Raw genomic sequence first — 486933 nt, forward strand, 5'->3', positions numbered from 1 at the left:
CTACAGAGTCCCTTTCCAGAAACTTTGGGAAAGATATAGTTTTCAGGGTTTTTTTTAAGTTTTAAAAAAGTTTTGTTCCATTCCCTAGATATTATATCCACACTTTTCATAGTAAGAATTCAAAAACAGAGATAGAGATACAATTCTCCTTGGCAAACACCCAATCCAAATTCAACTCCTATCCTAGTAACTAATTCAATACCCTTTTTTCTCTCTCTCCCTCTCTCTCCCCTTACCACCCCCCTACCTAATTTTGAAACATCAATAGTTTTATTCTCTACATATTATTCTGAATTTTTTCTTTTTCATGAAATTATACATCTACGAGATCTTTTCTAATCACTACAAGTAGAACTTTGTCATTTTTAACTTCATGGTATAGAATCCTAAACTGTGACTGTTCCACTGTTTAGCCATTCCCTTATGGATACTTAATGCTTTTCCAGTGTTTCAATATTACAATGGTATAATGAGATCTTTGAAATAAAAATAATAAAATATAACATTTAATGAGGAATTATTTTTGTGCCAGGAACTGTCTTAAGTGCTCCAGGCACTGGTCTCATTTAAATCTCACAAGATTCCAGGAGGAAGATACCATTATTCTTCTCAATGCAAAGGAGAGGAAACCAGCTTGGAGAAACCAAGCAGTTTTCCCAAGGTCGTAAGACCAAAAAGTTCATTTTTTTTAAATGACTTGTAGTCTATTCCTTTCTACATCCTATTGAGCAAATTTTAGTAATGTATAAGTTTCTAAAACATAATTTTGTCTATATTTTCAGTTTCAGGATTTTCAAGTTGTATATATGGATTTGCCATTGTAGCTCAGTGGGTTAAGAACCCAATTAGTATCCATGAGATTGCAAGTCTGATCCCTGGCCCGCTCCGTGGATTAAGGATCCCTCGTTGCTGCGGCTGTGGCATAGGCTGGCAGCTGCAGCTCCGTTTCTACCCCTAGCCTGGGAACTTCCGTTATGCCATAGATGTGACCCTAAAAAATAAAAAAATAAAAATTTTAAGTTGTATATAGTATTCTCGTGATTTTTAAGTTGCCTCTTTAGTTGATTTGCTCTTTTTCACTTCTAGAGGTTTCATTTAATGGCTCTTCTCTCTTCTGTCTTATCTTACATGCCAGCATTACATCTGTTATATTAATATTTCCCAAGAACCAAAATTTAGTTTGTTCTTGTTCCTCTATTGCCTCTCGGTTTTCAGCTCTTCTAATTTTCACATTCACTAATTCCTTCTTCCTATTTTCTTTGTGTTGGTTTTGCTGTTTGTACTTTTTCTAGATTTTTGAAGCTTACGTATCCTCTTGACTTCAGGCCTAACATCCGCTGTTGATGGAACTTGACGTCATTCCTCTAACGTGAACAATGCATGACTTTTCTTTAGAAATGGAGCCAATGACCTTCTCACGGCTCACGGGTTCTGCTGATTCCCTTAGATTCAACCATGCCTTCCATGGTCTGGTTATGGTCTGTGACCTTAGCTGCTGTTACAAGATCCTCTCACCTCTTATCCTGACAGCCTATGGATACACACTGGCTCTCAAATGCCAGCTACGGTCTGGGCTCCACCAGTATGTATAAGAACTTTTCATATCTTCATGGTCCAAGGTGGCTGAGAGGACTCATGTTTGTGTGCATGTAGAGGTAGAGGTGGAATTAGAGACACTCTTTCCTAGACCAGCACTGCCATGATGTGGCTGCCCCATGTAGTGATGGGCTTTTCTGCAAAGTTATCTCCTCCCACCAGAGAATCCCCTCAACAAGTAGGGAATTAACTGTGCCCTCCAAACCCAAAACTATTTGGAAGATTCTATCATCCTCTCACTTGGTTATTGGGGGACAAAGGCCAGAGCCCCACACCAACATCTAAACTCTCATTAGAAACACTATTATTTCATATTATTTTTTTCTTTTTATACCCACATTTGTGTGTAAGGAAGTTCCTAAGCTAGGGGTCCAATCAGAGCTACAGCTGGGGTCTATGCCACAGCCACAGCAACACCAGATCTGAGCCACATCTGGAACACATTCTGCAGCTTGCCGCAACGCTGGATTCTTAACCCAGTGAGAAAAGCCAGGGATTGAACCCTCATCCTTACAGAGAATATGTTGGGTTCTTAACCTGTGGGCCACAATGGGAACTCCTTATATTATCCTTGATATGATATTCAATACAGTTAGAAAGAGAAATAAGTAACAGAACTAAATATTTGAAGGGAATATGCACACTTATGAATATTTATGTAACTGAAAATCCTTATTAGAGAACACTAAGTAATTAGTAAGGTAGGCTGTTGCAAAATTGGCATAAAAAATAAGTCATCAAAAAAAAAAAAGAAATACAGCTCCTCACAGGGAAATCTACTCAATACTGTGTAATCACCCATATGAGAAAAAATAATGGATTATATATATATATATGTGTGTGTGTGTGTGTGTGTGTGTGTGTGTATATAATTGATTCACTTTGCAGTACACCTGAAACTAATACAACATTGTAAGTCAACTATACTCCAATAAAAATAAAAATTAATAATTGATCACTCTTCTTTATACAAAAAAATTACCTGTCCAAAAACACAATAGTGACCTCCTCTCTCCAACATAAGAAAAAAGTAAAATATCTAGGACTAAATGCAGAAAGTTGTATGTGGATACCAAATTAAGAAATCTACAGAATTCAAAATAGAACAAATTTGAATATGTGAAAAGATATTCCTTATTTATAATTTGTAAGACAGCTTTATAAATAGCCAACTTTTATAAATCAATGCAATAATTAAATGTAACACCAGTTAAACAGGTGTTTTTTTAGAACATAACAAGATAGATCTGACGCATATATGAAAAGGATAAATGTTTCAGGAAAGACTGGAAGAGAAGATTATTGAGGAGGGTTTGCCACGCAGGATTTTTTTTTAAGTTACTATGGTTTTTTTTTTTCACGCAAGATTTTTTAAATGTGTTATTATGAAGGGAAACCTTAGATATATATACGTAAACCTTATATAAATAACATGGCATCAATGTGATAGAGTCCAGTAGTAGACTCAAGTACATGTGAATACTTAGTATTATAAAGGTAGTTTTCACATCAGTGAGGATGGGCTCAATGACTTCCTGGAGAAGGGGAGATGAGAAAGAGGGGTGCCCATAAGCCCAATCAAATCAAATCAGATGGATCAAAAATAAAGAGATAGGAACTACAACCATACAAGAACTATAAAGAAGAATGGGATAACACAATTTTGGATATAAAAGCCCTTTCCAAGCATTAGATATATATATATATCTCCAAAATAAAAATCAAGCTATTTGTCCACTTTGAAATTTACAGTCTCCAGTGAGGAAAAAATATAGCACATCAAAGTCAAAAGGTAAATAAAAAACTGAGGGAAATGTAACTTATGAGATAGACAAAGTGACATTATCCATAGTAAGAAAAAAGACAATCAACTCAAGGCAAAGAATATGCACAAATAACATACCAAAAGCTAATCAATATAAAGAGACCTCACTGGCACATACAGAAATTCAATTTTAAAACACTAAAATCTGGAGTTCCCGTCGTGGCGCAGTGGTTAACGAATCCGACTAGGAACCACGAGGTTGCGGGTTCAGTCCCTGCCCTTGCTCAGTGGGTTAACGATCTGGCGTTGCCCTGAGCTGTGGTGTAGGTTGCAGATGCGGCTCGGATCCCACGCTGCTGTGGCTCTGGCGTAGGCTGGTGGCTACAGCTCCGATTCGACCCCTAGCCTGGGAACCTCCATATGCCGCGGGAGCGGCCCAAGAAATAGCAACAACAACAACAAAAAAGACAAAAAAAATAAAAATAAAATAAAATAGTAAAATCTCATATTTTCGATATCAGGTTGATAAATATTTTGAAAGCAAAATAGCACTGGGAACATTTTAAAGAAACAGCCACTCTCATTTAATTTTGGAGGGAGTTTATCTTAAAAGAATTCTTTGGAGGCAATACAGTAGTTTCTACCCAGTTATAAAATGGCCATATCCTTTGAGTAGTACACCCATCTCTAAGAACATGTCCACAGAAATACAGCATAAATTCAAAGAAAAGCATATGAACCAGGAAATAAAACTGAAACATTGTTCAAAACAAAACAAAGCAAGAAAACTGAAAACAACCCACATGTTCATCAAGAAGAGATAATTTAAATAAATTAAGGTAAATACATCCACTTAACTAAACACTGTATAGAGAACCCAGAAATAAACCAAGGCACCTACAGTCAATTAATCTTTGACAAAGGAGGCAAGAACATAAAATGGGAAAAAGACAGTCTTTTCAGCAAGTATTGCTGGGAAAGCTGGACAGCTGCATGCAAAGCAAGGAAACTAGAACACACCCTCACACCATACACGAAAATAAACTCAAGATGGCCGAAAGACCTAAAGATAAGACAAGACACCATCAAACTCCTGGAAGAGAACACAGGCAAAACATTCTCTGACATCAACCTTACAAATGTTCTCTCAGGTCAGTCTCCCAAAGCAACACAAATAAAAGCAAAAACAAACCAATCGGACCTAATCAAATGGACAAGCTTTTACACAGCAAAGGAAACTAAAAAGAACACAAAAGATAACTTATAGAATGGGAGAAAACAGTTTCAAAGGATGCAACTGACAAGGGCTTAATCTCTAAAATATACAAGCAACTTATACAACTCAACAGTAAAAAAGCCAACAACCCAATGGAAAAATGGGCAAAGGACCTGAATAGACATTTCTCCAAGGAAAATATACAGATGGCTGACAAGCACATGAAAACATGCTCAACATCCCTCATTATTAGAGAAATGCAAACCAAAACCACCATGAGATACCACCTCACACCAGTCAGAATGGCCATCATTAAGAAGTCCACAAATAGCAAATGCTGGCAGGGGTGTGGAGAAGAGGGAACCCTCCTGCACTGCTGGTGGGAATGTAAGCTGGTACAACCACTATGGAGACGCCTTAGAAAACTATACATAGAAAGACCATATGACCCAGCAATCCCACTCTTGGGCATATATCTGGACAAAACTTTCCTTAAAAGACACATGCACCCGCATGTTCATTGCAGCTCTATTCACAACAGCCAAGACCTGGAAACAACCCAAATGTCCATCCACAGATGACTGGATTAGGAAGATGTGGTAATATATATACAAGGGAATACTACTCAGCCTATAAACAAAATAATGCCATTTGCAGCAACATGGATGGAACTAGAGACTCTCATACTGAGTGAAGTAAGTCAGAAAGAGAAAGACAGATACCACATGATATCACCTATATCTGGAATCTAATATACGGCACAAAGGAACCTTTCCACAGAAAAGAAAATCATGGACTTGCAGAAGAGACTTGTGGTTGCCAAGAGGGAGGGGAGGGAGTGGGATGGATTGGGAGCTAGGGGTTGACAGATGCAGACAATTGCCTTTGGAATGGATTAGCAATGAGATCCTGCTGTGTAGCACTGGGAACTATGTCTAGTCACTTATGATGGAGAATGATAACATGAGAAAAAAGGAAGTATACATGTATGTGTAACTGGGTCACCATGCTGTACAGCAGAAAATTGACCCAACACTATAAACCAGCTATAATGGAAGAAAATAAAAATCATTATATATATAAAAAAACACTGTACAGCTTCTAGAAGAATCATGTCATTAGATGAAATGATGCAATCAGAATATATTTTAAGTGACAACAATTGAAAAAAGATAGCTATCATTTAACCCCGTTTATTTATATATAAAGAGTCTATACATAGAAATTATCTGGAAGAGTACTTCTCAACATTACTGCCATCATGGAGGGGGTGCAGAACAATGAAGGACCCACACACTTCCACTTTATTATCTACTGCTTTGATGTTTGGATATTTTCTGGTGAGAATGTATTGTTTTCATAATCAATAAAAACTTTTTGAAGAAAAAATAAAAGCTGGCATTGTTAGGAAGACTTCTTTTTAAAGGTGGTTTTTTAAAAAAAAACCTAAGTTCATTTCAAGGAACCTTCCAAAATACATTCAAATCAATAAATATTTATTCTATATTTAGCAGATACAAGGCACTGAACTTGGCATTGCAGAGACTAGAGGGCACCTGTCCTCAAGACACTTATAATACACTTGGTAAGAAAAAAATAAACATCAAATAATTTCAGCATAATATTCCAGAGGGAAAAAAATCTACCTGGGAGTCATAAATACATTCTAGTCCTTCTGTCATTATTTGTGTTACCTTAGGCTATATAGATGGGCTACCATTTTACTTATATAAATTAAGCAATTCATAACACAACTCTACGGTCCATTCCATATCATATGGCTCTAATTCAAATCAGGAATTCTCATCCAAAATATAGATATTATTGGAGTTCCCACTGTGACTCAGTGGTAGCAAACATGACTAGTATTCATGGGGACTTGGGTTCGAGGGCTCTGCTCAGTGGATTAAGGATCAAGTGATGCTGTGAGGTGCAGTGGAGGTTGTACATGTGGCCTGGATCCCAAGTTGCTGTGGCTGTGGTATAGGCTGGTGGCTACAGCTCCGATTTAACCCCTAGTCTGGGAACTTCCATATGCCACAGGTGGGGCCCTAAAAAGGCGATAGATAGATAGATAGATAGATAGACAGACAGACAGACAGATATATTATAAAAAGAAGTAATATGTCATTAACTGACAAATGGTTGATACAATTAAAGGAAAAAGATAATTTTAGAATGTGGTCACTAAATGGGTGAGTCAATCAACATCTGAAAATACAATTAAGAACTGAATAGGTGAGCAGGGGGAGAAATGATGATTCTGGAGAGTAAAAAATTATAAGAGCAACTACATAAAAAACTGGAAGATATTCTTCATGGAATAGATATGTTTGGCAGAACCAAAAGCACTGAAGTGTCTGAGCAATCTGGATTTATTTCTTAGTGATTTAGGAATTACTGTACATTCCTTGAGTGCAATAAACACCAAGGTAAGAGTGGTATTTATTCGAAACTGAATTACAATCATTGAGTATTCACTACATGTCAGTCTTCGTGCTACATCACACCCAAAATACAGTGGTAAACGCCAGAGACACGATGGACCTACCTCTAATGACATCTGGGGAAACCGCCCTGGAAGTGCTATGGGGCTGCATTTGCAGCGCCAAACTTAGGTGCTATTAGACTATTCAGAATACTACTCATTGTCAATAGTACATCTCATTTCTGAAAACACACATTAATCTTTAAAGTCAGTGTCTGAGAGAAAACTGAATTGTCTGCTTTGAAAAGACTCTTCTCAGAGCTTCCTTTATATCTTGATTTCTCAGGCTGTAAATAAAAGGGTTCAGCATAGGGTTCACCACAGTGTACATCACAGCCGTGACTGTCTCCTTCACAGTAGACCTGTCAGCTGAAGGGCACAAGTAGAGGCCAATGATTGTCCCATAAGAGAGAGAGACCACGGAGAGGTGAGAACCACAGGCAGAGAAGGCCTTGTGGGTACCCCCGGCAGAAGGGACCTTAGGGATGGAGGACACAACTCTTGCATAGGATGAAAAGATCAACAGGAATGGAACAATAAGGACAAGCCCTCCCAAGACAAAAATCACCATTTCATTGATCTGAATGTCAGAGCAGGCCAACTTCAGCAGAGCTGACATGTCACAGAAAAAGTAGGGGATGACATTATCAGCACCGAAAGACAGCAGAGCCATCAGCAGGGTGTGCAACAAAGAGATGGATGTGGTCAATGCCCAGACCAGCACCAGGAGGGAGAGACAGAGCTTGGGGCTCATGATGGTGGTGTAAGCGCAGGGGGAAGCAGATGGCCACATAGCGGTCATAGGCCATGGCCACAAGGAGGAAGCTCTCCAGGTCTGCAAAAAATAAGAAGAAGTACATTTGGGTCAGGTAGCCAGCATAGGGGATGGATGGGTCTTGGCTCTGCATGGTCTGCAACAACTTGGGAATGGTCACCGAGGAGAGGCAGAGGTCAGAGAAAGACAAACTGCTGAGAAACAAATACATGGGCGTGTGGAGGTGGGCGTCCAGTCGAATGAGGACAATGATGAGGACGTTCCCCAGGACGGTGGTAAGCTACATGACCAGGAACAGAGCGTAGAACAGGTCTCCCTGATCTGCTTCAATGGGCAAGCCCGGGAGTAGGAATTCTGAGGTGATAGTTGGGTTTCCCATTTTCATCTTGCTTTTGTTTTACCTTTTTAAAATTAAGAATAATTTGCATGACAGTATGAGCTATATATACACACACATACTTATATACACATTGCAGAACTTTCAAAAAGGCATTTTAAATTAAATACCCACAAGTCATAGCCATTAAGTTTAATTCTTTACTTGAAATCTCCTAAGGAATAAATACCTATTTAGGAAAAGCACAAAAGCATATGAAGTTATGGGTCAAATTCAATCAAATTCCAGAATTCTTTAATAATGTTCTATGAGAGAACCAGGGGTAGGGTCAGATCAGCATGGTCTGAATGTGGACAGGAAATAGACAAAATCTGTATGCCATTCCCTTAGGGAAACAAACAGTATAATATCAACCAGAAAACCAGTCACGTGACATCCTTACCACTGAGGAATGATGCCAATGGCGATTAAGATGATGGTGCTGGTGGGGGGTGAAGACGACGATTATACTGATAATGATGACTGACTGAGGACAGTAAGACCACAAAAACATCTGTCAGCACTTGCTCTTGCCAAACACTGTATAAAAGTATAATGTGCACTGACTCATGTACTCTTCACAGCAACTCTGTGGAGCTAGGTACTATTACCTTTATTTTTTAGGTAGAAATTAAGTAACTCGCCCAAGGTCACACACTTATTAACAGATCTGGAACTTAACTCCAAAAGTCTAATTTCAGAGTTTAACTTCTAACCAGGAGAGCTTCCGGGACTGGTTACACCTTGCAGGTCAGTATGTCTTATTGGCAGAAGTCTTACGGATGAGAGCACAGAAAGAAGGGGTTCTGAGAGTAAATTATTCCGAAAGGCAGAGTGAGAAATTGCTTTTATTCACGCATCTGAGGTATCTACAGTCTACTCCAGAATATCTGTAAGTACAACCACCTCCTCTTGGCTAGGGAATAGAGCAGGAGGGCAATCAAAAACTGCCTTCAATGGAAGGTGCACAAAAGCATTAGAAACCATGAAACACTTGGGGCGAATCAACCAGTTCAAGGAGTGGGAGATTAAATGATCCTTGAACTGTCTCAATTTGTAAATTATCTCAAAAATTAAGTACAGAATAACTTTTGAGATTAAAGATTAATCTTTGAAGGTTCTGTTTCCTTGCTTTTCAACCTTCACTTCCCTCCATTCAGGTAGCTCTCTGTTCATTGCCTCAGGATAGAGATGTGTCAGGAGAGCAGAAAGAGTCCACACACTTTCCCAGCTTTTATTTCCAAGAGCCTGAGCCCCAGAATGATGATAAAACTTGCTGGAAAAGAAAAAATGACTTGGCCAGAATTAGGAGGTGAAGTGAAACTTCGTCCTAGCAAATTAAAGTGATTTCCTTGAGGTGGGATGCATGGGAAGGGTAGGAGAATGGTCAGTGGGTCCAGAGAAGAGGGCAGACCTGGCAACGCCAGATTGGAGCCCAAATCGTGAGGACTTCTTCTCAGCTTATAAATTGAATCTATCCCGAGTGGAGAGAGTAATCTTAAGGTAGTTCAATGGAGAGTGAGGAAAACCAGCTTCATGGAAAGGGGCTCCCAGGATGATCTCTTTCTGTTTACATCACTCCCAGGCAAAATATTCAGGATCCCAGAGGAGTCAGCTTTCATCATTTACTGGCCTGTAATCATGGCAAATTGCTCAACTTTTCCAACCTTACACTCCACCGTCAGTGAATCTTACATACCTTAAAGAACTGTGGGTTTAGAATGATGGGTGTTTGCAAAGTATAAAGCACTCCACAAACACACAATTGACTAGAAGCCATCAACAGCTCTGGTGATTCTCAATTCCACTGACTGTGGAAACCACTGAGGAGGAGGATGTCTACATCACCCTGCAGGAGCTGCAGGAGAGAATTATGGAATCCTAATATCTGTTTAAGGGGATTTTAGACTAACTGCCTTTTCTGCACTCCCGCTTACCCAGCTTGTCCGAGGGTGGCACCGGAGTCTGATTCTTGCCTGTCACTTCCACATGATGCATTTTCAGTCAGAGTCTCTGCCATTGTTTTCTGACTCCTCTCTTCTACACTGCCTTGACCCCTGGGATCCCTGAGCTCCAAAGAAACTAATTAGTAAAAAAAAAAAAAAAAATCCCATGCTTTCCTGTGCTTACGGAGCCACAGTTCTGAGCCACATTTCTGAATAAGTCATGTCTAGAGACAGAATTCTGGTTTTACCCCAAGTCTGAGCTTCGCAAGGAAGCTTTCCTTAACCATCACAGCCCTCGATAACATCTGCCTTCTCTTCTGCAGTATCTGACCTTCTACAACATTATCAGAATCAAATACTGTAACACTTCACCAACAATTTTATGTTGCTTGGTGAGTGCCTCCAAATACACCAACCTTCTCTTTTCACCTGGACTTTAAACTCCACGATAGCAAGTAATGTGTAGATGGATCCACCTAAGAAATACTTAATCCATTAAATCATTGTTTACTGGGTAAGTGCCACGTATGAGAAATGTTTACTGGGTAAGTGCCACGTATAAGCATTGATCCAGTGCCGTGGGAAAAACAGTGGCCAAGAAGTCATGGTCCCTGCCCTCCTGGATCTTACAGTCTAAATCACAGGCATCATAACAAAACAAGCTACTCTCGAATGTTACAAATGTTATCACAGGGGGGGTATAGGATGTAATAAGGGTACATATCATGGATACCTACCCTTATCCAGTGGACCAAAGACGACAATTTTTAATGAAGTTTAAGTGACATCTAAGGAGTTTTATAGGAAAAAAGGAATGAAAGCATCCAAAGAGAGGAAATGGTAAAAGGAAAAACCCAGAAGGGAGAGAGCCTGGAGATTTTTACAAAATAAAAGAAATTCCTTGTGGCTGAGATACAGCGTAGGGTTTGGAAGAGGGCAGAGGATGGGGGTCACTGGGAAAGAAAAATTGTGAGTGATATAGTTTGGTGATTCCTAAGAAAGGTAGATATAACATTACTCTATGACCTAGCAATTCCACTCCTACGTACAGACCTAAAACAACTGGAGGTACTCAAACAAATACTCATAGGCGCATATTCACAGCAACACTATTAACCACAATAAACCCAAACTGGAAACAACCATCAACTGAGAGCTGGATAAATAAAATGTGGTATATCCATCAAGTGAATATCATTCAACAATAAAAATAAGTGAAGTACTGAAGCATACTACAATATAGATGAACCTTGAAAACATTATGCCAGTGCAAAGAAGCCAGTCACAAAAGCCGCATATTGTGTCATTCTATTTACATGGATATCAAAATAGACAAACCCAGAGAGCTATAAATCAGACTGGCGATTACTAGGGGAAAATGCACTCTACAATGGCCGATGAGCACAGGCTTCCTTTAAGCATAATGAAAATGTTCTAAAATTGTGGTGATGGTTGCACAACACTGAACATACAAAAACTATCTAATTTTATATTTTAAATTGGTGGATGGTATGATATATGAATTCTATGTTAATAAGTCTCTAATAAAGAATAAGCTTTTATCGTTGGAGAAATTTCTATACAAACTGTATATTAAATATACATGTACTAATGTTCAATTTCTTAGATGTGATAATGGTATTGCAGTTATGTATGAGAATGTCCTTGTTTCTTAGAGCTCCTGAATGCTGAATGTTAGTGGCTAAGTGTCTTGATGTTTGAAAATTATCTCAAGTGTTATATCAAAAAAGAAGGAGAAGGAGAAATGAAAGGAGAAGAGAGAGACTAATCAAGAAGGGGAAGGACAGGGGGTGCCGAGCTCTCACAGATCAGCTGCATAGGACTGCCAGATCCAGGCAGGACCCCCTGCAGCCCAGAAAAGCTGCAACAAGCCTGGCCGAATCGGGAAAAGATCTCAGACGGTCTTGCTGAGTCAGGCTGTCCTGGGGAGGAGCCTCTTGGGTTTCCAGTGGCCCAGCTGGTTGCTCCAGCCCTCGGGGGGAGAAACACTCTTGTGGAACAGCTCCAAAGGACTGCCAGCTCTCTGCAGGACCCCCTGCAGCCCAGAAAAGCTACAACAAGCTTGGCCAGACTGTGAAAAGATCCGCCTACATTCTCAGGCCATCCTTCTGAGTTGGGCTGCCCTAGGGAAGAACCACCTGGGTTCTCAGTGACCCAGTTAGCTGTTCCAGCCCCCAGGGGGTTCTGCACTCCTGAGGAACAGCTGCCCAACACCGCCAACCCCCTGCAAGAACCCCACAGCCTAAAAACACCAGAGCAAGATCTGCATGACCAAGTGAAATCTGTTACCATCATCGTGTGGACCTCCCACTCCTGTCTGCCCTCAGGAAGCCCTCCTTTGCTACAAAGAGACCCTGTTAGCCCCATCAACACTCCAGAAAAGCCACACTGCCTCAAAAAAGACTGACCAACAACGCCAGCCCTCAGGAAATATTCCACGGCAGTGACAAGGCAAACACTGCCCGATAATGGAGAGTACAACTCCCTCAGGAGAAAGAAAACAACAAGCAAGATGAAGCAGCTGAGAAACCACCCCCAGTCAAACCAACAAGAGAACTCACCTAAAACAGTCAACAATGAAACAGATCTCTGCACTCTGACACATAAGGACTTCAAAAGAGAAAGAGTGAAAATACTGAAGGAATTAAGAGAAGACATGAACAGTAATGCAGATACCCTCAGAAAGGAACTAGAAAATATAAGGAGGAGCCAAGAAAAACTAGAACATTCATTTGCAGAGATGCAAACTGAACTAAGGGCAGTAAAAACCAGAATGAATAATGCAGAAGAACGAATCAGTGATATGGGAGATAGAATAATGGAAATCACTCAATCCGGTCAACAGACAGAAAACCGAATCAAAAAACTGGAAAGCAATATAAGAGACCTATGGGATAATACAAAGAGGGCCAATCTACGCATAATAGGAATTCCAGAAGGAGTAGAAAGAGATAAGGGAATGGAAAATATATTTGAAGAAATTATCGCTGGAAACTTCCCAAATCTAAAGGATGCTGGGTTCAAGATACAAGAAGCACAGAGGGCCCCAAACAAACTGAACCCAAATAGACCCACAGCAAGACACATCATAATAAAAATGGCAAAAGTTAGTGATAAAGAGAGGATCCTAAAGGCAGCAAGAGAAAAACACAATGTTACCTACAAGGGAACCCCCATAAGAATATCAGCTGATTTCTCTACAGAAACACTACAGGCCAGGAGGGAATGGCAAGAGATATTTAAAGTGCTAAAAGGAAAAAATATGCAACCTAGAATACTCTATCCAACAAGAATATCATTTAAAATAGAAGGGGAAATAAAAATTTTTTCCAACAAACAAAAACTTAAAGAATACAGCAGCAACACAAAACCCAGGCTAAAGGAAATATTGAAAGGGCTTCTCTAAACCAAAAAGAAAGGAAGGAAAGGGAAGAAAAAAGAAAAGAAAAAAAAAAGAACAAGAGGAAGAACTAGGACTGAGGAAACTGCAATCAGAGAGCAGTCACTCAAATAAGCCAGCATACAGATTTAATCATGAACAGGCCTCAAACAAAATAAAATTAAAAAGAAAAAAATAAAAAAGAGTCATCAAAACCATAAAATGTGGGCAAGGGATGTTAGGAAGTAAATAACCCTTTTTGATTGTTTGTATGTTTCTCTTAATTTCAATATAGTAATGAAGTGTTTGAACTTACAGAACCATCAGGCTAAAACACACAATTATGGGAAGGGGTTAGCATACTTAAAAAACAGGGCAACCACAAACCAAAACCAAATATTGCATTTGCAAAAAATGAAAAAAAAAAAACACTCAAGCAGATAATAACAGGAGACCATCCAACCAAAAAAAAAGAAAAAAAGAAAGGAAGAATGGAGAACCATAGAATCAACTGGAACACGAGGTTCAAATGGCAATAAATAATCATCTATCAATTATCACCTTAAATGTCAATGGACTGAATGCCCCAATCAAAAGACACAGAGTGGCTGAGTGGACAAAAAGCCAAACACCTTCAATATGCTGCCTACAAGAAACTCACCTTAGGACAAAAGATACATATAGATTGAAAGTGAAAGGGTGGGGAAAAATATTTCACGCCAATAGACACGACGGAAAAGCAGGAGTCGCAACGCTCATATCAGACAAAATAGACTTTAAAACAAAAGACATAAAGAAAGACAAAGAAGGACACTACTTAATGATTAAGGGATCCATCCAAGGAGAGGATGTTACCATCGTCGACATATATGCCCCAAATACAGGAGCACCCAGATACATACATCAAATATTAACAGACATAAAGGGAGATATTGATGAGAATACAATCACAGTAGGAGACCTTAATACCCCCCTCACATCAATGGACAGATCCTCTCGACAGAAAACCAATAAAGCAACAGAGATCCTAAAGGAAACAATAGAAAAGTTAGACTTCATTGATATCTTCAGGACACTACATCCAAAAAGATCAGAATGCACATTCTTCTCAAATGCTCATGGAACATTCTCAAGAATCGACCACATCTTGGGACACAAAGCTAACCTCAATAAATTTAGGAGCAGAGAAATTACCTCAAGTATCGTCTCTGACCACAATGCCATGAAATTAGAAATCAACCATGGGAAAAGGAAAGAGAAAAAACCTACTGCATGGAGACTAAACAACATGCTACTAAAAAACCAATGGGTCAATGAGGAAATCAAGAAGGAAATTAAAAACTACCTTGAAACAAATGATAATGAAGACACAACCGCTCAAAATCTATGGGATGCTGCGAAAGCAGTGCTCAGAGGGAAATTTATAGCAATTCAGGCCTTTCTCAAAAAAGACGAAAGATCCCAAATTGACACCTTAACCCTCCACCTAAACGAACTAGAAAAAGAAGAACAAAAAAGTCCTAAAGTCAGCAGAAGGAAGGAACTTATAAAGATCAAAGAAGAAATCAATAAAATAGAGACTCAAAAAACAACTGAGAAAATTAATGAAAACCAAGAGCTGGTTCTTTGAAAAGGTAAACAAAATTGACAAACCCCTGGCCAGACTCACTAAAAAGAGGAGAGAAAGAACCCAAATAACCAAAATTATCAATGAAAAAGGAGAAATCACAACGGATACAGCAGAAATACAAAAAAAACCCTAAGAGAATACTATGAACAACTATACGGCAACAAGTTTGACAATCTGGAAGAAATGGACAACTTTCTAGAATCTTACAGCCTGCCAAAACTGAATCAAGTAGAAACAGACCAACTGAACAGACCCATCACTAGAAATGAAATTGAAGAGGTCATAAAATCACTCCCTACAAAGAAAAGTCCAGGACCAGATGGCTTCACAGGAAAATTCTACCACACATATAAAGAGGAATTGGTGCCCATCCTCCTTAAACTCTTTCAAAAGGTTGAAGAAGAAGGAATACTCCCAAAGACATTCTATGATGCCACCATCACCCTCATTCCAAAACCAGACAAAGATTACCACCAAAAAAGAAAACTATCGCCCAATATCATTGATGAATATAGATGCAAAAATTCTCAACAAAATCTTAGCCAACCGAATCCAACAACATACCAAAAAAATTATACACCATGACCAGGTTGGGTTCATCCCAGGTTCACAAGGATGGTTCAACATACGCAAATCAATCAGCATCATACACCACATTAACAAAAAAAAAGTCAAAAATCATATGATCATCTCAATAGACGCAGAAAAAGCATTTGACAAAGTCCAACATCCGTTCATGATCAAGACCCTCGCCAAAGTGGGTACAGAGGGAACATTCCTGAATATAATCAAAGCCATTTATGACAAACCCACAGCAAATATAATACTCAATGGGGAAAAACTGAAAGCCTTCTCACTCCAATCTGGAACAAGACAGGGATGCCCACTCTCACCACTGCTCTTCAACATAGTTTTGGAAGTCCTAGCCACAGCAATTAGACAAACAAAAGAAATCAAAGGCATCCATATAGGAAGAGAAGAGATCAAACTGTCACTGTATGCAGGCGACATGATACTATACATAGAAAACCCTAAGGACTCAACCCCAAAACTACTTGAACTGATTCATAAATTCAGCAAAGTAGCAGGCTATAAGATCAACATTCAGAAGTCAGTTGCATTTCTCTATACCAGCAATGAAATATTAGATTGGGAATACAAAAATACAATACCTTTTAAAATTGCACCTCACAAAATCAAATACCTCGGAATACACCTGACCAAGGAGGCAAAGGACCTATATGCCGAGAACTATAAAACTTTCATCAAAGAAATCAAAGAACATGTAAAGAAATGGAAAGATATTCCATGTTCCTGGATTGGGAAAATCAATATTGTAAAAATGGCCATACTACCCAGAGCAATCTACAGGTTCAATGCAATCCCTATCAAATGACCCAGGACATTTTTCCCAGAGCTAGAACAAACAATCCAAACATTTACATGGAACCACAAAAGACCCAGAATCGCCAAAGCAATCCTGAGAAACAAAAACCAAGCAGGAGGCATCACTCTCCCAGACTTCAAGAAATACTACAAAGCCGCAGTCATCAAAACAGTGTGCTTCTGGTACCAAAACAGACAGACAGACCAATGGAACAGAATAGAGAACCCGGAAATAAACCCTGACACCTATGGTCAATTAATCTTTGACAAGGGAGGCAAGAACAGAAAATGGGAAAAAGAAAGTCTATTCAGCAAGCATTGCTGGGAAACCTGGACAGCTGCATGCAAAGCAAGGAAACTAGAACACACCCTCACACCATGCACAAAAATACACTCCAAATGGCTGAAAGACTTAAACAGACGACAGGACACCATCAAACTCCTAGAAGAAAACATAGGCAAAACACTCTCTGACATCAACCTCATGAATATTTTCTCAGGCCAGTCTCCCAAAGCAATCGAAATTAGAGCAAAAATAAACCCATGGGACCTCATCAAACTGAAAAGCTTTTGCACAGCAAAGGAAACCCAAAAGAAAACAAAAAGACAACTTACAGAATGGGAGAAAACAGTTTCAAATGATGCAACCGACAAGGGCTTAATCTCTAGAATATATAAACAACTTATACAACCCAACAGCAAAAAAACCAATCAATCAATGGAAAAATGGGCAAAAGACCTGAATAGACATTTCTCCAAAGAAGATATACAGATGGCCAACAAACACATGAAAAAATGCTCAACATCGCTGACTATAAGAGAAATGCAAATCAAAACTACCATGAGATATCACCTCACACCATTCAGAATGGCCATCATTAATAAATCCACAAATAACAAGTGCTGGAGGGGCTGTGGAGAAAAGGGAACCCTCCTGCACTGTTGGTGGGAATGTAAACTGGTACAGCCACTATGTAGAACAGTTTGGAGATACCTTAGAAATCTATACATAGAACTTCCATATGGCCCCGCAATCCCACTCTTGGGCATCTATCCGGACAAAACTCTACTTAAAAGAGACACGTGCACCCGCATGTTCATTGCAGCACTATTCACAATAGCCAGGACATGGAAACAACCCAAATGTCCATCAACAGAGGATTGGATTCGGAAGAGGTGGTATATATACACAATGGAATACTACTCAGCCATAAAAAAGAATGGCATAATGCCATTTGCAGCAACATGGATGGAGCTAGAGAATCTCATCCTGAGTGAAATGAGCCAGAAAGACAAAGACAAATACCATATGATATCACTTATAACTGGAATCTAATATCCAGCACAAATGAACATCTCCTCAGAAAAGAAAATCATGGACTTGGAGAAGAGACTTGTGACTGCCTGATGGGAGGGGGAGGGAGTGGGAGGGATCGGGAGCTTGGGCTTATCAGACACAACTTAGAATAGATTTACAAGGAGGTCCTGCTGAATAGCATTGAGAACTTTGTCTAGATACTCATGTTGCAACAGAAGAAAGGCTGGGGGAAAAATGTAATTGTAATGTATACATGTAGGGATAACCTGACCCCCTTGCTGTACAGTGGGAAAAAAAAAAAAAAAAGATTATCAGGTCTTCCACTGCATGAACATGGGCTATCTACCCATTTCCTTAGATCTCTGCTATTTCCTCAGTCAACGTGACTTTTCACATACGTCTTGCAAATGTTATGTTTGATTTATGCCCAAGTATTTAATAGCTGGGTGCTCTTGTAATTGGTACTTTAAAATTTTTAACTTTCCACAAGTTCGTAACTAGTTTTTTAACTTTCCACCTGCTTATAATATATTAATACTTATATGCAAAAAATGTAACTTTTAAACATATTGACCTTATATCCTGTGATCCTGTTAAACGCACTTATTAGTTCTAAAAACTGGATTTACATTCCTTGGGATTTTCCACACAGATGCTCATGTTGTCTGTGAATGGAGATGGTTTCCTTTCTTACTTCCCAAACTGTACGTTTTCATTTCTTTTATTTTTTTTTTTTGCCCTTTTTCATTTCCTAGGACTTCCAGTAAAATTCTGAATAAGAGCAGGAAGAGCAAACATTTTCACTTTGTTCCTGATCTTAGGTGAAAGGATTCAACTTTTACCTTAACTCACATATGACATAGATACAGTTTGCTGGAATGTGCTCTTCCACCAGACTGAGGAAGTTTTTGTCTATTCCCAGTCTGATGAGAGTCTTAATCACAAATTTCTTAAGTTAATGTTGAATTTTCTTTGCCAAAGGTTTTTCTTCCACCTACTGTGATGATCTTCTTTTCCAAGTCAATCTCCCTTTTTAATACCAAAGGGCCACTTGCAGCAATGTGACAATACCCACATCCACATAACTACATTTTGGCATGTGACTTTATTTCAGTAGTCTCCTCGGGGTTTCACACGACGTGGGTTTGTTGGTTTGTTTGTTTTTAATCACTGTGGATTTTTTTTCTTTAGGTGTTGATATGAGCATTTAGATTTATTGGATTTTGAATGTTGAAACAGCTTCTCTTGCTGATTTTTTCATTTTGCTTTTGAGGGCTGCACCTGCAGCACCTGGAGGTTTCCCAGCTAGGGATCAAGTCTGGGCTACAGCTGCCAGCCTACAGCACAGCCACAGCAACAGACGTCTGAGCTGCAACTGCGACCTACACCACAGCTCATGGCAATGGCAGATCCTTAACCCACTGAGCAAGGCCAGGGACCAAACCCGCACCCTCATGGATGCTAGTCGGGTTTGTCAACCACTGAGCCACGACGGGAACTCCCAAAACTTTTCTTTTTTAAAATACATGCGGTTCAGAGCAAGGAAGGTTATCAGGGATAAAGAGAGGCACTACATAACACTAAAAGGTCATAACAACCTTAACAACATATATGCACCCAACAAAAGAGCATCAAAATGTGTGAGGCAAAAAATGGCAAGGAGAAGTAGATGAATCCATTGTTATACTTGGAGACTTCAATAGCCCACCCTCAGAAATGGACAGATCCAGCAAGCAGAAAATCAGTAAGGACACAGCTGAATTCAACAACATCATCAGCACTGAGTATCATAGACATCTATGGATTATTTCAACCAACAACAATAGAATATACATTTTTCTCAGGTTCGTACACAATATACACCAAGGTACACCACATTCAAGGCCACAAAATACACTTTAAAATTTTTAAACATCATATGATGTCTGCTCTCAAACCACAATGGAATTAAACTAGATAGAAATCAATAACAGAAACACAACTAGAAAATCCCAAAATATAAGGCAACTAAACGTACACCTCTAAATTACACATGGGTCCAAGAAGATACATCGAGGTAAGATTGAAAATATTTCGAACTCAATGAAAATGAAAACACAATCTATCAAAAGCACTGCTTAGCCAGAAACTTACAGCACTGAATGCACAAGTTAGAAAAGAAAAGAGATCCAAAATCAATCATCTAAGTTTCCACCTTAGGAAACTAGAAAAAGAAGGGCAAATTAACCCCAAAGTAAGCACACAAAAACAAATAATACAACCTAGAAGGGAAGTCAAGGAAGTTGAAAATAAAAAATCACTAGAGAAAAACAGTGAAACAAGTCTCGTTCTTGGAAGAGAGCAATAACACTGATCAGCCTCTAGCCGAGCTAACTAAGAAATAAGAGAGGGGACACAATTTACAAACACAAAAAATGAAAAAGAGGACATCACCACAGATCGCCTGGACATGAAAAGGATAATAAAAGACTACTACGAACAACTCCACAGACCACAAATTTGATAACCTAGGTGAAATGGACTAATTTCTGGAAACACGCAATCTGCCAAAACTCACACAAGAAGAAACAGACAATCCCAATATGTTCTATATATTTTTTTAATTGAATCGATAATTGATAACATACCAAAACAGAAGGTACCAAGCCCAGATGGGTTTCCTGGGAAATTCTACTCAACACTTAAGACAGAAATTATACTCACTCTCACCTTTAAGGACACACATATGCTCAAGGGTAGGGACAGAAAAAATACTTCATTCAAGTGGAAACCACAAGAGAGCAGGGGAAGCTATAGTTATATTAGACAAAATAGACTTTAACTAGAATTAGTAACAATTAACAAAGAAAGTCATTATGTAAGGACAAGGGAGTCAATTTATCAAGAAGATATACCTTTTCCTTAGAGAAGACCATAAGGAAACAGGTGGACCAGTGTTGGAAAGCTACACAATGTCACAGGTGGAGCTAAGATTGAAAAATGAGTTTGCCCCTGATTCCTGAAGTGGGCGGAATGAGAAGAAGAATTCATAACATCGGATATTCTGAGATCTGAAATAAGCCAGTACTGGCCCACTCTGAGACCTTAGCACGTCATCAACTTCCACGCTGTTTAGTCTTTAAGACAGTGCTAAGAGTCCTTTGTGGAATCATCACAAGAGTAGAATAAGATCACAGATACAAAATGTGTTGATAAATTCCAAATCATTAACCAGGAGAGAGATACCCTTAAAGACTGAGTCTGGGACGTTTCCTTTGTGGCTCAGAGGAAATGAATCCAACTAGTATCCATGAGGATGTAGGTTCGATCCCTGGCCTCGCTCAGTGAGTTGGGGATCTGGCATTGCTGTGAGCTGGGCTATAGGTCGAAGGCTCGGCTCAGATCCCATGGTGCTCTGGCTGTGGAGTCGGCATAAAGCTGCAGCTCTGATTCGACCCCTCGCCTGGAAACCTCCACTTGCTGTGGGTACGGCCCTAAAGAGACCAAAAAAAAAATTACTATTTTTTAATTAAAAGCTCAGTTTAGGAGAGAGAGCCTGAAGAGTAAGAATTGTTGAGTTTTAAACAGTATAGACCTAGGAGGACAGAAGATTATTTAAAGGAGGTTTGGGATTTCTTTAAAAATGTTAAATTAAGTTGCTTAACAATTTGAAAAGAAAGATCAATTCAAAGTTTCTAAATGATGCTTCTTGGGATCACCTAGCTAAAACAAAGAGACCCTGCTAGCAAGTCCCTGAGATCCCCTTTTCAAGTTCAACTCCATACTTCCACTCTATCTCACTTGCTTACTGGGAAATTTCTTACTATGTGATTTTAGTAAAAAGATCATTAGGAAAAAAAAGACGTCTGAGTTAATATCCCAATATTAATATCAACAGTCTATTGCATTAAATTATATGAACATCCCAAGCTTTAGCAACACAGAGAGAAGGGAGTTTTCTTTTTCCAAAAGACTCTTCCCAGGGCTCCCTTCATGTCTCTGTTCCTCAGGCTGTAGATGAAGGGGTTCAGCATGGGGGTCACCACAGTGTACATCATAGCCATGACCGTCTCCTTCACAGTAGAATTTTTAGCTGATGGGCACAAATAGAGAGCAATTACTGTCCCATACAACAGTGACACCACAGAGAGGTGGGAGCCACAGGTAGAGAAAGCCTTGCGGATACCCCTAGTAGAAGGGACCCTGAGGATGGAGGAGGCAATCCGTGCATAGGACATGACGATGAGTAGGAACGGAATGACAAGAATGAGTCCCCCCGTGATAAATATCACCAACTCATTAACACGCGTGTCAGAGCAGGACAGCTTCAGCAGAGCAGACATATCACAGAAAAAGTGGGGGATCACGTTGTCCCCACAAAAACACAGTCTGGCCGTGAGCAGGGTGTGCAGCATGGCGTGCAACGTGGTCAGCAGCCAGCACAGCACCACCAAGGAGAGACAGAGCTTGGGGCTCATGATGGTGGTGTAGTGCAGGGGGAAGCAGATGGCCACGTAGCGGTCATAGGCCATGGCCACAAGGAGGAAGCTCTCCAGGTCTCCAAAGAAGAGGAAGAAATACATTTGGGTCAGGCAGCCGGCATAGGGGATGGATGGGTCTTGGCTCTGCATGGTCTGCAACAACTTGGGGATAGTCACAGAAGAGAAGCAGAGGTCAGAGAATGACAAACTGCTGAGAAAGAAATACATCGGTGTGTGGAGGTAAGAGTCCAATTGAATCAAGAAAGTTATGAGGAGGTTCCCCAGGACGGTGGTAAGATACATGGCCAGGAACAGAGCATAGAACAGGTTTTGATGCTCTGGTGCAATCGGCAGGCCCAGGAGGAGGAACTCTGAGATGACAGTTTTATTTCTTCCCATCATGTTTTGCGTCCAGCTTCTTTAGGAGAAAATAATCGTATCCATTAAAAATCTGAATAAAAATGAACATATTTCTGTGATGCATAAATCTATTAGCGGTTCTTCAATAACTGATTTTATCCTCATTATCTGTAACAACACTCTCTGTAACCAGAAATACACTACACCTCTAAATCCAAGCCGCTTTGCAGATATTTCCTTTATTTCTCATCAATTAGCACGCAACAACATTAACTCTTGCCTGCCTTCAAAAACACTCTAATCTCGTATCTTCTACGTGCTCACGCTGGTTCTCCTTGCCATTCATTTTCAATAAATCTGAATGGTGTCTTCTCCAATAGTATCTTATATTCTGGTGTTTTCTTAGGCTTTTTCCTAAACACTGTTCTCTCATAATTCTACATACACATCCCTGAAATCAGAACCTGCCTATTCCTATGACATCAATTACCATCTAAATCTCATGGGTAAACCTCTATGACTTTCACAGCTCTATCACCAATTCCTGAGAGATTATCTTCCCATGGAGTATCACAAGCATCTTCAGCTCAACTGATCCCATATGAATTCCTGCGCTCGCCCTGCCCACTCCTTCAATTCTCTCATGCCTCCGAAAAGAAATGCAGGCTCAAGTCATAAACCTAAGAGTTTTCTTTCATTCCCTCCTTTCTGTCACTATCAGCACCCAGTCCATCAAGTCCTACAGATTCTCCCACTTTATTCTCTTTCTAATTCATCCACTACTGTCTCAACTCTCACTACCCCAGACCAGGGTAACATCATAACTTGTCTGTAGTATTGGAACAGCCTCTTAATTTATCTCCCTGCTTCCATGCTCACCTTCCATCAATTTCTTCAAAGTGTGGCATTCTAAGATGAAAATCTGATCACGACGCTCTTAAAAATCTTCATGGATTCTCATTGCTCTTAAGATAAGGGCAAATGGTCTTTCAAGGGCAAAAAGGCACTTCATGATCTGACCCTTGCCTGCCTCCACATCTTCATCTTGCCCCGTAATGACACACACTCCACTCTCCACCAATGCTGGACTTAAAAGTCACAATTTCTTGCCTCCGTCCTTTTGCACTTGCTGATCCTCCTGCATAGCACCTTCCTCCTTCTGCTCCCTTTTCATCTGGCTTGCCCTTATTTATCCAGCAGGTATATTACAAGCCACTTACTCAGCTAAATCCTGTTTCCCCCAGACCAGAGGAGAACACATTGCTATGTTTCCACAGCATCCTGTGTTTGTCCTCATAGCACCCAGTGCACAGGGGTATTATTTGTTTAGAGTTGTTCTCACTATAGCAATTGTAAATGTGTCTACTGTCATGACTGCAGCAGCGCCAAACCTGGAACAGTGCCCGGATGTAGGCAATGTTTCAGTTTGTGAAATATTTATTGGCTGTGTTTAAGGATGAGACATGCATTCCTCCAACTTTAAAGACAGAAAACTCATGTTATATTAAAGTATCTACTACTAAACCCTCAGAGAGTAAAAACTCACTAGTTTTTGACACTTTCTCACAAAATTCCTGGATGTAACCTTAGAATTACGGAAAATATTTGACTACCTTAACCATTCTACTCTTTATCCAGAGCAGACAATCCAGTATCCACATCCATTGTCACTTATTCCTTGTGTTGATATCCACAGGACTGAGTGCTGGCAATGTGCAAAAAAAGTAAAACTGATGGAGATGTTCAGTAATGTGGGGTTAGGAGGAAGGAATAAAGGTAATGCCTACCCCTGAGACCTCGTGCCAACTCTCCAGACACCCACACCTCAGGGTGTGCCTCAGAGCTAGGAAAATTAAGGAGGAATACGAGATATGCGAAATTCCTTTCCTCAAAGAGACATAACTGAGCCCAAACTGCGAGGATTTTCACCTTGCTGATGCCGTTTAATTGAGCTACATTAATTTTTCTTTACACATGGACTTAATGTTCTGGTGTTGCAGTAGGGAAAACATCACGTGAAGCTTCATGCACTTAATTGCTTAGAATTTTGCTTTCCTGAGACATAAGCAGATCATTCTCTGGTGTCACAAGTCTCACTAGGAATCACAAACCAGAGAGTCAGCACTTGCAGGTGCTACCAGAGATCAGGAATATGAGCTTCAGCTGCTCCATGAACAACATCCTCATCCTCTTCACCTGGTAAATCAGGAGTTAGTCTGGATTGCACATAAGAATCACAAAAGGCAATGCTTCTAAAAATTTAATTTATACATGAACTACCTAGGGGCCCTGTTAAGTGCTGGTTTTGATTGAATAGGTCTGTTGTGGTGCCTAAAATTCTGTATTTTATAAGCACAAATTTTGCATTTAGTGATTCCAAATCTGTTGGTCTGTGGACCACACTGTACTTAAAAATATATATTCCTACACTCTTCTCCAATAATGCAACTGGAATCTCTGGGGAGCGGGTTCTATTACATAGTCAAGGGTCAAGAACCTCTGCATTAGGGAATTCCCATTGTATCTCAGCTGAAAGAACCATGAGGATGCGAGTTCGATCCCTGGCCTTGCTCAGTGGGTTAAGGATCTGCTGTTGCCATGAACTGTGGTGTAGGTCACAGATGCGGCTCAGATCCCGACTTGCTGTGGCTGTGGTATAGGCCAGCAGCTGCAGCTTCGATTCGATCCCTAGCCTGGGAACCTCCAGATGCCGTGAGTGCGGCCCTAAAAAGACAAAAGAAAAAAGAAAAAAAAAAAGAACCTCTGCACTAAATGCCTGCCTCACAGAGAGGAGGTGCTATGTTGAAATGATACAATCTGTGAGATACATTACTGAGTTATATTTATAGATGCTATCATTAATAAAAAGGCTAATGCACCAGGTGAACATCAGTCAAAATATTTCTAGATTGTGGAGAAATTTGAGAGGCTGAGAGATGAAGAGGAGGATTATCATACCTGAAAAACTCTCCTGCAGAACATCACACAAGCTAGGAAATCAAGACCCTCAGGTGGGAAGGGCCCTAACGGACCAGCTCATTCATCCTCTGCAAACTCACCCAGTGTGTCTAAGGATGACTCCAGGACCCTGACCCAAGTTCCTGCTCCCCTTTATTCACTAAGGGATGAGATGTGACAGCCTCTGTAGTCATCGCCTGTGTCTGCAACATCCCTTCTCACATCTCCCATTCTATATCCTTGGGCCTAAGGGGCCCTGGATCCCTGAGGAGTCTAGATCCTGGAGGAACTCAAAGACAGAGTAACCTCCCAGGACCTCTATGGGACAAATGCTCTCAGAGTCCTGGAGCAGTGACTGGTTAGTTACTAATCACACCTGACTACACTTCAGGGAAGGTGGGGATGGAGAGAAGCTCATGTATAAACGCTTAATCACTGCCTGTTTAGGGAATGGACAGTAGTCCCGTGGGGCAGGAACCTACATTTTCAGCAGTGAAAAACAATGAACGGAAAAGCCATTAAAACAAGCAGGGACCAGACTGAAAATACTCCAAAATAGCTCAGAGCTGAAGGTATTCAGACTTTATCCTGTGGGCAACAAGAAGTCATCAGAGTACCACCATGAAAGACATATTTTGCAAAGATCCCTAGGGTAGCAGAATCTCTCACTACAACCCAATTTCCCACAAACCTATCCCAGGAGAAAGATAAATCTGCAGTCAATAAACATTACATGTCTATGATTCAACCACATGCACATATTTGGAAATGACAAGAATAAGAGAAAAAATAAACTCCCAGATGAGGTTCAAATTCTTCCTCAGGTCAAGACAGAAAAGGAAATTGAGCTGTGCACCCCACTGAGGTACATCTAGCTCCTGACTCCTTTGGGAAAACCTTATTAGCACCCACCACCACCACCACCGTCATGTCTACTGCTACTCCTGGTTTCCAGCTCTTCCTTACCCGCAGTTCAGCACAATGCCATAAGCTAACATTTTTAACTCCTTCTGCCATACCTATCCCATATTCCCTTTGTCATCACTTCAGCCAACAGGGTTCTTCCTCTTCAAGCTTCATTCCTTGGGAATCTGAATCCTCAGTGCTACTGGTTTTTATTCGGTTGTTAAAGTTTTCCATTAACTTTTACTGAATGGCACCCCAAAGAATCCCCAGAATACAAGGCCTGGTCTTTTCCTTTCCTCACCATATGGAGAAACCCAATTTGCTATTGTTAATTTGGATTGAATTACCCCAGACGCTATGGTAATTCTTTCGTTTACGTGTTGGTTCAGTGACATAAAGAACCCAAAATGGGAGGTTCCTGCCGTGGCTCAGCAGTTAATGAACTGGACTAGTATCCATAAGGACATGGACTCCATCTCTGGCCTCACTCAGTGGCTTAAGGATCCCACATTGCTGTGGCTGTGGTGTAGGCTGGCAGCTGCAGCAGTCTCAGCTCCCATTAGAATAGAATTATTAAAGCAATACCGGTAGAAGCATTCTTCCCTTGAAAACTGAATCAGACACTTCTTGCACAGCACTTCAGATTCCCCCAGACATCATCTTTTACTCCAGCCACAGCTGCAGGAACCAGGTCCACACAGATTCCAACCAGCTTCACATAGATACAATATAAGCATACTACCTCAGGCCTGCTCCACCTGCTTCTTGTGCCCTGCCCTAGTGTTTCTCTTACTCCATGGAGTAGAATGGCATGGGAAACCAGTTTAATACTCACACACAACCCGAAAGTACAAGGGAGTTGATGACCCACAGGCAGCCCTTAAATACCAGGTGCTAACAGACAGATGCTTCCCCTGTTTTCACTAAGGTGGATGGTCCTCTGATGCATTTCATCAAGCCTTATGCACGTCTGGTGGTGTCCAACTCAATAAGCCACCCCAGAATTGGCTCTCCCTTCTTCCCTATTTATACCTGTCTATCTGTCTCTTCTCCCCATGAGATAACATCCCCAAGCAAATACTTGCAAACAAGACTCTGGCTCAGTCTCTGCCCTTTGGGCAACCCAGAGTATGGCAGAAAATAAGATTTCTAAACCAGCAGAGACCAAGACTGTACGGGCAGGAAGCAAAAATTCTATGAGTACATGATTTAATATCATAATGAGAGAAGTCAGTCCTGCTACCACCCTTTGATTCCCAAACTCATGGATCAGGGCCATGGGAAAAACAGCACCATATAAAGGTTTCTGGTCAAAGTATACACCATATTCTATAAGAGAACAGACCATCTTTCTAGATATGATCTCCCAACTTAATCTCTGGTACAAAGCAGTAACTATAAAGCTAGAAAAGAACTTGCCATGATCCCCTGCATTCTCCTTTCATGTACCTTCCAAGGGACTCCTCCACCTTGACTGTTTTTAAAGCTGAAGACTATCACTCCCCTCCCCCCCAGCACTTGCTCGCTTCACGGAATGATGAGCAATAGAGATCTAAAGGAAGGGGACGAGGAGAGGATGTAGAGAGGAAAGGCCAGAGTGCAGATAATGTTTCAGAAAGACAGGTCTCAGGAAATTAAGAGAGAATTAAATGCAAATGCATATATTATTAGGGAAATAAACCCTTGTGCCTTGCAACCCACACAAACATAACTTCCAAATGGATGAAAAAGTTAAATACATTTTTAAAAGACCACAAAAGAATAAGAAAAATACATTAAAAACCTTAGTACAAAATTCAACTCTATTTTTTCCTGAAGCCTCCAAGTGGTTCTAACACCATTTATTGAATAGTCTCTCCTCCCCACTGACTCCAGATCCTTTCTTTATCATTAAGTTTCCTATGTACTTGAGTGTATTTTTATATTTCAAATTCCGTTCTATTGTTTTTTACATATATAATGATTTTTTTTTTCCATTATAGCTGGTTTACAGTGTTCTGTCAGTTTTCTACTATACAGCATGGTGACCCAGTATTGTTTTCTCTACTCATAAACCAGTACCATATTTTGCATGAATAAATGTGCCTTCATAATACGTATTAGTTTTCAAACATCTGCCATTTCTTCGACACTCTTTCCTTCAAATGGTGGCACCTAACTTCCCTCCTCCTAAGTAAGATCCATACTTAATGACTCACTTAACAACAAACAGAATATAGTAAAAGCGATGCTATGGGACTTTCAAGGCTAGATCATATAAAGGATAGCCCCACCTAGCTAACTCACTATTGGATTACCTGCTTTAGGGGACGCTAGCTACCAGGTCATGAGAACACTCAAGCAGTCCTTTGGAAAGACACTGAAGCCTCCTTCCAACAGCAAGCACCCACTTGGCAATCATGGGCAATCATTAGGTGAGTCCTCCTAAGAGACCCCAAGCTAGAGCCACGCAGCCAAACCACTGCTGAAATCCTGCTGAAACTGTGAGAGAAAATAAATGCTATTTTTTAAAACCACTAATTTGTTGGGTAATTGGTTGTGCAACAATAGATAACTAACATAATATGTTTAAGTCTTTATAATATTTGATAAAACTATTCTTTATTGTTTTTTAAGAGTTCTCCTGACTATTCTCATTTATTTTTTAAATAAACTTAAGTATCCATTTGACTAGTGTGTTATGTATGGTTCTGTACACATACAGAAAGAAAAACTACAGAAGTTATAAATAAATTTTAGCAAAATCAATATCTTTGTCTTCTTATCCTAGAAAATGATTTATTTTTCCACTTGTCCACGTCTTCTTTCGTGCCCTTCACTTGCATGTATTTTAAAGTTTTGTTCATGCACTTTCCACATTTATCATTTAGTATTGGTCTTAGATTTTTTTGTTCAAATGGTATCTTTATCCATTCTGCACTCTAATGGTTTAGGTCATATAAATAACATCTACCTATTATGTCTGCATACTGAGTTTTCCATTCTAGTGCCTTACCAAATTATCTCATTTTGCAGTAGTTTCTCAGTTGACTCTCTTAGGTTTTCCATATATAAAATTATATCATCTGCCAATAGCAATAATTATTATACCCTAAATACTTCTTTTTTGTCTAATGTATTCTATGGGTTCTAGAATACAAATCCCATAAATTCAGATTTTTTGTTTCTCTGTTAGCTGCTTTGTTTACAAGCCCTTGAAATAGTGCTTGGCACAGAGTATATGCCCTCTAACTATTTGAATTAAATGAACGGCATAAACTAGCAACTGCAGTATGATGCTTAGTAACAGTACTGACAGTAAGCACCCTGGTCGTGCTCCTGACTTTAGTGAGAATGTCTCCATATTTCCCCATTAAGCTTGATGTTGCCTCTTTTTAGGCTGACTCAAGTGTACTATCATCCCATGTCAAATAAGTAGCTACCTATTTTTATTATACTGAATATTTTTATTTGAAATGCTTTTTAATTTTAGCAAATGTACCATTTTTATAAAATAGTAAAATTATTTTTCAAAAATTCTTTCCACACTTAAAATGATTTAAATATTTTAATTTAACAAGTGAAATACAGAAAAACAGTAGCCATAGAACCATGTAGACAGTAGTTTAAACAATAACAGATAAATGCTGCTTTCAATTTATACTATTTAAACTGCCTTCGTCACTACTTAAATTTCATTCATTACATTAGTATAATATCTCATTTCAGTATCTACAATTTTAACAAATGCTTGGAAAGTTTTTTGTTCAGAAACAGATGCTGGTCTGACAGAAACACATTTGAAAATATTCATTTTCTGGTCATAGTTTCCAACACACCTATGAACTCGGCCTCTAATCAGTCTTGGAAGTTCACGATCCTGTTTTTAAACAATAAAGTTATTTATTACTTCATTCAAATTTCAATTTTTAAAGCTAAAAATATGATCAACTAAATATGAATCATCCAAAATGCTGTAATTCCCTTACCGCATTTAGGGCCCCACTGCTGACATGGCTATGCTAGCTAGCTAGGCATAAACGGGCACCCTTTCACAGAAGACAGACTTTCCCCAGGTAGGGCTTCTTACAGGTTAGTGATCTGCTGCTTCTTAAAAGACCGAATAATTCCCAGTATAATAATAGCACATAAATATTTACTTCTATTAGACTACCAGAGTTCTACCTTCAGTAGATAGCAGATTAGATAGTTCAGACTAACCTTCCCACTAAAAACAATTAGAATAGCTGAATAGAATATTTATTTTAAAATATCTTCATAGACACCAAGAGATAGCAAAAGCAGTGAGGAACTACAGAGATACCATCTGAGAGAGGACAGGAGTTCAGAATGGCAGCTACTTGGGGATGCTTTCCCCCTTAGGTATTTGCCAATTATACTCAAGGCAGTTTGAGAGTCTAAGAAACTGAGGAGAGCTTCTGACAGGCTCCATAGGGCTAGGAAGAAAAAAGTGGAGCCCGTGGTCTCCCTAGTAACCACACCACCCCCATCCCAGGCTTAGGGTTGGGAGATTCAAAAAGGCTATCCTTAGAAAACTATACACAGAACTACCATTTGACCCCACAATCCCACTCTTGGGCAGATATCCAGACAAAATTTTCCTTGAAAAAGACACAAGCACCTGCATGTTCACTGCAGCTCTAGTCACAGTAGCCAAGACATGGAAACAACCCAAATGTCCATAAACAGATGACTGGATTAGGAAGGTGTGACACACACACACACACACACACGGGAATACTACTCAGCCGTAAAAAAGAACAAAATAATGCCATTTGAGCAACATGGATGGAACTAGAGACTCTCATACCGAGTGAAGTCAGTCAGAAAGAGAAACACAGATACCATATGATATCACTTATATCTGGAATCTAATATACGGCACAAACGAACCTTTCCACAGAAAAGAAAATCATGGACTTGGAGACTAGATATGTGGTTGCCAAGGGGGAGGGGGAAAAAGTGGGATGGATGGGGTGCTTGGGGTTAACAGATCCAGACTATTGCCTTTGGAATGGATTAGCAATGAGATCCTGCTGTATAGCACTGGGAACTATGTCTGGTCACTTATGATGGAGAATGTGAGAAAAAAGAATGTATACATGTATGTGTAACTGGGTCACCATGCTGTACAGTAGGAAATTGACAGAACACTGTAAACCAGCTATAATGGAAAAGAATAAAAATCATAGTATTTAAAAAAAAAAAAAAAAGGCTATGCCGAAATAGGACTTGCAGAAAAAGACCAGCCAGCTCCAAATATTCTCAGTCATGAATGAAATGAAAGTATTCTGGAATTGCTTTCACTAAACAGCCATAAAAAGCACTAACTATAAGGGAAATACAGATAACTGCTAAAGGACTATATCAAAGTGAAGATTTTCTGTTCCTCAAAAGCCACTATTAAGACTGAAAAAGCAAACCATGGAGTATGAGAAGATTTTTGCAATACGTGTAACAGAAAAATTGTATGCAGAATAGTTTTTCAAAAACTTCTATAAATCAATAAGGAAAAGACAAATAATTCAATAGTAAAAGAATTGCAAGAGGCCTGAACAGACTTTTCAAAAGAATATTTATAAATGGCCAGTAAACATCAAAAGTGCCGAAACACATCAGCCACTAGAGTGGCTAAAATAAAAAAGACTAACAAGTACTAAATGTTAATAAGAAACTACAACTCTCCTGCACTGATTGTGAGTACATAAATTGTTACAACCCTTCAGAAAATTATTCGGCAATAACTACCATATTAGAACATACACATGCACTACAATCCAGCAATTTTACTTCTAGGCATATACGCAACATAAAGGCATACATGTGCACAGCAAGAGACATATATAAGAATGTTCACAGAACATTATTCATAACAACAAAAAACCAGAAAATAAACAAGATGCCCAAGAGTAGAATAAAAAACCAAACTGTAATACATTCATACAACAGAATGTTGTACACAGAAATATAAATAAATGAACTATAGCTACACGCAACAACATAGATGTTGTTACAAACACTGTGTTGAGCGAAAGAAAGACACCATATGATAAAAGAAGATATATACTCACGATACCATAAGTTCAAAACCAGGCAGAATTAATTATGATATTAATAAAGTCACAACAGTGGTTAATTTCAGGCAGAAAACAGGAGGTAGTGAATGGGAAGAGGCACAAGAATGCACTGAGTGATAGCAATGTTCTATTTCTTAACCTTGGTGATGCTCCCTGTGTGATACCTTCATAGGATTGTATAGATATGATTTGTGCACTTTTCTGTGTATGTTATACTTCAATTAAAAAGTTTTTTAAATTTATCAGAGTAGAAAGAAATAATAAGCATATATATAGAAACTAATGACAATTACTATTTATTGATCATTTGCTATGTGTCAGATGCTATGCATTCATGTTTTATCATCCAATCTCCAAAAGAAACTTTCACAGTAGGAATTAGTCTCCCCATTCCACAGATTAAAAGAACTGGTGCTCAGGAAGTTTAAGCAGCTCATTCGAGGTCATAAAGCTAGTAAATGGCAGAGTATAAACTAGAATCCAAGTGTGACTTCAGAATTAAGCCCAATTTCAGAATTAATCCCAAACTATTACAAAGTATATGTCTTATAAGTTTCCAGCCTTCTTTGCCACCTCTAGCATCTTCCCGACACCCCAGCCCACTCTCAGCCTTCCCCCAAGTTCAGAACCTCTACCTTCACTGCCATCACTTACTAACTCTACAACTGTGGTGTTTACAAACTACTTCCAGCTTCTTGAACAATCTAGGCTGTATCTATTCTGAGCTTACATCTTTGCATATGCTGCTCCCTCACCTTAGAATGAATTCTTCCCACCTCTCCTTACCCCAACACTTTGGCTTAATTTATTAGATCTTAAATATCTAAAATAAGATAGGTTACCACATACTTCAAAAATCTTCCCCTGATCTGACCCACCTCCGTATCTACTTCTAGAGCACCCTGCACAAACCTCTATCATACCATTTAATGCACCACAGTGTAACATCTACACTATTTGTTTTTCTACCTGAAAGTATACACTCTTTGAGAGAAAGAGCCATTTACCACTTAGATTCCACTTTGTATCCCCCGGCATCTAGCATAGCACCTGGAACACAGTAGGCCATCATAGTAGGCCATTAGTTGAACAAATAAACAATTTCAATATCAGAACTAAAACCAAACAAAATGTTGAAAGTTCTACTAGGTTGTTAACAGAACAACCTAGTAGGCCATCATAGTAGGCCATTAGTTGAACAAATAAACAATTTCAATATCAGAACTAAAACCAAACAAAATGTTGAAAGTTCTACTAGGTTGTTAACAGAACTTCTAACACAATGGAATTACAGCCTAAATTTGTATGTTTTTGTCAGCACAGGCCTTGCAAAGACTATTTTTTAAAAATACTCACTATTTCGTAGAATACACAAGGCAGAGTACTTTTCCCATCTCTCATAAGAAAATTCTTTGAGCAATGTGGGCCAGGTGTAACAGCTGAATCGAGAACAGCTAAGCAGTATTGAAACAGAAGGAGAAAAAAAAATCAGTGCTGGTAAAATGCAAATAAAATTTAACAAAGGGAATTTGATATTTAAATAACTATTTCAAAACCAACCTCTAATAGTTGTATTTCTACAATAATAAGAAAACATCTTTAGAGGGAAAGGTATTTCCGAAAGCATTTTATTCTAAAGAAAACAAAATTTCTGGTCCTTTCCAACTTAGGAACAGGTTATATGACCTGTTTACACAATCGATAATAGTTGGCCATCTGAAGCCTTTTTTTTTTTTTTTTGGTCTTTTTGCCATTTCTTGGGCCACTCTCATGGCATATGGAATTCCCAGGCTAGGGGTCAAATCGGAACTGTAGCCATTGGCCTACGCCAGAGCCACAGCAACGCGGGATCCAAGCCGAGTCTGCAACCCACACCACAGCTCACGGCAATGCCGGAGCGTTAACCCACTGAGCAAGGCCAGGGATCAAACCCGCAACATCATGGTTCTTAGTCGAATTCATTAACCACTGCGCCACGATAGGAATGCCAAGCCTTTTTCTTAGAATGTGTCTGATGGAGTCGTTAAATCCTCAGACCAGTCTACTACATTATTATATACAAAATACACGTGTAACAAATAAACATCATGACTTAATGAAACAAAACACTGAATTAGAATCAAAGTCATGAAATTAAGTCTCAGTTCTTCAACTTACTAAACTGAACAAACTGTTTAACTTCTTTCAAATATATATTTCCTGTATAAAATTCAAATAATTCATGTTTATCTTAAGAAATTAGATAAGAGAGCTCTATTCACTCCTTTAATAGCCACCTTTAAGTACTAACAGTAGGCATTTGCTATTTTGAGGTCAGCCTCCATTTCCCCTAGTCTCTCCTATGCCATTCTCAGCCATATGGTTTGGGTGGGATTTGCCCCCACCCTCAAAGCCAGGAGTGACCTGAAACTGATGTAAGTCAATCAGCATATCCCCTTCCCCAGCTACAGAGCTCAGTGTTGCAGTGATGCGCTTTGCTACCCTGTCAGAAATGATGACATGCAAGGGGCCATTTGCTAGTTTCTGGGGAGGAGAAACTAGAAGAAACTATTCAAAGAATATGACAGTGTTGTATAAGGAAGAATGTATGGTATAGAGAATTGTGATAATCATCTTAATACCACATGGGAAGAATCAGAAGCTGCTGGAGAGACTACAATTGGAGCATCAGGATGAAGCCAAAAACGTAATGCTGGATGAAAATGCAGACAATAGGAGTTCCCGTCATGGTGCAGTGGAAACAAATCCAACTGGGAACCGTGAGGTTGCAGGTTTGATCCCTAGCCTCACTCAGTGGGTTAAGGATCCAGCATTGCTGTGAGCTGTGGTGTAGGTCGCAGACGCGGCTCGGATCCCGCGTTGCTATGGCTGTGGCGTAGGCCAGCAGCTACAGCTCCAATTGGACCCCTAGCCTGGGAACCTCCATATGCCATAGGTGTGGCCCTAAAAAGACAAAGCTAAAAAAAAAAGAAAAGAAAATGCAGACTCTATATTTTAAAACACATAAAACAATAAATAAATACATAGAAAGAAATTTATGAAATCAGATGTATAGAGTAAAATTATTAAAAGCATGGAAAGGAAAGATACCATGACTATCTTCAGAGAAGAAAAATGGATAGGCATTTTCAAAGATATTTATAACACAGGTATGTGGATATTTATTATATTCTCTATTTTTTCTGTATGTTTAGAATATTTCATATTTTTTTTGTCTTTGTCTTTTCTAGGGCCGCTCCTGTGGCATATGGAGGTTCCCAGGCAAGGGATCCAATCGGAGCTATAGCTACCAGCCTACAACAGAGCCACAGCAATGCGGGATCTGAGCCACATCTGCAACCTACACCACAACTCACGGCAATGTCGGATCCTTAACCCACCGAGCAAGGCCGGGGATCAAACCTACAATCTCATGGTTCCTAGTTGGATTCACTGACCACTGAGCGACGACGGGAACTCCAAATATTTCATAATTTAAATTAAACATTTTTAACTATGGAGAAGAAATATGTTTTGAATTTCTACCTCTTGTCTGTCTCTTCATTCTAAGTAAAATTAAACTCCAGAAACATTCGACAAAACTCTCCACCCTTTTAAATATTAATTCAGAAAACAGATTAATTGTAGGGTGTCTACTTACATCACTGAAGGACTCTTCACAAATGTTCTTTGAGAATATCTAATTTCTAATTTAACCTATAGACAAAATTACTACTAGACTTAATACAATAAAGAACACTCTACTGAGAATAAGGAGACTTGGATCCTAGATCCAGTTCTGTTGCTAACCAGTTCTTTAATTTTTAGTCAAGTCTATTTTAATTATTTGCCCCGTTTCTCACCTACCTCAAAGGTTGGGTTGGATTACTTGTAAGACTCTTTCCAGTTTTAACATTATGAATCAGAATACTACTACCATGAATAATCTAATACATCTTAAGTCACACAAATCAATGACAGACACAGGAACTAAAGAAAATTGTAATAAACCACAAACTCTTTTTGTAAAATTTTATTTTTCTTTAAGATCCTCTAGGTATTCCTATTAACATTCAAAACTATGGCCCAAATAGTTTTCCTGAAGAATTTTTGTAGTATACCTACCTAATATTTCAAAAAGAAGTACAGTTTTCTGTGCATGTTCACGCCAATACTTCATGCTTTCAATAACTGCAGATATAATTCTTAAAGAATTATCCTTTTCCTTAGGCTTTAACTGGTATGATGGGGCTTCCTTTTGAAAAAAATAAAAACATGCATTAGGAAAAAAACCTGTAATTTTTTTCATCATACACATTGACTTTCTATAAAGATTTTAGGTTATTATAATAGGCAAATGTATAAAATATGTTACAAGACTATTAAAACATGTAAAAAGAACTGAAGGAGTTCCCATCGTGGCACAGAGGTTAACGAATCTGACTAGGAACCGTGAGGTTGCAGGTTCGATCCCTGCCCTTGCTCAGTGGGTTAACGATCCGGCGTTGCCGTGAGCTGTGGTGTAGGTCGCAGACACGGCTCGGATCCTGCGTTGCTGTGGCTCTGGCATAGGCCGGCAGCTACAGCTCCGATTAGACCCCTAGCCCGGGAACCTCCATGTGCCACAGAAGCGGCCCAAGAAATGGCAAAAAGACAAAAAAAAAAACTGAAAATTTTAGTACAGTTACTCCCCCAAATAAAAAGCATCATCAGTACTTTACGAAGGAGAATAAACTAGGATGCACTTGGAGACAATTAAGAAATAATTACTTTTCTATTTATCTCTATTTTATACGGACATTCATTTACTCATTCGTTTGTCGATTCTTTGAATATTTTGTAAGCCTTGTATGCCAATCCTTTGTGACAAACACAAGTGAATAAAACACAATTTCTTTCCCTAATGTGCTCACACTCTGGAGGAAAGGAAAGCTGGACACATTCATTCATTCACTCCAAAAATATTTATTAGCACATACTATGTGCCAAACATAGCTAATGAGGAAACAGTACTGAATAAAACAGAAAAGCTATCTACTTTCATAGATTTTACATTCTAATGGGAGATTCAGAAAATAAATAAATATACAATAGAATGTCAGGAATTAATAAATCCTATGCATTTAAAAAAAAAGGTGAAAGGATAAAAAGAGACAGGGTTTGGAGTTCCCGTCGTGGCGCAGTGGTTAACGAATCCGACTAGGAACCACAAGGTTGCGGGTTCGGTCCCTGGCCTTGCTCAGTGGGTTAACGATCCGGCGTTGCCATGAGCTGTGGTGTAGGTTGCAGACGCGGCTCGGATCCTGTGTTGCTGTGGCTCTGGCGTAGGCCGGTGGCTACAGCTCTGATTCAACCCCTAGCCTGGGAACCTCCATATGCTGCGGGAGCGGCCCAAGAAATAGCAACAACAAAAAAAAAGAGAGACAGGGTTTATTACTTTAAATAGGTTATTAAGTGAGGCCAGAGGGAACAGTGAGTGTGAAAACCTTGAGAAGAGAATGTGTTTGGCATTTTCGGAGATCAACTAAGGGGGCGGAATGGACAAGACGGCGGAGTAGGAAGGCTCTGAGCTTGCCTACTCCAATGGATACTCTTAAACTACAATATTTACAGAGAAACTATTGGTGAGAAAAACTGGAAGACTAGCAGAAAAGAAATCATACAAGATATAAAGAAAGAACCAGGGGCAGAGCAAGATGGCGGAGGAGTAAGAGGTTGGGCTCCCCCCTCCCATGAACACATCCAAAAAACACATCTACATGTAAAATGACTTTCACAGAACATCAACTGAATGCTGGCAAAAGAACTGAAACCTCCAAAAAGGGCAAAAAACTCTTGACATAACTGGGTAGAACGACAGAAAAAGAGAGAGAAATGCAATCAGGATGGGACTAGCATTCCCAAGAGGCAGCTGTGGTGGAGAAAAGGAACCCACCTCCTGGGAAGCCACCCAACTGACGGAAAGATCAGCTGAGCCGGAGGGACCTCAAAGTGGCTGAGAAAAGCACAGCAGCGGGACTGAGACCAGCAAAGCAGAGCGAGAGCCGCACAGATCATCTGAACCACCGGCCTGGACACCACAGCCTGAGCTGCTCGGGCGGGGGCTGGGCGCAGAGACTCAGGCTCCGGAGGTCAGTCCCGGGGAGAGGACTGGGGCCGGCAGAGGGAACCTGGGAGAATGTCTGGACCCCCGGAAGAGGCAAGGCACCATTGTTGGGAAGAGGGAGAGGAGGAGGGGCGGATGCCAGAGGAAACGCCCTGTGCCAGAGTGTGCACATGCCCGCGGGCTCTCAGAGGGCAGGGCAGCTCTGGCGCAGGCTATGGGTGGCAAGAAGCCTCTTGATCGTTTATGGGAGGCTGGATGTTTCTTCTGCAGGCTACTGCTGGCCAGGCACCTCTTGAGTGGGCCAAGTCCATCAGGAGGCTAAGTGCCACGTGGTGCCTCTTGCACAATCTACAGGTGGCAGGGACATACCACAGCAGTCCTCTCGGAGGCCAGAGGAAAGCGTGGCTTGCCACCACTGGGGGCCTGTGAGTGGGCTCCACCTGCGACCCCAGTCACCTCAGAGGTTGGCAAAAAAGAAAAACAGAGGGCACTACAACCAAGCACCATATGCTGTTGCTCTCACTCCCCGGGAACACACCCGCCCTGCTGCTGCCACTGCCAAACGCTCCAGGCAGTACCCACACGCCTGATCTCTGTCACTTCCCAGGATCCTGCAACTAGGAGCAGCCTGTACGGCACCTCCTATGTGGGCTAAGTGAGACCGGTTGCTTCATGCACCTTCTACAGGTGGGGGGGGGGGGGCAAACCACCACAGTTATCACTGACTCCAGAGACGGTCCTGGCCCGCTCCCACTAGGGGTCGCTGAGTAGGCATCACCTGCGGTTCTAATCACTTCAGAGGAGGGCACTGCAATCAAACACAAGCTGCTGTTGCTCCCACTCCCCTGGGAACTCACGCAAAATAAAATACTCTTGCTACTGCCAAATGCTCTGGTCACCTTGTAGATTTGCCTAGAGCTCATCACCACTTCCCAGGGCCCTACAACTAGGAGTGGCCTCTGCCACCTTCCTGCAGGTCCTTGCTGCTGGTGAGAGCCCAACGACCAGGCACTGACTGCTGGCCCTACCCACTGCCTCCTTCTCCCTGAAAACACACTGAACATCCTGGGGATAACAGCCTGCTCACACCAAAGAAAGAGACAGCAAATGTTCACACTCCCACACCAAAAATAAATAGTAACCCCCCCCCAAAAAAAAAAATACAAAGGGGTATTCTTGCATAGAAGTAGCCTTACAAGACCACAGTTTGGCTTCTCCAAACTCACATAAAAAGAAAAACACAAGCAAGATGAAGAAGCTCAGAAACCATTCCCAGTTAAAGCAACAGGAGACTTCACCTAAAGCAGTCAACCATGAAACAGACCTCTGCAGTCTGACAGACCTTCAGTTCAAAAGGGTGATAGTGAAAAGGCTGAAAGAATTGAGAGGATATGAACAGTAATGCAGGAACTAGAAAATATGAGGAGGAGCCCAGAAAAACTAGAAAATTCATTTGCAGAGATACAAACTGAGCTAAAGGCAATAAGGACCAGAATGAATAATGCAGAGGAACGAATTAGTGACATGGAAAACAGAATAATGGAAATCACCCAACCAGGACAGCAGACAGAAAACCAAATGAATAAACATGAAAGCAATATGAGACCTATGGGATCATATAAAGCAGGCCAAACTACGCATAACAGGAATTCCAGAAGGAGAAGCAAAAGAAAAGGGGATGGAAAATATATTTGAAGAAACTTTGGCTGAAAACGTTCCAAATCTAAAGGATACTGATATCAAGATACAGGAAGCAGAGCAGGCCCCAAACAAGTTGAACCCAAACAGGCCCACACCAAGACATAGTATAATAAACATGACAAAAGGTAAAGAAAAAGAGAGGATTCTAAAGGTAGCAAGAGAAAAGCAAAGTGTTAATTATAAGGGAACCCCCATAATGCTATCAGCTGATTTCTCTACAGAAACACTGCAGGCCAGAAGGGAGTGGCAAGACATATTTAAAGTGCTGAAAGGAAAAAAATCTGCCACCTAGAATGCTCTTTCAAACAAGAATATCATTTAAAATAGAAGGGGAAATAAAGAATTTTTCCAACAAACAAAAGCTAAGAGTACAGCAATACTAAACCCATTCTAAAAGATACATTGAAAGGGCTTCTCTAAATAAAAAAAGAGAGAGAGAGAGAGAAAAGAAGTAAGAAGAATTAGGATGGAGGAAACCAAAATTGAAAGCAGTCACTTAAATAAGCCAGCATACAGATATAAACATGACCATGTTAAAAAATAAAAGAGAGATGTCAAAATCATACAATATGGGGAAGGAAAGTAAGAAAATATAATTTTTTTTTTGTTTTAATGATGTGTTTGAGCCTATATGACTATCAGGCAAAAGCAAGCAGATATAGGAAGGGATTAACATACTTAAAAAGCAAGGCAACCACAAATCAAAACCAAACATTTCATTCACAAAAACTAAAAAGAAAAGTACTCGAGCATAAAATGGAAAACATTCAACCAAAAAAGGAAAAGAAGAGAAGAGAAACATAGAATCAACCGGAAAACAAGGTGTAAAATGGCAATAAATACCTATCTATTAATAATCACCTTAAATGTCAATGGACTGAATGCTCCAATCAAAAGACACAGAGTGGCTGATTGGATAAAAAAGCAAAAACCTTCAATCTGCTGCCTACAAGAAACTCACCATAGGGCAAAGGACACATATAGATTGAAAGTGAAAGGATGGGAAAAGATATTTCAATACCCATGGACAAGACAGGAAAGCAGGAGCTGCAATACTCATATCAGACCAAATACACTTTAAAACAAAGGCCATAAAGAAAGACAAAGAAGGAGTTCCTGTGGTGGTGCAGTGGAAACAAATCCGACTCGAAACCATGAGGCTGCGGATTCGATCCCTGGCCTCACTCAGTGGGTTAAGGATCTGGCATTGCCGTGAGCTGTGGTATAGGTTGCAGACGCGGCTCTGATCCCATGTTGCTGTGGCTGTGGTATAGTAGGCCGGCAGCTACAGCTCTGATTTGACCCCTAGCCTGGGAACGAACCTCCATATGCCGCTGGTGCAGTCCTAGAAAAAAAAAAAAAGAAAAGAAAAAGAAAGACAAAGGAGGACACTATTAAAAGATGGTTAAAGGATCCATTCCAGAAAAAGATATCACAATTGTCAATATACATGCCCGTAACATAAGAGCACCCAGATACCTCCAACAACTACTAACAGACATAAAAGGAGAAACTGATGGGAGTACAATCATAGCAGAAGACTTTAACACCCCACTCACATCAATGGACAGATCCTCTAGACAGAAAAGCAAATCAATAAGGCAACAGAGATCCTAAAGGACACAATAGAAAAGTTAGACTTAATTGACATTTTCAGGACACTATATCCAAAAAAATCAGAATACACATTCTTCTCAAATGCACATGGAATAGTCTCAAGAAATGATCACATACCGGGGCACAAAGCTAACCTCAACACATTTAAGAGTATAGAAATTATTTCAAGTATCTTCTCTGACCACAATGGCATGAAACTAGAAATCAACCACAGGAAACGAAATGAGAAAAAACTGACTACATAGAGACTAAACAACATACTACTAAAAAGTCAATGGGTCAATGAGGAAATCAAGAAGGAAATTAAAAAGTACACCGAGACAAATGATAATGAAGGCACGACCTCTCAAAATCTATGGGATGCCACAAAAGTAGTGCTCAGAGGGAAATTCATAGCCATACAGGCCTTCTTCAAAAAAGAAGAAAAATCTCAAGTTGACAACTTAACCCACCACCTAAATGAATGAGAAAAAGAAGAACAAACAAAACCTAAAGTCAGCAGAAGGAAGGAAATCAAAAAGATCAGAGAGGAAATCATTAAAATAGATTCAAAAAATAATAGACAAAATCAGTGAAACCAAGAGCTGTTTCTCTGAAAAGGTAAACAAAATTGACAAACCTCTGGCTAGACTCACCAAAAAGAGGAGAGAAAGAACCCAAATAAACAAAATAAAAAATGAAAAAGGAGCAGTCACAATGGATACTACAGAAATACAAAAAACCATGTGAGAATACCATGAACAACTGTGTACTAACAAATTTGACAATCTAGAAGAAATGGACAACTTTCTAGAGTCTTACAGCCTGCCAAAACTGAATCAAGAAGAAATAGACCAACTGAACAGACCAGTCACTAGAAACGAAATTGAATATGTCATAAAAACACTCCATACGAGTAAAACTCCAGGACCAGATGGCTTCACAGGAAAATTCTACCACACTTACAAAGAGGATCTGGTGCCCATCCTCCTTAACCTTTTTCATAAGGGTGAAGAAGAAGGAACACTCCCAAAGACATTCTACGAAGCCACCATCACCCTAATTCCAAAACCAGACAAAGATACCACCAAAAGAGAAAACTATCGGCCAATACCTTTGATGAATATAGACGCAAAACTTCTCAACAAAATCCTAGCCAACCAAATCCAACAGCATCTCAAAAAGATCAGACACCACCACCAGGTGGGGTTCATCCCAGGTTCACAAGGATGGTTCAACATACACAAATCAATCAACGTCATACATCACATTAACAAAAGAAAAGTCACAAACCACACGATCATCTCAACAGATGCAGAGAAAGCATCTGACAAAGTCCAACATCCATTCATGACCAAAACTCTCACCAAAGTGGATACAGAGGGAACAACCCTAAACATAATCGGAGCCATTTATGACAAACCCACAGCAAATAGGACACTCAATGGAGAAAAGCTGAAAGCCTTCCCACTAAAATCTGGAACAAGACAGGGATGCCCACTCTCACCACTCTTAATCAACATAGTATTGGAAGTCCTGGCCACAGCAATCAGACAAACAAAAGAAATAAAGGCTCCCAAATAGGAAGGGAAGAGGTAAAACTGTCCCTGTATGCAGATGACATGATACTACATATCAAAAGCCCTAAGTACACAACCCAAAAACTACTTGAACTGATTAACAAATTCAGCCAAGTAGGAGGCTATAAGATTAACATTCAAAAATCAGTCGCATTTCAATATACTAACAATGAAATATTAGAAAAGGAGTACAAAAATACAACACCTTTAAAAAAATACAACACCTTTTAAAATTGCACCCCAAAAAATCAAATACCTGGAAATACACCTGACCAAGGAGGTAAAAGTCTTGTATGCCAAGAACTATAAAACATTAGTCAAGGAAATTAAAGAAGACGTAAAGAAATGGAAAGCTACTCCATGCTCCTGGGTTGGAAAAATTCATATGGTAAAAATGGCCACACCACTCAAAACAATTTACAGATTCAATGCAACCCCTATCAAATTACCCACGACATTTTTCCCAGAGCTAGAACAAACAATCGATAATTTATATGGAACCGCAAAAGACCCAGGATTGCCAAAGCAATTCTGAGCAACAAAAACCAAGCAGGACGCATAACTCTCCCAGACTTCAGGCAATGTTACAAAGCCACAGTCATCAACACAGTGTGCTTCTGGTACCAAAACAGACAGACAGACCAATGGAACCCAAAATAGAGAACCCAGAAATAAACCCAGACACCTATGGTCAACTAATCTTTGACAAAGGAGGCAAGAACATAAAATGGGAAAAAGAAACTCTATTCAGCAAGAATTGCTGCGAAACCTGGACAGCTGCACGCAAATCAATGACACTGGAACACACCCTCACACCAGGCACAAAAATAAACTCAAAATGGCTGAAAGACTTAAATATAAGACAAGCCACCATCAAACTCCTGGAACAGAACATACGCAAAACATTCCCTGACATCAACCTTACAAACGTTGTCTCAGGTCAGTCTCCCAAAGCAACACAAATAAAAGCAAAAATAAACCAATTGGACCTAATCAAACGGACAAGCTTTTACACAGCAAAGGAAACCAAAAAGAACACAAAGAGACAACTTACAGGATGGGAGAAAATCATGTCAAACGATGCAACTGACAAGGGCTTAATCTCTAGAATGTACAAACACCTTACACAACTCAACAGCAAAAAAGTCAACAACCCAATGGAAAAATGGACAAAGGACCCGAAAAGACTTCTCCAAGGAAGATACACAGACGGCCAACAAGCACATGGAAACATGCTCAACATCCCTTATTATTAGAGAAATGCAAATCAAAAATACCATGAGATACCACCTCATGTCAGTCAGAATGGCCATCATTAAGAAGTCCACAAATAACAAATACTGGAGGGGGTGTGGAGAAAAGGGAACCCTCCTGCACTGTTGGTGGGAATGTAAGCTGGTACAGCCACTATGGAGAACAGTATGCAGATACCTTAGAAATCTATACATAGAACTGCTATACGACCCAGCAACCCCACTCTTGGGCGTATATCGGGACAAAACTTTGGTTAAAAAAGACACATGCACCCACATGTTCATTGCAGCACTATTCACAATAGCCAAGACATGGAAACAACCCAAATGTCCACTGAGAGACGACTGGATTAGGAAGACGCCATATATACACACAAGGGAATACTACTCAGCCATAAAAAAGAACAAAATAATGCCATTTTCAGCAACATGGATGGAACTAGAGACTCTCGTACTGAGTAAAATCAGTCAGAAAGAGAAAGACAGATACCATATGATATCACTTATATCTGGAATCTAATATATTGCAAAAATGAACGTTTCCACAGAAAATAAAATCATGGACTTGAAGAAGAGACTTGTGGTTGCCAAGGGGGATAGGGAGGGAGTGGGAGCTTGGGGTTAATAGATGCAGACTATTGCCTTTGGAATGGACTGGCAATGAGATCCTGCTGTATAGCACTGGGAATTATGTCTAGTCACTTATGATGGAGCATGATAATGTGAGAAAAAAAATGTATACACGTATGTGTGACTGGGTAACTACGCTATACAGTAGAAAAAAAACAATGTATTGGGGAAATTTTTTTAAAAAGTTAAAAAAAAAGAACCACAACAAGCCGGGTAGGAGGGCAAGACAGGGTATAGTTAAGACCCATACCCTCGGGGTTGGGCAACCCACAAACACGAGGATAGTTACAACTGCGGAGGTTCTTTCCAAGGAGTGAATGTCCTGAATCTCTCGTGGGCTCCTCAGTGTGGGGTCCTGCACCAAGAAGATGAACCTCCAAGATATTTGGCTTTGATGGCCAGTGATGCTTACTTTCAGAAGAGACAGAGGGCTATGGGAAGTAGAGACTCCAAAATACAAGATTCACACAAAATCTTACACGCTCTAGGACTCAGGGAGAAGCATTAATTTAAAAGGAGCCTGGGTCAGACCCACCCAGTAATCTTGGAGAGCCTCCTGGAAAGGCAGGAGGCAAATGAGCTTTCCCTATAGACACAAGACACTGAGAGTAGCCATTCTAGGGTGTTTCATTCTACCACATGGACATTACTCCTGGCAAGTGCAGTGCCAAGGCTTGTGCTGGTATACTGGTATAAGAGGCTGGGTCCTGAGCCTCTGGTGGACAGGGCCAGGTTCTAGGGCAGCTGTGGGCTCAGGAGGTCTTAAGGCATCAGGTGGAATAGGAATATCCTGAGCTCACCTCAGGTTCCATCAGATTTGATGGAGAAATCAAAAGTTTTACAGACAAGCAAAAGCTAAAAGAGTTCAGCATGACCAAACTAGCTTTCCGAGAACTATTAAAGGGACGTCTCTAGCTAAAACTGGAAATGAAAATTTTTTATAATGAAAATTATAAAAGAAAACAACAAACATGGTTGGGGGGGTAAAAATTCAGGGCTGTTTGAACTTAAGAGATCAGCAACTTAAAATAACTGTATATATATATATATTGATTGCTATCTACAGTGTGGGGAATATCGTAAATAACTTTGTAATAACTTTGCATCATAACATAACTAGACTTAATATGTAGTCATTTTGAAATGTATAGAAATACCAAACCATTATGTTGGGTAATAGGAATTAACATAGTATTGTGGGTCATTATTACTTCAAAGACAAACTCACAGGAAAAAGAGATCATTTGTGGTTACCAGAGGCAAAGATAGAGGAAGGGGAAATTGGATAAAAGTGGTCAAAAAGTACAAATTTCCAGTTATAAGATAAGTAAGTACTAGAGATAAGCACAATATAATATATATAATTAACACCACTATATGTTACATATAAAATTTAAGAGAATCCTGAGAGTTCTCATCACAAGAAAAAAAAATTTTTCCATTTCTTTAATTTCGTATATATATGGGATGATGCATGTTCACTAAAGGTATTGTGATAATCATTTCATGATGTATATAAGTTAAATCATTATGCTGTACACCTTAAATTTATACAGTGCTGTATATATCTGCCAATTATATCTCAATAAAACTGAAAAGAGAGAGAAAGCCTGGTGACATAAGATTATACAAAAATAAAAGGTGAATTAACTAAAATTTTAAAAGATCAACTAAGAATACAGTATACTAAGATATTAATTTTCAGGGAGGGAGTACTTTCCTTCATGAGGGAAGCAGCATATCCAAGAACACTTGAGGGAACTTTTTTTTCTAACTACAATTACCTCCCCTCCTCTTCCCATTCCTAACCAAGATATGAATGCCTCCTGTTGAGGATCACTGCCATAAGGAGCCACTGTTACTAAGTTGACTATATCATATCATTCTTGTACAAGGAAACAAGATTGAGAATCACTGTGAAACACACTATATTAGTCAGATTTCCAGAAAAAAAAAATTACCCCAAAGAGCTTATTAAAAAAAACTGCCTACAGGTGTACAGGCAAAATAAACATAGTGTACTTAAGCACTCAAAGACTAACAACAAGAAACTGCTACCACTTCTAGGCTGAAAGGACAAGCAGAAGAGATAAAATTACCAAGCCTGTGAAAGCTGGACTCATGGAGGGGCTACATGATGCACGGACACTACCACCTACAAAACCACATTTAAGCAGGGAGGGAATAGGAAAACCTCTCTTCCTACCCTTTGATGTACGATGTTCTGCCAGTAACTTCCACTCCCACTGGCTGATTCCTAACAGAAGCAAGGTAAAGGATCCCAGGATGATACACTATGTAGGACCATTCAGCCCTCCAGAACACAAATAAGAGCAGAGGAGAAAGAATATATTAGGTCAGGAGGTGAGGAAGGGAAGACAGCAAACAGCCAGCACACACGATATACACAATATAGAACAACTAGAGTGAGTAGCAGAAAGAGGAAATAAGACTGAGGCACAGGTATGGGGAAAAATAAACCAGAGTCATATTAGACTGCATATCATGCATAAAGAATCACAAAGAGTCTGAAATGGTTGGAGAATTGAACAAGTAGTAAAATATGGAATACAAAGATGGAAAAGTAAGTAAGACCAAATTATAGAGCAGAGGTCAGCAAACTACGGCCTGCAGCCCAAACCTAATCTGCTGTCATTTTGGGATAAACTTTCATTGGAACTCAGCCACACTCATTCACTTATGAATTACCTATGGGTGCTTTTAAATTACAACAGCAGAAGGTATAGTTGAGTAGTTGCAAAAGAGACAGTATTACCCTTATAGAAAGAGTTTGTTCACCCTTATTTTAAAAAACTGACGTATGAAGAACTTGAAAAAATGTCTGCAAGCGATGAACAAACTATCATTATCTCAGTAATCAGTAAAGAGTGAAATTCACAACCCCATAGGAAACTCTAAAACAACTACAAAAAGAAGCAGCCATTCACAAATTCTAAGAAAATATTCTAAAAACTAACATTCACCTACTCCAATGAGACTGGGTATTTGTGCTAATAAAGTAATGTATGCCATGGGAGTGATTTCAAATGCAACTTTTTAAATTCTTACCATATTTTTAATGTAAATACAAAAATGCAAATAATTAATACTTAAAAGTTTACCTTGAGGGCATTTTCTTCCGGAAAACCATCCAACGTTTTTTTCTTAAATTGATTTTGTTGCAAACTGGGCTTAAATGCCTGTAATGCACTGTTTTTGTCTAGACTTCTCATTGTGGTGCCAGATATTTCTGATGAATGTCTTTGTCTGAGTAATTCACTTTCTCTTTGGTGAGATAAGTTAGTAGATTCAGATACTCTCAATTGTTTCTGTCGTTGAGCTCCCAAATTCTTTGGATAAGAATTTATTCCACTATCTGACATTACATTTGTTCTTTTAAAATGAGGCTTAAAATCACTTTTATCCCAAGTTTTTAAACTGGTATTTTTGTTGCCATCTGTGTAGCTGCAATAGTTTAAAAAAAAAAGTTAGTTTTGTTTCTATATACTTTTTCTTAATTAAAAGAAAATCATTAATAACAATTTGCATTTACATGGTAATTTGTGACTTATAAACTACTTTGTAATTACTGACCAGTTAGAAATTCCAAATATATCACAACAACCCTACAATTATATCTATCTTTTCAGGTGATGAAATTGAATCTTAAAGAGGAAGAAGTAACTTAACCAAAGTCATACAGCAATGACAATCCAAAACCCAGTGAATCCTCATCTCCGAACTCAAAGTCTAGTACCAGAGTATATCTTCAAACTATATAAGCCTTCATATGACTTATCTCAGAGTAGAAAGAATTTGAGGACTTTTATCTCCTTTTTTATACATTTATTTTTTAATTTTATACGAAGTAAAATTTTCAAAAGTTAAACTATGGCTTGTCGGTGATTTTAAATAACAAGGCAGGGTAGACAGACGTTTGACTAGAAATTTTGTACTTTTACTGTGTAGTTTAAAAGCCCTATTTATAAATCTGTTCCGGCATTTTACTAGCTACACTAACCTGAGATATATTTACTAGCTAATCAGAACATGATAATGAGGCCAAAATCAAAACTATAATTTCTCAGCAGGCTAGTTAAAAGTTCCACACAGAAAAACTAGTCCAAGCCACAATTACTTACTTCTGAACAATTTTCCTTAAAATATCACAAGTACTATAAGAGGGCAAACAATGCAAACCCTATCTTGTTAGGGAAAATAATCCAAGAAAAGATCTAGGTTCTAGTGACCAGAAATAAATCCAGATAACATGGGACCTGCATCTCGTATAATTTGGGGAGCCTTCGTAAGTAAATTATGTACAAAATTTGGTGTGAAAATAAGAAATCACAAATAATTACAAAATTTTTAAGGTTGATAAATACCACAAACATCACAATATCCAGGAAAAATTATTATTATCAAGGATTAACTCCATGATACACCTCTACCTAAGACCTTTTTCCTACCTTGACCACTTCTTGGTATGATAACTTTATACTCAATACAGAGAACAGAAACATATTTCTATTCTTCATGGCTATAAAAATTACTTTTATTTTTATAGTTTAGAAATAAAACTAAACTATAAAAGTTTAGTTTCTTTTAGCTTTACAACTCCTTATTGGTAACAACACATCTTCAACTTTCTCGAATGTTTTTGCTCAGGAGGTGCTCCTAGCCTAGGGACAAGCTCTGTGAGAACTGCAGTTCTTTCATCTTGCTGGGTGTGCCCACGCACGTGCTTCTTCAGCAGTCAATCCAGCACAGTCAGATCCTCAACATCCTAACTAGACCATGAAGTCTAAATTGTAGTGGCTCCTAAACAAGGCAGAGAGCAGCATCTCCCTCAGATCCTTCCCCTTAGGGACAAAGATAGGGTACAAATGCTCTATTAAGATTCCCAAGAACAGGCTATTACTGGAGCCAAATGGATGTGAAGGTAAAGCTATCCACCCAGCAACCATGCCTATAGTCTCACACCAGGATATAGGGATGACCCCGGCATGGTACAGGCCTACACTCTATTCCAGCTGTTGCTTTCTTCTCTGGCCCATAGAACAGAACATGCCTTTGAAGGGGACAAAGAAATTAAAGCTTTGATGCTTAAGCATCATTAACTTTATTGTAAATTCTCCTCTGCTAATAAAAACTCTTAGATTTTGCATATCTGCCTGGACTATACTCACAGTTTAGATCAGTGGAAAGGTAAATAACTCAAGTTAGAGTAAAATATGAAGTCAGGAGTTCCCGTCGTGGCGCAATGGTTAACGAATCCCACTAGGAACCATGAGGTTGCGGGTTCGGTCCCTGCCCTTGCTCAGTGGGTTAACGATTCGGTGTTGCCGTGAGCTGTGGTGTAGGTTGCAGACCCGGCTCGGATCCCGCGTTGCTGTGGCTCTGGCGTAGGCCAGTGGCTACAGCTCCGATTCGACCCCTAGCCTGGGAACCTCCATACGCCGTGGGAGCGGCCCAAAGAAATAGCAAAAAGACTAAAAAAAAAAAAAAAAATGAAGTCAGTCAAAAATTGGTATACAGATATTTTAGAATACTTTAAAAAATTTATATTGTATTCTTTTAAAATACTTTTTGTTATAACATTCTGAAAATAACGAAAGTAACATAGCTAAAAATAGTCAAAATTCTGCAAATTGTTTGATATACTCTATTATGGGAAGAATGAGAATATAAATGCCTTGGAAATTGGAAAAAATGTTCTTTCCTGGAGAAGCCAAAATCATCTAGAGAAAGAAAGGTACTAGAATGGAAAAGCACACTGACACAAAAGAAAAGACAATATGGTAATTATGAGATAAAGAAACTAGGAGTTCCCATCGTGGCTCAGTGGTTAACAAACCCGACTAGTATCCATGAGGATATGGGTTTGATTCCTGGTTCTGCTCAGTGGATTAAGGATCTGATGCTGCCATGAGATGTGGCTTGGATCCCACGTTGCTGTGGCTGTGGTGTAGGCCAGCAGCTGCAGCTCAGATTTGACCCCTAGCCTGGGAACCTCCACATGCCACAGGTTGAGCCCTTAAAAAGACAAAAAAAAAAAAAAGAAACTAAAATTACCTTCCCCTTCATCAAATGCCTGTGAGGACATGAAAATCTCTGGATTCAGAGTATTTAAGCTAAGGCTGTCCAGCAATTACCAAGGAGCTTAAAGATCTTAATAGGTTAGAAGTACAACATTCAACTACGGTCCAGAAGAATCGTAACAAGGATGGGAGTGTCAAGAAAGTGCTCCAGAGACAGAGTATGAAAGAGAAAAATCCAATCTTTGGCCAAGCTGAGCAAGGTAAAGGAGATGTAAAATTTAGTTATTATGGGGAGTCTGCCATTTCTTTCTATGAGTTACTGACTTAAATTATACATTACATTAACTTTTACAGCAGGTCTATATAACAAGAATCATTCAACGACATGATGAATGGTAAGAAAACAATTCCAAGTGAATAGGACAATAGGTATTCTAATTACTCCATATATAAGAACATCAAATAAACTGTATGTTTATAAAATCCTTAATCAAGGACTTTCATGGTAGCGACAGACAAGACAACACAAAGTTTACATAAATACATCAAAAGAATTTTATATTTTATCCACCATACACATTTAGGGCTGGCAGGTCTCTGGATATCATCTAGCTCAACTTTTTTAAATAAAGATTTTAAGAAAGATATACCTTGACTTTTGTGTTAAAAAATTATTTTTTTATTTTTTTTTTATTTCCCCAATACATTAGTTTTTTTCCTACTGTACAGTATGGTGACCCAGTTACACATACATGTATACATTCTTTTTTATCACATTATCATGCTCCATCATAAGTTAATAGACATAGTTCCCAGTGCTACACAGCAGATCTCATTGGTAATCCATTCCAAAGGAATGCATCTATTAACCCCAAGCTTGAGGTTAAAAATTAATTAATGGCTATCTCTGGATCAATGTGACTATGAATAACTTTCTACCTTTCACTTTTTTTCCTAGAAGGATTATTTTACTTTTATAATAAGAGCAGTAGACTATTATAGAAAAAAAGAGAACACCTTATATTCCCTTAAAAACAATTTATGTCTCTACATGAACCTATTTGCCAGATTGTGTCCAATTTCCAATTTCTAAAGTTTTCACCTCTCCTCAACTGAGATTTCTTAACCACCAAGTGCAATCCTAATTTCTCTAAGACCAACTAAGTCTAGTTGTAGGAGCATAAAAGCTTGAAAATGTAACCTCAGTTCATCCCTCCTTCTCATCCAGTATACTAATTCTGGTAAATTAAACCTATCTTAACAACTTATCTAACAGCATAATACCTAAAAGAATGGGAGTCTGCATTGCTCTTGCAAATTTCATGTTTCAGGATAGTCTAGATAAGAGTTACAGGATAAAATACAGGATACCCAGTTAAATTTGAATTTCAAATAAATAAAAAAATTTTAGTGTATGTCCCAAACACTACATGTGGCACTATGTGTTGATTACCTGAAATTCAATTTTAACTGGGCATCCTGTATTTTTATTTGCTAAATCTGTCAATGTTAGCCTAGATTCTAAACCTAAGCATAGAACAAGTTAAAAGATATTCAACAGATTACCAATTGCCTACTTGGGTTTTCAAGTGTTTTCTGGTCCTCTATTTTCTGGTGTTATATTCCATCTGACAGGTCATCCATTATTTCAAACTGGAATATCCGATACTGACTACCTATCCAGATTATAATCTGGTACCTAATTCTCTAATACCCATCAGCATGAATTTTCTCCTAGCACTTGCAGCTGGAACTATGCCTCCAAGGAATATCTCAAACCACTGAATAGGCCTAGTGTCGAGCAGTGGTACTGAAGAAAGAACTAACTGGTCCTGAGGAAGCTAGCATGACTAGTAATATTAATATTAAATTTTTTTAAATAAGAATATTATTTTGCTATATTAACCACTTTATTAAATAAAGTTTCCCCTTTTAAAAAAAATATGGTATCTTTATCTAATGAAAGTGAGAGTAAGGTTAACTTCATAGGGTAGTTGTAAGGATTATTAAAATAACATATTGAGGCACTAAATAATGACTGATACATGATCTGGGTTTGGTGTTGTTTTTCCAAAACTTTGTTTCCCAAATTATTTCTTTCGGTATTTGCCACTTGCCTAAGAATACTAAAGCTCAACCTAAAAAATAATCCAGGTCCTTTTTCTATCTGTTTTTTTCATATTACTTAGACATTAAACTTAGATACTTCCGACAATGACCCAGAAGTACCCTCACCATCTTCCTTGATGGTCTTCTTCATTTCTTGAGCTCTACCACTACAGATGTTTATGCATTTCATTCTCCACCTTTCCTTTCTTACACTACCCTATTTTCATTAGAGCTGACTACCTTACCGGGGTAAGACTGAGAATTCTATTTGGTTTTCAATCTTTAAATACATCCAACATTTAGATACAGTTATTCTTAACTCTTTACCTACTGTCAATTAGATCATTAATGATATACAGCAAAATTAAAAATTCATCATGATAAATACTAGCAGAAATTTCTTTATAATATGAAGTATTCTCTGGAAATATAATTACTGCCAAATTACCTACTTTTAAAGTTGTATATGGCATATTCCCTTCTTTTACAAAACATAATTAATATAACTATACATAGTTATTAAGTATAAAAATTTCCTAAATGTAATTCAGTTTAAGAAAAGGGAGAGAGATAGAGGAAGAGGGAAGGGAGTAAAGGAGGAGTTGGGAAAGAGAAGAAGAAACAGAATAATAAAAATCTTAAGCAGACTCACCTCCAACCACTCTTGCTTCTTTCAGCATTTGATTGAATAGATATAGACCCAGAATCTTGATTTCTCAGGGGATGAGAAACTGAAAGCGGTATTTGCCTTTCAAGAAAAAAAATGTCATATTAACTATTTGTTCCCCAATTGAGAAATACAAAAATACAAAATATACATAGAAGAATAACATCAGTCAGTAACAGACAAACACATTCATTGGTATATATTTTTCCACATACCCTGTGTTCACTGGTTTCCTTAAAGGAGGCAACTCTGGATTCATAGCTTCCCAGGCCCAATCTCAAAAGATATAAGTAACATACATAAGAATAAAATATATAACTTTTTTTTGAAATAATTCTTTGATATTTATTTAATTTGCAGGAGAAGCAGTTGAAAACTTGAAGAAGAAAAGAACTTAAATATATGGACATGTTCTCCAACAGTACTTTGTTGTGGAATTTGTCACAGCCTACTTTATTCATTTTTTTAGATGTCTTTCCTCCCATTGTACTCTAAGCAAGGTAATAGCTTAGTTCATATTTCTTCCACACTCAATCCTAGTATAGCACCTTGTTCTTTGTAATGTAAACTCATTATAATAAAATCATTGTTTCTTAATCCCAATGCACAGCAAGAAATACATCAAAACCCAGAACATATACATGCATGATGTGCATGTGTACACATGTGTGTCTGAGAGAGAGAAAATGTAACAATTTTACCAACAATTCTTATTCTTACTATGTGTGATACACTGATATTTTATATTCTATTCTACTTTAGTCTCTTCTGTTTCTCTTCTTTAAAAATTGGCTATTTACCAATGTATTAATGGATCAAGAAAAAATTTGGAAAACACTGGTCTAGTCCTATCTCTTACCCAATATAAGAATATTATTTTATCTCTGATAGATAGCAATCCTGGTCAGAGTTTAAAGAGTTCAGTACTTCAGGAGAATGCACACTTCCCTATGTTGAACTCTAGCTGTTATTTTTCAAGATGATCCATCACTCATGCTACTGAGAATTTTTTAATAATAGTAGATGACCAGATAAATGCCCACTCATGCACACCTATGTGAATTTTTTATTTTTATCCATAAAAATGATAATTATATTAAATTCATACTTCTAATTCCTCAAACGTGTAAGAAAAAAAATAAAGATTTTAAAGTAGCTTAAAATCTATGGTGCACACTGAATGAAATTAACAAGTGTTGTCATCTATAAAAGGATTTTAAAATTCTAGCTGCATAAAATCCTACTAAAGGTTTTTTCACATGTACCCAAAAAAGTAAATGTATATAACCAATATGTACCAAGTACATTTCAGAATATCTGCCTGTCCACTGTTCATGCCTTCTTCCAGAAAGGAGTAAAAAGTAAGCAAACATTAAGACCTCCCAGCACAACCCACCACAGCTAATTGTTTCAGAGATTAGAGGCCTAACCATAAAGCTAAATCAGGATTTCAGTGACCTCACTTTAAAATATGAACTGAAGCAGAGGCTCTCTTTCTCTAGAATTTGAATCAGGAGAAACAGTGGGCAGCCAACGATGGGCTCTGAGAACTAGAACTAAAAACTATGTTAACACCCAAAAAGGGCAATTCAGCTCATGTGCCAGTTGAAGCTATAAGGAAGCCAACTGGATGAAAGAGTGAAAACCAACAAATGAAGAAAGGCAAAGATGATGTAAGAAGAGAAAAAAGACTAGGGCCAAGCACTAGAAATTCCTGGGCTTCTACCCTTCCTAAAGTCTATTTTCTTCAATTTTTCCAATGTTCCCATTCACACTTATCCTTATTCCTGAAGCAACTTGAGTTTCTTCATTCTTTATCACCAAATATTTAAGTTATAATACCTATGTTTTGAAAAAGAAAAATATCTTTACAATATAGGCTACTACTTTATTAGAACAAAGGCTCCACATTTAAGATACTCCATTTAAATGCTAAGACATCCCTGTAGACAAGGAAACCCAAACTACTGTACTGGAATGTTCAAAAAGAGCCAAGTAATGCTTATAATTGGATAGTGGGAAGAAGAAAAAAATAAACTTTCTATTTCCATTATACTAAAACAGAAATGGTAATTTTCTATAATCCCATTTTGTACTTACTGAAAATTTTCACCTTATTTTCTTACCTGTTGGTAGAGGAGGGAAATCATAACTGTCAGAAGCAGTACTGATACCTGGATCATTTTTAAGTGGACTGGATGTTAATGGCTGTCTATTTCTCTTTTTCTGATTGAACAATGGTACAGGCAAACAGCCTAAATTGAATGTACCAATAAATTAGTACCTAATAGGCAAATCTAATTATAGAATAATTACTCATATAATACACAACTTGGATTTGTCTACTTCTATATGTTAATTTCACATTTATTAGATATATTTCTATAGATTTGGATATATTTTTACAATCTTTTTAAGATACCAAATAGCTTTGTCTAAAAACTCCTTTCATATTCTGTTAACAGTGCCTTAATTCTCTTGTTTGGAATTAATTCCCATCTCCTCCCTCATCCCCCAAACATTTCCAAATCCACTGTTTGTTTTCCTTACTTCCCTCCTGTACTTGCTTATCATCATATCAACTGGAGGGGACCCTTCAAGTACAATAAAGATAGGGAAAAACAAAATTTGACCCATGCTTTCCAAAACCCTAACCACTCTCTGAACGACGGCAGCACACCCTTTAATGCCATGGTTCTCAAACTTTAGTAAGACTTATCTGTAATTATGCTTAACATGCCAGTTCCTAGATGCCACTCACATAGGTTTTAATAAATTTTTTTTGGAAGCCAAAACTCTGCAATTTCAGCACAAACTCCAGGTGTCTGTAGTGCATATTTCTGTGGATCATTTTAAGAATGCCCAAGAGTAACAGGAATAAATCTAAATGAGAATAAATACTACTCCACACCCTCCAGATGAGAGACCTGAGATCTCAAGTCAAGTCAGAAGTCAGAATTTACAAACACTAAAATTAAAAGGTATCTCAGGGGGAAAAGAAGTCAAAAAGCTTGCACACTGCCAAAGTTAAAGAACCTAGATAGGGCTCAAGCTTCCTAACTCAGTTTAGATATCTTGCCACTGTACTAAACACTAGTTGATCCATCAACACTACAGGAGAATATACTCTGTGATAACTGCCTAATGAACAGCTGGGAAAATGATGTGGGTTCTAGAGGTCAGACTGTCTAGGTTTGAATTACAGCTTCAAACAAGGCTTGAATTATAATTTTAAAGTACAAACTACAGCTATCTCTTTAAACTCATTGTGTCAATATGACATAATAGTAATATATGATTTAATGTCTTCCATTTCATACATTACTTACTTAGCATCTTTGTGCCTTTGTTTCTCATCTAGAAAACAGGTGTGATAATAATGACAACTATCTCAGAGTTAAATTAATATATATAATCAAGTGCCCAGAATACAGTACATCCACCATAAACAACAGCTGTTATCTTCACTGTGCACCATCATCATTCCCTTGGTTCTCATCATTCTTGCTTCTGTCCTTATACTAATAAATTGGGAATGCATAAATGGCAGGGGAAGCTGTAAGGGATAAAAGAAATACTTCTGGAACTATTTTAAATAAGTCATAAATAAAAATGTTAAGTATTATTAATTTCTTTACTTTCAGCATAAAAGCACAAAACAACTCAAGCAACTGGGTTTGCAGAAAGCATAAATCCAGGAAAGTCTGATTTTATTTCCACCTAGGCCATTTTGTCTTGAGTAAAAAGTTCTTTCCTTCAGCCTAAAAAGTAAAGAGGGTAGACTATATGTTCAATCTTTTTAAAAGTTCCTTCCAAAATGTTGCATCTATATACTATACAAGGTTTACATGTTACATACAAACTATAAAAAAAAAATCTTTAAATAAAAGTTGATCAATACCTGCTGTACTTCGAGCTGAATTTTCATTTAGGTTTCTCTTCATTTCCTTCAATATCAAAGTCTATAACTTTTTCTTTAGCACTCCAACTTTACAACATGAGGTTGACTAAACCTTCAAAAACAAGAAATTTATAACTCATACTGTATCAACAGTAAAATCAAATTCTCAACCTGGTAATTACTGAAATTAGGGTTTAAAACTTTGATTTTGAACCTGATAATGTAAACACTCTATGGCGTCTTTCGCTTTTTGAGTAAGATTCTTCAACATAACCTATTTTTCCAAATCTGTTTGAAGTAAGTTAAGACTAGAGTGACTATAGCCTTGCTTCCTAAACACATGTGGATTTTCACAGAGTCTATGTAATTTATTACAGAACCAAGGACCCACAGTAAGAATAACTCTACAAAGAGGGAAATGGACTACAACACTGGCAAACATACATAACTGAACTAGTCATGTAAGAATATGTTCTTGGAGTTCCCGTCGTGGTGCAGTGGTTAACAAATACAACCAAGGTTGCAGGTTCAATCCCTGGCCTTGCTCAGTGGGTTAAGGATCCAACGTTGCCGTGAGCTGTGATGTAGGTTGCAGACCCGGCTCGGATCCCGCGTTGCTGTGGCTCTGGCGTAGGCCGGTGGCTGCAGCTCCGATTAGACCCCTAGCCTGGGAACCTGCATATGCCGCGGGAGTGGCCCTAGAAAAAGCCAAAAAAAAAAGAGACTATGTTCTGTGTCTGTTTAAAACTCTATGCTGTACAAGAGAAACTAAAAATACACTGTAAATCAACACTTTTTTAAAAAGAAAGAAAATTATATGTAAAAAAAGAAAAAAACTCTATTCAGCAGTTCTTTTGTTGGAGCAGAGGGTTAAATATCAGATACTGTCACTGCAGCAGCTTGGGTTGCTGCTGTGGCATGGATTCCATCCCTGGCCTAGGAATTTTCACATGCTCCCGTCACGGCAAAAAACAAAACAAAACAAAACATCCCCTCTATGCAGATCATCTGCTTTGGCCATTAATTTGATATCCCTGGATGATACAATACCAAGTCAAAGGCCTCATTTAATATCCAGAATAACAGTAACGATAAGTTTCCACTATTTCTATAACTTTAATAACTGAAACAAGATTTTTTTCGCTATTTTTTTCTTTTATCACAGTTTTTGCCGTATTTTTTCCATGTTTAGCCTCTTATATTTTAATCCCAATTTAATTCAACAAAGACCTATTCTGTGAAAAGGTAAAATGCAAACAAGATCATTTCTGCTCCCAAGTTCACTGCCCCATAAAACAAACAGACATGAACACCACTTGACTAATAATGTAAATCGTACTGAGGTAAATATTAATTTCCAAATATCGCCTCTAGAAATAAAACTTGAGAAACGAGGTCAGGGACTGCCTCCCCTTTGTTTCCACAGCTTGGCCTTGAAGCTGGATATACCTAATCCTTTAGAAGATATTCTTGGTCCCATTCTAGGAACTAAAAGAGAGGTTACGGGGAGTTCCCATTGTGGTTCAGTGGTTAAGGAACCATGAGGCTGCGGGTTCGATCCCTGCCCTTGCTCAGTGGGTTAAGGATCCGGCGTTGCCAGGGAGCTGTGGTGTAGGTCGCAGACAAGGCTGGGATCTGGCGTGGCTGTGGCTGTGCTGTAGACTGGCGACTAACCTGGGAACCTCCATATGCCGCGGGTGCGGCCCTAAAAAAGACAAAAAATAAATAAAACAAAGGTTACGCCACCTTTTCTTAGCCCAGAAACACCAACAACACATCCTGAACTTAGAGAGGGTTGACACGTTTCTGAGTCTCTGACCCTGGACCACTGACCCTGGGTACAGGGACTCTGAACCACGCTCCCACCGCCTCCTCCCTGCTCCCCACTCGGGCTTCCAACTGGACCCTAACTGCATTAATCTGAGTAGTGGCGTCGATGTACCGAAAGTTTGCTTAACGCGTGCGTGCGTGCGCCAAACACCGACAGACCGTTGCCTCAAAACGAGGCCATGAGGCCTATGTGCGCCCCTCCTGGGAAAAACGAAAAACTCCGGTCAGGGTCCTGTTCTCTTCCAACTATCTCTCCTGTTCCGGGGATCCGGGCAGTTTGGTACCTAGGGCCTACACAGGCTCCTTCCCTTCTTGGCCCTCCTGCTAAGACGACGCGCAACTTTAACCCTCAAGCGCCTCACCTCAGTCGACCGTTACCGAAGCAGCTCAGTCAGCAACCGCCGCTCCCTTCCCGCCTCTGAAAAAGCGCAGGCGTGGCGCCGTACGCATGCGCACCCGCCCACGTTGCTGACGCGCAGGCGCAGACGCCACGGCTTCCAGGCCGGGCGGGGTGGAGAATGGCGTCCTTCGTTCTGTGGATAAAGAGGGAGAGATTCTTGCCCCCTCCCTCTGGAAAGGAAACCTGAGCTCTTTCCCCACCCCCACCCCCGCCCCACAACCTCCCCTGCGTTCTCACACTGTGAGGTACGCTACGAAGGAATGTTCTAGCTCTTTGGAGTTTTGCCTGGAGACGGACAAGCCTGTTCTAGTTGCCTGTGGGGCCCCGCTGGCTTCTGCCCTGGCTTCGTCCTAAATTAGGGCCCACGGCTGGTCTCCCAACCCCGTTCTCTCACGTGGAGAGCATTTCTTAGGTTCTGCACCTCAGTTTGTGAGATGCGATGGCAACCCAGAGCCTGCCTAGAAGAGAATGGCTCAAAGGCCATGGGCCTCATAAGGATCTCGCTTGGTCTGGTTGAGTTTCTGAGTCAGGTCAATCAGATGGGGCATTGGAGTCGCTAGGAGGCTGGGAGAGCTGAGCCATGGGTTTAGATGACGGCGGCGCAAGGCCCAGGCAGGAAGGCAAGGCAGTGCTGCACTAGCAGGGGGGAGGGAAAGAGTCTGCGCCTCAGAGACTGGGGCCTCCGGAGAGGAAAGGGAAGGTGCAGTGACCCAGACTCTGACCCTCGGCTCCTTGCTCTGCCTCTGCTCTTGAGCAAGTTAACCCCTCTAAACCTACATTTCCTTCCTCAGTATGATGTCAATAATAATAGTTAATTGCCCAAAAGATATTAAATTGAATGGTTCTGGCACACCGTAAGTGCTCAAAAAATGTTAGCCCTTGTTTACTATCAGTAGTTGCCTTTTATTAAGAAGATACTGGAGGACAGGAATAATAATTCTACCTCTGTCTGGGTTCAAAGACCATATTTTGTTGTTACTCTATCTTCTGACCATTTCAAGACTAGAAAGGGTGAAGGGAAGAGGTGCAGAGGGACCCAAAGATGAAGGGAAGTTTGTTAGTGAAGACCTAAGACCATGGTACATATTAGTATCTTCTTTGAAGTTTAGATCAAATAAAAGAGAATGTTAAGAGCTAGGATTAGAGGTAGATTGAGACTAGCTAATAGACCATGTTGACTGCCAAACTAAGGAATAGGTTTGAAGGAAAGGGGTCTCCATTTGATTTGGAAAAGATAAGACTTCACACGGGGAGTTCCCCTCGTGGCTCAGTGGTTAAGGAATTTGACTAGGAGCCATGAGATTGCGGGTTCAATCCCTGGCCTTGCTCAGTGGGTTAAGGATCTGGCGTTGCTGGGAGCTGTGGTGTAGGTCACAGATGTGGCTCAGATCCCGTGTTGCTGTGGCCCTGGCGTAGGCCAGTGGCTACAGCTCTGATTTGACCCCTAGCCTGGGAACCTCCATATGCCAGGAGTGGCCCAAGAAAAGGCAAAAAGACAAAAAAAAAAGGCTTCACACGGTAAATTGTCTAAAAAGACTTCACCTTCATTGTTCGAGAGAGGAGACTTTAAAAAAAAAAAATGAGTGAAAGTTTCAGGAAAGCAGATTCTGACCTGATACATAACATACATGCACACACACACAACACCCATCTACCTAAAATAAATTTCTCATTGGAAGAAAAAAACTTTAAGCTCACTGTGGGCAACATCCTGTACTACATCTGTAAGGACTACAGACATAAGCAACATGGAATCTTTGCTAGCAGTTTATAAGCTTAATTTATTTGATTCCTATGTTGTTCCAGTTACCATTTATTTATCTCCACTTAGAAAGTTAATCAGAATAGATGACAGCTATAGGGCCACAGAGGAATAAAAAAATTAAACAAGTAAGAGTAGTTTGATTACTTGACTACTGGCCAGCCACAATATGTGTAAGACACTTTATGTGTAATTTTGGAGAGAAGACCCTCTCTGTCCCCCTATTGCACTATTTTTGGAAACAAACCCTACATTAAATTTTTCTCCTACAAAATTTCTAGCGTTAATCTATTGTACAGCTACGACTATGAAAAATTTATTCTCCCTTTGTTTTAAACTACATTATTTTACTAGTAAATTGGGCACCACCATCCCCACAAAACATTTGTAGTGCTGGAAGTAACTTGGCTTATTTTCTGTAAGTACCTCGAAACATTAAATATGCAACCTAATAGTGAGATAGTGACAACTGGAAAAGATCCCACTTTGTATAATATCAGTTCTATGCACTCTTAGAAAAGAACTAGACTAATAAAAGTGTGCAGTTTCTGTAGGGTTCAAAAATTTAGTGTGCTTTGGGAAACAGGGAGTTAAAAATCTTTTGGAAGTTAACTTGGAATAAGAGTATGAAAAGCCTCTGTTGCTCTAGTTCTAAGGAAATGCTTTCCTTTTTTTCTAATAAAGCTTTCCGCAGAAGACAAACTCTGTACACAATAAACAAGGTAAGTATAAAACAGAATTACTATAATTCATTAACTCAAAAAAGTTACTCATTTTGACGTGTAAAGGAAACTTTGTGGATAGTAGATGTGCTTCAAAGTGCTGATCAGTTAAAATTCCATAAAACAAGCCTTGAACTACAAGTCATTTGTGCCAGCTACAACTACAGAGCTGAAGCAGCATTTCCAAAGAGACTAGGGCAAAGGACAGAGCTAACCACACATTGGCAGAAAAGAAACAAAACATAATCGAGGGTTAATAATTCACCATAGCTACTGTTCTTAAAACCAAAGTACCTGAACAATGCGACTGTCATCTGTTTACATTTATGCTTGTTTCTGGCATCTCTATACTGAAGTGTGCAGTGTACACGAATGTGGGTAGAAAATCAAAGGCTGCGGGGGCTTTTTCTGAAGTTAGAAAAGTAATTGTAATGCGCACAGTTTGATTTTATTACTATGCTTTCTCTATGCATTATAGTCTCTTAAAGGAAGAATACAGGTATTGGTTTATATTTAATATTTTGAAGCATTCACATTTATATTTCCTTCGTGTGTCTTGTTCGTAAGCTCATTTGTTTCCTGAGCACACTGTACTGACTGTTTACGTGAATTTGGAAAGAGAAAAATTAGGACTTTGGGGAAGCCAAAAATAACAGGGAGCACCCTATTGTTCCGTGAAAAACGCTGGACTTGGATTCAGAAAACCTGGGTCCCAGGCCAAGTTTTTCTCTTGAAAACTCGGGAACCTTAACCAAGTTATTTAACCTCTTTTTCCTTTACCCCTGCAATGAGATTGTCAATACCTAACCCATCCTATCTCATAAAGTGGACGTGTGAGCAAACTGAGATAACATATGTGGGCAAACATTATAAAATAAACTACTCTGCAGTTGTAATGATTTACTCTGGTTGTACCCTTTTCAAACAGTCTCCCATTACTAGTACATAGTGTTTTTCATACTTGAATGTATTTGACTTTCTGGATGGTTGAGCATGAAATCAAATCAGATTTGGCTCAGAGTCATTTCTCCAAAGGGACGTAATCATCTTAGTACATACAGTATTCTAGATGATTTCCCCTAAAACGACCCCCTCTTGAGCAACACATTCCAGTGGAAAGAGAGTCCCTGCTCCCAGTAAATTGGGCTGTGTCCACACAAACTCATATAATCTAGTTAGTATATATAGCATGCCCCAGGATATTTTCAGGCATTTCAAAAACTTGAAAATTACCAACAGTTGTTTTTCCTTTCATTTTCAGGCGAAGAGTGAGGAAGATCCCTAAGGAAGTCAACACAGAATCACCAATAACTTCATGAGAAAGAAAGCATGTTTCAAAGTAGCTTTTTACAGTGATCATGATTTGGTTCTTGTGTCTCTGACCATGAGAAAGCATTCTGGGGAGCTCCCATCGTGTCTCAGAGGATAATGAACCCAACTAGTATCCATGAGGATAGGGGTTCGATCCCTGGCCTCACTCAGTGAGTTAAAGATTCCACGTTGCTATGGCTGTGGCATAGGCTGGCAGCTGCAGCTCTGATTCAGCCCCTAGCCTGGGAACTTCCATATGCTGCGGGTGCAGCCCTAAAAAGAATTAAAAAAAAAAAAAAAAAAAGCTTTTGGAAAGAAAGGAGGCTGGTTCCAGAGGAGCCCTCTGAGTTCTGCCTTTGGCTGTATGTAGAGATGAAATTCACGTGGCCTCTGATGATTTAAGCGGGGCTGGGGGGAGCCGCTGAACTCAATTCAGAGGAAGTGGTTTAAAGTGGAAACAGAACTATTGAATAATAACACGCACATCGTGGGCCACTTCTTTTTTATATTTTTGAGGATAAGAAAAATATAATCTATTTTTATTACTAAAACAGTCGTGAATGCACCATTAGGTGACATTCTAGCTGAAGAGAAAACAGAAGTTTTGCATTAGTGTGAGATGCTAATTTTTATTGCATTTAGGTCTAACGACCATTTGAGGGAGTTAGAAGTTAAAGTAAACAGCTGTATCTCTAGTTGATCTCTGCATATTTTAATCCAAATATGGTAAAGGGCAGGGCTAAAGAAGGGAGTGTCCTTATAATAAACAAGGCTCAGAACTAACAGAAAATTAAAATATACTCCACTCAAGAGAACTCTGTACTTTGCACTTTGGTTAAAGTCTCATTTAGATTTAAATTTCTGAAATTTGCTTAAGAAATTAAGTTTTCTTTGATCTCCTCCCTTCTGAATTGCAGAAATCAGATAAAACTACCTGATAAAATGACTTCTTGTCAAGTTGCTGAAGATCCCATAAAAAAGGTTGCTATATTTGGAGGAACTCATGGGAATGAGCTCACAGGAGTATTTCTAGTTAAGCACTGGCTGGAGAACAACACTGAGATTCAGAGAACAGGGCTGGAGGTAAAACCATTTATAACCAACCCAAGAGCAGTGGAGAAGTGCACCAGATATATTGACTGTGACCTGAATCGAGTTTTTGACCCTGAAAATCTTGGGTAAGACTGTACTTATTTGTGTTGTATGTGTGTGCATGCACGGGTGTGTGTGTGTGTGTGTGTGTGTCTGTCTGTCTGAAAAGTAGTATGTGTGAGAGCATGTGTATGTGTATATGCATATGATATTCATATCCATACATACAGTTGCTCTTGTGAATAAGATCACTTTCACTTTTAATCATACTCCATTATGAATTACTCAGTTATCTAAACTGAGCATTCATGTGCTCTTTTAGAAACTTTTTAAAACATCAGATGGTTTTTAACTAATTTTTCTTTTTAAATGTATTCTATGCAGACTGAAACAACAGATTACAGAAGCTTTTATTTTTTAAATCGTATCTGTAAAGAAGCAGATTTAATAGTCTTTTGCATCCATTAATATTTGGCCATTATGCTTAGGTACATATTTGTTAGCTTTCTAGGTGGCACAATGCTCCTTTTTTTGCAACTATGTTTATGATGATGCCTAAAGTTCTAGTTAAGAAATGTGTAATGTTTCGACTAATATTTGTTGAATGAAAGAGTGAATAAATACCCTCAGAAAACATTAGTCCACTCTGTGATCTGAGGAGTAGATGTCCTACCTTCAGTGGGGATCACTGAGACCTGAATTTATAGTTGATGACACATTGCATACAATGTACATAACACTCTAGGTTTGTCCTTATTAATTATTTTTGCCTTTGTATACATTATTATAGCCACTACCAAAAACATATACCACTTTTTTCTTTCATTTACATAAAAATATTATTAAACACCCACTCTTCACAGGGCGCTGTGCCAGGTATCATGGATATACAAAGCTATGTACAAAATGGTTTTTAATCTCAATGAGCTAACAGACTGCAAGCTGAGATATCAGTCATGTACAGAAACAACTACCATAGTACTGCTTTATGTACTCATTTTCTGTTAAATCCTAATTTGAGTTTAGAGAGTTGCTTCAATTTAATCTCATCACAGATCAAAAGATGGTTATCACATTCATACAAATTTGTCTCACTTTATGGAATAGACGTTTTCTGAGGCACTTATACATTAGTCATACCTTGTATATCAAACCATGTCTGAGGTTATATCGACACAAAGTTTATCTATTCACCTAAAACATCTATTAACTAGCTCTTATATTACAAGTAAGGATTTGTTCAAGAATAACTTTTAGTTTGCATTGTTAACTTCCCAAGTAGCTCTGAGATGGACTATAGTGAGTTTTCTTTTTATGAGCATTCAGTAGCATGTATTTCAATGATAGTAGTCTTTTAAATTAAATTCACTTTTTTCTTTTTTTAAAGTTTTATTATAAATTCACTTTCTGGAGTTCCCTGGTGGCCTAGTTTTTGAGGATTCAGCATTGTCACTGCTGTGGCTTTGGTTCAATCCCTGACCTAGGAACATTTATCAGAGGCTAGACAGTTCTCTCTCAGGGTGGTTATGGAAACTTATGAACTAGATAAGTCAGTTACATTTTCCCATCCCCCATCTCCCAAATTTTGCTGCTTTTCCTATATCCCCCATATCAGTGATACCACCTTTATGCACCAAATCACCTACAGAAATCATCTTAGAACCCTCCTCATTCCTCATCCCCTATGTCTAGAGGGATACTAAGTCTTCCAATTATTCAAGTATTGAATACTTTTTTTTTTTTGGTCTTTTTGCCATTTCTTGGGCCGCTCCCGAAGCATATGGGAGGGTCCCAGGCTAGGGGTCTAATAGGAGCTGTAGCTGCCAGCCTACGTCAGAGCCACAGCAACAGCAGGATCCGAGCAGCGTCTGCGACCTACACCACAGCTCACAGCAAGGTCGGATCCTTAACCCACTGAGCAAGGCCAGGGATCGAACCTGCGACCTCATGGTTCCTAGTCGGATTGGTTAACCACTGCGCCACGACAGGAACTCCCTCAAGTATTGAATAATTGAAAGTATTTTGCATATCTAATCTTCCTCTCCATTTTCACTGCCTTAGTTTATTTCTTCTGTGGATGGTTAGAGTAATCTCCTAAAGAATCTTTGCGCATCCGGCCTTACTGCTATCTATTGTCTGTGTGGTAGTAGCCTTAAGAATCATCCTAATGTGTAAATCTGGTCATGTGTTTCCCATGCTAAAAATTCTTCAAAAATCTCCTATCCAGATAGATTTAAGTAACTTAGCATAGCTGCCATTATTCCCTTTAGGATCTTGTCCCTGCCTATTCCGTCAGCCTCATCCCTTGGGACTCTGGGGCCCTGATTCCAGGCATGGGAACTCAAAGTATCTATTATCTTTCAAAACTTCAAGCCTTGACTCTGAGCAACTGGGTGGCTGGTGGTGCCATTTACTCACATGGGGAAGAATTTTAGATGCACATCAGTTGGTGAGGGGAAACTCATGAAGCTGTGTGAATTAACTTTTAAAGTGCATAAGTACCCATTAAGAACTATGTTTGGTTGTGTGTGATAGAAATTTGAAAACAGCAGCTTAAACAAATCAAATAAGGATTTCTTTTCACAAATAGTAAGCCCAGAGGTAAGCACTCTAGGGTTAGTGCAGTGGCTCAATGATATCATAAATGCCACAGACTTCTCTTTTCCCAGTGCACCAGCCCTAATCTTTGGTCCTCATCACTTTTCTTCATAATTGAAAAAAATGGCTGTTCCACTTTCTTGATGGCAGTCCAGGCAAGAATTACCCATGTGCAAACTGTAGGTTCTTTGAAAGACAGGCATCATATGATATCACTTATATGTGGAATCTAAAAAAATTTTATAAATGAACTTATTTTTACAAAACAGAAACAGACTCACAGACTTCAAAAACAAACTTGTGGTTACCAAAGGGGACAGGGTGCAGGGAGGGATGGATTGGGAGCTTGAGACTGGCATATGCACACTATTATATATGGAATGGAAGGTCAATAGGGACCTGCTATACAGCACAGGGAACTCTACCCAATATTAACCTATATGGGGAAAGAATCTGAAAGCAAATGGCTATGCGTATGTATATAACTGAATCACTTTGTTGTACAGCAGAAATTATCATAACATTGTAAATCAACTGCACTTCAGTAAAACTTTTAAAATGGAAAAAATAAATAAATAAAATAGTCTGTGCATACAAACAGAAAATAATTTATGGGTACCAAAGGGAAAGGAAGGGAAGAAATAAATTAGGAGTTTGGTATTAAACAGATAAACAGCAGATTAAAATATATAGCACAGGGAACTATATTCAATATTTTGTAATAACCCATATGGAGAAAGAATCTGAAAAAATACATATATGTACGTATCACTGAATCACTTATCTGTATACCTGAATACTAACACAACACTGTAAATCAACTGTACTTATATTTTTTAAAAAACACAAATTGTGCAGATTTTTAAAAAAGCCTATGCATTAAAAAAAGATACTAGCAAAAATAGAAAATATAAATAAGTGAAATTATAGAGAAATGTGGTTGAATGCTTTAATAAGGAAAAATAAATTTAAATTACCAGATACATTAAGAAAAAAATATATCCTAACCATTTGGGGAGGGAGAAGGGCAAGGTAGAGAATTCATTTGAGAATACAATACAAATGATCAACCCTCATTCCCAGAAAAACTCATATATGTAATTACCTGCAAATATTTGTATTTTCTCAGGGTTTACAGACTCTTCTCTTGTAAAGCTTGACCCTGGACCTCTAGAGGTTCATGGGCATCACTTAAGAATCCATAATTAGATGTGAACACCTAAGTTTGACTATTTTTGTGCACTAGAACTAGCTAGAGTGCAAAAAAAAAAAAATAGGTGCACTTGATGGTGTAGCTCTGTAATAGCCCAGTGCACTTAACTACTAAGAGACTGTTGATAAAATTAATGGAAGAATTTTGTTCAGGATTGAAGTCAAATGGTAAGTTCTGTTGAAATGTCCTTCTTGTGACCAGCCACACAAGTGAACCATCATTAGCAAGCATGTCAGTGCAACCTTATGTGGAATCAAATGGAGGAAAAATGTAGTTTTTCATCTATAAAGTTTTCAAGTAAACTTCCATTTCCCTCACAGATTTTTCACATTGAATGTTTGGAAACTGGTTTCGTATATACTGTGTTCCTATTGTACATTTATGTCACCTTAGCCATAGATGTTAATCTTTTTTTTTTTTTTTCTGCTCATAACAGCAAAAGAATGTCAGAGGATTTGCCATATGAAGTAAGAAGGGCTCAAGAAATAAGTCGTTTGTTTGGTCCAAAAGATAGTGAAGATTCCTATGACATCATTTTTGACCTTCACAACACTACTTCTAACGTGGGGTGCACTCTTATTCTTGAAGATTCCAGGAATGACTTTTTAATTCAGATGTTTCACTATATTAAGGTAATGTCAATTTTACTCATTTACAAGTTAGCCTAGGACCTGTACTTTTAAGTCAGGTATAGATGTGAAACAACCAGAAGAGTATCAGGAGGGCAGGTCCAAGAGAAAAGGGGGGTTGGGAGGAGCACCAGAAGAGAAGTAGAAGTGGCAGGCAGGAAAAAAGGAGAAGAAATGAGTGAAATAAAAATTAAAAAGTAAAAATCATTATAAAAAATGAAATGAGTAAAATAATAAGTATAATGAATAAAATAGTATAACATATATAGATTCTTACATCTGTACAATTATAAATATTTTATCAAGGTAGCCACCAAAATCATAGGCCATTTGGTAAATTAATACCCAAATTTTAACTGGTGTGGTTAAAGTGGTTCAATGACAGTTTTAGGAAACTCAAAAAATAGTCATTTAATGTTGATTAAAGACCAATGATAAAGAGAGGGGCTCATGTCCTTGTCTCCATTTGATTCGTATACTCCAACATACATCCCATCTTTCGTATTTCGTAGCGCTAATCATTTTAAGGCTGAGATGAAACAATCAGAAATCCAGTGCCTTGACTAGAGAAAAACTGCTGGAAAATAAAAACCAAGCAAAACACAAAATAAACTATTTGTACATTTCTATGTAATGGATAGCCTTCCTTCCAGAGAGCTGATAGGAGCTAGCACGTTTTAATGGAAAGAGTGTGACCCATATAGCTAGGAGTATCTAGGTTCAAATCCTGGCTTTCTCATTTACTAACCTTGAACAAGATACTTAACTTCCCAAACCTTGCTTTCCTCGTTTTATAAAGTTGACATAATAACAACACTTAGCCTGTATGGCCATTATAAGTCTTAAATGAGATAAAATATTTATCTGAGTATTTAGCTGAATGCCTAATAGATAGTAAAGATTAGCTGTTATTCCTGTTTCCTTAAATTTTTGATGTTGACTAGATAGTAGTTCTGGTAGGAGATCAAAATGAAGCTATTCTTTGTTGCTCATTGAAGGGAGAGCTGAATACTTTGTTTGCCAGAGGCAAAAGCCTCAGGACTGCCACTGTTATCAAAACTGAGGCCTCTCCTGAATTATCATTCAGATAAGTGGAAGTAGGGGAGTTACCTAACATCTGTAGGGACCTGGCCCACAGGGATAGAAACAATTCTTTAAGAGACCAGCACTAAGCTAAACAGTAACCAGTGATGAAAACAGAAATAATCAAATCCATTCAGAAGAAGAATGTATTCATATTCTTTGTTCACAGTTCTGGAGAATTGTATGCCTAATCCAATTTTATATGTAATTTGTGTTTTCAAAGCTCTAATAATAACTTTGGATTTTAGAGTATATTTCATAAAGCTGTCTTCACAAATCTTAGTTGATTGAAGTGAAACATATTGAAGGCATTATTGACTCTAGCAGCAAAGAGTACAAAGCATATGGTCTTTACATAATAAGAAAGATGTTTTAAATTCTTTCCAGACGTCTCTGGCTCCATTACCCTGCTATGTTTATCTTATTGAGCATCCTTCCCTCAAATATGCAACCACACGTTCTATAGCCAAGTATCCTGTTGGTAAGTCATATCTCCCCCTGTCACAACTAAATAAAATGTGTCCTAGATGAAACTGAGAAAATTAAAGACTATTTATAGTGACTTTGCTTGTTTTTATGGCTTAACAATTGTCAAGTAATAAGCAAACTATCTGCAGGCCATCTCTATACCAGATTTTCTCAATTTCATTGAGCAGCTTTCTGTATCTCAGGAAGAAACACCAAGCTGAAGGAATTTGAATCTTATAATGGGCAGTAAGCAACCTGCCTTTTGCTCCTAGGAGGACATCATCCCTATCTTCCAAGACTATTCACTATGCACACATTCTTTAAAAAAATAACCTGGAGCCAAGGCAGTCAATATCTTGCTGGCGAAATGTGCAGAAATACGAAAGACCCATGGAAAATTCTCTCCCAACATCCCTCTTAACACTTGTTTTGCAGTAGTCTCTGGTAGCCTGTGTCTGTTACCCATTCGCCTGTTTTCCCTGTCAGTTACTGGACTGTGAGTTCATGTTTTCCTTCTGGTAACTTCTAAGATTCAGGCCTGTACACTCATGCACCTTCTCAGTCTCTTTTTTCTATACTCCATTCTCTTCCCCAAGTGACCTATTAGCATAATTGTTTGCAGGCCACACTATAATCTTTAAAATTGCAGTCACAACTTAAAATCTTTTTTTTGTTTGTTTTGTTTGTTTGTTTGTTTGTTTGTTTTTTGTTAGCTCTCAGGCATTTTAGGTCTTTTTTTTTTTTGTCTTTTTAGAGCCCCACCTGCAGTACATGGAGGTTCCCAGGCTAGGGGTCCAATCAGAGCTGTAGCCGCTGGCCTACACCACAGTCACAGCAACGCGGGATCCAAGCCACATCTGAGACCTACACCACAGCTCAGGGCAAAGCCGGATCCTTAACCCACTGAGTGAGGCCAGGGATCGAACCCACTCCTCGTGGATGCTAGTCGGGTTCACTAACCACTGAGCCACGATGGAAACTCCGGATCTCAGGCATTTTAAATAAGAGCAATTTAATTTAAAAATGGGTTGTCAAAGAGAAGCAAATTTAAAGTTATCTTAGTTATTCAGCTATTGATAATTTTTGGCACATAATCAAAGGATCAGTTGAGGCAACTAAATAGCCAAGTATAGGTAATTATTTGAAACAAATTCAATGCTTAACAATAATGGATAGAGATCCTGTTTCTCTGTGACACCAAATAAAACATAAAATTTCCAAGCCTTGAGAGAGCAATCCTGGTCTGTTACATTTATGGAGCAATGTCGCTCTTAGAACAAATATCTACTGATATGTTTGGCTCTTAAAAAATAGAGCAAATCTTTCAAACATTTTAATATGGAAAAGTATTAAGAACATCATAAATAATTAGAAATATATGTTCTCTTTCCAATTCTACAATTTTATTCGTAATATTTTTATATCATCCAGTCACTGAGGGGAAAAAACACTTAAGATCAAAGAGACTGTTTCTCCAACTCAGCATTTTAAATACATCTGTGACTTTAAGTGCCACAAGATGTCATCTGTAGTTTCAAGCATCATATGCCAATGTGACAATATCTAACGGAGTAAAGGAGACTCTCAGGATCTCCCCTGCAGACCCTTCTTATGGCCAGTTGTTCAGAACTGGGTCAATTATCTATCCTTAAATTAATTACTAGGGTTAATAGGATTACTATGATTGACTAAAACTATTCTACATTTACTCCGGAGTTGGATACCCAACCAGAATCAGGACTCTGTCGGCAAGGAGTAAGATGGGGTGAATTGGGGGTAGACAACCAACAATGTATTCTACAGGATGCATACAGACATGTCCATGAAGACATTTTCACACATTTGGAATCATTTATGTACTGGTGCATCCCTTAGCTACACTTATACCATATACTTAAATATATGCCCAAACACATATCCAGGAAAGCTAAGCACAAAAATGAAAAATGAAGATAAAAGAGAATATAGTAAGATTTTGAACATTAAGAAATAACAGAAGTGGGGGTTCCCATCGTGGCTCAGTGGAAACGAATCCCACTAGGAACCAGGAGGTTGTGGGTTCGGTTCTGGCCTCGCTCACGGGGTTAAGGAGCTGGAGTTGCCATGAGCTGTGGTGTAGATCACAGACGTGGCTCAGATCCTGAGTTGCAGTGGCTGTGGCGGAGGCCAGCAGCTGCAGTTCCAATTCCACCCCTAGCCTGGGAACCTCCATGTGCTGTGGGTGTGGCCCTAAAAAGCAAAAAAGAAATAACAGAAGTGGGTGAAAATAAGATAGGTGGAAAGAATGCATATGAGCTGGTAAAAGAGAATGAGAATGGATGATGTTTTGCTTTATGTAAATGGAAAGGTGATGATTGGAGTGATATCTGTGCGGGAGACTTGAATAGGAGGGAAGGGGCTAGATAAGTGGAGAAAGAGTATTTTGAAGATTTATGCATAGATGCTTGACTGCCACGGAAGTGGACCCTGATAGTACAGGCATAATTTTATTAGGATGGGAAGAAATGAATACAATTTTTTTTCTGAAGAAAATTTAAACCATTGCATTATCATGTCAGGATGGGTTGTTATCTTAAGGGCAAGAATGTTGCTCTAGGGTCACACACACTGTAAATCTGACTTAAATCCATGGCTCTTTTAGTCTAGATTTCTATTACTAAATGGATGTATTTTCCCCCAGAAGCGGAATGTTAAGTGTATGATAGTTTGTCTTTGTGGCCACTTTTTATTTTGGCAGCATAAATTTTTCTATTACGCTATCATAATTTTAAGTGTTTTTACAGTATTGATGGAAATTTAAAGAAAAAAGACCCCAAGTCTTACTACTATAACACAATTCTTTGATTTTTTTTCCCCACGTTCTCTCCCAGTCTTTATTTACTATGCATATAGCTTGTACATGTAAAAGTCCTGCTGTATTTTTTGCCTAACATCATGTCGGAAATATTTTCCATGATGCTATAAAGTCTACTTTTTAAATCATTTTTATGATGAGATTCTAGATCTTGGTATATTAAAATGGTCAATCTTATATTTTAGTGCTTATGTAAATGTGACTATCTCCCCTGCTGTACCTAGGTATAGAAGTTGGTCCCCAGCCTCAAGGAGTTCTGAGAGCTGATATTCTGGATCAAATGAGAAAAATGATTAAACATGCTCTTGATTTTATACATAATTTCAATGAAGGTAAGTAGTAGGCAGAAATTGATTAATTGTTAGCTTGTGTGTATGTGTGTGAGAGGAGTACACATAATGACTTAACCCCTAAACATTGTAGCAATTGGATCCTAAGTCAAATTCGACCTGTTTGTGATGTTAGGTGCTCTTTAAAAATTTTATTCACTTCAGCCATTCATCAATGACCAGTGTAGACACATTCAAGAAAAGCAGCAACAAATAAAACTCCCCAAATGAAATCTTCGTTTTCCTATTAATCTTATTTTTAAAAGGCAAAGAAATACCAAGAACAACAAGTATCCAATAAATAGGTGAAAAGATGTGCAATATCACTAGTAATCAGAGAAGTGCAAATTAAAATGTGAAACCATTTTCTCCCGCTAGATTGGGAAACTTTTAAAATCTGATATTAAACGTTGGAAAGGGTGTAGGAAAAGGGGATCTTCCCTAATGATATAAATTGGTGAAGATACTTTAGAGGATAATTTTACAGTAGCCACTTTCTAAAATGCACAAATCCTATGATCCAACAATTTCACATCTCAGAGAAACACAAGCACATGCACACTTACATGACACATACCAGAGCAGTTATCACACCGTTGTGTGTAAAGCAAAACAATGGAAATGACTTGACTATCCATCAGCTGGTTAGTTAAATAAACTAGCATAGAAAGATCTTTAACCTACACTGTTAGTTGAAAGGAAGCAAGTTGCAGACCAGAACATACAGTATATCAAGTTGCTTCAAAATAATAATGATAATAATTATAAACACTTGCTAGGATACATATAAATATATATGTTAGTACACAGGAAGAAGTTACAGAAGAAAACACATCCAACTAATAACAGTGATTACTGGAGAGAGGAGGGGAAAACCAGGTTAATTTTGTTTGAATTGTGTTCAAGAAGACTGATGTATTCATGTAGTATTTGTATAATTACAGAATAGTTAAGACAACGCTGGTAGTGAGATGGGTATGTGGAGCTCTGCGTACTGTCTGCTCACTTATTTGGTAAACCTAAAACTGAAGTCAAAAAATAATGAAGTCTGTGAAGTTCCTATTGTGGCTCAGTGGTGAATGAACCTGACTAGTATCCATTGTGCTGCAAAAGCTAACTGATTGATAGTCACCTAACCTGCCGGATGTTCTCCTGAAGTTATGCAATCATAGAATGTCAGAGCTGGAAGGGCCTTCCCAGATAAACTAATGTGAAGCTTTCATTTGACAGGTAAAGAAAGTGAGCTTCGAGAAGCTAAGCATCTAGCTCAAGTTTACACATATAGGAGATTAGAGCCCAGGTATCCTGATTCCCAGTTCTAGCCTCTTTCTTTCCCGCACTGGCTTTTTTTTTTTTTTTGTCTTTTGTCCTTTTAGGGCCACGCACATGGCATGTGGATGTTCCCAGGCTAGGGGTCTAATCAGAGCCATTGCTGCCAGCCTACGCCAGAGCCACAGCAATGTAGGATCTGAGCCTCATCTGCAACCCACACCACAGCCCACGGCAATGCCAGATCCTTAACCCACTGAGCGAGGCCAGGGATCAAACCTGCACCGTCATGGTTCCTAGTCAGATTCGTTTCCACTGTGCCACACAGGAACTCCCCCAACACTGGCTTTTTAAGTTCTATTTTCTACCTCTGTCCTACCTCATGTACTTGTGGACAGTGTGCTAGGAGGAATAATTCGAAAACATCTTTTGGTTTAGTGCTATTTGTGAACATACTTAAGTAAAATTTTATGGAACCATATAGGAGCCTGAATAACCAAAGCAATCTGGAGAAAGAGAACAAAGCTGGAGGCATCACACTCCCTGACTTCAAACTGTATTACAAAGCTATAGTAATTAAAACAGTACTGTACTGGCATAAACACAGCCACACAGATCAATGGAGTAGAATAGAGCTCAGAAATAAACCCAGGAATATATAGTAAATTGATTTACTAAAAAGGAGCCAAGAATATACAATGGGGAAAGGACAATCCCACAGTAAAAGGTGTTGGGAAAACTGAACAGCCACACGCAAAAGAACAAAACTCAACCATTATCTTATACCATACTCAAAAATGAACTTAAAATGGCTTAAGGACTTGAACATAAGAACTGAAACTGTAAAACTGATGGAAGAAAACATAGGTAGTGAGCTTCTTGAAATAGATTTTGGCAATCCTTTGACTCTGACACCAAAAGCACAAACAACAAAGACACAAATAAGCAAGTGGAACTATATCAAACTAAAAAGCTTCTACAGAGCAAAGAAAACCATCAACAAAATGAAAATATATTTTTCTGAATGAGAGAAAATATTTGGAAATCATATATCTGATAAGGGGCTAATATCCAAAATATATGAAGAACTCATGCAACTCAATAGCAAAAAAAAAATCTGATTTAAAAATGAACAGAAGATCTGGATAGATGTTTTTCCAAAGACATGCAGATGGCTAAAAGGTGCATGAAAAAAATGCTCTCCATCATTAATCATTAGGGAAATAAAAATCAAAACCATAACAAAGTATCACTTTATACCTGTTAGAATGGGTATTGTCAAAAAGATGATAAGTAAGTTTTGCCAAGGATATAGAGAAAAGGGAGCCCTTGCTCACTGTTGGTGGGACTCTAATGCTGGTGCAGCCACTCTGGAAAACAGCATAGCGATGCCTCAAAAAATTAAAAATAGGACTACCATATGATCTAGCAGTTCTAGTCTGGGTATTTATGCAAAGAAAATGAAAACACTAATTCAAAAAGATATAGGCACCCCTGTGTTTGTTACAGAATAATTTGCAGCAGCCAACATGTGGAAACAACCTCTAAGTGTCCGTAGATGGAGGAATGGATAAAGAAATTGTGGTACTCATATAAATATTATTTAGCCATAAAAAAGAATGTAGTCTTTCTATTTGCAACAATGTGGATGGATCTTGAGGGCATTATGCTAAATGAATAAGTCAGGCAGAGAAAGACAATTACCGTATGATCTCTCTTATATGTGAAATCTAAAAATAAATAAATTAAAAATGTAAAACCAAACTTGTAGATACAGGGAACAAAGTAAGGGCTGCCTAAAGCAGAAAACAGCTAGGAGATGGATGGAAAGAATGAATTGTTTGGGGTTTTTTAGTTTAAGTAAATTGAAATAAAAAAAAAAAAAAACTACTCTATCCTATTAGCCCATAAATTTCATTTTTCAAGAACAGTGTAACCATGAAAAACTCTGTAAGACATGGACAAATTCATTAATTAGAACAAGAAACAAATAAAGAAAATAAGAAATCAAGTGATAGAATTTTTTGGTATATTAGATTGGTTCAGGATTATGAAACCTAAACTTCTTATTGTTAATAAAAAGGGTACAAACCCTTTTAGAATATACTGTTCAGTTACGACATAGGCCAAGAAAGCTAAAGGCTTCTGGGACCTGCAACCATCAGTCAAAGAGCCAATACTCAGGATTTTATTAATGCTGACAATAATGAAACAAGACAACACTGGAGCAGATGCTGTTATGGCCAATGACATGTATTTCTAGGGTGACTTTCTCAGCTTTAGGTTGGGACATTCAAGCACCGGGAAGAAGATCCAGTACAGTGTGTCAGTGCTGGTGGCGGCAGAGCAGCTCTCTGCCTGAAGCTCCTCAAGCCTGTGACATTCTTCTTAATAGCCCCAAGATGGAAACATGCAAGATGTCCATAAACCATAAAAAGAATAAATAAATTATGGTATTTTCTTGGAGTGGAATACCATACTGCAAATAAAATGAATGGACAATGGCTACATACCATAGTATGGATGAATTTTCCAAAGAAGAGCTTAAGGAGACAGATTCAAGGCACATATACTGACTGATTATATTTGCAAAACATCAAGAGGTAGGCAAACCTGAATGATATTGTGTGGGATTCATACATAGGTAGCGAAACTATAAAGCAAGAGAGTCATTACCAAAATGAGTGGTTTCTGCTAAGATGGGAAGGCAATGGGAACATGACAGGACAGAGACATTCAGGGGATGCTGCTATGCAGACAGTGTGCTATTTCCTCTCCTGGGAGGTGGTAACATGGATAATCACTTTACAGTTCATTAAACTATAACTATATTTTTTTGTACTTTCTGAGTGTTATATTTCACAATAAAATGATTTAAAAGCAAAAAACAAAAAAACAATAACCCAACAACAACATAGTGTGTTCTTCCTGAACTGCCTGTCTTCAGTTTTTTGGTTGTTCTTCCTTCTTTAAAACATCAACTTCCCTTTTCTCAGAAGATTTTTTTAGTTGCTATTTATACTTTTTTTTTTTTTGTCTGTCCTTTTAGGGCCACACCTGCGACATATGGAGGTTCCCAGATCAGGGGTCCAATTGGAGCTGTAGCCGCTGGCCTATGCCACCGCCACAGCAATGCCAGATCCGAGCCGCGTCTGAGACCTACACCACAGCTCCTGGCAATGCCGAATCCTCAACCCACTGAGCGAGGCCAGGAATTGAACCCACAACCTCATCTTTCCTAGTCGGATTTGTTTCCGCTGAGCCACGACGGGAACTCCCTATTTATACATGTTGTTTTTACCATAGGAAAAGAATTTCCTCCCTGTGCTATTGAGGTCTATAAAATAATGGAGAAAGTTGATTATCCCCGGAATGAAAGTGGAGAAATTGCTGCTATTATCCACCCTAAACTTCAGGTAACATTGACTGTTTCTTTTAAATATTCAAAATAATGATGCCTTACCTTTGAGTAGAACTTTCCTGTCCAGAGAGCATTTGACAATTCATTAGCTCATGTGATGTTCTCTAAAACATTGCAGTATACTTAGGGTATTCAATCACTCAGTAAATATTTATGGCGTATGTCCTGTGCTGGCTCTGGGATGGCATCAATGAACATAGTTTATATTCTTGTGGAATTTACCGTCTAGATATACTGAAGTCTAAGCTGTGGTCTTGAAAAGGATGATAACCAGATCCTGTAACAGAATAATGAGGTGAGGGTGGGAGGTCAGAGAAAGTGAAATCTCTGGTTCAAGGGCGATAGGTAGGAATTATTCTATTTTAATACAAGAAAACAGAGGCTCAGAAATTAGATCCTTCCCGGAGCCCCATCGCTATTGATGGCAGGTCCTGAATGAATGTTCTTTGCAGTTGACCACATTGCTACTTCCTCCCTGTGATCACTGATATAAGTTAGAGCAAAACAGTTAGAACCTCTTCCTTTGGAATGTTTTCTGCCACTACGTCCTTACTCCTCAGAACCCTAGTAGCTCCTCCTTGTGTAGTTTGATCAGTAATGGCATAGTGAAGGAGAAGAGGAGGCTCTTGGGAGAAGGTTTAAACCTGGAAAAGGCAAAGGTAAAAGAAGGGAGGGCCAAAGATACCAAAAAGCTAAAACCTACACACCCTCAGAGCTCAGAAATGGAAGATAGCCTGTGGATTGTCTAGCCTGGTGCCTTCAACCCTGGATGCACATTGCCCGGAGAGCCTTTTAAAAAAATGATAGTGCTGGGACCCCACTCTGGGATAATCTGATCTTATTGGCCTGGATAATTAGGGTGGAAAACCACTGATCCAGTTCAAACTCCTATTTAAATGACCCTGATGGTAGTCCTTCCAACTTCCAACTGAATAAAGTAGCCTGCCCCAAAATACAGACTAGCAGAGCAAAGGCAGCTTTGTGCCTTAGTGCCACCCAGGTGGAATTTGAAGGAGCCTGAGGCAATGTCTTAAAGGACACAAAGATAAAAACTGGGGAGGAGAGAAGAGGAAAGCACTACAGGTAACAACAACTGCAAGTAGAAGAAACAGAGGCCAGGATAATGATGTCACAACCAGCTACAACACAGGCCTTTTTTAAGTTTTACATTCCTCAAGGACATCCATGGGAAATACAAACCTCATCCTGGGAAGGCAGAGAGGTGAGAGGAACGAGATGAGTAGCAAACATGACTAGTGGTAGGTCTTGAAACCTAGGGAGGGGGGGGTTAAAAAAATAAAAAACTGAATTATAAATAAGGATGAGGGAACGGAAGGAGTGTGACAATTGTTTCTTGATTACATGGTTATACAACTCTATGCTATGCATTTGTCAAAACTCATAAAACTATTATACAAAAATGATTTTACCGTATGATTTCAAAAATATTGACACGTGAGCCCCACTCTTGAGATTCTGATTTGATGAATCTTCACTCATCTATATTTTTCGAACATCCCAGGTAAGTGTAATGTGCAGCCAGGGTTCAGAAAATTGCTATAATGCAGTAGGTCTCATACTTAAATATTGTACATGTGACTCTCTGGGGATTTAACATGAAGATTTTAACTTAGGGGAATAAAATTCTGCTTTTTTTTTTTTTAACAAACTCTCAGGTAATGCTGCTGCTGCTGCTGCTGCTGCTGCTGCTAGCAACTGTTAAAAATGCAGCATCTCAGACCCCCACCCCAGATCTAGAGAATCAGAATCTGCATTTTAACAAGATCCGTTTATGATTTGCAAATACATCAAAGTGTGATAAGAACCACTCTAGGGTTCCTATGGTGTGCCAGTACTGGTGTGTGAGGGGTCACAGGTTCAAGTCCCTGGTGGGGACCTTTCAAATGATTCAGTTGTTATTGGAATGTGGAGACACGTATGGGAAACATCCACTTCATCTTGGACTTTTGCCAGCCTACCCCCACCTTCTCCCACCAATCCGCACCAGAATAGAACCTCCTAACATGCAGGCACAATGTCACTCATTTTTTATCCCCAAAAGTATAATGTCTCATACACTGAAGGCTCTTAAATAGATATTTCCTAAATTTTGCTGAGCAACATTTAACTTCAGCTAGCAAGAGTTAGAATATTCACTTAGGAGACGTGAATTTCGTTTTGCCTTTTGCTATTATAAATCTCTTTGGCAACATTCAAGGCAAACTTATTAAAGCAAACGCTCATCGCATGTGTCAGTTATAGAAATAAAAAGAGGAACTCTCAAAACCTCTGCCAAAATTAACTGCTCAGTCTCAGTGCAGTCAGATCACCCATATGCCTCTCAAGTGTCTCATTTAAAAGAAGACAGTGCTATCATTTTAGTTGTCTGGAGCCTGACATGAAATTTTTTTAATTTATGTTTATTGAAGTATAGTTAATTTACAATGTTGTGTTAGAGTCTGGCCTACAGCAAAGTGATTCAGTTACACATATATATACTCTTTCATATTCTTTTCCGTTATAAAAATTTTAAAGTAGGAGAAAAACCAAATGTAATTTATGTTTTTAATTGTTTCATGAAAGGATCAAGACTGGAAACCATTGCACCCTGGGGATCCTGTGTTTTTAACTCTTGATGGAAAGACTATTCCACTGGGTGGAGACTGTACTGTGTACCCGGTGTTTGTAAACGAGGCGGCATATTATGAAAAGAAAGAAGCTTTCGCAAAGACAACTAAACTAACACTCAATGCAAAAGGTATTCACTCCTCTTTGCATTAGAAATCATTTCTAACTCACTTGTTATAAAGTACCTTGACAAATTCCACTCGTTTGTAAAGTACGATTTTGAAGAGCAAGATGGTGCCTTATTCAACTTCATTTCCAAAGCACATAGCCCAGTGCCTTGCCCACAGTGGACATTCAGGTAAATTTCTTGAATGACTCAATACATTAATGAATATCTTTTAAAGATGTTGTACTTTATATATGCAGCTTATTCAATGAAGTGCATTTCTTATTTCTGTATAACTTTTTATGCAATATACTTAGTTTAACATTCTTTGTAAACAGCCTTTAAATTCAAATTTTAACATTGAAATAGAGACTACACACAGAAAGTTATTAACTTGAGCAGGAATTCAATGTTGTATGTTTTCCAGTAATGTCAAAATCCTACTAGAAACTAATGGTGCAGGCTCATTATTTTAAATTTTTTCACATTTGAATTAATGATAAAGTGTTAAAGATCCAGTCTATAAACTTTAGCAGTAGTTGTGATATCCATAGATTTTTAAATGTCTTTTGAAGATGAAATGTGAACAAGAAATGAGGGCTGACTGGAAAGATGACATTATAAAGAAATCAAGATACTTTGAATGGTCCTTTGTCCATAGTCACCCACACAAAGCATTGCTGCTCTGGCATGCCCACTTGTTCTGCCCTGAACGCAGGGAGCAAAGAACCTCCTGCGCGCGCGCGCGCACACGCGCGCACACACACACACACACACACACACACACACACACACACACACACACACCTCCCTTCTTACTTTGAAAGGACACACTTGGAGTTCCCGTCGTGGCGCAGTGGTTAACGAATCCGGCTAGGAACCATGAGGTTGCGGGTTCGGTCCCAGCCCTTCCTCAGTGGGTTAACGATCCGGCGTTGCCGTGAGCTGTGGTGTAGGTTGCAGACGCGGCTTGGATCCCGCGTTGCTGTGGCTCTGGCATAGGCCGGTGGCTACAGCTCCGATTCAACCCCTAGCCTGGGAACCTCCATATGCCGTGGGAGCGGCCCAAGAAATAGCAACAACAACAAAAAAGACAAAAAAAAAAAAAAAAGAAAGGACACACTTGACCTTTTTCCCAGCCAACATGTGAGGAAGCCTTTGGGCTCCACCAGCATGGGTGGTAAAGATGGAAATAGCAGAGGCAGTGCACACTAATAGAAACGTGACTCAAATCCATGTCTCTGATTTGAAAATGTATTATTATTTTTTTATTGTTATCTCCCCAATACAGTTTTTTTTCTACTGTACAGCATGGTGACCTAGTTACACATACATGTATACATTCTTTTTTCTCATGTTATCATGCTCCATCATAAGGGACCAGACATAGTTCCCAGTGCTACACAGCACAATCTCATTGCCAATCCATTCCAAAAGCAATAGTTTGCATCTATTAATGCCAAGCTCCCCATCCATCCTACTCCCTCCCCCTCCCCCTTGGCAACCACAAGTCTATTCTCCAAGTCCATGATTTTCTTTTCTGTGGAAAGGTTCATTTGTGCCATATGTTAGATTCCAGATATAAGTGATATCATATGGTATCTGTCTTTCTGACTTACTTCACTCAGTATGAGAGTCTCTAGTACCATCCATGTTGCTGCAAATGGCATTATTTTGTTCTTTTTATGGTTGAGTAGTAGTCCCTGTGTATATATTACCACATCTTCCTAATCCAATCACCTGTCAATGGACATTTTGGGTTGTTTCCATGTCTTGGCTAGTGTGAATAGAGCTGCAGTGAACACGTGGGTGCATGTGTCTCTATCAAGGAAAGTTTTGTCCGGATATCTGCCCAAGAGTGGAGTTGCTGGGTCATGTGGTAGTTCTATGCATAGTTTTCTAAGGTACCTCCATGCTGTTCTCCACAGTGGTTGTAGCAGCTTACATTCCCACCAACAGTGCAGGAGGGTTCCCTTTTCTCCACAGCCCCTCCAGCATTTGCTATTTGTGGACTTCTTAATGATGGTCATTCTGACTGACGTGAGGTGGTATCCATGGTAGTTTTGATTTACATTTCTCTAATAATCAGGGGTGTTGAGCATGTTTGCATGTGCTTGTTGGCCATCTGTATGTCTTCCTTGGAGAAATGTCTATTCAGGTCTTTTGCCCATTTTTCCATTGGGTTGTTGGCTTTTTTGCTGTTGAGTTGTGTAAGTTGCTTGTATATTTTAGAGATTAAGCCCTTGTCAGTTGCATCATTTGAAACTATTTTCTCCCATCCTGTAAGTTGTCTTTTTTGTTTTCTTTTTGGTTTCTTTTGCTGTGCAAAAGCTTCTCCGTTTGATTAGGCCCCATTGATTTATTTTTGCTTTTATTTTTGTTGCTTTGGGAGACTGACCTGAGAAAACATTTGTAAGGTTGATGTCAGAGAATGTTTTGCCTAAGTTCTCTTCAAGGAGTTTGATGGTGTCTTGTCTTATATTTAAGTCTTTCAGCCATCTTGAGTTTATTTTTGTGCCTGCGTGAGGGTGTGTTCCAGTGTCATTGATTTGCATGCAGCTGTCTAGGTTTTGCAGCAATACTTGCTGAATAGACTTTCTTTTCGCATTTAATGTTCTTGCCTCCTTTGTCAAAGATTAGTTGACCGTAGACATCTGGGTTTATTTCTGAGTTCTCTATTCTGGGTTCTATTGGTCTGTCTGTCTGTTTTGGTACCAGAAGCACACTGTGTTGATGACTGTGGCTTTGTAATATTGCCTGAAGTCTGGGAGAGTTATGCGTCCTGCTTGGTTTTTGTTGCTCAGAATTGCTTTGGCAATCCTGGGTCTTCTGTGGTTCCATATTAATTTTTGGATTGTTTGTTCTAGCTCTGGGAAAAATGTCGTGGGTACTTGATAGGGATTGCATTGAATCTGTAGATTGCTTTGGGTAGTATGGCCATGAAAATGCCTTAAGAAATTCCTGGAGTTCCTGTCATGGCTCAGTGGAAGCAAATCTGACTAGTATCCATTGAGGATGTAGGTTCCATCCCTGGCCTTCCTCAGTGAGCTAAGGATCCAGCGTTGCAGTGAGTTGTGGTGTAGGCTGCAGACGTCGTGGCTCGGATGCTGTGCTGTGTTGCTGTGGCTCTGGCGTAGCCCAGTGGCTGCAGCTCTGATTCAAACCCTAGCCTGGGAGCCTCCATATGCTGCGGGAGCAGCCTAAGAAATGGCAAAAAAGACAAAAAAAAAAAAAAGAATATTTCATCCCAAGATTCAGGCCCCAAGGAACTCATGTTTATGGTTTCAGATATATTTACCAAAATCATACTAGCATTATCTGCAACATATATATATGTCTACATATATACAGTTTCATTCTTACAGAGCAAATTCCATTAAGCCAATCTGTTTCCTATTCATTGTTCTATAGCACACAATTAAACTGTTTCTACACTTTACCAAAATGATTTTCGTTGGAATAAACTCCCTTCCTTCTGAATTAGGTAGTTAAGTTTGATGTATCCATTTTGTATATTACAAATTTTACCAAGCTTCCTTCTCCCACTGTGAATGTTCCTTTGTGTTCTGTGTCCAGGCTCAACTTTTGGGGGGTCAATTTTTTCCAGACATATATTTTAACAAAAACACTCTGTTCTTCCATCAATTTTAGTTAGTTACAAAATTCATAATGTGCAATTTAGGTCATTGTGGTTTTAGTTTTTGTATTGATTACTTCTATCAAGTGTAATTCTGACTCAGTTTCTTAAATTTTTTAACTGAAGTATAGTTTCTAATGTGTTAATTTCTGCTGTACAGCCAAGTGATTCAGTTATACACATATATATGTATAAATGATTCTTTTTTATGATCTTTCCATTATGGTTTATCACAAGATATTGAATATAGTTCTCTGTGCTATACAGTAGGACCTTGTGGTTTATCCGTTTTATATATAATAGTTGGCATCTGCTAACCCCAACCTCCCAGTCCATCCCTCACCCACCCTCTTCCCCCTTGGCAACCACAAGTCTGTCCTCTATGTCCCTGAGTCTGTTTCTGTTTCATTATGACTCAGTATTTATACTCTTTAGAGTTTCTAAAGAGTTGCTAGAGTTTCTTGAGTTAGATGTGATTTTTAAAAGTCTATAACATATTGCTGTGTGGCTTTAGCCACTTTCGGTTTTATTTTGATTATTTCCAATAGATTTAGTTTTCTCATTTTTTAAATGGGGATAATCACAATAATAGTGCCGTTCTCATGGAATTACTGTGAAGATTAAGTGGACTAATGCAAGTAAGTACTTAGCACAGTGCCTAGCACACACAGAATAATAAATTATTCAAGTTCAAATTCCTAACACAGAAGGCCCTTTATGATCTGTCCCTCCCTCCCCACAACCTCTCTAGACTTATTGGCCTTTAGGGCCTCTCTGTTCCAGTTGGCTACATATTGTTTTATTCCTATATGTCTTCACACAGACTGGCCCTTCCACCTGGAATTTTCTCCCTTCCCTTCCCTTTATCCATCCTCAGATGTACCAAGTTCCCTACTGTCTTGGCCCATGTTGTTCCTTCGTATTGAAACCCTATTTCACCACCCCCCAGCACCTTTACCTGGATGACACTTATTCTTAAATGTGACTCAGGCTGAGCTACAATACTCTGTTATACAAGTTTGTTGACACTCCTGGACTAGCACGTACCAGTACACTTCAGAGAATCTGGATCCTTGGCCCAGGGAAAAGCACTGTGCCCTTTACCTGTTATTCCATCTCTCTCCAAGTCTCAATTTCCCCATCTATTAAATGGAGATATAATAGTCATCAAACCATCTACAAAACTGTGTGTTAATTTAATCAGTATGAATAAAAGAGCTTTATAAATAGGGAATCATACAATCTTAAAAGCTAAAAAAATGCAAAATGCCTTTTGGTGGGTAATTTTTTACAATATCAAAAGCCATAAAACTCTTTGTCCTCGATGACCGAGGCATCCCACCCCCAGAATATATCCTGTGACAGGGTTTCCACCATTTCTCTATCAGTCTGCCCAGAATGTCTCCATGGATGGCACCTTCCTAGATTATAGGCTGAAGCCTGTTTAAGTTGGGATGTGGATTTTATACAAGTCCCATTTCCTTGCCACTCGGGAAGACATATCCCATTGAGGGATGTTATTCTGGGAATTATTTGGATTACGTAAATAACTGACAAAATGTAGCATATCACTGACTAACAAATTGTTTGCAAGCTCTGCAGCCCCTCAGTACATAGCAGCATTTTGGCATTCAAGTTGAGAATTGCCATTCTTTCAAAATAACTCAAAAGAGTGAAAAATCCATATACATATATGTTGGGCAATAATGATGGTAATAGCAGCTCTTTCCTATCCATCCCTTCCTGACTCCTCATAAAGGTCCTGGAGATAGACAGGAGGGATTTATACTTCCTGGTCTCCAAGTGGAGCCACAGTTCTATATCCCTTGACTATAAGTTGGAGAGTTCCCTTGTGAATCAGTGGGTTAAGGATCCAGCACAGTCACTGCTGCAGCTCTGGTTGCAGCTGTGGGACAGGTTCCATCCCTGGCCCAGGAACATTTGCATGCCACAGGTGTGGCCAAGAAAGAGAAAGTAAGTTGAGAGCCAGCAAGCATGATGGATGGACCCCTTGTTCATGGTCATATGGCCTGAACCTATAACATTTTCAGACTCTGATTCCTTGAGCACGTCACTTCAGATCTCTAGGTCTCCTTTTACTCACATTGCTTCCAGAGTGGTTGAGTGGTTCACAAGTGGTGCTGGACATAACACACTTTGAAATGTAAACACTGCACAAAGGCAGCATGTCCTAGCGTGCTGACTCTGTCCCTGAGCTGGAACTGGTAATAATGCTTTCGATCTCAAAAGCGGCCTTCCCTTTATCCATTCGTGTTAAGCAACACCCGAGAGTGTCTAGTCGGTCTTCAAAGTGGCACACCTAAGACAAGGATAAAACACGATCATAACAAGGCAAAATAAATATTTATTAGAAATCATAAAAGCATGTCTGCAATGGCACTACAATGTTCTTACTACATTTATGACTTCTTTCTCAAACACAGACCCTCACACACACAACACTAAGAACAAGTATGTAAATTAGAATTTGCAAGGATCAGGTACATTCACTGAGAACAAGGGGACAATTCTATGTTCGGGACCAAGATCACAGTAAAAACACGTATATCAACGCAGAGATCAAGTACGGTTTACAGGCCCAGATGACGGCCCAACTACCTGGGCCCTGCCCAGAGCAAAAGGACGTGGTTTGCAAGGCCTTGAGGAAGGAAAGGAAGGTCAGGAACACTGGGCTCTTGGGCAGGAGCCTTCTAAGAGCTTAGTGACTTCACAGTACAGCCTTGAACTCCTTCTCCCACAGCCCAGGGAGGAAGGCAAGCACCATTTGTATTCCAAACAGATATATCACATAATGTCTAGATTCATGTGGTCTTCCTGAGGCAGAGTTTAGCTACAGGAAAATTTCCAGCCAAAACTGTAATCTGAGCATGGGAAATTTCATCCCTGGAAAACACTTTCCCCTTAAAATACTGAAATGTGAATTATTTAAGATGTCCTGATACACCCATGGATTCAATATGGCATGGTGTGTGTATGGGGGGGGGTTTCCTGCACACCTGTGTGCACACACTCAAATTTTATTTATTTTATTTTATTTATTTATTGTCTTTTTGGCATTTTCTTGGGCCGCTCCCACGGCATATGGAGGTTCCCAGGCTAGGGGTCGAATCAGAGCTGTAGCCGCCGGCCACAGCAACACAGGATCCAAGCTGTGTCTGCGACCCACAGCACAGCTCACAGCAACGCCAGATCCTTAACCCACTGAGCGAGGCCAGGGATCGAACCTGCAACCTCATGGTTCCTAGTCGGATTCATTAACCACTGAGCCATGACAGGAACTCCCACACTTGAATTTTAAACCTGTCATAGGGACAATATAGATTGCTAACATGAGTCATCTGAGCAAGAATCCCTAGCCTCCTAACCTCTGCTAGCCACAAAGGGAGACTCAAATTTGCCAATAACTGTGCTTAAAAAAAAAAAGTCCAGCAGAATCTGTGGTCCAGAGCCAGGATACTCCAGCTTTGACAGCTCTGATACAACCTCCTGCGTGACTTCAAACAAGACTTGGAGCTTTTGTCTCCAGGTATAAAATAAGAGAACTTTGTCCCTTAAAACCAGTGCTCTTTGACTCACTGCTTTCCTTGACAAACCTACCTAGGCTGAGACCATCTAGGCTGAGAGCCTCTGGGGAATGCCACTGTTAGGAAGACACTCCAGTACAGAAAATGGTCCTGCCAACAAATGCCATCCAGATCCATAGACAGCAGGTCTCCATATGTGTAAGAAGACAAAGATCCAGTTATTGATTCCTGTCTGTCTAACCTCCCAGCTTTTGTTCAAGTGGGAAAGGGAGAGCCACACAGCTTTATCCATTCACATCCGAAACAAAATAATTCTGAATTCCCAGCTCCACAGTGCTATGGACCAAACAGCTGCCTTCAAACCAAGATAGACGTTCCAGATAAATGCAGGTAGGTAGCTCCAGATATGAGATGCTCATCTCCAGAGTGAAAGGACCTTCAAGTTCAACTGATTGTGACCTTTGACACAATCCCTAATACGTGCTCGACCAGCTTCTGCTTCAGCTTCCCCAATATCTCAAGCAGCCGCTGGCCTATACTGAACCAAAATCTTTCTCCCTGAAATTCCCAACTTTTGGCACTAGTTCTGCCCACGTGTAACACACCTGCTCCTCCTGCCTCCGTGACAATCCCCTCAAATCCTCCCTTCTCCAGAGAACGTGCCTAGCCCTCTCCTCCCCTGCTCACACATGAGCTTGGTCTGACCACTACAACACAGAGCACTTGGCTCCCTGGGTCAGCTGGGAGCACAGGGGCTGCTGCAGATTGCACCTTTCTAAGGCTGCATCCTCCACCTCCCTGGCCCAGCCCATCGGGGGCACAAAGGCCAAGTTTCTACCCCTCCAGGTGAGCTGGTGAACAATGCAGCCCAGAACAGAGAAATGGGCCAAGAGTGAACTGCTCGACCCATACTCCTTAGTCTGCCTCAAGGCAGACTAACTAGCCAATAACCAAGCCGTCTGAAAAAAAATGATTTCTGTGCCATTTAAAAATTACAACGCATGGTGGTTAATATCATTAGAATTCCATCTCAAAAATTCCCACATGAATCTTTTATCAGATACCCAAGGCAGGGTAGATTTTCTATCTGTTAAAGCTCTAGTAACCTGGACTATTTCTTCCGTCTTCACTTCACCTCTGCCCCTAAAGTGACTGTAATTTCAAGAGAAGAATGAGGATCTTAAAATCAGCCCCGATCTCAGCAAATGCCCCTTCCTCACACGCCTTCTCCTCTGCTTCAAAATTCACAGTTAACAAAAATACTTAATATCAGAGCATTTCTGCTCTGATTTTGCTCGGTATTTTGTTAAATTCTTCCAATGAGAAACACTGATATATGAGTAACCTCTGAGATTCAAGACCATATAAATAGAGCAGCTGCTATTTCTGTTTCAGATGAAGCCACGATCCCAGCTCAGAGGCATGCATGGTTGCTGGGCTGGGACAAGAAAAACAGCCAAGATCTTTCAACCAGATGGCAGGCAGGCCCTGCCTGGTGTGCCTTGTGTGGACTTTTCTCTGCATAACGAAAAGTTTTTGGTCCTCGCTCTGGCCACCCCGAGGCCAAGTATATAATACTTACATCCAGCTCCAAATCCTAGAATCTGTTTCTCAGCTTTTAAAATTACATAAATCATACTTCATTGGAAGTAATTTTCCATCAACACTGAAAAGACCTTTCGCTATTGAAAAGAAAAGCCCTGCGTTAATTATGCTACTTAAAACGTCTCTCAGTTAGAGACAGTTTGAACCTTGACATACCAAGGCTATTCATTCCAAGAATGCTTTCCGGCTCCCCAAGGTTCCAGAAGCTCTCATTCCCCCCTGACTCCAGGATATCCGGCTTAACTCAGTCCCCTGCACATTCTGGGATGGGATCAAGAGTCCCTGAAATTCAGGAGATCCAGTCACAGTAGAGGAGACGGTAGAATGTGTGGGCTGAGGCTGGGGGCTGTCAAGATGTTGGCAAAAGAAAGACCCCCCCCCCTCCCTCCTCCCTGGGCTCCTCAGGCCCCTGCCCTGCCACTCTCTCTCCTAGCCACGTGGACCTGCAGTTGGTGAACATAGGAACTTCACTCAGGATTCAGGGACTCCTGGAACCCCCCAGGCTCAGGACTGCTGGCTGTGGGTTTATACAAACTCTTGGCCGAATAACAAAACCCAAGGTGTTCCCCACTCAGAGAGACTGACACCTGCCCCTCCACTCGACCACCGACTAGGCATGAGGGTGCTTTCCTCATCTCTGCGGGGGCAGCCAGGCTCCATCACTCTGTGAAGCCCTCTGCACCAAGTCCAGGACCCAGCCTGCAACCTCGGATGGCCCATGCGCCCACAGCTCCAGGTCCTGCTTCTACACGGAAGTTTCTGGAAATTCTTCCATTTCATCAAATGCATTGAGGGTGGTTTTGCTGTTGCTCCTGGAGGAATCCTGGATTTTGTTGAAATCTGCTTAAAACAAAACAAAATACTATTTTACAAATATAGCACTCTGCAAGATGTGCCTCCAGGTCTCCAGCCACCACCTGCTATTGAGAAGTTGTTCCAACTCAAGTTATAAAATGATAGTGCTGGAAGGGATTGATTCCATTCTCGCATTTGGGGGCAAATCAGGGCCCTCAGACTTGGTTTGCCCGAGGTCACGTGGCCAGACAGGAGTGGGCATCACGCTTCCCAACAGCATCGGTACCTGTCCGTCTCCCGGGCCCCGGATCTTCGTTGAGGAAGGAGACGTGCGTTTTCCATTCAGTCCACTTCACCTCGTTGATCCTGTGAGGGTGAGAATCATTCTCACTACTTACCAACTACACCTCATTAAATGCAAACAAAGAGCACAGTGTTTGGGGTGTCCTCCACAGCTCCCCTTCGGTCTGTTCCAAGGATCAGGAGTACTCCTGCTCCTCTTGGTCACACCAGTGTTAGGGTTTGACACCTGCCTGAGTCCCCATTTTCCTAGGCCTCCAGGATCAGCCTCCTCCCGGGGTGTGGGACCCAGAAGATCAGAGAGGTATAAAGGGGCATCTCTAGCCAGCGGTGGCTGTGCCCAACTCAGGAGAGGCAGTCCCAGGGGAGGGAGGGAGGGAGGGAGGGAAGGCAGGAGGGAGAAGAGGAGGCCTGGGCTGAGATGTGAGGGCCTGAGGATTAAATTTGTCCAAGTTCAGTTCCAGCTGAGGCTGCACGAAAGGAAGATGGCTAGTAGGGTTCAGACCCCCAAAGGGTGAACAGTGTAACCCATCTCTTTCCATTTCTTCAGTGTCCCCGCTTAGTCCTTTACCTTATTCAGCCACCCTTGTATTGGTTTATCTCATGTTAACCTCAGAATCTTCTCCCAACCTATGTCATATGCCAGCAATGTCTTTCCTGTCCTTAAGAATACGTGAAAACATTTCATGGCTGTTCCCACTGTGCTTTGGCTACCAGACCAGCCCATGTGTGTGTAGCAGTCCACCCTACGTCTAGCCCAGCCAGCATAAGAAATGGATAAAAAGGCCATGGGCGGCATCTGCAGACAGAAACAATAGCCTGAAACAGCCTGAGAGAGCTGCTTTCAGGTGTTGGATTGTAACTGGAGACCATGATTTGCTGAAGTTCACATTCAGAGACCATCTCCAGAGTGAAGGTGTTGAAATTAAAGATATTTGTTAGGGTAACAATCATAGTCAAAATGATGGGGGGTGGGAGTTTCATTCAGAGAAATAAGTTAAGGTGTAATTATCCTCCAAGGTGGGCTGCAGGGTCAGGCAGTCAGACAGAGGGCAGGAAAAGGTGGACCCATCAAAAAAGACGGTCAGGGCACATGCAGGTACTTTTCAAAAACCAAGAAACTTGACATCTGTCGAAAGCAGCTGTCTCGCTTTCCATTTGCTCGTGACAAAATGTGCCTCTGGTCCCATGTCACATGAACCCACGCAGGGTAGACACAAGGACAAACAGGGCCAGGCTGGCGAATCTCTTCTAAGCCAGGCACTGGGCAGAAAGCGGCCATGGAGACAGCTTCAAAAGGGCAGAATCTCTCCCTGCTCCTTTCTGAGGCTCCGGAAGCCTGTCCCAGGGCCAAAGACCCCGAAAAAGCAAATTCCATCTTCCGAGGAGGCAGAGCAGACCATGGTCCTGGTCTGGCAAGTAAATGGCAGCACCGTTTTGCTACCATTCACCAACTCATCTCTCTTCGCCCACCCAAAGAGCACCACCAAAGGGCCCTTCACCCTTCGTTACCGCAAACACAGTCGGAAATCTTCCTCGGCCACTTTGCACAGCTCTCCCATCCGGAACCTGCTCCTCAGCCATTCTGGTAACATTTTCTCAAACTCCAAGATCGTCCTGGCTCTCTGGGGACATAAACAAGCCTGAGTGCATCGCTGAGTCGTCAGCCCAGGAGCATAGCTCCACGTGAGTGTGGATGCACCCACATCCGTGCACACACACACCACCAAACAGCCCACTCCACCCACACGGAATGCTTAACGCATAGATCCAGCTTTCAAAAATGAAAACCCAGTAAGTTTGGGAAAGGTGTTCAAATTGTTTTAAAAATCACATTAGGAGTTCCTGTCGTGGCTCAGCAGAAACAAATCTAACTAGTATCCACAAGGACGCAGGTTGAATCCCTGGCCTCGCTCAGTGGGTTAAGGATCTGGCATTGCTGTGAGTTGTAGTAAAAGTTGCAGACATGGCTTGGATCCTGTGTTGCTGTGGCTGTGGTGTAGGCTGGCAGCTACAGCTCCAATTCAACCCCTAGCCTGGGAACCTCCATGTGCCATGGGTACAGCCCTAAAAAGACCAAAAAAAAAAAAAATCACATTAAAAATAAATGTTTCTGGAAGTCCAGGAGCTTTCTAACTGAAAATATTAGGACCCTGGATCCCAGGAGGGGGAGGGAGATTCAGACAGCGTGCAGTCCTATCCCAGTCTCAGGCTTGGCATCCCTTATGCAATTTTCCTGGGAATAATTTTTCCAGTTTTTCCTGAATATTATCAACAATGCAACTGAGAGGGCCCTAATAATTAGGAACTTCCTTGTATCACATCAAAGCTTTGCTGCATCTTTGCCCCATAGTCATCCTGCCTGCCTTCTGAGGCCACAGAAGGAAGTCGCTCTGCAGATATCTGAAGGAACTCCCACCTTCTTCAATCCAGTTCCAACACCATTTCTTGTGAGGCATGATTGCCAGTTCTCTCCCAAATCTGGTCACTACCTTTGGACTATCCTGTGGGTTGATGTCCTCCGTGTACAAGGCCCACAGCATGTGAGGAGTAGTGAAGAAGAGCAGAGCTGTCACCTCCACTGCTTCATACTCTATGCTCCTCTTAATACAACCCGAGGTCACACTTCAGCATCCGCATATCACACCACTGACTCTGAGCAGAAGGCACCCATGAGCCTGGGTTCTTCTCATGCATGTTATTGTCAAGCACACTCCCTAGACCCTTTGTTCCTGGAACCCAGCTTCCTCAAACCTGGCCAACCACAGAGAGCTCACACAGATTCCCAGGCCCCAACCCAGAGCCACTGGTGCCATGTGCTGCACCACCGAGCCCCTGGGAAGGCCCCGGCGGAGGGGTTTCTGCCAAGCTCACCTGGAGGCGCCAGATGCGCTCACTCTCCTTGGAGACGTCCTCCACGGTCTCTCCCATTAGGGCAATGAGCATGTTGAGGAGAAGGACGAAGGTGAGGATGACGTAGGTGATGAGCAGGAACAGGAAGAGAATGGGGTACTTGGAGTTCTGCTGGATGTTTAGGTCACCCAGGCCTATGGTGAGCTTGAAGAGTTCCAGCACCGCGTCACTGAAGCTGCCGTAGGAGGTACAGTCCTTATTGTCCTTAGAACACTTCTCGATCAGAGAGGCCAGGGCTGGGAGGACATAACACAGTGTTCTCTGCAGGCTCTCTGGTTAATTATCTGACAAGCTCATGCATACTTGCACGTACACACATGCCCCCCACACACATACTGCCGGCCTGCTGCCTCCTCTCTAGCCATTTCAATTCCATCTCACTCAGATCCTCCAGAAGCCTCATCAGGCTGGTGTCTGCGTTGACCTCCTGCAGAAAGCCCTTCCTGCCTAGCAAAGCCCCAACTCTTCTCTCCCTTCTCTGCCCCTTGATCAGCCCTTGATCACTCCTGGGCTTGCAGAATTGCAAAGTATAATCTATGTGTATCCCTGGCTCCCCAACCAAGTTTTGAACGCCCAGCTTCCTGTAGTTGTCTCCCCTGAGACAGGGAAGTCCTGAGTCTCTTCCTGAGGCTCTGTGGCAAGATCTCTGGTCAAGGTCTGGGGCTCTTTCTTCTCTTCTTTCCAGTGCACTACAGCTCACGGCTCAAGGGACAGATGAATGAGTGATCAAAATAATGAGCAAATGGATGGATGAATAAACAAGTTAGTGAAGGAGCAAATAAATCAGCAAACTGTGACCCAGAAGAGGTACCAGACAGATGGGAACAGCTGCCTGACTTCAAATGCCAATGATGACTAGGGGAAAAAAAAAAAACTGGCATGGGAAAACAAAAACATATCTCTTCAGGCAGAGGTTAGAAATAAAATCAGGTTGTGCCATTCCCTCTGTTGTAAATGAGGAGGTTTTTAAGAGGGGTTCTCCATCCCTGGTAGCCAGCAGACCAGAAGCTCCTAACAGATAGATCTGCAGCAAACTGTGACAGTACCCTGACGTCAAGGACCCCTGGAGACTACCTTGCCACATTACTTTATCAATCAAACTTCTGCCAACTTTAGCTTCCCCATCTGTAAAATGGGGCTGAAAACACCTGTCAAACCTATCCAAGGCTGTGAGGGCCACATAAGATGATGGATGTAAAGGTGGGAGGCATAGCACACGGCGTGGATGGATAAAAGGGACCAGTTCAAATCGTGGAGTCTCTAAGCCTCGGTTCCCTTATGATCAGGGATGATGATGATTCCCTCTGGGTCAAGATGTTAAGAGAAGTAAAAAGATGATGGTTGGGAAACGCTAAGCACAGTATGTGTTCCCTGGTGGCCGACAGAATTGCTGCCGAGGCTCCTGTGTGCTTTTTGACGTCGGTATAAGGTTAGTATCATTTGTAAGCCCATTACCTACTCCAAATCCAAGCAAGAACACGATATATACAAACAGGAATTTCAGAACATCATGCAAAATGACCTACAAAGAAAGAAACACGATTCGAGGGTCAGGTTTGAGCACATTTTCACTGGACACTGATCTGACCGCTTCCCACCCTCTTCCAGGTTCACACCCTGACCAGGTCCTCACTGGGGCCACTCTCCCGTGCCCCAGGCCCGATCCTCCTGTTGCTCCCTCCACGGCTCAGTCCTGGGCCCACCTCCCCAGGAAAGACTTGTCTTCTGTTCCTGCTCCCCGCCCTCCTCCGTCCTAGAACACAGTCTGTCTCTGTCCCTGCTGATGCAGGCTGTACACTAGCACCCTTCCTAGAGAATCTTACATCTGGAATCCTCACACTTCCTGGGGGGCTGTGGTGTGCTGGAGCCAGCTGGTACCAGCTCACAAGAGCTGATTGTCACACTCATGAATTTTCTGAGCTGGTTGTCAAACACAGCCATGACTAAGAATTACATTATGTAAACTTATCATTAAATAAGTGACACTAGAAACAAAGAGAATAAATATTCAAAACTCGCCACTTCCTAATGACTTGGCTACATTTTACAATTATCTAGACTTTTAAGTTTATTTATAACTATCATAGCCATGCAGTAGAAAAAGCAATAATAATGTGTGAATGTGCACCCCTTCCCAATTCGGTATTCAGGGATGTCAGGCTGGGAGCTGGAAATCATGGTGTGAATATTTACACCATGGAAATTGGTTAAGTGCTGCAAATCAGAGATTGCTGACTGTCTAGAGCTAGACTTAGGACCGTGATGGATAAAAATGTCAAGGCAGATTCAATTTCATGTCTTATCTTTAGCTGTTCCATTGTGAAGAGCATGAAAACATTAACGAAATATTTTTTCTAGTATTTGAAACCTCTTATCCAGGTCAGCAAACGTTGCTCAACATCACTGACAACAAAGGCAGTTCCAACATAAGTCTTCACTGTTTTCCTTTCATCTCACTCCTTAAAGCCAAGGAAAGCATCAAGCAACATTTATGTTGGCAGAAACCTCACTTGTCAATTGCAACCATGGGTTGGCCACAGAGATGAGAGTTCACCCAAAATTATTCTGTAAGACTCAACCAGCCATGTGGAAGTCACAGCAAAAAGCATTGCATATTTTATTATTATTTGTAACTTGCATGGTAAGTTATATAACATTTTTATATGGTAAGCATATCTAAAAACGTATCTGTGTGCATATATATATATACATATATACGTATCCCCCCAACCCAGAGAGCCTGACCAAAGGCCTAGGGAGATCATGGCATTTGGGAGAAAGGGCCGTGGCCTGTCCCTTGGGCAAGCCTCATTTCCTCCCCATCTGAGGGTCCTCCCCGCCCACCTCTGATGTTCAGCAGCCCCGACGCACCTTCTGGATCATGACGCTGTACATGCCCATGGACTGGAACCCCCGCGTGTAGTAGAGCATGTTCGCCCAGCCCAGGGCCATAGCCAGCACGAGGCAGGCGAGGTACTCTTTGTAGGCAAACAAGTACAAGAAGACAGACAGTATCACAAGCACAGCTTGGACAAAACTGTTCAGGAGACACAGGAGACAAGGGCCTTACTTCCTTCTCCTCAGCATCAGGGCAGAGAGAACCAAATCCCCCAACATCCCTTAAGCGTGAAGCAGACCAGCCCCAGATCTGCTTGACCACATCTAAAATCCAGCCTTGCCGACTGCACTGCCAGATGCCAGTCGGGGCCAGCGGTAGGCGGACTGAAGTTGACAAGGACTTTTTAAAGACACAGATCCCTGGGGCCAAAGATGCTGGTTCAGAAGGCCCAGAGTGCCTCCCAGGAAGCTGTATGTTCTTTAAATCACCCACGTGACTTCTGAATGTCACCGACTGGGGTAGACTGAAGGGTGCAGTGAAGGACTGCAGTTTTAACCAAAATGACCAACGCCGACAATGTCTTATATGCAAAAGCCAATCACAACAAAAGTCTCCCATAACCTACTTTTTTAAATCTTTTTTTTAAAAATTACAATATATGCTGTACAATCGACATGCTAAAAGGAGACTGGCTGCACAACTACATCAATGTACTTCACAGTACCGAATTGGAGTTCCCTTGTGGCTCAGGAGGTTAAGAATCTGACCAGTATCCATGAAGATGCAGGTTCAATCCCTGAACTCGCTCAGTCGGTTAAGGATCCAGCATTGCCGCAAGCCATGGCATAGGTCACAGATGCAGCTTGGCGTTGACATTGCTGTGGCTGTGGCATAGCCAGCAGTTGCAGCTCCAATTCAATGCCTTGCCTGGGAACTTCCATATGCCACAGATGAGGCCCTAAAAAGAAAAGAAAGAAAGAAAACAATACTGAAATGTACAGAAAAAATGGTTAAGACGGTTTGACTTCTCTATTATGTGTATTATACTACAGTTTAAAATTTTAAAGGGCAGTTTAATTTATACCAAACATACACAATCAAAATCTACTCCTAAACAGTATGTAACACCATCAGTTAGGCAGACATCCAGATAGAAACTCTTGCTTATGACATCAGGCAGTCTCTGCAATCATAAAATATCTAACTAGTTAAAGTTAGGACACAGGAGTTTCTCTCATGGCGCAGTGGTTAACGAATCTGACTAGGAACCATGAGGTTGCGGGTTCGATCCCCGGCCTCGCTCAGTGGGTTAAGGATCCGGCGTTGCCATGAGCTGTGGTGTAGGTCGCAGATGTGGCTCAGATCCCACATTGCTGTGGCTCTGGTATAGGCCGGCGGCTACAGCTCTGATTACACCCCTAGCCTGGGAACTTCCATATGCCATGGGTACAGCCCTGGAAAAGACAAAAAAAAAAAAAAGTGAGGACACAGGCAACCCTGATTGTCTTGTGCAGTCAAAAGCAAATGTTGGGGTGATCGGTGCATTTGGGACTGAAATGAGGAAGCATGTTTATATTTTCCTCTATACTAACAAAACAAGTAAAAAGCAGGGGAGCAGGACAAGGCATCGGTGCCTGTTGTCTGTACCAAAGCCAGTGGCTATACAAACGGATTTTTCTCTGGAATCATCAGACTTTCTCAAAGGTGACAGGCTCACACGTGACTTGCATCAGGAGCAGTGCTGCACCTGGCCTGTCCATTCACTGCTCTTTCTGGGCCCCTCACCTGCCCACAGGGATGGAGAACTTGGTTTGTGCTGCTAGAAGGCAGGTACATACTTAACAAAACACACATTAATAGGTAGTAGGAAATATTAGGCCAAAATTCAAGTTCCTACAGACCCAGCCTCCCAAATGCGCATAAGAGGGATTTTGATGGGGTCTACAGAGCCACGGAGACCAATATGATTCATCCCAGTCACAGATTGTGTTCCATTCACATGGCCTCCTTTTCTTTAGAGACAGGAGTCACGTAATCCTCTGACATCAGCTGCACATGACCTCATTCAGAGAAGCTGCTGACCTTGGCTTTCCGGCTGGGGCCTAAGGTAGTTTATCCAGCACCGGCCTGGGGTGCAGATGACGGGGGAACAGGGCTGGCTTTGACATGACCCAAGCTCCCCGTGACTGTGTGACTCACTTCCTTGTTCTGAGTCTCCGTTTTCATGCTTACAGATGAGAATCAGTGTTTTCTCAAGTACCTTCCAGCCCTGATCTGCCACAGTCAAGACAGCAGCTGGGAGGAACTGGCTGGGACCGTCCCTTCATAAAAAACTAAACAGGACAGCTAAGCCTCTCCACACCTTCTCCGTGCCACCTGCAGGACAGAGTCAGTCCCTGCAACCAGATGGTGGGCACTCACCTGGCATTTTCTGGTCCTCTCCATGGGCATCTATGTGCCTGTCTTAGCAGAAGGGAGAAAGGAGATCCTGGCAATGTGACTTGGCAGAATGATTGGGACAGGGCGACACAGTAGGATGGCCATTGCAGAGGGACACAGCAGCCATCAGATAGGACTTTAGCCCTACCTGGGAGGTGGTGACCAAGGGGACAGACCTACTTACAAGACAAAGTGAAACCAGGCATCAGAGAGGATGGACTGCAGATCTGAAGGTCTCAGCAGGAAGATCGCGATGCCCTGAGGCCAGAAAGGAAAGAAAAGCTGCCCCCTCTTCATGCCCCTCACTGGAGGCTCTGGGGGTGGAGGCGTTTCTCTAGAACTGCGACTCAGGGAGTAGGGAGTGTGTGAGGGTTCAGCCAGAACCCAGGTGAGGGACCTGGAAGGGGACTTGTGCCTGGGGGACAGAGGCAACCCCAGGATCAGAGTCAATGCTCCCCCTAATCTTCTTACATCTTTTAACCTCACTTCATCCTCACCCCAGAACCTGCAAAGCAGCACAATCATACGACTACCTGCCAGCACCCAAATATGGTCTTGCTCTCCAGCCTCTGAGCCTTTGTTCATGCTGTTCCCCACACCTATCCTATAATACCTTCTCCCCAGTCCAACCTCATGCCAACCCTGCCCTACCAGAGTAAGTGCCATCTCTCTGCCTTCAAGCCTTCCCTGCTGCCCCCGTCATCTCCCTTCTCAGATCTGAGCCCAACATCAGGCCCTTTTCACAGTATATCTTCATGTCTAGATGTTTGTATCCATCTGAAATCCCCTACCAGACTATGAGCTCAAAGAGGGCAAACCCCCTCAACCCAATCACCCTCCCCAGGACCCCACATATAGAAGGCATTCAGAATACACTTGTCGATTCATTGGTTGGATGGGTGAATGGATCAACTGATTGACAAACAGATGGAAAGATGGGTGGATAAAGGACAGAAGGACTGCGGGTAAGGATGTGAGGGTGTTTGAATGGATGAATGAGCAGCCAGGCTGATGAGAGAGGGCAGGTGATTGGATGGGTGGATGGAGGGGAGGGGAAGACGGGTCACTGAGGGGCTGGGAAGAGAGATAAAAAGCAGATAGAGGGACAAACGGGTGGAGGGATGGAGGGATGAAGTAGGTAGGATAAGCCTGCTTATTTACTTATTTCCATTTTGTAACTAAATGTAAATCTAAAGGTTAGAAAGCATGTGTCTCCCGAGAGGTCCCCCCGCGGCAGTAGCAGAGCTTGCTGTCAGCACACCTGTCCCTCAGGCCCCATCTGGGGGGGCTTGGTGACACACTCACCTCTTTCACAGAAATACACATGGCCCAGATGAGCACAAACATCCGTCCTAGAAGCTGCAGCCACCCCATTTTGTGCGTGAGGGCCAAGGGGTGCGGCAGGGCCTGAGGAGGAAGGGAGAGGAATGGCTGGGGGGGGTGAGGAGGGAGGAAGCAGGGGTCTCACCAGCTCTTGGGGGGGAACAATGTATGTACACACACTGACCCCTCGAGCTGGGCCAGAGGCCGGCACAAAGCCTGACCTCCATATAGAATCAGAGAAGGAATGGCAGCCCCCAGCCCCTGCCTTCCCCTCCCACAGTGGGAACCCAGAATTCTACAGCAAAAACCATGATTCAACCTGTGCTAACCACTCCTCACACTTCATGTCATCTGTCAACTCCAGACACTCAGAGCCCCACAATACAGTTAAAGCTGAGATTCTCTTTTTTTTTTTTTTTTTTTTTTCTTTTTAGGGTCACGCCTGTGGCTTATGGAAGTTCCCAGGCTAAGGGTTGAAGCAGAGCTGCAGCTGCTGGCCACAGTCACAGCCACAGCCACGGCGCAGCTTGCAGCAACGCAGGATCCTTAACACACTGAGCAAGGCCACGCATCCTCACGGACACTAAGTCAGGTTCTTAACCCACTGAACCACAGCAGGAACTTCTAAAGCTGAGACTCTGTGCCTTGGATCATGAATGGGAACCGAAGCCAGAGTGGGGGGAATGCTTCTCCAAGGGACCTCCCCGCCTCCCACGTCCTGTGGCCCTCATGGCAAAAACACCCAGTCAGCTCCAGATGGAGACAGGGAGCCTGGGCAGGGCCGGGGGCCCCTGATCCTGCCTCCCTCCCCCAGCAGGGGTCAGCCGGGGGCTGAGCACCTGGAGCTCAGCTCAACCAAGCCCTGGAGATGCAACCATTCAGGGTCCAAGCCATCGTGAAGCATGACAATCGAGGGACCCCATGCAAATCTCCTGGCCTCTCTGGGCCTCTGTATCCCCATCAGTACATGGCGGGGGAGGGGGGGCTCCAAGCTCCTGCAGCTATGACCACCCTGCCCCCCACCTCAAGGGGCCCATGTACCTCTACCTCCCGGGGCCGGTAGTAAGAGACGAGGGTCAGGGTGATGTTGTAGAAGAAATAGAAGCAGAAGGACAGGAAGAACATGTACTTGGCAAACTTCTTCCACTTCATATGCAGCAGCGTGTGCAGGGGCTCCAGGGTCAGCATTTCATGCCGGTTCTGGGGGTACAACAGCACCAGTCACCACGGAGATGAAAGGGAGGGAGCGACCATTTTCAAAGGGCTCTTGGGAGTTGCCATCATGGCGCAGTGGTTAACGAATCTGACTAGGAACCAGGAGGTTGCAGGTTCGATCCCTGGCCTTGCTCAGTGGGTTAAGGATCCAGCATTGCCGTGAGCTTTGGTGTAGGTCGCAGACGTGGCTCAGATCCCGCGTTGCTGTGGCTCTGGCGTAGGCCGCTGGTGGCTACAGCTCTGATTCGACCCCTAGCCTGGGAATCTCCATATGCCATGAGAGCAGCCCTAGAAAAGGCAAAAAGCCAAAAAAAAAGGGGGGGGGGCCCTCCTTTCAAAGGGAGCTGAGTCAGCACTGCCCCTGGCGGAAGGGGCCAATGAACTGGTTTGGCCAGAAATGTTGGGAGGGTCACTTCCAGCTCCTGAGGCTCGATTCCACTGCACCCAGACAGCAGCCGAATGCCACAGGAGCAGGGATCTGATGCCCAGGGGGGAGCGAAGGCTGGAAGAGGGGCCAGGGCCACAACCAGGGTTCTAGTCCCTCCTGAGCCCCTGTTCACTCTGTGACCCTAGGAAAACCCCTGACCCTCTCTGGGCTTTGGTCTCCGCATCTATAAAGCTGATCTCAATCCCTGCCATTCCAGCCAGGCTCCTGTGAGGGTCAAGGGAGACCCCGGGCAAGGCAGGCTCTAGGAAGCACGAGTCTTGGTAAAATGTGAAGCATGAAGATCCAGCTTGTTGTCTCACTTTCCACCAAGAGCCACAAACCTCCCACTGCGGATCCCCTCTCTTCCTCAGCTTCCCGGATCTCCCCTCCTTGCCTCCTCCAGAAAGCCCTCCCTGATTGCTCCTGCTGTGCACTCTTCCCTGACCCTCGTTTGGGTTCAGGTTTGGGGAAGAGGGGATTCTCAGCCCAACCATCTAGAACCAATAGGAGGAGTCGGGGAGAAACAAGATGGAGACCAACACCCTCCCCCCATGGCCCCCCCCCCAGGATTCTGGGGCCAGGAGATTCCCACCACAATGGCTGCTGAGATCAGGTGGCCCCAGCTCTGGCTCCCATGCCCTCCCCACTGAGGCAAAGGAATGAGGGCTGAAGACACGTCCAGCTAGTAGCACGGGGTCTTCCCAGGCCCTCCTGAGCCCCTGGTCTGAGGCCCAGCCTGCCACCCCCGACCTTCCCCGGCCCACCCGGCAGACGCACGTCGATGTTGGTGTTATAGACAATGATTTCCAGCACCGAGTTTTCCGTCGTGGTGTCCACGTTGGTGAGGTCGTAGAGCGAGGAGGACACGGGCCCGTACGCCCAGTCGGTGAACTTCCTGGACAGGCTCCGGAGCCGCTTGTCCTTGATCTCACGACTGAGGATGTACTTGAGGATCTGGAGACAGGAAGACGAACAACCATCAACCACTCGACGGGGCTTAGGGCCAACGCGGCTGGGCCCGCCCAAGGCAGACAGGTCCCCGGAAGGGGCTCCCACTGGGATGGATGGAGTCCAGTCTGAGTGCCTGTCCCCATGACCGCTGGGCCCAGCTTTATCTGTGCTGACTTGCCTGCCACACTGGGGCTTGTGAATACCAGAGACAAGAGGCTTGAAGGCCCTCGGCACACGCCAGAGAGCTGCACAGTCAGCTGGCGAATCCTTGCACCAGCTGGGGAGTCTGTTCAGGGAAGAATGCAGGCACTGACAATTTGGAGAAATAATCTCTGTTTGGCCTGGACTTGAAAAGAAGCTAGATGTTTTTCCAGCTTCCCCATGCTCCCCTCCATCCAGACCCTGCCAGTGGAGGTTCACTGCTCATGGCCAGAAGGGGTGATGCAAGACACCAACCTTTTCAGGGAGGCCCATGGGGCCCACTCTCTAACAGGTCGGTGAGCCTTGCTCTCTGCTGCATGTCAAGGTCATTAGGGAACGTTTGAAAATCTTACACCATCGACTAATTCAATCCAAATCTCTGGGGGTGGCACCCAGGCATTGGTATCTTGTAAAGTTTCCCCCGGGCAGTTCCAAAGTGCAAGCAGGATGGAGAATTCACCACTTCCCCAAAGCTGAGCCCCGGGTGACCACAAGATGGGGGCAGAGCTTCCTGGGGCGCCAACCCAAGGTCCAGGAAGAGGGTCCTGTTGGGGAGAACAGTGTCAGAGCACTGACACTGGAGCTTCCATCTTCCACTGGAGTTTCCTTGCACGGGAGCCTTGTCTCGACAGCACAGGCAGGGAGCTCCTAGAGACAGGGCACGGCTCCCCTTCCTGGGCCCCAGCCTAGAAGAGCCTCAGGACAGGGTCTGTGTCACAAGCATGTGTCACTCCACTCCCAGCACAGTGGCCACCTTGGGCAGCATCCAGAAAGGTTTCCAAAGAAGACTGAACGGAGGAAAGAAGGGGCCAGGAAGGGTGCAGGTGCCTCCCCGACACTGGCCAGGGGTGGCAGGTATGGGGGGAGGCACATTCTCCTCTAGGGAACCAGGGGCCATGCTCCATGCAGGAAGCCATCTCCCCAGACACAGCACATGCCACAGCCATCCTTAGAGAAAGCTCCACTTGCAACCACAGTCTGCCTTTCCTCAAAGCCCCCAGGAAGCTGTGTCCTTGGGGTGGGCAGGAGATGGGTGAGGCAGGCACACAATTCCTCCTCTGTCAAAGCTGTTCTCCGTGTCCTCCTTCTCCCACGGGAGAATGAAAAGGTCCCTTGTGGGCCCCAGCCCTGAGCACTGGGACAGGAACCAAGGCCCTCGGGGCACCGCCTCCTCCTCCAGTGGTCCTGAGGCTGGCATGACTGGGATTGCTCAACGGCTCCCCACCCACCCAGCGCCCTCCTGCAGCCTCCCCGGAGCTACGGTCCCCTCCCAGGGCTGGAGGCCTGGAGGCTGAGGAGCAGCTTTGCCATGACTCTGACCCCCCACCTGAGGCCTGACCTTGAATTTGAACCAAGCCATGGCTCCAGCTCCTTTTACAGAGATGTGAGCCCATCCCGGCCGAGTTTCCACAGTTTCCACCGAGGCTCCCTTGTTAACTTGAGTTCCTTGGCCACATCACAAAGGACCACAAACAGCCACACACTCTACGGGGGACTTGGCTCAATGTTTCAACCTGATAGACAGGCTGGGGTCTCTCCAACATCAGGGAGCAGCAGCCCATGGGCTCTGGATCCAGAGCAGACATCCTGGGACCCCTGTCCTCCTAAGAGGCAGCAAGTCCTGAGGGTTAGACGTTCAGCCTCAGTTCAGGCGCTTTGCCATCCATGCACGGATCCTCAGCCACCAACCATCTGTCACCGCAGCCTTAAGGCTCCCCTCCGCTGGCCCAGGGGAGGGGGTTCCGGCACAGGAGATAAGAAGCCACGTTAGGGCCTGAAGTCCGGCCTGTGCGTGGCTCTGTGCGGTTGGCCACCCAGAAGGGCCCCCAGGGGAGCCTGCCTCTCACCCTCCCTCCCTGCCCCCAAAGCCTGGCCCACCTCGGCCTTGCCCATCTTGGCGGCCAGCTGCAGGGGCGTGAGGCCGTCCTTGTTGCGCGTGGTCTCGAGCCCCCAGGTGCCGCTTCTTAGCAGGATCATGTCGTACATGCGTTTGACGAAGTCGTTCTGCGTCTTGAAGTCCTCGGCCACGGTCACCAGCGCGTGCAGGATGTTGTTGCCCCGGGAGTCCTGCGAGGTGATGTCCGTCTGCTCGTGCTCCATCAGCAGCTGCACAATCTCAGGCTGGTTGGTGCAGGCGGCCAGGGCCAGGGGCGTCTCGCCTTGGGAAGGGGAACGCAAGGGCTCGGGTCTCCCATGGACCAGAGCAGGGACCCCCACGTCCTAGCACTGGGGCTTCTCCCTGACCACCTCAGCAGGGGGTGGGAGACTGAAGCCAGATCGTGGCAAGGATGTCCTGGCTGGTCTCCCTGCTGCCACCCTGGCCCTCCAACCCTATCCTCAGCGCAGCAGCCAGATGGGTCCTGTTGACAAGGAAGGCCCACCTCACCCAGAATAAAAGCTCACATTCCAAGGACAGCCCACAAGGCCCTACGTCTTCCGACATCATTGCCTCCTCTCCTCCTCACGGGCTCCCCTCCAGCCACAAGGGCCTTTTCCCTTTTCCTCCTACCCCCACGGGCATTTTCCTACCTCAGGGCCTTTGCCCATAGCCAGGGAACGGCCATATGCCATAGGTGGTGGCAATTAAAAAAAAAAAAAAAAAACCTAGAACCATGCCTGGTGTACAGATAAATGTTTGCTGAGAAAAAGAGATGGCAGGTGATTCAGACGTAGCCACACAGCAAAGTGGGGACAGAACCAAGACGACATCAGGTCTTCTGCTGCTTCCCCCTCAGTCTCCCTCCTGTGCCCTCTCTTCATCCCATGTGATAAGGATCTGATGCCAGGCAATGGACTAAACAAGACCCCATCCTCAAGGCCACCCAGACCCATCTAGTCATGCTGATTAAAAAGCCACACAGGGAGTTCCCTGGGCAGCTCAGCAGGTTAAGAACCCCATCTGGTATTCACAAGGATGAGGGTTGGATCCCTGACCTCACTCAGGGGGTTAAGGATCCAGCGTTGCCACAGTGGTGGCAGAGGTCACAGATGTGGGTCAGATCTGGCGTGGCTGTGGCTGTGGCATAGGCCTGCAGCTGCAGCTCTGATTAAACCCCTAGCCTGGAAACTTCCATATGCTGCACGTGGGGCCCTAAGAAAACAAAAAAAAACAGGAAAGCCACACAGAGCAGAAAATAGGTCCTCAGCCATCCGTCAGGGCCTGGGCTAGAAGGAGATGACAGCGAAGTTGAACCAGGAAAGTTTTTGATGTCAGGGAGCTGTTTGTCCCCTGTCCTGATCACAGCGCTGGTTATAGGGCGGCATGCATTTGCGGAACAGAAAACTGTACATCCACTCTTTCTAAGTTGCACATTTAAAAAAAAAAAAATTTTTTTTTCATCAGGGACAGCCTAACTCATTTGCTTTTAGACTCTGTAATGCGTCAAGCAATTTTCATCCTTTTGCATCCTGAGAGGCACTGGACACAGGACAGAAGCCACAGCTGGCTGCCAGGATGCCCAAGTCAGCTCCTTAACTACACTGAGGCAGGTCACTCCCTGTCTCAGAACCTGTCTCCTCCGGGGTAAACTAGGGTTTAAAATAGGTTTCTCTCCTTGCTCTCCCCTCCCAGATCTCTGAGGGCTGCTCAGGTGGTGCCTATGGGCCCTCTAAGACCCCAAGATGACACTCCCGGAATGCAGGCTCCTCCATCCCCCCGACCTCACCGCCGTCCCTGGCCCCTTCCTCTCTGGTCCCGCCTGGCTACCCTGTTCAGAATGGATCTGCCCCTACCGCCCCCCTGACCCTGGCCCTGGTTCTGTCCTCCAGGGCCTCGGACACAACAGAGCCGGCAGAGACTGGCAGTAGGGTCTCCAGCTCCCTGCCTGTCCGCGCCCCGCAGGGCACAAGCCCCGCCCCGCCCTCCTCCCCGCGCCCGGACCCCAACCCCCACCCTGGGTGGAGGCAGCACCCACCGAAGTAGAAGCCTTCGTGCTGGTACTTGGGGTTGAAGAAGACCCCCTTGGCGTGGGCGTTGACGTCGGCGCCGGCGTGGATGAGCAGGGCGGTGATGTCTCCCTGCCGCCGCTCGATGGCGATGTTCAGTGCCGTCTGCCCTGCGAACCGAGCGAACCGAGCAAAGGTGAGCAGCGGTGCCCTGCCGCTGGGACCCAGGGGGTGACACACCCTCTCTGGCCTCCGAATCCTGCATGGATCCTTTACGAAACCATGGACCCATACCAACCGCCTGTCTGGTCTGTGTCGCCCTTCTACCAAAAATCCTAACTTCATTCTTTGTTTCATTCCTCCTGCCTGCGAGCAAGGAATGTTTATGGGTCATCTGCTCTGTGCTGTGGTGCCAGGTGCTGAGGACACAGCGGGACAGGGGAGGCAGAGGTTTTTGTTGTTGTTTGGGGGTTTTTTGAGGGCGGTGTGGGGGAGTTATTTTGGTTTTAGCTACTCCCAAGGCTTATGGAAGTTCCTGGGCCAGGGATCAAACCTGTGCCACAGCAGTGACAACACTGGATCCTTAACCTGCCGAGCCACCAGGGAACTCCCAGATGCAGTTTTGATTCTTGTCCTCAGGAAGTTCTCAGCGCTTATTCTGAGAACTAAGCGCTGTGATGCAAGGAGGTGCAGGGGCCGTAGTACCCAGAGGGGCTCTTAACACAGCCAGAGGGGTTGGGGGGCTTTCAGGAAGTGGCCTCTAGGGAGTTCCCGCTGTGGCTCAGTGGTTAACGAATCTGACTAGGAACCATGAGGTTTTGGGTTCGATCCCTGGCCTTGCTCAGTGGGTTAAGGATCCTGCGTTGCCCTGAGCTTTGGTGTAGGTTGCAGACGCAGCTCGGACCCTGCATTGCTGTGGCTCTGGCATAGGCCAGTGGCTACAGCTCCGGTTAGACCCCTAGCCTGGGAACCTCCATATTCGACGGGAGCGGCCCTAGAAAAGACAAAAAAAAAAAGTGGCCTCTAAACTGAGGGCACATAAATTTAGTGAGGCTGGATGAGGTGGACTCAAGGCCTCATAAGCCAGGTGAAGAGGTTAGAACCTTATCCTAAAGGCTGCAAGACACAGAAGGCACTGAAGCAGAAAAGTGACACAACCAGGGTTTCAGTTTTGTATGCTTGTGTTTTCCAAGCACCCTGGTTGCGAAATTGGCAAATGCTTTAGAAAAAGCCCAGACTTGTAAGGAACAATCCAGCTAATAGAGCCAAAGATCCTTAGGAGAAAGAGTCCTGACGATGGTCTGTGGGGACTGGGGGAGGAGGAGCGTCTCAGGTCCGCCTTCTGGCCTGGGTGCTGGGTGGATGGTACCCTGGTAACTGAGAAACAGCACAGGGGAGAAGGAGCATGGAGGGGGAGGAGGGGCACAGACCCTGTGGGTAGAGCCTACAGAACCTCCAGATAAAGGGGACTGGAAGGCTGGGGGGAGGGGGGAGGGAGTTTTAGAACATTCCAACAGAAAGAGCATTTTACAAAGAGCTGCTGCCGTGCCTTACATAAAAATAAAGTCTTTTTTTTTTTTTTTTCTTGTTATGGCCACACCTACAGCATATGGAAGTTCCCAGGCTAGGGGTCGAATTGGAGCCGCAGCTGAGGCCTGCACCACAGCCATGGCAAAACCGGGTCCAAGATGCATCTGCAACCTACACTGCACTACGAGGCAATGCCAGACCCTTAACCTACCGAACGAGTCCAGGGATCAAGCCCGCATCCTCAGGGTGAGAACATCAAGTCCTAACCCACTGAGCCACAAGGGGAGCTGCCATAAAAATAGCCCTGATGGGTGTTTCCGCTGTGGCACAGTGGGGTAAGAATCCAACTGCAGCCGCTCAGGTCGCTACAGAGGCCCACATTCGATCCCTGGCCAGTCTCAGCTGTGGCTCTGATTCAGCCCCTGGTCCCAGAACTTCCATGTGCTATAGGCGTGGCCATTTAAAAAATAAAATAAAAATGAATTCCTAAAAATGCTTAGGACTAATAGACCTAAGCATTTTTAAAAATTGGAAAATTGTTCATAACTAACCTTTTGGAAGGGAAAATCTTAAGCAAAATCCAAAATGCAAAAATGTAAAAAAAACAAAACTGATTTTTTTTATATTTGCTGACATAAAAATTTCTGTATTTCAAAATACATCTTAGAGAGTTCCCGATGTGGTGAAGCGGAATGACTCCGACTAGTATCCATGAGGATGCGGGTTCCATCCCTGGCCTTGCTCAGTGGGTCGGGGATCCTGCATTGCCATGAGCTGTAATATAGGTCGAAGCCTCGGCTTGGATCTGGCGTTGCTGTGGCTGTGGTGTAGGCTGGTGGCTACAGCTCCAATTCGACCCCTAGCCTGGGAACTTCCATATGCCACAGGTACAGCCATTAAAAAAAAGGAAGAAGAAGAAAATATATATAACCAATATACAAAGTGAAGAGTTCTCTTGTGGCTCAGCAGAGTAAGGACCCTGCATTGTCACTGCAGCAGCTTGGGTCACTGCCATGGTGCAGCTTTGATCCCTAGCTTGGGAATTTCCACATGCCATGGGCACAGCCAAAAAAAAAAATACTAGAAATTAAACATATGTGTCATATATATATAAAATCATTATTGGGTTTTGCCAATTTGGTAGGTTAGAAGTGTTAACTCATTAGGTTCAAAGTTTCATCTTCCTGATAACCAGTGATTCCAAATATATTTCTCATCCTCTCTTTCTGTCTCTCTATATTTATATACGTGTGTGTGTGTGTGTGTGTGTGTGTGTGTGTGTGTGTGGAGGGGGGGGGCTGGTTTCTGGGAAGACAGGAATACATGGTTCCTCCCACTCTGCAGAGAGAGTGGGTGCCTGCAGCCCTGTCCCCCCACAAGCTCGCCAGTGGGAGGCTGATTCCTGAAAGAAGGAATGGCTAAGGCAAGGGGAGGCCGAGAAAGGAGGGAGGCAAGGATTCGCAGCCAGGGCAGCAAGACCTTAATAGAGACAGTAACCTTCATTTATCACTCGTTCAAAAAATTTCACTTAAAGGAGTTTCCGCTGTGGCTCAGCGAGTTGGGAGCCTGACGTCGTGTCCATGCGGATGCCCCGTCTCCGAAGAGAGAAACCACAAAACTGAGACCCGGGTGGGGCCGGTGATGATGACAAGGATCCTGACAGTTGCCAGGCTTGGCCCCGCCCCGCTCTCTGACCTCATCTCCAGCCTTCTTCCCACGGCTCGGCCTGCCAAGCTCAGTTCCCTCTTTGGGCTTTTGCTCTTGCCTGGTTCTGGATCCTGCTCATCGAGCAGGCTTCGGGTCCAATGTCACCTCTCTGACCATCCACACTAAAGTCGCCTATCCCCAGTCACTTTTGGTGACATTACCTGGTAAAAGGTTTTTACCTTTTTTTTTTTACCCTTTTTTACACCTATTTTTAAATTTTTTATTTTCATAGCATTTTTGTTTTGTTTTTGTTTTTTTGTTTTTTGTTTTTTTTTTTTTTTGTCTTTTTGTCTTTTCTAGGGCCGCTCTCATGGCATATGGAGGTTCCCAGGCTAGAGGTTGAATCGGAGCTGTAGCCACCAGCCTACGCCACAGCCACAGCAACGCAGGATCCGAGCCGCATCTGTAATCTGCACCACAGCTCACGGCAATGCCAGATCCTTAACCCACTGAGCAAGGGCAGGGACCGAACCCGCAACCTCATGGTTCCTAGTCAGATTCGTTAACCACTGAGCCACGACGGGAACTCCCTTCATAGCATTTTTGATCAGTTTTTTAAAGCGCGTGATCTAGAGCAGTAGCCTTCATGTCTTGTTCACTCCTGTGTCCCAGGGCCAAAAACACTGCCTGGCACGTGGTCAGTGCTCAAGGATGTTTGCAGAATGAAGGAAGGTGCCGGGCACCGAGCTAAGTGCTTTGGGCTTTGGTGACAGCAATGCCTGTGCCTGGTGTGGTCCCCACCCCCCTGAGAAATTCCCGCACAGCCCCTCCCGCAGGCAGGTACCTCGGTAGGCCTCCTCCGTGTACTCGGCATTGATGAACCTGTCCAGGATGTCATTCTCCTCGGCGAAGGCGAGCAGGATCCGCACAACCTCCTTGGTGTTGGGGTTGATGTTTAATAAGGCCTTCATCAGGCAGGTCTTCCCCGTGTCTGAGGCCGTCAGCTTGTGCATGAGGAAGTCTGCAGGCAGGGTCGTGGGATGGAGCCAGGGTACCGGGAGGGCCCCATCTGCCCTCAGCCCGCCCAGTGCAGAAGAGGGGAAGCCAGGGGGTGGGGGCTGCAGTCTCAGACCTCAAGACCCCGCCCCAAGGCCTCCGCTGGCCTCTCTGGCCCACATTCTCCCTTCTCCACCTCCCTGTCCAGCTCCTTCTCCTCCGGCTCCCTTGCTGGTTCCTCCTTCCGCTAAGTTGCCCAGAGCCTCATTAGAGACCCACTGCCTGGCTTCCCACCGTCTACCTCAGGGCTGACACCCAGAAATCTCCGGCCCACCAGCTCCCCTCCCCATTGCCTACAAATAGAGCTCCCCACCTCCCCCTTCACTTGGTCCCCAAGACAGCTCGGGGGATGGGTACCTGGCCATCAAGCCTCCCAAGTCCAAAGGGCACCACCCTGGACTCACTTCTCCCGTCCTGGAGTCCTGCCAACGCCACAGGCTGAAGAGCTGCTCCCCCTCCCCCTGCTGCTGGGGTCCCAACTCTGCCTGAACAGCAGCCTTCTCCAGTTCTATTCCATCCTCCACCAAGTAGCCAGACCATGAATGCCACCCATCTAAGCCCTTCCGTGGCTCCCCATTGCCCTCAAAATCAAGTTCAAAGCCACCAGCCCAGCATTTAAGGCTGGAGGGCAGAGAGGGTAGAGGATGGTAGGTGGGCAGCCGGAGCCAAGCAGTACCCCTAACCCTGCACTCTCTGCCAGAGCAGGCAGGCACTGACCAGACACGTCCAGGCCACGGCGCCGCTTGCAAAGCTCCTGCAGCTCCATTAGCAGCTCCACCAGCTCCTCCACACAGCCCTCAGACACAGCTGCAAAGATGCGCTTCTTCAGCCGCTTCTTTTTGCGCCTCTGCTCTTCCTTGGCCAGGTGGGCACTGCGGCCAAAACATGTTTCCAGCTCACCACACATGCATCGCCACGCCCACCCTCTCCCGTCCCCCCAGCAGAGCCACTGGGCCCGCAGGGCGTTATGCCAGCCCCCACCATCTGCACCTGCCTGTCACAATGTCTGAAATGCCCTCCACCAGGACTGGGGCCTCTCAGGATGCACATAGCCCTGCACTGCTCCCCTTCCAGTCCAAATGCAATCGCCTTCTATCAAACTGTATTTTAGATCTGCGTAGCACGATCAGGAAAGATACATACCTAACTGTTCAGCGTGATTACTTCCAAAATAGGGATTACGGGAAGGAAAATCACTTTCATACTGTGGTGTTTGAATTTTTTTCATCTCTCTCTCCCCACCCCCACACTCCAGATTGGCAGCCAGGGGAACATGCTGCTGTATACACCCTTTTGTTTGTATGTGTTCTTGCAAAATGCATGTTGCTATTTGATGGCTACACGCGTGTATTTCTTTTCCTTTTACGGCTATACCTGTGGTACATGGAAGTTCCCAGGATAGGGGTTAAATTGGAGCTGCAGCTGCAGCCACAGCAACGCCAGATCCGAGCCACACCTGTGACCTCTGCTGCATCTGCAACCTATGTAACACTTTGTGGCAAGGCTGGATCCTTAACCCACTGAGTGAGGCCAAGGATTGAACCCACGTCTTTATGGAGACAACATCAGGTCTTTAACCCACTGAGCCACAATGGGAGCTCCTATATTTTTAATTTATGTATACGGGGTTGGGCTAAGTTCTCAGACTGCTACATACTGTTGTTTGGATGTTTTATAATGAATAGGTATTACTTTTTATAAAACGTAATACTCCCTTCCCCACAAAAATGACCTACACATCACAGCCATGGGCCCAGACAATGGTCCCAGAGCCACAGAATGGTGGCCTCTTTCTCTTTCCTGCTGAGTCCTGGTACCCACCCCTCTGGCAGCTGCCTGGTGTGCACGGTGGGAGGAGGGCAAGGGCCAGGCTCACCTGGGGCTGTTGGGATTGGACGGGGTCTCTGTCACATCATCCTGAGGAGACTGCGGGGAGTCCATGTCATCGCAGTTGCCAGAAGTGCTGCAGGGAGTGGGGAGGGAAGGGAGAGGGACAAATTTTTAAATAGACAATGGCAACATGCCACAACCAGGCCTGGCCGTGTGGCCAGGGCGAGGCACTGCCCATCTGGCCACGTGCCTGCCAGCTGGAACCAAGAACTGAGCCAGAGCAGGGGGCTGGGGGTGGGTACTTACCACTGCCGGATGTTGGAATCCATGGGCTTGGAGAAGATGGGGGGAGAGGTCTTGGCGACAGTGGGGTTGGGCTCAAACCCTTCTATCTCCAGGAAGAAGTGTGCGCTGCGGGGGGGACACCCAAGCAAGGCCATTAGAGCAGAGGCAGGGCCTGTCCACCTGTGTACCCTGCAACCCCCCTGCCAAGGGTGCCCACACACGCTTGGTGCTCACTCTCAGCCAGCTCTGTGCTGGACTCTAGGCCTATGGGGCCTCACCCAACCTAGAGAGGTGCTGTCAGTAGCACCCTCAATTCACAGGTGGGCGGGTGAGGACTCTGAGATCCAGCAACTTGCCTGAGGTTGCACAGCAGGTGGTCAGCAGAGCTTGGATTCAAAGCTGGTTCTGGAGGACTCTTGTCACTAAAAATACAGGGTAGATGGACCCAGGGGTCTCTACTGGGGTAGCCTAACATCCAAGGGACATTGTCCTGTCTGCAGCTACCTCCAGGTACAGAGGACTCACCAGAAATGGGGAAGGTGGCAGTGGGAGCTAGATTGCCCCACCACCAGCGTACCTCCCCACCCCCCGGCCAACTGCCCCTCAGGCCTCAGGTCTGAAGCAAGAGCCCTGCGGGGGAGGAGCCCAGACTCAAATGGACAAGGGCCTCTGCGGGCTCTTGAGGGAGCGGGAAAGGGCCAGGTTACAGCAGCTGCTCAGCAGCAGGCCCCATGCCCACATGCAGCACCCTTCCAGCATCACTCGTCTTGTTTGTCAGCACAGAAAAGAGGCTGAGAAGGGCTGATCTAGAACAGGGAGGGGCTAAGGGTCAGGAGACAGGCAGGAGCTCCTTGTCAAAAGAAAACCTTCTTGGACAATGGAGGTGGGGACCCGCGGAGGGGCTGCTTTCCCCTGCTGCTGGGAGAAGAGAGACGTGGGCCCGTGGGGCCAGAGCCGGCCCCAGGAGAAGCAAGACACACGCTCAAGATGTGACTCCCCAGCCAGACACAGTCCCAACCCCAGGTCCAGACACACCCACAAAGGCAGCTGCACGTGCTCTCAGAACCCACAGTCACACACTCAGAGACAGGCCTTCTCATGAGAACCTGGACGGAAGGGATCAGGCTGGGGGTGACCTCCATTGCAGCAGCACCCCCACCCCATGGCTGCTGCAGCATCACGTCTGGCTCTGTGACTTGGCTCTGTGACCTTGCCAGGGTGGGGGCCTCCTGACCAGCACGCTTCCCTCCCAAACGCCTTTGCACCTGCCTCCTCGCCAGGCCCAGAGGGATCCATACACCCCTTCCTTTCTTCCCAAGACCACAGACGAGCTCCCAAAGTACAGTGCCGGCCTCGTCAAGTTCAGTAGGGAGGGCGTCAGGGAAGGGTTGGTGACCCCATTCTTTAGATGAGGGCAGTGAGGCCCAGTATGAAGGCCCATGGCGCATCCATGGTCACCCTCCCAGGGTAGAAGCCAAATTGGTCAGGGAACCTGACTCCTGAGGTCCAGGCTCACAGCCCACACCACGATCCACACTGCTCTGCCCGCCCCTGTGGCTCTGCTTCCAGCAAACCAGCTCCAGGTATTGTGCAACACAGCCATTCCCTGGGGTGAGCCAGGCAGGACAGAGACCTGGGCCTGCTTAGGGAAGCCCTCTCCTCTCCTCCAGGCACAGAGAAGCCTGGAAGGCTCAGAGCTAGTCCAGAAATGGGGCATAAATGGGGTGAGGGCAGGGCTGGCTGATACCTTGACACCCCCACCTTCCTGTCTCTTGACCATTAAGAGGAACCTGACTCAACCTAAAAAATCGAATCAAGAGTTCCCGTTGTGGCTCAGCAGTTAACGAACCCAACTGGCATCCATGAGGACACGGGTTCAATCCCTGGCCTCGCTCAATGGGTTAAGGATCCCCCGTTGCTGTGGCTGTGGCGTAGGCTGGTGCCTACAGCTCCGACTGGACCCCTAGCCTGGGAACCTCCACATGCCGTGAGTGTGGCCCTAAAAAGATAATTAATTAATTAATTAATTAAAGTCATTCTTCCAAAAGAGAAGACAAAGGAAGAATCAAACCCCCAGCTGGGAGCCTGAGGCCTGGGTTCTAGTCTCTAGTCTGGCTCTGCCTCTGCCTCTCTCCTGTGTGACCCGAGGCTTCTCTGGGCCAAGGGTCCTCACCTGGATGGAGAATGGCTGGGCCAGATGGTCCATAAGACCTGGACCCTGCAGCCGGCACAGTTTCAAGACCATCTGCTTGTGGACTGTCCAGCTGAAGTGGGCATCAGAGGTCATCCAATGTGATCACCTCTCCTTGCACCCCTGCAGTACCCAGAACAGCCGTGCCAAAGCGTCCCCACACCATGATGGCAGCTCTGACCCAGCAACTGCCAACACATTTGCTGAAAGCTCAGCCCCAAAACACCCTAGTTGAGATTTGCTGACCATCTCCAGCAGAGCCCCACCCTCACACCTGCATCTGTTTCCCTGGGACAACTGGTCCAGCCCCTGCCCTGTCCTCCATCCCACCCCACCTATTTGGGCTCCTCGGTAGTAGCTCAGTTATTCAACGAATATTTATTGAGCATCTAAAATGCGCCAAGCACTGTTCTAGGAGCTGGGGATACAGTGGGGAACAAGTAGACAAAAATTCCTCCCCTCACAAAGCTCTTGTGCCAGTGGGTTGGTAAGACTTGGCTCCAAGGATCAGTCAAAGGTACAGCACAGTGAGGCCATTGCTTTTCTTGCAACAACACACTGTCCTTTGACTATAAGTTCATCAATGGCAGAAACTACTCTTATATCATCCTAATTCTCTGGAACACAACATGGGTGGTGACACCCAGAAGACCTAACAATGGATGAGCCAAAGGATGGATAGTTGAAAGATAAATGAGTGGAAAAAAGAATGGCTGGTTGGACAGATTAGGGAATAGATGAAGAGCTAGTTAAAGTGAGAGAGGAATAGAAGCATGCATGGATGCATGGAATGGGATGGATGGACGGACAGATAGATGACTAAGGAATGCATACTTGGGTGGGTAGATAGGTGGGTACATGGAGACCAATAAGCAGACAGACTGACACAACCCTAAACTGTAACTCTTGGGAGGTTGCGTCCCTCAAGTGACTCCCTCTTGGCTCTCAGTAACCCAAAGCCCTCTCCTCTCCTTCCCGGTCTTGTGCAAGAAGCCGAAGAGGGACCTTGCCTATCCTCCACCTCCTCCCCTTCTCGCCAGAGCCCACAGGGGCCTCAAGTTCCTCAGGTTTGGTTCAAGAAACCAGAGCATGAGAGCATCTATCCACTCCAGGACTGGAGAGAGAGGGCCCAAAGGAGGGTAAGAAGCATTTCCTCATCTCACAGCGGAGCATCCTCACGCGTGCTGAGGGACCATGCTGAGCACTGAGCTGCTTACTCATCAGTTCACCCCCTCCTTGTCTCATTGTCCTGCCTCCTCCATCACTGATTCACCCACTGGCCCAAAAACTACTCGTGTTCTCTGTGTAGGAAACTGGGGGGCAGGGAGGGGACAGATGACCTCTCCAGGGACCCTGTGCTCAGAGATCTGAACCAAGACATCATTCCAACAACCACAACTCCCTCTTCAAAAGAGGAGCTGGGCTATAGGAGCCCAAGGGAAGAGAGGGTTCTTCCGGTCAAGGACAGGGATAGGGGATGTCTCTGTGCTCTGTCAGGGTGGGATTCGTTCTGGGTTTTGAAATGGACCTGGGCTTTGGGGAAAGCCCTGGAAGCAGAGAGAGAAGCATGAGAAGAGCATCCCTGGCGGGAAGATGCAGGCTGTGACTGAGGAAGGGGGTCTTCAGAAGCTGGGAAGGAGGTTGGTCAGAGGCAGGCTAGAAAGGACCTGCGGTGGGTAAGGACCTAACTCCTGAGGCAGGAAGCTGCTAGGCCATGAAGGCATGTCCCACACCTGCCCTACTTGCAATTGCACGTGCCACATTTCACCTACCAGCCTGAGCAGGCAGCAAGGTCTTGGCCAGGTGGTATCTTGACTCTTGATCTGCAGCAGGTGCTCTTTGTTTATTTCGACCCAGCCCGGAAGGCGCCACCATCTTGGTGTTGTGAATGCAGGTGGGCAAACAGCTCTGTACCATCTCTCCTGCATTTCTATCCTTTTGATGGAAAAAACTATCCCCAGGCAGCCCCCGGGCTGGGGAAGAGCTTATCTCTCCTGCTTTGTCCCAAGAAAAGTCCCAGTGCTCTGAGCTTCAAGGGTAGCACCTCTGCAGACTTCATGGCCTGTGTCTATATCCTGGGGCATCCCCTTGCCCAGGGCCCAGCAAGGATGTCACCATAGCAGCTGCTCACAGGGAGGGGCATGATGCTTCAAGGAAAAGCTCCAGGTCCAAAACTCTCTCCCCAGTCTAGATTACTTGGTGCCTTCAATTCCACCATTAGTACATGTTCCCTTACTGGTCAGAACTGCTTTCTTTCTTTCTTTCATTCACTCATTCATTCATTCATTCATTCATTTATCCTATTTCTGGGGCCACTCCCACAGCATATGGAGTTTCCCAGGCTAGGGGTCTAATCGGAGCTGTAGCCGCCAGCCTACACCAGAGCCACAGCAACGCGGGATCCAAGCCGCATCTGCGACCTACACCACAGCTCACAGCAATGCTGGGTCCTTAACCCACTGAGCAAAGCCAGGGATCGAACCTGCAACCTCATGGTTCCTAGTCAGATTCGTTAACTGAGCCACAATGGGAACTCCTGCTTGCTTTATTTAGATATATTTTTTCTTTTCTTTTTTATTCCTAGACCTCAGTCTTCTGCTCAGTTCTAAGGGAGATGCCCCAACCTTTGGGGTCTGGAGAGAAGTAGGCACGTGAGGGCCCTCAAAGAGCCTTGGGAAGGAGAAGGAACCACGGCTTCACGAGACCCAGGACACACCCACACCAGACTCTTGGAACAAAGGCCATGAACGGGGCTGGGCTCAGAAGGGCAGCCTGACAGCAGGAAGAACATGAGATTTTCCTGAACCTGGGATTCTCTCCTCAGTCCTTCTCTGAGGTCCAACCTCCCCTGGGAAAGTCGGAGGGGAGGGACGGGGGAAGGAGGCAGGACGGTGGTGCTGGGTGGCTCAGCTCAGCTATCTCTGCTTCTACCCAGACAAGCCGCCCCAGACCCAGGCTCCCCCACGGGCCCCCTAACACCTGTGTGATCTCCACGTCCAGCCGGATTTCTCCGCTACCCTCCAGGGTGAAGCTTCCACCCGAATGTTCCTCCAGCGCCACTCAGCCAGCATCTCACACCTGACCTTGGCTCATTCCTCCTGACCTTGCCCCGTCTCCTCCGAAGTGCCCGTGTCAGAGACGGCGCTGCCATCCCTCTAGGTGTCCCCAAAAGAAGAAAGGGACATCTCTCGGTCCTCCTTCTCCCTCCCTTCCCATGGTTACTCCTGCAGACTCCACAATCCTAATTGTCACCCACTTCTCCATCCCTCACCACCTGTCATCTGGGCAACAGTCCCAACAGACGCCCCTCCAGTCCATCATCCACATGGATCGCCCAGACTATCCTTTCCAAGAGGCAAGTCTCATCATGCCCTCTCTCTCCCTCAAAACCCCTGTGGCTCCCCACTGCCCTCAAGTTTAACTGACCACCAAGACCCAGCCCCGATGGGACCCATCTTCCCAAAGACTCACCCACCTACCAGCGCTTTAGCCGTCTAGGACCCTTCACTGGGTCTCGCCCTTTGTCTCCACCTGCCGTCACCACTGTAACGCCACCTCCTCCGCGAAGTGCCCACAGGATCAAAACAGCCTGCCCCTCCTCGGGCCCTGCCCTCCCAGTTCACTTTCTCCAGGGCACTCCCCACCCTCTCCCTTGTGTCCCTCTCAGCACCCAGACGGTGAGCGGGCACAGGCTCTTTTTCTCCATGTCCCAGTCTCCCCAGCCTGGTGCACAGAAGGCTTCAGCAGTTATTACCCAAACCAACAAAAGGAAAAACAGAAGGCTCCCCCAGAGGGGGCCTGGGACAGGGACAGAGGAGGCAGGGCGAATGGGCCAGCCTAGACGAGGTGGCCCACCTGTGTCCAAGGGAGGCATGACTGGCACAGAGGAGGGGCGTTCAGGCTTGAGAGGTGCTGAATCGGCCAAGGGGGTGGGGGACAGCAAGGGGGGCAGCTTGGGGGCCAGGTGTGACCCTAGAGAAGTACTTTCTCTCCTCCTGCCTCCTCTGTGTTCCCAACTGGGAAGCTGTCATAACCATCCCGGCCCTGCCCAGTTCCCAGGGGCCCTAGGGAGTGACAATGACAATAACGACAATGAAGACAAAGTTCAAGTTAACAAAACGCTCTTAGGGCCACACGGGCGCTTCGCCAAGCACATCGTTGCCACAATTGCAAATAACCATCCTCCTATGAGCTGGCGCCCTTGTTGGTGGGGTTGGAGAGCTTCACGGACCTGGCCAGACACACAGTGGATAATGACCCTCAGTGGACATGAAAAATGTACCCAGGAGGGGGTCCGGCTACCCACAGTTTCCACCCACCTTTGGGCTCCTTATCTCAGAATGGTTACAGCAATCCCCTGCCTCCTCCGGAAGCCTTTCTGAATGTTTCTGCCTCCGTGCCCCCAGCCCCTCCAGGGAGGCCACCCTGGTGATGCCAGTCATATTGGCATCCCCAGCTCAACCCCAGACTGTGCAGGGCTGTTCCTATTCCCCCTACCCCGCCCGCCACAGCTATACCTGGCTGAGCACCAGCCCACCCCCGATGAGACTGAGAGTCTCAGGTCCACCCCTGGCACGGGCTCCCTGAAGGTAGGCACCAGGCTCTTCCTATGACCCTCACAGCACAGCACCCAGGGCTGAGCCAGAACCTGCCAGCACTACCTCTTCTTGGTGGGGGTGATCTCGGCCGGCCTCTTCTCCTGCAGGATGGCAGGGTTCCCACTGGGGATGACGGCTCTTTTGCCCACAAGGGGCACCATCTCCTTGGGATGGGCATTCATGGCTGGAACACAATCAAAGCACAGATGCTCAGGATGAGGGGACAGAGGGGAGATTCGGGGGGCTTCAGCCCCCTCATGAGGCACTGTGTGGCCCCTGCTCACACCCGCTAGACAGGGAGCTCACTCTACCCTGTCAGGTCACCTACGCGTCTCAGGTCAGGGAGACTGCCCCTGCAGCTTCCCCTGGGCCCTGCCTCAGCAGCCCTGCTCCTGTGGGTCCTAGAAGAGCCCCGCGGAGCTGGCGTGGAGGGAGGTACTGGGAAGAGGAACTGGTGTCTCCCAGGAGACTGAGGGGAACATAGAGCTTCCTGTGTGGGGAGAAGGGCTGTCCAGGCAGAGGGGACAGCCTGAGCAAAGACCAGCAGTCAGGAAAGTGCCACTGGTGTGACTGGAGAGTCTGGGGTGGCTGGACCCACGGGCAGTGAGACACTGAGGAGTGAGTGGGGCCTGGAAAGGCAGCCAGAGCCGTGGCCAATCCGGGGGCAGCAGGGACACAAGAGGGATCTGGGTTCTATAGGAGACAGTACATGGGACATGGAGGTGACCAGAGGCTAGAAGGAGCTGCCACGGGGGCCGGCAGGATGGGGGGTGGAGGGCTGGCCGTGGAGGATGAGGTGGACAGCAGGTGACGGCAGCCAGTAGGGACTGTTCTCTGATTGAGCCGCCCTCAGAGTCACCGGGACCGGGGAGTGGGATGATTTCTGAAAGAAGAGCCAGGCTGGCCAGGGTGGCACTGGGACCACTGATGATCCTGACGCAGAAAGGAGAGCTCCCTGGAGGAAGTGTCTGAATGGGGTTGTCTTCAGACTGCAGTGAGGCTTGGATATGAGAGAGCCTCACCCCTCAGCCCCCAGCCCACTAAACATGAGCAGCCTTTGAGAGGAGAGTCATCGGGGAGGCCGCTGGCCCTGGGGTGTAGGCACCTGGGGGCAGGGGGCTCTGAGCCGGGGCCTCGGGCATCCTGTGGGAAGGGAATCATCAGCACGTGGTCCCTGGCCACACCCACGGTCACAGCCTGACAAGGACAGGAGGCCTCCACCCCCTCCCTCAGCCCAAAGTGACCTGTGGACAGATGGGGCTAAAGGCTGGGCTGGGCCAGCACTGGAGGGGAGGGATGGAGGATCGGTCCCTTACTTCTCCCTGGGCCTCTGTTTTACCTTCTGAGAAATGGGCTGAACGGTCCTGAAGGACCCTATGTCTCTCACCTGTGACCACCGGCTGCTCCACGCTCTCTGCCCTGACTTGTGAGTGAGGGGCCGTCTTGAGCAGCCAGGGCAGGGGAGGGTCGGGAGAACTCTGGCTGGGAACTGCAGCAGCTATAATTAGCTCCCTGAGTCACCCCATGAACCTGCATGCTCACCTGCTGGACTCTCTCGCAGGTCAGGTCCTCCGTCTCTCTGGGATTGGTGTCCCCACCTGGGAAGTGCCTCTCAAGCCCTGCTACTGACTGCAATGGCCTTTCCTTGGAGACAGACCAGGCCTGGGGGTCACAGGGCCCACCCCCCGTCCAGGGCTTACTGTGAGGGGGTGAGTGTGGGGGGGGGGTCAATCCATTTGAGATGCCTGGGCCCCGTCCCTCTCAAGCTCGGGGGCCACTTCATCCCAGCCTGAGCTCCCATCACCCTGGGGCCTGCTGGGGGAGCCAGGAGCCTCCCCTCGGCTCCAGACAGCTGAGTGTCCCCCCTCCCCAAGATCCCGAAACCTCAGGGAACATTTCCCAGGTCCTTCAGAACCTATGCTCTCTCATACACTCTCCCGGTGGCCACGAGCCCATGTCAGCTTTGTTTCCCCTGCTGGAGGTCCAAGCTCTCTCCCAACCTTCCCCTGAGGCCGATCAGCAAAGGGCAGGCTTGGTCCTAAAGAAACCCCTGAGCGCCTTACTCTGGGCTCCCTGGGGCCTCGGAGGGCACAGGCTCCCCATGTGGCAAAGACTCACCTGAGGATGCCGGGGTGGCTGCGGCTGCCCTTGTTCTCAGATCACGGCATGTCCGGGGCCCATAGGCCCCTGGCGGGACTACAGCTGAGGTGGCAAGAGACTCTCATCCTCTCATCGTAGGCAGAGGGATGGCTGGAATGAGGCATCAGAGGCAGAACTGGCTGGGCCACCTGCCCTCGGAGCCAGGTTGGCCACGCCCACCAGCCCCAGCTGCAGCGCCTGCGCACAGCCCACGTGTCCTGCCTGATTCACCCCCCACACCCACGGCGCAGCCTCACCCTAACCCAGGAGGAGGCAAGGGAGGCAGCAGGTGCCAAAGCTTAAGTTCTGGTCCCAGCTCTTCCCTCCCCTCAATTTGAGGTTTCCCATTATGGGCTTCATAACACCTGCTTCCCAAGGACCCTGTGAGACATCAGAGATCCTGCTCATGGGAGGGCCGAATGAAAGGTTGAATGCTCTGCCCCAACCCCTGAGAGGCAAGGCCACAGCCAGAGCTGGCCCCGTTGACCCCACGGTGGCCAGCCCCCAAGCTCAATACCCAGCCTTCAAAATCTGAGATCAAGTCCCTTCAGAGACAGAGGACGTCCCCGTTCAATGCTTCCCACCAGAAATTTTGCACCATAAACCTCACCCCTCAGCTGTCTTACCTCTAGGCCAGTGACCTTGGGCAAGTCATTTCTCGCAAGCCCCAGTTTCTTCACTGTGAAGTGTGCATTTTAAACCCTGCTTGCAGAGTTACCAGAGGACTTACATGAAAGAACACACAGGAAGGCTAAAACAAGGCCCAGAGCACAGAAAGGACTCAGTAAACCGTGACAGGTGTTTTTGTGTGTGTAACTTTTATTTTTTTTCTTTTTAGGGTTGTGCCCATGGCATATGGAGGTTCCCAGGCTAGGGATCAAATCAGAGCTGTAGCTGCCAGCCTACACCACAGCCACGCCAGATCTAAGCTGCATCTGCCATCTACACCACAGCTCACGGCAGCACTGGATTCTTCAATCCACTGAGCGAGGCCAGGGATTGAACCTGTGTCTTCATGAATACTAGTCGGGCTCTTAACCCGCTGAGCCACAATGGGAAATCTAAGAGTGACAACTATTTAACACCTGTTCCTGGTTTTGACTTGCAATTCATTCTCTCAGCAACCACCAGGCTACATGCCTCCAAGGCCCACGAGTCAGGGCAGACTCCCTCCTGGCCAGGCCACAGCTGTGAAGCCGGTGGAGCAAGGCTGGGGTGGACCTGCTCACTCAGGAATTACACACCTATTCCAGCAGCAGGCCAGGCAGGACTGGGATGGAGCAGGAAGTCTCTGCGGACCGTGACAGCGTCAGCAACTAATGGGGCAGGGACATCCTTGGCGGCCTTGCGGGCAAGCCCCTGGCTTTCTGGTTACCATGACCTGCCAGGCCTGGGCAGAGGCAGAAGGCAGATCCGGCCTCTGACCAAGGAACAGCAGGACCTGTGGCCTGTAAGGGGCAGAAGACCTACTCCTTGGCCAACAGGCTTCAGGTGTGGCGAACGCAGGGGCTGCTTTTGAAGTTAATAGGCGCCAACGTTTCCAAGCACAGAATCCCAACCTCATCACTGCCTGAAACTCCTACATTAAAGCTCGGTGTTGGATCAAGCATAATCCGCCCTCTGTTGCTCCATTAATGGCCCCTTCTGACTCAGCCCCTCACCCCTCCCAGCTGCATCTGGCTGACTTCCTCCAACCCTCAGGGTGAGCCTGTTGCCCAATTTCAGCATCTGCATTTTGCCTTGTGTTAGCATGTTTTCCTAAAGGCCAGCCTGGTTAAAAAGGCCCCCATCTCCCACCCAAAGCCAGGCAGCGTGCCCAGCGAGGAGAAAGGGGAGCGTCCCCACCGCCACCCCCGCGCTGTGTGTGCACAGGGGCGGATCGGCATTCAATCCCCTTTAATCCAACACATCCTGAGAGCACATGGTGGGAGACAAAGCAGGGAAGCCCGGAGCCAGAGGGAGGTTCAGAGCTGGGGAAGCTGGTCTCCACCCGCAAGGAGCTGTGGGACACACGGCAGCCAGGTTCCGGCAAGGACGCTGATGCCACTGGCCAGGTTACAAGGACAAAAAGGGCTGAGGCCACTGAGAAAGAGGAAGTGCCTCTAATGAGGAGGTGGAGGAGGGGTTCAGGGAAGAGGGAGCGTTTGGGTTGGACTTGGAAAGAGGGAAGACGGTCCACACGGGGAGAACCACAGAGCAGGGACTCGGAAGCGAGAGACCAGGCAGGTTCAAGGAGTGGTGACAAGCTCGGGCAATGTCTAAACTCCAGGGGGCATCAGAGATGCTCGGCCAAGTCCATTTGCAGCCCACTGGGTGGTCCCAGGCCATTGAGTCGCTCTGACCCCTTAGTCACAAAGGGCTAGCCTTCTGGTGCATGGGACCCTGCGGGAGACATTCTCACCCGCAGAGTCAGGCAGGGAACTGACCAGCTGGGCTGAGCCAGCACCACAGACCCAATGGTGGCCCCTCTGCCGTGGAAACACTGGCTGATGCTCGCCCTGGTGGGATTCCAGCCCTGCGTGGGGGGCCCACACAGCACAGCGGCAGGGGTGTGAACCAAGGGTCCCACCCCCTCCTACCAAGGCTGGAGGCCTACAGAACCCCACTTGGCCTTTGCTGCCATGTGCGTGACCTTTAACCCACGTGAGGCTCATTCATGGGATCCCCCAAAGCCTGGGAGCCTGAAAAGATGGACAAACTCTCTCCACAATCCAGCCCCTCATTCCTTGCTGTGGCCAGGGCCATGCTGTGCCCACCCTCCCCCGGTGACCTCAGGCCTTTCTCTGGCCGTGGCTGGAGCCAGCAGAGCCTGAAGTGGCTACAGTCCCAGGAGAGACCCTGCAGACTGACTGTCTGGAGGCAGCAAACCAGCAAGGGGAGATGGGGCCAGGGAAGCGAGGTGGGGTACGGGCGGCGAGAGGGGAAGGGAAGCCTCTGGACATTCTCGCCCCAAACCCACTCCCCAGAGGCCTGAATTTCAGGCCAGCACGCCCTGCACATGCCCCCATCTGGTCAGACTGAGGTCAGAACAGAGCCTCAGTCAGCCGCGTCCGTCTAGGTCATGTCCGTCTGCCGTGGACTGTAAAACACCCCCTGGAGGACACACCAGGCAGGCGTCGAGCAGACCCGCCTCCTCCCCGCACCTTTCAAGCTCTAGGGACATCAGGCAGAGGCTGTGGGCCCACAAGTTCCCCCCACCTCCAGGAGGGAGGAGGGAGAGATGGGGTCTCTGTGGGGTGGGTGCAGCCAGGGAAGGACGGACTCTTTGACCTGCTCTAGGAAACACCCCACTTGATGCAGTGCCAGGGAAGAGGGGGGCCGGGGGGGGCCAGGAGCCAGGTAGAGCTCCATCAGCAGCCTTGGGCCTGAGCAGACCCACTCAGTGGTCAGTGGGGGGGGGTCTGTCTGCATCCTAGTGGCCACAGCTGTCCCTGGGCCAGCAGAGCTGAGCAACCTGCCCATCAGAGATGCTGGGTGGTGACTCGTGCTGCCTCCAGGTGTTGGGGCGCCGGTCATGAGGACAAAGAGAGGAAAAGAGACAGCAACAGATGCAAAAAGACCAGGCCAGTTGCACGTGTGTCCTCCTTTAAACAACCCAGGTTCCCACAAAAGGTTGTGATCACTCATTTTACAAAAGAACACCCACATGTTCCCTTCTGGCACGAAGTTCAGAAGTTAATCCACTTTGCAGAAACTTGCAGATTTCTGTTGTCTACATATTTTCTGAGGAAGGCCTACAGGTAAAGCAAAGAGTTGCAGGCCCAAACCTTCTGACCCAGGGGTAGGCTGGCACGTCCCAGCCCATTCTCTGCCACGCAGCCTCGCACCCCAGTCAAGTTTAGACTCTGAAGTCAGGAGTTCCTATCGTGGCTCAGCAGAAACGAATCTGACTAGTATCCACGAGAATGTAGATTCGATCCCTGGCTTCACTCAGTGGGTTAAGGATCTGGTATTGCCGTGACCTATAGGGTAGGTCACAGATGCAGCTGGGATCTGGCGTTGCTGTGGCTGTGGTGTAGGCCAGCAGCTACAGCTCCAATTTGACCCCTAGCCTGGGAACCTCCATATGCCTCCAGTGTGGCCCTAAAAAGCAAAAAAAACAAAAACAAAACAAAACAAAACAAAACCTGACTCTGAAGTCAGCCTTGCTTGCAGTCAGACCCAGGCATTGCTATTTACTGACATGTAAACTTACTAACTGTCCCAGCCTCAGTTTTTTCATCTATGAAATGGAGTTAATAATAGCTTTTCACAGGCTGTCAGAAGGCGTAAAGGATAATGCACACGGTACACTTTGCATAAACCTTCCAGGTGCTGTAGCCACAGGTACTCCTCCGCTTTGCTCATTTGCTCTGGTCTGGCTACAGCTCACGTCATGCCTGGCCCAGCCACCTGGTCAACCAGCCCAAGGGCTCCTCTGTTGGGCCTTGTGTGTGGAGGCAGACGTGCTGCCGGAGAACTCGGAGGAGTGTTCCCAGTGTCCCGGGGTTCCCTCCAGGTGGACCTCCCACAGAAGCCCGGCCCAAGTCCGGCCTCAGCTAACCTCCTCCTTCACCTCATGACCCCACACCCAGTGATTTCATGACTGGGCAGCTCACTCCACACTCCACAGGCATAACAAAACCTGCCAGGGTCTGAGACAGAGCTCTCTTCTGGATCCTTCTTTCTTAAGTTCCAGTCCAGAAAGCAGGGGTCCCCAAATTTTGACATAAAGGGCCAGAAAAGAAATATTTTAGGCTTGGCAGGCTCTTGCGTCCTTGCAACGGCTCATCTTTGCATTGCAGCATGAACATAGCCAGAGACAGTACAGAAATGAATGGCTTCATTGACTGCAGTCTAATAAAAGTGTGTTTTTACCAAAATAGGTGACAGGTCAGTTTTGGGCCATTGGCCCACAGTTTGCTAACTATGATAAGCAGATGCATGGAGGGGTGCCCTCACCCACCAGCAACAACTAAGGGGTGACCAGAGGCTCCTAGCCAGACAGGGTAGTGCACACAAGTACACACACATAAACACACACGTGCACGCACAGACCATATGGAGCCAATGAGCTATGCCACGTAATTACACTGACACGTGATTCACACTTGCTATGACGTCTATGTTTATTTATGTATTTATTTGATGGATGGCAGGATGAGTGGAGGTAGAAGCAGTTTCCACCACGGGCAAGCAGGACCATGGCCACTATAGATGGGAGATCATTTAAAAATTCTTGTCACGTGGCTTTGGGACATGGTTCGGTACTTTTATTTGCACAGCAATAGAGCTAATATTTTCGGAATCGTGGTGGATCACACAGAAGGAGGGAGTCACTCCGGAAACACCGAATTCTGGAAGAGCCGGGAATGGGGCCAGCCTCACCCTCTTTCTCTGAGGCGTAACTGTCATCACCCCAGGCCCCTCTGGACAGAGGAGATATTAAGCACAATATAGAGAAGGGCTTCGGCATTTTATCTCGAAGGAAGGGTTTTGTTCTAAGAGGTATCTTCCTGGGATTCGCTACATTTCAGGCCCAGGAATATAAAATCGAAGGAATCAGGGCATTGCATTGAGGACATGGAGATTTCTTATTCGCAATGTGTGATTAAGCCAGTCAAAACTGGAAAAGCAGATCCTTTTGTGTCAGGAGATTCATTTGGGGACAGTGAGGGTTGCGTGACTATCTCTTCTCATGCATCGGGCAATGCTTCCCACAGCTTGTCCCGAGGGGTCTAGGAAAGGGCCTGGGAGGCAGGCACTGGCGGGGCCAGGCTGCCGAGGCACCGCCAGTGGCCCCTACGTGGCCCCCGCCACCAGCAACAACGGGGTATTTGAAAGCCCACAGGGTTGCGAGCATCCTGTGTGGTCCCTGGCTTCTCCCCTACAGCCTAAGGATCCTTGACGATCTCAGCATCTTCTGGCTTGAGCGACTTTGCGATGTGTTTCAGATGAACTTCCTCGGGCTGGGCAAGGTGCCTTTCTCGAGCACTTGCATCTCTTAAGAGGGGAACCAGGGCAAAGTTTTTCCAGTTTCTCCCTGCAACTGAAGGATGAAACACTATTACTGCCTTGGAGGCAGCAAAACGATACCAAACAGTGATTTGCTGGCATGACCACCCTGCAGAGAAAAGGAGGCCCAGGCCCACCAGTACTTCCTGAGCACAGAGATGGGTGCCATTTCCTCTTCCCTCAGCTGCTCAAGGAGCCGCATCCACTCTAGCAGATCCTAAATGCCCCTGGTCCACCCACCACCCTGACCTGCTTGTGGCCTCAGGAGAGCCCACAGCTTGCCACTCTCTGCCCGCGATCAACACTGGGGCTGCCCCAGGAGTGGCTCCACACCAGGTCAGCTGCAGGGTAATGAACACCAGGCCCAGGATCAGGACTTGGGGTCCAGGCCCACCCAGGGCATAGAGGACCGGGAGTAATGGCAAGGGAACCATGGGGACACTGGGCCTCCGAATGGGCTCTCACATGTGGCCTGAAATCCCAGAAAGTCCCTGAAGAGGACCCCATTGTCACCCCTGTGGTGATCTTCAGCCCTCCCCCACCCTGGCGATCTCAGAGAAGTGACAGCCAAGAGGGACAGCTGTTCATGCTCTCCTTCCACTTGCCAGAGCCCTGGTCAGCCAAGCCCTCTGGCTGGCCATCTTGGGTGTGATCTCCCTGGAAAACCAGCCTAAATTCACACCTTCCACCCTCAGGCCACCATTCAGGACCCTCTGCTGGTGTCCCACACTGGTCACGTCTCAAAGGCATCAGGAATATGGGAGGCTGGGCCCACTGTGACCACTCCAGCTGAATTCGCCAGGTCCTGGGCTTCCCCCAGGCCTGCAGGCTGACACTGGCCTGGCAACCAACCATAGGCGGACACCAAGTGCCAGGAGGATGTTTCAGGGTACCTGGGCATAAATGCAGGAGGGCTCCATGGAGAGAGAGGCCAGGGGCTCACTGAGACACCCTCTTCTAGCTGGATGGATGGTGGGGCCACCCAGCCTCAGAGAACACTTGGCACAGCTCCAGTTCCAGAGCCCTTAACAAAGGCCTGGGGCGCCCAGTGCTCCTCTCCCACAGTCCTGATGCCAAGACCCCTTCACGTGCTCTCCCTAACTCAGCTTCTGACCACTTTTCTCTCCTGCCCTTTCTCAGCTGCATTCCCTCACCCCTTCCTAATCATACGTGCTATGTGGGTGGGGAGAGCTCTTTGTTATCTGAATTATCTGACTATTCATTACTGGAGTTTCCACTGTTACAAAGTTGCATAGGAAAGCAAATCCTTAGGAAATACTCACTAATTAATCATATGTGTGGAATCAGGGAACCTCTAACCATCACCGAGCCCCACCCCAAGCGACATGAATGTGTGTCTATCCCTGCCACTGCGTCAATGTCTTTATTAATAGCACAGTGAATGCATAAGGTTGTAAAAAGCCAGCAACGTCATGCAAACACCACACCAGTCAACTGAAAACTGAAACAGCAAATCTTGTCAAAGTTGTGTGGTTTCATGCAAGCAATAAGAGGGATGGTGGAAAATTGCTCAAATCACAGGCAAAGCCATCTTTGAAGGGATCTGTGGCCAAGGTGGATCCACGAACAATTGAAGAAGAGAGAATCAATAAATGCTATGACATGACCCAGGGAGTGCATCCAATGAAACACGTGGGGAAATTATAAGATTGCAGGAAGCCCTTGGGAAAACTGATGAAGGCCTTGAGTGGTTTTCCAAAAGTAAGTCTCTAAATAAAATAAATTTCCACTTCCAGCTCTGAGGAGTATCCATTACGGAGCTAGCCATCCTGCTGTCAACAATCATAAAACTAGACAAAAGACATGCAGAAAATGTCTTCAGGCATAAGACAATAGACTGAGAAGCTGCAATTCCTGAGACAAGCGAAATTCACAAGGTGAGCCCCATGATCACCCTGATGTTTTGCTTAGGGACGAATTCTCAGACTGCCCTGCAGTGAGCTGGAATCCAAGTAGAGTATGGCAGTGCCTCTGAGCTAAGGAAGAAGGGACAGGCAAAGCAGCTAAAATCTATGGGATAGGGTGCAGGAGAAGAGGAAGAAGGGGCTTGTGGAAGTGGATTTCAAGAAGTCTTTGGGGTGGGGGGTTCCCCCATGTCCTTGGCTGAGAGTTGGGCTATATTTGCACAGGCTTACCAGACAGTGGCTGCTATGGGATTAAAAGTGGGACAGAGACACCAGAAGCTGAGCAGTACTGAGGGGTATTGGAGATCCAGCCCAGCCAGTGAAGAGACCTCCTCAACACTCTTTTTCTAGTCTAAGAACCAAGTTAAAAACATCAGAAATCCCTACTTACTCTATAAGCACTAGAGCAAGACCTACTCAAGATCCACCTTAACAAGGCCTAAAACCAAACCCTGACAAGCTCCTCAGTGGAAAGAGTTTGGAGGTTGAGTTTGATGGGATTGGCTAATACCTTGGCATTTCCACAGATCTACTAAAATAAACTTTAAAACTAAGTCTACATACGTTCAAGGTGATTCATCAGTAGCTAAACTGCCAACTAGAACTAAAACTCAAACAAAAGTCTCTACAACATATTATTATCGCAATGCCCAGTATACAATTAAAAGTTACTAGACATACAAAAAATGGGGAAATGTGACTCACAGTCAGGGGGAAAACTAGTCAATAGAAACTGACCCCAAGATGGCCCAAATGTTGGATTTAGCAGATTTAGTAGGTGGAGAAGTTAAAGTAGCTATTATAAATATGTTCAAAGAACCAAAGAAAAACAATCTTATTGAGGGAACAGCTAAGGAATCTCAGGAGAGAAGTAGAAAGTGTTTTTTTAAAAAAGAACCAAATAGAAATTCCATAACCAAATGTGCTATTTAGAATGTAATATCCACTGGATGGGCTTAACAGCAGCTTGGAGATAACTGAGGAAAGGGTCAGTAAAGACAGGTCAGTAGAAATTATTAAATTTGAGAAACAGACAAAATTGAGGAAAATGAACAAAGCCTCGGAAACCCACAGAAAAATATCAAATGGTCTCACATGCATGTAAAAGGAGAAGATGGGAAAATAAAGTGTATATACAGCTCTCCAAATTTGATGAAACATATTAAGATCCAAGCATTTGGCAAAGCCTAAGCCAAGATACAGTCGAAGAAAACCACCCCTAAGCACATCTTAGTCAAACTGCTGAAAACCAAAGATGAAGAGAATATTTTGAAAGCAGCCAAAAGGGGGGGGAAAGACACACTATAGACAGGAGAACAGCAGCATAAACTATGGAACAGAAACAATGGAGGCCAGAAGAAAGCAAAGAATCAGAGTCTAAGTGTTGAAATTAAAAATAACAATAACAACAAAAATCTTTTAACCCAGAATTTTATATCCAATGAAAATATCCTTTAAACAGGAAGATGAAATTAACATTTCATCTTCAAACAAAAGCTGATATAAAACTGATCTCTAGTGATATAAACTGGGATATATCTGGGATGGGGAGGGTGGAATTGACTACAAAGGGGCATGAGGCTCAGTGTTGCATGATGGAGATGATGTGTATCTCGCGTGGGGTAGTGGTTGCCTGAGTGTGTACATTCGTCAACATTTATCAGAGTATCCATTTAGGGAGTTTCCATCGTGGCTCAGCAGTAATGAATCTGACTAGTATCCATGAGGACTCAGGTTCAATCCCTGCCCTTGCTCAGTGGGTTAAGGATCCAGCGTTGCTGTGGCTGTGCTGTAGGCCAGCAGCTACAGCTCCAATTTGACCCCTAGCCTGAGAACTTCCATATGCTGCAGGAAGGAAAAAAAGGAAAAAAAAAAAGCTTTTGTCCATTGTTGTAAATCAACTATAAAAGAAAAAATAAAAATATTTTTAAAAATTAAAATAAAAAATAGGAGTTCCCGTCGTGGCGCAGTGGTTAACGAATCCGACTAGGAACCATGAGGTTGCAGGTTCGGTCCCTGCCCTTGCTCAGTGGGTTAACGATCCAGCATTGCCGTGAGCTGTGGTGCAGGTCGCAGACGCGGCTCGGATCCCGCGTTGCTGTGGCTCTGGCGTAGGCTGGTGGCTACAGCTCCGATTCGACCCCTAGCCTGGGAACCTCCATATGCCGCGGGAGCGGCCCAAGAAATAGCAACAACAACAACAAAATAAATAAATAAAAATAAAAAATAAAAGCTTTTTGTTCATCAAAGGGCAACTCACAGAATAGGAGAAAATATTGACAAATGTATGTGATAAAGAATTGATATTCAGAAGATGCAGAGAATTCCTATAACGCACAAAAAAAAAAAAATTAAATGGGCCAAAGACTTGAGTAGGCATTTATCCAAAGAACATCTATAAATGGCAAATAAGCACATGAAAAGATGTTGAAAATCATAAGTCCTTAGGAAAATATGTATCCATGAGCTATACTACTCCACATCTATTAGGATGGCTATAATCAAAAACAAAAACAGAAAATAGCAAGAATAGGTGAGAATGTAGAACCTTCATGCATTGCCGATGGGAATGTAAAATGACTCAAGTGCTTTGGAAAACAGTCTGGTAGTTGCTCAAAAAGATAAACATAGATGTACCCTATGATCCAGCAATTCCACTTCTGCCGAAAAGATCAGAAAGCAGGGGATCAAAAAAGAATTTCATACACCAGGGTTCGCAGTATTATTCACAGTAGCCAAAAAGGTGGAAACAATCCTTATTTCAGTACACAGCTGAATAGACAAACAAAATACGGCATATACACACAATGGGATGTTACTGAGCCAGACACAAAAGGAGAAATATCGCGTGATTCCTTTTACACTAAGTACCACGAACAGGGAAATTCAAAGAGATAGAAAATACAAAGAGGTTACGAGGAGCTGGGAGGAGGAAGAAATAGGGGTAATTGTTTGGGGGGTACAGAGCTTCTGTTTGGAAGAGTGAAAATGTTTTGGAAATAAATAAGGGTGATGGATATAATTAATGCTACCAAATAGTGCACATTAAAAAATGGTGAAGGAGTTCCCCAGTGGTTCAGCAGGTTCAGGATCCGGTGTTGTCATGGCTGTGGCTGGGGTTGCTGCTGTGGCTTGGGTTTGATCCCTGGCCTGGGAACTTTCGCATGCCATGGGTACCACCAAAAAAAAATTTTCGTTTTTAAACAGTTAAGATAGCAAATTTCGTGTTGGATATATTTTTAACTTAATAATTTGAAAAAACTAAAAACAATTGGTACAGGGTCGTCATTCAAAATGTGTTCAATGTAAGTAAGACTAGATTTGCCTCATTTTTAAGTAAGTCTCTTTAGCTGGATCTTTAATTTCATGTCAACAGTTAAACATTTGCCTCTAATGGTTAAAGGACTTTTCTGGTAGTGATTTTCTGCAGGGCTTCTCGGTTCAAGGTGTACCCTCGGCCCCTCCCACCCTTCCCTCCTCTGCGCCCCTGGGTGTGTCCAGCAAGGTGAGTGTCCATTAGCCTCACGTAGCTGAGTGCAGACACTGGGTGTGAGGACCCGGACAGAGGAGACAGGGCCACCCATGGGGAGGCTGGATATGGGCTGACTGCTTCCTCTGGGGGCACTGATGACCAGGGGTGCTTGCGGGGCCAGCGGGCACAGGCATGTGCAGCCGTGGATTGAGCAGGTGTGCGTGGGAGCACAGTCGCACCCATGACTGAGTGTGTGGGTGGCTGACGCCTGGGGCTGCTCCAGGAGTGGGGCACCCCAAGGCTTCAGCTGTCTACCCTCCCCTCACACCTCACCTCTGCTGGACCGCAGGGAGAAGCTCAGGGTACGCTTGATGCCCTCACAGTTGCCCGGGTCTTCATTGATGATGCCCACGTTGGTGTTCCAGGTGGTCCAGTTCACCTCGTCCACCCTGCAGGGGGAGGAGACGGGGAGCAGGGAGCTGGTGGTCCATGGCCAGATTCTGGGGTCTCAGGCTTAGCCCCATGGACCAAGCCCATAGACCACGATGAGGAGACAGAGCTGCTAAGTGGAGACCCAGAGGGGCCTGCCTTTTGGACATCACCCCTGAAGATGTGCTCTCTGGCCACACCATGGGGCCCAGGGATTTCAAATACTGGATCTTTGGCTCTGACCCTGACCACTAGGTATCCCCTTCTGAAACACCTCATCTCCTAGGATTTCATGCCTGCGTTCCAGCTGCTGGGATCCACGCTGAATCCCCTGTGCCCACAGCCAACCCCTAGGGCAGCCCCTCTACCTACACTCACAACTGGCCCCAAGAGACCCTGAGACAGGTTTCTATACCCCCAGGCCCATACTAGGTTCTGGAATGGCCCCTATGCCCACAGATGGCTCTGGGTGAGCTCCAGAGCGCCCCAAGCTTTGATTCCTGCCTGAGAATTACCTGAAACACCACCTGTAGTCATCCTTGCCATCAGGTGTGTACCCCACCTGTAGCAGCTTGCCTGAGCGAAAGACCTTCCTCATACACTTAAGGAAGCTCTTCTCCGTGTCCAGGATGGTGATGGCTCTCTGCGGGAAGACACGACAGGCAGAAGGACAGAGGGCTCATCCAGGGGCCGCCCCGGCTGCTAGTGACGCCTGCCGAGGTCAGCCTCTTCAGGTCTCTCCCTGTCCCTGCTCCTCCAAGCCGGACTTCCAGTGACCTCTACACAAGGCTGGTTCCCACAGCCCAACAGGTACAGATTCCATGGACAGAGACCAGCCGTCCATCCCAGATTTACCCAGGCACAGCTGGTGCCTGCCAGGTCTGGGCAGGGCAGCTGTGCGTGAAGTAGAGGGTGCCAGCCCCAGACCCTTCCCTGAGAACCTCATGAGGGGGCAACATAGTGTCATGCTTAAGAGCAGGGCCTCAGGAGTGAATCTGCCTGGGCCAAGGGCTGGCTGGGTTGCCTTGGACACAGATGTTTGACTTCCCTATGCCTCACGCCTTCATCCAAAACCGGGGATAGGGAAAGTACTCTCTTGGCAGCGTTGTTGTAGTACCTGGCAAAGAGCCAGTGCTGCTTAATACGAAAGATGCTGTGTAGCATGGAAAACTCTGTCTAGATACTTACATTGCAACAAAACAATGGGAGGAAAAAGAATGCATACATGTATGTGTAACCTGGTCCCCATGCTGTACAGTGGGAAAATAAATAAATAAAAATTTTTTAAATTAAAAATTAAAAAATTAAAATTAAAAAAAAAGAAAGATGCTGTTATTATCAGCATCTGGAAAAGACAGGTGTGGACCAAGTGGCTCAAAATATGCAGCTGTCAATCCCCACCCCTGATTAGCTGCTTCCCACAGTGCCCAACCCAGACCAAGTTCCCCAAGGAGCTGAGCCTTCCAAATCGTCCCACCAGGGACCACGCAGCCCACGAGAGACACAGCATGTGTGAATGGCAGCTGGTGACCCTGGGCAAGGAACCCCTGCAGGAGGCGCCAGAGGCAGCCCACTGAGGAAGAGGCTGCTGCCTGAGCCCCCAGGCGAGCTGGACTTTCTGCCCTGCCCCCAAAGGTGCAGAGGCCTAGGTGCATTGAGAAACAGCCAAAGCAGCCAGCCCGCTGGTGCTGCACACACCCTGCCAAGGGACACACCTGCAGTTTCCAGATGTTCTTGCTCTCCTGCGAAATCTTGTTGACAGTCTCGCCCATGAGGGCGATGAGCATGTTCAGCAGGAGGATGTAAGTGAGAATCACATAGGCCAGTAACAGGATGATGAAGACAGCCTTGAAGTCATAGTTCTCCGTGAACTCCAGGTCACCCATGCCGATGGTGAACTTGAACAGCTCCAGGCACGTGGAGTACAGGCTGTTGTAGGAGCTGTCTGGCGACCGGCAGACAAGCCCTCGACACTTGTGTAACACCTCCGTCGACACAGAGTCATTCTTTCCATCCTCGATCAGTGTCACCACAGCTATAGAGCACGGAGACAAACAGCTGGATGGAAGCCCAGACTCCAGGTCCCACAACATACAAACCCACTACCCCCAGCACGGTCCCACAGCAGGAACTCTGGCTTGGCACATTTGTGTGAATTAAAAATAAATCAAACAAAACAACCCTTCTTTAAAATGATCAGAAATGTGTCATAATATACTGTTTTATTTAAAAAAAAAAACTTTATCATCATCTGCTAGGAAAATGCTAAAATAAATACGCAAATCTATATGCATGAAATGAATACAGCCACATTTGTTCAGTGCACAACCTGCCTAACCTCATATGTCAGCCCCGGGTCCAAAATCTAATTTCTCACCTTGTCTGCCTCTGCCCCTTAGAAGGTGGCCCAGAACTAGCCCATTCTAAAACCACGAGGGCTAAGAAGCTCAGAGCAGAATGGCTTCTTGCTGCATTCTGCACTTTTCTTTGGGAAATGTAGTCCTGAGTCTGAGAGCTTCTGTAGCAGTTGTGCCCCGTAGTTACTGCAGATCTATTATCCGCTAACCCCCCTGGCCTAATCCCTTCCCATGGTCCCTGGTAGGCAGGGCTTCAGACCACATGCCAGAGCCCACACCAATCCCTATCAGATCCCTTCTAGTCAAAGGCACCATTGGAGTTCCCGTCATGGCTCAGCGGAAACAAATCCAACTAGGAATGGTGAGGTTGCGGGTTTGATCCTTGGCCTCACTCAGTGGGTTAAGGATCCAGCGTTGCCATGAACTGTGGTGTAGGTCGCAGACATGGCTCAGATCCAGTGTTGCTGTGTGCTATGGCGTAGGCCAGCAGCTGTAGTTCCAATTTGACCCCTAGCCTGGGAACCTCCATATGCCATGAGTGCAGCCCTAAAAAGCAAAAAAAAAAAAAAAAAAGCTGCCATCACTCTCAGACAGGCTGTAGGATGGGGATAGAGGAGGGTATATCACATGGACCATGTAACTGCAGAACTCAGATGAGGATCAAAGTGGGACACAGGACACAATTGCTCAAAGAAAAGGGCACAGCCAGCTTGAAAGGGCCCCTGATGACCATTTCTCAGAGAATTTGAGCATGAAAATAAATGATGGTCATAAGGAGTTATCACCCATCTAACAAAGTGAGAATCCATGAAAAAAACAAAAACAGAAATGACTCTACGAGGTCCTACCAATATAAATAAGTAAATAAATGTGGCAGAATGGAAAGCGTTTCCATTACATTACTGTAAGGAAAAACTCTTCCTTACAGTAGAATGCCAGCTAATAAATGTAGGAGGAATGATAAGTTAGAAAATCATCATTTGCAACCATCACAGGATCAGGTGATTCAGGTGAGACTCATGAGTGGATGCTAAAGCCACTGGGTGCAAGTTTGATGAGAAACAGGATATTTACATAGACTTAAAGCATCGCGTCACAAATTACTTACCAGTTACAAAGGGAAAGATCATAACTTGATAGTGGAAAAACCTGACAGACCCACCAAAACCAAGAAACAAAAGCTAACAGCGCCAGAAATGGGACAGACGGACACTGTGGGACTCCTCGTACACACGAAAGAAGACACATATCGCTTCTTGACCAAAATGCATTCCTGAATCTAATTGTGAGGAAACGTAGGACAGACTCAAACTGAGAGTCATTGTAAAAACTGGCCTTTACGCAGTGAAAATGCTAAGATCACAAAAGAGAAGGAAGGAGTGAGGGATTTCTCTGGATTGAAGCAGACTAAAGAGGCTTGATAATCAAATATAATGCGTGATCAGGGATTTTGATTTCTATAAAAGTCATTATCAGGACAACGGGTGAAATTTGAATAAGGCTAGGATCAGCTAATTGTCCTGTATTGCTGTTAATTTCCTAGTTTTGATCATTATACTGAGTTTTGGTAAGAGAATGCTCTTATTTAGGAAATACACAATGAACTATTTAGTGGTAAAGGACTCAGCATGTCTGCAACTCACTGTTTTTTTCCAGTGTGGTGTAATGTGGTGTGTGTGTGCGTGCGCACGCATGTAGCGAGGAGGGAAAATGATTTTTTTTTATTTTATTTTTTGATTTCAGTGTGGTAAAATTGGGAGAATCTGCGTAAAGAGCATAGAGAAGTCCTTTGTACTATTCTCATGACTTTTCTGAAAATATAAAACAATGCCAAAATAAAAAAATTTTGAGCCAAAATGCAGCTATACTACAGGCAATAGCACTTCATAACTCTAAAATTATTTAAAATCGTCTATGGATCAATTTCCAGATTCTCCTGCTATTTCCGTGTTCTTTGTCCACCTGCTCTGTCACCTGCAGACACACACCCCAGCGGGCCTCTCCCCATCCAGCCCCGCAGAATCCTCAGGAACCTGAGGTCAGCAGGAGCCCCACCCCCCCACAAGACTTGATCAAGCCTGTTACCTGTGGAAAAGCCGAACAAGAAAACAAGGTAGACAAACATGAAGCGACACAGGTCTCTCAGGATCATCTGCAGGAGAGAGTGGGCTTGTCAGAACCAAGTCCAGGCCTGGGAGAGGCTGAGGAAAGGGCCAGGGCAGCATCAGTCTGGGGGTAGGGGGTTAATCTTGAGCTCAAGGGCAATCAGAGGACATACAGGAGGGGTTTTGGTTTAGTGGTTTTCATCTCAGGTGTCATGAGGGAGATACCACAGCTCCCACCCCACCCCCCGCCACTGGCCTTTGTTCTGGTGGGAGAGGGGAGCCCGCTATACCGGAGGTGGGTCCAGTTTCAGGGGAGCCCGCAAACCTGGGTCTAGGCCAGGTTGCCTGACTGTGGGGGAATTCTCTGGAAAGATGAGTCTTAAAGTGCAGTCTTAAGCATCTCTCCAGACAACACAGAGAGGATGGATGGAGTTTGTGGGACCAGGTCCCCCATACCCAGGAGCTAAAGAGGCTCTGCAGAGAAGCCCACAGGAACCAGCACCAACCTTCTCGATCATGACAGCATAGATGCCCATCTGCTGGAAGCCGCGGGTGTAATAGAGCATGTTGGCCCAGCCCATGGCCAGGGAGAACACCATGGAGGCCACGTACTCCTTGCGGTGGCAGAAGTACAGCACCACAGTTCCCAGCATGAACAGCGACTGCACGAAGCTGAGGGGGGAGGGACAGGAAGCATGGTGCATCAGCATCCAGGAGGCTTGACACACACCACACCACCCCCCCAGACAAGCCCAAGCTCCCTTGGCTTCTTGTCAGAGGCACAGACTCGGGTCATGGGGGAGCTGGGGTTGGCTGTCCTGCCTCCTTTAGCCCAGGAGTCTCAGCGAGAGCAAAATTGCCCCCAAGGGGCAAAAATCACTTCTAGAGGCAGAGGGTAGGAAGTGATGAGGGTGTGCAAAATATTCTTCTCTTTACACACAAAGTACTGGTGTGTAAATAAGCATGTATACAGTATGTTTGTAGTAGTAGATTTCATGGAAAGTCCCAGGTGGTGTTGTTCATCATTGTCTCCTCCCAGAAGTGCCCCCTCAACCAGCTGCATTAACACTGTGGACCATGCTGATGATGCATCATCCCATTTGTACATGAGAACCCAGCAAAAATCACCACTGTGCTGATGTGAGCATACTGAAAACTAGTGTCACTAAACGGGCTCATTAATTGGAGTTCTGCTGCAAAGAAATACTATTCCCTGGCATCTGCAGACCCCTGGCCAAAATGAGAACTGATGTCAGCCAAAAGAGGCAAAGGTTGCCTTGGGTAGCAAATGGAGTCTGCACATGGGGATTTTAGAAGATGGAAACAGTGGAGAAATGGAAAATGACTTAGCAGACCCAAGAAAGCCAAATCCAAATTCATAGTGGAAAAACCTAAGAACCAACTTGCTTAATCGAGGACTCTCAAAAGGCTTACGTATCTCTGGAGGAGAGGTGAAGAAACCTAACTTAATGGGGAGTGGAGGTTTTGCCTCTGAAAAAGGTTTTAAAAAGAGGGTCCTTAGATCCCATTACATCAAACATCCATGAATGCACTGGTACTTTAGCAAAAACTACATTATGTGATTGGGTGCAAGACAGATTACATAAAGCCCTCTTTTTTGCTCAGTTCTCAGAAAGTGGGCAGCCAGACTCCTTCCCTCAAGGAGTAGAAGAGTGAAAAGATGCAATAAACTAACTTTGGACATTCTCCAACAATTCTCTTTATCTAGACCAGAGTATAATGCAGCTTAAAGTTGATAAACCCCATTCACACATTCAGAATGGCTTTGGGGACTTGGCACTTTTAATACTGGAAGCCAAGAAACAACGGAGAAATATCTTCAGAATTTTTAAAGAATTTTATACCCAACCAAACTACCAATCAAATGTGAAGGTATAGTAGAAACATCTTTCAGATATGTCAGATTTAAAAGCAATTGTACTCTCCCTTCCCTACTATGCACGTCCTTTCTTTGCATGAGGATATCCTCCCCCCAAAACAAGGAAGTAAATCAGGAACACAGAAGATCTAGAGTTCAGAAAATAGCAGATCCAAACCAGAAGAGAAGTGAAGGGATCTCCAAGGTGTTAGAGAAGGACAGCATCCTGGATGTACACATGGGAGCAATGGACTCCTCTGGCACAACGAAAACTCTCATCACCTGCCCTCTTTTCCATCATATGAAAATACTGCAGGATGTGTTCCAATAAAACAAGGAGTGGGGGAGGGAGTTCCTGTTGTGGCTCAACTGTAACAAACCTAACTAGCATCCACAAGGATGCAGGCTTAATCTCTGGCCTCGCTCAGTGGGTTAAGGATCCAGCATTGCCGTGAGCTGTGGTGTAGGTTGCAGATGTGGCTAAGATCTGGTGTTGCTATGGCTGTGGCATAGGCTGGCAGCTGCAGCTCTGATTTGACTGGGAACTTCCATATGCCATGGATGCAGCCCTAAAAAACAAAAAGAGAGAGAGGAACTCTAACCAGGAGCAAAGCAATGAGAATTCCAAGGCTGGCAGCAACAAGAAGTCCCATGATGGCAGCTAAGTATAAGACCTAGAAGACAACCAGCCCAGTTAGAAGGAAAGCATAGAGCGCCAGGAGGAGAGCCCTCAAGAAAAAAAAAATCAAGGGATCAATCCTATAATTTGTGTGATTGATTTTTGAGGAAAATTGTACTAAGAAGCTTCGAGACGTGTGGGAAGAATGAGCAATGGTTACAAAGAAAACTGAACAAGTAAAAACAAGGTAATTATTAACTTCAGGAGAAACAGAAAGAAAAGAAATATTATAGAATATGATGAAGCTCAACTGTGAATATCTGCTGAGACATAAAAATGCCAGTGCTGAATACCGGATAAAATGAAAATTACTACAAACCATTCTGGAAAGCTAAGGAGAAGGAGCAGACAGGAAGGCAGTATAAGGACACCAAATAAATGTCGGAAGAAAGAGCTACAAGTTGGAAAGTGATTGTTCCTGTGAAGGAGGGTTGCAGGGAGTGGGAAGGATTGGGATGAAGTACCCCTACATTTTCTACAAGCTTTTTTAGTCCACTTAAAACTTTTACCTATGTGCATGAGTAGCTTTGAGTAAACAACATTTAAAAAAAAATTTTAACATGCCCACAATGGATCTTCCTGAGAGTAGAATGGAGTTTATTGACATAGCACTGTAGAGGAGAACATTGCCTCTCTAAATAAAGCAAGTCAGCATTGCACCAACCCTCTAGACCCTGCCTTTGAATTTGCCTTTGGGGCTACAGTGTAAGAAACTCAAGATTCTAGTAAAAGGATGAGGTCCATGAGTCCTAGGGACAAGCTAGCTGCATATAGGGTGAGAAATCAACTCCTTGCACCTGCCAGGAATAAAAAGCAAGGCCCCTGTAATGGGGAAAACCTGGGGATCAGAGCAGAAGCCGTAAGTAGAAATCCCAGGAGAAGACCCCTTCGGGGTCTGAAAGCCCTCTCTGCATCCTGGGCCCTCCAAGGGACGCCCACAGAGGTCTGGTTTATTTTATGAAGGAAACGGGTTTCCCATACTATCCACATTTTCTTATAACTGCGTTTTTGATTTATCTGTCTCCTCCTAAATCAGGATTTATCTGTCTCCCTGTTTTCAATCAGGGGTGATTTTTGTCTCCCCCACGTCGTGGCAGGGAGCAGGCCCTTGGAAATATCTGGGGACATTTCTGACTGTCAAGACTGGAGGACAGGGAGAAGGCTACTGGCATCTAGCGAGTAGAGGCCAGGGATGCTGCTAAACATTCTACAAGGCACAGGACAGCCCCACCACAACCTATCCAGTCCAAAACGTCCATGGTTCCAAGCTTGAGAAACCCCACCCTAGAGATTGCAGATTCCTTGAAGGCAGGATCCATGTCTACTTCATCTTAATATCCTCACGTCAACTTGGTAAGTACTGGAGGTATGGACAAAAGGATGGGGGGAAATGGATAAGGGTACATCTAACTCAGACTATAACCCACATAAGCCCATGGAACACAACTGTCATTTCCTAGTACCTGGAACACACCTGCCACAGGGTGGACCCTCGGTATGCACTCACCCGACAAACGTTTATTGGTGCCTTCCATCATTCATGCAACATGCTTGTGAGGCCCTACTATGTTCCAGTATATGGGTTTACGAGATGATGAGCAAGAACAAGCTGATTGTTGTAACCCCGGGTCTTGTGGCCCAAAGATGCTGTCTGCTACGGAGACATGAGTCAGTATCACTTACAAAAGCATCTCACTGTAGCTGTCCACAAACAAGGTCTTCAGTGAAGGCCGTCTCTGCAGGAAGTACTGAATCTGCAGGTTAAATAGGCAGAAGAAGATCCCAGGAAAGGTTAAATGGTGAGCACCTCCAGAAACAAACAAACAAACAAACAAACAAAAGGAGTTTCCGTCAAGGCTCAGCAGAAATGAATCTGACTAGCATCCATGAGGACACAGGTTGGATCCCTGGCCTCGCTCAGTGGGTTAAGGATCTGGCATAGCCCTGATCTGTGGTAGAGGTCACAGACACACCTCGGGTCCCGCATTGCCCTGAGCTGTCGTGTAGGTCACAGACGCAGCTCGGATCTGGTGTTGCTGTGGCTGTGGTGTAGGCCAGCAGCTGTAGCTCCGATTCGACCCCTAGCCAGGAAACCTCCATGTGCCAGGGGTGCGGCTCTAAAAATGTGGGGGGGAAGAAATGGCGAGTGCCTGGAATGCTTCCTCAATGGTGCCGCGATGGACCATGGGAATGCATCAGAGCAAGGATAGTGAAGGCAGTGGAATAGCATATTATGTGACTCGGTCAGGAAGATTTTTTTAAATAGAGTGAAATTCCAACTATACCTAGAAGTAAAGACCAAAATGTTATCCATTGCTGTGCTTAAATGATGGGACTGGGCAGTATTTTCTTCTTCTTTCTCATTTGTGCTTTTTTTCCCTAATTTTCTTAAGTGTGCATTAGAGTAAAAATTCTTTCACTAGCCTCCCCTGAACCAACTCATCAGGGTACTGTGCTCTCTGCTCCCCGAAAACCTTCTGAACGGTACCCAAGGTGAATGCTCCTCGCCAGGACACCCACACACTCCACGCCCTCCCACTGTGTAATCCTGTTTGCCAAGAATGCTTTTTGCCTGCTGCCCTTGCTCACTGTCACTCTGGACTTTTTTTTTTTTTTTTTTGTCTTTTCTTGGGCCGCACCTGTGGCATATGGAGTTTCCCAGTCTAGAGGTCTAACTGAGCTGTAGCCGCCAGCTTTTGCCAGAGCCACAGCAACGCGGGATCCGAGCCGTGTCTGCCACCTACACCACAGCTCACGACAACACCGGATCCTTAACCCACTGAACGAGGCTAGGGATCGAACCCGCAACCACGTAGTTCCTAGTCGGATTTGTTAACCACTGAGCCACGACGGGAACTCCAGTCACTCTGTACATTAATATAAACTATGAGTGTGAAACTAGAGACAGTTGTTTCTGTGAAGACAGAATCCAATGAGGTGGAAAGACTCCCTAAACGTGAGTTCCTACAAGGGTGAAGGGGGATGTGACTTAGATCCAAAAGATTAAGGGGGAAAAAAATCACAATAATCTCAAATTCTGCATTTAGTTTCCTTTGTATATACAACAGTGGTCCCCCCTATACGAGAATGGCCACGGAATATGCATGTTCAAGTTTTTAGTAAAAGAAGATGGTTCCACTATCTACAAAACAGAAGCAGACGCACAGAGGTAGAGAACAGACATGCACTTGACAAGGGGGAGCGGGAGGGAGTGGATGGGCTGGGAGTTTGGGGCTCATAGATGCTCACTATTACATTTAGGATGGGTAAGCAATGAGGTCCTATTGGATAGACAGGGAACCATACCCGACCTCACTGAGATAGATGATGCTGCAAGATTAACATTTAAAAAAATGTCTAAGTATGCAGGAACGGGTCACCTTACTCCACAGCAGAAATTGGCACAACACTGTAAATCAACTATAATTTTTTTTTTCTTTTTAGGGCCGCACCTGCAGCCTATGGAAGTTCCCAGGCTAGGGGTTGAATCTGAGCTGCAGCTGCCCACCTATGCCACAGACACAGCAACGCCAGATCCGAGCCACCTCTGCGACCTACATACTCTCAGGGATGCTAGTCAGATTCCTAACTGGCTGAGCCACAACAGGAACTCCTATACTTTAATTGTTTTAATTTTAAATTGAAAAAAAATGGTTCCAGTATACCTATCCATTTCTTTCATTATTCTGAGTTTTAACAGACAATTTCAATTAATTGAATAAATACAGTCATGATCCTGTCCCCTAAGAGTTTTCCTCTCTACCTCTCTAATTAAATATTATATTCAGTGGAAAACCCTGACTGCCTGTCTTCCAGCACGACTGCCCTGGGTCTGAGGGGACCCACGGGGCAAGGCTGCACCCCTCAGCCGTGAATGCCTGAGGGCTCTCAGCTTCGCCTGTGCCTCTCTAAGCTCCATTGCATGGCTGATGCATTAAAAAGTGGGTGAGTAAACCAGCTACAGTGGAAAAAAATTAAAATCATTATATTAAAAAAAAAAGTGGGTGAGCACCAAGGGAGTCTCTCAGCTTTTTGTTTAGGTGACAATGGAAACCCACAGTGTGGGAAGCAACACTTACCCCTCGGAAAAATAAGTAGATTCCCCCTACAACAGAAAGTATCTCTCCAATGACTCGGAAATAGTCCCCCACGGTGTGCTTCAGCTTAAAGGGAGGCTGCAAAGGGCAGAGAGATGAGTGATTCCATTTGTTCATTCAATAAACCTTTACCAGGTGCAAAGCCCTGTGATGAAGATCCAGCCCCTTTCAGAGAAGCTCAGCCTCCATCAGGAAGAGAGACACAAATAAAAACAATGCTTTATTGTGGAGACACCTGCAAGGAGGCCCTTCTGTGGGACCCGATTTCCAAGGCGGGCAGCCTCCGGGTGCTAAGAGGGGCATCCTTTCTGTGCTGTGCTGTCTCCTGGATGAGGTCCCAGCGTGGAGCTCTGCTTGGCTGGGAGGAGGTGGTGGCGTTGGGGGAGGCACCCTTCCAGACCCTATGCCATGTGCTTTTGGCTAATCCCACAGCCCATGGTCAACCCCGGGCTGCCCAGGACTCTCAAGGTTTCCCAAGGGTGGGGAGGGAGAGCCAACCCCGCCCTGCCACTGACATATGGGTGTCTTCTTTGTGCTTCAGCCGCAGTTTTCCAGAGTGAGTTTCCTTTCAGCCTACCATCCATGTCTCATAAGCACCAATTCACTAGCTTCTCTTATTAGCACGTTTCTCTTTTCTCTTAAAATAAAGTCATTAGGTGGCTTTAATAGGTGTTTAGAAATCAGGTCTTGCCTAACTAGGAAGTTGAGTTTTTCAATCACATTGACAAGCGAAGCACCCTGGAGATAAAGGCAGCAAGTTGAGTGCTTGGAGGCTGAATGGAAAGGACTCAATTTGGAAACTCAAGAGGGAGCGTGGCTCCCGGTAGCAGAAGAATCTGGTCCTAAGGCAATGTGATGCATGGCCCACGGCCTGGCTTAGAAGCGCTGAAAGTACATGTCCAGGGAACGAATCATGTGTGAGCAAGTGAACAAAAGTGGGCAGGCGAGTGGGATGGCAATGGACTTGGGGTGCATGCCAGCCCGGGACCCTGCAGACACCCAGCCTAGGGAAGAGCTGCTTCCAGAGCCCTAAGTCCTGCATCCTTTCTAACCTAGTACTCCCTCCTCTGCAGTCGGGGGCCTCAGCAACCACAGGCTCAGCCTCACAGAGGCTGGAGGAGGGACTGAGAACAGGAGGAGGGTGCGTGACCACCAGCACAGGGACGCAAGATCTCCAGGCGACCCTTCCCTCTCTCCAGGGCCCAGTCTGGGCCTGGGGTTTGGGGGTGTTATAGGAACGCCCACCCCCTCCCCACGTCCCCCCTGAGGCCCAAGCTCCTGCGCACCAGGCCTTCCGTGGGCCTGTAGTAGGCGGCCGTGGTGAAGATGATCATATACAAGCAGTAGACCAAGAAGTTGAAGTAGAAGATGCGCTTGACGAATCTGTCCCACTTGTCCTGCAGGAGGCGGTTCAGCGGCTCCACCAAGAGCATGTCATGGCGATTCTAAGGGGAGCAAAGAGAGGTGAGCCCCACTCCCCGCCAGGACCCGCCTCTCAGGCCTGTGTCAGCCCGGGGAGCTCCACACACTCCCTCTCCGCAGGACCGCACCCTCAGCCGGAGCAGTGGAGGGTCACAGATATGAACCAGTGGGCTCCCTGCACGGCCCACCCTCGGGGCCTCAGTGCCCCTGCTGTGCAGTGAACAAGGGCGGAATTTGGACACGTGACCCCAAGAACCCCTGACACTCAAGAGTTCACAATTGTTGCCCCAAATTCTATGCCCATCCCTTCACTCTTCTGTTTAATGGCCACCCCCGCGGCAAGTGGAAGTTCCTGGGATTGAATCCGAGCCACAGCTGCAGCAGCGCTGGATCCTTTCAACCCACTGTGCTGGGCCAGGGATGCAACCCGTGCGTCTGCTGTGATCCGAGCCCCTGCAGTCAGATTCTTAACCCACTGCTCCAAGGCAGGAACTCCAGATGCCCGTTATTTCTGACAATCCTCTCCGGAGACACTCCATCCTTGCTCTTCCCACAGTAACGGGAAGAGGCTGGCACAGGCAGAGCCTGGCACGAGGCTGCTCACGGAGGGGCTGAGGGCAGGGAGGAAGGGGCCTCTGAATTCCCTAAATTCTCTCATTTCCAGCCCTGAGCCAGACAGGCTGTCCAGGTGGGAGTGGCATGAGACAAAGGGCACGAGGAAGGCTTCCCTGCTGAGGGTGGGCCCAGTGCCTGGGACACCATCCCTGCAAGTAATGCTTTGGGGAGTTCCCGTCATGGCTCAGTGGGAACGAATCCCACCAGTATCCATGAGGACACGGGTGCCATCCCTGGCCTCGCTCAGTGGGTTAAGGATCCAGGCACTGCCATGAGCTGTGGTGTAGGTCACAGATGCAGCTCTGATCCTGTGCTGCTGTGGCTGTAGTGTAGGCCAGCAGCTACAGCTCCGATGCCACCTCTAGCCTGGGGACTTCCATATGTCATGGGTACGGCCCTAAAAAGATTTTTAAAAAAGACTGGTAATACCGAGGTTGGCAAGGACATGGGTAGGGGTGTACCCACTTGGGGTGGGCAAGTGTGTTGATGCGATCTTTTTGGAGGACATACTTTCTGACGTAGCAATTCCAGTTCCAGGTACCCTTCATAGTAATAGTCTCAAACCCATGCCAAGTGGCCTGCCGCATTGTAGCAAAAAAAAAATGGAAATAACTTAAATGTCCGTCTATGGACGTTGACTCTTCGCCCTTACGATGAAATACTTGCAGTCATTTTTTTTAATAAAGCAGATCCATAGATGCTGCTAAAAAAAACTCCCTACCAGATGTGCCAATAAGCAGAAAAAAGGAGTGTTCTGTTGTAGAGTACGATCCAATTCATACCAACGAAATGAAGCTATCTGTTTTTATACGGTATAACATGAGGATTTTTTTTGTCAATATACCTTTGAAATATTTAAGTTTTATGGAAATATTATCATATATTGATTATCTGATGCAGGAAGGCATTTGGCAGGATTGAGTGGGAAGGTGAGGCTGTAGGGTTTTGGCCCCGGGGAACAGGTTTTTATTGATGGAAAGACAGGCAGCGCCGGACCAGGGACTGAGCGTGGGGGCTGGGGTGCAGTGAGATGGGAAGCCCTCCCTGGCTGGGGCCCAGCCCCAGGGCACTCACAGGGGTCTCGCTGCTGCTGTAGGCGATCACCTCCAGCACCGAGTTCTTCTCGCAGGTGTCGATGCAGGACAAGTCGTAGAGCGAGGAGTGCACGGGCCCGTAGGCCCACTCGGTGAACTTCCTGGATAGGTGCCTGCACTCAGGCTCCTGGATCTCCCTCTGGAGAATATAAGCCAAGACCTGCTCCAGGGATACAAGAGCCTGTTAAAGGTCAGCCCGAGGCCTCACCCACACTGCATTCCCACCAGCTCGCCAGCTCTGCTCCAAGAATAACTCGGTTTCCCAGCCCAGTTAGAGATCCCACCCAAGGCCCAGAAGAGCCACTGCCCCCCTCTACCTGCCTCCTGACCACCGTCAAAATCAACATGCCCAGGAGTTCCCATCATGGCTCAACAGGAACGAATCTGATGAGGAACCATGAGGTTGAAGGTTCGATCCCTGGCCTCGCTCAGTGGGTTAAGGATCCAGCATTGCCATGAGCTGTGGCATAGCTCAGATCTGGTGTTGCTGTGTCTGTGGTGTAGGCCAGCAGCAACAGCTCTGACTAGACCCCCTAATCTGGGAATCTCCGTATGCCCTGGGTATGGCCCTCAAAAGACAAAAAGACAAAAAAAAAAAATCAACCTACCCAGTGCCTCCGACCCAAGCTGTAGCCACATTGGACCCATCACCTGATCACACCTGGCCCCCCAGTTCTCCCATCTCAAAGTGAAGGACTGCAGTGGTCCATTCTAGAAAGCCTCCAGCCCGAAGGAAATAAACAAAGAAAATCCAAGAAATAAAACCAAGGTTGAAGAGTCAGGCTTGTCATCCTGAGAGACTCAGTAAGACAAGTTTCTAGATTCCCCTGATGCTAAGAAGTCCCCTCCTCTCCAATTGTCAAATGCCCTGCCCCACCTTCAGCCTGCTATGGCCTGGTAGCATCCATGGACTTGGACGTGCCCTAGCCTATTCAGACCTTGTATCACCCAAAGTCCTGTCTTCCATGAAAAAACACCAAACGCTTCTGTTTCCATTTCCATGTCTCAGATAAACCCAGCCCTCTCCCCAGGCCCAACACCCACCCCCACCCCACATCTAATTAGTGATGCTGAGAGTTGGAAATCAAAAAGGGCCACATAGGCACAGCTGGGTTCTGCTCAGTGTTTCCATTCCTCTGGCTTACTCTGATGCCCCAGCCCTACCCCTACAGCCAGGAGTGGCATCACCAGGGCTCTGCACAGCAGCGATGCCAGAAGCTTCATAAGGCATGCAGTCCCCTCCCACACCACCCCCAGCTCAGGCACGACCCCGCCTCCCTACCCCAATCTTCCCACTCTTGGCGGCCAGAGCCAGCGGCGTGAGCCCCTTCTTGTTGGTGAGCTCCTCCAGCTTCAGAGTGGGGTGAAGTCTGGCCCCCAGAATCAGAATCTCGTTGTACATGCTTGTCACAAACTTGGTGTTGTCGGCCGTGTTGTCAGCCACCTCTACCAGCGCGTGAAGCACAGTGTTGCCCACGGAGTCCCTGGCACTGATGTCAGCTGGGTGCCAGGAGTTCTGCAGCAGGAACTTCACAATGCCCAGCTGGTTGGTGCACGCAGCCAGGGAGAGGGGCAGCTCGCCTATGGCCAACACAGGCACACAGTGGGCCTCCCCAGGAAGAGACTGGCTTGGCCCCTGCACCACTTGGCCTCCGACTCCCTCTGTCTCCACCCCAAACCTCCCCTTGGCAGTCATCGAAAAGCCAAGTGTCTACCAAGTGGTCTCCCTACCAAAATAGAAGCCAGGCCGCCCTTTGGTCTTCTTAAAGAAGTCCCCATTGGCCGCAGCCTGGACGTCGGCCCCGTTTTCCACCAGGAGTGTCACCAGTGCCATGTTCCGCCTCTCAATGGCAATGTGCAGTGCCGTCTGGCCTGGGGAGGACACATGCTATTGGCTTTGTGCTCAGAGTCCTGCAGGGGTGCCTGGACACGTGCTGGGGGAGAGCCTGGGCAGAAGGTACAGGATGACCCCCAACCAGAGGAGACCAAGGGGACCCAGGGAATCCCTGGGGCAGGAGTAGAGACCCAGGGAACCCCAGACTGGGAGCTGGCACAATCAAAATTGCCCAAGGGCAAGGAGCATCCAGCCAGCAGGTGGGGGAGGCAGGGACCCCCAGGACCAGAAGATCCTGACTCATTGGCTGAGACAGAGAGTGAGGAGCTCAGAGAGTGAGGAGCTTAGAGTCTTGCCCAGGCGTGACGGTGCCCTCCAGACTCCAGGCACGCTTGTGGGCAGAGCTGTGCCGGCCCCGGCCTCCTCACCCTTGTAGTAGCTGTCCGTGTAGCTGGCGTTGACCAGCTCCTTCAGGCTGTCTGTCTGCCGAGCGATCTCCAGGAGCAGGGGGATGGTTTCATTCTGCCCGTTGTGCAGGTTGAGCATGGCTTTCAGCAGACAGGTCTTCCCTGTCTCGGGGTCTGCAGGACAACGTGAGGGTCAGAGTAGGCACCACGGCAGGGGGGGCCCGCCCCACCACCCGACGGCCTCTGGGCCACCTTTGAACTCGCTGTCCACCAGATGCTTCTTGCTCTTCTGCAGAAAGAGCAGAAGGCTCTCCAGCGCCTCACAGTTATTCTGAGCAACTGCTTCAAATATCTTCTTCCGATCATAGAGCTTGAAGTTCTCGGAATCAACAGAGTCCTGGGACGGCTGCCTGTGGACCAGAAAACATCTTCAACTCACGTGCCGTGCTCCCCTTGGCCCTGAGGCCTTCAGAGCTTGTCATGACTAAATCCCGAGGCAAGCCAAAAAGGGAAAAGACATGATATAACTCCCCCCCCCCCTTCCCCCGGTCCAGTGGCAGCCCAGGAAACTGCTGTAACAGGGATACTGGGGCACAGGGGCCCCCATTCTATTCCCACCCCGTCTGTAGGCATCATCTGGAAAGGCTTTGCAGGTACTGCTTCCTCTAACACCCAGGCCACTCACTTCTCTGCCTGCTTCGGGGCTGAGGTAGCCTGGGGATTGGGGGCAAGGGTGTGGCTGGCCCCTTCTAAGTGAAAAAGCAACCTCACATGGCCCCAGAAATCACCCAGCCAATGCAGTCCCTGTCCTGCCTTGGAGGAGGCGAGAGGGCTGGTGGGCTCTCACTGGAGCTGCTTTGTACTCTGTCTAAAAGCACCCTGCCCTTGAGTTCTTCAACTTGAAGTCTGCATAATTGGAGCTGCTGAGCCCTCTAGACCTGGACGTGGAGATCAGCCAGCAGCCAGGATCAGCCTGTATGCCAACAGGTATGAACATATGTCTCAAAGGTCCTATGAATGCAGATGCTGGGGCAGGCAGCCTATGGAGGGCACCCGCCCCCACCCAGCTCCCCAGCTCTGTGACCTTCTGCTCATAAACTCAGGTATCCCATGATATCTCCAGAGCTGGGACCTCAGCCAGCTGGGCCAGTTGGGCTCCTGATGGAGAAGGAGGCTGGGTTCCACATGCTCTTTACCTGGCATAGGTGGGGCCATCCCCGGGCTTCTGGATGATGACAACAGGGCTGACCGTGATGGCTGGGCAGGATGCCAGCTGGCCTTCCTCGTAAGAGCAGTCCACAAGGGACGCGTCCTCTGAGTCACCCTTTCCAAAGCGCTGGCTGTGGCTCTCGACAGCGGGGAAGGCGTGGGGCTTGGCTGGAGCTGGTCTTAAGGTAGGGTCCCCATCCTGGGGGTGTGGGCTGGAATCCTGTTGAGACTCCCCTGAGTCTAAGCTCTCCCATTTCTTCATCATTGCCGGATCGTCTGTGGCCCAAGAGGCAGCCTGTGGACAGCCATGAAAATGGGATTTGTTCCCAGCTCGAGAGCTACAGGACCGAAGCCCCCACCCGCCCTTGTGGCCAAGGCCCCTGTGAAGTAGGACACCCCAGAAGTCCAATAGCTACTGCCCCCAGGATCCCAGAAAAGAAGCTTTCAGGGGTGCAGTACCTCCCACCCCAGAGGCCCCAGGAGGGACCAGGCCTCAGAGCACCATGGCCGTCAACCTCCAGGAATGGATCAGCCCCCAGCTTGGAGTCCTCAGGCTCTGAGGGACTCGGACGGGTCACTTTTCTTCTCTAGCCTCGGTTGCCTCATCTGCAGAATGGGAATGATACCTCCTGCTCTGCCTCCCTCTGCGCTCAGAATGAGGGAAACAAGAGGAAGGCCTATTGCTGGCTGTACGTTCAGGGAGGCACTGGGTGATGCGCTGGCCCGGCCTCAAAGAGCCAAGCAGTCCGCATCTCGGGAAGGTGGCTGGCAGAGACAGACCCTCACTGCCTGCTGCTCGGGCCCTCCTGTGCCCTGTGTCCCCACTGTCAGCCATGTGCTCGCCTGCCTTTGCCCTTTGACCTGGCTGGCACAACTATTGGGTTTGTATGGGGGTTTTTGCACTTTTTGTCATCGTCGTGAAATTAGTATATTTCAAGCATCCTGGCCCTGAACTTTTAGATAGTAAGTGATTCGGGGCAGGTGGGCCTTCTAGGCCTGAACATCTGGAGTTACACTGGCAGCTGGTGCCAGCACCTGTGGCCGTAAACTTGCATTGATACTGTTTTCCACCCCTTTCCTAGCTTCTTTTCCTACTCTTCTCCTCCGTCTGGTTGAGCATCTCCGCTCCCAGGTAACTGGGACTACACCACATCTCAGGGACCTTGGCCTCCATGGGGTCTCAACATGGGGTGCTCTTTCCTCCCCCTCTCGTCCAAATACTACACCCTCCCCTCAGATGCTACCTCCCTGCCGATGCCACTTCCATGCCCCCTAATCCCTGCTCTGATCATGCTCCCCTCTCCTCCAGAGTGGCCCAGCTCATTTCGTCCATCTTTGTGGCCCTCTTGGCACCATCCACCATGCAATCTAGTGATTGCTATTGTCACTGTTTTATCTGCCCCCAGCCCTGTGAATTCCTCCTGGACAAGAAGCTTGCCTGATCCATCTTTTTATGAAAAAGGAAAAAAAAAAAAAAGCAGTGCCAGGAAATGAACAAGATCAGATCCAGATCCTTCTAGCTCCAATTTCCATAGGAAGCTAGAGAGATTCACGTTCAGGCAGTGTCTGGATTCCAGAAAAGAGCCCCTGAAGGAATGGGAGGCTTCTCAAGGCTGCGTTTTCACGTGAAATTTCAGGCAGTGAAAACGCAGAGCACATGGCGGGGCCGTGGCAATAAATCAGCTACAATCTGATGCCCAGATCCATGGGGGGAAAGAAGCAGCCTCATCATCTTGCATCCTGTGAACGGGACAGACACTGATTCCCAGCCCGTTTTCCCTCCTGCCTGTTGTTCTGCTTTCGGGAGGGTCTGAGTCTTTCTCCGATTCTTCCATCAGGTGGAAACCCTGTCCCAAGAAGTGGCCCTGGCCACAGAAAGCCCCACGTCCAACCATCACCCATGTCTGCATCCCATTACTCAACACCCATCCACGGACACTACTGGGTGCCGGGCCCTGTGCTGGGGGCGCAGAGAGGACGGAGACCCCATCTGAGACAGAAACCAGGTGCTGGCAGAGGCAGGGGAACCACGGGAGAGTCCGGCGCACTGATGAAGGCTTCGCAGAGGAGGTGACAGATGACCTGGGCCTGGAAGGGGCAAGGCTGGGCTGGGGCTGGGGGAGAGGATGGGGGTCCCCAGCGTAGCTGATGGAGAGGAAGCCAGTGGGCCTGGAAGACAGACAGTGGGGCCAGAATCACATGGCTGTCATCCTGGAATGCCAAGGGACAGGCTGTGGACATTACTGCTTGAATGACAGAAAGCCATAAGATGCTTCAGAAGCAGGGACCCAGATGCTAGTCTGTGCTCCCAGAAGATAACTTCCCCATCAAGGCCTGTTCATATTACAGGGAGCCTATCAGCATTTAAAAGGCACAGGAGGGAGGGCCCGTGGTGGCTCAGTGGTTAACGAACCCAACTAGGAACCATGAGGTTGCGAGTTCGATCCCTGGCCTTGCTCAGTGGGTTAAGGATCCGGCATTGCTGTGAGCTATGGTGTAAATCCCAGACGTGGCTCGGATCCCGCATTGCTGTGGCTGTGGTATAGGCTGGTGGCTACAGCTCCCATTCGACCTCTAGCCTGGGAACCTCCACGTGTCGTGGGTGTGGCCCTCAAAAGACAAAAAAATAAATAAATAAAAGGCACAGGAGACCAAAGAGCATGAGCGTAATTGAAGTATTTGAGCACATGCTGTGCAAAGGAAAGCTCTCATGCCCTCACTCGCTTTATTCTCACATCTCTAAGAGGTGGAACCTGGAGTGGAGCCCGAGCAGCCTGGCCCCAGAGCCTCCCCGGCACTCCACCACTCCTCTGCGAGGCTCGGGGCTCTTTCCCAGCCCTAAAACTCAGCCCCAGATCTTACACCAAGACCTGGGGGCCCCTTAGACCAGGTACTCCCAGTCTTGGGGCCAGGCAGGTGGGAACAACGCGCTTCCACTCAAAAGCCCCAACCCTGTAGGAGCCTCTGCTCAAAACAAGCGTTCCAGGAAGCTCCAGACCCCCAAACAAAGACAAATTAGGCCCATGCCATATGCCAGGCCTGGCTTTCCCAGGAATATCTCCCCTTGGATAAGGCTGGTTACAACACCAAGAATAAACCTGCTCCCCAACTAGCAGCTCCTAACAGCCTGACAAGAAAGCGCCTATTAGCAGGCACCTCCGAGAACATTTCAGTGAGGTTCTTTTTGAGCAGTTGTGCTTCTTTCTCTTGAAACTGTGTACCAGCCCCTGAGTCCTTGTGTTTTGAAGTAAAAGACTTTTCCTTTAGCCTCCCAGGCCTCCCCTAAGTCTCAAAAGGCTGACTCAAGGAGTTCCCGTCGTGGCTCAGTGGTTCACGAATCCGACTAGGAACCATGAGGTTGTGGGTTCGGTCCCTGCCCTTGCTCAGTGAGTCAATGATCTGGCGTTGCCGTGAGCTGTGGTGTAGGTTGCAGACGCGGCTCGGATCCCGCGCTGCTGTGGCTCTGGTGTAGGTCGGTGGCTACAGCTCCGATTCAACCCCTAGCCTGGGAACCTCCATATGCCAAGGGAGCGGCCCAAAAAATGGCAAAAAGACCAAAAAAAAAAAAAAAAAAAAGGCTGACTCAAGAGTTAATGATGAAGAAATCCTCTTACAGCTAAAAACGAGTTAAAACAGTCTCCGTGATGTTATGTCCTACCTCGGCCCACGAACTTATCACTCCTGCTTACTTTCTAGTTGGAGTTCTACTGCACCTGGTGTTTTGTCATTGGAACATCCGCTATCACCCCTTCCCTTCATAAGCAATCTCCATTCCAGAGAGAAGGTCAAGGAGTCATAACCCTGAAGACCACCAGAAACCTTGGCCAAACCACCTGACACTGACCTTGAGGCTCTGAAATGAACTATGGAGGGAGAAGAACGAGGACGCCGTAATCAACAACCCTGTCTTTCAAGATAAACCCATAAGACCCCTTGCTACCCCCTCCCCAGGGAGGACACAGTTTTGAGGTGTTAGCCTGCTGGAGCCTCCTTTACCTGGCGAAGCAATGAAACTGTTCTTTCTGCTTCGCCTCAAAATCTATCTCCAAGACTTCATTGGTGCTGGTGTACAGAGGCCAGTTTTGGCTACACTCTGACTGGTCCAAATCTAACCAAACGCAGTAAGCATGAAGCAGCCCACTCAGTGCTATCAGTTAGTCAGTCAACAAACCTCAACTCTGCCCTGCAGCTCTTGCACCTGCTTCCTTATATCCCCTACTGGAAACCAAGCTTCTCCCATGACAGAGGGCAAGACAGGGACAGAGAGGCCATTTGCCCTAGTCTGAGAGGATGAACATGGGCAGGAGAGTCCACGCTGCCAGGCCTGGGGTATACCCAGCTTTGTGAGCCCCACAGCAATACACCTGTCACAGTCAAACATTCTACAAAGATGGGGGGATTTACAACCGTGATTTGGGGTGTCTGATAGAGGGGGTGGTTCTGTTTTACACAAGATTTGCAAACACACCAATCTGGACTGAAGGATGGTCTTGAGAAAATGACCCTGCCCAGCAAAGACCTGGTTTGGCCTCTGGGTCTTTCTCATTGCCAAGGCCAGAAAGAGCACTGCCCAGCACCTGAGAGAAGCCTCCCTTCTCCTCTCCCCAGTCCAGGTGAGACATCCTGGGGTGCAGCTCTCACACTCCCCTCTCTGCCCAAAGCATCTGTCTGCATCCAGCCTCCCTGCAGGCGTTTGGATGCTGGTCTAGCCCCCAGCCATGATCAAGGTTGTCCACTCATCCTACCTGAGCATCTCCTAAAGAGGGATGGAGAGCTGGGCACTTCCCAACCCGTGGATGAAGAGCCAGAGGAACCCTACTGAAAACAGAGAGTGGAGCCTGGACAAGGACCTGGGGCTCCTCCCTTCCAGCCCCGCACGCCTTCACTCAGCAGAGGACAACGCACGGAATCCTCCAGCCACAAACCACCTGCCTCTGCAGCAGCTACAGCCCCTTCGCCCCAGGATGACTGTGGTGCAGATAATACACATCGATAACAGCAACCGCCACTATCACTTACCAAGCACTTCCGATTAGCCAGGCTAATGTACCACAGCTATAGCACCACTTAAGCCTCACCACGGCCTTTGAGGCAGCCACTGTCACTCCCCCCAGTTTTCAGAGGAGGTAACTGAGCCGCCAGGAGACCAGCTGAACAGCCTGTAGTCACATAGCTGGAAAGAGGCAGGATCCAGCTTTTGACAGCTCACTCTGCCATTTCCAAAAGTGAACATCTGCCTTGGCCATCCAGCCACAGAAGGAACTCACCAGCTAGACGCAGGCACACCCCAGACCCAGCAGGTGCGATGAGCTCCAAGGCTGTTCTACTTGAAGGGAGCGTTGATCCGGTATGAAGAGAAGAGGTGCCTCCCCTGCCTCTGTGAGGGTCCTCGGCCCCTCCCCGGCTCCACGCTGGCAGGGACGGGCTGGAGGCTCGCTCTGGCACTCAAGGAAAATGGTTCCAGCAACGGTAGCAGCTGCTGTTGCCGAGGCTCTGATTCCCAGAGGATCCCAAAGCCTTTCCCATCATTTTTGCCCTTTTTCAGAAACCACTTAGCCGCTGCCCCTCCTCCAACCATGCCAGGGCCGCAGTGCACTTAGCCACATGCCGCCGAGAACCAGCCAGAGCTGGTGACCGCAGCTCTCGCAAGTAAGCGTGGCGCTGCTCAGGCCTCCCAAACCCACCCCTCTTGCAGGACAGGGTGGTCTGGGGAAACAGGTCATCAAATGCACTTTCACAACCAGAGCCCTAGCCTTGCTCCCCTCCGTTTTCAAAATGCAGAAGGAATGTGAAGAGTTGTGTTACCAGCACGTAGTCCTGGCCTGGCTTTTAGGGACCTCCTGGCTTTGAGTGCTGGCTTTGCCACCAACTCTTTGTGGCCTAGAACCAGTCCCTGCCTCTCCTGGGCCTCTCATTCCCTGTGTGCCCAAATCTGGGCTAAGGACGGTGGTGGGGGCACTTGTGGGTCTGCCAGGTGCCAGCCTGTCTCACCTGGGGTTCCCCATGGAACCAGAGAACACGGAAAATGGCGAGGACTTTCTTTTCTCGATTTTCCTATGGTGATCCTAAAGCGAGAGGGGAAAAGTTAATTCATCACATCCACCAGGGCTTAATTCCCTCCCAGAATCTGGCTAAGAGAAGTCTCAGGGTCTTTCGGGGAGTACCTACAGGCTGTAGCCCAAAGTGCCCTCAGAAACGGCCCTAGAAGCTTCCCATGGGAACCCTGTAGGACTCCAAGAAGCCGTGGGACAGACATAGCCTGAAATGAGCAGCCACGTGCCAGAAAGGCCCACCACAGCTCTGCCTGGAGAAGCTTGGGGGAGCTGGCCCCTGAGTCAGGCATTAAAGTGCAGACACTGCATGCACCCTGAATGACTTTCTAGAGTTTACACAGAGATGTCACCACCCCACTCTCCGGCCACACAGCAACCCGGTGCGGTAGGAGGGCAGCGACTGTTGTACCCACTTTCCAGATGGGAAATCTGTGACACTCAGCAATTAGATGATTGTCTGGGTCACACTGATGGTCTGGCGTGGAAGCTGGGCCCATCCCACCATGGCACACCCTGTCCCCTGCGTGGACACCTTTTTATCCATGAGCCATTTGATAGGTGCCATTTTAGCTTCAATTAAAATGAACCTTGGGGAGTTTTCGGCTAGCCTAGCAGGTTGAGGACTCGGTGTTGTCACTGCTCTGGCTTGGGTCACTGCTGTGGCATGGGTTTGATCCCTGGCCCATGAACTTCTGCATACTAAGGGGTCAGTCAAAAAAAAAAAAAAAGAGAGAGAGCTTGAAATTCATTCTTTTTTTTTTTTAATTGTAGCAAAATACGTATAACATAAAACTGACCATTTTAGGAATTCCTGCAATGGGCACAATGGGACTGACTGTGTCTTAGCAGTGCTGGGACACAGGTTCGAGCTCTGGCCCAGGCACAGGGGATGAAGGATCCAGGGTTGTCGCAGCTGCAGCTTAGGTCGCAACCGTGGCTTGAATCTAAACCCTGGCTGGGGAACTCCATGTGCCGCAGGGAAGCCAAAAAACAAAGCGGGGGGGGGGGGGGGGTTACTATTTTAACCACTTTTAGGTGTATAGTTCAGAAGCATTAAATACACCTCAGTACAGAGACTGCGACATGCTGTGCCAGATACTGCCTGGGCCAGGCCCGGGTCTCAGCCGTGGGCAGCCCCCAGGCATGCGTGGAGGACATCTGAGAAAGGCTGAGAGAACTGGCCAGCCCAGAAGCAAGGTCTGGGAAAGGGAAGAGTCACTTCTCCGCCAGGACTGTCACCTTAGCCTCCTAGGTGATTTCGGCCTCTGGTGAGGTCAACACCCATCACTAAACGTGTCCCCTTTTGTAACTGAGCTGTTGGGGGCTGGCATCCCAGAAGCTACGTGGTATTGCGCATGCTCTGAGCGCTGCAGGGGACACGCCTGGCCCTTGTCCTCCTTCCCTGACAGCGCCTCTCAGTCTCCTTGGCTGCCTCTCCTCGCCAAGCCCTTCCCCTACACGCAGAGGCTCCTCGGGACCCTTACTCCCACCTTCCCCGCTCTGAGACCCCCCCACCCCTGAGAAGCATCTGACCTTCCCAAGCCAGTGACTCCACTCCCCGGGTATCCAGCCAGCCCTCTTGCTGGCGCTCCATCCCCGCCTCCCGAAACCTCCAGTTAAAGACAACAAACCCTTTCCCTTAGCACCTCCCAGGATGGACTTCTTTCCCCTCCACGCTCCACCGCCCCCCAACATTCCCGCCTGTAAAGGCACCATCCTTCTTCTGGTCCCCAAGGCGGGTGTGCTTTGTCCTCTTCGCCCTCGCCTTCTCTGTCCTCGCTCTCTGGGCTACATTTCTGTGGTTCATATTCATCCTCCACTGCAGCCGGCAGCCCTTCCTTCTCGCGGGAAGCCCCAGAAGGGCCTCCCCCACCTACCACCTCCCAATCCATGGTCCCGATCATGCCTCCTTATCAATCCAGGCCCCACCGCTGCACTCGGCGCCCTGAGACCCCAGCCCCAGTCCCCTCTCCCACTGGCCCACCCTCTCCTGTCCCCTAGACACATCTGCTCCCCTGCCGCTCTCACGGTGCCGGCCTCCAGGCCTTCCCCTGCCTTCCATCTGCCCAACATCCATGCCACTTAACTCATCACGACGGCCCAGGGGGCTGGTGAGACCTATGGATGCTGAGATTCTATCATTCAGATGCCACCTCCTCCAAACTCTGCCTTCCTGGGACGCGTGGTACCTTTGACCCCAGTGACCACCGCAATGGCAGGCAGAGAGACAGGTTCTGGGATAAGCACTTTAGAGGCTCTAGCTCATCAGACCCTCTCAGAGTTTCACAGGTGAGTACGATTTTGTCCCCACTTTACAGTTGAGCCATGCGAGGCACAGGCTAGATACCCTGCCAAGTACTGACAGCTGTGCTGCTCTCACTTGGCGCCTCCTAAAAAACTTGAGCTTGAACTTCTCTGCTGTTTGCATCGGGCTTTGCAGGTTTTAATAGCTCCAGGACGAGATAGACTCTGGCCCCCTCCATTTCCCTTCGCCAAGCGTCGTTCTGTGCTGCTCCCAAAGGTGCATGCTGGCCTGGCTTTATCGAAACAGCACCTGCGCTGAGTGGTTCCACTAAGGCTCATAAAATGGTGTTGGGACAAGACCTCAGGGCTGGGCGTCACCACCATCAGTGTGGTTTCCGGGCCATAATTTGAAACACGGTGTTCTTGGATCTATGTAATGATGTACCCATTAGAACTCCTTGTAAGTAGATTCATTTTTTAATGATGACTCCTGGGGGAGGTGCCTCTCCACGCTCAGGTCAGATGGGGGCGAGAGGCAGCACAGGAAGGTGCCGGAGGTCCCAGAGCAGGTGGCGGGCCACGTCTGGTGTGACCCAGGCCGAAACTGCTCACATCACTAACGACCACGGTGCTTTCTCTCGGTGTGTATGTGTTACCGCCACGGGGCACGCGGACATCAACTGAGCCCTTGACGCTGGCAATAGGAACCGACTCTATTTTCTTCAACCACTTGGGACCCCAGCCTATCATCTTTGAAGCCAGACTTTCTAGCACAACGAGGGACCAGCAAACTCCGATGTGCTGAAAAAAGCCTAATTACCAAAGTTGGGAACTGTCAGCCTGGCGCCTCCAGAGGAACCAGATGGGAAGGAAGCAAGAGGTGCTGGTCCCAGCCCCGGGGAGGGTGCTGAAGGCCCCACTGCAGATGCCTGTGACTCACCCAAGGACAGGAACAACACCGCTAGTCTTGTCCTGAGTTTTTTTTATGCTGTTGTGGTTAGTTTTGTTTTTTTTTTAAAGAAGAGTTGAGTTACAATGTGGTGCCAATTTCTGCTGTACAGCAAAGTGACCCCCATATATATATATATATATTCTTTTTTTCCTATTATCTCCCATCATGGTCTCTCCCAGGAGATTGGGTATAGTTTCCTGTGCTATACAGTAGGACCTCTTTGCTCATCCATTCTAAATGTAATAGTCAGCATCTACCCACCCCACACTCCCCGTCCATCCCACTCCCTCCTCCTCCCCTTGGCAACCACAAGTATGTTTTCCATGTCTGTGAGTCTGTTTCTGTTCTGTAGATAGGTTCATTGGTGCCTTTTTTTTTTTTTTTTTGGCTTTTTAGGGCCACGCCCACAGCATATGGAGGTTCCCAAGCTGGGGGCGTCAAATCGGAGCTACTGCTGCCAGCCTACACCACAGCCACAGCAATGAGGAATCCAAGCTGCGTCTATGACCGACACCACAGCTCACGGCAATGCTGGATCCTTAACCCACTGAGTGAGGCCAGGGATCATACCTGCGTCCTCATGGATACTAGTCAGAGTTGTTTCCACTGAGCCACAACGGGAACGCCTGTGCCGTATTTTAGATTCCACGTAGAAGTGATATTGTATGGTATTCGTCTTTCTCTCTCTGACTTACTTTACCTGGTATGAGACTCTCTCGTTGTATCCATGTTGCTACAGATGGCATTACTTCATTCTTTTTCACGGCTGAGTAGTTTCCCACCGTGCATAGGTACCCCACCTTCTTAATCCATTCATCTGTAGATGGACATTTAGGCTGTTTCCATGTCTTAGCTATTGTGAATAGAGCTTTGAACGTTAGGGTGCATGTATCTTTTTCAGTGAAAATTTTGTCCGGATATATGTCCAGGAATGGGATTGCTGGATCATATGGTTGTTCTACATTTTCGTTTTCTGAGGAACCTCCATACTGTTTTCCATAGTGGTTGTACCATCGTGAGTTTTCTAAATCTTGCACTGAGATTTCTTAATCTTGTCCTGACTTATGTGTCTTGCCTCACAATTTTTTTTTTTTTTGGCTGTGCCCGCAGCATACATAAATTCCCAAGGCAGAGACTAAACCAGAGACTAAACCTGAGTCACAGCAGTGACAATGTTAAATCCTTAACCACGAGGCCATCAGGGATCTCCAGTCTCTCAAATTTTAAATAGCTTCAGGGGTCCCAGATCCAGATGACTAACAGTGAACTTGGAAGAAGACTCCTCTCCTTGCTGGTTGGGTCTGTGGGTTAGTGCTTTCTGGGGCTTTGCTGAGGATTAACAAGGATATGGGTATGAATGGGCTCTGGGAGCTGGTAATGCTCCAGGCAGGCCTGGGAGTTGTGCGTCTCCTCATTATTCAGCCTGCATCTGCTGGCTGCTGAGCTATATCCGGCCATTAGCTCGAGGCGGTGACTAATTGTTTTCTGATGAAAAAAAACAAGGTTTGCTTAATGTTGAGTCACGCAATGAGCATCTCTATACCAAGAATGTCTCACTTTCAAAGACATAACCTCTTCATTTAATCGTGCCTGAGAAAAAGGCATGACTGACTCTTTCCAAAGGCCCGCTGTGCATTTTGCAAACACTGGGTGGTGAGTAGGGTGAATAAAATGGCCCGTGCCCACCAGGAAGCCCAGATGGATGAAGAAGGAGACGTGATAGGCTCCTTTTGATGTTTAGAGGGTGGGGCTCCCTGTCACAGGTACAAGCCAACAGGCTATGCCAACAGCAATTTTTTTTTTTTTTTTTTTTTTTGCTTTTTAGGTCCGCACCTGTGGCATTATGGAGGTTCCCAGGCTAGGGGTCCAATCAGAGCTACAGCTGCCAGCCTATGCCACAGACACAGCAACATGGGATCCGAGCCATGTCTGCAAACTACACCACAGTTCACAGCAACACCAGATCCTTAACCCACTGAGCGAGGCCAGGGATCAAAACTGCAACCTCATGGTTCCTAGACAGATTCGTTTCTGCTGTGTGCACCACACCGGGAACTCCAGGCCAGTCACTTTAACGTTGCCTAGCCTGACCTCGCTGCCTGTGTGACCCTGTGGGACTCCTGGAAACCAAAGCCTTTCTGCGTTCCCCATTTCTCATTTTTAGGAAATGGGCCTCATTCCGCCTCCGCGGCCTTCCCTGCGTTCCAAGGGGCAGGTTCAGACAGCTGCTGATCGGGGAAGGGAGCGAGGCAAAAACAAGGGAGACCCATCAAGCAACAGCAGTACAGCCTTGGGACAGGATTCTGGTTCCCTCTCAAGGAATGCACATAATGACGTGGGCATCTTGGACACCCAAGAGGAAACTTGTATTCCTTATGCTTCTTTTAGAAATGAACACTTTAAAACTGAACAGCTTGGAGCCCTTCCTGTGCTTCTCCCTCATTTGATCGCACCCTAAACACAAGCACCTGTGAGCTAATGATCTGGCCCCCTGAGCTCAATGGCCTGTGGGTTAAAGATTATTAGTACACGAAGTCTTTCAGGAACTTTCTGAGTTTGTTCTAACCTCTAATCACAAGTACTGTGATGCTAGGCAATAACTCAGAAGACCGTGACTAGGATTATGCGATCTCCTGACTCCAGCTTCAATGACAGACAGACGCCGAGTTTCAGCGACAGCTAGAATGCTCAGGAAAAGTGGGCTCTGCGTTTTGAATCCTAGCATCGGGATCTTAGGTAAATTACTTGTTTGTGTCTCGGTTTCTTCATCTGTGAAATGGAGGGAATAGCACCCACTTCTAGGATTATTATGAAGGTCAAGTGAGTTCAAACAAGTAGTGTCTCGATTAGCTTCTAGTCCCTGGTAGCTACACAAAAAACACTGTTTCAATGGACTGAAACTCTCCAAGGTTTAGTCTGATGTCATTTGCGCAAAGAATGAATTGCTCCTCCTTCTGGGCGTGTGGGCAAATCTGATATAGAATTTATTTCCTTCCCTAGTGATGGAAATTCCACAAACACATCCCCATGCCTGATAGAACACCCAGGTCCCAGGAGATGCGCCATAAATGTGAATTGTCTGGGTCGGTGCTGAGGGCAGTTGAGACTTCTCAGGCTTCTCTACCGTGGCTGCAAATGTCAGGATGAACTAAGTTATGCTGTGATAACGAACAGCCCCCCCAAATCTCAGCAGCCTCAAACATGAAAGGTTTATTTCTCAGTCACACTGGCTGCATCCCTTCCCTTGGAAGGCGTCCCAGGGACATGCACAGATATACTCCTGGAAGAGGGTCCTGGTCAGACTATTGGGAAAAACATGCCTGAATGGTGAGGCCAAGCAGCATCTGTCCCCCTTGCTGGTCACACTCCACCTTTCCTTCGCTGTTCATGCCTCCAAGCCAGCTGGGTTGGGAGGATCTGGCGCAGATGGAGGAGAAGTACGTGGCACGAAGGCCAGCACAGACGGCTGCATCTTCAACCCAGCCAGCCTGCATCACTGTCCTTGGGGCACCCTGGCTAACCAGCCATGGCCAGAGAAAAACGAGATTGGAAAAGGGGCCTCAGGTGTACAGTCTAGAGAGGAAGACTTTTCCAATGGCACCTGTGACCGAAGTCCAGGCTCCACGTTCTTCAAAACAATCACTCCAAAAGCTGGACAAAGGGGATCAAGTCTTCTGTTCTTACTTGGAGCCCACAGCCACCAGACAATTTTGGTGTCTAAAATCCACATTTATTTTCACCGTCTACAGGTGAATCACAGATGACCCTGCTGACAAGGATGCTGGGCTACTGTGCCTTTTCCTTTCTTCCCTCTTTCTCCCTCTTTCTCCCTCTCTCCCCCGACCCCTTTCCTTTTTCCACATTTACTTTCGCAACCAGCTCCCAGGTGAGTCTCTTTCAGAAGGCACTGATTTGAGATCTGCTTGGTGACTCCTGGTTGCATTATTAGCGTGGGCCCTGAAGCTTGGTTCATGGTCAAAATGATGCCCTGAGAACAAGCATTGCTTAAAAACTCCCCACAGAGCGGTCCAGGAAAAGGATGACCCCAAGATCACATCCGCAATACGAATCAGATAAAATTGGCAACAGTTTTTCCACCAATGAGGGTGCTAAGACTCCTGCTGGTTAAGGTTTCTCTGGAGCATGACCAGAGCGGCCCCCACAGCTGCGTCTACATCCTGCCCATAGGCCACTGGCAAAGGGAAAGCCCTCTGCACCTCCTGCTTCAGCACCTCGTTCCTGGACAGCGCGCTCCCACTGCCGATCACTCGTTCCACGCCCCACGCTTGAAGCTGCTGGAACGGAAGCATTGAGTGCAGGTTCTGAACGATGCCTCTGCACAGCGCCCGGGTCACGTGCCCCAGGGAGAGGTCAGAGGAGGAGATTCTGGTCACTGAGGCCAGCTGGTCCGGCAGGTGCCTCTCGCCCAATACGGTGGGTGTGATGGTTAGGCAGGTGTCTCTCTGCTGTGCAGCTGCCTGGATCATGCGTGAGTACACAGTGGATTCTTCAACCTCCAGGCCTGCCAGGAACAGAGAAGACCCGTGTGAGTTCAGGCACCTTCTGCCTCTACCCACTGCGGCTGGCTGCTGCCCAAGTCAGGACGCACATAGTCTGGCTCGCTGTGCTCTGCCCCAGACGCCAGCCAGCTCTCTCACTGCAGACCCCAGCCCAGCCCTCAGGAGAGATCTCGCTCTCGTAATTTTTGCTATGAGTCCTAACCATCCCACAGCTGCACGACCCTTGGTCCCAAGGAGGCCACATGCATATGCTGATCAGTAAGTATCATCGTGGCTGCTATTAGACTTCCTAGCTATGTGACCGGGATCCCAGGACCACCCACAGCGCTGCTCACAACCTAGCCTGCCTCTGGGCAAACGCTGACAACTAGAGTCTAGACCAGAGCTCTCAGGTGAAGGGGCATATGAATCCCTCAGGGACTTTTTTTTTTTTTTGCTGTTTCTGTGCTGCTCCCACGGCATATGGAGGTTCCCAGGGTAGGGGTCTAATCTGGAGATGTAGCCTCCAGCCAGAGCCACAGCAATGCCAGATCTGCTCTGAGTCTGAGACCTACACCACAGCTCAGGGCAATGCCGGATCCTTAACTCACTGAGCAAGGCCAGGGATGGAACCTGCAACCTCATGGATCCAAAGTCAGATTCGTTAACCACTGAGCCACAATGGGAACTCCACTCAGGGATCTTATTAAAATGCAGCTTCTGCCTCAGTGTGCCTGGGGTGGGCCCCAAGATTCTGCATTGGTCATCATGTCCCAGAGAAAGCCAGTACTGCTGGCCTGAAGCCCATGCTTTTGGAATAGAAGGTTCTAGACCGGTGCTCATCAACACTTGAAGCCATCAGAATCACCTGAGGGGCTTTTATAAGATGCCATGTGCAGGCCCCACTCCTCCCTCAGGAGCCAAATAATCAGCATTTCTAAGAGTGAAACTGGGACGTCAACACTCTTTTTTAAAACTCCGCAAATATTTCCAGTGTGCAGCCAGTGCTGAGAACCACCAACCAAGAGTCACCACAGAGTCACCAGCAGCATATTTAACTTATGCAAACTCAGCTATACAGCCTCAGGAATGAGAAATCAAAATCAAATGAAATAACATAAAAATTTAATAAAAGTTAATATTATATAAACTGCTAACCTTCAAAGCCCTCTGTTTCATCAAAATAAGAACCAGAAAATGAATAAGACTTTTCTTTTTGAAAGGATCTTAGGGAAAAAAAAAAAAAAAAGAAAGGATCTTAGAGACAAATTAAATATTACCACCTCTTTCAAGAAAAGAATAGTCACTTCTGTATAAAGAGAAACACCAGCAGTTCCCGTGGTGGCTCAGTGGGTCAAGAACTGCACTTAGTGTCTGTGAGGACGTGGCTTCGATCCCTGGCCTTGCTCAGTGGGTTAAGGATCCAGCATTGCCGTGAGCTGTAGTGTAGGTCACAGACATGGCTCGGATGTGGCGTTGCTGTGGCTGTGGTGTAGGCCGGCAACTACACCTCCCATTTGACCCCTAGCCTGGGAACATACACATGCAGTGGGTGTGGCCCTAAAAAGACCAAAAAAAAAAAAAAAGTATAATATTGTAAAATACTGGAAGTCTTTTCACTCGTTCATATCTAATCATTTATTGTCAACTGTCAAAAGGCAAACCTCAAATGCAAGGAACCCAGGGCCTTCCTGACAAAGAAAATAATGCAGCGGGGCTGGGGAGACCTGGGAGATGACTAGGAGTCTCCAAAGTCAAAATCAGGGGAGAAGGTGCCTCTAAAAAAAGGCAGCTCAAAAGATGAGAGGGAAGAAGTCAACGGGCTCAGATCCCTAAGGAAGGAAGGAAAGTGCCAGAACTGGGCTGGATCTGAGACATGGATCTAGAAGCTTAGAGCACATTCAGCATCAGAAAGTACCACACGGAAAGGACAGGTGGCCCGCTGTGTGGGCCACTCTTACCCAGATCCGCCATCCACTGGACCAGCATGTGGACGAATGTGGCCAGCACGTTGCCCCCATTAAGGGACGCGGCCACCGCCAGGTAGGTCCTGTTGAAGTAGGGGAAGTAGGTGACTGGAGCCGTGGGGTCTGGAGTCTGCACCGGCTGGAATCCTGGAGGCATGGAGGCTACCAGCTGAACTGAGGTGCTGATGTTGAGAACTGGGGCCCAAGGGAAGCAGAGGTTAGGAAGGTTGGACTCAGAGGTCAGAAGTCACAATAGGGCTGGGGGACAGTGTGCTGGCTTTAAAAGTATATCCACAAATTCCTTGCCTCTCCTCCTTTCGGGAGGCAGAGCCTAATTCCCCTCTGCCTGAGTGTGGACTGGACTCAGGCACTTGCTTCTGATGAAGAGAATAAAGCAGAAGTGACAGGGTGTGACTTTGGAGACTAGGTCATAAAAAGACACTAGAGCTGCTGTGTTTTTTTTTGGGGGGGGGGGCATGCTGCCTGCAGCATGCAGAAGTTCCCAGGCCAAGGATTGAGTCCAAGCCACAGCAGTGACACCAAACCCTTAACCACTAGGCCAGCAGGGAACGCCTATAGCTTCTGTCTTGATAACTTGCTCTGGAGGAGGGAGGTACTGTGTCATAAGCTGCCCTATGGAGAGGCCAAGTGTATGGCTATTAGCACAACTGACCCCATCTTGGTCCCATATAGTCCCTCCTGTTCTTCCTACCCAGGACTGTGCTATGTGATAACTCTCTTCTCTGTTGTCAGGGGCCTGATAGTTAGTAGACATTGTTTAGTAATAATTAGGTGGCCCTGTTAGGTCTCAAACAATGATGAAGATTTTCACTGACATGTTCCTGGCGCCTATGAGACTAGTTAGCTATTCAGTCATCTTGACTTAGGATTATACGTCCTATTTCCAGGCACTTGCCCCCACACCTTAGTTTAACTACAAAATTGTCCCAACGGCTCCCCCAGTGGTGCAGAGGGCTGTGGATGCTTTCAGATTGTTGTCTGCCTGATCCCATGCTGGATATAAGTTACCCTATAATAAACCGATCCACTGGCTCAGTGCGTTAAGGACCTGATGTAATTGGTAAGGATGCAGGTTCAAGATCCCCGAACTTGCTCAGTGGGTTAAGGCTCCAGTGAGGCCCTAAGCTGTGGCAAAAGTTGCAGATGTGGCTTGGATCTGGTGTTGCCATGGCCAGGGTGCAGGCCTCAGCGACAGCTCCGATTAGACCCCAAGTCCAGGAAATTCTATGTGCCACAGGTTTAGCTGTAAAAAATTAAAAAAAAAAAACACAAAAAACGGATCCATTGATTATTTGGAGCTGCCTGCACAGTTCTTCAGTGTCAGGATGCTGTCTCAGTTCAGTGGATACTGTCCACTCCCTCCATTCCCTAATACCCACGTGGCAAGGAACGGAGGCCTCCTGCCAAGAATCACAGGAGTGAGCTGAGAAATGGGTCCTCCAGGGGAAAAAAAAAAAAAAAAAAGATATTGGGAGTTCCTGTCGTGGCTCAGTGGAAATGAATCTGACTTGTATCCATGAGGACACAGGTTCGATCCCTGGGCTCGCTCAGTGGGTTAAGGATCCCATGTTGCCGTGGCTGTGGCATAGGTGAGCGGCTACAGCTCCAATTCAACACTTAGCCTGGGAACCTCCATATGCCGTGGGTGTGGCCCTAAAAAGACCAAAAAAAAAAAAAAAAAAAGGAAGGGGGTCCTCCAGGCCTGGTCAAGCCTTTGGTTGAACAGCGTGGTTGCAATATCATGAGGGACCGTGAGCCAGACCATCTAGCTGCACCCAGATTCCCGACTCTCAGAAACTGTGTAAGAGCACGTTTGCTGTTCGAGGCCACTGAGTATGAGGGTGATTCATTACACCTAACAGGCAACTAACTATTTACAGAGCGAAAGACCTCAGCCCAAGCATTTCATTCTCTGGGGAGGTTTCATTCATTTGCAGTGGATACCATCTCCTTCTCATTTCCAAGGTGGGCTTCTCAGCCTCCCCCAGCCAGGAGCGGGGAGCTCCCAGTCCCAGAACAGAGTGGATGACTTTCTCCTGCAGGTGGAGGCCAAAGCCTCCCCGGCGAGACTCCCCCCGGAGTCGCTCCTCCGTGTCTCAGTCGGTTAAGGCCACACTAACAGAGGTCAGTTAGCAGAAATCAGCCAACTAGAGAGAGTCACTTCCCTCGCCCGGCCCTAGAGAGGAAAGGCACGGACCGTGGTCAGGACAGCACTTGCTCTGCTGGATGGTAAGCTCCCTGGGCGGATGCTTCACCAGTAGGGATGAGGGTGTTTTTCACGTTTGCAGAATAACAGTCAAGAGCACAGTGAGACTGCTGGCTCTGTGGGCCCCTCGGACCCTTGCACAGAGTTGGAGCTTAGATGCCCCCAGCAGAAGTTAAGGAGAAAACCAAAGAAAGACTTACCTGCGTCTGTCCTTTGGGCCATACAGGAATAGACAGAGGCTTGCAAATCACCCAAGGCCACGCCCACCTTCGTCCCCTTTGGGATTTCAAACCACGTTCGGGAAGTTCTGCCTGCTATGCTGCCAGGCTCTGCGACATCCGGGAGCAGGTGGACAGGAAAGCCTGCAGCCTTCAGTCTGCAAACCAAAAGTGGACAACTTATCTACCCGGTGCTTGGTTTTCTGTTTTTGCTCCTTCCAGGAAACTCAGCAAAGGACAGCACTGTAGGATACACACTCAAGAAGAAAGGGAATGGAGGAGTTTCCGTCATGGCGCAGTGGTTAACGAATCCGACTAGGAACCATGAGGTTGCGGGTTCTATCCCTGCCCTTGCTCAGTGGGTTAAGGATCTGGCGTTGCCACGAGCTGTGATGTGGGTCGAAGACGTGGCTCAGATCCCGCGTTGCTGTGGCTCTGGCATAGGCTGGCAGCTCAGCTCCGATTAGACCCCTAGCCTGGGAACCTCCATATGCTGCGGGAACGGCCCAAGAAATGGCAAAAAGACAAAAAAAAAAAAAAGAAGAAAGGGAATGGAGTTCCTGTTGTGGCTCAGCAGGTTAAGAGCCCCACTAGGATCCATGAGGATGCGGGTTCAATCCCTGGCCTCACTCAGTGGGTTAAGGATCTGGTGTTGCTGTGAGCTGCGGAGTAGGTCGCAGATGTGGCTCAGATCTGGTTGCTGTGGCTGTGGCACAGGCCAGCAGCTATGGCTCTGATTCAATCCCTAGCCTAGGAATTTCCATATGCCATGGGTGCAGCCCTAAAAAGACAAAACAAAAAAAGGAAAAAAGGAAAGAGAGAGAGGAAAGAATTCAGCGTTTTCACAGAGGGCCTCTTTGGCTATGTCTGTGGCATATGAAAGTTCCTGCGCTAGGGATCAAACAAGTGCCATGGTAATGACCCAAGCCATAGTGACAATGTCTGATCCTTAACCCACTGTACCACAAGGGAACTCCTCTTCGGGGTTTTTTTTAAACCGTAGGGAAAAGGCTTGGATTTTTAAAGTGTGAACACTCTCAAGAGCTTGGGATGGGTCTTCCGGGGAAGAATACAACCAGTTTCAGCAGAGAAGATCAGAAAGGATGGGATAAGCAGCAGATATCATCAACATCAGGCCTCCTGTTTTGAAAGGGAGCACAAACACTCTGCAAAGGGAGGCAGCTGGAGTTTTAGAGCAAAATCACAGCTGGTTAGCACAGGCCAAACCAAAGTCAAACCCATATACCTCCTAAAGACCAAATGCATTCATCGCTCGGGTTAGTGAACATGGGGCTGTCAATTTCAAAAACATGCTAGAAAGTCCTTTACCTGAACTACCAGCTGCTTTTGTTTTATTACAGAGCTCAGAATGTGAGCCCTGAAGGAAGTGAACTTATAGGACATGGGACTTCTGGACCTGAAAAGGCAAATGATTGTTTAAAAAAGAACTTAAAAGGTATCCCTCAAGCCTACTACTTCCATTTCTTAACCCTATCTTAAAATACATTAAAGAATGAAAGTTGTTCTTTGGAATCTATGGGCTGGGCCCGGGGCGCACAAAGAACTGGGGAGCCCGCCCCAGATCTGGGCCACAGTAGAGGGCAGGACAGCATGGCGTGATGTGTGGCTCCCCCTCCAAGGATTTCACTTGCAACAGGCCCACCCATCCCCAGGGACTGACCAGGCTGGGGCTTTCAGCAACTGATTCCTGGCCTCATGGAACCCTCCACAGTTCTTAGATGGGAAAGCCCCACTCAAGCTCCCAATCTAGAGATTCTGCCCTTCAGCCTCAAGCCAGCCTGCAGGATTTATACTCACATCTCCAAGTTCCAGCGTTGGCTCCCGGTGTTGAAATATCCCCAGCTAGCGGCATTCTGGTCGGACATCAGAGGTCTTGTCAAGCCACACAGCATGGCGACCACGTAGTCATGGATGGTACCAGCTGCATCATAGGACTTCAGGAATTCTGGGCTGTTTTTTATACCCAAAACAATTCAACATGGTCTAATATTGACTTGAAAGCACGTGCTGTCCCTAACTGTGGGCCTCAGACTAGACACAGCGTCGCTGGATGGCTGCCCCTCCCCACAGGGAGGACTTCCCAGCCCCTCCAAGCCAAGCTGGCCTTAGGGGAGGGGACTCATAAGACTCACCATGCCTGGGAAAGCAGGACATCAGCCATTCTTAGCAGCCCTGACCCCACCATGAACCCACCACATGACCTCTGTCAAGGGTCCGTCTGGCCCCTTCCTTCCCCCCTGGGTTAGAACCAATAACCACTAAGAGCCCTCTGTGAAAGGAAGCAGGGGTAGACCAAGTCTAGCTCTTGCGACTACACCCTGTACTGAGCCACACTCACGGAGGGACAGTCCAGCGTATGGAATGAGGCGGACCAGCTAGAGCTACAGCCCACTAGCCACTCTCCTGCTCTTGGAAACCCATCACCTGAATCCAAGAAGAGTTTTCCATACCTATTTTTCAAAAGCCAGAAGATGGTTGCGCACCCAAAGCCCGTGGCCACACTGAGATGGGACTCTGGCTGGGGCAGAGAAGCCAGAAACTTGCTGCTACACCGGCCATCCTGCCATGTGACCAGGTGGCTCACGGCTCTGGGCTCGAACACAGGGGCGGCCCCTCCCTCTGTCCATTCACAGCCTGGAACAGAGGAGAGGACCCGAAATGGAGAAGAGAGCAACTGGCCGGCACAGGCATGTCCTCAAGACCACCCTGCCGGTGAGGTTACAGGACAGACTTTATCACTCACGACGATGCTTCATTTATGCTCAGCATTTCTGGCCAGTAGGAGCAAGCAGGCAATCAGAGCCGTACGCGCATATGCACCTGAAGCAAATGAAGTTCCACCCAGGAACCAGGAGTAGTGAGGGGACAGGATGGCCCCTTCTCAGCATAGTCTACCCTCACAGCTACTTTTCTGCCCCCAGCCAGGATTCTTAGCCCAGCCCTAAAGCTGGATATCTTGGATATCAGCAGCATTTTTTTTTTCCAACCCTTTTGTCTGCTTCCCAAACTCCTTTGACCCTTTTTCTTTTTCTTTCTTTCTTTTTTCTTTTTTTTAAAATACTTTTTGATCTATCCTTTTTATTTTGTTTGTATTATAAAATGAACACAGAGTTTTCTTTACCACATACCAGGTATTGTTCAAAGCACTTTAAAAATATTAATTTAGGAAGTTCTGTTCGGGGCTCAGCAGGTGACAAACTCAACTAGTATCCATGAGGACTTGGGTTCGGTCCCTGGCCTTGCTCAGTGGGTTAAAGATCTGGCTTTGCCATGTGCTGTGCTGTAGGTCACACGTGCAGCTCAGATCCTGCGTGGCTGTGGCTGTGGTATAGGCTGGCAGCTATAGCTCCGATTTGACCCCTAGCCTGGGAATTTCCATATGCTGCGGGTGTAGCCCTAAAAAGCAAAAAACAAACAAAAATATTAATTTATTTAATCGACATATTAGCCTTACAACATAGGTGTGATGATTAACCTCATTTTACACCTAAGAAAAATGAAGCACAGGGAAGTTTTAAAAATCTTGCCAAAGGTCACATAGCTACTAAGTGATAGAGCCGAGATTCAAGTCCAGACAGGCTGTTCCAAAATCTGGCTTGATAGATATTCTCTATCTCTCTTTCCTCTTCTTCTTTTGGCAATAATAATAATAATAATATTTTTATTACACAATTGATAAGTGAATGCATTGTCAGTATAAAATGCTCAAATATTACAGACAAAGCAAAAAGACTGCTTGGCCATCCCCCCCTGAAGTCCCAGCTCCCTTCCTGTCACTGTCAGCCCTTGTTGGGTTTTTATATCCACACAACATTCCTTGTTTGGTTTGGTTGATTTAGGGGGGATTTTGTTCTACGTTTGGTTTTGTCTGTTTTTTAAAAACACAGAGTTCTCCTGTGGTTCAGGGGGTTAAGGATCTGGTGTTGTCACTGCCATGGCTCAGATTTAATCCCTGGCCTGGGAATTCCTGCATGCTGCAAGCACAGCCAAAAAAAAAAAAAAGTATCATTATTTTTTATACTGCATCTCTTTTTCTAGGGGTTCTTTTTATCATCTGACAACATATCCTGGAGTCAGTACACATGAATGCACCTTGGACTTCCCATGTGGCTCACACATGAACACACCTTATTCTTTTTAACTACTGCATATCTACAGCATGGGTACCAATATTTATTTAACCACTACTCCATGGTTAAAAGTCATGTTTTCACCACGATAAACAAGGATGCAACGAGCAACCATGATCATGCTTCTTTAGCACATACATATTAAAGTGCTTTTCCTGAACAGATTCTAAGTGGCAAAGCCACTGAGTCATAGCAGCTCTATTATTTTTCATACCCAGCCAAACTACCCTCCAAATGGCCAAGCTCATTTACGTGACCAGCAGCGGCATTGAAAGAACCAATTTTCCACCCTCTTTGCCAACCCCTGACCTGCTCAAACTTGGATTTCTCGCAATCCAGTGGGTGGAGAATGATTTCTCCTTGCTGTTTTCTCTGCTTTTCCCTAGTTACTTGTGACACTGAGCGACTTTTCATATGCATATTCGCTATTTCTATTTCCTCTTTGAGGAACGGCCTGTGGTGTCCTTTGCCTGTTTGGCCACTGGACCATCTGTCCTTTCTTTGTTGTTCGTTCTTTATATGGACCCGTGTGCATCCTTTGTCTACTGTACACTATCGAAAGTTTTCTCCCCGTCTGTGGGTTGCCTCTTAGCTTGGTTTTATCATCCCCACTTCTCTCCTGCTATTACTGAGCCTGAAAATGGAATGTGGAAACAGGCGTAACCACAGCCTCTCAGAAGGCACCAGTCATTCCCTCTCCTCTCCTCCAACTGGCTCTCCTGTGCCCTCGTGGAAGCACTTAGCTCTGCTCGGGTGCCTGGTGCCCATCTGCACTGAGTGCCCTGAGTGAGCGCTAGAAGATGAGGGCTGCATCCCCCCGTTCCTATGTCTCCCGTGAGGCCCAGCCCAGAGCCTCGAGTCTTGTAGGTCCTGAAACCAAACTGAATTACAGCTGCTATTTAAAGCGGGACGACCTGATCTCAAATATGATTTCACTCACTCGGCTAGGCAGGTACCATCATCGTCAAACAGTGGCTCTCCTGCTTCCCAGAAACAGAAACCAAAACAAGAAGGCATGCGGGCAGGTTGAATGAAATATTAAGCAGCTCTCTCCAGCGATGCGGGTGATGGTTTGTGCGGTTGTTACAGAGTCCAGAAGGCGGGCAGAGAGAGAGGCATGTGACTAGACCACAGTCATTAGATCTCTGCTGTCCTCTTCGGAAAGGGTTTTAGTATTAAAAGGACATTCATTCTCGTTAATGCAAAATTAAGGACTTTAAAAAGCTTTTACAACCTGGACTCCCCCTGAGAGGTCAGCTCTAACACCCTAATCAGCCTTTTGCTCCTGCTACCGATGGAGCCAAGCAGCTCCCGTGGCCCCAGCTGGCCCGACAACAGGCAGACAAAGAGAGAGGAGGCGGGAGGGAGCTTGCGCTGGTTTCTTCAAGACCCCAGGCCCATCCTGGGGACGGATCAAGGGTGCATCACCAGGAGGATTAAGAACCTGACTAGGAACCATGAGGAGGTGGGTTCGATCCCTGGCCTCACTCAGTGGGTTAAGGATCTGGCGTTGCTGTGAGCTGTGGGGTAGGTCGCAGACATGGCTTGGATCCCATGTTGCTGTGGCTGTGGCTGTGGCTGGCAGCTGTAGCTCTGATTAGTCCCCTAGCCTGGGAACCTCCATATGCCACGGGTACGGCCCTAAAGCAAAAAAAAAAAAAAAAAAAAAAAAAAGAAGTCACGCCCTGGAATTTAAAAAATCATGGATATCTGTGATTATGCTAAACAGCAAAAACTATGCCCAAATTCAAAAGCGTCTCCTCTGTGACTTGGCATCTGCTACAGCCACACGAATCTCTTGGTTATTGGCACAAATGCTCAGAGGCGCTGGCACCAAGAAAGAGAAAGCTGTGGAAAATCCACTCCACTGAATCCAACAGAGAATCAGCGAGAACTCCGTCCTTTCTGGCTCCCTGTTCATGACAGATGTGTGAGGGGACCATTCACTTGTTGCTTACATCTTTGAACAGGACAGGATGTCCACAGAACACAAGAGGCCACAGGATAAGCTGAGCCTCCACAGAAAGCCCTCCGCAGCCCTCTTCCGGGTCCAGGGTCATTGTTAAGAGCGCGTGATCGCCCTCCCACCCCCACCCCGAGCCCATCAGCATACCTTGGCCTGTTTTCCAAAACACGACTCCATGCATCTGTCCTGACACTCCAATGCCACAGACCTTCCTCAGGTGCTGCTGGGGAAGGGCAGCAAGGCACGTGTGCAGGGCCTGGACGATTCTCCTCACATCCTGCTCTTGCCCCTGGAAACAGAACAGGACACCTCGGGGGGCAGAGGCACACACGCAGGTTGGGGGAGGGGGATGGAGGGGGACCAGAGGCCTCAAGGGATTTCCGGGGTGCTGGCTGCCCAGCCAACTTCACTGAAGTCCCTTCTAGGACCTACGGACTGGCCTCAAGGATGAGAGGTGGGCCTGATGGGTCTCCACCACCTCCAGCGGGACCAACCCATCCCCCTTCACAGAGGAGGCGCTGCTGTGGGTTCGGATCGCCTAAAGGCCCAAGCTCCCCAAAGTACTGCCCTGCCCTCCAGGCACTTAGAGTCCAGTAGGATGGACAGGGAAACACAAGACCGGGCTGCAGGGAGAAATCAGGCAAGGGTCTTTGGCAAGGCACTTGGAGCCCTGGGGTGGGGGTGCGGGGGAGAAAGGAACCCAGCAGGAAAGGAGTCAGCAAGAAAGGCCTCTTGGACTAAAGCACTTGAGGTTGGGCCCTAGGATTCGCTTCAGTGCATCCATCTGGCAAACGGTTCCTGAATGCCCTGAGGGCCAGGCCCCAGATTTGGAACCAAAACCCCAAGAGGAAGCCCAGGGGATAGCTGGGCACAGCACCATCGGGATGGGCAGTGCAAGGGGTGGTTGGAGATGAGGCTGGAGGAGAGGAGAGGCTGGGGCCTAATCACGAGGGGCTTTGCCTGGAAAATGTAGTGGGGGGCCCCCAGGGCTTTCTGAAGGGGAGAGTATCATCAGAGCTGTGTTTTCAGAAGATTAACGGGGCAGTAAGATAAACTCTACAGAGAGAGACCAGACTGAGAGCGTGGAGAGATTTTCCGAGGGTGGAAAAGACAAGAAGCATTGGAGTTCCCGTTGTGCACAGTGGAAACGAGTCCAGCTAGTATCCAGGAGGGTGTGGGTTGGATCCCTGGCCTTGCTCAGTGGGTCGGGAATCAGGCGTTGCTGTGAGCTGTGGTGTAGGTCACAGATGAGGCTCAGATCCCGCATTGCTGTGGCTGTGGTGTAGGCTGGCAACTATAGCTCTGACTCGATCCCTAGCCTGGGAACTTCCATATGCTGTGGGGTGCAGCCCTAAAAAGACCAAAAAAAAAAAAAATCAGTAAGTTAAGGGAGCCACCACAAAATCTGCACAAGGGAAATTAACCCAAGTGACATCATTTTGGCTTTTCATTGGGGAGGGTGTTGTTGGGCGGGCGGGGGGGGGGGGTGCAGTGGCTGCAGTCACGCGGCACATGAAGTTCCCAGGCCAGGGAACCTAACCATGCCACAGCAGTGACAATGCCAGATTCTCAACCCACTGAGCTGCCAGGGAACTCCAACATCATTGTTTTCTTAGTGAATAAGTAAGTTTCAAAGTGGGAAGTTTGAGAATGCAATTTATGCCTGTCTAAAAGAATCATACCTATGTCGTTAATATTTGCGGTTAAGAAATCTTGGGGTATTTAGTATTTTAGATAAATGTACATGTTCTAGAGAATTTGGCCTAGATTACTTTTGTCATTCCAACTTAAACTGTGAAATTGTATAACTGATCTAGATTTGTGATTAAATGTTCAAATCTCACTACATTTATAAAAGGATTTGAAAGATATGAGTATTTAAGTTTAATTATACATTTATTAAATCCATAAAAATTATTTCAGTAATCTGAAAAGATTTAGGTCTAATAACTGTAGTACCTAAAAAAAAGAAAACATATTAAATGTATATATACTGTTTAAAACATCTAAGGCATTTAATTAACAAAAATGGGATTAAGTATTATTAAAAGGCCCTCAAAAATGATGGTTAAAATATTAGGCTTGGAGTTCCCACTGTGGTGCAATGCGATCAGCAGTGTCTCTGCAGCACCAGGGCACAGGTTCAATCCCCCGCCCAGGGCAGTGGATTGGAGGATCTGGTGTTGCTGCAACTGCAGCTTGGGTCTGATCCCTGTCCTGGGCACTCCATAATCAGGGGAGCAGGGCAGGCGGGTGGCCAAAATGAACAAAATAACCTTTATAAGCTAAATTTAAAAGCTTAAATAAGAACTAATAAATTGAATTTTTTTTTTTTTTTTTTGGCCAAGCCTGCAGCATGAAGAAGCTCCCAGACCAGGGATCAAACCTATGCCACAGCAGTAAACACTGGCTCCTCAACCCACCTAGCTACCAGGGAACTCCTAATACATTGAATACTTTTTTTTTTTTGTCTTTTTAGGGCCACACCCGCGGTATATGGAGGTTCTCAGGCTAGGGATCAAATCAGATCTATAGCCGCCGGCCTATGCCACAGCCAAAGCAACGCCAAATCTGAGCCACATCTGCAAACTACACCACAGCTCACAGCAACGCTGGATTCTTAACCCACTGAGGGAGGCCAGGGATTGAAGCTGCATCCTCCTGGATGCTAGTCAGATTCGTTTCCACTGAGCCACGACAGGAACGCCTCAAAACTTATTTTTATTTCAACCAAACTAAAGTGTTCCTGGTGCACAAAAATCACCCAAGGCACAAAATAAATTTATATCCACCAACTCTAAGCAGCCACAGAAACTCAAGAGGAGAAGAAAAATGTGGCTCAGCTCTTAACAAATGTCTGTTTTTGGGAAACAAAACAGCTCATGGTCTTGTAGGAGCATCTGAAGACTGAAACCCCAAGCCTCCCGCTTCCTCCAGGGGCAGTGCGGGCTTCCTCTTCTCGGAGGAAAAACCTTCATTCGCCCACCCCCTCCTCAGCCTGCTGAGCAAGGGCAGTTTTGGGCTCCTAACGGGGCATGACCCAAAGTGCAGAACGAAGGAAGGGGAGGAGGGCTGGGGTGGTGGAAGGAATGCAGAGGGAGCATAGAGCATTTTCTTGAGGAAGCAGCCCACATCCTAACAACTCTGTGCAGGGACGTCGACAGCAGAACTGACTGGGCAGGGAGTTTCTCTGATGGCTTAGCGGGTTGAGGCTCCTTCGTGCTCACTGCTGTGGCTCTGGTTGCTGCTGTGTGGCATAGGTTCGATCCCTGGCCCAGGAATTCCCACATACTGCCCATGTGGCAAAAAAGAAAAAAAGAGAGAGAACATGAAATAAACGTTGCAGCGCTCATTTAAAAAAAAAAAAAAAAAGAACTGATTGGGCAATTGGGCCAAAAAAGGAGGTGCATGGCTGTGCATGATCTCCCTGGACAGAAGAAAAAAGACAGCGGGCAAAGAAAAAAGGAAGCTGGGAAGAGACATTTGTTTAACCCTGCCTAGTCCAACACGGCAGGCATTAGGCACACACAGCTACTCTGAGTCGGAATGTGTTGTAAATTTAAAATACAGACCACAGATTTAGTATGGAAAAAAAAAGCACAATATCCCATTAAGGATTTTACATTGATTATTACATATTGAAATGATACTATGTTTGACACATTGGGTTCAATAAAATAGGCAATAAAATTAATTTCATGGTTCCTTTTTACTATTTTTTAATACGGCTACTAGAAAATTGAAAATTACAGGTGTGGTCACATTTCTATTGGGCAGGGCTGGTTTAAAGAGTTCCCGCATGGCTGACAGATGGTGCATGAACCCAAGACAGAGGAGCTGCTGTTTCACATGGGCACAGGGTGGGTGGGCTGTGTGGGTGGGGACAGTGGAGGCGAGAAACAGGTCAGATGGGAATGAAGACAAGGAGGCAGTCAGTGAAGGGCAATGAGTTCGAGTTTTAGCGATGAGTGTGATGGAGGAATAAATTATTGGGCGGACAATGGGTACCCTCACGATGTAACAGGAAAGGCGCTGCCCCCATTCCTTAGTTCAGAATATTGAGGAGTCTACATCTAGATCAAATCCTAAACTTCTGATTTGAAAAAAGAACTCAGAAAACATTCAACCCTCCTCCCCGACAACCTTTCTTACAGATGGGGAAATTGAGGCCACGAAAGGAAAAATTAACAACTCAGAAAGCGTCACGGAGCTTCCCTCAAAAGTCCTAATATTTTAAGGAGTGCCTGCTGTGGTGCTGTGGGTTAAGGATCGGATGGCAGTGGCACAGGTTGCTGCCAGGGGCTCCGGTTCGATCCCCAGCCCAGCGCAGTACTGCCCCAGCTGGATCCTGATATTTTACAATTGCAAACAGATAATAGGCTGATCTTTCCCATAGGGCCGAACACAATCCCCAAAGTGTCGTGGAGTGCACCATACTTCTAAAGAGTGAGAAGGATGGACATGAGGAAAGAACAGAGCCACCGGGTATTTCTATAGTTCAGTAGTTTTACCCCAGGGGTGATTTTTGTTCCCCAGGGAGCCTTTGGAAATATGGAGACAGTTTTGGGGCGTCACAATTAGGGGGGAAGAGTCTACTGGCATGCAGTTGGTTAGAGGCCAGGGATTCTGCTCAACATCCTACAATGCACAGGACAGCCCCCCCTTCCCCCCCCACAACAAAGAATCATTCAACCCAAAATATCAACAGTGCCAAAGTTGAGAAATCCTGCAACAAATGAAATTACAGCAATGCATTTGTCCCAGATCACAACACACACGAGGATGCAAGGGGAGTTATTACCCTAAACCCCTCCCTAGGCAGGTGCGGAGCCCTGGGTGTGCCTGTAAGCAAAGAACAGCCTGTTAAAAGCTGGGGGAGTGGGGAAAGTGTTCATAAAGTGGCCCTACTTCAAGAGAAAAGGGCACTGCCTAAACTCACCACCTAGAATCCCAGCTCTGCCACTCACATCCACAGGGTCAGAGCTGATTTTGCCTCCATTTCATAGTCCATAAAATGAGATAATCATTCTAAAATACCCTGATGCCCCCAACCAAACTAATTTTGAAAGGTTCTATGAAAATGCAAAGTGTTCCTGAAATCTTTATCCTCTGAAATGCTTCTGAGCAGGATGGACTCTGAACCCTGTAGAACGGAGTCCAGGTATGTGGCAAGAGCTTATGAACAACAAAGCTCTTAGGAGTGAAGCTTGGCTCAGAAAATTGAGATTTGTGGCTGGAAGGAACCATAGAGGTCACTTATATCAACTCTGAGAACAAGCTGAGATCCAGAAGAAAAAAAAAAAATCGTGAGGTTACACACAAAGTTCCTTGATGTTAATTTCTAGTGTCAATGATCTGAACATAGAGCTACGTTTCTCTGGGAATTAATGGAATCCAGCTTTGGGGATTGACATCCTTTCGGAACCCATATGCCTCAGCTGAACCCACAGAGGTGAGATTTTGCTTCTATCTTGTAGCTTTAATCTGAACTTTTTCTAATTGTTTTTTCTTTTCTTTTCTTGTTTTTTTTAGGGCTGAACACTTGGCACATGGAAGTTACCAGACTAGGGTTGGAGTTCAAGCAGCAGCTCCCGGCCTACACCACAGCCACAGCAACGCAGGATCCGAGGCACGTCTGTGACCTACACCACAGCTCACGGCTACACCGGATCCTTAACCCACTGAGCCAGGCCAGGGATTGAACCCACATTCTATGGATACTAGTAGGACTCGTTACCGCTGAGACACAATGGGAACTCTGACTTTTTCTAATATTTTATTAATCAAGATCTCTCTCAATGTCTTTCTATCTGTCCTGATGTCTTTCCTCCAAAGGTGTATCAGCCTTTGGGGCTGGGGCACTTTTGCTGTCCAAGTGTTTGAGTCCCTCCACTCACAGTCCACTTCTGGGACTGGGGCAGGTTACATCTGGTTGACAAAGGGGCAGGCTACATCTGATTCTGCATCTGATTTCTCAAGGAAAAAGCAGACCCTGCCCTAGTGAATCTGAGGACACTGGCAAATGTGCGGGGCAGAGAGCAACAAAAATAAGGAGACCTGAGATCTCTCCATGTATAAGAGAGCAACTACCTGCAGGTCAAGGTACACAAGGTAAGAGTGCAGAGAGCAAGGGGATATACATAGAGAGCCAAGGGCAAGGCTCCTCGAGAAGGCCGGAGAGTCGGGAAGATCGGTGCCAGGAGGTGGGAAATTTCCTGAGAGGAAACCTAATGGAGCGAGGGAGTTGCAGCAGGCAGGCAGAGATCAGGCAGGCTGGAGCTGTCAGGGAGACTTGTTTGAGGAGGAAGAGGGAGTCCGGAGGCTCCTGGAGGCGGCGCGACTCCAGGACGCTGCCTCACCTGGGACCCGGCCGCCGCGCTCTGGGCCGCCGTCTCGGCCTGCGCAGCTCGTGCACAGCTCGCCAGTACCACGAACCCGGAAGGGTCACCCGGTGAGGCCTCCACCAAGGCCGCCTTCACAGACGTGGTGCCCAAGTCGATGCCGAGAGTGACAGATCGCGCAGCCATGGCAGCGCTTGCGTCTGGGGCCGAGGCGCCCTCTCCCGCACACCTCGCCCAGGACCAGGGAGCCAAGGCGGAGCCTCGCCTGCCACTCTTTCCAGCCACGTTGGACACGGGCGAATTCATCTCCCCATTGGTTGAGGAAGGTTGAGTCGCGCGCCCCGCGTGACCGTCCCCTGCTATAGGCGGAGCCGTGGTGGAGGGCGGGACCTAGGGGCCCCGCCCCGCAGAGGAAGATTTGCGAATTGGAGTGAAGCTTTGTCCTCGCTCAACAAAGTTCTTCGGGATACCGAGAGGCGCTGGGGGATGAGAGAGCCTCTGTGGCCCTGACTAAACCCTCCCACGTACCCGAGTCCCCATCCCTGCCGAGTTGCCTGCGCTCCTCCGCTTCGCTCCAACCCCTAATTGTCGCTCTGAGACGCGGAAAAACTACAGCTCCCAGGGTGCATCGCGCCGAGATCTGGCCTCCGTGAATCAGGTGGCTCGGGTCAGGTGACTTCTGGCCCGCCCCACAGTTAAGTCAAGCCGGCGGAGAGAGGCGGGTACCGTCGAGAGCCGCTCTTGCGTCCAGTGCACCCGGTCCTCTGAAGCTAGAGGACCTCAGGTGAGAGCCTGCGCGGCCCCGAAAGCCTCTCCCCCTCATTTCCCAGGCGCACCCCCTGAGGTCCAGAGACTCGCACAGCAAGCCAGTTGGACAGCCTGCCGCGCTTCCAGCCTCTCTTAGCTGCGCCGGGGTTCTGTCTCTTGCCGCCAGCCCCGGCCTCGCGGACAGCCCCCAGATTGAAGGGCTCGGGTGGTAGCGAGTGGAGGCAGGGGACACTAGGCTGCCGAGGTGCTTTGGGAGGCTCTACAGTGCAGGTTAGCGCCCCTTTCCCCGCCTTTTGCTTAGTTGCCTCCTGAATCTGGGTCTGGGAGTTTGCAGATTGCTCTGCAGATGTGAGACGCTGAAAAGACCACTTCGAACTCCTTTTAGGGTGCTCAAGTGCCAGCCTGGCTCCAGGAGAGTGGGCAGGATGAGATCCGGCCCCGCCCTCCGGGGCTTTCAGGATAGAGAAAGGGAGGACGACTGGGCCCAGCCTGTTTCAACAACATTGAAGAAAACAACACCCAGGCTTTGTGAGAGCTTGCTAGGCGCCCTGGGCAACAGCTGTATTTACTTTATTGTTTCTCAACTTTTTTTCCTTACCAACACCCACCCCCTTGAAGTTTTAATACTGCTGATTAAAAGGCCACAAACCGTGCTTAATGTTTCATCTCATGTAAGCCCTATGACTTAGTTCCCACTGCCCGTGTTTTCAGTTTAGGAAATTGAAGCTTGAGGAGGTTAAGTAGCACCCAGAGCCACACAGCTAATAAACAGGGAGCTCAGGTTCAAACCTGTGAAGTCTGTCTCCAAGGGGCACATTCTTTGCCACTGTTTGTATTAACTTCTCCAAGAGAAGATCCAGGGAGGTCCAGATTGTAGAACAGGTGACAGAATTAACCAGATACCTGACTAAGTGCAGCTGCCACAGGTTGCCCCCTGGGAGGGGATTGGCAATGGGAGGCTTCTTAAAAGAGGTGGCATCTGAGTGAGGCTAGAAGAGCAATATGCCAGACTCAGCCCATCGTGGTGAAATTCTCCATTTCTACCTTGTAGCGTTCACAGAGGCTAGTGTGCCAGCGGCATACAGAAGTTCCTCAGCCGGGGATCAAACCCACGCCACAGCTGTAACCAGAGACCGAAGTAGTGACAACACCGGATCCTTAACCTGCTGAGCCACGAGGGAACTCCAGTTTTTGTGTAGAATTATTAACCTAATCTTTTTCTAACATTTTAATCAAACCATATATCTCTCAATATCTTTCTACCTGTCATGATGGTTTTCCTCCAAGGTGTGTCAGCCTTCGGGGCCGGGGAACTTTTGCCGTCCACGTGTTTGAGTTCCTCAGCCCACATTCCACTCCTGTGGAATGAGAGAGGAACTGGTTGGGCTTGATTCTGCATCTGAATTCTCAGGGAAAACCCAGATTCTGCCCTGGGGAAGGAACTGAATCCTAAACTTGAGGACATACATCTGCAAGTGTGAAAAGCCGAGAGTAGCAAGAATGAGAGGGAGGTCATTCCCTGTACACAGGAGAGCAACTTCCCAAAAGTCAGGGTACAGAAAGCAGAGGGGCAGAGAGGATGAGGATCCCTTGCCAAGGGCAAGGCCTCCAGAGGAGGCCAAGGAGGGGGTAATGGGGGCCGGCAGGTGGGAAAGTTCCTAAGACCCAATGATCAGGGGGAGCTGTAGCAGGCAGAGAGGCCCCTGGGTTGAGACGAGGAGAGTGGAGGTCAGGCAGGACGCAGCAATGAGGGAGACTCTAATTGGCTGCACTGTGGCATATGGACATTTCCCCATCCAGGGACTGGATCCAGGCCACAGCTGCACCAGATCCTTTAACTCACTGCCGGGGCTGGGGATCGAACCCCCACCTCTGCAGCAACCGAAGCTTCTGCAGTTGGATTCTTTTTTTTTTGTCTTTTTGTCTTTTTTGTTGCTATTTCTTGGGCCGCTCCCTCGGCATATGGAGGTTCCCAGGCTAGGGGTTGAATCGGAGCTGTAGCCACTGGCCTACGCCAGAGCCACAGCAACTCGGGATCCGAGCCGCATCTGCGACCTACACCACAGCTCACGGCAACGCCGGATCGTTAACCCACTGAGCAAGGGCAGGGACCGAACCCACAACCTCATGGTTCCTAGTCGGATTCGTTAACCACTGCGCCACGACGGGAACTCCTGCAGTTGAATTCTTAACCCACAGTAGGAACTCAGAGGGAGGTTTTTTTTTTTTTTTTTTTTGAGGGAGGGGAGTATCAGGATACCTTTTGAGGTCTTTGGGGGAAACTGAAACCAGAGCGGGAGCAGAGAAATTTCCACACAGACCTCTCCTACCCTCTCACAATTTGCAGGCATCCCCAGAGGCTATAAAGAGGTTGCAGTCTGAGCACTGAACCTGAGGCAGCAGAAAGAAACTAAGTGGCAGATATTTCGCTCACCTGCCCCATCTTGACCTGTGGTTCACCTGTACCTTTAAGCACCCGGTAACCCATCTCCCTCCCTTAACCACTAAGCCACTCCATGGCTGATCTGGGGCTTGTCCCTCACTGGGTCCTGTCGTGAGAGATCCCTGCCAGTCTGGGAGAGGTGACACTTGGAAAATGAAAAAGTTTGACTCAAGGGTCAGTTGATATAGCATTAACCCACTGATGCTGGTCCCAGGATAGGGAATGCAGTTCATTTCCTCAAGGTTAGTGGGTTCACAGAGTCAAATATCTGTCCACAGGTTTAATATCTTCTGAAAAAAAAAAACCCAGCCAATAAGGCTGCATGCTTTCGTTCTGTTCACTAGGTTGCACAAAGCAGTTGAAGAGGGAGAAATTCAGAATTTGCTCACTTCCTCAAAGTGGAACCTTAACCAACCCACTTAGCCTCTCTGAGCCCATTTCCCCACATTTCTGAGAAAGGTAAGCCCTCCCCGGGGTCCCCTTCTCCAAGCTGGTGATGCAGAGGCCATGAGGTCACAGGGTAAAGTGAAAGTCCTTTATGAACTGTCTGTGCCATGGTTCCCGATGACATAGTGTCCACTTGTTGCTGAGCTGATCTGACTTTAACCTGAACTTCTCTTGCTGTTCGTTTTTCGTCCTAGTTCTTTGAAATCGAGGAACATGATAAGGACGTGGCTGGTTATTTTTATCCTGTCCCCCCTGAAGCTTATAGAGAAATGTGGTAAGTTTACAAACGTGTTATCAGCTGTGTCAAGAGGGAAATGGAGTAAGTAGCCCAATGTTTTTGCAACCAAAGGTTTAGGCCCATCCAGACTGCATGTGTCCACCTGCCCCTGCCCAGGTGGCCAGGTAGTGGAGCAGACCAAGGTCTGGAGTCCAGGAGTTTTGCCAGGAGCCAGATGGTTCCACAAATAATTGGCCTTCTGCCCAGGAAGGTGGTGGGGGGGGGGGGTGTCTCCTATTGCCTTTTCTGTACCACCAGTATCAAACAATGGAGCTCCGAAAATCTGGGATAATAGCTGTAAAGAAGCGCTTGTGGCCCTGCCCTGTGAATTGCAAAGAGGGAGTTATGGGTCCTGGGAGATGCTGCAGAAGCAGGCAAGGTGGCTACCTTGTTGCACCTGGTTTGCCAGGCACGGAGCCCTGAGGAGCCTGCCCAACATCCCCTGGTAAGATGAAAAGCCCTTCCCCTAGAGAGGGACTGAGGAACAGGGCGCAGAAGGGGTAGGGGCCTCGTGGAATCCAAGCTGGTTGTTGAAAAACATGTTAGCGTTTGGGCATCCTTGGAAGGCTTGACTTCAGAGCAGGCCCTTGAAGTTCTGTGTCATTCCATCAATTCTCCACTGCCCAAACATTGCTGAAATTCCTTCCACGAAAAGCTGTGTAGAGCCTCCAAAGGACACCAGACCCAGGATCTTGATCATCGGCTTGGCTGTCGTCAGAAATCAAATACGGGAGTTCCCATTGTGGCTCAGCGAGTTAACCCAAGGTTGTCTCTCTGAGGATGTAGGTTCAGTCCCTCGCCTCACTCAGGGTTAAGGGTATGGCCTTGCCCCAAGTTTAGGTGAGGTCATGGATGCGCCTCGGATCTAGTGTTGCCATGGCTGAGGCTTAGGTCTCTGCCATAGCTCCCATTTGATTGGCCCCCGTGCCTGGGAACTTCCATATGCTACAGGTGTGACTGTGGAAAGAAAAAAAACAACAAAATACACCTTTAAACCCATGGCTAAAGTTTCCAGATGAACCTGGCTCAAACAGGGCACACCCTTGCAGAAGCGTCCCCAGAGCCATGCACGGTGGGTGTCCCACTCCATTTATTTGGCCTCTGGAATCTCTGAGAAAATGTTTATCTGATCAACTCCTCCTGGTTTGTTAGTCATGTTACTTGGGAGTCACACGTTGTGGATAAGCAGTTTCCGAGAAAGAAGAGGTTTCTTCCAAGAAAGGAAGAACACCATGGAGCCCAGTGTTCCTCAGTAAAGATGCCAGAGCCCCACCCAGGGCTGCTGAATCCTATCCCCCGGGTCTAATGCCCAAGATTGTGCACATGCCCCTTGGCCCGCTTTATTTTATTTATTTATTTATTTATTTATTTTGCTTTTTAGGGCTGCACCTGTGACATATAGACATTCCCAGGCTAGAGGTCAAATCGGAGCTCCAGCTGCTGGCCTACGCCACAGCCACAGCAACTCCAGATCGCAGCCATGTCTGTGACCGACACCACAGCTCATGGCAATGCCAGCTCCTTAACCCACTGAGCAGAGCCAGGGATTGAACCCAAGTCCTCCTGGATAGCAGTCCTTACACTGAGCCACAGCAGGAACTCCTTGGCTGGCTTTAAATCAAACTCCATTAGTAATGTTAATGCATAGCCTTGGGGGTTGGGGGGGAGTGGCTCTAGCTATCACCACCTCAATTATACAGAGGGCATACTTAGATCCAGAGAGGGTAAAAATCTTACCCAAAGTCACACGGCTAGAAAGTAACAAAGATGCGTCCCAAATAGGACTCCAGCTTCTTTTCATCACTGGTACAGCGATATAGAATGTCATAAAAGAGTAGGAGGAGCCACCATAAAATCAAGTAATTGGAATCGGGTTTCCGACCTCATATCTGTAGTGCCTGACTTGTCTGTGCTTTGGGGAGTGGTCATGGAGGACCCTAAATTAGATCATTCCCCTTCAGAGTTTTTGGTCCCTCATTTCTTTGGGTGACATCTTGAGGTGCTGCCACCTAGTGGCAAGGACATGAGCTCTGGACCAGGTCAGCCTGGCTCAGAAATGGGAATCACACTGCCTGCCTCTCACTGCTGTAGTAATTAGAGAGTGGGAGTTGACAGTGTGGCAGAGTGGTGGGTGCGCGGCGGGGGGGGGGGGCCACAGTGGAGGAGGTGCCAATAAGGACGACTTGTTAAAAAGCAGCCTCTCCTGAGGGGAACCTTAGAGTGGTCTCATCAAGATTCATTTGGTTATTCTGATGTGTTTAGAGAGTCCTGCCCCAGGAGCAAACTTTATTTATTTATTTATTTATTTATTTTTTAAATCGTAATGCAGGTTTTGTTTTGTTTTGGGTTTTTTTTTTTTTTTTTGTCTTTTTGCTATTTCTTTGGGCCGCTCCCGAGGCATATGGAAGTTCCCAGGCTAGGGGTCAAATCGGAGCTGTAGCCACCGGCCTACGCCAGAGCCACAGCAACGCGGGATCCGAGCCGCGTCTGCAACCTACACCACAGCTCACGGCAACGCCAGATCGTTAACCCACTAAGCAAGGGCAGGGACCGAACCCGAAACCTTATGGTTCCTAGTCGGATTCGTTAACCACTGCGCCACGACGGGAACTCCATGGAGCAAACTTTAAAATGTACTTTTCTGGGAGCTCAGCTTCCTGAGTCCCTCCCATCTTGGGCTAAAAAATGCCCTGCAGAGTTTACATGATGAGAGAATAGTCCTCAGCAGTTATTTTGCACTCAGGCCCCCTGGAAATTGCGTCACAAACATCCTGCCTTGTCTTCACAGCACCCCTACGAAGGAGGTAGTTCTCTGCTCCCCATTTCACAGGTGAATTGACGGAGGCTCAGAGAGGTTAAGTACCTTACCCTTAGTCACACAGCTAGGAAGAGACAGAGCCGGGGTGCACAGCCCAGTCTCTCAGCTGCTGTGCGCTGCCATCTTCAGTGGCCAAAGTGAAGGAGAAGTGAACCTTCCCTAATTTGGTCCTTTGACGGTCACAGCCTCCTCTTAAAAGGCAAGGACTGGAAGAGCCAAGGCCACGGGGATGTCCCACTCACCCTGACCGCAATCCCAGGCAAGCCCCAGGGATCCCGAATGTAGGTGGCTGCGTAGCATCACTTTCAGTATCCTGGTCCTGAGCAAAGTCTTGCTTATATGATGTCCTCAGCTCTAGGTAGAAAGTAGCAGCAGGAGTTCCTGTCGTGGCGCAGTGGTTAACGAATCCGACTAGGAACCATGAGGTTGTGGGTTCGGTCCCTGCCCTTGCTCAGTGGGTTAACGATCCGTTGTTGCCGTGAGCTGTGGTGTAGGTTGCAGACGCGGCTCGGATCCCGCATTGCTGTGGCTCTCGCGTAGGCCAGTGGCTATAGCTCCAATTAGACCCCTAGCCTGGGAACCTCTATATGCCGCGGGAGCAGCCCAAAGAAATAGCAAAAAGCCAAAAAAAAAAAAAAAAAGTAGCAGCAGGGGCCTTTAAGTCCTTCTGCCCATGCTAAGCAACCCAGAACAGAGCCTCAGTCTGATATCAGTGGGGTGCGTGTGAACAAGGAGGGGCAGGGCTGCCTCCAGGCCCCGAGGCTGCACCTAAGGGGGCTGCATCTTGCCCTGCTCTGAGCAGCTTGGCCTCCACAAGGGCCAGGGTGGGAACTGAGGACAACAGACTTTGGAAATCAGCTTAGAGACTTGCAGACACAGGACAGAGCCTGCGTCTCCCTTGCTGCTTTGGGTAGGGTCCGAGAGGTCCTGGGTGGCAGAGCCAGGCACCAGAGTACAAGTTCCAGGCTGGCGGGTTCCCTTGGAGGAGAGGAGGTTACTCGCCCCACAAGGTGTCCAGGTAGAGGGAGAGAAACGGCCAGGGAGGATGCTTGAGACAGGAACTCAGACAGTGGAGGTCGAATGAGGCAAGTTTTAACTTGAGCATCTACAAATTCCAACTTGAGCACCTAAAAATTCAGCTCATCTTCTGCCTCTGAGAGGTCTGGGGAGGGAGACCTGGGCCCTGCCTGTAGCCACTCTGCCCACAAGGACCATCTTCATCAAACTGAGCTCCTGCGTTCGCCTGTGGGGCCCCTTCCCAGTCCAGCCTAGACTCCTGATCGCCCTGAAGGCCCTCAGGCGAGGGAGGTGAAGCAGACATGTGCCTGGGGCATCAGGCACCCCTGGAGAGGGGGCAGGCTGGGGCCGGGCTGCCCGGAGAACACAGGGAGAGGTCAGAGAGGAGCTAACTCACTCCTGTTCTGAGGCCAACTTACCCTGGAGTCTCTGGCCTCCCAAACCCTCTTCCTCCCTCACCCCAGAGGCCTATCTGTCCACCTCCTCCCGAGTTAACACCTCAACGTCAGGAGGAAATCCCTGGTAGTGAAACAGTGTATGCTGTTCCCTGGTCTCCCCCAAGTGCCCAGTAGAGTCAGCCTCCAGGAGGGGATCAGTGAATGAACCGGGTAAGCTGCGTTTGTGCCGGAGCCCGAAGGAGTAGAAACAGGTTAGCTGGGCCCAGGTGTCTCTCTGAGACTCCAGGAAGGGGCTGGACCTGTTCGGCAGGGCCGTTTCAGCTCCACGAACAGAGGAAACCTTTGGGCTTTCCGTCTGCAGAGGTGGTCTAAGCCCTCGTGTTCCAGTCCCAGCTCATGTCTTGAATTCCTTTGTGACCAATTTTTACGCTCCATGGTTTCTCTTGCTGAGTGACTCCTGCAGACCCTCGGAGCCCCTCAGTATGGGAGGAGGAAGCTACAGCATCTCCTGCTCAAGCCTCTGCCTTCCTCCGTCTCTGGCAGCAGCAGGGGAAAGCGCAGCATAATTCGGCCACTTCCAGTCCCAGCACATACTCAGCCTCAGAACCTCCTGCTGTGCGCCTAGGGGATGGAGGCTGTTAGGCATCTCCTAGGCCCGACTTCTCTGACCTAATGACTCATGTCCTTGATTTGGGTCGTTGCAGAGTCAGCAGTCGACTTCACCGTTCCTCCCTCTGTGAAGCTGGAAAACGGAAGTTCCACCAGCGTCAGCATCTCCCTTCCGTAAGTTCCTGAGCCCAGCTCTGTCCTCAGCCCAGCTGGTTCACCCCACGGCTGGGTCGGGGCTGCCCCCTAGCCCCTGTTCACGTTGCAAGTGTGGCATCCTTGACTCTTCACTGTAAGACAAGCCAGGGAGGGAAGGGTGCCGGGCCTGCTCTGCAGATGGAGCTCCCAGAGCCTCTCTCCCCCATCCGCTGAGTCCTTGTTTCCAGTGGGAGGAGGAGGAAGGGGGCTTCTCCCCAGATACCTGAGCCTTTGCCCCAGCTGAGAAGAGTCCTTGAGGGATCAGCAATTGAGGCCAGACTGCAGAGTGGCCCTTTCCGCAGCTCTCAGTATTCAAAGAGAGCCCTGAAGGTTGGCAGCAGGAGCTGAGTCCCTCAGCAGCGCTTCTGAGGTCACATCCACCTGCACGGGTTGGCCCCCATGTGCAGCACGTCTGCTCAGCCTTGTCTGAGGGTCCCATCGCTGCCCTCTGCTGGCTCTTGCACAAGGATGCCGACCTTGTCCAGGCTGTGCCTTTCTGTATCCTTCCCTGCTTTGCCCCTACTCTTGCCTCCCAGCCTTGAGGATTCCCCCCGAGATGAAGATCCAGAACCCTGGGGTTTTTTTTCTCTTTACTCTTCTTCCTTTTCCTCACCTCTCCTGGGAGGTCTGATCTCAAACCAAAGCTCCCTACAGACCTGCGTTCCTTCCCCAGCTCCTGCCACCTCTGCACGTCGACACCTTAAATCCAGCACATCACTCCCTCACCCAACTCTCCCCTCTGCAGAGTCCTCGAGCGGCTTTCCACCACCTTCCAAATTAACCCCAGGCCTCTTAGCCCAGACGTGAGCCCCCCACGGGCTGCTCCCACTCAGACGCATCTACTGCTTTCTGGGGCCTTGTTCCCTGCTACCCAACCCCTCTCGGAAGCCTCGCCCACCAGAGCAGATGACACAGTCCTCTCGGCCTCTGGACCCCTCGTGTGCCGCTCACTGCTAGTCTCCCACCTCCTCGTGTTCTCACCCAGCCCCAGAAAACTCCTAAAAAGCGGGGCGGAGAGGGGTTCTCGGCCTCCCAGGGCCAGGCACAAAGCATTACCTCACCCTAATCGCTTGAGAAAGGACAGACCCCGCTGTGACATCAGGAGGGCTGGTCAGGATCCCAATTCTCAGCAGTAACCAACTCTTATCCTCCACAGGCCTCCTTCGTTATTTGCTTGCTTGCTTTTTATGGTAGTTGCTTTACAATGTTGGGCCAATTTCTGCTGTACAGCAAAGTGACCCATTTATACATATACATATATGTACGTTGTTTTTCTGGCAGTATCCTCCGTCCAGTTCCGTCACGAGTGATTGGATAGTTCCCTGTGCTGTGCAGGAGGGCCTCATTGCTTCTCCACTCCAAGTGCAGGAGTTTGCACCTGCTAACTCCAGACTCTGAGTCCATCCCACGCCCTCCCCCTCCCCCAGAAAACATAAGTCTGTCCCCCGTGTCCATGATCTGTTTCTGTTGTGTAGATAGATCATGTGTGCCATAGTTTAGACTCCACATGTAAGTGATATTGATAGCATACGGTGTCTTTCTGATCCGCAGGCGCCCTTTAAACGCAACCCTGGTGATCACTTTTGAAATCACATTTCGTTCGAAAAACGTTACTATCCTTCAGCTCCCTGATGAAGTAAGTAATGAATCTTCATGGATGGGTAGAGAACTACGGGGTGACAAGACACATTTTAACTAAGTGTCTGTGGAACCAGGCCACCTTGTTTTTATACCGAGGGATGCTTCTGTCACGTTAGTCTGGAAATCTCTGATTTGGGGTTTATTAGTCTTCTTGAAGATCAGTATTTTGTGCCAGATAGATGGAATTAGGAAGGTGATGGTAAGAAATCTAAGGCAGAAATGGTTCAGAGGATATAGAAGAAATTCTTTTTTTTTTTTTTTTTTTTGCTTTTTAGGGCCCCACCCACAGCATATGGAGATTCCCAGGCTAGGAGTCAAATCAGACCTACAGCTGCGGGCCTGCGCCAGAGCCACAGCAACGCAGGATCCGAACCATGCCTGCAGCTTGCACCACAGCTCACAGCAACGCCGGATCCTTAACCCAAGGATTAAGGGATCGAACCTACAGCCTCATGGTTCCTAGTCAGGTTCATTTCCGCTGCACCACAACAGAAACTCCTAGAAGAAATTCTTAAGATGGTTTTCTAAGACCTGGCTACTCCAAGAGCATTCATGGACCTGCTTTAAAACCTTTTATTTTCTTTTATTTTTTTAAGTATAGTTGATTTACAATGTTGTGTTAGTTGCAAGTGTACAGCATAATGATACAGGGTGTGTGTGTGTATATATATATATATACATAATATTTTTATATATTATGTATATATATAAAAAATATTTTTCAGATTCTCTTCCTTTTCAAGTTATTAGAAAATATTGAGTCTAGTTCCCTGTGCTATACAGTAGGTCCTTGTTGGTTATTTTATATATAGAAGTGTGTGTATGTTAATCCCAAACTCCTAATTTATCCATCCCCCCACAGCTTTTTAGAGGAGTTCCCTGGTGGCACAGAAGGTTAAGGATCCAGCATTGTCACTACTGTGGCTTGGGTGGCTGCTATGGCACCACCTCGATCCCTGGCTCAGGAACTTGCACATATCTTGGGCTCAGCAAAAAAAAAAAAAAAAGAAAAAATCTGCATGTAAGCAAGATAATTTGGGTCCACATAAAAGTTTGCAAAGCAGTTTTCTGTGATTCCACTGGTTGTGTGTTATTTCCAAAAACCAGTGTTAGAGGCTGTCTGGTATAATCGTGATAACTATTCTTATCCTTTATGCATTTATCTATTAATACATACCCTGCTTCCATCTTACCAAGGATCTGAGCGACTTACTGATCAACTTGATAAAATAAAACAAAAATCAGTAAGGGAAGGAAAAAACCAGACAAGATAAACACAGGGATGAAATTGATAGCCATAAGCTGGGTGCGAGGCCCCGTATGGCTGTAAAACTGGGCGCAAATCAGCTCTGAGCCCCTGGGCAAGCAAACCGTATTGACACCTGATCAGGTAGAGGGTCTACCTAGGGAGTTCCCGTGGTGGCGCAGCGGAAACAAACCTGACTAGTATCCCAGGATGCGCGTTCAATGCCTGGCCTCACTCAGTGGCTTAAGGATCCAGCGTTGCCGTGAGCTGTGGTGTAGGATGCAGAGGAGGCTTGGATTCCCCCATTGCTGTGGCTGTGGTGTGGGCTGGCAGCTGTAGCTCGGATTCGATCCCTAGCCTTGGAACTTCCATACACCATGGATGTGGCCCTAAAAAAGCCAAAAAAAAAATAATAATAAAGGGTGTCTACCTAAAAGGACCTGTGTGAGAGGGGAGTCTCATCTGACCCCCAGTGAACCCCACACCTCGTTAAATAAGGCCCTTTCCCACAACCTCCCCCTGCCCCGGGATGTGAGGCCTGCTGCAAGGTAAGAAAAGCCATTGGTTCTAACACCGGGTTACGGCACTCAGCCCTCCGAGATCAAATCTAGACTGAAGAATGGATGCCGATCACTTAGTTTAATGCCCAAACAGCTAAGTGAAAGTATTATCTTTTAAAATCCTGTGATTGGAGTTCCCGTCATGGAGCAGTGGTTAACGAATCCGACTAGGAACCATGAGGTTGCGGGTTCGGTCCCTGCCCTTGCTCAGTGGGTTAACGATCCGGCGTTGCCGTGAGCTGTGGTGTAGGTTGCAGACGTGGCTCGGATCCCGCGTTGCTGTGGCTCTGGTGTAGGCCGGAGGCTATAGCTCCGATTCGACCCCTGGCCTGGGAACCTCCATATGCCTCGGGAGCAGCCCTAGAAATGGCAAAAAGACAAAAAAATTAAAATAAATAAATAAATAATAAAATCCTGTGATTCTTTGTGTGTAAAGTCAGACATAGACAAAAGCAAATCTGTGGTGTTAGAAGAGCAATTTCCCTTAAGATCACCTGTGACCCCAAAGGGAACAGCACACAGCTCCTGGGGTCTGGAAATGTTCCATTTCTTAATCTGGGTGCACCTTTCTGCACATACGGTTCAATTAAAAAAAAAACTAGTGTGATGGTGGCAGATCCATTTATAGAATGAACTGTATGGGCACCAGCCCGCTTTTCACACTCATGCCTCCCTCGGCCTCCCCCCATCTCGAACCACTCCTGTGCCTTTGGAAACCACTGGTTAGAATTTGGGGGTCATGGAGTTCTCTTGCGGCTTAGTAAGTTAAGGATCCAGCACTGTCACTGCAGTGGCTCAGGTCACTTCCACATGCTGCAGGTGTGGCCAAAAAAAAAAAAAAAAGAGGCGTTCCCATCGTGGCGTGGTGGTTAACGAATCTGACTAGGAATCATGAGGTTGCAGGTTCGATCCCTGCCCTTGTTCAGTGGGTTGACGATCTGGCATTGCCGTGAGCTGTGGTGTAGGCCGGCAGCTACAGCTCCAATTAGACCCCTAGCCTGGGAACCTCCATATGCCACGGGAGCAGCCCAAGAAATGGCAAAAAGACAAAAAAAAAAAGATGGGAGAAAAAAAGAAGTGGGGGTTCAGGCAGTCTAGGAGACCAACCTGTGAGCCCCAGGCAAGGTGCTTCACCCAACACATCTCAGTTTTCTCACCTGAGGACAGTTAATAATGAAGTTCTCCTCATCGGGGCTTCGAGAATTTAAAAGCAGTAACAAGTATAAAATGTCTAGGATTGAGCCAGGCACATAAAAAGAAAGTACTCAGTAAGGAAATAGCAGTAAATTTTGCTGTAGACCTAAAAGTACTCTAAAGAATTAAGTTTATTGATTTCTTTAAAAAAGCTAACCACAGTTAGGATTTCATTCTGCCTTGTATCAGTCAATGCCATTTGACCAATTTTCCTCCTACCCAATTTCAGAAAGGCCTTGGTGGCCCCTTGGAAACAGGCAAACAACATTGCCAGGAAAATCTGCTAAAAATAAGAACAAATGAGGATGGGAGAATAAAAGAGCCAAGGTGGTTAGTATGTGTCGGGAGCATGTAACTCACAAGACCCCGGCCACAAATTGGATCCCAGGCTTTACAGCAGCCACTTACACCATTTCAATTGTCTTGCCAAAGCCCCCTGATTGCTGGGGATAAGAGCAAAAAGACCGTGTTCAAAGGAGCATGAAGGGGCCACTGTAATCCTGTGAGACACATCCGCACACTATGGGGGGCCGGTAGGGCCCAGAGCATCGTCCAGGCACCAAAGAGATGGGGGCGGGGCGGACAGTGTGGTTCGGGGAAGGTGTCATCCTGCTCCCTGCCACACTCCGGGGATGTGAGAGCAGCAGGAGGCGTGACTGGAAGGTCAGATGCTGCGGGCAGGCCTCCAAGTGCCATTTCTTGGAGCAGAGCTTTCAGTGACTCTTGGGCAGAAATGCCAGTGAGAACGTTCACCCCGCTGGGGGGCTGGCGTGCGCACCTTTTCTGTTCTGTCGCTTCGCCACCAGGCTGGGAGAGGGGCAGACCTCCTTCTGTGGATCTGGAGGAGCCGCCCATCGTGACAGAAGCAGAGGCTCTAGCGGTCGTCGTAGGGTAGCAATGATGGGAAGCTTCTCCCAGCTTGCTTGGTGCTGTAAGCTTTTTGGACGTGTGTCATTCAGAGCAGCCCTGTAAGCTGGATGCCTGTGTGATCCCCACGTACAGATGAGCAACCTGAGATCAGAGCTCAAATAATTGGCACAGGAATGCAGAGCTAGTGAGAGGGAGAGCCCCCCCCCCACCTTCTGCTCAGGAAGTCTAACAGGTGCAGGGGCCCCGCTTGGCTGATTGCTCCAATCACAAATGGGCCGATTGCCGATTGCTCTGTCTGTTAGGAAGCTCCTGGAGGGCAGGGGCTGTGTATGGTCTGACCCTCCATTCCTTAGTGCGTGTGGAGCTGGACACTCACTCAGGTCCCAGTAACCACACGATGCTGGATCTAATTCAGTTTTCCTAACAGGTTGTAGTGCCTCCCGGAGTGACAAATTCCTCTTTTCAAGTGACCTCTCAAGATGTGGGACAAGTCACTGTTTATCTGCATGGAAATCATTCCAACCAGACCAGGTAGACTGGCCGCCATCCACGTGCGCCCTGCATCATGAGAAGGGAGCCAGTGGGGTTTCCTTCAGAAGCCCAGCCTCGGCTTACCTCGGTCCCAATTTTCTTTGCAGCCCAAGGATACTTTTCTCGGTGATCCACAGCCACATCTTAAGCATCATAAACCAGGTGATTGGCTGGATCTACTTTGTGGCCTGGTCCGTCTCCTTCTACCCTCAGGTCATCACCAACTGGAGGCGGAAAAGGTAACCCGTGGAGCTCTCCGCGCAGGTTCCCTGGGGGCTGGTAGGATGGGGGCCTTCCGGCAAGGCTGTAGGCAGGGTGGGCTCCGACTTGTCCCTCTGCTCTTCTCTCTTCCTGCCCTTTCTAGAAAGGGGTCCACTGTGAAAGTTCTAAGAGCCTGTGGAGGACTTGCAGTGGAGGGCATTTGGTCCCTCGCCCAAGTCAGCCCTCCCTTGGAGGGCTTCTCAGTGAAATGGAGAAGGGGCTGGTTGCGGGGCAGGGGCGTCCACTGGAATCTGCCGTGCTCCTGGTGCACCCAGCCCTGGAGGAATTAGTGTCAGGTTGTGCTCCCATGCAGGAGACCCAGGTTGATTTTAAGGACAGAGGGCCCAGGCGTGCACCTTCTTGCAGCAAGGACACCAGCTCCCCACTAGGGGCGGCCGGGGGAGGGGGGGGGCGGAGGGAGGCACAGTGCTCTTTTTCTCTGCAGGAGGCCTCCAGGCTTCAGTGTGGGGCTGGGACTTGAGGCAGGAGAAGTCTCTGGGGGGAGGCAGGGGTTCTTAGGAGGGTGGGAGTGGGTGGCCTCCGAGCTGGCCTGGGGGAGGGACCCGAAGACCCTGCCCTCCTTGGGGGAGCCAGGCCCTCCTTCTCATGTGCTGGGAGCTCTGTCCCCTGCAGCCCCCAGTCTCACCCCTGCCCTGCTTCGTCTTTCTGTTCCCCCCACACACACCTCGGGGCCCCAGTGTCGTTGGTCTGAGCTTCGACTTCGTGGCCCTGAACCTGATGGGCTTCGTGGCCTACAGCGTGTTCAACATCGGCCTCCTCTGGGTGCCCTACATCAAGGTACGGCGCTCCCGCCCCCCACGGCCCGGCCCAGGCTGTCCGGAGGCCTGGCCACCCGCACCCTCTAACTTCTCCCCACCCCCAAACAGGAGCAGTTTCTCCTCAAATACCCCAATGGCGTGAACCCCGTGGTCAGTAACGACGTCTTCTTCAGCCTGCACGCGGTCGCCCTCACCCTGGTTGTCCTGGTGCAGTGCTGCTTGTATGAGGTGAGCAGTGACCCTGGCCCCTGCCTCTCCTCGGGCCGCCCGGGCCAGCGCCCCCACCCCCGACCCCATCCCTGCCTTCGTAGAGAAGACACAGAAACCCCCAGAAGGGAAGTGTGTGCGTTGACTCACACCTGCGTCCTGGGGTGTGGAGAATAGGCTGGGCCCCGGGAACACCCCATGAGCCCAGGCCCTCAGGCTGCCCAGGTCTGCGGTGACAGACAGGGAAGTGATGACAACCCAGCAGGCCGAGAGCTGCGCAGAACCACCCCAGCCCAGCCAGGGAGGAAGGGGGAGGAGGGCATCAAGGAAATGGTCCTGAGCTGTGGTCCCTGGGATGAGTGCGGTGTGGTCCATGGGATGAGTGAGTTTCCCACGGGGATGGGGAAGAGGGCCAGGGCGGGGCACCCCAGCTGGGGGACAGAACTGTGAAGGCCAGGGAGCAGCAAGAGGAAGTGGTGGATGTGGCCGGGGTGCCAATGGGGGAAGCAGGAGAGGTCCTGAGGGGTCTGGAGGGCTGGGTTGAGGAGCCAGGCCTTGCGTTGCTGGAGGGCTGTCCTCTGTCTCAGTGAGGAAGGGCCGCGTTGGTTACTTGCGGTTTCAGGGCGTCACTGATGCCGCTTTTCTTTCACTTCCTTGTGGATGCACCACTTCCCTTGGGGAGCTCCCTTCCCACAAGCATGGCGGCCACTTTCTAGGTTTCTTACCCTTTGCTAAGAAGGTTAGATGAGGGAGGCCTGCTTTGGGGAAAAGTAGGGAAGGGGCAGACTCCAGAGACAATCAGGCTCCCTCGGGTCCTGGAAGGAGCCTGGGTCAGGATGAGGTGCCAAGCCTCCAGCAAGATCAGGGCTATGTCCCCAGCACCCGTTGCTCCTGGGGGGCTCTGAGAGGGACCCAGTTCTGCAGCATGGGAATAAGCAGCAAATGGGCTCTGCCAGTCCACGAAGGACGGAACCGGAGACCCCGATAGTGACAAGATGTGGTTGGTGCCGGACTCTCTGTGCTCCATCCCCACCCCACCCACCTCCCCCCCTTCGCCCTGTCTCGTCTTCAGCGAGGCAACCAGCGCGTGTCCTGGCCCGCCATCAGCTTCCTGGTGCTCTCCTGGCTCTTCACCCTCGCCGCCTTGATCGTGGCCGCAGTCGGGTCCATCACATGGCTGCAGTTTCTCTTCTGCTTCTCTTACATCAAGCTGGCGGTGACGCTGATCAAGTATTTCCCGCAGGTACCTCCAGGGGCCACCTGCCTTTTCCCGCAGCCGTTAGCATGAGAGGGATGAGATGCCAACCCTGGACCCAGCTCCTGTGGGGCAGCTTCTGTTGGGGGCGAGGAAATGTGGGCAGAAAGTTACAAGGAGAAAGCCAGTGAAACCCAGTGGGTGCGGGGCCTGGCCCGAATCTAACCATGACCCCTGCCTGCCCTTCCTTGGGGCCAGGAATCCCTCTGGGAACTTGGTCGAGGCTTTTCTGAGTTCATGCTCAGCTCTGAGAGTCCAGGTCAAGCAGGTTGCTCCCATCTCCCCCATCCCCACCTTTCTAATGGCTTCAGTTCTGCCCCTCACCCCACCACGGCTCCTGCCAGTTACCACCAGCTGACATCCCTGCCAAGCCACAGCGGGATCCGGAGGAAGAGAAGGCAGGAAGGGGCACCCACCACCAGCCAGGGTTCTCCTTGTGGGTCCTCAGCACCCTCCCTCGAGTCCTTAGTCTCGTTCGGAGCCGGAGACTGACAGTCGAATGCAGCGTCCCCCACAGGCAGAGTGGCCCGGACAGGGTCCGGTATGCAGGAACTGCAGCTGCAGGCTCTGCGCAGGAATCTAGAGCCTTGTTGAACTCACCCCATTCCCAGTGCGGAAGCCCCTTTTCAGCTTGCCGGGCGCAGGAACCTTGTACTCCATGGGCTCATGAAGGATGGTACTTTGGGCAGACCCAGGGCCAGCCCCCTGGAGGACATGGAAACAGAGCCATACCCGTAAGGAGGCGCAGGACTCTGTCCTGTGGACAAGAGAGGAGGCAGCGCTGCAGGCTCGGAGAAACTGGGGGCAGTGAGGAGACCTTGCTGGCAGAGCGGTATGGAAGCCAGGAACGTGGGGCCAGGTCCCAGGGCGCTTGGGAAAGAGGCTTCAGAGCAGGGGAAGGTCTTGGGCAAAGTGGGACCTGAGTGTCAGAAGGCTTGGGCCTGGGAAGCCTGGGAGGCAGGAGCCCCAGTTAGAGGTGTTTGGAATCATCCAGGACTGGAGAGGTGGCTGCAGGTACAGAAGAGGGTGGGAGAGGACAGAGAAGGGGACCCGACAGGTGTCTCCCTAGGAGAAGGCCACTGTGAAGACCAAGCCACCCCTCCAGGTGGTGGGAGGGGAGGTCACACCAGTCAGAGAAGCCCGGAGGGTCCTGGCATTGGAGAAGGGATGTGGGGCATTGGCAGCAGGAAGAGGGGTGATGTCCAAGTGGATGGACCTGGGGAGCCCGAGGCAGAGGCTCCAGAGCCCAATCAGGGCTAAGGAGGGCGTTAAGATGGGGAGCCTGATGCCGGGAGAACGCACATAACTCTCCCAGGGTAAGGTAGCTGTGATGGTGGAATTATGATTCCAAACCAGGCAGTCAGACTCCCCGGCACCGTGTTTGTAAGCGCAGCACGAAGTCCCGGCTGAGTTTGGGAAGAATCTCCATTTGAAAGCGAGAAATTGAGAGTAACTGGAAAGCCAGGATGGGGAGGGAGAAGCCTGAGAGGCAGCATCTCCCCCTCCCTCTGCCGGAGTTGGGAGGTGCAGGGCTGGGGGGAGGGGGGCTCTGGTTGCCGAGCACCCAGATGAGACCCCCCAGGACCCGCCCACACCGCGCCCTCAGCCAAGGCTTGTCAGAGCCCAAAGGTCTTTGTGTTTCTCAGCGTCGAGGTCCAGGCACATGAGGAGGAGGAATGAGAGCCACTCTTGTTTGGAGCGGCGGTCACAAGGGGCTGGAGGCCACCACCCAGCCCCCTCACCGCCTCCTGTCTGTCTGTCTGTGTGTCTGGCCCAGGCCTACATGAACTTTCACTACAAAAGCACCGAAGGCTGGAGCATTGGCAACGTGCTACTGGACTTCACCGGGGGCAGCTTCAGCCTCCTCCAGATGTTCCTCCAGTCCTACAACAACGGTGAGTCGGTGGGTGGGCTGGAGGCACAGGCTGGGCGGGGCTTCCTGGAGGCCACGCCCTCCCCGGGGGGGGGAATTCCCTAGCCAATCCTGGGGGCTCTGGTAGCTGGAGGATGTGTGGTTTCCTGGAACGGGGTGGGGGGGGGGAGACACTTCAAACCCCCCCCCCGACCCCCCCCCCCCCCCCCCTCCAGCCCCACGTACTCCAGCTACATCAGAAGCTGCCAGCCTAAAACTGAAACCAATCCCATCCCCTCTGGCTATTACAGACCAGTGGACCCTGATCTTTGGAGACCCAACCAAGTTTGGACTTGGCATCTTCTCCATCATCTTCGACATTGTCTTCTTCATCCAGCACTTCTGCTTGTACAGGAAAAAACCAGGGTATGAGCAGCTGAACTAGCTCCCAGGAACCCAGAGGAAGCAGCCCCCGCCCAGGGCCCTGGTGGGAAAGGCTCCACCAGGAAGGCTGGAAGAGCTGTCTCAAGTGCAGGGCTGGCTCCATGTGGAGAAACATCCTCTTCCTCAGGGCCAAGTGCCTTAACCTCGAACCAGCCTGCCTGGGGCCAGAACTTTGCTGGGCCAGGGAGGAACCTCCCGGTGGGACTGGCACCTGAGTGTGGAGATGAATGGCCAGACCATGGGTCATCCCTCCCAGCCTCCCCAGAGATCTCAGCCCCTCCTGGGCCTTACCGGCCAGGCATCCGGCCCTCCTGCATCTTGATGCTGCATCTCTATTTTCTTTAAGGCTTCAGGCAGCCATCCCAGGCAGGATTGAGCACTGAGCTTGGACCGGAAGGCCTTGCCCCAAGCAACCAGTGTTTCTGGGAGCAACTTGAAGGACTGACCTTGCAGCTGGGAGAGCCAAGGGCACTGTGCTGCCGCTGCTGTGTTCAGAGACCAAGCAGCCAGGTGCTGTGGCCAATAGACCCAGTGGTGCTGGTGCTGGTGGCAGAGGGGCTAGGACTTTGGGGTTAGGCTTTGGGAGCCCCCCCCCCCCCCGAAGGCTGCATTCTCTGAGCACTCACTGTCCTGACACTCGTTCCATGTAACTCCACTTCCACGACATGTGATCACAGGCGTGCCAGGCCAGGCTCGGGTAAAGAAAGTGTTTTCAAGCCTTGAGGTGCCCAACAGATCTGTTCGGAACCAGATTCCCATCCAACATTCTGGATCCTTATCACACCTACAACCCCTGTTGGACTTTCCAGAGGGATGGAATGGAAGTGATGGCTTACTTTCTTCTGCCTTCTGCTACCTCCACTTTCTCCTAGTCGGGCCCCACGTGAGCCCCCCCGACCTGCTCCTTACCCTGAGTGTGGGGTGCAGGACACACACACACACAACCAGTCTGTGCCTTAGAGGCCTGCAGACCTGCCAGGTGGTGAGTAGCTCCCTTGAGGGGAAGGGCAGACCCCCCTCCCTCACCTGAGACTCCCCAATTTATGGCTGTTTAGGAGCCTCAGATAAGGACTTGCGACCACCCCACACAATCTTCGTGGGCCCAGCCTGATCCTAAAGCCTCTCCTTTCCCACCCCAAGTAGTTGTCCTTCCTGTGGCAGTGGGGGAGGGGAGGGGCCCAGGATGTGCCTTGTACATGCGTCGAGCTTGTCAGTCTGCTCTCAGATTTGTTTACCATGAGATCAGCATGAGGGACATCTGTCCTTAATTAATTAAACCTGATTTATTTCCTCTGCACACTGAGCATGTGCCAGATGCAGGAGGCAGGTATGTTGACTTCAGAACCAAGTCCGTGGCACTTAGGGAGACGGCCTCGGTCACTCCCTGTCAGGAAATGCATGAGGTCGCCAAGTTCACGGATCCAGAGACGGTGGCATGCCGACCCAGCACTTCATCAGGGGAGCCCTGTTGGGTGGCACAAGACACCTACCTGCGCAGGGCCAGGTAGGTCCCATAGGTACCCCATCTGTAGTACCCGGGGCGCAGCAGTCAGGCTGTGGTTGTGAGCACAGGTTGGCTGAGGTCTTGAAGGGCATGCGGCTGGCAGGGAAAGGTGTCTTCCAGTTTCTGCCTTGATCCGGGTGTAATAAGTACCAAAGAATTGAGGATCCCGTTTGCCTGAAGCAGAGACTGCAGCCTGACCAAGCCCACACACCTGTTTCATTGGAGCTGCCCAGTGTGTGACCAGGTACCACACTTTATAGATGGGAGATGTGCACAAATCTGACGTGGCGGTGCTAGGTGGGTCCCTGAGTAGTCACAACCGCCAGGCGGTAAAGCAGCCAATGCTGGGCCAGGCAGAGGCCCCCGTGCTCCCCAGCGTACCCCCATCTTGTCAGATCCAGTCTCTGGGAACATTTAGGACCGTACCCTTCGCTGTGGTAAACTGAGGGCTCTTCAGAGTCTTAGGAGGTGGGTGTTTTCCCATCACCTTGGTGACCGTGATTCCCCCCAAGCCCGGCCATGGAGGCTGAAGCTAGGCTACACAAGGGAAGTTGGGGAGCCCAGTCCCGGGGAAGGGACTCCCAGACTTTCCCACGGGGGTGGCCCTGGCCAAGCATAGCATCCGCAGGCTGGGGAGTAGGTGGGCTTTGTTCAGAGCGGTGGAGGCCAGGTCAGCCAGCCTTACAGACAAAGCTGTCGCAGTTCACCCCTGAATGAGCCTACCCCAAGTCTCAGCAAAGACCCCTGGTGAATCCAGTACTGTTTATTGGGCACAATATGGGGGGCAGCTTCTTGCTGCCCCATTTCCACAGTAACCGAAGTAAGGCTGGTTCCCTTATTAAATGTAGTTCCCAGATATGAATTAGTAAGCTAAATTCAAAAGTTGAACTGGCATCTCCCAGGAGTAAGATAAAAACGCTTTGTATCAAAGTTGTGACTAAAAAAATACAAAAGTTAAACCCACGGGCATAGAGGAAAATGGCAATCCTGAGAACTGTCCTGAAATGTCAGCCTCGAACCTCATCTAAATCCTGTAAGCAGGTGAACCCCGGGGAGGCCAGCGCCCCTTGGTTGGGGTGCGATGGGTGAGCAGTGAGCCTGCCTGGCTTCTGTCCGGGCAAACCTTGGTAGTGTCTCTGGCAGTGTGAGTCGGTCCTCACTGGGGAACGTGGCAGGGGGTGTGGGGCACAGGCAACTGTAGGGCTGAGACACTGGGCAGGGGCAGGACCATGCCCCTGAGTTTCCCAGCGGTGTGGTGCCCTCAAGTAGTGGGGGTGGGGGGGGCTCCTCGCCTGGGCACGGTTGTGTCCAAGCAGCAGGGTCTGGGGGCTGAGTCTGTGGTCATCGTAGACTGATTCAAACTGGGCTCCACGCCCTCGTTGCTAATCCTGTGTCCAAAGGAAAGAGCTTGGGCCCGTGAGGGGAGAGAAGGAAGGCTGGGTCAGGCCCCTGGGACCAGCTCTTGCTGCTCCGAGTCAGGGCCCAGCCATCAGAAGCCAGGACAAGGGGCAGACAGAGCGTGGAGGTGGTGTCACTGCACAGAGGCGGGCAGGCGTGCGGCGGGGACCTTGGCAGCTGCTAAGACAGCATGGACTGCTGCACCGCCTTCTGCAGCGACTGCCGCGTCACCAGCAGCCGCACCACCTCCTCCGAGCGCTTGGTGAGCCGCTTCCGGGCCTGGTCGTGCGTGACCATGGTCATGTCCCAGCCGTTCACCTGGCCCAGGGAGAGAATGCAGCCCCCTCAGCTCGCTGCCCTCTGGGATCTGCAAGCAGGACGGGCTGTGGGGGGGGACTGAGTCACCCAAGCTGACGCCCCAGATCTGGGGACACCAAGCGCCACCACACACAGGAAAGAGGGCTATGCCAGCAGAGGCTCCGGAGCGGCTTTGGTGAGTCTCCCAGGTGCCCGGGGAGGCAGGCAGGGGCAGCCCCACACCCCCAAACGCACCCCACGTGCTTTAAACCCTCTGGCCCAAGCCTTGTTTTCCTCCTTTGGGATGACTGTTACCTGCATGATCTTGTCCCCGATCTGCAGCCCAGCAATTTCCGCTGGGCCTCCTTCAGATACCCGCGTGACATAAATGCCCTGAAAAATAGGCCCCCCAAGTCAAGCACTGGGGTCACAGGACCGGCCTCTTATCCATAGAGCAAAGCCCAGCATGGCATACTCTTAGCTGTCCATGTGTCCACAGGCAGCACCCCCCAGCACAGGCTGTGCCAAGACAGCCAAGGGGGCAGCGGGGCAGCCCCACAGATGCTCCAGCCTCTGTCTGAGCAGGCTTCCTAGTACTGGGAGGGCTGGCAGGCCCTCTCCCCACCCCACCCCTCCTGACTCCCACCAGATCATGTCTTGGACCTTTTTAAAGAGGACTGCTTGCGAGAGATGAGGTCAGCTCCTTCCACAGAGGCCCAGGAAGCAGAGACCCACCATCTCAGGCCTCTGTGCCCCACGGAGAGGTCCCCAGACCCCCTCACCTTGTCTGTCTTATCTTCTGAGAAAGGATTCTGAGAGGGATCCTGGTCAATTCCACCTCCAATGCTGAAGCCCAGGATTAAGTTCTCACCTTGACGCAGCTTATGAATTTCAACTCTTTGCTAGCAAAGATAAAAAACGAGTTGGGGGCGAGTGGGTGTAGAGAATGTGGCCTGTGTCCCCAGCAGCAGCCTCAGGCAGCTGGGTCGGCTCGGAGCCATGCCACAGAGGTGGGGCCCAGGATCTCCTGCAGGAAGCCAGCTATTCACCAGCCTGGGAGGCTGGGGGGTTGAGGCTCAGAACTCAGCCACACCAACCCACCCACACAACCCTTCTCCCTAACCTCTCCCAGCTTCCTACGTCACAGGCACCAGCCTTCTTAACACAGGCTAAGCCCCTTCTGGCTCTTGAGCCAGGATGCTGTGGCTGTTCCGGATAGGGTCTTTGTCCCAGGGGAGGGAACACAGGGGCAAAAGGGGTCAAGCTCTGAACAAAACATGTAGGCACCTTGCTGAGGCCAGCTCAGATTGCTAAGCCAGCCCTGTTGAGGGCGAGACAGGAGATGCTTTAGAACAGCGGGGATCAGACTTGCACAGAAGGGAGGAAGAGCTGTCCTGGCCAAGAGAACAGGAGCAGAGGCTCGAAGGCACTGTGGTTACATTTCCGTGAGACGGGAGTGTACGGCACAGGACCAGAACTGGGAGGCGAGGTAAGGCTGAGGCGAGATGCATTAGACTGGTGAGTGCAGGGCCAGGCGACCAGCCTAACGGACAGGACATCTCCCTAAGCCCCGGGGCCCTGCTATTGTGTAGTGTAGGAGGTGGATGCAGGGCCCAGGGCACCCTCACCACACGGTGAGATTGTGGACCCCAACGGTGCCAGGCTCCTTTCAAAGCCCTCAGCAGGCACCTTCCAGACCAGATGACCACCCCACACCCCCCAAAGTTGAGAGTTTTAACAGGAAGAAGGAAAAAACAAAGCAAAAGGCAACTGCATGTGACCTGATCTGGATCTGAGGGGCTTCATGAAGGAGGGGCCGTTTGTACCAGGCCTTGGGCTGACCAGGAGTTTGGCCACCTGACCTTGATTTTGGACCCACTGGAGCTCCCAGGAGTTGGGGAGTAGGGCTGACGGTAGAGCATGGTCAGGTCTGATGCTGGAACGACCACCCAGGCAGTAAGGCAACAGATGTCTCACAGAGGTGGGACATCTGCAGATGGCCCATCATGCAGAGGAGGCAAGGGGAGCACCCAGCCAGCCATCTAGCCCCGCGCGGCTGAACACAACCATCTCCCAGATGTGGATCCCAGAGAAGGAGCATGTTGAGCTGGAGAGCCAAGAGCTGTCCAGGTAGGTGTCCAGAAGGTGGACGAACCTATGGACCCAGAGTTCAGCGAAGAGGCCAAATGGTTTTAACACTGTCACAGCGTTAAGTATGTGAGAGAGGGCCTGGGGTAGGGAGGAGCCTCTTCCACCCCATCCCGGATCCAGGACACAGGAGGGAGAAGCAGGGCCCCACCCACCATGTTCAAACATGTTCCTAGAGAAGAACCAGGGGGTCATGGTCCTAAAACTCAGAGGAAGGCCCAGGGGCCAGCAGAGACATGTGAGAAAGGGGAGCAGGAAGCATGACACCTGAGGCCTGCAGGACCTAGGTCCTCGTGTGTAAGAGTGTGAGCTCCTCCAGGCCTGCTCCACCTCTGGGGACACCACTGACCCATCTTCAAGGTCTGGACCGGGAGACAAGGCCCCATCACTGACCTCCTGGGTGAGGTCAGGGGGGCTCCTGCCTCTGTGGTTCCCCACCTGCACTCCCTTTTTTCTAGCTAAAGAGCAAACCTGACCCCTTCCCTCTGGGGCAGCTAAAAGGCTGGAAAAGCCAAGCCGGTGCAGCCAGGGTGAAGCTGAGGACAGCTGTCAGCAGTCCAGGCCTGAGCTGGTGTGCTAAGCTCACCCTCACATGTCAGCTTTATCAGTGGCTCCCTGGTCACACCACCTAGCTGCTGGAGTCCCCAACACGCCCATCTGGATACTGCAGCCAGTGGCAGGGCCCTTAGGGCTAAGACTTCCATCTGACCCATTCCTTGCCCAGCAGGCATTTCTGCTCAGAGATCTGGGTCCTTCTTGAAGCCTTCTTTACATGGCTGGGCATGGCCAGACATCTCTCTGGGATTCAATTTCCCCACCTCAGCCATGGAATGGGTCTCCAGGCCCCATCCAGCTGTGACATTGGCGTCTGAGTCTAATGTCCCAACTTCTCTGCCTATTCTCATAGCGCTTGGCACCCAAGATGAACCAAGAGGACAACCAGGGGCCTGAGCCGACCCCAAAGGGTCTCCTCAGGCCCCAAGTGCCAGGAGGGTGACCTGGGCTTTGCCCCAAGAGTTGTTTGGGGATCCAGGGAAAGTTCGGAGCGGGATCAAGTCAGTTGTATGAGCCTTCACTCTGGACCGACTGGCGGTGGGTCCGAGGAGGCAAGGCTAGATGGGAGGGGTTGTAGGACTGTTACTCAGGCTCTGGCCACCTCCACCCGCAAGTCTTGGGCGGCGGCGCCGGCTGGAGCGGAGGAAGCACTTCCTCATTCCAGAGGCTGCGACTCATGGACTTTGGATCCGGCGCCCGCCCCCCGCGGCTACCCAGCTGGGGACACAGGCCTGGGAAGGGGACGCTTCCTAGACTCCCACAGCCGGGGCCTTTTCCCTCAGTCCTCCCTGTCCCGGCGGGCTAAGAAGAGTCCAAAGCGGCGGCGGCGGCGAGCAGGATCTGGCCTTGATCCCGGGTCTTCAGGAAGCTCGTGGGTCCCAGCCACCTCTTGCCTGGCTGGGGAAGTCCACGGCTCCTGTCCCGCAGAGCGGGAACCGGAGCTCTGGCTGCGGGTTTGCAGGAGTCCCGGGTTCGACGCTTTGTCAACCTGTTTGGTGTATCAATTTACCTATCTGCAAAGTGGGGGCAAGCCAAAACGAGGAAGAGCCCGAGCGAGCGCACTCACCACCACGGCGGTGACCGGCTGGCCCGGAATGTAGGACATCTCGACCCCAATCTGGAAGCCAAGCACCGCTCCCCGAAGCCTGCAGCGAGAATCCCGGTGGCCGCGCCCTCCCTGGTTAACAAAGGCTGCACGGCCCAGCCCGCCCTCTTATGAATAGTTAACAAGTCTCCAGCGAATCACCTGCCGGAGCGCTGTCCGGCTCTCGGAAGTTCCCGTGCGTGCGTAGAAAAGCGGGGAAGTGGGTGGAGCGTGCTTGAGGCGTCCTCAGTGCATGCGCCAGAGGCGGGGCGGGTGCGCAGCCTGGGCCCTCCCAGCATCCTCCTGCACAAGATGGCGTCGCGGGAGTCCTTGCTCTAGGCTGTCTGAGGGAACGTCGAGTGACTACCTCCGCCGCCGCGTTCCAGGTAAGTGGCCGAGTCTAGGCGGGAAATGCAGATATGCGGCCAGCCGTCCCGAACCCTCAGCTTTCTCAGCGTTTTGCGAAGGTCCGAGACGCTGGGGGCGGGGGGGGTTGCGAGGTCTTGGCAGCCCTAGGGAGAGGGGCGGCGTGAACCCAACTCCCCAGGCTCTGGGCGCTACTTGTAACGTGGTTCTCTCCGCAGCCCCGCGTTGCTTCGGGAGAAAGCAGAGGCCGAGTCCGGGTGGGTGCGATGGCCGCTGTGGTGGTCAAGCGGGAAGGGCCGCCGTTCATCAGTGAGGCCGCTGTGCGGGGCAACGCCGCCGTCCTGGATTATTGCCGGACTTCGGTGTCGGCGCTGTCGGGGGCCACGGCCGGCATCCTCGGCCTCACCGGCCTGTACGGTTTCATCTTCTACCTGCTCGCCTCCATCCTGCTCTCTTTGCTCTTAATTCTCAAGGCGGGAAGGAGGTGGAACAAATATTTTAAGTCGCGAAGACCTCTCTTTACAGGAGGTCTCATTGGAGGCCTCTTCACTTACGTCCTGTTCTGGACATTCCTCTACGGCATGGTGCACGTCTACTGAAAGGAGGGCAGGGATGACTTCTTTTTGAAAAGCAGATTGGGAGGACGGTCGCCAGAAATGTTATAACAGCGTGTAGACTTACCTAGTTTTTAAATTGTTGGATTCGCTGCTTGTTCTGTAACGTTATGAATAATTTATATCTGAAGACGAAGAGCCTGTACTGTTTTTCAGATTAAATGAAGCGTGAGACCCTTTGTGGAGTTTTTTTCCTACCTTAAAGCGCCGCACTACGCGTCCCCGTCCCCCCCCCCCCCCGCGCCGCTGTGGGTGCAGAATCGCCGGGTTTTGACTCTGGGAGAGCTCTCTGACTGCGCCTTAGCTTTCTTTCATTTCCTTGCATTGACACATGGGCTATTCGCAGAGGGGTCACTAAGGCCTAAATAAGAGAACTTATCATTAACATCCCGAGAACTAATAACAGTCAATACTTATTAAGTGTGCTCTATATACCAGGCATTGTACTGCGCACCTTTCACACTCATTTCTTTTTCTTTTCTTTTTTTTTGCTTTTATTAGGGCCGCACCTGTGGCATATGGAAGTTGCCAGGCTAGGGGTCGAATCAGAGCTGCAGCTGCCGACCTACCTCACAGCCACAGCAACTTGGGATCTGATCCGAATCTCTGACCTGCACCACAGCTCATGGCAGTGCCTGGATCCTTAACCCACTGAGCGAGGCCAGGGATCGAACACGCATCCTGGTAGATACTAGTTGGGTTTGTTACCGCTGAGCCACAATGGGAACTCCTACACTCAATCTCATTCTAGCAGTATTCTTATGCAGTAGATTGATTCTTAGCCCCCACTGATGAATCTGAGGCTCAGAGAAGTTAAATACCTCTACCATAGGAGGCATAGCTAGGAAAAGGCAGAGCCAGGATTTCACTGTAGGTCTCTTAATTGCCCTACTGAATTGTTTGAGTATACCTTTTTAGAGGCCAGTCTTCCCTCCCACTAACCACACCTTTCAGTTGTGAGTGGTGTCGTTTCAGTTCCATTTCACCAAGTCAAAGCTAGCTGTTGTTTCCATTTAAAAAATAAGTAAGTTCAGGGAGTTCTCATGGTAGCTCAGCAGTAACAAACCCAGCTAGTGTCCATGAGAACTCAGGTTCCGATCCCTGGCCTCACTCGGTTAAAGAATCTGGCATTGCCATGAGCTGTGATGTAGGTCTCAGATGCGGCTGGGATCTGGCATCACTGTAGCTATGGCGTAGGCTGGCAGCTGCAGCTCTGATTTGACCCCTAGCCTGGGAGCTTCCATATGCTGCAGGTGTGGCCCTAAAAAGAAAAAAGAAAAAAAAAAGGAAAAAAAGAGGTAAATTCAAGGAGTTCTTTTGTGGTGCAGCCAGTTAAGAATCTGACGTTATCACTACTCAGGTGGCTGCTATTGTGCGGTTTCGATCCCTGGCCCTGGAACTTCAAAGTGCCATGAGTGTGGCCAAAAAGAAAAAAAGAGAAATAAATTCAAGCTCTTTCTTCTAGACTGTGTCTAGTGAAGATTAAACAGACAATGGTTAAGCTAAACTTTGGGCTTGTCTAGAGTGTAAATGCCTCTGTCTCTATGTTAATCCATGATCCCTTCTTGTCAGGAGGATTATTTTAGAATAAAGTGCATACATTTAATTGAGAAATAAAATATTGTAGTAGAGTTAAGTAATGAGCATTTGCTTGTGGAATGTATAGTCTTAACTGGGAAGACTAGTAATACTTGTTTTCACAAATATGCAAATTATGGTAAGTGCTATGAAGAGCGTACACAGAAGCCCCAGACCTAGCTGGGGGGGTAGCATCTTTAAAGAAACAACATTACGATTGAGATCACTTTATTAACAGTCAAGTGTGGAGGGAGTTACTTGCAAGAAAATACATATGTGAGGGCCATTGGGAAGGATAGCTTTTGGCCTGTGTCTTTAGAGTTAAGAGGCCCTGGGATAGACCTAGTGGGGGGTTTTGTTAAGAAACTTGAGTCCACTCACCCTGTGCAATAAAGAGACTACAAACACCATTCACGAAAGTGCAGGGTTTTTTTGTTTTGTTTTTGCAGGCAGTGAACAAGGGGATCAGGCACCTAGTGCTCAAAAGGCCCAAATGGCCGATTGCTTTCAGGGAAAGGTTTTTTTAAGACAGGGTGAGGGTTGCAGGTTCATGACCAGCTGTAGACATTCTTGTGATTGGTTGCTGGTGAGGTAACCAGGAGTCAGCATCATCAGCCTTCAGATTGGAACCGGCCTAGGATCTGCATACTTGTGGGCAAGCATACAGTTAATTTCTTCCACCTGGTTTCATACCTGTAAAATAGCTTTATAGACATGGCTCAGAATGTTATCCATAGCCCCTGAGGAGGAGCCAGAGGTCCTTAACTTTTGTTTTTTTGGGTTTTTTGGGGGGGTTTGGGGGTTTTTTTTTGTCTTTTGTCTTTTCAGGGCCACACCCGCGGCATATGGACGTTCCCAGGCTAGGGGTCCAATCAGAACTACAGCTGTCGGCCTACACCACAGCCACAGCAATGCAGGATCCAAGCCGTGTCTGCAACCTACACCACAGCTCACAGCGAGGCCAGGGATCGAACCTGAAACTTCGTGGTTCCTAGTTGGATTCACTAACCACCGTGCCACCACGGGAACTCCTTTTTTTTTTTTTCCTTAACTTTGTTTAATGGCTCAGCTGTCATTATTATTATTATTTTGTTTTGCTTGATTGTTTTCCATTCTGTATTTTCTCACTTTTCTCATTAAATTTATTTTTGAGAACTCAGGGAAGGGCTAGGAGGCACAGGTTTTCTACAGACAGAGGCAGGTGGAGGACATTGACATTGCCTCCTGAGAAGGCCTCATAGGGTCTTGCTCACTTATGGTTTGGCTTTGATACTAATAGCAAACCTTTGAAAGTTTTGTTTGTTGAATTGTTTTATAGGTGATTTATAATGTACTGTTAATTCTCTTGCACAGCAAACTGACCCGGTTATGCATATATATATATACATTCTTTTTCTCACGTTATTGTCTATCATGTTCAGTCACAAGTGATCATAGTTCCCTGTGCCATCCAGCAGAATCTTAATGGCTTATCCATTCCAAATGCAATAGTTTACATCTACTGACCCCAAACTCCCTGTCCCTTCCACACCCTACCCTTTCCTCTTGGCAACCACAAGTCTGTTCTCTATGTCCATAAGTTTCTTTTCTGTAGATAATGTTCATTTGTGCCCTCTATTGGATTCCAGATATAAGCCATGTCATGGGGTATTTGTCTTCTTCTGATTTACTTCATTTAGTATGAGAGTCTCTAGATCCATCCATGTTGCTGCAAATGGCATTTTTTGTTGTTGTTGTTCTCCTTTAGGGCTGAGTGATAGTCCATTGTATATATGTACTACTTCTTCTTAATCCATTCATCTGTGGATGGACATTTAGGTTGTTTCCATGTCTTAGCTATTGTGAATAGTGCTGCACTGAACATAGGGGTGCATGTATCTTTTTCCTTTTTTTAATTTAGTTTCTTTTTTTTTCAATTACTCAATGAATTTTATTACATTTATGGTTGTACAACGATCACAACCAAATTATATAGTCTTTCTATCCCAAACCCCCAGCGCATCCCCCCACCTCCAACCTGTCTCCTTTGTAAACCATAAGTTTTTCAAAGTCTGTGACTCAGTATCTGTTCTGCAGAGAAGTTCATTGTGTCCTTTTTTTTAAGATTCCACATGTAAGTGATATCATTTGATGTTGATGTCTCACTGTCTGACTGACTTAGCATGATAATTTCTAGGTCCATCCATGTTGCTGCAAATGCTGTTATTTCCTTCCTTTTAATGGCTGAGTAATACTCCATTGTGTGGGAGTTCCCTTCATGGCTCAGTGGTTAACGAACCCCACTAGGATCCATGAGGATTCGGGTTTGATCCCTGGCCTTGCTCAGTGGGTTAAGGATCCAGCATTGCTGTGAGCTGTGGTGTGGGTCACAGACCCAGCTCAGATCCCTCATTGCTGTGGCTGTGGTGTAGGCTGGCAGCTGTAGCTCTGATTTGACCCCTAGCTTGGAAACTTCCATATGCTATGGGCGCAGCCCTAAAAAAAGCTATATATATATATTTATCTTCCATTGTTTATGTGTACCACATCTTATCCACTCCTCTGTCCATGGACATTTAGGTTGTTTCCATATCTTGGCTATTGTATAGAGTGCTGCAGTGAACATTGGAGCACATGTATCTTTTCAAGTCATGGTTTTCTCTGGATAGATGCCCAGGAGTAGGATTGCTGGATCAAATGGTAATTCTATTTTTAGTTTCCTGAGGAATCTCCACACTGTTTTTCCACAATGGTTGCACCGGTTTACATTCCCACCAACGGTGTAATAGAGTTCCCTTTTCTCCACACCCTCTCCAGCATTTATTGTTGGTAGACTTTTTGATGATGGCCATTCTGGCCAGCGTAAGGTGGTACCTCATAGTGGTTTTGATTTGCATTTATCTAATAATTAGTGATGTGGAACATCTTTTCATGTGTTTTTTTGGCCGTCTGTATGTCTTCTTCGGGGAATTGTCTGTTTAGATCTTCTACCTTTTTTTGTGTGTGTGTCTTTTTAGGGGCACACCCACAGCATATGGAGGTCCTCAGGCTAGGGGTCTAATCAGAGCTGTTGCCACCACTGAGCAAGTCCAGGGATCGAACCTGCAACCTCATGGTTCTTATTCGGATGTGTTTCCACTGCGCCACAACGGGAACTCCCTTCTGCCCATTTTTTGATGGGGTTGTTTGTGTTTTTGGTATTGAACTGCAGAAGATATTGATAAATTTTGGAAATTAATCCCTTGGTAGTCGCTTCATTTGCAAATATTTTCTCCCGTTGCGTGGGTTGTCTTTCTGTAGGGTTTCCTTTGCTGTGCAGAAACTTTTAAGTCCCATTTGTTTATTTTTGTTTTTATTGTCATTACTCTAGGAGGCAGATCTGAGAAGATATTGCTGTGGTTTATGTCGGAGAGTGGCCTGTGTTTTCCTCTTAAGAATTTAATTAATAGTGTCTGGTCTTATATTTAGGTCTTTAATCCATTTTGAGTTTATTTTTGTGTATGGTGTTAGGAAGTGTTCTGATTTCATTCTTTTACATGTGGCTCTCCAGTTTTCCCAGCACCACTTATTGAACAGGCTGTCTTTCTCCATTGTATATTCTTGCCTCCTTTGTCATAGATTAGTTGACTGTAGGTGCATGGGTTTAATTCTGGGCTTTCTATCCTGTTCCACTGATCTATATTTCTGTCTTTGTGCCAGCACCACACAGTTTTGATGACTGTAGCTTTGTGGTATAGTCTGAAGTCAGAGAGCCTGATTCCTCCAGCTCCATTTTTCTTTCTCAGGATGTCTGGCTATTCTGGGTCTTTTGTGCTTCCAAACAAACTTTAAAATATTTTGTTCTAGTCTATAAAAAATGTCCTTGGTAATTTGAAAGGGTTATGTTGAATCTGTAGATTGCTTAAGGTAGTATAATCATTTTGATAATATTGATTCTTCCAATCCAAGTGCATGGTATGTCTTTCCATCTGTTTATGTCATCTCAATTTGTTTAATCAGTGTCTTACAGTTTTCAGAGTATGGGTCTTTTGTTTCTTTAGGTAGGTTTATTCTTAAGTATTTTACTCTTTTTGATGTGATGGTAAATGGGATCGTTTCCCTAATTTCTCTTTCTCATCCTTCATTCTTAGTATATTTCTTTGTTGTGGTCGATTTCTGTGTATTAATTTTGTATCCTGTGACTTTGCCAAATTCATTGATGAGCTCTTAACAGTTTTCTGGTAGTGTCTTTAGGATTTTCTAGGTATAATATCATGTCATCTGCAAATAGTGATAGTTTTACTTCTTCCTTTCCAATTTGGATTCCTTTACTTCTTTTTCTTCTCTGGTTGCCGTGGCTAGGACTTCCAAAACTATGTTGAATTGTAGTCTCAAGAGCAGACATCCTCGTCTTTTTCCTGATCTCAGTGGGAATTATTTCAGCTTTTCACCACTGACAATGATGTTAGCTCTGAGTTTGGCATATATGGCCTTTATTATGTTGAGGTAGGTTCCCTCTCTGCTCACTTTCGAAGGGTTTTTATCAGAAATGGGTGTTGGATTTTGTCAAAGGCTTTTTCTGCATCTATTGAGAAGATTATATGGTTTTTATTCTTCAGTTTGTTAATATGGTATATCACACTGATTGATTTGCAGATATTGAAGAATCCTTGCATCCCTGGGATAAATCCCACTTGATCATGATGTACAGTCCTTTTAATGTATTGTTGGATTCAGTTTGCTAGTACTTTGTTGAGGATTTTTGCATCTATGTTCATCAGTGAAATTGGCCCATAGTTTTCTTTTTTTGTGGTATCTTTGCCTGGTTTTGATATCCGGGTGATGGTGGCCTCATAGAATGAGTTTGGGAGTGTTCCTTTGTAAATTTTTGGAATAGTTTCAGAAGGATAGGTGTTAGCTCTTCTCTAAATGTTTGATAGAATTCGCCTGTGAAGCCATCTAGTCCTGGACTTTGGTTTGTTTAAAGTTTTTTAATCACAGTTTCAATTTCAGTACTTGTGATTGGTCCATTCATCTTTTCTATTTTGTCTTGATTTAGTCTTGGAAGATTGTACTTTTCTAAGAATTTGTCCATTTCTTCTAGGTTTTCCATTTTGTTGCATATAGTAGTCTCTTATGATCCTTTGTATTTCTGTGATGTCTTTTGTAACTTCTCCTTTTTCATTTCTAATTTTATTGATTTGAGTCCTCTCTTTTTCTTGCTAAGTCTGGCTAAGAGTTTATCAATTTTATTGATCTTTTCAAAGAACCAGCTTTTCGTTTCATTGATCATTTCTGTGGTTTTCTTCATTTCTCTTTCGCTGGTTTCTGCTCTGATCTTTATGATTTCTTCCCTTCTACTAACTTTAGGCCTTGCCTGTTCTCTCTGTAGCTGCTTTAGATGTAAAGTTAGGTTGTTTATTTGAGCTTTTTCTTGTTTCCTCAGGTAGGCTTGTATTGCTATAAACTTCCCTCTTAGAACTGCTTTTGCTGTATCCCAGAGGTTTTGGAGTGTTGTGTCTTTGTTGTCATTTGCTTCTAGGTATTTTTTAATTTCCTCTTTGATTTCTTCAGTGACCCATTGGTTGTCTGGTAGCATGTTGTTTAGTCTCCACGTGTTTGTGGGGGTTTTTTACAGTTCTTTTTCTTGTTGTTGGTTTCCAGTCATACAGCATTGTGGTCAGAAAAGATGCTTGATATGATTTCAGTTTTCTTATCAATTCTAGAGAATGTTCCCTGTGCACTTGAAAAGAATGTGTATTCTGCTGCTTTTGGATGGAATGTCCTATAAATATCTGTTAAGTCCATCTGGTCTTATGCTTCACCTAGGGCCTGTGTTTCCTTCTTGATTTTCTGTCTGGATGATCTGTCCATTGCTGTAAGTAGGGTGTTAAAGTCCCCCGCTATTGCCGTGTTATTGTCAGTTTCTCCTTTTAAGGTTGTTAGCAGTTGCCTTATATATTGAAGTGAGCCTATGTTGGGAGCATATGTATTTACAACTGTTATATCTTCTTGGATTGATCCTTTGGTCATTATGTAATGTCCTTCCTTGTCCCTTATAATATTCTTTATTTTAAGGTCTAATTTGTCTGATAATGAGTATCACTACGCCAGCTTTCTTTTGATTCCCGTTTGCATGGAATATTTTCTTCCATCCTCTCTCTTTCAGTTTGTAAGTGTCCCTAGAAGTGAAGTGGGTCTCTTGAAGACAGCATATATATGGGTCCTGTTTTTGTATCCATTCAGCCAGTCTGTCTTTTGGTTGGGGCATTTAGTCCCTTTACATTTAAGGTAATTACTGATATGTACGCTCTTATTGCCATTTTACTAACTATTTTGAATTTATTTTTGTTGCTCTTTTTTTTTTCCCTTCTATTGTTCTCTCCTCTTGTGGTTTGATGACTGTCTTTAGTGTTGTATTTGAGTTGATTTTTCTTATTCCTGTGTGTATCAGTTGTAGATTTTTGGTTTGCAGTTACCCTGAAGTTTTGATATAGGCATGTGTATACATATATATATATATGAGATTGTTTTAAGTTGTTGGTCTCTTAATTGCAAGTGCATCTCCAGTGTCCTGCATTTGTACCCTCCTCACGATTTCTGATTTTGTAGCATATTTGTGAGTGGATGATTTCTTACCTTTACTGTATATATATGCCTTTACTGGTGAGCCTTGTCATTTTGTTTCTAGTTGTGGCCTTTTCTTTTCTGCCTTGAGAGGTTCCTTTAGCATTTGTCGTAATGCTGGTTTAGTGTTGCTGAATTCTGTTGGTTTTGCTTACACTGTAAAGCTTTTGATTTTTTCTTCAAATCTGAATGAGAACCTTGCTGGGTAAAGTAATCTTGATTGGGGTTTTTTTCCTTTCATCACTTTAGGTATATCATGTTACTCCCTCTGGCCTGCAGGGTTTCTGCTGAAAAATCTGCCAATAACCTTATTGGGGTTCCCTTGTATGTTGTTTGTTTCTTTTCCCTAGCTGCTTTCAGTATTTTCTCTTCATCTTTAATTTTGGTTGGTTTGATTAATATGTGTCTCAGGGTGATCCTCCTTGGGTTTATTTTATGTGTTTCTCATTGTGCTTCCTGGATTTGAGTGAGTGGTTCCTTTCCCATGTTAGGAAAGCTTTCGGCTATTGTCTCTTCGAATATTTTTTCTGTCCCTTTCTCTCTTATTCTGGCATCCCTGTATTATGGATGTTGGTGCATTTAATGTTGTCTCAGAGTTCTGTTAGACTGTCTTCATTTCTTTGCAATCTTTTTTCTCTTCTGTTCCGCATCAGTGATTTCCACTAGTCTGTCCACCTTGCTTATTTGTTCTGCCTCCTGCATTCTGCTGTTTGTTGCTTTTGATGAATTTTTTATTTCAGTTATTGTATTTTGCATTTCTGCTTGCTTAAGTTTTAAAGCTTGTATTTCTTTGCTCATTGTTTGCTATAAATTATCAATCTTTGCCTCCAGTTTATTTCTTATGTCTTGCATGATCTTCAGCACCATCAGTCTAAAGTCTTTTTCCTGGAGGCTGATAATCTCCAGATCACTTAGCTGTTTTTCTGGGAATTTTTCTTGCTCCCTTATCTGAGTTATAGTTCCCTGCCTTTTCATTTTTATAGGTTTTTGGTGTGGTCTCCTTTTTGGAGACAATAGAGTTGTAGCCTCTCTTACATCTGATGTCTGCCCCCCTTGTGGCTAAAGTTAGTATGGGGGCTTGCTGTGGCCTACCCGATGGGAGGGACTGGTGCCTGCCCAGCCCACTGGTAGGTGGGGTTGATTCCTATCTCTCCAGTGGGTGGGGCTTTGTCTCTGGGTGAGATTAGAGGAGGCTGTGTGCCTGGGGAGGTCTCTGACAGCCTGTTTACTGATGGGTGGGGCCAAATTTTCCCAAAATGCCCACTGCTAGAGGAACACATGTTGATGAATATTCCTGAGAGCTTTGCCTCCAACGTCCTTCCCCCACAGCAGGCCACAGTTACCCCCTCTTTTCCCAGGAGATCCTCTAAGAACTGCAGTCAGGTCTAACCTGTATTCCTATGGAGTCTCTGCTTTGCCCTGGGACCCAGTGCACATGAAAGCCTGTGTGCACCTTTCAAGAATGGGGTCTCCAGAGTTCCCGTCGTAGCACAGTGGTTAACGAATCCGACTAGGAACCATGAGGTTGCGGGTTCGATCCCTGGCCTCGTTCAGTGGGTTAAGGATCCGGCGTTGCCATGAGCTGTGGTGTAGGTTGCAGACGCGGCTCAGATTTCACGTTGCTATGGCTGTGGTGTAGGCCAGAGGCTACAGCTCTGATTCGACCCCTAGCCTGGGAACCTCCATATGCCGTGGGAGTGGCCCTAGAAAAGGCAAAAAGACAAAAAAAAAAAAAGAATGGGGTCTCCATTTCCCCCAGTCCTGTGGAGCCTCTGCACACAAGCCCCACTGGCCTTTAATGCCACATGCTCTAGGGACTCTTTTTCCCAATCCAGATCCCCAGCCATGGGGACCAGACATGGGGCTCAGAACTCTCACTCCTGTAGGTGAGTCTCTGTGATAGTAGTTACTTTCCAGTCTGTGGGCTTCCCACCCGGGAGTTACTGGATTGCTTATATCATGTAATCACTCCTCCTACCTCTTGATGTGGCTTCCACTTTGTCTTCTGGAGTAGGATATCTTTTTTAAAGTTTCCAGTCCATTTGATTGAAGGTTGTTCAGAATTTGGTTATAATTTTGTTGTCTTTATAAGAGGTGAGCTCCAGTCCTTCTATTCTACCATCTTAATCCCAAGTCTCTGCATTATCTTTTTCAGTGAAAGTTTTGCCCAGATATATGCCCAGGAGTGTGATTGCTGGATCATATGGTTGTCCAATATTTAGTTTTCTAAGGTACCTCCATACTGTTTTCCATAGTGGTTGTACCAATTTACATTCCCACCAACAGTGCAGGAGGGTTCCCTTTTCTCCACACCCTGTCCAGCATTTGTTATTTGTGGACTTGTTAATGATGGCCATTCTGACTGGTGTGAGGTGGTACCTCATAGTAGTTTTAATTTGCGTTTCTCTAATAATCAGTGATGTTGAGCGTGTTTTCATGTGCCTGTTGGCCATCTGTATATCTTCCTTGGAGATGTGTCTGTTCAGGTCTTTTGCCCATTTTTCCATTGGGTGGTTTGGTTTTTTGCTGTTGTATGTATATTTTAGAGATTAAGCCCTTATCAGTGGCATCATTTGAAACTGTTTTCTCCCATTCTGTAAGTTGTCTTTTTGTTTTGTTTTTTTTTTAATGGTTTCCTTTGCTGTGCAAAAGCTTGTCCGTTTGATTAGGTCCCCATTGGTTTATTTTTGCTTTTATTTCTGTTACCTTGGGAGACTGACCTGAGAAAACATTTGTAAGGTTGATGTCAGAGAATGTTTTACCTATGTTCTCTTCCAGGAGTTTGATGGTGTCTTTTATGTTTAAGTCTTTAAGTCATTTTGAGTTTATTTTTGTGCATGGTGTGAGGGTGTGTTCCAGTTTCATTGATTTGCATGCAGCTGTCCAGTTTTCCTAGCAACACTTTCTGAAAAGACTGCCTTTTTCCCGTTTTATGTTCTTGCCTCCTTTGTCAAAGGACACCTTAGGTGTCTGGGTTTATTTCCGGGTTCTCTATTCTGTTCCATTGGTCCATATGTCTGTTTTTGTACCAGAAGCACACTGTTTTGATGACTGTGGCTTTGTAATATTGCCTGAAGTCTGGGAGAGTTATGCCTCCTGCTTGGTTTTTGTTTCTCAGGATTGCTTAGGAAATTTCTGGGTGTTTTATGATTCCATATAAGTTTTTGGACTGTTTGTTACTAGTTCTGTGGAAAATGTCATGGGTAATTTGATGGGGATTGTATTGAACCTGTAGATTGCTTTAGGTAGTATGGCCATTTTTACAATATTAATTTTTCCTACCCAGGAGCATGAAATATCTTCCCATTTCTTTGAATCCTCTTTAATTTCCTTGATTAGTGTTTTATAGTTCTCAGCATGTAAGTCTTTCACCTCCTTGGTCAGGTTTATTCCCAGATATTTAATTTTTGGGGGTGCAATTTTAAAAAGTATTGTATTTTTGTATTCCTTTTCTAATATTTCATTGTTAGTATACAGAAATGTGACTGAAATCTGAATGTTAATCTTATATCCTGCTACTTTGTTGAACTTGTTGATCAGTTCAGGTAGTTTTTGTGTTGAGTCCTTAGGGTTTTCTTTATATAGTATCATGTCATTTGCATACAGAGACAATTTTACCTCTTCTCTTCCAATTTGGATGCCTTTTATTTCTTTTGTTTGTCTGCCTTGGCTAAGACTGCCAATACTGTGTTGAATAAGAGTGGTGAGAGTGGGCATCCTTGTCTTATTCCAGCTTTTAATGGGAAGGCTTCCAGCTTTTCTCCATTATTATATTTGCTGTGGGTTTGTTATAAATGGCTTTTATTACTGGTTCCCTCTGTGCCCACTTTGGTAAGAGTTTTGATCATGAATGGATGCTGGACTTTGTCAAATGCTTTTTCTACATCTATTAAGATGGTTATGATGTTTTTGATTTTTCTTATGTTAATGTGGTGTTTGACGTTGATTGATTTGCATATGTTGAACCATCCTTGTGAACCTGGGATGAATCCCACTTGGTGTATGATCTCTTTGATAAGTTGTTGGATTCGGTCGGCTAAAATTTTGTTGAGAATTTTTGTGTCTATATTCTTCAAAGATATTGGCCTATAATTTTCTTTTTTGGTATTAGGGTGATGGTGGCATCATAGAATGTCTTTGGGAGCTTCCTTCTGCTTCAGCCTTTTGGAAAAATTTAAGGAGATTGAGTATAAGTTCCTCTTTGTATGTTTGGTAGAATTCGCCTGTGAGGCCATCTGGTCCTGGGCTTTTGTTTGTAGGGAGTGTGTTTATTACATATTATGTTTCATTTTTAGTGATCGGTCTGTTCAGTTGATCTGTTTCTTCTTGGTTCAGTTTTGGCAGGCTGTAAGACTCTACAAAGTTGTCCTTTTCTTCTAAGTCATCACATTTGTTGGCATATAATTGTTCATAGTATTCTCATGGTCTTTTGTGTTTCTGCAGTATCTGTTGTGATTTCTCCTTTTTCATTGCTTATTTTGTTTATTTGGGTTTTTTTCTCTCCCCTTAGTGAGTCTGACCAGAGGTTTGTCAATTTCGTTTACCTTTTCAAAGAACCAGCTCTTAGTTTTACTGATTTTTTTCTATTGTTTTTTTGAATCTCCATTTTATTGATTTCCTCTCTGATCTTTATGATTTCATTGCTCCTGCTGACTAGGTTTTGTTTGTTCTTTTTCTAATTCATTTAGGTGGTGGGTTAAGTTGTCAATTTGAGATTTTTCTTTTTTGAGGAAACCCTGTATCGCTATGAATTTCCCTCTAAGCACTGCTTTTGCAGCATCCCATAGATCTTGAATGGTGTGTCTTCATTATCATTTGTCTTGAGGTATTTTTTTATTTCCTTTTTTATTTCCTCATTGACTCATTGGTTTTTTAGTAGCATGTTGTTTAAGTCTCCATGTAGTCAGTTTTTTCTCATTTCTCTCCCTCTGGTTGATTTCTAGTTTCATGCCATTGTAGTCAGAGAAGATACTTGAAGTAATTTCTATACTCTTAAATTTGTTGACGTTAGTTTTGTGCCCCGCTATGTGGTCAGTCCTTGAGAATGTTTCACATGCACTTGAAAAGAAAGTATACGTTCTGATATTTCTGGATGTGATGTCCTGAAAATATCAATTAAGGCTAAACTTTCCTATTGTGTCATTTAGGATTTCTGTTGCCTTGTTGATTTTCTGTTGAGAGGATCTGTCCATTGATGTGAGTGGAGTGTTAAAGTCTTCTACTATGATTGTGTTCCCATTCGTTTCTCCTTTTATGTCTGTTATATTTGTTGTATGTATCTGGATGCTCCTATGTTAGGGGCATGTATATTGACAATTGTAATATCCTCCTCTTGAATGGATCCTTTAACCATTAAATAGTGTCCTTCTTTGTCTTTCTTTATGGCCTTTGTTTTAAAGTCTATTTTGTCTGATATGAGTACTGCAGCTCCTGCTTTCCTGTCTTGTCCATTGGCATGAAATATCTTTTCCCATCCCCTCTTGAGGTATTTTTTAATTTCCCTTTTGATTTCCCGTTGACCCGTTGGTTTTTTAGTAGCACGTTGCTTAGTCTCCATGTAGTCAGTTTTTTCTCATTTCTTTTCCTGTGGTTGATTTCTAGTTTCATGCCATTGTGGTCAGAGAAGATACTGGAAATAATTTCTATACTTTTAAATTTGTTGAGGTTAATTTTGTGCCCCAGTATGTGATCAGTCCTTGAGAATGTTACATGTGCACTTGAAAAGAATGTATATGTTCTGGTTTTTCTGGATGTAATGTCCTGAAAATATCAATGAAGGCTAAACTTTTCTATTACATCATTTAGTATTTCTGTTGCCTTATTTTCTTTCTAGAGTGTCTGTCCATTTATGTGAGTGGGGTGTTAAAAGTCTGCTACTATTATATTCCCACCACTTTCTCCTTTTGTGTCTGTTAGTGTTTGTCGTATGTATCTGGGTGCTCCTATATTAAGGGCATATATATTGATGAGTGTAATATCCTCTTCATGAATTGATCCTTCTATCATTAAGTAGTGTCCTCTTGGTTTTTGTCTATGGCCTTCGTTTTAAAGTGTGTTTTGTCTGATAAGAGTATTGCAACTCCTGCTTTCCTGTCTTTTCTATTTGCATGAAATATCTTTTTCTATTCCCTCACTTTGAATTTATATGTGTCCTTTGCCCTTAGGTGAGTCTCTTGTAGGCACCATATTGTAGGCTCTTGGGTTTTTTGTTTTGTTTTGGTTTGGTTTTTGGGTTTTTTTGTTTTGTCTTTTTGCTATTTCTTGGGCCGCTCCCGTGGCATATGGAGGTTCCCAGGCTAGGGGTTGAATCGGAGCGGTAGCCACCAGCCTATGCCAGAGCCACAGCAACGCAGGATCTGAGCCACATTTGCAACCTACACCACAGCTCACGGCAATGCCGGATCCTTAACCCACTGAGCCAGGGCAGGGACCGAACCTGCAACCTCATGGTTCCTAGTCAGATTCGTTAACCACTGCACCACGACGGGAACTCCCGGCTCTTGTTTTTTTTATCCAGTCTGCCACTCTAAGTCTTTTGATTGGAGCATTCATTCCATTGAAATTTAAAGTAATTATTGATAAATAATGTATTTGTTGCCATTTTCAACCTTGCTTTCCAGTTGATTCTGTTGTTTCTCCTTTGTTCCTTTCTTTTTTTATTGGGTGATTTCCTTTTATTTTATGCTAGTGTGTCCTCCTCTTTTCGGTTTTTGTGAATGTACTGTTTGGTTTTGATTTGTGGTTGCCCTCTTTTTCAAGTATGTTATCCCCTTCCTATATCTGCTTGCTTTAGCCTGATAGTTACATAGGCTCGAACACATTCTAAATAAAAAAGTCTAGATTTTCTTACTTTTCCTTCCCCATACTTTATGATTTTGATGTCCTTTTTGAACATGTTCTCTTTTATCCTTTTGCTTTTCCTTGTGTTTATCGTCGCTTTTACAATAGATTTGTGTTTTGTTTTGTTTTTTCTTTTAGATCTGTATGCTGGTTTGTTGATTACTTTCCAGTTGTGATTTTCTCCATCCTCTTCTTTTTTATTTAGAGGAGCCCTTTCAGTAGTTCTTTTACAGTGGGTTTAGTATTGTCGTACTCTCAGTTTTTGTTTGTTGGGGAAATTATTTCTCCTTCTATTTTAAATAGTCTTACTGGGTAGAGTATTCTAGGCTGCACATTTTTCCCTTTTAGATCTTCGAATATATCTTGCCACTCTCTGCTGACCTGTACTATTCTGTAATCAGCTGATCGCCTTATGGTGGGGGGGTAGTTTCCCTTATAATGAACTCTTTGCTTTTCTCTTGCTGCCTTTAGACTCTTCTCTTTAACCTTTGCTGCTTTTATTATAATATATCTTGGTGTGGGCCTGTTTGGTTTCAACTTGTTTGGGGCCCTCTGTGTTTCTTGTATCTTGATATCTGTTCCTTTAGATTCGGAAAGTTTTCAGGCATAATTTCTTCAAATATACTTTCAATCCTCTCTTCTTTTTCTTCTCCTTCTGGAATTCCTATTATGCATAGATTGGCCTGCTTTATATGATCCCATAGATCTCTTATATTGCTTTCATGTTTTTTTCACTTGGTTTTCTGTCTGCTGTCCTGATTGGGTGATTTCTGTTATTCTGTCTTCCACGTCACTAATTCGTTCCTCTGCATTATTCATTCTCTCCAGTGCCTTTAACTCAGCTTGCATCTCTGCAAATGAATTTTCTCATTTTCCTTGGCTCCTCGTATTTTCTAGTTCCTTTCTAAAGTAATCTGCATAACTGTTCAGATCTGCTCTTAATTCCTTAAGTATTTTCACCATTTTCTTTTTGCACTCGGTGTCTGTTAGACTGCAGAGGTCTGTTTCACTGTTTGTGCTTTCAGGGGAATTCTCCTGTTCTTTTAACCGGGAATGATTCCTGAGCTTCTTTATTTTGCTTCTGTTTTTCTTATTCATGAGTTTAAGAATAACAACTACTGTAGTCTTGGAGGGGCAAGAGCTCCCCTGGGTATTTTGTGAGGCTTACTATTTATTTTTGGTGGGAGGACTGCTTTGGTATCTCTTTTCTCAGTGTGCGCAGGCTCTTATCTCCTTGATAGGGTGCTGCCTGTGCTTCCAGGGAAATGGAGGCAGTAAGCAGGATTCATAGCCAGTACCTGGTTGTTGGGCCCCCGACAGTGGCACGGACCCTTGGAAAGGTTGCAGGGCCTTGGGAAGTGGCACTGACCCTGACACCCATAGCATTTGGCAGTGGCAGCAGCAGGGCGTGTGCATTCCCAGGGGAGTGAGAGCAACAACGGGTGGTGCTCAGTTGCAGTGCCCTCCTCTGAGGTGACTGGGGCCACAGTGGTTCCTGTTCATGGACCCCTAGTGGTGGCAGGCCACACCCACCTCTGGAGTCTAACATAACTGGGATGTTTGCCCCACCGCCTGTAGATCACACAAGGGTGTGCAGGAGGCTCTGTCACCCGTGGCCCACAGAAGAGAGGCCTGTTGCCCATAGCCCATGCGACAGAGCCTTTGAAAGTTTAGTCAAGAGTGATATGATCAGGGGTCCCATTGTGGCTTAGTGGGTTAGGGATCTAGCATTACCACAAGGTGTGGCATGAGTCACAGTTGGGGCTCTGATCTGGTGGTGGTGTGGCTGTGGTGTAGGTCATAGCTGCAGCTCGGGTTTGACTCCTGGCCAAGGAACTTCCATATGCATCAGGTGTGGGCTTAAAAAGGAGGGGAGAAAAAGAGTGAGATGATCAGATTGGGACTTTTAGAAAAATAATCAGTTTTAGGGGTTCCCATCATGGCTCACCGGAAACGAATCTGACTAGCACTCATGAGGATGCAGGTTAAGGATCTGGCGTTGCCATGAGCTGTGGTGTAGGTCACAGATGCAGCTTGAGTCTGACACTGGCTGTGGCATAGGCCAGCAGCTACAGCTCCAATTCGGCCCCTAGCCTGGGAACCTCCACATGCCATGAGTGCAGCCCTAAAAAGAAAAGAATCAGGAGTTCCTATTGTGGCACATCAGAAACAAATCTGACTAGTATCCATGAGGATGCAGGTTTGATCCCTGGCCTTGCTCAGTGGGTTAAGGATCCATTGTTGCCGTGAGCTGTGGTGTAGGTCACAGACACACTCCAATCCCATGTTGCTATGGCTGTCTTGTAGCCCAGCAGCTGTAGCTCCAATTTGACCCCTAGCCTGGGAACTACCATATACCGGGGGTGCAGCCCTAGAAAGCAAAAAAAAAAAAAAAAAAAGAACAGATTAAGTTTTACATCAGAAGGGGATCTGAAGGAGTTCCCGTTGTGGCTCAGTGGTTAACGAATCCAACTAGGAAACATGAGGTTGCGGGTTCGATCCCTGGCCTTGCTCAGTGGGTTAAGGATCCGGCATTGCCGTGAGCTGTGGTGTAGATCGCAGACGTGGCTTGGATCTGGCATTGCTGTGGCTCTGGCGTAGGCCTGTGGCAACAGCTCCGATGGGACCCCTAGCCTGGGAACCTCCTTATGCCGCAGGTGCAGCCCTAGAAAAGGCAGAAAGAAAAAAAAAAAAAAGAAGGGGATCTGAGAGCTTGAATCCAGGTCCCCTTTTACAGGTAGTTGGTGGTCTGTGACCAGTAGCAGAGGCCCAGGCCTCCTCAATCCCATTTTGGGTTCTGGACCGTGTGCTTTCACATGAAGCCAAGAAGCGGCTTAGGTGATAGCTTTGCCTCCCTCTCCCGATGCCACCCTCTCAACCTTCTCCAGACCACCGCTGAAGAGGCTCACATTTACGGTTTGTACAACCCACTCCCTCTCCCAACCCCCCCGGTCCTTTCAGGGCTGCCTCTGAGTGGGAAGGGAGGGTTCTGTCCTGATGAAGAGTAAGAAGGAAGCAGAGTGGGTCCTGCTGGGGGCTGTGGGGCAATATGAGCTGATTTACCTGACAGTTGCTTCCGTGTTGGGCAGTAAGATTGTCTGAAATATTCACTGTTATAAAAAACACGTCAATGCATGTCTTCACGTTTCTATCATTTTGAGGGAATTTAATAAGCTTCTAGAGCAGAATATAAAAACTTGACTCCAGATGCTTTTCAGAGGTTCATTAAATTATACTCGTTAAATAAAAAGTACTAGTTTGGAGTTCCCATTGTAGTGCAGTGGGTTAAGGATCCAGCCGCAGCTGTGGCTCAAATTCTCTCCTGCACCAGAACTTCCGTTTTAAAAAGTGCCTTCCTAGGCTTTTTTCAGTGCCTTCCTAGGCTTTTAATGTTTTCTCATTTAGAGAGTCTCCTTACTTTATTTGAATTTCTTTGCAAGACAATAAGGAAGTTGTGTCTTGTGTCAACCTCTTTTGGTCTTGCCTTTACATTCTTCTCGAAAACACAGGTCTCTATGAAACCTAAAGGAGAAAAAAATCAGGACGTGTTTTAAATTAGCACCTTTATTGTTTTATAACCAAATAAAAATGTCAGCAAATACATATATTGGGCAGGACCCAGCAAATGCTTGCCATACCCCTTGAATTCTGTATACTGGCCTCAGGGGAAACAGCTGGAAGCAATGTGTCCTGTAGAAAGTTCTTGGGTCCACTGGAGAATTTGCTGTGTGTCACTTGGGGGGGGGGTGGGGGCCAGAGGGCTGGAACCAAGTGGAGCCCTTTTTCCAGACATGCAAGATGCCATCCCAAGTGGAGCGGTTTAAGGACTTCCCCAGGATACTTAGAGACACCTGGAGGAAGTCACAGTCCCCCTTTATGACTGGTCCCCAGGGGACAGCTAGCCACTGAGAAAGGAACCTGATGGGGTTGCGGGGAGGAGGGGGGGTGGCAAAAAGCCATCATGACTGATTAGTCCTGGTGACCCCTGCATCAGGACTAGAGGGCATTTTGCTCTTTCACGGTTGGTCCCCATGATGTCACAGTAATGGCACCCAGTTTAAAACTGCCCTGTTGACCAGCATGGTGGTATTCGCAAGACATGGAGTAAATGGGTCCTTAGGAAAATACTAGGTAGATGGCCTCAGGCCAGAGCCTGAACCTAAACGTAGACAGTTCTTGTGATTCCGAAATGTCAGCGAGGAAAGGAGCTCTTGAGAGGCTGGCCCATCCTCTTCCCAGGGAGCAGCCAGCGCCCCGAGGGAAAGTGGCTTTCCCAAGTTTGGACCCCCCTCAGATTCCTGCTTCACTTCTTCCCATGTCAAAGCCAGTTTCTGTAAGATGAATGAACCTCCGCTCACTCAGCAAGATGATGCCAAAGAGGGGGGAAGGCACGGTGCAAAAGCAAGGGAACCAGCCGTGTGCGCCACCATCCAGAAGCGGTGATGGGGGTCACGGGCCTTTCTGGTAGAGGGGAGGCCGCCTGGAAAGCTTTTCTGGACTTGGAGGAACAACTAGCTAAGTCCGCGGTGGCAGTGTTTAATGGGGCGACCCTTAAAATTGATGGCCAACTTGATGAAAAGAAAGCCTCACAAAAGCTGCGCCAGTCACTGTCTTCCTCCCGTTCCTCAGTTGCTCCTTCTCGCATCAGGTTCCCTGACCTGGATGCTTCCCCTGTCACCTAATTAGACTGCTACTAACCCTTCCGATTTCAACTTGTGTGTCGCCTGTGGCAACCCCTGGCTGCTCCTCTCTGAGGACTCTCAGAGCAGCCCATCCCATGTGTGATCCCTGTGTCACCCCTCGACTCAGGCCGGGACCGTTTCTCTGCTGCTCGCCTCTGCGTCACCAGCATGTAGTCCAATGCGTGACACGGTGGGCAGCCAGTAGATATTTACTGACTGGACGTGTAACGGTAGGGAGACAGTTCCCTGCCAGTATCCAACAGCGCGATGCACATGGCTGCTACCAAGCGATTCCAAAATCAGGTTAAAAGAAACCAAACCCACTCCTAAGTGGCTGTGACCCCTGCCCTTTTTATTCCTCCCAAACATACACATAACACACTGTTATCAAATCCAGGTGTTTGCCTTAGAGGAATGAAACACCATAGTAAATCAACCAGATTTTTAATTTCTCTCAGAGAGCAGGTGGAGCCTGCTGACAGGTCACCTGGCTGTTGAGGGAAGGAGCTGCTTGCTCTAGAAGGGGTCCTGTTCTGGGGACCACACACCTCTGCCCCAGAGGTGGGGCCTCGCCAGAGACTGTTCAGGCCCCTGGGACCCTCTCCTCCGGAGGCCCCGGTGGAAGGATGCTTACTGTCCCCTCTGTGTGGAGAACCAGAGTCCTCCCAGAGGGGATGCTCTCTCAGTCGGGGCCGGGGCTCAGACAGCACCCAGGCTTGCTGGGTGAGGGGCAGCACTGCAGGCTTTGGCTGCCTGATAGTTTTCACAACAGTGATTGAGTTCTAGGCTCCTGCCCTTGCATCTATGCAGGGGATCCTTAGCTAGTTCCGAGGGAGAAGCGAGCAAGCTGGCTTTGCATCAGTTTTTCTTTTGTCTTTTTAGGGCCACACCCGCAGCATATGGACGTTCCCAGGGTCTAATCGGGGCTGCACCTGCTGGCCTGCACCACAGCCACAGCCACATCAGATCCTTCACCCACTAAGTGAGGCCAGGGATCGAACCTGTGTCCTCATGGATACTAGTCAGATTCGTTTCCGCTGAGCCAGGATGGGGTCTCCATCTCCAGCATCCGTTTCTGACCGAGGAAGCTCATTTCCTGAGAGAAGGCAGTGATTGAATAACCAAGAGGATTCTCAGTGGGACAGGTGAGCTTCTCGAACTGCTAACACGGGTTGCCTCAGGGGACAGGTGGGAGGGAAGCTCTTCACTATTCTTTTGTGCCTTTTAAATTTTGAGTCATTGTAGGACCTAGTCAGAATATTTTAATTTGAACGAATTGAGTATAATGCTGCTTTTCCAGGGCAGGGAAAGGGGGATCCTGCCCTTAAGGCAGCTCGGCTGTTAAGTCTGATCTAGAAATTGGTGCCACCCCACCAAAGCCGGTTTTTCCCTCCCTCACCACTGGGCCTGGGATATCTCCTCAAGCCCTGCTTCTCAAACTTGCCCGTGCACCTGAACCTTCTGGAAATCTTGTTGATTTGCAGGTTCTGATTTAGGGGGAGGAGAAAAGGGCCTGAGGCTGCATTTCTAACAAGCTTCCAGATGATGCTGTTGCTGCTGGTTCACGAACCACACTTTGAGTAGCCACTGAGGGAGGAGGCTGAGGGCTGTCTGACAGCTGTTTCCACCTGCCAGGTGAGTGCCTCCTGTCGTCTCATTAGCCCTTCAGTGAGGGAGGAAGCCGGACAGGACATGCGCAGCCCGCAGGAGAGCAAGAGTCAGACCACACAGACAGATGCATCTCCGATGTTGGGGAGACGCGCTCCCCGAGTGCCTGAGGCTCTCCTTCCTCTCCCCTTCGTGCCAGCCACTTCATCACAGGTCCAGTCCTTTCCTGGGGGCAAGGCCACATGTCCCTTGGATGTTGGCTGAGGTCTTTCACTGAGGAGCCATCATTTGCTCCAGGGACGTGGGAGTCTGAGCTAGAGGCTGGAGGAAGGGCAGAGAGCGGGGCCCAGCTCTCACGGCTGTCAGCTCTGGAGGAAAGGACACGTGTGCTCCCCTCCCTGGGGCCAATTCAGTGTGTCTCATTCAAGCATCTCTTGGACAGAGCCCACCCCACTGCAGGCATCAAAGTGTTTACTGCATGAATGAGTGAATAACTGCCCTCCTAGGTCCTTAGAAAAAATGAAACACTCTTGGCCCCTGGCCTGCCCCCGACCCTGGCCACCGGGAGGCTCCCTTTTCCTCCACACACAACAAAAAACTTGTGGCAAGATCCCAAAGTGCCAGAGAGATGGCTGTGCCTGGAAGCCCGGTCCCTTGCAGACGACGACCCTTTCCGAGTCAGAGCTGCAGGCCGTTGTGTATCTTCATCACATCTGCTCAGCAACACCTCTGGCTACGCCTCCACGGCCTGCAGGTTCTGCAGCGGCTCCACAGTGACCTTTCCATTCTCCTGGTGGCCAGACCTGTGTGGGCAGGTGGGGGCACACAGAGGACAGCTGGGAGCCCTGCGGACAGGGATGGCGCCCCGAAAGGCAGACTCCTCCTGCAGAAGCCTCTGGCTGGCCGCGCTGCAGGCAGTGAGTATTCGCAGAGGGCGGCCCCTGTGGGGTCCCAGATCTGCAGCCCAGGCACAGGAAGACGCTCAGGCCAAGGCTTCTGGAGCTGGCCCAGCAATGAGCAGCAGCCACCACAGGAGGGCCCCACGCGTCCCCACCCCCACGGCAAAGGGCAAGGCCGCACCAAGACCCACAAGGCTGCTACTCCTCCCTCTCACAGGCGAAGCTCAGGCAAGCACCCAGGAAGTGAGCGTCAGCTCAGGGAGCACGTGTGGGTGCTGTAGACACAGGCCTCCACCAGCAGATCCCCCAGCCTCTTCATCTTTCCTTCCTCCTCTCCATCCTGGCTGACTTCTCTCTCTTTCTCTGCCCAGGTCCAGCTACCTGCTGGAGGCTGCCAGCCGCCAAATCAGTGGAAAGCTCGGGGCAGCGGAAGGCCAGCCGAAGGCCAGCCCAGGTCAGTGAACGAACCCTTGGACTTAGTTGACAAGTGGCACATAGCGAGACAGCAGAGCCGGCCTGGAGGCTGCCTCCCATGCCAGGTGTGGTCAGATCTCCAGAAAGCACCAGAATGCCCAGGCCTTCTGGGCAGCGCTCCAGGGAAAGGCAGCCTGCAGGCCACCTGTCAGCACAGCCACCACCCTCCTGAGGCGAGGGCAGCTCCAGAACTTCCACATCAAAGCGGAGCTTAGGGAAGGCATCTGACCAGGAGTGGAGGAAAGGGGAGGTGCCTGGTAAGGCAGAATGGCCTGATGGAGAACAATTCTAAGGACACATCTCCCAGGTTCAAATCCCAGCTCTGCCATTTATTAGCTGTGTGAATTGACCAAGTTACTTAACCCTCTGCGCTTGGGTTTCATTACTAGACTAGGGACTGTTAGCATCCACCTCATTAGGCTGTTGAAATGAGTTCACGTACAGAGAGCTCAGAGCAGCGTGCGGCAGAGAGCGAGCCTGAGCACGTGGTAACGCTGTTGTCTTAATGCCGGGACAGCACAGCAAGCAGACAGGTTGTGGTCACTCAGAGGTACTGAGGGGCTGAAGCACCGCCAGCACGCATCCCCCCAAAGTCCAGTGTGGATGGGTTTTGCTGGGTCCGGGCATCCTGCTTTGTGGCCACGTTACCCAAGGCAAGAAGCACAGTAGCCAGCTGGGCAATCTCTGCAGGCCTTGTTCCGGGCCCTCTGCTGGGCAGCCCTCACCTGGCGGGCTGGAGGAGCTGCCTGCACACACAGCCATTCTCCTTCTGGCCGCTGCCTCCATCCTGCACCTCGGGTTGCTCTGCCAGCCCTGCTGTGTCCGGGGCCACCCTCTGCCGCGAGGACTCCGCCATCTGGGCGAGGCCCTCGAGGTCCCTGGGCAGGACATGAGCCATCAACCCTGGCCTGCTGATCCCCGGCATCACCCCTCCTGTGGACTGGTAAGCCGCTCGCCCTGCAGGGGGATCCCCTTTTCCTTCAGCAGCTCAGCAGAGGTGATGGGTGCAGTCAGGACTCAGCCTGAGAATCAGTGCTGGGGTCCAATCCAGGCAGGTAGTGCAGGGTGGGGTGGAGCTGGGGGAGCACCCAGTGCCTGTCCAGAGCCCACCAGCTGCAGTTCCCTGTTCCCATCCCAGCGCCTACAGAAAGCCTTCCCCAGAGGCTGGGCCAGAGCCCCTTGCCCCTTCCTGCCCACCCAGCCATCAGGATTTCCCACTCCCTGTGGTCTGCTCCTCAGATACACACACACAAACCCCACCAAGCCCACAGCCCTGAATGGAAACAGGCCCCCATGGAGGGGGGGGGCGATCTGACTTTTTTTCCTTCCCTTACCACTCCAGCTTCCCTCATCCCCAGCCCCCCTAGGACCACTGGGTCCAAGAGTCCTAAAGTTAGAGGTTGGAAGACATTATCTGTGTAAACCAACACTCTTGTTTCACAGAGAAACTGAGGCCCAAGCAGGCCTGGGACTGGTCCAAGGCACCTAAGGAGACAGTGGCAGAGCCAGCCCTGGAAACCGCCTTTCCTGCCCATGGCCGGTGATGGCCTCTGCCAGTGAAGCAGAATCCGGTTCTGGAGAGCAGGTAACAGAACATTCCACCGTCCCCTGCCCTTCCAAGGGAGCTCTTTGTCATCCTGCCTCTCTCCCCGCAAAGTCCCACAGAAAACCAGTATAGGGGTCGGGGGGCTCCCCTAGGGCCACTGGGAAGAAGCATAACTGACCTCACTTCCTCGTATTTCTTGTCTCGGTAAAAGTTGCTCTTTTTGATGAAGTAGATGAGCACCAGGTCACAGAAGAAAGACCCCTGCACAAGAGTTAGGGTCCGACTCAGAATCCTAGACTTGGAGAGAGCACCCAGCCACATCCCATTTGACCTCCTGCAACAAGCCCTGAGAGACGGAGATGTTGGCTGAGAAAGCGGCACCTTTGTGGAGGTCACAAAGCTGGTCCATGGTAGAGCCAGAGTGAGCCCAGTCCGTCTGATCCCTCAGGCCAAGCACCCCTGCACGGCCCTGACCCCATCGCACGCAGCCCGTTTGCTGAGCATGCACCAGTGCCAGGCGCTGCCCTGGGGCGCAGGGGGCAGGGGTAGGACAATGAGCCTCTCTGGGGACGCCCCTCTGGTCCGGGAGACAAGCACGTAAGTTATGACAGAGGAACATGCCCTGTGATGGGGAGAGGAATGGGGCGGGGGAGGGGACAGAGAAAACGGGACTTTCTGAGCCTGGGGAGGGACATTTGGCTGAGTGTAGACTAAACAGGATTTTATATAAGACCAAAGGAAGGCCTGGGAATAGAGGCAGGAAACAGAATTGTGGCATTTGGGGACAGAGAGGTGGGTTGGAGGGTGAGTGAACACGGCCAGCACAGCAGTGTTCAGGGAACGAGGAAGAGGCCTGGCCTGAGGCGGTGGCCCCATAGACACTTGACCTCTTCAGAGCAGAGTGGGTGGTGCAGATACCGCTCTCCTCCACCAGAGGGCACTCCACCCACAGCAGAGAGCGGGGCCGGCTCGGAGGGGTTGATGGACAGCCCCACAGGTGAACCCGGTCCTCTGACCCTGGGCATTGCACACCTTTTTGTTCCCCGGATGCCAAAAATGTTATCAATTCTTCGTTCCACAGAGAACACACCTCCCATCCGCACCCGCCCCCAGCCTCTACCACCCTGGTAGCCCAGTTACCTTCCAGGTGTGTCCCCCAGGTGCCCTGTGTCTGGTTTACCCACATCACGAGAAAGTGATGGCTGAAGGTGACCCCTCTCTAGGGAAGTTACAAATACAAACATGCAAGGCTCCCCCGACATTGTCTGCAGTTGAGTCCTTTGGGGCCACTTTTCTCTACCAGCCACCTCTCAGGAGTGTGGCCTCTTTGGTCCTGTTACAGGACAGTTTTCTTGGTCTTAATAAAAAGTCTGTCCTGGGTCCTCCTAGAAGACGCTCGTTGGGCTGCTGTGACCAGGGACAAGGCTGCCAGAAACCTCGGCAGGGGGCTTGCTGAGGATGCTCCTGTCTTTTAAAGAACTTCCAGAAAAACAAAAGGGCATGAGGGAGTCCTGCCTTCCAGCCTCTCCTCCCCCTCCTGTGGCCCCTGGGCCCAGCTGACGAGACAGACCTAAAGAAGGACCACAGTCTGACTTCCCGGCCTCTCATCTTTTCAGCCCTGTGATTCACAACTTGTGGGGGTTGGGGGTGGGGGGACAGCTTGGCCATCACTGTGGGGGACAGTGCTGCTGGCCGCTCGGGGGCCAGAGGCTAGGAATGCTGTTAAATACCCTACAGTACACAAAGTGGCCCCACACAAATTATCTGGCCCCAGATGTTAGCAGGGCCACAGCTGAGCAAGCCTGTCTCTGGCTGGATCCTGCTGCTTTTTAGCAGTTGTGGAGGCAAAGCTGCCCAAGATCCCAGAGAACCCCCAGCCCCAGCCACAGGCAGAAGCCTCTGGCTTTGCCAAGAGAAACCCAGGCAGTCACTGCCAGGTGGGGGGCCCTGGTGGGGTGTGAAGCCCCAGACAGCCCTCTTCACCCCTATCTGCACTGCTCTCCCCGGCTCTGGTGCGCCCCTGGGGGGCGCGGGGGGGGGGGGGGGGACTCACCACGCCCATGAGTGCCACTCCGGAGCCCACGTTGATGATGGTGGGGATGATGCTGAACTTCCCCGCCTGGGGCCGAGACAAGGTCGAGTGAGGCGGGCCCCACCCCCCAGGCCCCGCCCGGCCTCGGGAGGGCCGCCCCCACACACCTTGCCGTTCACCATCACATCAAAGCGGATGCCGTAGGCTTTAAACAGCGTTCGGAACTCCACCCCAGCCGCGTCTCGGTAATACTTGGCAAACCTGGGGGAGACACGGCTCAGGGAGACACGGCCTGCCTGGGCCTCCTCTGTTGGGCCACCCAGGCTTGGCTGCCTTGGAGATTTATAGCCCTTCGCCCCCACCCTGGGACCTGGGCTCTCAGCTGCCCCAGGAAAGGTTGGAGACCCTCTTGATAACATGCCATTAAAGATGCCTTCCCATCTTTGACCGTTCTTGCCAGACACAGCCCAAGAGGCAAGGGTTTTCCCACTTTTGCTGGGCCAGCCCAGAGCCGCCAAGGCACTGATGGACACCCCCCCAGCTTCAGGGCAAGTCCAGGGCCATGGCAGATGCTTCTCTCTCTCTTCCAGAGGCCGCTGGTGGCCTCCCTCGCCTGCACCTCCCACTGTGACACCTACTCCCAGGAGGGGGGGGGGGTCATAGCAATTGCACCCAGGAAAGGGCCTGAAACGTGGGTGGGGTCATCAAGCGGCAGGCTCAGCCCCAGTTACCTGAAGTTGTACCCAGAGGAGAGGGAGTTTTCTGAAAATCTGTTGTCCAGACGGTTAAAATAATAGCGAGGGTTGCATTCAGAGGGAGGTCTATCAAGATCACAGTCCCACTCAATCTGGATTCCTATCACACCGCCCTTGATGCAAGAGAGACAAGAATCAGTGCACAGAACTTCTTGCCAACGGACCAAGTAAGAGACCAGCTCTTCACAGCAAGGAGCTCAGGCCAGGGCTTGGCCTGCCCTGGAGCTTCCTTCAGGAGGAAGGAGGAAGGTCCAGGGTTCTAGCCCTGCCTCTGGAGTGGCTGAGAGAAGTGCATCGCATACAGCCCGTGTCCTCCGCTCTGTGCTTCAGGGAGAAGGGACCGGGGGGAGGGAGCCCCTCCTACAGGACAGGCACAGTGCACCTGCGCCAGGATGCCGGCGGGGCTCCTGGCTGGGTTTCAGCCGCTGATGCCCGAGGTCTGAGCAGAGACAGCAGGAGGGAGTGTGCCCCTCAGAGTGCAGCACAGTTGGCTGTGCAGCACAGCTCGTCCTGAGACGGGCAGAGCCCCCGGGTCCACACCCCCTCCTCCCCGCAGAGCCCACACCCCCCAGTCCCCAGGAGGGCTGAGCGCACACCGCCCACCTGCACGGCCATCTCCCGGAAGTTGCTCCCTGTCCAGCTGACCACGGACCCCAGTCGGAAGATGGGGCAGTAGGGGTTCTTGGGGCCAAATTTACAAGATTTGAGGAAAGTTCTGTCTCTGGTGTCCAGCACATTGGTCCTGGGTGGAGACGTAAACAGCCAGTGAGGTAAAGGCGAGACTCTTCTTGCGCCAGAAGCAGCCTCACCCTGGAGTCATTGGGCTCTCACCCTGCCCAGACTGAGTCTCTGACTTGAGCCCCTGTACAAGTCCTAACCACTCCCCCACCGCCAGGGCAGGGGAAAGGGTCGCCCCTGCATCACCCGGTGGCTCATCAGACACGCTGTCACATGCACACAGGCCCACGTACTTGGAGAAGTTGAATTTGGGGAAACGAATGAAGTTCTTTATGTAAACAGTGAAGTCTTCAGCCTCGCCCAGGAGTGGCTTCCTGAAAACCAAGCCAGGACAGCCCGTTAGGAGGCTCACCCATGCCCTCTCCATGCCTCCCCAAGGCCTGGGCTGAGGCTCCAGCCTGCCTGCTCCCTGGGTCCCCTGGAGCCTTTGCCAAAGGTGTCCTGGCTTCTCCCCCAGAATGAGGACCCCAAATGGACATGTCTCCACCATCAGGCTGGGTAACTCCTCAGGGTCCCAAGATTACAGCCACTCACACTGGCCTGGACTTTGTCTCCACTGGACACCAGGCAAAGATCTCACAGGTGCCCTTCTGCGCGCTCCCCGCCCGCAGGCAGCGGCCAGTTCTCACTCCTGCAGGGAAGGGACAAGGAAAATGCAGGAACCTCCCACCTCCAACGCCCCCTCTGCGCCCCAGGCCTCTCTCCTGCAGGGAAGGGACAGGGACAGTGCAGGAACCTGGAACCTCCAACTCCTCCCCCTGTTCCCCAGGCCTCACCATTTCCAGCCACAACAGGCTTCCCAGGGGGGCAGTCGCTGTCCTCATGGCACAGGGCATCGGGAATGCGCTCGCTCTGCCAGGAGAGAAAGGGCACTAGGAGGAGGGGCCCCTTCGCAGAGCCAGGTCCCATACCTGGAGTTAGGACAGGAGCTCCTCCCCTGCCCAGGCGCCCACGCCCCTTACGAGCACCAGCGCACACCCCCGCCAGGGCCCGAGGTGGGGAGAGAAACCCCTGCTTCAAGAGAGGGGTGGACCCCAAGCACTGCTGGCCGCCCTCCCGCCTCCCGCCAGCGCTCCACGCCAAGCCGCACCTCAGCACAGGTGTCCTGCCGCTGGTTGGGGGTCACGACCAGGTTGGTGACTACAAAGAAGACGTTCTCTCCCTAAAGAACCAGAGGGGAGTTGAGGAACCCCCTCCCCAGGGCTGTCGAGCAGCTGGGGGTGGAGGGGGGGGTCTCTGCATCGGTGATACAAACATTGGGAGCCACAAAGTCAGGGGCTTCCGCCCACTGACCTCAGAGTCCCTGAGCAGGTGTCCTTAGATGGGTCACTCACCGTCCCCAAACCATTCTGACCTCAGCCTCCAGGGCTCAAGCTCAGATCCAAGACAAGCAGGGGCAGCAGCAAGACAGCAGGGCCCTGGCCCAGGGATCAGGGCAGGAAACCACTCCCAGGCGCAGTGGCCACTATGAGGGTAGGGCTCTCAGTGCCAGGCCACCCGGCTCACACTGACCTGCAAGTTCTCTGGGTCCCATTTGGTCTCAACTGGCTCAGGGTTTGTTGGGAACAGAGCAGCCCCGTAAGGCACGGTCAGAAGGGCGGGGGGGTTGGGGGGAGTGGGATCCAGGCATGGTCTCACTCTGCACATCTTGTAGCCATCCCAGGCCAAAGGAGACTGAACCAACGTCCTTGGGTCCCCAGGCAGCTTCCCCTGTGGCCCACCCTGAGCCAGACCCTGCCATCCTGGCCCCCGTGCGGGGTGCGCCTCAGACCTGGGGTGGGACGACATAGTCCACAACATCCCACAGCCGCTCCCCAAGCTCCGAGGTGTTGGTGAAGGTCACGCCCTTGACTTTGGTGATGATGCTGCTCTGCAGGGATGTGTCGGTATCTTGGTAGCACTTCTTCACCAGGAACACCCAGCTGCGGGGAGGGGAGGGCAAGCAGGTGGCTGTCAGCCTCGTTGCTGCCCTCAGGAAGGACCCCAGGGTGAGGAGAGGGCAGGCTTGGGGCTCCATTCTTCCCGCCAGCTCCTGGGCAGGAGTCCTAACTCCCGCTGTGGCCTGAAAGCCGGTCCTGCAAGCAGCAGAGGTGACCAACAATCCCAGAAGCGAGAGGCTGCTGCTCTCAGGAGCCACAGTCCTGCAGCTGGACGAGCCTGGGCTGAAGCCCGCTCACCGCACACCCGCCACGTGACCCCTCTGGGGGTCAACCTAGGACCAACGTCACCTCCTCCGGGGGGGGGAGGATGGTGATAGGACATGTGCACCACCTGAAACTAATCGTGAGGAAAGCCCAGACAGACCCAAACTGAGGGGCATGCTACAAAATTAAAATCTAGACACCCAAAACCCAAGCGGCAACAACAACAAAGGTAAGTTGGACTGAAGAGAATTTCTGAGCAGCGGGGGACACAACAACGTGAAAAGACGACTCACCCTGGGGAAAAGTGGCTCCCATGACAGAAGGGTCTAGTACCCAGAATACACAACGCATCCTATAATTCCACAATAAAAAAGGCAACCCAACTTAAATATAGGCTGAGGATTTGAAAAGGCATTTCTCTGAGAAAGATATACAAGTGGCCAATAAGCATGTGAAAAGATACTCAACATTAGCCATCAGGGCAGTGCAATGAGATTACTTCCCACCCAGGAAGGGCTGTGATACCAAAAAATAGAAAGTGTTGGTTAGGATGCAGAAAAATTGGTACTTCTGGTGAGAATGTAAAACAGTGCAGGTGCTGTGTGTGAACAGCTAGATGGCTGTTCAAAAGATTTTACCATGTGATTCAGCAGTTCCACTCAGTACACCCCCAACGGAACTGAAAATGTTTGTCCACACAAAACCTGCACATGCATGTTCTTGACAGTATTCATACCAGCCCCAAGCAGGGACGGCACAAATGTCCAACAGACGAGCACCCGAGCACAGTGGGGCAGGTCCGTATGATGGGAGATACTCAGCCCTTAAAGACGTGATCTGCTGACACGGGCCACAACGTGGAGAAATCTTGCCAACTTGGAAAATTATGCTAAGTGAAAGAAGCTAAACAAAAAAGACCACATGTTGTAACAGTTTAGTTTATATGAAATCTGTACATGGTTGTACAACACTGTAAATGTACTAAAACCCACTGAATTGTATAATTTTAAATACTTAAAAGGGTGAATTACATACTAGGTGAATTTGACTTCCGTCTAAAAATGGCTTTTACAGCATGGTATTGGCACAAAAGTAGGCATATGGAGCAGAATAGAGAGCCCAGAAATAAATCCACATACCTACGGTCCATCTTCAACAAAGGAGAGAAGAACAGACCATGAAAAGAAGTCCTTCAACAACTGGTGGTGGGAAAGTTGGACAACCGCACGTAAATCCATGAAGTTAGAACACACCGCCACACCACACAGAGAGAAACCCAAAATAGCTTAAGAACTCAAAATAGAATCCATGACACTGTGAAACTCCCAGAGGAAAACAGGCAAAATATTCTCTGATATAAATTGTACCAGTGTTTTCTTAGGTCAGCATCCCAAGACAATAGGAACAAAAAAAGCAAAAATAAGCAAATGGGACCTAACGAAACTTACAAGCTTCTGTACAGCAAAGGAAACCATAAACTAAACAGACAACCTACAGACTGGGAGAAAATATTTGCAAATGATGTGACCAACAATGCCTTGGTTTCCAACATATACAAACAGCACATATAACTCAACAACACAAAAAATGGTCCGAAGACCTAATAGACATTTCTCCTAAGAACACATACGGATGGCCAACACTGTTAACTATCAGGGAAATGCAAATCAACACTATAATGAGGCACCACCTCACCTGGATCAGAATGGCCATCATTTTAAAATCTACTGGAGTTCCCATCCTGGCTCAGCGGTTAATGAATCTGACTAGGAACCATGAGGTTGTGGGTTCGATCCCTGCCTTTGCTCAGTGGGTTAAGGATCCGGCATTGCTGTGAGCTGTGGTGTAAGTTACAGACACGGCTCGGATCTTGCGTTGCTGTGGCTCTGGCGTAGGCCGGTGGCTACAGCTCTGATTCAACCCCTAGCCTGGAAACCTCCACGTGCTGCGGGAACGGCCCCAGAAATGGCAAAAAGTCAAAAAAATAAAAAATAAAATCTACAGATAACAGGAGTTCCCGTTGTGGCTCAGTGCAAACAAACCCAACTAGTATCCATGAGAACTTGGGTTCAGTCCCTGGCCCCACTCAGTGGGTTAAGGCTCCAGTGTTGCCAAGAGCTGTGGTGTAAGTCTCAGACACAGCTGGGATCTGGCATGGCTGTGGCTGTGGTGTAGGGAGGTGGCTGCAGCTCCTGTTCAGCCCCTAGCCTGGGAACTTCCACACGCCTCGGGTGCGGCCCTTAAAAAAAAAAAAAAAAAAAAAAGATGGAAAAAGAAAAAAGGGAGTTCCCGACATGGCTCAATGGTTAACGAATCCAACTAGGAACTATGAGATTGCGGGTTCCATCCCTGGCCTTGCACAGTGGGTTAAGGATCCGGCATTGCTGTGAGCTGTGGTGTAGGTTGCAGACGCGGCTTGGATCTAGCATGGCTGTGGTGTAGACCAGTGGCCAAGGCTCTGATTAGACCCCTAGCCTGGGAAACTCCATATGCCACGGAAGCAGCCCTAGAAAAAGCAAAAAGGGAGTTCCCGTCGTGGCGCAGTGGTTAACGAATCCGACTAGGAACCATGAGGTTGCGGGTTCGATCCCTGCCCTTGCTCAGTGGGTTAACGATCTGGCGTTGCCGTGAACTGTGGTGTAGGTCGCAGACGCGGCTCGGATCTTGCGTTGCTGTGGCTCTGGCTAGGCCAGTGGCTCCAGCTCCGATTCGACCCCTAGCCTGGGAACCTCCATATGCCACTGGAGCGGCCCAAAGAAATGGCAAAAAGACAAAAAAAAAAAAAAGAGAGGGAAAGACATACCATGTATCACTAATACGTGGAGTCTAAAACATGACGTAAAGAGTGCCTGCTGTGGTACAGCAAGTTAAGGATCCCAAACTGCTGCAGCTGTGGCTCAGATTTGATCCCTGGCTGGGTGGGGAACTACCATATGCTGCGAGGGCAGCCGAAAGAAAAAATTTTTTTCTGTGAGTATAAGTTATGTCAAAATACATTTTTAAATTTTTTTTTGCTTTTTAGGCCTGCACCCAAAGCACATGAAAAGTTCCCAGGCCAGGGGTCTAATCAGAGCTACAGCTGCCAGCCTACACCACAGCCATAGCCACACAGGATCTAAGCCTTGTCTACAACCTACACCACAGCTCACAGCAACGCCGGTTCCTTGACCCACTGAGCGGGGCCAGGGATTGAACTTGCATCCTCAGAGATACTAGTCCAGTTGTTTCTGCTGCGCCACAATGGGAACTCCTCAAAATATATATACATATATTTTTCGTCTTTTCTAGGGCCACACCTGGGGCATATGGGGGTTCCCAGGCTAGAGGTCTAATTGGAACTGTAGCCGCCAGCCTACGCCACAGCCACAGCAACGCCAGATCCAAGCCGAGTCTGCAACCTACACCACAGTTCACGCTGGATCCTTAACCCACTGAGCGAGGCCAGGGATCGAACCCGCAACCTTGTGGTTTCTATCCTAGTCGGATTCATTAACCACTGAGCCATGAGGCGAACGTCCATCCTCAAAATATTTTTAATGAGGTGGCATACGTAAATTGCTTAGCACAGCAAGTGCCAGGCAGGGAGGAGGAGCTCAATGAATACCACACATCAATTTATTACCAATGTCACTGTTAATGTCAGAGATTGTCCAGTCAACCCCCTTTGGTAAAGTCAGGAAAACTAAGGCCAGGAGAGGGCAGGGAGGTCATGCAGCAGTGGTGCGGGGGGCTCTGCGCCTCCCAGGGTGTATCCACCTCGTCTCTGGGAGCAGAGCTGGCATGTCCTGGGCCCTAGGCTGTCCCATCTCCAAGGGCCCCTCAGAGGCTTGTGACCCTTGAGTCAGTAGCAGTTTTAGTAGGGACACACTGGGCCCAGCCTGAACGAAACATTGAGCAAATACTCAAGGAACAACACTCATTCATTCATCCATTGCACACCTATTCCCTTCGCAGTCAAGGGAGGCGGGCAGGCCCTGCCCTCAGGGCCTCCTCAGACTGGTGAGGAGTTAGCACAGACATGAAGCAAATGATCCCTGCGTAAGCACACACTTCCACCGCGGGAATGCCGGGGAGGAGCGTGAGAACCGGGCAGGAAGGGGCGTGGGTGCTGACCAAGCGGAGGAGGAAAGGGGCGCCTGGCTGAGGAGCAGCATCAGCAAAAGGCCCTCAGGTGGGAGGTAGCCAGGTGCCTTGGGGATGACTGGCCGGGGATGCCCGCCCCTTGGTCTCCAGGTGGGAGCCCGGCGGTCAGGGCCGCCCTCCCAGGAGGAGCATCTGCTGTTCCCGCTGTCAGGAAGCAGGAGGGACCGAACAGCATTTACTCAAGGCGTAAAAGACATCTGTACCCCAGTCGTCTGGTGTGTCATGTCCTCTCCCCCGTCCCTTCCCCACATGCGGATGAGGTGGGGCTGGGGACTCATAACTGTGCATGACTGACCCCAAGGAACGGCCCCTCAGCTGATGGTGCCAGCTCCTGTGGGCCAGAGGGGGGTCAGACAGGAGACCTGGGAGCCAGGGTTCTAGAAGGGACTCCCAACTGAACAGAGGCCAGGGCTGGTGAGGCCTGCCGACGAGAAGGGACATCAGGGACACACCAGGTTCAGGAGTTGCCCCAGCCCGGACCTTGGCACTGAGCTCAGTGATTATAAATAAACTACCACCACCACCACCCCCACCACCCCCCCACCCCCGCCCCCCGTGCCTGAGTCAGGGCCGCCAGGGCCCAGGGAGGCTCGAGGCTCGGGCAACAGCTGCAGCCCAACCCCCTGCATCCTTGCCCCCTTCCTGAAGCCCTAACCGTCTGGATCCCAGCCCTGGAGGAAGGAGCTGCTTAGGGAAAGCCTCATAACTGGAGGACCCAGGAACCCGTGCCGCATCTCACCACCTCCAGAGCCAGTGGGGGAGTAAAGGGCTCCCTCCTTGCCCCCAACCCTTACACCTAAGGGAACAGGAAGGCCCCCCCGCCCGCAGCAGGGTCCCAGCCCCCAGCCACAGGGCGCCCCAGGCGCACACGAGCCAATGCCCACCCCCCAGTCCCCCGGAGGCCACAGCGGCTGCCCCCCGCCCCGCGGGCCCTCCCGCCTCCCCGAGAGCCCGGAGAACTCACACCACCAGGTAGGTCAGGATGGAGACCTGCAGCAGCCGGTAGAGCAGGCCCACCTTCTTGTTCTTGGCGATGACGTACTTCTCGGTCTTGTAGTCCAAGAGCGACTGGTAGAGCCCCTTGCAGCCCGCCTGCCCCATGGCACCCGCTCACCTGGCTCGCCGACCGCGCCGCCGCCGCACCTGTGCCGCATGGGAGCCGCGCCCGGCCCCGCCGTGGGCACCGCAGCGCCCGGCGGCGCGGCGCAACCGGCAGGGGCCGGCGGTTGGCGAGGCTGCGGCAGCGCCGCCGGGGGCCTCGGGCCGCGACCTTGCCACCTCCTCCCCTGACAGCGGCAATGACACCGCCGGACCGCCTCCCGGCCACTGGCCGGCGAGGGCCCTGCGGAGATCGCTGCGCGGGAGGGGTGAGGGGAGAGGAGGGATCTCTTTGGAAGCAATGAAATCCCGAGCTTCCTCCTATTGAATCGACGGAGAAACTGAGGCCAGGGGAGGAGCGTTTATAGCACGCGGCCTACGCACAGGAAGTGGGGGTAAAGAGCATGTGAGCAAACACAGGTTTCTTGCGTTTTCTTGCTCGCTGGGGGAAACCTGGCCCTCCCCTCACAGATTGGGGCGTCCATCCCCTTCCGCTGTGTGCTTTTACCGCGGCAGCTGCAGCTGCAGCGAGTTTAAAACCCACACTCCTGGGAGTCAGTTGCCAAGCAGAGCTCAGCTCAGGAGCCAGAACAAGGAGAACTGTGCACACGGCCAGGGCGCATGGTGTGGGGGTGGGGAGACAGGCGGCCGAGGCCTGGGATCTTAAAATATGTCTGGAGAGAGGGCGGGTGCCAACTGGTGGAAATGTTCCCAAAGCAAGGGATGGACCTAATCTAAACGAAGCCATCTGCAGCCTTTACAAGTGGAATTAGAGGCGGTGGGAGCGGAGATGAGGAGGTGAGCAGGTTTGGAACGTAGGACAGCCATAAAGAGGCAGGGTCCTGGGTGTGCTCCCTGTGCTGTGTCCATGCGTGTGCATGGGGACGAGGGGGTGCTGTGCACGCTCGTTTTCTGCTTTTTACCCCTTGCCAACCTGCAGCATGACCAGAAGCAGGCCCACTCCTCCCTAGCCTGGCCCTCAGGCGCAGCTGAGAAATTCCCTCCCTGAGGTTCGCAGAGGGGGGAGTTGGAAGGGACCCTAAAGTTCACCAGGTACAATCTTCTCTTAAAGTAAAAGACCCGTGGCGGGGAGGGGGGGTGGTGGTTAGGGTCTCCAGTTTTATTGATTAAGGTTATCATTTGGAAGAAAAATGCAAATATCTGGGCCCTGCCCCATATTTTCCTTCCCTTAAGACTAGGGTGTGGCTTGAGAATCTATGCTCCTGTCATTACGGAAGCACAGATGAAAAGCATCTTTTCATCAGTTTCAACACAAATGCCACTTCCTCTTGAAAGGAAGAGAGCAGCCTCCACCCCAACCACTATCCCATTACCCCGTATTATTCCCCTCGAGCACCTGTCCCTCGTGGATAGGATCTCACTTACTTATTGCCTATGTCCCCCATTAAGACCCTAAGCTCCAGGAGTTCCCGTCTTGGCGCAGCGGAAACAAATCTGATTAGGAACCAAGAGGTTGCAGGTTCGATCCCTGGCCTCGCTCAGTGGGTTGAGGATCTGGTGTGGCTGTGGCGTAGGCCGGCAGCAACAGCTCCAATTAGACCCCAAGCCTGGGAACCTCCATATGCCGCAGGTGCGGCGCTAAAAAGACAAAAACAAAAAAACAAAAAAACCATAAGCCCCAGGAGGGCAGGCACCTTGCCTTCGGCCATCTCTGCACCCCATGTCAGGGCTACACCTGCCATATTTCAGTACATATTTGAGTGAGTGAGACCAGGCCTGATGTTTTTAAACAGGGATGGGATTTCAGCTTCCGCCCTGTTCCAGTCATGACGGGGGATTTTGGAAGCTGACATCATCCTGGAGGAAAGGCGTAGCAGTTGTCACCAGAGCTCCCTTCCTCACTCTCCTGCCAGCCTCCTACTCAGCCGGGCCCTCGCACGGCTCTCCAACACTCAGAGGCGACGCAGCCAGAGCACAGTGACACTCCACCCATGAAAAGGCCTGTCCAAGCCCGTGAGAGAACGCCAGGGTCTCACAATCCAGCCTGGAGACGAGCTCAAGGCTGGAACGCATCGTCCTCACAGGGCCCCCACCCCTGCACAAGCTGCACGCGTGATGGTGTTATGTTGGGACACCCCCACCCCCCGCCGCCGCCAAAGAGACCTGCAGGCTTTGCGGCCAGGCTAGGGTGTGCTGCTGAGAGATCCCCCAGAGACCAGGGATCCCCGAGAGACCTCACACCTCTACTGAGCCCCTGCTGTGCGCTGCTGGAGAGGCTGAAATGCCTGTCATAACTTGTCATAAGCGCCCTCTGGCTTCGGGGAAGAGGCTCTTCTCTTATTTGCCTCCCGTGTGGGCAGCCCCTCCTCAACCCCTCAGGGCCCAGCCAAGACCTGGTGCAGTTTCGTTTCTTTTTTTTTTTTTTTTAGGGCGGCACCTGCTGCACATGAAAGTTCCCAGGCTAGGGGTTGAATGGAAGCTGCAGCTGCTGGCCTAGGCCACAGCCACACCAGGGCCAAGCTGCGGCTGCGACCTACAGCACAGCCCACAGCAACACTGGATCCTTAGCCCACTGAGCAAGGGCAGGGATCCAACCCGCATCCTCATGGACTGTTCTGGTTCTCAACTCCCTGAGCCACAGCGGGAACTCCTGGTTGCAGTTTCTGACAGAACTCTACAGATGCTTTAGAGACCACATGAGGGACATGAGAGGGGAAAGGGCTGCGCTCGGGGCTGGGGCCAGACCCCTCCTTGTGGGCTCCCTCCCGCATAGCTTCTTGGGCTAGATCCAGACCCATTAATAGGTCCTGACATCGCTTTACTGAGTTCCAACGAGCACATCCAAAAAAGAAAACAGCAGCGTGTTTAGGGAAGTAAGGGGAGACGGTTTGTGAAACTTTGAAGCATGGGTGTTTGCATATGACATCATGAGGTGTAAAATATTTCTTCCTGTGGTCGAAACATGAAAAATACTTCTCATGCGCTGCAAACCCAAGTATTTGCCATCTACCCCCGCGTGGCTGGGGTCAGCCCACCGCCCCCGCCAAGTTCAGGTCTAACTCCCTTTATACCCAAAGCAGCAACAGGGGTCTTTGCTTTTAGCACCTGTTATCATTAGAAGTCCAAACCAGGGATGTTTCCAAAACCAAGATGAAGTCTCCACTTGAATGAAAATTTTGCCTTCCGTCTTCGAGGGCTGGTTTCTCCAGTCTCTCCGTAACCCCATCTCGACAGGCCCCCTGTTCAAATGATCTTGGCCGTCATTGCAGAATGACTGCTTCTCAGCACTTACGACCTGCTAAGTGCTGTTCTCAACGCCTTCTCTGTACGGACACGGACACGCTATGACGGACTGACTGCTTATCCTCATGTTTCCCTACGAGTTTGGCCGTGTCCAAGGTAATACCACGAGTAAGCATGGGGGCCAGAATTTGAACCCAGGCAATCTGGCTCCCCAGCCCAAGAAATCACCTCCACTGTCACCGTGACAACAACCACCTACAGTTTCCACAGCAACCCACTCAATTCAGTCCGCCAGCGGGCCAGAGAGCTAACTCCCAAGCCTATTTCACACTTGATGAAACGAGGTCTGAGGACGCCTGAGAAGCCAGGGCTGGTACTAGGTCTCCTGGCCATCCAGCGGCCTCTGTCCTCTGATGCCAAAAGCCTCTTCTGGGCATTTAGCATGTCGCCAGCCATCTGCAGAGCCGCTGGGGAAGGGAGTCACTGCTGGGGAACACCTTCGACCCAGCACCACACGGCACTCCTTGGCGTGAAGCCGATGCGCAGGACACCACGTGCAAGTGAGGGGTCGGCCAATGGGGGCATTCCTGGCATGGCTCAGAGGTTAATGAGCCCAGCTAGTATCCATGGGGATGTGGGTTCCATCCCTGACCTCGATCAGTGGGTTGAGGATCTGGCGGTGCTGTGAGCTGTGGTGTAGGTGGCAGATGCGGCTCAGATCCTGCATTGCTGTGGCTGTGGTGTAGGCCGGCAGCTGTAGCCCCAATTCGACCCCTAGCCTGGGAACCTCCATATGCCTCAGATGTGGCCCTAAAAAGACAAAAGACAAAAAAAAAAAGGGCACCTTCCGCAGGGCCTGGCACTGCCCCCAGGGCCAAGAGCACTGCCCTGCCATGCGAAGAACTGATGGGTGCCTTTCAGCTTCACTCCCTGGGTCAGGGGTTGGGGTGAAAGGCTAGTCCTCAAATTCGTCAAAGCCTCCTTCCCCCTCCTCTCCCAAGGGGTCCACATGCTGCTTGATGAGAAGAGTGCTGTCCACCTAGAGCAGGGGTGGGCAGTGAAGGCAGAGGCCAGGCTCAGCTCGTGCACCAGACTGTCCTGCACGATGGAAGGAAGCTTCAGTAAAGTGCTGGAGAATTAGAAAATGAACTCAATCCTGTTGTGGTTCAGCAGATTAAGAACCCAACCAGGATCCATGAGGACGCAGGTTCGATCCCTGGCCTTGCTCAGTGGGTTAAGGATCCAGTGTTGCCATGAGCTTGTGGTGTAGGCTGCAGATCTGAGGTTGCTGTGGCTGTGGTGTAGGCTGGCAGCTGTAGCTCTGATTAGACCCTTGGCCTGGGATCTTCCATCTGCTGTGGGTGCAGCCCTAAAAAGAAATTTAAAAAAATTTTTTTAAATGAACTCAAAAAGTAGTCTCCAAAAAATAAAGGAAAGCAAACTAGAAATAATGAAAACACAGGGAGTTCCCACTGTGGCTCAGTGGACATGAACCCAACTAGTATCTATAAGGATGTGGGTTCAATCCCTGGTCTTGCTCAGTGGGTTAAGGATTCGGCATTGCCGTGAGCTGTGGTGTAGGTTGAAGACACGGTTCAGATCCCGTGTTGTTGTGGCTGTGGCGTAGGCTGTAGCTTTGATTCAACTCCTAGCCTGGGAACTTCCATATGCTGCGGGTGCGGCCATAAAAAGCAAAAGAAAACATAAGCCCCATAAAGTAATGTGATCCTTGGAGTAGAGGTTCAGAGGTTACACCAACTGAATGAGGTTCTACTTCCCACTCCTGACAGAGGAGGGCTCAGGCAAGGCCTGATTCAGGAGCTCGGAATGTTTCCTTAGACACACGAAAGTCCTTGAAGCCAGAGAGAGCTCTCCTTCAGAGCCCTCGGTATCCTGGGTGGCCCAGGATGGACCAGAGCGGGGAAGGCAGGGCGTGGACAGGGTTTCGCAAAGCCATTTACTCTTTAATTTTTCTTTTGCTCTGGGGAGTCCTGCTAGGATAAACACCTTCCATTAATAGGCATTAGTGGGCCATTTAAGAAACAGCAGATGCATTAGTAATGTGGCCTCAGTAAAGTCAAGAGGAAGAGGAAGCCCGTCTCGGCGGGAAGCACTTCTGCGTCCATCAGGTGCTCTGTGACCCATCTTAGTGGATGGGTGGTTACCCACTGCTCAGTTCTCAGAATGTGACCTGGGAGAAACTCCCCTGAAGTCACTTCAAAAAGGTAAATTGATCCACCGGACACTGAAAAGGATAAAGACTGAAACTCAAGTCCACCAAACCCACAGGCAGTGCCTGCTCCAACTCGCCCGGTACATCCCAAAGCTCGCCCTGCGCTCGCTCCCGCTCCCGACGGGGGCTTCTCCAGCCACTTCATGAACCTGCTCTCATCCATCCCCTTCCCGAGGTTCACAGGATTGTAGTGACAAACCAAGAGTGAGCAGGACGTCCTCGCGTGAAACCCCCCAAGCGGCTGTGGCTTCAGCAGTCCCTGTACTCAGCCTTGCACAGATTCTCACCTTTTTAGGGCCTCACCTTTCTGTGGCCGTGGTCCCCGCCTGCCTTTCTGGCCTCGTAAGCCCGTTACACACACCAGCCCCGGGGCAGGTGACAGTGTCATCACATCCTGCACTCTCCCACCCCAGCGCCTCTGCGCTTCGTGGTTCTGGGCTCAGCTTCACAGGGTCTGTCTCCTTCACGAAGGCCTCCTGGATCCTTCTCTCAATTCCAGAAGGACAGGATCCGACCCTGCTTCAGGGAGGTGCAGCTGGGTGCGTATCTTACCTGCAGGGCTATGAGGGCAGAAGAGGCCTATATGAGGCAGGCGGTCACCCAGGAGAGAAGGGGAGACAGGGGAGGGAGGGGAAGGGAGGGAGGGGGGAAGGTTGATTTCTGATCGCCCTGCCGCTACCTTTTTTTTTTTTTTTTTGTCTTTTTAGGGCCTCACCAGCTGCACATGGAGGTTCCCAGGCCAGGGGTCTAATCAGAGGTACAGCTGCCAGCCCATGCCAGAGCCACAGCCACACCAGATCTGAGCCGCGTCTGCAACCTACACCACAGCTCACGGCAACACCAGATCCTTAACCCACTGAGCAAGGCCAGGGATTGAACCTGCAACCTCATGCTTCCTAGTCGGATTCATTTCTGCTGTGCCATGACGGGAACTCCTGCCTCTACCCATTAAGCCTGCATATCTGAAATGTCAGGAGTGACTAAGCCTTTATTTTTGAGTGTGTATTTCTAGAAGATTTCAACAGAGATGATCCTACCAGAGCATCATGTTAAATTTGTTTCCTGAAGCAACTTGTTAGTCATTGAGACTCCAAGTGTGCTGAGGGCTACTCACTGACCAAGTACAATCAGATGAACAAACCCTGATCTCATACCAAGTACCTCCCAGGGCGTGGCTCTGGCAGCAGCTATCACCCTGGAGTGTGTGCCCCAAAAGCCGATTCCCGGGCCCAAGCCTGGCTAGAGCATCAGGACCCCGAGCAGGTGGGGCCCGGGAACCTGAGTTGCTGAGCTCCACCTGTGCCTCTTCCTCAGCAAAGCCTGTAAGCCTCCACTCCCTCCCAGGCTGCTGTTCACTCACAACTCTGCCACGTCTGTAATGAAGCTTTCGTGGAAAAATATCAGACCTAGAGATTCTTCCTTCAACTAGCTCTGGAGATTTGGGCAAGTTGTTTCCTCCTCCAGGTTGGCTGGAGGGATGGTTAGATCAGCTGCAAAAGTACAGGGCCTGGGGTAAAATGGATGCTTTCATTAAATGGCGCAGCACATCCATGAGGCCACAGGTTCGATCCCTGGCCTTGCTCAGTGGACTGTGTGTAGGTCACAGACGCAGCTCGGATCTGGCGTGGCTGTGGCTGTGGCAGAGGCCAGCGGCTACCGCTCCGATTCGACCCCTAGCCTGGGAACCTCCATGTGTTTCGTGGCCCTAAAAAGCAAAAAAAAAAAAAAAAACAAAGCCTCAGCATATACAGACTAGATCTGTGAAGTTGGATGGAAAAGATTCCATATTTTTTACTGCGCTCTAACTGAAATGTACCATTTCCTTCCGTTATGAATGTAGGCAACAAACCAAAGGAGAATTAGCAGTACCTGCACCTTAAAACCAACAGAAATTATAGATGTTTCCGGAGTTCCCGTCGTGGCTCACAGTTGACGAACCCAACTAGGATCCACGAGGATGTGGCTTCCATCCCTGGCGTTACTCAGTGGGTTAAGGATCCAGTGTTGCTGTGAGCTGTGGTGTAGGCCAGCGGCTACAGCTCCGATTCGACCCCTAGCCTGGGAACCTCCATATGCCACAGGTGCGGCCCTAAAAAGCAAAGCAAAAATTAAAAATAAATAAAAACAAGTTGATGGATGAATAGATGGAAAAATATGTGATAAAACAAGCATAGTAAAAAAAAATTTTTTTTTGGTCTTTTTGCCTTTTCACCTTTTCTAGGGCCACACCCGTGGCACATGGAGGTTCCCAGGCTAGGGGTCTAATCAGAGCTGTAGCCACCAGCCTATGCCAGAGCCACAGCAACGCCAGATCCAAGCCGCGTCTGCAATCTACACCACAGCTCACGGCAACACCGGATCCTTAACCCACTGAGCGAGGCCAGGGATCGAACCCGCAACCTCATGGTTCCTAGGCGGATCCGTTAACAACTAAGCCGCAATGGGAACTCCAAGCATAGTAAAGTATTAATGGAATAAACCAAATATTCAGTGTAGAATGCAATTTTTCTGTATGTTTGAACATTTTCATAAAAGAATATTTGGAGATAATCTGAGAAGGTTTCTAGGCATCACCAAACCACCAAAGGGCTTTATGGCACACTAAAGAGTTAGAAACCCCTGACCTAGAGGTACTAGCTGGTCCTTAACTAGCTAATCTACTGGTGAGTTCTTTATCTAGGAGGCTAGGGACTCCAAGCCCCAGTGCAGAATCCAGGAGTTAAGGCTGGTAGCCTTTCCCTAGACTAGGAAATATAAAAGGTTTGCAGAACCAAAGTGGGCCAGTGGTTCCTAGTCCAACCCAGGAATCTAAGGCCAAGAGCCCAAGGACATCTGCCTGAGCTCTCGGCAGGGCTAGACGAGGCCCCCTTCCCCCGCCCTGGACAGAGAGGAGGCAACCCCAGAAAGCAGGCCTTCATGCCCTCCCCTCTCTGCCCTTAGGGCTGCAGCTGGTTTTACCGGGTCCTGGGAGCTACCCAGAATCCTCTCCTCGGGAGGAGGGAAGGGGAGCAGAGCCTCCAGCCGGCTCTCCTGGAGGCTGGCACTGTGGTCCTGTCTTCTTGTGAAACTTAGGAAGAGTTCCTCTTTTAGACCAGTGACAACTATTGCTTTCTAGTGCCCACCAGCGAGTCTGCAAGACTCAGTCCCCCACTCTGGAGAGCACACCGCTCTCTGATTCTATTGAATCTGCAAGACTCAGTCCCCCACTCTGGAGAGCACACCGCTCTCTGATTCTACCGAACTCAAGTCACCCTTACGTGCCCAGTGGCACGTTCAGGCGGCTGCTAACCACGTACTGTTCAGTCTGGAAAGCTACTTGGCATATTGCACAGCAATGACCAAAAGGTCTTTACTCCGCTTTTGGAAAAAGCTGAAAGGGCTTCTTTACAAACTGCAATGAGCTATACAAATTTGTGAATTCCCCAAAGAACATTAACTCAAGCTATCAGGTCTCCCTACCCTACACCCTCACATGCAACAGCAGCATTTTGTCTCTGACACTGGGTTCTAGAAAATGGTCACAAAGGGGAGTTCCCGTTGTGGCTCAGCAGGTTAAGAACCCGACTAGTATCCATGAGGACACAGGTTCTATCCCTGGCCCCGCTCAGCAGGTTAAGGATCTGGCATTGCCATGAGCTGTGGTGTAGGTCGCAGACGAGGCTCAGATCCCATGCGGCTCTGGTGGAGCGGCAGCTACAGCTCCAATTGGACCCCTAGCCTGGGAACTTCTGTTTGCTGCGGGCATGGCCCAAAAAAGAAAACGGTCATAAATGATCACGAATGGCAGAATTTCTGCTCTCGTTTATGTAAAACACACACACAACCCCCCTCCCCAAACCTATGTACTTGTATATATGTGAATATTTACAAAAGCACAGAACACGCCCTGGAAGGACACACGCTCCAGCACTTTGCCTCAGCCAAAAAGGGTGGGGTACAGGATGGGGCGAGGCTGTGACTACGGCAAATTTTCACTTTCCACTCTTGATCTTACTGTGAGGCTGTATCTATATATTTCTCTTTTTCTTTTTTTTTAGGGCAGCACCCACAGCATACGGAAGTTCCCAGGCTAGGGGTCAAATTGGAGCTACAGCTGCCAGCCTACAACACAGCCACAGCACCACCAGATCCTTAACCCACTGAGCAAGGCCAGGGATTGAACCTTCGTCCTCACAGATGCGAGTCAGATTCGTTTCCGCTGGGCCAGGACGGGAACTCCTAGCTACATATTTCTTACGTACCCTTTGGAATGTCCTTCCACTAACCAAAATGACGTCCAGTCAACTGGACTTGGGAACTGCCTATGTAGGCGCATCCAGCAACCTCCTGAGCTCCGATATTTGAACTGCAATTCCTGAGATGATGAAAACTCCTTTGGTTCCCTTTACTAAATCTGTTCTTAGTTAAAAGTAATGGCACTATCCCAAGGTTATAATTAGGGCTAGAAGACCCCAAAATACCTAAAACTGAGGGGTATCTTAACCACATACCCCTCCTTGTAAGGGTAGGAGAGAAGAAGTGCATGGACTAGTCCACGAGTGCAGCTAATTTTAGATTGCGAGGTGTGGCTGAACGGAATGGCTCTTTCTCAAATCTAATTAAGCCTAAAGAGTTGACCAATTTAGACCTGCGCATTTGCCCATTTCACCCCTCCCACCATCAAATTCAAAGCTCAGAGGTTATCGCGAGAGACGAAGGTTACTGGAATCAGTACTCACCGGTCTCTAACAGGGAAAATGAAAACAGAAACTACAAGGGGAACTGTTCCCCTTGCTAGTGTCCAACTGGCCCCATCGAGGTCCTTTTCTGGCCAGGATAGTGGCTCTGGGACACGACCCACTGTCCTTCGATCTATGCAAGCTTTAGCACTTCCTGTTCCCAGGCAGGAGACGGTGAACAGGAAACGGGAAAGGCATCTTCCAGAAGGCAGGCAAAGCTGTGGCCCGAGCCACAGCACACGAATGTCTATAATCTAACTACGTCTCTCTTTAAGCCTCTGCCTCCTCACAGACTGCTTCCTTCTCAAGTCTTCTGACTACAGTGACATAGGCCTAAGTCCAATCAGCTCAGCTCAGTCAACAGCTCGTAGATGGTCAATACAGGCTTGACGGGAAGCAGGGTCTTATTTGCGATTAAAAAAGGGATAAAAGCAGGGATTGCACATCACCTGTAATAATGATGATTTAAACACAACAGGGAAATATCTAAGCAAACTTACCTATTTCTTTTCCTTCAAAGGCAAATCTCACTGTAACAACCCAAGAAACACATAGGCATGCTCCTGAGTTATTGCAGACTCAGTTCTAGATCACTGCAACAAAGCAAATACCACAAAAAAGCCAGTCACACACATTTCTGGTTTCCCAGTGCACATAAAGGTTATGCTTACACTACACCGTAGTCCACTACGGATGCAATAGCACCATGTCTAAAACAACAATGTACATACCTTAATTTAAAAATAGGCAGTTCCAGAGTTCCCGTCGTGGCGCAGTGGTTGAAGAATCCTACTAGGAACCATGAAGTTAAGGGGTCGATCCCTGGCCTCACTCAGTGGGTCAAAGACCCAGCCTTGCCGTGAGCTGTGGTGTGGGTTGCAGACTCGGCTCAGATCCCGAGTTGCTGTGGCTGTGATGTAGGCCGGTGGCTACAGCTCCAATTAGACCCCTAGCCTGGGAATCTCCATATGCCGTGGGAGTGGCCCTAGAAAAGGTAAAAAGACAAAAATAAAATAAAGTCGGGCACAGAGGTAACTTCTCAGAGCCCTACAAGCTCTAGTCAAAGAAAGAATGGTTGAAAAAAAACTATAAATATCAGAAAGACTCCAAATTACCATTTTGTGAGGGTAGGATTTTCTTCTTAGAAAATTCAAGAGGGTCAACAGGAAAGCTGTAAAAAAAACAGAGTCCAGGAGTTCCCGTCGTGGCGCAGTGGTTAACGAATCCGACTAGGAACCCCGAGGTTGCGGGTTCGGTCCCTGCCCTTGCTCGGTGGGTTAACGATCCGGCACTGCCGTGAGCTGTGGTGTAGGTTGCAGACGTGGCTCAGATCCCGCCTTGCTGTGGCTGTGGTGTAGGCCGGTGGCTACAGCTCCGATTCGACCCCTAGCCTGGGAACCTCCATATGCCATGGGAGGGGCCCAAGAAATGGCAAAAAGACAAAAAAAAAAAAACAGAGTCCAACAACACTGCAATAAAACTTTAAAAAATGAAAACAAACCGAAAAACACATAGAGTCCATTAAGATGGCAGATAAGATAAACATTCAAAACAACCAACTGTTCTAAATACAAATTCTCTGTAATAAGTCAGGGGGAAAAAGGTATTTTTCACAGTAGCAATAAAAAAACATAAATACCAGAGTTCCTATCGTGGCTCAGCGGAAGCGAATCTGACTAGTAATCATGAGGACACAGGTTGAATCCCTGGCCTCAACCGGTCGGTTAAGGATCTGGCATTGCCATGAGCTATGGTATAGGTTGCAGACGCTGCTTGGATCTGGCATTGCTGTGGCTGTGATGTAGGCTGCTCTGATTCGACCCCTGGCCTGGGGACTTCCATATGCAGTGGGTACAGCCCTGAAAAGACAAAAAATATATAAAATATATATATATACACATGTATATAAATACAAAATACAATGCATCTAGAATTAAAGTCTATAAATTAAGACCTCTCTGAAGAAGAAAACTACAAAATCTTGCTGCAGGGTTTTTTAAAAAACCTCAGCAAGTGGAGAAATGTCATTTTTTTTTTCTTTCTCAGCCACACCGTGGCATATGGAAATTCTTGAGCCAGGGATCAAGTTTAAACTGCAGCTGCAACCTACACCTCAGCTGCACAATGCCAAACCCTTACCCTCCTCTGCCACAGCAGGAACTCCAAGCAATGCCTTATTTCTGAGTAAGACAATACTATAAAGATAACAATTCTCTCCAACTTAACCTAGATATTTAAATTAAAAGCTCAAAGGAAGTTTTTTTCAATCTTAAACATACTAAGAGGAGTTCTCATTATGGTACAGTGGAAACAAATCAGACCAGTATCCATTACGACTCAGGTTTGATCCCTGGCCTTGCTCAATGGGTTAAGGATCCGGCATTGCTGTGAGCTGTTGTGTAGGCCGGCAGCTGTAGCTCCAACTTGATCCCTAGCCTGGGAACTTCCATATGCTGCAGGTACCGCACCTAAAAAGCAAACAAAACAAAATAAAACAAACAACAAAAAAAACAGAAACTAAGAATTATCTGAAAAAGACTAATTTTTTAAAAATAAAAATGAGGAGTTCCCATCATGGCGCAGTGGTTAACGAATCCGAGTAGGAACCATGAGGTTGCAGGTTCTATCCCTGGCCTTGCTCGGTGGGTTAAGGATCCAGTGTTGCAGTGAGCTGTGGTGTAAGTTGCAGAAGCAGCTAGGATCCCACATTGCTGTGGCTCTGGTATAGGCCGGTGGCTACAGCTCCGATTGGACCCCTAGCCTGGGAACTTCCATATGCCGCAAGAGCAGCCCAAGAAATGGCAAAAAGACAAATAATAATAATAATAATAATAATAATTAATAAATAAATAAAAATGAGGAGTTCCCGTCGTGGCGCAGTGGAAACGAATCCAACTAGGAACCATGAGGTTGCGGGTTCGATCCCTGACCTCACTCAGTGGGTTAAGGATCCAGCACTGCCGTGAGCTGTGGTGTAGGTCACAGACACGGCTCGGATCTGGCGTTGCTGTGGCTGTGGCGTAGGCTGGAGGCTGTAGCTCCGATTGAACCCCTAGCCTGGGAACCTCCATATGCCATGGGTGTGGCCTTAAAAGACAAAAGACAAAGGAAAAAAAACAAACACAGAGGAGAAGGCTAGGTGTTCCCCGGTGGTCTAGTGGTTAGGATTCAGTGCTTTCACTGCTGTGGCCTGGGCTCAATGCCTTGTTGAGGAACTGAGATCCCACATCAAGCTGCTGCACAGCAAGGCCAAAAAAAACAAAAACAAATTTTAAAATAAAGTATATTAAAAAACCAAAAACCAATAAACAAGAAGGCTGAGGTCACCCAGAAGTCAGGAGTGGCAGGAAGCCCCCACCAGAGCTGGAGCCCACACTGCCACACTGCCACTAAGGGGCCTGTCCTCACCTGATGCCACCACACGGCCAGAGCAGAAGGAAGCCTTCTCCCATCTTTCCACCTTCTAGTCTCATGCAAAAGAGAGACTAAAACCTACACTGCAGGGGAGTCTGGGAGATGGTTAGCACCTTCCTGCGCCTGATACTGGGAGAGCAAGGACGAGCAGAGGAGGTGGTTACGTATTTCTGCAGGTGGGGCTGCAAAAATCAGTTATGCTTCTGAAGAAAAAAAAACAAACAAACCACAGGTTAAATCCCCTAATTCACACCTTATACCCACATAGGTTTCAGAAAACACTGAAGTTCGGAAGAAATAATAACGAAAGCCCCTGAAGACAGAGGGGTCACAGGACTGCCTTCTACATCACACCCTTCTGCGCCACTTACCTGTTGGCAGTGACTTTCATACCGCTTGGTAGAGTTGGGAGGGGAGCGATGAGGCCAAGTGTTACCAGCGTGGGGCATTTAAATAAAATAAGGTGCTCAGAGCAACACTAGCCTGTAACTAGGCCCTCATCTCTGTGCTCCCAACTCCCAGGCCAGGTTCCAGCTCCTGCTTCTCCCGGGACGCATTCACCAAGGTCCCCTGAGCAATTCACTCAGCAGGAAGCCGGGTGAGGGCCGGATAAGAGACAGGATGTTAGGTCGACACGTGCAGACCTGTTCACACCCAACAGAAACGATGCTGCTGCAGAACGAAGTCCTGGCCTCCTCCTCTCCCTTCTTCTTCCTGTTTTGGTGACCTGTGTTTTTCTACTTTTTACATCTGTTCTGGCGGTGATTTTGGGGGGGCCTCGTTTGAAGTAACAGGCCATATCTTGGGCTCTGAAACTGCTAGGCTAGGAACTGCTTTTGTCCACTGTCCCCCAAGCTGTACTTCGTGGAACACCATTCTGGAAGGCGTTAACAGAAACAGCAGGAAAATAAACACTCTTAGACAAATAAGGTTGGGAAATGCTGTACAGCCTCCTCCTGAGGGGAGAAAAAAGAAATCACAAGGTATGTTACATTTACACACTAAAGGCACCGCTGTAAAGAAAACACTGTGACTTTATTTATTTAATACCAAATGCTCTCCAAGTTTCTTTTCTGAACTGATACACAGACACTTGGGGGACAACGCATGGTTAAAAAACAACATTCCACTAACAATCTGTTAGATCCTGCCCTCCATCATCCTAAAGGAAAAGCAGTCAGTACTTTTCCAAGAACTGTGTAGTAATCACCAAGTCTCTAGAAGCTCCAGGACTGTGGGTGACACTCTCCATGAATGAGAAGGCTGGTCCTAATTTTCTTCTTCCAGCAAACTGTCTGATTTCAGCTGGGACTGCCGCATGCTGTCCAAGTTCAGCTGTTGGTATTTTCTTTTAAAAAAGCCACACTGAAACGAAGGGAGAGAAGCCCAATTACAGGCCTAAACCATGCATCTGGTTCGGAAAACAACTTATCTGGTTGCTGCCAAAACGGCCTCTGTGCTCCTCCGCGTCTCTGCTTCCCGTGAATCTCCCGATACTCCCACCACTGAGAGACCCGTCTTAAATCCTGCCTGTCCACAAGCCTCTCCCACGCGCAGGCCCCAGTCAGAAGGGATTTTCCACTTCCTCTGAACCCCGGGGGCACGTCAACCCATTTGAACGTAATTCTGCAAAGTCCTCCAGTTTCCCTGGTCGTAGGATCTGCTCATGCAAAGGTGCTCCATCGACCAGGCTGAGGCTAGAAAGAGATCCAGTACAGCCTCCCGCCTCGAGAAGCCCACAGTCTGGTGGGAAGGGAAGCAGTTACAACACAGTGTGGCGACGGCCACTGGGAAGGGTTTCCAGAGGGGAGTTCAAAGGACTCGGGAATCTCTGGGCTGAGTGTGAAGGGAAGAGTGAGAGCAAGTCAAAGAGAAGGAAGGGGCGAGGGAGGTGGGTGTGGAGAGCCTCGCTGCAAGCACAGCACACAAGCCGACTTCGTCACTGTGCTGAGCAAAAGCAACACTTAAGGCGTGGAGAGAGCGGAGGCCAGAGAATGGACGGTCTCGAACAGCAGCGAAAGAGTTTGACCCTTAAGATGGGAAGGCAGGGGAGTGCCCGTTGTGGCACAGCGGAAAGGACTCTGACTAGGAACCATGAGGTTGCGGGTCCCACCCCTGGCCTATGCTCTGTGGGTTAAGGATCCGGCATTGCCGTGAGCTGAGGTGTAGGTCACAGACGCAGCTCGGATGCTGTGTTGCTGTGGCTGTGGCGTAGGCTGGCATCTTCAGCTCCGATGAGACCCCTAGCCTGGGAACCTCCATATGCCACGCGTGTGGCCCCAAAAAGCGAAAAAATAAAACAAATAAATAAATAAAGCGAGAAGGCCAGGGTTCCCGCTGTGGTGCAATGGGTTAAGAATCCTACTGCAGAGGCTTGGGTCACTGTAGCGCGGGTTCAATCCTCTGCCCTGCATTGTGGGTTAAAGGATCAAGTGCCGCCTCAACGGGTGCGTAGCTGAAGGAAGAGGGAACAGTGCCCGCAGGGCCAGGGCCGCCGCTCTAAGACAGGGGCTGGCTGTGCCAAGGAGGACTGTGCCCGACACCAGAGCCATGAGGAAGGTGAGTGGAACCGACCTTGACTAGGATGGCGATAACCACGATCAAAACCAGAAGGCCCCCAACACTGCTTTGAATGATGAGAGACAAAGAATACACCTCCTCGTCTTTCAGGAAGGTGACAGTGATCTGGAACAAAACAAAGAGACCATCCCATGAGTAAAGGCAAAATGATTAAAAAAAAAAAAAAAACCACGAAACAACTCCACATTATTTTAAGGAGCAAAATAAGAGAAGCTGGCAGCATTCGGTGTATTGATCGGGACAGAGGACAGTAATGCAAAAAGTTAAAGATTTCCTGATGCAGCATCTAAAATTAGCTGATGAGGGAGTTCCCGTCGTGGCGCAGTGGTTCACGAATCCGACTAGGAACCATGAGGTTGCAGGTTCGGTCCCTGCCCTTGCTCAGTGGGTTAACGATCCGGTGTTGCCGTGAGCTGTGGTGTAGGTTGCAGACGAGGCTCGGATCCCGCGTTGCTGTGGCTCTGGCGTAGGCCGGTGGCTCCAGCTCCGATTCAACCCCTAGCCTGGGAACCTCCATATGCCGCGGGAGCGGCCCAAAGAAATAGCAACAACAACAACAAAAAAGACAAAAGACAAAAAAAATAAATAAATAAAATAAAATAAAATTAGCTGATGAGATTCCTGGTTTCCGGTTCCACATGTAAGACATCTGGACGTCACCATGCCCTGCTAACAAGTAAGCCGCCGAAGGGACTGAGAAAAAACAACAATTCTTTCTGGATCCCTAAGAGAGGGGCAGACACACGCAAGGCAAACTGCTGCCCCCTTGAGGGAAGAGAGCGGAGGCCTTTACCGGCCCTGGGGGAGCAGAACCGGAACTGCCATGGAGGGGCCACCGGGGCGCAGCGCTGACAACCCTGCAGCTGACGAACCCCAGGGAACGCCGTTGCTCCACGAGCCCAAGCAGGTTCCCACAGTAAACACTGCAGCAAATACCCTCGGTGCTTCCCGCAAGGGGGGCGAACAGTTCGGAAAGAAGCCAGAGAACTCTGTTTATGACAAGGCCTGCCCTCGGGGGAAACAAGTTAACCACAGCCTCACCTGCTGGGTATGACCACAGCCTAACCATCCCAGGGGAGGGAAGGACCCAACTCAAGCCCACTTTAGCCATCCTGTCCCCAGGAAGGGGGTTGAAAAACACCTGAAAAACACCTGTGGTGACGTCCACAGCCCAGAGGCACAGGCTCCTTAAAAGACTGAGACCTAATCACGGACCACAGAACACCTCCCTCCTCGACATCTCACCACATTAACGAAGGTCTATCTATAGCTGTACCTTTCAGGAGATCCTGTCGAGGCACAGCGGAAACGAATCTGACCAGGAACCATGAGGCCGCGGGTTCGATCCCTGGCCTTGCTCAGTGGGTTAAAGATCTGGCATTGCCATGAGCTGTGGTGCAGGTCGAGATGCGGCTTGGATCCCATGTGGCTGTGGCTGTGGCTGTGGCGTAGGCCGGCGGATGTAGCTCTGATTAGACCCCAACCTGGGAACCTCCATATGCAGCAAGTGTGGCCCTAAAAAGCAAAAATAAAATAAAAAATAAAGCTGTACCTTTTACTTGGTACACCATGTCCAGCTATCCAGAAGAAGTTACCAGGCATACCAAAAAGGAAAAAAACAAAACACAACAAAACAACCATGATTTGAAGAAACAGAGCAAGCATCACAACCAGACAGGGCAAGCGTGTTGGAATGAGCAGTCCAGGAATGTAAGGTAACTACGGTGCATATGCTAGGGCTCTAATGAATAAAGCAGGCAGCACGCAAGAAAAGAGTCACGAATCCCAAGAAAGAACTAAAAAGAAACGCTAGATGAAAAAAACGCTGTAAAAGAAATGAAAAATGCCTTTGATGTGCTCATTAGTAGACTGAACATGGCTAAGGAAAGAATCTCTGAGCTACATATAGCAATAGAATCCTTGAAAAGCAAAAAGAACCAAAACTGGGTGCTGGAGGGGACCAAAAAAACCAAAGCACAGTAAAATTATCTAATGACAAAAATTCTTTTTTTTTTTTTTGGTCTATCCTAGGGCCGCACCTACAGCACATGGAGGTTTCCAGCTAGGGGTCTAACTGGAGCTGTAGCTGCCAGCCTACGCCAGAGCCACAGCAACAGCAACCACAGCAACTCGGGATCCGAGCCACCTCTGCAACCTACACCACAGCTCATGGCAATGCTGGATCCTTAACCCACTGAGCAAGGCCAGGGATTGAACCCGAAACCTCATGGTTCCTAGTTAGATTCGTTAACCACTGAGCCGTGACGGGAATTCTGACCAAAACAATTTTTTTTGTCTTTTTGCCATTTCTTGGGCCCCTCCCGTGGCATATGGAGGTTCCCAGACTAGGGGTTGAATCGGAGCTGGAGCCACCGGCCTACGCCAGAGCATAGCAACGCGGGATCCGAGCCGTGTCTGCAACCTACACCACAGCTCATGGCATTGCTGGATCGTTAACCCACTGAGCAAGGGCAGGGATCGAACCCGCAACCTCATGGTTCCTAGGCAGATTCGTTAACCACTGCACCACGACGGGAACTCCTGACCAAAATTTTTTATACAAACTATTTTTGGTCTCTTTGTCTAGAAGAGCTAAGTCTGTTAAGGAGTCTCTGACGTTTTAACAGAGGATCCCAAGGAATTAAGGTCTCTAGGTTTTAAGGAATACTGAAAGAAACACAATCAAGACTTTATATCTAGCTACACCACAAGCTCACCACTTCAAAGCGGTGACCTATGTTAAATGATCTCTAAGACTCCTCCAACCTTGTCTGACAACTCATTTTGATCTTGCCTAACGATTGATGGAACATTTTTCCAACATGAAATAACAGGACAAGGAAACGGTCTGCTCTTCACCAAACGAACATCAGAGACACGGTACGAAGCGCAAACGGCATCCATGTGTGCTACTGAAAAGCTCCTCCATCGGAAGCCACCCTGCACTGCTGTCCAAAAGCGCTCTTCATTCCGGAAGCCCAAGCATCCTCTCGCTGACAGGGGTCAGCTGGAAAGCCCAGGGGCTGTGCTTCCCAAGTGGGACCCAGACACGGCCCTCCCAAGTTGAGGCCAGCACACAGACCAAGCCAGAACATGTTCCCAGGGCCTAAGTGGGGCCAGAGGGCCATCGAGACATCTGAGCCTGCCCCAAACTCTGAATCCCTTCCCGTAGCTGTCTAAGCACCACGGTCAAGGATGCTTTGGAGAGAATTACTGTACCAGGTGTAAGGCTGGACAAATTTACCTTTGAGGCCTCTTCCAATCAAGTTATAAACGCTTCCAAGGGTTGACCCCACCCCAGGCACTACTGAAGTCACAGGCAGCTGAACTTAAGTTCTGAGCCTTGGGAATAGGGAGGGAGGGAGCAGAGCAATGGAGAGGGAGGAAGAACAGGAAGAAAGCTGGGGTTTCCTTTATGGAAGAGTGAAGTGGGGGTGGCGGGGGGTTGGGGGGGGAAGGACTTGAGGGCCTGGGGTTTATGAAAGTAATAAAAGGAAGACCCATGAGGACAGTGTTGTAACAGGCCAGATTTGAGTAGAAGAAATACTCCTATTTCTCCAAGCCTCTTCCCTTTCTCCTCTTCCAAACCCACAGGTTCCGAAAGTGCCCCAAAGCTGTCCCGGCAGATGTGCAGGGAGAAGCAGGACACAGGATACCACTGCTTGCAGCAAACACTGATGGTGGCCTAGCAGCCATTCTCTTCTTTCAGATTTTGTTCAGGAATCATGACTGGTCTAAGCGGATCACAGCAAAGCCATCCTGTTTTTCCAGGGATGGACAGGAGACCCAGTTCTCACTCATAAGGTGGAAGGAGACTGTCTGCTGGAACTTTTAGGAAACTGTTCCTCCTTGAAAAGGGAAAGCACATGAAGAAAAACTCCTTTTGCCTCTGACCTCTTGGCTTGCAGTTTTGCTGCAAACCACACGGGAAGTCCATTGGCTTGCCATTTTGTATTCTGCCATGTGCAAATACAGCACTGGAGTTCCTGTCGTGGCGCAGCGGAAACGAATCCAACTAGGAACCATGAGGTTGAGGGTTCAATCCCTGGCCTTGCTCAGTGGGTTAAGGATCTGGCCATTAGCTGTGGTGTAGGTCACAGACGCAGCTCGGATCTGGTGTTGCTATGGCTCTGGCGTAGACCAGCTGTAGCTCCGGCTGGACCCCTAGCCTGGGGACTTCCGTATGCCGTGGGTGCAGACCTAGAAAGACAAAAAAAAAAAAGAAAGAAAGAAAATACAGCACTGGGAGAGGTGGCAATTTTGCCAGCCATGAGAGAAGGCGTCACCAACACACAGCGGGTACAGCACAAGATTCCAAGGGGTCAGGCCATTGACCCCGGTCTGCCTCCCTCACTAGATAAACAGCAGATGCCTCTGTGGCACATCAGCAGGAGTTTCCCCTTACTTACAGCTGAAATGCACTTAAAACTTTGCTTCAGGAAATGAATTTTTTAAAAGGAAAATAATCATGCTATAGAAATAAAACCATCAGTAAGTAAAAGGGGGAAATTTATACGCAAACTAATTAAGAATGAGCATATAAGAAACTATTAACATGGAGCTCCTGTCGTGGCTCAGCAGGTTAAGAATCTTGAATCTTGACTAGTATCCACGAAGATGCGGTCCGATCCCTGGCCTTGCTCCGTGCTTAAGGATCCGGCACGGCTGTGACCTGTGGTGTAGGGTGAAGACACAGCTCGGATCTAGCGTGGCTGTGGCTGTGGCTGTGGTGCAGGCCAGCAGCTGCAGCTCCAATTCGACCCCTAGCCTGGGAACTTCCAATGCTATCCCTGGCATGGCTAAACAACTGTGCCTTTCTCCTCGTCCAGGGAGGAAATCAGAGGACCTAATGTTTAGCAATCCAGCCTCACCCTCTTAACATTCCCTCAGATACTGAATCATGCCTAATTGAGGAGCTCGCCTCTCCGATGACAGCAGCACATCGAGGTGAGTGTGAACAAGAATGACAACGCAGGGCGGCACACGCGGTATTCAGCCCGGGGATCATGAAGGTCAGAATGACCTGAGGTCATACTTCTGCAAAATGAATCCAAGGGTTCTAGCACTCAGTCTAAGACTTACAAAAGAATTATGCATTCCAGGAGCTCCCGTCGTGGCACAGTGGAAGTGAATCTGACTAGGAACCATGAAGGCGTGGGTTCGATCCCTGGCCTTGCTCAGTGGGTTAAGGACCCAGCGTTGCCGTGGGCTGTGGTGTAGGTCAAAGATGCAGCTCAGATCTAGCATTGCTATAGCTGTAGTGTAGGCTGGCGACTGTAGCTCCAATTAGACTCCTAGCCTGGGAATCTCCATATGCTGCAGGTGCAGCCCTAAAAAAAAAAAAAAAAAAGATTTACGCCTTCCTGAGTACTGTAACTGTGCTACATCATAACTAAAAACTGATGCCACACATGAAGAGTTAATATATGTATTAAAAAACTCTCACTTAGGAAATGAAAAAAATACATATTTTCAAATCAAAGTATATATAGCTGTTGATTCCAGCCTAGTTATTTCAACTGAGACTTCCTTAGCTTAGGCCTTTTATTCAGGTGCCTCATTTCAGAGACAGAAGAACTGAGGCAGCAGCTGAGTAACTCAAGGTCACAGAGGCAGTTGGTGACAAAGTCAAGATCAGAAGTGATGACTGGAGTCCCTGTCATGGCTCAGCCAGTTAAGAATGTGACTATTATTCATGAGGATGTGGGTTCGATATCTGACCTCGCTCAGTGTAACATCCGGCACTGCCTTGAGCTGCAGTGTAGGCTGCAGACGCTGCTCAGATCCTGAGTTGCCGTGGCTGTGGTATAGACCGGCAGCTGCAGGTCCAATTCGACCCCTAGCCTGGGAACTTCCATATGCCAAAGGTGCAGCCCTAAAAAGAAAAAAAGAAGTGATAAGACTGAAACAGGAAGACAGCAAGAGCCAAGTGCCTGTACAGGGCCTCCAAAGCCAGGCTGTTTTCCCAGGACGCCACCCAGAAAATAAGACAACGGCCAGGGATTACCTTAGTTCTGTGGTTCTCTGCATTCAGCCCCTCATATAGAGACTTGTTGAAAGATATTTCTCCAAGGATCGCCAACTCAATCACATCTCTTCGAAACTATAAGATGGGTTTAGAAAGAAAAACGAAACATATTTTAGACACAGGAAAACTATTTTTGGATGGCACTCACCATCCTTCCTTTCAACGTGTTCCTTCTCCAGTATTCCTTCAGCTAATTAACTGCCTCAGGAACCACAAAGCTACCCAAGCAAGAAACCTCCGGTTACACCTCAGCGTCTTCTCCCTTACCCTTTACTGCGTACCCCACCATGTGCCCCAAGTCAGTTCCTGACGATTCTCTTCTTTCAGGTTTTCTTGCACCTGTTCCTTTTTCTCCATCCTCATTGCTACTTTTTTGGTTCAGATCTCATCATTCTCACCCGGATCACTGCATGATGTTAAACTAGACTTTAGTCCCCACTTTTTTTTTTTTTTTTGCCATTTCTTGGGCTGCTCCCGCAGCATATGGAGGTTCCCAGGCTAGGGGTCGAATCGGAGCTGTAGCCACCGGCCTACGCCAGAGCCACAGCAACGCGGGATCCGGGCCGCGTCTGCGACCTACACCACAGCCCACGGTAATGCCAGATCCTTAACTCACTGAGCAAGGCCAGGAATCGAACCCATAACCTCATGGTTCCTAGTCAGATTCATTAAACACTGTGCCACAACGGGAACTCCAGTCCCCACTTTTTTTTTTTGTCTTTCTTTTTGGCCACCCCATGGCAAATGGAGTTCCAAGGCCAGGGATCAGATCCAACCCACAGCTGTGACCTATACCACAGCTGAGGCAGGTCCAGATCCTTTAACCCACTGAGTGAGGCCAGGGATCAAACCCATGTCCTGGTGCTGCAGAGACACCACCAATCCCATTGTGCCAAAGTGGGAACTCCTAGTTCCTACTTTGTTTTGTTTCATTTTCTTTTTTGTTTTGTTAGGGTTGCACCTGTGGCATATGGAAGTTCCCAGGCTAGGGGTCTGAGCTAGGGGTCTGGGCTAGGCTAGGAAGTTCCCAGGCTACATCACAGCCACAATGCCAGATCAGAGCTGTGTCTGCGACCTACACCACAGCTCACTGCAACGCCGGAGCCATAACCCATGGAGCAAGGCCAGGGATCGAACCTGTGTTCTCATGGATACTAGTTAGGTTCATTACTACTGACCCACAAAGGGAACTCCTCCTAATTCCTACTTTTGAATGAGTGATCTGAGTAGGCCTCTCTAAAAAAATAACCTGAGATAAATATAAGAAGAAACCACACACATTAAGATTTGGGAGAAGAGCAGTGCTGTGCAATAGGAACAGCAAGTAAAAAGGTCCTGTGGTCAGAACAATACTGGCAAGCTGGAGTATAAACAGCAGGGAAGAGGTGAGTACTAGAAGGTGAAGTTGAAGAAGCAAGCAGAGACCAGATCATAGGATGCCTAGCAGGCCACTGAAAAAGCACAAATTTTAGTTTCAGTGTATTCAAACTTTTTTTATTTATTTATTTTTTTAAAGTAGATGACAGGGAGTTCCATTTTGGCTCAGTGGTAATGAACCCGACTAGTATCCATGAGGACGAGGGTTCAATCCCTGGCCTCGCTCAGTGGGTTAAGGATCTGGCATTGCCATGAGCTGTGGTGTAGGATGAAGACACAGCTCGGATCCTGCATTGCTGTGGCTGTGGCGTAGGCCTGCAGTTATAGCTCTGATTTGACCCCTAGCCTGGGAACTTCCATATGCCCTGGGTGCAGCCCTAAAAAAGCAAAAAATCCCAAAACACAAAACTCAAAAAACAAAACACCAGAAATGACTGGAACAACATTTCCTTTTAAGAGATAGCTTTTATGTGAAGACCGTATGTAGAGGGCGTCACAAAAGCAGAGGCAAGAAGTGCAGAGAGAAGGTTACGCCAATAAACCCAAGCGAGAGGCAGTGGCCTGAGCTACAACAGCAGCAGTGGAGATGGGGAGAAGCGAAGGGATGTAGAATATATTTGGGAGAAGTGGAGGGGGTAGAAAGACAGAGTTTGCTGCTGGAACAGATCTGGGGATGAAGAAAGGGAAGAGTTGCATGTAATTCCTAGAAAACCTAGTAAGTAACCTGGGTAAGTTACCCTGTAAGTTACACCGAGTAAGTGGGTAAGGAACAGGTTAGGACAGCAGCAGGTGGTTCAAGAGACCTGTTTGGGACGTGTTCTATTTGGAAAGGCTATCCTTCCTAAGGAAGAATCCCATGAAACAGCAGGACAGTCAAATCTGAAGTACCTGCTCTGATTGACTTAAGGAGAGCTCTGCGGACACGGTTACATTTTCTTTATCCGAAGTGATGTCACAGCTCACCGAATGCCATTCTTCCACACGCTGGAAGAAGATGGATGTTAGCACAACCCCTCCACGGCTGGAAAAGCCAGGAATTTTAGCACTCGGCACACACAACACCTCAAGGGCCCAGAATAGAGAACGTGAGCAGTTTCTGCGCTCTCTTGTCTCTAGCAAAGCCGCAACCCTGGCGAACTTGACCTGGTGAAGAGGCTAAGGAGCGCCCCCCGCCTGTGCTTTCAGGGGAAACCTCGGAAAAGTACTATCAGGGCGTCTCACGTCACTGGCTTCACACCCTCCTCCCTCCCTGGGCCCCTGGGGACAGCTGCACTCACCTCAACCGGATTGCTGCCACAAGCGGGTTCCTGCTTCTGCGTGCACACAGTGTCGGCCTGAAACGAGAGCAGTGCCCGCAGCCCAATGAAAAAGACAAATCGCCATAGTTGGCCGCTCTCTCCCACTTCCGGCGAGACCGTCGTGTTGCGCAGGCGCACGGTCGGGCGCTAGGACCCGGCGGGCGGGCAGGCCGGCCGGCGGGCGCGTCTGCGTCTCGAGGAAGTCTCGCGGTGTTTGCATTTGAACTGCCTGGCGGGTGCCGGCCATGGCGGCGTCACTCCCGCGACCCGGGAGTCAGCTCTTCCGAACGTATGGGGCTGCCCGCGGCGGGGGGCCGCGGCGGCGGCCGGGCCAGGCAGCCGTGCAGTGGTTCCCGCCGCAAGACCGGAAGCGTTTCTTCAGCAGCAGCAGCAGCGACGCCAGCGGCGGCGGCCCCTCGCAGTCCCTCTCCTCCGACGATCCTGACGACCCCGACTTCCCCAGCAGCCCGGTGGGTCAGCGGCGGAAGCGCGCTGGCGGCCGACTGTCCAGGAACCGCCCGAGTCTGAACGCGACCCCGAGACGCCTGAGGCTGCGAGCGCGGTACCCTCAGAAGTGCAGCACCCCCTGCGGCCCGCTCGGACCGCCGCCCTTCCCCAACCGAAACCCGGGCCGCCTGAGCCCGGACCTCAGCGTGTGCAGGCAGCCCAGGGACGGCGGCGAGCTGGGCACCAGTGCGTCCCTGTTTAGCTCTCCGGCCTCTCCCGGCCCCGGGTTCCCTGCGCCAGGAGACAGCATCGGTACCGACCCTCCCGCCTCTCTCCATGCAGCCTCTGAAGCTCCGAGCGGCTTCCACCTCCCAGGAACCTCCCTGGACCGGGCACCTCTCCCCTGCTCCCAGGAGGCAGCGACAGCAGGAAGCAGGCTCACCAGGTTGGCCCACCAAGCCCATGCCAGCCTCAGGTCAGCTCTCTTTAGCCTTTTGGACCCAGGAGATCTTGAGCATTCTGAGCTTGGGGCAGATGGGAAGAATATGAGGGAATCCTGCTGTGAAAGGGAACTGGTGGGGGACAGGCTGGAGAGCCCAGGTTTATCAAGCATGGGTAAGAAGAGGGCCACAGGCCAGGACTCTTGTCAAGAGCTCGGGTCTCAAGGAACTATCCAGATAGAATACCAGGGGGCCCGCAGGTGCAAGGGCGGTATTATACCTGCGAAAATCAACCGGCCTGAAAGAAGTGGGCCAAGCCGGAAAAGGAAGCATCAGGAGACAGCAGAAACATCCCTCCTTCATCACCACCAGTTTAAAAAAGGCCAAAAGATGGAAGAAGATTCATTTGTCACCCAGGAGCTGACTCATTCACAGAACACCTGCTCTTGGACCAAATCCAGAGCTTCCTTCAGTTTCCACAGGAAGAAGATTGTCGTGACTGCTGTGTCGAACGTGTGTGGCAGCTACACCGTTGCCAGTTCCCTCTCTCAATCCCTCATGTCAGAACAGTCAAACCCTCCTTTCACGAACAGAACAAACAGTGCTCTGTCCCCTTGGCACTCCTCCTCCATGTATTTGCTCACCCCCTTAAAGTCACTACATGTCACAGACAAAAAGGCCTCTGATGCAGAAAAGGTTTATGGGGAATGCAGTCAGGAGGGCCCTGTCCCCTTCAGCTACTGCCTTTCCGAAGAAAAACTGGAATGCTGTGAGAAGATTGGGGAAGGGGTGTTCGGTGAAGTGTTTCAAACAATTGCTGACCACACACCAGTGGCCCTGAAAATCATTGCTATTGAGGGACCCGACTTAGTCAATGGCGTTCATCAGAAAACTTTCGAGGAAATCCTGCCGGAGATCATCATCTCCAAAGAGCTAAGCCTCTTGTCTGCTGAGGGATGTCATCGCACCGACGGCTTTATCGGGCTGAACTCCGTGCGCTGCGTTCAAGGATCTTACCCTCCCTTGCTCCTCCAAGCCTGGGATCGCTACAACTCAACGAAAGGGTCTGCAAACGACCGGCCTGACTTTTTTGAGGAAGACCAGCTCTTCATCGTGCTGGAATTTGAGTTTGGCGGGATCGATCTCGAGCAAATGAGTTCGAAGCTGAACTCCATTGCCACCGCCAAGAGCATCCTGCACCAGATCACCGCCTCCCTCGCCGTGGCAGAGGCCTCGCTGCACTTCGAGCACCGCGACTTGCACTGGGGAAATGTGCTCTTGAAGAAAACCAGCCTCAAAGAGCTCCACTACACCCTCCACGGGAAGACGTACCCCATCGCCTCCCGCGGGCTGCAGGTCAACATCATCGACTACACCCTGTCTCGCCTGGAGCGGGACGGGATCGTGGTTTTCTGCGACATCTCCATGGACGAGGACCTGTTCACGGGAGAAGGTGACTACCAGTTCGAAATCTACAGGCTGATGAGGAAGGAGAACAACAACTGCTGGGGCGACTATCACCCTTACAACAACGTGCTCTGGCTGCACTACCTCACGGATAAGATTCTGAAACAGATGACCTTCAAGACCAAGTGTAACACCCCCACCTTGAAGCGAACAAGGAAGAAGATCCAGCATTTCCATGAGACCATGCTGGCCTTCCGCTCTGCCACCGACCTGCTCTGCCAGCACAGTCTCTTTAAGTGAGCAGGGGCAGGGGGCGCCCACCAACCCCAGCAGAGGGCTCGGGTCTGGAAGCCCCTGCTGCCGTTTTTAACCTCTAGCCCCAGAACAGGGTGGGATTTCCATGCGTAACAGGTGTCCAAGCAGCTTTTCAAACAAGAATTTTGCTTCCCAGTGGAAACTGAAATGTTTGTTAACATGTTTAAAGTTAAAAATTATTCTTAAAAAATAAACTATACCGGAGCATAAATGTTTACAGCTGAAAGGCCCTCTTGCTAACTGTCAGCAGACTCCATTCTGTAAATTCCTTCCCACCTTTTCCTTTTTGAGCCTTGACACTTTATAGAGACTGAGCAGGGGGAGAAAAATCAGGAAAGCCCAAAGCCTCAGCTGTCGCAGTGATCAGATCTGGTGGCTGTAGGTGTCAGAAGGCTGGCTTTGGGAACCTCACTGCAGATGAGGAGTCACCTGCCAGCAAAGCGCCTGTAGCAAAGCAGAGACGGAGGCAGACAGTCTGGAAGGCAAGAGGAAAGGAAGATGGTAGACACTTTATAGGGAGAAGTGTGAGAAATGCCACCTGTTTATCAAGCTCACTTGCCAACCTCAAAGAAAAGCAGAAGTCATTGATTTTCAAAGGGAAAATAAATGACTCCATGGCTACTAAAAGGTTTGAATTTTTGCTTATTTCTTCATCAAGGGAAGAAAAACAAATGTCGCGTTAAGGGCCGAGTGGTTAATATTCCTTGTGAACCTGACTTTGGTAATTTACTCCTAATGTCTTCCCAGGTTAACTAACCTTTTCTTCTTTCTTTTTTGCCTTGTAGGGCTGCACCCTCGGCATATGGGAATCCCCAGGTTAGGGGTCAAAATCATTGGAGCTGCAGTTGCCAACCCTTGTCACAGCCACCACAGTGCCAGATCCAATGCCGGATCCTTAACCTCCTGAGTGAGGCCAGGGATCAAACCCACAATGTCATGGATACTAGCTGGGTTCATTACCACTAAGCTACAGCAGGAACTCCTCTGCTCGTTTTCTAGAGCTCTAGTTTTTATACCTTTGAGAATCCACAGTCACTCTGCGGAGCTGTGATCCTAATACAGAACAACCTCTAAGTACCTGAGTCTTGGTCAGATTCTTCACTCTTATGAGCTGGAAACCTTGCAGTTTAACCGGAACACAAATTTGCAGCTGGAACTTAGCTCCAAAAGGGTTCTCCCCATATATCTGCAAAACAAAATCAGAGTGGGAGTCACGCCTGGCGTTGCTTTGCCGCCTGGGGCTTTGCAATGACCAGCGCAGCACTTACGTCGAAGAGGAACTCTCTGTGGTAGGAAAGCGCCTGGCTGGTGTTCAGGTACATCACTGATGGTCTGCATTTGAGAGGACGAGGATTAGCCTCAAAGCCTCTTTCTCAGTTTAAATACACCTCAGTGCTACCACGTAGACACACTAGGACAGAGTGCCCCGATCCTTAAGAGGGATCAGAGCAAGTGGTGGTAGGGCAGCTGGGATCGGGTTAGAATATCTCAATTCTGTATATTTGGGCTGGTTCTGTCTCTAATTATCATTCCCGGGAGTGGCCTTACTTTTTCCCTTCCTTTCTTCCCAACCCCACAGCCCCCCTCTTCCCTCCTTGGCATCACATTAGTGCCCCCCTTGGATTACAATCCTGGGCTTCCTAGGACCCAGCTATTAGTGCCCTAGAGATCGGTGGGAGCCGGGGTTCTCAGCAGCCTCCTCTCAGGGAAGGACAAGGCCAATCCACCCTGACCACCAGTTCTGCCCATGAGGGAGAACACCTGACACTTCCCCTCAGGTGTGGGCCCCTTGGAAGTACCTACTTGGGAAGAACCGCAATGAAGGCATGCTTGAACCAAAGGCTGTGGGTCTTACTGACCGAAGACCGATTTTCATTGTAACTAGAAAGAAGAAGGTCAGTTATTGCACATCTGCTTTGTGCAGCTGGTTGCTCTTACCTTGGCTTCCCAGGATCACTGGGGGTCAGATAAGAAAGGACTCTTGGGGAAGTTCCCGTTGTAGCTCAGCGGTAATGAACCCGATTAGTATCCATGAGGATGCAGGTTCGATCCATGGCCTCGATCAGTGGGTTAAGAATCCAGCGTTGCCCTGAGCTTTGGTGTAGGTCACAGATGGAGCTTGGATCTCTAGTTTCCGTGGCTGTGGCACAGGCCAGCAACTGCAGCTCCAACATGACCCCTAGCCTGGGAACTTCCATATGCCGCAGGTAGGGCCCTAAAAACAACAACAAAAAAAGACTCTTGGAGATAAGCAACTGGAGTGCAAAAGACGCACTAGAAGATCATACTTGGAGAAACAGTGATTTTAAGAGGGTTTCTCAACCCTGACATTTTGGGCCAGATAAGTCTGTGTGGGAGGCTGTCTGGTATATTGTAGGATATTTAGCAAAATCCCAGGCATCTACCTACTAGATGCCAATAGCATCCCCCAAGTTATCCCAATTAAAAATGTCTTCAGGCATTGCCCCTCTGGGCAGAATCACCCCCATTTGGGAACTCCCAACATCATACCCCACCATACCCCAAACCTAGAGCTTTTGCAGATGACAGGGCTTCTCTGAAGTTAAATCCATCAGAGTTAGAGCCCCTGTTCAGGGCTCATTCTATCAGACTATAGTATGGTTTTACTTTGTGTGTCAATGAAAGAACATTTTAAGTATCTTTGATAACAAGAAGCAAAAGCCAGGTCGCTGCAAGGACACAGGTGCCTCCTCTGGCCTCACTGAGGTTGCCCTTCTTCCTGGGTAGTGAGGGAGCCATGGCTTTTTTTTTTTTTTTTTTTTGTCTTCTTGCATTTTCTATGGCCGCTCCCTCAGCATATGGAGGTTCCCAGGCTAGGGGTTGAATCGGAGCTGTTGCTGCCGGCCTACGCCAGAGCCACAGTAACGCAGGATCCGAGCCACATCTGTGACCCACATCACAGCTCACGGCAACACTGGATCCTCAACCCACTGAGCAAGGCCAGGGATCGAACCTGAAACCTCATGGTTCCTAGTCGGATTTGTTAACCACTGAGCCACGACGGGAGCTCCGGGAGCCATGGCTCTTATGTATGCACGTGGGAGGTAGTCTGGGTCTCCCTGTGACCCAGGCATTACTCACTTGGTGATGCTGACACTGATATTGGCTGTCCTATTTGGAAAGGCACTCTCTTCCAGCTGCCAGACTAATGAAAACATTGCCTATTAAAAAAAAAAAAAAAGTCACTCGATTCCCCTTTCTGCCACTCACAACCCAAACTGCTTCCTACTAACTAAACAGGCAGACTTCCTACTCCTCACGTGTTTGTAGCACAACATGCTTCGAGGTCCGTTATTCCACGTGAGCCTCACACTGTCAGGATGGAGTGAGCAGGGCAGGCAGCATTATTGCCCCTTTACCGCTGAGGAAACCACTTCAGAGACACCCCACAGCACAGAGCTCCTCAGTGGCCGATCGGGGCCTCACCTCAGTGCGGGGCTGAGGCTCCTTCCACACCACCCCCAGCTTAACCCCCTCCCCACCGCTCCCCGTTACAGCCCTGCTGTGGGTGGACGGTACATAAAGGGAAGCATGGAGACTGCAGCCGAGAGTCTAATGAGACAGGGAAGAAGAAGACCCCACCCCCAGGCTGGTGAGAAGAGTCAACCAATCAAAACAGACTCACAGATGACCTTTTGAGTATGGGGTGACCAATCGCGCAGTTCATGACCAGGACAGTAGCCTCTGGCTTAGGGTCATCACACTGAATGTTCGGAGAAGGAGGCTGTTAACACAAGACATTGTTTTCAGTCTTTTTTTGTTTTGTTGTCTTTTTAGGGCCACACATATGGCATATGGAGGTTCTGGGGTAGGGGTCGAATTGGAGCTACAGCTGCTAGCCTACACCACAGCTCATGGCAATGCTGGATCCCTAACCCACGGAGTGAGGCCAGGGATGGAACCAGAAACCTCATGGTAACTAGTAGGATTCATTTCCTCTGTGCCAAAATGGGAGCTCCAAAAAAGACACCTGTTTTAAATTTTTTATTTTATGGCCACACCCACAGCACATGGAAGTTCCCAGGCCAGGGATTGAATCGGAGCTGCAGCTGTGGCAATGCCGGGACAGGTTTTGAACCTGTGCCTCCTTAGCAACCCGAGCCACAGCAGTCAGATTCCTAACCCACTGTGCCACAACAGGAACTCCCAAAAAACACTGTTTTTTTGTTTGTTTGTCTTGGTCTTATTGTCTTTTTAGGGCCACATCCACGCATATGGAGGTTCCCAGGCTGGGGTCCAATGGGAGCTACAGCTGCCATCTGGCACCACAACCACAACAACGCCAGATCCGAGCCACGTCTGCGACCTACGCCACAGCTCACGGCAATGCCAGATCCTTAACTCACTGAGCAAGGCCAGGGATCAAATCCACAACCTCATGGTTTCTAGTCGGATTCATTAACCACTGAGCCACGATGGGAACTCCTGAAGACATTGTTTTTAAAAAGCAAATAATGGAGATGTTTCCTCACAGTAATTCAACAAGCCAGACACCCTGCCAGGAGCTGGGGACACAAATAAATCAGACTTTGTCCTCGTCTGCCTCAAAGCCAGGCAGAAGGGCTCTCATACTGGATGGGCTGAGGAATTTACTTGCAAGGCCTCAGGAGGGGTTGGTTCTGTGGGAGCGGTACAGAGAAAAGCAGCAGAGAAAGATGAAGTCCCGCCCGGACGGATCTTCACGTCTTCCTGGGGAAGGAGACCTTGGGACCAGCACTTGGATCAATGCGACTTTCACGTGCCGCGATGGGCTGCGAGGCCAGCATGAGCTCAAGCACTGGCTTTTTCAGCCATGGTGCCTCCGCTGGACCACTGAATGCAGGAAACAATTTGAGTGACTACTGTTTTCTAAATTCTCCAAGGATGGTGCATCTAGTTCCATTCTAGGTGCTTAGGAGACCCTGATATTCTTTTCACGTAATGGGTGCTGTCTGAGCCCAAAGAGCCTCAGACCACCAGGGACAAGCCCGTAGTGTGACAAAGCCGGGTTTGTGGACTCACTGCAATGAGGAAACCCGCACGATGGTGGATCTCACCAAACAGTGAAAAAGATAGTTATTCAAGGAGTTTGGGAAAAGATGGGGTCCAGAGGAAACGGAAACAAAGCAGTGTCTTGATAGGCTCAGTACGAAGCAGGGCTGTGTGTTAAAGGGCCACTCAGCACCAGGTCTGGACTGCAGGCACCCAGTTCCTTGGAGACTAAGTTAAAGTGAATGTGAAAAGTTGTGTCCGGGAGTTTCCACTGTGGCACAAAGGGATCAATGGTGTCTTGGGAACACTGGGACATGGGTTCAATCCCTGGCCTGGCACAGTGGGTTAGGGATCCGGCATTGCCGCAGCTGCAGCTTAAGCTGAAACTGTGGCCCAGATCTGATCCTGGGCCTGGGAACTCCATATGGCACGGGGTGGCCAAAAAAAAAAACAGAAAGAAAGAAAAGAAAAAAGAAAAAAAAAAAGTAGTGTCCAGAAAAACTTTATCTGAAGTTCTGGGCCTCCGATGGAAATTGAGACTGCTTCTCTTGGTCACAGTGGCTTAGATTCTCCAGGCAAGAGTAAGATGATTTCATAATTATAGATATGACTGCAAACAGCAAAGTTTCTGCCTGGCTGTGATTTCAGAGAACACAATTTCTTAATGTTACAATACTTTATAGCTGCAGGGGGTCATTGGGAGAAACACTACTTCCTAGTATCTTGCAACTGGCTTTGAGTCTGCTCCCAGGCTGATAAAAGGCCAGGCCAACTTTTGCTTTCCAGTACAAGCTAATTTAGTAGAGATTATTTCCCTCTCAGAACCCTTGTTAAGGAGTTCCCTTCATGGCTCAGTGGTTAACAAACCCAACTAGGATCTATGAGGATGCAAGTTTGATCCATGGGCCTCGCTCAGTGGGTTAAGGATCCTGCAGTACTGTGAGCTGTGGTATAGGTTGCAGACTCAGCTTGGATCCCAGGTTGCTGTGGCTGTGGTGTAGACTGGCAGCTACAGCTCCTATTGGACCCCTAGCCTAGGAACCTCCATACACCATGGCTGTGGCCCTAAAATGGCATTAAAAAAAAAAAAGAGGATTTCCTGTCGTGGCTCAGTGGTTAATGAATCTGACTAGGAACCATGAAGTTGTGGGTTCGACCCCTGGCCTCACTCAGTGGGTTAAGGATCCAGCATTGCCGTTGCCGTGAGCTTTGGTGTAGGTTGCAGATGCAGCTCGGATCCCGAGTTGCTGTGGCTGTGGCGTAGACTGGCAGCTACAGATCCGATTAGACCCCTAGCCTGGGAGCCTCCATATGCCATGGGAGTGGCCCAAGAAATGGCAAAAAGACAAAAAAAAAAAAAAAAAGAACCCTGGTTAAGAAAGACTGCAGGCAGAAGGAATGATGGGGCAGCAAAATAATACCACTGAAGCAGGTTTTTAAAGCTCACACCCGAGGCATATAGAGGTTCCCAGGCTAGGGGTCCAATCAGACACAGCCACAGCAACAGCAACCCCAGATCCAAGCTGCATCTGCGACCTACACCACAGCTCATGGCAATGCCGGATCCCAACCCACTGAGCAAGGCCAGGGATCGAACCTGCAACCTCATGGTTTCTAGTCAGATTCGTTAACCACTGCGCCACGACGGGAACACCCCATTGAAGGTTTTTTGAGGCAGAGAATGACATGATTGGATTCACGGCATAGAGTTGGGTTGGAGGGGATTTGTCTAGTAAATAACCAGGTATTGCATGAGCCAGGATGAGGCTGGAGGCAGAGGTAGGAGGTTGCCATAACAAAGCATGTGTGCAGGAGAGAAAAGCCATGAGGCAGCATGATTGCAAAACTGCTGTCACAGTTACCTTTTGTATCCTCTTAAACTGTAGGTTTCTGGGGTAATTCAAAGCCATGCTTGTCATGTAGGAATCCTCCCCAGAGTTAGTCAGGCTGATGTTCATGGTCAGCTCCTTCGTGAGACCCACCACCAGCACCCGCCTGCACAGGGTAGGCAAACAGATAACTGCTACTTACCAGTCTATTGAATCTCGAAAACCTTAGTGCAATACAGCAGCGCCTTCTTAACCAACTCCTTAGATAAACTGCCTAAAGGATGCATTTAGCCTAGATTTTCCTCTCCACAACAGAAGCAAACCCCTGGACTGCCGTACCCACCACAGTGCTGTGTGACATGACCATTTATTTAGCACAAAATGCTTTACACACTCAGTGAATCCTTGTAAAACCCTATGAAATAGTATGTTTACTCTCCATTCTATAAAGAAGGAACAGAAGCCCAGGGAGGCTAACTAACTTGCCCGAGGTCTAACAGCCTTAAAAGGGACCTGGGAGGACTCCTCTTTCTACCAGCAACTCAACTGTGACGCTTGGCACACTTCGTCCATGTCATACATATTGATGGAGGACCCTGTGCCAGACAGGCTGCTCAACAAGGAGAGACAGCACACGGGAGACAGACGCTGCCCTTGCCTCTGGTCAAGGTTGCCTCTTGATCTCAACCTTCCCACCCACAAAAGCATCCCAGCCCATCCAATATAGAGGCTGTGGTTGGAGTTCCCGTAGTGGTGCAGTGGTTAACGAATCTGACTAGAAACCATGAGGTTGCGGGTTCGATCCCTGGCCTTGCTCAGTGGGTTAAGGATCCGGCGTGGCCATAAGCTGTGGTGTAGGTCGAAGACGCGGCTCGGATCCCAAGTTGCTGTGGCTCTGGCATAGGCCGGTGGCTACAGCTCCGATTCAACCCCTAGTCTGGGAACCTCCATATGCTGTGGGAGAGACCCTAGAAAAGGCAAAAAAAAAAAGACCAAAAATAAATAAATAAATAAATAAAGGTTGTGGTTTAGAAGTTCCCTGGTGGTGCAGCAGGTTAAGGGTCCAGCATTGTCACTGCTGTGGCTCAAGTCACTGCTCTCTCGCAGATCCAATCCCTGGCCCGGGAACTTCTGCCAGCCTTGGGCGAGGCCAGAAATAAATAAATAAATAAATAAAACATCTGTTCAGCCTGGAGAAGAGAAGACTTGGGGACATGTGCGGGCACTTCCTTCAATCGCTGGAGAACAGAACCACTCCTAGCAATTGACACCTACTGGGAAACATTTTAACAATACAGAGAAAACTTTCTAAAAAGTCCAAAAGGTTCAAAAATAGAATGGGCAAGAGTTCCTGTCGTGGCTCAGTGGTTAATGAATATGACTAGAAACCATGAGATTGTGGGTGCAATCCCTGGCCTTGCTCAGTGGGTTAAGGATCCGGCATTGCCATGAGCTGTGGTGTAGGTTGCAGACGAGGCTTAGATCTGGCATTGCTGTGTCTGTGGTGTTGACTGGCGGCTACAGCTCCAATTAGACCCATAGCCTGGGAACCTCCATATGCTGCAGGAGCATCCCTAGAAAAGGCAAAAAGACCAAAAAAAAAAAAAAAAATGGGCAGCTCTGGGGAGTAATGTGACATGTGTTTTGTTGTGTTTTTTTTTTTTTTTTTTCATACTTGCAGCCTGCAGAAGTTCCTGGGCCAGGGATTGAACTCTCGGCAGAGCAGTGACCCAAGCCACTGCAGTGACAATGCTGGGTCCTTAACCCACTAAGCCACCAGGGAACTCCATGTGTTGTTCTTTTTATCACAGCGGAGAAGAGGACAGACTGATTGGAGGGCGAGAAGGGGCAGAGACAGAGCCTCGTGGGGACCGATCTGGGGACGACAGGTGCCTGAGGTGGACACTAGAAGTGGGAATGGGGCAAGGGGAGAAACCAGAGGTGATGAGTCTGTACTTGCAAGCAGAACAAAAGGAGAGCGTTTTTGTGTCCTGAGTTTTATGTCCTGAGTTTCGAGCTTGGATGACCCAGTGGCGCTAATCGTGAGGGAGAGAACACCGGAAGGCCAGGGAGCAGAAGTTGACCAGACAGGGTCAGTCCGGGGCACGATGAGAGGTGCGCCCAGAGGATAAGAAGGCAGAGATGTTGAAACATCAGTTGGGTATCCTGTTCTAGAGCCCAGGAGAGGGATCCGAGAGTCATGGGAATATTTACCAGGGATTCTTAACCTGAGGGCCAGAGACAGCTTCAGAGGGCCCCGAATGCAAACACTCAGGGATGCACATGTGATCTCCTAGGGAGAAGGGTCTGTAGTTTCCCTTAGATTCTCTAGGAGATGCATGTCCACAAAGAGGTCAAAACCATTGAGACATTTGGATGCTGAGGATGAGGTGCAATGCTTTTGAAAAAAGAGACTGCTTGCTGTGTACACTAGGGGGTGATATAGAGCCACTGTCTCACAGTCTATTTCACAAGGACTTGGCTGGGGTTGGGGGGGGAGGGGGGCATGTTCTCGGCTATACATTACTCCCTGATAGAAACAAGTGTCTGCTCCTTAGGCTGGATTCCAAAACACTCAAAAGTCAGTAACTGGATCCTTAGTGAATGAGGGGGCATCGCTAATACATCCGCATCTGAAACACAAGTCCTGCAAATGTCTGTGAGGGCTTACCAGGACCCAGAGAACAGTATTCCTCCCCAGAGACGCCAACTCTGGCCAACGGACCATCCGGGCCATGTCACACACCCAGCACAAGGAGCCAGGGAGGGCATTTTAAGACCACCACACACTCAAAACCGAACGCATGATCTCTTCCTCCCCGCCCTGCCTTCCAAAACCATGCTTCCAAAAAGCTCCCCCAGTTCTGTTCTTGGGCATCACCATCATTCTAGAATTCAGTGTGGTCCGAGAGAAGGTTGGCAGGAACAGAAATGATCCGTATCTGTGCCATTTGGTATCACTAGGCACGTGAGGGCACTGAGCACACGAAACGTGCCTCGTCCAATGAAGAAACTAATTTTTTTTTAAATGTTAATTCGTTTGAATTACAATAGCTAAGCGTGACCAATGGATATTGTATCAGCTCCACTGTGGACACTCTGGCTGAAACCTCGAAAGACTTCTTGGATCCCTCTCTTTCTCTCACTTCCCACATCCAACCTGCCATCCAATCCTGGGGACTCTAATTTCAAACCATAACCACCTTCTTTGCTCCCGTCCTGGCCCAAGTCACATCACTTCTCACCTGGGTCATTATCTGCCTGCTTCCACCTTTGCCCCTACAGTCTGTTCTCAATGCAGCAGCAAGAAGGATCCCGTTCGAGTGCATGGCCATGGCCTTCCTTCGCCTTCCCAGCTCCCCGGGAAAGCCCATGCGGAGAGGGAGAAGACGCAACCGCCTCTCCTCCCCGCCTCATTCTACTGCAACCACACCGGTGTCCCGGCTCGTCCGCCCTGCTCCAGGCTCCCAGCTTGGGGCCTGTGAAGATGCTCCTCCTTCCGACACACACCCAGTTCATTCTGGGTCCTCCTCTCCACGAGATGTCCCCTTCTCCATGAGCCCTTTCCTGACCACTCTGTTTAAAACTGCAACCCCACCTCCAGCCAGCACTCCCTCCCACTTTCCCTGCTGTATTTTTCTTCATAGTACATCTCACCAACCTAAGACTGACTTACATACGATCTTCTCCCCCTAAAAGCACCAGAGGGCCAGGTTTTTTTGTCTGTGTTGTTCACGGATGTATCTCTAGCTCCTGGAATGCTGGGCACAGAGGAGATGCTCCCTAAAAATGTCATGAATTAAGTGATTTGCTCAAGAGGTGAGCCAGGGAAGAGGTTACCGCTGAGGTGGCCCTAGGAGCCAGAGACACAGGGTTATGAAAATCGCGCTGCCCAGGAGGTCAAGAGACTGGGTGCACGGCCATCCAGTGACCACGTGACCTCGCGCAGGCCCTCGGTTGTGTCTTCTCCCTCATCTCTAAGGTGGGAATACAAGCCTCTGTCTTGCCGCCCCCACGGGGCAGCTGACTAAGCAATGAGACAATACATGCAAAGCCCTTTGCGGGCCATGAGGAGGAGGAGGAAGTGAGCAATCGGTCCTGGTGAGGGGTTCGCCCAGGTAAGCCTGCAGGAGGAAGTTAACTGCAGAACGTGTGACGACTGGATTCCACTCACTGAGAGAGGGTGGTGTCCAACTGCAGCTCGGCGATGCAAAACAGCTTATTCTTGCAGGCCTTCTCGTAGGGCAGCTGCAACCAGACAGAGAGCGGCAGGATCAGCCCAGGGACCCGCCATCCCCATAGCCTTGCCTCGTGACCTTCTCCTTAGGACATGCCTGTGCCTCCTTTGGGTAGAGGCGCCCAGGCGGAGGTTGGGTCCACTTGGCCGAGAGAGCCGTGACTGTGACAGTCCTTGATCTGTCAGGGATGAGGTGTGCTTGGCATCAGGCCTCTGGCCAAGGTCAAAAATGGAGTGACCTTTGTGAAATGATACCAATGCCTGTCACTTTCATATGAAGCTGACTAAGCAGCATCACGACAACGTCACTACTTTGAACATTTCAGGGAGGAAAACCCATGCGAAGAAAAGCTTCCTTAGTCCTTTTAAACAGAGGCAGGAACAGCAGGGGCACAAACGGGGGACACCGAACCAAATATTGTCAAGGTCCCCCCATCCCATCATGTCCTCTGCCCCCATGGCTCATCTTCTCTGTAGGTTAAATATTCCCCTTGCAATCTTGCTGACACCAAAACAACCTCATTCAGAAAGTCACACTGGATCCAAAAGGCCCAGGTGAGGTTGAAAAGCTCTGGCTCAGGTTGAAAAATCGAATTTTCTAAAGGATCTGCTCTATTTTTTTTATTATGAAAGAAACACAGCCAGCTCTCAACCTGGGGAATCTCTGCATTTATCTTCCCAGCAGCCAGAGACCACCTATGACCATATGCCAGGACTGTTTCTGTGACCTGCAGCTAGAGTAGGAGCCCAGGGAGCCCAGGGCTAGAAAGGAAACCTGCTTCCTGGGGAAAGGAGATGCAATTTGCAGAAGTCAGAGCTTGGAGCTCTGTCCAACTGGGCCAACCAACAATTTAGGGCAGGGCTTTTCATTTATTTTTTTCTTTTTAGGGTCATACCCTCTCCGCATATGCAAGTTCCCAGAGAAGGGGTCAAATTGGAACTGCAGCTGCCGGCCTACATCACAGCCACAGCAATGCAGGATCCGAGCTGCAGCTTGCGGCAATGCCAGATCCTTAACCCACTGAGCAAGACCAGGGATGAAATCCACGTCCTCATGGATATTAGTCAGGGTCTTAACCCACTGAGCCACAGAGGGAACTCCTTGTTCTTCCGCTCTTTCCTGAATCATCTAACTTACCATTAATACCAAAGTTTAAAAAATTATTGAGAAAATAAATGTACCCTGGGAGTTCCTGTCATGGCTCAGTGGTTAACGAATCTGATTAGGAACCATGAGGTTATGGGTTCGATCCCTGGCCTCACTCAGTGGGTTAAGGATCCAGTGTTGCCGTGAGCTGTGGCGTAGGTTGCAGACGCAGCTCGGATCCCGCATTGCTGTGGCTCTGGCGTAGGCCGGCGGCTACAGTTCCAATCAGATCCCTAGCCTGGAACCTTCATATGCCGCGGGAGCAGCCCTAGAAATGGCAAAAAAGAAAAAAGAAAAAGAAAAGAAATGTGCTCTTATACATTTAAAATACCGGCACTTGCCTAAAACATTAAGGTAAGAATCTTCGTTCCTGGGGAACCCGATTCTCCCTCTTCCTGGGCAGGTGAGCAGTGGAAACGGTCACTCTGATTACGCTGTCCTCATTTCTATTTGCTACTTGTGATTGAGACATCGGCTATTAACCAAAACTGGAGCTAAAGGCTTATATAACTGAATTAACATAGAGCACTTCTGTGCAAATATCGGACAGTTGTGAGTGTCCTATGATTACCTAGAATATACTTCTGCTGCCTGCAGCTTTTCTGTGCCAGCATGAACTACTTTGGGCTTCTTTTCATTTGGGGAGGTTCAGTTCATTCCAACTAACTGTAACGACTACTTTTCAGTGCTCGTGTCATCACTTCTTTGATCCTGCTGGTTTCTCCATACCCCGTAGGACTCTCTAAATGAATATGACAGACCACCCCGGTGGGGGGGGGGGCGGGGAGAGGAGGGCCTGAGTGGGAACAGAATCTCCTTAGATATCACAGAATCCGCAAGTTTGACTGTTTATTTCCCCAACTGATTTCTTATTGTTATGAGATATTTCTTGTGACACTACCCCCCTGCCAGGGTGCAGGTCTGGTGGGTCCTTTAGCCTGAAGGCCTGGGCAGGACCCGGGCAGGCAGGGGAGCCAAAGGCCGTGCTCTCTGCAGCACAGGGCAGGTGGGCTCCAGTCCAGTCCCCAGGAAGACCCCCCACCACACTGTTATCAGAGACCCTCGCCAAGTCGGGCCACGTACTCATGTGCTTCATCGAGAATGCAGCAGGCACTTTTTGTGATGATAGAAGAACTAGCCTTGGGGATGGTCTGGAGACCTGCGTTACCCACCCGTGAGGTCCTGGGCAAATTAACTCCATCTCAGCAACGCTATAGCTCCAACTATACAGCATGGGCCCAAATGCTGTCTGGAGACCCTTCCCACTTAACATCCTTTGCAGATAGGGAAGGCTTTTTGGGGGGATGGCTCCCAGAAGAGTCTGGGCTTCGCGGAGTCACCTGGAAGTAGGCGGAGGGCTCAGAGTGGACGTCCAGGACAGGCTGGGGATGGTCCGTCCGGCCCTCGGGGGTCTGGAGTTGGTAGCTGACCTTGACAATGATGCTAGAGAAGCAGTCCTCCTGACAGAGCTGCAGAGTCGCCAGGGAATTCAGGGGCGGAGTTGATGTGGGGAGAAAACGACGGGGAGAACACTTTTAACTTCGACGTCGTCGCAATAAGAAACAAGGAAGCTGGGGAGCCAAGAGTCCCAAGCCTCTTCCAAATACGCCAGGCTGAAGGGACACTTCCTTCAACCAAGCCACCAACAGCACTGGGAAAAATCTCCCTTGATCTGCCATGGCCTCAGGCTTCCTAACGCCTTACTGTTCCCATCCCTCCCGCAGAGGGATTTCGGCCATCAGAAGTTAAAAACAAGCTCAGACTTTATTCAGAGGACGACTGGGAGCCATGAAAGGCAAGCATCAGTCACATCTGTATTTACAAAGATCTTTTTTGGGAGTTCCCATTGTGGCGCAGGGGAAACGAATCCGACTAGGAACCATGAGGTTGCTGGCCTTGCTCAGTGGGTTAAGGATCCAGCGTTGCTGTGAGCTGTGGTGTAGGTCGAAGACACGGCTCGGATCTGGTGTTGCTGTGGCTCTGGCGTAGGCCGGCTGTAGCTCCGATTGGACCCCTGGCCTGGGAACCTCCATGTGCTGCAGCAGCGGCCCAAGAAATGGCAAAAAAAAAAAAAAAAAAAAAAAAAGACAAAAAACTGAAGACAAGGAGATGGCCCAGGATGCTGCCTGCTGTTTTCTGCCATTCTTTTGTTTATTGAGCCTTTCTGCCAGGCAGCAGCTTTGAACACCCGAGAGTAGGTGAGCATGATTCCCGGGTAGAAAAGACAGTGATGCTTGTATTTAAGGAAGCCACAGACTTGCTGGAAAGTCACTCTTAATCCAGTTAACAATCAGAACAGATGTGTAGTCAGAAGCATAATTTGTGATTTCTTGGGGAGGTCCCTGGTGGCCTCAGGGCTAAGGATCCACCATGCAGAAGTTCCCAGGCCAGGGATCAAACCTGTACCAGGACCTGAGCCACAGCAGTGACAAGCTAGATCCTTAACCCACTGAGCCACCAGGGAGTTCAATCTTGTTCAGTTTTTCTGGGTCCGACTTTCATAAGGGCCCTCTGGTTTTGACTCGTGTTATACACCCAGGTGAGGTGTAATGGGTCTACCTCACTGGGAGGCACCCTTGTTATTCCCAATTTATTACCAGGAAAAACGTCAGCAAAGAAAGCATTTCCCTTTTCACCCAGCTTCTAGGAAGCTCGGAGATTTACTTGGTGTTCAGTGTCAGAAGGTCTCTTTAATTTGGATTTCTGCACCATAACTCCCATCCGCCAGACTACCATGTGGTTCTGGATCTATTACGATTATTTCAGTTGCCTGCTTCGTGGCGGGGGGTGGGGGGTATGTGTGCTTCATTGCATGCCCCTCAGTTCTCTTCCCAACAACACAGACCCCTCTGGAGCCTCTCGGAAACCCCTCCACTTACCTGCTTCTCTGTGGGAAGGAGCAGGAAGGGCTCGCAGAGTTGGGGCCCAGCACCCCACTTCCTCAGGGAGCTCTGACACTGCCTCTCGTCTGAACACTGCATCCTTTTCCTCTGCTTCATCGCATCCACGTCCAACGTGAAGTTCAGAGAGGTCTCTCTGAGGCCTGGGAGTGAAGAGAGATCTTGCGGATGGTGCTGGGATAGGCAAGCCCCAGACAGGGGGCCTTCCTGCGAGCCCCTCTGGAGGGGTGTCGCCTTCCCTGAGTTTCTTCTTCATTTCAAAAGTCCTTTTCTCATGTCTTCTGGCACCTGGCTAGGGTCCCTCAGTGCCCCCACCCCAGACCTGGAGCCACGCATCCTCAAAGGAGAGTCAGTCTTCCCAGGGGAAAGGGGGGGCTTAGGGAGGAGGCTGGGCTTGAGGTGGGGGTAACGAGGAGGAGAAAAAAGTCAAGGAATGGAGAGAGAAACCATAGAGTAAAACCTGAGAGCAGAGCTGGAAGCACCTTGTAAATAACTGGGGCCAATTCCCTCACTGTGAAGAGAAACCAGCGCCCAGAGAGTGAAAGACACCTGTCCAATGTCACACAGCCACTTACTAGCGGCTGTTCCGACTCTGTGGCCTGAACCTTGCAGCCTAGAACTGACAGGTCTGTCCTTTCCTACGCTCAGATTCGATCAGGGACTCCTGCGGTAAAGCCCTCCCAGCCCACCCCCACGGCGAGAGCACTTTCTGACCTGCAGGAAGCAGAGAGATTGATTGGGATGAGTCCTGAGAGACGAAACCTGGGGCCCTGGTGCTGAAGGACTGTTCTGGAGGGGACCTCTTGGGTCGGCAGTAAGTACCTGGGCTGTGGAAGCCATGCCCACCCTCTGCCTTCTGGAAAATGTCCCAAACACTGCCAGGTAAGGGGATGGGAAGAGAGGCCAGACCTCCAGCAGGTGATCCAATCTCACCTGGGACCCGGGCCAGGGAGGAGGGGAGGGGAGAAGATGTGACCCGGAGAGCAAGAGGAAGGGCACCTCTCAGGAGCCCCCCGCCCCGGACACATACAAGCGCGTGGAGATAGCAGATGGAGACGGAGAAATGAGTGCCTTTTCCTGACGCTTCTTTCAGAAACCCAACCCTTCAACCCGAGCAAGGGATCTAATGCCCCTTTTCCCAACAGGGTCAGACAGACCCCTTCAGAGTGACTTTAACAGAGGGTCACCCTTTTCTGGGGGGGTTTCCATTAAGCACAACCTGAGGTCAAAGGAGTAAAAATCTAATAGAGGAATTTAAAAAAAAACAAAAAAGGAGTTCCCATTGTGGTGCAGCAGAAACAAATTCAACAAGAAACCATGAGGTTGCGGGTTCAATCCCTGGCCTCGCTCAGTGGGTTAAGGATCCAGCGTTGCCATGAGTTGTGGTGTCGGTCACAGATGCAGCTTGGATCTGGCGTTGCTGTGGCTGTGGCGTAGGCTGGTGGCAACAGCTCCGATTCGACCCCTAGCCTGGGAACCTCCATCTGCCATGGGTGCGGCCCTATAAAGACAAAAAGACAAAAAAATAATAATAATAATAGAGGAATTTCATTTCATAATACCCACCCCCATCCAGCCCTCTTTCCCTGCCCCCCACTAAAGCCAACAGTGAACGCCCACCACACTGGACGGGCCAGCCAGGTTGCTTGTTACCTGACTCAGCAACTGTGGTCCCAGACCTGCGTTCAAAACACAAATGCACTTTCACGCCGCCATGGAAGCCAATGGGCAGTGCCTCAGGGATGAAGGTCATGGACACCTTCAGACGAACCACAGGTCTTGCACTAAACGAGACAGCAAAGACGACCGTGAGAAGGGACCACGGGACGTCCGGATCAATGCTTGGCTCGTTCATTCATTGGATGAATATTTATCAACCATCTTTCATATGCCAAGTGCTGGTTGTTCTGAGCCTTCAGGATACGACAGGGCAAGAGACAAGGCCTGCCCTCGTGGAAGACAGACAACAAGCAAATAAACAAAAAGCAACAGGAAACTACTATGTACAGGTCACACTATGTACAGGCTATGATAAAAATAAAGTAAGATTAGGTAACAGAGACTGGGGGCTCCTTAGGTGGGTGGCTTCACAAATGAAGAGACTTAAATTGAGATCTGTTAACGAGAAGATCTAGGGCAACTGCATTCCAGGCAGAAGGCACGGCTTGTACGAAGGGCCTGTGGTAGGAATGAGCTCAGTTTGTCTGAAGAGCAAGAAGGTCAGCATACCCAGGGCACAGTTCGTGGGACCGAGGGGAGTCACAGAGGTGGGGAGGCAGGGGTCTGCAGGGCCAGGCCCTGGTAGGGAATTTGGATTTTACTCTAAGTGGGAGCCGTTGAGGGGTTTAAGCAGAAGAGGGAAGGGATCTCTCCGGCTGCTGGGTGGACAAGGGAGCCCAGGGAGGGGAAGCGGGGAAGGACACCACGGCAGCGGTCCAGGCGAGAGGTGACGATCGCTCTCAGGAGGTGTTCTGGAGGCAGAGCCAATAAAGTTTTGTTGTGGGGTGGCAGGGGAAGGACAAAGAGGAATCCAGGAGGACCTGGGTTTTCATCCCGAACAAATGGCACGCTTGGCTGAGATAGAAAACCCAGGGAGGGGCGAGGCGGGGAGGGAATGGGGGGTGGGAGTAAGAGGCCATTTTTCGACATGTTAACTTTGCGATGCCTCTGAGCGACAGCCAAGAGGGGTGTTGAGTAAACAGCCGAGTCACAGGGCAGAGAGGTGCTCTGTGGGCTTATTTATAGCCATGGAGCTTAGCGTTGGAGCACAGAAGCTCTGAAATCAATAGCAGTAATAATAGCAGCCATCACTCGCACTGCGCTAAATACTTTGCATAGATTTTCTCCGTCCTCTTAACTCTGTGAGGTAAGTGCATTGTTATTCCCATTTAGAGATGAGAGAATTGGGACTTTGAAATCAATAGCCTGCCCAAGGGCACCCCAGTACGGGCAAGCTGAAGTCCAAACCCAGATGGGCAGACCCTGGAGCAGGTGCTCTTAACCACTGCACTTCCCCCCTCCCGTCCATGCCTGGGGTCCTCAGGAGGTCATTTAGGGCAGGGCAACCGGTGAAGCTGCCCAGACGCCCAGGCAGACCCCTACCGGAGCACAGCCGCCCGGCCCAGAGCACCCACGGTGATGTCAGCAAGGCCGTCCCCACTGAAATCTAAGCCACCGTCCACGGACATGCCGAAGTAGTGGAGTCCTGGGGCCACCGCCGAGGCTCTGATCCTCTGTGGAGGGAGAAACACAAGGTGTCAGGGAGGGAAAGGGCTTCCCTTTGGTTTTATTCAATCGGCAGACTGGCCTTGGTCCCCGCTCCAGGGAGTCCTCCACCGAGGATCCGGAAAGAGAAGGCCAACAGTCTCACGGGGGAGGTGGTATCTGAATGGAGGCTTGAAGGGAGGGGAGGCTTGACTGGGAGACGGAGGAGAGCAGAGTCATCTGAGAAAACAGCCGAGGGCCAGGGCAGCTGGAACAGGGGGCACAGGGTGCAAGGAGGCTGGCTATGGGGCTGGGGTGTGGGGGCATGGCTGTCTAATTAGAATTACATTTCAGAGAGGCCACTGAAATTGCAGGATGGAAATGGCGAGGAGGCGGGAGCCAGGGGGTGGTGGGGGAGGTCGGGATGGAGAGGAGGAGCTGGACTGGGGAGGCGGGGAGCGGACAGGCTGAGCTGGGTATCTGGGGTTATCCCGGGTTTCTGCTGTGAGGGGTGGAGGGATGGGGCCCAGAGAAGCAGCAGGTCTGGGGGCAGAGGATGCTTTTGGCTGGGCATTCTGAGAGTGAGATGCTGGAGGCTGTGCAGGTGAGGTGTTCGGGAGCTGCTGGACACACAGGACCCAAGCTTGGAAAGAAACAGCAGCTGGAGGTAGGAAAAAGTGCCCATCAAAGACGTAGTGTGGGGAGTTCCCGTCATGGCTCAGTGTTTTAACAAATCTGACTGGAACCATGAGGTTTCGGGTTCGATCCCAGGCCTCGCTCAGTGGGTTAAGGATCCGGCGTTGCCGTGAGCTAAGGTGTAGGTTGCAGATGTGGCTCAGATCTCGAGTTGCTGTGGCTGTGGCGTAGGCCAGAGGCTACAGCTCCAATTGGACCCCTAGCCCGGGAACCTCCATATGCCATAGGTGCAGCCCTAGAAAAGACAAAAAAAAAAAAGACATAGTGTGGAGGTTGGCAATGCAGGGGAATGAGATTCAGGCATGGAGGGGTTGGGTGGGGACGGAAGCCAGAGGAGGGACAGAAAGAGAGGAAAGCAAATCTGAAGCAGGTCCGTGGTCAGCAATGCCAATGAAGGAGGGAAAGCCAGGTCGGGAAAGTAGGAGGATGCTGCCACGACCTCTAGCCCCGTTGCAAGGGTCTGGGATGAGACCCTCCGGGTGACTTCTGCCCTTCACTGGACACTCTCAACCCCCCGGGACCCGCCTGGCATGTAGGACTGGAGCTGACTTGGGTATCAGGCCATCCTATCTGGGGAAGGTCGGGGTCCCAGAGGAGAGGCAGGAGAGAGCCCTGCAGGTCACCTGTGGCTGGTGAGTAGAGAGGTCAACCAGCTGGTTGGTGGAGTGTCCATTGTAGATGTACACGCTGCCAAAGCCTGCGCCATCGTCGGCCCCAAAGTCCTCCAGGGGGGCCCCGATGGCCACATCTGTGAGCTTATCCTGACTGATATCCCCCACCGTTGCCATGGCAAAGCCAAATCGGGCATAAGGTAACCTGGAGTGCCCACTGAGCGTGCGTGCCAAGGTGAAGGAACCATCCTGTAAAGCAGAGAGGCAGCTCAGCCCTCCAGACAGGGATGCAGGCTGCCCACCCAGCAGCCCACCACCCCACCACCCCAGGAGACATGCCCCTGGGCTCGTTGATCCCGATGCTCCAGTAGGAGGTCTTGAGGCTCAGAAAAGGCAAGAGACCTTCCCGAGGCTACACAGCGAGCGAGGGGTGAAGAAGGCAGGGTTCTCCTGCCTTGCAGTCCAGGACGCAGAGCTGCACCCCTCTGCTCCCCCAGTTAGGGGACTGGCCTGGCCATCAGGAGGCCTGGCTCCACCACACCCTTGCTCTGTAAACTGGAGCACGTCTCACCATCACTGAGCCTCAGCTTCCTCATCTATACAAGGGGAGTGACAGCTACCTCTCACCCTTACTGTGAGAAACAAGTGGGGTGACAGACAAAGTGTGCTTTGCCAACTGGGCAGCTGTATGGGATGATGGGGTGGGGAACGTGAGAGGAGAGCGGGCGCCCCACCTGGCCCCCATCTACCCTGAGCTCCCCATCACCACCCTCTGGTTCAAGGCAGGGTCAGGGCACTCCCCTCCGTCACCTGGACCCCAGGCTGAGCCCCACAGCCTCAGCCAACGTGCAAAGACGTAGATTCTCCCACCTGGTGGTTCACACGGTACACAGAGACTCTGCCCTCCTCTCCTTGAATGTGGTGAAACGGAGCTGCCACCAGCAAGAGGTCCGTGATCCCATCCATGTCCACGTCCACAGGGCACAGCTCGGAGCCGAAATAGGACCCCATCTACAGCCCCGGGGGGAACGCAGGTCACAGGGAGTTCTGGGGAGTCCCCCACCCCCCGCCACGGGACCCCGCAGCATGGCTAGACCTCTGCTCTTGCTCTTCCTGGACCACCACATTTGCGGTGTCCAGATCAACGCGTGGGCCAGAATAACACAGGGGATTGGGTGACGAGCCTGACCCCCCCTCAGTGGGGCAGAGCAGCTGGCGATCAGACACGCAGAGCAGGAGCAGAGGCTGAGCCCTGCCTGAGATCAGCCCAGGCTGCGTCCCCAACGCACTGTGTGCCCTCGAGCCTGTGCCTTTCCCTCTGGGGCCTCCAGATCCTCCATCTATAAGAACAGGGGGTACCTCCAGCAGGTACCTGCTCGCCCTCCAGCACCAGAGCGAAGTCCGTCTCTCTGCCCTCCTTCTGGAGCTCAAACACAGCCCCCCGCTGCTTGTGCCGCGGAGCCCCCGCCACAAAAGAGAGGCCACAGGTCTTGTGCAGCACGGCCACCGAGTAACCTGAGGGGGGGTTGTAATCAGGCGCTCCCACTGGGCCTCTCCTTGGGCCCCCTGCTCTCCAGCCAGGCCCTCAAGGTGGCCTGGGCAGGGAGGCAAGATTGGAAAGACCATCTCATCCTTGTCAACTTCACCCGCAATGGCTCCCGCTTGTCCATGTGGCTGGTCACACACACATGCCCCACAGATGTGACAGACACGCATTCGAGCTTCACTCAAAATGCACTCCGCACACATTCGCCACCCACGTGCGTCACCCACGTGGTACGTCAAGTCCAAGGAGGGGGTGAAGGGTCACCCACCACTATTATTAACGGAGAGGCCCCACCTCCCTAGGTAGCTGCCCTGGGCATCAGTGCCAAGCAGGCCCTGTCACCATCCAGGAGGCCCTAATTCTCAGTCTTGGGGTCCTTACCCGGGGCCCAGCCCTCAGTCCACAGACCAAGGCCCTACCCAACTAGCCTTGGTATCCCTGTCCAGGCCTCACCCCTCCACCAAGAGTTCCCAAGCACCGCCCTCACCCAGGTAGCCCCCAGGCCCTGCCCTCACCCAGGTAGCTGTACTGCGCGCCCCTGGCGTCCTCCACCGTCTGGTTCAGGAAGCGGCCCCGGCGGCTGTGTGTGTCATAGAGCAGCACGCCCCCTGACCAGTCAAAGGCCCCGACGGCGCCGAGTAGCACCTGCCCCTGCAGGGGACGAGGGTTGGTGACCGACCGTCTGAGCGAGAGGGACCCAGGGCCAGCCACGGTGGCCGCAGATCGACCAGCCAGTACAGTGAACCCTGTGGGCATGGGGCGATGGGGCTGCTCCGTAGCCCGAGAGGCAAACCCTGGGTTCCTGCCTTGTCCCGTGCTCCTGTCAGGGCGGCTGACCCTCCTGTACCAGAGAACCCCAGGGCAGAAATGCAACCCAGGGCCCAGGCGTTGAGCGTTCAAGTGCGACGAGGATGGAACGAGAGGGACCACCTCCGTCCGCCCCCACAGGCAGTGCGGCCTGGGCCTGGGGCACAGGGCACCTGTGCCGAGTGAGGAGCTCGCTGTGCTTCCGCCACATGCAAGGACAGTGTCCTCACTGCCCATGTGTCCCCCCCCCTGTGGGAACAGGGCCTCTGGAGGGGACAAGCACCGGACTTGGTGGGCAAGACGACCCAGGCCAGAGCCCAGGCGCTACAGATCTGCCTTAAGGGGCGGCATTTAATTCTCCAGCACAGGACGAAACAACCTCCTGTTAGAAACTGGGCCATTCTGTTGTCACCCTCAAAGGACCAGGTTGGGACGAGCACCCAGACTGTCTCCCTTGGGAGTTCCCATCGTGGCTCCGTGGTAATGAACCTGACTGGTATCCATGAGGCTGTGGGTTCAATCCCTGGCCTCACTCAGTGGGTTCAAGGATCTGGCATTGCCGTGAGCGGTGGTGCAGGTGGCAGACGCGGCTTGGATCCCGAGGTGCTGTGGCTGTGGTGTTGATCCCGCAGCAGCAGCTCCCATTCGACCCCTAGCCTGGGAACTTCCATACGACACAAATGCAGCCCTGAAAAGGAAAAAAAAAAAAGAAAAAAAAGGGTTTCCCTTTGTCCTAAAATGGCTCCTTCAAGGCCAGATACTATATAAATCTCTTGAGAAAAACAGAGGCAGAATGCTCTGTGACAAAAATTACAGCAGAGGCCTCACGACAGGAGGGTAGAGTCCCGCCCTGAGAGCCAGCACCCCCCACCCCCCGGCCCTCCCCTTGGCAAGGATGCCTGGTGCGGAGTCGGCCACATACCTCGTCCAGGATCTGGGCGCTGAACCCCACCTGTGCCAGCTGGTAGTGGGGGGCATCTCCGACCATGCCTGGAAGCCAAGAAGCCCAGTTGAGGGTGCTGTGGGCCATGGTGAAGCGAGAAACCAGGCTGAGGAAGGGTCCAGCTTGGCCTCCCCATTGAGGGCAGGATGGCTGGTAAGATGGGCTGAGCCCCAGGCTAGAGATTGGGGTCCTGCTTGAGCAGCTCCCGGCAGAGGGGGCTGGGCCGTCCCCTCCCTCCTCCGGGGGGGCAGGCACCACGCCCCGGTCACCCTTTGTTCTCTGCCACCAGAAGGAGCATCTCATCAGAGCATCACGGAATTTGGGCAACGTGAGGAGGGCTGAGGGGACTGCTGACTGTTTAGAGGACTAGCAGAGGCTCAGAGAGGGGACGGGAGGTGTCCAGCGGGGCCGCGGGGAGGGAGGACCGGGGCGGGGCTGGGGCTCAGGCCCCGGGCCTCCTGCTGAACGCCGAGGGGGCTGCCCCAGGGACGCTCACCTTCCACACGAATAATCCTCTGCTGCAGTTTGCTCAGCAGCCCGTCCAGCGCCATGTAGTTGGTCACTTTGAAGGCGTGGTCCTCATCAGGGTCCGAGGCGATCAGCTTCAGTTCGTTGTACGTATTATTTTTCTCAAACGCATCTCCCACCTGCAGAGAGGCCCTGGGTCAGTGGGCCAGCACCACGAGGGCTGGCTGGGCCCCAAGCCCAGAGGGCTCTCCAGGCCCTGGGAGAGGGCTGCGGCCCCCACCACCACCCCCGGCTGTCGGGGCCTCCATCCCCCACTCCTTCCCCTGCTCCCTGTTCTCCCCCACACACTCTACATGTGTTTTCCTGAACACACCAGCCTCCTTCTCACCTCTGCCCATGCTATTCCCGCTGCCTGCAGAGCCCTTCCTGCCTCTCCCCCCACCGTTGCCTCCCCACCAAGCCCTACGTCAGACACTCCATTTTTTTTTTTTGTCTTTTTGCTATTTCTTGGGCCGCTCCCGCAGCATGTGGAGGTTACCAGGCTAGGGGTCCAATTGGAGCTGTAGCTGCCGGCCTTCGCCAGAGCCACAGCAACGCGGGATCCGAGCCATGTCTGCGACCTATACCACAGCTCACGGCAACGCCGGATCCTTAACCCACTGAGCAAGGCCAGGGACCGAACCCACAACCTCATGGTTCCTAGTTGGATTCGTTAACTACTGCGCCACAACGGGAACTCCTGATACTCCATTTTTTAGGGCCGTGCCTGTGGCATATGGAGGTTCTCAGGCTAGGGGTCAAATCGGAGCTGCAGGTGCCGGCCTGCACCACAGCCACAGCAATGCAGCGCCTGCAAACTACACCACAGCTCATGGCAACGTTGGGTCCTTAACCCACTGATCAAGGCCAGAGTTTGAACCCATGACCTCATGGATACTAATCAAGTTCATTTCCGCGGAGCCCCGATGGGAACTCCTAGGTCAGCTCCTCCTGTTTTTCCTCCAAGGCTCAGCTCGGCACCATCTCCTCCAGGACCGTTCCTGCCAGCCCTCCCGGCGGCTCCCAGGGTGTCCACTGCTCTCCCCGTCCCGCTGGATGAGTGAGCTGTGACCACCATCGGGACATGGTCTGAGGAAGACTCCCTCTGAAGGGGGTGGGGTGGGGGGCACATGGGACACAGGGGCTGAGAGACGGTGCATGCTGGTAGACGGAGCAGAGGTCCGGTGAGCTGGAACCCAGGCTCCTCCCCACCCCGGGCTGTACCAAGTCAGGAGGTGGCCCCCAGCTCTCACCCCGATGGCAAAGCGCTCGACCCCTTGCATCTTCGGGGAATTGATGACAGTCGTGAGGTTGAGGGGGTCCTCAAAGATGTCCCCATCGGTGAGCACCACCATGACCTTGGAAGCCTTTGCTTTGGAGCCGTGGCTTGGCGTGAAGATGTTGTCTCTGAGTCAGGGAGAGTGAACGGAGAGAGCTTTGCCAAAGGGAGGACGGAGCCCTGGGGGGGTTTTAGTCACTGACCTGCTCTAGCACTGGAGAAGATTAAGGGGCCCTCAGGGAGAATAAAGGCCCAAAGAGGGGTGGGGATGGCCCTACAATTCACAGCAGGGAGGGGAGAGGCGAGGCTGCCATGCAGGGGTGCTGGCCCCTCACCTGCCCCCAAGGGAAAGGTGCCGGCCAGACCTGAGTCCACTCCTTACGGGCACGTGTGGGACTCATCATGATATTAACAACAGTGGCCAAGATTTACATAGCGCTTCTGTGTCAGGCACTGAGCAGGCAAAGTACCTATTTTAACCCGTTTATCCACTTGTAAGGCAAGTACTATCATTATTCTCATTTTAAAAGCGAGGACGTGGAAGCACAGAGAGGTTAGACAACTCGTCCAAGGTCTTACAAATACAATGCGGAGCTGGGATTTGAACCGAGGGGGCCCTGACCACGGAGCCCCTCCTGTAAGCCCTGTGCCCCACCGCTGCTCACGGGCGTCGCCTTTGGAAGAATTTTTGGAGGTGTCCGCCATCAGCCCAGGCGGGCTTGGAAGACCTCACCGTCCCCTTTCGGCCAAGGAAGGGACAGAACCCTGACCCTTCTTCACAGCTCTGCTGGGCCACCTCCTCCATGCAGGAGGCTTCCGAGCCTCCGGGCAGGCTCGTGAGCCCGCACCCAGCAGGTGTGCAGGTGACCCCCGCTGCCCTCCTACTCACAGCACGTGCTGCATGGCGGAGGCTGTCTTGGTGACACTCCCCACTTGAGTGATGTTCTGGACTCTGTCGAGGGACGCCGCCACGTCCTGGCTGTCCTGAAGGTCAAGCTCCGTCTGGATGACGCTCCCGTATTGCACCAGGGCAAAGCTGCACTGGAGGAGAGGCGCCAAGGGAGGAGGAGGGTGGCAGAGTCCCCACGCCCAAGGTCATCCCTGCCCCTCAGGTGGCTCTTCCTGGAAGCAGTGGAAGAATCCATCCAGTCCTCCTGTCTCTGGGCAGGAGGAGATGCTCAGGCAGCGGGATTTCTCTAAGCCAGTAGGGGTGGAGGGAGGTACGATGGTAGCGGCTCCCAGTGACTCATAGGCTTCTCCCTGAACCCCTGTCCCTGTACAGCCCCCCAACATACTGGCTCCGGGATAGGCCATGTGACCTGCCTCGACCAGCGGGACGTCAGCAAGTGTGATGCAATCAGAGGCTTGAAAAGTGCTTGCCATGAAGGAGTTGCTGGGCTGGGCAGCTGGAGGCACATGGCCCAGGAAGGTGAGGGCATCTTAGGCCATCCAGGCAAAGAGCCAGATGTCCGCAGAGGCAGGAATAAAGTCCAGGCAAGACCAACAGAAGAACCACCCGGTGGAGCCCAGCCCCAGGAGCCAACCCACAGGACCGAGACTGGATTTGTGGCGGCTGTTTGGAGGTGGCTGGTTCGCAGTTCTGGATAAGCACGGCCTGGGAGTCCCGCTTTCAGGGAAACGCACCTCGAAGCACTTCTCATAGATGTTCCGCATCATGTTGGAGATGAAATCTTTGGCTCTCTGGAAGTCTGGGGGATCGATGCTTCCTGAGCCATCCAGGATGATGGCAATCTCGGTGCCTGCGCCGAGACAGGGAGCCGGTCAGGAGCGGGCGGGGCCTGTGGGGCAGGGTGGGGGCACACGTCCTGCCCTGGAGGGCGATCACCCCCTTCAAGCTCTGAGGGCTCAGTTCAAGGAGCACGTCGGTGATGCTCCCAAGAGGGAAGCCTTTGTCTCAGAATAAAGAGCGAGCCAGCACCTGCTCAGGGCCTGATGTGCTTGGGTCACTCTCAGCACACCTGCTCCGCCCGCTCTCTCAACCTCAGTTTCCCCATCTGCAAGATGGGGGGGGTGGGAGAAGGACAGAGCTGGGACTGGCCAGGCCTGTAGAATCCAGCCACGGCACCCCATCTCCCAGACCCCTGGAGGCCACCAGCCTAAGAGTCAGCTCTGACAACCCCTGGGAGCTACTTGGTTCTGCCGCTTCTCACCTGCTGCCGCCTCCTCCTCCTCCTCCTCCTCCTCCACCTGCAAATCCCGGCGCCGCCTGGCTGTGTTCTCTGTGCTGCCCTTTTTGTGCCTGGAGCAGTCGCCAGCAGCCACGTGGCCATCGGGCTCCAGGAGACTTTCTTTTAAAAGAACACACGAAGAGCTCAGAGTCAGGCAGCCTCCTCGTTGGCTTCCAGGCAAGCCCCCGCTCAGCTTGGCCCTGCTTCCCTTCACACGGGGCCTAGGCCTGCCCGGCCCTCCCCGGACCTCTGCGTCCCTCGGCATCTGCCACGGGCTGGTGCCTCTCCTTGCAGACCCAAGGAGATCTCTTCAGAGCTGTCCAAGGCGAGCGAGGGTCCAGGCCTTACCAAGGTCAGAGAAGTAGACCTGGGCCCTGGGACGGAGGTCGGGGGCCAGCAGGCTGCAGTTGCCTGTGAGCTCTGAGCTGAGGCTGTGGGGCTGCCGCACGGGCACTTGAAGGCAGACCTGGGGAGGGAGAGAAAGGGAGGGCAAAGCCTGGGTTCCCCCCGGCCCAGGCCCCTTGGTCGCAGACACAGCTGCACCCCCACGCCAGCACCAAGTGCCTCCACCAGGCAGGAGATGCAGGAGGAGCTGGCTTAGCCCTCCCCAGGGGTAGGGCCAGCGGGCTGGGTCACACGGTGCACCCGGGTCAGAGCCACCATCAGCCCTGGGGTTGGCACCAGGGAGACAGCTGGGCTCAGGCGTGAGGATCACCTGCCACAGGACTGGTACCCACAGTGGTCAACCAGCCTCCCTGAGGCCCTCCGCCCTCCCACACTCACCAAAACACCGTGGTGGTTCCGGACAAGCGTCACTCCCCGGTACCTCCCTCTGGGGATGTGGGCGTGCTCTGAAACAGTTAAGCCCAGGTGAGGAGGGAGGGATGCTGGGAGGCAACCCAGGAGCCAGGGGCAGAGGGCAGAGGGTCATCTTGGCCAGGGCACCGTGAGGAAGAGCTGGCACTCAGAGCAGCTTCTCGATGCTGGATTAAGGACAGGTCTGGGAGGTTCCCATTGTGGCTCAGTGGTAATGAACCCAACTAGCATCCATGAGGATGTGGGTTCAACCCCTGGCCTCACTCACTGAGTTAAGGATCTGGTGTTGCCGTGAGCTGTGGTGTAGGTCACAGACACGGCTAGGATCTGGAGAGGCTGTGGCTGTGGTGTAGGCTGGCAGCTGCAGCTCTGATTTGAGCCCTAGCCTGGGAACCTCCATATGCTGCGGGTGTGGCCCTAAAAAGCCAAAAAAAAAAAAAAAAAAAAAAGGACAGGACTGGACACACCCAGGACAAAGAGCCTGCCTCTCCCCCTAGGTTCTCTCACTCAACACATACATATGCCTGCTCTGTGCCCAGCCTGTGACAGACGGTGACAGGGATGCAGAAACACTGAGACCCAGTGCTTGTCCTCCCGGGGTCCTGGTCTGGGGGGCAGGGAGGTGGAGCTGCACTAGCTGGGGGTGTGTACAGCGCCGGGGCTGCCCGCATAGACGAAAGAACCCTGCACTCTCAAAGTCCCGTCTCCCGGGAATCTGACTGTCCCACAACCCCGGGGGCAGAAGGGTAGCTCCATCCCCTCCCTCCCCACCGTGGGCCACAGGAGACTCTCATGTTGGAGTCATCTTGCCAGACTGTGTCCCCTTCTGTGGCAGAGATTGAGCTGTTCCACACAGCACCTCCCGTGGGGACTGGGATGCCGCCTTACACGGCAGAGGGGTGGTCAGAGGGGTGGTCGGCAGAGGTGGGTCTCCGGTTAGAGTGAGACTGGGCGGGGTGGGCAGAGCGTGGTCAATGAGCGAATGAGGTCCATTCATTTCTTCATCCAAATGGCATTTATCCAGCATGCTTCATACATGGCAGGCCCTACGCTAGATGCTAGGATGGCCACCGCTGGACCCGAGGAGAAAGGCTGGCTTCCCTGCAGGTGTGGTGAGCCAGGGTCGGCTGGGTTTTGGAAGGAGGTGGAGTTGGGTTTGCATCTCTGGTGCTGCCCAGGTGCGTGACCTTGGTCGTACTGGAAACCCAAGGACCTCTCTGAACTGGAGCTTCCTCTTCTGTAAAGCGCGTGGTTTTGAGGATTAAAAGTACACGAAGCACTTTGCAGTGTCAGGCGAGCACTTCATACATTTCAGTATCACTTTTGTTAGGATTGGGTCTGGAAAGGTGGGTTGGGGCCTAGGACTGGGTAGGGGTGGGACTGGGCATCAGGATGGAAGGCCTGGAGTTCTCACTACAGCTCAGCCATAGCGAACCTGACTAGTATTCATGAGGATGTGGGTTCGATCCCTGGTCTCACTCAGTGGCTCAAGGATCCAGCATGGCCATGAGATATGGTGCTGGTCCAAAATGTGGCTTGGATCTGGTGTGGCTGTGGCCGTGGCGTAGGCAGGCAGCGGCAGCTCCCATTAGACCCCTAGCCTGAGAAATACCATATGCCACGGGCGAGGCCCTAAAAAAGCAAAAGAAAGAAAGAAAGTCTGGATGTACGGGTAGAGTCTAGGGTTAGGCAGGGCTGGGATGAGTGGGATTCCTAGAAAGGACGCGTTCCCTGAGTGGGGCTGACTTACCAACTGGCTGGCAATGGAGCTCGTCCGAGAGGAGGAAACACTGGTGCAGGGGGCTTGCTGTCCTGCTGGTTCTGGGGCTGGTGACCAGGAGCCTGAGCGGGAGGGGAGGCAGCAAGGTTGAGCTGGTCAGTGACTCCCTTCTCCTCCCTGCCTGCCCAGGCACAGACCCACAGGCTCCTTGTCTGGAAAACTATGGAGAAGGCCAGACCTGGAAAGGCAGGCAGGCTCCCCGCCCAGGATCTGCATCACGTGGGAGGTGAGGTCTCAACCTCTACCTCTGCACAGCTCCAGGCATCCCCTCTGCCTGCTGGCCCGCCCTGACAGAGGTGGGGGTGATACTGCTGATAAGTAAAGACTCTCTGGTCTTTGGTGATGGGGGGGGAACCAGGATGCCACCAGCAGCACGGCTGCTTCTGTTGGGGACAGTGCTGGCTCCTTAGTGGCTGCCGCAGGTGCTGCCCCACCCAGCCTTAGTGACAGTGCTTCCTGAGCAGAAGGCAGACTCTGCCCCCCACCCTGAGCCCAGGAAGACAGCAGAGAGCCAGGGTCAGTCTCAAACTCTCACCCTTTGTGCTGCCCAGCGGGGATCGGGCTGCCCCATCCTAGGGGTTGTGAGTGGGGATATTGGAGAAGGGCCCCTCAAGACAGGGCTAGGGAGAGTTCCCGCTGTGTCACAATGGGATCAGCGGCATCCTGGGAGTTCTGGGAGGCAGGTTCCATCCCTGACCCAGCACAGTTGGTTCAGGGTTCGACAGTGCTGCAGCTGCGGCGTGGGTCACAGCTGCCGCTCGGATCTGATCCCTGGCCCAGGATCTCCATGTGCCACAGGGCAGCCAAAAAAGAAAAAACAATAAAGATTGGGCTTGGTAACAATAAGCCAAGTCCCAAAGCCTTACGCCGAGGGCAGGGGGAAGCCACAGAGCACTCCGTAAAGAGGAAGCTGACACTGTGACAGGTCAGGCAGCTATCTATGGTGGGTTAGGGGTACCGTTTCCACTTCCTCACCTCCCACGCAAACGTTTTTAAAATTATGAAATATGTCATTCACGGACCTCCATGGTTGATGATACCAATAAAATCCACCCCTGGGTGTGCCCTGCCCAGCCCCCCACCCACTCCACGCTGACCTCCACCCTCTGACACGGGTCCTGTCGAGGTCAGCAGTGGCCCCCACACTGCCGGATCCAAGAGACACCCTTCTGTCCCCTCTTCCTCAGCTTCTCAGCAGCCCAGACATGTGTGACCCTCTCGGCCTTGAGACACTGTCTTCCGGATTTCCCCGGACCTCTCTCACTTCCTCCTCTCAGACTCCTTGGCTGGCTCCTTCCCCCGTCTGACTTCTAAACGGCACCTGCACCCTGGGGGCAGGTCCTTGTCTTCCTGCCAGCACACACGCCCTAGTGATCCCGTTGCATCCCCTGGCTTCCATACGATACACGCCGACATCCCCGCCTTTGTGCCTGTGACGCTAGCACCCCTCTGCCAGGCAGAGCAGCACCGCTGTGGAAAGCAGAATAATGACCCCCCCCACCCCGAGAGGTCTGCATCCTAATTCACAGAACTCACAATTAAGTTTCTTTTTTCTTTTTTGTCTTTTTGCCATTTCTTGGGCCGCTCCTGCGGCATATGGAGGTTCCCAGGCTAGGGGTCAAATCGGAGCTGTAGCTGCCAGCCTGCCTACGCCAGAGCCACAGCAACACAGGATCCGAACTGCGTCTGTGACCTACACCACAGCTCACGGCAACGCCGGAACCTTGACCCACTGAGCAAGGGCAGGGGTCGAACCCGCAACCTCATGGTTCCTAGTTGGATTTGTTAACCACTGCGCCACAATGGGAACTCCCACAATTAAGTTTCTTTCCATGCAAAGGGCACATGTGGATTTGATTCAGCTAAGGTTCTTGGGATGGGCGTTTATCCTGGATTATCTGTGTGGGTCCAATATGATCACAAGGGTCCTTATAAGAGGGAGGCACTGCTGGCTTTGAGGATTGATGAAGTGGCCACAAGCCAAGGAGCAGGCGGCCCCTAGAAGCAAAGAGGTGAGGAAACAGAGTCTCCCCTTGAGCCTCCAGAAGGAACACAGCCCTGCCAATGCCTTGATTTCAACCCAGTAAGACCTCTTTCGGACTCTGACCTCCCAAATTGTAATATAATAAATTTGAGATCTATTCTTGGCTGCCTTATAGTTTGCAGAAGTTCCCAGGCCAGGGATCGAACCCAATGACCTGAGCCAAGCAATGACAATGCCAAGTCCTTAACCCACTGAGCCACAAGGGAACTCCTCCTCCAAAGTATATCTAAAGAGCAACTCTCCTCTCTTTTCCCCTGCCACCGTCATCTTGCCTGGTCTACAGTAATAGCCTCCTAACTGTCCTTTTTTGTTTGTTTTTTAAAATTCACTCCTTTTTTTTTTTTTCTTTTTACGGCTACATTTGTGGCATATGGAAGTTCCCAGGCTAAGGGTCAAATTGGAGCTGCAGCTGCCATCCTATGCTACAGCCACAGCAACGCAGGACTCGAGCCTCGTCTGTAACCTACACCACAGCTCAGGCAATGCCGGGTCCTTAACGCACTGAGCACGAGGCCAGGGATCAAACCCACGTCCTCATGGATCCTAGTCAGGTTCATTATTGCTGAACCCCTAAAATTTACTCTTGTAATTTACACCATGCCACTCCTCTGCTTCCACAGCCATCTGTACACTTAGGAAAGGGGTCCACCCTGCTTGCTGCAGCCCCGTGCAATGACTGCCTGCCTCTGAGACGCTGCTGCAGCTCCCTGGCTCTCCAAGCCCTAGCTCCACACCGGCTGGCTTCTACTCCAAGGCTGCCCCCAGCTCTCTCTTGCCTGGGGCCCTTTGCCTTGCTGGGCCCCCCCAACTCTTCCCGAGTCTGGCTCATTCTCATTCCTTGGCTTTGCTTAACTGTGAGCTCCTCACAAATGCGTTCTCCCATCAGCCTCGCCTCACAACCCAGTTCCTCTGCTTTGCGTCACCCCATTGATTTCCTTCTCGGAAGCTGCCCTCGTTTGAGCGCGTCCCGTTTACCCGATTACTGTTTATCATCTGCCCCCGCAAAGACGGTAAGCTCCCCAAGGATCTTGCCTATCTGTTCGCCACTTTATTCCCAGGGCCTGGAACTGGGGTTGGCACCGAGTAGGGGTTTGGTGACATTTGTTGAATTAAATGACAGCCCAGGTATCAGGCAAGGGGGCTCCTCTGGGGTGGGGCTGAGGGGCGGAGGGCCAAGTGCAGCTGAGCTCTGTGGGCTTGCAGCTGAGCCCCCAAATTAGGTCACTTGCTCAGCAGGCTTTCCTCTGCCCCAGACCCCTCCCCAGCCCAGGCCGCAGCCCTGGCCCAGACCTTTGTCTCTGCTCCTCCGCAAAGGTGGACTCAGTGCTGGGCTCCAGCCCACATCAGGTTTTGGTGAGCAGGTGGAATGGCCTCAGCTGTCCTTCCTCCTTTAGGCCGTGGCCCAAGCTCTTTCTTCTGCTTGCAAGTACTTTTCACCTCCTCTTCCTACAGAACAATCTTCCCAAACACCAGCTACTAGGGAAGCCTTCCCCAAGCCCTCCAGGAAGCCCTCACTACTGGACACCTACCCTTATCCTGGCTTTTGTTCCCACATAGACTGTGAGCTTCCAAGAGACTGCCATGTACAGCTGCACAGGCTGTGCACTGCAGAACCCAAAGTTGCCATTCACATCTCGATCACGCAATCCGGTTAGCCTGGGGCCCGGCCTGAGCTGCCTCTGTGGCCCATCCCTTTAACCACCCCCACTCTGGTGGGTAGTCTCTTCTCCAAGCTTATCGACTGGCTGACTGACAAACAACTGCTGAACCCACCATCTGCTGTGACCCCTGGGCTGGAGGCAGTCCATCTCCTGCCTTCACCCGGCTCTAACTCATCTCTGTCTTCAGAGTCTATTTTCACAGCGCCCAGGCCTTCTTTATATTCCACTCCACCCTCCTGCAGCAGCCAAGCCCACAACGCTGCCAGCCTGGCTGGATCTTACAGAGAAACAGGAGTTCCTGTTGCAGCTCAGTGACAATGAATCTGACTAGTATCCATGAGGACATAGGTTCAATCCCCGGCCTCGCTCGGTGGGTTAAGGATCTGACATTGCCGTGAGCTGTGGAGTAGGTAGCAGACATGGCTCGGATCTGGCGTGGCTGTGGCTGTGGTGCAGGCCGGAAGCTGTAGCTCCGATTCCACCCCAAGCCTGGGAACCTCCATATGCCACAGATGTGGCCCTAAAAAGGCAAAGAAAAAAAAAGAGAGAAACCATGTGAGGGAGTGAAGGGACACATCTCGCCCAGCGAGCCAGCCTTTCCTCTGTGGCCCAGGCGGCCAGGAGTGCATTTCCTGTTCCGTGCAGCAGCCTGTGGTCTCGGGTTCCAATGTTTGTGGCAGGAACCCAGAAGTGCCTCCCACACATCCTCCTCACGTGTGTGTGTTCAAACCCGTGAGCCTCCCTCTGCTTCAGCAGATGTTCAAGGAGGTTTTCATGAGCCCGGCTGAGCTTCGCCCCCCCACCCCTGGGTGGGCTCAGAGCCCCGCTCTGCTCTGGGGGCTTTACAGTCCCCGCCTCTGCTGTGGCCTTTTGGCTTGGCCTCTGATGGAGGGCGCTTAAAATCTGCTGAGCTTTGTTGCAGGCGTCAGGAGGGCCCTGCTGGGAGGGCGGGAGAAAGTCACAAATAACTGGGGCTAAAACTTGGCCTTGACCTTGACGGGGGAGGTGGGTTGCGTTCAGAATGCTCCGGCACTGCGCCGTTTGGAAAACTGAATGCGGACCCCGAGCAGGAGCCATGACCCAGCTACTCCACTGTGGGACACACGGCTGATAAAAAGTGCATCTGCCCAGCAAAAGAAAGTGCAGAGCCGTGCTGTGTGTCACAGCCCAAGGCAACGGCCAGAACACTCCTCATCAGCACTGTTCACACAAAGGAAAACTCTAGCAACCACAACGCGTGCCCCTTGATTCCTACAACTGCATGTCGAGGGAGAGGAGCCTGACATAACCGAGCATCTACGGCACCCTAAGTTCAAGAGGAGGCAAAGGCAGCCCATGGAGCCGGAGGGTGCGAACGGCGCTTCCCGCTCGCCTGGGCCTGGAAGGCAGCACAGGGATGCAGGGGGCTGCTGTAAGGCTGGTTCTGTTCTGCCTCTTGATCTGGATGCCGCGCGCGTGTGGGTGGCTCACTTTGGAAACAGGCACTGAGGGGCCCTCTGAGGCCGTGCGCGGGTTTCTGTGTGGCAACGTGTCAATAAACCTTTACCAAACACAACACAGCAAATGCTTACCTTCAATTCATCTTCCCGCAGCCAAAACCTTCCTAACCCTCTTGGTACTGCCCTCCCTGCTTCAAGCGACCTGGTTCCCCAAACCCCCTGTACAGGGTGACAACCCCCCCTCGCCCCCATCCAGTGTCTCATCCCCTCAGCTTCAGCCCCGGCACCTTCCCAGCTCGCTGGCCTTGCTCAGGCCGGCTTCCAGACTTCTGACCAAGCTGTTCTCCCTGACTCCCCATCTCACACCGTCTCTCATGAATTCCTGCTCAGCTCCTAAGTTTCAGGGTCGCTATATATCCTCTGGCTCAAGGACACAAGCCTCTATGTCCCCAAAAGGCCCTGGATGTCCCCACAGAGCAGCCATCACTCAGGTCACCACGTGATCTGTTTTCCACAAGAGCCAGGAGCTCTGGGAGAGCGGGGACTGTGTCTGCTTTACCACCTTATCCTCCCAACCTCCCCCGGCACCAAGTAGATGCTCCGTAAATACACGTGAATGAAGGAAGGAAGGAAAGCGTGAGTGAAAGGGCCCTGCCCTGACCACCTAAATCTAATAGTCACCAGTCTCTTCAAAGTACAGAGGAAACCAAGTGTGGGGTCCAAGCCTGCTTGGCTGGTGTGGTCTTCGACCTGGGTCCAGGGCAAGAAGGCTGCCTCAGCAGCTGCCACTGCCTCTCCATTGTCCATCACACAGAGCTCCGCTCAGCCAGGAGCCCTGAGCGCCTCACCTGGTGCCGCCCCCAAAGCCATCCGGAACCCTGGGCTCCTGGCTCAGGTGTGCTGGGTCTGAAAGAAACCCTTGACCATTGACCAGAAGCAGAAGAGAGAGGGCAGGAGGTTGGGGGTAGGGGGTCCAGCCTGGAGCAGCTGGGTTGTTAAGCATAGAAAGAGTCCTGTGACCATCACAAACCAGACGGGGGGGGGGGGGGGCTGCTCTAGATTAAGGGAGACTCAAGATACAGCAATGATATGTGACGCATGAAACTTAACTGGATCCTGACTTCAGATTTTTTTTTTTTTGTCTTTTTAGGGGTACACCTGCGGCATATGGAGGTTCCCAAGCAAGGGGTCGAATCAAAGCTGTAGCTGCCAGCCTACACCACAGCCACAGCAACGCCCGATCTGAGCCCCATCTGTGACCTACACCACAGCTCATGGCAACGCTGGATCCTTAACCCACTGAGCGAGGCCAGGGATCGGACCTACATCCTCATGGATGCTAGTCAGACTCATTTCCACTGAGCCATGATAGGAACTCCTATAAATAATTCTAAACTAGCCTTTTTCATTTTACAGTTAGTTTGGAGAGTGATCCAGTTCAGAACGACTGCACTTATTTCATTCATTTTTACCTGCTGTGGCATCAGAAGATTCCCACCTTACTTCTTCCACTTGTCAATGATGCTTATTTCCAGTCTTTCACCATTCCAGACAGTGTCACAATCAGTATCTTTACATGTGCCTGAGGAGTTCCCTGGGGTTGGGGTCTGGGAGTGGAATCGCTGAGCCAAAGGCCACCTGCATCCTCAACTCTCCCCCAAACGCCAACAGGACTCTCCCGGGTACCAACTCACATTCCCACAAACTCCTGTTTCCCCACATCCTTACCAGCGAATGCTGTCAGGCTTAAAATGTTCTGCTTATCTCCTGGGTGGGTACAGATGATATTTTAAAAATATAAAGTAATGTGCATTGATCTTAAATCTGGCCAGATTGGTGTCAAACCTTACTTGTGCCAAACCCTTAATGATGGGCATTAACTCCGTCTTTGCCACAACCCTGTGAGGTAGGGAAATATCACCCCCACAGCAGAGATGAGAAACTGAGGCTCAGGGCTGAGTGTCTTTCTATAAATACAGAGTGACACTGTCACCGAACCGCAGCGACCAGACCCACAGCCTGCCTTGCAACCATCCCTCCTGCCTGCCTCACATTTTCCATTAAAAAAAAAAATTGTCACGGCCCCAAATTTCTATACTGAGCATGTGTTGCCTTTGTAAAGGGCAGATGAGCCTTAATAAACCTTATTTTAGAAGAGTTTTTCGTCTCTCCCACCCCAAGAGGCCAGGGTGAGGCGCCGGACAGGGCTGGGAGGTCTGGGCCTGAGCTCGCAGTGTCTCTCCCACCTTCTCACTCCCCTGCACGCCCCTCTGGAAGTGAAAGGAGGTTCTCCCCAGGCTGTGGGGTGGGGAGCTGAGGCCTTGTCTGGGGGCCTTTTCAGCCTCCCCAGGACCCCTCAGTCCTCAAACCCTGCTGTCTGCCCCCTGCTCACCAGGTCTGGTTGGTGCCAGAGTGTTGATGTAGAAGGGAGCTGAGCACGTAGGGAGCCCCCTCGGGAGTCACCCAGGTCCGGGCCACATCCACGCTGAAGGCGGCCAGGGGAGCCAGGCCTGGGGAGAAAAGAAGACTATTTAACCAAAGACACCACTTTACCTCATCAAATCCTGCAGCACCGTTATCTCCATCTTACAGACGAGGAAAGCGAGACGCCCAAGGATCTTTTTTTCCAGCAATGGGCCTGGAGTGCAGGCATGTCTGACCCAGAGCCCTTGTTCCTCCTACTAAACCAAGCTGTGTCGGCACCAAGGCCCCCTCCTCCAGGAAGCCTTCCTTGGCTCTCTCCCAGAGCACGTCCCGCCTTCTCACGTCCCCCACGGTGCACGTTCTATACCTGCCACAAGGCACGTGTTCATCCCTGTCTCAGGCACCAAAGTCAAAGCAGACGCTGGGGCCCAGAGAGAGGGTCTGCGCACATTCGATGAGCCCACCTCCAAGTGACCCAAGAGAAAACATACGTCCTCAAAAAAAAAGTCTATGGTAACTTTATTTCTAACAGTCCCACACTGGAAACAACCCAAATATCCATCAACTGAGGAACGGATAAACTGAGTGGGATGTATTCAGACGGTGGACCACTACTCGGGAGTGAAAATGAACAAACAATCGGCAGACACAGCAAGATGGGTGAATCACAGAAATCATTATGCTGAGTGAAAGAAGCCGTATGTGATTGCATGTATATGAGGTTCCAGAATTGGCAAAACTAATCTACAGGAAAAAAAAAATTTGCCTGGGGCAGTGGGGGTTGGGGATTAACTGGGAAGGGGCAGGAAGGAACTTTCTGGGATGATGGAAATATCCTGCATCTCCATAGGCATTTGGGCTACAAAGGTGTACATTTATCAAACATACACCAAATGGTCCATTTAAAATTTGTGCATTTCACTGTATGCAGATTTTACCTAAAAAAAAACCCGAAAACAAAAAACCCACGAATCAAAAGCAAATATTGAACTCTAGTTGATATGAGTGTTGAACTGCTTTAGGGATGAAAAGTACAACTTATGTCTGCAATTTACTTGGAAATGCAAAAATACAAGACAGCTTGATGGATGGATAAGTGGAAATATGTGGACGGATACATATAGATAGATGGATATATATAAATATATATTTATTCATACATCGGTTGTCAACCTTTTGTTACATTTGCATTATCACATATTATATACGTTGTAAAATCTACGTGTAGTACATGGTTGTTCACTGCACAAGTTTTTCAACTTTTCCATATGTCTGAAATTGTTCATTAAAAATTTTGCAGGAGGAGTTCCTGTTGTGGCTCAGCGGGAATGAATCCAGCTAGGAACCACAAGGACACAGATTCAGTCCCTGGGAACTTAATCAGTGAGTGAGGATCCTGTGTTGCCGTGAGCTGTGGTGCAGGGTGCACACGCAGCTCAGATCTGGCGTTGCTGTGGCTCTGGTGTAGGCTGGTGACTACAGCTCCGATCTGACCCCTAGCCTGGGAACCTCTATATGCCGCGGGTGCGGCCCTAGAAAAAGACAAAAAAAAAAAGGTTGCAGGATACTTAAGGAAAAACATAACATCTAGAAAATAGATCAATTGCTGGAGTTCCCGTTATGTCTCAGCAGGTTAAGAATCCAACTAGTATCCATGAGGAGGTAGGTTCTATCCATGGCCTTCTTGCTCAGTGGGTTAAGAATCCAATGTTGTCACAAGCTGCGGTGTAAAGCCGAAGACGCAGCTTGGCTCTGGTGTGGCTGTGGCTGTGGCGTAGGCTGGAAGCTGAGTTCCAACTCTGCCCCTCACCTGGGACCTTCCATATGCTCAGGCATGGTCTTAAAAAGAGAAAAAAAAAGAAGACAGAAAGTAAGTAGATAAATTGCTGTAGCTTCCACCTTTGGTCTTGCTTTATATGCTAAACTAATTCATTAGTTCAAACTGGAACTTAGGAGGTCCATGAGCGCGGGTGATGTATTACTGATGACAGCAGAGTGACTGTGGTGTATCGATACCCGCCTACTAGACACTTGACAGAGATCGGAAAACTAACGCCGCATGATCTTAAATGTTTCCACTTTAAGCTGAGGTTTGTAATTGTGTTTCACATAAAGGGTGATTTTTTTTTTTTTTTTAATGAGAAGATTCTTTTTTATGTCTTTTTAGGGCCGCACCCACAGCACATGGAGGGTCCCAGGGTAGGGGTCCTGAGCGAGGCCAGGGAGCGAACCTGCGTCCTCATGGATGCTAGCAGATTCGTTTCCACTGAGCCACGACAGGAACACTGAGGAGCTTCATTTTTATGGCAGTGATTTAACATCTGAAAATATTCAATTGAAAAATAAAGCAAGGTGGAGTTCCCATTGTGGCTCAGCGGGAACGAACCCAACTAATAATGCCCATGAAGATGTGCATTTAATCCCTGGCCTCATTCAGTGGGTTAAGGATCTGGTGTGGCCATGAGATGAGTGTGGTGTAGGTCTCAGACTCAGCTTGGATCCCAGGTGGCTGCGGCTGTGGTGGAGGCCAGCAGCTATAGCTCCAATTTGACCCCTAGCCTGGGAACCTCCATGTGTCACAGGTGTAGCCCTAAAAAAAAAAAGAAAGAAAGAAAAGAAAAATAAAGCAAGATGAAGCCACACACACACAGACACACAAATTTTCAGGAAAATTGATATGGATAGATTGCCCCCCAAAGAGGCTGCTTCAGAACGGAAGGCCTGGCTCCTCACAGCATTGCTGGGACTGTGCAGACCTCCCATCCTTGTTTTAAAAGAGAATTTCATTATTTTGTCCCAAAACTATTTGTGTCTGTGTGTGTGTCTTTTTTTTTTTTTTTGGTCTTTTTAGGGCCACACCCACAGCATATGGAGGTTCCCAGGTTGGGGTCTAATCAGAACTGCAGCTGCCGGCCTACATCACAGCCACAGCAACGCCGGATCCTTAACCCACTGAGCGAGGCCAGGGATTGAACCTGCAATCTCATGGTTCCTAGTCAGATTCGTTTCCACTGCGCCACGACGGGAACTCCCCAAAACTATGTTTTTATTTATTTATTTTTATTTAGTTGTTGTTGTTGTTGCTCTTTCTTGGGCCGCTCCCGCGGCATATGGAGGTTCCCAGGCTAGGGGTCGAATCGGAGCTGTAGCCACTGGCCTACGCCAGAGCCACAGCAACGCAGGATCCGAGCCACGTCTGCAACCTACACCACAGCTCACGGCAACGCTGGATCGTTAACCCACTGAGCAAGGGCAGGGACCGAACCCGCCACCTCATGGTTCCTAGTCGGATTCATTAACCACTGTGCCATGACCAGAACTCCTGGAACTTTATTTTTAAAGGCAGTTTGAATGCAAGAGAGCTGTGAGTCCCCTAAAGGTTAAAAAACAGTAAAGAAACAAGGCCGAAAGGCAAGTGCACCTTTTCAGTAATGACTCCCTCACACCTGCTCTTAACTCCTCATTTCTTCCTTTGACAAGGACAGTAAACCTTTTACTACAGTAAGTTATATCCGTAAACTACATTTTTATATTCAAATGACTGGGTTTTTAAAAATATAAACTTGTTTTGCTGGTAAATTTATAAATTTTTCCACCCATGAAAATTGTTTGGGTATGGGGGTAGATGGAATGCGTCACAATTTTTCCACTAAAACACTGATGGGAATATTTTTTTTTTCCCAACGAATGGCTTTTCACTTAGCAGGAGAGATTTGAGGAACAAGGTAAAATCACTGAGCAAAGGACAGGTCTATGCTGTCTTTTACATAAAGAAGAGAAGGAACTGTACACACACAAGTACGGAAGAGAGAACCATTTTCAACCTGTATGTCTCCAACAACATCACCGTAAACTATATAAAGCAAAAACTGACTGAATCAAAAGACTTAACAAATCTATAAAAACAGACCAAAAAAAAAAAAAAAAAAAACCAAAAAACCAAAAAACCCCAGTAAGGATATAGAAGATTTAAACAACAAAATTAATGAGCTTGATCTAATTGACCAGCACAACACCCTACCCACCAATGTTAAAATAAACATTTTTTTTTTTCAAATGCACACGAAACACCAAAATTGACTGTAAGTGTGCTGGATCATAAAGCAAGCCTCGACAAATTTCAGTGGACTTAAATAATTCAGAATATGTTCCCTGACTATAGCGGAATTCATCAAGAAACCAATAACCGAAAGACGTGAGAAAAATCTGAACTTCTTGGAAATTAAGCAATGCAGTTCTAAATAACTTAGGGCCAAAGAGGAAATCAGAATAGAAACCTTAAAACGTTTTGAACTGAATGACAGTTAAGAGAGGACAAAGCAAAACTTGTGGGACACCGTAAAAGCAGTGCTTAGAGGAAATGAGGAAATGTACAGACTTAAATGCATATGTTTAAATAAAGAAAAAAAGAAAGGCTGAAAACCAATTTTGTAGTCTTCCCTCTCAAGAAACTAAATGAACAGCAAATCAAGCCCAGAAAAAGTATAGGAAGGAATATAAAGATATGACCACATAGCAATGAAACTATATCAAAGTTTGGTTTTTAGACAAAGTAATAAAACTGGGAGTTCCCATCGTGGCGAAGTGATTAACGAATCCGACTAGGAACCATGAGGTTGCAGGTTCGGTCCCTGCCCTTGCTCAGTGGGTTAAGGGTCCGGCGTTGCCGTGAGCTGTGGTGTAGGTGGCAGACGCGGCTCGGATCCCGCGTTGCTGTGGCTCTGGTGTAGGCCGGTGGCTACAGCTCCGATTCGACCCCTAGCCTGGGAACCTCCATATGCCGCGGGAGCGGCCCAAGAAATAGCAACAACAACAACAACAACAAAATAAAAATTAAAAAAAATTTTTTTAAAATTAAAAAAAATAAAAAAATAAAAATAAAAAATAAAACTGATAAACCCCTAGCAATACCGATTAAGGAAAAAAAAGGGGACATAGAAATTATCAACATGAATGAAAAAGAAGACAGCAGAACACGGCCTAAGACATTTAAAAAATAAGAAGATAGTTTGCGCACTTTTATGCCATTAAGCTTGACCATGTAGGTTAAAAGGGCAAATTATTCAAAAAATAAATTTATCAACACTGCCAAATTAAAGAAATGGAATCCATTAACTCCAAGCCCAGATGGCTTCTCTGATGAACTCTCCCAAACATTTAAGAAGAAATACTAATCTCTCCCAGAGAAGAGAAAATACAAGGACACACACGGTCCAACCATTCTGGGGACAGATGACATTCATATTAACACCTCCCAAGAGCAATGCGTGAAAGGAAAACTGGCGTGCTCTCTCTTGCACCAAAACACAAAGATCCTAAGAAATATACTAGCAAGTCAAGTCCAGGAGTTTATAAAAGCATAATACATTACACTCAAGTGGATTTTCCTTCAGAAATGGAAGAGTGGTATGACATTTGAAAATAATCAATTCATTCATCACGTTAACAGAAAAAAAGTAGAAAAAATCATATGGTCATTATGACAGATGTGGAAAAAGGTATTTGGTAAAATCCAATACTGCTTTATAACTTCAAAGTTTGCAGCAAACTAGGAATAGAAGGGAATTTCTTTAATCAAGAATATCCACAAAGGCGTTCCCATTGTGGCCCAGCAGAAATGAATCCAACTAGTAACCACGAGGTTTCGGGAATCAATCCCTGGCCTCACTTACTGGGTTAAGGATGTGGCATTGCCATGAGCTATGGTGTAGGTCATAGACGGGGCGTGGATCCCAAGTTGCTGCGGCTGAGGTGTGGGCCGGCAGCTACAGCTCTGATTTGACCCCTCGCCTGGGAATTTCCATATGCCACGGGTTTGGCTCTAAAGAGCAAGAAAAAAAAAAAAGAAAGAAAGACTATCCACAAAAATCGTTTAGCAAACATCATTCTTATTGGTGAGTTATTTAAAGTTTCCTCCTTAAAATCAGGAATGAATAAGGATGCCCACTCTCGCCACTGCTAGTCAACATTTTGCTGGAGATTTTAGGGCAGTAGGAAAAGAAAAAGACACAGAGCACCAAGGTTAAAAAGGAAAAAATAAAACCGTCATTACGAGCAGATGACATGATTAAGTAGTTTGAAAAATCCAACACTTCACAAACATTGAGACTAAGTGACTTTGTTTATTTATTTTGGCCACACCCATGGCAGGGGTCCCAGGCCAGGGATCAAACCTGCAGCACAGCAGTAACCAGAGCCACAGCAGTGACAACACCGTATCTGTAACTTGCTGAGTCACCAGGGGACTAACTCCATGACGACAGATGATTTTTGAAATAAATGGTGATGGGTCACTTGGATATCAACATTGAAAAAAAAAAAATCTTTTTTTTCTTTTTAAATGATTTTAATTTTTTCCATTATAGCTGGAAAAAAATTAATCTTGACTCCTCTTTCACATCATACACAAAAAATCAATTCCTCATGGACTGAAGATTTAATGTGGATTTAGAGGTACTGTATATCTAAATACGAAAAATGGAACAGGAGTTCCTGTCATGGCTCAGTGGCTGATGAACCCGACTAGCATCTGTGAGGATGTGGGTTCGATCCCTGGCCTCACTCAGTGGGTTAAGGATCCGGTGTTGCCATGAGCTGTGGTGTAGACAAGGCTCAGATCTGGCGCTGCTGTGGCTGTGGCATAAGCCAGCAACTACAGCTCTAATTCAACCCCTAGCCTGGGAACCTCCACATGCCCATGGGTGCTTAAAAGACAAAAGACCAAAAAAAAAAAAAAAGAGGGAACAAAGCTTTTAAGAGAAAACAAAGGAACTTGGGATAGACAAGCATTTTTTTAAACACAGAAAAACACTGGTCATAAAGGAAAGAATTGATGCGCTGAACTTCCTTGCTCTTAAGAACTTCTGTTTATCCAAAGACACCATTGAGAGTGTGAAGAAGTGAGTCACAGAGGGGAAAAGATATTTGCAACACACATATCTGATGAAAGATTCATATCAGAACATGTAAAGAATTCCTACAGATCAGTAAGAAAACAGCATGCACAGTAACAGAAAAAGGACATTTCACAAAAAGAGATCACACAAACGGCTAGGAATCCCATGAGATGGCATCATCCGACATCCCAGAAAGGCAAATTAAAATCACTGTGGGACACCGCGACACAACCACCAAATGGCTGAAATGAAAAAAACACCGAGCATTAGAGTATTAGCAATGACGTGGAGCAGCTGGAACCTTCGCACACTGCTGGTGGGAGTGTAAGCTGGCACGACCCCATTAGAAAACCATTTGGCTGTTATCAACGAAAGCAGAGCATATGCATAATTTATGACCCAGCAATTCTACCCTCGGTCATAATCCCAACAGAAATGTGCTCATATGTTCCCAAAAAGATATGTACAAGAATGTCCGTAGCCTCACTATGTACAATAACCTCAAACTGGAACAAGCCAAATATCCAGCAACAATAGAAAAAACAAGACACCTGTGTCTATTCACCAATGGAATATGCTGGGACCAGGAACGTAAGCCACAAAGTGGCTGGATCTCACCAACACAAGGTCCGAGAAAAGATGCCAGGAACGAATCAGAACAGAGTGCACATCTCCACCTGCAGCAGGTTCAAACCGGCAAACTCATCTATGGTACTAGAGGTCAGGAGTGTGGTTCCCTTTGGGGGTAAGGTAGTGACGAAGGGGGCCATGGGAGGTACTTCTGGGATGTTGGTAAGCATCTCTGCTTCTCAAAATGGGTATCAGTGGATTTGATTTAACTTGAAAATTCACTGATCCGAATTTGCCCATTTTTCTACGTGTTGTCTTCAGAAAAAGTTTACATTAAAAAAGATAGTTGGGGAGTTCCCACTGTGGTTCAGCAGTAAAGAGCTTGACTAGTATCCATGAGGATGTGAGTTCAAGCCCTGGCCTCGCTCAGTGGGTTAAGGATTCAGCGTTGTTATACACTGTGGTGTAGGTCACAGATGAGGCCCAGATCCTACGTGGCTGTGGCTATGGTGTAGGCTGGCAGCTGCAGCTCTGATTCAACCCCTAGCCTGGGAACTTCTATATGCTGTGGGTGTGGCCCTAAACAGACGAGAAAAAAAAAAAAAAAAAAGACAGTTGGGTGGGGGGAGGGATAAATTAGGAGTTTGGGATTAACAGGTACACACTGCTATATATAAAACAAAAAACAAGGATTTACTGTAAAGCACAGGGAACTATATTCAATATCTTATAATGACCTCTAACAGAAAAGAATCTGAAATAGAATACACACACGCTTATATATATAAATAACTGAATCACTTTGTTATACACTTAAAAGAGACACAGTACTGCAACTCAACTGCAGTTCAGTGAAAAAGTTAATAATAATTGCAAGTGTTTGAGGCACATTGAATACACAAAAACCAGGGGTTCATAATGATACTTAAAGGACAGAGAGAACAGGAGAAAAAGAGTGTATATCTATGTATGAGTGGGTCACTTTGCTGTACAGCAGAAATTGGCACACGATTGTAAATCAACTATACTTTAATTTAAAAAATCCAAAAAAAAAAAAAGAAGACAAAAACAAGAGTAACCAAAACACTGCACTGTTCCCCATTAGAAGTAGTGAAGGCATCGTCCCCTTATTCTGAAGATTGGCTATTAAAGTATGAGGTAATTTCCTTGTCTTTCCTATATGAGCTGCATTTCGGGGTCACCAAGTAGTCCTAGTTAACAAGAAAGTTCTTTACAGAAGAATCATTACTAATCAATGTGGAAGGAATAACAGAATCATAAAAAGACAATTTTGCAAGCCATAAAGAAATACAATAATTAAGTCAGGCTCCAATCATCAGTGGATGAAACTACTAGATGAAAGTTTGAAAGAGCACTTTAGGATTAGGCGGACCCCCCCCAAGCCCACTAGTTCAACTTAGTTTCCCTAAGGGGGGATCCCCCGGCATATATGCCCCCTAGTGGGGCCCCATAGGAAGAGTACTGAGGCCCAAGACTCTGCATTTCTAACAGGCTCCTGAGCAATGCCCAGGCTGCTAGCATTAAGGCCACACTGAGAAGCAAGGCTTTTTTTTTTTTTTTTTTTTTTAATCTAGGGCCGCACCCATGGCATATGGAGGTTCCCAGGCTAGGGGCCTAATGGGAGCTGCAGCTGCCAGCCTGCACCACAGCCACAGCAATGCCAGATCCGAGTCGCATCTGCGACCTACACCACAGCCCACGGCAACACTGGAAACCACGGAGCGAGGCCGGGGATCTAACCGGCCACCTCATGGTTCCTAGTCAGATTCATTAACCACTGAGCCACGATGGGAACGCCGTTAGAAGCAAGTCTTTAAAATTCGTTGGCTAAGGAAACAAAAAGGAGTGAGAGAAATGCAGGAACTATGGAAAAAACCCCCCGATTCTTTAGCATATACTTGCCAAAAATTAAATCTGAATTCAATGAAGGCATGAGCCCGAATGCCCCCGTTGCAGGATGTGTACAGGGTGGAAGGACCCACCTCACTGAGAGGAAGCGGGCACCCGAATCCTGAATGAAGATGTTCTGCAAGCCAAGCCAACGAGCTCCACAGTAAAGCAGAGACTTGAAAGAGACAAAGTCCCCCAAATGGGCAAGGGCGCCGCTCGAGACTGAGAGGCACAGCGACCACACGTGTGGCTCTTGTTCGGCTCTTTGGCTCTCGAACCGAATACAACAACTGTTCAAAATAGGCACGCTGAGACCGAAAGCTCTGAATACGAACTGGGTATTCGATGATACCAAACAACTACTGTTACTTTTGCCAGGCGATGAGAACATTGCAACAGTGTAAGAAAACGTCCTTGGGCTTCAGAAATGCGTAGGGAAGTATTTAAGGGTGAAATGACTGATGTGGGGGATTTGCCTTCAAACAAGGCTTCTGAAACACGAGTGCACAAATGAATCACCCAAGTGATTAAATCTTCTTAAAATGCAGATTCTGATTCCGTGGGTCAGGAAGCTGGGCTGAGATTCTAGTCTAATGAGCCACTCTGTGATGCCAGGCTGCTGGTCCCCAGATCAAACTGTGAGCAGCCAGGCTGTACAACCCTTTGGTAAGGAAAACAAAAGGGGACAGTAAAACACATGCAGCAATGGCAGCAAGATCTTGATAGCTGGGTCATCTAGGAGGCAGGGGTATTGGCTTTATGCTCAATATCCTTATTTTTACAGATGCTTCAAGTTTTGTTAAAAAAAAAACCCCACCCTTCTAAAGGCTGCTGGAGCAGGCACCCTGTGAGAGAGAAGCTTCTGCTCTCTGTGCCCGGTCCCTCTCCGTAAGCCTGGCACAAAATAAACATCAGTTCTTTGTGCTTTCCCTTTATCCTCTGCCTTGCCTGGAATGATTTGTGGTGACTCATAAAAATCTACAATGTGATAAGATAAAGCTTGTTTTAAGATGATGGGACAGGTGAAAAAAAACTAAAAAGTGAGAGCCACCCACTTCTTACAGGGGGTGACTGGAAGGCCTTCTTCCCCCTTTTTACTGTCTTCTATGACTTACAGACATGAACTGAAACCCCTGCAGTAAGTTCAGTCGCCTGTCCTGAGCTTCTGTGGCACCTCACTGCCCTGCCCAGTGTCCCCTATGCCAGCTCTGTCCTCCAGCTCCAGACCCCACTTCGTGAACACATCCGCACACCTCCCACCCCAGGGCCCTTGCACAAGCAGTTCCCTCTGCCCAGCATGCCTCCCCGCTTTCCCACCCTCCACCCCACCGCATCCTTTGGAGCCCTGTTCAGGCTCTCCCTGCTCCAGGAGACAAGAGCCACTGGTCCCTGAGCCCCCTTTGGCATCCTGTGGTGTCTCTGCCTGGTTCTGACTAAATCATGTCTGGGTCAGACTGATCGGTGATAAAGTCTGTCTCCCCAAAACTATAATCTGATCTGAGTCACCCATGACACCCCCTGACCACAAAGCCCCACTCAGCGCAGGGCCAGGCCCAGATGAGGTGTCCTGGAGACATCAGAAGGGGTCAGAGATGCCTCACCCCCGCCCTCCACCTCCTCACCCCCATGTTCACTTTGTTCCCTGAGTGGTGGGAAAGGGGAGGAGCTAAGATGAGACCCTCCTGAACCACCTGCTCTCATCCAGGGGCTATACTGGGCTGCTGAGGCTCAGAGAGGTTGGGCCATTTGTTCATGGCCCATCAGCAAATGACAATCTGCAACTGGGGCTCAGATCTGTCTAATTCTAAAGGCTTTAGTCAAAGCTGGAGGCGCCGAGGGGTTGCTGTAATCAGAGAGCAGGTTCCCTGTTGTGCCAACAGCTCACTGAGCTGGGGCAGAGCTCTGGGTTAGAGAGCTGGTAATTAGGTCAGTGAGAACCCCAGGGGAGGCGTGAGGACGGGTGTGTGTACACAGGGGTGTCACCAGGTCTGCTGAGCTTTCCCAGGCACGGCTTGCTTTGCTCAAGCAGACTCCCCCCGGCCCCTCCATCAGGTCACCCCACCCTTTCCACTTCCCACTTTGAGCGAAGAGCATGAGCCCCAGAGGGAGGCTGTCCCGAGTTCAAACCCTCACTTTGCCACAGAGCCCCTAAGGACCTTGGGCCTGCCACCTTGCCTCCGTCTTCCCACCTGTGATGTGGGGCCGTGCAGACAAAGTGGGGCAATGCGGGGCGCGGCGTCCGATGCGTGGGGGGCTCAGCACACGGTGCTAATGTCAGTGGTCTAACCACAAGGGAGGCCCTGTCACGTTCTCTGTCTCAAGCCCCCTTCTCGGGCTGTCGGAGGTGATAGACCCTCTGAACCAGTGTCTGTCACCACACCGCCCACAGGGCTGCCCCCCCAAGCTGTCCTCGGCCACACGGGCCCATGAGTCAGAGCCTCCTCCACCCTGTCAGCCACCACTGCTCCCTCCAGCTCCCTCCCCCCCGACCGCACCAGGCATTTTAAATGTACATTTTCCCAGCAGCGTTCTGGGTTTAGCAAGCGGAACCCAGGGGACAGGGTTTGCCTGAATGTAGTCAAGGAACCCAGCTGCAGAACTGGGCCTAGACTCTGCCACCCTGACACCCAGGCCAGGGCAGCCAGCGAGGCCTGCGGGGAAGGCTCAGGCCTCAGGCCGTCTGTCCCGTGGGGTAGCTCACCATCCGCCCACCTGCCTCGGCCTTTCACGTCCAACCTCACCGTCTCCAGCCCAAACCTCAACCCTGAGCCTCCCCGCCCCCCCCCCCCGGCCCCCCTCACAGGCTGCCTGATGACCGCGGCTCGCAGGTCTAGAGCAGACTGCGTTAGGCTGTGTGAAGCGCGCGTGTGGATTTGCCTCCTAAGTTTCTCATGAGCGTCCCCTCCTCCCCATGCCCTCCCGCCAAGCCCCCTGGCCTAGACCAAGGGCAGCAGGCACCTCACTGGCCCCTCCCTCCCCTTCTCCCAGGACTCTGCCTTCCACACAACAGGCAGGTCTCATTGTCACCGACTGGCTCTAGGCCGGCTGGGCTTCCCACTGCCCTAGGGGTGAGGCCTGAGCTCTCTCAGCCTGGCATTCTGCCCCTCCAACTCCCCACCCCGACTCTGCACCTCCCCGGCCTGACCTCTGCACAGCCCCCATCTCCTCCCCACAAGCCAGCCTCCGAGAGAAGGCGAGAGGCGGCTGGTTCCCACAAGGCCTCCTCTTCACACCTGCCTGGCCCACAGCACTGCACATCCGTCCTGCCTCTGCCAGGAATGCCCTTTCCCCAGGCCCTGGGTGTCACCTGAAGGCATCATCAGCGGGCCCCCAGGCTGGGGATAGAGGGTCATTGTGTGTGCGGGCTGCTCCCCCCAGAGCCCAGCGTGTCCTGGTTGTGGGGGGCAGGCGACATCAGAGCAGACAGCCTTCTGTTCCCTTCACCTTGCACCAACAGACTCCTCACACCCACGTCTGTCCAGGCTGCTTCTCTTGCTCGGAAAGCCTCCTTCTCACCCCCAGACGCCAGTCTGCACTTGCCAAGGACCCCCACAGCCTCTGGGCCACCCTGGACACTAGTTGCCCCTCCACAAGGACCAACGTTTGCTATCACACATTTGCACACCTAGGTCCGGGATTGTGCCCTGGGCTGAACTAGGTGTGACCTTTCTGCTCCCCCGCAGGGTCTTGGCTGCCGCCTGCAGTTGGTACAGCAGCAGAGCCGGCCCTGGCCTTCTGGCTCCTTCACCACTGTGAGGTTTTTCCAGCCCACAGCATTGGTTCCCTGCTTCACACATGTGAAGCAGACTCCGTCTCTGAGACCCGGGGAGGAGAAGTGAGCGGCTGTGGTCACGGAATGAGTCGGGGTGAAGGCAGACTGCGGACAGCAGGCTGCACGGCAGCAGAACGAGATGGGCAGCTCCAGGGTTTCAGTGTGTGTGTGTATCTGCATCTGACTCATTTAGACAACTGACATCGTCTCTTCGGCTCCCACAGGTGAGACGTGGACTTCACCACAGCAGGCACTTGGGTCAGGCCAGGTACAGTCTAGATTCTCTGCCCAGGCCCAGGATGCGGGCACAGGATACAGGGCCCTGGGCCTGGGGTCACAGTCTGAGGAGTTCCTCCACCCTCCTCAGAATCTCCTTGTCACTTTCTCAGACTGTCCCCAGCCCCTAAGACTCAGCGCCAGTCTCACCTCCTCCAGGAAGCTCTTCAGGATTGGTCCCTCCCTAAGTCTCGGGCTCTCACAGCTTGGAGCAGAACGGTCACAGCACCATTTCTCCCATTCAGACAGGAGCTACTGGGGCCCTGCGCTCACCCTCGGCCCATGGGACAGCCAAGCCGCGGGCTAAGTCACCTCACGGCAAGTCTGCTCCATCTTGCTCTCTGCTGTCCATCTGCCTGGGAAGTGCCTTGCCTCAGAAGGGATTTGATAAATGTCATCTGGATTGACCTTGCTGACAAAGGTCGGTGCTGCGGTGGTCCTCCCTGAGGCCACAGGAAGACAGATGAGGAGCCCAAAGAGACACCAGGGTTAGTGACCCAGGCCGTGGTTATTTTAGAGCTGGGAGGGGGCAGAGGCCTGGGCTTGAGCCCCATTTCTAAAGATACATGCTTGTAACCCTGGCCTCAGTCCCCGCCTTCGTACTGGGAGGGGGTGGACCAGGGTCTGGTCTAGGCATCTCCTCTAGACATTCTCGGTGATGGGGGATCAAAGCCATAAGCCAGAAAAAGCCTAAGACTTCCTCCACACACCACATGCAACTGAAAATAAAGGGAAGTCTAAACTCAAATAAGGAAAAGGAAGTTCAACCAAGTTTTGATGACTACTTTGATGCTTTTGAAATATCAAATATTAAAAGGTGTCCAAAATGTGTGCTTTGCTGGTGCTCTGGCCTGCCGCTGGGTATCTGGCACCATGGTGGGTGCTACATCTGAGCCCCCTTCCCCACGGCCTCGGCTCTCAGCCATCCCCTTGCTGGCCCCCAACCGATCCTTAGAGAGAACTCGGGCTCCCAGGACCCCTGAAACGACACCTGCCTGGTGTCCAGTCGCAATCTTCCTTCAAGCTGCTGACCAGCGCAGGAGGCCCCTGAGGCTGACCAAGCTCGACCTCATCCCTGGAGCTGGGTGGGCAGGCGCAGGCTCCCGGCTTGGCTTGGCCCCAAGGGGCTTCCATGGGAGTGTGACAGCCCCCTCCCCCACGCCGGCTCACACACCAGAAGAGGTCAGGAACAGGAAGCAGGTGTCTCCCATGTGATCCCCCTGTACCAGCAGCACGCCCGCTGTCTCTTGTCAGCGCTCACCTGCTCACAGGGTCCTCACCCTCCTCGGCTAAACCCCTGGTCTGTCTAGAAAAGAAGGTCTGTAAGGTGCTGCGGGGTGGGTGGGCACCGCCAACCTCCCGCACTCTGGGCACAAGCTTGGCACAAACTTGAGGGGCTGCCTGGAGTGGGTGCCGGGGGAGAGGGCACACACAAGGAGGGGAGGAGGCAGGAGGAACAGGAGGCAAAGCTCTGGAGTCCAAAGCCACATGCTGTCAGCAGCCAACAGAGCCCAGAGGCCCTTCCCAGCCTGGGGGTCTGACCCACAGAGTCCCAGTGTCTCCTGGGGGACGTCCCCACACTTTCTCTGACCTTGGGCTCCGAGCCCCACCAGACACACACGACAGACAGGCTGTGCAGAGGGCACAGCAGCCCTGCGGGGCAGGGGGCGAGGCTGACTTACTGGTCATGCAGAGCAGAGTGTGGAAGAGCCACATCTTGGCCGGAGCAGAGGCGGTGGCGTGGGCCTCAGCCTGCTCAGCTTCCCTCCTCAGCTCCTGGGCTCGGGTGGCCAGGAGGCGGGGACAGAGGCGCACACACAGGCAAGGACCACAGGCGCTTTCAAGTAGACACAGACGTCCCACTCTACACAGTTGGCTGCGTGGCTGACTCAGCAGCTGTGGGCTGGGTCCTGGCAGCCTAAAGACACCTGCCAGCCCTGCCCCATCACCCACACTCTGCTCACGGAACCGAGAGCCCAGGCTTGGCCTGGGAACAGGGCTGGACGTGCTCAGCTGGTGTTTGAGGTGCAGGAACAACATTAATCCAGCCATTGTCTACCATCCACATAGGTGAGTCCCAGCCCCCTGCCCCAGAACCCACCACCACACCCCTCAGCCCAGGGTCCCTCTCACAGGAAGCATCGCCATAGCTGGAAACGGCTCCTGCACCTGGCCTGCCCCCTTGAGGCCCTGAGACTGTGGGGGGCCAGGTAAGAGAGGAAAGACCCGAGACTGAACCATACTCTCAATGCAGCTTTGGCTCCAATTTTTTTTTTTTCTTTTTAGGGCTGCGCCTGCGGCACATGGAGGTTCCAGGCTAGAGGTTGAATCGGAGCTGTAGCCGCCAGCCTACACCACAGCCAGAGCAACGCGGGATCCGAGCCTCGTCTGCAACCTACACCACGGCTCACGGCAACACCGGATCCTTAACCCACTGAGTGAGGCCGGGGATCGAACCAGAGTATAGTTGTCAGATTCACTTCTGCTGAGCCACAGCAGGAACTCCATGTGTTCTCTTTAAAATCTGGCCACAGGGGGAAACGTGGTGGGGAGAGAAGAACGAGGAGGATGGGAATAACAAACACACAACTGCATAAAATAGATAATTAACAAGAACCTACTGCACGGCACAGGGAAATCTAGTCAACAGCTTGTAATAACCTATATCAGAAAAAAAAGTGGGTATACCTATAACTAATTCACTTTGCTACACACCTGAAACTAACACAACATTCTAAGTCAACTCTAGTCCAATACAATTAAAAAACAAACCAAAACCAAAACCAGCACTGACCAGCATTAGGACCACGATGCTGGAGCTAATGCAGCAGAGCTCTGGGCTGCTGGAACAGCTGACATCTGACATTCCAGACACCTTTCAGCACGGCTCTGACCCAACCCACAGCCCAGAGGACATACTGCCAACAGCCTGCAGTCAGATTTAAATGTCAGCTTCACGATCTGTCAAGTTTTCCTTGTGTGACCACGTCCGTCGCAGAAGGAAGTCTCTCCTGCACCCCTGCTTCCCAGACGGTTTGTTGGAAGAGCAGCACAGGGCTGCCCCCAGAACTCGTTAACGAGGGCCTAGGTCGGCACGGTCCAGCACGGAGCCACTGGCCACCCCTGGCTGCTGAGCCCTTGAAATGTCACGAGTCCCCGAGGAACTGAATTTTCAATTTTCTCTCATTAACGTACCATCAAAAAGGCAGAGGACTCTCTGTCTCTCTCATATGAGTGTCTCCATCCCCAGGGAAAGCACTTCACAAGTGTTAAGACAGGGAGTTCCTGTTGTGGCTCATTGGGTTACGAACCTGACTAATAACTATGAGGATGTGGGTTCAATCCCTGGCCTTGCTCAGTGGCTTAAGGATCTGGCACTGCCATGAGCTGTGGTGCATAGATTGCAGACGAGGCTCAGATCCTGTGTGGCTGTGGCTGTGGGGTAGGCTGGCACTTGCAGCTCTGATACGACCCTTAGCCTGGGAACGTCCATATGCCACAGGTGTGGCCCTAAAAAGCAAAAAAAAAAAAAGTTAAAACAAGTGTGAAAACACAGCAGACATGGTGTTGACTTACTGACTAGATGAAAATTTTGTTTTGTGTCTCCCTCACAGTGAAAGCTTGCTTGACCAACGGCCTGTAAAGATGGGTGTTACGTACAACGTTCTTGCATCGTTTCCTGAGGTCGGACCAAACCCCTGCAGCCAGCATGGAGAGCTCCTTGATGTCACACAGTTGTCTGAATAGAGATTACGAGGCAGTGTTTTTCACACTGCGTACCAGCCAACAGAGAAGTGACACAGCTGAAACTCCGAAGGTCTGGGGAGTCACCCACCAGATCACAACGAAGAGACCATCCCAAGGCGACTTACCCTCATCACAGGCCCAGGTCCTGGCTGTCTCCCCACACTCTGGGGCACTGGCCCCCAGTGGGAGGGGGCAGCCCCAGGCCGCAGAGCAGAGCAGCAGCAGCAGGGTCAGTCGAGGACCGGGCCCGTGGGCCGCCGCAGGTTTCTGAGAGAAGCAGGACGTGGGTTTGGAGTGTGAACTTCTGGACCTCTCAGGAGGCCAGGTGAGGCCGGCGAGGGGACACTGCAACAGGAGCAGGGCATTTCCTGCATCTTCAGAGACTTCCAGAATGCTGACTCCTCCTGCATCCACCTAAGATCTATTTTCCAAGCTTGTGGGTGCCAGCATGGCAGACCCCTAGTCATGCACACACAGGGGCCTCTTCTGATGGTAACTGCTGTCCCCACAAACCCAGATATGAAGGCCTCAAGGCAGAGCCAGGCTGCGCTGTGCATCGATCCCAGCTCACAGCGCTGAGCACAAGGCTGGGCATTCAGCAACTACACATGTATCCAAAAGGAATGTGAAAATGGCTCTGACTTAGTTTACGTTGAACGTTCTGTCAAGGACCAACTTGGGAGGTATTCTACAACATAACTGGACTGAACTCTTTAGAAACGTCACTCTCATAAAAAGCAAAGGAATTGGTCCAGATATAGGAGATGAGAGAGAGGATATTAAATGTAGTGTGTGATCCTGGATTGGATCCGAGACCAGCAAAAAAACTCCTTTGAAAACATTATTGTGGAGTTCCCATCATGGCGCAGTGGTTAACGAACCCGACTAGGAACCATGAGGTTGCGGGTTCAGTCCCTGGCCTTGCTCAGTGGGTTAAGGATCTGGCGTTGCTGTGAGCTGTGGTGTAGGTTGCAGACGCGGCTCGGATCCCGTGTTGCTGTGGCTCTGGCAGAGGCTGGCAGCTACAGCTCCGATTCAACCTCTAGCCTGGGAACCTCCATATGCCGCAGGAGTGGCCCTAGAAAAGGCACCAAAAAAAAAAAAATTATTGGGCAGCTGGCAAAGCTGAAACACGAAACCACAGATCAGATGCGGCTGTGCTGATGGGGTAAAAAGTACACATGTCCTGAACCGACGACAACACTCCGGTTATAGGAGAGAATGTCCTTGTTCTTAGCAAATGCACACGAAGATATTCAGGGGAGAAGGGACGTAACTCTCAAAGAGTTCACGGCAGAGAGAAGGGGGAGGCTTTAAAGTCGGGGGGTGGAGAGGTCACGTCCAGCACGAGATAAAAGGGCAAACTGCTTCGTCTTGAGCGTCAAAAGCACGATGTCAACACTCAGCACCCTCTCTCGTGGCCCTCGGATGCTGGAGATGTTTCTAGTTACCCATTTGCCGTCTGAGTCCTAGCAAGCTGGGAAGAAGGCATTGGGAAGAGGCACTGAGACGAGAGACAGGGCTGCAGGGGAGGACAGGATGGCAAAGGGGCGCCGGGGAAGACCGCAGAGCAGCAGAGATCCCCCACCAACCGAGTCAGGAGGGAGCGCAGATCGGGGCCTTGCACGCGAGCCCGCCTCCGATCCTCACAGCCACCCTACCTGGCCATCCTGCTTCCACAGGTCAGGATGCTGGCACAGAGAGGGGTTAAGTCACTTGCCCGCGGCCATGTGACTGCTAAGTGGCTGAGCTGGGACTCAAACAGCTGTTTCCTCCCACGAAGGGGCCTTGAACAACTACACACCCTTCAGATCCATGGGTCTAAATCCCTCCCGGTTCCTGAGATTTAAAAAGCAGGGATCTTATTCCACGAACACATCCCGGGATCCTTGCATCACTGGGTGCCGTGGATTGAGCAGTGCCACCACCTCCCAAAAGGTCCCCAGGAGTGAAGACACTTGCTTAGTCTTTTCCAGTCTATAGATGAGACAGAACAAGTCTCCCAGGCTCCAGGCCTGATCCCAGCTGCCACCCTATCTGACCGCCCCCCAAGACTCGGTCCCTGAGCAAGAAGTGCTGTCTCCTGCTCACAGACCCTCTGAGGAACCCTTGCCAGTAACAAGGGGGAACACATCACGACAGCCCAGAAAGGGGCAGGAAGGCCACGGCACCTCTCCTGTCAGTGATGTGGCCTCGTGTCCTCACTCATCTATTCTGCGCCAGAGCAGGGGTGGCCACCCGTCTGAGGTAACACCGAGTCCCCACTACTAAAGACCGTCCTCCAAAGAGGGCCTCTGGAGTGGCTCCAACAAAACCAGGCGAGACCCCCGGGACTGGTGCTGACTTTGGTGGATTCACACCCAGCACAGCAAAAGCTCACAACTATCTGAAGTAAGGTTTGGGGGCAGCATTTCCCCAACTGCTCCCAGAAACATCAAAGTTCCGTGAAATGTTCATAGAATTTCATTTTTAAAAAATACTGCAGTACTTTTTCTTCTTCTAAGATTTATTTTATGAACATGTAAGAAAAGGCCTACATTACTGTTGGTCAGATTACGTAACAGTCTGCCTCGAAGCCAGTATGCTGTTCTCACAATTATCAAAGAAATTCTGCCCTTTTGGTTCAAAGAAAAAAATCATTTAAATTCTAATTTACTCCTTGTTATGTAAGATTGAAAACCAAATACTTACACATCAAACTTACTGTGCAGCAATTAATCTGTGAGGCCATCATCTGCTGTTACCTTTCATCCAACTTGCCTGTCAGCATTTCACCGTAACTTTTTCGTCTTTTGTCTTTTTAGGGCCGCACCCGCAGCATATGGAGGTTCCCAGGCTGGGGGTCGAATCGAAGCTAGTTTCTGGCCGATGCCAGAGCCACAGCAACACCAGATCCGAGCTGTGTCTGGGACCCACACCATGGCTCACAGCAACGCCGGATCCTTAACCCACTGCGCGAGGCCAGGGATCAAACCCACAACCATATGGTTCCTAGTCAGATTCGTTTCCGCTGCGCTGAGATGGGAACTCCTCACCATAATTTTTAAAGTGCCCCGCGTGCGGGTGAAAAGGCTACTTTAGGCAAAAGAGCTGCTGCCGGAACGAGTCCTATTTCTTTGGACTGTTGTCACTTTGCGGACCCCTTGGATCAGATGCTAAGACCTGGCCCAGTGGTCCCTTTTGGGGCCTCTCATCCACCTGCCAGCTTCCTTTCCTGCTCTCCTGGGGGCAGATGAATGCTTTCTAAAATATCCTGGTCTATGTGACTGCTACATGCCTCTCCAGCAAAATCCTTGTAGAGCTGAGTTAAAAGCTTCAGCTCAGATACAGCCAAATCATCAAAATTTGAATTTTACAGAGGTCCAATTAGTGAGATTCTTTCTTATGTAAATACAGTTTATGCAGTGGTGAATAACCTGCCTCTCAAGCAGACTAGCCTGCAAACAAGGTGCCAGTCCTGGGTTGGGTTACCACGACTGACTTACGCATTTACTAAACACTTTCTAGGCAACACTAACTCTGGCCTGGCCTGGTGGGAAGAACAGAAACAACAACATGGAGATGCCTGCTTGTTAGGGCTGCGAGCAGAGAAATCCAAACGTGAACATGAAGGGTTGTGTGTGCAAGGCAGGACCACGAGGACGGGCCCGGAGGAGGACCCTGGGGCCTCGGAGGTCGGAGCTGTTCCTGCAGCTGCGGGATTCACAGCTGGGGACCTGCCTGGTGCCAGTGCGGTACCTGGACTCGGGACCCCCCCCAGACAAGCCAGATGTGGCCCTGCTCTCACGGAGCTCACAGTCTAGCACGACGACGAGGCAGGAACAGGGACTTCCAATCCAGCGTACAGGCTTGGCGAGAACAGATCTGGCATTCCACACACATTTCACTTGAGCAAACAGATGGTATTTGTCTGAAAAAGTTTGGGAAAAAGAGAACAACCTTAAGCCGAGTGGGCCCTTCCATCCATCTGTCCCTCCACTCCCTGCACGGACAGGCAGGAGGGCCTGACGCGGGCTGGTGCCCGGGCTGCTCCCGTGGCCTGTCTCAGCTCCCAGGAGCCTCTTCACAAGCCAGCTGCTCACCTGAATGTGAGTCTAATGCCTACAAATCAGTGTCTCTTACACACCACGGCCCTAATTGCAGGGCAGCCACTTCTGCTGTTCAACCAAAGACGACACCACGATCTACTCCCACGTGGCCAGGAACCGGCGACCCTGGACCTCGTGACAATGGGCTTCCACACGGCACCTTCCTCGGGGTTCCCGAGAGGAAGCGTGGTTCTACTCCGTTTTTATCCTAGGCGTGACTTTACACGCTAACCCTAGAACGTAAGGAGACTCCTTTGTGGGACACCCAGCAGGGCCCATGGCTCGGCTCGGCTCTGGAAGGCACCGGTAGCTTCCTGAAGAGGTCGTAAGGCCTTGAGGATGAGGAAAAGAGAAGGCAAAGCCGAGGTGGGATGAGGAGAGGGCCTGTGTGTGCATCTCCATGAGGGGAGGAATAGCAAGGAGCAGAGTCTGGGAGGCTGGAGGGCCTGAAAGGGGCCTAAGGAGCTGGTGAGGAGAGAGCAGGGAGGATGCGAGAACCAGCTGATTCCGACCAACCTTGCGACCTGGCAAAGGAATTCAGAATTCACTCCAACAGCAACGGCGCAGCTTCGGAAAGGTTTTAGGCAGAGGAGAAACAGGAAAAACCTTCTTACAGGATGTTCTTCCTAAACCAAATGAAAGGATGTCTGGTATCATTAGCCATCAGGGAAACACAAATTGAAACCCTAACCAGAGACCAATTTTACGTCAGAAAATAACAAGTGTTGATGAAGATGTGGAAGAACATAGCTGAGGAGAAAGGAAAATAACCCTTTGGAAAAACAGTCTGGCAGTTCTTCAAAAGGTTAAAGAGAGTTACCATATGACCCAGCAATTCCACTCCTCCACACACAAACCCCAGAGTAATGAAAACAAATATCCACCTAAAAACTTGTGTGTGAATTTTAGCAGCATTATTCATAATAGCCAAAAAGCAGAAACAACCCAACTGTCTCTCAACTGATGAACGGATAAACGAGATACGGTATATCTGTACAATGGGCAATAAAACCAACATGAGGTACTGAGACATGTTACAACACGGAAGAACCCTGAAGTATGTTCAGTGAAAGAAGCCGGTCACAAGGAGCCAACAAAGCATATGATTCCCCTTTTACGAAATGTTCCCCTTTTACGAACAGGCGAATCCACAGAGACAAAACTGATTGCCAAGGAGAAAAAGGGAATAGGGCACTGCTCATGGCACAGGGTTGGTTCATTTTGGTGATGAAAACAATCTAAAGTTAATGATGGGGACGGCCGCACAGCTCTGTGAATATACTAAAAGCCACCGAAGCGTACACGTGAGATGGGTGAACTGCTACGGGTGAAATTCTATCTTCATACAGCTGTGAACACCAAAAGTTCACGCTGGCTGCAGTGTGCAGAACGGAGAGGGAGAGACAGGGCAGAGCAGCCAGTGAAGATGCAAGACAGGGGGTGGGATTCAAGGGAGCAGACCAGAGGGGGCCAGGGGAGGAGTTTCCATCTGGCCATGGGCTCCGCCAGCTCTCCCAAGAGGGAGAGTGGAAAACGGAAATGAGGTATATCTGCAAGTATTACGAAGCGGCAAAAACGTACCTATAATCTCCTGTGTAAAGACCGAAAGGAAGACAGAAAAGTGCGGAGCCCTGTCACCTTCACGCGAGGAGCGCCCGGCCAGGGGACTGCCCCGACTGTCCGTCCTTGCTCCAAACCCCAAAGAAAGGCCCTGGACATCCAGAGCAGCGGAAGATGCTGCGAGACCTGAGAGCCTGAGTGTGGGCTGGAGAGTGAGAGGCCGAGGCCAAGAATTTGGGGAAATAATCTTACCATCTTTAAAGGTCATTTTCACGGTGCTACGTGTTTCTGAGAACTGCAAGGCTGCCGAGGTGAGCATTTTTCTCCGTTAGGTGACTTTTAAGTGCACACCACGACCCTTCCTGAAAGACTTCCTTGGCCTCTGGCAGGGGACTGGTGAAGGCTGAAAGGCCCTGGGACAAACGGTGGGAAAAGGTCATGTCTGGGAAACTCGAGAGAGTCTAAGAAGGGAGGTTTTCTGAACACCGCAGAGCATGTCAGCGGGGACCCTGACCACAGGGACATCTTTCTTCCTCTAGGAGACCCAGAGGCTGCAACGGGATGGGGGTCAGCCCCTGCCCATCCCCTCACTCACACCCTCAGCTGTCTCCCTGACCCTCCCTCCACCTGCCACAGACATGGGTGCTGGCCAGCCCGCTGGGCAGCCACAGCTCCGGGAAGAGCACACCACCACGGATGCACCCACAGAGCCAGCAGCTCTGGTACCAGCCCATCCGTTTTCTAGAAGGGGAGCTGAGATGCAGGCCCACGGAGCAGAGCCAGGGGCTGGTGTCCAGGTCTCTGATTCAGGCGCTTGCGCTTCTCACGTGACCAACCCCCTAACTCCTGCCGCCTCCTTAAGAACCTGGCTCTCAGCTGCCTGCCTCACGGGCAAAGAGCTCAGAAACCTTAGGTCTCAAGAAGCAGAGAAACCAGAACCAGTGCTTTCCGAGAATCCTGTTAGAAAGCTAAAACATACAGTTACACTCTCTAACCTCCCTACAGGGAGGGGAAAAAAGGGGGTTAACCAACCAAATGTTGACAACCGAGTTTCTGCGGCAGCTCCCAAGTCTCACAGCCCCTCCTTCTATTCACAACAGCCTTCCTTCTGCCTTCGGTCACACCCCGGGGCAACCAACTCGCAGTGTGACCAATGGCTCAGACACAAGCAAAGATCTCTCGAACCCTGAGCTGCAGGAACACTCCAGACAGGCGAGGAGTCACAAAAGGGACAAAGGATTATTCTCAGTAACTCTTAAGCGCTACTGAATCAAAGTAAAGCACTCTTATTTAGCTGGCAGAGAAACACAAACACCACGTACTTCAAAATAAAAATCAGACAGGGAGACAAAAGAAACGACTGCCTTTTCAAGGCAAAGCAATCCAAGCAGTTTAGAAATAGGGGAACTACCATTTCTATAGCCATTACCTTACTTGTCAGTTCTGAAGATGTCTTCAGCCGCTAGAACTTGGAGACAGAAAGAATAAACAGCACTGCATCACTTCTGAAGTGATAACAAACAACAAATTCCCACCTTAGCTTTTTCCCCCTACAGTGGCCAAAAAACAAGCTGAGCCCTATGTACAGACTATACAGCTGGATCATTTAAAAATAATGAGACTCCTCTCCTTGCCTTCTTCCAAAGTATAGAATATATATTTAACAGCACATAAGAAGACACCACTGGAGCTTCCCTTGTAGCCAACAGGAAGTATTTTCACATATAAAATTAAAAATTTTAACTTTTAAATCATTAATATTTTTAAACATAATACAGACTTAAAAATTGTTCAACATTAACCCATGACCCCACCCCTAGCACAAAAATCCATCCCCAATCCAGAAGTCACAGATTTTGTTCCTAAAAATCCCAGAGCACTGAACTTGATCTTCGCTTCACGCGGAGCGCTACCGAGGCCCTAACAGAAATAAATCCCCAGGGAGGAATGAGGCGCGATTGACACTGCAGCTGTCTACCTGGCGGCACTGGTGCACCTCTGAGGTCAGGTCCATGAGGCTCGGCCCCCACACTAGGGTCCTGGAAGGGTGAGCTGGCAGCTTCCCTCATCTTCCCCCTCGAAGGCTGTCCAATAAGCACCTGGGAATTGACTTTTCTTGGGAAAAGGGTGCTGGGAACAGCTGTCAGGGCCAAGGCAATAGTGAGAAGTTCAGTTCTCTGCTCTTTGGATGAACTGTGTAAAACATTTCTTTTAAAAGACACAATGTTAAAAATATTAAGAAAAATGTCTACAAAATCTGGAGGGCTGCCTTTTCCTCAAAGGGTAAAGCTTGTGGGGCGGCGGGAAAAGAACCGAGGGCCCAGAACTATAACATCTGCAGCAAAAGATGAGAGAGATGCCCTTCAAAACACGTCACATTCTCAGGATGTCCTGCTGATGGAGCAAGAGCGGGTGTGACTGTGTAAGACGAAGGGGCACCAATGCCCGCAGGCAGGGGTCCCCCCTGCGCGCCCCACCCAGCGCAAGGACGGCAGGCTCTGGGGCAGCTGCCTTGGCTCCAACGGCATCATGACTCTGCCTCTGAACCAGAGCTGCTTTCCCGACTAACTTCAATCTGGAGAGATGGCAAGTTATCTAACCGGCTCTTCTTTTGGCGAGACTGTTCTTTCTCCTTAATCAGAGCCCCCCACGCCCTCTGCAGCTCTGAGTCATCCTCCTCAGTGCCGGGCGTCCTGTGATCCACTTTCTTCGTGTTCTTTTCTTTGGTCTTGGTTGCAGATCCTAAGCGAGTCCATAAACTACCTGTTTGGGTGAGAAGGCATTTCAGCTCTGGTGGTCGATGCTGAGAAACAGGGGTACTGTCAACACCTGACATGCAAGAAACACGGGGGGATCTGTGGCACTTGCAGCCACGACGCAGACCTGGGCAGATGGCCTCATTTCTCTGGTGCGGTGTAGACCGAGGGGACTGGACCCAGCAGGAGACTCTCACGGCTTGCGGACATGTGCTTCCCACGCCAGCCACCCAGAATCGCCTGGGAGGCTGCTTATGCTATACCTGCCCTCTCCCCGGGAGACTCCCCATGCTGTGCACAACTGCATTCTGCCAGGACTGGGCCATTCCAGATCATTCCCAGCTAAGACTTTCGGCAAACTATGTTCTCTGTAAACTTTCAGATTCTGACCACTCTTCATTACTTTTTTTTTTAAATTTTATTTTGTCCTGTTTTTTATCACTTTATTTATTTGGGCCACACCTGCAGCATGCTGAAGTTCCCAGGCCAGGGATCAAATCCGTACTACAGTAGTGACTAGAGCCACAGTGGTGACAAAGCTGGATCCTTTACCCACAGAGCCAATAGGGAACTCCATTATTTTAAAAATATTAATATTTAACAATAGAGAAATACATGTTTCGAATTCCATAGGATAGTCACACTCTAAGACAATTTAAGTTTTACTTGTAAAGACAACAACAATGTGGAAAAATGACTATGATAAGATGATACAGGAGTTCCAGTTGTGCCACAGCAGAAATGAATCTGACTAGTATCCCCGAGGATGCGGTTTGATCCCTGGCCTCGCTCAGTGGGTCAGGGATCCGGCGTTGCCATGAGCTGTGGTGTCGGCTGACAGCTATAGGTCTGATTCCACCCCCTAGCCTGGGAACATCTACATGCCATGGGTGTGGCCTTAAAAAACAAAAATAAATAAATAAATAAATAGCTTAAAAAAATGCTGCAGGAACAGAGCAGGACATGTATACAGGCAAAGACTGGAACAGCACCTATGAAACCCTGCGCTCAACAGAAAGGATCAGGGGTGGGTTTTCTTTTTCTCCGTTTTCTACATTTCCCATTGTTATCATTACGATGATGGCGTGGATGACAATGATTGTAACAGAAGAGGAAAAATAATTTATTCTTGTCTCACGCTCTTTCCTGCCTTCTGACAGCGAGTGTTTCCACGCTCGCCCTCAGTGTCTCTGCCCTGACCCAGCTCCCACGCCCATCACTTTTAAGTGTTTACCAACCTGATTTCTTCTCCCGAGTATCCGAGTAGAGGCCTTTAACGTCCTGCCTGGGAACGCCAAGCCTACTATGGACATCAGAAAAGGGCTCTCTCCGAACGACCGGATTACTACTAAAAGGCTTTTCTGGAGAATATGGTCTTTTTCCTAATCGCTGGCGTATATCTACAAAAAGAAAACACAAAGTACTACGGTGGCCACAGGCGTATGCGTTGCTGTCTGTACTCACCCCGAGGTCTCTACAGGACCTGGTGCAAATCTCCCCGAGTAAAGGCATGGGGCCCAACACAACCAAGCTTCTAAGAGCCTTCTCTCTTCACGGTCAGCCTGGACCTCCCCAGCAAAACTCGAATGAGAACCCCCGGGGGCTCAAATAGGGAAAAAAATCTAGGCCAACTGCTCCAGAAAGAAATTTCTGAGACAGAATAGACTGCTTTCTGTGTTTGTTTTTTAAAAGTAGAATCAAGCATGGAATTCCTGTCGTGGCTTAGCGGTTAACCAACCAAACTGGTATCCATGAAGACATGGGTTCGATCCCTGGCCTTGCTTAGTGGGTTAAGGATCTGGCGTTAGGTCAAAGAAGAGACTCAGATCCCACGTTGCGGGCAGCTGTAGCTCCCATTCGACCCCTATCCTGGGAATCTCCACATGCCATGGGTACGGCCCTAAAAAGACAAAAAAACAAATAAATAAGTAAAGTAGAATTAAGCAGAGCAAATAGTTTATAAACATTTTAACTAACAACAAATACTGCGAGCTCCCTCAGGGTGGAAGCTGCAGTCTTTAAACATATAAGAAGTTCTCAATAAAACTATTACATTTTACAATAAATGTAATGAGCCTGACAAAAAGCAAAGGATCAAAGAAGTATGTCCCAAACGAGATTTGTTTGTCTTGTAACCACTGCCTCCCACCCCCCGCCTCAGGTCCAGGAAATCTGCCTGTCCCCCTGAGCTGCCTCTCACAGGAACAGCAACAACAAAAAGGCAGACAGGAGTGGCTGCGCTGGCCTTTCACTCATCCTGCTCTCTGAGAACAGCGTCCCCGTTTTCCAGCTGCTCAGGCCTGAGCCCCTTGGCTTCTCTCACTTTCCTCCCACACCTCCCAGGGCCGAGTCGTCTTCCTTGACACGGTGTGCCGTTCCCATCAATCCTGTCCCCACTGTCCCTGACCTAGGTCAGGCCCTTGCTTCTTACTTAACTCTCTATTGCACCCTACCCTGCCACCAAGTTCTTTCTGCAAAAGAGAGAACATCATGTTACCTCCCACCTCAAAAAAATTAGGTTGGCCAACTGAGAGCCTACGTCCTCTGCAAGGCCTTGCTCTACAGCCACGACCTCTGAGAAGCCTCCCGCAGGAGATCTTCCCCCAGGTGGCCGACCGCCCCTCTCTGCTCCCACAGGCCACTGCTTACAGTGTCCCCCCCTCTGCTCTGGGTGGAATTATCCGAATGGGGGCCCTACTGCTTTCCATCTGCGTTCTGATGATGAGTTCGCACCCCCTGCAGAACTCTGACGCTTCTGGCACCTGGCCCTGGCACACAGCGGGCAGGGCCGAGGATTCACTATAAGCCTGTTTGCACATGTAAACTAACCAGTTCAAATGTTTAACCATTTACACCGCAACCCAACTTAATTTCTACTGTCCTTATGTATAAAGTACACCAATGACATACAGGGTAGAATAACTGTTTGGGACAAAAATATTGAAAGCCAGTACTGCAAAGGTCTGATTAAATTTCACGTCCTAAAATCCCAATGTGTAACCTAAAATTTAGAAGTGATTAACAGCACAACTAAACTGGTCCACAAATTATAACATTTTATCCAAGAATCTATCCCTGCCCCAGATTCCTTTCTGGAACTCAGAATGAAGCCCAGAAACACAACGGAACAATACCTGTTTTAGTATTGCTGCTTGGTGGCCGTGGACGTGTGTGCTGACGTTTTTCATCTAACAAATGTCGGACATCCGCAAATTTCTCAGGCGGTAATTTGTTACCAATTCGGTTTTTTATATTGCTTGTGGATAGAGTGTCTGCCCTCATGGAGTTCCTTTAAAAAAAAAAAAAGGGGCGGGGGAGGGGCCCTCGTAAACCAACTCGGCTGTGGAATGACACGAGCACGACAACCCACACACGGTGGAAGAAACCTCATCCCATACGGCCGGCCGACATTCACTTACAAACACCGCACACCAACGACTATTCGCTTACACAAGTCACGATGAGCCTGCTGTAAAGAGGCCTGCTGGGGTGAGCAGATCCCTGAGTTTTCCGGAGTGGTTTCCACACGCGGTATCTGTGAGCGTCCACAGAGCAGGTAACCGCGAGGCCCCTTCTCCTGGGACTAACGCCACGGACAGGCCGGCAAAGGGCCAGAGGCCTCTGCTCGCCCGTTCTGTGATCTGGTTGTGGTCAAGACACAACAGAGTCTACAATCCCTTTCTCTAAAAGGCAGACGTCTCTGTCAAAGACCCCTCCCACTGTGTTAGGGGACGAGCCTTACTCTGGCAGCCATCGGGAAGTTCTCTAAAAACTGAAAGTGAGCATGTGAACAAAGCCATACAAACAAACCAGCTTCACAGTGTTTTCTTCCCTTTTCCCAAACACACCGCTACGAGCACTCAGAACACGCCCGCCTCCAGCCCTCTGAGCCGGGCCTACGCCGTCGGCCCTCAGGCATCTGCTCAGTTCCATGGTCACCCAAGAAAAGCATAGGAAAATAGGCGTATTTTTGGGCCCACGAATAGCAAAACTCACAGTGACAATACCTAAGAGGTTGGTAAATATGTAGGTGAGGGGTGGTAATGCGAGTGAGTAAAATCTTTCTGGAAGGAAGTTCAGCAATACCACACTTTTTTGTGGGGGGGGGGGGGGGCGGAGCACACCACAGCATGTGGAAGTTCCTGGGTTAGGGATCAAATTGCAGCTGCAGCTGCCACGGCAACACCACAGCCACAGCAACGCTAGATCCGAGCCACATCTGAGACCTACACTGCGGCTCAGGGCACTGCAGAGTGAGGCCAGGGAGCAAACCCGCATCCTCATGGATCCTAACACGCTGCACCACAACAGGAACTCCAGCAATACCACACGTGAAACATGTACACTGCTTTGTGCAATAACTGGAATTTATCTAGTCAGTACAATAGTAAGAAAACAGCCATCTAAATGTCCATCAATAAGGGACTGGTTAAGTAAATCATGACGCTTTCAAACAATGGACTACATACAGCTGAAAAAATAGCAGATGACTACAGTATATTAAGTGGAAAAAGCTTATTTCAAAACAATTTAAAGAACATAACTTCATTTTTGCAGAAATACATCTATAATTTCTCTATGTGTTATGAATACCCATAAAACTAGCAGTAACGTCATCCACCCAAATGCTAACAGTTGTTCTCTTGGAAGAAGATGAGATGATAGGTGATTTCACTTTCTTTACCGTCTACAGTTTTTACAAAAAGAATCACTTCTTGTACATTAAGAGGAAAAGTTCAATGCTTTTACTCAAATTCTACAAAGGACTTAGAACAGATAAAAACGATTATAAATTAAGAGGCATTAAGAAGGTGATCATTGATATTTAAAACAAATGAAAATATGTTTACCTGATATTTTTCAACTGCGATTCCACCTCATCGGCATACATGGTCATTTTCATGCTTTTCTTTGGTGAAGGAGTGGAAATCATTTTCAGTTCTAGATCATAGTCCATTTCATCAGAGTCTGAGCTGCTGGCACTGGACCGCCTAGATGTGCTCCGTTCGCGGGTCTGCTTCAGCGCTGGGAGCTCCTCGTGGTACTCCACCACCACCCTGTCGTCGGCATCCATGTCCTGGTCCTCCCCCGCCTCCTCCTCCTCCTCCTCCTCCTCAATGGGTTCCTCGGGAACATTCACTAGTCCTAAAGAATTTAACCAAAATACCTTAGGCAAGGGCTAAAACTAACAAGTCTGATTTTCTCTTCTACATCAGTGACCTTTTCAAAAGATGGGATTCCCATCCTAAGAGTTTACTGGAGTATCATCAGTAAGAATGCTACTCTGGTTACCATTCTGACCCCTACAACACAAGAACATCTAGGAAAAGCATGACCTAGAGCCTCATGAAATATTAGAAAGTTATCTAAAATACAGTTCATCACCATTATTTGCAGATTCTATATCTGAGAATTTACCAGATTTATTCAGAACCCCAGAATCAATACCCATGGTGCTTTTGTAGTCATTTGTGGGCATGCATGGAGAGGCAAAATATCCGAGGTACCAGCCATGCATGTTCCCTACTGTGGGCAAACAAGGCCCTGTCCTGCCTTTTGTTTCATCTCTCACACTGTAAACAAGTGTCCTTTTTGCAGTCTAGAGAGTGCTTATTAATGCTTTTGTGGCTTTTATTGGTGATTTCCCTGTTTAAAATAGCCTGCAGGGAGTTTCCGTCATGGCTCAGCGGAAATGAATCTGACTAGTATCCATGAGGACGCAGGTTCAATCCCTGGCCTCGCTCAGTGGCTTGAGGATCTGGCATTGCCATGAGCTGTGGTGTAGGTCACAGACGTGGCTTGGATCCTGCATGGCTGTGGCTGTGGTGCAGGTCGGTGGCTACAGCTCCGATCCCACCCCTAGCCTGGGGAACCTCCATATGCCATGGGTGCAGCCCTAAAAAAACAAAAACAAACAAAAAAAAAGCCTCCGAGCATAGTTCCAAAGCTGTCTAGTATTCCTAAGCACAGAAAAACTATGATGTGCCTTATGGAGAAAATACATGTTTTCGATAAGCTCTGTTCAAGCGTAAGTTGTAGTGCTGTTGGCCACGGGTCCAACATTAGTGAATCGGGAATATGTATAAAATAAGGTGTTTTAAACAGAAACACACATCAAACAAGGTTATATACGGATCATTTGATGCAAATGGTGTGTCCAGTCTCTGAACAGTTCAGCATTTGCTACTCCGACGATGACGGTGACTCTACAGAAGATCACCACCACGAAAAAGGAGCGTCAGCTGCACCTTTAATGGTCAGGGGAAAATGCTTAGAAGTGGAAGAAGTAGAGCATGAAATATGTGTCCATGACAGTTATTACAACACTTACTGTGAAAAGGAGACAAATAGGGAAAATGTAAAAAGAAATCAGTTTTCTTGAAGTGCTGGAATTGGAGGCAATTTACTTTTTAAGTTCTTTGCTATGAATATAAAGATTGCACAAGGAAACTATCTTAAAAGTAAATGAAATTGGAAAAGCCTAATTGTGTAACAAAAAAATATACACATTAAGATGCATATTTTGGAATTCCCATTGTGGCTCAGCAGGTTAAGAACCTGACACAGTCTACATGAGGATGCAGATTCAACCCCTGGCCTCACTCAGTGGGTTAAGGATCCAGAGTTGCTGCAAGGTTCGGTGTAGGTTGCAGATGCAGCTCAGATCCGGTGTTGCCGTGTCTGTGGCGCAGGCCAGCAGCTGCAGCTCCAATTTGATCCCTAGCCCAGGAACGTCCATATGTCACAGGTGAGGCGGTAGAAAGAAAAAGGAAAAAAAAAAAAAGACAAATATACAAGTTTGGATATTCTAATTAAAATGTGTAGATTTCACCTCTCCCTGTCTCAACGACAATGATAAATGCATATGTGTGTTATTCCATCTTTTACACTGACTTGGCTAGTTCTACAAAGCATGTAGAAGATTTCAGAGATTAGGTTCAAAATAAAAACAAACTTTATAAAACATAATGAAAATGGTTCTTTTACAATAAGCACCAAAAGAAAGGAAGGAAGGGAGGGAGGGGAAAGGGAGACAGAGAGGAAGAGCAAAAAAAAGGAAAAGGAAAAAACAAAACAAAACCCAAGTCACGATATCCCACTTGACGGAGGCATTCACACGCACAAGCCGACAAGCACAGAACACTAGACGGAGCAGCCTATTTTCATCATCAGACAAAGGAATGATAAAACCATCTAATCTGACAAAATAATTAACAAAATCTTTTCCATGCAGCTTTGATATTAATAGAAAAATTAGATTCCTAAGAGAAGTTTTAATTTTTCCCACATTTGGCCTTTACTGTTAGAACAGCTTTTATAAAATCATTCGACTTCATTGTACGGGCAATTTAAAATTAACTGTGACTTGACTTACTTTCCTATATGTTGGCAGAGGGTGAGGGCAAGGAAGAGAGGATGATAAAGTTTGGAACCTTAACAGACTGTATTAAGAATAAAAATATGATTTCGGGAGCCAAATATGTGTCTACCCAAGAGCTGAGCAGGCAACTACCGGAATGTCGGTGTTTATAGGATGTCAGGCCAACGTCGTCCCCAATCAGGGCTCTCTTCTTGATCACATCCCGCTGAATGCGACGGGAATGGTATCTTCGCTTCCTGCAACATTGCCAAAATGAGCACATCATCAAAAACCAGCAGGAAGGACCTTGGAATCCATGAATTAATTTCAACTACGCACTGACGCAATGTCAGGTGCTGAAACAGAGACATTTTACATGAAACTGAAATTCAGCCTTCTCACATCATCTACCACGGTTAAAACTCGTGAACTCTGTCTTCAGGTCTTCCTTCGAGTCCACACACAGTGTTGGCACGCCACCGCAAAACACCAGCTGGAGGATTAAGAAAAGCTTGAGCACCAACTAAACTATTGTATTTTCAAGTTTGCACTCACCAAGAATTACTAAGAATTCCTTTCATGCCTCCGTAATTTGGATTCCCATATTTCATGTAATACTGACTTCTTCTTGCTGCTCCAAGTTCCTTTTTGTCATCTAAAAAAAAAATTATAATAGTTATCAAGGATTTCTTGTGGATGTGAAGACAATGCTGAATGGATTATAAAAAAAGAAAAAATGTTTTTCATAGCTGGGATCAGATCAGCACAATCTGCCAACAAAAGGGAAAGACACACTTTAAACATTCACTCTCTGATTGTCTACTAACACAGTGCAGTGGGGAGGGGGTGGAGCAAAATCCAGAGATGAATGAGGTTAAGCTGCTGTTAAGGAGGTGACTGACCTCACAGAGGAAATACTGTTAAAAACAACCACCACACAAGGTACTGGGTCCCATGTGCAAAAAGAGAGCATCAGTTATTACCAGCATTTAGGAATCAAAAGGGCTTTTAGAAGAGGTGGTATTTTCACTGCCCTCCGAAAGATGATATTCATTTCTGAATGACAGTACTCCAGTAACACAGAATCAGGGTGAAAGAAACAGATTATATGTAAGTCCATACAGTTTGCAAACCATGTTTTCCAGTTTATCGTGTTGTTCCTCAAGATGGCTTAAGGAAAACAGCATCGCACCATCTATCTAGAATGCACTCAAATGGCTCCTCAAAGAAGTCAATACAGAAAAGGTCCCATTTATCAAGTTAAAATGCCAATGAATAGGAAGAAAAGGTGGTCGGTGACCACACGTATTTTCATCATATAAAGGTCTCTGACTGCAAAGGACAAACACTGAGGAGAATATACCCAGGGCCAAAGGTAAACTTAAGGACACAAACCAGAAGGTGCACTCTACAAAAAACATGCCCATCAGCTTATTGGAAAAATGGCTGATTCCAGATCTGGGGCAGGGAAAGTCCAAGGTGAGTCTGGAAAAGCAAGATGTTTTATTGTGCCACCAAGCAAGGAAGTGCTCAAAGAATCACATAGGCATGTCAAAAGAACACAGATTAAAGGGGCTCTACTGGCCAAATCCAATATAATTTGTGAATCAAAACGACACAACAGATCATAACTCGCAGAATAAAATAAAAATCCACGAGGAGTTACCATGTGGTGCAGTGGGTTAAGGATCTGGCATTGTTACTGCAGTGGTTTGGGTTGCTGCTGTGGAGGGGGATTGATCCCTGGCCAGGAACTTTCATGTGCCACGGATGCAGCCAGAAAAAAATTTTTAAATAAAAAATAAAAACCCATGAATCTAAACTGATATAAATAGCTAAATACATAAATAAATGGGTAAAAAGGGAAAGCTCTTCCTCACCACACTGCCAACGAATAAATGAGAGTTCAGAAGTCATCAATGGATGCTAAAGCTATTACATGGAAGTTTGATGAGCAAGAGGCTATTTACATAGTCGCAAAGCAACTCCCCATAAAATCTTTGAATTCTAAGTTGAAAAAGAGTAACTTTACAGTGGAGAACCCTGGCAATCGTTAACACCCCCAGGAATGGGACAAATAAATAGATGTGCCTCCTAATACGAAGCACGGAAAATGACACAAACTCACTTCTGTGGTATGCCTGCCTAAGATGCACAACACGATAATTATCAGGAGGAGACATCAGACAAACTGAAACTAAAGGGCAGCCTGTAAAATAATGAGCCTATCCTCTTCGAAAAATGTCTCAGTCAAGGAAAACAAAACAGAGTACCAAACAAAAGCCTTATGAATTGTTAAGAGGCTTTTAATTCCTTAGAGCGGTTCCACATTCTGGGAGGCTAAGGAGACATGGCGGACTTCATACCCCGTCAGTCCTGGAGTAGATCCTAGTACAGTGGGGAGCAGTGTAAAGAACAGTGCAGGAGTTCCTGTTGTGGCTCAGCAGTTTAAGGACCGGATGTTATCTCTGTGAGGGTATGGGTTTGATCCCTGGTCTTGCTCAGTGGGTTAAGGATCTGGTGTTGCCATAAGCTGCACCATAGGTTGCAGATGTGGCTTGGATCCAGTGCTCCCGCAGCTGTGGTCTAAGTCCCAGATGCTTTCAGATTCGACCCCTGGCCCAGGAACTTCCATATGCCACAGGTGTGGCTGTAAAAATAAAATAGGAATAATCCAAATGTATTCACCATCATCACCATCGTCAAGAACTGCTATCACTTACGCAGCACTCACTACATGCCAGGCAGTTTTCATTTTCAGAGGTGGGGAATTACAGGAAGTGGTAAAATATGAATGTGGACTACAGATCACATAACAGTAGTGTATTAATGTTAAATTTCCTGATTTTGGAGTTTCCTCTGTGGCTCAGCGGTAGCAAATCTGACTAGTATCCATGAGGATGTAGGTTTGATCCCTGGCCTCGCTCAATGGGTTAAGGATCAGGCATTGCCTCAAGTTATGGTGTAGGTTGCAGATACATCTCAGATGTGGCACTGCTGTGCCACAGGCCAGCAGCTATAGCTCTGACTGGATCCCTAGCCTGGGAACCTCCATATGCAGCAGGTATGGCCCTAAAAAGCACCAAAAATTTTTTTCTCATTTTGACAACTGTGTGCGAGACAAAGTCTTTGTTCTTCAGAAATATATATTGAAATATTCAGGGGTGAAGGGCTGTCATCTCCAATTAACTCTCAATTGATTCAAAACACACATACACACTATAAATGCACACCAAATCATTGTGCATAAAAAGCCTTATGAATTGTTAAGAGGCTTTTAATTCCTTAGAGAATTAGAGTTGAATGGCACTAGTAGCAATGTCCAAGAAGATATTGCTATGATACATAAAATATAATTTAAAAATTTTTTCATAGTTCAGATGATAAATTGGCTGAAAAGCAGAGGGGGCATACTGGCTTTAACAGAAAATAATCTACCTTAGCCAGAAATAACTAAAGTACACAAATGACTAATATTCACTTTCAATGTCTGAAATGCCAACTCACGCAGCAAGCCATCAATTTTACGAGCACGGAAAGATTACAGTCTGAAGGATCTTTGAGACCACCTGATTTAACTTTCGATTCAAAAGAGAGAGAAGGTGTCACTTGATAAAAATCATTTGGTTAAAAATAAAAATCACTACCAGTTATCACATTTACCTTTCGTCGCAAATCTCATGAATAACCGATTTCCTTTAGCAAGTTTGTTAGCTGGGCGAAGATCATTCCTTAGCAGAGACTCTTCTTCTACCTGAGACAATGTGTCCAACTTAAGGAAAAAGAGCATTTTCAATACAAAAATTAAATTCAAATTTACTCAGTAGCAAAGGTACCAGTGGTTAAGAAAGCAGTCTGTCTTTAAAAGCACCCATCAGCAAGAGAGCGCCAGTTCGGCTGCAGGATGTCTAAGTCAGAGGGCTTCCTCGACCACCTGCCTAAGCGAGTCGTCTCCATCATCCTCTAGCCGCTTACCCTTCTTTACTTTTCTTCACAGCACTCATCCTTCCTGACATTACATTACATATCTGCGTATCTGTGTACTGTCTGTCTTCCCCACTAGAATGTAGGCTCCGACAGGGCAGGGACTTTGTTTGCTTGACGCTATATCCCCAGCACCTAGAATTTGGTATATAGCAGGCACTCAATAAATAATTTTTAAATGAATACACTTTAACATTTCCAACAACAGTACATACTCCATTAAGAAATATCCCATTACTCGCGCCTCCTTAATGCTACTGATTGAGTAACACTTCAGGAGTTCCTGTGGTGGCTCGGCAGTAATGAACCCGACTAGGGTCCACGAGGGTGCAGGTCGATGCCTGGCCTCACTCAGTGGGTTAAGGATCCAACAGACACGGCTCAGATCGTGTGTGGCTGTGGCTGTAGGCTGGCAGCTGTAGCTCCGATTCGACCCCTGGCCTGGGAACTTCCATACGCCACGAGGGCGGCCCTAAAAAGAAAAAAACAAAAACAAAAACCCCACTTCAAGATATTTCTCAAGACAATCATTTCCTTTAATAGAGAAGTGGAGTACTCGTCTAAGACATCAAGATCAATCGTTCACTACAGCCACACGAACTGAAAGGCCAAGAGCCTGGTGCCCCCTCAGGAGGTCTGAGGTGAAAGCCAGAGGAAGAACACGTCGCAGCACGTCATTAAGGCTCACCAGCGAGACAGGAAGCAGCTGTCTACAGCGAAAGCTCTGGACACCTTCACCCTCTTACTGACCTCTGCGTCACTGGAGTTCTCATCCTCAACTTCTCCTTCTTCAGCCTCGTCATCGTCTGAACTGTCTTCCTGCTTGTCTACACGGAACGCCAGGCAGCGGAAACAGACACAACATTCACAACATTGTCAGTCGAATACGATAAATAAAAACCTTAACAAAATTAAAATATTTCAAAAATAAAATGGAACGCGAGGGACAAGATGAACCTTAACATAACTCCATCTCGTGTATGTTAAAAGTCTACTATTTTCTGGAGTTCCCGTCGTGGCACAGTGGTTAACAAATCCAACTAGGAACCATGAGGTTGAGGGTTCGGTCCCTGCCCTTGCTCAGTGGGGTAACGATCCGGCGTTGCCGTGAGCTGTGGTGTAGGTTGCAGATGCGGCTCGGATCCCACGTTGCTGTGGCTCTGGCGTAGGCCGGTGGCTACAGCTCCAATTCGACCCCTAGCCTGGGAACCTCCATATGTCGAGGGAGCGGCCCAAGAAATAGCAAAAAGACCAAAAAAAAAAAAAGTCTACTATTTTCTCCTCCTCTTTATGAATGATCCAAAGCATCATAGCTGACTTCAGAAAAAACTGGCCATGAGAATGCTAGGTGACACTTTGCACAGAAATTCAACGTGTAAAGAATAGGACTTTCAGGAGTTCCCGTCGTGGCGCAGTGGTTAATGAATCCAACTAGGAACCATGAGGTTGCGGGTTCGGTCCCTGCCCTTGTTCAGTGGGTTAACGATCCGGCGTTGCCATGAGCTGTGGTGTAGGTTGCAGACGCGGCTCGGATCCCACCTTGCTGTGGCTCTGACATAGGCCGGTGGCTACAGCTCCAATTCGACCCCTAGCCTGGGAACCTCCATATGCTGCGGGAGCGGCCCAAGGAATAGCAAAAAGACAAAACAAAAAACAAACAAACAAAAAAAGAATAGGACTTTCAGCCCCAAAGTCCCTCCTTTGTGGCCAGTCACCTTTTTTACTTTTCTCAGATGACTTGTCCTCACTGGCATCCCTGCTTCTTATCTTATCCAGGGCTGGCAGAGAACTCATATTGATAAGGGCTCTTGCGGCCGTCATTTCATCCAACCAAACGACATTACCTAAAATAAGATGTAAAATAACATGTTACATCCCATCCAAACAAGGAGTTTCTTAAGAACAGAGACTACATCATGTTCACTGCTATGGTCTCCAGTAGCTACAAAGTGGCATCAGTAAATATAAAATCAACTCATAACAGGAAGCACAGAACATGGCAGTAAAAGCTTTGATAAAATTAGCCTAGCGTTGCCTTCACACACTGGACTCAACAGAAAGGTCTAGACTTCCATGGACAAGGGTTCTGTATATTAAGACTGCCTGGCAGTGAGTGTCACACATAATGTTCGCCGTCCTTAATGATGACGATGATGCTGTCAAATAAATTTGGATTATCCTTTATTCTTCTGCCCCCACATGGAAGTCCTCTGCTGCTACTTGTCGTCCAGACATAGTAAATGATGTCCCCCTACTGTCAGGTGACAATGGCACCCATGGGATACACACCATGGAGGTGTGACAGCCACTTGGCTTTGCAGCAACCAATTTAATCTGCTTCTTTAAGTGAATTTATCAAGGAAAAGGTTTTGAGAAGTTTAACTCTAAAGCATTATTTCTCAAACTGATGTCTCTGTTATCCCTGTCTCAGTTTGGGAAATGAAGGTCTAAGGATTCTCATTCTTGTGAATAATATGCCACATGGTCTTAAGCAAATAACTTCTCCCTCTGTTTCGCAGTTTCTGATGTACAGCAGGAGTTAGCTGAACTGGATGATTCTAAGGGTCCCTCTGACTCAAACATCCCTTAGTTATAGTTCTGTTAAATCAGGGGTTAGCAAATGCAGCCCACCACCTGTTTATTCATTCATTCATTCATCCACCACCCAGCTATTTACATGTTTTATTTACAGCTTTATTTAGTTATAATTAATGTACAAAAAACTACACATCCACCACATGTTTGTATAGAAAACAGCCAGGTTCATTCAATTATACTGTCTATGGCTGCTATCATGCTATAACAGCTGAGCTGGGTACACTCCATAGAGACTGTATGGCCTGCAAGGCCTAAAATATTATCCAGCCCTTACAAAAAAGGTTTTCCAACCCCTGCTTTGGATGGTCTAAGTTAGAACCGAAAAAAAAAAAAAAAGGAGAAAAACCTTTTACTTAGTCATATTTCTTCTTCTTTCAGTGAAAACACTGAAATAACATCTAAAGAAAGCAGCCAGGAAAACCAGGTCAGCAAGCTGGCAGTAATTAAAGCCAGACTAGAAGTGAATTAAGACAAGAAGCCAGTGGCAGTTTCCTGGTGGCCCAGCAGTTAGGGACTCCGTGTTGTCACTGCTGTGGCTTGGGTTCAGACCCTGGCCCAGGAATTTTTGTATGCCATGGATGTAGAAAAAAAAAAAAAAAAAAAGATAAGCCAGCAGCTTGGTTACCAGAGGTCAATTCAGACTTGGAGTGGGAAGCAAGTTAAAAAGTACAGTTAGCTCACAAGTGGAACAGCTCACAGATTAAGGCAAAGCAGATGAAGTGCCAGAAAACATGATTCAAAGCAAGCAGAGGTAGAGTTCCTGTTGTGGCTCAGTGGGTTAAGAATGTGACTAGTATCCATGAGGATGCAGGTTCGATCTGGGTTAAAGGATCTGGCATTGCTGCGGCTGTGGCAAAGGCCAGCGGCTGCAGCTCTGATTCAACCCCTAGCCTGGGAGCTTCCACATGCCACGGGTGCAGTCCTTAAAACAAACAAACAAATACAACAAGCAAGCAGAGGTGAGAGGTCTGGCACAGTGTCTAGAGGGTTCTGGTTGAGCTCAAGGTCAGAGACAGCCCTCTAAAGAGCTGTATGGCAACTGCAATGACAAAGTCCAAAGCCCTGAAAATGGAGCCCCACGTCTATGCAGTTGGACCCACCTCTTTGTTGGGAAACCCACTCAGACGCCAGCAACCACTCCTCCAGCCCTGATCACCACCTCTGAGCTGACTTAGAACACTCATGGTGTGTAACCTAGCCAGACTGGTTAATGCACTCTGGTTCTCATCAATGGGCAGTTTTTTTTCTCTCCTAGGCTAAAGCGCAGAGGTTAGACATAGTCTGGCTACAATCATTCACCATCTGGGATGGCAAGAAGTCTTTTAAAACCGTAAACAAAGGCATACTCAACAGGACACCTGGGTGTACTTACAGGAGGTATCATCCAACCACTCAATGTGAGCTGGAGGATATTCTTTAAAATAGGAGAAGATGTCCTGGGTACTCATCTCATCTACGCCACAAATGTAGATGGTCTCCAGTCTCACTTTGGGGATTGCTAGAAAAACCAGACGCAGAAAAGATGATGGAATTTTCTCACCTGCTGCTGCACATCCCACCAGCACCCCTTTAGAACAGTTCAGGTAACGGGTATTTTAAAAGCTTAGGCTGAAAGAGACGACAGTTATTTCAAAAGAAAATGAGACTTGACAGCAAGGTAAACTACATTGATTTTTATCACAAAACAATAGCATTAAACAAATGACAATTCATAACAGGCCTATTAGGCTAAGAAAGATTAAACAAATGGTGTTGACAATGAACATGATAACTGCCCCCCCCCGAAATTAACCTGTAGTAATGAAAACACCAAATTCAACAGGATTATTCATTGAACCTGATAAACAGACTCTAAATTTTTTTTTTTTTTTGTCTTTTTTGCCATTTCTTGGGCTGGTCCGTGGCATATGGAGGTTTCCAGGCTAGGGGTTGAATCGGAGGTGTGGCCACCGGCCTACACCAGAGCCACAGCAATGCAGGATCCAAGCCTCATCTGCGACCTACACCGCAGCTCACAGCAACGCCGGATCCTTAACCCACTGAGCAAGGCCAGGGATCAAACCCGCAACCTCATGGTTCCTAGTTGGATACGTTAACTACTGAGCCACAACAGGAACTCCCAGACTCTAAAATTTTTTAAAGATATGTCAAAGAGAAATGTGAGATAGTCAAGACAATTTGGAAAAGAAGACAAGACACTGCACCAGGATATAAAGCCAAGTATGAAACAAAGAAAATCCTACAAAGAAATCCTACAAACCAATACAAAAACAACAGCCCCAAATAAAAACGGGCAAAGGACACACACAGGTAACTCACATAAAAAGAAAAAGGCCAGTAAACATATGAAGAGATGGCTGCCCTCACCGCTAATCAGGATAATGCACATTAAAACAAGCTATCAGGGGAGTTCCCGTCGTGGCTCAGTGGTTGAAGAATCCAACTAGGAACCATGAGGTTTGGGGTTCGATCCCTGGCCTTGCTCAGTGGGTTAAGGATCTGGCGTTGCTGTGAGCTGTGGTGTAGGTAGCAGACGTGGCTCGGATCCAGCCTTGCTGTGGCTGTGGTGTAGGCCGGCGGCTATAGCTCTGATTCGACCCCTAGCCTGGGAACTTCCATATGCCGCAGGAGCGGCCCTAGAAAAGGCAAAAAATAAATAAATAAATAAATAAATAAAGGTATCAGTTTTCACTAATCAGGTTTTATGTTTTTTAGTATCAATTGGTGGCAGCCTGGGAAAAGAGCCACTCCCTCTGCTGGTGGGAGTGTGAACTGGCACAGCTACCCTGAAGGGCAAACTGGGAGTGTCTATTACAAATGTAAATTAGCACATGACCTCAGGCATAGGCATTCTCTTCAGCACCCACCCTAAACACAAGTGGCTTCACAAGTGGCTCACACAAAGAGTTTGTTGTAGCACTGTTTTAATAACTCAGTAGCTATCAGAGGATAAATTATGGTTTATCCCTAATACTAAGCAGTTAAAAACAAGGTAAGTTACTATATACCATGGAAAGATTCTAAGACACATCACTGAATGAAAAAAGCAAGAAGCAAAAAATATACATTAAAAAATTAAAACACAAACATCACCATATATTTTCTAAGGATACACATTTATGTACACAAATAGCTAGAAAAAGACATGGAATAATTTGCTCTACACTGACAACTGTTACTTCTGGGAGGGAAGAAAGTCTGAGGAATGTGGTCAAAAAGGAACCTCAGGAGTTCCTCCTGTGGCGTGATGGGATCGGCAATGTCTCCGCGGCGCTAGGACGCAGGTTCAATCCCCAGCCTGGCATAATGGGTTAAAGGATCCAGCGTTGCCACAGGTGTGGCTCAGGAACTCCTGACCCAGGAACTCCATAACCTCAGGATGGCCCAAAAATTTCAAAACAAAAACAAAAGGAACCTCAGCCTTACCGGAATTGTGATACTTTTTTTACTAAATATTTTAAGCACATTATTTCATTTAATCCTTTTAATTGTGAATTATGCAAATATGTCAACAATAAGAAAAGTTCAGCAGAAACGAATCTGACTAGCATCCACGAGGCTGAAGGTTTGATCCCTGGCTTCACTCGGTGGGATAAGGATGCTGCGTTGCTGTGGCTGTGGTGTAGGCCAGCAGCTGCAGCTCTGATTCAACCCCTAGGCTGGGAAGCTCCATGTGACACGGGTGCGGCCCTCAAAAGACAAAAAGAAAAAGAAAAAATATTTTTTAATGATTTGTATTTTTTCCATTATAGCTGGCTTACAGTGTTCTGTCAATTTTCTGAGGTACAGCAAAGTGAAAAAATATGGAACACTTCATGAATTTGTGTGTCATCCCTGCACAGGGGCCATCGTCATTTTCTCTGTATCATTCCAATTTGAGTACATGTGCTGCCAAAGCGAGCACCCCACCACCTAGTTTTATTGCTTAATTTCTCTAAAAGATTTGAGGCAAATAAAACATTACAGGAGTTTCCATTATGGCCCTGCGGGTTAAGAACCCAAAGTAGTCTCCGTGCGGATGCAGGTTCATTCCCTGGCCTCCTTCAGTGGGTTAAGAATCCAGCATTGGAACTCCCGTCGTGGCGCAGTGGTTAACGAATCCGACTAGGAACCATGAGGTTGCGGGTTCGATCCCTGCCCTTGCTCAGTGGGTTAAGGATCCTTTGGCGTTGCCGTGAGCTGTGGTGTAGGTTGCAGATGCGGCTCAGATCCCGCGTTGCTGCGGCCCTGGCGTAGGCCAGTGGTTACAGCTCCAATTCGACCCCTAGCCTGGGAACCTCCATATGCCATGAGAGCGGCCCAAGAAATGGCAAAAAAAAAAAAAAAAAAAAAAAGACAAAAAAGAATCCAGCGTTGCCACATCAGTACAGGTCCAGATGTGGCTCGGATCCTGCACTGCTGGGGCAGTGGTATAGGCCATCAGCTGCAGTTCTGATTTGATCACTAACCTGGGAATTTCCATATGCCACAGGTGCAGCTATAAAAAGGAAACAAAAAAATTACATATAAAACTAAGGCCTGTGTAAGATTTCCACATCTCTTCGCTACCCCACTACTCCAAAGTAATTCTGCCAAAAATTCAACATCCATTACTCCCAAGTCTGTTTTTATACGTCATATATTTTATTTATTTATTCACGTATTTATTTTTTCTTTTTTGCTGCCCTGCACATGGCATATGGAGTTCTCAGGCCAGGGATCAGATTCGAATCGGAGCTGCAACCTAAGCCACAGCTGTGGCAACGCCATGTCCATGACACATTGTGCTGGGCCAATGATCAGACCCGTGTCCCACTGCTCCCAAGATGCCACCGATCCCACTGTGTCACAGCAGCAATTCCAATATGTCATATATTTTATTTAAAACAAATGAGGAGTTCCCGTCGTGGCGCAGTGGTTAACAAATCCGACTAGAAACGTGAGGTTGCAGGTTCGATCCCTGGCCTCGCTCAGTGGGTTAAGGATCCGGCGTTGCCGTGAGCTGTGGTGTAGGTCGCAGACACGGCTTGGATCTGGCGTTGCTGTGGCCCTGGCGTAGGCCAGCGGCTACAGCTCCGATTAGGCCCCTAGCCTGAGAACCTCCATATGCTGCAGGTACAGCCCTAGAAAAGGCAAACAAAAACAAAAACAAAAACAAATGAACTTGAAATACAAGTGAATTCTTTCAGATAAAAATTCTTTTTAATTTTTTTTTTTTTGGCATTTTGAAGAGTAAAAGATAGGTTTAAAGGGAGCCCATTATGTGTGGCCAGACTAAATCAGGTTCCTGCCAACCCAGATTCATACAGACAGAGATATCAGGACTTACAAATCCTAGCAGGTCCTTATTAGTGACCAGCTGGGCAACAATGAACAGAGGCCCCAATGAGACAGATGCCCACCCAGGACACACAGAGTTATTCCAACATGTAGGATGGGAAACTGAAGGGGTTAGCTCAGGGGGCCTTCTCAGTTCGTCAAGTTAAAAGCCATGACTTTGGAGGAACAAAGCCTATGGAAAGTAAAGAGATGGTTCTGAAGACGGTGACAAACAATACAGAGAGCTCCTGGGGAAGGTAGAGGAAACAGACAGAAGAGCAGGCAGAAAAAAGCCTGGTAGGAGACGGTGACATGGTGAGGAGGACTTATCTTGCATGAGACAAACTCGAGCTTTGATGGAAGCCTGCCAAAGGAGAAGGCTCAACACGTCCTCACCTTGCTGACAATGTCACTGCTTAACAGAAAACAAAGCAACAGAGAAGGCGCCCAAAGTGACACCCGGTTGATGAGAAAGGACTAACTGCTGAGATGGCAGTGAACAGATGACCGGGGGAATGAGAACTGGGTATTTACTGAGTGCTGACTACAGGCAGGATGGGAGCGCATCATCCTGGATTTTCCAACAAGAAAGAAGACAATGAATGACAAGTATCAGGACACAAAACTCAAGTCTTTAGGAAAGCAAATTTCTGAAAATCCAGAGAAAAAAGAGCCAATCCCAAAGCCTCAGATTAGAATGATGAAAAAATGTGGAAGACGCTAAATGCAGTAACTCAGAGTAGGAAGGTGATCCCAAGGAAAGAGAAAGCAGCAGAGGCTAGATGCGTGTAACTCACCAAGAACACACATGGGAGACAGAAAAAGGGTGCATCACCAATGACAAATTTAAAAGCACGCAAGGAAGAACTGGGAGAAAGCAGTATGATGACTACAAAGGGAAACACACACAAAAGTCCATACTCAGAAACGATGAGAAGGAAATACACAAAACGTGGACAATGACTGAGTCTGGGTACTAGACTGCGGGCAACTTTTCTTCTTACTCTACTTTCCAAATTTTCTTTGGTGGACATGAATTGTCTGTCTAACATCTAACAAAGAAAAGGCTACAGTCCAGAGCAAACAGGCTCATCAAAAAATACTAATTTTTTTTTTTAAAGTAAGTGTTTGGAGCAACATTGTTTTGGGAAGATGATGCAGAAAAAAGGGCAGAACTATTCATCTATTTTGCTATACTACTAACTGACAGCAGAATCGCTACCATTAAGTAAGAAATAAAACCCAAGATAGGTGATGAAAGCTTCAGAATTCATTTTAATAGATTTAGAACTTCTAGTCTAGAATTACACCCCCACTGTACTGACTGAAACACACAGCACTGATTTCAGAATTAGCTAATAATCTCTAAGAAGTTACAGAGAGGGAGCAAAGTAGCTTAAAGCCTTGAGAAGGACTAATTCTATGCTGATTTTCATAAATGAGGGAAACAAATTCTCAAAAAGATTGAAAAGATCGTCGTTCCCCAAAGTTTTTTAAAAATGGCGAATCAGACAGACTCTCTGATCCCTCAAGAAAGCAAGTGTTTCCCATAAAAAATGACATGTGAGCTCACGTCAGGCTAACCTCTTCTGATTGGATTAGCAGGCCAAGAAATTCAAAGAACCCCACAGACAGTGTTCTACCTCCTATCTCGGGTGCATTAAGGCATGTACTCTATTTCCCCATGACAATAAAAATGCAACACAGGCCTGGTAACAGGAGAAGACTCTAATTCACGCATCTATGTGTCATGGCATGACACGGGATTATCCTGTCCAACACTTACAACACCTAGATGAAGATACGGAAGCCACGCATACCAAAGTGAGCACTGTAGCTCAAATGGTGAAGGGCAGAGTTAAGATGAAATTAACTCCACAGGCTGAAATGGAGTCTTGAGATTTAAAGTACCCCAAGAATAAGAGGAGAAAGACTGTTTGGATGGGTGCTCGTCCTGGGGGAAAGAACACGTGCTCTGGTTGACCAGAAGACCAATACTATGAGATGGCAGGGACCGAGGCTGGGGTCGTCCTGCCATGCTCTCTTACGAATCCAACCAACTCTGGAATCTGCACCTCAACTGAGGAAAGACATTTAGAAACCAGGAATGGCCTAAAGGAGAGACCAGAAAGTCATGTCACATAAAGTTCAGAGAATGGGCTATTCATTCCTTCATCTGAAGTTATTCTATAAATGAGGAAAGGCCTTAATATTCTAGAAGTCCCACAATAACTAATCAATAGAAACAGAAGGCAATTTCTGTTCAACATGAAGAAGCAACCCCATAGGACTGACCACCCCATAAATAGTTCTCATGCCATCATGAGAAATGTTCAGGCAGAGGCCAGAAAAACCGCTGGGAACTTTGCCAGAAGGCCTGCAGCACTGGGCAGAAGGTGGGATCTCAGCTCCCTTCCGACCATGAAAGCTTTGATCTTGGAGGTAAGGAGACTGAAGCTGCCTGACACTGAGTCACTTGGGGAGAGTCGCGAGTCACTCTTGAAGCAGACTGGTGTATGGCGGCACATCCCAAACTACATCCCTGAAGCTGGCAGAGAGGTTAGGAACAAGGGTTCAGTCAGACCAGCCTTCAAACCCCAGCCTTGTTACTTACTAGCTGTGGCACCTGGGCAAACTTCTCAAATTCTTAGCACCTTACTTTCCTCACCAGTAAGACAGAAGTGATACTTTCCCTCACAACAGGGTGATTGAAAGGATAAGTGAACCACACAGCAGAGTGACTGCCACATAGTAAGAAATTATCAAATGGTCTATTTTATTACTGTTGGTATTAATAAGAGGAAAAAACTCGACACCTACTGTGGCTGCAGGAATCAAGATGTTTATTCCAACGTCCCCATTCTCCCAAAAGGCTGGGCCACTTAGATCGACTGCTTGGAAGATGGAGAAAGCCAGATAACAGTAATAATAACTAACATTCAGGAGTTCCCGTTGTGGCATAGTGGTTAACGAATCCGACTAGGAACCATGAGGTTGCGGGTTCAATCCCTACCCTTGCTCAGTGGGTTAAGGATCCGGCGTTGCCGTGAGCTGTGGTATAGGTCGCAGACATGGCTCGGATCCCGCGTTGCTGTGGCTCTGGCGAAGGCCGGCAGCTACAGCTCCAATTGGACCCCTAGCCTGGTAACCTCCACATGCTGCGGGAGCGGCCCAAGAAATGGCAAAAAGACAAAAAAAAAAAAAAAATTTATTGGGCACTTACTATATGCCAGACACCACGCTACAAATCATAACTTTTTTTAGTGCCTCCCAACAGCCTATAAGAACTAATGTTAATCTGCCTTTCCAGATGAAGAAACTGAGCTTCTTAGTGGCTAAATAACTTGCCTAAGGTCACAGAGCTAGAGAGTGACAGGTCAGATCAACTGTAATAAAAAAATTTTTTTTAGATAAAATTAAATTAGGAGTTCCTGTCGTGGCTCAGTGGTTAACGAATCCAACTGGAAACCATGGGGTCGCAGGTTTGATCCCTGGCCTTGCTCAGTGGGCTGGGGATCCGGCGTTGCCTGAGCTGTGGGGTAGGTCACAGACGCGGCTCGGGTCCCGCGTTGCTGTGGCTCTGGTGTAGGCTGGCGGCTGTGGCTCCAATTCGACCCCTAGCCTGGGAACCTCCATGTGCTGTGGGAGCGGCCCAAGAAATGGCAAAAAAAAAAAAAAAATTTAATTTAAAAAAAAGCAAGTGACAAGTCAGGATTTGAATACAGGCAGTTAGGCTTCTGAACCCATGCTCTTAACACAACACCAGTGGTTCTTAGTCCTAAATGCACATCAGAATTACCTGAGGAGGTACAAAAATAACTCTCTCAGAGATAGATCCAAACACATCCCTCACTGTAATTTAAATTGATCTGGTGGAGTTCCCGTCGTGGCGCAGTGGTTAACGAATCCGACTAGGAACCATGAGGTTGCGGGTTCGGTCCCTGCCCTTGCTCAGTGGGTTAACGATCCGGCGTTGCCGTGAGCTGTGGTGTAGGTTGCAGACGCGGCTCGGATCCCGCGTTGCTGTGGCTCTGGCGTAGGCTGGCAGCTACAGCTCCGATTGGACCCCTAGCCTGGGAAACTCCATATGCTACGGGAGCGGCCCAAGAAATAGCAAAAAGACAAAATAAATAAATAAATAAATAAATAAATTGATCTGGAAAAGGCAGGGGAGTCTCTGGAGTTCAGGAAAACACTCCAAGGCCAAGTGGATCAAAAACAGGTTGTAATGAGCAACTGATGTTCCATGCAGATCTACTGTTCTTTAGGAGTATTTTTAGAACCATGAGATGGGATTGTTTTTCAAAAAATCATTTTTGTAAAATTAAAATTTAATCCCCAAAATGATCCTATTCAGGTAGGTATCATATTCCCATTTTGATGATGACAAGGAGAGTGAGGCCAAAAAGGGTTCACAAACCGGTCCACCTTCACCAAGGAACTGAGACCAGCTGCCTGGAGGGCTCAGCATTGTGAAGACGCCAACACAGGTGGGAAGAGAGACAGAAGTGAGTAATTAGGGATGCTTCATGTTGGAAGTGACATCTGAACCAGACAAAGCCTGGGACAAGAAGGAGCAAATCAGCAAAGACAGGCATGAACAAGAACAGAGACGAGATGCCACACGGAATGCTCGCAGGACTAGACGTAAACAGGTGTGTGAAACCCTGGTGCTTTCAAGGCGGAGTTCTAAGAGAGGTCTCAGGGGTCTGCCTGGGCCCAGACTATGCAGGCGCATGAGCCAAGCTGCACAGCTGGCCTTGGCCTTCAGAGGACCTATCCTGAAACAGAAATCCACTCGAGCAGATGCCTGGAAATCCAGTCTGCGAGGGAAACAAGGTTGTATTTCCAAACTGAACTCATGATGCAGAAAAAAAGAGTGAAATATTCAGAGTGGAGCTCTGTATCCAGGCTACTCCATCTCCTGGGTGGACTGAGGAGGTTTAGGTCTCTAGGATCATGTCATAAATCATAGGGCAACAGAGAAAAGTAGCCAAGAGCAAGGCTTTCCAATTAGATAAACTTGGGGTCTAATCCCGACTCCACTTTTACTAGCTGTGTAAATCTGGGCATTTATTTAACTTCTTTGAGCCTGTTTCCTTCTTTCTAAAACAGGGATAAAAATATATTCCTCATGGGGTTGTTCTGAGAAATGAATAAGAAACAAATATGCAGCATGCTCATTAACACAGTGCCTGTTAAGAGAGCAAGTTCTCGACAAATAGTAGCTACTCTTTCATTCATTCAACGTGTTTTTATCAAACAAGCAAGTCTAGAGAAATCCACCCAGCAGAGCACAGACCTTTCACACAGACAGCTCGGCCTATTAAGCCCTTCACAACTCTCAAATCTGCAAACACAACAGAGGGAGACCGTTTGCATTCGTGGAGTAATAAACATGGCTGTAAGCTCAGTAAAAGGGTAATATTAATTTTCCCTGCTATTTATAAATTGCCTTCAAAGACTGGGGTAGATTATCATATATAATTCAGAATGAGTTCTAGGAAGCAAAATACCCTAAGAAAACACAAAAATAAAATCACAAGTCTGTATCAAAAGAAGTATTAATGGTATTTCCCCACCAACCTGACCCCCCTCAAAGACAGTCTCATTGTGATACACTTCCACTGTATCTGAAGTCAAAGAGCAGCTCCTGCTGTGGCGCAGCAGGTTAAGGATCCGAGTTGTCTCTGAGGTGGTGAGAATTCAATCCCAAGACTGGTGCAGTGGCTTAAGGATCCAGCATTGCCATAGCTGTGGCATAGGCTGCAGCTATGGCTTGGATTAGATCCCTGGTCCAAGAACTTCCATATGCTGCAGGTGCAGCCCCCCAAGAAAGGCAAAGAGAAGTTACCAATTCTATGAAAAAAGCAGAAAATGAGTAAGGGTCCATAAAAGCAAGGTTCTACTCTCAGCTCTGCCACCAACTCAGTGCTGTCCTCTGGGCTTCTCAGACATGACGTCTTTTTTCCAGCTCTAACATTTGCAACCCAGCTAATGCAGCTTGACTTTAACAGACCAGCTAAGAAATGGAGATTTCGTAAGTTCCCTCCTTTGGGAGTGTCTGGATGAGGACTGGACATGCGAGGCAAGGCCAGAGCATGAGGCCGTGGCAGGGAAAAGTCATTCACTGGGATTACGTGGAAAAATTCCCCCCAAATACCCTGTACCTTTCTTCATCATGTCTCGGTCCAAGGCAACGTTCCTTTGGGAGAGATTTACTTCTGATCGGAAATGGAAGCGCTTGGCTCGCTGTTCTTTCTTTTCAATTGCTTCCTAGAAAGTACAGAAAGAGCCAGAGAAGGGAAACGTGGAGGAGGAAAGTTAAATCACATACACAAAATGAGGCACCAGTGATAAGCCTAAAAGACTCCAAAGGAACAAGCAACATTGTCTTTAATAATTTGCGTAGAGAATTTGATATTCACACGCAGCTCGGATCCCGAGTTGCTGTGGCTACGGCTCTGATTAGGCCCCTAGCCTGGGAATCTCCATATGCCTCGGGAGCGGCCCCTAGAAAAGGCAAAAAGACAAAAAAAAAAAAAAACCGAGAATTTGATCTTCACAATCAGTGACTGGGAGGATGGACCCTGATGATGCTATCGTTGGGAGCAAGCGCCATAAGACTCTATGGCCATCACTGCACGGGGGCGGAGCAGTCGCAACTCAACAGTGTGTGCTGACCCAACGAGCAATGAAGGAAGCTTTCGTGCTCTGACATTTCACTTACTACCAGCCACCATGGAAACGAATTACAACAAAATTAACATTCCATTTTCCAGGCGCAGAAACTGAGGCGTAAAAAAGTCAAAAGGTTTGCTAGAAATACTTCAGCTAGGAAGGGGGAAAATTTTCTGCTCAGTGCTATTTCTAGAAGCCCTCCCACCACCCCCATTTCAGGCTGTTTGCGTGCATGGTAATCACACCTATCCCATTATGTCTGCCTGAGCAGACCACTCCCTAAAGCTCCCTCCTTGTGGAAAAATAACACTGGAGCAATGAAACTCTCTTCTCTATTCTTAACTTGTGTCCAGGGAATTGCCAGTTTTCATCTTGAAGTGACAAGAAGCACTGCTGCTTCACTGAAAAACAAAATAAACAGTTTCCTAAGGTTTTTTTCCCCCAACAGCTAAAATAACTCCAGATCCAACTGTGAGTTCCTGATAGCTCTTAGGAAGCATCATTAACTGTATATTGACTTTGCCACACTAATTGAAGGTCTGACTATAAAAAACTTGTGAGGGGAGTTCCCACTGTGGCACAGTGGAAATGAACCTGACTAGGAACCATGAGGTTGCGGGTTTGATCCTTGGCTTCGGATCAGTGGGTTAAGGATCTGGCATTGCTGTAAGCTGTGGTGTAGGTCACAGATGAGGCTTGCATCTGGCGTTGCTGTGGCTGTGGTGTAGGCCGGCAGCTGTAGCTCCAATTAGACCCCTAGCCTGAGAACCTCCATGTGCCACGGGCCACCCTAAAAAGCAAAACAAAAAACAAACAAAAAAATCAAAAAACAAAACCCATGAGGATAGGTAAAGCAGCAACACTTCTGTTATTTCCCAACAATAACACTAATTTTCTTTCCTTTCTTTTTTTTTTTTGTCTTTTTGCCTTTTCTAGGGCTGCTCCCGAGGCACATGGAGGTTCCCAGGCTAGGGGTCGAATCGGAGCTGCAGCTGCCAGCCTACGCCAGAGCCACAGCAACGCAGGATCCGAGCCTCGTCTTCGACCCACACCACAGCTCACGGCAACGCCGGATCCCTAACCCACTGAGCAAGGCCAGGGACTGAACCCACAACCTCATGATTCCTAGTTGGATTCGTTAACCACTGGGCCACAATGGGAACTCCAGACACTAATTTTCTTCACTCAAGTCTTCCCAGTGGAAACAACTAAACTACCTTCCTCTAGTAACGACTAAAATACCAATTCTGGGCTACTACCCCTTTCCCCATACATTTGTTTCATATAATGGTAAACTGTGTAGGATTAAGAACGTACTGTATACATCCTTTTCAATTACAATAAAAAAACATTTCTCTTTATTTTGTCTTCTTGTCAAAAAAGATGATCAGTTCTTTCGGCTTTTAAGTAATCTGAGGCAGACTGAGACCCAGATAAAATATAAAATAGTAAGCATGACATACTTATTTTTATTCTTGCTTTCATACATCCAAAACAGTAATGCAATATTATTTATTCAGAACTGTAATTCAAACTCTGTTCCAAATTTAATTACGCACATTAAAATCAGAAAGAATGTTTAAGCTAAATTAAAGCAACAAATAAGTATCAACTGGTTTTTTGTTTTTTTGTTTTTTGTCTTCTTGCCTTTTCTAGGGCCGCTTCCCTCAGCATATGGAGGTTTCCAGTCTAGGGGTCGAATCAGAGCTATAGCCGCCCGCCTATACCACAGCCACAGCAACTCGGGATCCAGGCAGAGTGTGCAACCTACACTACAGTTCACAGCAACGCCAGATCCTTAACCCACTGAGCAAGGCCAGGGATCGAACCTGCAACCTCATGATTCCTAGTCGGATACATTAGCCACTGAGCCACGACGGGAACTTCAGTATCAACTGTTTATAAGAAGGAAAATAATACATTTGGTTCTGTGAGGAGTTACAATGAAGCTGATAACGTAGTGCTAGCAATCACTAGATAAAAGGCAATATTCCCAAGTACTGAGAAAAATTCAATCAACTTGGCCTTCAAAGTTTAACCACATAACCAGGAAGTCCTATTTTCCTAATCCTAGGCCTCAACCAGTGAGGAATAAAGATATTTACTAAGGGCCTACTATGTGCGTTCTGCTTCATTTAAAGTGGAAACAGTTTACACGTTTTTTTTTTGTCTTTTTGTCTTTGTTGTTGTTGCTATTTCTTGGGCCGCTCCCGCGGCATAAGGAGGTTCCCAGGCTAGGGGTCGAATCGGAGCTGTAGCCACCCGCCTACGCCAGAGCCACAGCAACACGGGATCCGAGCTGCGTCTGCAACCTACACCACAGCTCACGGCAACGCCGGATCGTTAACCCACTGAGCAAGGGCAGGGACCGAACCCGCAACCTCATGGTTCCTAGTCGGATGCATTAACCACTGCGCCACGATGGAAACTCCAGTTTACACGTTTTTACTTTATTTGTCTTCTTCTTTTTTTTTTTTTTTGTCTTTTCCAGGGCCACACCCATGGCATATGGAGGTTCCTAGGCTAGGGGTCAAATTGGAGCTGTAGCGCTGGCCTATGCCAGAGCCACAGCAATGCCAGATTCTTAACCCACTGAGCAACGCCAGGGATCGAACTCGAAACCTCATGGTTCCTAGTTGGATTTGTTAACCACTGAGCCACAACTGGAACTCCTTTTTTTTTTGGTTTGTTTGGTTTACACATTTCTAAAAAAGAGGCAGCATAAAAAAGCATTCTCAACGAAGAACTCTTCCTTGGATATGGTTAAGCACAGGCATCTAGGTATAGTGATTTTATCTTCTCATGGACTGGAGAACACACAAAAGCTGCCTAAATGTTTTCAGAATGTATGAAGGCATCAATGCGTCATACAAAATTTAACTTAAAAAAGTTTAATCCAGCAACAAAAGTAAAAAGTAGCTAAAAAATAACTGCTGTTCTACAAGTCCTAGGAGCAAGTTCATTAAGTTCACCTGCTTCTCAAAACAAATAAACAAATCACGGTCTGTCTTACCTTGGAGGTGACGTCGATTCCGGTGATGAAGCTGCCAGCCTTGTTTTCATATCGCCTGCTTGTGTCCTAACACAAAGGAAAGAGGTGAGAAATGCTTAGCAAGCAACTGAAGCTAAGCACATGATAAGTGACAGCCCAACAACCTATTCCTTCTGGATAGTCATTCTTTTCAGCAATCCTTCCCCAACTCTGACAACACCTTATTAGGAGGAAGCCTGTCCCAGTGACTCCGAGGTAGCAATCAACCACTCTAACGAGAACTCTTCTCTAAATCAGAGCCTGTCCACAGCTTAAAGCAATTCCCTCTACTGAAGGCATCCATGTAGATGAAAATCTGAAGGCTTTCATGAAAAATACCCAAGATGAGGCAGAGTCTCTCATTACCCCAACCCAGACTGGACAAATTCATCATGTCAGGCCACCAGATGGAGCACACGGCTCCACCAAAATGCAGAAAGTCCAGACTCACCTGGACCTCCTGGGGGGAAAGAGAACAGTGCAAAGAAAACAGGATGGGATTTGGAAGCCTGGGGACTCAAACCGCAGCACTGATGTTCACTGATCATAGGACACTGAACAATTCCTTTGGCTTCTCTGGACCTAAGTTTCCTCTGTTGGTATCCGCCTACCTTTCTGACCTCTTTTACTGCTCTCCCACTAGAGCTACAGAACTTTGCGTTTCTCCAACAAAACAACCTTGTTCCCATCTCAGAGCCTTTGTGCTTCCTGCTGCCCCTTCTGGGAACACTCTCTTCCAAGCCTGCACATGACTGGCTCCTTTCTGTCACGTAGGGTTCAGCTTATTCGTCGCTATGCCAGAGGACTTTCCTGACTATCCTATGCCATTCTGCTTCCTGCTTCTGCCCTCTGCACTCTCCTATCCCATTAAAATGTTTTATTCTCTCCACAGCACTCACCAATATTGGTAATTACGAGTTTAGTTGTGTCCCCCAACTGGAGTGTCAATTCCAGGAGGGAGTTTGATCTTGATCTTGATCAAGCGCCTAGGACTGTGCCTGGCACAAAGTGGAGGATGCAATAAGTACAGGTTGAACTGAATGAACAAGGGGATAACGTCTACTTCGCAGTCACAGTGATATTTAAACGATACAATGCAGTAAATGGTAAAATGCCACTATGTTAATTGTGGTTGCCGGAGTCAGCATTATCATTTGCTATCTTTAGTGCTCCTACCTCTACCTTTTCCCATAATCTCAGTTAAAAGCAAGACTTGAAGACATAAACAGTCCATGTCTGGTGAGAAATTAGGTACATGAGAAGAGCTCTGCAGGCCTGAGACCGACCCTAAGAACCAGACATAGGACTCTCAAACCACAACAAGCAAAACACCTCTCACATTCCCCATTGCGATAAAAGACGGACCACTGCTGGTTTACTGATGTTTTGGTTTAATTAAGGGTCAGATGCGGTGTAGCAGTGGAGCAAGATGACCCTCAAATCACAATAGGGACACTGAGTTTCTGCAGCTGACAAGTTCAGCCCTCCCAAGGGGAAACCGCGAGTGCTGTGTTTAACAGACATCAGCTCCACCGGAGCAGGACCCACAGGGAGGCCGGGATGCCGGCGCCTCCCCCCGCCCGACAGTTCCTTCTGGGCCGCTCCGGGTTCTGTTCCCGCCCGAGGCTGCCCCTTTATCTCAAGCCGCCAAACAATCCTAAACCCTCCTCGCCCACCCTCTTGCAAAGACTGGCTCAGAGTGGCAGCAAAGAGGGTGTCCTCAACTACCCCCCAGCTCAACCCCACCTCCTCCAGCCCCCTCAATACCCATTTCCGGGCGCTCAAGCGTCCTTTCTTTTGCTCCCGGTCCCAGCCACCGTCCCCCAAGGGCTCGTCCCCCTCTCCCATTCCTCTGAATGCCCCCGTCCCCGGCCCCAGCCCCCGCCGCCTCCCTTTCCGGCCTGCTCTGGCGCGGGACACTCGCTCGGCGACCTCCTCCTCGCCCCCGCCCCCCCGCCCATACCGGGATCAGTTCCTTCAGCGAGCGCCGCACCGGCACGATCTCCAGCTCGCCCTCCTCCACCTCCATGGGCTCCGGCTCGCCGCGGTCCAAACCGGACTCCGCTTCAGGTGACAGGGGCCCCAAGGCCGGCCCCGCCGGGGCCTCTGCCTTCACCGACACTCGCAGGCCCCGAACGGCCGCCATCGCCGCCCGCCGGCCGCACCACTGAGCGCCCTCCCCGCACACCACCGGCTAGAGCGCCGCTGCCACTAGCCACAGAGCAACGGCCTCCGCTACCTAGAGCGTCGCCTGCTGCAGCTAAAGGGCCCTGTTTAGCCACGACGCCCCCTAGTGGCGGGAGGTACCTGGGGGCCAGCTGAAGCGGGATCTGGTGGAAAAGAGGGCGGGACCGAGTGGGAACAGGGGCAGGGCCTACTGGAGGGGGCGGGGCCTGGAGCCTTTCGCTGCAGTCTGGCCTTAGAAAATAGCTACACACCTTGGGCAGTATACCTGTAATAATTGCACCAAGCAATCATTACCTGCCAATGACTGTTCCAAGCGCCCGAATCCTTACACATACCCTTTGAAGTATTACTACTACAAACGGAGGCATTTAAATTTAACCAAGGTTGCTGTTCCCACTGTGCCTCAGTGGGTTAAAGGATCAGGCCTTGCCACAGCTGCGGCATAGGTCACAGCTGAGGCTGGGAATGAATCCCTGGCCTCAGAACTTCCATATGCTGCGGGTGCAGCCATAAAATTAAATAAGAGTTCCCATCGTGGCTCAGTGATTAACGAACCTGACTAGTATCCATGAGGACTAGGGTTCAGCCCCTGGCCCTGCTCAGTGGGTTAAGGACCCAGTGTTGCTTTAAGCTGTGGTGTAGGTGACAGAAGCGGTTTGGATCCCACGTTGCTGTGGCTGAGGTGTAGGCTGGCAGCTACAGCTCTGATTCAACCCCTAGCCTGGGAACCTCCATATGCGTCAGGTGCAGTGCTGAAAAGACAAAACACACACATACACAAAAGAAAGAAAGAAAGAGGAGTTCCCGTCGTGGCGCAGTAGTTAACGAATCCCACTAGGAACCATGAGGTTTCGGGTTCAGTCCCTGGCCTTGCTCAGTGGATTAGGGATCCGGCGTTGCTGTGAGCTGTGGGGTAGGTTGCAGACGCGGCTCAGATCCTACGTTGCTGTGGCTCTGGCATAGGCTGGTGGCTACAGCTCTGATTGGACCCCCAGCCTGGGAACCTCCACATGCCATGGGAGCAGCCCTAGAAAAGGCAAGAAGACAAAAAAAAAAAAAAAGTTCCCGTCGTGGTGCAGTGGTTAACAAATCCAACTAGGAACCATGAGGTTGCCAGTTCGATCCCTGGCCTCGCTCAGTGGGTCAAAGACCCAGCCTTGCCGTGAGCTGTGGTGTAGGTTGCAGACGCGGCTCGGATCTGGTGTTGCTGTGGCTGTGCTGTAGGCCAGTGGCTACAGCTCCCATTAGACCCCTAGCCTGGGAACCACCATATGCCTCAGATGCAGCCCTAGAAAAGGCAAAAAAGACACACACAAAAAAAAAAGACAAAAAAAAGAAAGAAAGAGAAAGGCAGGAAGGAAGAGGGAGTGAAGGAAAGAAAAAGGAGAGAGAGAGGAAGAGAGAGGCAAGAGAGGGAGGGAAGGAGGGAGAGAGGAAGGAAGGAAGAAAATAAAAATTTACTCAAGGTGACAGGGTATTTAAGGGATAAACTTGGGTGTGAGTCTAAATAGTCTGCCTCCAGACCCCAGAGTGAGCCTTGGTCTATCACATTTGTGCAAATCTGTAGGTATACAACGCATTTTCCTTGACATCGTTTATCTCTTCCAGGTCTTCCAATGATTGGCCCATTTTATACACCACAAAACTGAGACTCCAAGAGCTCTGAGCATGGAGGAACAAACAGTTAAAAACCAAGGAAGAGCATGACCAGCATCGGACACACCTGATGGAAGTCAGGTGCAGTTCTAAGTTGGGCACACACAAGCACGCCCAGACCCCCAGTTCGTGTCTATTCTTGGAACATGGGCAGGTCAGTAGTGAAGGAAAGTGCCTACAATTAAAGAAAATGTTAAGTTTCCTGGTGGCCGAGCAGTTAAGGATCCAGCATTGTCACTGCTGTGGCTTGGATCACTGCTGTGTTATGGGGCTCAATGGGAAAATAAAGTGAAATATGGACTTTAATTAAAATAATGTATCAATATTATCTCATGGATTGTGACAAATGTACCACACTAAGGCAAGATGTTATTAACAGAGGAAAATGGGGGGTGGGAGAAGGGAGTGAGCGGGTCTATGGGAACTCTGTACTTTCTACTAAATTTTTTTATCAACTTGAAAGGGTCCCTCCAAATCTATTTGTTAAAACCAAAAAAAAAACAAACAAAAAAAACACCCAGAATACATACATCCCAGACCAATTAAATCAGAATCTCTAATGGTGGTTGATTTTTTTAAAAGCTCCCTTGGATGGAGTTCCCTTGTGGTGCAAGGGGTAAGGATTTGGCATTGTCACTGCAGTGGCTTGGGTTGCTGCTATGGCGTGGGTTCAATTCCTGGCCCTGGGAGATTCTAGCATGAATTATGTGGTTAGGCCTGGAAGTGCAACCTTCATCTGATTTTCCCACCTACCCTTCTCAGTGTCCCCTTGTTAGGGTTCTGGGTTTTCCTGGCAGCTGACCTGGGAAGACCTGGGTGGGGTGGGTGTGCAGGAGACCTGGGCTCTAACCCTGGATCTTCCCTAACTCACTAGAAGACTTTGAGCAAGGAGTTCCTGTCGTGGCTCAGTGGTTAATGAATCTGACTAGCATCCATGAGGATTCGGGTGCGATCCCTGGCCTCGTTCAGTGGGTTAAGGATCCTGCATTGCGGTGACCTGTGGTATACGTTGCAGAGGCGGCCTGGATCCTTTGTTGCTGTTGCTGTGGGGTAGGTCAGCAACTACAGCTCCAATTCAACCCCTAGCCTGGGCACCTCCATGTGCCGTGGGGTGCAACCCTAAAAAGCCAAAAAAAAAAAAAAAAGGCTTTGAGTGAGTCACTGGTCCCTGGGCCTCAGTTTCCCCACCTTAGTGTGCCACCCAGAGTGGTTGTCCTCATGGGGAAAAGACATCACTGTCTTTTTCAAAGCTCTTCGCGTGACGACTTGGACTATCAGACCCAGGCCCAGGATTTGAGGACCAACACCTGGGATGAATCAGCCTGGGGGTTTTTCTGAGTATAGACTAGGTCTTGGAGAGTGGATTGACAGGCAGGGGTAGGGGAAGGCCTGGAGGAGTGAGTATGAAGAGCCGTGAGGGGCAAGAAGTGGCTTGAGAGTGGGTGGGTGGGCCAAGGGTCAGGACAGCATCCAGAGAGGCCAGTGGGGCTGATGGCAATGAGCACTGGAAGGGTTCTGAGGGGGGTGGGCGTGGTCAGGAGGGTGCATCACTACACATCACTCTGGCAGGAGGTGCTTTGCTTTTTTTTGGCCATGCCTGTGGCATGTGAAAGTTCCCAGAGCAGGGATTGAACCCACACCACAGCAGCAAGCTGGCAGGCTGTAAGAGAACGGACTGGAGTGCTGAGGATGAAGGCTGGAGACCAGTGAGGAAGTGAGAGACGGTGAGTCCAAAAGTGAGGGACAGCAGTGGTGGCAAGAGAGTGGCTTATTGGTCTTGGCATTTGGGGAACGTCTGCCCGGCCCCCAGCACTCTTCCTGCAGAGGGCTTGGTGCAGCCCTCATGGGGGCTTCACAGGATGACCAGGGAACATGCAGAAGCAGCTCCCCACTTCTCAGATAGAAAAGCTGATCACCATGATGGGCAGCCTCTGGCTTGATTTCTTTCTGGTTGGTCTCTGATTTCACCCAATGAGGAGCTCCACAAATAAGCAAAGAGCAATCACGTAGGACTGAGCCCATGACCTTCAAGGCTGGCTGCAGACAGCCCCAGAGGCAGAATTCTCTTTGTTTTTTTAAGGGTCTCAACTTGCTTAGTACATACTCTGTACCAAGCACTGTGTCGGATGCTCAGGGACCTGATTATCTGCATTGTACTGGTAAGGAAGTTGAGACTCCTCTGATGACTTGCGAAGGGCACACAGCTATTAGATGGCAAAGCTTGGATTCAGACTTCAGGCTGGCTGACCTCAGTGATAACTGTTCTCATCATGGCCATGCCGGACCCTCCTTTGAGCATGGATGGCAGGTCCTCGTGTCCAAAGCTAAGGGGACACTGGGGAGACCCAGGCAGTGTCACAGGGACTCCTGTGAGGCTTCACTTGAGACTTCTGTCCCATGAGGAGTGACAAGGGCTCCCAAGGACCAGACCTTGACCTCCCTGGGCCCCTGCAAAACAGGCCAGGTGCTCTTGTGGGCCGTCCATTGGCTCCCAAATACCCTGTTCTTCCCAAGGAGGGGCCACAGGACCTACCCAGGAGGCTAAGCCATATCCTGGACTGTAGCCCCTCACCTTCCAAATTAACCCTCCCTCCCACTCCCCACCCCCAGAGCTCCTCCCACTCTTGTCCTACTGAGACCCCTTCAGCAAAGCCAGCTGGTGAGAAAGAACACATCCTGATGCAGAAAACGTGCAAACCAAGGTGGTTGTTTTTTGCCTTTTGTATTTTAACTCAAGAAAGGGCTTTTATTGTTTTTAACTCACTTCCTGGGAAGTTAATTTTTAAAACACTCTTATGGAGTTTGTCCATCCCTTGTGCTACATTCAGAAACAATGACGCCAACCAACTCCCCCAGTGATGCGGGGAGCACCCCACTGGGGCTCTGACACAAGCAGAGCAATGGAGCTAGGCCCACCTTTGGGCTCCGCAAGGTGGGGGGGGGTGTCCCCTGAAACCCTTACCCTCCCGGCTCCAGTGCAGAGCTGCTCAAGGAAAATGTGCTGATCCGTGCACGGCCTGCCACCAACTCTATAAAAGTGTTCTTAAGAATAGTACGGAAGTACCATTTAAGCCCCGGGTTACAACACCTTAGTGCAGAGGAGCAGGGAGAAGTGTGGACCCAGTGACAACGGGCCGCATTCTGCTCAGAGCCTTAAATAGACATAGAAACTATATTACAGATGCATGTGCAGGTGCAAGACATGCTGTGCGCAGCAGATGGGCACGCACGGGCGTGTGTGCGTGGAGGCGCGGCAAACACCCACAGGCACGGAGACACGCAAGATGTGGCAATCCTCCAGGCCCGCTCCCTTCCCGTCTTGACAAAGCGCTCCTGCAACAGGAACCCCAAGCGGGTGACTGAAATCCCTCGTTCAGCCCATATTTGCAGGGCAGGTGTCCAAGTCCTGCTTGATTTTCCTTTGGGGCTCAGTCTCTTGAACATTTGATCAGTCAAGGCCAAGCCAGCCAGCCAAGCACTGATCTCTGAGCAGGCGGAGTAGCGACTCCTGGGGGAGGCAGCAGCGGAAGGTGGGCCCCCCGCTCCGTGGCCACCTGCCAGCACCTCACAAGGGTCCCGCCTCTAGTGTGGCCTCCAACCTGGACAGTTGGTCCTGCATCGTTGGAATGTGAGGGCAGCTTCCAGGGCCAGACGGGGAGGATCGAAGATTGGCTTCCAGTTACTTTGGCATCTGCAAGGCTCCAGCCTTGGGAGTCCAGGGCCCTCGGTTGATGTCAGGTCCCAGGTGGGAGGGAGGGAGGCGGGCAGCGAAGGGTTGTGCTCCTGCTCAGGCCTCTGCTCAGAGCCTCAACTCAGCCTGTTCTCCAGACAGGGTCGCGTGTGCAACACAATTCAGGAAGGTCAGTCCAGTCCACTTGGCTGCCAAGCAATGGGGGGTGTGCTGGGAACAACCCAAAGCTAGAGGAGACCTCAGGTGACATGTTCCCAAGCAGGGTTTGGCACCCCCCTCCCCCACCAAGTTACACACAAAAGTAGAAGATCACAAAAAAGGCATTTGGATTCTCCAGGAGGGGCCCCTGCCCCAGTGAGGCCCAGGAATACCCACCAAGGGCTCAGAGCCTCCACATCAGTGTTCTCAGCACACAAGAGTTCTGGCAGCGCCGCCCGAGGTGGGCAGGGTACGCCCCTCCTTGTGCGTGTGGCAGCTGAGCCACGTCCACCTCCCAGCCCCAGCAAGCGGGAGGTCTCAGCAGCGGTGGCAAACCAGGCCTCCACTTGCCATCTTGGTTTCCTGCCTCCCGCCCCTGGGCCTTGCTGACCAGCCAAGTAGGGTTTCTAAGGCACCATGGGCACCGAGCTTCCACAAGGGATGGGTCCCGCCAGGAAGAGCCAGGACAAGGGGCAAGGCCTTTTTGGAGCCCCACCCCCCAAACCCCAGACGACATACATTCCAAGGCTGTCCCTGGACACATGTGCAGAGGTCATGCAGCACGACGGGGGAGGAGGGCTGGGAGAGGGGCCACAGTCCCCAGCCCCCTGCCCACAGGGGTGGCTGTTGGCATGAGGGCAGTGGGCCTTTGGAGGCGTGGGATGAGCGTGCTGCCGGGTGGCCCTGGGAGCATGCAGGGGCTCAGGACGCAGCCTCATCTTCTTGGACGCCAGGGAGCTCCGGGCTTTTGCCTCCTTCACCACACCCGTCTTTCCTGTTCAGGGGACACCAGGGGCAGAGGGACCCCAGGGGTCAGAACACACACGCACAAGGCATTCGCATCCACATCGCTCAAATCCCCCCTCACTCCCTTCCCCGAGTTCACTTCAGTCTCACCCCCCTGCACTGTGGCTCGTCCTTAGTGTCAGCCTACAATCCTCCATGGCTCCCTACTGCCTGGAGATGAAGCCTCGACTTCCCAGCTTGGCTTCCAGAGCCTCTCCCAATCTGACCTTCCCGAGCTGACATCCCTGCCTCCTCAAGGACCAGCCAGATCATAGGCCCTCCGTGTTGGCCTAGATCAGCTCCCACGGTCCTGGGTAGAAGGGCTTTGGTTTTGCATTTTCTTTTCTTTGTTTCGCAGGACAGCGTCTACCCAGCTACACATTTGATAGATCCCAGTATCTGATTTTCCCCCAAGACATTTTTTTAAAAACATGACCAATGAATGGGTTTTGATATTTTAAAAAAGGATCAATACCATTTAACTCTACTGTGGAATTTCAACAATTATCCCAAAGCATAAAGAAGACCAAAAAACCAACAAAGTCCATCAAGGACAAATGTTGGGACTCTGATGAGAGAAACCTGCTTATCAGAATTAAACTTGAAGAGTTCCCTGGTGGCCTAGCAGTTAAGGATGTGGCTTTGTCACTGCTCTGGCTCGAGGTCATTCCTTGCCCCGGGAACTTCCACAGGCTGCAGGCATAGCCCCCCCCCCAAATAAATTAAATAAAATAACAGTATTAAACTTGAGTCACAGAATTACAGAATTTTATAGCTGGAAAGTATTAAGCCCAATTCTCTCTCAGTCTAGACTAACAAACTGACCTGTCTCCCCATTAACATGTCCATAAAAGGACAACCATTGCCTTGCTCCGCTGTACTCTTGGCGCCCAGCCCCGTGCCAGGCGTGGACTAGGTGCTGGATGTGTCCTTAGCCCGGGACTGGCCTGTCCCACCACTAGGGGGCGCAGTGTCCCAGGCACTGAGCTAGAGACCAGCTGTCCAGGTTTGCTCCTCCTGGTCCTAGTTCTGCCTGTCCTAACGGCTCCCTCCTGCGCTCTCAGAAGTGCCTCAGTTTGGATGCAAAATATTTGGTCCCTTACACTAAGTCTGATTCCAGCACCCTGGCCTGCAGACCTGGAGGAGGTCAGGGAACCCCTACCCACAGCTGGCCGCCTCACGGAAGAGACAGGGAAGTGGAAGTAAGGTCGGGACTGCCATGGCCTCTCCCACGCCCCACTCGCTCACCCCGCTTCAGCCAGGGAGTTTGCCAAGAGGGAGGCAGGAGGTTGGTGTCCAGACCTCCCTGAGTGCAAGCAACCTCTGGCAGGGAGCAGACACCGGCCTGTCGACCAGTGAGACCCGACACTTCCGAAGAGCCTACTTACAAGAAGCTGGTCTCGTGTGAACAAAACCAACCTCTGGGCCCCTGGGCAGCACAGCTGAGACTGCTTCTTCCCGAGAGGTCGAAGCACCTGGACAGCGGCGGGCGCTCACCTCTCTGGGGAGCACGGCTTCGCAGCACCATGGGCTGGGGGGCACACCCCTCCGCCCTGCTGCCCCCTTCACAGGCCGGAGGAAGGCAACCCAGGTCCCAGGTCCACGTTCTGGTCCAGGACCCCCTCACCATTTTCTCTTGGCAGGTCTGTGCACAAACTCCAGCAGGCCTCGTTGGCATCCCAAAGTGACTTTTATTTCAGTGGAAGAAGGCGGAAACGCTAAGGACGGGGCTCACAGAGGTTGGGGGAACTGCTTTTCTGACCTCTCCTAGGAGGTGGTGATTGCATGTGCCCTGTTCTCAGTGGGGACCCTGCAGCCACGGACCTCTCCCTTGGCTCCGTCAGCCAGCCTGTCCACGCTTTCTTGCTGGACAAGCATTTACAAAGTGCTGGCTGGGCCCTCGGCCTCAGCAATGGCTGGAGGAAGCACAAGCCATTCAAGCAGCTAACACTGCCCTGGGCCAGAAGAGTCAACAGAAGTGTCCCTCCCTCCACAGACAAGCCAACCTTCTTACAAGGAGCAGACCCCAGGCCTGTCTGCAAACCTTGACTAGGCTGAAAACAGAGGTGCACATGGGCCCCGGCTCTGAGTGCTGGGGCTCAGCTTGCACCGCCCCCGTCCCACCCCAGCAAGCACCTGCAGGCCTCAGCCCACCAGTACTTACGACACTAAGTTTCCTGGAGCCGACATGGATCGCTCTTCTCTACGCGCCTGGGGCTCAAATGGGTTCCCAAAGGAACGCTTCCTCAGCATGGACTTAACCAGGATCTGGGGAGGACGTGTCAGAGTGAGGGACCCAGGCCCCCAGCTTCCCACGCACCCCGGCGGCCTCCTCTCCGACTCCTGGAGGGGACAGCTGTTGGGTGGGCCCCACTGAGGCTCCCTTTGCTTGGGGAGAACAAGGAAGAGCACTCTAAGCAGAGGGCACGGCAAGAGCAGGGAGGAGAGGTGGCTGAGGGTGAATTCTGGGAACGGTGACGAGCCCAGTGCCCCCGGGGCATGGGAGGCACAGAGGCCGCCGCGCAGGCCAGGAGGTGTCTGTGCCGCCAGGCTGAAGGCATGGGACTACAATTAGGAATGCCTTCTGGCTACAGGGGAAGGAGAGAGGAGAGGCCATCCTGGGCAGCTAGAGAGATGCTGAGCCTGGGAGGATGCTGGGAGGGGACTGCATGCTGTGTCCTGGCTCTCTGACTCTGTCCCCCCTGCCACTGTAAGGACAGCTCCACCCGCCCGCCCACATGCACACAAACTCTCACACGCCTGTGTTCCTCCCTCCCCGCTGCCTTCCATCACTATGTGTTTACTGAGCGTCATCGACATATGCCGGACACTATTCCAGGCACAGGGACCACATCGAGGCAGAAACATTCTGGCCCTCGTGGAGCTGACATTCTAATTGCAGGGACAGGCAATACATAAGACAAATCAGCAAACTTTATATGTTTGTTAGTGGGAAGGGCTCCGGAGAAAAAGTTAAAACAAGGAAAGGGGTTAAGGTGTGACAAAGAGGAGGCTGGAATTGCAGAGAAGGGCCAGGGAAGGGTCACTTCTTGCCAAGAAGGTGACTTTGGAGTAAATATCTGGAGGTAGGGAGGAAGCGATCCTGTGGACGTTTGGGCTGGAGAATCCCAGGCAGAGGGAAGGGATGTTCAAAGGCCCTGGGGCAGCAGCTCACGTGGCACGTGGCTGGAACCGAGTGGACGGAGGGAGGAGAGGCGGTCAGCAGGGAGAGGGGGACAGGCAGGCTGTGCAGGGTCTAGCAGGCAGCTAGAGCTGTGGCTCTTCCTCCGAGTGACATGGGAGCCTGAGTAAGCAGGGGGACCTGAGAAGTGACATGATCAGGTCACTGAACCACCCCGGCTGCTAAGCTGAGCACCAGCTGTGGTGGGGACGAGAGGAGGGTGGAAGCAGGGGAACAACCTAGGAGATTTCAGTGGTTTAGGAGAGACGATTTTGGCTAAGACCAGAGAAGTGGCAGTAGGGACCCGTTGGGGGCTGACAACTCCAGGGACCCCACAGAGCCCCAGAGCTCTGCAGCACAGGGACGTTAGCCAGTTGGCCCTAGCTGGGCCTGGCCCTGGCAGGGAGGCCTGAATGCACAGTCCAGACCCCCGCGCCGGCACGGGCCCCTGTCCTCTGGCCTTGTGCTCACCCTGCTTCTCCATGGGACCTCAGTGACAGGGCAGTGTTTTTAAAAAGAAACCAAAAACCAAAAACCAAAAAAAAAAAAAACAAACACACAAAAAACCCCAAGATAACCATCAGGGGCTACATTAACTTCTTCTTCTTCTTTTTTTTTTTTCTATTTCTTGGGCCGCTCCCGCGGCATATGGAGGTTCCCAGGCCAGGGGTCGAATTGGAGCTGCAGCCACCAGCCTACGCCAAAGCCACAGCAACTCGGGATCCGAGCCATGTCTGCAACCTATACCACAGCTCACGGCAACGCCGGATCGTTAACCCACTGAGCAAGGCCAGGGACCGAACCCGCAACCTCATGGTTCCTAGTCGGATTCGTTAACCACTGCGCCACTGACGGGAACTCCCTACATTAACTTCTAACTGTGAACATGGCAGATGTCCAGATGAAGACAAAAAAGCTAAAACATAGGAGACCGGAAAGAGCACAAAGGTGGGGTCTGCTAGACATGCGGGGGCTCCCGGGGCTACTTCTCCAATTCAGAGGATTCCTAGGCCTTCTCCCTGTCATGTCCTTGGCACCTAGTCCAGTGCCTGGAAAATAGCAGAAGTTCAAGAACCGTTACGAAGGAAGGAAGGAAATGCCTCTCCGGTCATGGTGAATGCTGACACTCAGCGAGGGCAGGGTATTTAAATCATTCCCTCTCGGTCACCACGCCTCCTGGTCTCCCTACTGCGAGGCTGACAACGTGACCTCGTTCCCCTCGGGTCTCCAGGGGAACAGTGGCCTCAGAGGCCCAGCAATGGGGCTGGTCAACTAGGCGGCCCTTGGTCCCCTGCACAGAGCGCGTCTCAGGGGGCAGCCCCAGCCCCAGGACTCAGCGCCTTCCGCCCCCATCCTCTTACCACTGTGGTCCAGCTGGGGATGAGCCTGACTGAATTCTTGACCTCCTCCTCGGTCACCTCCACCACGCTGCAGTGCTCCTCCTCCGAGGGAAGGGGCTCCTCCCCGTTCTTGGTCACCCAGGGGTGTAACTGCGGAGCAGAGGGCGGGGAGGGTCAGGGTCACAGACCACAGACACCAGCCACCTAAGGGGCCTGGGCATTAACCAAAGCCCACAAGCCCCAAACCCAAAGCCAACACACACAGGCCCCCGAGGTAGGGGTCTCCAAAAGGGGACACTGAAGCCCTGTACTCTGCAGCCCAGCCCTGCCCAAGATCTCCGGTTCCCCAACCTTGATGTCTGGCACCCCAATTCTCGTCTCTGGGTTCTTGTCTAGCATCTTCAGGATTAAATCCTTGAGCTCTTCACTGACCTTTGGCCTAAAAAGGGGGAAGGAAGGAGACGAAGAGAGACTGCTGATGGTCCGTGCCTCCCTCTACCCTGCTCTGTCCCCCTCCCCGTCCCGTTGGTGCCACCCCTCACTTGTCAGAGAGCAGGGGGAACACACCCAAGGCCCGGGTGCAGGAGAGAGTTCCAGCGCAAGTACACAGGTATCCTGTTCTCCTGAGTCGGAAGTAAAGCAGTCTCCCTCAGGGGGCAGAGCCCACAAAGACAACGGGGCCCCACAGGTGCTGGATTCCCCCCCAGGGGGCAGAGATGGTGGGGATCACCTGAGAAGAGTCGCTTTAGGGGACCCCAGGAGGCCTTCGCCCAGCACTCACCAACTTAGCCGCTCCTCTGTCTGGGAAGATTGTCATTTGACAGAGGAGGAAACTGAGGCTCATGTCACCACCCAGAAGGCTGGGGCAGGGCTGAGGCTCAGGGGGAGGGGAGCAGGACTCAGCACGTCAGCCTCGGCTGTCTCTGCCCACACTTGAGGCTTCATTGCTACTTAAATTCTTAGGAGAAGGAACCTGCTCTTAGGACCATGACCTTGGCTCCCTCTGCTGTCCTAGATCTCTTTTTAAATCCCTAAATCCCTTTTTAAACTCCTGGCTGGGGAGAAGGATATACAGCAGGAAGAAAGGCACAAAGACAGGTAATCACAGGAAAGGGACTGGAAGCCAGTGCTGTGGGGGGCAGAGGGCGGGAGGCTCTGCAGCCGATGAGCAGACGGTGACACCCAGAGGTCCTGGGAGGCCCAGGCCAGGGAGGGCCTCTTCCTGTGGGCTTTGTGAAGCCTTGGAAAAACTGTAAGCAAGGGGATATGGAGAGATGTGCTGTGCTTTCTCAGGCTCACCCTGGCCTGACTGTGGTGGCTGGACAAGGCTGAGGCCTGAACTAGGCATGGAGTACAGGTGGCAATGGCCAAGAGAAATATGAGTTGGACTCAACAGGGCCTGGGGCCAGACAGGAGGTGGGCCAGAGGGAGCAGGAGTCATCAAGGACAACTCCCAGGTTCGTTTCTGACCTGCCCCGGCCCTCTGAGCAGACGGTGAAAGGGCCTGAACAGAGCAGTGTAGGGGGGTGGGAGTGGGGGTGTCAGACTGGCTGCCATGGAAGCCAGCATCATAACCAGAAGGAGCAGGGGTGAGCAGAAGGGCCTCTCCAAACAGTCTCTCTGGCCTCAGGGACCTCAGTCACAAAGGAAAGGGCAGCGAGGAGGCAGTGGCTTTAAATCACAGAGCCACTGAGGCTCCACTTTTCCATCTGTGAAATGGGGGAGCGTACTGACATCCTGAAGCTGCCCCCCGCCGCCCGTGCGGAGAAGGCAGAGTTTCCGCCCAAGGTGGGGGGCGGATTCTGCATGGGGTTGATGCCACTGATCTCACAGAGGCCTTCGGTGAAGAAGCAGTGTGAACACGTGACCCAGGCCATCCCTGTTTCGCCCCAGGCCTCAAAGTTCCCGTCTGTACAAGGAGATCCAACCCAGGACCCAGATGTCTCAGAGACCCTGCTCCCATCTCTCTCCACTTGCCCAGGGGTCCCTCCCGGGGAGCAGCGCCACCACCTCCAGATTGGCAGGCCGGGGTAGGTATGGCCCCGAAGGGACAAAAGCTCTGATAAAACTGGGGGTGGACAGGGCCCCGCAGAGGGCAACTCACTCCTCGGGGAACACCACGGCCTCATTCTTGATCTTGCGGTGCAGGGCCAGGATGTAATCATCGATGAACGGGCACTGCAGGCGGGGGGGAGACAAAGGATGCGGGCCCAGCGCGTGACTCACTGGGGGCAGCCCTGGGCTCCCAGGGAGATAGCAGAGGCCTCATCTAACTTGTGCAGGGCCCGGGGCCCCCAGGTGCAATGCTCAATGAGCAGGGACTGCACAAATGAGTCACAGAGGGAACCAGGGGGCTGGGTACTGGCCAGCACGACAGCCACGCGCAGCAAGGCCTGCACGGCCAGGGCCTTGAGTCTGGGAACATGTTCCCTGATCCCTTCCCAGGCTTTAATATGGTCCCTCAGTGGGAGCACCTGCAGACAGGGATCTCGGCCACATCAGGCTCAGGGGTCCGACCTGACCCACAGCAGGAGGCAAGGACAGTTTGTTGAGTGAACAAGTGAGTGAATGTGTGGATGAATGAAGGAATGGCATCAAAGGACAGAAGGACAGGGAGCGCTCTGGCTGGGGTTGTGGCAGCACCACTGTCTACCCCTCCTTTGGGGTGTCTGCTGTTCCAGTGCCAGGACTCCTGCACATGACTTCCACCCCCTTAAGGAGACAAGAGAAGAACAGAAAAGCCCCTTTTCCCTCGGTCTTCTCTGAGCTAGGTGGGCTCTTTCAAAACTCTCTTAAGGACACATGGAGTTCCTGTTGTGGCGCAGTGGTTGACGAATCCGACTAGGAACCATGAGGTTGCGGGTTCGGTCCCTTGCCGTGAGCTGTGGTGTAGGTTGCAGACGCGGCTCAGATCCCGCGTTGCTGTGGCCCTGGCGTAGGCCGGTGGCTACAGCTCCGATTCGACCCCTGGCCTGGGAACCTCCATATGCCGCGGGAGCGGCCCAAGAAATAGCAACAACAACAACAACAACAACAAAACTCTCTTAAGGACACAGAGGCAGGGCCTGCCTCTGTCATGTATCCTGGCTCAGCTGGTCCAGCCCACAGTGCCAGGGGCATGGGCCTGTCCCGGCTCCACCAGCCCACCCTGCACTCACCTTCCCATAGACAAAGCAGTACAGCGTGACCCCAGTGGCCCACACGTCCAAAGCCTAGAAAGAAGCAGCTTACGTCAGTTCCTCCAAAGCGATCAACACCCCTTGCCCACTCACCCGGATCCAGTGGGCCATGGAAGGGGGCGTGTCAGGAACCTCTTTCCTCAGTCATGTATTCACTCAACAAACACTCCCAGGCCCTTGTTCCATGCTAGACCCTGTGCTGAGCACTGCGGCCATGGGGACGGCCAAAGCAGACCCCCTGCCCTCCAGGGTTTCCAAGTCTCCTTGGAACAGACCCAGAACAGACATATTTCCAACTCAGTAGTTACAAAACCCCCTTCATTTACAGGGTCGCCTTTGCTGTACCCCAGACACACGCCCACCCTGGCGACTACCGTATATATTGAACTTCCACTTGCTACACTAGCTCTGGCTCCAAGAGGTCGTCCCTCTTCCAATGACCCACTGGAGAAGCCACCACCCACCTTCTTCCTGACACCTGAACAGGCCCTGGCCTTCGGCTACCTCCACAACCCCTTGGGCCCCCCCAACCCATGCCCTGGGTTCAGATGTGCCGTCTCTCTACAGTCTTCCCCCTGGAAGCCACTTCCTTTCCTCATACCCGCGTTCTCTCTTAGGTGAGTGATTCTCAAATCTATTTTCCTGCCTCTGAAGCCTCATCTGAATCCAGCAGGGAACACCAGACACACGCAAACTGACATCCTATCACAGACCACGAGACCACAGGCCCGCTCGCTTCAAAAATATCAAGGCGGAGCCATTCTTCCAGAGTAAAGGACCCCAAAGAGATGTGACAAGTGAATGCAGCGACCCACCCTAGACTGGATCCTGGACCAGAAGAAGAAAAGGCATTAAAGGACAGCATGGGGACAATTGATGAAATGCGAATAAGGTCAGTTAGGTAATGGTCTGTTATCAATGATAAACGTCCTAATTTTGATAACTCTACTGAGGTTATGTAAGAGAATGTCCTTGTTCTCAGAAAACATCCCCGGAAATATGTCGTGATAAAAGGAGATAATGTCTCCAACGCCTGTACATAGAGGGACGGGGATAAAAAGGTAAATGGGACAAATGCAACGGTGGGTGAATCAGGGTAAAAGATGCAGGAGACTTTTGGGTTTTGTTTTTTTTTTTTTTGCCTTTTTAGGGCCGCACCTACAGCGTATGGAGATTCCCAGGCTAGGGGTCCAATCAGAGCTGCAGCTGCCGGCCTACACCACAGCCACAGCCACACAGGATCTGAGCTGTGTCTGCAACCTAACTACAGCCCACGGCAACGCCGGATCCTTAACCCACTGAGCGAGGCCAGGGATCGAACCTGTGTCTTCATGGATGCTAATCAGATCTGTTAACTGCTGAGCCACGACGGGAACCCCTAGAGTTTTTTGTATTATTCTTGCAACTTTTCTGTAAATTTGGAATTACATCAAAATTAAAAGTTAATGTTCCCTAGTGGCTCAGTGGGTTAAGGATCTGGTGTTTTCTCCCTGGAGGCAAGGGTTCAATCTCCGGCTCTGCACAGGTTAAGGATCTTGCGTGCTGAAGCTGTGGCATAGTTTACAGCTGTGGCTCAGATTCGATCCCTGATTTGGGAACTTCCATATGCCGTGGGTGCAGCCAAAAAAAAAAAAAAAAAATTTAATGGAGTTCCCTGGCAGCTCAGCAGTTAAGGATCCAATGTGGTTACTGCTGTGGCATGAGTTTGAGCCTAGCCTGGGAACTTAAGCATGCTGAAGGCACAGCCAAAAAATAACAACAGTAATAATTACAAATTTTAAAAAAAAACTGTATCTCTCTTGAGCTCCACACCCACATGTGTCCAAATGCCTCTGATCCTTTCCTCTGTGGCAGGACCACAGTAGGGCAGCTGGCACTTCACAGGGGAGAGCAGAACTGCACATCCTGCTCAGAAAGCTCTGCCGCTGCCTCTGCCACTTAGTTCCAGACCCCCAAGCTCTGCCCAAGCCCCACCGTGCCCTCTATCCTGTGCCCCTCAGCTCTCGCGTATGTTCTCTGGGCTCTACCTCCTGCTTAAATGCCCCCCATTCTGCAAGGCCTAGTTCAAGAAGATGGAGGGGAGTCACCAACTTCCCCCCAGACAGGAGCTCCTCTGCCCTTTCACCATCTCCAGAAGGGCAGGGGGCTCGGCTGTCCGGGCTCCACCTATTCCACAGTCCAGCCCAGAACTCAGCACAGGGCAGCTGGCAGGGAAGACTTGGAGAAGGAGAGAAGGCCCGTGTCGGGGAGCCTCCGGGGCAAGGCAAACACGAGGGAGGGGACCATGCTCAGAGCTCACGCCTGAGAAACAAGGGCCCTGGCACCCTCAGCTTGGAAATGAGGCCCGGCGACAAGCCACCCCGCCCCTCCACCTGAACCCCAACGCAGCCCGGGCCCTGGAAGCCACCTTCCCACTGAAGCTCTGGCCGGAATCAGAAATGGCTTCGGGGGCCATGAACGCCGGGGTCCCTGCCGTGCTGGACAGCCGAGCGTCATTCCCCTCGAACTGGTTGCTGACGCCAAAGTCAGCGATCTTCACGTGCCCGTCGTCCCCCAGGAGCAGGTTGGACGGCTTGATGTCCCTGTGGACGATCTTCTGGTAGTGCACTGCGGAGAGAGGCAGCTCGAGGGCTGGCCTGGGCACCCACCACCCAGAACCCCCCTCCCTCCAAACCGCCCCCCCTTGCCTGGCCACAGGGGCCGCATCAAACTGCAAGAGAGGAGGAGCTGGGCCTTCCTGGACCTGCGCACACTCCTCTCCCCAGGACCTCTGCTCCACTACACAGTGAGATGCGAACCCAGGCCGTCAGCAACAGAGCCAGGACTGACTCTGAGGAATCTCCGGACTCGAAGTCCAGGGCTCTCTCTGCGACATTCAAGGCACCTGCCACTGAAAGCGGAGGGCAGAGGAAATCGGGGGAAGGGGTTCTCCAGAGGCCATCCCGGGCCCTCCCTAGTGAGCACTATCTGTAGGCTCAAAGCTCATCAAAGCCTTTCTCCAGTCCCACCCCCGCCCAGCCTGTCAGAGCTGTCCCTGCCCCTCAGACTGAGGATGGCCCTGTGGGGTATCCTGCAGAGGTATTGCCTCAGCCCCAGGGACTCTGAGTTGACTGGGTTTCAGAGGAGGGTCCCCAGGCCTTGGGACTGCCAGGATGAACATGGCTGAGTTCCTAAACTTCTGCAGTTTAGGTTGAGTGCCCACCCTGCTTCCTGGGTCCAGCACTGCCAGGACAGTGAGATGGCACTGACCCCATCTCACAGCCAGCCACTTATGGCTTCCCCCCTCAGCAAACACCTTCCCCGGACCAGCAGACCCCAGGATGCTGGAGAGGAGGGAAGATGGAAGGGGAAGGAGCGGAGGGGCGTGGGGGAGGAGGAGAGGAAGGCTGGGGGCGGGGGGAGGGAGGGCCATGTAACAATCACGACAAAACCCATGGACTCCTCTGTGCCAGGTGCACACAAGGGATCCGACACACCCCCATCAGGGCAGAGAGGCTCAGGAGGCTGTGTATCTGACCATGGAAAGTGGCCTCAAATTCTTATCTTAAACCCTGGCCTCTCCCTTGAACGCCAAGCCCTTCATCCAAGTGGCCAGCCAGTGGACATCTCGACATGTATTCCAGTATTTCTCAGTCACACGCCTGATTCAGGGCTTGATTCTTCTGCCTGCCACTCCCCTCCCCCTCCCCCAATCAAACCAACAGAACGGAAAAGCCCTGTTCTTCGCCATTCACTTCATGGCCATGGTACCAGCTGCTCAGGCCCAAAACCTCAACTCCTCTCTCCCTCAGACTCCACATCCAATGCACCAGCAAGGCCCATGGGCTGAACCTCTTAGCATAGATTCCAGATGCGAGTGCTTCTCATACCCACACGGCTGCACCTGCCTCATCTCTAAAAAGCAGGCCCGAGCCTCCCCAAGCACGTGCCCAGGGCAGCCTCAGCCCTCCTTTCTTGGAACGAGAATCACGAGGCAGGTTTTTCGGCTCCTGGTGCCTCCACTTGTCCGTCTGTCCAGCCCCTGGTGCCAACCAACCCGGGAAACCCTTCTCAGTGAGGAGCTGGGTTTTGAAGAACATTTGCCCAAGAAGCCAGATGGATTAGAGTCTCTCTTTTTTTTTTTTTCTTTAGGAGAGAGGATGGGAGACATCAGAAAGCAGGGTGGAGGCCGAGCTGGTACGGGGTTGTGCCTGCAGGTGACCACGCCACAGGGTCAAACAACCCTTTCCCACACCTCTAAGCCCTTATTAGGGACTTTCAGCAAAGCCCTCTCCTCTCTGGGCCTCAGTTTCCCCACATGTGACAAAGACCGCATTAATTTAAGGGCACTGGAGTGGCTCAAATGAAACAGACATTCCTGTGCCTGTCCCCACAGGTCAGACCTCAGCTGGTCCTCACCTGTTCCCTCAGGGAGAGAACAGGTTTCTGGTAAACCAAGTGGAGAGTCAGAGGGCTAAGCTGTGCCCCATTCCCCAAGCCAGGCCAGAGCTGCAGGAGTCTGGGGGTGCCTCTTCTCCCTATGACTGGTCCTTCTCCCAGTGCTGGCCACGTCACCTCCTTCACATCTGCTCCCCGCCACCACTGCCCTAATCCGGGCCTACCATCTGTCACTTGGGCTGCAAAACCAGCCTCCTCCCATAACTAGCTGGCCACCTCTCACCCTCCAGCCAGCCAGCCAGCCACCACACAGCTACCAGACAGAGCTTTCTAAGACACAACTCCTATCACTCTCCTCCCCTCTCCAAGCCTTCAGGGGCTCACAAGGTCGGCAGGAAGTCATGAAAATCCTCTGTGGAGGCATTCCCAGCCCTTGTGGTGGTGATGCCACCTGGACAGCGCTTCCGGCATCATCTTTCACTATCCCCTGCCCCCAGACTGGACTTAAGCAAATCTAACTTCTCCCTTTCTCACCTAGTCCATGTCCACGGCCCCCTGAGTTGCTGCCATGCAATGCTCTCTGCCTGGTGTATTCCCTCCCACCACCCCTCCAAACGGCCAGTGGACTCTTACTCATCCTTCAGGACCCTACTCATATGCCGCCTCCTCCAGGAAGCCTCGCCCTGGTCCTGGAGGGCTCTGACAGCCCCTGAGCCTTTCCAGCTTTGGCAGGTACTGCTTAGAATCCCTTCCTGGCCCTCCCGGGCTGCAAGATCCTTGAGATCACTTCTGGGCCTTTGGCACCTACGTGCCCTGGCTAGCACTTAGTAGGTATTCATAAATGGATAAAGGAATGAACAAGTGAATTCCAGAGACAGAGGCTAAGCGAACACCCTCCCTGCTGAGCTCTCACCACCTTAGGGCTCCTCACGGTAAACCCACGCTGCTACCGCCCAGGCCCCAGGCCCCCAGTCTCTTCCTTGAGCAGCTCGACATAAACTGCTTCCTCCCCACAGCTCTTGAGGCCCTGCGGCGAGGCGAGGCTTGGCTAAGAACTCAGCAGAGGGGAGATACAAGCAGAACATACAGCGCAGCCACCGCCGCCGCGGCAGCGCTGAGAAGGACCTGGCGCACGCCCAGTGACGTCAGCCGCCCCCACCTAAGGTTTTGGCTCCGCCCACCGAGCTATTTCCCCGCCCCCAGCCAAAGATGATTGGCAGAGAAGCACTGACTGACAGGAACTCCTCACAGCCGGCTCAGCCTTGACTCCGCCCCCTCCCGTAGCCGGCCTCCCGCGCGCCGGTTTTCCGGGTCCCCAGCCCAGAGGGTAGGCAGCCCCTGACTCACAGTACTCAAGGCCCAGGATGATGTCCCGCAGGTAGAGGCGCGCTTGCTCCTCGGGGAAGGGCTTGTCGCAGGGCACCTCCATGACCGGCCTGTGGGAAGAGAAAGAGAGGTGTTTAGCGGGAGGAACTGGGAGCAAAGGCGGAGGCAGGTGAAGAGGCACTGGGTGGGGCTGGGCTATGCAGACCCCTCGAGACCTCCTGGGAGCCCTCTATGCTCGAACAGGTCCCTCCTCCCTTGTAATGACAACTTGAAAACACTCACAGACACAAATATCCCTTTCCTGTCGTTGCAGTTTCAAATTAGCTTTATCTTAATTTCTGATTAGCTTGGTATTCCTTCTTCTAAGTACGTAATTATCTATAATCAGACAGTTGTGAAGATGTCATTTAGAGCAGTGCTTTTCAAACTGTAGGGCCAGGACCAAGAAGATCATGAAATCAATTTAGTAGGTGGCTACGGCTTTTCTTTTTCCTTATGAAGTAGAATGTTTCAGAGTATAATGCCTGTGAGCTGTGGTGTAGGTTGCAGAGGCAGCTCGGTTTCCACTTTGCTGCGGCTGTGGTGTAGGCTGGCAGCTTCAGCTCCGATTCGACCCCTAGCCTGGGAACCTCCATATGCCGTGGGTGTGGCCCTAAAAAGCAAAAAACCCCAAAACCAAACCAAAACAACACAACAAAAAAATACTGTATTTCTTGCTTTGAATGGAGGTCAAAACTGCTAAAAGCCCCTGAGTCTTAAAAGGACACCATTCCTGCCCCGTCCCCAAACTGGTCTTCAGGGCTCCGAGGCAGAGACAGGTCACAACCTGTATTCAAGGCGTTGCCCATGAGGGTCTCCAAGTCCACCCAGCCCTGTGTCCACTACCTCATGCCTGCTGCTCTACACGTACCCTGCGAAGGTAAGGCACAGCCAGCATGAGCTAGAGCCCTAGATTTCATCAGTGACTCACTGTGTGACTTTGGGCAAGCCACTTACCCTCGCTGAACCTCAGCTTCCCCTCTTGTAAATGGGAGCAAATGGCATCCCACCCACCCAACTCACAGACTTGTAAAACTGGAAGAACTCTTTGTGATTTGAATACAGGTGAGAGTTGAGCCCAAACTCTACACGTTTGCTAGAGAAATATTCCTTCTCTCCTCCATCAGAATATTTTTTCAGGAGTTTCCGTTGTGGCTCAGCAGGTTACAAACCCGACTGGTATCCATGAGGATGTGGGTTTGATCCCTGGCCTCACTCAGAGGATTAAGGATCCGGCGTTGCCATGAGCTGCACTGTAGGTGGCAGATGTGGCTCAGATCTGGTGTTGCTATGGCTGTGGCGTAAGTGGGCAGCTGCAGCTCCAATTCAACCCCTAGCCTGGGAACTGCCATAGGAGATGCGTGCAGTCCTAAAAGCAAAAAACAAACAAACAAAAAAAACCCTTTTTTCAGTTCTTCAAGTCCTGGCTCAAAACCCTTGCCCTCTTCCTGAAACCTCCCCAACCATTCCAGCCTCACTGACTCCGCCAGCCTTCAATTAATTGCCCCCTTGGTCCCTAGTCCCCCCCACCCCTACCCTAGACCACAGCTCCCCAAGGAGAGAGCCTGGACCTCTTTTCTCTCCTGGAGTAGGGATGCAGAAGGGAAAGGAACACTTGACCTCCCTGATTGGGATGGGAAACTCACCCCTTTCTCAGGAGGTCAAACACTGAAAGAAAAGAGAAGAAGAGTAGGTAAGGGGCAGCCACGCTGGACAACAGCTGATGTCCAGGTCCCTCCCCGTCCTGGAGGCCTGCAGAGGGTCTAGACATCCAGGCACACCTAAGGGACAGGACAGAGGTCCCAGGGTATCAGAGGAAGTAAATAGGTGAAAGTGGGTCTACTACGGACCTGCCTCATTGGAGTCTCAGGTTCCAAGGACCATCAGCATGCACCCCTTTTACAGGAGGGAAACTGAGCCTCGGAGAAGGAGCAGGAAGTTTGCTAAAGGTCCTAGCAGACAGGCGGGTAGGAGAGGGAGTGGAGACGGGAGCCTCGGCCTCTAATTCCTTCTGGCCCATTCCCTGAGAGCCTCTAAGCCCAGCCCTGAATCGGGCACCAAGGACCTAAATAATAACAGCATTACTGTTACTAATGACAATAGCTAATGTGTCTTGCACGTGATAACTCATTTGCTTCTCACATCAACGCTGTGAGGTAGATACCATTATTATCCCCATTTTATAGGTGAGGAAACTGAGGCACAGACCTATCAGACAGGGTCTGGGAACCCACATCCCGCAGCCTACTTCCTGCATCTCTCTGATGCACTGTCTCTCCCATCAGTGGAGTAGGGGCTTGGGAATATTTGCTGAATCGAACTGGATATTCTGAGCCTGGCTCAGCAGGGCTGGACAAAAGAATCCGGAGCTAGAGAACACGTGTTTCCTCCTTGCCCCCAGGAGGTCAGTCGGCCCACCTGCAGGTCAAGTGTGTCCTGGAGGAGCCCTCGAGCCCACCCAGGTAAGCTGCTTCAGGAATGAGCTGGGTCACTCACCCAAATAGAGATTGTCCTCAGCTGGGTCATCCAGGACCTGGGGAGAGGGAGCAGACGTGGGGGTGGGGCTTGGGGAGGCATGGGGGCGGGGGCGGGGGGGGGGGGGGGGTCCCAGGCCTCCTGGACCTCACCAGCCCCAGCACCCCTAGTATGCTCTGCAGCCACCCTGGACAATGGAGCAGGAACTGTGCAGGCATCAGACAGATGAGGCCTCAGAAGTCTGTGGCTCTCATCCTGGCCCACCCCAAGGCATCCAGCCCTTCTCTCCCCTCCTGCCATGATGGGAGCTCACTTCTTGCCTCTGGGGCAGCCCATCCCCATCCACCAGCTAGAACTGACCCAGGAAGCCTCCTGGCAACCCCCACCCCAAGCCTGGCCCTGCCCTTGGCACACCTCCCTCGGCAGGACCTCTGAGTCTGTGCCGAGTGTCCTCTCCGCACCAGAGGCTGCTCCCCAGGCCTCACTGGCTCACCGCCTACCTCAATCAGTTTGACAACATTCACGTGGTCTAGCTTCTTCAGGATGGCAATCTCCTGATATACCCGCTCCAGGGGCAGCAGCTGCTTAGCTGGTCCTCCCTGGGCAGCCTGGGACCCTCTAGGAGGCGGGCGACCTGTGACCAGGACGGGGTGTTTGGCTTGTTGCAGAAGGCAGGGCCTCACCATGGCCCTGCAACCAACCAGCCTTAAGCAAGAATCTTGCAAGACCATAGCCTTGGCCTCAACCCACCAAGCACCGTCCCATCCCAAGGGCTCTGCTTCGCCCTCGCCTGTCTACCCCCAGGCCTAACAAAAACTAGCTTCCGAGGTGTCCTCCGCCGCCGCCCCCAGGCCAGGAGCTCCCCGCTCAGGACCCGACAGATACATACGAGGAAAGCCATACTGCTTCAGTAACTTCTTCTTGGAAAGAACTTTCATTGCCTAAGAAGGGAGGGTGGACATGTCACTGGTGCGCAGACACCAAGGGTTAGAACAGGCTGCAAAGGTAGATGTGACCTAAGGTCCAGAGGGGCAGGCAGGCTGTGGCCACCGGCACCGAGGGTGTGGCCTGAGCGTGGTTAAGCTGGGTTAGGAGGTGGCCCTCTCTGAACCTAGGTCTCAGCCATTCCCCGCAAAAAGCCTTTCTGGAGCTCTCCCCTCAGAAACATCCAGCCTCTGTTTGTATATTTCCAGGGCCAAGAAGCTCATTCCCTGGAGTTCCTATTGTGGCTCAGCGGTTAACAAACCTGACTAGGATTCATGAGGATGCAGGTTCTATCCTTGGCCTCACTCAGTGGGTTAAGGATCCAGCATTGCCGTGAGCTGTGGTGTAAGTCACAGACGTGGCTCAGATCCCACACTGCTGTGGCTGTGGTGTAGGCTGGCGGATACAGCTCCAATTGGACCCCTAGCCTGGGAACTTCCATATTTCCATATGCCACAGGTGCCGCCCTAAAAAGCAAAAAAAAAAAAAAAAAAGGCAGCTCATTCCCTTTGCATACCCCTAGGGACAGGGAACTCACTCCCTTAAAGGCAGCCTTGTCCTCTGTCTTCCCAGCACAGCTCCCGCCCATCCCCCAGGCTTCCAGGGTTCAGCTTGGGCAACACCTCCCTCTGATCCCCAGACTCACATAGTGCCTGTCTTCACTTTCGTTGTAGGCCAGCCTCACCACACCGTAGGCACCCTGCAGATAGGCACAGGACAGCCCCCCTGGTCAGGGCAACCTCCCCCGAGGCTAGCTCAGGAGAAAGGGAGCCTCAATGGCTCCAACCCCCTCCTCCCGCATCCCATCTCCACCCCTGCTACCAAAGGGCATAAATTTCAGACAGGCAGGGAGAGGGCTCCTGTGCCCCGGTCACTGTCCCTATCGGGCTCAACACAGCTTTATGCCTTCTCCTTCCCTTCCATCAGAAACTCTGGGGCGTTCCCTGGCAGTGCAGTGGGTTAAGGAACCAGGATTGTCACTGCAGTGGCTAGGGTCACTGCTGTGGGGGTTAGGGTTCAATCTCTGACCCAGGAAGTGCTGTATGCTATGGGTACAGCCAAAAAAACTAAACAATAAATAAAAATAAAACAAAACAAAAAAACTCTGGGGAGTCAGAAATCAGGAGTCATCTTCCACTCCCCACCCCAGGTGTTTCCTACACGGCACAAAACTTTCCTCCCTTCTAGGCTAAGACCTTCTTGGCTTGGCCTCACATTCCCAAAGGAGGAGAGGGAATTGTGCCAAGCAGAGGATCCAGACAGGCGGCCCCCAAGGCCACAAGACAAGTTCCTACTGCTTCTAGCCTGTCCCCAGGCCTACCTTGCCAATCTCACTCTGCAGCTTGTACTGGTTCAGCTGCACACAGTCCTGGTGGGATAAAGAGGGGGGTCATCAGGTAAAGCCTGGTCCAAAAGCAGCACTTCTCCCACTTCAGGAGCACATCCAAGGGCCCAATCCTGATCCCCCAGGCCCCTCACTCCCAGACCCCAGGTCTCATTGACTTCTCAAGTTCGGATAGGGAAGTGCGGTAATGCCAATGCCAAAAGCGACACCAAAAGTGACAAGAAGCCTTGGATAATGATATGTTTGAAAACATGAATGGTGAACCATGCCTATGCTTCACTCCCTAGAAAGGGGTAGAAAAATGCACTGAGTCCTGCCTGGATGCCGAGGGGCTGGGAGATGCTGATGTGAGAAACCCAGGAGCAAGTATTTCTAGAAGCAGCCGAATGAGGAGGTTGCATGGACAAGAAAGATGAGGAGAGCCTTGGGAACAGGAGACCAGAGCCCTGGCTCAGGCATGAAAAGCTCAGCCTCTGAAGCCTGTAGATGGCTCAGTACTTGGGTTCACTTTCAGGTCTAAGTGGCAATGGCAGAGCCAGTGGGAGCCCAGACGCTGGAAGCAAGCTGGCAGCTTCCAAGTCAGAGCAGACTCTAGGAGGTGGGATTAGAGGTGGGGGCCTCAATGTGAGGAAGACCTGGGGGACAGGAGGACACACTGTTTATCTTCAAAGCTCTAGGAGGACTTCTTGGGGGACAAGGGAAGAGCCTACTTCCTAGGCCTGGACTAGGGGTGGGAATGGTGGAACTTACAGGAGACGGCAGTTGGTTCAAGCAGAGCTTCCCAGGGTGGGAAGAGGCCATATAGTGAGGTAGTGAGCTTCTCAGCTCTGGGGGCATGTAAACCAAAGGGAGACAGCTGTGTGGCAGAGACAGGACAGCAAAGGATCTTCCCTGAGGACAACTGAAAAGCTCTCGGGCACCCCCTGGTTCTGATCTACCCACCTCTGCATCTGAGATGGCCACATGGTGGGACTCGATGGTGGGCCGGCGCCAGGCCCGTGGGGAGATGTGGCTGGCAGGCCCTGTGGCGTAAGGCCCAGCCTGGGCCTCCAGGCAGCTCCCCGCTGGCCGCTCCTGCAGGGAGAACTTTCTAGCCGAGAGGCTGGGCCGGGCTGCGAGGTGTCTTGAAGCACCGCCAGGGATCATGGAGGCAGCTCTGGCCCGTGGTGGAGGTTCCACGCAGTTCCTGGTAGGCTCTGGGCTGTCATCTGTCTCCTCCAAGTGTGCCACATCGATGGCTGCCACTCGCTCCACCAACTCTGCCCGAGGGTCCTGGCAGCAGACTGCTGGGCCCCCCTCCATCACCACGGTCAAGGGTGTCCTCTGTGCAGCCTTATTGGGAACCTGAGAAAAGAGGGCAGAGGAGGCTTCGATCCTGGCCACACAGCAAGGAGGTCAGACTTCCAGGCCCTGCTGCACTGGAGCCCCAGCTTGGGAGTCCCACCTCCATGCCTCCGCCATGCCTTCTCCCTCTGCCTGGCTTGCCAGCACCCACACTCAGGTCTCCCTGCTAGCTGAAGGCATTCCGGGGACTCATCTGGCTCTGCTGCACACCAGCCCTCTAGACCTCAGTATCCCCATCTGTAAAACAGGTACAGTCGCATCTGCCTTGTTGGCTTCACGAGGAAACAGGAGCATCTGGTGTTCTGGAGGCAGGACAGACAGATGTGGGCAGAACACTGGCGCCCCAGCAGCGCTGGGAGGAACAGAGCCCAGGGTCAGCTCAGGCCCCCATCCAGCGGACAGCCCAGTGACTCACGGCCCCACCCCTTGACAGCAGAGCATTCCAATGCTGTGGCTGCCGCCTGGAAGCTGCGCTGGGCTGAGCTGGGCGCTGATGATGCAGAGGCTCCTGATGCTCCAGGCCCCACTCCACCCGGTCACTGCTTCCAGGAAGACTTCCCTGGGGCTCCGGCCCATCTCACCCGCTCTCACCTCCTCCAGGGAGGCCTCTCCAGCACCCAGGGCAAGTCTCCCAGGACTCACTTCCCTGTTCCAGCAGAGCCTGCTGCCCAGGGCAGAGTCCATTAGCGGAGGGCGCCCCTGCCTTGGTGGCTGTGACGAGAAACCCCACTGCACTTATTCCCCCTGGTTTTTCCTTCCAGATTATTCACGTGGCCAAAATGTTCTCCACATTCACTCAAGCTATGTCCCCCCGCCCCGGGGCTGGCCTGACATCCGCCCTGGCCCTATGGCAGTCTGAGGCCCCAACCAGGCCCCAGGCCAAGGACTCACTCCGGCTTGAACCCCAAATCCACCTCCAGTGTCCAGCCTCAGCCCTCACCCTTGACCACAACCCCGGGCTGAGCCCTGACACTCAGACAGGGACTCCATTCCTGTCCCAGGCTGACCACTGGCCCCGCCCCAGCCAACGCCCCTCCCCCTTCCTGGATCAGACTCAGCATCATCTCAGGAAAAGGAAGTAAGTAGACCTCTGACCCTGTGCCCTTCCTGTCCGGTGATAACTTGCACTGTCACCACAACAAGACTTTTGAGAACACGGTCTCCATTTCTCCCTTATTCTCCCATCATCTTGCTCTGACAGATGTCAAGGAGCAGGACCCACTGGCGTCCACTGGCCACAGAGGTGCCTGGACTGGGTTCTAGTCCTGCCTGCCAACCTACTGTGGGGCCCTGGGCAGCTTCTTCCCGACACTGAGCCTCAGTCTCCCCATCTGTATGAGTGATGCAGGACCTTCCCGGATTCCCTAGGGCTACAGCAAGGCTTGGAAACGGACTGTGGGCAAGGGCGTTGTCCAGACCCCCTAGGCCCTGCACGCAGTGTATTGAGGAGGTAGAGCTGATGCTGGCATGTGGAAAGGAAGGGTGAAGGGAATCTGGAGTGGCAACAGGAAAAGACTTGGACACTGGCCCTGGAGCAGTGAGAGGAGCAGGAGTCGATGAGGCTAGAACATCAGCGAGGCCTCCCTGGAGGAGGTGGAGCGGGGTTAGAGCATCAGGGAGGCTCCGGGAACCAGGCTGCTTACAGGAAGGAGGAAGTCGAGGCTAAAGGGAGCCCTCCAAGCCTGGCCCACCCCTATCCCATTCCTCCGGGTAGGTGGCCCACCCTGCTGCCCCTCTGTAGGCCCTTTTCCTCCCAGCGGAATATCAACTCCATAGATTAGGTTATTTGTTTCTGCAGCAATGCCACAAACACTAGGTGTTCAATAGGTATTTGTTGAATGAAGGAGTGGTTTCCATAGTGATCATTTGTAGTCCTGGTCCCATTAGACAGATGGAAAAGCAGCCTCAGAGGGGGGACCCCAACAAGCCCATGGCAGGGAATGAATGCCGGTGTCAGGAGCTCCTGCCCTCTGGTGCAGGGCAGGGACGGAGGGAGGGACCGAGCCGCCACGGGCAGAAGCCTCAGGCTGCCCCAGCCCATCCGATTTGCATGTGACCCCAGCCACCTCTCGGCTGTTACCCCAGCCAGGAGCCCTCCTCCTTCAACCCCTTTCCTCTTCTTTCTCAGATGGGGAAAGTGGGGCCAGCAAGGGGCGGGGATTGGGCCTGGGGTCACACAGCAGTTCCGGGCAGGACCTTCCTGCTCCAGTGTGGGCGCCGTTACCCGGTTTAAAGCCCGGGCTCTGAAGCCAGGCTGCCAGGCTGTGCCCCTGCCTGGCCGTGTGCCCACGGGCAGGTGGCTGCCCTCTGGGCGAGGTTTTCCCCCACCTGCAGAATGGGGTCAGTCGCAGCACCGCCTCCTCGGGTGGCTGTGCAGAGAGAGGAAAGGAGTGAACACCCTTCCTGGGCCTGCGTCTAAGGAAGCCCCGTAAAACCGAGTTGTTGTGCTGCTGTTGTTGTGATTGCCTGGGACACGCGGTGGCCCAGATGGATGCGCGGGCGGCACAAGGCAGCTGTGAGGGCTGACGTCAGGCCCTGCACCCTCCCTCCCGCCTGGATCAAATTCAGGTGACTAAGCAGGCTGCGCTGTGCGGGGAGGCGCCCCGGGAGGCCCCAGGTTCCTGCCTCGTGTCCAGGCGACAGGGCCTGGCGCCCGAGGCCGTGCGGGTGAGGGTGTGTGTCCATGTGAGAGAATAGGTGTGAGCAGGGCTATAGGCTTGGGATGATGGCGTGTCTGTGTGTGTGTGTTGGTGGTGGGGGTGTCCACACACAGGAGCCTATCTCCACGGCTGTGGTCTGTGCATGTGGGTAAGTGTGTTCGCGTGCACTGTGTGTCTTTAGATCTTTGTGGACGTGTGCCCAGGATGGGGGGTGGGGCCCGCACCCCCCGCACCCTCCCCCCACCTAATCCCAGAGTCAAGTTTGAACTTCCCACGCAGTCACCAGTCCACTCGCCTGGGGCTGCCTGCTGGGCTGGGCTGGGCTGTGTGTCGTGGGCAGGACCCACCCCTCTCTAGAGGCTCACCGGGGGTCTCAGAGGCCCCGGGCCCCCAGGCTGAGGCCTTGGCAGAGGCTCTGTAAAAACTGACTCAGCGGGTAGCTCGGAGCCACATGAGCAAAGAGGACAGACAGGCTGGCACCCGGGCCCAGGGCCGAGCAGGGCAAGGCTACTACGGGTGCGGGGAGCCTCCCGGGACCAGCCTAGTCCTGCAGCAGATCAAGGTCCTCCATCAGTGGGAAAAGCCACCCCGATCTGTCCTCCCAGACTGTGACCCGGCTGCCTTGGACAAGTCATTGAACCCCTTGGAGCTTCAGTTTCCTCATATGTGATCAGATAAATAGCCACCATCCTGCCACCTCCCAGGGCTCCAGGAGGAAGAGGATGAGATGGTGGACTTTGTAGCAGATTTGCCTGAGCAATGTGGGGCGGGATGTGTCTGCCTCAAAGCCACCCAGAGAGAGCCTGGATGTACTTACAAAGCACACCTCCACATCTGCCCCCTGGAACCAGAGGGCTGGTTCCCCCCTGAGAGTTCTCCTCCCAGGCCGCGCCCCTCCTCCCCAGGTGTCTGGATACTCCCCAGGGATGCAGACTAGCTCCAGGCCTTGCCTTGCTTAGCCAGGCTTCCTCAGGATGCGCCTCAACTTCTGGGTCCCTTGGAGGAGGCCCAGAGCAGGACGGAACAGGCACGACCTGCTCTCATCCAAGCTGGTTCAAGCAGCTCCACTTCGGACGATTTCAGGCACCAGGCAGGCCTCACCCTGAGTTCTGGAAGGCTGCTGTGAACCCAGCAGGGGGCCAGCTCCCATCCGGGCAAGAGGGGACTCGGCCCGCACTGGCAGAGGACAGCGCAGAAGGGAAAACCGTAAGGGGTGGTCTAGTCGCCTGAGCCAGACACAGACAGCGGCCTTGACAACACCAGACCAGGCTGCTGCAGAGGAGCCGTATTTATGCTCCTGACAAGTGTCTGCAGGGCCCTGGCAACCAGTGCCCTCCGAGGCTCCCACCCCAGCCTGGGATGACTCAGTCCCCTCGAGGGAGGCCCAGGCGTCTGGTGCCAAGTCAGGCTTGAGGATGCCTGCTGTGAGGACGCCCCCCTCCCGCCTCCCCAGGGAGGCCCCAGGCACTGAGGTGGGCTCGAGCCTGAGTCAGCGCAGCAACCCTCGGCACATTCTCAGCGCATCTTGGCTGACGGTCGCCAGGCCGCGCCATCGCCCTCCGCCCCTCCTCACCCTCCACACCACACGTTTGTGCCTCCAGCCCCACTCTTTGCAGCCAGCTGCCTCCTTCCCTCCGTGTTGCTGGGCAGCTGGGTCCCCATGAGGCTCCAATTCAACTCAGCATCTCCTCCCGGGCTGCTCTTCCTCCTCCGTCCCCATCCCAGAGACAAGTGCCAACATCCTCCCAGTTCCTGGACCAGAAACCCAGGCCCCCGCATCACCCGTCTTCTCCCTTTAGTCCGTCCCCACTCCCCCAGCCCCACACTGACTCTCCACTCTGCCCGCACCACACTCCTCGCAGTGGCCAAACCACAGACTCCTATGCTGCCAGGCCTTGGTACAGCTGTGCCTTCTGCCAGGAACACACCTCTCTCTCCTTTGCTGCTGGGGGACAGTTCAGACACCTCCTCTGGGAGCTCTTCCTGATCTCCCCACTGCTGGGTGAGGTCACCAAGTGGAACTCCTTAAAAAGTCCAGATCCAGACCCCCTCTCTCCTTGTCACTGGCTCCACCACACACTCCGCCTGCCTCCCGGTTCACACCCCAACCCCACCCCACCCCATCCTTCCTACCAGCTGCAAGAGGGAATATTTCTAACGTGCAAATGTGGTCACAGTTCTTCCAGACCTGGCCTTCCAAGATCTTGGAATCCGAAGGGCAGAAGAGCAGGAGCCCTAGCCTTAGACCGGGGTGGGGGTGGGGGTGCACTCACAGGCTAGAGAACAGCTGGGGACACAGACTTCTAGGACACAAGCCCAGAGTCACTCATTCATGCAACAAATGCTCATTGAGCACCTGCTCTGTGCTGGGTGCCCAGAGATAGAGCAGGGAACAGCAGAGACAAAGTCCTTGTCCTCACAAGGTTTAATTTCTAGTGGGGCAAGAAGCAACAAACAAGAAAGCCAGGTACATGCTACAGAGAAAAGATACAATCATGTAAGGGGAATCAAGAGTGAGGTGCCAGGGGTGCTATTTACACAGCACAGTCAGTAAGAAATGCCTTTCTAATGCAGGATTGGAGCAGAATCCGAGGGACGTGAGGGAGACAGCAGTGTGGACATCTGGGAAGGGCATTTCAGGCACAGCAACTGCAAAGGCTGTGAGGTGAGAGGCTGCTTGCACTGTCCGAGTGGGTGTCCATGTGTGAGAAGTAGCTGATGGCAAGCAGAGTCGCACCTGGGTGAGACGGCCCTGTCACTCAGTGTCACCAGCCTCAGGGATGGCTTCCTGGAGGAGGCGACATTTAAGCTCTTTCATGATGGCTGAATAAGGATTCAGAGGAGGAGAGGATGGAAGTGGACACTGCATGACAGAGAGCCAGTGCCTGGCTGGGACTCAGGGCTTGGCTTTTTCCCGGGGCTGGGGTTGGGGGGGGACCCCTCTTTAGGACAGAGACCAGGAGGCTTCAAAAGCCAGAGGGTTTTGAGCAGGGGAGGGACTCAACTGGATGAGTTTTTAAAAAACCATCCTTGTGCCTTCTGTGAGGACTGAGGGTAGGGGGTCAAGGAAAGGGCAGGGGTCCATGGGCCTAGGACACGGGCTGACACACAGTGGGTGCTCGGTCCCTATCGCTGAAGGAAGGAGTGAGGGCTGTGGGGGCGGCCAGTGCGGCCACCAGGACACAAGCTGTGCGCGCCTCCCGACTCCCTGGCAGATATAGAGCTCCATATGTGCCCACCGCGGCACGGTCCTGTGACTTGGGACATAGCCCTCCCTATGCACCCCTGTACCCTCAACACACACCACACACACACACACACACACACACACACACACACACACACACACACCACTCCCGGAAGAGGCGCACGCCAAGGTCCGCGTGACCCGCCCTCACACACCACTCCATCCTGTAATGCACCCTCCTCACACACACACAGGCACACTCCTGTGTCCACGTGACAGATGCACACCCGCCTCCAAACACCACACATAGGTCCCTGCGCACGTGTGCACCCTCGGAGCCACCAGTTCTGTGCCTGTCAGGCCCGAGAAGTCGCAGCGGCCACCTCCGCCGCCCCCCCTCCACCCCCGCCGGAGGCAGCGAGGACTGCGCAGCTAAAGCGCCGCGCGCCGCATCTGTCCCATTCATCACCCCCGCCCCAGCTCCTGCAGGAAGACTCAGGGGAGGGACGTGTGGGAGGAGCGCTCCGCGCAGTTCTGCACGTGGGTGCACAGGTCTGGCCCACTCCTCATACACAAGGCCTCCCACCGAGAGCTGGGGCGGGGGCAGTGCGCTTGGTATGGACGCGGTCCCGCAGGCAAGAGCTGGGGAAGGGACGCAGACCGCGGGGCACCCTCACCGATACGGTCCCGGGTACAAGCGCAGACAGAAGCAGGCTCCCGGAGGCACCCCATAAACTGGGCCCGGCTGACCCAAGGGGGAGGATCTCCGCATGGACTGGGTCTCCGCTGTCCTCACAGACGCAGCCTCGCAGACCAGCCCTCTCCCCTGCATGCTCCGAGCCGACGTTCAGGCGTTCGTCCCCTCCCGCTCCCCACCCCAGACCCCCTCCCAGCCGACCCCTACCTCAGCGCCCGGCGACAGTCTCCGCGGCCCTGCGGGCGGCCAGGCTCGCTCCCGCGGCGCGCGCCCCGCCCGCTCAGCCAGGGCCGAGATCTCCGAGCTCAGACCGCCGGCGCCGCGGCTCCAGGCACCGCTCGCTCCCCAGCCAGCTGCCGCGTCCGGCGCGAGCTCATTGGCCAGGCCGCGCGGCCCCTCTCCGGCGCCGCCCAATCAGAGCCCAGAACTACCCTCTGGCTCCAGGAGAGGAGGGGCCGCGGCGGGCGGTGGCTTGGGAGGGGTACCTCCCCCTGCGGCGGGACCGGCCTAGTCACGCCCCCGTCGCCAGGCCGCCGGCTGCCTGGGGTCCCCGAAATCCCAGCAGGGCCAAGCCTCGGTCCTTCGGCGGGGCCTGGAGGGAACAGGTGCTTACCTCGCCCCCAAATCCTTTGTCCCCCAACCGTCTCGACCTGGCAGGGGCAAGAGCGCACCAACCCCCGCCTCCACCCCGGGGTGGGGGGCGCGGATGACGCGCATAGAGTATTAGGGGAGGGACAAAGCAAGATCAGTATCAGGATGAGGCCCAGGCCAAGGGCCAGGTCGAAAGGCCTTGAACGGTAGAGTCAGGAGTTTAGGTTTCCGTGGGGGGTGGCGAGGAGGGGAGACTGGAAGCAGTTTTAACAGAATGCTGGGGTCATAGTCTGAATCGTGTTTGGGGAAGGGCTCTGTGAGCAGGCGACGGGAAAGTCCTAGCTAGGGCAGGAGGCGTGGAGGGGACGGTAGGATGTCTTGACCTTCATGGGAGCTGTTCCTGGGGACTCTGCCCCTCACCTCTCCCCCTGGAGAGCTCAATCAACAAGGTTCAATTCCGTCACACTTGTGTATCCTCTGGCACCTCAGCCCACCACCTGTCCAGGATAGAGCCCCATATCACTCCTCTCAAGTCTCTGTCTCAATCTAGGGCCAGAAACCTGGGAGTCATCAGCCTGTTCCTTGCCTGTTCCAACCAGTAGGTCACCAAGCCCTGCCCAAGCTACTTCTGAAATATCTCTGGAATCCATCCACTTCTCTCTGCTTCTCTGCCCTTCCCTATCTTCTTGCACCTGAATTGCCACAGCAACCTCCTCATTGGCCTCCCATCCCCAACCAGCCTCATCACCCTGCCCCACCCACCCCCACCCACTTGCTTTTCTCCATCTGACAGCAATAAGAACAGTGTTTCAGAAACACAAGTCCAACTAGTCTCCTCCTGATTAGGAATTTTGCATGGCTCCTCAGTACCCTGAAAATAAGGCTAACGAGGCCTCCAGCACCTCAGTCCTAACTGCCTGCCCGTCTAACTCCTTTCAGGGTTGGTTAAATGCCCCTTCTGCCAGAAACCCTTCCCTATAACTGTCCTGCAGCCCAGCATAGGTGAGCAGTCCCTCTGAGGGACTTCCTAGAGATGAGAATCTGCTCACCTACCTGCCTGTTCCGCCTCTGGGCTGGGAGCTCCTTGAGGGCAAGGACTGTGCCTGATTCATCTAGCACAGAGCCTGACACGCCATGTAGGTTCTTAAAAGATGTTGGTCCAGGAGTTCCCTTGTGGCACAGCAGGTTAAGGATCTGGCGGTGTCACTGTAGCAGCTCAGGTTGCGGCTGTGGTGAGCGTTCAATCCCTGGCTTGGGAACTTCCACAGGCCCCGGTGCAGCCGGAAAAAAAAGATGCTTGTCGAATGAATAATTAATTGCACATGGCAATTAGGAGACAGGATGTGTGGAGCTGAAGTTCAGGAAAGAGGGCTGGGCCGGCGAGACAGTTTTGGAAGTTGTCAGTAAGCAGAGCCATGAGAAAGGCTGAGATAACTCAGAGCAAGTAAATAAGGGCTGAGGACAGAACACACACTTTTAGTGGGAAAATCTTCTGTGCCAGGTAGGATCGGTTTTGACCTTGGTATCGGAAATCCCACATAAGAGCCTTAGGGAAGACAAGGTTGGCCTGGTGTGATAAGCAGATAGGGTAGGGGATCCCCAGACAGAAAGAGTCAGACGTGGCATAGCTTTTTGACATAAGAAAAGCCATTTTTGGCGGGAGCCATTTTGTGATCCAAGCCTGGCTGCTCTGCTCGTCCTTGAATAGACCTCAGTCACGGATGACCTTGAGGGAACAAAAGAACTCAGAAACAAACGGCTATCAGGCAAGAGAGGTAACGATAGTGAAGATAATAGATTGCTTTAAAGACTCTCCGTGCGGATTCAATGGTAAAGATAGCCTGAAGCGTTTTCTTGAGCAGTTTTGCCGAATTTTTTTTTCTTTTTTCTTTTTTTGTCCTTTGAGGGCTGTACCTGCGGCATATGGAAGTTTCCAGGCTACGAGTGGAATCGGAGCTACTGCTGCCTGCCGGCCACAGACACAGCCACAGCAATGCGGATCCAAGCCAAGTCTGTGACCTACACCACAGCTCACGGCAACACCAGATCCTTAACCCACTGAGCGAGGCCAGGGATCGAACCTGCGTCCTCATGAATACTAGTCAGATGCGTTTCCACCGAGCCATGGTGGGAACTCCTAGTTTTGCAAAATTTAAACTTCCTCAACCACCAGACCAACTGGAACCTAAAGGATGCTGAGGTTGACATTTTCTGACCCTTGTGATTTCAAACAACCAAAGTTTGGATCTCTTAGCATTTGCCCCAGTTCTGTGATGTGTACACTGGCCAAGGCCCTATATGAATATACATATATGGTTAGCTTAAAACTTCGCCAATATATGGAGTTCCCATCATGGCTCAGTGATTAACAAACCCAATTTCCATGAGGATACGGGTTTGATCCCTGCCCTTGCCGAGTGGATTAAGGATATGGTGTTGCTGTGGCTGTGGCATAGGCCAGCAGCTATGCCCCCTAGCCTGGGAACCTCCGTATGCCACGGGTATGGCCCTAAAAAGACAAAAAAAAAACTTCCCCAATTTTGCCGTTGGGGAGACACTGCTCTGGGAAAGGTCCCTGGTGTTCTCCTTACTTACTGCAAGTAATAAATCCTTCCTTCACCTGACCTAACATCCACCAAGAGGCAAATCCAGTTTTTGGGTAACAGAATGTCAGCTCAGCTCCAAAAAGTCCTTCCTGATGTGGCTTTTTCCACTCACTGCTCTAGCAACCTCTGGATTTGTCTCTTGTCTTCATGATTCAGGATAGTGGCTAGAGCTCCAGCCATCACATGTGCATCCCAAGCAGTGGGAATGGAGACAAGGATGAAGAAGAAGAGGGCAGGAGTTCCCATGTGGCTCAGCGGTAATGAACCCAACTAGTAGCCTTGAGGATGAGGATTTGATCCCTGGCCTTGCTCAGTGGGTTAAGGATCTGACGTTGCCATGAGCTGTGGTGTAGGTTGGCAACTGCAGCTCTGATTCGACCCCTAGCCTGGGAACTTCCACATGCCATGGGTGTGGCCCTAAAAAGAAGACAACAACGACAAAGAAGAAGTGGGCAAAAGATCTGTACAAGCTTCCTTTGGGGAAAGTTCCCATGACTCTTCCACATCCATCTGATTGGCTGTAACTAAGTCACATGTCCAGACCCAGCTGCTCGTAGAGGCTGGGAATGCAGCTTCCATTCTAGGCAGCCGCATACCCTGCCAAGAACCAAGGGTTGTATCACTGTAGAGAGAATAGATATCTGGGGACAGCTAGTCAACTTCACCACTGGAAGAGGGGCTGGATGGAGGGGCAGAGTGCTACTGTGTGCCAAGCTGGGCGCTAGGCATTTCCCATATCTTATCTTACCCCACCCTGAGTAGAGGCTATTATTATCCCTGACTCAGAGGAGGCTTGGAGAGTCAAGCCACTTGCCCAAGGACACACAGTGGCAGAGCTGCAGTTGAAAACTATCTTTTTCCTAGACATGAGGCTGGCTGCAAAATCTGGAGAGGGTGGGTCCTAGGAGGTGCTGGAAGGAAATCTGTCAACAAAAGAAGGCTTGGCCAACCATGTCAGAGGCCAACAGGCCAAGCAGGATATGGACTGAAGTGTCTGCTTGGATTCGGCAACAAGGAGCCTGCTGGTAACCCTGGCAAGGGCGTCCAGAAGTGGGGGTAGGGGCTGGAGGCCAAGTGTAGAGGGTGAGACTCAGAGGGAAGTGTAGACCCGTCCTGCTGGAATAGCGGCAGGGAAGAGGGGGGAGGCAGAGCTGCAGGGAAACGGGCTAGGCAGAGGCAGAGGAGGGGAGCAAATACGGGAGGGGCCGCCTCTGCTGGGAGGTCTCTGGGCTGGTGGAGGTTCGGGTACCAAGGGGAAATCCTCTCTCTTTCAGAAGGGGAGGGAACAGGAGGTCTAAAAGCAGGTAGGTCTGGAGAAGGAAGGGAGGAAAGAAGAGGGAGTTCCTGTCTTACAAAATCTGAAGGATGGCTCTTGGCCGGGGATGAGGGCAGGAGGCCAAGGGGACCTGAGGGAGAAGGGAGGGGCTCGCCTCTGCTGCCCAATATGGTGGCCATGAGCCACACATGGCGGTTGTGTTTGCTTGTTTCACCCACGGCATGTGGAAGTTCCTGGGCCAGGGATCGAACCCAAGCCACAGCAGTGACAATGCCAGATCCTTAACTGCCAGACCACTGGGGTACTCCCACATGTGGCAATTTAAAGTGAATAAAAATTCTGTTCCCTGGTTGCGTGAGCCCTGGCCTCACTCAGTGCGTTAAGGATCTTCCTATGTCGTGAACCGTGATACAGGTCCAAGACTCGGCCTGGATCCTGCATTGCTGTGGCTGTGATGTAGGCTGGTAGCTATAGCTCCAATTTGACCCCTAGCCTGGGAACTTCCCTAGAGGGAAAAAAAAAAAAAGTTCTATCAGGAGTTCCCGCTGTGGCTCAGCAGTTTAAGAACCTGACTAGTATCCATGTGGATGCAGATTTGATCCCTGGACCCTCTCAGTGGGTTAAGGATCTGGCGTTGCCATGAGCTGCGCTGTAGGTTGCAGATGTGGCTCAGATGTGGCGTTGATGTGGCTGTGGTGTAGGCCGGCAGCTGTAGCTCTGATTCGACTCCTAGCCTGGGAATTTCTATATGCCGCAAGTACGGCCCTAAGAGGGCAAAAAGAAAAAAAAAAAACTGTTCCATCACTGCTATTGGATGACACTGATCTAGACAGAGCATGATGGTGGAGCTGCCCAGAGACCCTGCCTGGCTGTACGTCCAGACAGGAGGTCATCCCCACAGCAGGTGGACCTTCCTCCCCCTCTAGGATTCCAACAGAAATCTTTGGGATCTCTCCCTCCTGGGAGAGCGCTCACCCCTGCTTTCGTGAGGGCTCTCCTGGGGTCTTTGCCGGTCCCAGCGCCGGGCCTTTCAAAGCTGTGGGAGGGGCGGGTGGAGGATTGGGAAGAGCGCCAAGGTTCGGGGCGCATGGTGGGGAGGGGCGAGCTGACCCTGGTACCACCTCTGCAGAGCTCAGCTCACCCCCTCCCACGGAAAGATCCAGAAGGACCTCCAAGATGGCGCAGCTCAGCTCTGCATCTCACAGCAGGGCACAGTATCTCAGAGAGGGCTGGGAAGAAGGGCAGAAGGCAAGAAGTTTGAACTCATTCATCATTCCGTTTATTATACGCCACCCCTTGATTTATTTCCCAGACCTTGTGTTCAGACAGAGCCAGGCAGGCTTCGCAAGAGCTGGGGCTGAGTCACAGGCAGGGGGCCCAGGATTCAGCTGAGGTGCCCACCCAGATCAGAGGTAGCTGAGTAAGAATCCATCACTAGACGGGGCTGTCCTGGCCTGACACACGCGGGGAGAAGCTCATCCCCGGGGAGGGGATGCGGCGTGGACCACGAGGCTGTGCCTGGAGGTGTAGGTGTGTTCAGATGGCTGCTGTTCAAATACACAGTGTGGATGGGGGGGGGGGAGTGCATTCAGATGAGTGTGCATGAGACACCGTGAGGCTTGTGAGTGCACCACACATCTGCTGAAGGCCTGCACCTGCCAGGTGATTCAGGCCTCGGCTATATCGGACACCCAGTCAGGAGTGGTTCTAAAACGCAGGTCCTAAAAATGACCTGAAGAGCTGGCTATTTTTGCAGATCATGTGACCAGCCCTGGAGATTCTCATTCAGGAGGTCTGGGATGGCCCAGGTGCCACTGGCACTCTTGGTAAGCTCCCCAGGGGAAATCTAGGGCCAGGAAGAAATGGGGTTCAAGGAGACCCATCCAGCAGAACTTTCTGTGATGCTGGATATGTTCTGTGTGGTTCATCGGGGCAACCACCAGCCACGTGTGTGCATTTAGGCTAGGCTGAAGAACGGATGTTTTAGTTTATTCAATTAAGTTAATTTAAATTTAAATAGTCACCCATGGCTAGTGGCTGCCACATAGCAGAGCACAGTCTGAGACGCGAGGAGGCCGAGGGAGGTGTGGATGAGGGCCCGGAGGGAGAGGCACGAACCTCTAAGCCAGGAGCGGCTGAGGCCAGGGCTAGGCTCCCTTGGGGGTGCAGAGTTGGAGCCCAGAGCCCTGACTCATGCCGGTCTCTCACAGTGGCCACCCTAAGCTCCGGGCAAGCTGATGTTTGCCTGGCTGAGGGTTGAGGGGGGAGATCCCCCGGGGAGACCCCTCTGCCCTGGCCGGGATCCTGCCGGGGACCCTCCGCCGGAAGCCTCGTGCTTCGTCCAGTCAGGGTCAGGGGCAGAGGTCAGGATGTCTTCATGTTCTCCTGCAGAACCAGGGTGGAGCTGGTGGCCGCGGGGTCATGCTCCCCCTGTGTGAGCATCGGGAGGGTGAAAGTCAGCCCCAAGAAGCAGCTGGCTCCCCAGCACGGACACGCGGGCCTCGGGCCGCTGAAGGGAGGACCCAGCGGGCTCTCTTACCGGCCCTGGCCCCATGTCCTCTGCATACTTGAACTTCTTCTGCTTGTAGTAGTGCCGCCTGGGCAGGATGTGGAGCAGCAGCAGGTCACAGAGAACCGTGGCCTGAGGGCAGTGGGTGGCGGATAGAGCAAGGGAATCTGGGGGCAAGGACAGGACCCCCCCCAGCACCCCTCTTCCGTCCCTGCTGACCGCAGGGGGGGCCCGGTTGAGTCCTGTCCAGACCCCAAGTCCTGGTGGGGGAGGAGCCCTGCAGGCTGCATCCCGCCTCTGTGCTGCCCCAGCTCTGGGCCTTGGCTTCCTTGGGTGGGAGCTGGGTCCGGGGTGGTGGGTGGGCTCAGCAAGAGGGGACAATGACAGCCTGGTTGAGCAGGGAGATGGTGGCTGAGGTGGAAGGGGAGGGGCCGACCCGGCACAGCGACCTCAGCACTTACCACCCCGAAGATGCCAATGCCAGAGCCGATGGTGGTCATCGTGGGGATGATGTCGAACTTCCCGGCCTGGCGGCGGGGCCCGGGGAGAGAAGGGGTAACGGTCAGAAGGCTCGGGTGGAGGAGGTCCCGTCGTGGCGCAGAGGTTAACAAATCCGACTGGGAACCATGAGGTTACGGGTTCGATCCCTGGCCTCGCTCAGTGGGTTAAGGATCCGGCGTTGCCCTGAGCTGTGGTGTAGGTTGCAGATGCGGCTCGGATCCCACATTGCTGGGGCTGTGGTGTAGGCCGGTGGCTACAGCTCTGATTAGACCCCTAGCCCGGGAACCTCTATATGCTACAGGAGTGGCCCCAGAAAAGGCAAAAAAAAAAAAAAAGAAGAAGGGTCGAGCAGAAAAGGCCTTCCTCAGAAGCACTCAGGCCTGGGGCAAAGGGGCTTCCCGACCCTCCCCTGTTCACCGGCCCCTCTGCCTGCGGCCCACGGGTTTAGCTCTGCGCAGGGACCCCGTGCTGGTCAGCAACTCTGAGTTTTGACTTTGGCTCTGTCCCCCTGGACACAGGGAGCTAGTGGCAGAGGGGTGGTCTCAGGCTGGAAAGCCCTGCCCTCAGCAGCACCCAGGTCCCTCTGTTATCAGACACAGACGTGTGGAATGTGGCCCTCGCGGGAACCCTGCCTGTGTGTCTGGCTGTCCTTTACAGCGGACGCTCACCTTGCCGGCCACCAGAATGTCAAAGCGAATCCCAAACACCTTGAAGAGGTGCCGGTGGTTGGTCCCGTTCTCCACGAAGTGCCTGGCAAACCTTGGGGACGGGGGAGGAGGTTGCAGCAGAGGGCGATGGAGAACCGGCCTGAGTCCAGAGTTCACGGAGCCTCAGGGATGCAGGAGAGCTTTGAGGTCCATGAGGCCGGCCCGTGCCCCTCAACGGACACAGAGGGGGAATCACAAGCAGGACCCCAGGCCGCATTCCAGGAACCACGGCCCTGACTCCTGATGTCGGCATGTCCCCAGCCCGTCCTGGCCAGGGGGGGCCTCGAGGGGACCGAGAGCCAGGGGCAGGGCTCAGGCGTCTACGCTCGTGTTCCCTGCTGGCTCCCTGCTTGGCCGATCCCAGCAGGATGGGAGTTTCCCAGGATCCTCTGCTCCCCACCCCCTGCCCCCACGTGCTTGGCCTCAATGGGTTCTGGGGGCAGAAAAGCTGGTGGGACCCCCAAAGAAGGCTGCACTGGCAGGGGTGCGGCAGGCACCTGAAGTTGAAGCCTGGAGACAGTTTTTTCTCCTCGTACAGCCCGTGGAACTCGTAGACGGGTTTGCAGTGTCGCACGTGCCAGTCCAGGTCACAGTTCCAGTCAATGGTGATGCCCACCACACCACCCTGCCAGGGACACAGGCGTAAGATCAGGGGTTTAGGGAGTTCCCGTTGCAGCTCAGTGGTAACAAACCCGACTAGTATCCATGAGGACGAGGGTTCAATCCCCTGCCTCGCCCAGGGGTTAAGTCAGGATCCAGCGTTGCCATGAGCTGTGGTGTAGGTCACAGATGTGGCTCGGATCCTGCGTTGCTGTGGCTCTGGCGTAGGCTGGCAGCTACAGCTCCGATTCGACCCCTAGCCTGGGAACCTCCATATGCTGTGGGTGTGGCCCTAAAAGGACAAAAAGATGAAAAAGAAAAAAAAAATACAGGGTTTGGGATCAAGAACTCCTGCCTTATAGCCAGTGCCAGCAGTCTGACAGGGGGAAAATTTTTGTTTGAGAAAAGACACTGAGACGCTGCTTCAAGGTTGAAGTCCTGTTACCTCCTCCAGCCCCACTCAAATTTTCTGACCGTCTCTAGAAGACACCAGGGTCTTCCTACCTCAGGGCCTTTGCACGTGCAGTTCTTCCCACAAGGCTGGCTCTTTTTCATCCTTTGGTCACTTTCTCTGAGAGGCCTTCCCTGACCACCACCCCCAGTCTAAAATATGCCCCCCGTGATTCTCTCTGTGGTTTTCTTCTAGAACGTGCGTCACTTTGTAACCTCATATTTATTTATTTTTTTCTCCTTTTCAGCTGCACCCCAGCATGCAGAAGTTCCTGGACCAGGAATGGGACCCACACCAGAGCAGCCACCAAAGCCACAGCACTGACAAAGCTGGATCCTTAACCCACTGAGCCACAAAATAACTCTGCCACATTTTTTTTTTTTTGGTCTTTTCTTTTTAAGGGCCACACCCACGGCATATGGAAGGTCTCAGGCTAGGGGTCAAATTGGAGCTACAGCCACCGGCCTATGCCACAGCCACAGCAACAGGGGATCCGAGCCAAGTCTATGACCTACACCACACAGCTCACGGCAACACCGGATCCTTAACCCGCCGAGCAAAGCCAGGGATCCAACCTTCGTCCTCATGGATCCTAGTCAGATTTGTTTCCACTGAACCACGGCGGGAACACCTGCCACACATTTATTTTTGTGTGATTATTGACCCGTCTCCTCCGAGACTGTAAACTCCACGAGGGTGGGGCTGTCTGTCTCATCTGTCACTGATCCTGAGTCACAGTCAATAACTGTAAGGCTGAGTCTATAAAGACATGGGCTGGGAAGAGAGCATTTGAGAAACTGAAGATCCTCTGGGCGAGGCGGGGGCAAGAACAGGTGGGGCGGGTTCTAGCAAGAGAACTGGGCGGGGATCAGAATAGGCGTGGAACTGGGGGCGCAGCGAGGTGAGAAGCTAGACCCCTGGCGACAGAGGTGATGGGTGAGAAGCTCCTTGTGGGGGTGGCCTGGAGATTTTTAGGAAAGAGGAAAGCTAACTCACATTCCGCCTTCTGGTCCTGTGTGTCAACTCCCTCCAGGGGTTGACAAGCTGAGACCTGAGGGCCGGATCTGTGTACAGATTGTCTGGTGGCCTTTGGTGGCCTTTGCCCTACAGCAGCTGACCTGAGGAGCTGGAACAGAGACCAGGCGGCCTACGGCCCATACTTAGTTTCTGGCCCTTTAAAGAAAGTTCGCTGGAATTCCCACTGTGGCTCAGTGGGGTTAAGTACCCAACTAGTATCCATGGGGTTGCCGGTTTGATCCCGGAACTCACTCAGTGGGTTAAGGATCTGGCACTGCCATGAGCAGACATGTAGGTCGCAGACATGGCTGGGATCTGGCGTTGCCGTGAGCTGTGGCGTAGGCCGGCAGCTGTCGCTCTGATTCAACTCCTAGCCTGGGAACTTACATATGGCATGGGGACAGCCCTAAAAAGACCAAAAAAAAAAAAAAGAAAGGGAAAAAGAGAAAGTTTGCTGACCTCAGTTCTAGATCAAGGTATTGTGAGTGATGCTCTGGGGTGTGATGTCACAGCAAGAGGCCAATTCCCATCCCTGATGGAAGGAGCGGGATGACAAAGACGACACGGGAACTGTACGTAGGGTGCCATGGGCAAGGCCGTACTGAAGTGAATTCTGATCCTCAGGGCAACTCGGCCAGACGTGCCTGCTACTGCCCCTCCTTTTTTTTTTTTTTTTTTAAGGCTGCACTTGTGCTACATGGAAGTTCCCGGGGAAGGTGCTGAATTGGAGTTGCACCTGCTGGCCTCCGCCACAGCCACAGCCATGCAGGATCCAAGCTGCATCTGTGACCCACATCACAGCTCGTAGCAATGCTGGTCCTTAACCCGCCCAGTGAGGCCAGGGATCAAACCCACGCCCTCACAGACACTGCGCGGGTTCTTAATCCACTGAGCCACAACGGGAACTCCATCACTGCCCCTCCTTTACAGGAGCTAGAGCTCAGACACACTGGGGGTAAGAGACTTGTCTGAGGTCACGTGGCTCATCAGGGGCAGATCCAGGACCTGAACCCGGTCAGACAGGTCTCTGCTCCTTATAAGGTACCACGTCTCCCAGAACCCCACGTGACCGTGCATCTCAGCCTCAGGTTCCCGGAAACCCTGGGCAGGGCAGAGGATTTCTCAGGCCCGTGGGTCATGGGACTTAAGTTGCTGTTTTTCTGTTTGTTTGTTTTTTAGGGCCGCACCCTGGTATATGGAGGTTCCCAGTCTAGGGGTCTAATTGGAGCTGCAGCTGCCAGTCTACACCACAGCCATAGCAATGCCAGATCCAAGCCGTGTCTTCGACCTACACCACAGCTCACGGCAGCACCAGATTCTTAACTCGCTGAGCAAGGCCAGGGATGGAACCCACAACCTCATGGCTCTTAGTTGGATTCGTTTCTGCTGCACTGCGATGGGCACTCCTTAAGCAGCTTTTATCTAATATTTAAAAAACAGTGGGCCCTCAGAGGGCATCCAGGTGACATCTGCCCATGGCCATTCATTCTGGGCACCTCCTCTGGGCCAGGTCCATGCCAGGCCCGGCTGAGGACACAGCACTGAAATTCAGAGACCCCCAATGTCAGGGGACAGATCCGTATATATGCTCAGCCTACACCGGGGACTTGCGGGGAGGGCTAACTGGACCCCAAAAGCCTTTTTTGGCCTGATGATCTGGGTGCCCAGCCTTCCCCACTCGCCTGGCACCATACCTTCTCTGCCAAGGTGCTGAAATTCTGGCCTGACTCTTGTACCACGTAGCCGAGGTTGAAGACGGGACACAGCGGGTGCAAGGTCTTGTGATAGAGGCAGGTCTTCATGTAGGCGGCATCCACCTCCTCCACCAGGTTGCGCCTGTGGGCGCAGAGGGCATTGGAGGGGGCACTATGCCAGCGGAGAGCACCCACCATGCCCCGAAGCTCCGGGGACCCCTCACAGGCCCCAGAAAGACCCCGTCTTAGCCCTTGGAGACCGAAGGCAGCCCACCCCAGGGGCCCAGCCCGAGCCTCTGCCTCCAGAAGGAAGTCAGCACGAGTGCAGGGTGACAGAAGTGACAGGTTGAGACCAGCTGGAGCAGCCTCCGGGAGCCGCCTGCACGGCTGCCCTGCTTTTCCCACGAACCTGGTGACCTTGAAGCGGGGAAAGCTGATGCTGTTCTTGATGAAGAGAGTGAAGTTCTCGGCCTCCCGGAGAAGGGCGGGGCTGGAGGAGGCAGAACTCACTCACCGCCCCTCCCCAGGAGTCCCTCGGGCGCCCGCCAGAGCTCGGCTCGGGGTGCGGGGGTGTGCGAGCCTGCGGGGACTTCCTGTGGCCCGGGGGTCCTTGGAGGGGTGGGCGTGCTGGGATGTGGACTCTCAGGCCCCTTGACCAGGGGCTGGGGAGCGGGGGGGGGGACCTCTGGCGTGGGCTGCACACATGGGGTGAGGGTGGGGTTGGAAGAAGGGGGTCTTGCCGAGCACAGACCCAGATGCTTCTCTGTCGGGACTGGGAACCAGCTCCCTGGAAGGACAGGGCATTACCGTGGGATGTTGTCGTCCACCTCCACGGGGCACCAGCCAAAGATCTCACACGTCTGCACGGTGTCATTGAAGGCCACACACCTGCCCGTGCGGATGCCTGGAGCGAGGGGGAACCCCTGGGTGCCCACCCTAAGCTGGGGGTGCAGAGGAAGCTCTCCCCGGCCCCCCCACAAAGGAGCCCCCAGTGATGGGGCGCCCAAGAGCAGAAGCCTGAGGACAGAAATGTGGCTGGGTCTGGGACAGGGGAGGCCAAGGTCAGGGTGGTGAGAGGGGAGAGAGCAGGAAGGACTTCCTGGTGGAGGAAGCCTGGAGGTGATGGGCTGTGGAGGAGGAAGGAGGAGGGGGACCTTACCTTGGGCCTTCCTTTCTGCCTTTCCCGGGGTGCAGCCACTATCACCTGTGCATGTGCCCCCTTCCGGGTTCTGGGGGAGGGGAGAGCTGCTGGCCCCAGGCCCCTCGGGCAGGGTCCTGAGAAGATCCCTTCCCGCCCCCAGGGCCCTAGGGAGGGCGTGGGGCCGAGTGTCAGACCCCTTTGGGGTGACCCTTGCTCACAGCCTCCTGCCCCAGTCCCCTCCCAGGACCCCTCCAGGCTCCTGCCTGGCTGCCCTGGTGTTGATGTCAGCCGGCAGGGGTTGGGGAGGTTGGGTGGGCAGTGAGGCTCGGCATCCTGCTTGGCACACAGTTGGGAGGGAAGCCTCAGCCCCGCCCATGGTGGGCTGTTACTTTGTGTAAATCTGTGCCTGAAATTCCACCACCATGGTCCCCACAGGAGGCCTGTCTGGCTTTCCCTCCGATGCCCAAGGGGGCTTCCTCTTCCTTGTATTTTTCCCTGCGGGTCCAAGAGGGGGAGATGGGAAAGTCCTCACCTCTGCACAGTGGCCTTGAGCCTGCCGGGGGGTGGCGATAAAATTGGTCATAACCACAAAGGAGCTGTCCCCCTGGAAGTGAGAGGCAGGGGAGGGGAGGGCAGGGCTCTGAGCTGGGGGAAGAGCCCCCAGAAGGCGAGCACTGCCCCAGCATGCCCCTGAACCCACACGACACCCAGCAGCCTCCAAACCCCAAACGCCAGAGGGGGGTGATATTATCAGCCTGCTTCTGCCCTTCATGCACAGGTAGGGAAGCCGAGGTCCAGAGAGAGACGGGAGCTCAGCTGGTACACAGGGAGGTGGGAGGAGCCTAAACCAGCTCTGAGCCCGCAGGCCCTGTGGGTGGAAGGCACACCCCCGAGTCAGCTCACTTGGGCCGGGAAGACGTAGTCGGCCACATCCCAGACCTGGGGGCCCAGGCTTGGAAGCTTCGTCACAGCCAGACCCTTGAGTTTCACGGACACGCTGCTGATGAGGCCGCTAGAGGTCTGGTAGCCCTTCTCGTAGACGAACACCCACCTGCAGGGGCGTTGGGGGGGGGAGAGGGGCCAGAGCTGGGCGTGGCTATTCAAGGATGGCACGAGGCTATGTGGGCCACTGCCCTTTCTGGCCCCAGCTGGACCTGTCAAGTCCCCCCCCTTCCCCTCCCCAGATGCTCCTGGGAGCCGCTCTCGGCTCTTAAAGCTCCATCTTGGGCTGGAGGCAGGAAGGCTTCACCTGCTCCCCCTGCTGGCCTGTGCCTGAAATTCCACCATTCTTTTCACAAGGAAAATATTAATTCCCAGGGAGCAGAGCCACCCGGAGTCTCTTTCATTGTCTTTTCCAAGAGCAGGAGTTGGGGGAGGCCAAGCTTCTTGGACCCCAACCTTCCTTCGGCTCTCCCTCCCTTCCTGAGGTCCTCCCGCTGAGAAACGGCAGAGCGCGATGGCTGAGACCCGGCCTTCCGAGCCCAGGAACTTGGGCTTGAACCTCCCAGGGTGTGTGCTTCGGGGTGAGCCATTCGATTCCTGTTTCGATTTCCTCGTAAAATGTCAACAATAATAGCACCAGAAGGGCTCGTGTTGTGCGTTAAGGCCTGTGGAAGCACTTAGAGTGGATGCTGGCACGGGGCGAGCACTGCACAGGCCGCAGGTGTTTGCGATCCAGTCATGAGCTGGTAGCATCTCAGCTCTGCTGGGATCCCCTGGGGACGGAGACTAACTGGAAGGGAAACCGGAGGCTAAGTGGCTGCATCTGGCCCCAGTTGAGGCCCTTATGGGAATGGCTCTGGCTGGAGGCTTCCCAGCTTTCTTGGGAAATTCTGGCCTTCCCCTCCCAGCCCAGGAAGCCCTGTTCCTCTGGGCTGTCCATCACTCTGGGGCCAACCTCTCTCCTAGTCCCAGGGTGGGGGACACGTGACCAAGGCCTGCCAGTCAATGTTCCTTTGCCCTCGCAACAGTGATAGGTCTGAGGGTGGGCACACAGCCCCGGGGAGGCTCCGCTGTGTGCCAGCGTTTGTCTGGGAATCACCAGGAAAGAGACATCCTTGCTGCCAGGTGGTTAAGCAAGGGGGCTGCAAAAGACCAAAACTATGGGTAGTCCTCACGGAGAGAGCAAGTCTGAGAGCAGAGCCAGCTTAGAGGAAAACCAGGGGCAGGAGATGGAGAGGGCGGAGCCCCGACAATGCTGTGTGGGCGCCTGGATCCTGCCCTACCGGCACCATGCTGAGACGGCTCCTCTGGACTGTACACGAGCTAATAGAGTCTCTTCCTTTATTTAAGCTAGTTTGGGTTTGGTTTCTGGGGCTTGCAAGGGAGAGTTCGGGATAGCACTTTTTTCGAGGGTGTGGTCTTCTCCGTTTGGGAAAGAATCTTGGCGATTCACTGTGTGTGTGTGTGTGTCTGTCTGTCTGTCTGTCTGCTTCTGGTGCCCACCAGAGCGTGTGGCTGTGTATCTCCAGGGCACACCTGTGAGCATGCCTGAGGCCGGGGCTGACTGTGGGGAGGGTATTTATGTCCCTGTCACCCTTCGCCCTACCCATCTGTCCTAGCCCCTCTTCTGGCCCCCGGAACTCAGGCCCGGTAGCTGAATTCTCTAGGCCTCTTAGTCCCAGAGTCACTGCTCGCTCTCTGGGCCTGGCTCCCTGCTCCAGGCCCCAGGAAGGCAGCCCACCCGTGTCCTCCTCTTCCCTCCTTCTCCAAGCCCCCTCCTCTCCTGGCCAGCAAGCCTGGTGGGAGCCCAGATGGCACCCCCGCCCCCTAACTCCAAAGTTTAACATGGTCACCGCTGCCCCCTGCAGGTCTCAGATGGCAACAGGTGAGGCGGGACAATCCTCAGTGTCCTGAGCCGGCCTCACTGCCTCTGCCTCCTCAGGGAGGGAGGGGCATCACCCAGAGCCCTGTTCTCCTTAGTTTCTTCCTCCAGGAAGGCCTCCGGCTCCAAACCCAAGCTGGAAGTTGCTCTTGGCATGCTCTTGGGGGGGGCAATGGGGAGCTGCTCCATATTCCGCAGCCTCGCAGGAGAGGTCACCGGCCGCCCTCTTGGTGGCCCCATCCCTGACATCCTAGTGCGTTTCTCTCTTTGCCCAAAACCAATCCCTCACAGTATAGATGGGAAAACTGAGGCCTGGGGGAGGTCCCTCCGGAGGCAGAGGCAGACCCCAGGCTCGAGGCCCTCGGCCCAGGCCTCTGCCCCCCTCACTGAGCAGCCTGGCATCAGTGGGTCTGCCGGGAGCCACACGGAGGCTGCGGGCTGGGGTGCTGCAGTCATTCCAGGCGGTGTCTGCCCTCGGGGGCCGTCGGTCCTGGGGCCCAAAGCTATCATCAATGACCCCGTCCTGATAATAACAGAATGGCCGTGGCGCCAGGCCCACCCCTCCAAGGCCACGCTCACCTTGACCTGGTCTTGTGGTCACCGCCCAGGGAAGGCCACCAAGGAGGCCTGAAGCCAATGACACTGGGATCTTCAGAAGCTCCCCCCGCCACTTCCAGAATTTCTCCTTTCCATTCTTTCCTCTTCATCCTCAGCAACAACCTGTCTTGTTTCTTTTCTCCAATAGCCCCCTGTAGACGAGGCCACGTGGTGGAATAGCCAAGAGCGTGGCCTCTGGAGTCACAGACGGCAGGTTCACACACCAGAGCTGCCACTCGCCTGCTGTGTGACTTCTGGCTAAAAACTAAACCTCTCTGAGCCCTGAATGTCTCAGTAAAAAGGAGATGAAGGAACCTACCTCAAAGATACTGCTTATTCGACAAATATAGGCAAGACTCTACCATTCACTGAGCTGCAGGCTGGGCCCCAGGAAGAGGCTAGGTGATTGGGGGACCTTCCGATAAAGTCTTTCTCTCTCTCTCTTTTTAATGCTTTTTAGGGTCGTATCTGTGGCATGTGGAATTTCCCAGGCTAGGGTTCGAATCAGAGCTGCAGCTGCTGGCTTATACCACAGACACAGCAACACCAGATCTGAGCCGTGTCTGCAACCTACATCACAGCTCATGGCAACGCCGGATCCTTAACCCGCTGAGCGAGGCCAGGGATGGACCCTGCATCCTCATAGATGCCGATTGATTTGTTACCGCTGAGCCACAGTGGGAACCCCCCCGTGAGTTCTCTTTAAGGAAAGGAGCACACTGTTTGTCATGCAGCAGGCACGTACTAAATAACCCTGTTTATTTACAGCCTCCGGGCCGCCTTCACTGATTCCTCCTTAAATGTCCATCTGCCCCCATCCGCTTGGTTTCCATTTTCAGCGCAGGCCGAAACCCCAGTGAGCTGTCGCAGGCACACTCTGTCCCCAGTTTTCTATCTGCACATCTGTATGCGCCTCCGAATTTCAATTTCCTACTCTCGTTTGGTCATTCAGCAAATATTTACTTATCAGACCTCGATGATGTGCCAAGGACTGTTCTAGGCATGAAAAGTACCGAAAAGAACAAAGCAACCCAAAATTCTGCACTCAGAGAAGGTACCTAAGCGTTGACATCTCCAACTGTGTGGTGACACATGTTCCCCCCGCTCCGGGCTGACCCCCTTCCCTGCCCAGACATCTCGCAGGTACCGCCAGCTCAACTTGACCCTTTGGAAAACCGTCTGGAAGTCTCTCAAAAAGTTAATCATGGAATTACCCTTTGATTCAACAATTGCCTTCCTAGGAACTGAATACTCAAAAGAACTGAAAACACGTCTGCACAGAAACATATACACAAATGTTCACATCCGTCACAAGCAAAAAGTGGAAACCCCGCACACGGCCGGCTAAGCGTGGAATTTCCACACGAGGGAATATTATTCAGCCGTAAAAGGACCGAGGTACGGATACACGTTCCAACCAACATGGACGAACCTTGGCAACGGGAGGCTAAGGGAGAGACGCCGGACACCAAAGCCCACATGGTGTATGATTTTATGTGGATGAAACGTCCAGAATAGGCAAAGCAGGATGGAGGGAGGTGCAATGGGGAGTGGCTGCTAAAGGGGTCTGAGGTTCTTTTGGGGGGGGCGTGCAAATGTTCTGAATGAGAGAGGGTGACTGTTGCACAATTTCGTGATTATACTGGAAACCACCACCGTGTATATTTTAAAAGGATGAATGTTATGACATGTGAATTCCATCTCAAAACAAAAATTCAGCGGGACCGAACTGAATGCCTCCGCTCCCCCCAAGAACTTGCACCTCTGGTGCCCTCACCCTGAAGGATGGCGCCACGCCCGCCCCATCCCCCAGGCGCACAGCCTGGGAATGACCCTCGTGCCCTCTGGCTCCATCATGCCCATATGACTCGCATCCCTGCTTCCTTCCTGTCCCCCCTTGGCTTCCATCCAAGAACTCAGAGGACTTCCTGGGGGGGCTGGGGCTGGGGCATAAGAGGAGCTGGGGCAGATGCTGTGGCAGCTTTGGCACGGGGCTGGGAGGACAGGTTGTGTGGCTAGTGACACAGGGTGTAGCCTTGGCTACAGGCAGGAGTTGCCCAGATCAGACACATGCTATCAGGCAGAGCACCCTTGAGGGAGGGGCAAGGCCAGACTCCAGGCACTGGAGGGACTGAGTTCAGAGCTGGGGTCCACACTGGGAGCTTAGACGTTTGTTAATCAGCGTGCAGTCTGCAGACAAGTCGGGCTGATGATTTCTGTCTTTAAATGTTTCGAATGAGTTGCCAACCTCTAAAAACCAAGAGATGTTCCTTTCACTCATAAATTCCAATTTCCCACTGCTCTGGGAAATTCTGTTTTTTTTTTTTAAGGGCTGCCCCTGCAGCACAAGGAGGTTCCCCAGGCGTTGAATCAGAGCTGCCGCTGCTACCCTACACCACAGCCACAGCCACACCGAATCTGAGCCGCATCTGCGACCTATGCCATAGCTTGTGGCAATGCCGGATCCTTAACTCACTGAGCAAGGCCAGGAGTTGGACCTGCGTCCTCGTGGACACTATGTCAGTTTCTTAACCCGCTGAGCTATGACAGGAATTCCCCCCACTGCTCTTGAGAAATCAGGAACTCTGGCCCCTTTGGGTACATGTCCTGCCGCAGCAACGGCGAGCAGAAGCTGAGTGGGGCCCACCGGACGCTGACCTGACCCCCATGCTCACTGCTTCTGCCTTCGCCTCACCCTCTCCTCTCATCACTGCTGCCTCCTCAGAGCTATCCCGCCTCTGGCCTCCACCCTTACCCCAGCACCTGTCTTCTCTGGGCCCTCCCCTGTTGGACACCCTTCTATGGCTCCCCACCCCCTGAAAGAGGAAGCCCATGCTCCTAAGCCCAGCACTGAGCGGCCTGGGCCGGTGGCCCTCCTCTCCCTTGGCTCCGTTCATGCTCCCCCCGCCCAGCCCAAGTGACTCTTGCTGTCCCTTACCTGCCCCAGGACCTTTGATCACACTCTGCTTTCTAGCAGGAGAGCCTGGACTGAAGTGGGCACACAGCCAGGCTCCACCAATCAGGGCATTCCCTTCCCTTGGCCACAATAATTGGTTCTGGCACGGGCACATGACCCAACTGCAGCCAGTAAGAGTTGGATCTGGGTATTTTGCTGGAATGAGGATCCAGCCAGGCCTGAAGCCCACATTGATTTTTCAGTTACACAAACCAATCAGTGCCTGCACTCTTCCAATTATTTTTTATTTTTTTGCACCCACGGCATATGGAGGTTCCCAGGCTAGGGGTCGAATCAGGGCTGTAGCTGCCAGCCTATGCCACAGCCACAGCAATGCAGGATCCGAGCTGTGTCTGCAACCTACACCACAGGTTATGGCAATGCCAGATCCTTAACCCACTGAGCAAGGCCAGGGATTGAACCTGCATCCTCATGGATGCTAGTCAGATGCGTTAACCGCTGAGCCACGGTGGGAACTCCCCCACTCTTCCATTTTAATCCATTTGTATTGGGTTTCTGTCACTAGCAACCAAGACCTTCCAGCTAATTCATCCTCCGCTCTGCCTTCTCGCCCATACCCCGCCCCCGTACCCCACCTCTGCCGCATGGAACCCAGCCCAGTACTGGGCAGAGAGAAGATGCTGTGGATGCATTTCTCCCAGCAGTAATTTGTGTCTCCTTATCCTGATGTGCTGCAGGATCAGAAGCCTGTGATTTCAAGAGCTCTGTGGGGGCAGTCTGAGAGAGAGCCAATAGCAGCCCTGCCTGGACTTCAGCCTTCAGGCCTTTGCTCAAGGCTGCTTCCACTACTGTGTCACCTCTGCCAGGAAGCCTTCCCAGGCTCTCCTCCCCAAGCAGCATTCACACATCCCCTTGGGAGCCTCCCAGGCACCGCAGCCAGACCTCTCTCTTCCCCCAGGCAGAGTCCCCCAGGCAGGGACATGTCCCAGCACACCGCTTGTACGGACCTGCTAGGTCATGATGACAGCCTACTGCCTGCACACCTCCAGGAACAGAGAGCTCATCCCTTCCCAGAAGACATCACTTCTATCTACAAATTACCATGTTAATTTAAGCCAAAGAGAGTGATGTCTTAGCTCAGCCCACCGGGGCCTCAGGGCCACCTGCTCCCCGCACTTGCCCTGGACCCCCCAGAAAAGCGTGACCAACAGCGAGCACAGCCTGCCTCCCTTCTCGCAGTCTGTTCGAGTTCTTAGCATCTCAGCCTCTCTGCCGTCTGTCTCAGTAACTCCTCCATCTCTATGCCTCAGGGCCTCTCTCTTCATCTGAGTTCTGTGCTCAGTGTCTATTCCTTCATCCAGTTCTGTCTCTGCCTGCCCATCCCCCACCTGGACTGTCCCCTGTCTCTGGGTTGGGGTGTCTGGCTCCTCTATGCTCCCCTCTGTCCCCTGCAGGGCCCACACCACAGAGTCAGACAGCGGGGGTGGGGGGTAATTAATGAAAGGCCCTCCCTCCCTAGGAAAGAGCACATTTCTGAGCCTGTAAGCAACATCTTTAGAGGGTCTCCCCACCCCTGCTCCATGGAACAACTGGGAAACCAAGGCCTGAGATTGCAAGTCCAAGTTCAGGCTGGGTTTGGTCTGCAGCTGTGGACGCCTAGCTGAGCGGTCAGTGCAGCAGTGGGCAGTGGCCAGACGAGGGCGCCAGAGACAGCAGGAGTCAGCCCCAGCGGGAGCCTGAGCTTGGGGTGGGGGGCATTGGGATCCTTAACACACTGAGCAAGGCCAGGGATCAAACCTGCATCCTCATGGCTACTACTCGGCTTCTTAACCCGCTGAGCCACAACAGGAGCTCCAGTGCCATCATCAGAAAGTTCTCAGAGCCCTTCTGATGTGGGATTTGGGGCTATTTGGAGGAACTCTGCCTTCCTCCCTCTGCTCTGTGACTTGGGCAGTTCGCTGCACCTCACTGAGGGTTTTCCTTTCCGAAATATCAAGGCTGATGTTGGTCTCACACAGCTGGATTCAAATCCTGGTTCAGCCTCTTTCCAGCTGTGAGATCCAGGCTAAGGCACTCGGTGTCTCTGGGTCTCACTGACACATCTGTTTGGAAACCGAGTGCACTGTCTTGGGAGGGAGGAAGGGAAGGAGGGAGGTAGTGAGGTCCCCGTCACTGGAGGTATGTGTTCAGGACCGGATGGCAGCCCGGGGCATATGCTGCAGCTGGGGGTGAGGTGGGAGGACTGTCCCTTTCCCTCTGACAGTCTGAGCAACACACAAAAGGGCCTGGCACTGCTCCCAGCACTGACCTGAAAGTGGGTCATAGGGAACCATAGGGGCTGCAGTGAGGACAACATCCCCCCAGCCTCTTGTGGGAGAGATGGGCTAGGTCTGGGCTGGGAGCCTCTCTTCCCTGCAGCGTCAGGGGTGTGGCGAATGGCGGACACGCATTGGTGCCACGATTAGCTTTTTTTGGTTTTTGTTTTTCTTTTCAGGGCGGCACCCAGAGCATATGGAAGTTCCCAGGCGAGGGGTCCAATGGGAGCTACAGCCGCCGGCCTACGCGGGAGCCGAGCCACGCCTGCGACCTGCATCACGGCTCACGGCAATGCCGGATCCTTAACCCACTGAGCAAGGCCAGGGATCGAACCTGCATCCTCATGGCTACTAGTCGGGTTCTTAACCCGCTGAGCCACAATGGGAGCTCCAGTGCTGTCATCAGAAAATTCTCAGAACCCTTGAGATGTGGGAAAGGAGAAGGCAGAGGCCCCGTTCTAACTGGGCCTCAGTTCCCCTCATAGGCTCAGTGACATTGCCGATGTCAGGCTGGTTTGTGAATAGGAAGAACACAGGGGCTGAAAGGTGAGCCGGGGTCTGGCCCTGGCTCTACCTGACCAGCTCGGAGGCCTCGGGGGCCAACTAAGGCAGAGGAAGGCTGTTTTGGAACCTAGAGGCCTTGGGGACCTACGTGGTCACAGTCCGGCCTCCTGGTCAGCCCGCCCTGGTTTGGTCTCACAGCAAAAATGGGGACATGAAGACCAGAGGGCCAGGGCTGCTGGATGCCCCAGACCCCCCAGTAGGGGCCGAACCCCCTTCCGTGGCTCCTGGGCCTCTAGGAGCCTCAGCCCCAGGGCACACTCAGCCACCACACCCGATGGGCAGCCGGCCCGCATACAGAGCTCTGGGCACGACACACACACAGCTACACATCACACACATGTGTGCTCACACAAGCACCTGCTGAACTGGCCAGCCCGCTGGGGAGTCCCACATACTCCTATTCCTGCACCCCGGGATGGGGAGCAGGCCCCTCGATGTCCAGAAAGGAGCTGTCTTCCCTGGGACCAGAACCAGCCTGCAAACCCTGCCTGAAAGCCACCATTAGGGCAGCAGCTGGGCCAAATTTGAAAGTTTCTCTGCTCAGGGTCTCGAGCAGCCGGGGCTGCCTCTGACTCAGGCAGGGCCGGTGGGAGCAGGGTCTGTCCAGCTCTGGCCTGAAAACCGGGGGGCAGCCTCCCCCTCTTAGTGGTGGGGAGGTGGGGGAAGTCAGAGGCAGAAGGGCGGGGGCCTGGCTTCCAAGTGTCCCGCCACCTGCGGGAATCGTTGTGAGTAGCCGGCCAGCTCCTCCGAACCCAGAGGCTTTGCCTCTTGTTCACCCTGCGCCCCAGGGCGGGGGCTGGCCCTCGACGCCGGCCCCCAGTGGACAGTGGGTCAGCAGGCTCCCCTTCCTTCTGAGGGGCACCAGAGCGGTTTGTCAGGCGGCTGACAGCCGATGGGGAGAAAGCAGGGCTCCTTGGGGTCGTGGGAGGCGCCCCAGAGCCTGGAGCACAGGCCAGGGGCGGGGATGGGGGATGCTGGGCAGAGGGAAGGGGTCCAGACTCACCCAACCACGTAGACCAGAACCACGAGCTGGATCAGGCGGAAGACGACGCCCACCTTCTTGTTGCGCACGAGCACCATCCGGGGGGTGTCGTACTCGAAGAAGAAGGCGGCCAGCTCGTCCTGGAGCCGCCGTGCCATGGTGGCCGCCAGGCTGCGGGCTGGTGACCGAGCCCCCGGCACGGCCTCGGCTCCCGGGGTGGGGTGGGGCGGGTGGGGGGCCGGGGAGCGACACCTGCGTCTACAGCGCAACGTCTAGGGGTTTCCCAGCCCCTTAAGAAGGGCAGGGCCGGGCAGGTGGGGCCAGAGGTCAGGAGTCAGAGGTCAATTGGCTTGTGTTGGGCGGGAGAGCCCCCGGGTGGTTGGAGCAGCTCTGGGCCCCCGGCAGGCAATAGACTGTGGGCCAGCCTGAGCCTGTGGACAAATAAATTCCCAAAGATAGATGGGGGCGGGACCGGGGGGGCCACCCAGGCCCGGCCCCACTGCCCCTCCTGGCTCCGCCTGGGCCCTGCTGGGCCTCCGGAAACAGGAGCTGTTGGCAGGAAACCATGGGCCACCCGTCATGAGGCAAAGATAAAGCCATCAGCCCCCCACGAACCTGGTAGGACAGAGCTGGGGGCTCAGGCCAGGGCCTGGGTGGAGTGGCCTCAGGCTGGAGCCCTCCCCCACACAGGGACCCATCCAAGATTCAAACATCCTTCCCCGACCCCCAAGTGGAAACCTCAGTCCCTGGGGGTCTGACGCCTGGAGGCAAAGAGAAAGGAGGGCTGCTTCCAGTCCAGGGGCCTGACGCCTCCTGAACCCGCCTCAGGACCCCCACCCTGACCTCATAGACCGTGCCATCCACCCGTTCCTCTGGGGCTGAGCCTGGCCTCTGCCCCATCGGCTGCGGGGTCGGGCTGGCTTTTCCACCCCCTACTTCCAGGGCAGCCACACCTCCTTAACCCCGGAACCGGCACACAGGGCCAGGTACCCAGACGAGGCCAGGGCCACATCTGTTCCACATGCCATGGCCATCGGGATCTGGAGACCAGCCAGGAAAGCCCAGCCTGGGTGAGCAGCTCTGGCTTCGCTTCTGCTGGGGGCGCCTGGGCACGTGCCCCGCCCTGAGCCTGCTTCCTTATCTGGGAAACGGGGACCACAAGGGACTTTCCTCATGGGTAGCAATCCCAGGGGACAGGTCCGGACGACACTGAGGACAGAGAAGCCAAGGCCACTCTCACGCTCAGGGTGCAGCTCCTCTGCAGCCCCAGCCCTCAACGCAGGGACTCGGGGGCCTGGGCTGGGGCTGGAGGCCTCCCCCAGCCGCCTCCTCATTTCACAGATGAAGAAACTGGAGCTCAGAGAGGAGAAGTGAATTGCCCAAGCTCACGCCGTTTGGTAGAGGAGGCCTCAGCTTGAAGCAGGAAGGTCTCCTTGGCCCTCCCTCAACCCAGGCTGGGTGTCCTCGGGGCTCCCCCCACCCCCGCCCCGCCCCGCCCCGCCCCGACAGCCGGCCGGCCGACAGGAGTCTTCTTTCTGGCAGCCCTTTAGCTGGGAAATGGCTTTGGGCGGGGAGCCAGGCCCCGGGCTGGGAATCCCAGCCTCAGGTCTGAATAGAGCTGCTTTCTGGACAGTGAGGGGCTTCCACGGATGGCAGGCCTAGGGCCCCTGCCAGCACCCCAGGCCAGTCCCCACGTCGCGCAGGTCAGCCTCACCCAGCACGGAGTTCCCAGCAACCCCAGGCTCAGCTGTCAGATGCTTCCTTTAAGAGGGGCTGGTAAGTACACATCCTGGGATTTTCTAAGGAAAATCCAGAGATGCTGGGAGCCAGAGCCACAGTGACCACATCCCCTTGGCCTGGTCTTGACCCCAGACAAAAAGGCGTCCCCTTTGTCTCTGACCTCGTGGCCCTTGGCAGAGCAGACCCTGAACATGAACCGCTTGCAGTGGGGGCGTGGGGGTGGGGTGGAGGCTGACACCGGCTGAGCCATCTCTGTGTCCCACTCGGCTACTCTCCTCAGGGGGGCAGCAGGGACTAAGTGAGGGGGAAAGGAGGGAGGGAGGGAGGTGAGGAAGGAGGTGGGGGAGGGAGGGAGGAGGGAAGGAAGTCAGGCCGTCATTTTCTTTTGTTTGTTTGCTTTTTAGGGCCGTACCTGCGACATATGGAAGTTCCCAGGCTAGGAGTCGACTCAGAGCTGTAGCCACTGGCCTACACCACAGTCACAGCAACACGGGATCCGAGTCAGGTCTGCGACCTACGCCACAGCTCACAGCCACGCCTTTGGATCCTTAACCCACTGAGCGAGGCCAGGGATTGAACCCGCAACCTCATGGATACTATCTGGATCGTTTCCATGGCACCACAGCAGGAACTCCTAGACAGTCATTTTCTTTTTTCTTTTTCTTTTCTTTTTTTGTCTTTTTGCCTTTTCTAGGGACCACTCCTGTGGCATATGGAGGTTCCCAGGCTAGGGGTTGAATCGGAGCTGCAGCCACCGGCCTACGCCAGAGCCACAGCAACGCGGGATCCGAGCCGCGTCTGCAACCTACACCACAGCTCACGGCAATGCCGGATCGTTAACCCACTGAGCAAGGGCAGGGACCGAACCCACAACCTCATGGTTCCTAGTCGGATTCGTTAACCACTGCGCCACGACGGGAACGCCATCATTTTCTAATCGATGTCTGTCCCTTTCAGCGCTGTCACCATGTTCTCCACCTCCTCATTCTCTTTCCCTCCGCCCTCCTCGCCGGCTTCCTCCTCTAACTCCTCCGAGGAGCCAGGCTTGCTGACGAACCGATGGATCAATGGACAGACTTGCTTGGCGCACATGCAAGTGCTCCTCTTAGAGCCTCGCTTCTGATCTTGACACTTAGAAAACGCCGGTCTCATTCGGGGATGTTATCATAACCAAAATGTGCCCAAAGGAAAAGAAAGAAAAGCAATTACATTTCCTTCCCCAATTCCTTTTCTCGACAAAGACTCTTCGAGAGTCAGATAGGCGGCTGAGAGGGTCATGTCCCCTTCCCTGGGACTAAAATGCTGTGCTTTCCCACCCTCGGCCCCAACGTCAGGGACGGCACAGGTATCTGCGTTTGTCTGAGGCATTTTGAGGAGCAAGGGAGACGTGGTTCTGCAGGTTTTTCTTTCTAGTGGCCCTGTGATGTCTGCTCGAGAATTCCCATTTTACAGATAAGGTCACTGAGGCTCTGGGACTTGAGTGCCGCTGCCCAAGGTCACACAGCAAGGGGCTCCCGGGTCTGCTGGTGGCCGGGAAGGAGGCTCCCCAAAGTCTGAGATCTTGGCCCAGAGCCCACCCCAAGACTCCAGAGCTGCCTTATAAGCCCAAAGGCTGGATGGCCAGCTCGGGCACTGGGCCGGGCCTTGTAGGGAGACAAGGCAGTGCTGCCAAGCGCTCGGCCCCAGGGCGGCCTCCCCTGCCTGCTAAATTTAGCGGCTCTGTGAGTGTGGAGGGGGCCTGTGCCTGTCCTGGAGGCCAGCCCAGGCCCTCGAGGTGGTCAGCACAGGCTCCACTGGGTCTCCGTGGCCACTTGGGGTCCTGAGGTTGCAGAGTTCGGTCCTACCTCCCCACACCATCTGGGCCAGCCTCAGGGTCCCAGGGACGCTCCTAATGCCGCACAGCCTCTTGGATGCTGCTAGAACGGGGTCCTGGGCTGGCCTCAGGGGACTGTCTGGGGGGGGTGTCCCAGGCTGGCTTCCCCCCACTGCCCTGACCTGGCACAGCTTCTCCAGCCTCTTTATGCCCCCTTCCTTCCCGACCCCGCTATGGGCCGTGACCTGGCTGGAGTCCTTCTGACCCAGTGGCTGAGGTGCCACACCTCCCAGCTCTCCTCCACCCTTTGGGCTGTTTCCCCTTGGTCCTCAGCCTCTTCCTGCTCCTGGAAAGGGGGAACATTGTGGGGCTGGCCTGGGCCCCTGTACCGCAAACACTGCACCCACACCGCGAGGCCCGCCTCCTGCTGACACCAAAACCACTGCACCCACAGCCATCGCGTGCCCACCACCTCCTCTGGCTCCTGCCTCTTTTCTCTTTTTTTCTAAATCAAACTGCATTAAAGTATAATTTTCATGCAATAAAATGTAGCCATTTTAGGCACACAGTTTGATGAGTTTTGACAGATGCATGCGACGGCCCCCTCCCCCCGACTCCATCACCCTAGAACATTCCCTCCTGGCCCTTTGCTGTCAATCTTCCCCAACCCCCAGCTCTGGCAGTCATGGATCTGCTCTGTGGGTACAGATTTGTTTTGCCTTTTCTGGAACTTCATGGAGGTGGAATCACTCAGTATGGGCTCTTTCTGGTTCTGGCTTCTTTTACTCAGTACCAGGGTTTTACGTGTCATGTGTTCGGCTGCTCTGTCCCTTTCATTGCGGAGGCGTGTTCCGCCGCACGGGCCTGCCACGGTGTTCACCGCACCCCCCCCCCCGCCCCCCGCTGACGGACACCGCGGTTGCTTCCAACTTGGGGTACAGTGGACAGAGCAGCTATGAACACTTGGGGTCAAGTCTGTGTGTGAACCCAAGTCTTCATTTTCTGTTTTTGCCTGTCATTTCTCCCAACCCCAAAGGGGGTCCCTCCTCCTCCTGCAAGAGGTGCAAGGCGGGGGGCATAGGAGCACAAAATCCTGCCCACAGAGGGGCAGGGGGAGGCCGTGGGCACTTCGGCCGCTGCCATGCCCGAGCCAGGGAGCAGCGTGCAGGGGCTTTCCCTGGAATTCCCTCCCGGGCCAGCGCCGCGAGGTAGGAAACCTCTGTTTACCTTGGCCGCCCCATCTTGGCCGGTCAGGCTCCATGCTGTGGGCTGAACTGGGCTGGCCCTGGGCAGGCCTGGGTGGGGGTGGCGGCAGAGCAGGCCTGGCCACCTGCCCGGTATGAGGCCCCCAGGCCTTTTCCAGCGCCACCTGCCGCCTGCCCATCAGGGGGAGGGCCAGCTAGGTGGTCCCACTCTCAGGGTCCTCAGGCCCTTCATCTGTAGGACAGAAACCACCCGCCCGCCCCTCACCCGGCCCCTCTCACGGGGTTGGTGGAGGACCCTGAGCTGTCTGAAAAGGCGTTATGATCTGCGAAGCGGCACAGAGGGGCCTTGTCCACCGAGGACTCCTTCTGCCCATGCCTGGCTCCCGCGGTGCGCTCTGGGCCAAGTCCTGTCTCCTGAACAAAACTCAGGAGCTCCCAAGGCCGGGTCCCGTCTCCTCGGGTCACAGCCAGCTTCCCGGATGTGCCATCCACGCACTGCACGGTCGGGTCACAGCCAGCGTCCCGGATGTGCCATCCACGCACTGCACGGGGCCCTGTGCTCGGGAGGGGAGGGCCCTGCGCTTGGTTTACTGCTCTGCTGCCACTGTTAAGGTCTTCACTTTTGAACAACAGGCTCCACGTGTTTGTTTTTTTCCTTTTTAGGGCTGCACCTGCGGCATATGGAAGCTCATAGGCTAGGGGCTGAATGAGAGCTGCAGCTGCCAGCCTGCACCACAGCCACAGCCTCCAGGGATCCTTAACACACTAAGCGAGGCTAAGGATCGAACCCACGTCCTCACAGATACTAGTTGGGCTCTTCACCTGCTGAGCCACAACGGGAACTCCAGGCTCCCCATTTTCATTTTGCACAGAACCCCACAAATTACGTGGCTAGTCCTGCCTCTGGCCCTGTGGGTAGGACTGAGCTCCCTCCCCAGGGCAGTGAGTCCTCCCTGCAAAGGAGGAAATGAGGAAGGTCAGGGGCCACGCTCCTCCTTCCCCAAGCCCCCACTCCTGGGGGGCACCTGGGGGAGTCAGCAGTTAATGTCAAGCAGCCTCATGAGGTCCTGGACAGTGCGAGCCTCAGGCAGGGAAGGACAAGAGGTGGGTGGTACCTTGAGGTGAGAGGAGGGGAGAGAAATCGAGCAAGAGAAAAATCTCAGGAGGATGCAGGACCCACAAAACAGCCAGGGTTGGGGTTCCCTGATTGTCCAGCGCCATGCCAGGCCCAGCCGTGCTCTGGGCTGCTGAGCCCTGGACCCCTCCCCGTCTGTTTCCCAGCACATATGTGTCAAGCGCTTGGGTCATGTGGACAAACTGTCAAATGCTGCACCCAAGAGGAGAAAGCAGTCACGCCTCTGCCACCGGGGTGTGGCTTCGGAAGTCAGCACCTCCCCTGGGCCTTGTCTGAGGCGGACAGGACCCCTGCTTGGTAGCACGGGAGCCCCAGACTTGGGCTCACAGCTCCCGGTGGCAGGGCAGCAGGGGGGCAGTGTGCAGGGGGTGGCAGCCCCCAGGCAGAAGGGGGACCGCACTCCAGGAAACAGATGCTGACGGCCCCTCATTGTTGCCCCGGACACTCAACCTTTATTTCTCTACCAGACAGCCTGTCAGCAGGCGGGTACGAGGCCCCGGCCCCGCAGGCCTCTGGGGCACCGGGAGAGGCTCTGCTTCTTTCACTTTCAAGAGAGGGGAGGGTGGAAGGAGTGGGGAGGGGGCACAGGACGTGAAGCCCATCTGTCTGCAAGGCAGGCTGAGGGGGCTTCTCGTTCTGGGGACCAGAACAGGGATGTGAGTCCTGATTTGCACGCAAAGTCACCACGTCGTACACTTCCCAAGAAGGCGACACACCCCCCTGTTCCCCTCCCCTGCTTTCTTCCGCGCAGCACTCATTTTTGCCAAAGGGGCAAAAGCTGAGTGAAGAGCACGTTTCTGTCCCTCAAACGCTCTTTCCCAGCATCGGACGTGATCCCCGCGCACGCACACCCGTGTCACTGCAGGGGGGGCGGGAGAGGCAGCGCCCTTGGGGAACTAGCCATTTTTAGTGACATCCTTTCGGCTCACGGGTGTGTGGGGTCAGGGGCAAAGAGTAAGGCCAAGAGTCCAGGGGACTCAGAGGCCCCCAGCCGTGCAGACCTGGTGCACTGGGTCGGGGGGCAGGGCACAGCGGTCAGTCAGGGACCCGAGGACATCCGGGGTCTCAGGCACCAGGGACACAGAAGGCAAATCCATGCTCCGCCTGGCAGAACAGGCAGCGCAACCCCGAGACAGCACGTTTGGTTTGCTTGGAACAGAGAGACCCGAGTCTGGGGGTGCACCGGGCGGAGGTGGGCAGGCAGGCTGGCTCCAGGAGAGCGGGTCCTTGCTCAGCCCCCAGCCTCGACGCCTGTGTTCCTCTCTCTGGGCCTTCAACCCCCTGCACATACACACAGCAACAGGCCCCAGCCCTCGTGAGCAGAGTCTGCGGAAGCGCACAGCTGGGCCCAGATGTCCCCCCTCCACCAGGGGCCGAGCGGCCGCAGACCAGGCCCTGGGAGAGAGCGTCGTCCGTCAGTGCAGAGGCGTGGTCACAAGTAAATGCCCAGCCTCCAAGCAAGAGGCAGCGGCTCCAGCATGTGCTTGTAGGTCTGGGGATGAGGCCTCGGCACCTCCAGCTCTGCTCCGGCTTCTGCGCAGCCCCTCCCAGGCTGCAGCTCCCAGGCCAGAGCTTCCGGGATGAACTTCCCAGGAGAGCCCCAGACACAGGACTCCTGGAGCCCCAGGCAGACGGAGTCGGGGAGAGACCCGGGTTTGGGGCCTGGGGGCGGCCGTTGGGGCCTCAGCAGGGCCCAGTGAGCAAGCGGCAAGCGGGTGGCGGCGTGGGGTGGGGCAGGTGCACGGGCACTGTCACTTGGAGGTACGCCCTGGAGACCCCTCTCTGCTCCCGGCACTCACTGCCGGTCCTTTTCTTCTGGAAGAAAAACCAAGAGTGTGTTAGGATGTGTGCGTGGGAGCACACGGCCAGGCCCGTGCCTTCCAGCCCCTCTGTCCTCTCCTGGGGGAGCCTCCCTCTCCCACAGCATCTCGGGGGCCGCCTCCAGCCCCTAGATATCGGGGGCTTCCTTCACCCCAGTGTTCCGTCAACCCCCAGAGCACCCGGGGCATCGCCTCCTCTTGGTTTTCAGTTTGGGGAACCACTACCCACTATCACGAGGGCCAGAACCCAAGGCCTCTTGCCTGTCCCGCAGGCCAGGCCTGCTGATTTCTTGAGCTCTTCTCGTCCTCGCCTGCCCCGCTAGGTCTCGAGGCCTCCCAGCATCAGCCTCCCGTCCCTGGCGTCACACTACAGACTCAGCCTGTCACTCCCTCTGACGGTTCCCCAACTGCCATCAGAATAAACTCCAAGCCCCTCCTCGTACCCTAGGCCCTCCCAGATCTGCCCCCGCTCAGTGTCTCAGGCTTCCGCTCCCCCCAGCCTGGCCCGCGGGCCTCTGCCTGACAGCTGCTCAGCCACACCTGGGCAGAGCCAGGAGGTGGGGCAAGAGGACCCCACACCCCCCGGGCTGACCCCGAACCCACAGTTCTCCCCAGGACACACCCCTTGTAAATCTGGGGAAGCCATGAGCCTCAGGCCTCTGTAAAACTTCCCTAAAAGGCCACCAGGCTGGCTTGGGAACGTAACAGGGTCCTCTGTCTCACCCCTGCCCTGTCTGCCTTTAGGAGGCCCGAGGGACCGCGGCCGCATGGGGCAGAGCTGTCTGGGCTGCCAGCGGGCACACTCCACCCCACCTCTCCGATGTGGCCACAGATGCCCAGCCCGTGTCCATCCCGCGGGCTCTACTGCCGCTGACAGCAGAGCACCACGCTTTCAAGCCAAGCCGCCCTGGGACCAGAGGCAACATCTCTGGTTAATGGTGGAGCCAGAGGCACTGCCTGGGACTGGCTCACCCTGGGCCGGGCCTCAGAGTCTCCCCCAGACCAGCTCAACAAGGCCCACCAGCCTCCCTGCCTTCAGTCAAGCCCCATCTGCCCTCCAAAGTCCCCCAGTCTCCCAGGCTTCCAGCCTTCCATGGCTCCCACTTCCCTGAGGAGGACGTCCAGGTTCCTTATCTCGGCATCCAAGGCCCCTTGCCACCGTCCGGCCTCCGAGCCCCAGCCCTACTGGAGAGGCCAAGCCAGGCGAACCCAACAAGGCGAGCCCAGCCCTTCTCCCCCAGGTTCAATCCTCCCTTTTCCAACCTGTGCTCAAACCCCACCTCTTCCAAAAAACACCCCCAACCCTGGCCCAGTAGGGATGGCGCCTTCCCCAGCCCTTCCGACCTGCCCTGTCTGGCTCTGGGCCTGCCCTGCCCTTCCCACGCTCCTACCCCTGCAGATACCAAGGGTCACAGCCACCGGGGCCCCTTTGGGCTCCATCTGGTGACCCCAGGACGCCTCCCCTGGTACAGGCTGAAGCTAGCACCGGCCCACCTGGGAGCAGAAGCAGGCACGGGGGCGGGGGGGCAGGCCAGAGGCAAGCAGGGCAGGGAGGGCCTGGGGCCTCCGCTCACCGTCCGCGTGCTTCCGGGACAGGTACTTGAGGGCCTCATCAAGCAGGATGACAGGCAGAGAGATCTGGAGCACGACCACCCACTGGCGTCCACTCAGGGGGGTCACCTGGAAGATGAGCTGGGCAGGGAGGAAGGGGGAGGGAGCTAACGGAAGCAGTGCCCAGAGGCCCCCAAGTCCACCGCTTCCTACACCCAGGCTACGGCGGACTCCTCCAGAGCACATCTAAGGTCCCCCCCAGATCTGTTCCCTCCACCCCAGGTGCCCTCCCCTCCCCTCTCCCACAGGACCAGCGCCCTCTCCCTGCGGGGAACTTGGAGAGGAAAGGGCATTGTTCTTCCCCAGCCTTGGCCCAGCCTCGAGAGATTCCCCCACGTCTTTCGCTGCCCAGGTCTCGGGAGGGGGTTCCCGAAGTGGGGGGCACATCTGGAGGACAGTGGCTGGCCAGGGTGCCAGCACCATCAGACCTCCACCGCCACAGCTCCCAGGCTGTTGCCACCCAAGAGGGGCCCCAAAAGGCCCAGGTCAGAGGATTAGGACCCTGTCACCCCAGGAGCTGGAGAAGGGGTGCCGGGCAGGGTGGTGACTCACCGGCAGAGGTGGCACAAGCAGAATGAGGAAGTGCAGGGCCATGGACATGGCCACGGCCGCCAGCAGCCAGGGGTTCAGCCAGGGTGGCATCCGCAGCAGCGACTGGTTTTCCGAGATGCTGCCAAGGGCACAGGAGGCTCACCTCAGGCCAGGAGGCGGGCAGGCCCTGCTGCGGTCACCCGCCCACCCTGTGGAGATGTGGGGCATGGTCCGAGCCTCGGCACTGCCCTTTAAAGACCGGAGAGCTTCTAGGAGGCCAGTGCTGCTGAGAGGGGTGTGTCCCTACTGCCACTCAGCCCCCAGGGGCCTGGCCTGGGTCGTGGTCCCTCTTTCTGTGTCACTCAGACCCGACCCCGGCCCTTTTATTTCTTCAGACCTTCACCATCTTCCTTGGTCCCCTGGACCCCAATTTTGACTCCCACTGCTTCTCAGAACCCTCTTCTGGACCCTTCTGACCCTCAGCCCCCAATCCTAGACCCCCTAAACCTGACACCGCAAGCCTGGACACCTCTGAGCGCAATTCGGGGCCCCACCCGACCCTCAGCCCCACCCCTCAGCTCCAGGCGCCCCTGCCCAGCCCACCTGTTAAGGGCGTTGCACATTTCGGTGGTCACCAGCACAGACAAGGCCATGGTCGTGGGGAAGCGCGACTCAAAGACCTCGCAGTCAGTGCCAGCGAAGAGCGGGTTGTCCTCGGAGCACTTCAGGAAGTTCCTCTGAGGGCACCCAGGGTGGGGCGGGGAGAACAGCGGTCAGGGGGGGCCGGGCGTGGGAAGGGGGAAGCCTCTCTCCACCACATCTGAGGACGCAACACAGCCAGCGCTGCTCCAGGGAGGGTCCAGGACAGGTGCTCGCTCACCCAGGATGGGGACAGAGGAAACTGCACTCTGCCAGGGAGAAGGGCAGCCTGTTCTGGGACAGTGGTATGCGGAGACAGAGGGGGTGCAGCGGGCGTTCTGCTGGGCAGGATGGCAGAGGGCCCTGGCATCAGGCGGTGGGGGCCTGAGTAGCGGAGGTGATTACCTGAGACCCCAGAATGAGTACACGCATGTGCAAACCAGGCAGCAAAAGGCTGCTTGGGCAGAATTCACCTCTGGTGGGTGGAAGAAGGCTCCCGGGGCCCCAGTCACTGTTATCAAATAAGAGTCCACTCATACCTCCCCCCCTTTCTGCTGCGGAAACTGCACTCTGCCATTGTCCTTTGCTCAGGACACGGCCTGATGATGGGCAGGTGTGGGCTGGCTACTCGGCTTCTACCTAAGTAACAAGAAGCTCTCGGGTTCGATAAGGGAAGTGGCTCTGGCCCCTGCAGCCCAGGGGAGTTTGCTTCCTGCCCCTAAATCTTGCTCACAGCATCTGCTGGGATTAGATGCTGAACTGAGGACTCGCGTGAGCACCTCTGTCTTGCTCTCTCCTGCCCCACGGGGTTAAACAGCTCTCTTCTGCAACAAGATAAATCTAGCCTCTGGAGTCTGAACTCTGGGTTTAGAAATGGGGGTCACCTGCTGGGGAAACAACCCGCAAAGGGACATCTGTCAAAGGACCTGCTGTCTGACCTCCTGTCCGGGAAACACATCCTTCATTGTCCGCGTGGCCTAAATGCAGGTAAGGAGACTGCCAGCCAGAGGGGCTGCTGGCACTTTTCTCTTTCATGCAGGATGAGCAATTATAAAAGATTAGGGCTTGGCTAGATTTCTTTTCTTTTCTTTTTGGCCACACCCACAGGATGTGGAAGTTCCTGGGCTGGGGATCAAACCCACGCCACGACGGTGACAACAATGCCAGGTCCTTAACCATAAGGCCACCAGGGGACTCCCTAGATTTCTTATTTTAACAAAGAGATGGAGAATCTTATTTGAATCCACGGTGGGATTTTCTCCAAAAACCAACCTCTAGTATTTGGGACAAGGGCACACGTTTTTTGCTGGTTTTTTTTTTTTTTTTTTTTTTTTTTGCTTTTTGGGGCTGCACCTGTGGCATATGGAGGTTCCCAGGCTAGGGGTTGAATCAGAGCTGCAGCCGTTGGCCTACGCCACAGCCACAGCCATACAGGATCCAAGCCACGTCTGTGACCTACACCACAGCCCGACCCACTGACGGAGGCCTGGGATTGAACCGGCATCCTCATGGATACTAGTTAGATTCGTTTCCACTGTGCCACTATGGGCACTCCTGAGGGCACACTTTTATTTGGCACCAATCACGGGGCAGAGAAAATGTCCTAAACTTGGTCAGTAACCAAGAGCACCAAGTGCTCCTGCCGCCTCTACCGCCACCGTCAGGCTCCACCTCCAGATGGCAGTGGTAGTGACCTTACGCAAACAGGGACATTCAAGCGTGCTGCACACACCTCCCGCTCCGGCACTTGCCTGCCTGCGTCCTTAGCCCCGTGCAAAGGGAAGAAAACACACACAGGATCGCAGGGAGGTGTTTCAATAGATAAACCCTCTGCCCAGTTGAGACTTCCTGGGTTTCACCAGAAACCATGCGTGCACTGAGCCCTGGGTTGTGGGTCACAGTGTGGCCTCCGGCTCAGGGCTGGAACTTCCGGCTCACAGGTTCATCGTGAACCCCCTCTCCCTGCCCCACGGGGCGGTGTGTGTGTATGTCCCTGTTTCTTTGAATGAAGCCCCTGTTCTTCTTACTCCTTCCCTTTGCCTCCCTGGCTCTTTCCTATTTACCTTCTCCTGCAAGGACCCCTGCTGTGTTTCATTAACTTAAATAAAACTTATATATGTAGCGCTCACTAGGTGCCAGGTGTTGGTCTAAGCACTTGACAAGTATTGACTCCGGATAGCCTCCTGATAGCTCTATGAGGCAGAGGCTATTATCATCCATTTTACAGATGAGGAAACCAACAGAGAGGTTAAGCAGCCTCTCCAAAATCACACAGCTAGTGTGCGATGGAACTAGGGTGTGAACCAGGGCAGCCAGGATCCAGGGTCCGCTCTGCTACCTTTGTTCGGCATTCCTCCAGGAAATCACAGGGGCTCTGGGCACCTCTCCTGAAATTCCAACACCTGGAGCTGAAAGTTCTAGCTTAGGTCTAACCCTTGACCACCTCTAGGTCCTGCAGCCAAGTGCCTTTTCTCTGCTGAAGCACTTCTCACCTTGAAATGTGACTGCCCACGTCCAGGGCGCTCTCCCCCACCAGACGGGATGCTCTTTGCAGAGATTCTGCCGGCTTGGTCACTGCCATAGCCCTAGCAATTTGTTTCTGGCACGGAGTCAGTGCCCAATAGCCATTTCTCGACCAAGTGGACAAATGAGAAACGGAATGACCTGAGGACAGCGGGGAAGGTGGGCCCAAGGGGATTGGGGACTGACCGGTACTGGGCATGGGATGTGCGTCTGGCATGACCCCCGGGGGTCTGGCTTGGGTGACCAGGTGGGCAGTGGAACTGAGATGGGGATGGAGGAGGGGATCATTTAGGGGAAGGTGACAGATTTGACTTTGGACTTGGTGAGGGCAATGGGACGGTGAGACATCCCAGAAGAAGTATCCAGCTGGACACATGGGACTGGGCTCAGAAGAAGAGTCAGTGTGGGGGTAGGTCTGTGGGGGATTTGGGGTCTGCAGTACAAAGGATGGTGACAGAGTCGGGGCCGGAAGGAGGAGGCAGCAGAGGGTGAGTGCATCCTCACGCTCCACCGGCTGCTCCCACGGGAGCTCCGCGAGCAGGTGCCCGAGGCTGGGCGGGGGGATGAGGGGCTGGGCCTGTGCCCCCCCACTGCTGCCAGAAGGGAGAACCCCACGTGCTTGAGGGCTGGTGGGTGGAGGAAAGCATGCCTGGGCTGCCTCTGCCTAGACCTCACACTACCCTGTGCTCCCCAGACCCTTCCAAGAGTGGGGCAAGAAGTCGGGGTCCCTCCCTTGAGCTCTTCTATCTACAGGAAAGCAGCAGAGGCAGGCACACTCAAGGGAAAGAAATTCTGCATCCTTGCAGCTCTCCCCTTTAAACAAGAAACCCGCAACCGGTTTTGCCAGAATTGCCCTGAAGGTTCTTTCAAGCAAAGGAGATGCACTGGCTGCTCAGACTGACAGACGGCAGCTCAGGGGTCTCCTGGCTGGCTTCCAGAGCTGTGCTGAGTGATGTCAGGCCAGCCAAGTGACTTCAATAGATCAGCGGTCCCTTCCCCGAGAAACGCGTTGGTTATGGAAGCGGGGAGCCTGGCGGATTCTCCACTCTTGAACACCTAGTTTGACCCTCTGCCTGAAGTTCCAGCATTGAGGGGCTCCCTCAATGTTTGGGGGTTTCCCAATAAAGGTAAGACACTTCTGGGCAGTTAGGCTCCTTGTTCCCCTGCAACTGAGTGACTGGGGGAAGGAGAAGTCTCTTCTCTGGCCCCAGCGGCTGTGCTACCATCTCTAGACTTCCTGTGGCTTCTGAGCTTCCCTCCTTAGGTGCTGGATGTGGGGGTGGGGGTGGGGACGGGGAGGGACATCCGTTGGGCACCCATGGGGTTCTGGACCCCCTTCCCCTGGAACTCCAAATTGGGCTGTGAGTTCGACCTCCGAGATAACCCCAACGGGCTCCCTAGCTGTCCCTTGCTCACCAGCTGGTAGAAGGTGACCTGAGGTCCCTCGGCATCATACAGGAACCACCAGGTGGCGGCAGCCACTGTGGCCAGGCCGACGTACACTGTAGGGAGGGCAGGAGGAAACTGGCTATAATGGACAACTGCGGTTTCCTGGCGTCCGTCTCCCCTTCCTAATAGTTCTCTGAGTCTCTGTCAGGGAGCCCCTCTCTCCCTTCATAAGCCATGTGGTTTGCAGTGCCAGTGGTGGCCCTAATTAGCAATCAGCATCTACCCCACCCCTGACCACAGTGATTAGCTTGGAGATAAGCAGGTGACCCAATGTGGACCAAGAACAGGCCTGAGACTTTTATCCTAATACTGAGGGAGTAATGAGATAAAAGGTTCTCTCTTTTGCTTTATTTGGGGTTGTAATGCTGCAAGTATGAGGGCTGGAGCTGCAGCAGCCATTCTGCCACTCCAGGGGACACCTGAGAATGGAGCTGAGGCAGAGCCAAAATAGGCCAATGATACCGTCTGAGGGCTGGATCCAGCCATGCCTGAAGCCTGTATAGTCTTTTCAGTTATATGAACCCACATAGTTTCTTTTGGAATAAACCAGGCTGAGTCATATTGGTCTGTAGTTTGTCAGTATAACCGATATAAGAGTCTTAGGGAGCTCCAGGAATGCCACTGAAGGCTGGGGCCCCACTCACCTCCAATAGCCAGATATCGGAAGAAGAGCCAGCCACTGATGAGGGCCTCGCGAGGGTTCCGGGGCCGCTTCTCCATTATGTCCAAGTCTGGTGGGTTGAAGCCCAGGGCTGTGGCAGGTAGGCCATCTGTCACCAGGTTCACCCAGAGCAGCTGCACAGGGATCAGGGCTTCGGGCAGGCCCAGAATTGCCGTGAGGAAGATGCTAGAACCAGAGTCACGGGCTCTAGCCCCCAGCAAATGGAGGGTCTAGCTCCTATTCACACGCCAGGCCCAAGAGCTCCCTGCCATCCCCACAGCAGCCCTGCCTCACTCCACGAGTTCGGACACGTGTGCACAAGTGAGGGGTGTGTGCACGCGGCTCTGCCTCGCGCTGGGCCACCCCTGTCCCCCAGGCCCAGCTCTGGAGCCTCAACAGACCTGCCCTTGAGGCCTCTCCTCTTTAGGGCAAGCACGCTTTAGGCTCATGAGTGCGCGCGCGCGCACGCACACACACACACACACACACACACACACACACACACACACAGTGCTTGCCTGAGCATATACATATTTGTTTACAGACGCATGCAACACCTAGCACAGGCCACACAATCCCACAAACACAAACACCTACACACTTTCCCTCACAGGCAGAGATGTGGAATTCTTTTTTTTTTGTTTTGTTTTTGTTTTCTTTTTACAGCTTCACCTGCAGCATAGGGAAGCTCCCAGGCTAGGGGTCAAATCAGAGCTGCAGCTGAGGCCCATGCCAGAGCCACAGCAACACTAGATCCTTAGCCCACTGAGCCAGGCCAGGGACTGAACCCGCATCCTCATAGAGACAATGTCGGGTCCTTAACCCACTGGGCCACGATGGGAACCCCGAGATGCAGAATTTGTACTCCTCCAGGTAAATGTGCTCACCATTCCCCACAGGCGTCTCTCACATGTGAACCTAAGTGTGTACACAATCACACCCCAGCACAAATGCTCTGTACTTGTCCTCATGCCCAGATATGAACAGGAACTCACACGCACGCATGTGCGCACGCACACCTCTCACTCAGGCACACGCCCAAGTACACACACGAACACACTACTGTCCCAAGGTGAGGCAAATCCTCCCATCGTGTGTTGTGGACTCTGAAAGCGGGAAGAAGGTTATGGCTGGAGGGGCGATCTCGGGGGCTGGGGTGCATCAGGGCCTCTAGAGAGTGATGAGGTGGCCCCGTCCCTGCCTGCTCTGAGCTGACCCCAGCCTTCCAGGGCGGGGCACCGGTCCCTCCATCCCTGCAGCCCCATCCCAGGAGCCGGCGTGTCCCAGGCTCAGGGAAGCAGAGCTGGTCCAGAGGGCTTGGGGGGAGGAACGCAGGGCCTCACCAGACGACCTCTCCGACGTTGGAGGAGATGAGGTAGCGGATGAACTGCTTCATGTTGCTGTAGATGGCCCGGCCCTCCTCCACGGCAGCCACGATGGAGGCGAAGTTGTCATCTGAGAGCACCATCTCTGCCGCGGACTTGGCCACGGCTGTGCCGGAGCCCATGGCGATGCCGATCTCCGCTTTCTTCAAGGCTGGGGCATCGTTCACCCCGTCTCCAGTCTGAGGGCCAGGTTAGGTGGGTTCTTGCCTGAGAAACTTCCCTTCCACCTCCCTGACTCCCCTCAACTCAGCCCATCACCAAGTTTAGGGGACATCCCCGAGGAAGCAGGCAGCTGAACAGAACAAACAGTGAGGTCGTGAGCTTAGAAACTGATCTGCAGGGGAGGCTAAGGGAGAGGCAAGGAGCGCCGACAAGGAGATCGAGTTGGAGGGGAGACTGAGTCTAGGGTCAGAGAAGACGGTGGGGGGGATGGGGATGAGGGTAGTCAGTGCTGAGGGTGGGGGTGAAACCCAGGGGGGGACGTGGGGTAGAAGATGAAATTGAGGTTAAGGACAAAGTTAAGGTCAACTCAGGAATGACATGAAGGTTGTGGCCCAGGTCAAGGACCAGTGAGGGGCTGCAGTCAAAGTGAAGGTTGGAACCAAGGTGAAAGGGTCAAAAATGGACTCATGCTCAAGATAAAAAATTTAGTTTAAAGTAGAGGTCAAGTCAAGGCTATGGTCCATATCAGGAGTGATGTCATGGTAGAAGCTGGAGTTAAGGTCAGGGTCAAGACTGAAGGCCAGATCAAAGTCGAAGTCAACATCAAGTATTAGATTGGGAAGGGCTCAAGGTCAATGCCAGGGCTCAGGTCAGGGTCTAGGTCAAGACTGGAACCCATATCAAGGCTGAGCTCTGAGAAAAGAATCAGATTAAGATAGTCTAGGCTGGCATCAGGCACCAAGTCAGCGTGAAGGTCAAAGATAATGTCAAGAACAAGTTTGAAGTGGTAGTCAAGGCAAGGTCGGTCTGCAGTTCATTAGCCAGGCAATAAGCTAAGCCATACGTCAGGATTCAAATCAAAGTAAAGGACTGGGTTAGGCTGGAGGTCAAGACCATAAACGGAGGTTAAGTCAGGCGTGAGGTCAAGGTCAAGAATCAAATCCGAGGTTAAGTCAGGTGTGAGGTCAAGGTCAAGAATCAAATCTGTGTCGATGAAGAGGTCAGCAATTAAGAATGCAAGAGGAGTTCCCGTCGTGGCGCAGTGGTTAACGAATCCGACTAGGAACCATGAGGTTGCGGGTTCGGTCCCTGGCCTTGCTCAGTGGGTTAACGATCTGGCGTTGCCGTGAGCTGTGGTGTAGGTTGCAGACGCGGCTCGGATCCCACGTTGCTGTGGCTCTGGCGTAGGCCGGTGGCTACAGCTCCGATTCAACCCCTAGCCTGGGAACCTCCATATGCCACAGGAGCGGCCCAAGAAACAGCAAAAAAGGACAAAAAAAAAAAGAATGCAAGAGAACAAAAACCGGGCCCAAAGCAAATGTCCATCCAGAGAGGAAGGATAAAGGACTGTGGTATGTTCACAATGCCACTGAACAAGAGAGAAGCAGTCATGTACTAAAACCCACAACGACGTGGATAAATCGCAAGGGAAGCAAACACAGAAGAGCACATGCTGCATGATCGCACTCACATGAAAATCTGGGAGTTCCCGCCGTGGCTCAGTGGTTAGCAAACCTGACTAGCATCCATGGGGACATGGGTACGATCCCTGGCCTTGCTCAGTGGGTTAAGGATCCAGCGTTGCCCAGGAGCTGTGGTGTAGGCTGCAGACGAGGCTTGGATCCTACGTTACTGTGGCTGTGGCGTGGGCAGGTGGCTACAGCTCCGATTGGACCCCTAGCCTGGGAACCTCCATATGTTGCCACTGCAGCCCTAAAAGACAAAAAGACCGAAAAAAAAGAAAGAAAAAAAAGAAAAAGAAAAAGAAAATCCATGACAGGCATCACTCATCTATGATGGAAACAAACAGAACAGTGGCTGCCTGTTGTGCTGGGGGTGCTGCTGGGGAAGGAGCAGAAGCGAACTTCATGGGCTGATGGCAATGATCCCCCCCAGGTGTGGCGGCAGAGGGTACTGACGTCTGCGACTTACTTTGAAGTGCTTTTTAGGAAAGATGAATTCAGGATGGAGAGATGGATAGGGGCGTGATGGAGCAAGCAGAACAACATGTTATTTGTAGAATCTGGGTGGTGGATATTTATAGGCATTCACTACAAAAATCATTTGAGTTTCTCTCTTTCTCTCTCTTTTTTTTTTTCCCTTTTTAGGGCTGCACCCACAGCATATGGAGGTTCCCACGCTAGGGGTCAAATTGGAGCTGGAGCTGCCGGCCTTCGCCAGCGCCACAGCAACGTGGGATCGGAGCCAAGCTGTATCTGCGACCTAGACCACAGCTCAGGGCAATGCTGGATCCTTAACCCACTGGGAGAGACCAGGGATTGAACCCGCATCCTCGTGGTTCCTAGGGTTAGGGTTAGGGTTAACCTACTGAGCCACATCAGAACTCCTCAATTTCTCTTTGTTTGAAACGGGAAAACTACGAATGAAGCAGGGGGTGCCTGGGTTGCTCTTTCTAAGCCCTGTGGCACGTGCTCCACCCCCACCCCCACCCCCGCCGCCAAGCTCCCCAGGCTTCCGTCCCATGGCCTCACCATGGCGGTCACCTCGTTGAAGGACTGCAGGTTCTCCACGATGCGGGACTTGTGGGCGGGTTCCACCCGGGCGAAGCAGCGAGCCGTGCGGCAGGCGTGGCGCTGCTGCTCAGGGCTGAGGTCATCGAATTCGCGGCCCGTGTAGGCCTTGCCTACCACGTCCTCTGTGTCCTCGAGGATGCCAAGGCGGCGGCAGATGGCTACGGCGGTGCCTTTGTTGTCCCCTGTGATCATGACAACACGGATGCCCGCCTGGCGGCAGCGTGCAATACAGGAAGCCACCTCAGGCCTCGGAGGGTCCAGCATGCCCACGCAGCCCACGAAAGTCAGGTCTGTCTGTAGAGGGGGGCATATGCGAGTGGGGTCCGGGCCAGTCTCCACCTCCACCTGCCCAGCTCCTGCAGGCAGACCCACGGCTCCCAGCCCCAGGCCCTGGCACCCACCTCGTACTGCGCAAACTTGCTGCAGTCGTCCAGCTGCATGGCCTCCTTCCTCGGGGGTGCATCCCGGGTGGCCAGTGCCAGACAGCGCAGAGTGTCCGAGCCCGATCCCCAGTCCCGGACCTTGGCCAGGATCTGCTCCCTGGAGGTGGTGTTCAGGGGTACCGTGCGGCTCCCCACGCGGACGGAGCTGCAGCGCTCGATCACACTCTCAGGAGCCCCCTGCAGTGCGGGGCAGGAAGGCACTGTCCATCAGTCAGTCAGCTCCCCTCTCTCCTGCCTAACTGAGGCAACTGAGGCCCACACACGGGGGAAGGCCACCCCAGGGAACACACAGCAAGGCACACCCCGGAACACATGCTTTGGAAGCTGAGAGTGGGAACCAAGTGTGAGAAAGCCCACAGGGGCGGGGGGCGGGGGTGTCACACTGGGTTTGATCCCACGTGATGCCCACACGGTGGCACCCTCCCCCCACTGCCCATCGCTGAGAAGGCTTGCTGCAGCATTTGGGGGATGGAGTGCGAATGGGAGCCCTCTGCAGGCCCTGCCTCCCTGCTGGCCTGGTGCTACCAGGACCCCAATTCTGTAGGGTGCTCAGCAGCAGCAGATGGGCTGAGCCCAGCCTGGGGACCAAACATAGAGCCATGCTGAGGGGCTGCAGCTCTAGGAAGCTGGTCTTGGGGGTGCCAGGCTGCTCAGTGGCCTTGAGGTCTCACCCCTGAGCTGGCCCTAAGCCTGGGAAGAGCCTCTGGGTCCTCCATCAGTACCCGCTCCCTCTCCACGAAGGGCACTCCAAATGCTAGGTTTTTTAAGCTGCCCAAGCTCCAGTACAGAAGCTTTTCATTTCCGAAGAGATTAAAACCCCCACTGAGGGTGAAGCTAGGGCTCTGATCCCTACTTTAGGTTCAAAACCATTGACGGGAAGGGCTGTGGACAGGGCTCTGGATGGAAACTGGTTCCTTCCCTTCCGGGGACTCAGTTTCCAAAATACAAAGCCCTCAAGTTGGGCACCAACCACCTCAGCACCCTCGTCGGAAGCAGAAGGGCTCCGGAGACCTTCCAGTCTGCCCTGCCCTCAGTGGGGAGGCTGAGGCCCGCAGAGGGGCCTGGTGACCCCAAGGTCGGTGGCCAGACAGTGCCTCTCAGCCCGGAGCTGGGACCAGCGAGGGGCAGGCTGCGGCATCTGGCCCCGGCTTCATCTGCACGACTCCTGGATCCCACCGCCAGGTCCCCGCACCAGGCTGGCCACCCTCATCCTGGAGGGGTCACCTTGACAGTGGGCCTCACCCCTCCCTCAGTTTCCCGCCGCGCAGGTGCCAGCTCTTCCAAGGACTGGGGATTGGGGCCTCCGGAGGCCCCAGGCTGGTCAGGAGGACCCACCTTCACAAACATCTTGCTGCCCTGGGCCACCAGGCCGGGGCGGGTGGGCGTGCAGTACACGGACATGGACTTGCGGTCCCGGGAGAACTCCAGCGTGAACTCCTTCCGCATCAGCTGCTTGATGACCTGCGGGGTCCAGGCAGGGCGGGGCGTGAGGGGCGGTGCCAGCATCTCTGGTGCTTCCTCGCCAGCTGCCCGGCCCCATCAAGAACCTCTTGCTCCCTGCATGGTGGTGTCTGCCTTCCTCCGACCCCGGCGTTCAAGGCCTTCCTCTCCCTCTCCCTCCCCAGCCCCAGAAACACCCCAAAGGTGCCATTTCCTGACCCTGCTGTGCGTGCCCCAACCTCAAGTCCTTGCCCACACAGCGTCTCCCCTCTTTTCTCCCCTCCCCCAGTCTTACTCGTGGTCTGAGGTCCCCCCTCCTCCCGGAAGCCTCCCACCACTCCGTTCCCCTCTCTGTCTTCGCCAGATGCCCCAGGACCCCAGCCACTCGGTCTGTGGCCTGCACCCCCACTGCTGCTCTGCTCACCGCATTGCAGGCACCAGCTCGCTCCACTCGGGACAAGGCCTGCAGGTCGGTGTCAAAAACATTCATCTTCTCCACCAGGCAAGTCAGGGCTGTCTCCGTGGCCTCTCCCACCTTCTCATACACACCCTTGGCCTAGTGGGTGCCGGGGTGCAGGGAGTGAGGGACAGGGCCCCAGCCTCACCTCCCGCTCACTCCCTGCCCCCTGGAGCTCCCTTTGCCAGGGTTGCCCGTTAACCACCTTTGTACCAGGCCTGTGGGCCTTTCCCAGCCCAGGTGGGTCGGGTCTGGAGGTGCCCGGAACGGAGGCTAGCCCCCGCTTCCAAGGCTCCCTTCGCCCCTGACATCAGTGGCCACCACTTGCCCTGTCCTCTGAATCGCTCTCCACTCGCCCCTGTCAGCCTCTTTCACCAGACTCCTCTGTAAACCCGGCTGTCCGGCCCCACTCCTGGCCTCCCCTCTTGTCTCGCTCATATGCCCCCTGCCTCTACCGGCCTTCACGGCCTTCACGGGTTCACGACCACCAGGGCCCAGCCCGACTGCAACCTCTCTCCTGAGCTCCAAGCCCATGCGTTCAGTTGCTGCCTGTGGGGCTTTGTTCCCCGGGGACCCTCAGGCTACCTCTCCTCCTCCCTAGATTTGTCACCCTCCAGCAACGGTCCCTGCCAAGACAGCAACCGGAAGCTACCCTGACCTCCTCCCTCACTCTCTCACCTAACCAGTGACCAAGCCCCAGGATCTTGGCTCCTAAATCTCTCTCCAGCCCATGCCTTCTTCTGTCTTCCTGCGGCCCCAGCCAGGACTCAGCTGGCATCTCTCAGGCCCGGATGACCACTGGGCTCCTGGGCTCTGGTCTTGCCCAGTCCCTTCTGTCCTCCTCTGAAGCTGGACGAGCTTTTGTAAATGCAGATCCGACCATCTCACCCCCCTGCTTCAAACCCTTTGGTGTCTGTCTACTGCTCTCGGCTTGGCCACAGACTGGCTTGATCCGGCCGAGTACCCCACTGAGGCAGCAGCATCCCTGCACACGCTCCATCCCACTGCTTCAGGCCCAGGGAAGAGCATTCAGCACCTGGATCACACCAGACTGTTCCGGCCTGTGGGCCTTTTCTGGGCTGTGCCTGCTGCTTTAAACACCCTTCTTAGTCTTGTCCCCCAAACCCCTTTCTCCAGGCACCCTGGCCCTTGTGCCCCTATAGCCCAAGAGCCCCAAAGCAGGGTTCCAAAGCCGGTGTGAGGAAGCGGGAGGGGTGGCATTGGGGGTGTGCAGAGATGGCAGTGCTCCTGAGGCGTGGCACTTCAGAGAGGCAAGGGCTGCCAAACCCGGGAGCACTGATGCCCTGGGAGAAGGGTCTGTCTCGAGCGCCTGGATGCTAGGGAAATCCTAAAAGGGAGCAGGGGCGCACCTCATTGTAGTCCAGCGCCGAGTCATTGCACAGGGCACAGATGGTCGCCAGCTCCACCAGCCCATCAAACTTCCCGCAGCGCACAGGCTGCTCCCCCTGCCGCCTGCAGAGGCAAGACGGTCAGTACAGGGGCCTCAGCCCGGTCCCTGGGCGGTGCCCAGCCTCTTGGCCCGCCCACATGAGACATCGCCCACTGACATCGCTCAGAGCTGCCTTACGTAGCTCCGCCCACTCGGAAACCCCACCCACCCGCGCCCCTTTAGCCAGGCACTCACACTTCGCCCTCCGGAGCATACGTGGTCCCTGAGATGGTGAATTCGTGCAAACGGCAGGTGCCTGCTTCAGCCTCGGCTACCACGAACATCTGCGGAGTGCGGGCGCGTGCTCAGGCCGGCCTTCCTCCCTCCTCCCTGGCAGCCGGGCTGACTGAAGCCTGGCTCCAGGGCGCTCCAGCCACACACCCTCCCCACCGCCGCCCCAGGAGGGCGTCCAGGCAGAGGCTGGGCTCCTCCGCTCTGTACAGGTTTGTCCAGTTCAAGCTTCTCCTTTGCTCTGGACCCCTGAGGGGTTTGTGGCAGGTTCTCCAATATTCTGGGGCAGCTGCCAGCCTGACAGTTGCCCTGAACTGGGACAGGAAGCCTGGATCCTTGCCCAACTCACTGTGAAACACCTGAGCCTCAGTTTCACTGGTAACACGGGGGAAAAGGGTGGTCGGAGCCCAGCTGCCCCTCCTTGCCCTTCAATTTGATGATTTCCTGGCCTCAAGGGAGGAAATTCACACCCCATTGGAGGCACAGACCCCTCTTCCCAGAGAGGGAGCTCCTGCCCCCAGGGCCTGCTGGGTCCCCCAGCCCCTACCTGTGTACCTCAGGGACAGGGGCCTCACTCCTCCCAGGGCAGCCCATGTCCTCGTCAGCCCACCATGTCAGGGAGATACTTCTTGCTTCCTGAAAACTGCCTCGCTGCACAATGCCATGCCAGTGGTCAGCAAAGCACCCAGCAGGTGCTCAATAAATGTCCTATTGTGTTCTCCTCCTTGCCCCTGGGGACAGCTCTCCAGCCAACACAGTCCCTGAGCCGTCAGTTTTCTTAGCCCATCATCCAGCATGTATGGTCCCCATGACTTCCCTATACTGTCTTCTTCTTCTTCTTCTTCTTCTTCTTTTTTCCTTTTTAGGGCCACACCCACGGCATGTGGAAGTTCCCAGGCTAGGAGGCGAATTGGAGCTGCAGCTGCTGGCCTACACCACAGCCATGGCCACTTGGGATCCAAGCTGAATCTGAGACCTATGCCACAGCTCATGGCAAATGCTGGATCCTTCACCCACTAAGCGAGGCCAGGGATTGAACCCGTGTCCTCATGGATACTAGTTGCGTTTGTTACCACTGAGCCACAATGGGAACACCCCCTCTGCTGTGTTCTTCAAATCTTTACTTCAGTGGAGGAATACCCTGTTCAAATGAGGTCAGGGGCCACAGGGCAGTACAGCTGCTGATGCACCTGCCCCTGCAGCAGCCTCTGAAGGGCTTCTGTGGGGAACGAAGGTCTCAGACACAGAGCCTAGGTTCCCCAGGCCCAGCAGGCAGATTACACGAGCAGGGGTGGGAGGGGAGCAGTGGGGGAAGCTGAGCAGGGCGGGAAACCCACAATCTTCACTATCGCCCTGCCCCTCCTGTGCCCCAGAGGCCTGCTGCAGTCTCAGCCAGGATCTCTGGAGCATGTAGGCGGCAGCCCAGGAGGTGGGATCAAGTGCCAGGGAAAGAATAATTCCTGCCCCGGGCCCTTCCCAGGTCACTGGAGATGGCGTATCTGGTGACAGGTGCTGACCACAAAGAGTCCTGGTGGAACAGGATAGAACCTGGGTCCAGGCCAGGCGGGGCTCAGATGCCCAGGCTGTACCTGACCCTTTCTTATGTCCTCTGTGGTTACCTGGCAGGTATGGTTACCCAAACTCCAGATGACAAAACAGGTTCACAGGTGGGCTTGACACACGGGTCCCAGTGAAGCACGTCCAGCCAGGCTTTGGTGCGCTGCCCCATGAAAACCTGGACCTGCTCCCTGCCATGGGGCAGCCCACAGGTTCTCTTCTCCATCCACCGCCAAAAAGGAGTCAGGAAGGGGCCCAGAGAGGGAGCCCAGGCCACCGAGCATCACACAGAACACCTGCGGGCACCCAAGCTGGCTGTGGCCACTCACCCGGCAGACCGACATCTGATTGGTGGTGAGTGTCCCCGTCTTGTCAGAGCAGATGACTGAGGTGCAGCCCAGGGTTTCCACGGAGGGCAGACTCCGCACGATGGCATTCTTGCGGGCCATGCGCCGTGTGCCCAGTGCCAAGCATGTAGTGATGACCGCCGGGAGGCCCTCGGGGATGGCGGCCACAGCCAGGGCCACGGCAATCTTGAAGTAGTAGACGGCGCCACGGAGCCAGGAGCCTCCGTGGGCTGGATCGGCGAAGTGACCAATGTTGATGACCCACACGGCCATGCAGATCACGGAGATGGCGCGGGACAGCTGCCGCCCAAACTCATCCAGCTTCTGCTGCAGCGGCGTCCGCTCTGGCTCCACTGACGCCATCTGGTTCCGGATCTTTCCCAGCTCCGTGTGCAGCCCTGTGGCCACTGCCACACCCACTGCCTTGCCCGATGCAATGTTGGTGCCCTGACCGAGGGAGGGATAAGGAAGGACTGGTTAACACCCCAGCGGGGGCCCAGGACCCCCGATCCCTCCGGGCCGGGGTGAGGGCTCGTATCCCCCTCCCTGGCTTTCTTTTTCTCCATGTCACTTAGGCTCCCAGATGTATGCAGCTCTGTAGCCTTGAGTTATGGCTGCCATTGCCATCACAGTGTCAGTTCTATGGAGGCAGGGACTTGGTCTGATGCCTGGCACAGAGCAAGCAGCCACTGATGTGGACAGTATGACCAACTAGCACAGCGCAGCACCAACCCGTCAAAATGCGGTTCAGAAACAATCGATGTAGCTACACAGGAGTGCGGCTGTGATCTCAGATATTTACTGAAGACTCCAAAACACCTGAGCTCAAGTCCCTCCATTCCCAAGGCCCCAGGAACCCCCCAGGCTTGGCGTAAGGGCCTGCCAGCCTTGAGCCTCCATGTCCTCTCCTGTAAAACAGTCCAACTGAGGAGTTCCCGTCGTGGCGCAGTGGTTAACGAATCCGACTAGGAACCATGAGGTTGCGGGTTCGGTCCCTGGCCTTGCTCAGTGGGTTAACGATCTGGCGTTGCCGTGAGCTGTGGTGTAGGTTGCAGACGCGGCTCGGATCCCGCGTTGCTGTGGCTCTGGCGTAGGCCGGTGGCTGCAGCTCCGATTCAACCCCTAGCCTAGGAACCTCCATATGCCGCAGGAGCGGCCCTAGAAATGGCAAAAAAATAAAAAAACCAAAAACAGTCCAACTGAGGCCCAAGATGCAGATGCTCTGGGGAGGCTCATTACTCGATCGCCTTCAGACAGGTGCACTGTGCCACGGCTGGGGAGGAGGGGGTGCTGGCAGCCTCCGTGTCTCTTCTGCCCTGAGCAATGCAGCTCCTGCCTCCACTTCCACACCCCTCTGCTAAGGAACTGGCCTGCAGTTAGCCAGAGCGCCCTCCTTAGAAAGCTTCCAGCGGAGGCTGAATGTGTCTCTTGGCATCCCCACCCCACCAAAGCGGCTGGCCGGAGCTTCCAGGCACCTGGGCAGGGTGCACTCCTAAAGAAGCGTCGCTTTCTCCATTTCTGTTCACTTCCGGGGAAACCTTATACCCGAGTGCCCTGGGCCAGACCCATCTTTGTGGCCTCTGTGCTCAGCTTCAGGCTGTTGCTGGGTTACGGTTAAGTCCCTTGAGGCAACAGGGGCTGATCCCTCCCACCAGAGCTGAAGCCATCACTCTCCCCGAGAGTGTGGGGCTTGGCATCTTGCCTTGGGGATCAGTTTTCCTATCTGAGAAATGGACCGTTCCTGGCATCCTTCACCATCTTGGCAACACTTCTCCCTCTAGAGGATTCTACTGAGTGATTACAGGCAAACTGCCTCTCTCTGGTTTAAGGCAGGATAAGCCTAGCAAGTAGGAGGAAAAGCCCCGGAGTCAGATATCTGAGTCCACATCCCAGCTCTGCCACTCGCTGGCTGTGTGACCTTGGACAACTTACTTAACCTCTCTGTGCCTGTTTCCCTGCTGGAAAATGCAGACAAGAGTACTAATTTCAAAGGCGATGTGAGGATTAAATAAATTAACACAGGTACAGGGCTTAGAAGAGGGCCAGGCACACAGCCTTCAGTAAACACAGCTATATTGACATAAATTTCCATGCATTTTCAATAACTGATGAGGTTCTTTCCTATAGGGTTTCAATTCATTAATCTAAACGTTTATTTTTATCATCATTGTCCAGGCAGTGGTCCTGGGCATCCCAAGCACTTACAGAAAACAGCATGTTTTTCTTGTCCTGGTTCACGGCTCTGGGGTCCGGGATGGCATCCGTGTGCTTGGTCACGGACACAGATTCACCTGGTCGTGGAATCAGAAATGAGAATCCCCACGAGGACACCCCCGCCCCTGGCCCAGCTGCCCCCACCCCCAGCCTCCAGGCCTCACCTGTCAGGATGGACTGGTCCACTCTCAGCGTGGTGGACTTGATCTCAATGAGACGGAGGTCGGCGGGCACCTTGTCTCCCACTGTGGAGGGAGAATGGCTTTGGCTACCACCTCCTGGGAGAGCCAAGAGGGCCCTGAGCTGTGCCCTGGCCTACGGTCCCCTTATCTGTCTCATGGGGTTTTGGTGAAAGAGCTTTGGCAGAACCGACAGCCCCCCTGCCCCCCGCGTATATAACCAGCAAGATGGGGGCACAGAGAAGGACGGGCTCACCGGTGTCACACAGTGAAAGGAGGAGGCCGCCAACGCACCTGCCACTTCCACGATGTCTCCAGGGACGATGTCCCGGGCGCGGATCCTTTGCACACCCTTGCGGTCTGAGCGGATCACCTTACCCATCTCAGGCTCATACTCCTTCAAGGCCTCGATGGCATTCTCAGCATTGCGTTCCTGCAGAGGCAGGCAGACTGTTGGTCCCTGTTGGCCCCAGCAGGCCACCCCCTTGGAGGGACAGTCTTAGGGCCCAGGAGAGATCTGGAAGCAAAAGGACCTGCAGGATGCCAGGACTAGGTGGAGGTCACACGTAGCAGCTGGGAGACCCCAGGGCCCAGCCCACCCCTGGGCCTCCCACCTGCCACACGCCCACAACTGCATTGGCCACGAGGATCAGCACGATGACCAGGGGCTCCACGAAGGCTGTGGTGGTCTCCTCGCCCTCCTCGAACCAGGCCAGGACCTGCCAGGATCAGAGCAGGTGCAGGTGAGTTCAGGCTGTGCTGTGAGCCAGGGTCTGCTCGCCGTTTCCTCTGCATGCTGAGTCTCTGTGTGCCCCCTGCCTTGTTTTGGAGGAGGTGCCCCTGGGGAGCCCTGGACCTGGAGAGGTTCTCTCTGAGAGGGTCTTGGCTTAGGACACCCACCCTCTGACAGGGAGAGGCCATCACAGCCCACGTCCCACCCCACCCACATGGGGCAGCTGTAGGACGGCCAGCTGGAGGCCTTGCTCTCTGCCTGGCTGGTTCTCCAGGTGTGCTGCCCTCACCACCAGTAGCAGCAGCAGCACCTGGGAACTTGTTAGAAATAAAAATTTTTTTTTTTTTTCTTTTTGCCATTTCTAGGGCCGCTCCGGTGGCATATGGAGGTTCCCAGGCTAGGGGTCGAATGAGAGCTGTAGCCCCCGGCTTACACCACAGCTACAGCAACGTGGGATCCGAGCCGTGTCTGCGACCTACACCATAGCTCATGGCAATGCTGGATCCTTAAACTAATGAGAGAGGCCAGAGATCAAACCTGCAACCTCATCCTTCCTAGTCGGATTTGTTAACCACTGAGCTACGACAGGAACTCCTAGAAATGTAAATTCTTAGGGTCCATCCCAGATCTCCCGAGTCAGAAACTCTTGGGTGGAGCCCTGCAGTCTGTTTTCTTTCTTTCTTTAAATTTTTTTTGGCTGCGCCTATAGCATGTGGAAGTTCCTGGGCCAGGGATTGGAACCCACATCACAGCAGTGACCCAAGCTGCCACAGTGACAATGCCAGATCCTTAACCCACTGCACCACCAGGGAACTCCAGCAGTCTGGGGTTTAAGCAGCCTGGGTGATCCTGCTCTAGGCTCAGGCTCACGGTCCACTGGCCAGAGGAGCATGATTCCAGCCACAGCTCAGGCCTGGAGGCAGGAGACCTGGTTCAAGCCCGTTCCCACCTCTCGGCCCAAGTGGATGCTTGTCATCCTCTCCAGGCCTCAGTGTATCCATCTGTTTGGTGGAGGGGGCACCAGAACCCTACTGGCTCAGCTATTTTGGGCACCTGCCTGGACAGACTTTTCTAAGAGCCCGCAGTTTCCAGTGAGCAGCCAGGAAGCCCTGACGCAGCCGGCTGGGCCCCTGCTGGCTGGAGGGGATGAGGGCCCTACCCAGCGCCCCTGCCGCCCTGTACCCCACGTCGCCAAGATGAGGGCTCCTCCCAGGCCCTTCTGGGCGTGGGGTCCGGAGCAGGAGTCCCAGACACCCTCAGGGGCCATTCCCTGTATGACCCCTGGGTCTCTGCTGCTCCGCCACTGATGACACCACTGTCCCCTACCCCACGGCTCCACCCTGGCCCCATGGCCCTGAGGGTCCAGGACTCTGGGCAGCAACAGGGAGCAGCAGCCAGGAGGAGGAGCTGCTGTCTGAAGGGCTCCAGGCCATGGAATGGGCTCTCAACCAGGGTCATTCCACCCCCCAGAGACATTTGGCAACATCTGTGGACTTGACTGTCACAACTGGGGCATGCCACTGGCATGTGGGGGGCAGAAGCCAGGGATGGCGCTAAAAATTCTACCTTGCACAGGACAGCTGCACTACAAAGAATTACCTGGTCCGAGAAGTCGACAGGGCCGAGGCTGAGGAACTGCCCTAAGGCAGGGGTGGGGGGTCAAGCTTGCTCTTACACCTTGCATGGCCACGGTGTACGAGGGCCAAGCCAGGAGGCCAGGGTCGGGGCTGTGAGGGTTTGGGCAAGGTGGGGGGATGTAGGCACCCAGGGATGCCTGCGGCTGAGAGGACAGCCCTGTGGTCCCGAGCCTGGGCCTCTGGGCGCTGCCCCACTGTGCTCTCCCCGGGGCCATGGGATGGGGATATGTCATGGGATAAGGGGCCCTACTTACGAAGGAGACCAGAGCGGCCAGCAGCAGGATGCGCACCAGGAGGTCCTCAAACTGCTCCAGCACCAGCTCCCACAGGGACTTCCCTGGAAGGGGAGCACTGCATGAGGCCTGGGCCCCTAACTGGCTACCTGCCCCTGAGCAGAGCTGGGGCGGCCCCAGGACCACGTGGCCCACTCCCTCCCTACCATTCCAAGAGGGAGAGCTGAGGCCTTAGGGGGCACAGGTGGGTGATGCTGGGGGGCACCGGTGGGGGATGATAGGGGCGTAGGTGGATGATTCTGGGGGGCACACGTGGGTGATGCTGGGGGGCACGGGTGGGTGATGCTGGGGGCACAGGTGGGTGATGATGGGGGGCACTGGTGGATGCTAGGGGGGCACAGGTGGGGGATGCTGGGAGGCTCAGCATCTGCCAGGGAGGGGTGGCCCCAGCCTGACAGTGAATGGCCCAGGATGTCACTCAGGGGCCCAAGCCTCACCTTCCTCCGTTGGGAGCTCTGCAGGATCCAGGCAGCCACAGGAGCCGTGGGGAGACAAGAGATGACTGGGTTATGCACTGGGGCACTGGGCGAGTGTGCGCCCCTCCCCACTGTGCCCACCTCCAAGACAGGCAGGACACATGCCCCCGGCTCTCAGAGGCCACAGAACGGATGGCTGGAGCCCAGATGCTTCCACCCCCACCCTCACCTGACTCTCTGAGGAACATCTGGTGTGGCCTGGCTCACCCTGGGACAAGACCACTGCATGGAGGGGACCCAGACCCCTGGAGACAAGAGGGACCCCCGAGGCCACAGGGACTTGGCGGTTGTCACGGCTCCCCCGCACTGCTCTTTTTCAGAGGGCCACCAGTCCTGTTCAGTGTCCCCTACTCACACAGAGTAGCCCTCCCTCAAACTGGGGACATCAGCTCGGGCCACCTCTGACACACCTGCTTCTCCAAGACCACAGGGACAAGGTCAGCAGCACCGGTGGCTCTCTGAGCCCCGCTGCCCCCAGGGCTCCCCATGGGCACGGCTCCAGCAGCCAACATCCGGGGCAGTGAGGAACCCGCTGCGCACAGACTGGTTTCAGGAGGCTGAGTCAGCTTGTCCCCTCCCAGGGCCCCGCTGCAGGCTCAATGGAGACCCACCCGGCAGGCCCAGGCCCAGACCCACAGAACATTCTCAAGAGCCATGTTTCCAAACATCACCCGGACCCGCTGTCACTTTACAGCCTCTGCCTTTATCGCCTATGTTTCCTGAAGCATCTATGTTACAGGCGCTGCCTCAGTATCTCAAGTCTTGGAATCTTCCCAGCAGCTTAAAGGGGAGGCAGGTGCGAATGCTGACCCCGTTTCCCAGGTGCAAGAACTGTGGTCGAGTGGATTCGAGACTTGAACAAGGTCACACAGCAAGTGTGTGGGTTGCGGGAAGGGGAGCACAGGCTCTGACGGGCTTGTCCCTCCTCCCGCCAAGCTCCGGACCTGCCGCAGGCTGTCTGAGGCCCCTCCCAGGCCCAGCCTAACCGAGCCTTTGCCTTCGCGCGCCCCTCAGAGGACACAGTCCCGGGAGCCGCAGCATCACATCACCCGGGAGCTGCTAGCAATGCAGAATCCGAGGCCCCACGCCAGGCCGGCTCTCCCTCCCTCCTCCTTCCCGACACGGGTCCTTGCCTCTGTCCACCTGCTTTTGGCGGGAGCACCTGCCAGCCTTTTTTCCCACGGGCGCCCTCTCCCCTGCCCACCTGTTTGGAAGGTCTGGGGACTGCCCCGTGGCAGCTGAACCGTGGAGAGGATCAAGCAGCCCACTGGGCTGCAGGAATCCAGGAGGAAAACATAGAACCTAAAAATACACTTTCTAGCATTTTCTCCCAAGTCCTATTTTAGGCAACGGCTGACATTTTCCGTGGAAAATGTAACCTCCAGTGTCCTGCGTTGAGATTAAAATCAAACAGACTTTTTCCTTCTGATCTATTTAGCTGAAGCGAACAGGAAAGGCGGGGGGAGGGCCAGGCCTGGTTTCGGGGCCAGTTCTCCAATAGTGTAGGGTCCTTCAGAGGTCATCTCAGCCATGCCCCAGCCGCACGGCACACATCAGCCTGCTTCTGCTGGGCTCTATCCAGGAGATTCCTCAACCCCTCACCTCTGCGGGTATCTTCAGGGTTCCTGAGTCAAGGGGGTTTATCTAGGTCTCACGTGGAATCCCTTCTGCCATCTCCCCAGCCCCTCCCTCTGTCTGGCTTGTAGCCTCTAGGCCACCACACTCCTCAGGGAGTCTTTCCTGGGCAGGGGGGAGGCCTGGGGTTGGGGAGCCTGTAGGGGGCACACCCACCAGCTCTAGCGCCCTGCCTGCTGGTCTGTCTCCCCCGTCCTCCTTTCTCTCCCCTTCTGCTGACCCACAGCCTGATCCAGGATCCACCCTTGGTGTGGGTCATCATGCTGCTCCCCAAATCCTTCTGTTTCCCCACCATGGGGGCACACAGTAGGACTGCTTGTCCCAGCTCCCTGCGTGAGGTGCAAAAAGAATGTATGTCAGTTCAGGCTGGACTGTTGCACTGCCGGAACTTTCTGTGATGACGGGAAGAGTCCTACAGCCCCGCTGTCCAACATAGCAGCCACCGGCCACGGGGAGCTGCCGAGCACGGAGAACGCGGCTAGTGTGGCTGAGTAGCTACATTTTAAATTATACTTAATAATCTTCCTTCATTTGAACTCAAAGAGCCCCAGGAGGCTAGTGGCTACCTTGTTGGATGGCGCAGGTCTGGGGCTGTTTGTCCCTCTGCCACAGCACTCAGCGACCTGTGAGATAGTGTCAGCCTTGTGAACCCCAGTCACAGAGTCAGGAGACCCTGAGCTCCCAGGTGAGCCGAGCGGACATGCGTATAAACAGCGTGAGCACGAAATGACCTCTATTGCTTCAAGCTGCTGAGATCTGGGGGTTGTGACAGCAGCATAAGCTAGCGGATCCTGTCCAACGCCCCCTTTCTCCCCAGACCTGGCCTCTACCCCGAGGCTCTCCTTCCACCCCCATCTGCTCACCCCCCCCGAGGGAGGGGTGGCTCAGCAAGGTGGCCCCCGCCAATGCCTCGCCCATCCCTGCACATGCAATGCACATGCCTCGAGTCCCACCTGAGCACCTGGCTGCCCGTGGGATCCCGAACCTCATCTGGAAGGTGGCGTACCCACCCCCACTCTGAAGGGCCACTGCAAGGATTGTCACTATGATCACTAATATTAAGAAGAGTCACATTTATTAAGCACCTACTACACACCAAACAGTGTGCAGCTCCACCTACTTCATCTCCAGGGATAAAGGGGAGGGCATCGTGTGAGCAGCATGTGAGCAGGTGCCCCACACATGGAATAATCACAGCAGAATTATTAGTGCTGAGGGCGCCAGACGCCATGCTGACTCCTCGTGTGCATTACTCTCTTGTGACTCTCCAACAACCCGAGGAGGACACAATTATTAGTCCCATTTTACAAAGCAGACAACCAAAGCACAGAGAGGTTGTGACTAGTTTATGGTCACACAGCTAGGAAAAGGCAGGGAAAGGTTCTACGCTCAGGCAGTATGGCTCTTGAACCCTTGCTCTGGACCTCTGATGCTCACTCCCAGGCTGTCCCGCTCCTCACCCCGGTGGTCTTCCTGCCTCCCCAGCTGAGGTCACCTGGAAAGACACAATATCCCAAGTCCTGGCTGTTGGGCTGAATGCCCTCATCCCATCAGTCAGCTCACCCCTCTGCTGGAACCCCAGAGCCACCAGCCCAATCGTCCCTGTCCAGAGGCTCTGCTGTCCTCACAAGACAGGTGGTGACTGGGGGGCTACTGGGCCCTGCCTGCTCATTCCTGGTCTGCTTCAAACTCCGATCCTGTCAAGACTCTGGACAGCTCGGTTCTCCGCTCACATGAATAAGTTCCAGGGCCACGGCGGAGGTGGTCCAGGGGCTGGGAGAGCCCCTTCTCCCCTTCCTAGGCATTCCTGAAAGATGCTGGTTCCCTCTTGCTATCCCCAGGCTGCATGGGGTGGGGGGAGGCTAAACCAGTTCCCCTTGAGGTGGTGGCATGGGCCCTCAGCAGCACCAGATGCCCCACCTGTGAAGTGGGGAGAATGCCCCAGCCCTGCCCACATCTTAGTGTCATCCACCAGGTGGCCAAGACAGTAATAGGAGGTGCAGTCCCCTCCCAAACCCCAGCTAGTCAGCCCTGGGGGCAAACAACCCCCCACAATTCATGTCTGGACCTTTCACGTGGCAGCCTCTCCCAGCCAGTCCCTGCTCTTGGGTCACTGCTGCCAGAGTGAACAGACCCATGCCCACGGATGCCCGATGAGAGGCCGGCCTGGAGGGGCCTGCAACATGATCAGAAAAACCCTATGGCTTAGAGCAGGGAGTCTGGTCCAGAGGGCTTGAGTTCAAATCTTATTCTTTTTTTTTTGTCTTTTTTTGCTATTTCTTTGGGCCGCTCCCACGGCATATGGAGGTTCCCGGGCTAGGGGTCGAATCGGAGCTGTAGCCACCATCCTATGCCAGAGACACAGCAACGCGGGATCCGAGCTGCGTCTGCAACCTACACCACAGCTCACGGCAACGCCAGATCGTTAACCCACTGAGCAAGGCCAGGGACCGAACCCGCAACCTCATGGTTCCTAGTCGGATTCGTTAACCACTGCGCCACGACGGGAACTCCTCAAATCTTATTCTTTTTTTTTTTTTTTCTTTTTGGTCATGCCCGCAGCATGCAGAAGTTCTCAGGCCAGAGATCAAAACCTGCGCCACAGCAGTGACCATGCCAGATCTTTAACCAGCTGAGCGACCAGGGAACCCCTCAAATCCTGTTCTATCTCTTAGTAGTTCTGTGGCCATGGGCAAATCATTTTAACCCTGGATGTGCCTCAGTTTCCTCATTTGCAAAATGGGGATGATAACAGTATCTACCTCATAAGGTTGTTATGAAGATGAAATAATGTAATATGTATAATTTAGAATAATGCGCAGAACACATGATGCTCAGAGAACATTACCCATAATAACAATAGACACTCCGGTGCCTCCAGGACCTGGGACAGCGCCTGGCACTCACTAGGTGCTCAATAAAACTCTGTAACTGAAGGAATGACCCTGCCCTGCTCACAGACCTTCAGCGGCTCTGCTGGGCCTGCAGAATAAAGACCAACCTTCAAGGCCTTCCTGGAGCTGCTCCACCCACCGTTCCCGAATCACGCCTCTACCTTAGATGTCCATCCTTCCCTCTGCCAGCCAGGACTGCCACGCCACGGGACGGCCACCCTCTCCCCTGGTTTGCTAAAGCTTTTCTCTGTCCAAGATGTTGCCTTTGCCATTCCTTCCATGTAGGGTACCTCGCCATCTCCTCATCTGAACTTTCACCGTCAGCGCTGCTGCCAGCCCTGTACCAGAGGGGCCCCAGGGCGGGCAGGGGCCGAGTCATTCCTGGGGCCCCACGGCGCCTCACAGAATGGTTGATTCAGTTGCCCCAGGAGAATGGGGCAGGCACAGGGCCAGTGCTGTCCCCAGGCTCCCCGCACCACCTGCTCCCCTAGCCCCCCTCAAGTCCTTCCTTCTCGCAACATTGGAAACTGGTATTTCAGCTTCTAGGTGTTGGTTCCAGCCGGGAGGGGCAAGTGCTCACTGAGGTTGTCCTCAAAGGTAAATTTACAGAGCAATTACATTGTCACTTGCAAAGCCAGGGCGAGGCTCTGGCTGGGCAGACCCCGCCCTACCCACCTGGCCTGCCCGGGTCTCCAGGCCCCACCTGGAGTGGACAACCTGGGCCTGACCTGGCTGACCAGGCTCCAGAGGCAAAGGAGTTGCTGGGCATCTGTGTACCCACCACATTGGCTGGGCATCTGTGTGCCCACCATGTTGGACCACCTTGGGGCACAAGGGCTGGAGGATCTGCAGGGGCAGGGCTGGGGCTATTCCTGGGAGGGGGCACTAAGCCTACCCAACAAGGGCGAGAGAACTAGGATGAAGCCGGAAGGACCCAGAGCTTCCAAATCCCTGCAGGCAATGCTCCCCCACCCCACTGCACCCCCACCCAATCCCAGAGTCAGTTCCCATCGGCAAGGCCCTTAGCGGATCTCAGGATCCTGCCTCTGCCTGCTGAGGACATGGGGACCAAGGAGGGGGAGGGCTGGGCTGAGAGCAGGAGATAAGGTCAGAGCCAAGACACCTCTGGCAGAGTCTAAATGCAAACTATCCCTGCCACCTGGCAGCCCTGGACTCTTGTACCCACTGTACAGATGCACAGGCTGAGGCCCAGGAAGGCAGGCTCCAGCCCCCGTCACAACCCCTCCCCCAGCTCCCCCTCTGCCCCTGGCAGAGATCCCCTCATCACTGGGCTCCCAGGGGGCCTTTAGGTATTGACCCACTTGGCAGGACACACCCAACCCCGTGCTGCCTCCTGCCTTGGCTCACGTCCAGCAGAGGTGACAGGCAGCCGTCCAGTCCAGGGACACAAGGAGATCAAATGGCTCCTAAATAGACCCCAAAAATGCCCAAACTGCCTTGCAGAGAAATGCAAAATAAGACTACGAGAGGCCACTTTTCTATTAGATGGGCATCCGATAACGCATCATGTGGTCAGGTGGTGGGGAAACGGGCAGGTCCATTGGTGCAACTTTACGGAGAGCAATTTAGCAATAGGTGTCAAAATGGAAAATACACACGCTCTTTCACCAGCGGGTCTACTTCTAGGAATTTATCCTTTGCCGATATTCACAGTGTGTGAAATGATGTGGGGGCAAGCATATGCCTTATAACACATGTGTGATCACAGAGGCTGTGAACAATCAAAAGCTCGGGTGAGGAAAGGCTGGAACAGCCTCTGCCTAGCCACCAGGACGCCCAAGGATGTGCCAGGTGGAGCCATCTCCAAGAGTGACGACCACATGGAAAGAAGGGGCAAAAGGGCCCTCGAAATCCACTCCCTTTCATGGAAAAAAGATCATCCATCACAGACCAGACGCGTGTGTACACAGGATACCTTGAGGGTGACACGGGCCACTGGGAGTGGGTGTTTGGGGACAGATCTAGGGAGAACTTATCATATACTCACCCTTTGAAGGCTATACATTTTTATACAAAAAATAAGTTGAAAGGATGTAGAAAGCCCTGGGAGAAAGCTGAGCCCTGGGCACCTCTGGGACCTGCAGAGAAAGGCAGGCTCCCAAGAGGCCAGGAGCCTCCCACTTACTGCCCAGTCGGGGCCTCGGAGGACATGCTACACACTGGGGTTGGGACACATCGGGGGTACAGCTCCCAGCACATTCACTCACGGAGGCCCCTCCCCGAGCTCAGAGGAGGGAGGAGGGAGGGTCCGCAGCCCCTGCCTCCCCTCTTCCTCTGCTGGCAGAACTTGCAAACTTCAGGACTTAAGCAAATGACTTCCTTGTGGTTTCCAGTGCTAACGACCCTGCAGGTGCATAGACTCCTGGGGTGAGGGGGGGACACTAGTCCCTGGGGTGTTCCCCGCAGCCTGCAGGTCCCTCCCTTCTCCCTCGAGCTTCTGGTCCAGAGCCAGGGCCAGTTTCTTTGGCTCGGTGAACGCAAACACTCACAAATAAGCCTGTGACGTGGGTCCTGTTGCAGCCCCGCTTATGATGAATGAGTGGCAGCACAGAGAGGGGAAGCACGGTTATGAACAGGCAGAGCTGGGGCTCAAAACCCTGTCAGCCTCACCCCAAAGGCTGTGCTGGCAGAGACTGTGACACCCACGCCTCCTCAGGCCGGGGCTGGGTGGGGGGAGCATGAAGCAGGAAGGGGCAGCTGGCTCCCTTCCCCTCACCTGACAACTTCCAGAGCCCTGGCGTGCGTCCGAGGCTGGAACAGCTCCTGTGGAGCTACCCGGGCTCCGAGTACCGACCCCAACACCAGGGTCCCAGAGCCTGCAGAACCTGGGACCTCTAGGGGAACTGAGGCCCAGAGAGGGGCGGGCACCCAGTACCGCTTGCTGTGTGACTTGGGGTAAGCTATCTAATCTGGGGCCTCGGTCATCTCTTCTGTAAAATGAGGGTGACAACGGTTGTTTGGGGGAAGAAACAAGATAAGAGATGAAAAGTGCTAAGACCCGGGTCTGGCCTGGTCCCACTGAACACTAGCTTTTGTTTTTTACTATTGTCAAAGCACAGAGGAACCAGGGGAGCTCGGGAACAGCCCCCCATCTTTTCCTGCCACCCTCCCCCAGTGCCATCCTGATCCGTCACCTCACAGAGATGCTCAGTGGCCAGGGCATCCCCCCAAAGAAACAACCAGAGGAAAGAGCGCAGGGGCGAACCAGAAGCTCCCTCTTTCCCAGCCAGCTTCCCCTCTGCTGGACTGATGAAGACATGGGGGCCAGAAAGGAGAAGGGTGTGGCCAGGGTAACGCAGGGCAACATCTGCATGATTTGGGAGGCAAAACAAAGCCCCGGGTCTCCAGCTTCCCTTGGGAATCAGGACTCCCAAGCTGGAGGCCACAGAGGAGGCGCTGGAACCCCAGACCTGCTGCCCTGCCCTCTTGCAGCAAGGAACCCTCTCTGCCAAGTCACGAATGGGGGATATTAAATAATATTTATCTCCCTAGTTCCTCCCACAGCACAACTAAATATAGCAACTAATTTTTTTGAAAAAGGATTTCTGCTCCAGAAAGATAATATTTATACAAGAGGTGGTTGTCATAAACCAATACAAAACCCAAAGCTCCCTTTTTGACAGCTCTTCGTAATTTTCAAGCCGGCACTGAGCAGTGAGACCCTCGCGCCAGAGAACCTTCCCTCTGGCTGGCTGGGAACCCTGAGAGGGTGAGACCCTGAGTCCTGAACGGATGCAGGTCCCGGCTGCACTCTGGGGATGCAGGCGACATTTCTCTCCCCGCCCCTAGCACTCTGCCCAGTGCCCTGGGGAGGGCGAAGTGGGTGGAAAATCCTGCCGGGAAGCAACTCGGGGAGGTAGTCTACATCTTCTACCCTCTCAGGGTCACACGGGGACAATGCTGGCACTAACTGTGCCTCCTGGCAGGTGGGGAATCCCACACTCCTTTAAACATGACGAAGAAGGACGCTTTTCCCACCCTAAAAGCAACAGCGTGAAAGCTCCCTCTCCGCCCAGAGATGGGCAGGCGTGGCTCCAGGTCACCCAGGAAGGAAAGGCCTCCCAGGCAACTCCCCCAGTGAGGCCTTGAACCTGCCACCTCCCCCCACCCCCCGCCCCCCGGAGGTGGGTCTCCCGCCTCTGCAGTTCAAAGCCCCCACCAACTCCCGCCAGCCACATCCGCCTGGGGCTGCAGAAAGAGGAAGACCTGGGGTGGGGGTGGAGGCCCCAAGGCTGCCAGCTGACAGTCTGCACCTTCTGGGTATTTCACTGAGCCCCCATTGCAGGAGAGCCCTGCGGGGTCAGCTGGCAGGCTGCGCCTCAGGAATCCCTGGCTGGTCTGTCGCCAGCCGACCTGTGCGTGCACCTGCAAGATGCTGGCAGGGCGGGTGGCGGCGGCGCGGGGATGCAGCGCTGACGGCCGGTGGGGGTGAGCTAAGGCCTGCCCGAGTGGACGCGGACGCGGATAGAGGTGGGAAGCCCGGAAGGGCCGCACTGGTCCCTGGGCCTGGAGGGAGGAGAGCTGGGCGGGGGAGCGGGCGTCCGGTCTCCGAACCCGGAACCCGTACCCTCCTCCCCCGCCAAGGTGCCGCGCAGCCCTCCGGGAGCCCCAAGAGCATCTGCAGAGGTTTCCGGAGCCCTCGCTTCCTGCCTGCCCGCCCGCCCGCCCGCCCGCGGGGGCATATGGCCCAGAGGGGAGAGGACCGCTCCGCGGCCGAGGTGCCTGGGGGGAAACTGAGACTGCGGCGCGCGGGGCCCCCGCTGCCCCCGCCCGGGCCGCGCTCTCACCGTTGGGGCCGTAGCGCTCTCGCGCGCGGGTCACCTGCGCGGGGCTCAGGCCGCCCTCGGCCGTCACCGAGAAGCGGCGCAGCACGTCCGCGGCCGGGAGCAGGTGCGCCTCCTCCATGCCGCCCGCCCGTCTGAGCCGTCGGCACCGTCCGGGCCGCCTCGCCGCGGGGCTACTGCGCGGGGCGCGGGGGGCTCGGGCCCTGGCGGGCGCCGCGCGAGGCCATGACCGCGCTGGGACCTTCCCCGACGGCAGTGGCGGCGGCGGCAGGAGCCCGCGCCAGGATGCTGCGCCCCGGGCTCCCTCCCCGGGGCGGGGCGGCGCGGGGCCCGCCCCCGCACTCACACCCCTTCCGGCCGCCCTCGGAGCCCTCCGCCCCGCCCCCGCAACGCCCCTGGGCGCGGAGGTTGGGCTGCCCGCCCATTCCGCAGAAGGGGGAACTGAGGCCGCCCACGCACAGCTGAGGCTGGGGGAGCCGAGGCCGTGTGGTCCAGAAGGGCCTCAGCCGCTGTCCACCGAGCTGGCGGTGAGGGACGTGGGGTGCCAGGGCGGAGAACGGAAGGGAGCTGCAGAGCACTGGCCTCTGAGCGGCCTTCTTAGGCGCCCTCTTGGGTCCCGGGCGGTGGCAGAATGGACCTGTCCGTAGGGGGGCTTCTTACCGCCCCCCCCACTCGAAGTCTGCCAAGTGCGGCTCTGGGTCTAGAGGGAACCCCCAAACCTTAACCCTAAGCAGGCCTCCTCTGGAGGAGATGACTTGATGTTTTCTTCTTTGGAAGTTTCTGGTTTCTTTATCGTTATCCTAAAGCCCAGCGATGAGCGGTTATTCCCCGCACAACCAGGACCTCTAACAATGAACCAGTATATACAAAAGTAAACCAGTCTTGTTACCTTAGACTCACCCTTACCTCAGCAGGAAATGTAGCTGCCAGGTGGGGTGGGGCTGCCTCCAGAAGCCTGAGGGTGTGGGGTGGAGGCCTCTGGCCAGGGCCCCCTGGGAGAGCCACTCTGGCCCAGGATAGGGAAGGGACTAAGGGGCTCCCACTGCAGTGCTCCCTGAGCTCCAGTCTGTCCAGGGGAGCCAGGAGGAGGGGCTGCAGGTCAGGGAAGCAAGCTGTGGGGAGGCAGAAACCACTCATCCTGCCAAAAGGAGGAGCGAAAGGCAGCAGTCTGCTCACACCCTCCAGTTTGAGAGACCCACCCCGTCTCAGGCGACCCACCATCTTCCCCCCAGCAGGTGGGCCTGTGCTGCCCAGGCCTCTGGGATTCACCTTGGTGGCACAAGGTCAGATTCCAGGATTGAGCTCCCTTAGCCTGCTGTTCAAACCGGACGCCTCCGCAGCCCCAAAGCCTCCCCAGAGACGGGGACCGCACACACTCCCCCAGCACAAAGGAGCCCCAGCATCCAGCCTGGCCACCTGCCGCCGAACCCTGCCCAGTGTCCCCCCAGTTCCCGATGTCTTGCCCCAGCCTGGGGCCATGGTCCTCCTCCTCTGTCTCCCCTCCCCCACGCCTCATTGCGCATGGACACACTCAGTGAATTCTAGCCGGATGGAATAGTCCAGCCCTTTGCTGCTTGTGACAGGCCATCCAGACTGACTCCAGGGGCATCAGCTGGGGCTCAGCCTGCAGCCGTGGGAGGCAGTGAACACTGGTCTTCTGGGGCTCCCTGCAACCTGACGCTTTAGATCTCAAGTCCCATATACCCCGTATTTCCGCGCTCTTCCTCCACCACTGCAGATGGCAAAGACAGCCCTACCCGTATCTCTAAGTTGCCAGGAGAACTGTTAGCCAGGGCTAGGGGGGGACAGAGCCCTCCCCCTCCCCACAGGAGACCTCTCTCCCAGAGACATGAGGCCCTAGTCCCTCAAACAGCTGGAAAGCCCTTCCTGCTTCCCCACTTACACATCCTGGGGGCTGACTCCCCTTTGCCAGCCCTAGGGACCTTAACATTAAGCCTCTCCCCTCCCCCCCACCTTCCACTGTCAGTTGGTGTTTGCTCAAAGGTAGAGCCAGGCCTGCCTGTTTGCTCTGGCAGCCTGGCCTCTGTTCCCTTTCTCCAGTCCAGCCCGCCCCATGCTGCTTCCAAACCACCGCAGGCAGGGCCGACAGCTGTCGGCAACTCTGGCCCCCACCTGGCAGGTGCACACACCTGTCAGCAGGCCCACCTGCTCGGCTGCCCCCAGGACAACTGGGCATCCCTCCAAGCTCCCACAGACTCACGTACCTGCTCAGTTGTTCGTATGCCCCCATTGAGCCCTCTACCTGCACCTAGACAAACAGCTGGGGGCCAGGGTGACATGGCCCCAAGTTTGCTGTCCAAAGAGCTGGTCTGGCCTCCCCACCTCCCAGCTGCCAGGTACTGAGAGCCCCCAGTGCCGGCTCTTTCTAAATCCCCCACAGTGCAGATAATGGCAGAATTTATCACCTCCCCGGCAGGAGGCAGAGGGGCCGGGGGGAGCATGGGGGGAAGGTAGGTCTTTGCTAGAAGGATTTGGACACATGAAGATGAGGGTGTTGCAGGCAGAGGCAAACCTCGGTTGTCTGCCAGGGACCATGACTCAATCCCTCAGCATGGCTGCATCATGAGGAACGTGAACACAGGGACCAGGAAGGCAGATCGCAGAGGCAGGGCTGGGACCCTGAGAGCCCTGACTGATCATTTAATGGCCTGGCTTCTTCCTTTTTTTTTTTTTTTTCTTTTTTCATCTTTTTAGGGCTGCACCCACGGCATATGGAGGTTCCTAGGCTAGGGGTCAAATCAGACCTGTAGCTGCTGGCCTGGACCACAGCCACAGCATTGTGGGATCCAAGCCATGTCTGCGACCTACACCACAGCTCACGGCAATGCCGAATGCTTAACCCACTGAGGAAGGCCAGGGATTGCACCTGCGTCCTCATGGATGCTGGTCAGATTTGTTTCTGCTGAGCTATGATAGGAACTCCAGCCTGGCTTCTTAAACCGTGAAGATTCAAGGTCATATTTGCCTTCTAAAACAGTTTCGCCCCTGGAAGCCAATGTGGGGAAGGGGTTGAAGGTGAGAGCAGAGACTGAAAGGACCCCGCAATCGTTCTAAAGAAAAATGAGGAGATCTGGACCCAGGCAGATGGCAGGTCCTGGGCTGCAATGGACAGGTCCTGGTTGTGGCTTAGAATCAGGGCTGAGAGGAAAAGGAGGAGTGACAGCTAACGGCCGCTCTTCTGGTGGGCACGGGGATCAGCCCTGCGGTGGAAGAGAAGCAGGGTGAGTGGGAGGAGTCAAGGAGTGTATTTAGGTCCAAGTGGAGTGTGAGGGGCCTGGACGATTCCGGGTGGAGGCAGAGAAGGGTTTCTCCTTCTCGCCCCCCTTCCCTTGCTCGGCCTTACTGTGGCGGCCCTTTCTCTCTCAGCCTTCTGACAGCCTCCACCCTGGCCTCCCTGCCTCCAGACTTACACCTGTGTGTCCAGATTACCTGCCCGAGCTGGGGCTTTCATTCCTTCCTCTCTGCTCAGATCCTTCCTCAGCTCCCCGTTACTGGCAGGATAAAGCTCGGGCTCTTCCACCCGGCGGGCACAGCTCTTCCTTTACCAGTTGGCTCCTATGTATATCCAAGCAAACCGGCCTCCTCAAAATTCTCCAAACTGGCCTTGAACGTTTTAGCTTGAGCCCTTTGTCCAGGCTGTTCCCTGGCCCAGGCTGCTCTCCCGTCTCCTCTCCCTAAAATCTCTCCCCACGTTGAAACTCAGTTCCCTGGCCACCCGGCCCTGTGTATTCGCATTCCCTGCGTTCTTTTGACTGACTTGAGTGGGGCCCCTTGCATAGGTCAAGGCCTACCTCCCCATCATACACAAGGGGAAACCGAGACCCAGGGAGATGATGAGACTCAAACAGTGACTTGGAGCCAGGGAGTCTAAGGCAGAGCTTCAGCTGGAACTCCCAGGCCAGGTGTCCCATGCCTCCTGCGCTGGTGACTGTCCTCGAGGTTCAGCTGCTGGGATGCCTCTGCTGGGCCAGGCTGGGGTGTCTCCTCCGAAGCCAGGGAGTGAGCCTAGGACAGCCCGGCCCGTGGGGGCTCCTCCCTGAACCTGGGGAAGGGCCTTGAGCAATAGCTCAGGGGACAGGTGCCAGGCCGGAGTTTGGGAGGGTTGGAGGCGGGAGGACGGGGCTCCAACCCTGCTGTTGCCCCAGCTTCTCCCCTCCCCTCCCCCTTCCTCCTTCCTTCCTCCCTTCTTTCTGCTTTCCTTCCTTCCCCACTTCCTTCCCAGATATTTCTCAAGCACCCGGCATGCACCAGGCAAGTTGCCAAGTCCTGGAGAGATGGTCCTTGTCCTCCCTGAGCTCACAGCCGAGAAGGGAGCAAGTCCTTAATCCCAAATAACCACACACAGCAACGGACTTCAGGTGCCGGTGGTGCCTTGAGAACGTGGCGGGGAGGGCAGATCAGAGATCGCCTGGAGGAGGGGACACTTCTGCTGAAATCTGAAGGAACAGGAGAGGGAAAGGTGTTCCAGGCCGAGGGAATGGCCCATGCAAAGCCGACCTGGCCACGAGGTAGTGGAGGTCCCTGTTTTGTCTCTGGGCCTCATTCCCTGTCTGTCCCAGCAGCACCAGCCGTGGGAGCGGCTGAGGCAGCTGCAGTCCTTAGAGAAGACAGAGAGGCTGCCCCGCTTTGGTTTGTAAATGGGTTTGACTCGAAATGCAAACAGCCCTGGAAAGCAGGGGAATCTCGCTTCCTCTTCCCAGGCCCAGGTGGGCAGGTGTCCCAGGTTCCCTAGGACGCTGTTGCAGAGCATGGATTTCAAGCCCACCGTCCTAGCTCCGGTCCATCCACTTAGACAGACCCCTTGAGGGCAGGCAGGAAAGACTGGCCACCTGCTACTGTGGGGGAGACCCTCCTGTTGGCTACCTCTCCCTAACCCCAAGTTCTTCTAATTTGGTCTTTGGGTGGGGACCCCTGTGCAAGTTCCAGATGCACCTCCCCAGTCCTCCTGGGCCCAAGGCCCCACCTGGCCTGGAGCCACCCTCCCCGCCTGGGCCTCCAGCCTCTCTGTGTGCTCTAAGCTGGGGACCCTCACCCTCTCATCTCCTCCCAGCCCTGCCCCTCAGGGGTGACCATCTTCCTCAGCCCACACTCATCCTCGCCACTTCCTGCCTCCCACGGTTGCTCCACTGGGGCCATATCTAGTTCCCTGTACACAGTAGGAAGTTTCTTCGCTCTGTTTTCTCTGCCGGGAACACCCTTCCAGGGCTCATTCCTATTAGTCTTTAAGGCCCACAGGCTACGGCCCATCTTTGAGGCCGGTAAGGCTCCGCAGCCCACAGGTCCCCATCAAGCTCCCAGCACACTGGTTGGACTGTCTGCCCACACGCCACTGTGGTCACTCTAGAACTCACCTTGCTTCCCAGGAGGTGTCACGGAGAGTGTCGGAACGACTGCGTCAAGGCAGGAGTGTGCCTGGCCGCCAGGACCTGGGGAAGCAGAGGTTTGTCAGCAGTGGGACCACAGGCACCCAGGCGCCTGCGGCCCTGGACGCCTAGACTTTTGGCCTGAGGAGGCTGGCCTCCTTCCCCTGCGTCCATCTCTGTGGGACCGACCTGCGCAGCTGGGGGGCAGGGGCCCTGGACCAGGCTGCTCGCGCCTCGGCTCCTTGAGGCAACTTCCTGTCCTTGCCCCCTTACCTCCCCGGCCAGGCTGAGGAGAGGAGGCTGTCCTCTCCCTCCCAGTGGTGGACACAGGCACCCCCGGACCTCAGGAAGAGGGGCAGCTTGTCCCATGAGGGCGTGCCTGCTCCTTCCAGGCCTGCCTCCCCTCGTGGCTGCCGCTAGATTCCCCTTCCTAGGCGTGCGGCTCCTCTCCTGCTCAAGCACATTCCATGGCTCCCCAGGGTCTCTCTAATTAACATCGTCTCCTCGGTTTGCCAGCCTTATTTGGTGCCCCTCAGCACCGTGGACTTGACTTTACCTGTCTTCTCCCCCCTGCCTTTGTCCACGCTGTTATCTAGGGTGGGAAACGTGTTCTTCTCATCTTTCCCTGTCTAAACCCTCCTCACTCTTTAAAGCCAGGCTCAAGTGCTGCCTTCTCCAAGAAGCCCTCTCTGACCCCTCAGAAGCTGGTGACCTTGTGTCTCCAGAGTGGCCTAGCATTTTTGTGCTCCTCCCTATTTGCCTGAATCTCCATGTGCAGCACCCAAGCTGTGCGTCCCTCCAGGACGGGAGCTGCAGATGAGTCATCACAAGGTCTCTACAGGGTGGCCCAGTGCATGAAGGTCATTATAAAATTTGCTTCTAGAATGAGAATCTCCTGAGGCTGAGATGGTGTCTGTAGCACTCATGGCATTTCAGAGCCTGGCACCTAGTCTGGCACTTACTAGACTCTCAAAGGTATGGGTTAAATGAACAAGTTTTTAGCTGGCCAATGCAATAAGAGAAGAAAAGGAAATGAGGTACAAATCTGGAGCGTGAAAAATTCAATGACTAGAATCACGTTATTGTGAGCTGTGGCATTCTCATTGTGGAATATGTCAGAGTCAGCATTCATTGTATGGACTGGGGTTAAGGCCCAAAGAGAGCCTGGAATTTACTGGAGATCACACAGCTGACTGAGTTTCCTTCTAGCTCTATGGTTTTTTTCTTTTCTTTTTTTTTTTTTTCCTGCTATAATGTCTGGCATAACCACATAGTGTCCTGAATATTCTTGGGCTGTGCTGATCATCACCTTGGCCAGTGAGGTAAAGTCTTCCCTGGCAGGGAGGCCACTCTGTTCCAGGTTCAAGGCCACACCTGACCAGTCGGCCTGTATGGCATCAGCTAATAGTGGGTTGTAAAAAGATAAAACACAAAACCCTTATTTGCCTTGTAAATGGTTACACCCAACCAGGTTTGTAAGACTGAGGCACAGCTTGAAAAGGAATTTGAGACCTGGGACTTGCTCCTTGGTTTGGAGAAAGGCCTTTGACCTGGGGGTACCTGAGGGCAAGGCTTGTCTTGGTCAGTCCCTCGGCCTGGAGAATATCCCTGCCCCTGTGTGCAGAGAGCAGGGGCAGCTGGTTCAGCCTTGTCCTGTAGGTAACCCTGGGACTGGGGCTGGATTAGTGGGGCTGGTTAAGTCCTCAAGTGAGGCTGGGTACTTTCAGGCATGACCCTGGCCTTCAGAGTCTGAGAAAGCCTCCTCCCCTCTGGGCTCAGGGTCTCTGTGCAGTGGGGTGGGACACAACAGTGTCTGGAGTTCACAGGATTCCTGGTAGGGACTTGCTCACACAGCCCACCCAGAAGCAAAATTAGGACAAAGTGGCAGGAGACCCAGGCCTGCCCCAGGCTCCTAGGCTGGGGGCAGAGCAAAGATTCAGCTCTCTATTTGTGGGCCTCTCATTGTTGTTACAGTTTCCATGCCACTCCTGGCCTGTTCTTTTACCCTCTCAGGGCCCAGCTGTCCTGACTTTCCCTCCTCAGTGCCCTTTGGGGCCTCTCATCCGTGGTGCCAGGTCTCCGCCCTGGTGTTCCCTGCGTGGCAGCCAGCCCAGCTCCCTGGGGATATCCTGTCATTGTGGCCCAGAGCCTAGGTACTGCCTCTTGCCAGGGCAGCTCCAGTGCTCTGGGTCCCTTCCAGGTTCCTAGGTGGAGTCCAGGAGCCCGGAGAGGTTAGGGAAGTTGGCAAAGGCACCCAGATCCCCAGCGTGGCAGACCAGGCACAGTGCCCAGGACATCTGACGCCTGGGCTGTGGCCAGTCTCTGGACAGGTGCACGGCAGGGCTCCCTGCCCCACTGCCGGCTCTGTAGGTGACCTTGGCACGTCCTCTCCTTCTCTGGGCTCCTCCCTGAGGCCATGACTTACGGCGGACCCAGCCTAGGCCTAGCTGACCAAGGGAATCTGTGTGATGGGTGAGTGTGCTCACTCCCAGAATGGCTGGGTGTACTGGGGACACTCATCAGGCTTGGGCTGGGCTGGCCCTCTGTACTGGGGGGGTGGGGCTAGGAGGGGGTCTTTCGATGGCCTCCAGCCTCCAGCCCCAACAACCGCACTCCATGAAAATGCCCAAATTTGCAAGTTGGGTCCATTTGCCTTTAATTCCCTGCGGTCACACCCCCCTCATTTGTGTACCCAAATCAGAACAGGCCCTCTCAGGTGGGTCATCCATAAAGCCAGCTGCTGGGGAGGAGGGAAGGGTGGGACTGGGTGTGGGGTCTGCTTTAGGCCCCGCACAGCACTTTCTGCTCTGAGGATATAAAGTAACAACAGCCAGCTCCGGGCTGATTTAGTCTTTACCAGCAGCCTTTAGAGCAGGTGTACATGGCTACCAGATAGAGCTGCACAATAATGTAAGGACCACACAGTTGGTCCATGGGAGAACAGAGCTTTGAACCCAGGCCATCTGGCCCCAGAGCCCAGGCTCGTAACCCCTGTGCTGCACTGCTTGTGCTGGGTCCCTAGGTACTGCAGGGCTAATTTCCTGACCTGCCTCTGACTCAAAGCCCCTGCTCATGACCACTGGGTTATACAGCCTGGGGAAAGCTCTGAGGAGGGGCCGGGGTCCCCAGCCTGCCATCAGCATCCTCTTCGAGGTCCCCGAGATGGCTGTCACCCTGGACTGGGGCAAGAACCTCACCTGAGAAGCCCAGAGGCTTGAGATGTTTGTCCTAGCCCCACCATGTGACCTTAGACAAGCAGCTTTACCTCTCTGAGTGCCGGTTTTCTCAGCTGTAAGATGGGCAGCTTAGTCGTTCTGAGCGCTAAGTGAGCTAGTGAACCTACAGAGACCAGCTTGGGCTTCCTGGGTGGCAGATGCTCAGGGCATCTTGCATCCACTTCCAAGGACCCAGCCTGGTTCTGCCCTCTGTTCCCCAGGACACTCCCCCCGCCCCCGACAAACTGTCTGTGACCTGACCAGGAAGTGGACCAAGGGGCAATACCCACCCAGATCCTGGAGGCAAGAAGCCAGCAGTTGGGAACAAAGAATTTTCCATGGCTCTGCAGTTAAGGAGGAACTGGACACTCTTTGGGGCCTCAATTCGTCTTTCATCCTCCTCGCCTTCCCTCAGATTTCCATCACTGGTGATATTTATGTTGGAATTCTTCCCAGGACTTCAGGAACCCAGCATGAGCAAGGGGAAAAGGATACCAAAGAAAAGAGATAGGTGTTATTTTTTTAGAGGCGGTGTTGGCAAGTTTGTACTCTCGCTTATAAAACATATTACAAAGCAGCAAGTATCAAACCCAAATGATTCTGTGTTGAAATCAGTTCAGCTGGGCTTCTGTCCATTGTAAGACACTGCCTAAATACAAAGATAAGAAAGATATGGTCCCTTCCCTCAAGAGGGTCACAGCCTGGCTGGCACATACCCAGGTAGCAGGTACCTAAGGGTATGTGGTAGTTAAGAGTATGCTCTCAGGAGACAGACCTGGGATTAAACTGCTACTAGTTACCAGTCATGTGATCTTGGGCAAGTTACTAAATGAGTCTCAGTTTCATCCTTTGTAAAATGAGAATAATACCAAGATCCACCTCAGTGGACTGTTGTGAATTTAACGAAGAGAAAACAGCATTGTTAGCTGGCTACCCAACAAAGATGCCCCTCTTTTAGCTCACAGAGCCTTGATTTCACTCCAGGTAGCAAAGACTTCACCCTGGCACAGTGCATGAAACATGAGGGATTTAGGCCCATCATGGGGAGACCCTTGCTCTTTGCCAGATACTGGCTTTCTCAGTTCCCTGGCTGCTGAGGACAGCCACGTGACCCGTGGCCAGTGAGGTGAAAGGGTCTTCCTAAATAAATTATAGAGGATGATGCCTTTCTTTCCTTGCTTCCTGTCCATGAAGAGTTTTGATGCCTGGAACTGCAGCAGCCATTTTGTGGCCATGAGGCATCCAGCTTGAGGCTGAGAAATTCACACTGAGGATGGCCATGGGGAAGGAGCTTGGAGTGGAGAGGCATGGCTGAGCTGCAGAATAGCCTGAGGTTGCCCACATCTGCTCCTTGTTCTGAGAGATGATTTAAAAGCCTTTCATCAGTACAAGTGGGAACTGGGTTAAGTAGCTGGTAAATGGTGTGGGTCACTCCACTTGTCTATGCACTCAGTGGGTAAGTGGGACAGAGTCATGAATCTTCTGGGCCCAATCATCTCTCAGGACCTCAGGGTGCTAAGCTGCCCCTGGGCATGGGCTCCACTGGAGAAACCAAGACTTCCCCAAGCCTGCCAGGAAAGCTAGCAGGCTGGAACCACCAACAGGTGATGGTATCTGGCTCCCCATCCCTTCTTGAAGGGTTTCAGGAAGAGTCATTTCGCTCATCTGCAGTTTTTGCTTTGTGCACCTGGGCTGTGCATTTGAATCAGAACTGCCAGAGGTGCCCATTACCCAGCTGGTGCCCATTACCCAGCTGGTTGGAACGGCTGGAGGGAAGCCAGCGGATGGAGGGGCTGACCCCCCACCAGAGGTTTCCCAGGGAGAACAAAGGGAGGAAAAGGGAGAAACAGGACTCATTTAGAACCTAATGATTAGTTACAGCCTGAGTACATGAACCAAGCCTGTTCCCTACAATAGGATACCTGTGACCTCATGCAGATCCTGGTCTGGAGTCATGGCAGGCTCTGGGCATCTCCAGAGCTGGCTGCATTTTGCGTCAAATGTCAGCGAAAGGGTGTGATAAAGGATGGGACCCAACTAAGATAATCCCATTTGGGGTCTTGGCCCCCAAGTCTTTCTGGTTAGCTTCCTGGGTTGTAAATATTCTGAATTGTGGTGGGGGAGACAGTTTGCTGGGTTTTGTTCTTATTTTTTAAACAAGAGGCAGTGTGTTGTGGAGGTGAAGAGCACAGGCCCTGGAGTTCCCGAGTTCCCATTGTGGCGCTAGTGGAAACGAATCTGACTAGGAACCCTGAGGTTGCGGGTTCCATTCCAGGGCTCTCTCAGTGGGTTAGGGATCCGGTGTTGCCATGAGCTGTGGTGTAGTTCACAGATGCAGCTTGCATCTGGCATGGCTGTGGCTGTGGTGTAGGCCGGCAGCTATAGCTCCGATTCGACCCCTAGCCTGGGAACCTCTGTGTGCTGCAATGAGGCCCCAAAAAGCAAAAACAAACAAACAAACAAACAAAAAGAGCGCAGGTCCTGCTCTCCACATCGCTGTCTGAGAAACGGGAGTACTCCACCTCCTTGGTGTCGCCAGCACTGAGCACGGGGCCTGCCCTGCGGGACAGCTCCCGAGGTCTTCAGCCTTAGTGGTGTCGCTCTGCCAGGCAGAGCGAGGGGTTCAGAGCACAGGTAAGAAGGGGTTAAGGGACCCAGTGCCTGATGACCTGCTCTTGAGGAGCTGTGGGGAAGGAGGCTCGGGCTCTGTCCCTCACCTTAAAAATGACAAAATAGTAGAACCCAGTATCTGACCTGGAGAGGCCTCTGAGTCCTCTTCTTCCATCTCCCTTTGTGCAGGTGGGACTGGAGAGGCCAGGGACGGTCCCGAGGAGAAGGAGCCAGCGCTTCCGCTGGGAAAGGAGTCTGAGTGTTGAAGGAACAGGGAATGTTGTCAGCAAGAAGACAAAGGAGGGCCGATGAAAACAATACACATTTGTGCGATGACATTTTCGGCCATAAATGTCAAGGGAACAGACACAGAACGGGAACCACAGAGCAGCCATAGGATGGGAACCACGTGGGGTGGCGATGGGGTGGCAGTAGCCACACACTCTTGCTCACCATGGCAATGCTGGGTCCTGGCACCAGCTTGACCAGTGTCCACAGTGGAGGGACAGCCCATGCCCCCAGGTGTGTGCGCAGCAGGCGGTTGCTGGGAAAGTAGAGGCTCTCCCTTGCAAGGAAAGAAATGTTAATTACGCAGCCAGAGGCGACCCTTACATGCCTAATAAACTAACGCAAATTCAGTGAGAGTCATAAAACCCGGTCCTGTCAGGGGGCAGAGGAAACAGGGGCCCTGGCAGACACTTGGATGTGCTCATTAAAACGTGGTCCTGTTTTTCTGGAGAGCAAGCTAGTCCCATGCAGATGGGCTCTACCCTCTGGTCTGGTCTTTCTAACTCGAGAAACTGAAAACTCTCACTGCCCCACTGCCCACCGCCACCCCTGTGCCTGCCGCCCAGGGGGATGTTGGAACCGTTTCCCAGCCCCGCGCTGAGCTGGGATGAATACCCTCTTTTGTCCTCCTGAGCTGAGTGCACTCCGGAGCTTTCCCTCTGCCCCAGGGCCCAGCCCAGATCCCAATAGGTTCACATTATGATGCCCTGATGCCCCAGGGTTGCACAGTTAGGGGCAGACCTGACTCAATTCTGAAGACCATGGACCCTGCCAGCCAGCAGAGCCCCCGGGCACAGCCCGAGGAACCACATGCCCAGTCAACTCGGACACCGGGCCCCTGCCGATGGGGGATCCCTGGGAGCCTGTGAAACCTCCAGGTGCTTCTGCTGCCTCTTCAGTGAACTAGGTCATCACCGAACATCTCCACCTGGGGACTTCCTGTGTTGCCCCTTCCACTTGGGAGAGAAGGGCTCTGGCTCTGGCTCTGGCTCTGGAAGGGAGCCCCCTGCAGGCTGCAGGGTCGGAGGGCGGCTTCTCTAGAACTTGCCTGGGGTTGGACAGGCAGGTGAGTGGTTGGGGAAGCTTCTGCCAGTTGCTGGAGAATGTACCTGGCCTTCCCAGGGACAAATTCTACCTGTGGCCCTAAGCAGGGGCGGGGGTGCGCTTACCCCAAGGTGATAGCGTGCAGGCTGCCAATGACCATGAACCCTCCATTACGGCCCTACTTCAGCTGCCTCTATAAGAGTGCACCCTGCCCCCCGGGAAAAGGTTAAACAAAGTCTCCCCCAACCCCTCTTCTGGGGTCCTGGAAGGACCAGTTGAGAGAAGATGCAGAGGAAGGAGAAGGCTGGAAGGGAGAATGGAAGCTGGGGTTCCCTCGAACACAGCTGTGGGGCCCAGGACTCGGGTCTCAGCCAGCTTCCCATTTGCTGGGTGACCTTGGGCAAGTCTTGCTTGTCTTTGGCCTGCCTGCTTTTTTGAAGCATCCCCTTTTCCAAGGGAACAAGGAGCACTTGCTATAGAAAGGTCAGGCCTCCGCTCAACCCAGGGGCAGCCACACAGACCCGAGATCAGACAGCAGCCCTGGGCTGCCCTCGGGGCCCCTCACTTTCACCCCCCACCCGCTCCAGCCTGCCCTTCCCCCCAGGCCTAGGGAGTGGATGCCCCCCGGACCACACGTGCCATGCAAATTCTGGCAGATCCCAGCCCCTCTCTGGACCTCAGTTTCTACTCTTGCACGGTGGCTGAGGGGTAGGGATGGACAGGAGGGATCAGGTGGTCCCAGAGGCTCTCTCCCTCCAGCCCCAGACCTGTGGTCTTCTTACAGTTTCAGGCCCCAATCTTGCCTCCACAGAGAGCAGCCGGCGGAGGCGTGGGGCTCCATCCGACTTGCCTCTTTACGATGCCTGAGTGGACAGAGCCCTGCCCAGCTGCTGGGCCTGGGCAGTCCCTGCCCTCTGGCCTCAGTCGTGTTGCTGGCACAGCAAGGGCTAGACAGGATGGTCTCGGCAGCCCTTTGAGTCTCCCTCACTCCAGGGCCTCTTACGCCGCGGGATCAGGTTGCACACCTCCACCACACCTCCGCAGCCCTCGCCCTCGCCCTCCGGCGTCTCTCCTGGTTGGCGTCTTCCCCCTGAGCCCCCGAGCCCCCCTGAGTGTCCTTAGTCTAAGTGAGGAGTGAGTGAAGTAGGCCAGCAGGGATCTTCCGGAGAAAAGGGGCGGTGACCTGGAAGGTCGCCAGTGTCCCACAGAGTCTGCACTGGATGTGCTGGACAAGTGCAGTCTCTCAGTCGCAGGGGACACAAGCCTGATTTAAACGGGCTGAGGCACAAATGGGAAATTATTGACTCATTTCTCTGAAAAGTCCAGGGAGTGATATGGCTTCAGAAACAGCTGAATCAAGGCCTCTCGAATTATGAGTTTAAGACCATGTCTCTTGGAGTTCCCATTGTGGCTCAGCGGTAAAAAACCCAACTAGGATCCATAATGATGCTGGTTTGATCCCTAGCCTCACTCAGTGGATTAAGGATCTGGCGTAGCCGTGAGCTGTGGTGCAGGTCGCAGTCGAGGCTTGGGTCCCGTGTGGCTGTGGCTGTGGCTGTGGTGTAGGCTGGCAGCTGCAGCTCTGATTCAACCCCTAGCCTGGAAACTTCCTGATGCCACGGGTGCGGCCCTAAAAAGCCAAAAAAAAAAAGGTTAGGATAAGTGTGAAAACACAACAGACAGCCCTGAAAAAAGAAAAAGAACAAAGAAAGAAAGTGTCTCTCTGCCTCTGGGCTGTTTCCTCTGTGGTGGCTCCATTTTCAAGAGGGTCCTTTCCTCATGCAGTAACGTGGCTGCCGGCCGCCCTAACATCTCGCTTGTGTGGCCACCCCAGGGGAAGGAGATTCTGCCAACAGTTTCGTCGCAAGCCCTTGACTTGAGTCTCATGTCCTCTGCTCCTATAGGACATGGGTCCCGAGCCCACTCCTGAACCAATCCTTGAAATGCTCCAGTGGGCTATGTGGAGTCACATACGCTGAACTGGAGAGATGGGGGGTTTCAGGAAGAGGGGAGAGGTCAACGCCAGGGCTGAGGAGGGGTCCCCAAAGGACAGTTGAGGCACTGGAGCTGGAGGAAGGGACGCCGAGCAGGTGAAAGGCCACCGCTGCTGTGGGAGCAGGCTAGGGACCTCCTCCCATGGGCACGGAGAGGGCCCAGCTCTTTGTCAGCTGCTGGGATCGTCCTGGAGGGGAGGGGAGGAGGCGCTGAACCAGCCCCAGGCTCCTAGGAGCCCCAGCAGCTGCACACTGCTTTGGGGAGAGCCAGGGCACGGCGTGAGTGCTGAGCCAGGGCAGCCCAGAGACGAAGCCTCACGGAGGATGGAAGGCTGAGGGAGGGCCCGTGGCCTCAGTGGACCAGTGTCTCTCCTGGGAGGCTGCGAGCTCTTGAGGGAAATGCTGTTTGATCCTTATTCTTAGGCACAGGAAGTGGTAGCTTCCTGAGAGCAAGCCGACCTCATCCCCAGGCCCTGAGATGGCTCAGGGGTCCAGTCACTTCCAAAGGCTTGTGGTTACAAGTCATACCAGGGAGTGTAATTAATACATCCACATCTTGCCTCTCTTTCCACTTCTAGCCTCAAAGTGATTCATCATCCACTTAAATGAAGGTACCCCTTGATCAGGTCCTTAGTGAGGGGCCCAGGCGGCAGGTCTTAAGTGTGATCCATCCCCCTGAATCTTTCCGATTCTGATCTTTTAAGTGTGACTGCCTCCCATGTGCTAATACCTCCATGTGCTAATTACCTCCCATGAGCTCACACATTCTGTGTGCCAGGGTCTTCCAGGTACTAGTGTCTTTCTGCAGGGTGTGAAGGGCTTTACCTAAACGGCGCAGAGCTGTACTCAGAACCACACTCCGTTTTACTGGGTTATGGATGGCTCCTTGCTCTGAGCATCAGTCAAGATTAGGGTCTGGAAGATGAAGAATGAGGGCTGTCTCCAGAGCCTCCTTGAAATGATAATTCAGAAAAAAACATCCTGCTGTTCCTCTGCCAGCATCTCTTCTCTGGCTGGGAGAGCACGAGGCAGAGGGGCTAGAGCAGAGAAGCCGGGTGCTGCCCTGGCCCTGGCTCACTGGCTGAACTTGGGGGGCTACTCGGGCTTCAGACCTCCTTGAGCCACCCCTTAGGCCCTCTGGACCTGGGCTGGCAGATTCCTGGCTCCAAGGTGAGCCTGGGCCAAGCCACAGCCTCCCTCCACTGGCCTCCACTGCCACCTCCACCCGGCGGTTCCCATGACGGCAGCCCCCGGTTCTCTGTTTACTCTGCTCTCTGTGTGTGATTTTTCCACAACCGGCCATTGAGAACACAATGCCAACTTCCCCCCAAGGAGGTGCCGCAGAGCCCACGCCCGCAGCCTAACAGCGGATGTGACTTTCCCGCGGCCAGGGGTGCAGATGCTGACACCAGGCGTCTCAGACTCCTATGGCCCATGGGCCTAGAACTTGGCTTTCCGAAAAGGGTGCTGAGAGCCCAGGTTAGATTGGGGGTCCATTCCCAGAAACACACATGAAACCCTAAGCAAGTCACCCGCCCTCTGAAATGACTCCTAGGCTGTAATAAAGTGGGCCACATGCCAGTCTGGTGGCAGCGATGAGGCTCCAAGAGCACCCCCACCCCAGCTCCCTTTTAAGGTCTGCCTCAGCTCCTCCCACCAAGGCAGCCCCTGCCCAGCAGCCCCAGGCATGAAGGGCTGGGGACTCCAGGCAGCAAATGCTTCCTGCCACAGTCGGCTCTGAGCCAAGCGCAGCCTGGCCACGCTCAGGTCAAACCAATAGTGTGGCCTTCGCCCTCGGCCTCCTGTCTCTAGCCAGGAACAGCCCCGGGTTAAAACGCCAAGGCACAAATCCTAAGCGTCACTGAGTTTTGTGCTCATGAGTATATATACCGTCATTGTAAGAAACCTAACCAGGGAAAAATTGGAAAATAAGTGTCCTTACACTTCTAGGCTTCCTGGCACAAGGCAGTAACTGACTCTTGGCATGCAGTACGTACCGGGGTCGCCTGAGCGTTTTGCCTGACTTTACTTCCTTCATCCTACCCTGAGGTTTTCCTCCTTTGAGGCTCACGGATCAGAGAGGTTAAGTGACTTGCCCAAGGCCACATACTTATTTGTGGCAGATCCAGGAGCTGGGCCCTGACAGTCAGTACCTGAATTCATGAGCCCGACTGCCGCACGATGTTGCCTGGAAACACAGACATCTATTGTTCTGAAGTGAGGGCTGGGACCACTTATTTTTCCGGGAGCTGAGAACAGTGCTCCAGGCACTCTAAGCCTGGCAGTCCTCTAAGGATCTTCAGCTTCAGGGCTGTCCTGGCTGGGTGGCTGAGGAGCCCTCAGTTCCAGGCCTCCTCCTGGCTCCTGGCTCAGCTTCACCCCAACCCCAGATTCTGAGCTCTTTGGTCAGTGGTGGGCTCCCCCTCCCTCCTCCTAGCCAGACTACCCCCAGTCCCCTCATTTCAGTGCCCTCCCATCCCACCCCCCCATCTTAATTCCCCGCTTGCTTTGTTTTCTTGTCCTGTCCTCACTCATCATGTTTCTTTCTCCATCTTCTCAGATCCAAACCATCCTGACCTGAACGGGGCCTGGCATTCAGTGGACCTGTCCTTTCTGAAATGGTGTGGGGGTGCCCTCTCTTCAAGGTTCTCAGGGAGATGGGAGATGCCCACTCCCAGGCTCTGCGTGGCTGGCACAATTGGATATTCACATGCAACAGAATGAAGTTGGACCCTTACCTCACACCATATACAAAAATTAACTCAAAATGAATCAAACAGCTAAAACTATACAATTCTTATGTGAAAACATGCAGTAAATCTTCATAACTTAGAATTTATAATGGTTCCTTAGATATGACACTAAAAGCAAAACAATAAAAGACAAAATAAATTGGACCACATCAAAATTTAAACTTTTACAAAGGAGGCAAGAATACAAAATGGAGAAAAGACAGTCTCTTCAGCAAGAGGTATTGGGAAAGCTGGACAGCTGCATATAGATTGTTGAAGTTAGAACACTCCCTCATGCTATACACAAAATGGCTTAAAGACTTAAATGTGAGACAGGACACCATAAAACTCCTAGAAGAGAACATAGGCAAAACATTCTCTGACATAAATTATAGCCATGTTTTCTTAGGTCAGTCTCCCAAAGGCAAAAGAAATAAAAGAAAAATAAAAAATGCGACCTAATCAAACATACAAGGTTTTGCACAGTAAAGGAAACCATAGACAAAATGAAAAGACAGCCTACAGAATGTGAGAAAATATTTGCAAATGATGTGACCGACAAGGGCTTGATTTCCAAAATATCCCAACAGCTCATACAGCTCAAAAAAGGAAACAACCCAATCGAAAAATCAGCAGAAGACCTAGACATTTCCCCAAAGAAGATATAAAGATGTCCAACAGGCACATGAAAAGATACTCAACATCTCTAATAATTAGAGGAATACAAATCAAAAATACATTGAAGTATCACCTGACACTAGTTAGAGTGGCTATAATTTTTTTTTTTTTTTTTTTGCTTTTAGGGCCATACCCGTGGCAGCAGGAGGTTACCAGGCTAGGGGCTGAATTGGAGCTACAGCTGCTGGCCTGTGCCACAGCCACAGTCACAGCAATGCCAGATCCGAGCCACATTTGTGAGCTACACCACAGCTCACAGCAACGCCAGATCCTTGACCCACTGAGCGAGGCCAGGGATCGAACCTGCAGCCTCATGGTTTCTAGTCAGATTCTTCTCCACTGTGCCACGACAGGAACTCTAGGGTGGCTATCACTGAGAAGCCTACAGATAATAAATGCTGGAGAGGACATGGAGGAAGAAGAACCCTCCTGCACTGTTGGTGGGGATGTAAGTTAGGACAGCCGCTATGGAGAATAGTATGGAGGGTCCTTAAAAAACTAAACATAGAGATACCGTATGATCCAGCAATCCCATTCCTGGGCATGTGTCCAGAAAAGATGAAAACTCTAATTTGAAAAGATACATATACCCCAGTGTTCACAGCGGCACTATTTATAATAACCAAGACATGGAAGCGACCAATGACAGATGAATGGATAAAGAAGATGTGGTGGTCTTCTTTATGGACCTAGAGATTATTATACAAAGAAAGAGAAAGACAGATATCATATGATATCACTTATATGTGGAACCTTAAAATGATGCAAATGAAACTATTTATAAAATAAAAACAGACTCACAGACATTTGGTTACCAAAGAGGAAAGGGGTGGAGAGGGATAAAAGAGTCTAGGATTAACAGGTACCCACTATTACATATAAATATAAACAACAAGGACTGGCCATATAGCACAGAGATCTATATTCAATATCTTGTAATAACCTATAATGGAAAAGAATCTGAAAAAGAATATATACGTGTATATATACACATACTCTTAAAAGGACAACTCACAAAATGGGAGAAAATATTTGCTAGTCATATATCCTATATATGATGAGTCTAGTTTCTGTAGGTCAGGATAAACAGTGTGTATCTTACTTTTACTCCAAGATTTTTGGAGAACACACTCTTTAAATATTAAGACACAGGGAGCTCCCATTGTGGCTCAGCAGGTTAAGAATCTGACTAGTATCCACGAGGATGCACGTTTGATCCCTGGCCTTGCTCAGTGAGTTAAGGATCTGGCATTGTCATAAGCTGTGACATAGGTCACAGATATGGCTTGGATCTGGCATTGCTACGGCTGTGGTGTAGGCCAACAGCTGCAGCTGCAATCTGACCCTTAGCCTGGGAACTTCCATGTGCCACAGATGCGGCCCTAAAAAGGAAAAAAAATATTGAGACAGAATAGTAGGGAATGCAGAATTTACATAAAATTTAAGCTACAGTGGGAAACATTAAGAAATTTGGAAGGTGAGGTCAAGCATTTGGGGGAAATGTGAGTTCAAGTTCTTGCTCTCCTGCCAATGAAGGACTCATGCAGGAGAGTTTACAAAATCTGCAGGCCTCTGTGGACAGCAGGACCTAGAGGGCTGCCTTGCTGGGCAGGCTGGTGGGGGGACCACAAACAAGGTCAGCCACCAGGAGACAGCCTGGACCTTGGAGACTGGGTCTGCCTGTCACACTGCATCTCTGGGCCTGGCATAGCGCCTGGCTCCTAGCTCACTGAATTAGTTAGGGCCTCTTTGGGTTACAAGTAACAGAAGTCCATCTCAGAGCGGCTGTGCAAAAATGGGAAACTCTTGGCTCATGTGATTAAGTTTAGGGTGGCTGGCGTCAGGGTGGCTGTACCAGGGGACAAAACATCAGTGGACTTTATTAGGCTCCTGACAGGACCATAGAAGGAACACCAGTAGCTCCAGGTTGATGTTTCTTTGTCCCAGCAACCCCAGTCAGGAGAGAACTTCTCTTTCTCCGCAGTTGTGGCGAAAGTCCTGGGACAGAGTTTCATTGGAATGACTTGGGTCACGTGCCCAACCCAGGACGAATCACTGGAGCAGGGGAAGAGAAGGCTCTTATTGGCCAGGCCTGGGTCCAGGCCAGGAGCAGGCGTCCACAAGGAGAGAAAAACTTCCGTGAGAGGAGGGAAAATGGCAAGAGCAGATGTTTTACATGATATTATACATGCATATTTACTGGGCACATAAAGACATTCACATATATCACTAAGTGAAAAAACAAGTTATAGATAATAACAAATTTTATCTATAGGGAAAAGTCTCACAACATTTGCAGTAAAATATTAACATTGGTCATACTTGCTGGTGAGAATATGGGAAATTTATCTATTTTTGCTCATCTGTATATTGAAAAAAGTTTTACAACAAATGTGTAGTACTTATTAATAAAAAAGGAAAATAAAGTTGTTGTTTTTTTTTTTTTTTTAACATTCTATTGTGAGAGTTTGCTTTTTTAAGTTTTGTTTTTGAATTTGTCACAGGGTTTGGCTTTCTGGTCTCCAGGCTGGAATATGCGGCGGGTTTCCTGCTTGGGGAATTGTGTTTTTCCAGGTTGCCTGAGAGGCACTGGGAGTTTGGAACAAACAGGAGCCAACTGTTTCTCACGGAGCCCTGATTCTGGGCAGCTCCTGGGCCTGGGTCACCACACTCTGGACACCAGGCCTTAAGCCTACATATTTAATTCTACCTGTATTTATTTGAGAACTATCACTGCAAATGTTGTGAGACTTTTCCCTATAGTAAGAGTATTTTTTCTTATATAAATGGGGTTGTTGACCCTGTAAGTTGTTTCTTTCGTTTAGTAATATGTCTATCTTTATGCCAGTATCACACCGTCTTGAAATTGTTGCTTTGCAGTACATTTTGAACTTGAGAGTGTGAGTTCTCCCATGTTTTTCCTTTCCAATATTGTCTTGGCTATGCACAGTCCCTTGTCATTCCCTAGGAATTTTAGAATCAGTTTGTCAGGTCTTCAAGGAAGTGAGGGAATCTGATAGAGATGGCACTGAATCTATAGATCGGCTTGGGGACTATTGCCATCTTAATAGCAGGAAGTCTTCTGATCTGTGAATATTGATTGTTTTTCAATCTATTTAGATCTTTATTTCAGCGTTTCACGGTTTTCACACGATGAACCTTGCATTGCTTTTGTTAAAGTAACTCCTAAGTATTTTATTATTTTTGATGCTATTTTTATTGGAATTGTTTTCTTAATTTCATTTTTGGATGGTTCATTGCAAATATACAGAAAGAAAATTGTTTAGATATTTTGTGTTATGCAACTTTCTGAAATTCATGTATTAGTTCTAATAGTTTTTTAGTGGCTTGTCTAAGATTTTCCATACACAAGATCATGTCATCTGCAAATATAGTTTCACGTCTTTCTTTCCAATCTGGAACCTTTTATTTCCTTTTCTTGCCTAGTTGCCCTGGCTGGAACCTCCAGTACAATGCTGAGTAGACGTGATGAGAGTAAACATCCTTGTGTTGCTCCTGATCTCAGGAGAAAAGCATTTAGTCTTTCATTAATAAGTATGATGTCAGTGGGGGTTTCGTAGATGCTCTTTATGAGCTTGAAGATCTCTTCTATCCTAGTTTGTTGAATGCTTTATAATGAGAGGGTGTTAGTTTTTTTTCAGAGGATGTTTCTGTGTCTTTTGAGATGATCCTACAGTTTTTGTTTTTATTCTGTTGGTATCATGTGTAATGTTCATTGATTTCCAGATGTTAAACCAACCTTGCATTCCTGTGATAAATTCCACTTACTCAAGGAATATAATTTTTTACATATGATGTGGATTTGGTCTGCTAGTATTTCGTTTAGGATTTCGGAATCCACATTCATAAGAGATATGGGCCTGTGTTTTTCTTCTCCAGTGATGTCTTCACTGGTTTTATTGTCAGGGTAATACTGGCCTCACGGAATGAGTTGGGAAGTATTCCTTCCTTTTCCATTTTGGGAATAGGTTGTGAATAATGCTTTGGTATTAATTCTTCTTTAAATTTGGTAGAATTTCACAGTGGAGCCATCTGGTTTTGGGCTTTTCTTTGTAAGCAGTGTTTCGATTACTAATTCAATTTCTTGTTATAGATATTCTATTTCTTCTTTTTTCTTTTTTGGCCATACCCAGGCATACAGAAGTTCCTGGGCCAGGGATCAAACCTGTGTCCCTGCAGGTTTCCCTTTAGAGCCACCAGGGAACTCCTGATTTTCTATTTCTTCTTGAAGGTAGTTTGTATCTTTATAGAATTTGTTCCTTTCATCCAAGTTATATAATTTATTAGCATATAATTGTTCATAGTCTTCCTTTATAAGCCATTTTGTTTTGGTAAGGTTTTAGTAATATGCCCTCTTTCATTTCTGATTCTAGCAATTTGAGTATTCTTTTTTATTTTCTTGGTCAATTCAGCTAAAGTCTTTCAATTTTGTTCATCTTTTCTAAGACCCAGAACTTGATTTTTCTGTTTTTCTATTCCTTATTTATTTCCATTCCAAACTTTATTCTGCCTTCTTTAGGTTTAGCTGGTTTTTATTTTACTGTTTTCTTAAGGTGGAAATCAGGTTAATGATTTGAGGTCATTCTTCTTTTTTTTTTGGCCACACCCACATCATGCAGAAATTCCAGTATTAGGGATCAAACTGGCACCATAGCAGTGACCTGAGCCACATCAATGACAACATTGGGTCCTTAACCCACTGTGCCACCAGAAAACTCCAAGATCATTTTTTAAAAAAATCTTTTTAGGGCTGCACCAGCGGCATATGGAAGTTCTCAGGCTGGGGTCGAATCAGAGCAGCTATAGCTGACGGCTATGCCACAGGCACACATTACCAGATCCAAGCTGTGTCTGTGAACTACACTGCAACTCATGGCAACGTCAGATCCTTAACACACTGAGTGAGGCCAGGGATAGCACCTGCATCCTCATGGATACCAGTTGGTTTCGTTACTGCTGAGCCACAACAGGAACTCCTCATTCTTCTTTTAAGGTAGGTATTTATAGCTTAAAACGTCTTCTAAACATGGCTCTAGCTGCTCTTTGGTGTTTGTATCTTCATTTTTATATTTTCCTTTTGGTTTCTTCTTTGATCCATTAGTTATTTAGGACTGTGTTGTTTAATTTTTACGTATTTGTGAGTTTCCCGAATTTCTTTCTACAGAGTAACAACTTTTTCTTCTAACTTCATTTTATTGTGGGAGGAGAACATACTTGGTATTAATTCTATCATTTTTAATTTATTGAGGTTTGTTTTATGGCCTAGCATATGGTCTGTTCTGGAGAATGTTCCATGTGCACTTCAGAAAATGTGTATTTTGCTGTTGTTGGGTGGGCTATCCTCTAGATGTCTGTTAGGTCAAGTTAGTTTATAGTTCAAGTCTTCGATTTCCTTGCTGACCTGACTAGTTTTTCTTTCCATTATTGAAAATGGAGTCTTAAAGTCTCCAACTATTATCATTGAATTGTCTATTTCGCCCTTAATTTTTGTCAGTTTTAATACTTTGGTTTTTCTGTAATAAGGTGCATATACATTTATAACTGTTAAATCTTCCCGATGGATTGATACTTTTATCATTATCAAATATTCTTCTTTATCACCAGTAGCATTTTCTATTTTAAAGTCCATTTTGTTTGGTATTAACTTTCCAACTTTTTTGTG

General features: G+C 50.2%; 15 protein-coding genes, 4 long non-coding RNA genes, 1 other non-coding gene and 1 pseudogene across 32 annotated transcripts in view; 5 read left to right on the forward strand and 16 right to left on the reverse strand.

Annotated features, from left to right (window-relative positions):
* The window catches only part of LOC125114551 (uncharacterized), a 10283-nt gene extending 9442 nt beyond the window's left edge, over positions 1–841 (forward strand). The window contains exon 4 of the long non-coding RNA XR_007131845.1: positions 783–841. This is a non-coding gene — a long non-coding RNA (uncharacterized LOC125114551). The remainder of the gene's footprint in view (positions 1–782) is intronic.
* Positions 842–7273: 6432 nt separating this feature from the next.
* Positions 7274–8225, reverse strand: LOC125113894 (olfactory receptor-like protein DTMT; annotated as a pseudogene).
* A 13582-nt stretch (positions 8226–21807) lies between these two features.
* LOC125113895 (olfactory receptor 1E5-like) lies at positions 21808–22758 on the reverse strand. The gene has a single exon (XM_047756825.1). It carries the CDS (start codon positions 22756–22758, stop codon positions 21808–21810), a length of 951 nt encoding a protein of 316 aa, XP_047612781.1.
* A 7350-nt stretch (positions 22759–30108) lies between these two features.
* SPATA22 (spermatogenesis associated 22) lies at positions 30109–60569 on the reverse strand. Its single transcript, XM_047757650.1, has 9 exons — positions 60413–60569; positions 58221–58332; positions 56446–56574; positions 54535–54595; positions 54305–54400; positions 48625–48967; positions 36762–36891; positions 34014–34111; positions 30109–30439 (listed from the first exon to the last, which is right to left on the reverse strand). The coding sequence occupies exons 2-9, from the start codon at positions 58261–58263 to the stop codon at positions 30248–30250; spliced, it is 1092 nt and encodes a 363-aa protein (XP_047613606.1). The 5' UTR covers positions 58264–58332; positions 60413–60569; the 3' UTR covers positions 30109–30247.
* Positions 60570–65030: 4461 nt separating this feature from the next.
* On the forward strand, positions 65031–82324 carry ASPA (aspartoacylase). Its single transcript, XM_047758688.1, has 6 exons — positions 65031–65423; positions 69585–69780; positions 71248–71341; positions 74407–74514; positions 79087–79196; positions 81785–82324. The coding sequence occupies exons 1-6, from the start codon at positions 65188–65190 to the stop codon at positions 81980–81982; spliced, it is 942 nt and encodes a 313-aa protein (XP_047614644.1). The 5' UTR covers positions 65031–65187; the 3' UTR covers positions 81983–82324.
* Positions 82325–91326: 9002 nt separating this feature from the next.
* TRPV3 (transient receptor potential cation channel subfamily V member 3) lies at positions 91327–123402 on the reverse strand. Its single transcript, XM_047758600.1, has 18 exons — positions 123266–123402; positions 121211–121331; positions 114380–114484; positions 114120–114206; positions 112961–113115; positions 112032–112208; positions 108040–108180; positions 106004–106284; positions 103751–103927; positions 102373–102531; positions 101314–101415; positions 100193–100266; positions 97602–97767; positions 96186–96252; positions 94692–94966; positions 93330–93442; positions 91804–91883; positions 91327–91562 (listed from the first exon to the last, which is right to left on the reverse strand). The coding sequence occupies exons 2-18, from the start codon at positions 121327–121329 to the stop codon at positions 91468–91470; spliced, it is 2373 nt and encodes a 790-aa protein (XP_047614556.1). The 5' UTR covers positions 121330–121331; positions 123266–123402; the 3' UTR covers positions 91327–91467.
* A 5044-nt stretch (positions 123403–128446) lies between these two features.
* TRPV1 (transient receptor potential cation channel subfamily V member 1) lies at positions 128447–158209 on the reverse strand. The gene is made up of 16 exons (XM_047757592.1): positions 158072–158209; positions 152792–153099; positions 151848–152005; positions 151617–151769; positions 151086–151226; positions 150637–150935; positions 149335–149514; positions 147510–147668; positions 146206–146301; positions 143810–143880; positions 140075–140240; positions 139549–139615; positions 136822–137141; positions 135622–135749; positions 135011–135126; positions 128447–129314 (listed from the first exon to the last, which is right to left on the reverse strand). The coding sequence occupies exons 2-16, from the start codon at positions 153067–153069 to the stop codon at positions 129160–129162; spliced, it is 2487 nt and encodes an 828-aa protein (XP_047613548.1). The 5' UTR covers positions 153070–153099; positions 158072–158209; the 3' UTR covers positions 128447–129159.
* A 6804-nt stretch (positions 158210–165013) lies between these two features.
* Positions 165014–183728, reverse strand: SHPK (sedoheptulokinase). Its single transcript, XM_047758765.1, has 7 exons — positions 183441–183728; positions 177229–177370; positions 173436–173619; positions 172783–172935; positions 170947–171122; positions 168514–168714; positions 165014–166575 (listed from the first exon to the last, which is right to left on the reverse strand). The coding sequence occupies exons 1-7, from the start codon at positions 183726–183728 to the stop codon at positions 166163–166165; spliced, it is 1557 nt and encodes a 518-aa protein (XP_047614721.1). The 3' UTR covers positions 165014–166162.
* Positions 183729–183832: 104 nt separating this feature from the next.
* CTNS (cystinosin, lysosomal cystine transporter) lies at positions 183833–204531 on the forward strand. 3 transcript variants are annotated; one of them, XM_047758767.1, is made up of 13 exons: positions 183833–184206; positions 186978–187092; positions 187275–187354; positions 192295–192373; positions 193946–194030; positions 198333–198436; positions 198544–198675; positions 199396–199495; positions 199585–199704; positions 200756–200926; positions 202716–202833; positions 203102–203216; positions 203581–204531. In XM_047758767.1, the coding sequence occupies exons 3-13, from the start codon at positions 187294–187296 to the stop codon at positions 203615–203617; spliced, it is 1122 nt and encodes a 373-aa protein (XP_047614723.1). In that variant the 5' UTR covers positions 183833–184206; positions 186978–187092; positions 187275–187293; the 3' UTR covers positions 203618–204531. The 3 variants fall into 3 exon arrangements, with proteins under 3 accessions (XP_047614723.1, XP_047614722.1, XP_047614724.1); XM_047758766.1 differs by lacking the exon at positions 186978–187092; XM_047758768.1 differs by having other exon boundaries at positions 183834–184206; positions 203102–204531.
* On the reverse strand, positions 197149–202953 carry LOC125115037 (uncharacterized). Its single transcript, XR_007131966.1, has 2 exons — positions 201539–202953; positions 197149–201017 (listed from the first exon to the last, which is right to left on the reverse strand). It is a non-coding gene; the product is annotated as an uncharacterized LOC125115037 (long non-coding RNA).
* A 955-nt stretch (positions 204532–205486) lies between the features above and the next one.
* On the reverse strand, positions 205487–210361 carry TAX1BP3 (Tax1 binding protein 3). The gene is made up of 4 exons (XM_047758769.1): positions 210203–210361; positions 207216–207335; positions 206749–206826; positions 205487–206454 (listed from the first exon to the last, which is right to left on the reverse strand). The coding sequence occupies exons 1-4, from the start codon at positions 210239–210241 to the stop codon at positions 206317–206319; spliced, it is 375 nt and encodes a 124-aa protein (XP_047614725.1). The 5' UTR covers positions 210242–210361; the 3' UTR covers positions 205487–206316.
* Positions 210362–210422: 61 nt separating this feature from the next.
* On the forward strand, positions 210423–211379 carry EMC6 (ER membrane protein complex subunit 6). The gene is made up of 2 exons (XM_047758770.1): positions 210423–210606; positions 210805–211379. Exon 2 carries the CDS (start codon positions 210853–210855, stop codon positions 211183–211185), a length of 333 nt encoding a protein of 110 aa, XP_047614726.1. The 5' UTR covers positions 210423–210606; positions 210805–210852; the 3' UTR covers positions 211186–211379.
* Positions 211380–229749: 18370 nt separating this feature from the next.
* On the reverse strand, positions 229750–246419 carry P2RX5 (purinergic receptor P2X 5). 2 transcript variants are annotated; one of them, XM_047757102.1, is made up of 13 exons: positions 246189–246419; positions 240709–240859; positions 240028–240099; positions 239714–239789; positions 239472–239568; positions 239171–239251; positions 238803–238941; positions 238176–238312; positions 237612–237705; positions 237466–237531; positions 235591–235673; positions 234592–234744; positions 229750–233296 (listed from the first exon to the last, which is right to left on the reverse strand). In XM_047757102.1, exons 1-13 carry the CDS (start codon positions 246323–246325, stop codon positions 233227–233229), a joined length of 1356 nt encoding a protein of 451 aa, XP_047613058.1. In that variant the 5' UTR covers positions 246326–246419; the 3' UTR covers positions 229750–233226. The 2 variants fall into 2 exon arrangements, with proteins under 2 accessions (XP_047613058.1, XP_047613059.1); XM_047757103.1 differs by lacking the exon at positions 234592–234744.
* On the forward strand, positions 234671–236793 carry LOC125114063 (uncharacterized). The gene is made up of 2 exons (XR_007131686.1): positions 234671–234809; positions 235310–236793. It is a non-coding gene; the product is annotated as an uncharacterized LOC125114063 (long non-coding RNA).
* A 14488-nt stretch (positions 246420–260907) lies between the features above and the next one.
* On the reverse strand, positions 260908–326152 carry ITGAE (integrin subunit alpha E). Of its 2 annotated transcripts, XM_047757532.1 has the most exons (31): positions 325942–326152; positions 310803–310920; positions 303237–303328; positions 301454–301521; positions 301019–301136; positions 300653–300790; positions 300126–300241; positions 299371–299522; positions 298456–298609; positions 297192–297342; positions 296675–296742; positions 295461–295596; positions 294772–294914; positions 294270–294410; positions 293412–293648; positions 291991–292121; positions 290542–290672; positions 288868–289031; positions 287329–287457; positions 284779–284852; positions 280638–280770; positions 277430–277528; positions 276886–276965; positions 275587–275664; positions 275052–275115; positions 274862–274969; positions 271154–271210; positions 270765–270860; positions 268479–268574; positions 262466–262576; positions 260908–261256 (listed from the first exon to the last, which is right to left on the reverse strand). In XM_047757532.1, the coding sequence occupies exons 1-31, from the start codon at positions 325973–325975 to the stop codon at positions 261161–261163; spliced, it is 3513 nt and encodes a 1170-aa protein (XP_047613488.1). In that variant the 5' UTR covers positions 325976–326152; the 3' UTR covers positions 260908–261160. The 2 variants fall into 2 exon arrangements, with proteins under 2 accessions (XP_047613488.1, XP_047613489.1); XM_047757533.1 differs by lacking the exons at positions 310803–310920; positions 325942–326152 and adding an exon at positions 303445–303615.
* Positions 326153–335284: 9132 nt separating this feature from the next.
* NCBP3 (nuclear cap binding subunit 3) lies at positions 335285–367550 on the reverse strand. Of its 2 annotated transcripts, XM_047757138.1 has the most exons (14): positions 367326–367550; positions 365345–365410; positions 361821–361926; positions 351725–351850; positions 349470–349598; positions 348505–348581; positions 347434–347542; positions 344326–344425; positions 343924–344027; positions 341261–341555; positions 339545–339699; positions 337649–337810; positions 336255–336417; positions 335285–335794 (listed from the first exon to the last, which is right to left on the reverse strand). In XM_047757138.1, the coding sequence occupies exons 1-14, from the start codon at positions 367506–367508 to the stop codon at positions 335686–335688; spliced, it is 1884 nt and encodes a 627-aa protein (XP_047613094.1). In that variant the 5' UTR covers positions 367509–367550; the 3' UTR covers positions 335285–335685. The 2 variants fall into 2 exon arrangements, with proteins under 2 accessions (XP_047613094.1, XP_047613093.1); XM_047757137.1 differs by having other exon boundaries at positions 335285–336417; positions 367326–367549.
* On the reverse strand, positions 354150–354256 carry LOC125115386 (U6 spliceosomal RNA). The gene has a single exon (XR_007132093.1). It is a non-coding gene; the product is annotated as a U6 spliceosomal RNA (small nuclear RNA).
* A 4813-nt stretch (positions 367551–372363) lies between the features above and the next one.
* Positions 372364–400347, reverse strand: CAMKK1 (calcium/calmodulin dependent protein kinase kinase 1). 4 transcript variants are annotated; one of them, XM_047757140.1, is made up of 17 exons: positions 400222–400347; positions 393069–393470; positions 392103–392150; positions 391428–391481; positions 390687–390738; positions 390298–390431; positions 389819–389855; positions 388969–388990; positions 387305–387393; positions 383988–384187; positions 381560–381613; positions 380506–380579; positions 378944–379024; positions 378753–378840; positions 378423–378551; positions 376045–376148; positions 372364–373869 (listed from the first exon to the last, which is right to left on the reverse strand). In XM_047757140.1, exons 2-17 carry the CDS (start codon positions 393426–393428, stop codon positions 373797–373799), a joined length of 1599 nt encoding a protein of 532 aa, XP_047613096.1. In that variant the 5' UTR covers positions 393429–393470; positions 400222–400347; the 3' UTR covers positions 372364–373796. The 4 variants fall into 4 exon arrangements, with proteins under 4 accessions (XP_047613096.1, XP_047613095.1, XP_047613098.1 ...); XM_047757139.1 differs by lacking the exon at positions 400222–400347 and adding an exon at positions 393571–393776; XM_047757142.1 differs by lacking the exon at positions 378944–379024.
* A 5396-nt stretch (positions 400348–405743) lies between these two features.
* P2RX1 (purinergic receptor P2X 1) lies at positions 405744–424567 on the reverse strand. Of its 3 annotated transcripts, XM_047758148.1 has the most exons (12): positions 423328–424559; positions 414011–414158; positions 413640–413711; positions 413126–413195; positions 412774–412870; positions 412376–412456; positions 411967–412108; positions 408702–408829; positions 408166–408256; positions 407458–407523; positions 407027–407128; positions 405744–406917 (listed from the first exon to the last, which is right to left on the reverse strand). In XM_047758148.1, the coding sequence occupies exons 1-12, from the start codon at positions 423462–423464 to the stop codon at positions 406852–406854; spliced, it is 1200 nt and encodes a 399-aa protein (XP_047614104.1). In that variant the 5' UTR covers positions 423465–424559; the 3' UTR covers positions 405744–406851. The 3 variants fall into 3 exon arrangements, with proteins under 3 accessions (XP_047614104.1, XP_047614102.1, XP_047614103.1); XM_047758146.1 differs by having other exon boundaries at positions 412774–413195; positions 423328–424564; XM_047758147.1 differs by lacking the exon at positions 412376–412456 and having other exon boundaries at positions 412774–413195; positions 423328–424567.
* Positions 424568–429625: 5058 nt separating this feature from the next.
* Positions 429626–463587, reverse strand: ATP2A3 (ATPase sarcoplasmic/endoplasmic reticulum Ca2+ transporting 3). 3 transcript variants are annotated; one of them, XM_047756596.1, is made up of 21 exons: positions 463309–463587; positions 453933–453950; positions 453457–453539; positions 451447–451551; positions 451127–451265; positions 450818–450898; positions 450645–450730; positions 448422–448886; positions 446500–446588; positions 446225–446327; positions 444822–444953; positions 444293–444418; positions 442916–443134; positions 442473–442808; positions 439777–439997; positions 438417–438619; positions 437740–437825; positions 433765–433898; positions 433183–433300; positions 432594–432711; positions 429626–431011 (listed from the first exon to the last, which is right to left on the reverse strand). In XM_047756596.1, exons 1-21 carry the CDS (start codon positions 463424–463426, stop codon positions 430995–430997), a joined length of 2997 nt encoding a protein of 998 aa, XP_047612552.1. In that variant the 5' UTR covers positions 463427–463587; the 3' UTR covers positions 429626–430994. The 3 variants fall into 3 exon arrangements, 2 of the variants coding, with proteins under 2 accessions (XP_047612552.1, XP_047612551.1); XM_047756595.1 differs by having other exon boundaries at positions 429626–431014; XR_007131575.1 differs by lacking the exons at positions 429626–431011; positions 432594–432711; positions 437740–437825 and having other exon boundaries at positions 463309–463577.
* A 5085-nt stretch (positions 463588–468672) lies between these two features.
* On the reverse strand, positions 468673–474862 carry LOC125114659 (uncharacterized). The gene is made up of 3 exons (XR_007131869.1): positions 474659–474862; positions 472195–472362; positions 468673–468752 (listed from the first exon to the last, which is right to left on the reverse strand). It is a non-coding gene; the product is annotated as an uncharacterized LOC125114659 (long non-coding RNA).
* Positions 474863–486933: the final 12071 nt, after the last annotated feature.

This window comes from Phacochoerus africanus, chromosome 14 (genome assembly GCF_016906955.1).
Source record: "Phacochoerus africanus isolate WHEZ1 chromosome 14, ROS_Pafr_v1, whole genome shotgun sequence".
Lineage (NCBI taxonomy): Eukaryota > Metazoa > Chordata > Mammalia > Artiodactyla > Suidae > Phacochoerus > Phacochoerus africanus.

What these genes read in the sequence shown, in the direction of transcription:
- SPATA22 (XM_047757650.1), bottom strand. Translation starts at nt 58,263, where the DNA reads ATGAAGAGAAACCTAAATGAAAATTCAGCTCGAAGTACAGCAG. An exon ending in AGGAAACCAGTGAACACAGG is followed by an intron (nt 54,401 to 54,534) that starts GTATGTGGAAAA and finishes TTTTCTTGAAAG; the next exon opens with GCAAATACCGCTTTCAGTTT. An exon ending in ACTTCTTTTTGAAATATTAG is followed by an intron (nt 34,112 to 36,761) that starts GTAGGTATACTA and finishes AATACTGCTTAG; the next exon opens with CTGTTCTCGATTCAGCTGTT.
- LOC125113895 (XM_047756825.1), bottom strand. Translation starts at nt 22,758, where the DNA reads ATGATGGGAAGAAATAAAACTGTCATCTCAGAGTTCCTCCTCCTGGGC.
- EMC6 (XM_047758770.1), top strand. Translation starts at nt 210,853, where the DNA reads ATGGCCGCTGTGGTGGTCAAGCGGGAAGGGCCGCCGTTCATCAGTGAG.
- SHPK (XM_047758765.1), bottom strand. Translation starts at nt 183,728, where the DNA reads ATGAATTCGCCCGTGTCCAACGTGGCTGGAAAGAGTGGCAGGCGAGGC. An exon ending in CAACGCTGGAACTTGGAGAT is followed by an intron (nt 171,123 to 172,782) that starts GTGAGTATAAAT and finishes TTTGGTTTGCAG; the next exon opens with ACTGAAGGCTGCAGGCTTTC. An exon ending in GGCCCAAAGGACAGACGCAG is followed by an intron (nt 168,715 to 170,946) that starts GTAAGTCTTTCT and finishes CTTGGGCCCCAG; the next exon opens with TTCTCAACATCAGCACCTCA.
- CTNS (XM_047758767.1), top strand. Translation starts at nt 187,294, where the DNA reads ATGATAAGGACGTGGCTGGTTATTTTTATCCTGTCCCCCCTGAAGCTT. An exon ending in TGCAGTGCTGCTTGTATGAG is followed by an intron (nt 199,705 to 200,755) that starts GTGAGCAGTGAC and finishes TCTCGTCTTCAG; the next exon opens with CGAGGCAACCAGCGCGTGTC. An exon ending in TGATCAAGTATTTCCCGCAG is followed by an intron (nt 200,927 to 202,715) that starts GTACCTCCAGGG and finishes TGTCTGGCCCAG; the next exon opens with GCCTACATGAACTTTCACTA.
- P2RX5 (XM_047757102.1), bottom strand. Translation starts at nt 246,325, where the DNA reads ATGGGGCAGGCGGGCTGCAAGGGGCTCTACCAGTCGCTCTTGGACTAC. An exon ending in GAGACAAAGTCCAGGCCAGT is followed by an intron (nt 239,252 to 239,471) that starts GTGAGTGGCTGT and finishes CTTGGTTTTCAG; the next exon opens with GAAGCCACTCCTGGGCGAGG. An exon ending in GAGTGGCACTCATGGGCGTG is followed by an intron (nt 235,674 to 237,465) that starts GTGAGTCCCCCC and finishes ACTCTTGTGCAG; the next exon opens with GGGTCTTTCTTCTGTGACCT.
- ATP2A3 (XM_047756595.1), bottom strand. Translation starts at nt 463,426, where the DNA reads ATGGAGGAGGCGCACCTGCTCCCGGCCGCGGACGTGCTGCGCCGCTTC. An exon ending in GCAAGTTTGCGCAGTACGAG is followed by an intron (nt 442,809 to 442,915) that starts GTGGGTGCCAGG and finishes CCCCCTCTACAG; the next exon opens with ACAGACCTGACTTTCGTGGG. An exon ending in AGGTCACCTTCTACCAGCTG is followed by an intron (nt 433,899 to 437,739) that starts GTGAGCAAGGGA and finishes GGGTGCCCTCAG; the next exon opens with AGGAACTTCCTGAAGTGCTC.
- TRPV3 (XM_047758600.1), bottom strand. Translation starts at nt 121,329, where the DNA reads ATGAATGCCCATCCCAAGGAGATGGTGCCCCTTGTGGGCAAAAGAGCC. An exon ending in CACGGAGGAGGCCTACCGAG is followed by an intron (nt 108,181 to 112,031) that starts GTACCTGCCTGC and finishes CTCGGTTCGCAG; the next exon opens with GGCAGACGGCACTGAACATC. An exon ending in TGTGTATTTCTGTGAAAGAG is followed by an intron (nt 100,267 to 101,313) that starts GTGAGTGTGTCA and finishes TTCTGGCCTCAG; the next exon opens with GGCATCGCGATCTTCCTGCT.
- CAMKK1 (XM_047757139.1), bottom strand. An exon ending in AAAGTGAAGACAGGCACTAT is followed by an intron (nt 390,739 to 391,427) that starts GTGAGTCTGGGG and finishes CTCCCTTCTTAG; the next exon opens with GCAATGAAAGTTCTTTCCAA. An exon ending in TTCCCCCTGCTCTCTGACAA is followed by an intron (nt 378,841 to 378,943) that starts GTGAGGGGTGGC and finishes CCCCCTTTTTAG; the next exon opens with GCCAAAGGTCAGTGAAGAGC.
- TRPV1 (XM_047757592.1), bottom strand. Translation starts at nt 153,069, where the DNA reads ATGATGAAGAAATGGGAGAGCTTAGACTCAGGGGAGTCTCAACAGGAT. An exon ending in ATGCTGTCATGATCGAGAAG is followed by an intron (nt 139,616 to 140,074) that starts GTTGGTGCTGGT and finishes TCTCTCCTGCAG; the next exon opens with ATGATCCTGAGAGACCTGTG. An exon ending in GACTACAGGTGGTGTTTCAG is followed by an intron (nt 135,127 to 135,621) that starts GTAATTCTCAGG and finishes CTCCCCCTGCAG; the next exon opens with GGTGGACGAGGTGAACTGGA.
- P2RX1 (XM_047758146.1), bottom strand. Translation starts at nt 423,464, where the DNA reads ATGGCACGGCGGCTCCAGGACGAGCTGGCCGCCTTCTTCTTCGAGTAC. An exon ending in TCAGCACCTTGGCAGAGAAG is followed by an intron (nt 408,830 to 411,966) that starts GTATGGTGCCAG and finishes TGTCCCTGGCAG; the next exon opens with GGTGGTGTGGTGGGCATCAC. An exon ending in ACATTCTGGTGGCCGGCAAG is followed by an intron (nt 407,524 to 408,165) that starts GTGAGCGTCCGC and finishes CCCCGCCGCCAG; the next exon opens with GCCGGGAAGTTCGACATCAT.
- ASPA (XM_047758688.1), top strand. Translation starts at nt 65,188, where the DNA reads ATGACTTCTTGTCAAGTTGCTGAAGATCCCATAAAAAAGGTTGCTATA. An exon ending in TATACATAATTTCAATGAAG is followed by an intron (nt 74,515 to 79,086) that starts GTAAGTAGTAGG and finishes TTTTTACCATAG; the next exon opens with GAAAAGAATTTCCTCCCTGT. An exon ending in TTATCCACCCTAAACTTCAG is followed by an intron (nt 79,197 to 81,784) that starts GTAACATTGACT and finishes GTTTCATGAAAG; the next exon opens with GATCAAGACTGGAAACCATT.
- NCBP3 (XM_047757138.1), bottom strand. Translation starts at nt 367,508, where the DNA reads ATGGCGGCCGTTCGGGGCCTGCGAGTGTCGGTGAAGGCAGAGGCCCCG. An exon ending in CCGAGACATGATGAAGAAAG is followed by an intron (nt 351,851 to 361,820) that starts GTACAGGGTATT and finishes TGGTTTTTCTAG; the next exon opens with CAATCCCCAAAGTGAGACTG. An exon ending in AGAACTCCAGTGACGCAGAG is followed by an intron (nt 347,543 to 348,504) that starts GTCAGTAAGAGG and finishes TTTTTCCTTAAG; the next exon opens with TTGGACACATTGTCTCAGGT.
- TAX1BP3 (XM_047758769.1), bottom strand. Translation starts at nt 210,241, where the DNA reads ATGTCCTACATTCCGGGCCAGCCGGTCACCGCCGTGGTG. An exon ending in AGCCGGTCACCGCCGTGGTG is followed by an intron (nt 207,336 to 210,202) that starts GTGAGTGCGCTC and finishes TATCTTTGCTAG; the next exon opens with CAAAGAGTTGAAATTCATAA. An exon ending in TCGGGGACAAGATCATGCAG is followed by an intron (nt 206,455 to 206,748) that starts GTAACAGTCATC and finishes TCCCTGGGCCAG; the next exon opens with GTGAACGGCTGGGACATGAC.
- ITGAE (XM_047757532.1), bottom strand. Translation starts at nt 325,975, where the DNA reads ATGTGGCTCTTCCACACTCTGCTCTGCATGACCA. An exon ending in GCTCCATTGCCAGCCAGTTG is followed by an intron (nt 301,522 to 303,236) that starts GTAAGTCAGCCC and finishes TAACTGTTTCAG; the next exon opens with AGCACGCCCACATCCCCAGA. An exon ending in TCCGCCATGCAGCACGTGCT is followed by an intron (nt 298,610 to 299,370) that starts GTGAGTAGGAGG and finishes TCCCTGACTCAG; the next exon opens with AGACAACATCTTCACGCCAA.